Consider the following 576,716-nt stretch of genomic DNA (forward strand, 5'->3'; position numbering starts at 1 on the left):
AGAATATAACTACTATAATACTGCCCCCTAAGTAGAATAATATAACTACTATAATACTGCCCCCTATGTACAAGAATATAACTACTATAATACTGCCCCTATGTACAAGAATATAACTACTATAATACTGCCCCTATGTACAAGCATATAACTACTATACTACTGCCCCTATGTACAAGAATATAACTACTATAATACTGCCCCCTATGTACAAGAATATAACTAATAAAATACTGCCCCTATGTACAAGAATATAACTACTATAATACTGCCCCCTATGTACAAGAATATAACTACTATAATACCGCCCCCTATGTACAAGAATATAACTACTATAATACCGCCCCCTATGTACAAGAATATAACTAATAAAATACTGCTCCTATGTACAAGAATATAACTACTATAATACTGCCCCCTATGTACAAGAATATAACTAATAAAATACTGCTCCTATGTACAAGAATATAACTACTATAAGGCTGTGTGCCCACGTAGCGTTTTTCAAGCGTATATGCTGCGGAATTTCCGCAGCGTAAACGCTTGAAAAACGCATGTAGATCCGCACCCCATGGTCCCCAATGGCATTCCGCAATGTCAATGCCCATGCTGCGGATTTTTCCGCAGCGTATATGCTGCAGTCAAAAATCCGCAGCATGTTCATTAATTTTGCGGAAGCGCCGCGGAATCAATGTGCGGATGGTACCCAAGTCTGGAGGAGAGGAGACTCTCCTCCAGACCTGGGTACCAAAGAACCTGTAAAAAAAAGAATAAAATAAAGTTTATACTTATCTTCTGATGTTTTCCCTCCGTCGCGCTGTTGTCTGAAGGACCTGCCACGTCATTGAGTCATGTGACCCACCACATGACTCAATGACGTCACCGCAGGTCCTGCACACAGCAGCGTGAGCCGCTCAAGCCTCCGGACGGGGCAGAGAATGCATCAGAAGGTGAGTATAAAGTTTATTTTTTTATTTTTTACCATTCTGAACAAGTTGTCAAGCACTTTTCCAAGTGATGCTTGGAGAAGTGCTTGATAACCCGCATGCGGAAATGCATGCAAAGACGCCTCACAAACGCTTCTACCTGGCGGGAAAACCGCATGTAATATCCGCATGCGATTTTCCCGCCAGGGAGAAGCGTAAAAAATATGCTTCAGGTCCGCAACGTGGGCACATAGCCTAATACTGCCCCCTATGTACAAGAAAATAACTACTATAATACTGCCTGCTATGTACAAGAATATAACTACTATAATACTGCCTGCTATGTACAAGAATATAACTACTATAATACTGCTCCTATGTACAAGAATATAACTACTATAATACTGCCCCTATGTACAAGAATATAACTACTATAATACTGCCCTATGTACAAGAATATAACTACTATAATACTGCCCCCTATGTGCAAGAATATAACTAATAAAATACTGCCCCTATGTACAAGAATATAACTACTATAATACTGCCCCCTATGTACAAGAATATAACTACTATAATACCGCCCCCTATGTACAAGAATATAACTAATAAAATACTGTTCCTATATACAAGAATATAACTACTATAATACTGCCCCCTATGTACAAGAATATAACTAATAAAATACTGCTCCTATGTACAAGAATATAACTACTATAATACCGCCCCCTATGTACAAGAATATAACTACTATAATACTGCCCCCTATGTACAAGAATATAACTGCTATAATACTGCTCCCTATATACAAGAATATAACTACTATGATACTGCTCCCATGTACAAGAATATAACTACTATAATACTGCTCCCTATATACAAGAATATAACTACTATAATACTGCTCCTATGTACAAGAATATAACTACTATAATACTGCCCCCTATGTACAAGAATATAACTGCTATAATACTGCTTCCTATATACAAGAATATAACTACTATAATACTGCCCCTATGTACAAGAATATAACTACTATAATACTGTTCCTATGTACAAGATTATAACTACTATAATACTGCCCCCTATGTACAAGAATATAACTACTATAATACTGCCCCTATGTACAAGAATATATCTACTATAATACTGCCCCTATGTACAAGTATATATCTACTATAATACTGCCCCTATGTACAAGAATATAACTACTATAATACTGCCCCCTATGTACAAGAATATAACTAATAAAATACTGCCCCTATGTACAAGATTATAACTACTATAATACTGCCCCCTATGTACAAGAATATAACTACTATAATACTGCCCCTATGTACAAGAATATATCTACTATAATACTGCCCCTATGTACAAGTATATATCTACTATAATACTGCCCCTATGTACAAGAATATAACTACTATAATACTGCCCCCTATGTACAAGAATATAACTAATAAAATACTGCCCCTATGTACAAGAATATAACTACTATAATACTGCTCCCTATGTACAAGAATATAACTGCTATATTACCGCCCCTATGTACAAGAATATAACTGCTATAATACTGCTCCCTATGTACAAGAATATAACTACTATAATACTGCTCCCTATATACAAGAATATAACTACTATAATACTGCTCCCTATATACAAGAATATAACTACTATAATACTGCCCCTATGTACAAGAATATAACTACTATAATACTGCTCCCTATATACAAGAATATAACTACTATAATACTGCTCCCTATATACAAGAATATAACTACTATAATACTGCCCCCTATGTACAAGAATATAACTACTATAATACTGCTCCCTATATACAAGAATATAACTGTAGCATCGGCGTCTCTGCCTCTTGTTAGGCAGAGACGCCGTCCCTCTCACCTTCCTGTTCAGCGCGCGGCGTCCTCCTGCGCTCCGTCCCTCGCGCTCCTTCCCGGGCACTGTGCTTAGGGCGCGCGCGCGCTCCCCCTCTCTTAAAGGGGCCGCGCGCGTCGTCCTAAGGGGTCCCCGGCCAATTGCCGGAGGACTTCCCATATATAAGGCACCTCCTCCAAAATGGAGGTGCCCGAGGAAAGTTGTTTGCACTGTGTCTCACCTGTGCTTCAGCCCTCTGGTTCCGCTGCTAGCCTGACTCCTCGTCCTGCCTGCCAGCCTCTTACTTGCCTTGTCTGTTTGACCACTCACCTGGGAGCGTCCACCAGTTACCTGCCTGTTACCTGCCGCGTCAGTCTGACCGCTTACCTGGGAGCGTCCACCATTTACCTGCCTGTTACCTGCCGCGTCTGTCTGACCGCTCACCTGGGAGCGTTCTCCAGTTACCTGCCAGTTACCCGCCTCATCTGTCTGCCCGCTCACCTGGGAGCACCTGCCTGTTTCCTGCCAGCCTGCCTGGAGACCCTGCCGTCACTTGTTGTGACCATCTTCCTGGTAAAACCTATAGACTGCTACCTGCCCTGCTTTCTCGAACTGTGTCCACCTGCCAGCTACCAGAGACTTCCGCCATACCGGTCAGTCCCAGCCATCTGACCCGTGGGAGCCACGTGCTCTCTTACAAGGTCGTCCCCAGAGTAGCACCTGGTCCCTCAGCCCGGATCCTCCCTGGTCACGGTGTCGTTTGCTGCCGTACGACCAGGGTCGGTTCGGGTGGATACTTAGTCACGCCCCTCTGGGTCCCTCCTTGCACCTCGGCACAGAGGTTCCACCACCCAGCCCCGTAACAGTTTGCTCGGGCCGTGGAACCCGGTGGCACCCAAGCTGACTCGCTCTCTGACCTATACCAGGAAGTCTCCCATCAGAGATCCCAGCAGGAGTCCATCCTGAACCACCTGCGGAATGTCCACTCCTGCCTGGACTCACTGACTTCTCCACCAGCAACCACCGCTAGTTGCACGACTCGCACCCCGGCAGCGCCGCTGCCCATCAATACCATGGCATCCAGCTCCGGACCCCGGCTTTCTGCACCTCCTCGCTTCGGAGGCGACCCCGCTCAAGCTCGGGGCTTCATAAACCAGTGCACCCTGCACTTTGAACTCTTGGCACATCACTTTACCACCGACCGGGCCAAAGTGGCTTTCATCATGTCCCATCTCACTGGAGAGGCACTGGCTTCGCTAAATCCCCTGTGGGAGAGAGGGGATCCCCTAGTATCCAACTTGTCAGCTTTCCTCACTGCTTTCCAGAAAGTCTTTGATGAACCGGGACGAAAGACCTCGTCAGCCTCCTCTCTGCTACGTCTCCGCCAAGGGAGTCTCACCGTAGGCCAATATGCCATACGATTCCGAACCCTCGCTTCTGAACTTGCCTGGGATAACGAGGCCCTGCTGTCCGTCTTCTGGGAGGGTCTTTCCGGTCGGATTAAAGATGAACTTGCCGGTCGGGACATCCCTACCACCCTGGACGACTTAGTGGCACTTGCTACCCAGATTGACATCCGGTTCCAGGAACGTACCAAGGAAACCACCTGCGAGAGAAAGTTTCCCCGCCTTGCTCCTAACTACCAGAGACCTTCTCTTCTTCATTCACTCCCCGGGCGCATTCACCCGAGCCCATGCAGGTCGACCAGACCAAGTTGGTCAAATCCCGCCAGGAGTAACGCCGGGCCGAGGGGAGCTGTTTCTATTGTGGCAGCAAGGAGCACCTGATCCGCTCCTGCCCAGAGAGGCCGGGAAACGCCGGTGTCTAGGATCGCTCGGAGAGGTCGTCCTAGACAAAAGTAAGTCCTCTCCCTCCCTGACTTTGTCTGTCTCTCTCTCCTGGGGAGAGGATCGGCACTTGAAAACGCTCACCTGGACTCTGGATCGGCTGGGAACCTCATCTCCCAGTCCTTAGTAGAGAGGTACCGTATTCCCACCAAGCCTCTCCCTGAACCTTTGTCAGTTCCCTCCGTGGATGGTAAACTCCTTCCAGTACTCATCCTGCTCGTCACTGAACCCTTAACTCTGCAGGTGGGAATGCTGCACTCTGAGAAGATCTCCTTCCATGTGCTATCCGGACTCTCTCACTCCCTGTTGCTAGGTCTACCTTGGCTCCAGACACATGAACCCATATTGAACTGGCGATCCGGCGAAGTACTCCGGTGGGGTCCAGACTGCCATAGGACCTGCTTGGTTCCGGTCCGCCCAGCTCGCCCTCCCCCTACTCCAGCTAATCTTCCTGGTCTCCCGGCTCCATACTGGCCCTATGCGGAAGTCTTCGGTAAAAAGGAAGCAGAGACGTTGCCACCCCATAGGCCATATGACTGCCCGATCGACCTGGTACCTGGCGCCACTCCTCCCCGTGGGCGTATCTACCCGTTGTCTGCGGCCGAAACCCAGGCCATGTCTGAATACATTGAGGAGAATCTGGCTAGGGGATTTATCCGAAAATCTACCTCCCCGGCTGGAGCCGGATACTTCTTTGTCAAAAAGAAAGACGGCTCGCTACGTCCCTGTATAGACTACAGAGGACTCAATCTAATCACTATAAAAACAAATACCCCCTGCCGCTCATCTCCGAATTGTTTGACCATCTCAAGGGCGCCAGGATCTTCTCCAAGCTGGATCTACGAGGGGCATATAACTTGGTCCGTATCCGTCAAGGAGACGAATGGAAGACAGCATTCAATACCCGGGACGGTCACTATGAGTACCTTGTGATGCCCTTTGGTCTCTGTAATGCCCCCGCTGTCTTTCAAGAGCTGGTCAACGACATCTTCCGTGACCTCCTGTACTCCTGCGTAGTGGTTTACCTGGACGATATCTTGGTCTTCTCTCCGGATCTCCCCACACACCGGAGGGATGTTCATCAGGTCCTGCTTAGGCTCCGGCAGAACCACCTTTATGCCAAATATGAGAAGTGCCTCTTCGACCAGACCTCCCTTCCATTCTTGGGCTATGTTATCTCCAAGACAGGTCTACAAATGGATCCGGAGAAGCTCTCTTCTGTTCTAAAATGGCCCCGTCCAGAGGGTTTGAAGGCGATACAGCGATTCCTGGGCTTCGCTAATTACTATCGTCTTTCCTCCCACACTTCTCGTCCCGGACTGCTCCCATATCTGCGCTTACCCGTAAGGGGGCAAATCCCAAGGTATGGTCGCCTGAAGCCGAGGAGGCCTTCCTTTCCTTAAAGAGAGCCTTCGCCTCTGCCCCTGTCCTGCATCGTCCGGACTATAATAAACAATTCTACCTGGAGGTTGATGCCTCCTCCTCCGGAGCCGGAGCGGTACTCACCCAAAAATCTTCTACCGGGAGAATGGTAACCTGCGGCTTCTTCTCCAAAATCTTCTCCTCGTCTGAGCGCAACTACTCCATAGGAGACCGTGAATTGCTAGCCATCAAATTGGCACTGGAGGAGTGGTGCTATCTGCTAGAAGGGGCTCTCTACCCGGTAATCATCTACACGGATCACAAAAACCTGGCATATCTCCAAAATGCCAGAGACTCAATCCTCGCCAGGCTCGGTGGTCGTTGTTTTTTGCCCGCTTCGACTTCATTCTTCATTTCCGCCCGGCGGACAAGAACGTCAAAGCTGATGCCTTGTCCCAGTCCTTCCTGTCCTCCGATCAAGAGGAGGAGCCTACGCACATCATTGACTCCTCCAAGGTGATGAATGTGGCCCCCTTGGATCTGACTCGTCTTCCACCCGGTAAGACGTTTGTAGCAGTATTAGATCGGGAGAGGGTTCTTCGCTGGGGACATTCTTCTAAACTAGCTGGCCATGCTGGCCAAAAGAAGACCTTCCAGCTCATTTTCCGGCATTACTGGTGGCCTACCCTGCGTAAGGACGTTGTAGACTTCGTCGCGGCCTGTTCATCCTGTGCCCGTAACAAAGTCCCCAAACATCTACCAGCTGGCCATCTCTTGCCCCTGCCCATACCTGCTGCTCCATGGCAGCACATTGCTATGGACTTTATCACAGATCTTCCTGTTTCTGCCGGTTGTACAGTCATTTGGGTGGTCGCTGACCGCTTTTCTAAAATGGCCCACTTCATTCCCCTGCCTGGTCTCCCATCTGCACCCGAGCTGGTTAAAGACTAAATCCACCATATCTTCCGTCTCCATGGCCTACCCCTCCACATCGTGTCGGATCATGGGGTTCAGTTCACCTCACGCTTCTGGAGAGCCACATGTAAGCTGCTAGACGTTACCCTGGATTTCTCCTCCGCTTACCACCCACAGTCCAATGGTCAAGTGGAGCGAATCAATCAGATCCTGACCAGCTACCTCCGGCACTTCGTTAATGCCCACCATTCGGATTGGGTGCATCTCCTACCATGGGCCGAGTTCTCTTATAATAACCATGAGAGCGAATCCTCTTCCCAATCCCCGTTCTTTATTGTCTATGGCCAGTACCCCCGGATTCCAATTCCTGTCTCCGCTTCTGTGGACAACCCTGCCACAGAGTCTCTTGTCAGCGCGTTTTCTACTATTTGGGAGAGTACCAGGTCCGCTCTTCTTCTGTCCTCCGAGCGGATGAAGAGATATGCTGATAAGAGACGTCTGGATCCACCTCAATTCCGTCCAGGGGACAAGGTTTGGCTCTCTTCCAAATATGTGCGGCTCAAAGTACCCTCCTACAAGTTGGGCCCTCGGTTCATCGGACCCTTCGAAGTCCTCAGGCAAATTAACCCAGTGGCCTACAAATTAAAACTCCCGGCCACCCTACGCATTCCCAACTCCTTCCACGTATCCCTCAAACCCGTTGTCCTTAACACTTTTTCCGACAATCCAGGTACTCCTCCTACTCCGGTTTCTGCTGAGGACGTCTTTGAAGTGGAGAGTATCCTGGCCACCAAGAGGGTAAGAGGGAGAACCTTTTTTCTGGTGGATTGGAAGGGGTTTGGTCCTGAGGAAAGAACTTGGGAACCCAGGGAGAACATCGGTAGCACCCAGGGGATGGAGACTACTCGGCGCCCGGACCTTAATGTCTGGCCTTGGGGGATGTCGCGGTGGTCGGCTCCCGGGCCCGTACCCTGGGGTCTCTCTTAAAAAAAAGGGGTTAAATGGAAAATGAAAGTTCGTGACGCCACCTGTGGTGTCTGGTGAGGACCACCAGCGCTGCGGCAGTCCACTGAGGCCGGTGTTACGGCAGCTATGATGGGGTAGCTCCCCACAGGTGGAGCTAGGCCTCAGGGCAGCGGTGTTCGGTAAGGTGCACTATATGGCGGTGACCCAGCCGGGTCCAAGGAAAAATGGGAGACACACTCACGTTTGGCTTCAGTACCTTTTTACTGGTGGAGTTGCGGTACCGCCCGGAGCACTGTAGGGTGAGGGGTGCACTGCAGGTCTCTCCCCAGTGAGCAGGTATAGGGCCTCCTGTATCCTTGTCGCTTGTGTAGTTTATGGCCTGTCTGAAACTAGGCCTAACTTAGTCCTTGTGTTGCGCCGGCTGACCTGGTGTTAGGGCCTTTTGCTGAAGAGCACGCTCCTGGTATGGCGGAGCCTCCGTGCCTCCTGGTCCTGTTACGTGTCAGCTCCTGGGCTATCCTGAGACCTGAAGTCTTCCAGGAAAGATCCGGTTGTTTTCCACAGAGGGTATACTGCTCTGCAGACTCGGAGCCGGTGTCCGGTATATTTCTGGGGTGAGCTTATGAAGCTCCTCGGTCCCCGATGCTACTGTTCCACTAGCCTTCGGCCTACTCTGGGCCCTCACTAGGCTATACACACTGGCAGTAAGCTGGCTGCCTCTTCTGCCGCTCTTTAGAGCGTCAGCAACGCTCCTAGCTGTCTCTCTCTGAGCTGCTTGCAGCTGACTCCAAACAACTCCTCTCAGCAGAAACCTGCTGAGTCACTAACCTTCTGTGTCTCAGCAGAGACTCCTGACTGGACTCACTCCTTAGACAACTGACTGAACTTCCTCTCTTCCTGCCTCCACCCTCCTTTATATATTCACTAAAGGGCTCCCTCTGGTGGTTCTGAGGTAGGGTGGAGGTGTGTGTATGCTCTGAGGGCCTCTTGTGGAGAAAACCTGAAATGCACCCCCCTTTGGTCTGTGACTCCATGCACAGCAGGGCGTCACACATCAACGCTCCGCTTCTCCTTGAGAAATATCTCTCTGGCCTAAAAAAGGGGGGGCACTGTAGCATCAGCGTCTCTGCCTCCTGCTAGGCAGAGACGCCGTCCCTCTCACCTTCCTGTTCAGCGCGCGGCGTCCTCCTGCGCTCCGTCCCTCGCTGCTGCCGGCGCGCGCTCCTTCCCGGGCACTGTGCTTAGGGCGCGCGCGCACGTGCTCCCCTCTCTTAAAGGGGCCGCGCGCTTCGTCCTAAGGGGTCCCCGGCCAATTGCCGGAGGACTTCCCATATATAAGGCACCTCCTCCAAAATGGAGGTGCCCGAGCAAAGTTGTTTGCACTGTGTCTCACCTGTGCTTCAGCCCTCAGGTTCCGCTGCTAGCCTGACTCCTCGTCCTGCCTGCCAGCTTGTTACTTGCCTTGTCTGTTTGACCGCTCACCTGGGAGCGTCCACCAGTTACCTGCCTGTTACCTGCCGCGTCAGTCTGACCGCTCACCTGGGAGCGTCCACCAGTTACCTGCCTGTTACCTGCCGTGTCTGTCTGACCGCTCACCTGGGAGCGTCCACCAGTTACCTGCCGCGTCAGTCTGACCGCTCACCTGGGAGCGTACACCAGTTACCTGCCTGTTACCTGCCGCGTCTGTCTGACCGCTCACCTGGGAGCGTCCACCAGTTACCTGACTGTTACCTGCCTCTTCTGTCAGACCGCTCACCTGGGAGCGTTCTCCAGTTACCTGCCTGTTACCTGCCTCGTCTGTCTGCCCGCTCACCTGGGAGCACCCACCAGTTACCTGCCAGTTACCCGCCTCGTCTGTCTGCCCGCTCACCTGGGAGCACCTGCCTGTTTCCTGCCAGCCTGCCAGGAGACCCTGCCGTCACTTGTTGTGACCATCTTCCTGGTAAAACCTATAGACTGCTACCTGCCCTGCTATCTCGAACTGTGTCCACCTGCCAGCTACCAGAGACTTCCGCCATACCGGTCAGTCCCAGCCGTCTGACCCGTGGGAGCCACGTGCTCTCTTACAAGGTCGTCCACAGAGTAGCACCTGGTCCCTCAGCCCGGATCCTCCCTGGTCACGGTGTCGTTTGCTGCCGTACGACCAGGGTCGGTTCGGGTGGATACTTAGTCACGCCCCTCTGGGTCCCTCCTTGCACCTCGGCACAGAGGTTCCACCACCCGGCCCCGTAACAATAACTACTATAATACTGCCCCCTGTGTACAAGAATATAACTACTATAATACTGCCCCCTATGTACAAGAATATAACTACTATAATACTGCCCCTATGTACAATAATATAACTACTATAATACTGCCCTATGTACAAGAATATAACTACTATAATACTGCCCCCTATGTACAAGAATATAACTAATAAAATACTGCCCCTATGTACAAGAATATAACTACTATACTACCGCCCCCTATGTACAAGAATATAACTAATAAAATACTGCTCCTATGTACAAGAATATAACTACTATAATACCGCCCCCTATGTACAAGAATATAACTACTATAATACTGCCCCCTATGTACAAGAATATAACTACTATAATACTGCTCCCTACATACAAGAATATAACTACTATAATACTGCTCCTATGTACAAGAATATAACTACTATAATACTGCTCCCTATATACAAGAATATAACTACTATAATACTGCTCCCTATATACAAGAATATAACTACTATAATACTACTCCTATGTACAAGAATATAAATACTATAATACTGCTCCCTATATACAAGAAAATAACTACTATAATACTGCTCCCTATATACAAGAATATAACTACTATAATACTGCCCCTATGTACAAGAATATAACTACTATAATACTGCTCCCTATATACAAGAATATAACTACTATAATACTGCTCCCTATATATAAGAATATAACTACTATAATACTGCCCCCTATGTACAAGAATATAACTACTATAATACTGCCCCTATGTACAAGAATATAACTACTATAATACTGCCCCCTATGTACAAGAATATAACTACTATAATACTGCCCCCTATGTACAAGAATATAACTACTATAATACTGCTCCTATGTACAAGAATATAAATACTACAATACTGCCCCCTATGTACAAGATTATCACTACTATAATACTGCCCCCTATGTACAAGAATATAACTACTAAAATACTGCCCCTAAGTACAAGAATATAACTACTATAATACTGCCCCCTATGTACAAGAATATAACTGCTATAATACTGCTCCCTATGTACAAGTATATAAGTACTATAATACTGACCCCTATGTACAAGAATATAATTACTATAATACTGCCCCTATGTACAAGAATATAACTACTATAATACTGTCCCTATGTACAATAATATAACTACTATAATACTGCTCCCTATATACAAGAATATAACTACTATAATACTGCTCCCTATATACAAGAATATAACTACTATAATACTGCCCCCTATGTACAAGAATATAACTACTATAATACTGCTCCTATGTACAAGAATATAACTACTATAATACTGCCCCTATGTACAAGAATATAACTACTATAATACTGCTCCCTATATACAAGAATATAACTACTATAATACTGCCCCTTATGTACAAGAATATAACTACTATAATACTGCCCCTATGTACAAGAATATAACTACTATAATACTGCCCCCTATGTACAAGAATATAACTACTATAATACTGCCCCCTATGTACAAGAATATAACTACTATAATACTGCTCTTATGTACAAGAATATAACTACTATAATACTGCCCCCTATGTACAAGAATATAACTACTATAATACTGTTCCTATGTACAAGAATATAACTACTATAATACTGCCCCCTATGTACAAGAATATAACTACTATAATACTGCCCCCTATGTACAAGAATATAACTACTATAATACTGCCCCCTATGTACAAGAATATAACTACTATAATACTGCTCCCTATGTACAAGAATATAGCTACTATAATACTGCTCCTATGTACAAGAATATAACTACTATAATACTGCCCCCTATGTACAAGAATATCACTACTATAATACTGCCCCCTATGTACAAGAATATAACTACTAAAATACTGCCCCTAAGTACAAGAATATAACTACTATAATACTGACCCCTATGTACAAGAATATAACTACTATAATACTGCTCCCTATGTACAAGAATATAACTACTATAATACTGCTCCTATGTACAAGAATATAACTACTATAATACTGCTCCCTATGTACAAGAATATAACTACTATAATACTGCTCCTATGTACAAGAATATAACTACTATAATACTGCCCCCTATGTACAAGAATATAACTACTAAAATACTGCCCCTAAGTACAAGAATATAACTACTATAATACTGACCCCTATGTACAAGAATATAACTACTATAATACTGCTCCCTATGTACAAGAATATAACTACTATAATACTGCTCCTATGTACAAGAATATAACTACTATAATACTGCTCCCTATGTACAAGAATATAACTACTATAATACTGCTCCCTATGTACAAGTATATAACTACTATAATACTGACCCCATACTTCGCTTAGTGCAACACCAGACACAGTAAGTGATGAGAGGGATAGCACTGACCTACGGATCTCCCATATGCACTTTCTCATCTGTACAATTTTTCTGATAATAGTAGAATTTGACTTGGTTTCCCAAATTTTATCTGTTCACGATGCAGCCGATGAGGTGCATTATGAGGTTCTGCAGCAGCTGAGGTGTATTATGAGGCTCTGCAGCAGCTGAGGTGCATTATGAGGTTCTGCAGCAGCTGAGGTGTATTATGAGGCTCTGCAGCAACTGAGGTGCATTATGAGGTTCTGCAGCAGCTGAGGTGTATTATGAGGCTCTGCAGCAACTGAAGTGTATTATGAGGTTCTGCAGCAGCTGAGGTGTATTATGAGGCTCTGCAGCAACTGAGGTGCATTATGAGGTTCTGCAGCAGCTGAGGTGTATTATGAGGCTCTGCAGCAACTGAGGTGCATTATGAGGTTCTGCAGCAGCTGAGGTGTATTATGAGGCTCTGCAGCAACTGAGGTGTATTATGAGGTTCTGCAGCAGCTGAGGTGTATTATGAGGTTCTGCAGCAGCTGAGGTGCATTATGATGTTCTGCAGCAGCTGAGGTGCATTATGAGGTTCTGCAGCAGCTGAGGTGCATTATGAGGTTCTTCAGCAGCTGAGATGTATTATGATGTTCTGCAGCAGCTGAGGTGTATTATGGCGTTCTGCAGCAGCTGAGGTGCATTATGATGTTCTGCAGCAGCTGAGGTGCATTATGAGGTTCAGCAGCTGAGGTGCATTATGAGGTTCTGCAGCAGCTGAGGTGCATTATGAGGTTCTGCAGCAGCTGAGGTGCATTATGAGGTTCAGCAGCTGCGGTGTATTATGAGGCTCTGCAGTAGCTGAGGTGCATTATGAGTTTCTTCAGCAGCTGAGATGTATTATGATGTTCTGCAGCAGCTGAGGTGCATTATGAGGTTCAGCAGCTGAGGTGCATTATGAGGTTCTGCAGCAGCTGAGGTGCATTATGATGTTCTGCAGCAGCTGAGGTGCATTATGAGGTTCAGCAGCTGCGGTGTATTATGAGGTTCTGCAGCAGCTGAGGTGCATTATGAGTTTCTTCAGCAGCTGAGATGTATTATGATGTTCTGCAGCAGCTGAGGCTCATTACGAGGTTCTGCAGCAGCTGCGGTGTAGTATGAGGTTCTGCAGCAGCTGAGGTGTATTATGGGGTTCTGCAGCAGCTGAGGTGCATTATGAGGTTCTGCAGCAGCTGAGGTGCATTATGAGGTTCTGCAGCAGCTGAGGTGTATTATGAGGTTCTGCAGCAGCTGAGGTGCATTATGAGGTTCTGTAGCAGCTGAGGTGTATTATGAGGTTCCGCAGCAGCTGAGGTGCAATGTGAGATTCCGCAGCAGCTGAGGTGTATTATGATGTTCTGCAGCAGCTGAGGTGTACTATGAGGTTCTGCAGTAGCTGAGGTGTATTATGAGGTTCTGCAGCAGCTGAGGTGTATTATGAGGTTCTGCAGCAGCTGAGGTGCATTATGAGGTTCTGCAGCAGCTGAGGTGCATTATGAGGTTCGGCAGCAGCTGATGTGTATTATAAAGTTCTGCAGCAGCTGAGGTGTATTATGAGGTTCTGCAGTAGCTGAGGTGCATTATGATGTTCTGCAGCAGCTGAGGTGCATCATGAGGTTCTGTAGCAGCTGAGGTGCATTATGAGGTTCTGCAGCAGCTGAGGTGTATTATGATGTTCTGCAGCAGCTGAGGCGCATTATAAGGTTCTGCAGCAGCTGAGATATAGTATGAGGTTCTGCAGCAGCTGAGGTGTATTATGATGTTCTGCAGCAGCTGAGGTGCATTATGAGGTTCTGCAGCAGCTGAGGTGCATTATGAGGTCCTGCAGCAGCTGAGGTGTAGTATGAGGTTCTGCAGCAGCTGAGGTGTATTATGATGTTCTGCAGCAGCTGAGGTACATTATGAGGTTCTGCAGCAGCTGAGGTGTATTATGATGTTCTGCAGCAGCTGAGGTGCATTATGAGGTTCTGCAGCAGCTGAGGTGTATTATGAGGTTCTGCAGCAGCTGAGGTGTATTATGAGTTTCTGCAGTAGCTGAGGTGTATTATGAGGTTCTGCAGCAGCTGAGGTGAATTATAAAGTTCTGCAGCAGCTGAGGTGCATCATGAGGTTCTGTAGCAGCTGAGGTGTATTATGAGGTTCTGCAGCAGCTGAGGTGTATTATGAGGTTCTGCAGCAGCTGAGGTGCATTATGAGGTTCTGCAGCAGCTGAGGTGCATTATGAGGTTCTGCAGCAGCTGAGTTGCATTATGAGGCTCTGCAGCAGCTGAGGTGTATTATGATGTTCTGCAGCAGCTGAGGTGCATTATGAGTTTCTGCAGCAGCTGAGGTGTATTATGAGGTTCTGCAGCAGCTGAGGTGTAGTATGAGGTTCTGCATCAGCTGAGGTGTATTATGAAGTTCTGCAGCAGCTGAGGTGCATTATGAGTTTCTGCAGCAGCTGAGGTGTATTATGAGGTTCTGCAGCAGCTGCCGTGTATTATGAGGTTCTGCCGCAGCTGAGGTGCATTATGAGGTTCTGCAGCAGCTGAGGTGCATTATGAGGTTCTGCAGCAGCTGAGGTGCATTATGAGGTTCTGCAGCAGCTGAGGTGCATTATGAGGTTCTGCAGCAGCTGAGGTGCATTATGAGGTTCTGCAGCAGCTGAGGTGTATTATGAGGTTCTGCCATAGCTGAGGTGTATTATGAGGTTCTGCAGCAGCTGAAGTGCATTATGAGGTTCTGCAGCAGCTGAGGTGCATTATGAGGTTCTGCAGCAGCTGAGGTGTATTATGAGGTTCTGCAGCAGCTGAGGAGTATTATGAGGTTCTGTAGCAGCTGAGGTGCATTATGAGGTTCTGCAGCAGCTGAGGTGCATTATGAGGTTCTGCCGCAGCTGAGGTGTATTATGAGGTTCTGCAGCAGCTGAGGTGCATTATGAGGTTCTGCAGCAGCTGAGGTGCATTATGAGATTCTGCAGCAGCTGAGGTGTATTATAAGGTTCTGCAGCAGCTGAGGTGTATTATGAGGTTCTGCAGCAGCTGAGGTGCATTATGAGGTTCTGCAGCAGCTGAGGTGTATTATGAGGTTCGGCAGCAGCTGAGGTGTATTATGAGGTTCTGCAGCAGCTGAGGTGCATGGTGCTAGCAGTAAACCTTCCCCTTGATGTGATTGCTGTGATTATAGATGACATCTTGCATGATAACACATTAATGTCAGGCTATGGAATCAGTAATCAGCCGCACATAGATCCTGGGTCAGCAGACACGACCGCGGTGCAGCAGGAGCGGCGCACACTGTATGCTAAACGCTGGCAACCAACCATGAGAAGTCATTTACAGCTGAACACTGGAGGATTAACCCCGTCACTTCATCAGGATTTACAGCAAACAGGCGTGTGGACAAATGGCTGCAGATGCTGCAGAGCACAATGTATAGTACCGGAGCCGCGCACAACGTATAGTACCGGAGCCGCGCACAACGTATAGTACCAGAGCCGCACACAATGTATAGTACCAGAGCCGCACACAATGTATAGTACCAGAGCCGCACACAATGTATAGTACCAGAGCCGCACACAATGTATAGTACCAGAGCCACGCACAATGTATAGTACCAGAGCCGCACACAATGTATAGTACCAGAGCAGCACACAATGTATAGTACCAGAGCCGCACACAATGTATAGTACCAGAGCAGCACACAATGTATAGTACCAGAGCCACGCACAATGTATAGTACCAGAGCCGCACACAATGTATAGTATCAGAGCCGCACACAATGTATAGTACCAGAGCCGAGCACAATGTATAGTACCAGAGCAGCACACAATGTATAGTACCAGAGCCGCGCACAATGTATAGTACCAGAGCCGCGCACAATGTATAGTACCAGAGCCGCACACAATGTATAGTACCAGAGCCGCGCACAACGTATAGTACCGGAGCCGCGCACAACGTATAGTACCGGAGCCGCGCACAATGTATAGTACCAGAGCCGCACACAATGTATAGTACCAGAGCCACGCACAATGTATAGTACCAGAGCCGCACACAATGTATAGTACCAGAGCAGCACACAATGTATAGTACCAGAGCCGCACACAATGTATAGTACCAGAGCCGCGCACAATGTATAGTATCAGAGCAGCATACAATGTATAGTACCAGAGCCGAGCACAATGTATAGTACCAGAGCCGCACACAATGTATAGTACCAGAGCCGCGTACAATGTATAGTACCAGAGCCGAGCACAATGTATAGTATCAGAGCAGCACACAATGTATAGTACCAGAGCAGCACACAATGTATAGTACCAGAGCCGCACACAATGTATAGTACCAGAGCCGCACACAATGTATAGTACCAGAGCCGCACACAATGTATAGTATCAGAGCCGCGCACAATGTATAGTACCAGAGCCGCACACAATGTATAGTACCAGAGCAGCACACAATGTATAGTATCAGAGCCGCGCACAATGTATAGTACCAGAGCCGCACACAATGTATAGTACCAGAGCAGCACACAATGTATAGTATCAGAGCCGCGCACAATGTATAGTACCAGAGCCGCACACAATGTATAGTACCAGAGCAGCGCACAATGTATAGTATCAGAGCCGCACACAATGTATAGTACCAGAGCCGCACACAATGTATAGTACCAGAGCAGCACACAATGTATAGTACCAGAGCCGCACACAATGTATAGTACCAGAGCCGCGCACAATGTATAGTACCAGAGCCGCGCACAATGTATAGTACCAGAGCCGCACACAATGTATAGTATCAGAGCCGCACACAATGTATAGTACCAGAGCCGCACACAATGTATAGTACCAGAGCCGAGCACAATGTATAGTACCAGAGCAGCACACAATGTATAGTACCAGAGCCGCACACAATGTATAGTACCAGAGCCGCGCACAATGTATAGTACCAGAGCCGCACACAATGTATAGTATCAGAGCCGCACACAATGTATAGTACCAGAGCCGCACACAATGTATAGTACCAGAGCCGCACACAATGTATAGTACCAGAGCCGCACACAATGTATAGTACCAGAGCCGAGCACAATGTATAGTACCAGAGCAGCACACAATGTATAGTACCAGAGCAGCACACAATGTATAGTACCAGAGCCGCACACAATGTATAGTACCAGAGCCGAGCACAATGTATAGTACCAGAGCCGCACACAATGTATAGTACCAGAGCCGATCACAATGTATAGTACCAGAGCAGCACACAATGTATAGTACCAGAGCAGCACACAATGTATAGTACCAGAGCCGCACACAATGTATAGTACCAGAGCAGCACACAATGTATAGTACCAGAGCCGCACACAATGTATAGTACCAGAGCCGCACACAATGTATAGTATCAGAGCAGCACACAATGTATAGTACCAGAGCCGCACACAATGTATAGTATCAGAGCAGCACACAATGTATAGTACCAGAGCCGCACACAATGTATAGTATCAGAGCAGCACACAATGTATAGTACCAGAGCCGCACACAATGTATAGTACCAGAGCAGCACACAATGTATAGTACCAGAGCCGCACACAATGTATAGTATCAGAGCAGCACACAATGTATAGTACCAGAGCCGCACACAATGTATAGTACCAGAGCCGCACACAATGTATAGTACCAGAGCCGCACACAATGTATAGTACCAGAGCCGCACACAATGTATAGTACCAGAGCAGCACACAATGTATAGTACCAGAGCCGCACACAATGTATAGTACCAGAGCAGCACACAATGTATAGTACCAGAGCAGCACACAATGTATAGTACCAGAGCCGCACACAATGTATAGTACCAGAGCAGCACACAATGTATAGTACCAGAGCCGCACACAATGTATAGTACCAGAGCCGAGCACAATGTATAGTACCAGAGCCGCACACAATGTATAGTATCAGAGCAGCACACAATGTATAGTATCAGAGCCGCACACAATGTATAGTACCAGAGCCGCACACAATGTATAGTACCAGAGCCGAGCACAATGTATAGTACCAGAGCCGAGCACAATGTATAGTATCAGAGCAGCACACAATGTATAGTACCAGAGCCGCACACAATGTATAGTACCAGAGCCGCGCACAATGTATAGTACCAGAGCCGAGCACAATGTATAGTATCAGAGCAGCACACAATGTATAGTACCAGAGCCGCACACAATGTATAGTATCAGAGCCGCACACAATGTATAGTACCAGAGCAGCACACAATGTATAGTACCAGAGCAGCACACAATGTATAGTACCAGAGCCGCACACAATGTATAGTACCAGAGCAGCACACAATGTATAGTATCAGAGCCGCGCACAATGTATAGTACCAGAGCCGCGCACAATGTATAGTACCAGAGCCGCACACAATGTATAGTACCAGAGCCGCACACAATGTATAGTACCAGAGCCGCACACAATGTATAGTATCAGAGCAGCACACAATGTATAGTACCAGAGCAGCACACAATGTATAGTACCAGAGCCGCACACAATGTATAGTACCAGAGCCGCACACAATGTATAGTATCAGAGCAGCACACAATGTATAGTACCAGAGCAGCACACAATGTATAGTACCAGAGCCGCACACAATGTATAGTACCAGAGCCGCACACAATGTATAGTATCAGAGCAGCGCACAATGTATAGTACCAGAGCCGCACACAATGTATAGTACCAGAGCAGCGCACAATGTATAGTACCAGAGCCGCACACAATGTATAGTACCAGAGCCGCACACAATGTATAGTACCAGAGCAGCACACAATGTATAGTACCAGAGCCGCACACAATGTATAGTACCAGAGCCGCACACAATGTATAGTACCAGAGCCGCACACAATGTATAGTATCAGAGCAGCACACAATGTATAGTATCAGAGCAGCGCACAATGTATAGTACCAGAGCCGCACACAATGTATAGTACCAGAGCCGCACACAATGTATAGTACCAGAGCCGCACACAATGTATAGTATCAGAGCCGCACACAATGTATAGTACCAGAGCCGCACACAATGTATAGTATCAGAGCAGCACACAATGTATAGTACCAGAGCCGCACACAATGTATAGTACCAGAGCCGCACACAATGTATAGTATCAGAGCAGCGCACAATGTATAGTATCAGAGCAGCGCACAATGTATAGTACCAGAGCCGCACACAATGTATAGTACCAGAGCCGCACACAATGTATAGTATCAGAGCCGCACACAATGTATAGTACCAGAGCCGCACACAATGTATAGTATCAGAGCAGCACACAATGTATAGTACCAGAGCCGCACACAATGTATAGTACCAGAGCAGCGCACAATGTATAGTACCAGAGCCGCACACAATGTATAGTATCAGAGCAGCACACAATGTATAGTATCAGAGCCGCACACAATGTATAGTACCAGAGCCGCACACAATGTATAGTACCAGAGCAGCACACAATGTATAGTACCAGAGCCGCACACAATGTATAGTACCAGAGCCGCACACAATGTATAGTACCAGAGCCGCACACAATGTATAGTATCAGAGCCGCACACAATGTATAGTACCAGAGCCGCACACAATGTATAGTACCAGAGCCGCACACAATGTATAGTACCAGAGCCGCGCACAATGTATAGTACCAGAGCCGCGCACAATGTATAGTACCAGAGCCGCACACAATGTATAGTATCAGAGCCGCATACAATGTATAGTACCAGAGCCGCACACAATGTATAGTACCAGAGCAGCGCACAATGTATAGTACCAGAGCCGCATACAATGTATAGTACCAGAGCAGCACACAATGTATAGTACCAGAGCCGCGCACAATGTATAGTACCAGAGCCGAGCACAATGTATAGTACCAGAGCCGCACACAATGTATAGTACCAGAGCAGCACACAATGTATAGTATCAGAGCCGCACACAATGTATAGTACCAGAGCAGCGCACAATGTATAGTACCAGAGCCGCACACAATGTATAGTACCAGAGCCGAGCACAATGTATAGTACCAGAGCCGAGCACAATGTATAGTACCAGAGCCGCACACAATGTATAGTACCAGAGCAGCACACAATGTATAGTACCAGAGCAGCACACAATGTATAGTACCAGAGCCGCACACAATGTATAGTACCAGAGCCGCACACAATGTATAGTACCAGAGCCACGCACAATGTATAGTACCAGAGCCACGCACAATGTATAGTACCAGAGCAGCACACAATGTATAGTACCAGAGCCGAGCACAATGTATAGTACCAGAGCCGCGCACAATGTATAGTACCAGAGCAGCACACAATGTATAGTACCAGAGCCGCACACAATGTATAGTACCAGAGCCGCACACAATGTATAGTACCAGAGCCACGCACAATGTATAGTACCAGAGCCGCACACAATGTATAGTATCAGAGCCGCACACAATGTATAGTATCAGAGCCGCACACAATGTATAGTACCAGAGCAGCACACAATGTATAGTACCAGAGCCGCGCACAATGTATAGTATCAGAGCCGCACACAATGTATAGTACCAGAGCAGCACACAATGTATAGTACCAGAGCCGAGCACAATGTATAGTACCAGAGCCGCACACAATGTATAGTACCAGAGCCGCACACAATGTATAGTACCAGAGCCGCACACAATGTATAGTACCAGAGCCGCGCACAATGTATAGTATCAGAGCCGCACACAATGTATAGTACCAGAGCAGCACACAATGTATAGTACCAGAGCCGCACACAATGTATAGTATCAGAGCCGCACACAATGTATAGTACCAGAGCAGCGCACAATGTATAGTACCAGAGCCGCGCACAATGTATAGTATCAGAGCCGCACACAATGTATAGTATCAGAGCCGCACACAATGTATAGTACCAGAGCAGCACACAATGTATAGTACCAGAGCCGCGCACAATGTATAGTATCAGAGCCGCACACAATGTATAGTACCAGAGCAGCACACAATGTATAGTACCAGAGCCGAGCACAATGTATAGTACCAGAGCCGAGCACAATGTATAGTACCAGAGCAGCACACAATGTATAGTACCAGAGCAGCACACAATGTATAGTACCAGAGCAGCACACAATGTATAGTACCAGAGCCACGCACAATGTATAGTATCAGAGCCGCACACAATGTATAGTACCAGAGCAGCACACAATGTATAGTACCAGAGCCGAGCACAATGTATAGTACCAGAGCCGCGCACAATGTATAGTACCAGAGCAGCACACAATGTATAGTACCAGAGCCGAGCACAATGTATAGTACCAGAGCCGCGCACAATGTATAGTACCAGAGCCGCATACAATGTATAGTACCAGAGCAGCACACAATGTATAGTACCAGAGCCGAGTACAATGTATAGTACCAGAGCCGCACACAATGTATAGTACCAGAGCCGCGCACAATGTATAGTACCAGAGCCGCACACAATGTATAGTACCAGAGCCGCACACAATGTATAGTACCAGAGCCGCACACAATGTATAGTACCAGAGCCGCACACAATGTATAGTACCAGAGCAGCACACAATGTATAGTACCAGAGCCGAGCACAATGTATAGTACCAGAGCCGCACACAATGTATAGTACCAGAGCAGCACACAATGTATAGTACCAGAGCCGCGCACAATGTATAGTACCAGAGCCGAGCACAATGTATAGTACCAGAGCCGAGCACAATGTATAGTACCAGAGCCGCACACAATGTATAGTACCAGAGCCGCACACAATGTATAGTACCAGAGCCGCACACAATGTATAGTACCAGAGCCGAGCACAATGTATAGTACCAGAGCCGCGCACAATGTATAGTACCAGAGCCGCACACAATGTATAGTACCAGAGCCGCACACAATGTATAGTACCAGAGCAGCACACAATGTATAGTACCAGAGCCGCACACAATGTATAGTACCAGAGCCGCACACAATGTATAGTACCAGAGCCGCACACAATGTATAGTACCAGAGCCGCATACAATGTATAGTACCAGAGCCGCACACAATGTATAGTACCAGAGCAGCACACAATGTATAGTACCAGAGCCGCGCACAATGTATAGTACCAGAGCAGCACACAATGTATAGTACCAGAGCCGAGCACAATGTATAGTACCAGAGCCGCACACAATGTATAGTACCAGAGCCGCACACAATGTATAGTACCAGAGCAGCGCACAATGTATAGTACCAGAGCCGCGCACAATGTATAGTACCAGAGCCGCACACAATGTATAGTACCAGAGCAGCACACAATGTATAGTACCAGAGCCGAGCACAATGTATAGTACCAGAGCCGCACACAATGTATAGTACCAGAGCCGCACACAATGTATAGTACCAGAGCCGCACACAATGTATAGTACCAGAGCAGCACACAATGTATAGTACCAGAGCAGCACACAATGTATAGTACCAGAGCCGAGCACAATGTATAGTACCAGAGCCGCACACAATGTATAGTACCAGAGCCGCACACAATGTATAGTACCAGAGCCGCACACAATGTATAGTACCAGAGCCGAGCACAATGTATAGTACCAGAGCAGCACACAATGTATAGTACCAGAGCCGCGCACAATGTATAGTACCAGAGCCGCACACAATGTATAGTACCAGAGCCGCACACAATGTATAGTACCAGAGCCGCGCACAATGTATAGTACCAGAGCCGCGCACAATGTATAGTACCAGAGCCGCGCACAATGTATAGTACCAGAGCCGCGCACAATGTATAGTATCAGAGCCGCGCACAATGTATAGTATCAGAGCCGCGCACAATGTATAGTATCAGAGCCGCGCACAATGTATAGTATCAGAGCCGAGCACAATGTATAGTACCAGAGCCACGCACAATGTATAGTACCAGAGCCGCACACAATGTATAGTACCAGAGCCGCACACAATGTATAGTACCAGAGCAGCACACAATGTATAGTACCAGAGCCGCGCACAATGTATAGTACCAGAGCAGCGCACAATGTATAGTACCAGAGCCGCACACAATGTATAGTACCAGAGCCGCACACAATGTATAGTATCAGAGCCGAGCACAATGTATAGTACCAGAGCCGCGCACAATGTATAGTACCAGAGCCGCGCACAATGTATAATACCAGAGCCGCGCACAATGTATAGTACCAGAGCCGCACACAATGTATAGTACCAGAGCCGCATACAATGTATAGTACCAGAGCCGCGCACAATGTATAGTATCAGAGCTGCACACAATGTATAGTACCAGAGCAGCACACAATGTATAGTACCAGAGCCGCGCACAATGTATAGTACCAGAGCCGCGCACAATGTATAGTACCAGAGCCGCACACAATGTATAGTACCAGAGCAGCACACAATGTATAGTACCAGAGCCGAGCACAATGTATAGTACCAGAGCAGCACACAATGTATAGTACCAGAGCCGAGCACAATGTATAGTACCAGAGCCGCACACAATGTATAGTACCAGAGCCGCACACAATGTATAGTACCAGAGCCGAGCACAATGTATAGTACCAGAGCAGCACACAATGTATAGTACCAGAGCCGCGCACAATGTATAGTACCAGAGCCGAGCACAATGTATAGTACCAGAGCCGCACACAATGTATAGTACCAGAGCCGAGCACAATGTATAGTACCAGAGCAGCACACAATGTATAGTACCAGAGCCGAGCACAATGTATAGTACCAGAGCAGCACACAATGTATAGTACCAGAGCCGAGCACAATGTATAGTACCAGAGCCGAGCACAATGTATAGTACCAGAGCCGCGCACAATGTATAGTACCAGAGCCGCGCACAAAGAAGGGGGTTGGAGGCAAGTGCAGCTAGAAGAAAGCCCCACATGACGGGGATTGGCCAGGAGGGTGCAATTTTAAGACAAAGGGATCAGGATTGGGCATAAGTGTGGAGGGGCGGGCATTTAAAGGGGGTGGGGGGAGTATATTAAGAAAAGTGCGGGAAAGAATAGTCAGCCCGGCAAAGGGAGTCATGATAGAAAGTACAGAGGAAAAATACACTAGAAAATTGTAAAAAAAAAAAAAAAAAAAAAAAAAAACCACTCACCCATTTATTGTGGACGCTGACTTGGTGTAATGGACACCGTGGACTTCTTGATTAACAGGCTGCGGGACACAGCTCGATCCAGGCGTGGAGGATGGCTGGAGTCGCAGCTGGCAGAGTTGCTGGGCAGTGTCTCTGCAGAAGAAGAACCGCCGGCGGGTGCAGGAAGGAGAGCGAGGAGAACGCGGCCCCCAGAGAGGCTCTCACCCCAGACGTTCGCGCTCAAGGGACCCTGAGTCAGGTGAGCATGGCGGCGGAATCCCCCGCCACCGCGCCTGCCACGGCAGGAATCCGCCCAGCCGGCCTGCGGGCGCTGTTGTCGGAGGGTGGCAGTCCACGACCGAAGCAAGGGCCCCACCGGAAGTGCGGCCTGCTCCGGCAGTGCGCCGCAGTACCAGAGCCTGGGCCGCGCCGGAAGCAGGGCCCGCACTTCAGCCGCGTCACCAGTCTGGGGGCGGGGCTTCACCGGATGTTCGGCCCGCGTCACTTCCTGTGCCTGGGTCACATGACCGGGCCAGACAGGAAGTGCCATGTGCACCATCAATGCCGTCCCCCGCAAATATTACCAGCAGCAGTGCCCAGCGGCGGGCGGCACACAGAAAAGGGGCCAGCAGGAGCAGCAGCACGGCAGGCACACCTGGCGACGTTCCAGTCGGGTTGCCTGCTAGAACATCCAGTTCGAAGACCTGCTGCCTGGCCCTAGTCACCATTAGAGATGAGCGGTGTTCGACTCGAACTGTTCGCCAATCTCAAATTCGAGCTGTTTTGGGCGGTGTTCTAGCCGTTCGACGAACCCGAACGATTTGCAAAAAATTCAGCTGTTCGAGGTTATGTTCGATAACTGTTCGTGCACCAAAAGCGTAACTGGATTTTTTCACAGTAATACTGTTAATCAATGTTAATAGACAGTTTCAGTGTAGAGTGGGCGGGGGGAGGGGCAGGGGATGGATCTCTGCAGAAATAATGCCGATCTCCATTTTTTTTTTCTTTCCCGCATTTACAGTGGGGCGGTGCAGTCAGTCAGCCTATCAGCAGCGCACACACGCAGCGAAGTGCTTTTTTTTTCACACAAGCAAGGGCATGTGTCATTGGCTGTGTATGTCACATGTCCTTGCCCTATAAGACCCAGCCATTTTCTCCGTCGCCACCATTTTCTCACTGCTACAGCTGAGTGTTAGACGGCACCACTGCTGCTGTGGGCGCTATACAGTATAACTGTGTGAATTGCGAGCGAATTTGCAGTTAAATAGAGAGATAGGTTTAGGGAGTAGGGACTAGTTGTAATTGCAGCCCTTTTGAGGGCTAGGTTACAGCAGTTCCTAGCACTTTTTACCAGGCAGGTCTGTGCCAGTGCTGTGCAAGTGTTTTTCACAGCATTTGGCTAAATGTAGCTAAGCCAATCCTTTTGGGCCTGTAGCAGTGTCTGGTAGTCAGTGGAGTAGCCCATCTGAAGCAAGCTACACCACCTGTGTATCTAATAACATTTTTTTTACTGCATCTAGCCCAGTAAATCCTTTTTTGGCATAGTAGCAGTGTCTGGTAGTCAGTGGAGTAGCCCATCTGAACCAAGCTACACCACCTGTGTATCTAATAACAAGTTTTTACTGCATCTAGCCCAGGAAATCCTTTGGGCCTGTAGCAGTGTCTGGTAGTCAGTGGAGTAGCCCATCTGAACCAAGCTACACCACCTGTGTATCTAATAACAATTTTTTACTGCATCTAGCCCAGTAAATCCTTTTGGGCATAGTAGCAGTGTCTGGTAGTCAGTGGAGTAGCCCATCTGAACCAAGCTACACCACCTGTGTATCTAATAACAATTTTTTTACTGCATTTGGCCCAGTAAATCCTTTTGGGCCTGTAGCAGTGTCTGGTAGTCAGTGGAGTAGCCCATCTGAACCAAGCTACACCACCTGTGTATCTAATAACAATTTTTTACTGCATCTAACCCATTAAATCCTTTTGGGCATAGTAGCAGTGTCTGGTAGTCAGTGGAGTAGCCCATCTGAACCAAGCTACACCACCTGTGTATCTAATAACATTTTTTAACTGCATCTAGTCCAGTAAATCCTTTTTGGCCTGTAGCAGTGTCTGGTAGTCAGTGGAGTAGCCCATCTGAACCAAGCTACACCACCTGTGTATCTAATAACAATTTTTTACTGCATCTAGCCCAGTAAATCCTTTTGGGCCTAGTAGCAGTGTCTCGTAGTCATTGGAGTAGCCCACCTGTGAAGCAAGCTACACCGCCTGTGTATCTAATAAAATTGTTTTACTGCATCTAACCCAGCCAATCCTTTTGGGCTAGTACCACAGTTTGGCCACTCAGCTCTGCTCGGTTTCCATCCATCGTTTTTTGTGCAAACAACTACAGAGTTGCCAATTAGTTAACCACCAAAATGAGTGGCAAAAGGCCTGCTGGTGGTGGAAAGGGGTATAGGCGTGTTGAAAAGGGAAAAAAAGGTTGTGTCCGTGGGGTAGGTGGTAAAGCAACAGTAACATCTGCAGAAGAAAGACCATCTTCCAGCCAAACTAAGATGTCTACTTCTTTTCGTGGACAATGTGATACGATCCCTTTCTTACGGACATGCCCATCGCTACAAATTCCAGATGAGGCACAAAAACAGCAGGTGCTTCAATGGATATCAAGTGCTCCTTCAAGTGGGCTCTCCTCCACCTCAACTTCAACATCACAAATACTCCATTCCTCAGAGGTGTCACCCCAATCGCACTTGCTTCTTCACAGCTCCCAAGTCTCCAGCTGCCCGTCTGAGTATGGAGTAACACAGATGGTTGAGTCTGCAGAGCTGTTTACTCATACTATAGCCTGGGAATCAGAGGTCGGCTCCAGCGCTTCTGTGAATCCAGACGAGGAAATGATCTGCACTGATGCCCAGAATATTTATGAGTCGGATCCAGGACCAGATGAAGAAGGTTCTGAGCATAATGTAGACCCTCATTCCCAAACTGTAACTCCTGTTGGTGGAGACAATGAGGAAGACGATGATGAGACTCAGATACCTGATTGGAGCGACAACTTAACTTTTCGGTCAGGGCAGGAAGAGGTGATGATGACGAGGTTGGAGATCCCACTTACTGTCAACCCACAGTCAACCAGTTGATGAGGTCAGCAGAGGAGGTGGAGGAGGATGCTATTGATGACGAGGTTAGGTTGCGCCTTCCTGGACAGAGACGGAGTACTGGAAGCACGTCAACAACTGCATCCTCAACCACAACTCTGCCTCTGACCACAAGTCGTGGTGGCTCTTCAGGTCGCATGGGCTCTAAGCCTTGCATAGCCTGGGCATTTTTTGAGATCGATAAGGATGACCCAACTCGTGTTATCTGTAACATTTGTCACCAAAAGCTAAGTAGAGGCCAAAAAATCCATAGTTTGAGTACTTCATGCATGAACCGTCACATGGATATGAAGCATAAGTTGCAGTGGGAAGCTCACTGTGCTACAATGCGGCCTAGCGGGCCGGGCCAACCACCGTCTGCCCCATCTTGTGCATCCGCAGCCTCTTCATCCTCTGTGACTGGGGGGACAGCAGTCACACATGTTTTTGGACGCAGACCGGCCACCTCTTTACCCGCAACAGCCAGTGTGATTGGCAGGTCGTTAGTTCATTTGGAAGTGGAAACACCTGCTGGTGTTGAGCGCTCTCCAACATCGAGAGCACCACCTTTGGATCAAGGCAACATAACATGTCAGCCTGCATCTTCCTTACAGACCGGCAGTTTGCCGGGGACACCCTACTCAACCCCGTCTAAGCACAACAGCCAGCCCTCGGTCCCTCAGATGTGGACAAGTAAAAGACCATTTCCTCCTAGCCATGACAAAGCTAAGAGGTTGAATTTCACCATCTGCAAGCTGTTGGCTACAGAAATGCTGCCTTTCCGCCTGGTGGACACAGAGGATTTTTGAGACCTTATGTCCGTCGCAGTGCCCCAGTACCAGATGCCCAGTCGCCACTACTTCTCAAAGAAAGGTGTGCCTGCGCTACACCAGCATGTCGCACACAACATCACCGCTTCCTTGAGAAACTCTGTGTGTGACAGGGTGCATTTCACCAAAGACACTTGGATGAGTAGGCATGGAGAGGGGCGTTACATGTCGCTGACTGGGCACTGGGTGACTATGGTGACAGCAGGACAAGGGGCTGCTGTCCAAGTCTTGCCGTCCCCACGAGTTGTGCATCAATCCTCTTTATCTAGAAGTTCCTCCACTGCTTCTGCTTCCTCAACCTCCTCTCGGTCCTCCACCTGCACCCAAAGCCTGTCTGGTAATGCCACCCGCGTTCTAACTGCGCAGAAGGGATCCTGCACACCTCCTTACTATGCTGGCAGCAGGGCTCAACGGCATCAGGCGGTGTTTACTTTGAAATGTCTGGGAAATGTGAGTCACACAGCTGAGGAGTTGTGGTCAGCTCTGGAGACCCAGTTTCATGAATGGTTGTCTCCACTGAACCTGCAGCTAGGGAAGGCCGTGTGCGACAATGCTGCAAACCTGGGTGCGGCCCTTCGCCGGGGCAATGTCACACACGTGCCTTGTATGGCTCACGTGTTGAACCTGGTTGTCCAGCAATTTTTATCCCACTATCCCGGACTAGATGGCCTTATGCAGAGGGCACGGTCGCTGTGTGCTCCCTTCCGCCATTCGCATCCCGCAGCTCAATGACTTACATCTCTACAGAAGTCGTGGGGCCTGCCAGTTCACCAGCTGAAATGCGATGTTACGACACGGTGGAATTCAACTCTGCACATGTTGCAGCGACTGTGGCAGCACCGACGAGCCCTGGTGCAATACGTTCTGACGTATAGCCTGGGCCAACGAGATCCAGAGGTGGGGCAAATCACGCTGCAGGAGTGGTCTCAGATCAGGGACCTATGCACCCTTATGCACAGTTTTGAAATGGCGACGAAGATGTTTAGTGCTGACGATGCCATTATCAGCATGACTATTCCGGTGATTTACATGCTGGAGCACACTATAAACAGAATTCGGAGTCAGGTGATGGGACAAGAGGAGGGGGAGGAAGTAGAGGAGGAGTCGTATGCGGAAGGGATAACATCTCCAAGGTACAGACGGTCGGCAGCACCAAGGCGGCAGGCATGGGACGGTGGGGGAGAGGGATTAACGAGGGCGCATGGTAGCAGCCAAACTGTTGAGGAAGGTGCAGGAGCCGATGAAGAAGTGGAGGACGAACTGGCGATGGGCATGGAAGACTCATCAGATGAGGGAGACCTTGATCACATTTCTGTTGTGCGAGGTTGGGGGGAGAGGGCAGAGGAAGGAAGCATGATTCTTACCTCGCCACCAACACAACAAGGACTTGGTCCTCCTGGATGCACAAGACACATGAGTGCCTTCTTGCTGCACTACCTGCAACATTACCCTCGGATTGTCAGAATTCGAAGTGATCCCGACTACTGGGTTGCCACATTCTCAGATTCCCGGTACAAAAGTAAATTTGCCGAAATAATTCCTGCCATAGAAAGGGATGCACGCATGCAGGAGTATCAGCAGAGGCTGTTACAAAATCTTACATGTGCTTTTCCACAAAACACCAGTGGTGCATGTAGTGAATCTCACAGTTCTAACTTGCCAACCGTGGGACTGTCGAGTCTTCATCGCTCAACCCGTAACAGTAACACCGTATCTGCTGGTAACAGCAATTTTGTGGAATCGTTTCACCAATTTTTTAGACCATCCTTTACAAGGCCACAGGAGACAAGAAGTCTGACACATAGTCAACGCCTAGAGAGGATGGTACAGGAGTATCTCCAAGAGAACATCGAAGCCATGACTGTGTCACTGGACCCTTGCTCATTTTGGGCTTCCAATCTGGAAAAATGGCCTGAGGTCGCCACTCACGCCTTGGAGATCTTGCCGTGCCCCGCAGCCAGCGTTCTCTCTGAACGTGTGTTCAGCGCTGCTGGTGGTGTGCTGACAGATAAGCGCACGTGGCTGTCCACTGACAATGTAGACGGACTCACGTTCATAAAGATGAACAAATCATGGATCCGCAAGGACTTTTCTACACCTGTGTCATCCTGGGGAGACTAAAAGCTTGAGGATTTTGAAAAATCACCTCACCGACCATTTTAAGCAACTCTGGGGCAATTGATGCCACTTAAGTGGTGTCTGTGCCACAATTTTTGGAAAAAATGGAGACTCTTTTTGGAGTCCCCTTGCTGTGTTTTACATGACGTTGGCATCGTCAATTCCAGGTGGGTCGGGTCGCTCCCCCCCCCCCCGTTTTAACCGTAAGAAACTACATACACTATGGCTTGGGGTAACACAGATGGTTGAGTCTGAAGAGCTGTTTACTCATACTCTAGCCTGGGAATCAGAGGTCTGCTCCAAAGCTTCAGTGTCTGCTAGTCAGTGTAGTAGTCCAGCTGTGAAGCAAGCTACACCGCCTGTGTATCTAATAACAATTTTTTACTGCATCTAACCCAGCCAATCATTTTGGGCTAGTAGCAGTGTCTCGTAGTCAGCGGAGTAGCCCATCTGAAGCAAGCTACACCGCCTTTGTATCTAATAACAATTTTTAACTGCATCTAGCCCAGGCAATACTTTGGGCCTAGTAGCAGTGTCTGCTAGTCAGCGGAGTAGCCCAGCTGTTTTGCAAGCTACACCGCCTGTAGATCTAATTACAAATTTTTAACTGCATCCAGCCCAGGCAATACTTTGGGCCTAGTAGCAGTGTCTGCTAGTCAGTGGAGTAGCCCAGCTGTTAAGCAAGCTACACCACCTGTGGTTTGGACACTTAATTTTTTCAAAGGAAAAAGGCGCCCCAAGGCAAGGGGGCTGGGACTGGCGGTAGCACGCCTTGCGGCGGACCGCCAAGCTTGATCCTTATAAAAGCTTTTTAACTGCAGCAGCTTTAGTGGACGCTACTGGAGCTGGAACTCTTTTTTTATTTAGAAAAATACAAAACACATACAAAACACAAATATAACCACCGATACAAACATCATACAGAAAAACAAAAAACCCCAACAAGACATAGCCCAAATCCTAAATCCCAGAGTCCAGTTAAAATAACATATAACATGGAAAAGTCTCTCATTCTCCAGGAGACCCCCCAGCTAGGGAAGACCTTAACTTGCCTCTCTATACAACAACCCCTACCATTCGCCACATTCACACCTGCACATTCACACCTGACCCCCTAAGAAAACCAAAAGACTGGCCCATTGCCCAAACAAATAAAGATAGGCCACCTGGCCAAAAACTTAATATTTATATTACTATGCACACAAAATTTTTTTTTTTTTATTTTTTTATTTTTTTTTTTTTATTTCCCCCCGCCACCATTTTTTGAACACCTAAGGTCCCACGATAGTCTGTGGCCTCAACACGCTTTACAAGGTCCCACGAAAGTTTGTGTCCTTTTTCCACACACAAAGGGTCCTTTTTCCCGCATCCCGTAGTATGTCCATATTCTCAAAAACCCCTCCCCCCCGAAACCCCCCACCCAACCTACACTAAACCCCCCCACGTGCAAAATACACATACATATACATACAAGACACATTACTATACATATATATATAATACACAACATAACTATAATAATATACACCACATAACAATATAACTACTAACCATATATTTAAATTTTTCCCAACCATGAACCAAAATCAGACCCAAGTTCAGTGCTTGCAAGCCCTATATTCAGGTTTCCAATACCGTAAAACAAAACTCTACAATGTGAGGGGAGCAACCCACCACCAAGAAACTGGAGACTACAGAGGCTCTCACCCTAATCTAACACACAACACCCTGTCCCTCCATATTAAAAAAAAAATAAAAAATCTGTCCCTACCGCCCTACCAATCTTTCCCTACCTGTCCTTACCTGTCCCTCACTGACCCTCACTAGCAACCTAATACTAACTACCTATCCCTGAAGACTGTCCCTGCCTGTCCCTCCCTGACCCTACACACCTATCTGACCCTACAAATAAATATAAAATATAGAAAGAGACTAACTCACCCTATCACAGACACACGTAACCTAACTCTCCCTAGGGCACAGTAAATGAGAACCCCCTCCATAGAAGGGAAGCCCTCCCTGCACCCAGCCTCTGATACTCCAGTGAGCGCACTTTTGCCAGGTCACCCCCAGGATGTTCCTAATCACCTCTTCCCGGGGGAGGGCTTTCTGCTGGGTGGACACTAAACACCGTGCGTTCCACGTGTAGAACCTAGTCACTAAGCTAACTAAGAAAACAGTGCCCCGATCTCGGCCACCAAGGGACCTGAATGCCCCATAGACCCACTCTGCATAGGAAAGGCCTGCCAGCCTGGGCCAGCCAATGGAAGCACCCACCCTACTGTAGACCTCTGTATTAAAGGGACAACGAAGCAGGAAGTGCTCCATGCTTTCAAGCATGCCGCCACACTCCTCGCGGGGACAATCCCGGTCATCAGAGTTCCTGTACTTCAGGTTGTCCCTCACATACAGTCTCCCATGGAAGCAGCACCAAGCCAAGTCCCAAAACTTCAAGGGGATCCGCTTAGAGTTCAATAACCCAAGCCCTACCTCCAGATCCCGGCTTGGGCAATACTTGAGCGCCAGGGGCTTCTGAAAGTGGGTCAACAGGACCCTATTGTCAAGTAACCTCCTTGACAAGGTCCTGATCTCCCACACTCCCAGACCCCACCGGCGGATCACCTTCAGAACCGGGGTAGCATAAGCCGGAAGATGCCCATGAGGCGTTTGAAGGTCCTTCACCTGCCCTCCTGTCTCCCATTCCTGGAAGAAAGGCCGAAACCACCCCCTACAGGAGAATACCCACGGAGGAGCCCTCTCTAACCAGAGGTTGCTAATGTTTGCCTTAATAAAGGTGTTTACAAGGAACACCACTGGGTTGACCATACCCAACCCTCCTAGTCTCCTCGTGCGGTACGTGACCTCCCTCTTGATTAGGTTCAGCCTATTCCCCCATAATAGTTGGAAGAACAGGCTGTAGACCCGTGTCCAAAGAGTCTCTGGCAAGATGCAGACGCTGCCCAGGTATATTAATAAAGGGAGCAAAAACCCTTTGGCCAGGCTAACCCTTTCCCTCAGGGTCAAGGACCAACCCTTCCACTGATCCACCTTCTGGGCGGCGATCTTAAGTCTGCCCTCCCAATTTAGCTGGGGATAGTCCCCCGGGCCGAAACTGATGCCTAAAATTTTTGCTGTGGCCCGAGGCCCTGGAAGGGTGTCCGGGAGATCAAAACTAGGATCTCCCCCTCCTAGCCAGAGACTCTCACACTTATCCCGGTTGATCATGGACCCGGATGCCACCAAGTAGCGCTCAACCTCAGACATGACCCAATCTCGAGGATACAAAAAGGGAAACATCGTCGGCGTACGCCAATACCCTCAAGGTGGCCTCTGGCTCCGCCTGGTCCATCCCGACTCCCACCAACGGTCCACGCTCCACCCTCCTTAGAAGGGGGTCGATCGCGAACACGTATAACAGTGGGCTCAGAGGACAGCCCTGGTGGACACCAGAATTCACCTCAAAAGGGTGTCCGACCCGACCGTTCACGAGCGGAAAAGTCTCTGCCCCATTGTATAACACTCTCAACCAATCAACAAACCTCCCGGGCAGACCATACCTCAGAAGGACGGACCAGAGGTACTCATGGTTAACCCGGTCAAAGGCTTTCGCCTGGTCTAAGGACAGCAAGTACCCCTTCCAGTGACCTGCCCTGCTCTGCTCCACTGCCTCTCGGACACCGAGCACAGCACTAAATGTACTGCGGCCTGGAACAGAGCAGTGCTGGGCCCCCGAAAGGAGCCGGGGTGCAAATTTCACCAACCGATTAAAAAGCACCTTTGCCAGAACCTTTCGGTCCGTATTGAGAAGCGCTATGGGACGCCAATTCTCAATACGGGACGAGTCTTTACCCTTTGACAGAATAATCAAGGCTGACTTCCTCATTGAACTGGGCAGAGTGTCCGAGGAGAGACACTCATTAAACACCTCAGTCAAGAGGGGGACCAAAGAGTCCCTTAACGGTCTTGTAAAACTCGGATGTTAAGCCATCCGGACCAGGCGACTTTTTGGGCCGAAGCCCATCAATCGCCCGTCTAACTTCCTCTTCCCTGATTGCTTCTGACAAAACATGAAGAGAGGGGTCATCCCCTGGCTCAGGGATGGTTTCAGCCAGGAAAGCCGACATCTCATCCCGATCAGGTTCCCTCCTCCCCAAGAGGTGCGAGTAGAAGGATCTGACCACCTCCAGGATCCCTGATTTGGATCTGTTCAGGGACCCCATACTGTCGATCAGTCCTGTTACCACCTTACAACTCACTGACATCCTGCAGTTCCTGTAAGGGTCGGGTGAGCGGTACCTCCCGAAATCCCTCTCAAAAACCAATGATGTGTGCCTATCATACTGGCACCCCTTGAGCAAGGTCTTCACCCTGGAGATTTCCTCGCGGTCCCCTCCAGTCGAGACGAGCTGCTCGAGTTTCCTCCCCAGATCCCGATACAGGCGGTACCTGTTCAGGCCCCTGAGACTCGAGAGCTAACGGAAGAACCTTGCAACCCTTCTTTTGAAGATCTCCCACCACTCAGACTTAGTACTACAGAGACCCAAGAGAGGTACCTGGCTCTGAAGAAATTCCTCAAAGGATTGTCTTACATCCGCTTCTTCCAACAGGGACGAATTCAGCTTCCATAGGCCTCTCCCCATCCGGGGAGTCTCTGTAACCTTCAAGGAAAAGAAAATGAAACAGTGGTCGGAGAATTCCACCTCAACAGCGAACACTGCAGAAGAGACGGCCTCCTCCTTTAAAAAAAACCTATCTATCCTAGACCTACTGCTACCCCTATGAAAGGTGAAACCCCCGTGACCTGGGGTGTGCCGGATGTGGACATCCACCAGGCGAGCTTCACTTGCTATGCTATTCAGGGCTATGCTATCATAAGCCAGCCGGTCTCCAGGGCCTCCCCTATCACGGGATCTAGTTATAGTGTTAAAATCCCCACCGAAGACCACCTGCCGGCTCGTAAAAAGATAGGGCTTGACCTTCAGGAAGAGACATTTACGGTCCCACTTAGACTGCGGGCCGTAGATATTAATGAGCCGGAGCTCCTGTCCCCTCATGAAGATGTCAAGAACCAAGCACCTCCCCATTTCTACCTCAATCACCCGTCTGCATTCCACCGAAGCGGCCTTAAAAAGGACCGCTACCCCGCTATACGGCTCGGCCGCAAGAGACCAGTATGAGGGCCCACACCTCCACTCCCTCTTTGCTTTATAAATGGCCCCCATGTCCGTTAGTCTGGTCTCCTGCAAAAATAAAATGTCAGCCTCAACTCGGGTGAAAAAATCAAAGGCCGTAAATCTGGCCGCATCTGACTTTATACTGGCGACATTAATCGACGCCAGAGTCAACGGGGTAGGTTCCGCCATCATGGGTGATTGAGTTAGATGGCCTTCTTATTCACCGTACCCCCCTTCTTCCTCTCGCTGTCTGAGGAGGAGACCGAGTCACCCCTCCTCTTTAGGGATACCGAGGTGTCCATGCCTGCCCCTCCAGCATCGGACACCTCATTCCCAGCACAGGTTTCCTCACCTCTGGACCCCGGGGCAGTCCCTCCCCCAGGGGCAACCGAGTCCCCCGGGGGACGGACCACGCACCTCAGATGTTGTCTCCGGCTCCTTACCCCCGACCTCCGACACAGCAGAGTCATCGAGGGCTTGGAACAGATTGGAGAGGGGGATCAGAGGGGAGCCGGTAAGCCCTTCCGTAGGCACCGTAGCGGTCAGGGGGGTGGGGGCTTTAGATTTTTTTTACCCTTTTCTTGTTCTTTTTCCTCCGACTACTGGTACTTTTGTCACCCGATTTTTTTGGCTGCTCCACCACCTCCTCATCCAGACTTTCATACTGGGAGGAGTTATCAGAAGCAGCCGCCTCCTCCCTCTCCATCCTCCTGATCTCCTCGCTCACCGCCTTCTCCCCCAGGGCCTCAGAGGCACCGGCTGCAGCCTCCGTGGAGGGGACAGTCATCACCCCAGTCGCCTGAGGCTTATCCTGCCCCCTGTCCCTTCGGCGCCCCACCTGTTGCCACTGGCGGGCAGATGTATTCGCCTCGACTTTCCTCACTGACCCCTCAGCTCCTCTCCCACCCCCACCTCCAGTTCCAGCAGAGGATGAACCACTGGGGACCCCCCCAGGGCCCTCCCCCGCCTGACCAGAGATGGTGTTGGAAAAGGAACGGGGGCAGCGGCTATACGGGTGACCTAGATCACCACACAGGTGACACCTAATGTCACCACAGGCCACGGCCAGATGACCTACCCCGCCACACAAGGCACATTTCTGCACCTTGCAGCCCGCGCTGAAGAGGCGGGGGTCAACGCACCTGTGGCAGACCTTCGGTTGCCCCTGGTAGAAGATCAGGATCCGGTCCCTCCCCAGGAATGCCGAGGAGGGGATGTGGGTAACAGTACCACCTGAAACCTTCAACTTCATCATGAAGGTCCAGCCCCCTGACCAAATGCCGAACTAGTCCCGGTTCTTTTTAGGGACCTCCGTGACTTCCCCATAGCGAGAAAGCCACGTCATAATATCAATCCCAGAGAGTGACTCGTTATTTGTTAGAACGGTCACCCTCTTCACGCCATTTTGGCAAGACACCGCCTGTACGGCAAAGTCTCGCCAGCCGGGCTCTCCCTTCACCAGTTCAAAATTCGACCAGAAAAGCTCTAAGCCCTCTGGCCGAACAAAACTGACGACAAAGATGGAGGTACCAAAAGGATGGATCAGGGCAAAGATGTCAATCACCCTGAAGTCCATCTTCAGGAGGAGCTCCACGACCTTCGCTCTAGGCAGGCACGCTTCACTGCCCCTCCACCGAAGACGGACCACATTCCTCCTGGCCACCCCCTGCCCAGCTGTCGGGAGGGACCACACTGTTTCCCCCTCCCTTTTATCTTGGAAGGCGGCCTGGCCGTGCCTGTCCAGCCAAAAGGCCAGGTCCACCTCTCTTCCCTCTACCGTGATCGTCCGTTCTCCCTTCTTGAGGGCCTCCAGAAAACGGCGTCGCAAGTCACTGTCCCTGAGGTCCAGAGGCGAGGAAACCCCCCGAGAGGACCCCGAGGCCCCGGTCACTACCCCTGCAAAACTCCGGGGGCCCACGGCCAGGGGGGCAGATGGACCAGCCCCCTCCCCGTGCTCCCCACTACCAACAGACACACCATTCACACACCCTACCGCAGACACACCCCCATTTGCATCCTCAGCCACCAGCACGTCCATACCCACATCATCCCCATTTGCATCCACAATCACCCCACTCGCCCCGCTCCCACTCCCATGCGCACTGGGGTCGATGTGCTTTGTTTTTTGGGCACACTTACTATGCACTGCTTTATTTCCACCTTCCACGTTACCAGTGCTGTTGGTATTGCCACCCGCAGGTGGCGTCTTCCCTGCCGGGGGGTTCTGTACACAGTGTGCTGCCGGCCCTTTAAGGACCACACTGCATGCCTTAAGCCAGTGGTCCCCAACCTTTTTTGCACCAGGGACCGGCTTGAAGCAAGATCATTTTTCCATGGCCCAGCAAGGAGGGGGTGGGGTGGGCGGGGCTTTGGTCATATGGGGGCGGGGTAATGGAGGGATTTGGAGTTTAGTGCATACTTATCATATAGTGTAGACCAGGTCCCCGCCAGGAGCTATGCCAGGAGCCCCACATAATGTGCTGTGCCAGGAGCCGCATCACTGAGGTCCCATCACGCCCTGCAGCAGGACAGGGCAGCTGTCCTGACAGCTGCTGTTCAGCTGCATTTACTTCATCCCAGGGGCGGACACAGACTGTAGTGGGCCCCTGTGCAAGAAATTTTTGGGGGCCCCCCCCGCCCTTCATAAGGCAACAAAGTTATGTAAACATAACCCCCCCATGTGCATCTCTCACCCCCCCATGTGCAGCTCACCCCCGTGCATCTCTCATCCCCCTCCGTGCATCTCTCATCCCCCTCCGTGCATCTCTCATCCACCCCCCGTGCATCTCTCATCCCCTCCGTGCATCTCTCATCCCCCCCGTGCATCTCTCACCCCCCCGTGCATCTCTCATCCACCCCCCGTGCATCTCTCATCCCCCCCGTGCATCTCTCACCCCCCCGTGCATCTCTCATCCACCCCCCGTGCATCTCTCATCCCCCCCGTGCATCTCTCACCCCCCCGTGCATCTCTCACCCCCCCGTGCATCTCTCACCCCCCCGTGCATCTCTCATCTCTCCCCTCCCTCCCATGTGCATCTCTCATCTCTCCCCTCCCCCCATGTGCATCTCTCATCTCTCCCCTCCCCCCATGTGCATCTCTCATCTCTCCCCTCCCCCCATGTGGATCTCTCATCTCTCCCCTCCCCCATGTGCATCTCTCATCTCTCCCCTCCCCCCATGTGCATCTCCCATTCCCCCCACTCCTAGTTAATTGTATTTAAAAAAAAATAAAACTTGTTATACTTACCCCCATGCGATCCCTGCAGAATCCTGGCGCTCGTCCAAATCGCTGACACCAGGTTCTCCTGACTTCCGGCCATGTGACGGCGCCGTCACATGACCGGAAGTCAGGGGAATCATGAAGGTGCTGCCGCAGCAGCGCAGCGCTAAGATGTCCCGGACCCGGCGCTTAGCATGCGGCCGGGGGCCCCATGAGGAGAGAGACGCACAAGAGGGGGGCTCCGAGGGGGCTCCTACCGGCCGGGCCCCATACTGGAGTCAGGGCAGTCATGCCCTGATGGCGGCCCTGCTGGAGGCTGGAGGGGCCCCCTCTCCCCGCGGACCGGCTGAAAAACCCCAACGGCCCGGTCCTGGTCCGCGGACCGGCGGTTGGGGACCTCTGCCTTAAGCAGTGCAGCACCACTGCTTCCAGTATTCCTGTAGCTTCCTGCTTTACTGGCAGGAAGAGAGCCAGGCGTAGCTCCTCCCCCTGCAACTTACAGCCCTGCTGCAGCTTTCCTGGACACCTGCACTGCCGGAGCCCCTGCCTCAGGTAAGGCCCCAGACACAGGGGACCCCGACACGCAGGCACCCGCAACAGCCCCCACACTGGTGCTGACCGCAGCTGCGGTCCGCACGGCTCCAGGAGTGGCGCCGGCCGCCGGTGCTAATACCCGCCCACCTGACGTGGCCACGCCCACATGGGGCAGACCTGGCCCGGGAAGCCACGCCCCCAGCGCCCCGGCAGCACAGCACTCTGGAGCTACTCCTACATGGGGGGGCCCTGCCTGCAAAGCCATGCCCCCTGCACCTGGTGCGGCCCTCTGAGGCCACTCCCACATGGGCAGGGACTCCAGGGAAGCCACGCCCCCCGAAAACGGCCGCAACGGGACCACCAAAGCTGACCCGGAGCCGGGTCTACTCTCAGGGGTCCCCAGTCCAGCGGCACCAATTCCTGGAGGCACAGTACCCCCCACCATCACTCCCTTGGCCACAAAGAGCTTGGCCACAGCAACTCCATCGGCCGGCCCCAGGCTAGGCCACTCCCCCTCGGTGTCCACCGGCGGTGGAGCTGCCGGCGCTGACCCATTACTGGGCCCCTGCGCCGGGGGCCCCGACTTCGCCGTGGACCCCGCCAGGGGAGCAGGCCCCACCACCTTCTTTTTATGAGCCTGCTCTGCCAGAGTCGCCGGCCACGCACCTTTTGCCTTGCCAGATGCCTTACCAGGTGCCTGAGTTCCCAAAGGTGATCCAGTTTTTTTAACGGATCCGTGAGTGGGGGGCCCAGACACCTTCCCAGCACACGCCGCCGGAGATGCGGGCCCGGCTGCCGGTGTGCCGCCAGCAGTGCGTGTGGCAGCGACAGTTACGCTCTCCGCCCCCCGCACGCCAGCAGGCACATCAGGTGCCAGGCCAGTCCCCTCCCTCACAGGGGACCCAGCCTGAGCACCACCACAGGTTTTGCCCGCCGCTGGGCCGCCCTCCGTGCCATGCTTCATGTCTGACACATCCGACACACCACCTTCATTACTACAAACAGAGGCGGCGCTCTGCGTGCCATGGCCTACATTCTCCCCGCTCCCTCGCTGCGGACCCACAACAGAGCCCGAGCCGGGGTGGGTAGCGGGTGCCGCACAACGGGACCGGGGGGGCCCAGAGAGGGGGACATACACAAACTTATGTGCCACAGATGTTTTTTGCTTTTTCTTTACTTTCTTCCTCTTCGTCCCCCTCCCGGTTGCCTCGTCCTCGCAGATCTCGTCCCTGAACGTCAGCTGGTTAAAACGTATCAGGAACTCAATCTGCCTGATCTGCTTCGTTAAAACGTATCGGGAACTCAATCTGCCTGATCTGCTTCATGACGAGGCAACCCCCCTCACTGCTGCTACTACCGCCCTCCTCATCCTCCCCTTCGCTCCCGCTGCCCTCTGAAGGGCCAGAATCAGCCGGGAGAGCCATCTGCTCAGGGGCTATCCCGCTATGCGATGCCTGGAGATCACTTACCAGGCCACCAGATGGCGGGTAGGGTGCGACCTCCTCCTCACAGTCCTCTTCCTCCACCACTGCCACCTGGCTGGAGCTCCGTGACCTCTCGAGAGATCCACCGGCCATGGCTCTGAACCGGTCATCATTCTCGAGTTTTTCCCGGAATGGCCCGCTGCCAGCCAGGATGGTACACCGCCTGCTCTCCACCTCCTGAATGATTTCCTTGATCTTCCTGACCGCGGCGGATAGCTCAGGCTTTTTGCTGCTAGAGGCCCTTTCGGACCTCTCCTGAGCTACCCTCAACTCCCCCCAGAGGGATTTTAGCTTCCTAGAGGCGTCCTCATACTCGCAGAGGTGCGCATGGATGCGGGAGCCATAGCTGACCGTGGACTCCTTCGCCACCTTGGTGCCCCAATCAAGGGGCACCGCTGCAGCACCCCTGCTCGCACTCGGCCTACCTCCGGGGGGAGGAGCCGCCGTGGCCGTGGCCTCGGGGGTCCCTCTGGTCTTCATGCCGGACCCCTTGCCTTTTCCGGACCTGGTCCTGGTCATTCCGACCGGGATGGTATTCCTCCCGCCCCCCGCCAGCTTGTACCGGGCCAATCCACGAACAAGCCTGCTTTCCTGGGAAGGGGGCAGACAAAAATTCCCAGATGGAAAAACAAAACCTCCCTTCCCAGGAGCTCTCTCCATACCCCAAACACAGCAGCACACGGCAGGCTCCGCCTCTTCCTGCTACCGCGGCTGCTGGCATGAGACTTGCCCTCCAATAGATCCTTGTAAAAGGATTTAAAGTGTACTGATTCAAATTACAGAGCTTAGACCTGCCTCCACCACGGGGGGTCTCGACCCACCAGCGGACAGACACCAGTATTGGGAGAGGGGGGCTGGCCGTCAAGGTCCACCGCGGCTTTGGCACAAACCCGGCGACACGGAGGTCGCAAGGGCAGGAACGGCCTGGCGGTGTCGGCTTCGCACTCCAGCGTAGTTCCTCTGCCCGCTCGCGCCCGTAACGTCAAAGGGATGCGCAAGCGGCTTTTCTTCCCAGGGCTGTTCCCCACCCAGCAGGAACGTGGGGGAGATCAGGTCGGCCTTCCACCGTACTCCCTTACCTCCCTCGCCCTCTTTCCTTCTTCCGTTCTCCATCTAACCCCTCGGCTCTGTGGTGTCCGCTCTCCCTCCAGCTCTCTCCTTCTCACAGGTGGACTACCAAATGTATTCACACTGTGGCGAATGTTTTGGGCCCAGGCATAAGAAGTCGTCGAGGTAATGGATAATGTGCCCCCTTAGAAACGTCCATGACGACCCATTCGAGGAAGCAACTAAACGCCTCAAATGGTGTGCAGGATCTGGAGCACCCCATGGGCAAACAGCGATCTATATAGTATGCTCCTTCCCAGAAGCAGCCCAATAGGCGGACACTATTCGGAGGCACAGGTAGTAAGCAACCGGAACGCCCCCTCAATGTCTGTTTTGGCCATTAGGGTGCCCCTTCCCAACTTCTTGACCCGCCTGATTGCCTTGTCAAAGGAGGTACAGTATATACTACTGTACTTGGTTCCGCGTCAATGTTGTCATTTACTGACCTGCCCCTTGGATATGACAAATGGTGGATTAGTCCGAATATATTGGGTTCCGTTTTTGGCACTACTCCCAACGGGGATACCACTACGTCTTGTAAGGAAAGTGTTCTGAATGGAACCGCCATTCTACCTAAAGATATTTCTTTTTTTAATTTTCTTGTCACGACGTCTGGGTGTTGGTAGGCTGATTTTAGATTTTTACTCCAGCCTTTCTTGATTTTAGAAGGGCATGACATGCCTATATCTGTGTCTCCTCCTCCTTTTACTCCTCCACCTCTTTTCTTTTCGCATGACTATATGTACTTGTCACTTTTCCATGTGTTAGTTGTGTCTTCTGAGCAGTTTGTCAGCTTTTGGACATCTTTGAAGGTGTTTTCTATGTGTTTCTATGTGTTTTTGTTTGCCTGCCATTGGTTTTAACGGTGTTCGACGAACCGTTCGACGAACATGCCGGTGTTCGACGAACCGAACCCGAACACTATGGGGGAGGCTCAACACTACTGTAGTCACCATACTCAGGACAACAGAGCGGCAGGCAGCAGCATGGAGTTGCCTGGCAGACACCCACGTTTCAGCACGGACCGGGGGCAGGGCCACAGACAGCAGGAAGGACCGGTGCAGTGACGGGCGGAGGATGAGCGGCGGAGGCATCAGCACGTGCTCAGGTCCCCCCTGGTGACGAGGAGGCCGGGGGCGCGGGCCTTGAGCAGCAGCAAGATTTTGGAGGATTGGATTACGGAGAGGAACGAGGCGTCTCCAGGAGTCAATGGGATTCGGGACGTACGGATTGCGGGGACACAGCACCTGCGCAGCTCAGTGAGTATGTGTCTATGTCTGCTTTGTCGCCCGCAGGGTCATTAGTGGAGGGAGCAGGGGATAGATGTGACACCCCAGGGGTCTGGTTGCCACAGTAATAGAGATATTATGTCTGAGAGCAAGTGGGAGGTTTCTCTGGTCAGGATCCCTAAGCATGCAACACGGTCCGCCCAGACCTGGGAGGGGAGGAATCTGCCCTTATAAACTGGGTCTGGGGCGGGATTAGAGCAGTCAGAGCCTGGAGAGGGAAAGCAAGAACAGGAGCTCTGTAGGAGCAGTAGCAGAAGTCCAGGGGCTGGAGCTGAGCAGAGTTCGCCCTGGACGAAGATACTAAAGCCGGACACAGGAGTCCGAGGCTGTGGGGGACTGATATATACCCAGCAGCAGAAACCAGCCGGCAGGGGATTCCAGGTCCTCTGGCCATAGAAGCCCGGAGGCTCAGTCACAAAAAAGGGACCAGCACCGCCATCCAGGAGCGGAGGCTAACAGAAGGCCCCAAGTCACCAGCCATACGGGTGAGCACCACACGGTATACTCAGGGACGTGGGCTACTTGTAACCGCTGACAGCAAGGTAGCCAGGAAGAGTGCAGATAAACGGGGAGGCCTACAACTCCACCTGGCCAGGGGAACTCCTGCTTGCTCGCAGACTGACCAGGCCCCTTATACTAGCCAGTACTCCCGGGAGGGTCTGCCTTGTACCATCAGTAAAGACCCTAAACTGCACCTCCCGTCTCTGTGATTCCTTGCCGCTCCTGCACCATTAGTACTGGGACCCTCACACCATTACTCCCATCATCTCTCACATTAGCTGCCCTGAGGCAATACTTCTCCCGTGGGGAGTCATCCCATACTCAGCTGCGCAAACAACATCAGCGTCAGCGGTCGACAGCGCAGCGGCGGTCCCCACTGACCGCAATCCACGGGTGGCGTAGTCGGACACTTATTACAATACAAATAGACTGCCACTGGTTTGACCACCCTGGGCCCGGACCGGGTCACCGCCACACGGAGACTACAACCCCCAGCATCTCAGCGATCCGGCTCCGGGTATTCCCCCTGCACAGCAGCAGCAGCACAGGCCCAGGGGGCGCGTTAACTTTGGCGTAGTCGGCAGGATTTCGTGCCCGCAACCACCGGGTACTGCGTGCCTGAAAAAGACTTTTGAACTTACCTGTGGTGAAGTTTCCCGCCGTCCGGAGTCGTTTCCCGCCATCCGGAGCCGATTCCCGCCATCAGACGCCATCTTGGACCGTTTCCCGCCGTCTTCTGCCTTCTTCCCGCCATGCGCAGCTGCTTCCCGCCTTCGGACGCCATCTTCGGGACGCCGCACAGGAAGAAGAGGGGCGTGGACGCCGAAAGCGCGCGAGATCCGAAGCTCCGCCCCACACAGTGACGCTGCGCAAGGTCCTGGAAGGGAGGAAGAGCGACGCTGACGTCATCAGAGCGCGACGCCAGGTCCTCAACCCCGACGATCGACTGCGGAGCCGCGGCCTATGGAAGAAGAGCATCGCAAGGTAGGCCACGGTCCACTAGGGGGGAAGGAGGATGTCGGACACCGAGGGGAGCTCCACTGCCACAGCCACCGCCAGCGCAATCGCTGCAGCAGTCATGCCATTCACCATGCCCTATATCCCGGGGGCAACCTGGCTACCCCAGTACTCAGGGGAGTCACATACCCTAAATGACTTTAGAGAAAGACTGGATAGCCTCTTCCAGGTGTACCCCCTCACAGAAGAGCAAAAAGTGAGCATCCTGGTGGCCCAATTAATCGGGGCAGCCCAAAGGGAGGTAAAGTCCTGGCCACCTGGGAGGAAGAGGACTGTCAGAGACATACTAACCCGGCTGAAAGACACATTTGACACCCGCACCTCAGCCGAAATAAAACTAAGATTTTATGGGTGCAAACAACGGGCACACGAGAGTATAAGAGACTATGCTTTAAACTTACAAGAGGCCCTGAGAGCCATTAAGCAGGCAGACCCTGACAGCGTGGGAAATGAAGATAAGCTGTTGACTGAACAATTTATTGAGGGTCTACTGTGCAATGCCCACCGGACCCAGTTGCGGGCAATGGCCTTACAGGACCCTGACCTGGACTTTGCACAGTTCAAGGACAGAGCCATCCGGGTGCTCCGAGAACCGGCACCAGGTGGCGCTGTGACCCACAGGCGCCCTGCTATCACTTACCACCAGGGGACGGCGCCCTTGTCTGCAGAGCCTGTGGGAGCTGATGCGCAGGCTTTAAACAGTGACCCGGCTACAGACCTGCACCATCAGGTCCAAGAGCTGACTAAGAGCATTGCCGCGCTAACCAGAACTGTGCAGTCTTTACAGGTCTCTTCTCCAGGAAAGATCCAGCTGGCATCCGGACCGGAGGACGTCCCGTGGCGCCGACTGAGGAGGACCCCACCGGCCAGAGGAAGACCCAGCGACAGATACAACGAGGATGGACGACCCATCTGCCGCCGCTGCAATCAACCCGGACATGTGGCAAGGTACTGTCATTTAAACGGGCACAACCTGGGGTAGAGGGCCAACCCCCAGGTATAAGATCATCAGGCCCATCGAACTGGCGTGATAAATACATAGGGGGACGTCCAATCTTGCCTGTGGTACTGGATGGCATTCCTATGAGTGCCCTACTAGACACTGGGTCACAGGTGACCACCATCCCGTACGTGCTCTTTAAGCAGTACTGGAATGACTCGGACATAACCCGCTACCCAGATGACGACCTGAGTATCATCGCCAGCAATGGTCAGCCCGTGCCGCAGGTGGGATTCAAGGAGGTGACCATTAAGATCGGTAAAGTCGAACTGGCGGCACAGGGACTGATTATAGTCGACATAGACCGTCATGAGAGTCACCCTAGAATAACCTTGGGAACTAATGTGATTGAAAATTGTCTTGCAGAGGTGATTCTCATTTTACAGCAGGTTGCCAAGAACGCCAGTTCCGGCCAGCAGCGTGTGCTCCTAAAAGAGATCCGGGCACTGATGAAGCGGCAACAGGTGGAACTATCTGGTGGTGAGATAGGTAGCGTGAGAATGTGTGACCCGTTCCCTATTGCCATGCCCCCAAAAAGTGAGATGATGATTTGGTGTCGGGCAGCTATTGGTCTAAGAGGTAGAGACTACCAAGCAATGGTAGACCCCGTCTACTCAGACAGTAGGCCCACCATTTTGACAGCACGGGGGGTGGTCGATGTACGCCATGGGAGGGTGCCCGTTCGCATCATAAATATCGGGGAGAGAAAAGTACACCTGCCCCGGTATGCCACGCTAGCCAAATTGTTCACCATAAACCAGAATTCTGTACAGGCCGTGGAACCCTTGCCTCCATCTCAACCAGAGGAAGGTAACGGCTCTAAGAAACCAATGGAGGACTGGTGTCAGCAACTACATTTGGGTACTGACTCCACTCCCTCACACCAGAAACAGGGAGTCTATCGGGTGGTTCAAGAGTACGAGAGAGTGTTTAGTAAACACCCGTTAGACTTCGGGCGAGTAAAGGGGGTAGAACACCACATCCCCACGGGAGACCATCCTCCCATAAAGGAGAGATACCGACCCGTACCCCCTGCACACTACCAACACGCCAAGGGGATGCTTAGAGACATGAAGGAGGCTGGGGTAATCAGGGACAGCTGTAGCCCCTGGGCAGCTCCACTAGTCTTAGTGAAAAAGAAAGACAACACTATGAGAATGTGTGTAGACTACAGGAAGGTCAACCGTATCACACACAAAGATGCGTACCCGTTACCAAGGATAGAAGAGTCCTTAGCTGCATTAAAATCTGCTAACTTCTTCTCTACTTTGGATCTCACTAGCGGGTACTGGCAGGTTCCTGTAGCAGAGGCGGACCGGGAGAAGACCGCATTCACCACCCCGATGGGTCTCAGTGAATTTAACTGCATGCCGTTCGGGCTCTGCAACGCACCAGGAACCTTCCAACGGTTGATGGAATGCTGTCTGGGACACCGGAACTTCGAGACGGTCCTGTTATACCTGGACGATGTCATCGTCTATTCCAAGACCTACGAGGACCACCTGAAACACCTGGCAGAAGTGTTTGAAGCTCTGGCAAACTACGGCCTAAAGGTGAAACCCTCCAAGTGTCACCTCCTGAAACCAAAGGTGCAGTACCTGGGACACGTGGTGAGTGCTGACGGAGTGGCTCCCGACCCTGATAAGATCACCGTAATTAAGGACTGGCCAAGACCCTCCAGCATAAAGGAAGTGCGGCAGTTCCTCGGGTTGGTAGGCTACTACCGAAGATTCATTCCCGGTTTCACCAAAATGGCAGCCCCTATGCAGGACCTCCTGATAGGTCAATCTCGGAAAGCCAAAAACCAGAAGCCGCCCTTCAGGTGGGAAAAGCTGGAAGAGGAGTCCTTTTGCCAGCTGAAGATGGCCCTCACGGGGGATGAAATCCTGGCATATCCAGACTACAGCCAGCCCTTTATCCTCCACACGGACGCAAGCAACATCGGGCTAGGAGCCGTACTGTCCCAGATCCAGCAAGGGAAAGAGCGGGTAATCGCTTACGCCAGCCGAAAGCTACGGCCCACGGAGAGGAACCCTGAGAATTATAGCTCATTCAAGCTGGAGTTCCTGGCAGTAGTGTGGGCAGTGACCGAACGTTTCAAGCATTACCTTGCCTCCTCCAAATTCACCGTGTACACGGATAACAACCCGTTGACACACCTGGACACTGCAAGGCTCGGTGCCCTGGAACAGAGATGGATGGCCCGCCTGTCCAATTTTGAATTCACCATCAAATACCGGGCAGACGCTCAAATGCCAACGCGGATGCCCTGTCTAGAATGCCGAACTTACCGGACGTAGGGGAAGATCCCGAAGATCTGGAAGAAGTTGAGCTCCCTGCATTCCACCGTCATGGGATTACCCTGTATTCCCACCATGTGAAGGACAGGCGCTCCGTGATGTTCAATCCCTTGCCCCACTACAACTGGGCGGAGACGCAAGACAGTGATCCCGCAGTCCGTTTGGTGAAGGAAATGCTGACCCAGGCCAATGCCAGTCTTGACCCAGACGCTCCGGAGGAGACAAAGCAACTGTGGAAGGATAAAAGTAAGCTGTTCCTCTACAGGGAGAAGCTGTGCCGGAGAATGGTTAACTCTCGAACACATGAGTTGACCTGGCAGGTAGTGGTCCCAAGACGAGACGCGGCTATGGTTCTGGAGGCATACCACAACGGAGCAGGACACTTCGGATGGAAGAAGCTGGAGTTCTTGTTGCGTGAACGGTTCTACTGGGTAGGCATGAGAGGAGCCATCGAGAGGTGGTGCAGAGACTGTGGCCCGTGCCACCTGAGAAGAAAAGACCGTGCCAGCCAGAAGACTCCCCTGCAGCCCATCATCACCAGACAGCCACTGGAACTGGTAGCCCTGGACCATGTGAAACTGGCTCCAAGCAGATCTGGGTATGTCTACGCCCTCGCAATCGTAGATCATTACTCCCGGTTCCTGGTGGTGGTCCCGGTCAAGGACTTAACGGCTCAAACAGCAGCTAGAGCCTTCCAGCAGCACTTCTGCCGTCCACACGGGTACCCGGACCAAGTGCTGACAGACCAAGGACCAGCCTTTGAAGCGGAGGTCTTCCAGGAGTTCTGCAGCCTGTATGGCTGCAAGAAGATAAGAACAACGCCCTATCACCCTCAAACCAATGGACTCTGCGAGAAGATGAACCAGGTGGTGATAGATCTGCTAAAAACATTGCCCCTGGAAGAACGCAGTCTGTGGCCTGAGAAACTGCCCGATCTGGTGGACCTGTATAACCACATCCCTGTAGGTTCCACCAACTGTACCCCGGCTTACCTAATGAGAGCAAGACCTGGTAAGCTGCCTATTGACCTGGATATGGGAGTCCTGACGCCTGAGGACACCTCGCCAGAGGCAGACTGGGATACAGAACGGCAGCAGCAGTATCGGAAAGTACAGGAGAGCGTCGAGCGAAGTCTGTCTCAAGCTAGAGAAAGGCAAGAGAAGGCTTATAACCAGTATGCTCCCGCTGTTCCCCTGGTACCTGGAGAGCAGGTCTTGAAGAGGAAGAGGCGGCTCCACAAGTTGGACGACCAGTGGGAGAAGGACCCGTACACCGTACTGCCATCAAGCCATGAGAACCCAAAAATCTGCATAATCAGTAAGGATGGAGGAGAAACCACAGCCATTGTCTCCAGAGACCACCTGAAGAAGTGTCCCGAGCAGCTGCAAAGCCCTGAAGAAGATCAAGAAAACCCTCAACCCTCAGAGGAAAGGGAAGAAATGATCAGTACCGTACTCGGAGACTTCCCCCGGTCTTGGACACAAGTAAACGGCGCTGTCGTGGTACCCGTCCTCACCTTTCTCCAGCCAGCCTCGCAAGTGCCTACAGAGGAACCGGTAGAGCTGGAAGAGCAGCCGGCCCAAGAGGCAGAAGAGTCCACACCAGCAGTACAGGAGGATCAACCCTCTGCTAGTAGTGAGCCTGCCGTGCCCCTAGTGAGCCAAAGAGTGCGCAGAAAGCTGCCCAGCTTGCCCATAACACCTCCTACACCCTGTAGTGCAGAACCAGTTAGTGAGCTCCGTAGGTCCACTAGAGTCACTAGAGGTCAGATGCCCGCTCGCTGGAGAATCTAAACCAATGCACTGTAAAGTTGACTGTTTATTGAAAAATGTTTATGGTTTATGTTTGTTGCCTGTTACTAATTATGTTTTACAGTTACCCTGCAGATTTATTTGGACTAACAGGTTATGGACACTGGATAACCGGAACAGTTTTGTAGATAGTTGCACCTTGGTGCCTCTTGTGAAGACGGCCGCGGAAGAGAAAACCTGTCTGGCGTGTCCTACTTGCGGCCCAAAGTAGCTAGCTCCAGCCTTGCAGCCACGCCCAAGGACAACGCAAGGGGTTTGCTTTGGACAGGTCCCCTATTCTGTGCCAAGACTTCGCCTTGTTGGGTGATATGGACACCCGGTCACGGAAACGCCGTGACCTCTACAGACTAAAGTTTCTTGTGAATATGTTATTGTATTATTGTTATACCTTGAATTTATGTTTCTTTAAAAATGTGTTTAGTCCCGGAGTACTAAAATTTACTAGGGGGGAATGTGACACCCCAGGGGTCTGGTTGCCACAGTAATAGAGATATTATGTCTGAGAGCAAGTGGGAGGTTTCTCTGGTCAGGATCCCTAAGCATGCAACATGGTCCGCCCAGACCTGGGAGGGGAGGAATCTGCCCTTATAAACTGGGTCTGGGGCGGGATTAGAGCAGTCAGAGCCTGGAGAGGGAAAGCAAGAACAGGAGCTCTGTAGGAGCAGTAGCAGAAGTCCAGGGGCTGGAGCTGAGCAGAGTTCGCCCTGGACGAAGATACTAAAGCCGGACACAGGAGTCCGAGGCTGTGGGGACTGATATACACCCAGCAGCAGAAACCAGCCGGCAGGGGATTCCAGGTCCTCTGGCCATAGAATCCCGGAGGCTCAGTCACAAAGAAGGGACCAGCACCGCCATCCAGGAGCGGAGGCTAACAGAAGGCCCCAAGTCACCAGCCATACGGGTGAGCACCACACGGTATACTCAGGGACGTGGGCTACTTGTAACCGCTGACAGCAAGGTAGCCAGGAAGAGTGCAGATAAACGGGGAGGCCTACAACTCCACCTGGCCAGGGGAACTCCTGCTTGCTCGCAGACTGACCAGGCCCCTTATACTAGCCAGTACTCCCGGGAGGGTCTGCCTTGTACCATCAGTAAAGACCCTAAACTGCACCTCCCGTCTCTGTGATTCCTTGCCGCTCCTGCACCATTAGCACTGGGACCCTCACACCATTACTCCCATCATCTCTCACATTAGCTGCCCTGAGGCAATACTTCTCCCGTGGGGAGTCATCCCATACTCAGCTGCGCAAACAACATCAGCCTCAGCGGTCGGCAGCGCAGCGGCGGTCCCCACTGACCGCAATCCACGGGTGGCGTAGTCGGACACTTATTACAATACAAATAGACTGCCACTGGTTTGACCACCCTGGGCACGGACCGGGTCACCGCCACATGGAGACTACAACCCCCAGCATCTCAGCGATCCGGCTCCGGGTATTCCCCCTGCACAGCAGCAGCAGCACAGGCCCAGGGGGCGCGTCATAGACGGTTGTCAGGGCCCAGCGGGGAAAATGTTAGGGGGTGGCGTGGGTCGGATGTCGAAGGGCTCAGGGATATTTTGGCTAGCATGTCGCAATTTCTGGCAAGAATTGATGGTGGTCGAGTCAGCGAGGCAGGGTTATCTCCGGTGGGGGCTTGGTTACCTAGTCAACCTGTAGTGTCGCAGGTGTGGAGTGACTTGGCAAGGTCGGCGGTGTGTGTTGAGGGGGTACCTTCGGGAGTATCGGTTTCCGTGCAGTCAGAAAAGGTTACAGCAAATGCCGTAAAACTGGATGATAGGGCAAAAGGGAAGGTACATGTGTGCTTTGAGGGGCCGTTGGGGGCATTGGCTATACAGAAGGGGATTGAGCCGCACACAATGTATAGTACCAGAGCCGCGCACAATGTATAGTACCAGAGCCGAGCACAATGTATAGTACCAGAGCCGCACACAATGTATAATACCAGAGCCGAGCACAATGTATAGTACCAGAGCCGCGCACAATGTATAGTACCAGAGCTGCGCACAATGTATAGTACCAGAGCCGCGCACAATGTATAGTACCAGAGCCGCGCACAATGTATAGTACCAGAGCCGCACACAATGTATAGTACCAAAGCCGCGCACAATGTATAGTACCAGAGCCGCACACAATGTATAGTACCAGAGCCGCGCACAATGTATAGTACCAGAGCCGAGCACAATGTATAGTACCAGAGCCGCGCACAATGTATAGTACCAGAGCCGCGCACAATGTATAGTACCAGAGCCGCGCATCTCCCTGAAAGACCATGCAGCAGCGGCATCCAGAACCGCACCCCAACCTGTGGCTATAGTGTACAGACTCTGCAGCCTGAGGGTCTCATTAGGGAGTTTGATCCTTCAGTTTCTCATTCTTGATTATGGTACATCCGTCTCTGCAACTTTTTTACTTCTATATATGATGTACAATAAAAAATTATATTGTGGTACCGTGTTAGCCAGAAAAATCGATGTAAATACTTTTATGCCCAAAAATGACAAAAGTATTGTTTTGCTCTGAAAACGGCAAACACAATTCTTCTGGTTAGCCAATAAAGGTATCACTCTTAGAATACTTTTTTTGTGATTTTGGGGCATAAAAGTATTTACATCGATTTTTCTGGCTAACACGGTACCACAATATAATTTTTTATTGTATATCATAATAATGGAAGATGTACCGAACACGGATGGATCTGAAAACCCTACTGAAGAAACTGGCACCATTGAACAGCGACATCTTCTTTCTATCCAGATGTAAAAAGAAAAAAGTAATCCCTAAAGGTGTCATGATAAGGAATCCAACTCATTATATCTACAACAGAAATGTTTCACAGAAACGTTGTTACAGATCATCTGAGAGACTGCGGAATCAGAAGAGAAGAAGAGGACCATCCATGAGGAGATAAAATTTCTACAGGATGGAATACAAGGACCAAGTTCATGTCTAATCAAGGAGACATTACAAGAAATTAGGGACGGGCTGCACCTCAATGGGGAGGGTGCAGCGGTGCTGGGGAAGAAGATGGCTAATAGGTTGGAGGAGTTTTTAAACTAGAGACGGGGGGGGGAAACCAAGGAAATAGGTGGGATGTGAGGCAAGCAAGGGGGAAGGGGAGAAGTGAATATAATGAGGGTGGAGAGGGGGGTGGGGATAGTACAGTTAGATCGTTAGAGAAGAATAGGATGCTAAATAACCCCAAAGTTTTATCTTGCATGCTGACCAACGCAAGAAGCCTGACCAATAAGGCGGATGAGCTGCGGGCGCTTATATCGGAGGAGAGGTATGACATCGTAGGTATAACAGAGACTTGGCTAGACGATAGCTACGACTGGGCGGTAAATTTATTAGATTATAGTTTATTTAGAAGGGACCGGAAACAGGGGAAAGGCGGAGGAGTCTGCTTATATGTAAAGTCATGTCTAAAGCCCAGACTAAGGGAAGATATAGGAGAGGGAGAAGAGGGGGTCGAGTCCATGTGGGTAGAGATAGAGGGGGCAAAAAATAATAATAAAATATTACTGGGGGTCTGCTATAAGCCACCAAATATAACACAGGAGAATGAGAATCTGCTATTAGGACAATTAGACAAAGTAGCAAAACATAATGAAGTGATTGTTATGGGGGATTTCAACTACCCGGATATTGACTGGGAAACAGAAACCTGTAGATCTCAGAAAGGAAAAAGGTTCTTGACAAATATTAAGGATAATTATCTCTCCCAACTAGTGCAGGAACCGAGAGGGAAGGCCGTGTTGGACTTAATATTGTCTAATAGGCCTGATAGAATAACTGAGGTACAGATAGGGGGGCACCTAGGTAATAGCGATCATAATATTATCGACTTCAAAATGCCCTTCAGTAGGGTTATCAATAAGGGACCAACAAAAACATTAAACTTTAGGAGGGCGAAGTTTGATCAGCTGAAAGAAAACCTTCAACTTATAGACTGGGACAAAGTTCTTAATCAAAGGAATACGAATAGTAAATGGGAAACCTTCAAAAGAATTCTGAATACTCAGTGCGAGAGGTATATACCGTATGGGAATAAAAGGGCCAGAAATAAGAGGAAACCAATATGGTTGAACAAGAACGTAAAAGGGGCGTTAAATAGCAAAAAAGAGGCATTCAAGAGATTAAAACAGGAAAACAGTAAGGAGGCACTAATGTGTTACAAGGAAAAAACGAGAACCTGCAAGAAACAAATAAAAATAGCGAAGGAGGAAACAGAGAGACGTATTGCTAGGGAAAGTAGATCAAATCCCAAACTGTTCTTTACGTATATCAATAGTAAAAGGATTAAATCGGATAATATTGGACCGATAAAAAGTGAGGAAGGCAAAATCATAGAGAAAGATGAGGATAAAGCTAATCTATTAAATAAATTTTTTTCGACAACTTTCACAAAGGAAAAAGAACTAACAGGCGAAATGAGAAGTGACAAGCTTAATCCTCCACTAAGTATGACAAATCTAAGCCAAGCTGGGGTACAGAAACGCCTCAGTAACATTAAAATAAACAAATCACCAGGACCTGATGGCATACACCCACGGGTACTAAGGGAACTAAGTAATGTGATAGACAGACCGTTATATCTTATATTTAAGGACTCTGTTGAGACTGGGTCTGTGCCACTTGATTGGCGACAGGCGAATGTAGTGCCAATATTCAAAAAGAGAGCGAAAAGTGACGCCGGAAACTATCGGCCGGTGAGTCTGACGTCCGTTGTGGGCAAAATTTTTGAGAGTTTCATTAAAGAGTCTATTACGGAGCATCTTGATGCTAATAATCTTTTAATCCCGAACCAACATGGATTCATGAGGAATCGCTCCTGCCAAACAAACCTGATTGACTTCTACGAGGAGGTTAGCTCTCGAGTAGATCAGGGGGAACCAGTGGATGTCGTGTATCTCGACTTCTCAAAAGCGCTCGATAGCGTGCCACATAATAGGTTGGTATACAAAATGAGAATGATGGGGCTGGGGGAAAATGTCTGCAAGTGGGTAGCTAACTGGCTAAAGGATCGGAGGCAGAGGGTGGTTATAAATGGAATATACTCAGATTGGGTAAGCGTCACTAGTGGGGTACCACAGGGGTCTGTACTACGCCCAATGTTATTTAATATCTTTATTAACGACATAGTCAATGGGATAAATAGTAAAATATCAATATTTGCAGATGACACAAAGTTATGTAAAACAATTAATACAAAAGAGGACAGTGCAGACCTACAGAGGGATTTGGATAAGCTGGGTAGGTGGAGCATTAAATGGCAAATGAGGTTTAACGAGGAGAAATGTAAGGTCATACATATGGGAAGGAAAAATGGAAGTCACCAGTACTCACTGAATGGGAAATCATTGGGGCATTCAGAGATGGAGAAGGACTTGGGCATCTTGATTGATAGCAAACTAAATTGGAGTGCCCAAAGTCAGGCGGCTGCTGTAAGGGCAAACAGGGTAATGGGATGTATCAGAAGAGGTAAAGCTGCAAAGGAGGAGAACATTGTTCTTCCACTGTACAAAGCACTGGTCAGACCACACTTGGAATACTGTGCTCAGTTATGGGCCCCAATATATAGAAAGGATATAAATGAGCTTGAAAAGGTACAAAGGAGGACAACAAAATTAATAAAGGGAATGGAGGGACTGCAATACCCAGAGAGGTTGGCAAAACTAGGACTATTCAGCCTGGAAAAGAGAAGGTTGAGGGGGGACATAATAAATGTGTACAAATATGTTAGGGGACAGTATAGAGATCTTGCCCGGGATTTGTTCAAAAGGAGGGATATTACGGTAACAAGAGGGCACTCACTAAGACTGGAAGAGAAAAGGTTTCAGCACCAGCATAGGAAGGGGTTCTTTACGGTAAGAGCAGTGAGAATATGGAATTCACTGAGTGAGGAGACGGTAATGTCGGATTCACTACACCAGTTCAAGCGGGGACTGGATGCATTTCTAGATACCAGGCAGATTTCAGCATATACTTAAAAATAAAATAGTAAGTTGATACAGGGATTTATTCTGACTGCTGGTTTCAGAGTCGGGAGGGAATTTTTCCTCAGGTGAAGATTGGCCAAATCATTTGGGGTTTTTGCCCTCCTCTGGATCAACTTTAGCAATTACAAAATTAACAGGTCGAACTTGATGGACGCAAGTCTTTATTCGGCTTTACAAACTATGTTACTATGTTACCTCGTTATCAATAAGAAAAAGCAACTCAAAAGACTCAGGAGGAAAGCAGGTCTCAAAGTAGATGAAGGTAAAAGCCCAATTTACCCAATAATTGGACTCCATCGTCCTCTGTGGTGAACCTCTCACAATAGGAGCCAAACACGGGAGAAATGAATGTTCTATCAAAGGGACTAACATTCTGTCCTACAACATAATACGGCTCGATTTTTTTAGTGATATTGAGGAATTCTTCCGCAGATTACGGCTCAGAGAATTCTTTTATGACCATGCGGATATCACAAGACAATGCGAAAGACACATCAAAAAAAGAAAAAGAGGACAAACTGGACCCCACAACCTGGGCACAACCAAACTCTGGATTTTTGGTGCATTTTAGCAGCGTTTTTTCCATGTGGAAATGAGCCAAAGACGCTAGGGAATCCATGTGTCAGCTATTACAATGAGAGTTCTGAAGCGCTGAGCACATGATCAGGAATTTTTCGGTCAGGATCGTCGTTGCGTTTAAATCTGCAGCATGTCAATTCTTTGTGCGTTTCTGCAGCATTTTTCACCCATTGACTTCAATTGAGTCGGACAAATCAGCAGCAAAGACACAGGTATAAAAATATTTGTGGATTTGCTGCGTTATTTGACTGACTCAATTCAAGTCAATGAGTCAAAAACGCACAAAGAATTGACCACAGGAGACTACTACTGCCATCATCCTACGGCCGCTCCCGCTGATAATAGCGGGAGCAGGCGAGGCTGAGGGGAAAAATAGTCTAGAAAAAAGTAAAAAGTAAAATAGTCTAGAAAAAGTAAAAATAAATCGATCTAAAAATAAAAAAAACAATTTATATACACCTGTCTGCCGTGATCCCTAGTGTCCCACAGTGATTCGATCACCGCTCCTGACAGTGTATAGCGCTGAACTGCAGGAGTGTGGTCACTTGAGTTCATCAGCTGAAGATCAGCTGAGAGCTCCGGTGACCTCACTTAAGGCATCGGTGCTGCGTGACAATTTTCCTACGCAACAATGATGCAGTAAGTGAGGTCACCGGAGCTCTCAGCTGATGAACTCAGTCAGCATCACTATACACTGACAGGCGTGATTACACTCCTGTCAGTGTATAGAATGCTGTCCTCTATAACAGTCAAATCAGTGATTGCTGGTGTGACTGCTGTAGAAGTGACCCAGATCTTTGTGGGACACTGGATTATATCCTCACGGCGGACAAGTGAAGGATATGGTTGTTTTTTATTCTGGAGGAAACCCACACAAACACGGGGAGAACATACAAACTCCTTGCAGATGTTGGCCTTGGTGGGATTTGAACCCCGGACCCCAGCGCAGCTCCCATGTAACAATAAAATATGCAAAACTTGTACCCACGTTTTACCAACAAATACAGTCCGCATACCCAACACAAATCAGGACTATAAAATCATGGATTTCTTCTCATGAACATCCTCCAGTGTGGTGTACATGATACAAACGAGGATGAATCTACAGAGGCACACAATTAGGAAGGGGCTGGATGCCTGTGGGAAACATTTCTCTGGACCTGGACACTGTATTTAAAAATCTTAATACTGAAAGGTCCATTTAAGGACGACAGAGAGAAGACAATCTGGGAATTCAAACTGATGTTAAAAATTTTTAAATTCTGACCACTGTCACTTTATGAGGTAATACCTCTGAAACGCTTTAACGGATCCCCCTGATTCTGAGATTGTTTTTTCGTGACATATTGTGCTTCATGATCGTGGTAAAAGTTCTTCGATATCACTTGCGTTTATTTGTGAAAAAATTGGAAATTTGGCGAAAATTTAGAAAATTTTACAATTTTCCAACTTTGAATTTTTATGCCCTTAAATCAGAGAGACATGTCGCACAAAATAGTTAATAAAATACATTTCCCACATGACAACTTTAAATCAGCACCATTTTTTGAAACAATGTTTTTTTTTAGGGAGCTATAAGGGTTAAAAGTTGACCAGCGATTTCTAATTTTTACAATAAAACTGACATAACCATTTTTTTTAGGGACCACATCACGTTTAAAGTGACTTTGACAGGTCTATAAGACTGAAAATACCCAAAAGTGACACTGTTCTAAAAACTGCACCCCTCAAGGTGCTCAAAACCACATTCAAGAAGTTTATTAACCCTTGAGGTGCTTCACAAGAATTAATGGAATGTTGAAGGAAAAAAATAAACATTTTACTTTTTTTCACACAAATTTACCTTTAGACCCAATTTTTTTTTTTACTACAGGAGAAACAGGAGAAAATGGACCCCAAAATTTGTTGTGCAATTTCTCCTGAGCACACCAATACCCCATATGTGGGGGAAAACCACTGTTTAGGCGCACGGCAGGGCCCAGAAGGGAAGGAGCGCCATTTGGATTTTTGAATGTAAAATTTTTGGAAAGCTGCTGATGTGCCTTAACAGTGGAAACCCCCCACAACTGAAACTATTTTGGAAACAAAACCCCTCAGGAAACTTATCTAGATGTGTGGTGAGAACCTTGAACCCCCAGGTGCTTCACAGAAGTTTAGAACGTTCAGCCGTGAAAATAAAGAAATCACATTTTTCCATAAAAATGTTTTTTTTAGCCCCAAATTTTGCATTTTCACAAGGGTAATGTGATAAATTGCACCATGCAGTTTGTTGTGCAATTTCTCCTTACTACGCAGATACCCCATATGTGAGGGAAAACCATTATTTGGGTACACTGCAGGGTTCGGAAGGGAAGGAGCACCATTAGACTTTTTGAATGCAAAATTTGCTGGAATAATTAGCAGACGCCATACCGTGTTTGGAGAGCCCCTGATTTGCCTAAACAGTGGAAACCCCCCACAAGTGACACCATTTTGGAAATTAGATACCTCCGGGAACTTAACTAGATGTGTGGTGAGCACCTTGAGCCCCCAGGTGCTTCACAGAAGTTTAGAACGTTGGGCCGTTAAAATAAAAAAATCACATTTCCCCCCACCCCCACAAAAATGTATTTTAGCCCCAAATTTTGCATTTTCATAAGGGTAAGAGGAGAAATTACACCATACAATTTTTGTGCAATTTCTCCTGAGTATGCCGATACCCCATATGTAGAGGAAACTAGACCCCTCAGGGAACTTATCTAGATGTGTGGTAAGAAGCTTTAACCCCCAGGTGCTTAACAGAAGCTTATAACATTGAGCTTTGAAAAAAAAAAATCACATTTTTCCAACAAAAATGTTTAGTCCCAAATTTTGCATTTTCACTATTGTAACAGAAGAAAATGGACCCCAAAATTTGTTGAGGAATTTCTTCTGAATACGCAGATACCCCGTATGTGGGTGAAAACTACTGTTTGGGTGCACGGCACTGCTCAGAAAGCAAGGAGTGACGTTTTGGAATGCAGATTTTGATGGAATGGTCTGCGGGTGTCATGTCGCTTTTGGAGAGCTCCTGATGTGCCTAAACAGTGGAAAACCCCAAGTGACCCCATTTTGGAAACTAGACCTCTCAAGGAATTTATCTAGATGTGTGGTGAGTACCTTAAACCCACAGGTGGTTCATAGAATTTTACAACATTGACCCGTGAAAATGAAAAAAAAATATTTGTTCCACAAAAATGATGTTTCAGCCCCAAATCTTTTCATTTTCACAAGGGTAACAGGATAAAATGGACCCCAAAATTTGTTGTGCCATTTCTCCTGAGTACACCGATACCCCATATTTGTTCAAAAACTACTTTTGAGGCACAGTGCAGTGATCATATTGACACCACAGGTGTGTCGCAGCCTTTTACACCATTGGGCAGTGAAGAAAAAATAATTCATTTTCACACTGGGAAAATGGGTAAAAATGGCATCAAAATTTGTCCCTCAATTTCTGCTAAATGTAGAAATACCCCATATGTGGATGTACAGTACTCCTTAGCCACATGGCGAGACTCGGGAGGGACGGAGTGCTATTTGCCTCCTGGAGCATAGATTTTTCTAAAATAGTTTGCAGACTCCACATACAGAGCCCCTAAGTGCTAGAAGAGCAGAATCCCCCCTCAAACGACCCAATTTTAGAAATCATACCCCTTTGCGAACTTATCTACAGGTGTAATGATGATTTTGACTCCATGGGTGTTTTCCAGAAACAAGCAGCAGTGAATGTTACTGAGTGAAATTGCAAACTGCTGTTGTAGTGACCAGTACGTTGTAGTGACCAGTACGTTGTGCCCAGCTCATGCTTCTGGAGACACGCACCTGTAAATTAGGCAGGCTCTCTTCGCTACAGAAATGCCAAACATGTGGACGCTAAATGAGGTTTAGACACACTGGGGCTCAGAAGGGAGGGCAGCATTTGGATTTGGGAGGCCAGAATTTGCTGGATTTCTTTTGGAGGGTGAGGAGCCATAGCGCTTTTCCAGAGCCTTTGTGCTACCAGTAACGTGGAAGCCATCTATATTTCCGACAACAGATGATGGACCTGAATGGGGGCTTGATTTTTTTTTTTGGATTGAGTTTAAGCTTTTTTTGGGAATATTTTACATAACATTTGGGATCACATTTATCCTGCACTCTATGCTGACCACTTATATAGGGGTTTCCATCTAAATCTCTGAGTGACATGATTCAGATGGAACCCCTGAGGGATCCATTCACTATAATGAGGCAGCAGAGTTACTCTGAACTCCGTCTGGCCTCTGTTCAGCATTGTCCTTCTTCTCAGAAGTGGACAAAACTGTGGCGGACCACGCTTTTATGCGTGCGTAAAATGATACCCATTGCTGGATCATTAGCCAGACATCGCATCGCGTTGTGCTGATGGGATCACAGAGGGAGCACTATTGACAGCGACATCACAGGGGTTAAATGCCCGCGATCAGTGCTAGCACCGATCGTGGGCATTGCTGCGGGATGTCAGCTCTCACCATCCACGTAGTCAGCGCGAATATAGTTTCATTCCTAGATTTCACTTCTTCACATTTTCTCCCTCTTCCCACTGATACCTCACACCTACGAGTCCACGTCCCGGCAGTGACGGTCCCGATCTGTGCCTGTAACGATCCCGCGTATCGCAGGGACCTAATCTTGGGTCCTGTTTACACCGGGTTCACATCATCCTCAGGACAACCCTTCAGTTATTTTTTTCTATAAATGTTGGGGTGACACATACAGACACTTCCATATCTCTGTATATGAACACATTGGCTCCATTTTTCTGCCGAGTGCAGGAACCTTTGGGCGCACACTCTGCCTGACATTAATGCTTCGCTTTCTTTCAGATTTTTCATTTTCATTTTAATTTTTTTTCTGTTGTATCTACATCTCCTCCATTTAATCTACTTACTTTACCATTGTATTTTACTCCAGGCCATCCCGAGAGGTCAGCAGTGCGGTATTAGGTTCTTCGTTTTCTGAACATCCGATGTTTGTAACTAGGGTTAGACATAAGCTGGATGTTCAGAAGTCGGGGACTGTATGTACTTTTCAATAATCCCTTTCCCTGCTCTTCTGCAATATCCTAGTCTCTGCTCATTCCCTATATATTTCTAGTTTACGTTTTTCTGTCTCTTTCACTCGCACTTTGTCCACCAACGTCGTCCTGCACCGAGTCACTTTGGTTGTGTCCTGGTACTTTACACAGTCATCACGTCACTTCTGGAGCGCACACCGGGCATGACGTTATGCCATTATATATCTAAGCTGGGAACGCGGCGCTCGCTAATGTCCAGCCACGTGTGGTCCAGGGCACCTGGATCCTCTCACACCTCGGCCAGTGCTCTATGGTCCTGGACATATGCAGGACATCTCACATGTCACAGATGCACCGAGGGACCCTGTCCACAGGCTGCTGTGATTAGACAGTCAGGCGTGCAATTACTTATCGGCTTATCTGTTCTAACAGCTATATTTATTAAAGGGGCTGTCCACATGGTGCCCAATCAGCGCTGGCGTCACTGTCTCCGCCTTTGCACAAATCGAACATGAAGAGGACATCCGGGATCAGCTGATCTCTGACTTTTTCTTCATGTTCAATTCAACAGGAGGCGGAGCCAGTGAAGTAAGCGCTGATTGGTCACCGGGCACCATATGTCACAACAAGGCATGAGAGTCCTGGGACCGCGACACAGCTGGAACGGCGCCAGCACAGGAGGTGAGTAATATTTTACCTGGGGCCAAACATGTAGTTCAAGAAGGGGTTGTGCAAGTAGTGGACAACCCTTTTAATGGACAATCTTTGTATGTGTTATTCCCAAGATATGACCTGCCACCTACAGTGCCTACAAGTAGTATTCAACCCCCTGCAGATTTAGCTGGTTGACACATGCGGAATTAACTTGGCATTGTGACATTTGTACTGTAGATCAGCCTGGAAGTGGGAAATGCACTGCAGCAAATTTTGTTTTTGTTTTTTTTTTTTTGTTTTTTTTTTTAAAGCGTTAAAAGTTAATTCAGAGTGTCATTTATTATTCAACCCCTCAAACCACAAGAATTCTGTTTGGTCCCCCTAAAGTATTAAGAAGTAGTTCAGGCACCAAGAATAATGAGCTTCACATGTGTGGATTAAAGATCTCTTTTGCCAGCCTTTTCTGACTATTTAAGACCCTCCCCAAACTTGTGAACAGCACTCAGACATGGTCAACATGGGAAAGACAAAGGAGCATTCCAAGGCCATCAGAGACAAGATCGTGGAGGGTCACAAGGCTGGCAAGGGGTACAAAACCCTTTCCAAGGAGTTGGGCCTACCTGTCTCCACTGTTGGGAGCATCATCCGTAAGTGGAAGGCTTATGGAACTACTGTTAGCCTTCCACGGCCAGGACAGCCTTTGAAAGTGTCCTCCCGTGCCGAGGCCAGGCTTGTCCGAAGAGTCAAGGCTAACCCAAGGACAACAAGGAAGGAGCTCCGGGAAGATCTCATGGCAGTGGGGACATTGGTTTCAGTCAATACCATAAGTAACGTACTCCACCGCAATGGTCTCCGTTCCAGACGAGCCCGTAAGGTACCTTTACTTTCAAAGCGTCATGTCAAGGCTCGTCTACAGTTTGCTCATGATCACTTGGAGGACTCTGAGACAGACTGGTTCAAGGTTCTATGGTCTGATGAGACCAAGATCGAGATCTTTGGTGCCAACCACACACGTGACGTTTGGAGACTGGATAGCACTGCATGCGACCCCAAGAATACCATCCCTACAGTCAAGCATGGTGGTGGCAGCATCATGCTGTGGGGGTGTTTCTCAGCCAAGGGGCCTGGCCATCTGGTCCGCATCCATGGGAAGATGGATAGCACGGCCTACCTGGAGATTTTGGCCAAGAACCTCCGCTCCTCCATCAAGGATCTTAAGATGGGTCGTAATTTCATCTTCCAACAAGACAATGACCCAAAGCACACAGCCAAGAAAACCAAGGCCTGGTTCAATAGGGAAAAAGTCAAGGTGTTGGAGTGGCCTAGTCAGTCTCCTGACCTTAACCCAATTGAAAACTTGTGGAAGGAGCTCAAGAATAAAGTCCACATGAGACACCCAAAGAACCTAGATAACTTGGAGAAGATCTGCATGGAGGAGTGGGCCAAGATAACTCCACAGACCTGTGCCGGCCTGATCAGGTCTTATAAAAGACGATTATTAGCTGTAATTGCAAACAAGGGTTATTCCACAAAATATTAAACATAGGGGTTGTATAATAATTGACCCACACTTTTATGTTTAAAATTTAATAAAATTCAACTGAGCAACATAACTTTTTGGTTTGTAAGATTTATGCTTCTGTTCATAAAACCTACTCTCGTTTGCAGTTTGAAGGCTCTAACTTATTTGCATCTTATCAAACCAGCTAAATCTGCAGGGGGTTGAATACTACTTGTAGGCACTGTATCTTCATAGTACTATATTCCATTATTTTGTGGTATTTTATCAACTTGATTCTTTGTAGACACAGACAATCATGATGTCACATTGTGTATTCTTTTTCTAAAAAAAATCTATTACTTTCACCCTTAGTGTGTGTCAGATGAAGGTCGGCAAGACCGAACCATCACTACCTGTACACTGTGAAGCAGATGAATAATGAGTATCCTTATCATCATCCAATCACAGACTGACCTCCTACATAGACTGTGACCTCACTACTCTCACTGTGACATCATCCAATCACAGACTGAACTCTTACATAGACTGTGACCTCACTGCATTCACTGTGACATCATACAATCACAGACTGACCTCTTACATAGACTGTGACCTCACTGCTCTCATTGTGACATCATCCAATCTGTCGGACCTGCTACATAGACTGTGACCTCACTGCTCTCACTGTGACATCATCCAATCACAGACAGACCTCCTACATAGACTGTGACCTCACTGCTCTCATTGTGACATCATCTAATCACAGACTGACCTCCTACATAGACTGTGACCTCACTGCTCTCACTGTGACATCATCCAATCACAAACTGACCTCCTACATAGATAGTGACCTGACTGCTCTCATTGTGACATCATCCAATCACAGACTGACCTCCTACATAGACTGAGACCTCACTGCTCTCACTGTGACATCATCCAATCACAGACTGACCTCCTACATAAACTGTGACCTCAATGCTCTCATTGTGACATCATCCAATCACAGACTGACCTCCTACATAGACGGTGACCTCACTACTCTCATTGTGACATCATCCAATCACAGACAGACCTCCTACATAGACTGTGACCTCACTGCTCTCATTGTAACATCATCCAATCACAGACTGACCTCCTACATACACAGTGACCTCATTGCTCTCATTGTGACATCATCCAAACACAGACTGACCTCCTACATAGACTGTGACCTCACTGCTCTCATTGTGACATCATCCAATCAGACTGACCTCCTACATAGACTGTGAACTCATTGCTCTCATTGTGACATCATCCAGTCACAGACTGACCTCCTACATAGACTGTAACCTCACTGCTCATACTGTGACATCATCCAATCACAGATTGACTTGCTACAAAGACTGTGACCTCACTGCTCACACTGTGACATCACCCAATCACAGACTGACCTGCTACATAGACTGTGACCTCACTGCTCTCACTGTGACATCATCTAATCACAGACTGACCTTCTACATAGACTGTGACCTCACTACTCACACTGTGACATCACCCAATCACAGACTGACCTGCTACAAAGACTGTGACCTCACTGCTCTCACTGTGACATCATCCAATCACAGACTGACCTACTACATAGACTGTGACCTCACTACTCTCACTGTGACATCATCCAAACACAGACTGAACTCTTACATAGACTGTGACCTCACTGCATTCACTGTGACATCATACAATCACAGACTGACCTCTTACATAGACTGTGACCTCACTGCATTCACTGTGACATCATCCAATCACAGACTGACCTCTTACATAGACTGTGACCTCACGACTCTCACTGTGACATCATCCAATTAAAGACTGACCTGCTACATAGACTGTGACCTCACTACTCTCATTATGACATCATCCAATCACAGACAGACCTCCTACATAGACTGTGACCTCACTTCTCTCATTGTGACATCATCCAATCAGACTGACCTCCTACATAGACTGTGACCTCATTGCTCTCATTGTGACATCATCCAGTCACAGACTGACCTCCTACATAGACTGCAACCTCACTGCTCTCACTATGACATCATCCAATCACAGAATGATCTCCTACATAGACTGTGACCTCACTGCTCTCACTATGACATCATCACATCACAGACTGACCTCCTACATAGACTTTAACCTCACTGCTCTCACTGTGACATCATCTAATCACAGACTGACCTCCTACATAGACTGTGACCTCACTGCTCTCACTGTGACATCATCCAATCACAGACTGACCTCCTACATAGACTGTGACCTCACTGCTCACACTGTGACATCATCCAATCACAGATTGACCTGCTACAAAGACTGTGACCTCACTGCTCTCACTGTGACATCACCCAATCACAGACTGACCTGCTACATAGACTGTGACCTCACTGTTCTCGCTGTGACATCATCTAATCACAGACTGACCTGTTACAAAGACTGTGACCTCACTGCTCTCACTGTGACATCATCCAATCACAGACTGACCTTCTACATAGACTGTGACCACAATACTCTCACTGTGACATCATCCAATCACAGACTGAACTCTTACATAGACTGTGACCTCACAGCATTCACTGTGACATCATACAATCACAGACTGACCTTATACATAGACTGTGACCTCACTGCATTCACTGTGACATCATCCAATCACATATTGACCTCTTACATAGACTGTGACCTCACCACTCTCACTGTGACATCATTCAATTACAGACTGACCTGCTACATAGACTGTGACCTCACTACTCTCATTGTGACATCACACAATCACAGACTGACCTGCTACATAGACTGTGACCTCACTGCTCTCATTGTGACATCATCCAATCACAGACAGACCTCCTACATAGACTGTGACCTCACTGCTCTCATTGTGACATCATCCAATCACAGACTGACCTCCTACATAGACTGTGACCTCACTGCTCTCACTGTGACATCATCCAATCACAGACTGACCTCCTACATAAACTGTGACCTCACTGCTCTCGTTGTGACATCATTCAATCACAGACTGACCTCCTACATAGACGGTGACCTCATTGTGACATCATCCAATCACAGACAGACCTTCTACATAGACTGTGACCTCACTGCTCTCACTGTGACATCATCCAATCACTGACTGACCTGCTACACAGACTGTGACCTCACTGCTCTCACTGTGACATCATCCAATCACAGACAGACCTCCTACATATACTGTGACCTCACTGCTCTCATTGTGACATCATCCAATCACAGACTGACCTCCTACATAGACTGTGATCTCACTGCCCTCACTGTGACATCATCCAATCAGACTGACCTGCTGCATAGACTGTGACCTCAATGCTCTCACTGTGACATTATCCAATCACAGACAGAACTCCTACATAGACTGTGACCTCACTGCTCTCATTGTGACATCAATCACAGACAGACCTCCTACATAGACTGTGACCTCACTGCTCTCATTGTGACATCATCCAATCACAGACTGACTTCCTAAATAGACTGTGACCTCACTGCTCTCACTGTGACATCATCCAATCACAGACCGACTTCCTACATAAACTGTGACCTCACTGCTCTCATTGTGACATCATCCAATCACAGACTGACCTCCTACATAGACTGTGACCTCACTGCTCTCACTGTGACATCATCCAATCACAAACTGACTTCCTACATAAACTGTGACCTCACTGCTCTCCTTGTGACATCATCCAATCACAGACAGAACTCCTACATAGACTGTGACCTCACTGCTCTCATTGTGACATCATCGAATCACAGACAGACCTCCTACATAGACTGTGACCTCACTGCTCTCACTGTGACATCATCCTAATCACAGACTGACCTCCTACATAGATGGTGACCTCATTGTGACATCATCCAATCACAGACAGACCTCCTACATAGACTGTGACCTCACTGCTCTCATTGTGACATCATCCAATCACAGACTGACCTCCTACATAGACTGTGACCTCACTGCTCTCACTGTGACATCATCCAATCACAGACTGACTTCCTACATAGACGGTGACCTCACAGCTCTCATTGTGACATCACCAATCACAGACTGACCTCTTACATAGACTGTGACCTCACTGCATTCACTGTGACATCATCCAATCACAGACTGACCTCTTACATAGACTGTGACCTCACTACTCTCACTGTGACATCATCCAATTACAGACTGACCTGCTACATAGACTGTGACTTCACTGCTCTCATTGTGACATCATCCAATCACAGATTGACCAGGCACATAAACTGTGACCTCACAACTCTCACTGTGACATCATCCAATCACATATTGACCTCCTACAGACTGTGAACTCACTGTTCTCACTGTGACATCATCCAATCACAGACTGACCTGCTAAATAGACTGTGACCTCACTGCTCTCACTGTGACATCATCCAATCACAGACTGATCAGCTGCACAGACTGTGACCTCACTGCTCTCACTGTGACATCATCCAATCACAGACTGACCTGCTGCATAGACTGTGACCTCAGTGCTCTCACTGTGACATCATCCAATCACTGACTGATCTGCTACATAGACTGTGACCTCACTGCTCTCACTGTGACATCATCCAGTACCAGACTGACCTGCTACATAGACTGTGACCTCACTGCTCTCATTGTGACATCATCCAATCACAGACTGACCTGCTACAAAGACTGTGATCTCACTGCTCTCACTGTGACATCATCCAATCACAGACTGACCCGCTGCATAGACTGTGACCTCACTGCTCTCATTGTGACATCATCCAATCACAGACTGACCGGCTACATAGACTGTGACCTCATTGCTCTCACTGTGACATCATCCAATCACAGACTTACCTGCTACAAAAACTGTGACCTCATTGCTCTCACTGTGACATCATCCAATCACAGTGTGACCTGCTACATAGACTGTGACCTCACTGCTCTCATTGTGACATCATCCAATCAGACTGACATGCTACATAGACGGTGACCTCACTGCTCTCATTGTGACATCATCTAATCACAGACTAACCTCCTACATAGACTGTGACCTCACTGATCTCATTGTGACATCATCCAATCACAGACTGATCTCCTACGTAGACTGCGACCCCACTGCTCTCATTTTGACATCATTCAATCACAGACTGATCTTGAACATAGACTGTGACCTCACTGCTCTCATCGTGACATCATCCAATCACAGACTGATCTCCTACATAGACTGTGACCTCACTGCTCTCACTGTTACATTATCCAATCACAGACTGACCTCCTACATAGACTGTGACCTCACTGCTCTCATTGTGACATCATCCAATCACAGACAGACCTGCTACATAGACTGAGACCTCACTGCTCTCATTGTGACATTATCCAATCACAGACTGACCTCCTACATAGACTGTGACCTCACTGCTCTCATTGTGACATCAATCACAGACAGACCTCCTACATAGACTGTGACCTCACTGCTCTCATTGTGACATCATCCAATCACAGACTGACCTCCTAAATAGACTGTGACCTCACTGCTCTCACTGTGACATCATCCAATCACAGACCGACTTCCTACATAAACTGTGACCTCACTGCTCTCATTGTGACATCATCCAATCACAGACTGACCTCCTACATAGACTGTGACCTCACTGCTCTCACTGTGACATCATCCAATCACAAACTGACTTCCTACATAAACTGTGACCTCACTGCACTCCTTGTGACATCATCCAATCACAAACAGAATTCCTACATAGACTGTGACCTCACTGCTCTCATTGTGACATCATCCAATCACAGATTGACCTGTTAAATAGACTGTGACCTCACTGCTCTCACTGTGACATCATCCAATCACAGACTGACCTGCTGCATAGACTGTGACCTCAGTGCTCTCACTGTGACATCATCCAATCACTGACTGATCTGCTACATAGACTGTGACCTCACTGCTCTCACTGTGACATCATCCAGTACCAGACTGACCTGCTACATAGACTGTGACCTCACTGCTCTCATTGTGACATCATCCAATCACAGACTGACCTGCTACAAAGACTGTGATCTCACTGCTCTCACTGTGACATCATCCAATCACAGACTGACCCGCTGCATAGACTGTGACCTCACTGCTCTCATTGTGACATCATCCAATCACAGACTGACCGGCTACATAGACTGTGACCTCATTGCTCTCACTGTGACATCATCCAATCACAGACTTACCTGCTACAAAAACTGTGACCTCATTGCTCTCACTGTGACATCATCCAATCACAGTGTGACCTGCTACATAGACTGTGACCTCACTGCTCTCATTGTGACATCATCCAATCAGACTGACCTGCTACATAGACGGTGACCTCACTGCTCTCATTGTGACATCATCTAATCACAGACTAACCTCCTACATAGACTGTGACCTCACTGATCTCATTGTGACATCATCCAATCACAGACTGATCTCCTACGTAGACTGCGACCCCACTGCTCTCATTTTGACATCATTCAATCACAGACTGATCTTGAACATAGACTGTGACCTCACTGCTCTCATCGTGACATCATCCAATCACAGACTGATCTCCTACATAGACTGTGACCTCACTGCTCTCACTGTTACATTATCCAATCACAGACTGACCTCCTACATAGACTGTGACCTCACTGCTCTCATTGTGACATCATCCAATCACAGACAGACCTGCTACATAGACTGAGACCTCACTGCTCTCATTGTGACATTATCCAATCACAGACTGACCTCCTACATAGACTGTGACCTCACTGCTCTCATTGTGACATCAATCAGACAGACCTCCTACATAGACTGTGACCTCACTGCTCTCATTGTGACATCATCCAATCACAGACTGACCTCCTAAATAGACTGTGACCTCACTGCTCTCACTGTGACATCATCCAATCACAGACCGACTTCCTACATAAACTGTGACCTCACTGCTCTCATTGTGACATCATCCAATCACAGACTGACCTCCTACATAGACTGTGACCTCACTGCTCTCACTGTGACATCATCCAATCACAAACTGACTTCCTACATAAACTGTGACCTCACTGCACTCCTTGTGACATCATCCAATCACAAACAGAATTCCTACATAGACTGTGACCTCACTGCTCTCATTGTGACATCATCCAATCACAGACAGACCTCCTACATAGACTGTGACCTCACTTCTCTCATTGTGACATCATCCAATCACAGACTGACCTCCTACATAGACTGTGACATCACTGCTCTCACTGTGACATCATCCAATCAAAGACTGACCTCCTACATAGACGGTGACCTCATTGTGACATCATCCAATCACAGACAGACCTTCTACATAGACTGTGACCTCACTGCTCTCATTGTGACATCATCCAATCACAGACTGACCTCCTACATAGACTGTGACCTCACTGCTCTCACTGTGACATCATCCAATCACAGACTGACTTCCTACATAGACGGTGACCTCACAGCTCTCATTGTGACATCACCAATCACAGACTGACCTCTTACATAGACTGTGACCTCACTGTATTCACTGTAACATCATCCAATCACAGACTGACCTCTTACATAGACTGTGACCTCACTACTCTCACTGTGACATCATCCAATTACAGACTGACCTGCTACATAGACTGTGACCTCACTGCTCTCATTGTGACATCATCCAATCACAGACTGACCAGGTACATAAACTGTGACCTCACAACTCTCACTGTGACATCAACCAATCACATATTGACCTCCTACAGACTGTGACCTCACTGCTCTCACTGTGAAATCATCCAATCACAGACTGACCTGCTAAATAGACTGTGACCTCACTGCTCTCACTGTGACATCATCCAATCACAGACTGATCAGCTGCACAGACTGTGACCTCACTGCTCTCACTGTGACATTATCCAATCACAGATTGACCTGTTAAATAGACTGTGACCTCACTGCTCTCACTGTGACATCATCCAATCACAGACTGACCTGCTGCATAGACTGTGACCTCAGTGCTCTCACTGTGACATCATCCAATCACTGACTGATCTGCTACATAGACTGTGACCTCACTGCTCTCACTGTGACATCATCCAGTACCAGACTGACCTGCTACATAGACTGTGACCTCACTGCTCTCATTGTGACATCATCCAATCACAGACTGACCTGCTACAAAGACTGTGATCTCACTGCTCTCACTGTGACATCATCCAATCACAGACTGAACTGCTGCATAGACTGTGACCTCACTGCTCTCATTGTGACATCATCCAATCACAGACTGATCGGCTACATAGACTGTGACCTCATTGCTCTCACTGTGACATCATCCAATCACAGTCTGACCTGCTACATAGACTGTGACCTCACTGCTCTCATTGTGACATCATCCAATCAGACTGACCTGCTACATAGACGGTGACCTCACTGCTCTCATTGTGACATCATCTAATCACAGACTAACCTCCTACATAGACTGTGACCTCACTGATCTCATTGTGACATCATCCAATCACAGACTGATCTCCTACGTAGACTGTGACCCCACTGCTCTCATTTTGACATCATTCAATCACAGACTGATCTTGAACATAGACTGTGACCTCACTGCTCTCATCGTGACATCATCCAATCACAGACTGATCTCCTACATAGACTGTGACCTCACTGCTCTCACTGTTACATTATCCAATCACAAACTGACCTCCTACATAGACTGTGACCTCACTGCTCTCATTGAGACATCATCCAATCACAGACAGACCTGCTACATAGACTGAGTCCTCACTGCTCTCATTGTGACATCATCCAATCACAGACTGACCTCCTACATAGACTGTGACCTCACTGCTCTCCCTCTGACATCATCCAATCACAGACTGATTTCCTACAAAAACTGTGACCTCACTGCTCTCGTTGTGACATCATCCAATCACAGACAGACCTCCTACATAGACTGTGACCTCACTGCTCTCATTGTGACATCATCCAATCAGAGACAGACCTCCTACATAGACTGTGACCTCACTGCTCTCATTGTGACATCATCCAATCACAGACTGACCTCCCACATAGATTTTGACCTCAGTGCTCTCACTGTGACATCATCCAATCACAGACTGACCTCCTACATAGACGGTGACCTCATTGTAACATCATCCAATCACAGACAGACCTCCTACATAGACTGTGACCTCACTGCTCTCATTGTGACATCATCCAATCACAGACTGACCTCCCACATAGACTGTGACCTCACTGCATTCACTGTGACATCATCCAATCACAGACTGACCTCTTACATAGACTGTGACCTCACTACTCTCACTGTGACAACATCCAATTACAGACTGACCTGCTACATAGACTGTGACCTCACTGCTCTCATTGTGACATCATCCAATCACAGACTGACCTGCTACATAAACTGTGACCTCACTGCTCTCACTGTGACATCATCCAATCACAGACTGACCTCGTGCAGACTGTGACCTCACTGCTCTCACTGTGACATCATCCAATCACAGACTGACCTGATAAATAGACTGTGAACTCACTGCTCTCATTGTGCCATCATTCAATCACAGACTGACCTGCTACATAGACTGTGAGCTCACTGCTCTCATTGTGACATCATCCAATCAGAATGACCTGCTACATAGACTGTGAACTTACTGCTCTCACTGTGGCATCATCCAATCACAGACTGACCTGCTGCATAGACTGTGACTTCACTGCTCTCACTGTGACATCATGCAATCACTGACTGATTTGCTACATAGACTGTGACCTCACTGCTCTCACTGTGACATCATCCAATACCAGCCTGACCTGCTACAAAGACTGTAGTATCACTGCTCTCACTGTGACATCATCCAATCACAGACTGACCTCCTACATAGACTGTGACCTCACTGCTCTCATTGTGACATCATCCAATCATAGACTGACCTCCTACATAGACTGTGATCTCACTGCTCTCACTGTGACATTATCCAATCACAGACAGACCTCCTACATAAACTGTGACCTCACTGCTCTCACTGTGCCATAATCCAATCAGACTGACCTGCTGCATAGACTGTGACCTCACTGCTCTCACTGTGACATTATCCAATCACAGACAGACCTCCTACATAGACTGTGACCTCACTGCTCTCATTGTGACATCATTCAATCACAGACAGACCTCCTACATAGACTGTGACCTCACTGCTCTCACTGTGACATCATCCAATCACAGACAGACCTCCTACATAGACTGTGACCTCACTGCTCTCATTGTGACATCATCCAATCACAGACAGACCTCCTACATAAACTGTGACCTCACTGCTCTCATTGTGACATCATCCAATCACAGACTGACCACCTACATAGACTGTGACATCACTGCTCTCACTGTGACATCATCCAATCACAAACTGAATTCCTACATAAACTGTGACCTCACTGCTCTCATTGTGACATCATCGAATCACAGACACACCTCCTACATAGACTGTGATCTCACTGCTCTCATTGTGACATCATCCAATCACAGACAGACCTCCTACATAGACTGTGACCTCACTGCTCTCATTGTGACATCATCCAATCACAGACTGACCTCCTACATAGACTGTGACCTCACTGCTCTCACTGTGACATTATCCAATCACAGACTGACCTCCTACATAGACGGTGACCTCATTGTGACATCATCCAATCACAGACAGACCTCCTACATAGACTGTGACCTCACTGCTATCATTGTGACATCATCCAATCACAGACTGACCTCCTACATAGACTGTGACCTCACTGCTCTCACTGTGACATCATCCAATCACAGACTGACCTCCTACAGACTGTGACCTCACTGCTCTCACTGAGACATCATCAAATCACAGACTGAACTGCTAAATAGACTGTGACCTCATTGCTCTCACTGTGACATCATGCAATCACAGACTGACCAGCTGCACAGACTGTGACCTCACTGCTCTCACTGTGACATCATCCAATCACAGATTGACCTGCTAAATAGACTGTGACCTCACTGCTCTCACTGTGACATCATCCAATCACAGACTGACCGGCTACATAGACTGTGACCTCACTGTTCTCACTGTGACATCATCCAATCACAGACTTACCTGCTACAAAGACTGTGACCTCATTGCTCTCACTGTGACATCATCCAATCACAGTCTGACCTGCTACATAGACTGTGACCTCACTCCTCTCATTGTGACATCATCCAATCAGACTGACCTGCTACATAGACTGTGACCTCACTGGTCTCATTGTGACATCATCTAATCACAGACTAACCTCCTACATAGACTGTGACCTCACTGGTCTCATTCTGACATCATCTAATCACAGACTAACCTCCTACATAGACTGTGACCTCATTGATCTCATTGTGACATTATCCAATCACAGACTGATCTCCTACTTAGACTGCGACCTCACTGATCTCATTTTGACATCATCCAATCACAGACTGATCTTGTACATAGACTGTGACCTCACTGCTCTCATTGTGACATCATCCAATCACAGACAGACATGCTACATAGTCCGTGACCTCACTGCTCTCATTGTGACATCATCCAATCACAGACTGACCTGCTACATAAACTGTGACCTCACAACTCTCACTGTGACATCATCCAATTACTGACTGACGTTCTACAGACTGTGACCTCACTGCTCTCACTGTGACATCATCCAATCACAGACTGACCTGCTAAATAGACTGTGACCTCACAGCTCTCATTGTGCCATCATTCAATCACAGACTGACCTGCTACATAGACTGTGACCTCACTGCTCTAATTGTGACATCATCCAATCAAAGACTGACCTACATAGATTGTGAACTCACTGCTCTCATTGTGACATCATCCAATCAGAGAATGACCTCCTACATAGACTGTGACCTCACTGCATTCACTGTGACATCATCCAATCACAGACTGACCCCTTACATAGACTGTGACCTCACTACTCTCACTGTGACATCATCCAGTTACAGACTGACCTGCTACATAGACTGTGACCTCACTGCTCTCATTGTGACATCATCCAATCAGAGACTGACCTGCTACATAAACTGTGACCTCACTGCTCTCACTTTGACATCATCCAATCACAGACAGACCTCCTGCAGACTGTGACCTCACTGCTCTCATTGTGACATCATCCAATCACAGACTGACCTGCTAAATAGACTGTGACCTCACTGCTCTCATTGTGCCATCACTCAATCACAGACTGACCAGCTACATAGACTGTGAGCTCACTGCTCTTATTGTGACATCATCCAATCAGAATGACTTGCTACATAGACTGTGACCTCACTGCTCTCACTGTGGCATCATCCAATCACAGACTGACCTGGTGCATAGACTGTGACCTCACTGCTCTCACTGTGACATCATCCAATCACTGACTGATTTGCTACATAGACTGTGACCTCACTGCTCTCACTGTGACATCATCCAAAACCAGACTGACCTGCTACAAAGACTGTAACCTCACTGCTCTCACTGTGACATCATCCAATCACAGACTGACCTCCTACATAGACTGTGAACTCACTGCTCTCATTGTGACATCATCCAATTACAGACTGACCTGCTACTAAGACTGTGATCTCACTGCTTTCACTGTGACATCATCCAATCAGACTGACCTGCTGCATAGACTGTGACCTCACTGCTATCACTGTGACATTATCCAATCACAGACAGATCTCCTACATAGACTGTGACCTCACTGCTCTCATTGTGACATCAATCACAGACAGACCTCCTACATAGACTGTGACCTCACTGCTCTCATTTTGACATCATCCAATCACAGACTGCCCTCCTAAACAGACTGTGACCTCACTGCTCTCACTGTGACATCATCCAATCACAGACTGACTTCCTACATAAACTGTGACCTCACTGCTCTCATTATGACATCATCCAATCACAGACAGACCTCCTACATAGACTGTGACCTCACTGCTCTCATTGTGACATCAGCCAATCACAGACAGACGTCCTACATAGACTGTGACCTCACTGCTCTCCTTGTGACATCATCCAATTACAGACTGACCTGGTACATAGACTGTGACCTCACTGTGACATCATCCAATCACAGAGTGACCTCCTACATAGAATGTGACCTCACTGCTCTCATTGTGACATCATCCAATCATAGACTGACCTGGTACATAGACTGTGACCTCACTGCTCTCACTGTGACATCATCCAATCACAGACTGACCTCCTACATAGACGGTGACCTCATTGTGACATCATCCAATCACAGACAGACCTCCTACATAGACTGTGACCTCACTGCTCTCACTGTGACATCATCCAATCACAGATTGATCTCCTACATAGACTGTAACCCCACTGCTCTCATTGTGACATCATCCAATCACAGACTGACCTCCTATATAGACTGTGACCTCACTGCTCTCACTGTGACATCATCCAGAGACTGACCTTCTACATAGACTGTTACCTCACTGCTCTCACTGTGACATCATCTAATCACAGACTGACCTGCTACATAGACTGTGACCTCACTGCTCTCACTGTGACATCATCCAATCACAGACTGACCTCCTACATAGATTGTGACCCCACTACATTCATTGTGACATCATCCAATCACAGACTGACCGCCTACATAGACTGAGACCTCACTGCATTCACTGTGACATCATCCAATCACAGACTGACCTCCTACATAGACTGTGACATCACTGCTCTCATTGTGACATCATCCAATCACAGACTGACCTCCTACATAGACTGTGACCTCACTGCTCTCACTGTGACATCATCCAGAGACTGACCTCCTACATAGACTGTTACATCACTGCTCTCACTGTGACATCATCCAATCACAGACTGACCTACTACATAGACTGTGACCTCACTGCTCTCATTGTGACATCATCCAATCACAGACTGACCCTCTACATAGACTGTGATCTCACTGCTCTCACTGTGACATCATCCAATCACAGACTGACCTGCTGCATAGACTGTGACCTCAATGCTCTCATTATGACATCATCCAATCAGACTGACCTGCTACATAGACTGTGATCTCAATGCTCTCACTGTGACATCATCCAATCACAGACTGACCTGCTGCATAGACTGTGACCTCACTGCTCTCATTGTGACATCATCCAATCACAGACTGACCGGCTACATAGGCTGTGACCTCATTGCTCTCACTGTGACATCATCCAATCACAGACTGACCTGCTACATAGACTGTGACCTCACTGCTCTCATTGTGACATCATCCAATCACAGACTGACCTCCTACATAGACTGTGACCTCACTGCTCTCATTGTGACATCATCCAATCACAGACTGATCTCCTAAGTAGACTGTGACCCCACTGCTCTCATTGTGACATAATCTAATCACAGACTGACCTCCTACATAGACTGTGATCTCACTGCTCTCATTGTGACATCATCCAATCACAGACTGACCTCCTACATAGACTGTGACCTCACTGCTCTCACTGTGACATCATCCAATCACAGACTGATCTCCTACGTAGACTGTGACCTCACTGCTCTCATTTTGACATCATCCAATCACAGACTGAACTCCTACATAGACTGTGACCTCACTGCTCTCACTGTGACATCATCCAATCACAGACTGACCTCCTACATAGACTGTGACATCATCCAATCACAGACTGATCTCCTACATAAACTGTGACCCCACTGCTCTCATTGTGACATCATCCAATCACAGACTGACCTCCTACATAGACTGTGACCTCACTGCTCTCACTGTGACATCATCCAATCACAGACTGACCTCCTATATAGACTGTGACCTCACTGCTCTCACTGTGACATCATCCAATCACAGACTGATCTCTTAGATAGACTGTGACCCCACTGCTTTCATTGTGACATCATCCAATCACAGACTGACCTCCTACAATGACTGTGACCTCACTGCATTCACTGTGACATCATCCAATCACATACTGACCTCCTTCATAGACTATGACCTCACTGTTCTCATTGTGACATTATCCAATCACAGACTGACCTCCTACATAGACTGTGACCTCACTGCTCTCACTGTGACATCATCCAATCACAGACTGATCTCCTACGTAGACTGTGACCTCACTGCTCTCATTTTGACATCATCCAATCACAGACTGAACTCCTACATAGACTGTGACCTCACTGCTCTCACTGTGACATCATCCAATCACAGACTGACCTCCTACATAGACTGTGACATCATCCAATCACAGACTGATCTCCTACATAAACTGTGACCCCACTGCTCTCATTGTGACATCATCCAATCACAGACTGACCTCCTACATAGACTGTGACCTCACTGCTCTCACTGTGACATCATCCAATCACAGACTGACCTCCTATATAGACTGTGACCTCACTGCTCTCACTGTGACATCATCCAATCACAGACTGATCTCTTAGATAGACTGTGACCCCACTGCTTTCATTGTGACATCATCCAATCACAGACTGACCTCCTACATAGACTGTGACCTCACTGCATTCACTGTGACATCATCCAATCACAGACTGACCTCCTTCATAGACTATGACCTCACTGTTCTCATTGTGACATTATCCAATCACAGACTGACCTCCTACATAGACTGTGACCTCACTGCTCTCACTGTGACATCATCCAGAGACTGACCTCCTACATAGACTGTTACCTCACTGCTCTCACTGTGACAACATCCAATCACAGACTGACCTGCTACATAGACTGTGACCTCACTGCTCTCATTGTGACAACATCCAATCACAGACTGACTTCCTACATAGACTGTGACCTCACTGCTCTCATTGTGACATCATCCAATTATAGACTGACCTGGTACATAGACTGTGACATCATCCAATCACAGAGTGACCTCCTACATATACTGTGACCTCACTGCTCTCAATGTGACATTATCCAATCATAGACTGACCTGGTACATACACTGTGACCTCAATACTCTCATTGTGACATCATCCAATCACAGACTGACCTCCTGCATAGACTGTGACCTCACTGCTCTCATTGTGACATCATCCAATCACAGACTGACCTGCTACATAGACTGTGACCTCACTGCTCTCATTGTGACATCATGCAATCACAGACTGACTTCCTACATAGACTATGACCTCACTGCTCTCATTGTGACATCATCCAATTATAGACTGACCTGGTACATAGACTGTGACCTCACTGTGACATCATCCAATCACAGAGTGACCTCCTACATATACTGTGACCTCACTGCTCTCATTGTGACATCATCCAATCACAGACTGACTTCCTACATAGACTGTGACCTCACTGCTCTCAATGTGACATCATCCAATCATAGACTGACCTGGTACATAGACTGTGACCTCACTACACTCACTGTGACATCATCCAATCACAGACTGACCTCCTACATAGACTGTGACCTTACTGCTCTCATTGTGACATCATCCAATCACAGACTGACCTGCTACATAGACTGTGACCTCACTGCTCTCATTGTGACATCATCTAATCACAGACTGACCTGCTACATAGACTGTGACCTCACTGTGACATCATCCAATCACAGAGTGACCTCCTACATAGACTGAGACCTCACTGCTCTCATTGTGACATCATCCAATCACAGACTGACTTCCTACATAGATTGTGACCTCACTGCTCTCACTGTGACATCATCCAATCATAGACTGACCTGGTACATAGACTGTGACCTCACTGTGACATCATCCAATCACAGAGTGACCTCCTACATAGACTGTGACCTCACTGCTCTCATTGTGACATCATCCAATAACAGACTGACTTCCTACATAGACTGTGATCTCACTGCTCTCACTGTGACATCATCCAATCATAGAATGACCTGGTACATAGACTGTGACCTCACTGCTCTCACTGTGACATCATCCAATCACAGACTGACATCCTACATAGACGGTGACCTCATTGTGACATCATCCAATCACAGACAGACCTCCTACATGGACTGTGACCTCACTGCTCTCACTGTGACATCATCCAATCACAGATTGATCTCCTACATAGACTGTGACCCCACTGCTCTCATTGTGACATCATGGAATCACAGACTGACTTCCTACATAGACTGTGACCTCACTGCTCTCACTGTGACATCATCCAGAGACTGACCTCCTACATAGACTGTTACCTCACTGCTCTCACTGTGACATCATCTAATCACAGACTGACCTGCTACATAGACTGTGACCTCACTGCTCTCACTGTGACATCATCCAATCACAGACTGACCTCCTACATAGATTGTGACCTCACTGCTCTCATTGTGACATCATCCATTCACAGACTGATCTCCTACATAGACTGTGACCCCACTGCTTTCATTGTGACATCATCCAATCACAGACTGACCTCCTACATAGACTGTGACCTCACTACATTCACTGTGACATCATCCAATCACAGACTGACCTCCTACATAGACTGTGACCTCACTGCTCTCATTGTGACATCATCCAATCACAGACTGACCTCCTACATAGACTGTTACCTCACTGCTCTCACTGTGACATCATCCAATCACAGACTGACCTCCTATATAGACGGTGACCTCATTGTGACATCATCCAATCACAGACAGACCTCCTACATAGACTGTGACCTCACTGCTCTCACTGTGACATCATCCAATCACAGATTGATCTCCTACATAAACAGTGACCCCACTGCTCTCACTGTGACATCATCCAATCACAGACTGACCTCCTACATAGACTGTGACCTCACTGCTCTCACTGTGACATGATCCAATCACAGACTGACCTCCTATATAGACTGTGACCTCACTGCTCTCACTGTGACATCATCCAATCACAGACTGATCTCCTACATAGACTGTGACCCCACTGCTTTCATTGTGACATCATCCAATCACAGACTGACCTCCTACATAGACTGTGACCCCCCTGCTTTCATTGTGACATCATCCAATCACAGACTGACCTCCTACATAGACTGTGACCTCACTGCTCTCACTGTGACTTCATCCAGAGACTGGCCTCCTACATAGACTGTTACCTCACTGCTCTCACTGTGACATCATCTAATCACAGACTGACCTCCTACATAGACTGTGACCTCACTGCTCTCATTGTGACATCATCCAATCACAGACTGACCTGCTACATAGACTGTGACCTCACTGCTCTCATTGTGACATCATCTAATCACAGACTGACCTGCTACATAGACTGTGACCTCACTGTGAAATGATCCAATCACAGAGTTACCTCCTACACAGACTGTGACCTCACTGCTCTCATTGTGACATCATCCAATCACAGACTGACTTCCTACATAGACTGTGACCTCACTGCTCTCATTGTGACATCATCCAATCATAGACTGACCTGGTACATAGACTGTGACCTCACTGTGACATCATCCAATCACAGAGTGACCTCCTACATATACTGTGACCACACTGCTCTCATTGTGACATCATCCAATCATAGACTGACCGGGTACATAGACTGTAACCTCACTGCTCTCACTGTGACATCATCCAATCACAGACTGACCTCCTACATAGACTGTGACCTCACTGCTCTCATTGTGACATCATCCAATCACAGACTGACCTGCTACATAGACTGTGACCTCACTGCTCTCATTGTGACATCATCTAATCACAGACTGACCTGCTACATAGACTGTGACCTCACTGTGCCATCATCCAATCACAGAGTGACCTCCTACATAGACTGTGACCTCATTGCTCTCATTGTGACATCATCCAATCACAGACTGATTTCCTACATAGATTGTGACCTCACTGCTCTCACTGTGACATCATCCAATCATAGACTGACCTGGTACATAGACTGTGACCTCACTGTGACATCATCCAATCACAGAGTGACCTCCTACATAGACTGTGACCTCACTGCTCTCATTGTGACATCATTCAATCACAGACTGACTTCCTACATAGACTGTGATCTCACTGTGACATCATATAATCATAGACTGACCTGGTACATAGACTTTGACCTCACTGCTCTCACTGTGACATCATCCAATCACAGACTGACCTCCTACATAGACGGTGACCTCATTGTGACATCATCCAATCACAGACAGACCTCCTACATAGACTGTGACCTCACTGCTCTCACTGTGACATCATGCAATCACAGATTGATCTCCTACATAGACTGTGACCCCACTGCTCTCACTGTGACATCATCCAGAGACTGACCTCCTACAAAGACTGTTACCTCACTGCTCTCACTGTGACATCATCTAATCACAGACTGACCTCCTACATAGATTGTGACCTCACTGCTCTCATTGTGACATCATCCAATCACAGACTGATCTCCTACATAGACTGTGACCCCACTGCTTTCATTGTGACATCATCCAATCACAGACTGACCTCCTACATAGACTGTGACCTCACTGCATTCACTGTGACATCATCCAATCACAGACTGATCTCCTACATAGACTGTGACCTCACTGCTCTCATTGTGACATCATCCAATCACAGACTGACCTCCTACATAGACTGTGACCTCACTGCTCTCACTGTGACATCATCCAGAGACTGACCTCCTACATAGACTGTTACCTCACTGCTCTCACTGTGACATCATCCAATCACAGACTGACCTCCTACATAGATTGTGACCTCACTGCTCTCATTGTCACATCATCCAATCACAGACTGACCTGCTACATAGACTGTGACCTCACTGCTCTCACTGTGACATCATCTAATCACAGACTGACCTGCTACAGAGACTGTGACCTCACTGTGACATCATCCAATCACAGAGTGACCTCCTACATAGACTGTGACCTCACTGCTCTCAATGTGACATCATCCAATCACAGACTGACTTCCTACATAGACTGTGACCTCACTGCTCTCACTGTGACATCATCCAATCATAGACTGACCTGGTACATAGACTGTGACCTCACTGTGACATCATGCAATCACAGAGTGACCTCCTACATAGACTGTGACCTCACTGCATTCACTGTGACATCATCCAATCACAGACTGACCTCCTATATAGACTGTGACCTCACTGCTCTCATTGTGACATCATCCAATCACAGACTGACCTCCTACATAGACTGTGACCTCACTGCTCTCACTGTGACATCATCCAGAGACTGACCTCCTACATAGACTGGTACCTCACTGCTCTCACTGTGACATCATCCAATCACAGACTGACCTCCTACATAGATTGTGACCTCACTGCTCTCATTGTGACATCATCCAATCACAGACTGACCTGCTACATAGACTGTGACCACACTGCTCTCACTGTGACATCATCTAATCACAGACTGACCTGCTACATAGACTGTGACCTCACTGTGACATCATCCAATCACAGAGTGACCTCCTACATAGACTGTGACCTCACTGCTCTCATTGTGACATCATCCAATCACAGACTGACTTCCTACATAGACTGTGACCTCACTGCTCTCACTGTGACATCATCCAATCATAGACTGACCTGGTACATAGACTGTGACCTCACTGTGACATCATCCAATCACAGAGTGACCTCCTACATAGACTGTGACCTCACTACTCTCACTGTGACATCATCCAATCACAGACTGACTTCCTACATAGACTGTGACCTCACTGCTCTCACTGTGACAATATCCAATCATAGACTGACCTGGTACATAGACTGTGACCTCACTGCTCTCACTGTGACATCATCCAATCACAGACAGACCTGCTACATAGACTGTGACCTCACTGCTCTCATTGTGACATCATCCAATCACAGACTGACCTGCAACATAGACTGTGACCTCACTGCTCTCATTGTGACATCATCTAATCACAGACTGACCTGCTACATAGACTGTGACCTCACTGTGACATCATCCAATCACAGAGTGACCTCCTACATAGACTGTGACCTCACTGCTCTCATTGTGACATCATCCAATCACAGACTGACCTCCTACATAGACTGTGACCTCACTGCTCTCATTGTGACATCATCCAATCACAGACTGACCTGCTACATAGACTGTGACCTCACTGCTCTCATTGTGACATCATCTAATCACAGACTGACCTGCTACATAGACTGTGACCTCACTGTGCCATCATCCAATCACAGACAGACCTCCTACATGGACTGTGACCTCACTGCTCTCACTGTGACATCATCCAATCACAGATTGATCTCCTACATAGACTGTGACCCCACTGCTCTCATTGTGACATCATCCAATCACAGACTGACTTCCTACATAGACTGTGACCTCACTGCTCTCACTGTGACATCATCCAGAGACTGACCTCCTACATAGACTGTTACCTCACTGCTCTCACTGTGACATCATCTAATCACAGACTGACCTGCTACATAGACTGTGACCTCACTGCTCTCACTGTGACATCATCCAATCACAGACTGACCTCCTACATAGATTGTGACCTCACTGCTCTCATTGTGACATCATCCATTCACAGACTGATCTCCTACATAGACTGTGACCCCACTGCTTTCATTGTGACATCATCCAATCACAGACTGACCTCCTACATAGACTGTGACCTCACTACATTCACTGTGACATCATCCAATCACAGACTGACCTCCTACATAGACTGTGACCTCACTGCTCTCATTGTGACATCATCCAATCACAGACTGACCTCCTACATAGACTGTTACCTCACTGCTCTCACTGTGACATCATCCAATCACAGACTGACCTCCTATATAGACGGTGACCTCATTGTGACATCATCCAATCACAGACAGACCTCCTACATAGACTGTGACCTCACTGCTCTCACTGTGACATCATCCAATCACAGATTGATCTCCTACATAAACTGTGACCCCACTGCTCTCACTGTGACATCATCCAATCACAGACTGACCTCCTACATAGACTGTGACCTCACTGCTCTCACTGTGACATGATCCAATCACAGACTGACCTCCTATATAGACTGTGACCTCACTGCTCTCACTGTGACTTCATCCAGAGACTGGCCTCCTACATAGACTGTTACCTCACTGCTCTCACTGTGACATCATCTAATCACAGACTGACCTCTTACATAGACTGTGACCTCACTGCTCTCATTGTGACATCATACAATCACAGACTGACCTGCTACATAGACTGTGACCTCACTGCTCTCATTGTGACATCATCTAATCACAGACTGACCTGCTACATAGACTGTGACCTCACTGTGAAATGATCCAATCACAGAGTTACCTCCTACACAGACTGTGACCTCACTGCTCTCATTGTGACATCATGCAATCACAGACTGACTTCCTACATAGACTGTGACCTCACTGCTCTCATTGTGACATCATCCAATCATAGACTGACGTGGTACATAGACTGTGACCTCACTGTGACATCATCCAATCACAGAGTGACCTCCTACATATACTGTGACCTCACTGCTCTCATTGTGACATCATCCAATCATAGACTGACCGGGTACATAGACTGTAACCTCACTGCTCTCACTGTGACATCATCCAATCACAGACTGACCTCCTACATAGACTGTGACCTCACTGCTCTCATTGTGACATCATCCAATCACAGACTGACCTGCTACATAGACTGTGACCTCACTGCTCTCATTGTGACATCATCTAATCACAGACTGACCTGCTACATAGACTGTGACCTCACTGTGCCATCATCCAATCACAGAGTGACCTCCTACATAGACTGTGACCTCATTGCTCTCATTGTGACATCATCCAATCACAGACTGATTTCCTACATAGATTGTGACCTCACTGCTCTCACTGTGACATCATCCAATCATAGACTGACCTGGTACATAGACTGTGACCTCACTGTGACATCATCCAATCACAGAGTGACCTCCTACATAGACTGTGACCTCACTGCTCTCATTGTGACATCATTCAATCACAGACTGACTTCCTACATAGACTGTGATCTCACTGTGACATCATATAATCATAGACTGACCTGGTACATAGACTTTGACCTCACTGCTCTCACTGTGACATCATCCAATCACAGACTGACCTCCTACATAGACGGTGACCTCATTGTGACATCATCCAATCACAGACAGACCTCCTACATAGACTGTGACCTCACTGCTCTCACTGTGACATCATGCAATCACAGATTGATCTCCTACATAGACTGTGACCTCACTGCTCTCACTGTGACATCATCCAGAGACTGACCTCCTACAAAGACTGTTACCTCACTGCTCTCACTGTGACATCATCTAATCACAGACTGACCTCCTACATAGATTGTGACCTCACTGCTCTCATTGTGACATCATCCAATCACAGACTGATCTCCTACATAGACTGTGACCCCACTGCTTTCATTGTGACATCATCCAATCACAGACTGACCTCCTACATAGACTGTGACCTCACTGCATTCACTGTGACATCATCCAATCACAGACTGATCTCCTACATAGACTGTGACCTCACTGCTCTCATTGTGACATCATCCAATCACAGACTGACCTCCTACATAGACTGTGACCTCACTGCTCTCACTGTGACATCATCCAGAGACTGACCTCCTACATAGACTGTTACCTCACTGCTCTCACTGTGACATCTTCCAATCACAGACTGACCTCCTACATAGATTGTGACCTCACTGCTCTCATTGTCACATCATCCAATCACAGACTGACCTGCTACATAGACTGTGACCTCACTGCTCTCACTGTGACATCATCTAATCACAGACTGACCTGCTACAGAGACTGTGACCTCACTGTGACATCATCCAATCACAGAGTGACCTCCTACATAGACTGTGACCTCACTGCTCTCAATGTGACATCATCCAATCACAGACTGACTTCCTACATAGACTGTGACCTCACTGCTCTCACTGTAACATCATCCAATCATAGACTGACCTGGTACATAGACTGTGACCTCACTGTGACATCATCCAATCACAGAGTGACCTCCTACATAGACTGTGACCTCACTGCATTCACTGTGACATCATCCAATCACAGACTGACCTCCTATATAGACTGTGACCTCACTGCTCTCATTGTGACATCATCCAATCACAGACTGACCTCCTACATAGACTGTGACCTCACTGCTCTCACTGTGACATCATCCAGAGACTGACCTCCTACATAGACTGGTACCTCACTGCTCTCACTGTGACATCATCCAATCACAGACTGACCTCCTACATAGATTGTGACCTCACTGCTCTCATTGTGACATCATCCAATCACAGACTCACCTGCTACATAGACTGTGACCACACTGCTCTCACTGTGACATCATCTAATCACAGACTGACCTGCTACATAGACTGTGACCTCACTGTGACATCATCCAATCACAGAGTGACCTCCTACATAGACTGTGACCTCACTGCTCTCATTGTGACATCATCCAATCACAGACTGACTTCCTACATAGACTGTGACCTCACTGCTCTCACTGTGACATCATCCAATCATAGACTGACCTGGTACATAGACTGTGACCTCACTGTGACATCATCCAATCACAGAGTGACCTCCTACATAGACTGTGACCTCACTACTCTCACTGTGACATCATCCAATCACAGACTGACTTCCTACATAGACTGTGACCTCACTGCTCTCACTGTGACAATATCCAATCATAGACTGACCTGGTACATAGACTGTGACCTCACTGCTCTCACTGTGACATCATCCAATCACAGACAGACCTGCTACATAGACTGTGACCTCACTGCTCTCATTGTGACATCATCCAATCACAGACTGACCTGCAACATAGACTGTGACCTCACTGCTCTCATTGTGACATCATCTAATCACAGACTGACCTGCTACATAGACTGTGACCTCACTGTGACATCATCCAATCACAGAGTGACCTCCTACATAGACTGTGACCTCACTGCTCTCATTGTGACATCATCCAATCACAGACTGACCTCCTACATAGACTGTGACCTCACTGCTCTCACTGTGACATCATCCAATCATAGACTGACCTCCTACATAGACGGTGACCTCATTGTGGCATCATCCAATCACAGACAGACCTCCTACATAGACTGTGACCTCACTGCTCTCACTGTGACATCATCCAATCACAGATTGATCTCCTACATAGACTGTGACCCCACTGCTCTCATTGTGACATCATCCAATCACAGACTGACCTGCTACATAGACTGTGACCTCACTGCTCTCATTGTGACATCATCTAATCACAGACTGACCTGCTACATAGACTGTGACCTCACTGTGACATCATCCAATCACAGAGTGACCTCCTACATAGACTGTGACCTCACTGCTCTCATTGTGACATCATCCAATCACAGACTGACTTTCTCCATAGACTGTGACCTCACTGCTCTCATTGTGACATCATCCAATCATAGACTGACCTGGTACATAGACTGTGACCTCACTGTGACATCATCCAATCACAGAGTGACCTCCTACATAGACTGTGACCTCACTGCTCTCACTGTGACATCATCCAATCACAGACTGACCTCCTACATAGATTGTGACCTCACTGCTCTCATTGTGACATCAGCCATTCACAGACTGATCTCCTACATAGACTGTGACCCCACTGCTTTCATTGTGACATCATCCAATCACAGACTGACCTCCTACATAGACTGTGACCTCACTGCTTTTATTGTGACATCATCCAATCACAGACTGACCTCCTACATAGACTGTGACCTCACTGCTCTCATTGTGACATCATCCAATCACAGACTGACCTCCTACATAGACTGTGACCTCACTGCTCTCACTGTGACATCATCCAGATACTGACCTCCTACATAGATTGTTACCTCACTGCTCTCACTGTGACATCATCCAATGACAGACTGACCTCCTACATAGATTGTGACCTCACTGCTCTCATTGTGACATCATCCAATCACAGACTGATCTGCTACATAGACTGTGACCCCACTGCTTTCATTGTGACATCATCCAATCACAGACTGACCTCCTACATAGACTGTGACCTCACTGTTCTCATTGTGACATCATCAAATCACAGACTGACGTCCTACATAGACTGTGACCTCACTGCTCTCACTGTGACATCATCCAATCACAGACTGACCTCCTACATAGACGGTGACCTCATTGTGACATCATCCAATCACAGACAGACCTCCTACATAGACTGTGACCTCACTGCTCTCATTGTGACATCATCCAATCACAGACAGACATCCTACATAGACTGTGATCTCACTGCTCTCATTGTGACATCATCCAATCACAGACTGACCTCCTACATAGACGGTGACCTCATTGTGACATCATCCAATCACAGACAGACCTCCTACATAGACTGTGACCTCACTGCTCTCACTGTGACATCATCCAATCACAGATTGATCTCCTACATAGACTGTGACCCCACTGCTCTCATTGTGACATCATCCAATCACAGACTGACCTGCTACATAGACTGTGACCTCACTGCTCTCATTGTGACATCATCTAATCACAGACTGACCTGCTACATAGACTGTGACCTCACTGTGACATCATTCAATCCATCCAATCATAGAATGACCTGGTACATAGACTGTGACCTCACTGTGACATCATCCAATCACAGAGTGACCTCCTACATAGACTGTGACCTCACTGCTCTCACTGTGACATCATCCAATCACAGACTGACCTCCTACATAGATTGTGACCTCACTGCTCTCATTGTGACATCATCCATTCACAGACTGATCTCCTACATAGACTGTGACCCCACTGCTTTCATTGTAACATCATCCAATCACAGACTGACCTCCTACACAGACTGTGACTTCACTGCTTTCATTGTGACATCATCCAATCACAGACTGACCTCCTACATAGACTGTGACCTCACTGCTCTCATTGTGACATCATCCAATCACAGACTGACCTCCTACATAGACTGTGACCTCACTGCTCTCACTGTGACATCATCCAGAGACTGACCTCCTACATAGACTGGGACCTCACTGCTCTCACTGTGACATCATCCAGAGACTGACCTCCTACATAGACTGTTACCTCACTGCTCTCACTGTGACATCATCCAATCACAGACTGACCTACTACATAGATTGTGACCTCACTGCTCTAATTGTGACATCATCCAATCACAGACTGACCTGCTACATAGACTGTGACCTCACTGTTCTCATTGAGACATCATCTAATCACAGACTGACCTGCTACATAGACTGTGACCTCACTGTGACATCATCCAATCACAGAGTGACCTCCTACATAGACTGTGACCTCACTGCTCTCACTGTGACATCATCCAATCACAGACTGACCTCCTACATAGATTGTGACCTCACTGTTCTCATTGTGACATCATCCATTCACAGACTGATCTCCTACATAGACTGTGACCCCACTGCTTTCATTGTGACATCATCCAATCACAGACTGACCTCCTACATAGACTGTGACCTCACTGCTTTCATTGTGACATCATCCAATCACAGACTGACCTCCTACATAGACTGTGACCTCACTGCTCTCATTGTGACATCATCCAATCACAGACTGACCTCCTACATAGACTGTGACCTCACTGCTCTCACTGTGACATCATCCAGAGACTGACCTCCTATATAGACTGTTACCTCACTGCTCTCACTGTGACATCATCCAATCACAGACTGACCTCCTACATAGATTGTGACCTCACTGCTTTCATTGTGACATCATCCAAACACAGACTGATCTGCTACATAGACTGTGACCCCACTGCTTTCATTGTGACATCATCCAATCACAGACTGACCTCGTACATAGACTGTGACCTCACTGCTCTCATTGTGACATCATCCAATCACAGACTGACCTCCTACATAGACTGTGACCTCACTGCTCTCACTGTGACATCATCCAGAGACTGACCTCCTACATAGACTGTTACCTCACTGCTCTCACTGTGACATCATCCAATCAAAGACTGACCTCCTACATAGATTGTGACCTCACTGCTCTAATTGTGACATCATCCAATCACAGACTGACCTGCTACATAGACTGTGACTTCACTGCTCTCATTGTGACATCATCTAATCACAGACTGACCTGCTACATAGACTGTGACCTCACTGTGACATCATCCAATCACAGAGTGACCTCCTACATAGACTGTGACCTCACTGCTCTCATTGTGACATCATCCAATCACAGAATGACTTCCTACATAGACTGTGACCTCACTGCTCTCACTGTGACATCATCCAATCATAGACTGACCTGGTACATAGACTGTGACCTCACTGTGACATCATCCAATCACAGAGTGACCTCCTACATAGACTGTGACCTCACTACTCTCACTGTGACATCGTCCAATCATAGACTGACCTGGTACATAGACTGTGACCTCACTGCTCTCACTGTGACATCATCCAATCACAGACAGACCTCCTACATAGACTGTGACCTCACTGCTCTCATTGTGACATCATCCAATCACAGACAGACCTCCTACATAGACTGTGACCTCACTGCTCTCATTGTGACATCATCCAATCACAGACTGACCTCCTACATAGACTGTGACCTCACTGCTCTCACTGTGACATCATCCAATCACAGACTGACCTCCTACATAGACGGTGACCTCATTGTGACATCATCCAATCACAGACAGACCTCCTACATAGACTGTGACCTCACTGCTCTCACTGTGACATCATCCAATCACAGATTGATCTCCTACATAGACTGTGACCCCACTGCTCTCATTGTGACATCATCCAATCACAGACTGACCTGCTACATAGACTGTGACCTCACTGCTCTCATTGTGACATCATCTAATCACAGACTGACCTGCTACATAGACTGTGACCTCACTGTGACATCATCCAATCCATCCAATCATAGACTGACCTGGTACATAGACTGTGACCTCACTGTGACATCATCCAATCACAGAGTGACCTCCTACATAGACTGTGACCTCACTACTCTCACTGTGACATCGTCCAATCACCGACTGACTTTCTACATAGACTGTGACCTCACTGCTCTCACTGTGACAACATCCAATCATAGACTGACCTGGTACATAGACTGTGACCTCACTGCTCTCATTGTGACATCATCCAATCACAGACTGACCTCCTACATAGACTGTGACCTCACTGCTCTCACTGTGACATCATCCAATCACAGACTGACCTCCTACATAGACGGTGACCTCATTGTGACATCATCCAATCACAGACAGACCTCCTACATAGACTGTGACCTCACTGCTCTCACTGTGACATCATCCAATCACAGATTGATCTCCTACATAGACTGTGACCCCACTGCTCTCATTTTGACATCATCCAATCACAGACTGATCTGCTACATAGAATGTGACCTCACTGCTCTCATTGTGACATCATCTAATCACAGACTGACCTGCTACATAGACTGTGACCTCACTGTGACATCATCCAATCACAGAGTGACCTCCTACGTAGACTGTGACCTCACTGCTCTCATTGTGACATCATCCAATCACAGACTGACTTTCTACATAGAATGCGACCTCACTGCTCTCACTGTGACACCATCCAATCATAGACTGACCTGGTACATAGACTGTGAACTCACTGTGATATCATCCAATCACAGAGTGACCTCCTACATAGACTGTGACCTCACTGCTCTCACTGTGACATCATCCAATCACAGACTGACCTCCTACATAGATTGTGACCTCACTGCTCTCATTGTGACATCATCCAATCACAGACTGATCTCCTACATAGACTGTGACCCCACTGCTTTCATTGTGACATCATCCAATCACAGACTGACCTCCTACATAGACTGTGACCTCACTGCTTTCATTGTGACATCATCCAATCACAGACTGACCTCCTACATAGACTGTGACCTCACTGCTCTCATTGTGACATCATCCAATCACAGACTGACCTCCTACATAGACTGTGACCTCAATGCTTTCATTGTGACATCATCCAATCACAGACTGACCTGCTACATAGACTGTGACCTCACTGCTCTCATTGTGACATCATCTAATCACAGACTGACCTGCTACATAGACTGTGACCTCACTGTGACATCATCCAATCACAGAGTGACCTCCTACATAGACTGTGACCTCACTGCTCTCACTGTGACATCATCCAATCACAGACTAACCTCCTACATAGATTGTGACCTCACTGCTCTCATTGTGACATCATCCATTCACAGACTGATCTCCTACATAGACTGTGACCCCACTGCTTTCATTGTGACATCATCCAATCACAGACTGACCTACTACATAGACTGTGACCTCACTGTTTTCATTGTGACATCATCCAATCACAGACTGACCTCCTACATAGACTGTGACCTCACTGCTCTCATTGTGACATCATCCAATCACAGACTGACCTCCTACATAGACTGTGACCTCACTGCTCTCACTGTGACATCATCCAGAGACTGACCTCCTACATAGACTGTTACCTCACTCCTCTCACTGTGACATCATCCAATCACAGACTGACCTCCTACATAGATTGTGACCTCACGGCTCTCATTGTGACATCATCCAAACACAGACTGATCTGCTACATAGACTGTGACCCCACTGCTCTCATTGTGACATCATCCAATCACAGACTGACCTCCTACATAGACTGTGACCTCACTGCTCTCACTGTGACATCATCCAGAGACTGACCTCCTACCTAGACTGTTACCTCACTGCTCTCACTGTGACATCATCCAATCACAGACTGACCTCCTACATAGACTGTGACCTCACTGCTCTCACTGTGACATCATCCAGAGACTGACCTCCTACCTAGACTGTTACCTCACTGCTCTCACTGTGACATCATCCAATCACAGACTGACCTCCTACATAGATTGTGACCTCACTGCTCTAATTGTGACATCATCCAATCACAGACTGACCTGCTACATAGACTGTGACCTCACTGCTCTCATTGTGACATCATCTAATCACAGACTGACCTGCTACATAGACTGTGACCTCACTGTGACATCATCCAATCACAGAGTGACCTCCTACATAGACTGTGACCTCACTGCTCTCATTGTGACATCATCCAATCACAGAATCACTTCCTACATAGACTGTGACATCACTGCTCTCACTGTGACAACATCCAATCATAGACTGACCTGGTACATAGACTGTGACCTCACTGTGACATCATCCAATCACAGAGTGACCTCCTACATAGACTGTGACCTCACTACTCTCACTGTGACATCGTCCAATCACAGACTGACTTCCTACATAGACTGTGACCTCATTGCTCTCACTGTGACAACATCCAATCATAGACTGACCTGGTACATAGATTGTGACCTCACTGCTCTCACTGTGACATCATCCAATCACAGACAGACCTCCTACATAGACTGTGACCTCACTGCTCTCATTGTGACATCATCTAATCACAGACAGACCTCCTACATAGACTGTGACCTCACTGCTCTCATTGTGACATCATCCAATCACAGACTGACCTCCTACATAGACTGTGACCTCACTGCTCTCACTGTGACATCATCCAATCACAGACTGACCTCCTACATAGACGGTGACCTCACTGTGACATCATCCAATCACAGACAGACCTCCTACATAGACTGTGACCTCACTGCTCTCACTGTGACATCATCCAATCACAGATTGATCTCCTACATAGACTGTGACCCCACTGCTCTCATTGTGACATCATCCAATCACAGACTGATCTGCTACATAGACTGTGACCTCACTGCTCTCATTGTGACATCATCTAATCACAGACTGACCTGCTACATAGACTGTGACCTCACTGTGACATCATCCAATCACAGAGTGACCTCCTACGTAGACTGTGACCTCACTGCTCTCATTGTGACATCATCCAATCACAGACTGACTTTCTACATAGACTGCGACCTCACTGCTCTCACTGTGACATCATCCAATCATAGACTGACCTGGTACATAGACTGTGACCTCACTGTGATATCATCCAATCACAGAGTGACCTCCTACATAGACTGTGACCTCACTGCTCTCACTGTGACATCATCCAATCACAGACTGACCTCCTACATAGATTGTGACCTCACTGCTCTCATTGTGACATCATCCAATCACAGACTGATCTCCTACATAGACTGTGACCCCACTGCTTTCATTGTGACATCATCCAATCACAGACTGACCTCCAACATAGACTGTGACCTCACTGCTTTCATTGTGACATCATCTAATCACAGACTGACCTCCTACATAGACTGTGACCTCACTGCTCTCATTGTCACATCATCCAATCACAGACTGACCTCCTACATAGACTGTGACCTTACTGCTCTCACTGTGACATCATCCAGAGACTGACCTCCTACATAGACTGTTATCTCACTGCTCTCACTGTGACATCATCCAATCACAGACTGACCTCCTACATAGATTGTGACCCCACTGCTCTCACTGTGACATCATCCAATCACAGACTGATCTCCTACATAGACTGTGACCCCACTGCTTTCATTGTGAGATCATCCAATCACAGACTGACCTCCTACATAGACTGTGGCCTCACTGCTCTCATTGTGACATCATCCAATCATAGACTGACCTCCTACATAGACTGTGACCTCACTGCTCTCACTGTGACATCATCCAGAGACTGACCTCCTACATAGACTGTTACCTCACTGCTCTCACTGTGACATCATCCAATCACAGACAGATCTCCTACATAGACTGTGACCTCACTGCTCTCATTGTGACATCATCCAATCACAGACAGACCTCCTACATAGACTGTGACCTCACTGCTCTCATTGTGACATCATCCAATCACAGACTGACCTCCTACATAGACTGTGACCTCACTGCTCTCACTGTGACATCATCCAATCACAGACTGACCTCCTACATAGACGGTGACCTCATTGTGACATCATCCAATCACAGACAGACCTCCTACATAGACTGTGACCTCACTGCTCTCACTGTGACATCATCCAATCACAGATTGATCTCCTACATAGACTGTGACCCCACTGCTCTCATTGTGACATCATCCAATCACAGACTGACCTGCTACATAGACTGTGACCTCACTGCTCTCATTGTGACATCATCTAATCACAGACTGACCTGCTACATAGACTGTGACCTCACTGTGATATCATCCAATCACAGAGTGACCTCCTACGTAGACTGTAACCTCACTGCTCTCATTGTGACATCATCCAATCACAGACTGACTTTCTACATAGACTGCGACCTCACTGCTCTCACTGTGACATCATCCAATCATAGACTGACCTGGTACATAGACTGTGACCTCACTGTGATATCATCCAATCACAGAGTGACCTCCTACATAGACTGTGACCTCACTGCTCTCACTGTGACATCATCCAATCACAGACTGACCTCCTACATAGATTGTGACCTCACTGCTCTCATTGTGACATCATCCAATCACAGACTGATCTCCTACATAGACTGTGAACCCACTGCTTTCATTGTGACATCATCCAATCACAGACTGACCTCCTACATAGACTGTGACCTCACTGCTTTCATTGTGACATCATCCAATCACAGACTGACCTCCTACATAGACTGTGACCTCACTGCTCTCATTTTGACATCATCCAATCACAGACTGACCTCCTACATAGACTGTGACCTTACTGCTCTCACTGTGACATCATCCAGAGACTGACCTCCTACATAGACTGTTACCTCACTGCTCTCACTGTGACATCATCCAATCACAGACTGACCTCCTACATAGATTGTGACCTCACTGCTCTCACTGTGACATCATCCAATCACAGACTGATCTCCTACATAGACTGTGACCCCACTGCTTTCATTGTGACATCATCCAATCACAGACTGACCTCCTACATAGACTGTGGCCTCACTGCTCTCATTGTGACATCATCCAATCATAGACTGACCTCCTACATAGACTGTGACCTCACTGCTCTCACTGTGACATCATCCAGAGACTGACCTCCTACATAGACTGTTACCTCACTGCTCTCACTGTGACATCATCCAATCACAGACTGACCTCCTACATAGATTGTGACCTCACTGCTCTAATTGTGACATCATCCAATCACAGACTGACATGCTACATATACTGTGACCTCACTGCTCTCATTGTGACATCATCTAATCACAGACTGACCTGCTACATAGACTGTGACCTCACTGTGACATCATCCAATGACAGAGTGACCTCCTACATAGACTGTGACCTCACTGCTCTCATTGTGACATCACCAATCACAGACTGACTTCCTACATAGACTGTGACCTCAATGCTCTCAGTGTGACATCATCCAATCATAGACTGACCTGGTACATAGACTGTGACCTCTTTGTGACATCATCCAATCACAGAGTGACCTCCTACATAGACTGTGAACTCACTGCTCTCACTGTGACATCATCCAATCACAGACTGACCTCCTACATAGATTGTGACCTCACTGCTCTCATTGTGACATCATCCAATCACAGACTGATCTCCTACATAGACTGTGACCCCACTGCTTTCATTGTGACATCATCCAATCACAGACTGACCTCCTACATAGACTGTGACCTCACTGCTTTCATTGTGACATCATCCAATCACAGACTGACCTCCTACATAGACTGTGACCTCACTGCTCTCACTGTGACATCATCCAGAGACTGACCTCCTACATAGACTGTTACCTCACTGCTCTCACTGTGACATCATCCAATCACAGACTGACCTCCTACATAGATTGTGACCTCACTGCTCTCATTGTGACATCATCCAATCACAGACTGACCTGCTACATAGACTGTGACCTCACTGCTCTCACTGTGACATCATCCAATCATAGACTGACCTGGTACATAGACTGTGACCTCACTGTGATATCATCCAATCACAGACTGACCTCCTACATAGACTGTGACCTTACTGCTCTCACTGTGACATCATCCAGAGACTGACCTCCTACATAGACTGTTACCTCACTGCTCTCACTGTGACATCATCCAATCACAGACTGACCTCCTACATAGATTGTGACCTCACTGCTCTCACTGTGACATCATCCAATCACAGACTGATCTCCTACATAGACTGTGACCCCACTGCTTTCATTGTGACATCATCCAATCACAGACTGACCTCCTACATAGACTGTGGCCTCACTGCTCTCATTGTGACATCATCCAATCATAGACTGACCTCCTACATAGACTGTGACCTCACTGGTCTCACTGTGACATCATCCAGAGACTGACCTCCTACATAGACTGTTACCTCACTGCTCTCACTGTGACATCATCCAATCACAGACTGACCTCCTACATAGATTGTGACCTCACTGCTCTAATTGTGACAACATTGAATCACAGACTGACCTGCTACATAGACTGTGACCTCACTGCTCTCATTGTGACATCATCTAATCACAGACTGACCTGCTACATAGACTGTGACCTCACTGTGACATCATCCAATCACAGAGTGACCTCCTACATAGACTGTGACCTCACTGCTCTCATTGTGACATCACCAATCACAGACTGACTTCCTACATAGACTGTGACCTCAATGCTCTCAGTGTGACATCATCCAATCATAGACTGACCTGGTACATAGACTGTGACCTCTTTGTGACATCATCCAATCACAGACTGACCTCCTACATAGATTGTGACCTCACTGCTCTCATTGTGACATCATCCAATCACAGACTGATCTCCTACAGACTGTGACCCCACTGCTTTCATTGTGACATCATCCAATCACAGACTGACCTCCTACATAGACTGTGACCTCACTGCTTTCATTGTGACATCATCCAATCACAGACTGACCTCCTACATAGACTGTGACCTCACTCTCACTGTGACATCATCCAGAGACTGACCTCCTACATAGACTGTTACCTCACTGCTCTCACTGTGACATCATCCAATCACAGACTGACCTCCTACATAGATTGTGACCTCATTGCTCTCATTGTGACATCATCCAATCACAGACTGACCTGCTACATAGACTGTGACCTCACTGCTCTCATTGTGACATCATCTAATCACAGACTGACCTGCTACATAGACTGTGACCTCACTGTGACATCATCCAATCACAGAGTGACCTCCTACATAGACTGTGACATCACTGCTCTCATTGTGACATCATCCAATCACAGACTGACTTCCTACATAGACTGTGACCTCACTGCTCTCACTGTGACATCATTCAATCATAGACTGACCGGTTACATAGACTGTGACCTCACTGTGACATCATCCAATCACAGAGTGACCTCCTACATAGACTGTGACCTCACTGCTCTCATTGTGACATCATCCAATCACAGACTGACTTTCTACATAGACTGTGACCTCACTGCTCTCACTGTGACATCATCCAATCATAGACTGACCTGGTACGCATACTGTGACCTCAATGCTCTCACTGTGACATCATCCAATCACAGACAGACCTCCTACATAGACTGTGACCTCACTGCTCTCATTGTGACATCATCCAATCACAGACTGTCCTGCTACATAAACTGTGACCTCACTGCTCTCATTGTGACATGATCTAATCACAGACTGACCTGCTACATAGACTGTGACCTCACTGTGACATCATCCAATCACAGAGTGACCTCCTACATAGACTGTGACCTCACGGCTCTCATTGTGACATCATTCAATCACAGACTCACTTCCTACATAGACTGTGACCTCACTGCTCTCACTGTGACATCATCCAATCATAGACTGACCTGGTACATAGACTGTGACCTCACTGCTCTCACTGTGACATCATCCAATCACAGACGGACCTGCTACATAGACTGTGACCTCACTGCTCTCACTGTGACATCATCCTATCACAGACTGACCTCCTACATAGACTGTGACCTCACTGCTCTCACTGTGACATTATCCAATCACAGACAGACCTCCTACATAGACTGTGACCTCACTGCTCTCACTGTGACATCATCCAATCACAGACTGACTTCCTACATAGATTGTGACCTCACTGCTCTAACTGTGACATCATCCAATCATAGACTGACCTGGTACATAGACTGTGACCTCACTGTGACATCATCCAATCACAGAGTGGCTTCCTACATAGACTGTGACCTCACTGCTCTCATTGTGACATCATCCAATCACAGACTGACTTCCTACATAGACTGTGATCTCACTGCTCTCACTGTGACATCATCCAATCATAGACTGACCTGGTACATAGACTGTGACCTCACTGTTCTCACTGTGACATCATCCAATCACAGACTGACCTCCTACATAGACGGTGACCTCATTGTGACATCATGCAATGACAGACAGACCTCCTACATAGACTGTAACCTCACTGCTCTCACTGTGACATCATCCAATCACAGATTGATCTCCTACATAGACTGTGACCCCACTGCTCTCATTGTGACATCATCCAATCACAGACTGACCTCCTACATAGACTGTGACCTCACTGCTCTCACTGTGACATCATCCAGAGACTGACCTCCTACATAGACTGTTACCTCACTGCTCTCACTGTGACATCATCTAATCACAGACTGACCTGCTACATAGACTGTGACCTCACTGCTCTCAATGTGACAGCATCCAATCACAGACTGACCCCCTACATAGATTGTGACCTCACTGCTCTCATTGTGACATCATCCAATCACAGACTAACCTCCTACATAGACTGTGACCCCACTGCTTTCATTGTGACATCATCCAATCACAGACTGACCTCCTACATAGACTGTGACCTCACTGCATTCACTGTGACATCATCCAATCACAGATTGACATCCTACATAGACTGTGAACTCACTGCTCTCATTGTGACATCATCAAATCACAGACTGACCTCCTACATAGACTGTGACCTCACTGCTCTCACTGTGACATCATCCAGAGACTGACCTCCTACATAGACTGTTACCTCACTGCTCTCACTGTGACATCATCCAATCACAGACTGACCTCCTACATAGATTGTGACCTCACTGCTCTCGTGACATTATCCAATCACAGACTGACCAGCTACATAGACTGTGACCTCACTGCTCTCATTGTGACATCATCTAATCACAGACTGACCTGCTACATAGACTGTGACCTCACTGTGACATCATCCAATCACAGAGTGACCTCCTACATAGACTGTGACCTCACTGATCTCATTGCGACATCATCCAATCACAGACTGACTTCCTACATAGACTGTGACCTCACTGCTCTCATTGTGACATCATCCAATCATAGACTGACCTGGTACATAGACTGTGACCTCACTGTGACATCATCCAGAGACTGACCTCCTACATAGACTGTTACCTCACTGCTCTCACTGTGACATCATCCAATCACAGACTGACCTCCTACATAGACTGTGACCTCATTGCTCTCATTGTGACATCATCTAATCACATACTGACTTCCTACAAATATTGTGACCTCACTGCTCTCACTGTGACATCATACAATCATAGACTGACCTGGTACATAGACTGTGACCTCACTGTGACATCATCCAATCACAGAGTGACATCCTACATAGAGTGTGACCTCACTGCTCTCATTGTGACATCATCCAATCACAGACTGACTTCCTACATAAACTGTGATCTCACTGCTCTCACTGTGACATCATCCAATCATAGACTGACCTGGTACATAGACTGTGACCTCACTGCTCTCACTGTGACATCATCCAATCACAGACTGACCTCCTACATAGACGGTGACCTCATTGTGACATCATCCAATCACAGAAAGACCTCCTACATAGACTGTGACCTCACTGCTCTCACTGTGACATCATCCAGAGACTGACCTCCTACATAGACTGTTACCTCACTGCTCTCACTATGACATCATCTAATCACAGACTGACCTGCTACATAGACTGTCACCTCACTGCTCTCACTGTGACATCATCCAATCACAGACTGACCTCCTACATAGATTGTGACCTCACTGCTCTCATTGTGACATCATCCAATCACAGACTGATCTCCTACATAGACTGTGACCTCACTGTGACATCATCCAATCACAGAGTGACCTCCTACATAGACTGTGACCTCACTGCTCTCATTGTGACATCATCCAATCAGAGACTGACCTCCTACATAGACTGTGACCTCACTGCTCTCACTGTGACATCATCCAGAGACTGACCTCCTACATAGACTGTTACCTCACTGCTCTCACTGTGACACCATCCAATCATAGACTGACCTCCTACATAGATTGTGACCTCACTGCTCTCATTGTGACATTATCCAATCACAGACTGACCTGCTACAGAGACTGTGACCTCACTGCTCTCATTGTGACATCATCTAATCACAGACTGACCTGCTACATAGACTGTGACCTCACTGTGACATCATCCAATCACAGAGTGACCTCCTACATAGACTGTGACCTCACAGCTCTCATTGTGACATCATCCAATCACAGACTGACTTCCTACATAGACTGTGACCTCACTGCTCTCACTGTGACATCATCCAATCATAGACTGACCTGGTACATAGACTGTGACCTCACTGTGACATCATCCAGAGACTGACCTCCTACATAGACTGTTACCTCACTGCTCTCACTGTGACATCATCCAATCACAGACTGACCTCCTACATAGACTGTGAACTCACTGCTCTCATTGTGACATCATCCAATCACAGATTGACTTCCTACATAGATTGTGACCTCACTGCTCTCACTGTGACATGATCCAATCATAGACTGACCTGGCACATAGACTGTGACCTCACTGTGACATCATCCAATCACAGAGTGACCTCCTACATAGAGTGTGACCTCACTGCTCTCATTGTGACATCATCCAATCACAGACTAACTTCCTACATAGACTGTGATCTCACTGTGACATCATCCAATCACAGACAGACCTCCTACATAGACTGTGACCTCATTGCTCTCACTGTGACATCATCCAATCACAGATTGATCTCCTACATAGATTGTGACCCCACTGCTCTCATTGTGACATCATCCAATCACAGACTTACCTCCTACATAGACTGTGACCTCACTGCTCTCACTGTGACATCATCCAGAGACTGACCGTCTACATAGACTCTTACCTCACTGCTCTCACTGTGACATCATCTAATCACAGACTGACCTGCTACATAGACTGTGACCTCACTGCTCTCACTGTGACATCCTCCAATCACAGACTGACCTCCTACATAGACTGTGACCTCACTGCTCTCACTGTGACATTATCCAATCACAGACAGACCTCCTACATAGACTGTGACCTCACTGCTCTCATTGTGACATCATCCAATCACAGACAAACCTCCTACATAGACTGTGACCTCACTTCTCTCATTGTGACATCATCCAATCACAGACTGACCTCCTACATAGACTGTGCCCTCACTGCTCTCACTGTGACATCATCCAATCACAGACTGACCTGCTACATAGACTGTGACCTCACTGCTCTCACTGTGAAATCATCCAATCACAGACTGACCTCCTACATAGACTGTGACCTCACTGCTCTCACTGTGACATTATCCAATCACAGACAGACCTCCTACATAGACTGTGACCTCACTGCTCTCATTGTGACATCATCCAATCACAGACTGACCTCCTACATAGACTGTGCCCTCACTGCTCTCACTGTGACATCATCCAATCACAGACTGACCTCCTACATAGACGGTGACCTCATTGTGACATCATCCAATCACAGACAGACCTCCTACATAGACTGTGACCTCACTGCTCTCACTGTGACATCATCCAATCACAGATTGATCTCCTACATAGACTGTGACCCCACTGCTCTCATTGTGACATCATCCAATCACAGACTGACCAGCTACTTAGACTGTGACCTCACTGCTCTCATTGTGACATCATCCAATCACAGACTGACTTTCTACATAGACTGTGACCTCACTGCTCTCACTGTGACATCATCCAATCATAGACTGACCTGGTACATAGACTGTGACCTCACTTTGACATCATGCAATCACAGAGTGACCTCCTACATAGACTGTGACCTCACTGCTCTCACTGTGACATCATCCAATCACAGACTGACCTCCTACATAGATTGTGACCTCACTGCTATCATTGTGACATCATCCAATCACAGACTGATCTCCTACATAGACTGTGACCCCACTGCTTTCATTCTGACATCATCCAATCACAGACTGACCTCCTACATAGACTGTGACCTCACTGCATTCACTGTGACATCATCCAATCACAGACTAACCTCCTACATAGACTGTGACTTCACTGCTCTCATTGTGACATCATCCAATCACAGACTGACCTCTTACATAGACTGTGACCTCACAGCTCTCACTGTGACATCATCTAGAGACTGACCTCCTACATAGACTGTTACCTCACTGCTCTCACTGTGACATCATCTAGAGACTGACCTCCTACATAGATTGTGACCTCACTGCTCTCATTGTGACATCGTCCAATCACAGACTGACCTGCTACATAGACTGTGACCTCACTGCTCTCATTGTGACATCATCGAATCACAGACTGACCTGCTACATAGACTGTGACCTCACTGTGACATCATCCAATCACAGAGTGACCTCCTACATAGACTGTGACCTCACTGCTCTCATTGTGACATCATCCAATCACAGACTGACTTTCTACATAGACTGTGACCTCACTGCTCTCATTGTGACATCATCCAATCATAGACTGACGTGGTACATAGACTGTGACCTCACTGCTCTCACTGTGACATCATCCAATCACAGACTAACCTGCTACATAGACTGTGATCTCACTGCTCTCACTGTGAAATCATCCAATCACAGACTGACCTCCTACATAGACTGTGACCTCACTGCTCTCACTGTGACATTATCCAATCACAGACAGACCTCCTACATAGACTGTGACCTCACTGCTCTCATTGTGACATCATCCAATCACAGACAAACCTCCTACATAGACTGTGACCTCACTGCTCTCATTGTGACATCATCCAATCACAGACTGACCTCCTACATAGACTGTGCCCTCACTGCTCTCACTGTGACATCATCCAATCACAGACTGACCTCCTACATAGACGGTGACCTCATTGTGACATCATCCAATCACAGACAGACCTCCTACATAGACTGTGACCTCACTGCTCTCACTGTGACATCATCCAATCACAGATTGATCTCCTACATAGACTGTGACCCCACTGCTCTCATTGTGACATCATCCAATCACAGACTGACCAGCTACTTAGACTGTGACCTCACTGCTCTCATTGTGACATCATCCAATCACAGACTGACTTTCTACATAGACTGTGACCTCACTGCTCTCACTGTGACATCATCCAATCATAGACTGACCTGGTACATAGCCTGTGACCTCAATGTGACATCATGCAATCACAGAGTGACCTCCTACATAGACTGTGACCTCACTGCTCTCACTGTAACATCATCCAATCACAGACTGACCTCCTACATAGATTGTGACCTCACTGCTATCATTGTGACATCATCCAATCACAGACTGATCTCCTACATAGACTGTGACCCCACTGCTTTCATTGTGACATCATCCAATCACAGACTGACCTCCTACATAGACTGTGACCTCACTGCATTCACTGTGACATCATCCAATCACAGACTGACCTCCTACATAGACTGTGACTTCAATGCTCTCATTGTGACATCATCCAATCACAGACTGACCTCCTACATAGACTGTGACCTCACAGCTCTCACTGTGACATCATCTAGAGACTGACCTCCTACATAGACAGTTACCTCACTGCTCTCACTGTGACATCATCTAGAGACTGACCTCCTACATAGATTGTGACCTCACTGCTCTCATTGTGACATCGTCCAATCACAGACTGACCTGCTACATAGACTGTGACCTCACTGCTCTCATTGTGACATCATCTAATCACAGACTGACCTGCTACATAGACTGTGACCTCACTGTGACATCATCCAATCACAGAGTGACCTCCTACATAGACTGTGACCTCACTGCTCTCATTGTGACATCATCCAAACACAGACTGACTTCCTACATAGACTGTGACCTCACTGCTCTCACTGTGACATCATCCAATCATAGACTGACCTGGTACATAGAGTGTGACCTCACTGTGACATCATCCAATCACAGAGTGACCTCCTACATAGATTGTGACCTCACTGCTCTCATTGTGATATCATACAATCACAGACTGACTTCCTACATAGACTGTGACCTCACTGCTCTCACTGTGACATCATCCAATCATAGACTGACCTGCTACAAAGACTATGACCTCACTGCTCTCACTGTGACATCATCCAATCACAGACAGACCTCCTACATAGACTGTGACCTCACTGCTTTCATTGTGACATCATCTAATCACAGACTGACCTGCTACATAGACTGTGACCTCACTGCTCTCATTGTGACATCATCTAATCACAGACTGACCTGCTACATAGACTGTGACCTCACTGTGACATCATCCAATCACAGGCTGATCTCCTACGTAGACTGTGACCTCACTGCTCTCATTTTGACATCATCCAATCACAGAGTGACCTCCTACATAGACTGTGACCTCACTGCTCTGTGACATCATCCAATCACAGACTGACCTCCTACATAGATTGTGACCTCACTGCTCTCATTGTGACATCATCCAATCACAGACTGATCTCCTACATAGGCTGTGACCCCACTGCTTTCATTGTGACATCATCCAATCACAGACTGACCTCCTACATAGACTGTGACCTCACGGCATTCACTGTGACATCATCCAATCACAGACTGACCTCCTACATAGACTGTGACTTCACTGCTCTCATTGTGACATCATCCAATCACAGACTGACCTCCTACATAGACTGTGACCTCACTGCTCTCATTGTGACATCATCTAGAAACTGACCTCCTACATAGACTGTTACCTCACTGCTCTCACTGTGACATCTAGAGACTGACCTCCTACATAGATTGTGGCCTCACTGCTCTCATTGTGACATCGTCCAATCACAGACTGACCTGCTACATAGACTGTGACCTCACTGCTCTCATTGTGACATCATCTAATCACAGACTGACCTGCTACATAGACTGTGACCTCACTGTGACATCATCCAATCACAGAGTGACCTCCTACATAGACTGAGACCTCACTGCTCTCATTGTGACATCATCCAATCACAGACTGACTTCCTACATAAACTGTGACCTCGCTGCTCTTAATGTGACATCATCCAATCATAGACTAACCTGGTACATAGACTGTGACCTCACTGTGACATCATCCAATCACAGAGTGACCTCCTACATAGATTGTGACCTCACTGCTCTCATTGTGATATCATCCAATCACAGACTGACTTCCTACATAGACTGTGACCTCACTGCTCTCACTGTGACATCATCCAATCATAGACTGACCTGCTACATAGACTGTGACCTCACTGCTCTCACTGTGATATCATCCAATCACAGACAGACCTCCTACATAGACTGTGACCTCACTGCTCTCATTGTGACATCATCCAATCACAGACTGATCTGCTACATAGACTGTGACCTCACTGCTCTCATTGTGACATCATCTAATCACAGACTGACCTGCTACATAGACTATGACCTCACTGTGACATCATCCAATCACTGAGTGACCTCCTACATAGACTGTGACCTCACTGCTCTCATTGTGACATCACAAATCACAGACTGACTTCCTACATAGACTGTGACCTCACTGCTCTCACTGTGACATCATCCAATCATAGAATGACCTGGTACATAGACTGTGACCTCACTGCTCTCACTGTGACATCATCCAGAGACTGACCTCCTACATAGACTGTTACCTCACTGCTCTCACTGTGACATCATCCAATCACAGACTGACCTCCTACATAGACTGTGACCTCACTGCTCTCATTGTGACATCATCCAATCACAGACTGACTTCCTACCTAGATTGTGACCTCACTACTCTCACTGTGACATCATCCAATCATAGACTGACCTGGTACATAGACTGTGACCTCACTGTGACATCATCCAATCACAGATTGATCTCCTACATAGACTGTGACCCCACTGCTCTCATTGTGACATCATCCAATCACAGACTGACCTGCTACTTAGACTTTGACCTCACTGCTCTCATTTTGACATCATCTAATCACAGACTGACCTGCTACATAGACTGTGACCTCACTGTGACATCATCCAATCACAGAGTGACCTCCTACATAGACTGTGACCTCACTGCTCTCATTGTGACATCATCCAATCACAGACTGACTTTCTACATAGACTGTGACCTCACTGCTCTCACTGTGACATCATCCAATCATAGACTGACCTGGTACATAGACTGTGACCTCACTGTGACATCATCCAATCACAGAGTGACCTCCTACATAGACTGTGACCTCACTGCTCTCACTGTGACATCATCCAATCACAGACTGACCTCCTACATAGATTGTGACCTCACTGCTCTCATTGTGACATCATCCAATCACAGACTGATCTCCTACATAGACTGTGACCCCACTGCTTTCATTGTGACATCATCCAATCACAGACTGACCTCCTACATAGACTGTGACCTCACTGCATTCACTGTGACATCATCCAATCACAGATTGACCTCCTACATAGACTGTGACTTCACTGCTCTCATTGTGACATCATCCAATCACAGACTGACCTCCTACATAGACTGTGACCTCACTGCTCTCACTGTGACATCATCTAGAGACTGACCTCCTACATAGACTGTTACGTCACTGCTCTCACTGTGACATCATCTAGAGACTGACCTCCTACATAGATTGTGACCTCACTGCTCTCATTGTGACATCGTCCAATCACAGACTGACCTGCTACATAGACTGTGACCTCACTGCTCTCATTTTGACATCATCTAATCACAGACTGACCTGCTACATAGACTGTGACCTCACTGTGACATCATCCAATCACAGAGTGACCTCCTACATAGACTGTGACCTCACTGCTCTCATTGTGATATCATCCAATCACAGACTGGCTTCCTACATAGACTGTGACCTCACTGCTCTCACTGTGACATCATCCAATCACAGACTGACCTCCTACATAGATTGTGACCTCACTGCTCTCACTGTGACATTATCCAATCACAGACTGACCTGCTACATAGACTGTGACCTCACTGCTCTCATTGTGACATTATCTAATCACAGACTGACCTGCTACATAGACTGTGACCTCACTGTGACATCATCCAATCACAGAGTGACCTCCTACATAGACTGTGACCTCACTGCTCTCATTGTGACATCATCCAATCAGACTGACTTCCTACATAGACTGTGACCTCACTGCTCTCATTGTGACATCATCTAATCACAGACTGACCTGCTACATAGACTGTGACCTCACTGTGACATCATCCAATCACAGAGTGACCTCCTACATAGACTGTGACCTCACTGCTCTCATTGTGATATCATCCAATCACAGACTGACTTCCTACATAGACTGTGACCTCAATGCTCTCACTGTGACATCATCCAATCATAGACTGACCTGCTACATAGACTGTGACCTCACTGCTCTCACTGTGACATCATCCAATCACAGACAGACCTCGTACATAGACTGTGACCTCACTGCTCTCATTGTGACATCATCCAATCACAGACTGACCTGCTACATAGACTGTGACCTCACTGCTCTCATTGTGACATCATCTAATCACAGACTGACCTGCTACATAGACTGTGACCTCACTGTGACATCATCCAATCACAGAGTGAACTCCTACATAGACTGTGACCTCACTGCTCTCATTGTGACATCATCCAATCACAGACTGACTTTCTACATAGACTGTGACCTCACTGCTCTCATTGTGACATCATCCAATCATAGACTGACGTGGTACATAGACTGTGACCTCACTGCTCTCACTGTGACATCATCCAATCACAGACTAACCTGCTACATAGACTGTGATCTCACTGCTCTCACTGTGAAATCATCCAATCACAGACTGACCTCCTACATAGACTGTGACCTCACTGCTCTCACTGTGACATTATCCAATCACAGACAGACCTCCTACATAGACTGTGACCTCACTGCTCTCATTGTGACATCATCCAATCACAGACAAACCTCCTACATAGACTGTGACCTCACTGCTCTCATTGTGACATCATCCAATCACAGACTGACCTCCTACATAGACTGTGCCCTCACTGCTCTCACTGTGACATCATCCAATCACAGACTGACCTCCTACATAGACGGTGACCTCATTGTGACATCATCCAATCACAGACAGACCTCCTACATAGACTGTGACCTCACTGCTCTCACTGTGACATCATCCAATCACAGATTGATCTCCTACATAGACTGTGACCCCACTGCTCTCATTGTGACATCATCCAATCACAGACTGACCAGCTACTTAGACTGTGACCTCACTGCTCTCATTGTGACATCATCCAATCACAGACTGACTTTCTACATAGACTGTGACCTCACTGCTCTCACTGTGACATCATCCAATCATAGACTGACCTGGTACATAGCCTGTGACCTCAATGTGACATCATGCAATCACAGAGTGACCTCCTACATAGACTGTGACCTCACTGCTCTCACTGTAACATCATCCAATCACAGACTGACCTCCTACATAGATTGTGACCTCACTGCTATCATTGTGACATCATCCAATCACAGACTGATCTCCTACATAGACTGTGACCCCACTGCTTTCATTGTGACATCATCCAATCACAGACTGACCTCCTACATAGACTGTGACCTCACTGCATTCACTGTGACATCATCCAATCACAGACTGACCTCCTACATAGACTGTGACTTCAATGCTCTCATTGTGACATCATCCAATCACAGACTGACCTCCTACATAGACTGTGACCTCACAGCTCTCACTGTGACATCATCTAGAGACTGACCTCCTACATAGACAGTTACCTCACTGCTCTCACTGTGACATCATCTAGAGACTGACCTCCTACATAGATTGTGACCTCACTGCTCTCATTGTGACATCGTCCAATCACAGACTGACCTGCTACATAGACTGTGACCTCACTGCTCTCATTGTGACATCATCTAATCACAGACTGACCTGCTACATAGACTGTGACCTCACTGTGACATCATCCAATCACAGAGTGACCTCCTACATAGACTGTGACCTCACTGCTCTCATTGTGACATCATCCAAACACAGACTGACTTCCTACATAGACTGTGACCTCACTGCTCTCACTGTGACATCATCCAATCATAGACTGACCTGGTACATAGAGTGTGACCTCACTGTGACATCATCCAATCACAGAGTGACCTCCTACATAGATTGTGACCTCACTGCTCTCATTGTGATATCATACAATCACAGACTGACTTCCTACATAGACTGTGACCTCACTGCTCTCACTGTGACATCATCCAATCATAGACTGACCTGCTACAAAGACTATGACCTCACTGCTCTCACTGTGACATCATCCAATCACAGACAGACCTCCTACATAGACTGTGACCTCACTGCTTTCATTGTGACATCATCTAATCACAGACTGACCTGCTACATAGACTGTGACCTCACTGCTCTCATTGTGACATCATCTAATCACAGACTGACCTGCTACATAGACTGTGACCTCACTGTGACATCATCCAATCACAGGCTGATCTCCTACGTAGACTGTGACCTCACTGCTCTCATTTTGACATCATCCAATCACAGAGTGACCTCCTACATAGACTGTGACCTCACTGCTCTGTGACATCATCCAATCACAGACTGACCTCCTACATAGATTGTGACCTCACTGCTCTCATTGTGACATCATCCAATCACAGACTGATCTCCTACATAGGCTGTGACCCCACTGCTTTCATTGTGACATCATCCAATCACAGACTGACCTCCTACATAGACTGTGACCTCACGGCATTCACTGTGACATCATCCAATCACAGACTGACCTCCTACATAGACTGTGACTTCACTGCTCTCATTGTGACATCATCCAATCACAGACTGACCTCCTACATAGACTGTGACCTCACTGCTCTCATTGTGACATCATCTAGAAACTGACCTCCTACATAGACTGTTACCTCACTGCTCTCACTGTGACATCTAGAGACTGACCTCCTACATAGATTGTGGCCTCACTGCTCTCATTGTGACATCGTCCAATCACAGACTGACCTGCTACATAGACTGTGACCTCACTGCTCTCATTGTGACATCATCTAATCACAGACTGACCTGCTACATAGACTGTGACCTCACTGTGACATCATCCAATCACAGAGTGACCTCCTACATAGACTGAGACCTCACTGCTCTCATTGTGACATCATCCAATCACAGACTGACTTCCTACATAAACTGTGACCTCGCTGCTCTTAATGTGACATCATCCAATCATAGACTAACCTGGTACATAGACTGTGACCTCACTGTGACATCATCCAATCACAGAGTGACCTCCTACATAGATTGTGACCTCACTGCTCTCATTGTGATATCATCCAATCACAGACTGACTTCCTACATAGACTGTGACCTCACTGCTCTCACTGTGACATCATCCAATCATAGACTGACCTGCTACATAGACTGTGACCTCACTGCTCTCACTGTGATATCATCCAATCACAGACAGACCTCCTACATAGACTGTGACCTCACTGCTCTCATTGTGACATCATCCAATCACAGACTGATCTGCTACATAGACTGTGACCTCACTGTGACATCATCCAATCACTGAGTGACCTCCTACATAGACTGTGACCTCACTGCTCTCATTGTGACATCATCTAATCACAGACTGACCTGCTACATAGACTATGACCTCACTGTGACATCATCCAATCACTGAGTGACCTCCTACATAGACTGTGACCTCACTGCTCTCATTGTGACATCACAAATCACAGACTGACTTCCTACATAGACTGTGACCTCACTGCTCTCACTGTGACATCATCCAATCATAGAATGACCTGGTACATAGACTGTGACCTCACTGCTCTCACTGTGACATCATCCAGAGACTGACCTCCTACATAGACTGTTACCTCACTGCTCTCACTGTGACATCATCCAATCACAGACTGACCTCCTACATAGACTGTGACCTCACTGCTCTCATTGTGACATCATCCAATCACAGACTGACTTCCTACCTAGATTGTGACCTCACTACTCTCACTGTGACATCATCCAATCATAGACTGACCTGGTACATAGACTGTGACCTCACTGTGACATCATCCAATCACAGATTGATCTCCTACATAGACTGTGACCCCACTGCTCTCATTGTGACATCATCCAATCACAGACTGACCTGCTACTTAGACTTTGACCTCACTGCTCTCATTTTGACATCATCTAATCACAGACTGACCTGCTACATAGACTGTGACCTCACTGTGACATCATCCAATCACAGAGTGACCTCCTACATAGACTGTGACCTCACTGCTCTCATTGTGACATCATCCAATCACAGACTGACTTTCTACATAGACTGTGACCTCACTGCTCTCACTGTGACATCATCCAATCATAGACTGACCTGGTACATAGACTGTGACCTCACTGTGACATCATCCAATCACAGAGTGACCTCCTACATAGACTGTGACCTCACTGCTCTCACTGTGACATCATCCAATCACAGACTGACCTCCTACATAGATTGTGACCTCACTGCTCTCATTGTGACATCATCCAATCACAGACTGATCTCCTACATAGACTGTGACCCCACTGCTTTCATTGTGACATCATCCAATCACAGACTGACCTCCTACATAGACTGTGACCTCACTGCATTCACTGTGACATCATCCAATCACAGATTGACCTCCTACATAGACTGTGACTTCACTGCTCTCATTGTGACATCATCCAATCACAGACTGACCTCCTACATAGACTGTGACCTCACTGCTCTCACTGTGACATCATCTAGAGACTGACCTCCTACATAGACTGTTACGTCACTGCTCTCACTGTGACATCATCTAGAGACTGACCTCCTACATAGATTGTGACCTCACTGCTCTCATTGTGACATCGTCCAATCACAGACTGACCTGCTACATAGACTGTGACCTCACTGCTCTCATTTTGACATCATCTAATCACAGACTGACCTGCTACATAGACTGTGACCTCACTGTGACATCATCCAATCACAGAGTGACCTCCTACATAGACTGTGACCTCACTGCTCTCATTGTGATATCATCCAATCACAGACTGGCTTCCTACATAGACTGTGACCTCACTGCTCTCACTGTGACATCATCCAATCACAGACTGACCTCCTACATAGATTGTGACCTCACTGCTCTCATTGTGACATTATCCAATCACAGACTGACCTGCTACATAGACTGTGACCTCACTGCTCTCATTGTGACATTATCTAATCACAGACTGACCTGCTACATAGACTGTGACCTCACTGTGACATCATCCAATCACAGAGTGACCTCCTACATAGACTGTGACCTCACTGCTCTCATTGTGACATCATCCAATCAGACTGACTTCCTACATAGACTGTGACCTCACTGCTCTCATTGTGACATCATCTAATCACAGACTGACCTGCTACATAGACTGTGACCTCACTGTGACATCATCCAATCACAGAGTGACCTCCTACATAGACTGTGACCTCACTGCTCTCATTGTGATATCATCCAATCACAGACTGACTTCCTACATAGACTGTGACCTCAATGCTCTCACTGTGACATCATCCAATCATAGACTGACCTGCTACATAGACTGTGACCTCACTGCTCTCACTGTGACATCATCCAATCACAGACAGACCTCGTACATAGACTGTGACCTCACTGCTCTCATTGTGACATCATCCAATCACAGACTGACCTGCTACATAGACTGTGACCTCACTGCTCTCATTGTGACATCATCTAATCACAGACTGACCTGCTACATAGACTGTGACCTCACTGTGACATCATCCAATCACAGAGTGAACTCCTACATAGACTGTGACCTCACTGCTCTCATTGTGACATCACAAATCACAGACTGACTTCCTACATAGACTGTGACCTCACTGCTCTCATTGTGACATCATCCAATCATAGACTGACCTGGTACATAGACTGTGACCTCACTGTTCTCACTGTGACATCATCCAATCACAGACTGACCTGCTACATAGACTGTGACCTCACTGCTCTCACTGTGACATCATCCAATCACAGACTGACTTCCTACATAGACTGTGACCTCACTGCTCTCAATGTGACATCATCCAATCATAGACTGACCTGGTACATAGACTGTGACCTCACTGTGACATCATCCAATCACAGAGTGACCTCCTACATAGACTGTGACCTCACTGCTCTCATTGTGATATCATCCAATCACAGACTGACCTCCTACATAGACTGTGACCTCACTGCTCTCACTGTGACATCATCCAATCACAGATTGATCTCATACATAGACTGTGACCCCACTGCTCTCACTGTGACATCATCCAATCACAGACTGACCTCCTACATAGACTGTGACCTCACTTCTCTCACTGTGACATCATCCAGAGACTGACCTTCTACATAGACTGTTACCTCACTGCTCTCACTGTGACATCATCTAATCACAGAGTTACCTGCTACATAGCCTGTGACCTCACTGCTCTCACTGTGACATCATCCAATCACAGACTGACCTCCTACATAGATTGTGACCTCACTGCTCTCATTGTGACATTATCCAATCACAGACTGATCTCCTACATAGACTGTGACCCCACTGCTTTCATTGTGACATCATCCAATCACAGACTGACCTCCTACATAGACTGTGACCTCACTGCATTCACTGTGACATCATCCAATCACAGACTGACCTCCTACATAGACTGTGACCTCACTGCTCTCATTGTGACATCATCCAATCACAGACTGACCTCCTACATAGACTGTGACCTCACTGCTCTCACTGTGACATCATCCAGAGACTGACCTCCTACATAGACTGTTACCTCACTGCTCTCAGTGTGACATCATCCAATCACAGACTGACCTCCTACATAGATTGTGACCTCACTGCTCTCATTGTGACATTATCCAATCACAGACTGACCTGCTACATAGACTGTGACCTCACTGCTCTCATTGTGACATTATCTAATCACAGACTGACCTGCTACATAGACTGTGACCTCACTGTGACATCATCCAATCACAGAGTGACCTCCTACATAGACTGTGACCTCACTGCTCTCATTGTGACATCATCCAATCAGACTGACTTCCTACATAGACTGTGACCTCACTGCTCTCATTGTGACATCATCTAATCACAGACTGACCTGCTACATAGACTGTGACCTCACTGTGACATCATCCAATCACAGAGTGACCTCCTACATAGACTGTGACCTCACTGCTCTCATTGTGATATCATCCAATCACAGACTGACTTCCTACATAGACTGTGACCTCAATGCTCTCACTGTGACATCATCCAATCATAGACTGACCTGCTACATAGACTGTGACCTCACTGCTCTCACTGTGACATCATCCAATCACAGACAGACCTCGTACATAGACTGTGACCTCACTGCTCTCATTGTGACATCATCCAATCACAGACTGACCTGCTACATAGACTGTGACCTAACTGCTCTCATTGTGACATCATCTAATCACAGACTGACCTGCTACATAGACTGTGACCTCACTGCTCTCACTGTGACATCATCCAATCACAGACTGACCTCCTACATAGACTGTGACCTCACTCTCATTGTGACATCATCCAATCACAGACTGACCTCCTACATAGACTGTGACCTCACTGTGACATCATCCAATCACAGAGTGACCTCCTACATAGACTGTGACCTCACTGCTCTCACAGTGACATCATCCAATCATAGACTGACCTGGTACATAGACTGTGACCTCACTGTGACATCATCCAATCACAGAGTGACCTCCTACATAGACTGTGACCTCACTGCTCTCATTGTGACATCATCCAATCACAGACTGACTTCCTACATAGACTGTGACCTCACTGCTCTCATTGTGAAATCATCCAATCATAGACTGACCTGCTACATAGACTGTGACCTCACTGCTCTCACTGTGACATCATCCAATCACAGACAGACCTCCTACATAGACTGTGACCTAACTGTTCTCATTGTGACATCATCCAATCACAGACTGACCTGCTACATAGACTGTGACCTCACTGCTCTCATTGTGACATCATCTAATCACAGACTGACCTGCTACATAGACTGTGACCTCACTGTGACATCATCCAATCACAGAGTGACCTCCTACATAGACTGTGACCTCACTGCTCTCATTGTGACATCACAAATCACAGACTGACTTCCTACATAGACTGTGACCTCACTGCTCTCACTGTGACATCATCCAATCATAGACTGACCTGGTACATAGACTGTGACCTCACTGCTCTCACTTTGACATCGTCCAATCACAGACTGACCTGCTACATAGACTGTGACCTCACTGCTCTCACTGTGACATCATCCAATCACAGACTGACCTCCTACATAGACTGTGACCTCACTGCTCTCACTGTGACATTATCCAATCACAGACAGACCTCCTATATAGACTGTGACCTCACTGCTCTCATTGTGACATCATCCAATCACAGACAGACCTCCTACATAGACTGTGACCTCACTGCTCTTATTGTGACATCTTCCAATCACAGACTGACCTCCTACATAGACTGTGACCTCACTGCTCTCACTGTGACATCATCCAATCACAGACTGACCTCCTACATAGACGGTGACCTAATTGTGACAACATCCAATTACAGACAGACCTCCTACATAGACTGTAACCTCACTGCTCTCACTGTGACATCATCCAATCACAGATTGATCTCCTACATAGACTGGGACCCCACTGCTCTCATTGTGACATCATCCAATCACAGACTGACCTGCTACATTGACTGTGACCTCACTGCTCTCATTGAGACATCATCTAATCACAGACTGACCTGCTACATAGACTGTGACCTCATCCAATAACAGAGTGACCTCCTACATAGACTGTGACCTCACTGCTCTCATTGTGACATCATCCAATCACAGACTGACTTTCTACATAGACTGTGACCTCACTGCTCTCACTGTGACATCATCCAATCATAGATTGACCTGGTACATAGACTGTGACCTCACTGTGACATCATCCAATCACAGAGTGACCTCCGACATAGACTGTGACCTCACTGCTCTCATTGTGACATCATCCAATCACAGACTGATTTCCTACATAGACTGTGACCTCACTGCTCTCACTGTAACATCATCCATTCATAGACTGACCTGGTACGTAGACTGTGACCTCACTGCTCTCACTGTGACATAAACCAATCACAGACAGACCTCCTACATAGACTGTGACCTCACTGAGATCATTGTGACATCATCCAATCACAGACTGACCTGCTACATAGACTGTGACCTCACTGCTCTCATTGTGACATGATCTAATCACAGACTGACCTGCTACATAGACTGTGACCTCACTGTGACATCATCTAATCACAGAGTGACCTCCTACATATACTGTGACCTCACTGCTCTCACTGTGACATCATCCAATCACAGATTGATCTCCTACATAGACTGTGACCCCACTGCTCTCATTGTGACATCGTCCAATCACAGACTGACCTCCTACATAGACTGTGACCTCACTGCTCTCACTGTGACATCATCCAATCATAGACTGACCTGGTACATAGACTGTGACCTTACTGCTCTCACTGTGACATCATCCAATCACAGACTGACCTGCTACATAGACTGTGACCTCACTGCTCTCACTGTGACATCATCCAATCACAGACTGACCTCCTACATAGACTGTGACCTCACTGCTCTCATTGTGACATCATCCAATCACAGACTGACCTCCTACATAGACTGTGACCTCACTGCTCTCATTGTGACATCATCCATTCACAGACTGACCTCCTACATAGACGGTGACCTCATTGTGACAACATCCAATTACAGACAGACCTCCTACATAGACTGTAACCTCACTGCTCTCACTGTGACATCATCCAATCACAGATTGATCTCCTACATAGACTGGGACCCCACTGCTCTCATTGTGACATCATCCAATCACAGACTGAACTGCTACATAGACTGTGACCTCACTGCTCTCATTGTGACATCATCTAATCACAGACTGACCTGCTACATAGACTGTGACCTCATTGTGACATCATCCAATCACAGAGTGACCTCCTACATAGACTGTGACCTCACTGCTCTCATTGTGACATCATCCAATCACAGACTGACTTTCTACATAGACTGTGACCTCACTGCTCTCACTGTGACATCATCCAATCATAGACTGACCTGGTACATAGACTGTGACCTCACTGTGACATCATCCAATCACACAGTGACCTCCGACATAGACTGTGACCTCACTGCTCTCATTGTGACATCATCCAATCACAGACTGACTTCCTACATAGACTGTGACCTCACTGCTCTCACTGTGACATCATCCATTCACAGACTGACCTGGTACGTAGACTGTGACCTCACTGCTCTCACTGTGACATAATCCAATCACAGACAGACCTCCTACATAGACTGTGACCTCACTGCGATCATTGTGACATCATCCAATCACAGACTGACCTGCTACATAGATTGTGACCTCACTGCTCTCATTGTGACATGATCTAATCACAGACTGACCTGCTACATAGACTGTGACCTCACTGTGACATCATCCAATCACAGAGTGACCTCCTACATATACTGTGACCTCACTGCTCTCACTGTGACATCATCCAATCACAGATTGATCTCCTACATAGACTGTGACCCGACTGCTCTCATTGTGACATCGTCCAATCACAGACTGACCTCCTACATAGACTGTGACCTCACTGCTCTCACTGTGACATCATCCAATCATAGACTGACCTGGTACATAGACTGTGACCTCACTGCTCTCACTGTGACATCATCCAATCACAGACTGACCTGCTACATAGACTGTGACCTCACTGCTCTCACTGTGACATCATCCAAGCACAGACTGACCTCCTACATAGACTGTGACCTCACTGCTCTCACTGTGACATTATCCAATCACAGACAGACCTCCTACATAGACTGTGACCTCACTGCTCTCATTGTGACATCATCCAATCACAGACAGACTTCCTACATAGACTGTGACCTCACTGCTCTCATTGTGACATCATCCAATCACAGACTGACCTCCTACATAGACTGTGACCTCACTGCTCTCACTGTGACATCATCCAATCACAGACTGACCTCCTACATAGACGGTGACCTCATTGTGACATCATCCAATCACAGACAGACCTCCTACATATACTGTGACCTCACTGCTCTCACTGTGACATCATCCAATCACAGATTAATCTCCTACATAGACTGTGACCCCACTGCTCTCATTGTGACATCGTCCAATCACAGACTGACCTCCTACATAGACTGTGACCTCACTACTCTCACTGTGACATCATCCACAGACTGACCTCCTACATAGACTGTTACCTCACTGCTCTCACTGTGACATCATCCAATCACAGACTGACCTCCTACATAGACTGTGACCTCACTGCTCTCATTGTGACATCATCCAATCACAGACTGACCTCCTACATAGACTGTGACCTCACTGCTCTCATTGTGACATCATCTAATCACAGACTGACCTGCTGCATAGACTGTGACCTCACTGCTCTCACTGTGACATCATCCAATCACAGACTGACCTCCTACATAGATTGTGACCTCACTGCTCTCATTGTGACATCATCCAATCACAGACTGAACTCCTACATAGACTGTGACCTCACTGCTCTCATTGTGACATCATCCAATCACAGACTGACCTGCTACAAAGATTGTGATCTCACTGCTCTCACTGTGACATCATCCAGACTGACCTGCTGCATAGACTGTGACCTCACTGCTCTTATTGTGACATCATCCAATCACATACAGACCTCCTACATAGACTGTGACCTCACTGCTCTCACTGTGACATTATCCAATCACAGACCTCCTACATAGACTGTGACCTCACTGCTCTTATTGTGACATCATCCAATCACAGACAGACCTCCTACATAGACTGTGACCTCACTGCTCTCATCGTGACATCATCCAATCACAGACAGACCTCCTACATAGACTGTGACCTCACTGCTCTCACTGTGACATCATCCAATCACAGACTGACTTCCTACATAAATTGTGACCTCACTGCTCTCATTGTGACATCATCCAATCACAGACTGACCTCCTACATAGACTGTGACCTCACTGCTCTCACTGTGACATCATCCAATCACAAACTGACTTCCTGCATAAACTGTGACCTCACTGCTCTCGTTGTGACATCATCCAATCACAGACAGACCTCCTACATAGACTGTGACCTCACTGCTCTCATTGTGACATCATCCAATCAGACAGACCTCCTACATAGACTGTGACCTCACTGCTCTCATTGTGACATCATCCAATCACAGACAGACCTCCTACATAGACTGTGACCTCACTGCTCTCACTGTGACATCATCCAATCACAGACTGACCTCCTACATAGACGGTGACCTCTTTGTGACATCATCCAATCACAGATAGACCTCCTACATAGACGGTGACCTCATTGTGACACCATCCAATCACAGACTGACCTCCTACATAGACTGTGACCTCACTGCTCTCATTGTAACATTATCCAATCACAGACTGACCTGCTTCAAAGACTGTGATCTCTCTGTGACATCATCCAATCAGACTGACCTGCTGCATAGACTGTGACCTCACTGCTCTCACTGTGACATTATCCAAGCAGACTGACCTCCTACATAGACTGTGACCTCACGGCTCTCATTGTGACATCGTCCAATCACAGACAGACCTCCTACATAGACTGTGACCTCACTGCTCTCACTGTGACATCATCCAATCACAGACTGACTTCCTACATAAACTGTGACCTCACTGCTCTCGTTGAGACATCATCCAATCACAGACAGACCTCCTACATAGACTGTGACCTCACTGCTCTCATTGTGACATCATCCAATCACAGACTGACCTCCTACATAGACTGTGACCTCACTGGTCTCATTGTGACATCATCCAATCACAGACTGACCTCCTACATAGACTGTGACCTCACTGTTCTCATTGTAACATCATCTTATCACACACTGACCTGCTACATAGACTGTGACCTCACTGCTCTCACTGTGATATCATCCAATCACAGACTGACCTCCTACATAGATTGTGACCTCACTGCTCTCATTGTGACATTATCCAATCACAGACTGACCTCCTACATAGACTGTGACCTCACTGGTCTCATTGTGACATCATCCAAGCAACGACTGACCAGGTACATAGACTGTGACCTCACTGCTCTCACTGTGACATTATCCAATCACAGACAGACCTCCTACATAGACTGTGACCTCACTGCTCTCATTGTGACATTATTCAATCACAGACTGACCTCCTACATAGACTGTGACCTCACTGCTCTCATTGTGACATCATCCAATCACAGACTGACCTCCTACATAGACTGTGACCTCACTGCTCTCACTGTAACATCATCCAATCACAGACTGACCTCCTACATAGACGGTGACCTCATTGTGACATCATCCAATCACAGACAGACCTCCTACATAGACTGTGACCTCACTGCTCTCACTGTGACATCATCCAATCACAGATTGATCTCCTACATAGACTGTGACCCCACTGCTCTCATTGTGACATTGTCCAATCACAGACTTACCTCTTACATAGACTGTGACCTCACTGCTCTCACTGTGACATCATCCAGAGACTGACCTCCTACATAGACTGTTACCTCACTGCTCTCACTGTGACATCATCCAATCACAGACTGACCTCCTACATAGACTGTGACCTCACTGCTCTCATTGTGACATCATCCAATCACAGTCTGACCTCCTACATAGACTGTGACCTCACTGCACTCATTGTGATATCATCTAATCACAGACTGACCTGCTACATAGACTGTGACCTCACTGCTCTCACTGTGACATCTTCCAATCACAGACTGACCTCCTACATAGACTGTGACCTCACTGCTCTCATTGTGACATCATCCAATCACAGACTGACCTGCTACAAAGACTGTGATCTCACTGCTCTCACTGTGACATCATCCAGACTGACCTGCTGCATAGACTGTGACCTTACTGCTCTCACTGTGACATTATCCAATCACAGACCTCTATATAGACTGTGACCTCACTGCTCTCATTGTAACATCATCCAATCACAGACTGACCTCCTACATAGACTGTGACCTCACTGCTCTCATTGTGACATCATCCAATCACAGACAGACCTCCTACATAGACTGTGACCTCACTGCTCTCACTGTGACATCATCCAATCACAAACTGACTTCCTACATAAACTGTGACATCATCCAATCACAGACTGACCTCCTACATAGACTGTGACCTCACTGCTCTCACTGTGACATTATCCAATCACAGACAGACCTCCTACATAGACTGTGACCTCACTGCTCTCATTGTGACATCATCCAATCACAGACAGACTTCCTACATAGACTGTGACCTCACTGCTCTCATTGTGACATCATCCAATCACAGACTGACCTCCTACATAGACTGTGACCTCACTGCTCTCACTGTGACATCATCCAATCACAGACTGACCTCCTACATAGACGGTGACCTCATTGTGACATCATCCAATCACAGACAGACCTCCTACATATACTGTGACCTCACTGCTCTCACTGTGACATCATCCAATCACAGATTAATCTCCTACATAGACTGTGACCCCACTGCTCTCATTGTGACATCGTCCAATCACAGACTGACCTCCTACATAGACTGTGACCTCACTACTCTCACTGTGACATCATCCACAGACTGACCTCCTACATAGACTGTTACCTCACTGCTCTCACTGTGACATCATCCAATCACAGACTGACCTCCTACATAGACTGTGACCTCACTGCTCTCATTGTGACATCATCCAATCACAGACTGACCTCCTACATAGACTGTGACCTCACTGCTCTCATTGTGACATCATCTAATCACAGACTGACCTGCTGCATAGACTGTGACCTCACTGCTCTCACTGTGACATCATCCAATCACAGACTGACCTCCTACATAGATTGTGACCTCACTGCTCTCATTGTGACATCATCCAATCACAGACTGAACTCCTACATAGACTGTGACCTCACTGCTCTCATTGTGACATCATCCAATCACAGACTGACCTGCTACAAAGATTGTGATCTCACTGCTCTCACTGTGACATCATCCAGACTGACCTGCTGCATAGACTGTGACCTCACTGCTCTTATTGTGACATCATCCAATCACATACAGACCTCCTACATAGACTGTGACCTCACTGCTCTCACTGTGACATTATCCAATCACAGACCTCCTACATAGACTGTGACCTCACTGCTCTTATTGTGACATCATCCAATCACAGACAGACCTCCTACATAGACTGTGACCTCACTGCTCTCATCGTGACATCATCCAATCACAGACAGACCTCCTACATAGACTGTGACCTCACTGCTCTCACTGTGACATCATCCAATCACAGACTGACTTCCTACATAAATTGTGACCTCACTGCTCTCATTGTGACATCATCCAATCACAGACTGACCTCCTACATAGACTGTGACCTCACTGCTCTCACTGTGACATCATCCAATCACAAACTGACTTCCTGCATAAACTGTGACCTCACTGCTCTCGTTGTGACATCATCCAATCACAGACAGACCTCCTACATAGACTGTGACCTCACTGCTCTCATTGTGACATCATCCAATCAGACAGACCTCCTACATAGACTGTGACCTCACTGCTCTCATTGTGACATCATCCAATCACAGACAGACCTCCTACATAGACTGTGACCTCACTGCTCTCACTGTGACATCATCCAATCACAGACTGACCTCCTACATAGACGGTGACCTCTTTGTGACATCATCCAATCACAGACAGACCTCCTACATAGACGGTGACCTCATTGTGACACCATCCAATCACAGACTGACCTCCTACATAGACTGTGACCTCACTGCTCTCATTGTAACATTATCCAATCACAGACTGACCTGCTTCAAAGACTGTGATCTCTCTGTGACATCATCCAATCAGACTGACCTGCTGCATAGACTGTGACCTCACTGCTCTCACTGTGACATTATCCAAGCAGACTGACCTCCTACATAGACTGTGACCTCACGGCTCTCATTGTGACATCGTCCAATCACAGACAGACCTCCTACATAGACTGTGACCTCACTGCTCTCACTGTGACATCATCCAATCACAGACTGACTTCCTACATAAACTGTGACCTCACTGCTCTCGTTGAGACATCATCCAATCACAGACAGACCTCCTACATAGACTGTGACCTCACTGCTCTCATTGTGACATCATCCAATCACAGACTGACCTCCTACATAGACTGTGACCTCACTGTTCTCATTGTAACATCATCTTATCACACACTGACCTGCTACATAGACTGTGACCTCACTGCTCTCACTGTGATATCATCCAATCACAGACTGACCTCCTACATAGATTGTGACCTCACTGCTCTCATTGTGACATTATCCAATCACAGACTGACCTCCTACATAGACTGTGACCTCACTGGTCTCATTGTGACATCATCCAAGCAACGACTGACCAGGTACATAGACTGTGACCTCACTGCTCTCACTGTGACATTATCCAATCACAGACAGACCTCCTACATAGACTGTGACCTCACTGCTCTCATTGTGACATTATTCAATCACAGACTGACCTCCTACATAGACTGTGACCTCACTGCTCTCATTGTGACATCATCCAATCACAGACTGACCTCCTACATAGACTGTGACCTCACTGCTCTCACTGTAACATCATCCAATCACAGACTGACCTCCTACATAGACGGTGACCTCATTGTGACATCATCCAATCACAGACAGACCTCCTACATAGACTGTGACCTCACTGCTCTCACTGTGACATCATCCAATCACAGATTGATCTCCTACATAGACTGTGACCCCACTGCTCTCATTGTGACATTGTCCAATCACAGACTTACCTCTTACATAGACTGTGACCTCACTGCTCTCACTGTGACATCATCCAGAGACTGACCTCCTACATAGACTGTTACCTCACTGCTCTCACTGTGACATCATCCAATCACAGACTGACCTCCTACATAGACTGTGACCTCACTGCTCTCATTGTGACATCATCCAATCACAGACTGACCTCCTACATAGACTGTGACCTCACTGCTCTCATTGTGATATCATCTAATCACAGACTGACCTGCTACATAGACTGTGACCTCACTGCTCTCACTGTGACATCTTCCAATCACAGACTGACCTCCTACATAGACTGTGACCTCACTGCTCTCATTGTGACATCATCCAATCACAGACTGACCTGCTACAAAGACTGTGATCTCACTGCTCTCACTGTGACATCATCCAGACTGACCTGCTGCATAGACTGTGACCTTACTGCTCTCACTGTGACATTATCCAATCACAGACCTCTATATAGACTGTGACCTCACTGCTCTCATTGTAACATCATCCAATCACAGACTGACCTCCTACATAGACTGTGACCTCACTGCTCTCATTGTGACATCATCCAATCACAGACAGACCTCCTACATAGACTGTGACCTCACTGCTCTCACTGTGACATCATCCAATCACAAACTGACTTCCTACATAAACTGTGACATCATCCAATCACAGACTGACCTCCTACATAGACTGTGACCTCACTGCTCTCACTGTGACATCATCCAATCACAAACTGACTTCCTACATAAACTGTGACCTCACTGCTCTCGTTGTGACATCATCCAATCACAGACAGACCTCCTACATAGACTGTGACCTCACTGCTCTCATTGTGACATCATCCAATCACAGACCTCCTACATAGACTGTGACCTCACTGCTCTCATTGTGACATCATCCAATCACAGACTGACCTCCTATATAGACTGTGACTTCACTGCTCTCACTGTGACATCATCCAATCACAGACTGACCTCCTACATAGACGGTGACCTCATTGTAACATCATCCAATCACAGACAAACCTCCTACATAGACGGTGACCTCATTGTGACACCATCCAATCACAGACTGACCTCCTACATAGACTGTGACCTCACTGCTCTCATTGTGACATCATCCAATCACAGACTGACCTGCTTCAAAGACTGTGATCTCACTGCTCTCACTGTGACATCATCCAATCAGACTGACCAACTGCATAGACTGTGACCTCACTGCTCTCACTGTGACATTATCCAATCACAGACAGACCTCCTACATAGACTGTGACCTCACTGCTCTCATTGAGACATCATCCAATCACAGACAGACCTCCTACATAGACTGTGACCTCACTGCTCTCATTGTGACATCATCCAATCACAGACAGACCTCCTACATAGACTGTGACCTCACTGCTCTCACTGTGACATCACCCAATCACAGACTGACTTCCTGCATAAACTGTGACCTCACTGCTCTCATTGTGACATCATCCAATCACAGACTGACCTCCTACATAGACTGTGACCTCACTGCTCTCACTGTGACATCATGCAATCACAAACTGACTTCCTACATAAACTGTGACCTCACTGCTCTCGTTGTGACATCATCCAATCACAGACAGACCTCCTACATAGACTGTGACCTCACTGGTCTCATTGTGACATCATCCAAACACAGACTGACCTCCTACATAGACTGTGACCTCACTGCTCTCATTGTGACATCATGTTATCACACACTGACCTGCTACATAGACTGTGACCTCACTGCTCTCACTGTGACATCATCCAATCACAGACTGACCTCCTACATAGATTGTGACCTCACTACTCTCATTGTGACATTATCCAATCACAGACTGACCTCCTACATAGACTGTTACCTCACTGGTCTCATTGTGACATCATCCAATCAACGACTGACCAGGTACATAGACTGTGACCTCACTGCTCTCACTGTGACATCATCCAATCACAGACAGACCTCCTACATAGACTGTGACCTCACTGCTCTCATTGTGACATTATTCAATCACAGACTGACCTCCTACATAGACTGTGACATCATCCAATCACAGACTGACCTCCTACATAGACTGTGACCTCACTGCTCTCACTGTAACATCATCCAATCACAGACTGACCTCCTACATAGACGGTGACCTCATTGTGACATCATCCAATCACAGACAGACCTCCTACATAGGCTGTGACCTCACTGCTCTCACTGTGACATCATCCAATCACAGATTGATCTCCTACATAGACTGTGACCCCACTGCTCTCATTGTGACATCGTCCAATCACAGACTTACCTCCTACATAGACTGTGACCTCACTGCTCTCACTGTGACATCATCCAGAGACTGACCTCCTACATAGACTGTTACCTCACTGCTCTCACTGTGACATCATCCAATCAAGACTGACCTCCTACATAGACTGTGACCTCACTGCTCTCATTGTGACATCATCCAATCACAGACTGACCTCCTACATAGACTGTGACCTCACTGCTCTCATTGTGACATCATCTAATCACAGACTGACCTGCTACATAGACTGTGACCTCACTGCTCTCACTGTGACATCATCCAGACTGACCTGCTGCATAGACTGTGACCTCATTGCTCTCACTGTGACATTATCCAATCACAGACGTCTATATAGACTGTGACCTCACTGCTCTCATTGTGACATCATCCAATCACAGACAGACCTCCTACATAGACTGTGACCTCACTGCTCTCATTGTGACATCATCCAATCACAGACAGACCTCCTACATAGACTGTGACCTCACTGCTCTCACTGTGACATCATCCAATCACAGACTGACTTCCTACATAAACTGTGACATCATCCAATCACAGACTGACCTTCTACATAGAATGTGACCTCACTGCTCTCACTGTGACATCATCCAATCACAAACTGACTTCCTACATAAACTGTGACCTCACCGCTCTCGTTGTGACATCATCCAATCACAGACAGACCTCCTACATAGACTGTGACCTCGCTGCTCTCATTGTGACATCATCCAATCACAGACTGACCTGCTAGAAAGACTGTGATCTCACTGCTCTCACTGTGACATCATCCAATCAGACTGACCTGCTGCATAGACTGTGACCTCACTGCTCTCATTGTGACATCATCCAATCACAGATTGACCTCATACATAGACTGTGACCTCGCTGCTCTCACTGTGACATTATCCAATCACAGACAGACCTCCTACATAGACTGTGACCTCACTGCTCTCATTGTGACATCATCCAATCACAGACAGACCTCCTACATAGACTGTGACCTCACTGCTCTCACTGTGACATCATCCAATCACAGACTGACTTCCTACATAAACTGTGACCTCACTGCTCTCATTGTGACATCATCCAATCACAAACTGGCTTCCTACATAAACTGTGACCTCACTGCTCTCGTTGTGACATCATCCAATCAGACAGACCTCCTACATAGACTGTGACCTCACTGCTCTCATTGTGACATCATCCAATCACAGACTGACCTCCTACATAGACTGTGACCTCACTGCTCTCACTGTGACATCATCCAATCACAGACTGACCTCCTACATAGACGGTGACCTCATTGTGACATCATCCAATCACAGACAGACCTCCTACATAGACTGTGACCTCACTGCTCTCATTGTGACATCATCCAATCACAGACTGACCTGCTACAAAGGCTGTGATCTCACTGCTCTCACTGTGACATCATCCAATCAGACTGACCTGCTGCATAGACTGTGACCTCACTGCTCTCACTGTGACATTATCCAATCACAGACAGACCTCCTACATAGACTGTGACCTCACTGCTCTCATTGTGACATCATCCAATCACAGACAGACCTCCTACATAGACTGTGACCTCACTGCTCTCATTGTGACATCATCCAATCACAGACTGACTTCCTACATAAACTGTGAGCTCACTGCTGTCACTGAGACATCATCCAATCACAGACTGACCTCCTACATAGACTGTGAGCTCACTGCCCCCACTGTGACATCATCCAGAGACTGACCTCCTACATAGACTGTTACCTCACTGCTCTCACTGTGACATCATCCAATCACAGACTGACCTCCTACATAGACGGTGACCTCATTGTGACATCATCCAATCACAGACAGACCTCCTACATAGACTGTGACCTCACTGCTCTCATTGTGACATCATCCAATCACAGACTGACCTCCTACATAGACTGTGACCTCACTGCTCTCATTGTGACATCATCCAATCACAGACTGACCTCCTACATAGACTGTGACCTCACTGCTCTCATTGTGACATCATCTTATCACACACTGACCTGCTACATAGACTGTGACCTCACTGCTCTCATTGTGACATCATCCAATCACAGACTGACCTCCTACATAGACTGTGACCTCACTGCTCTCATTGTGACATCATCCAATCACAGACTGACCTGCTAGAAAGTCTGTGATCTCACTGCTCTCACTGTGACATCATCCAATCAGACTGACCTGCTGCATAGACTGTGACCTCACTGCTCTCATTGTGACATCATCCAATCACAGACTGACCGCATACATAGACTGTGACCTCGCTGCTCTCACTGTGACATTATCCAATCACAGACAGACCTCCTACATAGACTGTGACCTCACTGCTCTCATTGTGACATCATCCAATCACAGACAGACCTCCTACATAGACTGTGACCTCACTGCTCTCACTGTGACATCATCCAATCACAGACTGACTTCCTACATAAACTGTGTCCTCACTGCTCTCATTGTGACATCATCCAATCACAAACTGGCTTCCTACATAAACTGTGACCTCACTGCTCTCGTTGTGACATCATCCAATCAGACAGACCTCCTACATAGACTGTGACCTCACTGCTCTCATTGTGACATCATCCAATCACAGACTGACCTCCTACATAGACTGTGACCTCACTGCTCTCACTGTGACATCATCCAATCACAGACTGACCTCCTACATAGACGGTGACCTCATTGTGACATCATCCAATCACAGACAGACCTCCTACATAGACGTGACCTCATTGTGACATCATCCAATCACAGACTGACCTCCTACATAGACTGTGACCTCACTGCTCTCATTGTGACATCATCCAATCACAGACTGACCTGCTACAAAGGCTGTGATCTCACTGCTCTCACTGTGACATCATCCAATCAGACTGACCTGCTGCATAGACTGTGACCTCACTGCTCTCACTGTGACATTATCCAATCACAGACTGACCTCCTACATAGACTGTGACCTCACTGCTCTCACTGTGACATCATCCAATCACAGACTGACCTGCTACATAGACTGTGACCTCACTGCTCTCATTGTGACATCATGCAATCACAGACTGACCTGCTACATAGACTGTGACCTCACTGCTCTCACTGTGACATCATCCAATCACAGACTGACCTCCTACATAGACGGTGACCTCACTGCTCTCACTGTGACATCATCTAATCAACGACTGACCTGCTACATAGACTGTGACCCCACTGCTCTCATTGTGACATCATCCAATCACAGACTGACCGGCTACATAGACTGTGACCTCACTGTTCTCACTGTGACATCATCCAATCACAGACTGACCTCCTACATAGACGGTGACCTCACTGCTCTCACTGTGACATCATCCAATCACAGACTGACCTCCTACATAGACTGCGACCTCACTGCTCTCACTGTGACATCATCCAAGCACTGGTTACTTATGATTCTAAACATTTCTGCTGATTGATATTTAAATGACTCAAAGATAATTATCATTTTATGTATTTTTATTATTTCTAATGCAAACATCACACATAGATTAATGAGACACAGATGTGTAGTGTATTTAGTCACCGCTAGCAGGCGGCTACGTATCACAGTGCAGGCAGAGGTGCAGGAAAGCTGAGAGGCTGCAAGAGACACCACAGGCCGAGGGCGCACACTCACTCCAGCGGGGTGTGGGAGGGAATCTTCTTATTTGGCTATTTCCTGACGGAGGCGACAATGATGATTATAACCACCAAAACTACGAAGATCCCGGTGGAGATGAGACAACACTTCACCTTCCTGGCACGCCTCTGAAAAACAGAAAAGAGACAGTTACACATACAGCGAGACCGTCTTGACATATTCCTTGTGAAGAGTTGGAGATAGCTGTCCCTTCATCCATGCTGTGGTGTAACTTTAGTCTTGAGGGCCCCAATATAAAATCTCCAAAAAGGCCCCCATCTATCTAAAGGCTTTAGTAGACGTGGTCTTTTGGGCCCCCATAGGCTCTAGGGGCCAAGTGTGGCTGAAATTCACTATAAATATTCCCCTGACGCCATGGCCAAAGCTGAATGCTTCACGGGTGCCCCACCCGGTCTGCACCCTCATGCATTGACCGCCTCCCAATAGAGGGACTTGGCCAGGTTCATTTTGTCCCGCTCAGTTGTTACAATTTCTGCTTTAAAGGGGTATTCCCATCTCAGTGCTAACTGCCAAGACCACCACGATCCTGAGACTGAAGGGGCCCTGGTGTGCTGTGGCCCCTGACAAAGGAGGGAGCCGCAATATGGCCACCTTTCATGTGAAGGAGGCTGTGCTGATACACAGCTTAGCAGTGGGAGAGATGCTGTACCGAAAAATACAGTGACTGGGACGAAGCACTGCAGACCCTTAAATAATAAGATTGTAGGGAGGCCAATCATAAAAGCTTTTTAGCAAAATGGGGATCCTTTATTAATTTTTAAGTGTTTTCCATTTATTTTTTTTTCAGAAATTTTAGTTTCTTCCATTGTGACTTTACCAAAACAAGCTGAACTTTTCAGTTACGGAGCTCAAAACTTTCTAAATATAGATATAGATTTACATAATAACATTTTTATTAAGTGCAGCCACCACTAGGGGGAGCTCACTGAACAGTGGTGTATACAGATCCCACTGTGTCCTTCAGTAAGCCTTTGACTCCCTCTAGTGGTGGCTGACAGAACTTTATCATGTTTCTCTGGCCATAGAAGGGAAAGCAGGAGATTTTAAGATGTCTCAGAACATTAGAACTTTAACCCCTATAAAGAAATATTAAAAGCTTTATCCATTTCTGAATTAGGTCTTAAAGTGATCCCAGCGGCTCCTTACATCTTCCGCAGCATCAGCTGCACCCCAAGTCCGCGGCTGAAGTGTAAAGAGCCGTCGAGTGCTGATTTCACTGCTCAGAGGGAATGATTTCTGCTCACATTACTGCCATGTAGCGGATGAGAATGTAAATCAGTAATGTGCGATGTTTATGACGGGAGACAATAAACCTTATGTCACCTCCAAATTGGTTCTGCCTCCGCAGCAGTAGCTACAGTGCAGGGGACATACGTCTCCATAAATCCCCGTTATAGGCGCTGAGTGGTACTATGATGAGGTCACCACCTGTTCCCGGCTCGCTTATTTCGAAAATCGCGGCCGTTTGTTGTTGTTGTTTGCGTTAATTATGATTTGGCGCACAAGGGGTGAACCTGCGAGTCATCTTAGACCTCAGTATTCGGGACGCCGAGGGGCGATCATACACTTAGCAGCTGCCAAGATGTCAAAGGGTTTTCCAGGTTTTTATAGAAATGTGGCTGCCAGGAGCAGGGAATGGGTTAAATTAAAGCAAATTAATAAATAAACACCTATGCTTTATTGCCGTCTCTAATGTGGTCCCTTCCAGTCTATGCTGACTTCCTCCTGTGACGGCTGCAGTCAATCACCGACTTCACTTACCAATGATTGACTTATATAACTCCTAACACGCCCTGGGCTTATTGTTATATTGGGAAGGTCACTTATGTTTAAAGGGGTTTCCACTAGGCACCACCATCCCATAGAGCAGGAATGTCATACTCAAACACATACAGGGTCAAAATGAAAAACTTGGACAAAGTATCGGGCCAACCAGTATACAGTATAATGGGCCTCACAAAGTCCTCTATACAGAATAATGGGCCCTACATAGTCCTCCATACAGAATAATGGGCCCCACATAGTCCTCCATACAGAATAATGGGCCCCACATAGTCCTCCATACAGAATAATGGGCCCCACATAGTCCTCCATACAGAATAATGGGCCCCACATAGTCCTCCATACAGAAAAATGGGCTCCACATAGTCCTCCATACAGAATAATGGGCTCCACATAGTCCTCCATACAGAATAATGGCCCCACATAGTCCTCCATACAGTATAATGGGCCTCACAAAGTCCTCTATACAGAATAATGGGCCCTACATAGTCCTCCATACAGAATAATGGGCCCTACATAGTCCTCCATACAGAATAATGGGCTCACATAGTCCTCCATAGAGAATAATGGGCCCCACATAGTCCTCCATACAGTATAATGGGCCCCACATAGTCCTCTATACAGAATAATGGGCCCCACATAGTCCTCCATACAGTATAATGGACCCCACATAGTCCTCCATACAGAATAATGGGCCCCGCATAGTCCTCCATACAGAATAATGGACCCCACATAGTCTTCCATACAGAATAATGGGCACCACATAGTTCTCCATACAGTATAATGGGCCCCACATAGTTCTCCATACAGTATAATGGGCCCCACATAGTCCTCCATACAGAAAAATGGGCCCCACATAGTCCTCCATACAGAATAATGGGCCCCACATAGTCCTCCATACAGAATAATGGGCCCCACATAGTCCTCCATACAGAATAATGGGCTCCACATAGTCCTCCATACAGAATAATGGCCCCACATAGTCCTCCATACAGTATAATGGGCCTCACAAAGTCCTCTATACAGAATAATGGGCCCTACATAGTCCTCCATACAGAATAATGGGCCCTACATAGTCCTCCATACAGAATAATGGGCTCACATAGTCCTCCATACAGAATAATGGGCCCCACATAGTCCTCCATACAGTATAATGGGCCCCACATAGTCCTCTATACAGACTAATGGGCCCCACATAGTCCTCCATACAGTATAATGGACCCCACATAGTCCTCCATACAGAATAATGGGCCCCGCATAGTCCTCCATACAGAATAATGGACCCCACATAGTCTTCCATACAGAATAATGGGCACCACATAGTTCTCCATACAGTATAATGGGCCCCACATAGTTCTCCATACAGTATAATGGGCCCCACATAGTCCTCTATACAGAATAATGGGCCCCACATAGTCCTCCATACAGTATAATGGACCCCACATAGTCCTCCATACAGAATAATGGGCCCCGCATAGTCCTCCATACAGAATAATGGACCCCACATAGTCTTCCATACAGAATAATGGGCACCACATAGTTCTCCATACAGTATAATGGGCCCCACATAGTTCTCCATACAGTATAATGGGCCCCACATAGTCCTCCATACAGAATAATGGGCCTCACATAGTCCTCCATACAGTATAATGGCCCCACATAGTCCTCCATACAGTATAATGGGCCCACATAGTCCTCCATACATAATAATGGCCCCACATAGTCCTCCATATAGTATAATGGGCCCACATAGTACTCCATACAGAATAATGGGCCCCACATAGTCCTCCATACAGAATAATAGGCCCCACATAGTTCTCCATACAGTGTAAAGGGCACCACATAGTTCTCCATACAGTATAATGAGCCCCACATAGTTCTCCATACAGAATAATGGGCACCACATAGTCCTCCATACAGAATAATGGGTCCCACATAATCCTCCATACAGTATAATGGCCCTACATAATCCTTCATACAGAATAATGGGCCCCACATAGTCCTCCATACAGAATAATAGGCCCCACATAGTTCTCCATACAGTATAATGGGCACCACATAGTTCTCCATACAGAATAATGGGCACCACATAGTCCTCCATACAGAATAATGGGCCCCACATAGTCCTCCATACAGTATAATGGGTCCCACATAATCCTCCATACAGTATAATGGCCCTACATAATCCTTCATACAGAATAATGGGCCCCACATAGTCCTCCATACAGAATAATAGGCCCCACATAGTTCTCCATACAGTATAATGGGCCCCACATAGTCCTCCATACAGTATAATGGGCCCCACATAGTTCTCCATACAGAATAATGGGCACCACATAGTTCTCCATACAGTATAATGGGCCCACATAGTCCTCCATACAGAATAATGGGCCTCACATAGTCCTCCATACAGAATAATGGCCCCACATAGGGGTGGTGGTTCTGATGTCGCGGGTCAAATAAAACCGTCCGCGGGCCAGAGTTTGACATGTATGCCTTACACCATGAAATCACATCATTGAGTGAATCATTAGATAACCTGTTTAATTGTATCAGGTTCTAAGCAACTGAATGGCTAATGTGTGGCCACCGGCGACTTCCCCTCGGGGTCCTTTACATAAAGCGGGGTTGTCCCTTTGATGGAAAGTGATAAGTTTGGGAACAACACTTTTCACTTCACTTTACTTGTAACTCTCGTTACTACCATCACTGACCACGATGTCTACATCTTTTCCAATTTTGAGGCATCAAAAAATCTTTCGATATTTCCAAAAAAGTTTTAACCCTTCTGGATGCCAAAGTGGCTTTTGACTAGATGGGTCACAGTTCTCCCCCACAGGCAGCCCAATGTTAGTTAACAAGGGAGTTGGGAACCAGTAAAGCGATTTCTCTCCGAGAGAAGGTGGATGGAGACCCGGTCCTCTTGGCCGCTCTACTCTACGTCACTGGTTCACCCAGTTTTGTGGTATTTGGGACAGCCAATCTATGATAATCCATATGTTACGGGAGGAACGTGTCTCATTCTGCTGGATAAATGTACATGTCTAAGTTCTCTCTTCCTCGTAGTCATCTTTTTAAAGACCTCGAGAATTGCTCCATCAGCCGAAAAAAAAAAATTACCATTTAGACGTGAAGCACTGCCATATGAAAGGCTTTTATCAGTCCGGGGGAGGACGGTGACTTTCTGGATTAAGCATTGAATCCCTCATGAAAGTAGGGCTGGAGAATAAGTTATTTATCCTGTAACTCTTTCTAATCAGCGACTTTGTTATCGCGGCTCCTCAGGCGTCTTTAAGTGATAAGCGGTTAGCATCTCCTTATTCCTCCGGTCTTGAACTCATTGATATGTGGACATTCAAGAAGGTAGAGTGCGGAAGGGGCTCGCGGCTGAGTGACGTCGGCTTTGTGAATGACAAGTTGGAATGGAAGGACTCGTGGATGCAGGGAACTCCTGTAACTTAAAAAGATCCCCTGACCCAATTTTCCACCAAGTCTTATGTATAGCAAGGAAATTGGAGACTTAGAGGAGATTTAAGGTGGACTCTCTGGTCCATGGTGAGAGCTGAATCATCTACATCGTTTGAGGTTCTTATCATAGAATCATAGATTCTTTTTGTTCTTTTGCTCTCCTTCACCCAAGAGCCGTAACTTTTTTATTTTTCTGACTTGTTTCTTTCATTCACTTTACCATATAATGTTCTAAAAAATAAGAAAAATAAATAAATGTGAAATGAAATGGTGAAAAAAATGCAATTCCACCATTGTTTTTTTGGGTTTTGTTTTTACGGAGTTCATTAAGCAGTCAAAATGACCTGGCGATACGATTATCCCGGTGCGTAAATTATGGCGATACCAAACTTGTGTACTTTTTTTTAAAGATTTTAGTGGTTAAAAAAAATCTGAACTTAAAGGAAAACAAACAATCTGGCTTTGTGTTAACATAACTTTTTCATTTTTCCGCTGATGGATCTGTGCGGCGCTTGTGTTTTGTGTACCGAGCTGACGGGTCTTTGCTGGTACTATTTTGCGGTACATCTGATGCTTTTAATTGCATTTTGGGGGAGGGTGCGGTGACCGGAAAGCAGCAATTCTGTCGGTTACGGTACATTATTTTTCAGCTTTTAAAGTTTAAATAATTTTAGATTTTTATATTCTAGATTGGACATTTATAATAGGGAATATTTTTTTTTTTTTTTTTATTTCGTTATGCTTAAATTGGGAAAAGGGGGAATATTTAAACTTTTATCCTTTTTTTAAAACACCTTCTTTTATTTATTTTTTTTTCTTAGTCCCCTTAGGGGACTTGAACCTGTCATTTTTGGATCGCTTGTACTAAATACTGCGAATCAATGGCATTACAGTATATTGTTAAATTGACGTTCTCCTATGAGTTGCAGACTTGGTTTCAAAGAAGGATCAACGTGACAGCGATGGCGATAGGAGCTGGTAGGTACATGCACCCACAGCTGTTAAAAGGCAGCAATTGGAGCTTGCTCCAGTTGCTCCTTTTAGAGTGAGGTGCAAGCTCACCTCCTGAGCCCGTTCCATACACATACCCCAGGACTGTGATGTCGAGTTACGTCTGGGTTGTATGCCATTTCACCTATCCACAGGAAAACATGCGGATCAACGGTGGGAACCACCAATAATCTTGAGAACACGACCATGAAATGCCACATCGGAATGGTGGCCACTACAAGATACCGGCATGGCGGATGGGGTAATTTAGAGCTTCCTTCTCATGACCAGCAGATCACAGCAGTTGGACCACCACCCTTCTAAAAGTTAAGATAATCTATTAGGAAAATGGCCATCACAAAGGGTTTCTCCACCACTTAGGACCCCCTACATGAGGATTAACAGTGTGCTGATCTCAGTTCGATAAACTTGAGCTGCCATTTATTAAATGATACCAGGAGCCGGACCTACGGCGATCAACTGATCGGTGCACTGTGCTTAATCATAAGCTGGTCTGTCAACAAGAAATAGGGACATCTCTAATCATGGGACCCTGAGCCGGTCTTGTAACTCACATAAAAGAAGATGCTCAGTGTCTGAAGACACAGACAGAGGAGGGCCCCTGTGCAAAAACAGTACATGGGCCCCTTGGAGCCCAACAGCTTATCATAATGCACAATTCCACCTGCTTTGAAGGTGTAAATGGGCCCCCTTACCTCTTGGGCCCCTGTGCAGCCGCACAGGTTGCACCAATGATATGTTCGTCCCTGCCTGAAGATACAAATAACTTGCAGGATAATGGGGTTTTCTCCTTCAATATGCGTGGAGATGGAGGGGGCATTTCCCTGTTAATTATTCAGAGACTAATTGTGATTAAATTTTAATGCTACGTGAACAGCTGTGATGAAGAAGGTCCAAAAAGCAGAACTCCTTCGCTTCTCACAATGAGACCTGCCTTAGAGTTGCCCACGCTGGACAATCCTTTTAAGTGATATCGTAGGTGTGGTCATGTTCTTAGTACAGGTCAGGGTCAGGTTGCTCAAGCATCCTGAAGCAAAATTTTATAATGGTGCACCTCCCCTATTATGGGTCATTTCTAACATTAAGGTCATCCTGGTCCCATCAGGGCACGGGTTGAAACTGCTACCTTTTTAACCCCTAAAGTTACACTTATGCTAGGATGGATGGATCTCCTGTCAGGGTTAGAGGACTTCTCTTCTCTTTTACGTCTTTTTGTATGGACTTTATGTTCTTTTGGTGTTCGATAGGTGTCTACTTAATACCCCATGCCTCCTCTTCAGCACCACAGGAGAAGCAAGGCTATCCTGACGAATGGATGCGAGAAGACAAAGAAGTCGGAGCAAAAAGAATCAAACAGGAGAAAGCACCCTATTGGTTCCGGCCGTCCCAACAAATGAGATTTTTTTTTAAAGTGACCTTGAAATAATGTTTTTGACCTTGAGGCGCAGATAAGTTAATTTTCTATGCGGTTGGGCTCACCTGCGTTCTGGGCGAGCGCCATTAGTCTTTTTAGTCTTTATAAACGTGGCAGTGGTTTCCCTGAGCGAGTACTGTATGTCAGCGCAGGTAGCGATCATCAGGAATATCGCCGCCATCAGCTCACCTCCGTGTATAATGAAACTGTTACACCCGCCGTCCCCTCGCCTCTGACAACGCAAAGCTGACATTAATTGGGCTACAATCAAGACAGTAATTTGGGATAATTGGATTTCCGCAGTCAGAAGCTATAAACCTGTTACGATGTGACATCGTTACGGTACAACAATAAAACGCCAAATGTCGGAGACACGTGGAATTTATGGCACCGGGGGAGGAGGGGATGGCAGGTCCGGTCCCTGGGGAGGTTTATAAGGATGACAAAATGTATAAAAGAGAAAACGGTTCACCAGCTCACCAACATGTCCAAATGTAGCTCTGCAGCGCCCGGAACAAAGCCGCTGCGGGACGGTAATCAAATAGAGGAAAGGACGAGCGCGGCTCAATGCGGGAAAATAAAATCACTTCTTTATTTGAAACAATTAAAATCTATATTTAAGCGGTGAATGAAGAATGTCCATCAACGCGTTTCACATGCTATGTGCGTTCCTAAGCATGATGAGATCCCAGTTTCCCGTCTTTTTAACATGCTGTCAATATAATGTTTCTTCTCTGACCGCCGTCATGAGAGCCTTGAGTTAGCTCCTCTTGATCTAAGGGTTAAGGCTTAGTCTGGCTCTCCAGCTTCTAGGTGGGAGTTTCGGCCCCTCAAGAAAAGGAGAGATCATCTATCAAGCTTTTGGCTCCTTGTCTACCTCCCTTGGTTTGACCCCTAGCTTGTTCCCATAACTGTCCTCTTGTTTTTCCTTTTTTATCTTCATTCATCCATTCTTGGCCTGAGTTCAGGTATTGCCCAACTACAAAGTTGCAAGTTGAACCAATTCTCCCCTCTCCCCTTGCCTCCTAAATTCACCATGAAGTGCTGCTAAAATCCATCCTGCTCACTGCAAGATAAACTGCTGCGTTTTAAAGTTTATAAAATTGGGAAGGGGGAGAAGTACAGTGAAAAAAAAGAGGCATAGACAGATTTATTGCTGCAATTTTCTAGTGAGTGTTTTATCTCACCCCAGAGCTGGACTCACAGCCACATTTCTCAGTACTGCTGAATAGTGCCATCCAAGCTGCAGTTTTCTAGTAAGTGTGTTACCTCTTCAGAAAGCTGCATTAGCAACTGTACTGTTCAGTACTTCTGTATAATGTCCTGCATGCTGCAGTTGTTGAGTGTTTTATCTCAAGCCCGTCCCCCAGAGCTGGATTCACAGTTACACTGCATCTTATCTTCCATGTTGCAGTTTTCTAGTAAGTGTGTTACTTATCCTGAAAGCTGCATTGGCAACTGTACTGCTCAGTACTTCCGTATAATGTCCTGCACGCTGCAGTCGTTGAGTGCTTTATGTCAACACTCCCAGAGCTGGATTCACACTTACACTTCTCAGTATTGTTGCATCATATCCTCCATGCTGCAGTTTTCTAGTAAGTGTGTTACCTCTCCAGAAAGCTGCATTCGCAACTGTACTGCTCAGTACTTTCTGTATAATGTCTAGCATGCTGCAGTTGTTGGGTGCTTTATGTCAACCCCGCCCCAGAACTGGATTCACAGTTACACTGCTCAGTATTGCTGCATCATATCCTCCATGCTGCTGGTACTGAACAAGTGCTATATAGAGATAGCAGAGTAGGAATCCTTGGTGTCTGTGTGTTTTGGAGACATCATAGCAGCCGGTCTCCACCCACTAGCTCAGACACAACTGTAAATCAGAGATAAAGTCTGCAGAGGAGAAACTGGTGAAAAATGCAGGATACAAGTCTTATAATGGCTAGATATAGTGTTATATAATGACATAGTACACACAGTTAAATCAGTCAAACACTCTATCTAAAGCCTTAGCCCTGGTCTAGAAGTCTAAACCCCCCCCCAGGAAGGGACAACGATGAAAGTTTGGGAATCCTCTAGAAAATTAGAGCAGGTAGGCACATCAATATCAAGCCATGGCATTGTATGGAGATATCCCCCCTGGGGTAAGAGCTGGCAGATACGAGCCCTTGTCTACGTGTGGCCGCGGTGTTCAGGTTTAGTGGCTTTCATTCATGGCCTGAAGCAAAGACTGGAGAGCTCAGGGCACAAAGAGAATAATTCCCTGACAGAAAAGGAATCGTTAAACCTGTGTGCAGCCGCCAGAGCTTCCTCCGCCGCCATAATGTCTAAATTATTAGGTGGGAATCGCTGTCTGAGATCATGGGCTCCGCGCTCCGGTTAGTCAGTTCCCTTATGTGTGCAGGGTTTGTAGGACAGCAGAGTGGAGCACGGGCGTCCGTGACCCCTTGGAGTGAAGGCAGGCTCCTCGGGGGCAGGTCTACAAGGGCAGGGTTTAAAGATAAGGAAACTTCAACAGACTCAAGCAGATTTTACATGTCTGGAGCTGCATTTATAATTCTGCTTTTTTGCTGCAGACGACACGCGCAGAGGCAGCAGTCACGTGACCAAGTACGGACCAATAAAAAAAAACTCTCTTTGGGATTCGTATCATGTGACTTTCCCACTGGCTTCCACGACTTGAAATGCGTGGTCAGGGGAGACCGCACTCACGCAGCGCCAGGCTTTACGCAGCCTCCTGACATCTTTATTTTCCATGAAGAAAGAAAAGTTTCTTATTTGATTTTTTTGCTTGTTTCGCCGTCCGATCGACGTCTCAGAAGAGAAAACGAGGCAATCCATCATCCACTTACCCGAGAAAAGCAAAAACGGAAAGAACACAGAGAAGTAATTGCGCCAATTTAAGCGTTCCAGTTGACGACCATTTGCATAATAAGGTGTTTGCCGCGATCAGATTGGTAATTTTCAGCCGGGCGGGCGCAGAGGACGGCGGTTCGGAGCAGGTTGCTGGCGGTTCTCTGCTGTGTAATGGATTCTGTCAGTCTGGATGGCGGCGGCCGTTCTGCGTCCTGAATATAAAGCTGCAGTCAGTTCTTATTATGAGCGGAGACGATTTCCATCGGAAGCTTTCAGACACTTCCGAGCTTCACTCACCTCCTCATCGCCAATTGATCCGTCTGTCAGATCCTTCTACGAAGCGGGAGACGTTTAATCTCCTGAGAGGCTTCACTTTTTTTTAAAGGTGACGGTGATGACACGACGTGCCACGTCTAATACCGGACGCCGGAAACGGGGGAGAGATAGCTCAGGGAAGGGGCATAGTGGTAATAAACCTGAAATCAGAAGCTTGTAATAGTCCAGAGTCCAGCAGCCTGGTAATGGCTGATAACAGGGAGTAATAAATCGTAGTCTCCTGTCCTACAGTCACCTCCACCAGTAATGGCTGATAACAGAGAGTAATAGACTGTTGTCACAGCACACATGAATTTTGGGGTGAACAGCTTTGATTATGCAGCGATATAAATGAAATCTGATTCGGTGCCTTGTAGCGTTCATGGACAGAACATCGGCCTTAGATCTTAGAGCAACCAGGACAGAAGAGGAAACGTCATATCGTCACTAAACTGTAACACTGACGATGTCCTAACATTCAAACATAATTGATACATTTTAAATTGTAATACCCCATCTGGCCACCGGGAGTGCTGCAGAGAATGAAACAATCCTATCAGGACTGGTCTGATCAGTGATCTCGGGGGAGGAATCCGTCGCTGACGTCCATTTCTCCAGGTGAGGAGAAGGTTGCTGAATAGAGACGAGGGCACATGCATGTCCATAACTCACCCCATCCTAGAATGTGGAGACAGCAACGTTTTTCTGACAGACGGGGGTTTCAGCGGGTGAATCCCTGCCTATCAGATATTGGTGGCATGAGTTATGTATAAATAATGGTATGTAGATGTATCTATATTGCATTTTGGGTTGGAAAACGCTCTTAAAGCAAAATATCCAAGGGATAGATACATCTTGGTCACGTGTAATTCTGCAAGATTCTGTTACTTTGTCTCAATCTTGATTCCTTTCAACTCATCGTGTCATGATTAATAGTCATATTAAAGCATTCGCTAAACTTAACTTGCAGTACCATGCCTGACCACATGGTGTGCTGATAAAAAAAACCTGGGGGTGCGATAATTAAGTTAAGGTTCCACCTAGTGGTGGAAACATGTAGTGCAGCAATTTACATTATTTTACCCTATGAACGACAAACAGTTCAATGAGAAGTTTTTTTTTATTCTCCCCAAAATATCTTCAATTAGAAATTTAAATTTTTCCCTTTTTTTCAAGATTTTAAATTCTATGCATCTACGTTTCTTGGTCTTGAATGACCAATGGTCCGCCGCTTTGCTTCCTTGGTATGGAGTGTTACAGGTTTTTTTTTTGCAGTTTGCATTTTCTTTTTCAGATTAGTTTGACTCATATTTCAGTGTTTCCCTTTCTAGTAGCAATCAGTAAATGGTGAAGGGCTGCTGTTGATGGATCTGAGTCTGGATGGCTGCTATGTAACGTTTCACTGTCTGTGATTTAAAAGGGTTGTCCACTACCAGCGACGATCAGCCGATCTGAAAGGGGCTCTCTCTCTCTCTCTCGACCCAACACCTTAGAATACTTTCCATTCATTTTGTAGCAGCTAGCCTACTTACTGATGGTTTCCAACAGGCAAGACATTTTTCTGCACAGTACAAATTGGAAAAAATTTGATCCCAGAGTCGAGGGCGGCCTGGACAGCGCTTATTGGCAATGGCGTTGTCTATGTAGGGCGGCCGTCTCTGGCTGACTGGAGGATAAATCCTGCGCAGGAGACAATGTTTCACTCTTTGCGCCCAATTACTAATTTCATCATATATTGAAATGTCTCCCAATGATTTCTAAATGGCAAGTGATCCATCTCGATGAAAAGTTGAGGTGTCCGGGGCCAATATCTTCCTCCCTCGCCGTGCCAATAAAAACCTTTCTCCTGATTTATTTTCTGCTCTCACCCGCAGTTTGCAGCCGCGGTCGGCACCAGGTCAAACATGTCTGCTCTGAACCGTAGGATGACGGAGAGTTTGCCAGGAGTACTTTATCTTCCTGTCTCCTGAGGGCACTCACACGTGTTTCACAAGACGGGTCAAGTCGGTTTCGTCTTCTTCAACCAATTCCAATCAATTAAATTTGCCAATAAACCAAATTCAAGTCCCAGCATTATGCCAGATCTCTGGGAATCACGTATCATGGGACCCCACATATAAGGTCCAGACACCCATACAGTGCGACACACCAGGGGTCCATTCAACCTCTGGATTATCAAAAACTCAAGGTTTTCCTAAACAATCACAAGAGGGTCAGAATTCTTGTCAACGTTGGGAATTACCAATCAGCTTTTTCCTTGATGAAACCCTGCGATTGGTGGAAACTCATCAAGTTATCAGAATTGTCACAAAGTCACTGTGGAGCCTCATATAATGTGTGCACCTTTTCATTGTCCAAAAAGAAGTGACCACAGCATCTTTGGCTTGTTCTGCTTCCTTAAACAGCGTCAATTGGATTCTGCTGGAGCGGACAACATAGTGGAGAACATTCTTATAGACCACACAATGGATCATACTGGAACAGACGACATAGTCTACAGAACATTCCTGTAGACCACACAATGGATAATACTGGAACAGACGACACAGTACAGAACATTCCTGTAGACCACACAATGGATCCTACTGGAACAGACGACATAGTACAGAACATTCCTGTAGACCACACAATGGATCCTACTGGAACAGACGACATAGTCTACAGAACATTCCTGTAGACCACACAATGGATCCTACTGGAACAGACGACATAGTCTACAGAACATTCCTGTAGACCACACAATGGATCCTACTGGAACAGACGACATAGTCTACAGAACATTCCTGTAGACCACACAATGGATCCTACTGGAACAGACGACATAGTCTACAGAACATTCCTGTAGACCACACAATGGATCCTACTGGAACAGACCACATAGTCTACAGAACATTCCTGTAGACCACACAATGGATCCTACTGGAACAGACGACATAGTCTACAGAACATTCCTGTAGACCACACAATGGATCCTACTGGAATGGACGACACAGTACTAAACATTCCTGTAGACCACACAATGGATCCTACTGGAATGGACGACACAGTACAGAACATTCCTGTAGACCACACAATGGATCCTACAGGAATGGACGACACAGTACAGAACATTCCTGTAGACCACACAATGGATCCTACCGGAATGGACGACACGGTACAGAACATTCCTGTAGACCACACAATGGATCCTACTGGAATGGACGACAAAGTACAGAACATTCCTGTAGACCACACAATGGATCCTACTGGAATGGACGACACAGTACAGAACATTCCTGTAGACCACACAATGGATCCTACTGGAACAGACGACATGGTCTACAGAACATTCCTGTAGACCACACAATGGATCCTACTGGAACAGACGACATAGTACAGAACATTCCTGTAGACCACACAATGGATCCTACAGGAATGGACAACACAGTACAGAACATTCCTGTAGACCACACAATGGATCCTACTGGAATGGACGACACAGTACAGAACATTCCTATAGACCACAAAATGGATCCTACTGGAACTGACAAAATAGTACAGAACATTCCTGTAGACCACACAAAGGATCCTACTGGAACAGACGACATAGTCTACAGAACATTCCTGTAGACCACACAATGGATCCTACTGGAACAGACGACATAGTCTACAGAACATTCCTGTAGACCACACAATGGATCCTACTGGAACAGACGACATAGTCTACAGAACATTCCTGTAGATCACACAATGGATCCTACTGGAACAGACGACATAGTCTACAGAACATTCCTGTAGACCACACAATGGATCCTACTGGAATGGACGACACAGTACTAAACATTCCTGTAGACCACACAATGGATCCTACTGGAATGGACGACACAGTACAGAACATTCCTGTAGACCACACAATGGATCCTACTGGAACAGACGACATAGTCTACAGAACATTCCTGTAGACCACACAATGGATCCTACTGGAACAGACGACATAGTACAGAACATTCCTGTAGACCACACAATGGATCCTACAGGAATGGACAACACAGTACAGAACATTCCTGTAGACCACACAATGGATCCTACTGGAATGGACAACACAGTACAGAACATTCCTATAGACCACAAAATGGATCCTACTGGAACTGACAAAATAGTACAGAACATTCCTGTAGACCACACAAAGGATCCTACTGGAACAGACGACATAGTCTACAGAACATTCCTGTAGACCACACAATGGATCCTACTGGAATGGACGACACAGTACTAAACATTCCTGTAGACCAAACAATGGATCCTACTGGAACAGACGACATAGTCTACAGAACATTCCTGTAGACCACACAATGGATCCTACTGGAACAGACGACATAGTCTACAGAACATTCCTGTAGACCACACAATGGATCCTACTGGAACAGACGACATAGTCTACAGAACATTCCTGTAGACCACACAATGGATCCTACTGGAATGGACGACACAGTACTAAACATTCCTGTAGACCACACAATGGATCCTACTGGAATGGACGACACAGTACAGAACATTCCTGTAGACCACACAATGGATCCTACAGGAATGGGCGACACAGTACAGAACATTCCTGTAGACCACACAATGGATCCTACTGGAATGGACGACACAGTACAGAACATTCCTATAGACCACAAAATGGATCCTACTGGAACTGACAAAATAGTACAGAACATTCCTGTAGACCACACAAAGGATCCTACTGGAACAGACGACATAGTCTACAGAACATTCCTGTAGACCACACAATGGATCCTACTGGAACAGACGACATAGTCTACAGAACATTCCTGTAGACCACACAATGGATCCTACTGGAACAGACGACATAGTCTACAGAACATTCCTGTAGACCACACAATGGATCCTACTGGAACAGACGACATAGTCTACAGAACATTCCTGTAGACCACACAATGGATCCTACTGGAATGGACGACACAGTACAGAACATTCCTGTAGACCACACAATGGATCCTACTGGAATGGACGACACAGTACAGAACATTCCTGTAGACCACACAATGGATCCTACTGGATCAGACGACATAGTCTACAGAACATTTCTGTAGACCACACAATGGATCCTACTGGAACAGACGACATAGTACAGAACATTCCTGTAGACCACACAATGGATCCTACAGGAATGGACAACACAGTACAGAACATTCCTGTAGACCACACAATGGATCCTACTGGAATGGACGACACAGTACAGAACATTCCTATAGACCACAAAATGGATCCTACTGGAACTGACAAAATAGTACAGAACATTCCTGTAGACCACACAAAGGATCCTACTGGAACAGACGACATAGTCTACAGAACATTCCTGTAGACCACACAATGGATCCTACTGGAACAGACGACATAGTCTACAGAACATTCCTGTAGACCACACAATGGATCCTACTGGAACAGACGACATAGTCTACAGAACATTCCTGTAGACCACACAATGGATCCTACTGGAACAGACGACATAGTCTACAGAACATTCCTGTAGACCACACAATGGATCCTACTGGAATGGACGACACAGTACTAAACATTCCTGTAGACCACACAATGGATCCTACTGGAATGGACGACACAGTACAGAACATTCCTGTAGACCACACAATGGATCCTACAGGAATGGGCGACACAGTACAGAACATTCCTGTAGACCACACAATGGATCCTACTGGAATGGACGACACAGTACAGAACATTCCTGTAGACCACACAATGGATCCTACAGGAATGGACGACACAGTACAGAACATTCCTGTAGACCACACAATGGATCCTACTGGAATGGACGACACAGTACAGAACATTCCTATAGACCACAAAATGGATCCTACTGGAACTGACAAAACAGTACAGAACATTCCTGTAGACCACACAAAGGATCCTACTGGAATGTACTATATAATACAGAATATTCCTGTAGACCATACAATGGATCCTACTGGAACGGACTACATAGTACCGAACATTCCTAGAGACCACACAATGAATCCTACTGGAACAGACTACATAGTACAGAACATGCCTATAGACCACACAATGGATTCTACTGGAATGGACAACAAAGTACAGAACATTCCTGTAGACCACACAATTGATCCTGCTGGAACAAACTATATACTACTGGTGTGGATCCTCCATTAATTTATATCAGGGATTTACAGCCTTTGCAATGATGTCTTCGTTTATGGCAAAGCATAAAAGAAGGTAAGAAACATTAATAGCAGCTGGGACAATATATTTTATAAAAATGTAAGAAATCATAGCGGCAGATGGTCGGAGGCGCTGTACAGAGAATGACAGCACCAGATGGGGCAGTATATTACGTGGAAAGATTCAGACACCAGACAGTCGATATAAAAATGTTAATAATGTGAAAAAAAATCATTGGTGAATTGTGTGCGAAATGTGTTATAGTGATGTGGTGGCCGGGGTCAAGAGGATCTCCGACATCCAAAGCTGCCAACATCAGAGCTACTGGCATCTGAAGCCATCGTCGTTGGGCTCCGGCCATAGCAAGTGTTGGCTACAAGAATCCGAAAGGTCGGAATGCTAGAAGGGGACGATGTGTTGGATTATCAGACACTCCGATCTCCTGTTCCCCAGGTTTCTACTGGATACTGGATGGAGATCCAGTCATTGGTGGACACTCATTGTCATCTTGGTGGACATGTGCTTTGTGACTTGGGTAGTCAGCCTACCGGAAGGAATCATTGGCTGATGGGTACATTAAAGCTATGATCAATGCAAATATGGATGCATGTGGTCTTCACAACATCTAGACCCTACCACTAGAACGGCACAGCAGATTTTGTAGAATTGGGATTTTTTTTTAATGTTTTTTTTCCGTTGCCACTTAATAAAGTATCCTTAGATACAAAGTGGAGACTAGTGTGGTCTTCTGCTGCTGTAGTCCATCTTCTTTTTATTTTTGGAAAGATGTCCTTCTGCAGACCATCATTGCATCACAGGATTTTGGAGGTCACCATTCATACCAGTACTCACTCAAGAACCCTCTCCTATTGGAACTCATTGGAGTTCATTTTCCATGCGTAAACTATCCCACCAGGCACCATACGAAGCACCATGGTCACAGACAGTGCATAACTAAAATGGTCACAATTACCACCAGGCCCTGTACTCTTGGAGACCTGACATGAACAGCCTCTTTGGGTAAGGCACATAAGTTCCTGTAGGGCTCTAGAATCTAAATTGAATTAATGATGTGTTCTGAGGCAGGGTAATTTAGGAGTATGGTCTGGGGTCTGATTTAGAGGTCTGATAATTTAGGGGTCTGGACTGGGGTTGGAATTAGGTTTAGAGTCTAGTCTGGGACCTGGTCTAAGGTCTAAATTCATTAAGCGATCCAGGGCCTGATTTTAATTCTGGGTCTGGTCTGATTAATTTAGGGGTTTGGTCTGGGGTCTGGTATTTTAATTTAGTGGAGTGGACAAGGCCCTGAATTAATTTATTATCCTGGGGTCTAAATTTAATTAGGGATCTGTTTTAATGTCTGATAATCAATTTAGGGGTCTGGGCTTGGGTCTGATATATGGATTTGGTTTGGGGTATGACTTAGTGGTCTGAGCTGGCCTTGTAATTTGGTGTCTAAATTTATTCAGGGATCCAGGGTCTGATTTTAATTTAGGGTCTGGTCTGATTCATTTAGGGGTTTGGTCTGGGGGTCTAATTCAGGGGTCAGAGGTCTGATTTGGTGGTCTGGTGTCTGATCGGGGGCTTTAGTTAATTCAGGTGTTTGATCTGGGGTCTGAATTAATTTAGGTGTCGGGATCTGAATTTTGAGGACTGAACCAAATTAATTTAATGACCTTGGGTCCAAATTTAATTAATGGTTGGTTTTGAAGTCTGATTAATTTAGGGGTTTGGTCTAGGGTCTGACTTAGCAATCTACATGATTTCTAGGTCTTTTCTATGAATTAATTTAGTGGTTTGGTCTAGGGTCTGAATTAATTTAGGAGTCTGGCTGGGGGCCCTTGTTAATGTTTTGGGTCTGCGTTAATTTTAGGATCGGTGGTCTAATTTTATGTAGGGTCTGGCCTACGGCGTAATTGATTTATGGGGTTTTGTCTGGGGTCTAAGTCTACAGATCTGATAATTTAGGGGTCTGAATTAATGTAAGAGTCTGGTCTGGAGTTAGAATTAAATTAGGAGGCCTAGTCTGGGGTTTTACTATTTTTTGGATTTGGAGAAGGGTCTGAATTAAATTTAGACACCCAGGGTCTGAATTTTAATTTGCAGTCTGGTCTGATGTCTGAATAATATTGAGGTCTGATCTAGGGGTCTAATTCAGTGGTTTTGGATTCGGATTTAGTGGTGTAGGGTCTAAATTAATTTATGGGTCTGGTTTAGGTTGGAATTAATCTAGAGGGTCTTAATAATTTAGGGTTCAGTATTTTCTATTTATGCGGCTGATGCAGGTGGTACAATTTCCAGAAGTTGCATCTCTTCTTGGCGTGGCTCAGCTCGGCAAACGTGACCTCATCCTAAAACGCCCAGGCGGATGGGATTTCCATACTAAATTTTGTCATGGTGCTCTGCTCTTTATAGGTGCGGTCCTGGTCCTAGTCATGGCCTGAGGTTGCATTTCTTCTTCCTTCCAGGGTCTAACGTTCTTGACCGTGTCCACAGCTCTCATGGACGGGTCGAGTAGACTCTGGCAGGTGCTTAGGTGGTCACTCTGGCTCCTTAGAACATATAACAACAACGTTTGCACACCTGCACATTCTCCTGTTCATCACACTAGTCCCGTGAAGTGGAGAACATCCATCTTAATGTCGTAGAGAGCGCGTTCAGCTGGATACACGGGCCCGTGAGTCTCCTTCTAATGACACCGGCCGGGTATTATTGGGTCTGCAATATGTTTGTTTATAAGAGACAAGGCATATTAATCATCGTTCTCCCTTGCAGAAATGAATATGATAATGCAAAAGATGTATTCATTACAGGAAGGGAGATGTCAGAGACGTTCGCTGCAACAATGGATCGATGAGCCGGCATTTCTCCGAAGAAGCCGCCGCTGCCGAGCGCGACAATAAAAAAGGTTTTTTTTTTTTAACAAAAGAGCATTATTTACTGTGTAAGAGTTCCGGGGATAAAGGTCTCTACAAGAGAAGGGATTGACATTAATATATTGTGTTCTTCACTTGCAAGTCAGGGGAGCACGCGAGGGGAAAAGAAAAAAAAATGACTCGTTCAAGGATTTCTGAGAGTCTGGAATAAAAAAATGTTATCGCAGATTAACCCCGCATGCTTCCAAAGTGTAGCAATAGTACAAAGTAGCACTGCTGGAAACAAATGACCCAATCGGTACATACCTATAAGCTTGGTCTTGGCAAAGACTGCATTCACAACGGGGCCACAAGACTGGGTGGCCCCATATAGGAGAATAAATGTGATGATCAATCAGTTCCAGGACACCAGCTAAGGTCAAGAGCATAAGTGTCCTAGACTGGTCCAATGTTTGGCCCTACGGAAAGGTCCAGTGGACGTGGAAGAAGAATAAACAGGAGTGGGACAGAAGTTACGAGGGGCAATGACAACAGAAAGTCAATATCAGAAAGTATCAAGGAGAAAGGAACCAGATATTCTCAGGGGCGATGGTGGGTAACGGAGGTCAGGTATTACCGTGGAAAAGCTGTAAGAGTAGTGAAAAAGGCTAAGAGTCTGGTAACAGAGGTAAATTAGTTCCATATAATACATGGTTATATAACCGAAACCAGCAGAGGACAATGTAACTATATCAGAGATGAGCGAAAAGAATTGGAAGAACGTGGCCGCCGGACCAGAACTCTGCAAACCTTCTACAGCCTGCAGCATTCCCGATTCCTCTACTCATTAGTAGACCCAGAAACGTCATTAATTTGCAGCATGACACATGCATGGTGTGCCTACTAATCAGAATAGGCACCATGGAGGCCGCAGGTAGGAGGAGGTTGTAAGTGCTCCAGTCCGGCAGCGACAGACTTTCAATGTGGCCACTGGAATCTTTTTTTCTCAATTCTATGTATTTTAGGAGAACATTCTGAGCAAAATGTATAAATGGTGTCGTTCCAAGTGTTCCTTCAAACATACAAATGGCATGCTCTAATTCTAGGAAACATGGCTGCCCAGCATAAAGGATCTGAAGCTGCTCAGCTAAGCACCTCATAAAAACAATGATGGGTGAAGACATCTTATTGGAGGATTCTTTGTCAAAAGTTGCCCTTTGTTGTATCACAGCAGCCATATTAATAGTATAAGTCTTCTACTTTGGTCTTCGGTCTTCTTGATGGTCTCCATCCGTATTCTTGTTGGTTGTGCTCTTATATAGATTACTCCGAGCGTTATTGTCTTTTTTCAGAGAGCCCGGTCTTCTCATACTATGTCCAGCATTCCCTAAAGCTTTTGTTTGACTAGATTTTGACAAGGATTCGTGACTTCTCATCACTGACACCAAAGTTAAGAGGCATCAATGCTCTTTCTTTATAACGGTGCAGTAGATCTTATATCTTGGCAGATTTGTATTTCACATGTTTCACCAGTTTTCCTCTCTTCAGGCTACTATCTCTAATTTTCAGTTGACTCAGAGCTAGTGGGGAGACTAGCTGCTATAATGTCTCACATACAGAACACATTCAGAAATCAGGTAATTCTGCTCTTTTGTCTCTAAGTAGCTCATGTTTAAAAGTATCATCTGCATGGATGACATTTTACAACAGCACTGAGCAGTGCAGCTGTGAAGTCATCTCTAGAGCAAGATTATACACTTACTAGAGAGCTGGAGCTCTTCTGTCTGTGTCTTTCTGTTTGAGATCAGGAGACAGGAGTAGAAGAGGCAAAATAAGTGGCTTATAAGTGAAGAAAAAAATGCATTTCTCTGCCAAGATAAAGTTTCTTATATTCATTTGTACTATTGATTTATGTAAAGCTTGTTGAAATGATGGAAACTGTTATGTAGTGCTTATAACTAGGCACGGTTTGTTATGCTTATTTATACGCTGAATGGCCATATAAAGAAGGAGTGGAGTGTAAACAGAGGGGACCGCAAAGGGCACCATCTCCAAGGCCAGCCCTGTTACCAAAAACATTATAAAATTCCAGTCTGTGACATGATTATACAGAATCACCGAAACTTGGCTCACCCCCTTTGACACCCTCTCCAGCTGCACTTTGGTACGGTGGATTCCATCTTTCTCACTCCCCAAGCCCCATTGGCAAGCATGGCGGAGAAGTTGGTTTTCTCCTGTCAGATAACTGCTCCTACACCCCAATTCCACTGTCACCCTCCATTATCCTCCCCTCATTTGAGGTGCACTGTATGCGAATCTACTCTCCCTTCAACCTCCAATTGGCCGTCATTTACCGCCCACCAGGGTCAGCCACCACCTTCTTCGACCACTTCACCACATGGCTGCTTCATTTCCTTTCCGCTGACATCCCCACTATCATCATGGTCGACTTCAACATGCCCATTAACACTTTCCTCTCAGCTGTCTCTAAACTTCTATCTCTCATTTCCTTTTTTGGCCTTGCTCAATGGTCTTCCGCAGACACCCACAAAGATGGCCGCACACTGGACTTCATCTTCACCTGCCTCTGTTCCCTATCTAACCTCTCTTCCACGGCTTTCAGTATCATCTCTATGCTGATGACACACAGATCTACCTCTCCGGTCCTGATATTTCCTCCCTACTAACCAGAATCCCACAATGTCTGTCCACTATTTCATCCTTCCTCTCTGATAGATTTCTAAAACATAACATGGACAAAACTGAATTCATCATCTTTCCCTCACCTCACTCAACCCCCCCAAACATCAATTAAAGTCAATGGCTGGTCACTCTCCCCAGTCCTGCAAGCTCGCTGCCTTGGGGTAACCCTGGACTCTAACCTCTCCTTCAAACCACATTTCCAAGCCCTTTCCACTTCCTGCCGACTCCAACTCAAAAATATCTCCCGGATCCGCACATTCCTCAATCATGAATCTGCGAAAACACTAGTGTATGCCCTCATCATCTCCCGCCTCGACTACTGCAACCTCCTGCTCTGTGGCCTCCCCTCTAACATTCTCGCACCCCTCCAATCTATCCTAAACTCTGCTGCTCGACTAATTTACCAGTCCCCCCGCTATTCCCTGGCCCCTCTTCTTTGTCAATCCCTTCACTGGCTCCTCATTGCCCAGAGACTCCAGTTCAAAACCTTAACCGTGGCGCTTACAAAGCCATCTACAACCTGTCTCCCCCATATATCTAGGACCTAGTCTCCCGGTACATACCTGCACGCAACCTCCGATCCTCACAAGATCTCCTTCTCTACTCCCCTCTTATCTCCTCCTCCCACAATCGCATACAAGATTTCTCCCGTGCTTCTACTCTGGAACTCTCTACCCCAACACATCAGACTCTCGCCTACCGTGGAAACCTTCAAAAGGAACCTGAAGACCCACCTCTTCCGACAAGCCTACAACCTGCAGTAACCACCGCTCCACCATACCGCTGCACGACCAGCTCTATCCTCAACTACTGTATCCTCACCCATCCCTTGTAGACTGTGAGACCTCGTGGGAGGGTCCTCTCTCCTTTTGTACCAGTCAGTGACTTCTATAGTCTAAGATTATTGTACTTGTTTTTTATTATGTATACCCCTTTTCACCTGTAAAGCGCCATGGAATAAATAATAATAAATAATAATAATAGCTGAAAATAAGAAATAGGAAAAGGCATCAAACACATACCGATAGTCAAAAAGACAGGAAGATTTCGACACATCTTCTCCGCAAGTGATTCTCCGGAGGCAATCAGTGGCTTAAAGAACACAAACATGGTGCCGTCAGTTTTGGGCTTCTATGACCAAGATTGGGATTGACCTTGGAAACTCGGGACTCTTTGGCATGTCTGTAGCAGTGAAACTTAGGAAAACTTTTACGGTGTAACAATTTCCAAAAATGTTTATTTTGTGCAAACAAGTATTTAGAGAGGGAATGAGTCTGTTGGTGGATTTACATATCTAAATTTCAGTCCATATGTGGCAATTGTACGGGATTAGTCTTCCGAAGACATGTTCTGGCATTTATGTGCGGCGCTATCATTATTATCACAGATGAAACATTCGCGAAACACAAAAGACCATAATCGCAGCCATTTGTGATCTTGGAAACATTAGAGCGCTGACTCGAAGGATACCTCCAGCAAAGCTGTTGTAGCGAGCAGCCTCAGCCGTAATTATCTACTCTGCACAGATGCCATTGTGTGAATTCTGTCTGATATCCCCCTCCCCTAACACACTCCGAAATGTGTGGTCTAGACAGAGAAAATGCACTGGGCGATTGTGGGAAGAGCACGGAACGCTACAAAGCGTCTCCTTTATGCTGCATAATAGGCCTGCCACGCTATTGAACCCTACCAACGAAAACGTACGACATACTGTGCATTAAGGTGCGTTCCTTCACTCTTTAATATGCTCCCCGCTGCGCCATATTGTCGCTTCGAGAAGCCTCAGAAGCACAAGAACAAAAAAATAATAATAATAATAAAAAAAAAAATGAACGTCTTGCTGTCAGAAATGTTTTCTTTCTAGATAAAACGAGCTTCTCATCAAACTTACGTCAAAGGATTGTGTTTACATGATGGTGCGGGGAGGGCTGATGTAAGCGCGAGCTCCTGGGGCCAAATGAGCAAATTCAGAACAACAAAAATAATAAAAAAAAAAAAGTGCAAAAGCAAAAAGAGACGTCATCTGTAGGAATACAACTTACTGTTTCAAGGAGTTCAGATCCTAATGTGTATATACTTACATCAACGGAAAAGCGATTTGTAGCAATATTATTCACAAAAATGATGTAAAAAAAAAAAAGACTTTTCTTTGTCATTTTTATATGAAAAATATTTAGATTTGAGAGTCCTCGGTGGTTGATACCTTTTAATGGCTAACTGAAAAGATGGTAACAAATTGCAAGCTTTCGAGTCTGGAAAGCTTGCAATTTGTTACCATCTTTTCATCTAGCCATTAAAAGGTATCAACCACTGAGGACTCTCAAATCTAAATATTTTTCTATCTACTGTCTAACACGGTACAAGAATATATATTTTCCCTATATCATTTGTTATATGGATATTTTTAGTTTTGCATTATAAGGGAAAAAATGTTGAACCCAAAGAACAACTTTTTCACATTATTTTAGCCTTTTTTTTTTTTTTTTTTTTTTACACACGTTGGTTGCCCCAGCGATAACTTCATAAAGACATTTATGGGACACTGTAACGTACGTTTTCTTTGCTGATTTGTTATACCCAATACAATTGGGTTCGGCATATGATATCCGGTTACAGCCTTCATATGAGCACTGGGTCCGGCTAGTGATCGCAGGGACTAAATCAAATTTTTTTTTTGTTACTTTCTGAACTGTAAATATTGCACTATTTATATAGATTGTCCAGGTTTAGAATAACATGGCTGATTTCTTTCTGCAACAGCGCCACCCCAGACCATGGGCTATGTCTGGTATTGCTACTTAAGCACGATTAAATTGAATGGTGCTGAGATACAATAGCATGTACAATCCATGGTCAATTCTAGACCACCCCTTCAAGCTACATGGAGATTTCAGTGGTCACCGGCGGACGGCTCTACTCTTCTGTAGGTGCATCACACAGTTTCCCCTGCTTCATCTTACTTACTACTCTGCATTTCAAAGACCTTAAAGATTTCCCGTAGTTTCAGGTGACTTTCCTGAATAAATTATCAATTACTGTCTATATAAAGAATATAAATGTTCAGTTGTCTCTGAGATGGTGGGTGAAGACTAGCTGCTATGATGTATACCCTACACAGAACTGACAGACGTGAGGAATTCATATTCTCTTATATCTATGTAGCACATGGAAAACATTATACAGCATTACTGAGCAGTGTAGCTGTGAATCCAGCTCTGGGTGCAATAATACACTAGAAAGCAGCAGCATGGAGGGCATTATACAGCAGAAAGTGAGAAGTGGAACTTTGAAGCCAGCACTGGGGTGAGATAAAACACTTACTAGCAAGCAGCAAATTAGGCAACAATATTGAGAATTGTAGCTATGAATGCAGCTCTGAGTGAGATAAAATGCTGGAAAGCTACAGGATACTAAGCAGTGTATCTGGAAATTTAGCATTGGGATAAGATAAAACACTCACTAGAAAGAAAGCAGCAGTATGGAGGAAATTACACAGCAGTATGGAGCAGTGTAGCTCCATACTGTAAATGCAGCTCTAGGTGCGATAATACACTAGGAACCATAGAGAAATATACAGCAGAACAGAGTAGTGAAACTTTGCAGTCAGCACTGGGGTGAGATAAAACACTTACTAGAAAGCAACAATGTAAGTTAAATTAGACAACAGTGCTGAGCATTGTAGCTATGAACGCAGCTCTGCAGTGAGATAAAACGCTAGAAAGCTAAAGGATCGTGGAGAGTTATACAGCAGTACTAAGCAGTTTACTGTATCTGAGAATTCCGCACTGTGATAAGATAAAACACTTACTAGAAAGAAAGCAGCAGTATGGAAGACACTACACAGCAGTATTGAGCAGTGTAGCTATGAATTTATCGCTGGGGTGTAATAAAATACTTAATAGAAATCAAGAGTGTGAAGGAGATTACACGGCAGTATGGAGCAGTGTAGCTGTGAATCCAGCTCTAGGTGCGATAATACACTACAAACCATGGAGAAATATACAGCAGAACTAAGTAGTGAAACTTTGGAGCCAGTACTGGGGTGAAATAAAACATTTACTAGAAAGCAGCAATGTCAGTTGAATTAGACAAGAGTACTGAGCATTGTAGCTATGAATGCAGCTCTGCAGTGAGCTACAGGATAGAAGAGAGTTATACAGCAGTACAAAGCTGTGTACTGTATCTGGGAATTCAGCACTGGGATAAGATTAAACACTTACTAGAAAGAAAGTAGCAGTACGGAGGACGTTACACAGCAGTATTGAGCAGTTAATAGAAATCAGGAGTGTGAAGGATATTACACGGCAGTAAGTAGCAGGGTAGCCATGAATTTATCCCTGGGGTGAAATAAAATACTTAATAGAAATCAGGAGTGTGAAGGACATTACATGGCAGTATGGAGCAGTGTAGATGTGAATACAGCACTGAGGCAAGAAAAAAATACTTAAAGAGCAAAATCAATTCCTCTCTCCATAGACTTTAATAAGCAGCTGTAATCTGATCCCTCAGTAAACTATCAGTTCTCTTTTTTTGACCAAAATAGATTTTTCAGAGTGAATGATGTTCAGGTGTCAGTCTCTACTGTAGTTTTAGGATACTATTCATGAATCAGGATACCACAGGATTGGCACGGTGCACGGTAAGTAGGAGCAGACATTATATAACCTGCAATCTGTAGCTATAATGTACGGGGCCCCTGGGAATAGCTCGAGAAGTAACGCACTGAATGAAGCAGGTATGGAGCGAGCCTTGAATATTTTTACCTCTAGTATTGGTAAAAAATAAATAATTTCATCTGGGGTCCCGGGGGACGGGAGGAGGGGGATCTCCTGCTATTCTGCATTTTCCAAACATTTGGAGGGGTTTTATATTCGCTGTTGTTTCCTTCTGGAGAATCAATTGAAATCGATTTATACAAACAGTGAACACGGACGAGATGAATGCGGGAAGAATCTGAATGCGACGGCGCACAATGAACCGTTCCGCTGTGTCATTTCTGTGGCAACATGGCCGCAGTCATTGAACAAGCTGAATGCATTCAAAGCCCCTTGTATTGTGCGCGGGTCAATGCCGGCGTCCTGCGCTGGGGGGGGCGTCCTCCTGTACAGCCCTGCAAATCAGCAGCACGAGGGCAACCAGCCAGAACACTCAATCCCAGCACAACAAGAAACATGGGACCCCTGTGCACCACAGACCCCCAACCACTGCAAGTATCACCATATTCAAGATCCCTGTGAGCAGTCAGTGAATAGAAACACATCTGCCCTGATATAATAGAACTGAAGGGTTAGTTACTATTGTATCCAGTGGAGACAATGCTGTGTGATACAATGTAACAAACACAACAGGAAACAAATAAACCATGTCAGCTTGGAAGTAACTATGAGCGCTGCCTGCAGTCTCCTGGATCTGGGTTGTCTGGTCACTACCTATACATCTGCTTATCTCTATCCATCTCTGTGGGATATACCCTGTGTGTATGGGGGGGTTTACACACAGGGTCACCCAGCTCTATAACATTAGCTATGAGTGTATTCTCCCAGCGCAGGACCCTAGAGCTGCCCCCCTGTCATTAACAAACCCTGCGGTATCTGTCACTAACACAGTTAGGTCCATATATATTTGGACAGAGACAACATTTTTCCAATTTTGGTTCTAGACATTACCACAATGAATTTTAAACAAAACAGTTCAGATGCAGTTGAAGTTCAGACTTTCAGCTTTCATTTGAGGGCATCCACATTAAAATTGGATGAAGGGTTTAGGAGTTTCAGCTCCTTAACATGTGACACCCTGTTTTTAAAGGGACCAAAAGTAATTGGACAGATGAAATAATTGTAAATAAAATGTTCATTTCTTGTACTTGGTTGAAAACCCTTTGTTGGCAATGACTGCCTGAAGTCTTGAACTCATGGACATCACCAGACGCTGGGTTTCCTCCTTTTTGATGCTCTGCCAGGCCTTCACTGCGGTGGTTTTCAGTTGCTGTTTGTTTGTGGGGCTTTCTGTCTGAAGTTTAGTCTTTAACCAGTGAAATGCATGCTCAATTGGGTTGAGATCAGGTGACTGACTTGGCCATTCACGAATATTCCACTTCTTTGCTTTAATAAACTCCTGGGTTGCTTTGGCTTTATGTTTTGGGTCATTGTCCACCTGTAGTATGAAACGATGAAACGACGACCAATCAGTTTGGCGGCATTTGGCTGGATCTGAGCACACAGTATGGCTCTGAAGACATCAGAATTCATTCGGCTGCTTCTGTCCTGTGTCACATCATCAATAAACATTAGTGACCCAGTGCCACTGGCAGCCATGCATGCCCAAGCCATCACACTGCCTCTGCCGTGTTTTACAGATGATGTGGTATGCTTTGGATCATGAGCTGTACCACGCCTTTGCCATACTTTTCTCTTTCCATCATTCTGGTAAAGGTTGATCTTGGTTTCATCTGTCCAAAGAATGTTCTTCCAGAACTCTGCTGGCTTTTTTAGATGCTTTTTAGCAAAGTCCAGTCTAGCCTTTTTATTCTTGATGCTTATGAGTGGCTTGCACCGTGCAGTGAACCCTCTATATTTACTTTCATGCAGTCTTCTCTTTATGGTAGATTTGGATATTGATACGCCTACCTCCTGGAGAGTGTTGGTCACTTGGTTGGCTGTTGTGAAGGGGTTTCTCTTCACCATGGAGATTATTCTGCGATCATCCACCACTGTTGTCTTCCGTGGGCGCCCAGGTCTTTTTGCATTGATGAGTTCACCAGTGCTTTCTTTCTTTCTCAGGATGCACCAAACTGTAGATTTTGCCACTCCTAATATTGTAGCAATTTCTCAGATGGGTTTTTTCTGTTTTTGCAGCTTAAGGATGGCTTGTTTCACCTGCATGCAGAGCTCCTTTGACCGCATGTTTACTTCACAGCAAAACCTTCCAAATGCAAGCACCACAGCTCAAATCAACTCCAGGCCTTTTATCTGCTTAATTGAGAATGACATAACGAAGGGATTGCCCACACCTGTCCATGAAATAGCCTTGGAGTCAATTGTCCAATTACTTTTGGTCCCATTAAAAACAGGGTGGCACATGTTAAGGAGCTGAAACTCCTAAACCCTTCATCCAATTTTAATGTGGATACCCTCAAATGAAAGCTGAAAGTCTCAACTTCAACTGCATCTGAATTGTTTTGTTTAAAATTCATTGTGGTAATGTCTAGAACCAAAATTTGAAAAAATTTGTCTCTGTCCAAATATATATGGACCTAACTGTAGGTCTATCGCTGTGGATCTGCGCGGAGGACGATGTCACAGTTCTTGGTCTATATACACTGGAAGCCCCCCAGCCGAGCACTAAAAGGGTTAACACAGGGCAGGATTCTATTCTGATTCTAATCCTGATTTGCTGTGCACATGATGCAGAAATTTCCGCTCAGGATTACCATTGCGAAAAAAAAACGCAGAATGGCCATTGTTTGCAAGATTCAGCCGCAAATTAGCACCTATTAATTTGAATTGAACCGCAGCAAATCCGCAGGTATAAATACTATACTATTTGCTGCGTTTCAATTAAAGCGAATAGCCGCGAATTTGCGGCGGAAACTCCTCTCATCTGACCGTCGCTCCCGCTGATAACAGCGAGAGCAGGTCGGCTGGGGGGAGCTCTGCCAAGCCGGTGTGCCCGCGGTAAAAAAAAAAAAGAAAAAATTAAAATATAAAACACTATACTCACCTGTCCGGCGCCCCCCCGGTATCCTCCTGGTCCTCGCGATGTCCCTGGCGATGCGATGCTCCCGGCGGTACACTGCAGGGAGCGTGCTCGCTCCCAGCAGTGTACTGTGCTGCCAGGACCTGCGGTCACGTGAGCGATCGGCTGATCGCTCAAATGACCTCACCGTGGGAACATTCTGAAGAATGTTACCATTCTGAAGAATGTTCCCATGGTGGTGATCTCACTGGGGCTGATCAGCTGATCTTCAGCTGATGAACCCCAGTGACCTCCTGCAGCAGCATGTATACTGACAGGAGTGATTTTACACCCCTGATAGTGTAGATTGCTGTCTTTTACAGCAGTGACATCAGTGATATATGCCCTCCATTACTAACCTGGGCTTCACGTCAGCCGCCAATACAAGGCTGACGTGAACCCCAACCCCATTACCCCACTTGCCACCGCTACAGGGCAGTGGGAAGAAGGGAGGCTAAGCGCCAGATTTGGCGCATCTTATGGATTCGCCATTTCTGGGACTGCTGAGGGGTGATATTTAATAGCCGCTAGTATTCATGGCCCCTTCCCTGGCTATTAATATCAGCCCACAGCTGTCTGTTTAGCCTTTTCTGGTTATATTTTATAGGGGACCATACGTAAATTTCTTTCTGGGGTCGCCCCTGTAATCTAGCCACTAAAAGCCTAAACAAACAGTTGTGGGCTGATATTAATAGCCAGGGAATATTGTTGGCTAATGGCCCCTTCCCAGGATACTAATATCAGCCCCCAGCGGTCGGCTTTCCCTCTACTGGTTATAAAAATGATGCAGGAGCCCATGCCATTTTTTTTTTAATTTTGTGCCCACGATCCGAACGTAGCAGTGCATTGGATGCATATTTTTTGCTGCATCCAAAATGTTGAATTCTATTTAACGCAGGTAAATCCACATGAGTTCACTGAACCATGCGTATTTACCGCATTCAATACATTCTAGTGGTCAAATTTCTGTTGCGGAGACTAGCGACTCCACAAGAGAATTTGACATTCTGCGGTCCTGAAAGACGCGCCGCTTGTCAAGTGTCCACGGGTGATCCGCAGCCTCAAATGCACGCATAGTAGAAAAGGGATTTCTAGAGATCCCATCCACTATGCTGTAACATCTGGACGCTGCGGGTTTGATGCTGTATAAACACGTAGCGTCAAACCTGCAGCAGCTCCTGATCGTGGCAACGTACCCAAACTCACCTGCAGCATGTCAATTTCTGTAGCAAACACGCTAGTCTCCGCTGCAGATTTTGACTAACTGAAGTGTTATTATATGTGGTGGATTCACATGTACCAACAACAAAAGTGCGGCATTAGAACACCGCGTTTCGGACGCTGCAAAAATAAGCTGCTTCTAAAGCGCTGCTGAGTGGTGATCGGGGGGACATAGCAGCTAACCAAACAGCTGTGAGCTGTTAATAATGGCCAGCTGTGAGCTGTTAATAATGGCCAGGGACCATGTTTGCAAATGGCTCCTTCCTAGCCTAAAAATAGCAGCTCATAGCTGCCACATAAATTCCATTAATGGAAATGCTAATGAGATTGGGTGAATGGGATTAGCTGACACCTAGCTCTTTTGTTTGGTCATTACAAGGTGTCAATCAGACCCTTTCATCACCAAACCTAATTAAAGTAAAGAGCTAAATAAACACACAGACAAGGAGCAAACACTTTATTTGAAATACAACAGACACATTCTTTAATCATTTAAATTAACCAATATACTCACCCCAGTTCTGACGGTAATCCAAGGGTTTAATCAGTGTGCCACCAAATAACTTTATTTAGCTCCAAAAAGCATTCATTGATTTACAAAAACGCTTCAAAAACTGCATAAAAAAGTGTAAAAAATGCACGTTTTTTTCCGCAGCGCTTTTCCTGCCAAGGATATGCAGAAACGCTCAGGAAATTTCTGCTTCAATCCTGATCATGCGCACATAGCCTTAGCACGTATCCACCAGCCAGAAGAAGAGGAGTCACGAAGGATTGTTTGGAGAGGTGAGTGTTGTTTTTTTGTTAATACCGAGTGAGGGGTTAGGGAGGCCATCATATTGAGTGGGGGACTGTGGAGACAACAATACAGAGTGAGGGGACATCTTTCTGAATGAGGGGCTGTGGGGGGCATATTACTGAGTGAGAGGCTGTGGGGGTCATCATATCGAGTTATAAGCTGTGGGGTCATCATACTGAGGGGCTGTGGGGGCTATCATATTAAGTAGGAGACTATGGGGGCCTTCATATTGAGTGAGGGGCTGTGGGGGTCATCATACTAAGGATCGGTGGGGTCATCATATTGAGGGATTGTAAGGGCCATCATACTGAGTAAGGGATCTGTGGGGGCCATCATACTGAGTGAGGTGGCTGTGTGGACCATCATATTGAGTGGTTGGCTCTGGGGAGTCATCATACTGAGTGGGGGCCATCATACTGAGTGGGGGACTATGGGGGCATCATACTAAGTGAAGGGCTGTGGTGGCATCATACTAAGTGAGGGGCTGTGGGGGGCATCATACTGAGTGGGGGATTATTGGGGGCATTATGCTAAGTGAGAGGGAAGCTGTGGGGGGCATCATACTAAGTGAGGGGCTGTGGGGGCATCATACCAAGTGAGGGGCTGTGGGGGCATCATACCAAGTGAGGGGCTGTGGGGGGGGGCATCATACTGAGTGAGGGACTGTGGGGGGGGGAGCATCATACTGTGTTGAGGGTTATGACACTGTGTGGGGGCCATGATATTGTTTGTCTTTTACTATGAGGACATCATACTTTTGTGGAGCACTTTAGGGGCATCATGCAGTGAGGGTATTATACAGTGTGGGGAGCACTGTGGGGGTGTTTTACTTTGCTGGCGGTTCTGTCTATTCATCATACTGTATGTGTGGGGGAGCAGCGGGGTGAAATTGGAGTGTGTGTGTGGGGAGATTCACTGTGGGGATACCTTATCTGTGTGTGAGTGGGGGCATTTTCGGAAGCCTAATACCCTATAATGGTCATGAAAGGGGTATTGCTGGTGAGAACACTAAGGGGCTCCAATAGGGCCACAATACATGTGCCTTTCCCAGGTTATAGCAGTGGGGAGATATGACCCCACCTACACCTCCAAATATTTTTGGAGGAGAGGGGGGGTCCCAATTAGATCTTTTGCTATGGGGCTCTGTGATTTATATGTTTGCCCCAGGACACAGGGGGGAGACTTACAATGAATTGTGGTTGGGAGAGAGGACACAGGACAGGGACTTGTACTGACTTGTGGGGGGGAGTCACAGCTGATGAGTGTGTATGTACTTACTGGGGGTGGATAAGTGGCTAGTTACAGTTATTGGGGGGCACATCGCTGCTTATCACTATATATTGTGAATGGTGCGTGGCTGATTGTATATTAATGGTGGGGTCTATATTTGTAGTCAGAGGCGGAGTGCGGGGGAGACAAATGTATACATACAATATATGTGACCTTGAAAGTGTATATAGTATATGTAATGTGTAGCGCTCCACAAACTTACACTTCTTCACCACATTAATAATTCTGCTTGCTGCCAGCGAATGGCAAAACTTGCGCTGAGGGTTTGTTACAATTGTATCCAGTCTAGACTACAACTGCCCTGATGTTCCGTTACTGTGTATCAGTCCAGCGTCCCGCTGTTTAGCTCACAGACCATTGTCTGGACACTTCAGTATTCGATCTTTATGGGTTTTAGACTCCAGATTACAGTGGGTTATAGAGCGCCGCTGTCATCATGGCTCCGCTCGCCCGCGTCAGGATAGAGATGTCATATAGGTATCGAAACGGTAAAATAAATCCGCTAAAATGCCAACGTGGTGACGTTACCGGAGAAATACCAAGTGGCCCCCAGCAGACAGCTGATATATGGCCGGCAGGGCAGCAGCGCTCAGTGTGCACCGGAGCAGAGAGGACAAGTAACTGCTGCACTTTACAGCACCGGCCGCCTGTCAGCTCCAATAATGGAGGGGAAGCGAGCGATCCATCATCAAGATCGCAGCATCCATACTGCACCGGCCAAAGCACAGCTCCTCCAGAGCAGGCTCGACCCGGAGAGACGTACAGAGCATGTCACCTGCAGTCCCATGTAACACCACAGATAACACAGTGATAACTCTCTGAGTACAGATAATGTAGTAGATGTCACCTGCAGTCCTATGTAACACCACAGATAACAGTGATAACTCCCTGAGTACAGAAAATGTAGTAGATGTCACCAGCAGTCCTATGTAACACCACAGATAACACAGTGATAACTCTCTGAGTACAGATAATGTAGTAGATGTCACCTGCAGTCCTATGTAACACCACAGATAACACAGTGATAACTCTCTGAGTACAGATAATGTAGTAGATGTCACCTGCAGTCCTATGTAACACCACAGATAACAGTGATAACTCCCTGAGTACAGAAAATGTAGATGTCACCAGCAGTCCTATGTAACACCACAGATAACACAGTGATAACTCTCTGAGTACAGATAATGTAGTAGATGTCACCTGCAGTCCTATGTAACACCACAGATAACACAGTGATATCTCTCTGAGTACAGATCATGTAGTAGATGTCACCTGCAGTCCTATGTAACACCACAGATAACACAGTGATCACTCTCTGAGTACAGATAATGTAGTAGATGTCACCTGCAGTCCTATGTAACACTACAGATAACACAGTGATATCTCTCTGAGTACAGATCATGTAGTAGATGTCACCTGCAGTCCTATGTAACACCACGGATAACACACTGATATCTCTCTGAGTACAGATAATGTAGTAGATGTCACCTGCAGTCCTATGTAACACCACAGATAACACAGTGATCACTCTCTGAGTACAGATAATGTAGTAGATGTCACCTGCAGTCCTATGTAACACCACGGATAACACACTGATATCTCTCTGAGTACAGATAATATAGAAGATGTCACCTGCAGTCCTATGTAACACCACAGATAACACAGTGATAACTCTCTGAGTACAGATAATGTAGTAGATGTCACCTGCAGTCCTATGTAACACCACAGATAACAGTGATAACTCCCTGAGTACAGAAAATGTAGTAGATGTCACCAGCAGTCCTATGTAACACCACAGATAACACAGTGATATCTCTCTGAGTACAGATAATGTAGAAGATGTCACCTGCAGTCCCATGTAACACCACAGATAACACAGTGATAACTCTCTGAATACAGAAAATGTAGTAGATGTCACCTGCAGTCCTATGTAACACCACACATAACACAGTGATAACTCTGACTACAGATAATGTAGTAGATGTCACCTGCAGTCCTATGTAACACCACAGATAACCCAGTGATATCTCTCTGAGTACAGATAATGTAGTAGATGTCACCTGCAGTCCTATGTAACACCACAGATAACACAGTGATATCTCTCTGAGTACAGATAATGTAGAAGATGTCACCTGCAGTCCTATGTAACACCACAGATAACACAGTCATATCTCTCTGAGTACAGATAATGTAGTAGATGTCACCTGCAGTCCTATGTAACACCACAGATAACACAGTGATCACTCTCTGAGTACAGATAATGTAGTAGATGTCACCTGCAGTCCTATGTAACACCACGGATAACACACTGATATCTCTCTGAGTACAGATAATGTAGAAGATGTCACCTGCAGTCCTATGTAACACCACAGATAACACAGTGATAACTCTCTGAGTACAGATAATGTAGTAGATGTCACCTGCAGTCCTATGTAACACCACAAATAACACAGTGATCACTCTCTGAGTACAGATAATGTAGATGTCACCTGCAGTCCTATGTAACACCACAGATAACACAGTGATAACTCTCTGAGTACAGATAATGTAGTAGATGTCACCTGCAGTCCTATGTAACACCACAGATAACACAGTGATAACTCTCTGAGTACAGATAATGTAGTAGATGTCACCTGCAGTCCTATGTAACACCACAGATAACACAGTGATAACTCTCTGAGTACAGATAATGTAGTAGATGTCACCTGCAGTCCTATGTAACACCACAGATAACACAGTGATCACTCTCTGAGTACAGATAATGTAGTAGATGTCACCTGCAGTCCTATGTAACACTACAGATAACACAGAGATAACTCTCTGAGTACAGATAATGTAGCAGATGTCACCTGCAGTCCTATGTAACACCACAAATAACACAGTGATCACTCTCGGAGTACAGATAATGTAGAAGATGTCACCTGCAGTCCCATGTAACACCACAGATAGTAGTGATAACTCTCTGAGTACAGATAATGTAGTAGATGTCACCTGCAGTCCTATGTAACACCACAGATAACACAGTGATATCTCTCTGAGTACAGATATTGTAGTAGATGTCACCTGCAGTCCTATGTAACACCACAGATAACACAGTGATCACTCTCTGAGTAGAGATAATGTAATAGATGTCACATGCAGTCCTATGTAACACCACAGATAACACAGTGATAACTCTCTGAGTACAGATAATGTAGTAGATGTCACTTGCAGTCCTATGTAACACCACAGATTACACAGTGATATCTCTCTGAGTACAGATAATGTAGAAGATGTCACCTGCAGTCCTATGTAACACCACCGATAACACAGTGATATCTCTCTGAGTACAGAAAATGTAGTAGATGTCACCTGCAGTCCTATGTAACACCACAGATAACACAGTGATCACTCTCTGAGTACAGATAATGTAGTAGATGTCACCTGCAGTCCTATGTAACACCACAGATAACACAGTGATAACTCTCTGAGTACAGATAATGTAGATGTCACCTGCAGTCCTATGTAACACCACAGATAACACAGTGATAACTCTCTGAGTACAGATAATGTAGTAGATGTCACCTGCAATCCTATGTAACACCACAGATAACACAGTGATCACTCTCTGAGTACAGATAATGTAGTAGATGTCACCTGCAGTCCTATGTAACACTACAGATAACACAGTGATAACTCTCTGAGTACAGATAATGTAGTAGATGTCACCTGCAGTCCTATGTAACACCACAGATAACAGTGATAACTCTCTGAGTACAGATAATGTAGTATATGTCACCTGCAGTCCTATGTAACACCACAGATAACACAGTGATAACTCTCTGAGTACAGATAATGTAGTAGATGTCACCTGCAGTCCTATGTAACACCACAGATAACACAGTGATAACTCTCTGAGTACAGATAATGTAGATGTCACCTGCAGTCCTATGTAACACCAGAGATAACACAGTGATCACTCTCTGAGTACAGATAATGTAGTAGATGTCACCTGCAGTCCTATGTAACACCACAGATAACACAGTGATAACTCTCTGAGTACAGATAATGTAGATGTCACCTGCAGTCCTATGTAACACCAGAGATAACACAGTGATCACTCTCTGAGTACAGATAATGTAGTAGATGTCACCTGCAGTCCTATGTAACACCACAGATAACACAGTGATAACTCTCTGAGTACAGATAATGTAGTAGATGTCACCTGCAGTCCTATGTAACACCACAGATAACACAGTGATAACTCTCTGAGTACAGATAATGTAGTAGATGTCACCTGCAGTCCTATGTAACACCACAGATAACACAGTGATCACTCTCTGAGTACAGATAATGTAGTAGATGTCACCTGCAGTCCTATGTAACACCACAGATAACACAGTGATAACTCTCTGAGTACAGATAATGTGGTAGATGTCACCTGCAGTCCTATGTAACACCACAGATAACACAGTGATAACTCTCTGAGTACAGATAATGTAGCAGATGTCACCTGCAGTCCTATGTAACACCACAAATAACACAGTGATCACTCTCGGAGTACAGATAATGTAGAAGATGTCACCTGCAGTCCCATGTAACACCACAGATAGTAGTGATAACTCTCTGAGTACAGATAATGTAGTAGATGTCACCTGCAGTCCTATGTAACACCACAGATAACACAGTGATAACTCTGAGTACAGATAATGTAGTAGATGTCACCTGCAGTCCTATGTAACACCACAGATAACACAGTGATAACTCGGAGTACAGATAATGTAGTAGATGTCACCTGCAGTCCTATGTAACACCACAGATAACACAGTGATAACTCTGAGTACAGATAATGTAGTAGATGTCACCTGCAGTCCTATGTAACACCACAGATAACACAGTGATAACTCTCTGAGTACAGATAATGTAGTAGATGTCACCTGCAGTCCTATGTAACACCACAGATAACACAGTGATAACTCTCTGAATACAGATAATGTAGTAGATGTCACCTGCAGTCCTATGTAACACCACACATAACACAGTGATAACTCTGACTACAGATAATGTAGTAGATGTCACCTGCAGTCCTATGTAACACCACACATAACACAGTGATAACTCTGACTACAGATAATGTAGTAGATGTCACCTGCAGTCCTATGTAACACCACAGATAACACAGTGATAACTCCCTGAGTACAGATAATGTAGTAGATGTCACCTGCAGTCCTATGTAACACCACAGATAACACAGTGATAACTCTCTGAGTACAGATAATGTAGTAGATGTCACATGCAGTCCTATGTAACACCACAGATAACACAGTGATAACTCTGAGTACAGATAATGTAGTAGATGTCACCGGCAGTCCTATGTAACACCACAGATAATACAATGATAACTCTCTGAGTACAGATAATGTAGTAGATGTCACCTGCAGTCCTATGTAACACCACAGATAACACAGTGATAACTCTCTGAGTACAGATAATGTAGTAGATGTCACCGGCAGTCCTATGTAACACCACAGATAATACAATGATAACTCTCTGAGTACAGATAATGTAGTAGATGTCACCTGCAGTCCTATGTAACACCACAGATAACACAGTAATCACTTTCTGAGTACAGATAATGTAGTAGATGTCACCTGCAGTCCTATGTAACACTACAGATAACACAGTGATAACTCTCTGAGTACAGATAATGTAGTAGATGTCACCTGCAGTCCTATGTAACACCACAGATAGCACAGTGATAACTCTCTGAGTACAGATAATGTAGCAGATGTCACCTGCAGTCCTATGTAACACCACAAATAACACAGTGATCACTCTCGGAGTACAGATAATGTAGAAGATGTCACCTGCAGTCCCATGTAACACCACAGATAGTAGTGATAACTCTCTGAGTACAGATAATGTAGTAGATGTCACCTGCAGTCCTATGTAACACCACAGATAACACAGTGATAACTCTGAGTACAGATAATGTAGTAGATGTCACCTGCAGTCCTATGTAACACCACAGATAACACAGTGATAACACGGAGTACAGATAATGTAGTAGATGTCACCTGCAGTCCTATGTAACACCACAGATAACACAGTGATAACTCTGAGTACAGATAATGTAGTAGATGTCACCTGCAGTCCTATGTAACACCACAGATAACACAGTGATAACTCTCTGAGTACAGATAATGTAGTAGATGTCACCTGCAGTCCTATGTAACACCACAGATAACACAGTGATAACTCTCTGAATACAGATAATGTAGTAGATGTCACCTGCAGTCCTATGTAACACCACACATAACACAGTGATAACTCTGACTACAGATAATGTAGTAGATGTCACCTGCAGTCCTATGTAACACCACACATAACACAGTGATAACTCTGACTACAGATAATGTAGTAGATGTCACCTGCAGTCCTATGTAACACCACAGATAACACAGTGATAACTCCCTGAGTACAGATAATGTAGTAGATGTCACCTGCAGTCCTATGTAACACCACAGATAACACAGTGATAACTCTCTGAGTACAGATAATGTAGTAGATGTCACATGCAGTCCTATGTAACACCACAGATAACACAGTGATAACTCTGAGTACAGATAATGTAGTAGATGTCACCGGCAGTCCTATGTAACACCACAGATAATACAATGATAACTCTCTGAGTACAGATAATGTAGTAGATGTCACCTGCAGTCCTATGTAACACCACAGATAACACAGTAATCACTTTCTGAGTACAGATAATGTAGTAGATGTCACCTGCAGTCCTATGTAACACTACAGATAACACAGTGATAACTCTCTGAGTACAGATAATGTAGTAGATGTCACCTGCAGTCCTATGTAACACCACAGATAGCACAGTGATAACTCTCTGAGTACAGATAATGTAGCAGATGTCACCTGCAGTCCTATGTAACACCACAAATAACACAGTGATAACTCTCTGAGTACAGATAATGTAGTAGATGTCACCTGCAGTCCTATGTAACACCACAGATAGCACAGTGATAACTCTCTGAGTACAGATAATGTAGCAGATGTCACCTGCAGTCCTATGTAACACCACAAATAACACAGTGATCACTCTCGGAGTACAGATAATGTAGAAGATGTCACCTGCAGTCCCATGTAACACCACAGATAGTAGTGATAACTCTCTGAGTACAGATAATGTAGTAGATGTCACCTGCAGTCCTATGTAACACCACAGATAACACAGTGATAACTCTGAGTACAGATAATGTAGTAGATGTCACCTGCAGTCCTATGTAACACCACAGATAACACAGTGATAACTCGGAGTACAGATAATGTAGTAGATGTCACCTGCAGTCCTATGTAACACCACAGATAACACAGTGATAACTCTGAGTACAGATAATGTAGTAGATGTCACCTGCAGTCCTATGTAACACCACAGATAACACAGTGATAACTCTCTGAGTACAGATAATGTAGTAGATGTCACCTGCAGTCCTATGTAACACCACAGATAACACAGTGATAACTCTCTGAATACAGATAATGTAGTAGATGTCACCTGCAGTCCTATGTAACACCACACATAACACAGTGATAACTCTGACTACAGATAATGTAGTAGATGTCACCTGCAGTCCTATGTAACACCACACATAACACAGTGATAACTCTGACTACAGATAATGTAGTAGATGTCACCTGCAGTCCTATGTAACACCACAGATAACACAGTGATAACTCCCTGAGTACAGATAATGTAGTAGATGTCACCTGCAGTCCTATGTAACACCACAGATAACACAGTGATAACTCTCTGAGTACAGATAATGTAGTAGATGTCACATGCAGTCCTATGTAACACCACAGATAACACAGTGATAACTCTGAGTACAGATAATGTAGTAGATGTCACCGGCAGTCCTATGTAACACCACAGATAATACAATGATAACTCTCTGAGTACAGATAATGTAGTAGATGTCACCTGCAGTCCTATGTAACACCACAGATAACACAGTGATAACTCTCTGAGTACAGATAATGTAGTAGATGTCACCGGCAGTCCTATGTAACACCACAGATAATACAATGATAACTCTCTGAGTACAGATAATGTAGTAGATGTCACCTGCAGTCCTATGTAACACCACAGATAACACAGTAATCACTTTCTGAGTACAGATAATGTAGTAGATGTCACCTGCAGTCCTATGTAACACTACAGATAACACAGTGATAACTCTCTGAGTACAGATAATGTAGTAGATGTCACCTGCAGTCCTATGTAACACCACAGATAACACAGTGATAACTCTCTGAGTACAGATAATGTAGCAGATGTCACCTGCAGTCCTATGTAACACCACATATAACACAGTGATCACTCTCGGAGTACAGATAATGTAGAAGATGTCACCTGCAGTCCTATGTAACACTACAGATAACACAGTGATAACTCTCTGAGTACAGATAATGTAGTAGATGTCACCTGCAGTCCTATGTAACACCACAGATAACACAGTGATAACTCTCTGAGTACAGATAATGTAGCAGATGTCACCTGCAGTCCTATGTAACACCACAAATAACACAGTGATCACTCTCGGAGTACAGATAATGTAGAAGATGTCACCTGCAGTCCCATGTAACACTACAGATAACACAGTGATAACTCTCTGAGTACAGATAATGTAGTAGATGTCACCTGCAGTCCTATGTAACACCACAGATAACACAGTGATAACTCTGAGTACAGATAATGTAGTAGATGTCACCGGCAGTCCTATGTAACACCACAGATAATACAATGATAACTCTCTGAGTACAGATAATGTAGTAGATGTCACCTGCAGTCCTATGTAACACCACAGATAACACAGTGATAACTCTCTGAGTACAGATAATGTAGTAGATGTCACCGGCAGTCCTATGTAACACCACAGATAATACAATGATAACTCTCTGAGTACAGATAATGTAGTAGATGTCACCTGCAGTCCTATGTAACACCACAGATAACACAGTAATCACTTTCTGAGTACAGATAATGTAGTAGATGTCACCTGCAGTCCTATGTAACACTACAGATAACACAGTGATAACTCTCTGAGTACAGATAATGTAGTAGATGTCACCTGCAGTCCTATGTAACACCACAGATAACACAGTGATAACTCTCTGAGTACAGATAATGTAGCAGATGTCACCTGCAGTCCTATGTAACACCACAAATAACACAGTGATCACTCTCGGAGTACAGATAATGTAGAAGATGTCACCTGCAGTCCCATGTAACACCACAGATAGTAGTGATAACTCTCTGAGTACAGATAATGTAGTAGATGTCACCTGCAGTCCTATGTAACACCACAGATAACACAGTGATAACTCTGAGTACAGATAATGTAGTAGATGTCACCTGCAGTCCTATGTAACACCACAGATAACACAGTGATAACTCGGAGTACAGATAATGTAGTAGATGTCACCTGCAGTCCTATGTAACACCACAGATAACACAGTGATAACTCTGAGTACAGATAATGTAGTAGATGTCACCTGCAGTCCTATGTAACACCACAGATAACACAGTGATAACTCTCTGAGTACAGATAATGTAGTAGATGTCACCTGCAGTCCTATGTAACACCACAGATAACACAGTGATAACTCTCTGAATACAGATAATGTAGTAGATGTCACCTGCAGTCCTATGTAACACCACACATAACACAGTGATAACTCTGACTACAGATAATGTAGTAGATGTCACCTGCAGTCCTATGTAACACCACACATAACACAGTGATAACTCTGACTACAGATAATGTAGTAGATGTCACCTGCAGTCCTATGTAACACCACAGATAACACAGTGATAACTCCCTGAGTACAGATAATGTAGTAGATGTCACCTGCAGTCCTATGTAACACCACAGATAACACAGTGATAACTCTCTGAGTACAGATAATGTAGTAGATGTCACATGCAGTCCTATGTAACACCACAGATAACACAGTGATAACTCTGAGTACAGATAATGTAGTAGATGTCACCGGCAGTCCTATGTAACACCACAGATAATACAATGATAACTCTCTGAGTACAGATAATGTAGTAGATGTCACCTGCAGTCCTATGTAACACCACAGATAACACAGTGATAACTCTCTGAGTACAGATAATGTAGTAGATGTCACCGGCAGTCCTATGTAACACCACAGATAATACAATGATAACTCTCTGAGTACAGATAATGTAGTAGATGTCACCTGCAGTCCTATGTAACACCACAGATAACACAGTAATCACTTTCTGAGTACAGATAATGTAGTAGATGTCACCTGCAGTCCTATGTAACACTACAGATAACACAGTGATAACTCTCTGAGTACAGATAATGTAGTAGATGTCACCTGCAGTCCTATGTAACACCACAGATAACACAGTGATAACTCTCTGAGTACAGATAATGTAGCAGATGTCACCTGCAGTCCTATGTAACACCACAAATAACACAGTGATCACTCTCGGAGTACAGATAATGTAGAAGATGTCACCTGCAGTCCTATGTAACACTACAGATAACACTGTGATAACTCTCTGAGTACAGATAATGTAGTAGATGTCACCTGCAGTCCTATGTAACACCACAGATAACACAGTGATAACTCTGAGTACAGATAATGTAGTAGATGTCACCTGCAGTCCTATGTAACACCACAGATAACACAGTGATAACTCTGAGTACAGATAATGTAGTAGATGTCACCTGCAGTCCTATGTAACACCACAGATAACACAGTGATAACTCTCTGAGTACAGATAATGTAGTAGATGTCACCTGCAGTCCTATGTAACACCACAGATAACACAGTGATAACTCTCTGAGTACAGATAATGTAGTAGATGTCACCTGCAGTCCTATGTAACACCACACATAACACAGTGATAACTCTGACTACAGATAATGTAGTAGATGTCACCTGCAGTCCTATGTAACACCACACATAACACAGTGATAACTCTGACTACAGATAATGTAGTAGATGTCACCTGCAGTCCTATGTAACACCACAGATAACACAGTGATAACTCCCTGAGTACAGATAATGTAGTAGATGTCACCTGCAGTCCTATGTAACACCACAGATAACACAGTGATAACTCTGAGTACAGATAATGTAGTAGATGTCACCGGCAGTCCTATGTAACACCACAGATAATACAATGATAACTCTCTGAGTACAGATAATGTAGTAGATGTCACCTGCAGTCCTATGTAACACCACAGATAACACAGTAATCACTCTCTGAGTACAGATAATGTAGTAGATGTCACCTGCAGTCCTATGTAACACCACGGATAACACAGTGATAACTCTCTGAGTACAGATAATGTAGTAGATGTCACCTGCAGTCCTATGTAACACTACAGATAACACAGTGATAACTCTCTGAGTACAGATAATGTAGTAGATGTCACCTGCAGTCCTATGTAACACCACAGATAACACAGTGATAACTCTCTGAGTACACATAATGTAGATGTCACCTGCAGTCCTATGTAACACCACAGATAACACAATGATAACTCTCTGAATACAGATAATGTAGTAGATGTCACCTGCAGTCCTATGTAACACCACAGATAATACAGTGATAACTCTCTGAGTACACATAATGTAGATGTCACCTGCAGTCCTATGTAACACCACAGATAACACAGTGATAACTCTCTGAATACAGATAATGTAGTAGATGTCACCTGCAGTCCTATGTAACACCACAGATAACACAGTGATAACTCCCTGAGTACAGATAATGCAGTAGATGTCACCTGCAGTCCTATGTAACACCACAGATAACACAGTGATAACTCCCTGAGTACAGATAATGCAGTAGATGTCACCTGCAGTCCTATGTAACACCACAGATAACACAGTGATAACTCTCTGAGTACACATAATGTAGATGTCACCTGCAGTCCTATGTAACACCACAGATAACACAGTGATAACTCCCTGAGTACAGATAATGCAGTAGATGTCACCTGCAGTCCTATGTAACACCACAGATAACACAGTGATAACTCTCTGAGTACAGATAATGCAGTAGATGTCACCTGCAGTCCTATGTAACACCACAGATAACACAGTGATAACTCCCTGAGTACAGATAATGCAGTAGATGTTACCTGCAGTCCTATGTAACACCAGAGATAACACAGTGATAACTCTCTGAGTACAGATAATGTAGTAGATGTCACCTGCAGTCCTATGTAACACCACAGATAACACAGTGATAACTCTCTGAATACAGATAATGTAGTAGATGTCACCTGCAGTCCTATGTAACACCACAGATAACACAGTGATAACTCCCTGAGTACAGATAATGCAGTAGATGTCACCTGCAGTCCTATGTAACACCACAGATAACACAGTGATAACTCCCTGAGTACAGATAATGCAGTAGATGTCACCTGCAGTCCTATGTAACACCACAGATAACACAGTGATAACTCTGAGAACAGATAATGTAGTAGATGTCACCTGCAGTCCTATGTAACAGCACAGATAACAGTGATAACTCTCTGAGTACAGATAATGTAGTAGATGTCACCTGCAGTCCTATGTAACACCACAGATAACACAGTGATAACTCCCTGAGTACAGATAATGTAGTAGATGTCACCTGCAGTCCTATGTAACACCACAGATAACACAGTGATATCTCTCTGAGTACAGATAATGTAGTAGATGTCACTTGCAGTCCTATGTAACACCACAGATAACACAGTGATAACTCCCTGAGTACAGATAATGCAGTAGATGTCAAATGCAGTCCTATGTAACACCACAGATAACACAGTGATAACTCTCTGAGTACAGATAATGTAGTAGATGTCACCTGCAGTCCTATGTAACACCACAGATAACACAGTGATAACTCTCTGAATACAGATAATGTAGTAGATGTCACCTGCAGTCCTATGTAACACCACACATAACACAGTGATAACTCTGACTACAGATAATGTAGTAGATGTCACCTGCAGTCCTATGTAACACCACAGATAACACAGTGATAACTCCCTGAGTACAGATAATGTAGTAAATGTCACCTGCAGTCCTATGTAACACCACAGATAACACAGTGATAACTCTCTGAGTACAGATAATGTAGTAGATGTCACCTGCAGTCCTATGTAACACCACAGATAACACAGTGATAACTCTGAGTACAGATAATGTAGTAGATGTCACCGGCAGTCCTATGTAACACCACAGATAATACAATGATAACTCTCTGAGTACAGATAATGTAGTAGATGTCACCTGCAGTCCTATGTAACACCACAGATAACACAGTAATCACTCTCTGAGTACAGATAATGTAGTAGATGTCACCTGCAGTCCTATGTAACACCACGGATAACACAGTGATAACTCTCTGAGTACAGATAATGTAGTAGATGTCACCTGCAGTCCTATGTAACACTACAGATAACACAGTGATAACTCTCTGAGTACAGATAATGTAGTAGATGTCACCTGCAGTCCTATGTAACACCACAGATAACACAGTGATAACTCTCTGAGTACACATAATGTAGATGTCACCTGCAGTCCTATGTAACACCACAGATAACACAGTGATAACTCTCTGAGTACAGATAATGTAGTAGATGTCACCTGCAGTCCTATGTAACACCACAGATAACACAGTGATAACTCTCTGAGTACAGATAATGTAGTAGATGTCACCTGCAGTCCTATGTAACACCACACATAACACAGTGATAACTCTGACTACAGATAATGTAGTAGATGTCACCTGCAGTCCTATGTAACACCACACATAACACAGTGATAACTCTGACTACAGATAATGTAGTAGATGTCACCTGCAGTCCTATGTAACACCACAGATAACACAGTGATAACTCCCTGAGTACAGATAATGTAGTAGATGTCACCTGCAGTCCTATGTAACACCACAGATAACACAGTGATAACTCTGAGTACAGATAATGTAGTAGATGTCACCGGCAGTCCTATGTAACACCACAGATAATACAATGATAACTCTCTGAGTACAGATAATGTAGTAGATGTCACCTGCAGTCCTATGTAACACCACAGATAACACAGTAATCACTCTCTGAGTACAGATAATGTAGTAGATGTCACCTGCAGTCCTATGTAACACCACGGATAACACAGTGATAACTCTCTGAGTACAGATAATGTAGTAGATGTCACCTGCAGTCCTATGTAACACTACAGATAACACAGTGATAACTCTCTGAGTACAGATAATGTAGTAGATGTCACCTGCAGTCCTATGTAACACCACAGATAACACAGTGATAACTCTCTGAGTACACATAATGTAGATGTCACCTGCAGTCCTATGTAACACCACAGATAACACAGTGATAACTCTCTGAATACAGATAATGTAGTAGATGTCACCTGCAGTCCTATGTAACACCACAGATAATACAGTGATAACTCTCTGAGTACACATAATGTAGATGTCACCTGCAGTCCTATGTAACACCACAGATAACACAGTGATAACTCTCTGAATACAGATAATGTAGTAGATGTCACCTGCAGTCCTATGTAACACCACAGATAACACAGTGATAACTCCCTGAGTACAGATAATGCAGTAGATGTCACCTGCAGTCCTATGTAACACCACAGATAACACAGTGATAACTCCCTGAGTACAGATAATGCAGTAGATGTCACCTGCAGTCCTATGTAACACCACAGATAACACAGTGATAACTCTCTGAGTACACATAATGTAGATGTCACCTGCAGTCCTATGTAACACCACAGATAACACAGTGATAACTCCCTGAGTACAGATAATGCAGTAGATGTCACCTGCAGTCCTATGTAACACCACAGATAACACAGTGATAACTCTCTGAGTACAGATAATGCAGTAGATGTCACCTGCAGTCCTATGTAACACCACAGATAACACAGTGATAACTCCCTGAGTACAGATAATGCAGTAGATGTTACCTGCAGTCCTATGTAACACCAGAGATAACACAGTGATAACTCTCTGAGTACAGATAATGTAGTAGATGTCACCTGCAGTCCTATGTAACACCACAGATAACACAGTGATAACTCTCTGAATACAGATAATGTAGTAGATGTCACCTGCAGTCCTATGTAACACCACAGATAACACAGTGATAACTCCCTGAGTACAGATAATGCAGTAGATGTCACCTGCAGTCCTATGTAACACCACAGATAACACAGTGATAACTCCCTGAGTACAGATAATGCAGTAGATGTCACCTGCAGTCCTATGTAACACCACAGATAACACAGTGATAACTCTGAGAACAGATAATGTAGTAGATGTCACCTGCAGTCCTATGTAACAGCACAGATAACAGTGATAACTCTCTGAGTACAGATAATGTAGTAGATGTCACCTGCAGTCCTATGTAACACCACAGATAACACAGTGATAACTCCCTGAGTACAGATAATGTAGTAGATGTCACCTGCAGTCCTATGTAACACCACAGATAACACAGTGATATCTCTCTGAGTACAGATAATGTAGTAGATGTCACCTGCAGTCCTATGTAACACCACAGATAACACAGTGATAACTCCCTGAGTACAGATAATGCAGTAGATGTCAAATGCAGTCCTATGTAACACCACAGATAACACAGTGATAACTCTCTGAGTACAGATAATGTAGTAGATGTCACCTGCAGTCCTATGTAACACCACAGATAACACAGTGATAACTCTCTGAATACAGATAATGTAGTAGATGTCACCTGCAGTCCTATGTAACACCACACATAACACAGTGATAACTCTGACTACAGATAATGTAGTAGATGTCACCTGCAGTCCTATGTAACACCACAGATAACACAGTGATAACTCCCTGAGTACAGATAATGTAGTAAATGTCACCTGCAGTCCTATGTAACACCACAGATAACACAGTGATAACTCTCTGAGTACAGATAATGTAGTAGATGTCACCTGCAGTCCTATGTAACACCACAGATAACACAGTGATAACTCTGAGTACAGATAATGTAGTAGATGTCACCGGCAGTCCTATGTAACACCACAGATAATACAATGATAACTCTCTGAGTACAGATAATGTAGTAGATGTCACCTGCAGTCCTATGTAACACCACAGATAACACAGTAATCACTCTCTGAGTACAGATAATGTAGTAGATGTCACCTGCAGTCCTATGTAACACCACGGATAACACAGTGATAACTCTCTGAGTACAGATAATGTAGTAGATGTCACCTGCAGTCCTATGTAACACTACAGATAACACAGTGATAACTCTCTGAGTACAGATAATGTAGTAGATGTCACCTGCAGTCCTATGTAACACCACAGATAACACAGTGATAACTCTCTGAGTACACATAATGTAGATGTCACCTGCAGTCCTATGTAACACCACAGATAACACAGTGATAACTCTCTGAATACAGATAATGTAGTAGATGTCACCTGCAGTCCTATGTAACACCACAGATAACACAGTGATAACTCTCTGAGTACAGATAATGTAGTAGATGTCACCTGCAGTCCTATGTAACACTACAGATAACACAGTGATAACTCTCTGAGTACAGATAATGTAGTAGATGTCACCTGCAGTCCTATGTAACACCACAGATAACACAGTGATAACTCTCTGAGTACACATAATGTAGATGTCACCTGCAGTCCTATGTAACACCACAGATAACACAGTGATAACTCTCTGAATACAGATAATGTAGTAGATGTCACCTGCAGTCCTATGTAACACCACAGATAACACAGTGATAACTCTCTGAGTACAGATAATGTAGTAGATGTCACCTGCAGTCCTATGTAACACTACAGATAACACAGTGATAACTCTCTGAGTACAGATAATGTAGTAGATGTCACCTGCAGTCCTATGTAACACCACAGATAACACAGTGATAACTCTCTGAGTACACATAATGTAGATGTCACCTGCAGTCCTATGTAACACCACAGATAACACAGTGATAACTCCCTGAGTACAGATAATGCAGTAGATGTCACCTGCAGTCCTATGTAACACCACAGATAACACAGTGATAACTCTCTGAGTACAGATAATGCAGTAGATGTCACCTGCAGTCCTATGTAACACCACAGATAACACAGTGATAACTCCCTGAGTACAGATAATGCAGTAGATGTTACCTGCAGTCCTATGTAACACCAGAGATAACACAGTGATAACTCTCTGAGTACAGATAATGTAGTAGATGTCACCTGCAGTCCTATGTAACACCACAGATAACACAGTGATAACTCTCTGAATACAGATAATGTAGTAGATGTCACCTGCAGTCCTATGTAACACCACAGATAACACAGTGATAACTCCCTGAGTACAGATAATGCAGTAGATGTCACCTGCAGTCCTATGTAACACCACAGATAACACAGTGATAACTCCCTGAGTACAGATAATGCAGTAGATGTCACCTGCAGTCCTATGTAACACCACAGATAACACAGTGATATCTCTGAGTACAGATAATGCAGTATATGTCACTTGCAGTCCTATGTAACACCACAGATAACACAGTGATAACTCTCTGAATACAGATAATGTAGTAGATGTCACCTGCAGTCCTATGTAACACCACAGATAACACAGTGATAACTCTCTGAGTACAGATAATGTAGTAGATGTCACCTGCAGTCCTATGTAACACCACAGATAACACAGTGATAACTCTCTGAGTACACATAATGTAGATGTCACCTGCAGTCCTATGTAACACCACAGATAACACAGTGATAACTCTCTGAATACAGATAATGTAGTAGATGTCACCTGCAGTCCTATGTAACACCACAGATAACACAGTGATAACTCTCTGAGTACAGATAATGTAGTAGATGTCACCTGCAGTCCTATGTAACACCACAGATAACACAGTGATAACTCTCTGAGTACACATAATGTAGATGTCACCTGCAGTCCTATGTAACACCACAGATAACACAGTGATAACTCTCTGAATACAGATAATGTAGTAGATGTCACCTGCAGTCCTATGTAACACCACAGATAACACAGTGATAACTCTCTGAGTACAGATAATGTAGTAGATGTCACCTGCAGTCCTATGTAACACTACAGATAACACAGTGATAACTCTCTGAGTACAGATAATGTAGTAGATGTCACCTGCAGTCCTATGTAACACCACAGATAACACAGTGATATCTCTCTGAGTACAGATAATGTAGTAGATGTCACCTGCAGTCCTATGTAACACCACAGATAACACAGTGATAACTCCCTGAGTACAGATAATGCAGTAGATGTCAAATGCAGTCCTATGTAACACCACAGATAACACAGTGATAACTCTCTGAGTACAGATAATGTAGTAGATGTCACCTGCAGTCCTATGTAACACCACAGATAACACAGTGATAACTCTCTGAATACAGATAATGTAGTAGATGTCACCTGCAGTCCTATGTAACACCACACATAACACAGTGATAACTCTGACTACAGATAATGTAGTAGATGTCACCTGCAGTCCTATGTAACACCACAGATAACACAGTGATAACTCCCTGAGTACAGATAATGTAGTAAATGTCACCTGCAGTCCTATGTAACACCACAGATAACACAGTGATAACTCTCTGAGTACAGATAATGTAGTAGATGTCACCTGCAGTCCTATGTAACACCACAGATAACACAGTGATAACTCTGAGTACAGATAATGTAGTAGATGTCACCGGCAGTCCTATGTAACACCACAGATAATACAATGATAACTCTCTGAGTACAGATAATGTAGTAGATGTCACCTGCAGTCCTATGTAACACCACAGATAACACAGTAATCACTCTCTGAGTACAGATAATGTAGTAGATGTCACCTGCAGTCCTATGTAACACCACGGATAACACAGTGATAACTCTCTGAGTACAGATAATGTAGTAGATGTCACCTGCAGTCCTATGTAACACTACAGATAACACAGTGATAACTCTCTGAGTACAGATAATGTAGTAGATGTCACCTGCAGTCCTATGTAACACCACAGATAACACAGTGATAACTCTCTGAGTACACATAATGTAGATGTCACCTGCAGTCCTATGTAACACCACAGATAACACAGTGATAACTCTCTGAATACAGATAATGTAGTAGATGTCACCTGCAGTCCTATGTAACACCACAGATAACACAGTGATAACTCTCTGAGTACAGATAATGTAGTAGATGTCACCTGCAGTCCTATGTAACACTACAGATAACACAGTGATAACTCTCTGAGTACAGATAATGTAGTAGATGTCACCTGCAGTCCTATGTAACACCACAGATAACACAGTGATAACTCTCTGAGTACACATAATGTAGATGTCACCTGCAGTCCTATGTAACACCACAGATAACACAGTGATAACTCTCTGAATACAGATAATGTAGTAGATGTCACCTGCAGTCCTATGTAACACCACAGATAACACAGTGATAACTCTCTGAGTACAGATAATGTAGTAGATGTCACCTGCAGTCCTATGTAACACTACAGATAACACAGTGATAACTCTCTGAGTACAGATAATGTAGTAGATGTCACCTGCAGTCCTATGTAACACCACAGATAACACAGTGATAACTCTCTGAGTACACATAATGTAGATGTCACCTGCAGTCCTATGTAACACCACAGATAACACAGTGATAACTCCCTGAGTACAGATAATGCAGTAGATGTCACCTGCAGTCCTATGTAACACCACAGATAACACAGTGATAACTCTCTGAGTACAGATAATGCAGTAGATGTCACCTGCAGTCCTATGTAACACCACAGATAACACAGTGATAACTCCCTGAGTACAGATAATGCAGTAGATGTTACCTGCAGTCCTATGTAACACCAGAGATAACACAGTGATAACTCCCTGAGTACAGATAATGCAGTATATGTCACTTGCAGTCCTATGTAACACCACAGATAACACAGTGATAACTCTCTGAATACAGATAATGTAGTAGATGTCACCTGCAGTCCTATGTAACACCACAGATAACACAGTGATAACTCTCTGAGTACAGATAATGTAGTAGATGTCACCTGCAGTCCTATGTAACACCACAGATAACACAGTGATAACTCTCTGAGTACACATAATTTAGATGTCACCTGCAGTCCTATGTAACACCACAGATAACACAGTGATAACTCTCTGAATACAGATAATGTAGTAGATGTCACCTGCAGTCCTATGTAACACCACAGATAACACAGTGATAACTCTCTGAGTACAGATAATGTAGTAGATGTCACCTGCAGTCCTATGTAACACCACAGATAACACAGTGATAACTCTCTGAGTACACATAATGTAGATGTCACCTGCAGTCCTATGTAACACCACAGATAACACAGTGATAACTCTCTGAATACAGATAATGTAGTAGATGTCACCTGCAGTCCTATGTAACACCACAGATAACACAGTGATAACTCTCTGAGTACAGATAATGTAGTAGATGTCACCTGCAGTCCTATGTAACACTACAGATAACACAGTGATAACTCTCTGAGTACAGATAATGTAGTAGATGTCACCTGCAGTCCTATGTAACACCACAGATAACACAGTGATAACTCTCTGAGTACACATAATGTAGATGTCACCTGCAGTCCTATGTAACACCACAGATAACACAGTGATAACTCTCTGAATACAGATAATGTAGTAGATGTCACCTGCAGTCCTATGTAACACCACAGATAACACAGTGATAACTCTCTGAGTACAGATAATGTAGTAGATGTCACCTGCAGTCCTATGTAACACTACAGATAACACAGTGATAACTCCCTGAGTACAGATAATGCAGTAGATGTCACCTGCAGTCCTATGTAACACCACAGATAACACAGTGATAACTCTCTGAGTACACATAATGTAGATGTCACCTGCAGTCCTATGTAACACCACAGATAACACAGTGATAACTCTCTGAATACAGATAATGTAGTAGATGTCACCTGCAGTCCTATGTAACACCACAGATAACACAGTGATAACTCCCTGAGTACAGATAATGCAGTAGATGTCACCTGCAGTCCTATGTAACACCACAGATAACACAGTGATAACTCTCTGAGTACAGATAATGCAGTAGATGTCACCTGCAGTCCTATGTAACACCACAGATAACACAGTGATAACTCCCTGAGTACAGATAATGCAGTAGATGTTACCTGCAGTCCTATGTAACACCAGAGATAACACAGTGATAACTCTCTGAGTACAGATAATGTAGTAGATGTCACCTGCAGTCCTATGTAACACCACAGATAACACAGTGATAACTCTCTGAATACAGATAATGTAGTAGATGTCACCTGCAGTCCTATGTAACACCACAGATAACACAGTGATAACTCCCTGAGTACAGATAATGCAGTAGATGTCACCTGCAGTCCTATGTAACACCACAGATAACACAGTGATAACTCCCTGAGTACAGATAATGCAGTAGATGTCACCTGCAGTCCTATGTAACACCACAGATAACACAGTGATAACTCTGAGAACAGATAATGTAGTAGATGTCACCTGCAGTCCTATGTAACAGCACAGATAACACAGTGATAACTCTCTGAGTACAGATAATGTAGTAGATGTCACCTGCAGTCCTATGTAACACCACAGATAACACAGTGATAACTCCCTGAGTACAGATAATGTAGTAGATGTCACCTGCAGTCGTATGTAACACCACAGATAACACAGTGATATCTCTCTGAGTACAGATAATGTAGTAGATGTCACCTGCAGTCCTATGTAACACCACAGATAACACAGTGATAACTCCCTGAGTACAGATAATGCAGTAGATGTCAAATGCAGTCCTATGTAACACCACAGATAACACAGTGATAACTCTCTGAGTACAGATAATGTAGTAGATGTCACCTGCAGTCCTATGTAACACCACAGATAACACAGTGATAACTCTCTGAATACAGATAATGTAGTAGATGTCACCTGCAGTCCTATGTAACACCACACATAACACAGTGATAACTCTGACTACAGATAATGTAGTAGATGTCACCTGCAGTCCTATGTAACACCACAGATAACACAGTGATAACTCCCTGAGTACAGATAATGTAGTAAATGTCACCTGCAGTCCTATGTAACACCACAGATAACACAGTGATAACTCTCTGAGTACAGATAATGTAGTAGATGTCACCTGCAGTCCTATGTAACACCACAGATAACACAGTGATAACTCTGAGTACAGATAATGTAGTAGATGTCACCGGCAGTCCTATGTAACACCACAGATAATACAATGATAACTCTCTGAGTACAGATAATGCAGTAGATGTCACCTGCAGTCCTATGTAACACCACAGATAACACAGTAATCACTCTCTGAGTACAGATAATGTAGTAGATGTCACCTGCAGTCCTATGTAACACCACGGATAACACAGTGATAACTCTCTGAGTACAGATAATGTAGTAGATGTCACCTGCAGTCCTATGTAACACTACAGATAACACAGTGATAACTCTCTGAGTACAGATAATGTAGTAGATGTCACCTGCAGTCCTATGTAACACCACAGATAACACAGTGATAACTCTCTGAGTACACATAATGTAGATGTCACCTGCAGTCCTATGTAACACCACAGATAACACAGTGATAACTCTCTGAATACAGATAATGTAGTAGATGTCACCTGCAGTCCTATGTAACACCACAGATAACACAGTGATAACTCTCTGAGTACAGATAATGTAGTAGATGTCACCTGCAGTCCTATGTAACACTACAGATAACACAGTGATAACTCTCTGAGTACAGATAATGTAGTAGATGTCACCTGCAGTCCTATGTAACACCACAGATAACACAGTGATAACTCTCTGAGTACACATAATGTAGATGTCACCTGCAGTCCTATGTAACACCACAGATAACACAGTGATAACTCCCTGAGTACAGATAATGCAGTAGATGTCACCTGCAGTCCTATGTAACACCACAGATAACACAGTGATAACTCTCTGAGTACAGATAATGCAGTAGATGTCACCTGCAGTCCTATGTAACACCACAGATAACACAGTGATAACTCCCTGAGTACAGATAATGCAGTAGATGTTACCTGCAGTCCTATGTAACACCAGAGATAACACAGTGATAACTCTCTGAGTACAGATAATGTAGTAGATGTCACCTGCAGTCCTATGTAACACCACAGATAACACAGTGATAACTCTCTGAATACAGATAATGTAGTAGATGTCACCTGCAGTCCTATGTAACACCACAGATAACACAGTGATAACTCCCTGAGTACAGATAATGCAGTAGATGTCACCTGCAGTCCTATGTAACACCACAGATAACACAGTGATAACTCCCTGAGTACAGATAATGCAGTAGATGTCACCTGCAGTCCTATGTAACACCACAGATAACACAGTGATATCTCTGAGTACAGATAATGCAGTATATGTCACTTGCAGTCCTATGTAACACCACAGATAACACAGTGATAACTCAATGAATACAGATAATGTAGTAGATGTCACCTGCAGTCCTATGTAACACCACAGATAACACAGTGATAACTCCCTGAGTACAGATAATGTAGTAGATGTCACCTGCAGTCCTATGTAACACCACAGATAACACAGTGATAACTCTCTGAATACAGATAATGTAGTAGATGTCACCTGCAGTCCTATGTAACACCACAGATAACACAGTGATAACTCTCTGAGTACAGATAATGTAGTAGATGTCACCTGCAGTCCTATGTAACACCACAGATAACACAGTGATAACTCTCTGAGTACACATAATGTAGATGTCACCTGCAGTCCTATGTAACACCACAGATAACACAGTGATAACTCTCTGAATACAGATAATGTAGTAGATGTCACCTGCAGTCCTATGTAACACCACAGATAACACAGTGATAACTCTCTGAGTACAGATAATGTAGTAGATGTCACCTGCAGTCCTATGTAACACTACAGATAACACAGTGATAACTCTCTGAGTACAGATAATGTAGTAGATGTCACCTGCAGTCCTATGTAACACCACAGATAACACAGTGATAACTCTCTGAGTACACATAATGTAGATGTCACCTGCAGTCCTATGTAACACCACAGATAACACAGTGATAACTCTCTGAATACAGATAATGTAGTAGATGTCACCTGCAGTCCTATGTAACACCACAGATAACACAGTGATAACTCTCTGAGTACAGATAATGTAGTAGATGTCACCTGCAGTCCTATGTAACACTACAGATAACACAGTGATAACTCTCTGAGTACAGATAATGTAGTAGATGTCACCTGCAGTCCTATGTAACACCACAGATAACACAGTGATAACTCTCTGAGTACACATAATGTAGATGTCACCTGCAGTCCTATGTAACACCACAGATAACACAGTGATAACTCCCTGAGTACAGATAATGCAGTAGATGTCACCTGCAGTCCTATGTAACACCACAGATAACACAGTGATAACTCTCTGAGTACAGATAATGCAGTAGATGTCACCTGCAGTCCTATGTAACACCACAGATAACACAGTGATAACTCCCTGAGTACAGATAATGCAGTAGATGTTACCTGCAGTCCTATGTAACACCAGAGATAACACAGTGATAACTCTCTGAGTACAGATAATGTAGTAGATGTCACCTGCAGTCCTATGTAACACCACAGATAACACAGTGATAACTCTCTGAATACAGATAATGTAGTAGATGTCACCTGCAGTCCTATGTAACACCACAGATAACACAGTGATAACTCTCTGAGTACAGATAATGTAGTAGATGTCACCTGCAGTCCTATGTAACACCACAGATAACACAGTGATAACTCTCTGAGTACGGATAATGTAGTAGATGTCACCTGCAGTCCTATGTAACACCACAGATAACACAGTGATAACTCTCTGAGTACAGATAATGTATTATGTGTCACCTGCAGTCCTATGTAACACCACAGATAACACAGTGATAACTCTCTGAATACAGATAATGTAGTAGATGTCACACCACAGATAACACAGTGATAACTCTCTGAATACAGATAATGTAGTAGATGTCACCTGCAGTCCTATGTAACACCACAGATAACACAGTGATAACTCTCTGAGTACAGATAATGTAGTAGAGGTCACCTGCAGTCCTATGTAACATTACAGATAACACAGTGATAACTCTCTGAGTACAGATAATGTAGTAGATGTCATCTGCAGTCCTATGTAACACCACAGATAACACAGTGATAACTCTCTGAGTACAGATAATGTATTATGTGTCACCTGCAGTCCTATGTAACACCACAGATAACACAGTGATAACTCTCTGAATACAGATAATGTAGTAGATGTCACACCACAGATAACACAGTGATAACTCTCTGAGTACAGATAATGTATTAGATGTCACCTGCAGTCCTATGTAACACCACAGATAACACAGTGATAACTCTCTGAGTACAGATAATGTATTATGTGTCACCTGCAGTCCTATGTAACACCACAGATAACACAGTGATAACTCTCTGAGTACAGATAATGTAGTAGATGTCACCTGCAGTCCTATGTAACACCACAGATAACACAGTGATAACTCTCTGAATACAGATAATGTAGTAGATGTCACCTGCAGTCCTATGTAACACCACAGATAACACAGTGATAACTCTCTGAGTACAGATAATGTAGTAGATGTCACCTGCAGTCCTATGTAACATTACAGATAACACAGTGATAACTCTCTGAGTACAGATAATGTAGTAGATGTCACCTGCAGTCCTATGTAACACCACAGATAACACAGTGATAACTCTCTGAGTACAGATAATGCAGTAGATGTCACCTGCAGTCCTATGTAACACCACAGATAACACAGTGATATCTCTGAGTACAGATAATGTAGATGTCACTCGCAGTCCTATGTAACACCACAGATAACACAGTGATAACTCCCTGAGTACAGATAATGCAGTATATGTCACCTGCAGTCCTATGTAACACCACAGATAACACAGTGATAACTCAATGAATACAGATAATGTAGTAGATGTCACCTGCAGTCCTATGTAACACCACAGATAACACAGTGATCACTCTCTGAGCACAGATAATGTAATAGATGTCACTCGCAGTCCTATATAACACCACAGATAACACAGTGATAACTCCCTGAGTACAGATAATGCAGTAGAAGTCACCTGCAGTCCTATGTAACACCACAGATAACACAGTGATAACTCTCTGAGTACAGATAATGCAGTAGATGTCACCTGCAGTCCTATGTAACACCACAGATAACACAGTGATAACTCTCTGAGTACAGATAATGTAGTAGATGTCACCTGCAGTCCTATGTAACACCACAGATAACACAGTGATAACTCTGAGTACAGATAATGTAGTAGATGTCACCTGCAGTCCTATGTAACACCACAGATAACACAGTGATAACTCCCTGAGTACAGATAATGTATTAGATGTCACCTGCAGTCCTATGTAACACCACAGATAACAGTGATAACTCCCTGAGTACAGATAATGTAGTAGATGTCACCTGCAGTCCTATGTAACACCACAGATAACACAGTGATAACTCCCTGAGTACAGATAATGCAGTAGATGTCACCTGCAGTCCTATGTAACACCACAGATAACACAGTGATAACTCTCTGAGTACAGATAATGTAGTAGATGTCACCTGCAGTCCTATGTAACACCACAGATAACACAGTGATAACTCTCTGAGTACAGATAATGTATTAGATGTCACCTGCAGTCCTATGTAACACCACAGATAACACAGTGATAACTCTCTGAGTACAGATAATGTATTAGATGTCACCTGCAGTCCTATGTCACACCACAGATAACACAGTGATAACTCCCTGAGTACAGATAATGCAGTAGATGTCACCTGCAGTCCTATGTAACACCACAGATAACACAGTGATAACTCTCTGAGTACAGATAATGTAGTAGATGTCCTCTGCAGTCCTGTGTAACACCACAGATAACACCGTGATAACTCTCTGAGTACAGATAATGTAGTAGATGTCACCTGCAGTCCTATGTAACACCACAGATAACACAGTGATAACTCTCTGAGTACAGATAATGTAGTAGATGTCACCTGCAGTCCTATGTAACACCACAGATAACACAGTGATAACTCTCTGAGTACAGATAATGTAATAGATGTCACCTGCAGTCCTGTGTAACACCACAGATAACACAGTGATAACTCTCTGAGTACAGATAATGTAGTAGATGTCACCTGCAGTCCTATGTAACACCACAAATAACACAGTGATCACTCTCTGAGTACAGATAATGTAGTAGATGTCACCTGCAGTCCTATGTAACACTACAGATAACACAGTGATAACTCTCTGAGTACAGATAATGTAGTAGATGTCACCTGCAGTCCTATGTAACACCACAGATAACACCGTGATAACTCTCTGAATACAGATAATGTAGTAGATGTCACCTGCAGTCCTATGTAACACCACAGATAACACAGTGATAACTCTGAGTACAGATAATGTAGTAGATGTCACCTGCAGTCCTATGTCACACCACAGATAACACAGTGATAACTCTCTGAATACAGAAAATGTAGTAGATGTCACCTGCAGTCCTATGTAACACCACAGATAACAGTGATATCTCTCTGAGTACAGATAATGTAGAAGATGTCACCTGCAGTCCTATGTAACACCACAGATAACACAGTGATATCTCTCTGAGTACAGATAATGTAGTAGATGTCACCTGCAGTCCTATGTAACACCACAGATAACACAGTGATCACTCTCTGAGTACAGATAATGTAGTAGATGTCACCTGCAGTCCTATGTAACACCACAAATAACACAGTGATCACTCTCTGAGTACAGATAATGTAGTAGATGTCACCTGCAGTCCCATGTAACACCACAGATAGTAGTGATAACTCTCTGAGTACAGATAATGTAGTAGATGTCACCTGCAGTCCTATGTAACACCACAGATAACACAGTGATAACTCTCTGAGTACAGATAATGTAGTAGATGTCACCTGCAGTCCTATGTAACACTACAGATAACACAGTGATAACTCTCTGAGTACAGATAATGTAGTAGATGTCACCTGCAGTCCTATGTAACACCACAGATAACACAGTGATAACTCTCTGAATACAGATAATGTAGTAGATGTCACCTGCAGTCCTATGTAACACCACAGATAACACAGTGATAACTCTGAGTACAGATAATGTAGTAGATGTCACCTGCAGTCCTATGTCACACCACAGATAACACAGTGATAACTCTCTGAATACAGAAAATGTAGTAGATGTCACCTGCAGTCCTATGTAACACCACAGATAACACAGTGATATCTCTCTGAGTACAGATAATGTAGAAGATGTCACCTGCAGTCCTATGTAACACCACAGATAACACAGTGATATCTCTCTGAGTACAGATAATGTAGTAGATGTCACCTGCAGTCCTATGTAACACCACAGATAACACAGTGATCACTCTCTGAGTACAGATAATGTAGTAGATGTCACCTGCAGTCCTATGTAACACCACAAATAACACAGTGATCACTCTCTGAGTACAGATAATGTAGTAGATGTCACCTGCAGTCCCATGTAACACCACAGATAGTAGTGATAACTCTCTGAGTACAGATAATGTAGTAGATGTCACCTGCAGTCCTATGTAACACCACAGATAACACAGTGATAACTCTGAGTACAGATAATGTAGAAGATGTCACCTGCAGTCCTATGTAACACCACAGATAACACAGTGATAACTCTCTGAGTACAGATAATGTAGTAGATGTCACCTGCAGTCCTATGTAACACTACAGATAACACAGTGATAACTCTCTGAGTACAGATAATGTAGTAGATGTCACCTGCAGTCCTATGTAACACCACAGATAACACAGTGATAACTCTCTGAATACAGATAATGTATTAGATGTCACCTGCAGTCCTATGTAACACCACACATAACACAGTGATAACTCTGACTACAGATAATGTAGTAGATGTCACCTGCAGTCCTATGTAACACCACAGGTAACACAGTGATAACTCTCTGAATACAGAAAATGTAGTAGATGTCACCTGCAGTCCTATGTAACACCACACATAACACAGTGATAACTCTGACTACAGATAATGTAGTAGATGTCACCTGCAGTCCTATGTAACACCACAGATAACACAGTGATAACTCCCTGAGTACAGATAATGTAGTAGAAGTCACATGCAGTCCTATGTAACACCACAGATAACACAGTGATAACTCTCTGAGTACAGATAATGTAGTAGATGTCACCTGCAGTCCTATGTAACACCACAGATAACACAGTGATAACTCTCTGAATACAGATAATGTAGTAGATGTCACCTGCAGTCCTATGTAACACCACACATAACACAGTGATAACTCTGACTCCAGATAATGTAGTAGATATCACCTGCAGTCCTATGTAACACCACACATAACACAGTGATAACTCTGACTACAGATAATGTAGTAGATGTCACCTGCAGTCCTATGTAACACCACAGATAACACAGTGATAACTCCCTGAGTACAGATAATGTAGTAGATGTCACCGGCAGTCCTATGTAACACCACAGATAATACAATGATAACTCTCTGAGTACAGATAATGTAGTAGATGTCACCTGCAGTCCTATGTAACACCACAGATAACACAGTAATCACTCTCTGAGTACAGATAATGTAGTAGATGTCACCTGCAGTCCTATGTAACACCACGGATAACACAGTGATAACTCTCTGAGTACAGATAATGTAGTAGATGTCACCTGCAGTACTATGTAACACCACAGATAACACAGTGATAACTCTCTGAGTACCGATAATGTAGTAGAGGTCACCTGCAGTCCTATGTAACACCACAGATAACACAGTGATAACTCTCTGAGTACAGATAATGTAGTAGATGTCACCTGCAGTCCTATGTAACACCACAGATAACAGAGTGATAACTCTCTGAGTACAGATAATGTAGTAGATGTCACCTGCAGTCCTATGTAACACCACAGATAACAGTGATAACTCCCTGAGTACAGATAATGTAGTAGATGTCACCTGCAGTCCCATGTAACACCACAGATAACACAGTGATAACTCTCTGAGTACAGATAATGTAGTAGATGTCACCTGCAGTCCTATGTAACACCACAAATAACACAGTGATCACTCTGAGTACAGATAATGTAGTAGATGTCACCTGCAGTCCCATGTAACACCACAGATAGTAGTGATAACTCTCTGAGTACAGATAATGTAGTAGATGTCACCTGCAGTCCTATGTAACACCACAGATAACACAGTGATAACTCTCTGAGTACAGATAATGTAGTAGATGTCACCTGCAGTCCTATGTAACACTACAGATAACACAGTGATAACTCTCTGAGTACAGATAATGTAGTAGATGTCACCTGCAGTCCTATGTAACACCACAGATAACACAGTGATAACTCTCTGAATACAGATAATGTAGTAGATGTCACCTGCAGTCCTATGTAACACCACAGATAACACAGTGATAACTCTGAGTACAGATAATGTAGTAGATGTCACCTGCAGTCCTATGTCACACCACAGATAACACAGTGATAACTCTCTGAATACAGAAAATGTAGTAGATGTCACCTGCAGTCCTATGTAACACCACAGATAACACAGTGATATCTCTCTGAGTACAGATAATGTAGAAGATGTCACCTGCAGTCCTATGTAACACCACAGATAACACAGTGATATCTCTCTGAGTACAGATAATGTAGTAGATGTCACCTGCAGTCCTATGTAACACCACAGATAACACAGTGATCACTCTGAGTACAGATAATGTAGTAGATGTCACCTGCAGTCCTATGTAACACCACAAATAACACAGTGATCACTCTCTGAGTACAGATAATGTAGTAGATGTCACCTGCAGTCCCATGTAACACCACAGATAGTAGTGATAACTCTCTGAGTACAGATAATGTAGTAGATGTCACCTGCAGTCCTATGTAACACCACAGATAACACAGTGATAAATCTGAGTACAGATAATGTAGAAGATGTCACCTGCAGTCCTATGTAACACCACAGATAACACAGTGATAACTCTCTGAGTACAGATAATGTAGTAGATGTCACCTGCAGTCCTATGTAACACTACAGATAACACAGTGATAACTCTCTGAGTACAGATAATGTAGTAGATGTCACCTGCAGTCCTATGTAACACCACAGATAACACAGTGATAACTCTCTGAATACAGATAATGTATTAGATGTCACCTGCAGTCCTATGTAACACCACACATAACACAGTGATAACTCTGACTACAGATAATGTAGTAGATGTCACCTGCAGTCCTATGTAACACCACAGGTAACACAGTGATAACTCTCTGAATACAGAAAATGTAGTAGATGTCACCTGCAGTCCTATGTAACACCACACATAACACAGTGATAACTCTGACTACAGATAATGTAGTAGATGTCACCTGCAGTCCTATGTAACACCACAGATAACACAGTGATAACTCCCTGAGTACAGATAATGTAGTAGAAGTCACATGCAGTCCTATGTAACACCACAGATAACACAGTGATAACTCTCTGAGTACAGATAATGTAGTAGATGTCACCTGCAGTCCTATGTAACACCACAGATAACACAGTGATAACTCTCTGAATACAGATAATGTAGTAGATGTCACCTGCAGTCCTATGTAACACCACACATAACACAGTGATAACTCTGACTCCAGATAATGTAGTAGATATCACCTGCAGTCCTATGTAACACCACACATAACACAGTGATAACTCTGACTACAGATAATGTAGTAGATGTCACCTGCAGTCCTATGTAACACCACAGATAACACAGTGATAACTCCCTGAGTACAGATAATGTAGTAGATGTCACCGGCAGTCCTATGTAACACCACAGATAATACAATGATAACTCTCTGAGTACAGATAATGTAGTAGATGTCACCTGCAGTCCTATGTAACACCACAGATAACACAGTAATCACTCTCTGAGTACAGATAATGTAGTAGATGTCACCTGCAGTCCTATGTAACACCACGGAAAACACAGTGATAACTCTCTGAGTACAGATAATGTAGTAGATGTCACCTGCAGTACTATGTAACACCACAGATAACACAGTGATAACTCTCTGAGTACCGATAATGTAGTAGAGGTCACCTGCAGTCCTATGTAACACCACAGATAACACAGTGATAACTCTCTGAGTACAGATAATGTAGTAGATGTCACCTGCAGTCCTATGTAACACCACAGATAACACAGTGATAACTCTCTGAGTACAGATAATGTAGTAGATGTCACCTGCAGTCCTATGTAACACCACAGATAACAGTGATAACTCCCTGAGTACAGATAATGTAGTAGATGTCACCTGCAGTCCCATGTAACACCACAGATAACACAGTGATAACTCTCTGAGTACAGATAATGTAGTAGATGTCACCTGCAGTCCTATGTAACACCACAGATAACACAGTGATAACTCTCTGAGTACACATAATGTAGATGTCACCTGCAGTCCTATGTAACACCACAGATAACACAGTGATAACTCTCTGAATACAGACAATGTAGTAGATATCACCTGCAGTCCTATGTAACACCACAGATAACACAGTGATAACTCTCTGAGTACAGATAATGTAGTAGATGCCACCTGCAGTCCCATGTAACACCACAGATAACACAGTGATAACTCTCTGAGTACAGATAATGTATTAGATGTCACCTGCAGTCCTATGTAACACCACAGATAACACAGTGATAACTCTCTGAGTACAGATAATGTAGTAGATGTCACCTGCAGTCCTATGTAACACCACAGATAACACAGTGATAACTCTGAGTACAGATAATGTATTAGATGTCATCTGCAGTCCTATGTAACACCACAGATAACACAGTGATAACTCTCTGACTACAGATAATGTAGTAGATGTCACCTGCAGTCCTATGTAACACCACAGATAACACAGTGATAACTCTCTGAGTACAGATAATGTATTAGATGTCATCTGCAGTCCTATGTAACACCACAGATAACACAGTGATAACTCTCTAAGTACAGATAATGTAGTAGATGTCACCTGCAGTCCTATGTAACACCACAGATAACACAGTGATAACTCTCTGAATACAGATAATGTAGTAGATGTCACCTGCAGTCCTATGTAACACCACAGATAACACAGTGATAACTCCCTGAGTACAGATAATGCAGTAGATGTCACCTGCAGTCCTATGTAACACCACAGATAACACAGTGATAACTCTCTGAGTACAGATAATGTATTAGATGTCACCTGCAGTCCTATGTAACACCACAGATAACAGTGATAACTGCCTGAGTAGATAATGTAGTAGATGTCACCTGCAGTCCTATGTAACACCACAGATAACACAGTGATAACTCTCTGAGTACAGACAATGTATTAGATGTCACCTGCAGTCCTATGTAACACCACAGATAACACAGTGATAACTCTGAGTACAGATAATGTAGTAGATGTCACCTGCAGTCCTATGTAACACCACAGATAACACAGTGATAACTCTCTGAATACAGATAATGTAGTGGATGTCACCTGCAGTCCTATGTAACACCACAGATAACACAGTGATAACTCTCTGAGTACACATAATGTAGTAGATGTCACATGCAGTCCTATGTAACACCACAGATAACACAGTGATAACTCTCTGAGTACAGATAATGTAGTAGATGTCACCTGCAGTCCTATGTAACAGCACAGATAACACAGTGATAACTCCCTGAGTACAGATAATGCAGTAGATGTCACCTGCAGTCCTATGTAACACCACAGATAACACAGTGATAACTCTCTGAGTACAGATAATGTAGTAGATGTCACCTGCAGTCCTATGTAACACCACAGATAACACAGTGATAACTCTCTGAGTACAGATAATGTAGTAGATGTCACCTGCAGTCCTATGTAACACCACAGATAACACAGTGATAACTCCCTGAGTACAGATAATGTATTAGATGTCACCTGCAGTCCTATGTAACACCACAGATAACACAGTGATAACTCCCTGAGTACAGATAATGCAGTAGATGTCACCTGCAGTCCTATGTAATACCACAGATAACACAGTGATAACTCTCTGAGTACAGATAATGTAGTAGATGTCACCTGCAGTCCTATGTAACACTACAGATAACACAGTGATAACTCTCTGAGTACAGATAATGTAGTAGATGTCACCTGCAGTCCTATGTAACACCACAGATAACACAGTGATAACTCTCTGAATACAGATAATGTAGTAGATGTCACCTGCAGTCCTATGTAACACCACACATAACACAGTGATAACTCTGACTACAGATAATGTAGTAGATGTCACCTGCAGTCCTATGTAACACCACAGGTAACACAGTGATAACTCTCTGAATACAGAAAATGTAGTAGATGTCACCTGCAGTCCTATGTAACACCACACATAACACAGTGATAACTCTGACTACAGATAATGTAGTAGATGTCACCTGCAGTCCTATGTAACACCACAGATAACACAGTGATAACTCCCTGAGTACAGATAATGTAGTAGAAGTCACATGCAGTCCTATGTAACACCACAGATAACACAGTGATAACTCTCTGAGTACAGATAATGTAGTAGATGTCACCTGCAGTCCTATGTAACACCACAGATAACACAGTGATAACTCTCTGAATACAGATAATGTAGTAGATGTCACCTGCAGTCCTATGTAACACCACACATAACACAGTGATAACTCTGACTCCAGATAATGTAGTAGATATCACCTGCAGTCCTATGTAACACCACACATAACACAGTGATAACTCTGACTACAGATAATGTAGTAGATGTCACCTGCAGTCCTATGTAACACCACAGATAACACAGTGATAACTCCCTGAGTACAGATAATGTAGTAGATGTCACCGGCAGTCCTATGTAACACCACAGATAATACAATGATAACTCTCTGAGTACAGATAATGTAGTAGATGTCACCTGCAGTCCTATGTAACACCACAGATAACACAGTAATCACTCTCTGAGTACAGATAATGTAGTAGATGTCACCTGCAGTACTATGTAACACCACAGATAACACAGTGATAACTCTTTGAGTACCGATAATGTAGTAGAGGTCACCTGCAGTCCTATGTAACACCACAGATAACACAGTGATAACTCTCTGAGTACAGATAATGTAGTAGATGTCACCTGCAGTCCTATGTAACACCACAGATAACAGTGATAACTCCCTGAGTACAGATAATGTAGTAGATGTCACCTGCAGTCCCATGTAACACCACAGATAACACAGTGATAACTCTCTGAGTACAGATAATGTAGTAGATGTCACCTGCAGTCCTATGTAACACCACAGATAACACAGTGATAACTCTCTGAGTACACATAATGTAGATGTCACCTGCAGTCCTATGTAACACCACAGATAACACAGTGATAACTCTCTGAATACAGACAATGTAGTAGATATCACCTGCAGTCCTATGTAACACCACAGATAACACAGTGATAACTCTCTGAGTACAGATAATGTAGTAGATGCCACCTGCAGTCCCATGTAACACCACAGATAACACAGTGATAACTCTCTGAGTACAGACAATGTATTAGATGTCACCTGCAGTCCTATGTAACACCACAGATAACACAGTGATAACTCTCTGAGTACAGATAATGTAGTAGATGTCACCTGCAGTCCTATGTAACACCACAGATAACACAGTGATAACTCTCTGAGTACAGATAATGTATTAGATGTCATCTGCAGTCCTATGTAACACCACAGATAACACAGTGATAACTCTCTGACTACAGATAATGTAGTAGATGTCACCTGCAGTCCTATGTAACACCACAGATAACACAGTGATAACTCTCTGAGTACAGATAATGTATTAGATGTCATCTGCAGTCCTATGTAACATCACAGATAACACAGTGATAACTCTCTAAGTACAGATAATGTAGTAGATGTCACCTGCAGTCCTATGTAACACCACAGATAACACAGTGATAACTCTCTGAATACAGATAATGTAGTAGATGTCACCTGCAGTCCTATGTAACACCACAGATAACACAGTGATAACTCCCTGAGTACAGATAATGCAGTAGATGTCACCTGCAGTCCTATGTAACACCACAGATAACACAGTGATAACTCTCTGAATACAGATAATGTAGTGGATGTCACCTGCAGTCCTATGTAACACCACAGATAACACAGTGATAACTCTCTGAGTACAGATAATGTATTAGATGTCACCTGCAGTCCTATGTAACACCACAGATAACAGTGATAACTGCCTGAGTAGATAATGTAGTAGATGTCACCTGCAGTCCTATGTAACACCACAGATAACACAGTGATAACTCTCTGAGTACAGACAATGTATTAGATGTCACCTGCAGTCCTATGTAACACCACAGATAACACAGTGATAACTCTGAGTACAGATAATGTAGTAGATGTCACCTGCAGTCCTATGTAACACCACAGATAACACAGTGATAACTCTCTGAATACAGATAATGTAGTGGATGTCACCTGCAGTCCTATGTAACACCACAGATAACACAGTGATAACTCTCTGAGTACACATAATGTAGTAGATGTCACATGCAGTCCTATGTAACACCACAGATAACACAGTGATAACTCTCTGAGTACAGATAATGTAGTAGATGTCACCTGCAGTCCTATGTAACAGCACAGATAACACAGTGATAACTCCCTGAGTACAGATAATGCAGTAGATGTCACCTGCAGTCCTATGTAACACCACAGATAACACAGTGATAACTCTCTGAGTACAGATAATGTAGTAGATGTCACCTGCAGTCCTATGTAACACCACAGATAACAGTGATAACTCCCTGAGTACAGATAATGTAGTAGATGTCACCTGCAGTCCCATGTAACACCACAGATAACACAGTGATAACTCTCTGAGTACAGATAATGTAGTAGATGTCACCTGCAGTCCTATGTAACACCACAGATAACACAGTGATAACTCTCTGAGTACACATAATGTAGATGTCACCTGCAGTCCTATGTAACACCACAGATAACACAGTGATAACTCTCTGAATACAGACAATGTAGTAGATATCACCTGCAGTCCTATGTAACACCACAGATAACACAGTGATAACTCTCTGAGTACAGATAATGTAGTAGATGCCACCTGCAGTCCCATGTAACACCACAGATAACACAGTGATAACTCTCTGAGTACAGACAATGTATTAGATGTCACCTGCAGTCCTATGTAACACCACAGATAACACAGTGATAACTCTCTGAGTACAGATAATGTAGTAGATGTCACCTGCAGTCCTATGTAACACCACAGATAACACAGTGATAACTCTCTGAGTACAGATAATGTATTAGATGTCATCTGCAGTCCTATGTAACACCACAGATAACACAGTGATAACTCTCTGACTACAGATAATGTAGTAGATGTCACCTGCAGTCCTATGTAACACCACAGATAACACAGTGATAACTCTCTGAGTACAGATAATGTATTAGATGTCATCTGCAGTCCTATGTAACACCACAGATAACACAGTGATAACTCTCTAAGTACAGATAATGTAGTAGATGTCACCTGCAGTCCTATGTAACACCACAGATAACACAGTGATAACTCTCTGAATACAGATAATGTAGTAGATGTCACCTGCAGTCCTATGTAATACCACAGATAACACAGTGATAACTCCCTGAGTACAGATAATGCAGTAGATGTCACCTGCAGTCCTATGTAACACCACAGATAACACAGTGATAACTCTCTGAATACAGATAATGTAGTGGATGTCACCTGCAGTCCTATGTAACACCACAGATAACACAGTGATAACTCTCTGAGTACAGATAATGTATTAGATGTCACCTGCAGTCCTATGTAACACCACAGATAACAGTGATAACTGCCTGAGTAGATAATGTAGTAGATGTCACCTGCAGTCCTATGTAACACCACAGATAACACAGTGATAACTCTCTGAGTACAGACAATGTATTAGATGTCACCTGCAGTCCTATGTAACACCACAGATAACACAGTGATAACTCTGAGTACAGATAATGTAGTAGATGTCACCTGCAGTCCTATGTAACACCACAGATAACACAGTGATAACTCTCTGAATACAGATAATGTAGTGGATGTCACCTGCAGTCCTATGTAACACCACAGATAACACAGTGATAACTCTCTGAGTACACATAATGTAGTAGATGTCACATGCAGTCCTATGTAACACCACAGATAACACAGTGATAACTCTCTGAGTACAGATAATGTAGTAGATGTCACCTGCAGTCCTATGTAACAGCACAGATAACACAGTGATAACTCCCTGAGTACAGATAATGCAGTAGATGTCACCTGCAGTCCTATGTAACACCACAGATAACACAGTGATAACTCTCTGAGTACAGATAATGTAGTAGATGTCACCTGCAGTCCTATGTAACACCACAGATAACACAGTGATAACTCTCTGAGTACAGATAATGTAGTAGATGTCACCTGCAGTCCTATGTAACACCACAGATAACACAGTGATAACTCTCTGAGTACAGATAATGTAGTAGATGTCACCTGCAGTCCTATGTAACACCACAGATAACACAGTGATCACTCTCTGAGTACAGATAATGTATTAGATGTCACCTGCAGTCCTATGTAACACCATAGATAACACAGTGATAATGTAGTAGATGTCACCTGCAGTCCTATGTAACACCACAGATAACACAGTGATAACTCTCTGAGTACAGATAATGTAGTAGATGTCACCTGCAGTCCTATGTAACACCACAGATAACACAGTGATAACTCTCTGAGTACAGATAATGTAGTAGATGTCACCTGCAGTCCTATGTAACACCACAGATAACACAGTGATAACTCCCTGAGTACAGATAATGTAGTAGATGTCACCTGCAGTCCTATGTAACACGACAGATAACACAGTGATAACTCTCTGAGTACAGATAATGTAGTAGATGTCACCTGCAGTCCTGTGTAACACCACAGATAACACAGTGATAACTCTCTGAGTACAGATAATGTAGTAGATGTCACCTGCAGTCCTATGTAACACCACGGATAACACAGTGATAACTCTCTGAGTACAGATAATGTATTAGATGTCACCTGCAGTCCTATGTAACACCACGGATAACACAGTGATAACTCTGAGTACAGATAATGTAGTAGATGTCACCTGCAGTCCTATGTAACACCAGAGATAACACAGTGATAACTCTCTGAGTACAGATAATGTAGAAGATGTCACCTGCAGTCCTATGTAACACCACAGATAACACAGTGATAACTCTCTGAGTACAGATAATGTAGTAGATGTCAGCTGCAGTCCTATGTAACACTACAGATAACACAGTGATAACTCTCTGAGTACAGATAATGTAGTAGACGTCACCTGCAGTCCTATGTAACACCACAGATAACACAGTGATAACTCTCTGAGTACAGATAATGTAGTAGATGTCACCTGCAGTCCTATGTAACACTACAGATAACACAGTGATAACTCTCTGAGTACAGATAATGTAGTAGATGTCACCTGCAGTCCTATGTAATACCAGAGATAACACAGGGATAACTATGAGTACAGATAATGTAGATGTTTCCTGCAGTCCTATGTGAAGATACAAATAACCCATTGCTGTAAAAATCCCTACATGTAGCTCTGCTATGCGGAGTAATCGCTTTTTCCACATACTCGCAGATGTAGCAGAGCTTCTATGGCTTTGTCATGATAATGCAATAGATTTACGTGCAGTCCTATGCAAATTCACTGATAACAGCTTGCATTACTAGCATGAATTGTGCAAAATGACAATCCCAGCTCTGCTACATCTGTCAGTGGAAAGGCCAGCGTGGGGATGGGGCTGACACGCTTACAATGAGGCTATAATTGGAGTGAGGGCAGCGACAAGGCTGCGGAGGCGACAAGGCTGCGGGGGCGACAAGGCTGCGGAGGCGACAAGGCTGCGGAGGCGACAAGGCTGCGGAGGCAACAAGGCTGCGGAGGCGACAAGGTTGCGGAGGCGACAAGGCTGCGGAGGCGACAAGGAGTCGAGCGTTTCTGGATATGAAAATCAATTTGATCCCGCTCCTCCCTTCGTCTTTTCATTTCCCGCGCTGTAAAAACCCCATTTGTCCTGAGCTCCTTTTCTACAACGAAAGCGTTTCGTCGCGGCTCTCGGCGCAAAATGGAAACATTCACAAAAACTGCGGCTTTAAATAAAAAAAATCCTATACGGTTTATTAATGGAGCCAATTCTGCTGCTTTCACCAAAGCAAAAAGTATCCAACCATCCGAGCTTCTATGCTCTGTGCTGCGGCCGAGGCGTCATTACACGGGCCGCAACTCCCTCTTAAAGAGAAGCCAAATTCTGAGAGCAGAGCGGTGATGGCGCCACTTCAGCTCCGGCGAACACATTAGAAACAAAAATGTAACTGGTAATGTTATAGCTCGATTATGTACAGTTAAAGGGGCTGTCCAGGTTGAGAAAAACATGGCTAAAAATAGCACCACAACTGTTTACAGGCTGTGTGTGGTATTGCAGATATGCCCTAAGCCAATACAGCTAAACTGTAATACCAGACCCAACCAGTGGTCAGGTGTGGCGCTGCTGCTAAAGCAAAATCAAAAATAATCTATACACATAAATCAGAACTCATCTATCAGAATAGCCTTTCTCCCTCTCTCTGTGCCCAAAGAGACTTTGGAAGCTGTGACGACACAGCATTTATTCTTAATTATGCCAGACGTATTTTCCATTAGATCAAGAGACATAGGCCTGAACGTAGACTCTTGAATTGATGTTTGTTGCAGTTTATTGTGCTGCTATCCTTGGAGGACAGGGATGCAGGGTCATTGAACAACCGATGTTTGCTAATATGTTGATTACCCATTGTATCAGTCCATGCAGCAAGTTGACCTGCAAACATTGAAGGACAAACAGATCGATTGAATATTCGAACAATGAACCATGGCTCCAACCGGAGGAACACAAATTTGAGACTCTACATGACAGTAACCAAGGCACCATGGCTCCATCTGGAGGAATACAGATTTGAGACACCATCTTGTGTATTTGCTGGGACTGTACTATATGTTATTGTCTGTTGGTGGTTCAATAAAGTATTGCCACACTGTTTTACCCTCATCCTGTGTTGTCTGAGTGGTATTATACCCACGGGATAGGAGCGGCCGTTCAGTGGGATGAGCCCTGGCCTGTACAGTCTTTCTAAAGACAGCCAGGCCAGTGGGTGAGAGCACCCAATGACCCTCGTGTCTCCACAGAAGCATTGCAAATAGCCGACTGATTTTCATGTTTATAGTGTAATGCTTTTTTTACCCTGCAGAGGAGCTGCAGGAAAGTTAAATACTTGTAAGCATTATACAAACCATTGATTTTCATACTTACAGTGTAATACCTATTTTCCCCAGCAGAGGCGCTGCAGGAAAACTGAATACTTGAAAGTATTACAGACTGTTACGCACTTGGTCCAGATCCGTACCTTGTTTTCCTCTCCCTGGTCCGCTACACACAGCTGTGCTCCACACCAGGCTTTTCTGATGACCCAGCGTGATCCCATGTGAGCATCAGCCGGGCCTATATAAGGCCCCCTTCACATGTCTATGTTTGCAGTACGTGTGCCATACCGAAAAAATGTCACGCTAATCAAAAACACTGACACCTGTACAATTTTTTCCAGTACCAGTATTCTAAGGGTGTATGAAGGGGGCCTAAGGCTCACTGAGACATACCCTTGTGTTTTGGTATTGCATTAAGACTTCCATGTTGCTGGCCTTGGTTGGCCACACACCTGTGTCTACTGCCTGCAGTTTCCTAACGTTCAACGCCAACCTGCAGTTTCTTGATGCCCTCCACCTGCGGTTTTCCTCCGCCTGTCTGCGGTTTCCTGACGTTCTTAGCCTGCCTGTGGTTTCCTGATGAGTTCCACCTGCCTGCGGTTTCCTGACTTCCTCTACCTGCCTGCGGTTTCCTGACGAGTTCCACCTGCCTGCGGTTTCCTGACTTCCTCTGCCTGCCTTTGGTTTCCTGACGTTCTTTGCCTGCCTGCGGTTTCCTGATGATCTTCACCTGCCTGCGGTTTCCTGACGTTCTCTGCCTGCGGATTCCTGACGTTCTACGCCTGCCTGCGGTTTCCTGATATCCTCAGCCTGCCTATGGTTTCCTGACGTCCTCTGCCTGCCTGCGGTTTCCTGACGTTCTGCACCTGCCTGCGGTTTCCTGACTAGCTCTACTGGCCTGCGGTTTCCTGACGTTCAACGCCTGGCTGCGGTTTCCTGAAATCCTCTGCCTGCCTGCGCTTTCCTGACTAGCTCCACCTGCCTGCAGTTTACTGACATTCTACGCCTGCCTGCGGTTTACTGACTAGCTCCACCTGCCTGCAGTTTACTGACATTCTACGCCTGCCTGCAGTTTACTGACATTCTACGCCTGCCTGCGGTTTACTGACGTGCTACGCCTGCCTGCAGTTCCCTGATGTCCCCATCTACCTGCATATGGTCTTTTGTCCCTTGGCTATCCGTGTCCTGTGTGCGCCGCCTTCCTGCTGTGCTGATGCCCATGTGCCCACCCGGACCTTGGACTAGAGGGTCCACCTTACCAGCTGAGTCTAACACAAACAGCCAATTGATTTTTATTTTTACAGTGTAATAACTGTTTCTCCCTGTGGAGGCACTACAGGAAAGGCACTGCAGGAAAGTTGCACACTTGGCAACATTACAGGCAGCCCATTGACTTTCATATTTACATTTTAATACCTTTTTTTCCCCTGTGGAGGCACTACAGGAAAGTTAAATACTTGTAAGCATTATAAGCAGCCCATTGACTTTCATATTTACAGTGTAATACCTTTTTTCCCCTTTGGAAGCGCTGAAGAAAAGTTGCTCACTTGAAAGCATTATAAGCAGCCCATTGACTTTCATATTTGCAGATTGATTAATACCTTTTTTACCCTGCAGAGGAGCTGCAGGAAAGTTGCATACTTGGAAGCATTACAGGCAGCCCATTGATTTTCAGGTTTATGGTGTAATACTTTTTTTACCCTGCGGAGATGCTGCAGGAAAACAGAACACTTGTTGCCCATTTCTCGCACAGATTAAAGCAGATCTCTTTGGATCCCAGAAGAAGGGGGATCTGGAGCAGCATAGAGACCGGAAGATAATGAGAAGCCTTGGAAATAGGGATAAATAAAGATGTACCAGCGTCAGCGTTTGTCACAATGTGTCAGGATATCACAACATATTATCTATGGTCTCACTGCATCAGTCACTGTACACACAGATCTATGACTAAGACTACAGATGTCTCCTAAGTGTTTGGAGTAAAAAATATGGCACGCCGTCACTTTAAGCGTCAGTTCCAAGTCGGTGAATGGCTTCACAGACATCATGTGAAGTGGCAGCTGGAAAGTGCAATCAACCTCTGTGCCCCGGCCGCGTCTTACGTGCACACACAAATCCGCGTTCCGCAGAGCCGCCGCCGTTTGAAGGCTATATCTGTCACTTATGGCCAAAGCTTTAACATTCGGACCTCGTGTAATTATTACGTTTGGTCTCGACGACAACAGCGCGGCTGACTCGAGGTGAAACCATTTAAGCAGGACGTATAATACGCGGCTCTATTACTTTATCTTAATGGAAAATCAAAAGTGGCTCACAGCTCGAAAATGTCTGGGTCCTACCCGCTCCTGCGAGAAAAATGGGTCTTTAAAGTGCGTAGACCTCATCAGAACCGATTCTCAGGATCACACCTCCAGCGGCAGGAAAAGATATTCTTCAGTATAAAAATCAAATGCATCATTTACTCGGTAAATGTAAAATGAAATTGTGAAAATATATATTTTTTTGCATTTTCCGAAGAACTCCACGATTGTGCCGCGTGGTTTCTCGGCATCTTGTTTGGAATCATTCTGAGGCACACAAAAAGGCGGTCACCTCCATGCTTTTTAGAAGAAGGTTTCCAAGGCTGGTTAAAATTCTGTGGCTATGTGCACACAGGTCAAGGAGCAGAAACTGAGCAGAATCTCTCCAAGTCCTAATCCAAATCACAAAAGTCCTCAAAAATGTTCCAAAACTCAGCAAAAAAGACTCTGTGTGCACATACCCTTACAATAGGTGATCTGTATCTGATCGATGGGGGGGGGGTGTCACATTTTTATTTATTGTTATTATTTAACGGCCTTCGACCCGGTCTCTAGACATGGCAACTTGATGGATGAACACTCTGTAGGAAGATCACTCCTGTGGAAGCCTACCTAGGTGCACCAGGGTCTTCTCCGCTGTTATCTTGACAATATCATCGGGTTGCTGGTCTTCCTCTTCGCCTTGTTCCTTCTATTCTTCCGATCACGATGTCCTTCTCCAGTGATTGCTCTCTTAGTATGATGTGTCCAAAGTAAGCGACTTGATGATTGAGCGATCTGTAGGAACATTGATCTTGTGCAAGCCTAGATAGGTCCACCAGGGTCTTCTCCGCTGTTATCTTGACAATATCATTCGGTTGCTGGTCTTCCTCTTCGCCTTGTTCCTTCTATTCTTCCGATCATGATGTCTTTCTCCAGTGATTGCTCTCTTAGTATGATGTGTCCAAAGTAAGCGACTTGATGATTGAGCGATCTGTAGGAACATCGATCTTGTGCAAGCCTAGATAGGTCCACCAGGGTCTTCTCCGCCGTTATCCTGATTGCACCAAGCCATCAGACTGCTAGTCTTCCTCTTCACCTTGTTCCTTTTATTCTTCTGACCATGATGTCCTTCTCCGGTGATTGCTCTCTTCGCATGACGTGTCCACAGTAGGCAAGTCGTAGCTTGGTGATCCTTGGTTTGAGTGACATGTCTGGCTTGATAGTGCTTACATTTACTCAGGTTTGGCCAAGACTGTTTGCGTGGCCCAAAAGGTCCCTTTAGTCACCTTATCTCAGGGTGTCAGGAGTATGATGCCCACTGATCAGAAACTGATGACAAGTTTAGCTGTATGGTAGATGTTGGTTAAACCCAGGGTAGTGATTTCAAAACTTGTTACTGGGGGTTAGTAGGTTTTCATACCTAGGCAACCCCATGCCTAACTGGGGTCATACTGATCCGCTGGACACTTGTACGGCTGATTGCTATTCCTCCCAACCACTTTCTATACACATGCACATTCACTTCAGCTGATCACGCATATGCTCTCACTAGGGAGAGGAGAACATTTTCGTAGCTACCATCAGAACACAGAATAGGGCATATTGAAATTCAATATGCCTGATCCTTTTTCTTTCTCTTGCTGAAAAGTACTCTGAATTTGCCCTACTGGTTGGATGTATTCAGGATGTAGTTGACTGCGATTGCCCTAGAAACTAGTGACATTACTGCCCCTGAAGCAAAGAGGAGCTGAAGAGATTGACCCGTTAAGAGGCACAAACTATCCCATAGAGTCAAAATAATTACAATGAAAGTCACAGTATTTGACCACCACTGGACCACGTCATTGAAGGAGTGAGGGACCTCATGGGCTGACTGATAACGGATCTCCTAAAATAGAAAAAAAAGAGTTCCTTTCACACTGTTGAGCCAGAAAGTAGGGAGGAACCTCCTGGGTTATCAGATGGTTGACTCTGCCCTCGAGGAACTACAAATATGTTTCTTCACTGGCCGTTGCATTGTCTAAATTGTGTCCTGAAATGGGACAACCCATAACTTCATGAAATCTGATCTTTTATAGTGAAAAAGTGAGAGCTTCCTCCTCCACGGGGATCAAGATAGCATAATTGGATGCTCAGTACTGCTTAGTTTAGCACATGGAGATTGTTATGGAGTCATTGGGATTGTCTGGAGTGGTGACTACTTAACCAGCTGAGCGAATGAAAAATAATCATCTGCAATGATTGTGTCAGTAAATGGACTGTCGTCTGGTTGGTGGTTTGATCCACAAATAGAGCAAGGAGTAGTTGACTTGATTGACTACTTGAGGGTCAGAACCTTTCCATGGAATGGAAATAATCCTTCTTGCTGAGGCTCTTTAATTCGGTGAGGAAGGACCTCATGGACTTTCTGATAATTGACTCTCAGACCCCGAGGAACCACAATTATATTTCTTTTTCCTCGCTGCTCCGGTCAATAAATTGTGTTCAGAATAGAGACAAACCATCTCCGTATATAAACTGATCTATTACAGTGAAAAAGTGGAAGCTCCATACATGTATTGCATAGTTTTAGGATATGGTGATTGCCTTGAAACTAGTGACATGGCCTGGAGTTATGACTATTTGGTCGCCCAACTGAGTGAGTGGAAAATAATCATCGGCATTGATGACCATTAATTTGTACAAAAAAAAAAAGACAGTATAAATCTGGGTTGGGAACAAGAGGTATAAAGTTCGCCATAAATATATGCATCAAGTGAATGGTGGAGTACTCCCATAATGTATGAATAACCAATAAAAAAACAAAAAATGGAGTAAACAAGAACCACCAAACAAAAATCTAGACTAAAAATCACTTTTTATTAGCTAAATATTAAAAGATTCATCACCAATACAGGTACGTAGATACAGTGGGAACGGAAAGTATTCAGACCCCTTTACATTTTTCACGCTTTGTTTCATTGCAGCCATTTGGTAAATTATAAAAAGTTCCTTGTTTTTCTCATTAAAGTACACTCTGCGCCCCATCTTGACTGAAAAAAACAGAAATATAGAATTTTTTGCAAATTTATTAAAAAAGAAAAACTTAAATATCACATGGCCTTAAGTATTCAGACTCTTTGCTCAGTATTGAGTAGAAGCACCCTTTTGAGCTAGTACAGCCATGAGTCTTCTTGGGAATGATGCAACAAGTGTTTCACACCTGGATTTGGGGATCCTCTGCCATTCTTCCTTGCAGATCCTCTCCTGTTCCGTCAGGTTGGATGGTGAACGTTGGTGGACAGCCATTTTCAGGTCTCTCCAGAGATGCTCAATTGGGTTTAGGTCAGGGCTCTGGCTGGGCCAGTCAAGAATGGTCACAGAGTTGTTCTGAAGCCACTCCTTTGTTATTTTAGCTGTGTGCTTAGGGTCATTGTCTTGTTGGAAGGTGAACCTTCGGCCAAGTCTGAGGTCCAGAGCACTCTGGAAGAGGTTTTCATCCAGGATATCTCTGTACTTGGCCACATTCATGTTTCCTTCATTTGCAACCAGTCGTCCTGTCCCTGCAGCTGAAAAGCACCCCCATAGCATGATGCTGCCACCACCATGTTTCACTGTTGGGATTGTATTAGGCAGGTGTTGAGCAGTGCCTGGTTTTCTCCACACATACCGCTTAGAATTATCACCAAAAAGTTCTATCTTCATCTCATCAGACCAGAGAATCTTATTTTTCATAGTCTGGGAGTCCTTCATGTGTTTTTGAGCAAACTCTGTGGGCTTTCATATGTCTTGCACTGAGGAGAGGCTTCCGTCGGGCCACTCTGCCATAAAGGCCCAACTGGTGGAGGGCTGAAGTGATAGTTGACTTTGTGCAACTTTCTCCCATCTCCCTACTGCATCTCTGGAGCTCAGCCACAGTGATCTTGGGGTTCTTCTTTACCTCTCTCACCAAGGCTCTTCTCCCACGATTGATCAGTTTGGCTGGACGGCCAGGTCTAGGAAGACTTCTGGTGGTCCCAAACTTCTTCCATTTAAGGATTATGGAGGCCACTGTGCTCTTAGGAACCTTGAGTTATGCATAAATTCTTTTGTAACCTTGGCCAGATCTGTGCTTTGCCACAATTCTGTCTCTGAGCTCCTTGGGCAGTTCCTTTGAGCTCATGATTCTCATTTGGTCTGACATGCACTGTGAGCTCTTATATAGACAGGTGTGTGCCTTTCCAAATCAAGTCCTATCAGTTTTTAATTAAACACAGCAGGACTCCAATGAAGGAGTAGAACCATCTCATGGAGGATCACAAGGAAATGGACAGCATGTGACTTAAATATGAGTGTCTGAGCAAAGGGTCTGAATACTTATGACCATGTGATATTTCAGTTTTTCTTTTTTAATAAATTTGCAAAAATTTCTACATTTCTGTTTTTTTTCCAGTCAAGAGATGGGGTGCAGAGTGTACTTTAATGAGAAAAAATAACGAATTTTAGAATTTACCAAATGGCTGCAATGAAACAAAGAGTGAAAAATTTAAAGGGGTCTGAATACTTTCCGGACCCACTGTAGATCTAATAAGGAGGAGATAAATAGGGGAGCATTACAATCCAATACAAGACATGTAGTTGATGATGTAGTTGATATACATCGTATAGGTCAATCCCAATTATGAGCCGTTAAGGATAGACAAAACAATATACAGTAATATAGATAATAAAGTGACAGAGGTTTAAAGTGACATGTGCTGTTCAGTATCTGATGTAGTGCTTACCCATGAATGAGGGAGGATTGGATGAGCCAACTACAGCTGCCCGACGCACGTTTCACGTAATGCTTTCTCGAGGGTAGGTGCGGATCATTTGTCTGTGTCTCCAGCTACAGGAGGGACCTTAAAACACTACAGAAGCACTCTGTGAAGTGGAAGATAATAATTTCTCGTTAAAGCCACTGAGCCTCATCTTTCTAGAAGGAGGGACCTCCTGGGCTGTCTGATGGTCGACTCCACCCCTGAGGACAAACAGTCATAGTTTTTCTTGGCTCTTTCATTGACTAAATTGTGTTTAAAAGTGGGACAACTGGGGAAATCTGTCTCCTGCTCCCTCAACCCTGATAACTGATGATCCAGATAGTAAATTGGATCCTTGGGAATGCACAGTTTTAGGACATGGAGATTACTTTAAAACAAGGGACATCACCTGAAGTGGTGACTACTGGAGCAATGAAATATTGACTTGATCCACTAGTTCTAAAATAAAAACTGCTTAGGAATTAGTGACATTACCGCCTCTGGGGTGGTTACTACTTTATTAACCAACTGAGTGAATGGGAAAAAAAAATTACAGCAAGATCACTGTTTGGCTGCATCGTTAGCTCCATGAGGGCAGTTAGCTTACTGGACGTCCTGATGACAGTCTCTGCCCATGAGGATATCATTGCACTTGTATAATCCTAATATATTTCCCGGATTGTTACTGATACGGCCTATTAGCCATTAGCATTTATCCTGCTGACATTTGGTAAGCTTTTACCATGAGGAACATTGCTCACGCGCATCAATTCTAACTTGTTTAGTAGACATCACCTAACGACATCAGGCCATTTACATACTGATATAGTGTGACTGGTGAGAATGGCTCTGGGCTTCTTCTTCAGAGCATCTACTAAATATTCATCTGGAGAGCTTATTAACCTTTATTTTGCTGTAGTGTGCAGATCGATGGCAGTGCCGGCTATAAATCTTAGTGAAGGTGCATGCTTATATAATTGTTTGTGCCGAGTGTAAATGAGAATGGAGGATGCACATTAAACCTTGAATGTCTGCATTAGATCTCCACCTCACTGATGCAGTAACCGAGAGTGCACCTATTGTTTCAGTTTTTCTAAAATAGATCCTAAATATATCATATTTTTTAGGGTTTGGAGCTCTATCCTTCTACTCTAAATCCATAATCAGAGCTAAATTATCAGAATAAAGCTATCTGCAGCCACCACTAGGGGGAGTTCACTGAAGACAGATCTATTATTGTGGTCAATGGGACCAGTATACATTAGCATGGGTCGAGCTCCCCCTAGTGGTGACTATAGGAAGCCTCAATTTTCTCACTGGATTCTATGCACGAGATTTGGTGCTCTATTTCAGAGGAATTAAAGTAAGGAAGTTTATCACCCCCAAAATGCAGTGATATAGAGGACTTAGCCCCTATAAAATCACACTAGTACTGCACCTTTCAGTGGTTCAGCGCCTAACAAAATACTTTAAATTCAAATGCAAATGATGGTGCTTTGGTGTAGTCTTGGCATGGACAAGTGCCGTTACACCACCTCCATTGACATTTTGGGGACTAAACCCAATTCTGATTAACAGCGCCTTCTTATCCCAAAGTGAACGCAGCCTGAACTCGGCTTTCTCTGCAGCTGCGGCTCGCAAGCGTAGCAAATGAGAGACTTCAGAGAGGCGCCAAGAAGGAGAATGCGACCTCCCATAATGACACTGTGCACTTGGCGGAGCTCAGGCAGTGTCAATCACAAGCGGGGGAAGTATCCAAAATGCAAATCAAGTGGGGCACAATATTGAAGCCCCCTCATTTGCATTTGAATGATACAATTATACTTTCCTGCAGCCACCAGTAGAGGGAGCACATGAGCTTACTGCATCCAGTCTCCTTATTGAATTCAATGCACAGCGAGGAAAATAAGTATTTCATACTCAGCCGATTTTGTAAGTTTTCCCACCTACAAAGAATGGAGAGGGCTGTCATTTTTTATCGTAGGTATACTTCACCTGTGAGAGACAGAATCTAAAAATAATAACCAGAAAGTAACATTGTATGATTTTTACATAATTAAATTGCATGAAATAAGTATTTGATCACCTACCAACCAAGAATTCTGGCTCTCACAGACCTGTTAGTTTTTCTTTAAGAAGCCCTCCTACTCTCCACTCATTACCTGTATTAATTCCACCTGCTTGAACTCATTACCTGTATAAAAGACACACGTCCACACACTCAATCAATCACACTCCAACCTCTCCACCATGGCCAAGACCAAAGAGCTGTCTAAGGACACCAGGGACAAAACTGTAGACCTGCACAAGACTAAGATGGGCTACAGGACACTAGGCAAGCAGCTTGGTGAGAAAGCAACTGCTGGCACAATTATTAGAAAATGGAAGAAACATAAATTGACTGTCAATCTTCCTCGGTCTGGGGCTCCATGCAGGATCTCGCCTCATGGGGTAAGGATGATTCTGAGAAAGGTCAGGAATCAGCTCAAAACTACACGGGAGGACCTGTTCAATGAACTGACAAGAGTTGAAACCACAGGCTCAAACATTACTGTTCGTAACACACTACAACGTCATGGATTAAAATCCTGCAGGGCATGCAAGATCTCCCTGCTCACGCCAGCACATGTCCAGACCCATTTCAAGTTTGACAATGACCATCTGGATGATCCAGAGGAGGCATGGGAGAAGGTCATGTGGTCAGATGAGACCAAAATAGAACTTTTTGTATCAACTCCACTCATTATTTTTGGTGGAAGAGGTAGGGTGAGTACAACCCCAAGAACACCATCCCAACCGTGAAGCATGGTGGAGGAAACATCACACTTTGGGGGTGCTTTTCTGCAAAGGGGACAGGAAGATTGCACCATATTGAAGGAAGGATAGATGGGGTCATGTATCGCGAGATTTTGGCCAACAACCTTCTTCCCTCAGTAAGAGTATTGAAGATGGGTCGTGGCTGGGTCTTCCAGCATGACAATGACCTGAAACACACAGCCAGGGCAACTAAGGAGTGGCTCCATAAAAAGCATTTCAAGGTCCTGGAGTGGTTTAGCATCTCCAGACCTGAACCCAACAGAAAATCTTTGGAGGGAGCTGAAACTCAATGTTGCCCAGCGACAGCCCAGAAACCTGAAAGATCTGGTGAAGATCTTTATGGAGGAGTGGGACAAAATCCCTGCTGCAGTGTGTACAAACCTGGCCAAGAACTACAGGAAACGTCTGACCTCTGTAATTGTAACAAAGGTTTCTGTACCAAATATGAAGTTGCGTTTTTTTATTGTTTCAAATACTTATTTCATATAATAAAATGCAAATTAATTATGTAAAAATCATACAATGTGATTTTCTGGATTTTTTTTTATATTCTGTCTCTCACAGGTGAAGTGACCTACGATAAAAATTACAGAGCTCTCCATTCTTTGTAGGTGGGAAAACTTATTTTCTCCGCTGTATATAGAGTATGCACTAAGCTCCCCCTGGTGGTGGCGGCAGGGAAATAGAAAGCTATCTACATATATTTGTAGGCAGAAACTGGATGCTAAAAATCCTATAATGCTATAGAAAATTATTAGGAAATTGAAAGGTGTCAAATTTTGTAGCTATTTACGCTACTCCCTAGATACACCTATATTGTGAATATCCCCTTTAAGGTCAGAATTTGCATTGGCAGAGCCACGACTGTTCTATATAATGGAGGTGACCCCTAGAGTTGTCTAGGGGACCAGGTCACTCAATAGTTATTTTATAGGGACTTCTTCAGAGAAAATAACAGACCCCCGTCCTCTGCAGTCTAATCTCTGAACTTCCTGCAGATTGTCTGTCTGGCCTTGATGGTTTCCTTGGAAAGAAGTGGCTTCTTTGCTGCCTCACTCTGCCTAAAGATGCCCTGAAACCTGCCTGCTGCCATTCCTGAGCAAGCTCTGCACTTGGGTTGAAACAATCCTGTAACTGAATCTTTTTTAGGAGACGGTCCTGGCACTTGCTGGACTTTCTTGGGTTCCCTGAAGTTTTTTTTTTAAAGCAATTGAACCTCTCCCTTTGAAGTTCTTGACGATTCAATAAATGGTTGATTTAGGAGCAATCTTACAAGCAGCAATGTCCTTGCCTGTAAAGCCCTTGTGATGCAAAGCAATGATGACAACTTGTTTCCTTGGAGGTGACCAAGGTTAACGGAGGAAAACTATTTGGGAAATCTGGGTGAATGATTGTCCGGAGAAGAAAATGTGATGCTGCCATGAGTCCTGTGTCTGCCAACAGTAAAGCCGCCCAACAGCATTCATATGTGGGGGTTTCTCATCCATAGAGGGGGCTCACTCACAATTTTCCTTAAAAAACCGGCTATGAACAAAGAATAGGATCTAAAACAAATGTGTTTTGCTCACCACGTGCGTGAATCCATCCAGCGCTGGAAATATTGAGGTTTCACAGAAACTTCATGAATTTGTTAATAAAAGTATAAAGACTTCTGGAATGTTTATAATTGTCCTTCAGTAACAATAGAAACAGCCGACTAGAAGATCGAAAAAAACTAAAGAAGGAAACTTTGTAAAAAACAAACTTTTTCAGTCTTAAAACATTTGGCCCTGACTGCAGCGAGCAGATCCATCCTGGAAGATACAAAGAGGAAGCAGCACAGAGTATTTCAGTAAAGGAGTATATGCAGATCATGTAGCAGTGTTAGTAGCTGGGTTCCCAGCAGCACAAAGTATTTCAGGAGAGGAGAGTGTGAGGATCCTGTGGAAGGTTGTTCAATGTTAGTAGCACTGAGTATTTTTGGAGATGAATATCTACATCTTGTGCTAGGTCACAGACTTAGTTACATAGTGGAAGGGGCAGAGTGCCCAGCAGCACAGAGTATTTCTGGAGAGGAGTAAGTGCTGATCTTGTGGAATGTCATAGACTGAGGCTGTGTGCCCACGTAGCGTTTTTCAAGCGTATATGCTGCGGAATTTCCGCAGCGTAAACGCTTGAAAAACGCATGTATATCTGCACCCCATGGTCCCCAATGGCATTCCGCAATGTCAATGCCCATGCTGCGGATTTTTCCGCAGCGTATATGCTGCGGTCAAAAATCCGCAGCATGTTCATTAATTTTGCGGAAGCGCAGCGGAATCAATGTGCGGATGGTACCCAGGTCTGGAGGAGAGGAGACTCTCATCCAGACCTGGGTACCAAAGAAAAAGGAAAAAAAAGAATAAAATAAAGTTTATACTTATCTTCTGATGTTTTCCCTCCGTCGCGCTGTTGTCTGAAGGACCTGCCACGTCATTGAGTCATGTGACCCACCACATGACTCAATGACGTCACCGCAGGTCCTGCACACAACAGCGTGAGCCGCTCAAGACTCCGGACGGGGCAGAGAATGCATCGGAAGGTGAGTATAAAGTTTATTTTTTTAATTTTTACCATTCTGAACAAGTTGTCAAGCACTTTTCCAAGTGATGCTTGGAGAAGTGCTTGATAGCCTGCATGCGGAAATGCATGCAAAGACGCCTCACAAACGCTTCTACCTGCCGGGAAAACCGCATGTAATATCCGCATGCGATTTTCCCGCCAGGGAGAAGCGTAAAAAATATGCTTCAGGTCCGCAACGTGGGCACATAGCCTGAGAGTTAGGCTATGTGCCCACGTTGCATTTATGAAGCAGAAAATTTCTGCTGCATAAATGCAAGTCCTCTCCCGGAAAAACGCATGCGGAATTCCGCACGCGTTTATCGCGCATTTTTCGCGCGTTTTCCACATGCGGAATTGCCTTGCGTTTTTTATGCATTGGACAAAGGCAATTCCGCTTGCGGAAACGCAAAATTAAATGACATGCTGCGGATTTTTGAACGCGGCATAAACGCTGCGGAAAAATCCGCAGCATGTGCATAGAACTTGCGGAATCCCATTGGGGACCATGGGGTGCGGATATACATGCGTTTTTCAAGCGTTTACGCTGCGGAAATTCCGCAGCATATACGCTTGAAAAATGCTACGTGGGCACACAGCCTTAGGCTGAGTGCACTTGATGCGGTTTTAATGCGTTTTAAAATCGCTTGTTAACAGGTCTGTCATGTAGAGCAATGATAATCCGCATGTGCTATGCACATGATGTGGAAATTTCCGCTGCGGATTATCACTGCGGCACAAACCGCAGCACAACCAATTCAGGCGCGATTTCGCTGCAAAATCGCGCCCATTGACTTGCATTGAATCGCAGCAAACCTGCATGTATAATATCTAATCATGTAGATTTGCTGCATTTCAATGTAATCAATAGACACAAAATGGCGCCGGAATCGCGCCGTGGCTGGTAGCCGGGTCGGGAGAGGAGGCGGCTACTTCTCTCATCCGACCGCTGCACAGGCTGATAACAGCGAGAGCAGCCTGCTCCTCCCAGCCCCGTTCCAGCGGCAGTGTAAAAAAGAATAAAAAAGTAAAAATTAAAAATAAGTCTTCATACTCACCTCTCCAGCGGCCCCCGACGTCCTCCTGGGCGATGCTGTCCCGTCTCGCGCCCCGCAGTGTACTTCCAGGACCTGCAGTGACGTCACTGATCACCTGATGGTCACGCGACCATCAGGTGATCAGTGCCGGCAGCAATCAGCTGATGGTCACGTGACCATCAGCTGATTGCTGAAGCTGGTAACCAGCAGATCGGTCTCATGACCGATCAGCTGATGCTTAGCGTGGGAACATTCACAAGAAGGTTCCCACGGTCTCTAGCTCACCGGGTTTCAGCAGCTGATCTTCAGCTGATGAACCCCAGTGACCCCCTGCAGCACTGTATACTGACAGGAGTGATTTTACACCCCTGTCAGTATACAGTGCTGTATTCTACAGCAGTCACATCAGTGATTTCTGATGTCACAGCTGTAGAAATGATCCGAATCGTCGTGGGACGGTCGTTGGCGTAATCGTGGATTGCGTCGTTGACGACGGACAGGTGAGGGATATTGTTGTTTTTTTACGTTTTTTTCAGGAGATCGAGGGCTTCGCGGAGGCGTGTAATAAAAAAAATGGTAGAACCGTGTGTGTTTTATTTCATTAAAATACTTTATTCTGGCCGTGTCTTTTATTGAAAATGCGCCGACCATTTTACTATGCGGTTAGTAATGGGGGCGTCTTATAGACGCCCTCCATTACTAACCTGGGCTTCACGTCAGCCGCCAATACAAGGCTGACGTGAACGCCAACTCCATTACCCCGCTCGCCACTGCTACAAGGCAGTGGGAAGAGCGAGGCTAAGCGCCAGATTTGGCGCATCTTATGGATGCGCCATATCTGGGACTGCTGAGGGGTGATATTAATAGCTGCGGAGGGGGCTAGCATTCATGGCCCCTTCCATGGCTATTAATATCAGCCCGCAGCTGTCTAGTTTAGCCTTTGCTGGCTCGATTTTTATAGGGGGACTCCACATCAATCTTTTTCTGGGGTCCCCCTGTAATCTAGCCAGTAAAGGCTAAACAAACAGCTGTGAGCTGATATTAATAGCCAGGGAACATTGTTGGCTAATGGCCCCTTCCGCGGCTACTAATATTAGCCGCCAGTGGTCGGCTTTCGCTCTGCTGGTTATAAAAATGACATGGGAGCCCATGCCAATTTTTTTTTTTAATTTTAGGCTTTGTGCCCATAATTCAGACGTAGCAGCGCTTTGAACACAAACTTTTGCTGCGTCCAAAACGTTGCATTCTATTGAACGCAGGTAAATCCACGTGTTCACTGAACCATGCAGATTTACCGCATTCAATACATTCTAGTGGTCAAATTTCTGTTGTAGAGACTAGCGACTCAGCAAGAGAATTTGACATTCTGCGGTCCTGAAAGACGCCCCGCATGTCAGTGTCCACAGGTGTTCACAGCCTCTGATGCACGCATAGTGGACATGGGATTTCTAGAGAACCCATCCACTATGCTGTAACATCTGGACGCTGCGGGTTTGACGCTGTATAAACACACAGCATCAAACCTGCAGCGGCTCCTGACCGTGGCCACGTACCCAAACTCACTCACAGCATGTCAATTTCAGTAGCGGACACGCTAGTCTCTGCTGCAGATTTTCACCAACTGAAGTGTCATTATATGCGGTGGATTCACATGTACCGACAACAAAAGTGCGGTATTAGAACACAGCGTTTTGGACGCAGCAAAAATATGCTGCGTCCAAAGCGCTGCCGAGTGCTGATCGGGGGGTCTAGTGGCTAACGAACCAGCTGGAGATGTTAATTATGGCCAGGGAAAATGTTTGCCTACTGACACCTTCCCAGGCTAAAAAAAACAGCTCACAGCAGTCGCATAAATTATGTGAGTAGAAATGCTAATGAAGATTGGGTGAATGGGACTAGCTGACACCCAGCTCTTTTGTTTGGTTATGTCAAGGTGTCAATCAGACCTTTTCATGACCAAACAAAGTAAAGAAACACACAGACACAGTGTAAACACTTTATTTGAAATACAACAGACTCATTCTTTAATCATTTAAATGAAACAATATACTTACCCCAGTTATATGGTAATCTGAGGGCTTAAGCAATGTCCCACCAGCTTTATAGCTCCAAAAATCATTCACTGATGCTCACAAACGCTTCAAAAAACGCATGTAAAAACGCGTCAAAACCGCATGTAAAAAACGCATACATTTTTTCTGGCAAGGAGAGACAAAAACGCTCAGGAAATTTCTGCTTCAAATCTGCATCGTGGGCACATACCCTTATAAACAAGACAGAGCAGCACAGAGTATTTCAGGAGAGCAGTGGGATGATTTTGTGGGATGTAACAGGGTAAGAGTTACATAGAGAGAGGAAGATCTTCAGCAGCACAGAGTATTTCAGTTGTGGATTTTGTGAGAGATCACAGAGTGAAAGTTACACAGTGGACGGCATGGGGTCCTCCAGCAGCACAGAGGATTTTGTAAGTGTGAGAGGACCTGTCCAATGTGAGACTTGCCTGTTTTATGGAGCTATTCCCTGCAGTTGTGCAGGGCAATAAACCACAGCCGCGCAATCTCTTCTGGCCTTAGATCCGGACGGCTTTTTATTATGCAATTTCTCTTTTTCATATACAGTCATATGAAAAAGTTTGGGCACCCCTATTAATCTTAAGCTTAATGTTCTATAAAAATTGGTGTTTTTGCAACAGCTATTTCAGTTTGATATATGTAATAACTGTTGTACACAGTAATGTTTCTGCCTTGAAATGAGGTTTATTGTACTAACAGAAAATGTGCAATCTGCATTCAAACAAAATTTGAAAGGTGCATAAGTATGGGCACCCTTATCATTTTCTTGTTTTAAATACTCCTACCTACTTTTTACTGACTTACTAAAGCACTTTTTTTTGTTTTGTAACCTCATGGAGCTTTGAACTTTATAGCCAGGTGTATGCAATCATGAGAAAAGCTACTTAAAGTGGCCACTTGCAAGTTGTTCTCCTGTTTGAATCTCCTCTGAAGAGTGGCATCATGTGCTCCTCAAAACAACTGTCAAATGATCTGAAAACAAAGATTATTCAACATAGTTGTTCAGGGGAAGCATACAAAAAGCTGTCTCAGAGATTTAACCTGTCAGTTTCCACTGTGAGGAACATAGTAAGGAAATGGAAGAACACAGGGACAGTTCTTGTTAAGGCCAGAAGTGGCAGGCCAAGAAAAACATCAGAAAGGCAGAGAAGAAGAATGGTGAGATCAGTCAAGGACAATCCTCAGACCACCTCCAGAGAGCTGCAGCATCAACTTGCTGCAGATGGTGTCACTGTGCATCGGTCAACTATACAACGCACTTTGCACAAGGAGAAGCTGTATGGGAGAGTGATGCGAAAGAAGCCGTTTCTGCAAGCACGCCACAAACAGAGTTGGCTGAGGTATGCAAAAGCACATTTGGAGAAGCCAATTTCTTTTTGGAAGAAGGTCCTGTGGACTGATGAAATCAAGATTGAGTTATTTGGTCATACAAAAAGGTGTTATGCATGGTGGCAAAAAAACACAGCATTCCAAGAAAAACACTTGCTACCCACAGTAAAATTTGGTGGAGGTTCCATCATGCTTTGGGGCTGTGTGGTCAATGCTGGCACTGGGAATCTTGTTAAAGTTGAGGGACGCATGGATTCCACTCAGTATCAGCAGATTCTTGACAATAGTGTTCAAGAATCAGTGATAAATATGAAGCTACAAAGTGGATGGATCTTTCAGCAAGACAATGATCCAAAACACCGCTCCAAATCTACTCAGGCATTCATGCAGAGGAACAACTACAATGTTCTGGAATGGCCATCCCAGTCCCCAGACCTGAATATCATTGAACATCTGTGGGATCATTTGAAGAGGGCTGTCCATGCTCGGCGACCATCAAACTTAACTGAACTGGAATTGTTTTGTAAAGAGGAATGGTCAAAAATACCTTCTTCCAGGATCCAGGAACTCATTAAAAGCTACAGGAAGTGACTAGAGGCTGTTATTTTTGCAAAAGGAGGATCTACTAAATATTAATGTCACTTTTCTGGTGAGGTGCCCATACTTATGCACCTGTCAAATTTTGTTTGAATGCAGATTGCACATTTTCTGTTAGTACAATAAACCTCATTTCAAGGCAGAAACATTACTGTGTCCAACAGTTATTACATAGATCAAACTGAAATAGCTGTTGCAAAAACACCAATTTTTATAGAACATTAAGCTTAAGATTAATAGGGGTGCCCAAACTTTTTCATATGACTGTAAAAAGATTTCTTTAAAGCAAAAAAAAAAAAAAAAGTGTCCTCAGCCGCCTGCAGTGTGCGGCTCCGGCCCAGAAACACGGCATCTGCTGCAGCATTACACAGCACAACCGTGCGACAAGACGGATCCCGAGGAGATCCCCAGATCTGGTGTGCAAAGATCACATAGCACAGAGTCTGCGGGTCTGTAACATGTGCACATCGGGAAAGAGACTGCACATACTGAGTGCACACAGTGACTGCACAGGAGGAAGAGACTGCACACACTGACTGCACAGGAGGAAAAGACTGTACACACTGCACAGAAGGAAGAGACTGCACACACTGACTGCACAGAAGGAAGAGACTGCACACACTGACTGCACAGGAGGAAAAGACTGCACACACTGACGGCACAGGAGGAAGAGACTGCACACACTGACTGCACAGGAGGAAGAGACTGCACACACTGACTGCACAGAAGGAAGAGACTGCACACACTGACTGCACAGAAGGAAGAGACTGCACACACTGACTGCACAGGAGGAAAAGACTGCACACACTGACGGCACAGGAGGAAGAGACTGCACACACTGACTGCACAGGAGGAAGAGACTGCACACACTGACTGCACAGAAGGAAGAGACTGCACACACTGACTGCACAGAAGGAAGAGACTGCACACACTGACTGCACAGGAGGAAAAGCCTGCACACAGTGACCGCACACACTGACTGCACAAAAGGAAGAGACTGCACACACGGACTGCACAGAAGGAAGAGACTGCACACACTGACTGCACAGAAGGAAGAGACTGCACACACTGACTGCACAGAAGGAAGAGACTGCACACACTGACTGCACAGGAGGAAGAGACTGCACACACTGACTGCACAGAAGGAAGAGACTGCACACACTGACTGCACAGAAGGAAGAGACTGCACACACTGACTGCACAGGAGGAAGAGACTGCACACACTGACTGCACAGGAGGAAGAGACTGCACACACTGACTGCACAGGAGGAAAAGACTGTACACACTGCAAAGAAGGAAGAGACTGCACACACTGACTGCACAGAAGGAAGAGACTGCACACACTGACTGCACAGGAGGAAAAGACTGCACACACTGACAGCACAGGAGGAAGAGACTGCACACACTGACTGCACAGGAGGAAGAGACTGCACACACTGACTGCACAGAAGGAAGAGACTGCACACACTGACTGCACAGGAGGAAAAGCCTGCACACAGTGACCGCACACACTGACTGCACAAAAGGAAGAGACTGCACACACGGACTGCACAGAAGGAAGAGACTGCACACACTGACTGCACAGAAGGAAGAGACTGCACACACTGACTGCACAGAAGGAAGAGACTGCACACACTGACTGCACAGGAGGAAGAGACTGCACACACTGACTGCACAGGAGGAAGAGACTGCACACACTGACTGCACAGGAGGAAGAGACTGCACACACTGACTGCACAGGAGGAAAAGACTGTACACACTGCACAGAAGGAAGAGACTGCACATACTGACTGCACAGAAGGAAGAGACTGCACACACTGACAGCACAGGAGGAAGAGACTGCACACAGTGACCACACACACTGACTGCACAGAAGGAAGAGACTGCACACACTGACTGCACAGAAGGAAGAGACTGCACACACTGACTGCACAGAAGGAAGAGACTGCACACACTGATTGTACAGGATGAAGTGGCAGCACACACGGCACAGGAGGAAAAGACTGCACACAGTGACTTCACAGGATGAAGAGACTGCACACAGTGACTGCACAAGAGGAAAAGACTGCACACACTGACTGCACAGGAAGAAGAGGCTGCAAAGGATGAAGAGACTGCACACAGTGACTGCGCAGGAGGAAAAGACTGCACACAGTGACTGCACAAGAGGAAAAGACTGCACACACTGACTGCACACAGTGTCTGCAGAGGATGAAGAGGCTGCACACACTGACTGCACAGGATGAAGAGACTGCACACCGACTGCACAGGAGGAAAATACTGCACACACTGACTGCACAGGAGGAAAAGACTACACACAGTGACTGCAAAGGATGAAGAGACTGCACACAGTGACTGTACAGGAGGAAAAGACTGCACACAGTGACCTCAAATGATGACGAGACTGCACACAGTGACTGCACAGAAGGAAAAGACTGGACACAATGACTGTACATGAGGAAAATACTGCACACACTGACTGTACAGGATGAGGAGACTGCACAGGAGGAAAAGACTGCACACAGTGAATCCACAGGAGGAAGAGACTGCACATACAGACTGCATTGGAAAAGACTGCACACAGTGACTGCACGGGAGGAAAAGACTGCACACAGTGAATGCACAGGAGGAAGAGACTGCACACACAGACTGCATTGGAAAAGACTGCACGCAGTGACTGCATGGGAAGGAGAGACAGCACACTGATTGCACATATTGATGCAGGAGCAGCCGCTCGTTTTTGCATCTTCAGAGGCTCGGGGTGGATGAGACGTCACCTCGGTTCCGTGCATGGAGAGACGTCATGTCACTAGTGTCTATTAATAAAATGCGGGACAGTGTGTTTTGTGCGTCGACTGGAGAAACTGTGTAAATGGATCCAGCGAGTAAACAATGTGAAGTGCCAAATCCTGTCCGGGAGAGCGGAGACGCAGTGGGGGTCAGGCCCTCCAATAGTCGGCAAAAGCTCCGGCACACACCGGGGAATGGAGGCTGCGATAAAGACAACACAAAGCTTCAGCGTCTCCTATAAATGCCCTGCGAGACTCACAACTGGACCCTATGTACTATCGGTAAAATGGGCGCACTGACCCCGATTCATCAATACCGGTTTTGTTGAGGGGTCGTGCTGGAGCCAGTGGTGAGCGCCTCCGTGCGTGTGTCAGAGGCTGGAGTGAGATTTCTGGCGTGAGGAATACTTTAGATGAGCCGTGACGTCCTTTTTTGCGAAACGGGGAGTTGCACAAAAATTTTCGCAACTTTTGTCATCTTTCTAAAGTTGCAAAACTTTTGCGCAACTCCCATCCTCATCTCCGGCAAAATGAGACGGGGGATTTTGCCAGAGATGGGACTGGGAGTTTAGCAAAAATTTTGCTACTTTAGAAATATGCCAAAAGTTGCAACATTTTTGTGCAACTCCCCGTTTCGCAAAAAGTTTGCAATTTTCCAAAGTGATTTACGCCACAATTCTGACGTCATCGCTTTGATGAATCGGGGCCACAGGAGAATGATACAGAACCAAAGGCAGAATCTCTAAGCCCTGATCCACCCTTTAAGTCCTTCACTTTTATGGTGCCAAATGGAAAGCTACATGAGATATTTTGGAAGCTTTCTTTATGGACTTCATTAAAGCCCTAATGAAGCTAATGTTACGTCCACTGAAAGAGACCTTTATTGGGCACCATTCCTTCGCTCCCCAGCCAGACTGATGCTCTCCTTGGTTGAGGAGTTTTCAGCAATTATGAGAATGGTGCTCTGCAAAGCACTGTCTGAATAGAGCAGAGGTCGAGGACGTGCATCTCAGCACCATTCCTTGTCTATGGGATTGCAGGAGATAGCCGAGTACCGCGCTCATCTACAGGAACTTATCTCATTTCCTATTGCAAACCCCTTCCGTGTAAGAAGCCCAGATGATTGATCAGGAGTTCTTCAAGCCAGGTGTTCTCAGCTGAAGGACACTGCTCAAGTGAGTGCTCCCACAAGTACCTTCATCTGTAGCCACATCTGGTGTCCATACAGAGAGCGGCACCAACATCAAAGTAGTCAATATATAATATATTATAATCGACAGACCAAACTTTATGCAACTCTTCTCAATCCAGCGTCAACCAGCCACTCCCAGCTACAGGCTCTTGCTTCCTTCTGCCATCCGAGTCAACCAGCCAGCTCTGATAACATTGGCCAAGGTGGCAGATTTAAGAAGGTGGAATACTTATATCTTGCTCTCTGTCTGGCATTTGTAGTCCTTTTCCCTTCTTATTGACCTCTTGCTTAAGTCCTGGTTCACTCCTCTGACTCCTATTCTGGAGATATTAGGTTAAAGATGGAGATTCCTCCCACATCTTTTGAAGTCCACTTGTCCGGTGGAGGCCATTATACAAGAATTCTACTTCCGTGGGGCCGTGTATCGTAGGTGGATTTCCGTCCGGTCCTCAATAACCTCTTACAACTTGGCTAAAAGCTTAAACAAAATAAAAAAAAAAGCCAAGTAGATGAAGAAAGTTGTCGAGAAAGACTTAATTACGAAGTGTATAATTCTGGTGAGGTGGAGGAGAATTTTTGCATGGGGTAAATGAGATCAGGTTTAATCAGGACTTTTCTCCCGCTGAGTATAAGATTTTGCCAATTTCCTCCCTTCTTTGCTATTCTTGTAATGATTGGTTCATAATTACATTCATACAAATTTTCCAAATTAAGCCGAGTGCTAACAAGTCGGTAACAAATAGCTCTGAGAGCCCTTGTGAGCGGCGCAGGAATATTACATTGATTAACCGGCTGACTCCGACAAAACCTTTGACTTTTTTTTTTTTTTTTTTGGAGATGACGAATAAAACTGGAGAAATGGCACACGAATGACAGAACATTGCTGTGTTCAAAGAAACATTTCCGAGGATATTGGCTATGGAAATGGCGATCCGTCCACGGTTCTGACCTCTCGTAATTGTTTAGTCTCATATGAACTAGCCCGTCGTACTCATCACACGAGTATGTTTGGCCGGGAGGGGAGTAAGCTGATGCCGGACAACTCTTGCAGCAGGTGACCATAAGGATTGGACAACTGCCCCATCCTACTCCCATAATATCTGCCTAGGAAGGAGAGCCGGTAGGCCCTCATGCACATTAGATGGTTGTGCGATTACGCAACCATCGGAAGGATTGTCTATCGTTAATCTAATGTATATGGACGGCTTTAGAATCAACTGGAAGCTCAGAATGTGAGGGCAAAAGATACACACGGTCCTTGTTAATTTCTCTTGATCAGCATCTCCATAACTCAGAAATGGTTGAGTATAATGGAAAATCCCTCAAAAAAGAAGCTATCCTCCAGATCAGGCTGTCCATATTATATGTGGTCAATCAAAAGAATTGGAGAGCAGTAAATACAGGACTCCGGTGAGTCCTCCTGTGTAGGTGCAGTTTGAATTTTTTTTTTTGGAAATGCTATTGTGGTTTTCTATAGAATTGTAGGAAATCTTAAGAGTCATTTTTGGCCAATGTTTCAACCACGTACAAAGAGTGAATCCAACCGTTGGATTGACTCTACGGCTGCACCGTGGACTGAATCTACGGCTGTACCGTGGACTGACTCTACGGCTGCACCGTGGACTCAATCTACGGCTGCACCGTGGACTCAATCTACGGCTGCACCGTGGACTCAATCTACGGCTGCACCGTGGACTCAATCTACGGCTGCACCGTGGACTGAATCTACGGCTGTACCGTGGACTGAATCTACGGCTGTACCGTGGACTGACTCTACGGCTGCACCGTGGACTCAATCTACGGCTGCACCGTGGACTCAATCTACGGCTGCACCGTGGACTCAATCTACGGCTGCACCGTGGACTCAATCTACGGCTGCACCGTGGACTCAATCTACGGCTGCACCGTGGACTCAATCTACGGCTGTACCGTGGACTCAATCTACGGCTGTAGCGTGAACTGAACCTATGGCTGTAGCGTGGACTGAATCTATGGCTGTGTTAACACTATGGCAAGCGAGATGCACCAAAACATTCATGTCAGCAACCTTGTCTACACATCTTGGCTATGGGTCACACCTGGTGGTGCACTCTTGTGAGTGGTTGTTGGCGACCCTGTAGACAGACGGTTTGTAGAGTTAATGCCAAACCCGAAAGTGAAGAAAGAAGCCCAAAAACCCGTTCTGCACTGAGCTTACAGCACTTGGCACTACGGACATCTGATATGCCGAGTCTCTGAAATGCGTCAGTGCGTCTGAACCTACCAACCACCCAAAGGTCCCTGTGCCTCCGGCAATCAGGCGTCTTTTCTTATTGATGATCATGCCTTGCCTTGACGGAATCTATGCATTTCCCTTGTGTCACTTTTGTTAACATTCGGCAAACTGCCCGGCTTTGTCTATGTTGGCATTTGCACATGGTGCTGCCATAGGTCATGGGAAGGATACGGCTATTGCAATGCGCAGCTCGGAGAAAAGCTTTCATATACAGTGTGTAATTTCTCATCTATCAGCTTTATAGAAGTCTCATTGTGACTGTTCCACTGTGTCAGATTGTATCTCCGAGCGGTGCAGAGTTTAAGTCAAAAGCTGCCAGATTCTCTCGCGTCTCTCTTGTTGCTCCAGAGGACATTTTTGTTTTTTTCCCCCCGACGCGCAATGTGACTGCTTTACCCCTGGTCATATCTTTTGTCTTAATGAAACAGAATGTGCTTTTCACGTGAGCTTCTTCAACGTGGAGGATTCGCGTTAATCCCGTTAAATAAAACCCATGAAACACTGGAGATATTTTTAACACGCGTTTCAGTAATTTCTGAAGTGCTCGCTGCTGTCTGTCACATTGACAACCCTTTTTATCTTGAATATTTACTTTTAATACAAAAGGATTCGTAGAAGAAAAAAAAAAAATATTCGAGGGAACAAAACGTCCTTCTAAATTTATCGCGGCGAGAGGAGAATTTTCAACATCAAAACACTAAATTCAATCGAGTACGTGAAATATGATAATGGGAGGAATGGAGGAAGAGGAAAAGCCTGGCAGAACATAGAGGTAATAAGGGATGCCTAGGATACAAAATCTTCAAGGAAACGTCCTAAATCTTATTACATATGGTTCTTCAGATGACTAGGACTTCTGGTCCTGACTGGAGAATGAACATGTAAAGCCAGATCTCACAAGAACGTGGACATCCGTTATTCTCGCTGAAGGGGCTCTTCCACCGGGCGATCATTGTCGTTCTCGATCATTGCGAAGCATAAAAATGTCAAGAATAATAATTCTCTCGCTTGTCATCGACCCCCACCCATCTGATACTGATGACACGTCCTAAGTAGTGGACAACCACTTTAAGTATATATATCGCATCTATTAAAGGCATCCTTTCCCACGCGTTTCAAGCCATTTCAGGTCCTAATTCATAGCACAATTTAAGTCGATGTAAATGTTTGTAAAACGTAAGTGGTCACAGTAGAATAAATAGCAGAAGTGAATATAAGACTATAGCTGATCATTCTACTTCTTTCTCACTTCTAAGCCACATCTTCGCCTCAGCTCTGTCTGCTGAATACATCATTCTCTGCTAAAATCAACAAAAATGACTGCCAGCTCACTGAGGGATCAGGTTACAGTTGCCTACTAGAGTTTAAGAAAAGTGTGATGAGCAGAATGAAAAAGTAAAGCACAGATATATACACAGATGGTGCTGCTTCATAGGGTTTATCTCACACCCCAGAGCTGGATTCACAGCTACACTGCTTAGTACTGCTGTATAATGTCCACCAGGCTGCTTCTTTCTAGTAAAAGTTTCATATCAATCCAGGGCTGGATTCACAGCTACACTGCTCAGTACTGCTGTATAATTTCCTCCACGCTGCTTCTTTCTAGTAAATGTTTCATATCAATCCAGGGCTGGATTCACAGCTACACTGCTCAGTACTGCTGTATAATGTCCTGCAGGCTGCTTCTTTCTAGTAAATGTTTCATATCAATCCAGAGCTGGATTCACAGCTACACTGCTCAGTACTGCTGTATATTGTCCTACAGGCTGCTTGTCAAATAAAGGTTTCATATCCATCCAGAGCTGGATTCACAGCTACACTGCTCAGTACTGCAGTATAATTTCCTCCACGCTGCTTCTTTCTAGTAAATGTTTCATATCAATCCAGGGCTGGATTCACAACTACACTGCTCAGTACTGCTGTATAATGTCCTGCAGGCTGCTTCTTTCTAGTAAATGTTTCATATCAATCCAGAGCTGGATTCACAGCTACACTGCTCAGTACTGCTGTATAATTTCCTCCACGCTGCTTCTTTCTAGTAAATGTTTCATATCAATCCAGAGCTGGATTCACAGCTACACTGCTCAGTACTGCTGTATAATGTCCTCCACGCTGCTTCTTTCTAGTAAATGTTTCATATCAATCCAGAGCTGGATTCACAGCTACACTGCTCAGTACTGCTGTATAATGTCCTCCACGCTGCTTCTTTCTAGTAAATGTTTCATATCAATCCAGGGCTGGATTCACAGCTACACTGCTCAGTACTGCTGTATAATGTCCTCCACGCTGCTTCTTTCTAGTAAAAGTTTCATATCAATCCAGAGCTGGATTCACAGCTACACTACTGCTCAGTACTGCTGTATAATGTCCTCCAGGCTGCTTCTTTCTAGTAAAAGTTTCATATCAATCCAGGGCTGGATTCACAGCTACACTGCTCAGTACTGCTGTATAATGTCCTCCACGCTGCTTCTTTCTAGTAAAAGTTTCATATCAATCCAGGGCTGGATTCACAGCTACACTGCTCAGTACTGCTGTATAATGTCCTCCACGCTGCTTCTTTCTAGTAAATGTTTCATATCAATCCAGGGCTGGATTCACAGCTACACTGCTCAGTACTGCTGTATAATGTCCTCCACGCTGCTTCTTTCTAGTAAATGTTTCATATCAATCCAGAGCTGGATTCACAGCTACACTGCTCAGTACTGCTGTATAATGTCCTGCAGGCTGCTTCTTTCTACTAAATGCTGCATATCGATCCAGAGCTGGATTCACAGCTACACTGCTCAGTACTGCTGTATAATTTCCTCCACGCTGCTTCTTTCTAGTAAATGTTTCATATCAATCCAGAGCTGGATTCACAGCTACACTGCTCAGTACTGCTGTATATTGTCCTACAGGCTGCTTCTGTCAAATAAAGGTTTCATATCCATCCAGAGCTGGATTCACAGCTACACTGCTCAGTACTGCAGTATAATTTCCTCCACGCTGCTTCTTTCTAGTAAATGTTTCATACCAATCCAGGGCTGGATTCACAGCTACACTGCTCAGTACTGCTGTATAATGTCCTGCAGGCTGCTTCTTTCTAGTAAATGTTTCATATCAATCCAGAGCTGGATTTACAGCTACACTGCTCAGTACTGCTGTATAATTTCCTCCACGCTGCTTCTTTCTAGTAAATGTTTCATATCAATCCAGAGCTGGATTCACAGCTACACTGCTCAGTACTGCTGTATATTGTCCTCCAGGCTGCTTCTTTCTAGTAAATGTTTCATATCAATCCAGGGCTGGATTCACAGCTACACTGCTCAGTACTGCTGTATAATGTCCTGCAGGCTGCTTCTTTCTAGTAAATGTTTCATATCAATCCAGAGCTGGATTCACAGCTACACTGCTCAGTACTGCTGTATAATGTCCTGCAGGCTGCTTCTTTCTAGTAAATGTTTCATATCAATCCAGAGCTGGATTCACAGCTACACTGCTCAGTACTGCTGTATAATTTCCTCCACGCTGCTTCTTTCTAGTAAATGTTTCATATCAATCCAGAGCTGGATTCACAGCTACACTGCTCAGTACTGCTGTATAATGTCCTACAGGCTGCTTCTGTCAAATAAAGGTTTCATATCCATCCAGAGCTGGATTCACAGCTACACTGCTCAGTACTGCTGTATAATGTCATACAGGCTGCTTCTTTCAAATAAAGGTTTCATATCCATCCAGAGCTGGATTCACAGCTACACTACTCAGTACTGCTGTATAATGTCCTGCAGGCTGCTTCCTTCAAATAAAAGTATCATATCCATCCAGAGCTGGATTCACAGCTCCACCACTCAGTACTGCTGTATATTGTCCACCATGCTGCTGCTACTTTTGAACATGTTCTACATAGAAACAGAATAGGATTCTCTCATGTCTCTGTTTGCTGTGTATGGGAGGCATCAATGCAGCTTGTTTCCACCACTATCTCAGAGACAACTGAAAATAAGAAATAGATCCTGCAGAGGGGAAAACTGGTGAAAAATGACGAATCCAAGTCATCTCATGGCCAGAAAGTGTTATTCCTCATAAAATGACAGATACATTTTACCATAGTGACTATATTTTAGAGCCATACAACGTATGATCAGAAAGCACTCAAATTACAATACGCACAAAGATGGTGCGGCTTTATCGTGTTTATCTCACACCTCAGAGCTGGATTCACAGCTACACTGCTCAGTAATGTTGTATATTGTCCACCATGCTGCAGCTATTTCTGAACATGTGTTACATAGAAACAGGGGAATGGGAATCTCTCATGTCTGTGTGTGCTGTGTATGGGAGACATCATTGGAGTTTGTCTCCAGCCACTAACCCAGAGACAACTGAAAATAAGAAATAGATACTGAAGAGTGAAAAACTGGTGAAAAATGACAGATCCAAGTCATCTCATGCCTAGAAATAGTGTTATTCCTCATGAAATTACAGATATAGTCACTATAGTAAAGTGTATTTGAAAGCCATACAATGTACGATTGGAAAGCACTCTAATTATAACATAATAAATTAAAACAATGATCTGAGGAGTCTGGGAAATAAACTTTCATCAAGAATCATTCATTATAAACAGTCTCCAGAGGGCCGGAGGGTTTGTGAGCGGGTTGAAGGGCGCTCGATAGGGACAGGAGAGTGAAAAACAGAAGCACAGACACATATAGATGGTGCTGCTTTATAGTAAGATTCACAGCTGGATTCACAGCTACACTGCTCATTACTACTATATAACATCCTCCACTCTGCTGCTATCGGTATTCACAGCTACACTGCTCATTACTACTATATAACATCCTTCACTCTGCTGCTACCTGTATTCACAGCTACACTGCTCATTACTACTATATAACATCCTCCACTCTGCTGCTACCTGTATTCACAGCTACACTGCTCATTACTACTATATAACATCCTCCACTCTGCTGCTACCTGTATTCACAGCTACACTGCTCATTACTACTATATAACATCCTCCACTCTGCTGCTACCTGTATTCACAGCTACACTACTCATTACTACTATATAACATCCTCCACTCTGCTGCTACCTGTATTCACAGCTACACTGCTCATTACTACTATATAACATCCTCCACTCTGCTGCTACCTGTATTCACAGCTACACTGCTCATTACTACTATATAACATCCTCCACTCTGCTGCTATCTGTATTCACAGCTACACTGCTCATTACTACTATATAACATCCTCCACTCTGCTGCTATCTGTATTCACAGCTACACTGCTCATTACTACTATATAACATCCTCCACTCTGCTATCTGTATTCACAGCTACACTGCTCATTACTACTATATAACATCCTCCACTCTGCTATCTGTATTCACAGCTACACTGCTCATTACTACTATATAACATGCTCCACTCTGCTGCTAACTGTATTCACAGCTACACTGCTCATTACTACTATATAACATCCTCCACTCTGCTGCTATCTGTATTCACAGCTACACTGCTCATTACTACTATATAACATCCTCCACTCTGCTGCTACCTGTATTCACAGCTACACTGCTCATTACTACTATATAACATCCTTCACTCTGCTGCTACCTGTATTCACAGCTACACTGCTCATTACTACTATATAACATCCTTCACTCTGCTGCTACCTGTATTCACAGCTACACTGCTCATTACTACTATATAACATCCTCCACTCTGCTGCTACCAGTATTCACAGCTACACTGCTCATCACTACTATATAACATCCTCCACTCTGCTGCTACCTGTATTCACAGCCACACTGCTCATTACTACTATATAACATCCTCCACTCTGCTGCTACCAGTATTCACAGCTACACTGCTCATTACTACTATATAACATCCTCCACTCTGCTATCTGTATTCACAGCTACACTGCTCATTACTACTATATAACATCCTTCACTCTGCTGCTATCTGTATTCACAGTTACACTGCTCATTACTACTATATAACATCCTTCACTGTGCTGCTATCTGTATTCACAGCTACACTGCTCATTACTACTATATAACATCCTCCACTCTGCTATCTGTATTCACAGCTACACTGCTCATTACTACTATATAACATCCTCCACTCTGCTGCTATCTGTATTCACAGCTACACTGCTCATTACTACTATATAACATCCTCCACTCTGCTGCTACCTGTATTCACAGCTACACTGCTCATTACTACTATATAACATCCTCCACTCTGCTGCTACCTGTATTCACAGCTACACTGCTCATTACTACTATATAACATCCTCCACTCTGCTGCTATCTGTATTCACAGCTACACTGCTCATTACTACTATATAACATCCTCCACTCTGCTGCTATCTGTATTCACAGCTACACTGCTCATTACTACTATATAACATCCTCCACTCTGCTGCTATCTGTATTCAGCTACACTGCTCATTACTACTATATAACATCCTCCACTCTGCTGCTATCTGTATTCACAGCTACACTGCTCATTACTACTATATAACATCCTCCACTCTGCTGCTATCTGTATTCACAGCTACACTGCTCATTACTACTATATAACATCCTCCACTCTGCTGCTAACTGTATTCACAGCTACACTGCTCATTACTACTATATAACATCCTCCACTCTGCTGCTATCTGTATTCACAGCTACACTGCTCATTACTACTATATAACATCCTCCACTCTGCTGCTATCTGTATTCACAGCTACACTGCTCATTACTACTATATAACATCCTCCACTCTGCTGCTATCTGTATTCAGCTACACTGCTCATTACTACTATATAACATCCTCCACTCTGCTGCTATCTGTATTCACAGCTACACTGCTCATTACTACTATATAACATCCTCCACTCTGCTGCTATCTGTATTCACAGCTACACTGCTCATTACTACTATATAACATCCTCCACTCTGCTGCTATCTGTATTCACAGCTACACTGCTCATTACTACTATATAACATCCTCCACTCTGCTGCTATCTGTATTCACAGCTACACTGCTAATTACTACTATATAACATCCTCCACTCTGCTGCTATCTGTATTCACAGCTACACTGCTCATTACTACTATATAACATCCTCCACTCTGCTGCTATCTGTATTCACAGCTACACTGCTCATTACTACTATATAACATCCTCCACTCTGCTGCTACCTGTATTCACAGCTACACTGCTCATTACTACTATATAACATCCTCCACTCTGCTGCTACCTGTATTCACAGCTACACTGCTCATTACTACTATATAACATCCTCCACTCTGCTGCTACCTGTATTCACAGCTACACTGCTCATTACTACTATATAACATCCTCCACTCTGCTGTTATCTGTATTCACAGCTACACTGCTCATTACTACTATATAACATCCTCCACTCTGCTGCTACCTGTATTCACAGCTACACTGCTCATTACTACTATATAACATCCTCCACTCTGCTGCTACCTGTATTCACAGCTACACTGCTCATTACTACTATATAACATCCTCCACTCTGCTGCTATCTGTATTCAGCTACACTGCTCATTACTACTATATAACATCCTCCACTCTGCTGCTATCTGTATTCACAGCTACACTGCTCATTACTACTATATAACATCCTCCACTCTGCTGCTACCTGTATTCACAGCTACACTGCTCATTACTACTATATAACATCCTCCACTCTGCTGCTAACTGTATTCACAGCTACACTGCTCATTACTACTATATAACATCCTCCACTCTGCTGCTATCTGTATTCACAGCTACACTGCTCATTACTACTATATAACATCCTCCACTCTGCTGCTATCTGTATTCACAGCTACACTGCTCATTACTACTATATAACATCCTCCACTCTGCTGCTATCTGTATTCACAGCTACACTGCTCATTACTACTATATAACATCCTCCACTCTGCTGCTATCTGTATTCACAGCTACACTGCTCATTACTACTATATAACATCCTCCACTCTGCTGCTATCTGTATTCACAGCTACACTGCTCATTACTACTATATAACATCCTCCACTCTGCTGCTATCTGTATTCACAGCTACACTGCTCATTACTACTATATAACATCCTCCACTCTGCTGCTACCTGTATTCACAGCTACACTGCTCATTACTACTATATAACATCCTCCACTCTGCTGCTATCTGTATTCACAGCTACACTGCTCATTACTACTATATAACATCCTCCACTCTGCTGCTATCTGTATTCAGCTACACTGCTCATTACTACTATATAACATCCTCCACTCTGCTGCTATCTGTATTCACAGCTACACTGCTCATTACTACTATATAACATCCTCCACTCTGCTGCTATCTGTATTCAGCTACACTGCTCATTACTACTATATAACATCCTCCACTCTGCTGCTATCTGTATTCACAGCTACACTGCTCATTACTACTATATAACATCCTCCACTCTGCTGCTAACTGTATTCACAGCTACACTGCTCATTACTACTATATAACATCCTCCACTCTGCTGCTATCTGTATTCACAGCTACACTGCTCATTACTACTATATAACATCCTCCACTCTGCTGCTATCTGTATTCAGCTACACTGCTCATTACTACTATATAACATCCTCCACTCTGCTGCTATCTGTATTCACAGCTACACTGCTCATTACTACTATATAACATCCTCCACTCTGCTGTTATCTGTATTCACAGCTACACTGCTCATTACTACTATATAACATCCTCCACTCTGCTGCTATCTGTATTCACAGCTACACTGCTCATTACTACTATATAACATCCTCCACTCTGCTGCTATCTGTATTCACAGCTACACTGCTCATTACTACTATATAACATCCTCCACTCTGCTGCTATCTGTATTCACAGCTACACTGCTCATTACTACTATATAACATCCTCCACTCTGCTGCTATCTGTATTCACAGCTACACTGCTCATTACTACTATATAACATCCTCCACTCTGCTGCTATCTGTATTCACAGCTACACTGCTCATTACTACTATATAACATCCTCCACTCTGCTGTTATCTGTATTCACAGCTACACTGCTCAGCAATACTGTATAATGTACTCCAGGCTGAACATGCACTACATAGAGATGGGAGCGAATGAACCACCCATGTCTGTGTATTCTGAGCATGAGAGACATCATAGTAGCAAGTTTTTCCCCACTAGCTCAGAGACAATGGAAAGTTAAAGACTGAACCTGCGTCATCAAGAATAATGAATTCTCATACAATTTCCTACATATGGTGTATAACAAATCCACATACCATTGTGGTCGAAGGGGAACAAAAATTTCCAGTTGAGTCCATGAAACACTTTATACAAGACAGCGGAGGTTGACTTGATGGCAGACGCCATAAATCATGGACACGTCTTTTAGGTAAGGTGACGGACTATTATTGGAGTTTTTGTAGGAGATTTTGCCTCACTGATGTATTACATCACTCGGGTGATACCAGGAGGACTTCTGACAATCACTTAAATCTTACTAGGTCTGACTGTGCCCTATTCAATGTCACGGGAAGGTACAGAGACGTCTCTGCGCTGCGTCTGGGGTGGGGGGGGGCGATATAAACAAACAAGGGCTGTAAATTGTTCCGTCAAGACCGAGACGAGACTTTCATGGCGGTGTGACAGTCAGCGTGAAGAGCTGTCACACCTGCAAACTCATTTATCTGACAAAAAGAAGATTAGAAAAAAAAAAAAAAAAACAACATAAAAATAAATAAAAAAAAAAAAAAAAAAAAAAAAGGATCGAACCTCAAAACAAAAACAACGGGAAGAGATGGGGAAGGAAAATAAAGAGAATAATAAGCCCCCCCCGACCTGCAAAACTCCAACTCCCAGCATGCTCAGAAAAAAAACACAGGCTATCAGAGCATGCTGGGAGTTGTAGTTCTGCAGCAGCACGTAAACCACAGGTTAAAGACCACCAGTTAGAAACAAAAATAAGAAAGGAAATCTGGTGGAAGTGTCACAAGATTGAGTGATAGGGATGACCACCACTGACTCGATGCGGGGCGAGGTCTGAGGATTTCATTCAGGTGCCGCCATATCGCTGAGGAGTGAACGTAGCGCACACGCTGAATACTGATACGAGCAGTCACAGCCACGTGCTGCAAAGGTCACAGGATCCACAGAGCGCTCACTGACTGACCTACCTACAACACGCGAGTCCGCCCAATCCTGTGCTGAGAGGAGGTGTGATGGTGACCACAAGGAGTTAATAATGATCATCTACAGAAATTACCTACCTGTGCTCATACTCCAGAGCTGCATTCATACATCTGCATAATTAAGAATTGATCTCTCCAAGCCTTCCTTGATTGTGATTCTACGAGCAACACAACGATTAAAGTTCTAATAATAAAATGTATGTTCACAGTGACTGCAGAATAGTGAGTGCAGCTCTGGAGTATAATACAGGAGGTAACTCAGGATCAGTACAGGATCAGTAATGTAATGTATGTTCACAGTCACTGCACCAGCAGAATAGTGAGTGCAGCTCTGGAGTATAATACAGGAGGTAACTCAGGATCAGTAATGTAATGTATGTACACAGTGATTGCACCAGCAGAATAGTGAGTGCAGCTCTGGAGTATAATACAGGATGTAACTCAGGATCAGTACAGGATCAGTAATGTAATGTATGTACACAGTGACTGCACCAGCAGAATACTGAGTGCAGCTCTGGAGTATAATACAGGAGGTAACTCAGGATCAGTAATGTAATGTATGTACACAGTGACTGCACCAGCAGAATAGTGAGTGCAGCTCTGGAGTATAATACAGGATGTAACTCAGGATCAGTAATGTAATGTATGTACACAGTGACTGCACCAGCAGAATAGTGACTGCAGCTCTGGACTATAATACAGGATGTAACTCAGGATCAGTAATGTATGTACACAGTGACTGCACCAGCAGAATAGTGAGTGCAGCTCTGGAGTATAATACAGGATGTAACTCAGGATCAGTAATGTAATGTATGTACACAGTGACTGCACCAGCAGAATAGTGAGTGCAGCTCTGGAGTATAATACAGGATGTAACTCAGGATCAGTACAGGATCAGTAATGTAATGTAAGTACACAGTGACTGCACCAGCAGAATAGTGAGTGCAGCTCTGGAGTATAATACAGGATGTAACTCAGGATCAGTACAGGATCAGTAATGTAATGTATGTACACAGTGACTGCACCAGCAGAATAGTGAGTGCAGCTCTGGTGGTGAGAGCAGGCGAACATAGGAATAAGAGGAAACCACTATGGCTAAATAGAGCTGTAAGGGGCGCAATAAGTGACAAAAAGAAAGCATTTAGAGAACTAAAGCAAGTAGGTAGTGATGAGGCATTAAATAAATACAGAAAATGACAAATTCTGTAAAAACCAAATCAAGGCAGCAAAGATTGAGGCAGAGAGAATCATTGCCAGAGAAAGTAAAAATAACCCCAAAATATTCTTTAACTACATAAATAGTAAAAAACTAAAAAATGATAGTGTTGGCCCCCTTAAAAATAGTCTGGGTGAAATGGTGGATGAGGATGAGGAAAAAGCCAATATGCTAAATGATTTTTTTTCAACCGTATTTACACAAGAAAATCGCAGAAAGAAAACATGATTAGTGATGACAAAAATTCTCCATTAAATGTCACTTGCTTAACCCAGCAGGAAGTACGGCGGCGTCTAAAAATCACTAAAGTTGACAAATCCCCGGGCCCGGATGGGATCCACCCGCGAGTACTGCAGGAATTAAGTAACGTCATAGATAGACCATTATTTTTAATCTTTAAAGATTCCATAATAACAGGGTTTGTACCACAGGACTGGCGTATAGCTAATGTGGTGCCAATATTCAAAAAGGGGACAAAAACCGAACTTGGAAATTATAGGCCGGTAAGCTTAACCTCTACTGTGGGTAAAATCCTGGAGGGTTTCCTAAGAGATGCTATACTGGAGTATCTGAAGAAGAATAACCTCATGACCCAATATCAACATGGGTTTACGAGGGACCGCTCCTGTCAAACTAATCTGATCAGCTTTTATGAGGAGGCAAGTTCTGGACTGGACCAAGGAAATGCAGTGGATGTTGTGTATATGGACTTTTCAAAAGCTTTTGATACGGTTCCACACAAAAGGTTGATACATAAAATGAGAACAATGGGGATAGGGGAAAATATATGTATGTGGGTTAAGAATTGGCTCAGTGATAGGAAACAAAGGGTGGTTATTAATGGAAAACACTCAGACTGGGTCTCAGTTAACAGTGGGGTACCACAGGGGTCAGTATTGGGCCCCCTTCTTTTTAACATATTTATTAATGACCTTGTAGGGGGCATACAGAGTAATATTTCAATATTTGCAGATGACACTAAACTCTGCAGGGTAATCAATACAGAGGAGGACAATTTTATATTACAGGAGGATCTATGTAAACTAGAAGCTTGGGCTGATAAATGGCAAATGAGCTTTAATGGGGATAAATGTAAGGTAATGCACTTGGGCTGAGGAAATAAAATGTATAATTATATGCTTAATTGTAAAACACTGGGCAAAACTGTAACTGAAAAAGACCTGGGTGTATTGGTGGACGACAAGCTCATGTTTAGTGGCCAGTGTCAGGCTGCTGCTGCAAAGGCAAATAAAATAATGGGATGCATTAAAAGAGGCATAGATGCTCATGAGGAGAAGATAATTTTACCTCTATACAAGTCACTAGTGCGACCACACTTAGAATACTGTGTACAGTTCTGGTCTCCGGTGTATAAGAAAGGCATAGCTGAACTAGAGCGGGTGCAGGGAAGAGCGACCAAGGTTATTAGAGGACTGGGGGGTCTGCAATACCAAGACAGGTTATTAGAGGACTGGGGGGTCTGCAATACCAAGACAGGTTATTAGAGGACTGGGGGGTCTGCAATACCAAGACAGGTTATTACACTTGGGGTTATTTACTGTGTAAAAAAGAAGGCTTAGGGGTGATCTTATTACTATGTACAAGTATATGAGGGGACAGTACAAAGACCCCTCTACTGATCTGTTTACTCTGAGGCCTGAGACGGGGACAAGGGGGCATCTTCTACGTCTGGAGCAAAGAAGGTTTAATCATAATCACAGACGCGGATTCTTTACTGTAAGAGCAGTGAGACTATGGAGCTCTCTGCCGCATGATGTGTAATGAGTGATTCACTACTAACATTTAAGAAGGGCATGGATGCCTTTCTTGAAAAGTATAATATTACAGGTTATAAATACTAGATTCCTTGATAGGGAGTTGATCCAGGGAACTAGTCTGATTGTCGTATGGAGTCAGGAAGGAATTTTTTTCCCCAATGTGGAGCTTAGTGTTTGCCACATGGGGTTTTTTACCTTCCTCTGGATCAACATGTTAGGCTATGGGTTGAACTAGATGGACTCAGTCTTCCTTCAACCTTAAAAACTATGTTACGATGTTACATGTGACTGTAAGTAAGCAGTATGCATACAAGCGGTTATGTGCTGACTAGACATGCACAGCCTCACTTGTATTGAGCGAGGACACTCATGTCTAGTTGGAATGTGGCTGGAAGGATGCACATGGCCGCCCGCTCCCGACCCTGGCAAATCCTGACAGCACGCGGTGCACGCACTGTGAGGATTCAGAAGTCCGCAGTCCCATAGACCCTTTATATCCCATATATGCCTTAGCAGTTACACGGAGCAATGGACATCATGATCGCTCGGAGACAACGAATAGTCATGGCTGTTGGAGGCCAAATGAAGATTCCACAGTAGAACTTAATTCCACCTATTTCTCCCTCCAAAGAATAAAATGCAATAAATAAAGATGCAAAGAGTCCAAAATTGCACCCCCCCCCAAAAATATTACGAATAAAACAGAAAAAAAAACAAGTCCTCACAGGGCTACTAATGTGGGGTAAAAACAAAGTTCTGGCTTTCAGAGTGCAGAGATACAAATAGATAAAAATCGCTGCATCTTGGGGGCAAAACTACCTGCGATATTATTGTCAACTTTCTTGGTAAATCAGTTACTAAAAAAATAAAATCCCTGAGCGCCGAAGTCCAAACTGCGGCATTTTTAAATAATTCCCCCCTTTTCCTTGATTTCCAGCTCCTCATTTAATTTCTGCAGTGAACACATTGATTCTGGTATCGCCTCAGGACTGTTTAGCTTTTAGTCAGGCTAATAATGGATTTTGCAAAAGGTGCACGGGGGGCCGGAGGAAGACGAGGAGATAGGATTAACCCTTCTTATGTTGTTGCACAGTAGGAAAAAAAAAATTTATGCCGTGCACACGAGGAAAATGTAGTCTGTTGGGTTTTCTCTACAGAATGAGAAAAAAAAAGGATAATATGCGACATAGAGCTCATCTTCAATAAAGTGAATGAAATTAGTCTGTAATACCGCACACAACCTTGGAACAAGTGTGGAGCTGTTGAGAGAAGAAAGCCCTACGGCCCAATTCATTATCACATACGAGCCTATTTTTTCCCGTTTTATGGCTGTTTTTTGCCTCGTGCCAAATTCTTCTTTTAAGTTGCGCCTATTTGTACTTGATCGCCTATTTGTACTTGATCGCCTGTTTTTTTTTTTCTCTGGTCACCACTGTGGGCTCGTTTCAATTTTTGCAACCAATTCAATATTTGCCACTTTTTACTACAAAGTTGGAACATTTTTTGTGCAAATATACTCCCGTTTTCTATCTCCCCCAGAGACAAAAAATAAGAATTTTTAATCTTGCGAAAAATTCATCTTTAAGAATGTGGTGCAAAAATGGAAACAAATACAAGACAAAAAATTAAAGCGTCTTAAAAAAAAAAAAAAAAAAACACAAATTATGAATCGGAGCCATTATTTTGCCGCCCCGGACAACCCAGTGGCCAAGAGTTGTAGTTTCCAGTTTATCACATTTTTAATTTTGGCTTTCGGTATCGGATCGATGTCGTGATTTTTAATAAACCCCGTCGTAGCGGGAGATTGAACAAGACTCCATTTGTGAACGTTCATGATTTGTTTAACTGCAAGGAAAAAAAAGAAAATCAATTTACAGAAAAAGCCTGAAACTCCTTCTGTTTAGCCGCAAACATTATTCGACCCAAGAAAGGGAAACTCAGCCGAGCATTTCATGATAATCTGACACAGAACGCAAGTGCCATTTATGTAACCGTAACAGGAAAGGAGCGGGGCGGCTGCAAACAGAAGGTTACATTGTTTTCTTGCATTTGAAAAAAAAAAAAAATAATAAAATCTTATGGGAGAAGAAAGTTTTGGAAAAATAACGAATGAATAAGAATTAAGACGCTCGATGACTTTCATGGCTCCGTTCTTCTGTGTCAGGTCATCGCTGCAGACAACGTAAACCTCCCAGAAATTGTTCCAAAACATTATTGTCGCAGAACAGTTTCCTCTAATGGAAGTAAATTGTAGCGCTGAGGTCCCGGACCCGAAACTGAGCCAGCACCAGAGCAAAGTGTTATCTCCTCCCCGAGATGTGTCTCCAAGACGTGAGGCATTCATCCCGCACTGCTGAAAATGTACCTGCACACCGTCTGTGTAAATAAGTACTGCTGGTACAACCTGGGCATCGTCTGTATATAACTATAGCTGGTATAACCTGGGCATCTCCTGTATATAATTATATATGTGCAGCTGGTATAACCTGGGCATCTACTGTATATAATTATATGTGTACAGCTGGTATAACCTGGGTATCTCCTGTATATAATTATATATGTACAGCTGGTATAACCTGGGCATCTCCTGTATATAATTATATATGTGCAGCTGGTATAACCTGGGCATCTACTGTATATAATTATATATGTACAGCTGGTATAACCTGGGCATCTTCTGTATATAACTATAGCTGGTATAACCTGGGCATCTCCTGTATATAATTATATATGTACAGCTGGTATAACCTGGGCATCTCCTGTATATAATTATATATGTACAGCTGGTATAACCTGGGCATCTACTGTATATAATTATACATGTACAGCTGGTATAACCTGGATATCTTCAGTATATAATTATATATGTACAGCTGGTATAACCTGGGTATCTCCTGTATATAATTATATATGTACAGCTGGTATAACCTGGGTATCTCCTGTATATAATTATATATGTACAGCTGGTATAACCTGGGCATCTCCTGTATATAATTAAATATGTACAGCTGGTATAACCTGGGCATCTCCTGTATATAATTATATATGTACAGGTGGTATAACCTGGGCATCTCCTGTATATAATTATATATGTACAGGTGGTATAACCTGGGCATCTCCTGTATATAATTATATATGTACAGGTGGTATAACCTGGGCATCTCCTGTATGTAATTATATATGTACAGGTGGTATAACCTGGGCATCTCCTGTATATAATTATATATGTGCAGCTGGTATAACCTGAGCATCTCCTGTATATAATTATATATGTACAGCTGGTATAACCTGGGTATCTCCTGTATATAATTATATGTGTACAGCTGGTATAACCTGGGTATCTCCTGTATATAATTATATATGTATAGCTGGTATAACCTGGTTATCTCCTGTATATAATTATATATGTACAGCTGGTATAACCTGGGCATCTCCTGTATATAATTATATATGTGCAGCTGGTATAACCTGGGCATCTACTGTATATAATTATATATGTACAGCTGGTATAACCTGGGCATCTTCTGTATATAACTATAGCTGGTATAACCTGGGCATCTCCTGTATATAATTATATATGTACAGTTGGTATAACCTGGGCATCTCCTGTATATAATTATATATGTGCAGCTGGTATAACCTGGGCATCTACTGTATATAATTATATATGTGCAGCTGGTATAACCTGGGCATCTACTGTATATAATTATATATGTACAGCTGGTATAACCTGGGCATCTTCTGTATATAACTATAGCTGGTATAACCTGGGCATCTCCTGTATATAATTATATATGTACAGGTGGTATAACCTGGGCATCTCCTGTATATAATTATATTATTATTATTATTTATTATTATAGCGCCATTTATTCCATGGCGCTTTACATGTGATAGGGATATACATAACAAAAGCATTTACATAATCTTAACAAAACGAGTCAGTGACTGGTACAGGAGGAGCGAGGACCCTGCCCGCGAGGGCTCACAGTCTACGAGGGATGGGTGAGGATACAGTAGGTGAGGGTAGAGCTGGTCGTGCAGTGGTGTTTACTGCAGGTTGTAGGCTTGTCGGAAGAGGTGGGTCTTCAGGTTCCTTTTGAAGGTTTCCACGGTCGGCGAGAGTCTGATATGTTGGGGTAGAGAGTTCCAGAGTAGGGGGGAAGCACGGGAGAAATCTTGTATACGATTGTGGGAGGAGGAGATAAGAGGGGAGTAGAGCAGGAGATCTTGTGAGGATCGGAGGTTGCGTGCAGGTAAGTACCGGGAGACTAGGTCACAGATGTATGGGGGAGACAGGTTGTGGATGGCTTTGTATGCCATGGTTAGAGTTTTGAACTGAATTCTCTGGGCAATAGGGAGCCAGTGAAGGGATTGACAGAGAGGAGAGGCCGGGGAATAGCGGGGGGACAGGTGGATTAGTCGAGCAGCAGAGTTTAGGATGGATTGGAGAGGTGCAAGAGTGTTGGAAGGGATGCCACGGAGCAGGAGGTTGCAGTAGTCGAGGCGGGATATGATGAGGGCATGCACTAGTGTTTTTGCAGAGTCTTTGCTGAGGAATGCACGGATCCGGGAGATGTTTTTGAGTTGGAGTCGGCAGGAGGTGGAAAGGGCTTGAATATGTGGCTTGAAGGAGAGATCAGAGTCCAGGGTTACCCCAAGGCAGCGAGCTTGTGGGACTGGGGAGAGTGAACAGCCATTGACGTTGATGGATAGGTCGGATGGGGGATGTGAATGAGAGGGTGGAAAGATGATGAACTCTGTTTTATCCATGTTGAGTTTTAGAAACCTGTCGGAGAAGAAGGATGAGATGGCGGTCAGACATTGTGGGATTCTGGTTAGTAGGGAGGAGATATCGGGTCCAGAGAGGTAGATCTGTGTGTCGTCAGCATAGAGGTGATACTGAAAGCCGTGAGACTCTATGAGCTGTCCCAGGCCAAAGGTGTAGATTGAGAAGAGCAGGGGTCCTAGAACTGAACCTTGGGGGACACCGACAGATAGGGGGCGAGATGAGGAGGTGGTGCGTGAGTGGGAGACGCTGAATGTCCTGTCTGTTAAGTATGAGGAGATCCAAGATAGAGCCAAGTCCGTGATGCCAAGAGATGAGAGAATCTGGAGTAAGAGGGAATGGTCCACTGTGTCAAAGGCAGATGACAGGTCCAGAAGGAGGAGGATGGAGTAGTGTCGCTTGGATTTGGCATTTAGTAGGTCGTTGGTGACTTTGGTCAGGGCAGTTTCAGTCGAGTGATGCGGTCGGAAGCCAGATTGTAGACGGTCGAAGAGGGAGCAGGAGGAGAGGTGGGAGGACAGTTCAAGGTGGACATGTTGTTCTAGAAGTTTTGAGGCAAAGGGGAGAAGTGATATGGGGCGGTAGCTGGTCAGAGAGGAAGGGTCAAGGGAGGGCTTTTTGAGGATGGGTGTGATTGCGGCATGTTTGAAACATGAGGGGAAGACTCCGGTTGTTAGTGATAGATTGAAGAGGTGGGTTAGGGTTGGGATGAAGACTGAGGTGAGGTTAGTGATGAGGTGGGATGGGATTGGGTCAAGTTCGCAGGTGGTGAGGTGTGATTTGGAGAGTAAAGAGGAGACTTGACCTTCTGTAATGGTGGAGAAGTGGGGTTTGGAGGAGGAGGGTTGAGTAGATATGAGGAGGGGTTGTGTGGACTTTAGGCCAAAGTTTTGTCTGATGGTGTCAATCTTCTGTTTGAAGAATGAGGCAAAGTCGTCGGCTGAGATGAGACAAGAGGGAGGAGGTGCTGGGGGACGAAGGAGAGAGTTGAAAGTGTTAAATAGCTGTTTAGGGTTGTGAGATAGGGAGGATATGAGAGATGAGAAGTAGGTTTGTTTTGCTGTAGTGAGTGCGGACTTGAAATTAGTGAGGGATTGCTTGAATGCGATGAAGTGCTCGATGGAGTGAGACCTTTTCCATCTCCGCTCCGCAACCCTGGAGGCCCGGCGCAGTTCTTTGGTAAGTTTAGTGTGCCAGGGTTGCCTGTTGAATGTGCGAGGTGTGGTGTGTGTGAGAGGGGCGATCGAGTCTAGAGCTGCAGCTATTGTGGTGTTATATGAAGCAGCAGCAACGTCTGCATCGTGCAAGGAATTTATGTCTGTGAGAGGAAGGAGGGATTCAGAGAGAGAGTGTAGGTCAAGGTGTTTGAGATTTCTGCGAGGGTGTGTGAGTTTGTGGAGTGGGGATTGTGCACCCGGAGAGGAGAGGGTAGAGAATGTGAGGAGGTTATGGTCAGAGAGAGGGAGTGGTGAGTTAGAGAGGTTAGATAGGGAACAGAGGCGGGTGAAGATGAGGTCCAGTGTGTGGCCATCTTTGTGGGTGGGTGTGGAAGACCATTGAGTGAGTCCAAAGGAGGAAGTGAGGGATAGGAGCTTAGAGACAGACGAGTGGGGAGTGTCAATGGGGATGTTGAAGTCACCCATTATGATATTCGGGATGTCAGTGGAAAGGAAGTGAAGCAGCCAGGTAGTGAAATGGTCTAAGAAGGTGGTGGCTTGCCCTGGGGGTCGGTAAACGACGGCCAGTTGGAGGTTGGAGGGGGAATAGATGCGCACACAGTGCACCTCAAAAGAGGGGAGTGTAACGGAGGGTGGCAGTGGGATTTTGGTGAAAGCGCAGAGTTCTGATAGGAGGAAACCTACGCCTCCACCATGTTTGCCATTGGGGCGGGGGGTGTGGGAAAGGTGGAATCCGCCATATGAAAGGGCAGCTGGGGAGGCTGTGTCAGAGGGGGTGAGCCAGGTTTCGGTGATGGCGAGGAAGGAGAGTTTGTTTGTAATGAAAAGATCATGGATGATTATATATGTACAGGTGGTATAACCTGGGCATCTCCTGTATATAATTATATATGTACAGGTGGTATAACCTGGGCATCTCCTGTATGTAATTATATATGTACAGGTGGTATAACCTGGGCATCTCCTGTATATAATTATATATGTACAGCTGGTATAACCTGGGCATCTCCTGTATGTAATTATATATGTACAGGTGGTATAACCTGAGCATCTCCTGTATATAATTATATATGTACAGCTGGTATAACCTGGGCATCTCCTGTATATAATTATATATGTACAGCTGGTATAACCTGGGCATCTCCTGTATATAATTATATATGTACAGCTGGTATAACCTGGTTATCTCCTGTATATAATTATATATGTACAGCTGGTATAACCTGAGCATCTCCTGTATATAATTATATATGTGCAGCTGGTATAACCTGAGCATCTCCTGTATATAATTATATATGTACAGCTGGTATAACCTGGGCATCTCCTGTATATAATTATACATGTACAGCTGGTATAACCTGGGCATCTCCTGTATATAATTATACATGTACAGCTGGTATAACCTGGACACTTATCCATAGAAGAAGATACAAGAACACCTGAGTACTGGAAGCTAGCAGAGTATCTCAGGTCTTCTCTCTTCCTGTGCTCTTGTAAATGCCAGAACTAATAACCACAACAAAGTATCCAAAAAAATGCTACAATAAAATTTCTCAATTCAACACAAAAGATGAAAGTTACCTCCAGGTTCCCGGTGACTGAGGAAGGAGGCCGCTGAGATTGAGAATCTGGATAGAAAGGTAACAGAGCCGGCGCTCGGCCATGGTGGAGCATCAGTGATTGGTTACAGCACGCAGCTTCCTGCCCTTTACTCCCCTAATCCACAGTGATCGATATATATACCCCGATAAAGGCCACGCGGGTCTGCCAGGAAAATACATGTTGTGGCTGAAGGGCTCTAAATACGCTCTAAAAATAAACACATATAATAGCATTGAAAACCCTGGAAATGGGATTTACAACATTCTATTACTCAAACTGTAAGAATAAGGTCGAAGACGAGAAGTGTTCTGTATAGAATGAAAGGAAAAACAAAGTAGTTACACTACAGAGATATGGTGCATGATACAGATCAGTCAGGAAAAAGATCTGCAAGACCCTTGGTCCAGCATCCACATCGGTGGTCCGTGGCCACCGGACCAGAGACCTGCGAGCCTTCTCAAACCCGCTGGCATCCTTGGCAATCGATGGAACTGCTGGGGGCTTGCTAAATGCCCCCATAACTGCCATGTTAGACTTAGAACATGTTAGAACGCGTTTCCTTCCTGAACGGTATGATGGCCGTGTGCTCCTATGGAGTTTAGTGCGCTCACCTCTAGGAGACAGAACGCGTTTCCTTCCTGAACGGTATGATGGTTGTGTGTTCCTATGGAGTTTAGTGCGCTCATCTATAGGAGACAGAACGCGTTTCCTTCCTGAACGGTATGATGGCCGTGTGCTCCTATGGAGTTTAGTGTGTTCACCTCTAAGAGACACAACGCGTTTCCTTCCTGAACGGTATGATGGCCGCGTGCTCCTATGGAGTTTAGTGCGCTCACCTCTAAGAGACAGAACGAATTTCCTTCCTGAACGGTATGATCGCCGCGTGTTCCTATGGAGTTTAGTGCGCTCACCTCTAGGAGACAGAACGCGTTTCATTCCTGAACGGTATGATGGCCGCGTGCTCCTATGGGGTTAAGTGCGCTCACCTCGAGGAGACAGAACGCGTTTCATTCCTGAACGGTATGATGGCTGCGTGCTCCTATGGAGTTTAGTGCGCTCACCTCTAAGAGACAGAACGCGTTTCCTTCCTGAACGGTATGATGGTTGTGTGTTCCTATGGAGTTTAGTGCGCTCACCTATAGGAGACAGAACGCATTTCCTTCCTGAACAGTATAATGGCCGCGTGCTCCTATGCAGTTTAGTGCGCTCACCTCTAGAAGACAGAACGCGTTTCCTTCCTGAATGGTATGATGGCCGCGTGCTCCTATGGAGTTTAGTGTGTTCACCTCTAAGAGACAGAACGCGTTTCCTTCCTGAACGGTATGATGCCCGCGTGCTCCTATGGTGTTTAGTGCGCTCACCTCTAGGAGACAGAACGCGTTTCCTTCCTGAACGGTATGATGGTTGTGTGTTCCTATGGAGTTTAGTGCGCTCATCTATAGGAGACAGAACGCGTTTCCTTCCTGAACGGTATGATGGCCGTGTGCTCCTATGGAGTTTAGTGTGTTCACCTCTAAGAGACACAACGCGTTTCCTTCCTGAACGGTATGATGGCCGCGTGCTCCTATGGAGTTTAGTGCGCTCACCTCTAAGAGACAGAACGAATTTCCTTCCTGAACGGTATGATCGCCGCGTGTTCCTATGGAGTTTAGTGCGCTCACCTCTAGGAGACAGAACGCGTTTCATTCCTGAACGGTATGATGGCCGCGTGCTCCTATGGGGTTAAGTGCGCTCACCTCGAGGAGACAGAACGCGTTTCATTCCTGAACGGTATGATGGCTGCGTGCTCCTATGGAGTTTAGTGCGCTCACCTCTAGAAGACAGAACGCGTCTTCTTCCTGAACGGTATGATGCCCGCGTGCTCCTATGGAGTTTAGTGCGCTCACCTCTAAGAGAAAGAACGCGTTTCCTTTCTGAACGGTATGATGGCCGCGTGCTCCTATGGCGTTTAGTGCACTCACCTCTAGGAGACAAAACGCGTTTCATTCCTGAACGGTATGATGGTTGCGTGCTCCTATGGGGTTTAGTGCGCTCACCTCTAGGAGACAGAACGCGTTTCCTTCCTGAACGGTATGATGGCCGCGTGCTCCTATGGAGTTTAGTGCGCTCACCTCTAGGAGACAGAACGCGTTTCCTTCCTGAACGGTATGATGGCCGCGTGCTCCTATGGCGTTTAGTGCGCTCACCTCTAGGAGACAGAACGCGTTTCCTTCCTGAACGGTATGATGCCCGCGTGCTCCTATGGTGTTTAGTGCGCTCACCTCTAGGAGACAGAACGCGTTTCCTTCCTGAACGGTGTGATGGCCGCGTGCTCCTATGGCGTTTAGTGCGCTCACCTCTAAGAGACAGAACGCGTTTCCTTCCTGAACGGTATGATGGCTGCATGCTCCTATGGAGTTTAGTGTGTTCACCTCTAGGAGACAGAACGCGTTTCCTTCCTGAACGGTATGATGCCCGCGTGCTCCTATGGAGTTTAGTGCGCTCACCTCTAGGAGACAGAACGCGTTTCCTTTCTGAACGGTATGATGGCCGCATGCTCCTATGGCGTTTAGTGCGCTCACCTCTAAGAGACAGAACGCGTTTCCTTCCTGAACGGTATGATGCCCGCGTGCTCCTATGGAGTTTAGTGCGCTCACCTCTAAGAGACAGAACGCGTTTCCTTCCTGAACGGTATGATGGCTGCATGCTCCTATGGGGTTTAGTGCGCTCACCTCTAAGAGACAGAACGCGTTTCCTTCCTGAACGGTATGATGGCTGCGTGCTCCTATGGGGTTTAGTGCGCTCACCTCTAAGAGACAGAAAGCGTTTCCTTCCTGAACGGTATGATGGCCGCGTGCTCCTATGGGGTTTAGTGCGCTCACCTCTAAGAGAAAGAACGCGTTTCCTTTCTGAACGGTATGATGGCCGCATGCTCCTATGGTGTTTAGTGCGCTCACCTCTAGGAGACAAAACGCGTTTCCTTCCTGAACGGTGTGATGGCCGCGTGCTCCTATGGTGTTTAGTGCGCTCACCTCTAGGAGACAAAACGCGTTTCCTTCCTGAACGGTATGATGGTTGTGTGCTCCTATGGAGTTTAGTGCGCTCACCTCTAGGAGACAAAACGCGTTTCCTTCCTGAACGGTATGATGGCTGCGTGCTCCTATGGAGTTTAGTGCGCTCACCTCTAAGAGACAGAACGCGTTTCCTTCCTGAACGGTATGATGGCCGTGTGCTCCTATGGGGTTTAGTGCGCTCACCTCTAGGAGACAGAACGCGTTTCCTTCCTGAACGGTATGATGGTTGCGTGCTCCTATGGGGTTAAGTGCGCTCACCTCTAAGACAGAACGCGTTTCCTTCCTGAACGTTATGATGGCCGCGTGCTCCTATGGCGTTTAGTGCGCTCACCTCTAAGAGACAGAAAGCGTTTCCTTCCTGAACGGTATGATGCCCGCGTGCTCCTATGGGGTTTAGTGCGCTCACCTCTAGGAGACAGAACGCGTTTCCTTCCTGAACGGTGTGATGGCCGCGTGCTCCTATGGAGTTTAGTGCGCTCACCTCTAGGAGACAGAACGCGTTTCCTTCCTGAACGGTATGATGGCGGCGTGCTCCTATGGAGTTTAGTGCGCTCACCTCTAGGAGACAGAACGCGTTTCCTTCCTGAACGGTATGATGCCCGCGTGCTCCTATGGTGTTTAGTGCGCTCACCTCTAGGAGACAGAACGCGTTTCCTTCCTGAACGGTATGATGGCCGCGTGCTCCTATGGCGTTTAGTGCGCTCACCTCTAAGAGACAGAACGCGTTTCCTTCCTGAACGGTATGATGGCTGCGTGCTCCTATGGGGTTTAGTGCGCTCACCTCTAAGAGACAGAACGCGTTTCCTTCCTGAACGGTATGATGGCTGCATGCTCCTATGGGGTTTAGTGCGCTCACCTCTAAGAGACAGAACGCGTTTCCTTCCTGAACGGTATGATGGCTGCGTGCTCCTATGGGGTTTAGTGCGCTCACCTCTAAGAGAAAGAACGCGTTTCCTTTCTGAACGGTATGATGGCCGCATGCTCCTATGGTGTTTAGTGCGCTCACCTCTAGGAGACAAAACGCGTTTCCTTCCTGAACGGTGTGATGGCCGCGTGCTCCTATGGTGTTTAGTGCGCTCACCTCTAGGAGACAAAACGCGTTTCCTTCCTGAACGGTATGATGGCTGCGTGCTCCTATGGAGTTTAATGCGCTCACCTCTAAGAGACAGAACGCGCCTCCTTCCTTTACGGTATGATGGCCGTGTGTTCCTATGGAGTTTAGTGCGCTCACTTCTAAGAGACAGAACGCGTTTCCTTCCTGAACGGTATGATGGCCGTGTGCTCCTATGGGGTTTAGTGCGCTCACCTCTAGGAGACAGAACGCGTTTCCTTCCTGAACGGTATGATGGTTGCGTGCTCCTATGGGGTTAAGTGCGCTCACCTCTAAGACAGAACGCGTTTCCTTCCTGAACGTTATGATGGCCGCGTGCTCCTATGGCGTTTAGTGCGCTCACCTCTAAGAGACAGAAAGCGTTTCCTTCCTGAACGGTATGATGCCCGCGTGCTCCTATGGGGTTTAGTGCGCTCACCTCTAGGAGACAGAACGCGTTTCCTTCCTGAACGGTGTGATGGCCGCGTGCTCCTATGGAGTTTAGTGCGCTCACCTCTAGGAGACAGAACGCGTTTCCTTCCTGAACGGTATGATGGCGGCGTGCTCCTATGGAGTTTAGTGCGCTCACCTCTAGGAGACAGAACGCGTTTCCTTCCTGAACGGTATGATGGCCGCGTGCTCCTATGGCGTTTAGTGCGCTCACCTCTAGGAGACAGAACGCGTTTCCTTCCTGAACGGTATGATGCCCGCGTGCTCCTATGGTGTTTAGTGCGCTCACCTCTAGGAGACAGAACGCGTTTCCTTCCTGAACGGTGTGATGGCCGCGTGCTCCTATGGCGTTTAGTGCGCTCACCTCTAAGAGACAGAACGCGTTTCCTTCCTGAACGGTATGATGGCTGCATGCTCCTATGGAGTTTAGTGTGTTCACCTCTAGGAGACAGAACGCGTTTCCTTCCTGAACGGTATGATGCCCGCGTGCTCCTATGGAGTTTAGTGCGCTCACCTCTAAGAGACAGAACGCGTTTCCTTCCTGAACGGTATGATGGCTGCATGCTCCTATGGGGTTTAGTGCGCTCACCTCTAAGAGACAGAACGCGTTTCCTTCCTGAACGGTATGATGGCTGCGTGCTCCTATGGGGTTTAGTGCGCTCACCTCTAGGAGACAGAAAGCGTTTCCTTTCTGAACGTTATGATGGCTGCGTGCTCCTATGGAGTTTAGTGCGCTCACCTCTAAGAGACAGAACGCGCCTCCTTCCTTTACGGTGTGATGGCCGTGTGTTCCTATGGAGTTTAGTGCGCTCACCTCTAAGAGACAGAAACCGTTTCCTTCCTGAACGGTATGATGGCTGCATGCTCCTATGGGGTTAAGTGCGCTCACCTCTAAGAGACAGAACGCGTTTCCTTCCTGAACGGTATTGATGGTCGCGTGCTCCTATGGGGTTTAGTGCGCTCACCTCTAGGAGACAGAACGCGTTTCCTTCCTGAACGGTATGATGGTTGCGTGCTCCTATGGCGTTTAGTGCGCTCACCTCTAGGAGACAGAACGCGTTTCCTTCCTGAACGGTGTGATGGCCGCGTGCTCCTATGGAGTTTAGTGCGCTCACCTCTAGGAGACAGAACGCGTTTCCTTCCTGAACGGTATGATGCCCGCGTGCTCCTATGGTGTTTAGTGCGCTCACCTCTAGGAGACAGAACGCGTTTCCTTCCTGAACGGTGTGATGGCCGCGTGCTCCTATGGCGTTTAGTGCGCTCACCTCTAGGAGACAGAACGCGTTTCCTTCCTGAACGGTGTGATGGCCGCGTGCTCCTATGGCGTTTAGTGCGCTCACCTCTAGGAGACAGAACGCGTTTCCTTCCTGAACGGTGTGATGGCCGCGTGCTCCTATAGAGTTTAGTGCGCTCAACTCTAGGAGACAGAACGCGTTTCCTTCCTGAACGGTATGATGGCCGCGTGCTCCTATGGAGTTTAGTGCGCTCACCTCTAGGAGACAGAACGCGTTTCCTTCCTGAACGGTATGATGGCCGCGTGGTCCTATGGAGTTTAGTGCGCTCACCTCTAGGAGACAGAACGCGCCTCCTTCCTTTACGGTATGATGGCCGCTTGCTCCCATGCTGTGTAAACTTGCAAATATCATCGGAATAGATGAACCTGGGACCTTTAGGCATTTGGAAATTGCTCCCAATGAAATATCAGACTTGCGGCATTCCACCGATTTCTCCTGGATTGTCGGTCTGTTATAAATCTTCCCCACGATGTCATGCAAAGAAGCAAATTGGCCTTGAGGAGAGACCGCAATATACTGCCCCATGTACCTTCAATTAACCCAAACTATGCCAGTTTAAACCTTTGGCCTGACACTGATGATTAAAGCTCACTTTGCCATCTCCAAATACCACTAAGCCTTTTCTAGATCAATTTTACCATTTGAATAGCTGAAAATTGATTTTTTTTAGCATTCCTAAGAGCTATTTCAGTTGTTGTACCTCTTGATCAGATTTAGCTTAGCAGCATCTTCCTGACTCTGAGAACTACAGTCTAGTAACACCTTTATAGGTTTTTTCAACGTTGATTTTTCCATAAAATGTGGCTAACATTGAAATTCTTTCAATAGTCCCAAGTGTATTTCATCTCTTGTATCTCTCTATGATATTATTTAACGCTAAATTCTTCTTTTAAAATTGCGCCTATTTTGAAGTTATTTCTCACTTTACTTCGCCTTTGAGGGGGCGTGTTTTTTGCATTCCGTATATTTATGGCAGATTCATTATTTGCAAAGTTTTACAAAGTTGAAGAATTTTTGCACACATGAACTCCAGTCCCCCCAGGCTGTTTTTTTTTTTACCATGACAGAATTATTTGGCGCAAATGTTAGAGCTGCAAAAGACAATTTAAGGGATCATGCGACTTTTTACTCTAAAAAGTAGTTGCAAAAAAAAACAGACGAAAAATGCATTTTTCATTTCCATCACACTGCACATGCCATTTTGAAGAATTTTGTGCAAAAACAACGAAAAAGACTTAAAAAAATGCAAATAATGAATCAGCCCCTAGTTCTTTCTAAGCAGATTTTTTGCCATTAAATGAGTATGATTTGAAATGTCTATTTTTCCAGAACGAATATAATTACATTTTTATATATAAAACTTCAATTAACATCATGGACTTGTATTCTCTACTGATATAAGAAGCCAAAGTTCAGGTCTGCGACCAAAGACATCATGAATTTCATGTAAATGCAATTATCATGCCAAGACACCGATTAATGGAAAACAAACTTTATCCATTATATCAGTAAAATATATAAGGCTGCATTAATCGTAAGACTGTAAAAGCATCAAAAGAGGTCAAATGTGAGATTGTGGCTCAAATTAGCTTTGAAACTCTTCAGGGGTCCAATTTCAGACCCTGTGGCTCTGACAGTTTGGTATAAACGCTGGTGGAGAGTGGGGGATATGGTAGAGGTTTTGTAATCACTAGAGGTGAGAAAACCCTTTAAGTTCGGGGTTCGTACTGGAGAGTTAATATCCGGTGCTAATCGCCAAAAACCAGAAGCCCGTTGCAACGTTCACAGTTCCGGGGGGAAGCCCGTTGCAACGTTCACAGTCCCGGGGGGAAGCCCGTTGCAACGTTCACAGTTCCGGGGGGAAGCCCGTTACAACGTTCACAGTTCCGGGGGGAAGCCCGTTGCAACGTTCACAGTTCCGGGGGGAAGCCCGTTGCAACGTTCACAGTTCCGGGGGGAAGCCCGTTGCAACGTTCACAGTTCCGGGGGGAAGCCCGTTGCAACGTTCACAGTTCCGGGGGGGAAGCCCGTTGCAACGTTCGGAGTTCCGGGGGGAAGCCCGTTGCAACGTTCACAGTTCCGGGGGGGAAGCCCGTTGCAACGTTCACAGTTCCGGGGGGGAAGCCCGTTGCAACATTCGGAGTTCCGGGGGGAAGCCCGTTGCAACGTTCGGAGTTTCGGGGGAAGTCAAGAGAAATATTTTCCAGATCAAAAGTTCAGGTACCATTGTTTTCACTGGGGTTCTGGTATTTCCACGGGTCCACTCATCCCTAGTAACCACATTCAGCCTGGCTACAGCTTGGTTTAATCGGCAATTAATGTCTATGCAAAATAGAGAGGATCAATGAAAAGAAGCGTTATGGTTCCATACTTAGGAATCGTGTTTGCCCTTTTGTTACTCAAGTGACCCCTCGCAATTTACAAAAAGTAGCATTGTAATTTTTCTATGCTGTAAAGGCATTAAGTGAATAAATATTTTTCCCTTCTTAGATCCTCATGATCAGAAACTTGTTGTATGGAAGGCTCTCCGTCCCCCTAAATCACTATTGACTACCATGTTACACATATACAGGAGCTGCACCAAGTCACAGTCACCATTTCTACAAGCCTAACGACCATCGTTGACTCGCCATCACAGTTCGGACACTCCTACACATTGCTTGACTTGGTGCTGATGCTGCTGTGATCACCAGACCGGTGGATTACTAGTTTCCTTTACTTACACACAAACAGCTTGTTATTCCTTGCTTAGCTAAGGCTTTCAAGTTGCTTTACCAGTGACTCTCTCACTCTCCGTTTATCTAGCCCTTTATATCTCGGCAGGGATGGAGTAAAGGACCCCAGTAATTAAAGCTTATGTCTACATCACCCAATATTGAAATACATGGGAGTGTGTGATAAAAAGCCAACAGTATACACCACAATTAATCCTATACCGAAAACTTGAATTAAGACAGTCGTGTATAAATGTCACGCAAGGTGAAGGAAGGAATCAGTGTACAACGATGGGAAGAAGGGAAAGGGAGCCCAACAACTAGGGAAAGGTGGAGTGGAGACCCCTAGGTAGATCTAATATCTCCCTGCCTCTCCTATCATCCCTATATAGGTTCTGCACCTATCGCCGAGTAGGAACCTAATACCCTGAATGTCCATAGAGCTTGGCCCTAGATAGGAGATAGGGGGGGACGGGGTGAGCACTAGTCAGCCCCCACTGTAACTAAAGACATCAAGGTAAATAAACAAAGGGGATTCACTTAGCTTGAGCAGACACCAGAGAGATAACGCCAACTATCCTGCAAGGGCACCAAAGACGAGAATAGCCGACTGCTAGTGCACTAAGCCAACACAGAGGTACATAGAACTATCACCGACGACTATCTGGAGAAACTGAGAGTCTTTAACTACCAAGTATGTGCTTGTCAATCAGCAGCAGAAGGTGGAGGTCACTGCTGGGTCCTAAAGGGAGAAGGATATAACTATACTACAGAGATGAGAGGATCAAGAAGGCGACTGCGATGCCAAGCGCAGTGACCTTCTACAGTCGAATCCAGAGCGACTGTCTGTCACACCTGATACACCCGTGACAATAAACTAAGTTTTTCAACCTGATTACGGGAGGTACACTTAAAATGATTGCGATCCCTTTAAAAATCAGCTGTTGGATGGTCTCCAATAATTTTTGGGGCTATAAATATGGGCTGAGACACTTTTCTACTTACCGTATACTTACCTCCATAAAGTCAGCAAGACGAAGAGGTAGGTGTAGTGAGCCTGGACGCACCCGAGACCCAATCATCTACATGTATATTGTATATATCATGGTTAAATGTGATTTTTAGACGTATTGGTCAAGCAATCTGCTCTCCGATTTAAAGAATTTTAACTCTGATTTTTGATTGCCCTCCAGGTAAGAGTAGTCAAGCATGGCTGCTTGGATATTGCCAGGGCAAGTTGCCGAAAAGTTTTACATCCTTCACAATAGTGGGCAAATGAATCCTGTTTAAGTATAGCTGTGGGTCCAGCACTGAGAATGCTGCAGAATGGAAGACATTGCACAGCAGTGCTAAGCAGTATAGCTGTGGATCCAGCACTGAGAATGCTGCAGAATGGAAGACATTGCACAGCAGTGCTAAGCAGTATAGCTGTGGATCCAGCACTGAGAATGCTGCAGCATGGAAGACATTGCACAGCAGTGCTAAGCAGTATAGCTGTGGATCCAGCACTGAGAATGCTGCAGCATGGAAGACATTGCACAGCAGTGCTAAGCAGTATAGCTGTGGATCCAGCACTGAGAATGCTGCAGCTTGGAGGATATTGCACAGCAGTGCTAAGCAGTATAGCTGTGAATCCAGCACTGAGGTTTACTATAAAACAAGAATGCTGCAGCATGGAGGACATTGCACAGCACTACTAAGCAGTATAACTGTGGAAAATGCAGCATGTAGGACATTGCACAGCGGTGCCAAGCAGTATAGCTGTGAATTCAGCACTGTGAATGCTGCAGCATGGAGAACATTGCACAGCAGTGCCAAGCAGTATAGTTGTGAATCCAGCACTGTGATTTACTATACCACGAGAATGCTGCAGCATGGAGGTCATTATATACCAGCCCTGAGCAATGTAGCTGCAAATCCAGCACCTGGGGTGAGACAAAGCAATGACTGGAAATCTGCAGCACAATTTGTTTCTTGGCTTCTGTCTCACTCTGATCATCCCTGTCTATAGCCGAAAAGGTTTAGTAATCTGATACTTCAGTGATCTAGCAGTGTGTCTTGAGCAGTTTTTCATAATGTATTTCAATATGAAGGATACGTTTTGGAAGCAGGGTCTGAAGAAGAGGCTCATAAGTGGAGAGAGAATATTTCTCTCAAAAAATATTAAAAAGTGTCTTATTCTTTCACACTATTGATTTCTTCGTTTGTTGGAAGGACAGTGACTATTTAAGAGAACAAATCCCCAGCAAAGCTGCATAAAGGGCGTCTCACCCAGCCAGGAAAACCCTGCTGCACACTGATCAGGGCAGGGCACCCTTGGACGTCCAACATTGACCATCATTTGGAATTTAAATCTAAAATTTATTGTTGATCCATTTCTTTACAAGGGTTGTAGCTTTTTTTTTTTACCCCTGACAGAGTACCAACATAATAGAACTCAGGCTACATTCCACCACTAGGTGGAGTCTATAATCTTACTGGGGGCACATTATTATTTACTTCAATGGGAACTAAATCGCCCTCTAGTGGTGACTGTAGAAAGAATCTCATCATGTATCTCTGTATACAGGGAGCTCCCCCTAGTGGTGGCTGCAGACAGAATCTTATCATGTATCTCTGTATACAGGGAGCTCCCCCTAGTGGTAGCTGCAGACAGGATCTTATCATGTATCTCTGTATACAGGGAGCTCCCCCTAGTGGTGACTAAAGACAGAATCTTATATATCTCTGTATTTATTTAACTCACTTATAATGCGCCATTAATTCCACAGCGCTTTACAGACATTATGGGCACTGTCTGCATCGGGGCTCACAATCTACATTCCCTATCGGTATGTCTTTGGAGTGTGGGAGGAAACCAGAGAACCTGGAGGAAACCCACGCAAACATGGGGAGAACATACAAACTTGCAGATGTTGTCCTTGGTGGGATTTGAACCCAGCACTGCAAGGCTGCAGTGCTAACCGCTGAGCCACCGTGCAGGGAGCTCTTCCTAGTGGTGGCTGCAGACACAAAGTTATGTATCTTTGTATACAGGGAGCTCCCCCTAGTGGTGGCTGCAGACAAGTTCTTATGCATCTCTGTATACAGGGAGCTCCCCCTAGTGGTGGCTGCAGACAAGATCTTATGTATCTCTGTATACAGGGAGTTCCCCCTAGTGGTGATTGCACACGGAATCTCATCATGTATCTCTGTATACAGGGAGCTCCCCCTACTGGTGGCTGCAGACAGGATCTAATCATTTATCTCTGTATACAGGGAGCTCCCCCTAGTGGTGGCTGCAGACGGACAGAATTTTATGTATATCTGTATACAGGGAGCTCCCCCTACTGGTGGCTGCAGGTAGTGACAATTTTATCATGTAACTGTCTTGTTGAAGGGTAGCAGGCATCCATTTTTGGGCCTTTAAAAAGGTCACTTTTGGCATTTTTTACCACCAGTTATCCGCAGCTACTGACTTTACCTCCGTTCTTCCTTAAGTGTCGTCACATGGACGTCTAGAGAAAGGTTAGACACAGGGTATAGACGGCCAGGTAGATTGTAAATGGTTTATTAATGTTATGTCTCCTGTCTACATACTTACATAGAGGATTACTGTACAACTCTTCTGTATACATCCGGGGAGACTGAGTAATGCCGAAACTACAGAAGAGTCGTCTCCATGCTACTAGATATCTAAAGCCCCTTATAACCGGAAAAGAGATACAGAGGGGGATCAGGCGGTTCTCTCAGCTCCTCATGCAGTAGATCATTAAAAGGGTTTTCTCACGTAAACTGTTCATTTTAATCAATAGATCTTGAAATAATAATAAGTTCCACAATTGGATGTGTTTAAATAAAATGTTCCTGTGCTGAGATAATCTTATAAATGTGCCGCTGCTGTGTACTGTGTAATGGCTGTGTCTGACTGTGCAGGGACATAGTCTGATCATACTACAGCTCCTGGGCAGGGGAGGACACAGCCATTACACAGTACACAGCAGGGGCACATTTATAAGATTATCTCAGCACAGGAACATTTTATTTAAACACATCCAATTGTGAAACTTATCTTTATTCCAAGATCTATTGATTAACATCAACTTTAAAATTAAAGTTTGTGGGAAAACCCCTTTAAACTATAAAAAAAAAAAAAAAAAAAAAAAAAAAAAAAAGCCTGTTACATAAAAGTCATGTAAAGCACTAAGAAGCAGCACTGCAGGTTCCAACAAGCCATACAATGTACTTTATTTTAATTACAAAAGAAAAGTGTAAAAAACATTTTATTTTCAATGCATCATTAATTTTCCAAAAAAAAACAAACGAAAAAGAAAAAAAACACTAAAGAAATATCAATCTCCCAATAATGTAAGACCCCCAAAATAATCAATAACCAACAGAAAAAAAAAAAAAAGACGACGAAAATACAGTGCACCATGGGAGAGAATAACGTGGATATGTCATAAGGTTAAATACTAGGGGAGGAGAAAATAAAAAGACAGGAAAGAAAAGAGTAAATGTAAAAAATGAAAAAAAAATAAAAAACAATGGAAAAGAAAAGAAAGTAATTTATATACAGGAGCATAAAGATTATTATAGAGCCGGGGAGGTCACAACCGCATTCACATGTCGATAGAAGCTGGTAGCGGGGGCAGGTTACTATATATTGGCTTGTTAAAGCCTAAAAGTACAGCTTTGGTCAATACTTAAGGTACAGTCAGGGAGGCGGCCTGTGCACCCCGGAGAGGCGCGATACGGTATACGGTGCACCCCGGAGAGGGGCGATACGGTATACGGTGCACCCGGGAGAGGGGCGATACGGTATACGGTGCACCCGGGAGAGGGGCGATACGGTATACGGTGCACCCCGGAGAGGGGCGATACGGTATACGGTGCACCCCGGAGAGGGGCGATACGGTATACGGTGCACCCCGGAGAGGGGCGATACGGTATACGGTGCACCCCGGAGAGGGGCGATACGGTATACGGTGCACCCCGGAGAGGGATACGGTGCCCCCCTACACCATTGAACCTCTTGTTCTGCCAGAATGGGTCACCAATACTGAGAATTTTTTTTTTTTTTTCCACCTTTTTTTTGTAACAGGTCTTAAAAAGACAGTCCACAAGCCCGCGGTCTGCGCCGTGCAGCTAAGTAACCTTCAAAAATATAGGAATATACAAAGAAAAAAAAAAGGGGGGGATAAAAGGGCGACATTCTTTCCTACATCAATTATTAAGAAATAATTTGGATTCATAGATTGTACGTTCCTCGTTATTAACCTAAACTAGAATGGAAAATAAGTTTACATTTATATAAGGAAAAAAATAAAAATAATAATAATTTGCTTTTAATGTTGTGAAACCCATTGGATATTGCTGCAGAGAGTAAACCAGTGATCATAAGCTCAACGTAACATTAAAAGGGGTATTCCCCTCTCCAAGATCCTATCGCTATAGGTAGTAGGTGTAATAATAATAGTATTAGCAAATACCTCCAATTAAAAATGTAGTATAGTTCTTCTGATTCACTATGTTGCTTACCTCGTGTGCAGGGAAGTGCAGTAGCTTGTGTATCCATGGTTACGACCATGAACACCTAACTGTCACTATATGAGTGGTCAGAACCATGGATACCTAAGCTCCTGCAATGCCCTGCACATGGGGTAAGCGACATAGAGAATCAGAAGAACTATACTACATTTCTAATTGGAGGTATTTGCTAATATTATTATTATTACACCTTCTAGATATTGGGATAGGATCTTAGAGATGGGAATACCCCTTCTAAAGAGGCACTCTGGCACTGCTCACTTCTGGATCGGGAGGCGAGTGGGTCTGACGACGTCACGTCTACAGATAGGACGGCTGCGTGATAACCCGCACAACACCCCGCAGATATCTGTAGACGTGACATCACTGGCTATACTCACCTCCTGATACAGAAGCGAGTGGAAATGGATTACCCCCATAAGGCTTCGTTCACACAGGCACACGGCATCCATGGTTAAAGGGACAGTATACCAAGAAATTATTGATTTAAGTCAACTACCCACAAGTCCAAGGCTATGTTCACACGTTGCGTCTTTCTCTATGCAAATTTAAAGCTGGATTTTACAGTACCAGCAAAAGCTACGAGATTTCAGAAGTCTCATGCACATGGTTGATTGCTTTTTTTTCCCCCTGAAGGACTTAGAAAACTGCAGTCAATTTTTGCAGAGTTTTTTTTTTTTTTTTAACAATGTAAAAATGTGCAAAAAATGCAGCTTTGCCTTTTTGCTGCTTTTTTTGGTGAATGAAAGTTAGACTATGTTCACATGTTGTGTTTTTGCTGCTTTTTTTTATGCAAAATTAAAAGCTGCGTTTTACAGTACCGGCAAAAGCTATGAGATTTCAGCACTTTCATGCACACACACTTTTTTTTTTTTCTTGACCGAATTGGAAAACTGCTGTGCTTTTGAAAACTGCAACGCGTCACTTCTTATAGAGTTTTTTCTGCGTTTTTTTTTTCTCCCAAAGAAAGCAGTGGGTACGTGCACAAACTCAGCTGAAATTTTGCTGCGTTTTTGCTATCAGATTTTGCTGCAGAAAACTCAGGAGCAACAGGCACTAAACTGCATCCGCATGCACAGGAGGCAAATGTACCTGAAAAAAAGCACGAAAAACGCAGCAAAACCTGCTTTTTGTAAGCAGCTTCTCTACTGCCAAGAGAGCAGGTTCTTGAAAAAACGCAACGTGTGAACATAGCTTAACTTTACAAAACCTGAACTGTGGACAAACAACATAAAATCTGCACATAAAAAAGCAGCAAAAAAAAAAAAAAGCAGCAATACCTGATTTTTGTAAACAACTTTTTTTTTACTGCCAAGAGATCAGGTTTTGGCTGCAGAAAAAAAAATGTGTGAACATAGCCTAACAATTCTTTTTCTCCATTTTTGACTTGTGTCGGTAGTTTTAGCCAAGTGGGCGGACCTTGACAGACTTTGCCGCCTAGTGAAGATACAGTAATGATTGGAGCGGCTACTTCTGCAACCAACAGTCTCACACCTAGGCAGGATTTTGGGGCAAAATTACTCTTTAATTCTTATCTGTATTTTAAAGGGGTGGTCCTAACTTGGCAAGTTATCATCTAACTGATGATGTAGGATCCCAAGAACGGTGGTCCGAGGCTCCCCCCCATAAGCCCGGAGCGCCGGCAGTTCACGCGCATTGGTGCTCCGATCACTGCCGGATGTAGACCAACACCGTCAACTCACCAAGCTGGGACCATCCCTTTAACTATACCTTTAACTATTCTATTGCAGATGAACTTTCAGCTTTTAAGACATTTAGGAAAAAGGGTTTTCTGTGAAGTCAAATGTGGGCAGAACTGGCCAGTGTGAACTGGGCATTGCATATATATATAAAGGACGGAAGGTGGAAATTCATCGGGACCTGACCTACGTGTCTGGATGTCAATTTTTAAAATATTCGGTCAAAGGTTGTTTGGTTTTAATGTAAAAAATAAAAAAAAATAATAAAAAAAAGAAAATCTGAGTCTCTGCATATATATATATATATATATATATATATATATATATATATATATATATATAAAAGCCTCGAGGAGAGGAGTCGTATTGCTAGGAAATGGCGTCCGTTCCGTAACGCGGCTTTGTAGTGCGATTCCGACGCGATCAGCTACTTATATGGTCACGCGTTGCGTTCAGTTGGACTTACTTATTCAGCAGGATAAATACGTGTGGGTACATTTTTTTGTTTTTTCTTCCTTTTCTTAAACGTTTTTTTTTTTTTTTTTTCTTTTTTTAAACTTATGTATGAAAAAATAACATCTTAGAATAAAAAGAACAAATACAAAATATCTTCTCACAAAACCAATATATCCTGATAGAAAATATGCGCAGGGTATCTCACGACCTATAAAAAAATGTCTCAATATATGCAATGTATAAGGAAAGTATCTAGCCAAAAAAAAAAAAATGTTCAATTGTCCATGAATATAAAAATTGTTCTAAAAGTCTTTAAAGTTTTTTTTAAATGTTCTTTTCCATAGAAATAAAAGTAAAAAAAAAAAACGACTCTACAATTCTTCTTCAACTTTCAAGATCATACCAGAGTATGCGTCCACTCCCGATGGACCTCCTGACTCGCCGCTGGCTCCTCGGGGGTTGGGTCGGGCAGGAGGAGCTTGCTTACGTTCCTGTATGAAATGAACAGTCTCCCTGTGTAAATGGTTACCGTCCACCATTTTTTCCAAGGTCCGGTTTAGAAGCTCCACGTTGTCGGCCAAGCGTCGGCTTTGCTCTACCAGGTTCTCCAGTATGAGGTTCTGCTGGACCATGAGGGACGTCTGCTGCTGGTACCAAGACGTTAAAAGAGTGTTCTGTTGTATCTGACTTTCCATCAATTGTTTTTCAAAGTCGGAGATTTCGTGATTCCTCCGCGGGTGCGGGCCGGCTGCGGAGAGTCTCCTCGCGTAGGTGGATTTCATCTGGTTCTGGGGGGAGGATGGAGGAGACGGAGAAGAGGCAGAGGTCTGAATGATCACTGGATGATCAGACATATCGGGCTCATGAACAGCCATTTCTATTGTTTTTAGAGGTACCCATGTACAACCAGGGCCATTTTCCTCTTCATCTGTGGGAATTAAAAATATAAATAAATAAAATTACTAAAAAATGTAAAAAAAAAAAAAAAAAAAAAGCATAAAAAATCCCCCCCAAAAGCTGGGTCCAAAAAATATGACCAATCATATCCAAAAGTAATTAACAAATTACGAAGTGTTTTATGGAGCCCAACTATTACACCCCCCGACCCACTACACTTGTTACATTAAAATAGGCCAAACAACAAAAAAAGAAGATCGAAAACCACTGAAAGGGTCTTACACTTTGCCCACTGAAAAGGTCTTACACTTTGCCACCATCTGCAAGTCTAAGAGCTTTGGTTGCTCCAGACGTTTTTACCTGACTGTAGCTCCAGAGCTATATGTGGGGCGTCAATCTCCACATCGATTTCGTCGTGGTCGTCATCGTCGTCGTCGTCAATTCCATATCCGGCATAAACGTCGCTATTTGTGTCATTATGGAGAGCGGACGGGCTACAGTTCCTGGTCATACCACCTGAAGACACCACTGACCGTTTAATGATGGCCAGTTTCTCCTTAGTCCGTCTTTTCATGTCATCCCACCGCCTCCTCAAGTCTCTAGTGGTTCTCGGAGATCGGGCCACGGCGTTGATTTTCTTGGCGATTTCTAACCAGATTCTCTCTCGGGCCGGCTGGCTCAGGTTTACCCTTTCGCTTCCGTAGAGTTTCGAGTGATTTTTGGTTACTTCGGCTACCAAAATTTCAAGTTCGAGTGGAGAAAATTTCTCCTTCCTCTTCCGGGGAGCACAGGCCATTCTAAAGTTGCGCCTCTTGTAAAAAAAAAAATAAATAAATAAAATAAAATAAAAAATAAAAAACGAAACAAGAAGGGGCTGTTTGAAAACTGCATTCCAAAAAAAAAAAGTATCACCAAAAAAAAAAGTAACAAAACTTAAAGCATTCTTTTTAAACAAAAAGTTTACAACTAAGGCAAAACTTTTTAAAAGCCGAAGTTTATTACGAACCAAGAATTCCCTTAGTTTGGCATCCACAGCAAAAGCTGGTGACGGACTGTCAGATCGTTCCAAGTATTTGGCTATAAATACAAGGGTCATATCTAGGAATAAAGGATTGACCCTGTCCATGTCCATCACCCAAAGGGTCAAATCCTTACTAGTCTGTCGCCACCACTTCCGCAAACTATAGTTCATGATCACGTCAGACTTTTCGATGCCAGATTAATGGAATCTTACTGAAGACTTGTAAGCCATCTTAAGTCTAGCCCTCAAAAACATCTGCCCCACTTATTTTTTTTACATTAAAATATATATATAAAAAAAATCCCTACACAGACAATTACTGAATTATCTTAAGAATGTTCTTAGTTTCAGGAGTGACCTGAAAAAAAAAAAAAGAGGACGTGAAATACTCACCATCCTAAGGGCCGAGATATTGTTTTACTCTACTTTACGGGCGGCTAATAACGGTTTACGACGTCTTTTTTATTGGACCGACTTATGTGTTTTATAAACAGATTTAGCCACAAAAATGATGAAGGAAGGCCGCACTGCGGCACTAAAATCCATCTCGGCCGGAGCAATTAAAATGCATTAAGGAGGCTGTTAATTTCTAGGAATATCCGGCGTCTCCAGTTACATAATTTACTGAGCACTTAATAAGGCGTTAGGTCTCGTATTGGAAGGACGGAGCTTACGATGTGCAGATCCGAGGAGGCGTCCGCCAGGCCAAACACCGGCCAACGTCAAGATCAACTCTACCCAGTGTATACTGTTATTAGACCGTGCAATCGGTCGTCTGATAAATCAGAGAGGCCGTGAGATCTCCACTAATCTAGACCGTAGTCATTATGACGCTCTATCCATAACCGCTGACTTCATTCTCGACAGTAGTAGTAATGGCACAACAGGGTTAATGGGCATCGCGTGTGCAAGGTTATCACTCACCCTCCGTTCTAAAACTATGTCTCTATGACACTTCAGAAAACAAGGAAACTTATTTTTAAGCTTATCTGTAGTTTCAGGTGAACTTTAAGAACAAGCTGTAGTGTGTGTACACTATTTATGGACATTATAGGACATGCCCCCTGCACTTTTTCCCTATGAAGGCTTTATCTCTGAACAGTTGTCTCAGAGCTAGTGAATAGAGACTATTTACTATGTTGTCTCCCATACACAGAGCACACAGGATTCCTGCTCTCCTGTCGTTATATAGCACATACTAAACAGCAGTATGGAGGAGATTATCAGCAGCACCGAGCAGTGTAGACGCGAGTCCAGCACCGAGCAGTGTAGAAGCGAGTCCAGCACCGAGCAGTGTAGACGCGAGTCCAGCACCGAGCAGTGTAGACGCGAGTCCAGCACCGAGCAGTGTAGACGCGAGTCCAGCACCGAGCAGTGTAGACGCGAGTCCAGCACCGAGCAGTGTAGACGCGAGTCCAGCACCGAGCAGTGCAGACGCGAGTCCAGCACCGAGCAGTGCAGACGCGAGTCCAGCACCGAGCAGTGCAGACGAGAGTCCAGCACCGAGCAGTGCAGACGCGAGTCCAGCACCGAGCAGTGCAGACGCGAGTCCAGCACCGAGCAGTGTAGACGCGAGTCCAGCACCGAGCCAGCACCGAGCAGTGTAGACGCGAGTCCAGCACCGAGCAGTGTAGACGCGAATCCAGCACCGAGCAGTGTAGACGCGAATCCAGCACCGAGCAGTGTAGACGTCAGTCCAGCACCGAGCAGTGTAGACGTCAGTCCAGCACCGAGCAGTGTAGACGTCAGTCCAGCACCGAGCAGTGTAGACGAGAATCCAGCACTGAGCAGTGTAGACGTCAGTCCAGCACTGAGCAGTGTAGACGTGAATCCAGCACTGAACAGTGTAGACGTGAATCCAGCACTGAGCAGTGTAGACGTGAATCCAGCACTGAGCAGTGGAGACATGAATCCAGCACTGACCAGTGTAGACGTGAATCCAGCACTGAGCAGTGGAGACGTGAATCCAGCACTGAGCAGTGGAGACGTGAATCCAGCACTGAGCAGTGTAGACGTCAGTCCAGCACTGAGCAGTGTAGACGTGAATCCAGCACTGAACAGTGTAGACGTGAATCCAGCACTGAGCAGTGGAGACGTGAATCCAGCACTGAGCAGTGGAGACGTGAATCCAGCACTGAGCAGTGGAGACGTGAATCCAGCACTGAGCAGTGGAGACGTGAATCCAGCACTGAGCAGTGGAGACGTGAATCCAGCACTGAGCAGTGGAGACGTGAATCCAGCAATGAGCAGTGGAGACGTGAATCCAGCACTGAGCAGTGGAGACGTGAATCCAGCACTGAGCAGTGGAGACGTGAATCCAGCACTGAGCAGTATAGACGTGAATCCAGCACTGAGCAGTGGAGACGTGAATCCAGCACTGAGCAGTGGAGACGTGAATCCAGCACTGAGCAGTATAGACGTGAATCCAGCACTGAGCAGTGGAGACGTGAATCCAGCACTGAGCAGTGGAGACGTGAATCCAGCACTGAGCAGTGGAGACGTGAATCCAGCACTGAGCAGTGTAGACGTGAATCCAGCACTGGGGTGAAACATTTATGTACTAGAAAGCAGCACTACTGTCTTAGTGTATATATCACGCTTTCTATAAAGCTCCTTAATCACCACCAGTTTTTTTCCTGCCCAGCAGAGCTCTCTTCTCCTGATGGTTGCAACACAGTTTCATCTTTTAAAGGGACAGTGCTGCAGAACTGCTTGTTGACTGTTTCCATTTAGCACAACATAAGAATATATGACAGAGACTTTGGCAATTATAGAGTGAATAGGATTTGAAGATGACACTTAATTTTTGGGCTTCTTCTCTTTGATTTTCTATAAGTATCACAAGCACGATACTTCTACACGGAGAGGAGCAGCAGCTGTTGAACACATTTGGCACCGCTTATCTCAAAGGAAAGAAAGGTAGAGAAACTCCTGGAAAAACAGGCACAGGCCACAGAACAATGCGTCTGAAGTTTTCAGGATTGTATCATAATCTAAGTAACATGATGACTGCCACAGATGAAGGGGCGTCCCGGAATACCCTGCGTGACTGTATAAGGAGAGTATTAATGTATATGGTCACCCTTGGGGACTATATTTATTTTTAATGTATTTTGCACCATTTGTACATTGCTGGCAGCAGAACGCGTTAAGGAGAATCCATCAGTGAGCTCCTTCTGATAGGGACTTTGATTCTTTTATGTATTTTTTTTGGAGCGAATTTCAGAAGATTTCTTACCACTTCACAGTACATCTTCAATTTGATGTCAGAAATCAGCTAAAAAAAAAAAAAAAAAAAAAAAAAGACAGGATCACAAGTTCCCGTAGGAGCTCACTGATGGATTCTGAGTTAACTCGTTCGGCAGATAGCAATATGCAAGAAAAAGTCTGGAAATGCCAAACGGTGCAAAATTTTTAAAAAAAATGTGGCTGGTATTACAAATACAAACTTTTTACAGACATGTTTAATAAGATTTGTGTCCAAGTACAACTATTTTAAGTAAAACTGAGTTCATCCTTCTTAAACTTTCTGGGCCATAATGAGCGACTAAAGGGGCTGTAATCTAATCAACCCCAAATGAGCCGTGAAAAGGAACCTGTAGGGTTTGAAGACGCATGGAACCCATGATGGGGAATCATCGCAAGTTACTTCATGGAATGAGAAAAGAAAACAATTACATGGGGGGCGTCCTTACTAAAAAAGGGACTATCCTCGTCAGTCACGGAGGTCCGGTTCACGCCCTCAATTTTGTATATTAAGTTAAGTAAATGATAAAGCAACATCTCATCTGATAAACTAGTTACCTGCAGAGCAGAAATCAAGATTCTCCTGGTTACTAAGTACTGATATGACCCGAACGCCTAACCAGACCCTCTGTATTTCCCAACCAGGTGTCTGCAGAGCCCTGATACCACTTGGATTTTGGTAACAAGGTTTAAACAAAAAAAAAAATATATATATATATATATATCAAACTGATGGCATATATAGCTGAATTGTGAATGCAGCTCTGGATGTAAATGGAGCATCAAAAACTATTAAAACAAATACATTTACATGTACTGTGACCCAAATGGACATGTGCTCTACTTGCAAAAATAAGTTATAGCCCCCTTTAAAAACAAAACAAAAACAAACAAATCATCAGGTTGATGCCCCGAGGACCCGACGGAGGAGCGCAGGTTCCAAGAATCGCTGAATATGGAAATATCAGGAGCGTAATATATTTTTAGATAAAATAAACTAAAGTGACAAGGACTTCAAACAAGTGACCTTTCCAGGCGGTCTCGCTGCGAGGAGCAGATGGTGGCGTCTCCCGGGGAGACCTTATGTATAATTCACAAAGTGAAGGCTTCCAGGTAGGCGCTTTCATCTCCCCTGCTCGGCCACTTAACACCGACATATGATAATTGCAGGGAGGAGGAGGAGGTTTCTTTTCTTCTTTGTTAGTTAATGAATTTTAATTACTTTCTATTGAGACGATCTGATTGTTTTACTGGCGCCAGGAACATCTGCAGCCGCTTATTAAACATTACTGTGCTGGACGGAGACACGAAGTCATGGGCTGGAAAAGGGGTCACGGTCAACAATGAAGCCACACACCCTCTACAAGGATTTAAAGAGGATCTGTCAGAGCGGACAGTTATTGATTATTTTATTTCTGCTGCTCCCGAATAATCAGTTGTTTTTTTGTTTTTTTTAACGCACCATACGGTTCCAGAGATAAGGACCTTCTAATTAAAGGGGCGTGGCTCATAGGATCCTTGGGGATGCGGTTAATAGAATCCTCAGAGGTGTGGCTCATAGGATCCTCGGGGGTGTGGTTAATAGAATACTCGGAGGTGTGGTTAATAGAATCCTCAGGGGTGTGGTTAACAGAATACTCAGAGGTGTGGCTAATAGAATCCTCAGGGGTGTGGTTGACAGAATACTCAGAGGGGTGGCTAATAGAATCCTCAGGGGTGTGGTTAACAGAATACTCAGAGGTGTGGCTAATAGAATCCTCAGGGGTGTGGTTAATAGAATCCTCGGAGGCGTGGTTAATAGAATCCTTAGGGGTGTGGCTAATAGAATCCTCAGAGGCGTGGCTAATAGAATCCTCAGGGATTGTCTCACAGGATGCTCAGGGGTGTTTCTTTAGGCTAATCTGCAAGACACAAAAACTTGCACTAAAGAAAAAGTCTCATATTTCTGGAATCGTATGGCGGATCTATAAAAAAATAAATAAAAATAAAATAAAAAAAAAGTACTTGGGAAAGCAGTGGGAATGAAATAAGAGGCCCATTTCTGAGCTGGTGACAGCTGTTTAAAGAACAGCCTCCCCCAGGACAGGAAGCGATGGCATCCCAACCGCCATCTGGGGCACATCTCACACTGCATCTGGCACCAGGGGACAAATGATCAGACAGGGTAAATTTTATTCTGACCTGGATATCTGAATGCTCCCTAAAATTTCACATATTAAGGGTATGTGCACACGATGCAGAAATGAAGCAGAAAATTTCTGCATCATTTCTGCATCTCCCTGGCAGAAAAAACGCATGCAGATTGTGCATGCGTTTTTCCTGCAGAATACATGCGGATTCACATGCAGATTCACATGCGTTTCCGCATGCAGATTGACAAGCGCTTTCCAGGTGATTTTAGCATCACTTGGAAAGTGCTTGACAACTAGGTCACACTGTATAAATCCATGCAAACAGCATGGATTTATATAGTGTGACCCGAGAGAGTGTATATACTTACCTCAGATGGCCCGCGCTGTCCTGCTTTACAAAGTTCCCGGCTGCTTCATTTCTGCATCGTGTGCACATACCCTTAGGAGACAAGCGGTCTGCTAATTAATGTACCTAAACCAAGAGTCCTGTTACTACGAGAAACCTCCCGAAAATAGTGCAATATGGATACAAGATTTAAAACTGCAGCAAATAGTTAAAAAAAAAAAAAAAAGAAAAAAAAAAAGAAAAGTTGAGCACTGGATACAATGTGATAAGACAGGCGGGCTGCGCCTCTTCAGTATGTCAGACACACAATTGTACAGAAGTTTACTCAAACTTTATCTAAACTTTACTCAACCTAATCAGAAAGTTCTACAGGAGTTCTGCAGGAAACATAACTGGATTGTGAAGTTTAATGGATAAAATATAAAAAAAATAATAACATTTTATCCTGAAAGAAAAAAAAAAAAAAAAGTAAAAAAAAATTGTCACCTGTTTCCAACAAAATGAAATCAGTCACCTTCTCATAAACCAGGTCTTGTAAAGAATGAATAGTGCGGCCTAAGAAACGTGAGCGGGGCTTCAGCCACGGAGCAAAGGTCCACGGTAGGACCCGAAACCCAGTGCGAGATTGTGTAGATTGTGATTTGTTTTATGCCTTCTACTGCACCAACACAACACGGTGATGGGCGACAAGAGATGGAGAGTTCCTCTAAGTCATCAGGTCACTATGGGGTAATATCACCAGCTCTGATATATGAGATCTCCAGCTTTACACACTACACATCAGGAGGAGAGAGGTGAAGAGGAAGAGGCAACAGCAGGCACCTGCCAAGTGCCACACCATCACTGACCCCCTGTATACAGCTCCCCCCCCATAGTACAGCTCCTCCTACACCATCACTGACCCCCTGTATACAGCTCCCCCCCCATACTACAGCACCTCCTACACCATCACTGACCCTCTGTATACAGCTCTCCCCCACACCCATAGTAGAGCACCTCCTACACCATCACTGACCCTCTGTATACAGCTCTCCCTCCATACTACAGCACCTCCTACACCATCACTGACCCTCTGTATACAGCTCTCCCCCACACCCATAGTACAGCACCTCCTACACCATCACTGACCTTGTGTATACAGCCCCCCCCATAGTACAGCACCTCCTACACCATGACTGACCCTCTGTATACAGCTCCCCCCCCCATAGTAGAGCACCTTCTACACCATCACTGACCTTCTGTATACAGCTCTCCCCCCATAGTACAGCACCTCCTACACCATCACTGACCCTCTGTATACAGCTCCCCCCCCACAGTACAGCACCTCCTATACCTTCACTGACCCCCTGTATACAGCTCTCCCCCCATAGTACAGCACCTCCTACACCTTCACTGACCCCCTGTATACAGCTCTCCCCCTATAGTACAGCTCCTCCTATACCATAACTAACCCCCTGTATACAGCTCTCCCCCCATAGTACAGCTCCTCCTACACCATAACTAACCCCCTGTATACAGCTCTCCCCCTATAGTACAGCTCCTCCTACACCATAACTAACCCCCTGTATACAGCTCTCCCCCCATAGTACAGCTCCTCCTACACCATAACTAACCCCCTGTATACAGCTCTCCCCCCATAGTACAGCTCCTCCTACACCATCACTGACCCCCTGTATACAGCTCTCCCCCCCCATAGTACAGCTCCTCCTACACCATAACTGACCCCCTGTATACAGCTCCGCCACACCATAGTACAGCACCTCCTACACCATCACTGACCCCCTGTATACAGCTCCCCCACACCATAGTACAGCACCTCCTACACCATCACTGACCCTCTGTATACAGCTCCCCCACACCATAGTACAGCACCTCCTACACCATCACTGACCCTCTGTATACAGCTCTCCCTCCATAGTACAGCACCTCCTACACCATCACTGACCCTCTGTATACAGCTCTCCCTCCATAGTACAGCACCTCCTACACCATCACTGACCCTCTGTATACAGCTCTCCCTCCATAGTACAGCTCCTCCTACACCATCACTGACCCTCTGTATACCGCTCTCCCTCCATAGTACAGCACCTCCTACACCATCACTGACCTTCTGTATACCGCTCTCCCTCCATAGTACAGCACCTCCTACACCATCACTGACCCTCTGTATACCGCTCTCTCTCCATAGTACAGCACCTCCTACACCATCACTGACCCTCTGTATACCGCTCTCCCTCCATAGTACAGCACCTCCTACACCATCACTGACCCTCTGTATACAGCTCCCCCCCCCATAGTACAGCACCTCCTATACCTTCACTGACCCTCTGTATACAGCTCTCCCTCCATAGTACAGCTCCTCCTACACCATCACTGACCCTCTGTATACCGCTCTCCCTCCATAGTACAGCACCTCCTACACCATCACTGACCCTCTGTATACCGCTCTCTCTCCATAGTACAGCACCTCCTACACCATCACTGACCCTCTGTATACCGCTCTCCCTCCATAGTACAGCACCTCCTACACCATCACTGACCCTCTGTATACAGCTCCCCCCCCCATAGTACAGCACCTCCTATACCTTCACTGACCCCCTGTATACAGCTCTCCCCCCCATAGCACAGCTCCTCCTACACCATAACTGACCCCCTGTATACAGCTCCCCCACACCATAGTACAGCACCTCCTACACCATCACTGACCCTCTGTATACAGCTCTCCCTCCATAGTACAGCACCTCCTACACCATCACTGACCCTCTGTATACAGCTCCCCCACACCATAGTACAGCACCTCCTACACCATCACTGACCCCCTGTATACAGCTCCCCCACACCATAGTACAGCACCTCCTACACCATCACTGACCCTCTGTATACAGCTCCCCCACACCATAGTACAGCACCTCCTACACCATCACTGACCCTCTGTATACAGCTCTCCCTCCATAGTACAGCACCTCCTACACCATCACTGACCCCCTGTATACAGCTCCCCCACACCATAGTACAGCACCTCCTACACCATCACTGACCCTCTGTATACAGCTCTCCCTCCATAGTACAGCACCTCCTACACCATCACTGACCCTCTGTATACAGCTCTCCCTCCATAGTACAGCTCCTCCTACACCATCACTGACCCTCTGTATACCGCTCTCCCTCCAAAGTACAGCACCTCCTACACCATCACTGACCTTCTGTATACCGCTCTCCCTCCATAGTACAGCACCTCCTACACCATCACTGACCCTCTGTATACCGCTCTCTCCATAGTACAGCACCTCCTACACCATCACTGACCCTCTGTATACAGCTCCCCCCCCATAGTACAGCACCTCCTATACCTTCACTGACCCCCTGTATACAGCTCTCCCCCTATAGTACAGCTCCTCCTACACCATAACTGACCCCCTGTATACAGCTCTCCCCCCATAGTACAGCTCCTCCTACACCATAACTGAGCGCCTGTATACAGCTCTCCCCCCCCCATAGTACAGCACCTCCTACACCATTACTGACCCCCTGTATACAGCTCCCCCACACCATAGTACAGCACCTCCTACACCATTACTGACCCTCTGTATACAGCTCCCCCCCCATAGTACAGCACCTCCTATACCTTCACTGACCCCCTGTATACAGCTCTCCCCCTATAGTACAGCTCCTCCTACACCATAACTGACCCCCTGTATACAGCTCTCCCCCCATAGTACAGCTCCTCCTACACCATAACTGAGCGCCTGTGTACCGCTCTCCCCCCCATAGTACAGCACCTCCTACACCATCACTGACCCCCTGTATACAGCTCCCCCACACCATAGTACAGCACCTCCTACACCATCACTGACCCCTGTATACAGCTCTCCCTCCATAGTACAGCTCCTCCTACACCATCACTGACCTTCTGTATACCGCTCTCCCTCCATAGTACAGCACCATCTACACCATAACTGACCCCCTGTATACAGCTCTCCCCCCATAGTACAGCACCTCCTACACCATAACTGACCCCCTGTATACAGCTCTCCCTCCATAGTACAGCACCATCTACACCATAACTGACCCCCTGTATACAGCTCTCCCTCCATAGTACAGCTCCTCCTACACCATCACTGACCTTCTGTATACCGCTCTCCCTCCATAGTACAGCACCATCTACACCATAACTGACCCCCTGTATACAGCTCTCCCCCCATAGTACAGCTCCTCCTACACCATAACTGAGCGCCTGTATACAGCCCCGTCCCATAGTACAGCACCTCCTACAACTTCACTGACCCTCTGTATACCGCTGTCCCCCATAGTACAGCACCTCCTACACCTTCACTGACCCCCTGTATACAGCTCTCCCCCCATAGTACAGCTCCTCCTACACCATAACTGACCCCCTGTATACAGCTCTCCCACCATAGTACAGCTCCTCCTACACCATCACTGACCTCCTGTATACAGCTCTCCCCCCCCATAGTACAGCACCTCCTACACCATCACTGACCCCCTGTATACAGCTCCCCCACACCATAGTACAGCACCTCCTACACCATCACTGACCCTCTGTATACAGCTCTCCCTCCATAGTACAGCACCTACTACACCATCACTGACCCCTGTATACAGCTCTCACCCCCCATACTACAGCACCTCCTACACCATCACTGACCCTCTGTATACAGCTCTCCCTCAATAGTACAGCACTTCCTACACCATCACTGACCCCCTGTATACAGCCCCCCCCCCACAGTACAGCACCTCCTACACCATCACTGACCCCCTGTATACAGTTCTCCCTCCATAGTACAGCACCTCCTACACCATCATTGACCCCCTGTATACAGCTCTCCCTCCATAGTACAGCACCTCCTACACCATCACTGACCTTCTGTATACCGCTCTCCCTCCATAGTACAGCACCTCCTACACCATCACTGACCCCCTGTATACAGCTCTCCCTCCAAAGTACAGCACCTTCTACACCATCATTGACCTTCTGTATACAGCTCCCCCCCATAGTACAGCACCTCCTACACCATCACTGACCCTCTGTATACAGCTCTCCCTCCATAGTACAGCACCATCTACACCATCACTGACCTTCTGTATACAGCTCCCCCCCCATAGTACAGCACCTCCTACACCATCACTGACCCTCTGTATACCGCTCTCCCTCCATAGTATAGCACCTCCTACACCATCACTGACCTTCTGTATACCGCTCTCCCTCAATAGTACAGCACCATCTACACCATCACTGACCCTCTGTATACCGCTCTCCCTCCATAGTACAGCACCATCTACACCATCACTGACCCTCTGTATACCGCTCTCCCTCCATAGTACAGCACCATCTACACCATCACTGACCTTCTGTATACCGCTCTCCCTCAATAGTACAGCACCATCTACACCATCACTGACCCTCTGTATACCGCTCTCCCTCCATAGTACAGCACCATCTACACCATCACTGACCCTCTGTATACCGCTCTCCCTCCATAGTACAGCACCTCCTACACCATCACTGACCCCCTGTATACCGCTCTCCCCCCATAGTACAGCACCTCCTACACCATCACTGACCCTCTGTATACCGCTCTCCCTCCATAGTACAGCACCATCTACATCATCACTGACCTTCTGTATACAGCTCTCCCCCCATAGTACAGCACCTCCTACACCATCACTGACCCCCTGTATACAGCTCTCCCCCCATAGTACAGCTCCTCCTACACCATCACTGACCCTCTGTATACCGCTCTCCCCCCATTTATTATTTTAGTGCTCAGAACGAGTCCTATATATTTTTTAGCATACAGCAGACGTTTATTGCTAATGCAGTTACGGAACAAACCTGTACAGCTGATAAAGTATGTACACCCTCTAACTCCCTGTAGATTTGCCGCACCTGCATGCGACCTTGGAGGCTTATTACAACCTTGTGTCGTCTTTTACGGTGTTCCTGAATTGCCCACCCTCGGTCAGCATCTTTACGGAGTTGCCCATACTATGGTTGCCCCCACAGGGCCAGGCCCATACATCGGGTCACCTAGCAGAGTCGGTACAGTGAGAATCCTTAAGCCTGGTGCAATCTTGGGTTATCCTATATTCTGGATTATCGATTGCTGGTGTGACAGGGAAAAGCACTTCACAAAGACGCCGGATCGGTCGATCTGCACCGACGCCGGATTATCCAACCGTCACTGGATATAGAGACATATTTATACTTATGCAAAAAAAAAGTGGTGGTGGTGGCGATTAGTGGCCGGTCTACGAGCATCAAGTCTAGAATTACTGGACCCCCAATACAAACAGAATGCGGCCCCCTAATAGGATTCTGGACAGTCGTGGTCCTTGATCAGTGGCTAGCGAGCTGTGGACCCCTATCCCACCTGTTCTTATACCGGTTATCAAGGAGGCGCGATGCTCTGCAGCAGGGGACAGACTCTCTCACATATTTCATGGCACAGATTTTTCTGCAGTTATCAGCAGCGAGGAGTAAAGACGGCCTAAGAAGCTTGTGCGGTGCATTGTGCCGCGTGCCTGCGCTCCGCTGATACCGCGGCCCCCCGCTCTAATCTTACTTACTTGGTGCTGACTTGCTTTGGCCAACTGGCGATTGGCAGATTCTACATGAGATGACGCCGTCTCAATATTGGCTTCAATGCTATCTGTGGATTCAGGACAGAGCGTTAGACGGGGGGCTTATCTGCAGATTATAGACAGCAACGAGACGCCGGCCGCTAATGCCATTAATGTGGAGCTCCAGCACAAATTCTCACCCCTCCACCCCCAAATCTATCAATACGATATCAATTAGCGTGAAGGAGACGGGCGACGTCCGAGCAGGCGGCATCCCAGCGGGCTCCGACAGGCGAGGGCGACCCCCTGAGCTCCGTCTGTGACCGGCACCTCACAGGTTAACTCTACACACAAGCATCCCTAGACCTGGCAAATATTTAGCTTTTATTATCTATATGGTTTATACTCTAGTCACATCCAAAGCTGCAAACAAATGCTGATTGTCAATTGTAATCTGTGGGAACTCTGCACAAAAGGCCGACGGCTCCATTACTTCTGCTGTCAACACTGAGGGCAAATCATCCAACGCGGCAAAGAACAGGCTGTCACAGCACCAGCCCGAAACACCACCGAGCATGCCCACACGTGTCCCCTAACAGGGCAGAGCACGCCCACACGTGTCCCCTAACAGGGCAGAGCACGCCCACACGTGTCCCCTAACAGGGCAGAGCACGCCCACACGTGTCCCCTAACAGGGCAGAGCACGCCCACACGTGTCCCCTAACAGGGCAGAGCACGCCCACACGTGTCCCCTAACAGGGCAGAGCACGCCCACACGTGTCCCCTAACAGGGCAGAGCACGCCCACACGTGTCCCCTAACAGGGCAGAGCACGCCCACACGTGTCCCCTAACAGGGCAGAGCACGCCCACACGTGTCCCCTAACAGGGCAGAGCACGCCCACACGTGTCCCCTAACAGGGCAGAGCACGCCCACACGTGTCCCCTAACAGGGCAGAGCACGCCCACACGTGTTCCCTAACAGGGCAGAGCACGCCCACACGTGTTCCCTAACAGGGCAGAGCACGCCCACACGTGTCCCCTAACAGGGCAGAGCACGCCCACACGTGTCCCCTAACAGGGCAGAGCAAGCCCACACGTGTCCCCTAACAGGGCAGAGCACGCCCACACGTGTCCCCTAACAGGGCAGAGCACGCCCACACGTGTCCCCTAACAGGGCAGAGCACGCCCACACGTGTCCCCTAACAGGGCAGAGCACGCCCACACGTGTCCCCTAACAGGGCAGAGCACGCCCACACGTGTCCCCTAACAGGGCAGAGCACGCCCACACGTGTCCCCTAACAGGGCAGAGCATGCCCACACGTGTCCCCTAACAGGGCAGAGCACGCCCACACGTGTCCCCTAACAGGGCAGAGCACGCCCACACGTGTCCCCTAACAGGGCAGAGCACGCCCACACGTGTCCCCTAACAGGGCAGAGCAAGCCCACACGTGTCCCCTAACAGGGCAGAGCAAGCCCACACGTGTCCCCTAACAGGGCAGAGCAAGCCCACACGTGTCCCCTAATAGGGCAGAGCATGCCCACACGTGTCCCCTAACAGGGCAGAGCAAGCCCACACGTGTCCCCTAATAGGGCAGAGCATGCCCACGTCTTCCTGCACAGTCACAGAGAATGCCCACAACATCTTCCTGCAGTCACAGAGCATGCCCACAACATCTTCCTGCACAATCAGAGCATGCCCACAACATCTTCCTGCACAATCAGAGCATGCCCACAACATCTTCCTGCACAATCAGATCATGCCCACAACATCTTCCTGCACAATCAGAGCATGCCCACAACATCTTCCTGCAGTCACAGAGCATGCCCACATCTTCCTGCACAGTCACAGAGCATGCCCACAACATCTTCCTGCACAGTCACAGAGCATGCCCGCAACATCTTCGTGCAGTCACAGAGCATGCCCGCAACATCTTCCTGCACAGTGAGAGCATGCCCACAACATCTTCCTGCACAATCAGAGCATGCCCACAACATCTTCCTGCACAATCAGAGCATGCCCACAACATCTTCCTGCACAGTCAGAGCATGTCCACAACATCTTCCTGCACTGTCACAGAGCATGCCCGCAACATCTTCCTGCACAATCAGAGCATGCCCGCAACATCTTCCTGCACAGTCAGAGCATGCCCACAACATCTTCCTGCACAATCAGAGCATGCCCACAACATCTTCCTGCACAGTCAGAGCATGTCCACAACATCTTCCTGCACTGTCACAGAGCATGCCCACAACATCTTCCTGCACAATCAGAGCATGCCCGCAACATCTTCCTGCACAGTCAGAGCATGCCCGCAACATCTTCCTGCACTGTCACAGAGCATGCCCACAACATCTTCCTGCACAATCAGAGCATGCCCACAACATCTTCCTGCACAGAGCATGCCCACAACATCTTCCTGCAATCAGAGCATGCCCACAACATCTTCCTGCACAGTCAGAGCATGCCCACAACATCTTCCTGCACAGTCACAGAGCATGCCCACAACATCTTCCTGCACAATCAGAGCATGCCCACAACATCTTCCTGCACAGTCACAGAGCATGCCCACAACATCTTCCTGCACAGTCACAGAGCATGCCCACAACATCTTCCTGCACAGTCACAGAGCATGTCCACAACATCTTCCTGCACAGTCACAGAGCATGCCCACAACATCTTTCTGCACAATCAGAGCATGCCCACAACATCTTCCTGCACAGTCACAGAGCATGCCCGCAACATCTTCCTGCACAGTCACAGAGCATGCCCACAACATCTTCCTGCACAGTCACAGAGCATGCCCGCAACATCTTCCTGCAGTCACAGAGCATGCCCGCAACATCTTCCTGCACAGTCACAGAGCATGCCCGCAACATCTTCGTGCAGTCACAGAGCATGCCCACAACATCTTCCTGCAGTCACAGAGCATGCCCGCAACATCTTCCTGCACAGTCAGAGCATGCCCACATCTTCCTGCACAGTCAGAGCATGCCCACATTTTCCTGCACAGTCAGAGCATGCCTGCAACATCTTCCTGCACAGTCAGAGCATGCCCACAACATCTTCCTGCACAGTCCGAGCATGCCCACAACATCTTCCTGCACAGTCAGAGCATGCCCACATCTTCCTGCACAGTCACAGAGCATGCCCGCAACATCTTCCTGCACAGTCAGAGCATGCCCACAACATATTCCTGCAGTCAGAGCATGCCCACAACATCTTCCTGCACAGTCAGAGCATGCCCACAACATCTTCCTGCACAGTCAGAGCATGCCCGCAACATCTTCCTGCACAGTCAGAGCATGCCCGCAACATCTTCCTGCACAGTCACAGAGCATGCCCACAACATCTTCCTGCAGTCACAGAGCATGCCCACAACATCTTCCTGCAGTCACAGAGCATGCCCACAACATCTTCCTGCACAGTCACAGAGCATGCCCGCAACATCTTCCTGTACACTGTGTCATCCAATGACGTTTCTTACATCCAGATGTCATTCTGAAAGCAGAGGAGCAGTTGAGGTAAGATGTCGGCGTCTACAATCAAGTAATGATTAGAATAAAAATAAAAAGAATAGAATTAATTAAAAAAAAAAAAATAATAATATTTACTCAAAAAAAATAAAGGTTTTATATCCCAAAAGTTTGAATGCAGCTCTGGATGTGATTGGACTAGAATACTTTTTGTAAAGCAAAACATATATGCAACGTTTATCAGCCGCACACAAGATTGCAAAATGAACAGGAGGAAAATGTACATTTATCTGACACAGAGCAGGAGAATAATACAGCGGATTGTATACATACCTATATCCTGACCTTGATCATACACAATAGAGGCCAAATCTTTCATTATCTGATTGACATCTAACATATCACTCTGCAAAACAAAAGAAAAGAAGAAAAAATAACCAATGGGATCAGAAGAGGCGACCAGTGCAGAAATCGCAGGCGCAGGACGAGGTCTGAACGCAGCTCTAGAGGAGATGGCACAGACAGGATTCTCAGGACGTTTCTCTGATACAAAGTTTCGGAAGTTGGAAAGTTTTTAGGAACGCAGAGGATCGGGGGGTCCTGTACCGGGCCCGTCCTGCAGTGTGATGGGGCGATGTACCAGAGTGACTACGGAGCCGGAAAGAGAAGTCACCCCGAGAAACCTGTAATGGACATCGCTTATGGAGATGTGGGGTGAAGCCCGGCCTCGTCTATCGGGGGCAGCCGCCCACAGCTCTGGGGGGCACCATTACTAACACGACCAATAAGGAGCAACTCCGGGACTCAGAAAACCCAACCAGAAAACTCCCTGGAAAAGCAACACCGACTCTAGAGACTATGAAAACAGAAGGTGTCAATCTGATTGGTCAGCCCCCCCACCACGTATTCATGTTCTGACACGTGATATCAATCTCACATTTAAAGGGAATGTCTCGTAAGACGATGACCCATTATTTACAGCAGGTTTCTAGGTTTCTCGTATTTTCCTAAAAACATATATTTGGACATTTTTTTATTTTTCATGTGACAAGCTTTATTAAAAAAAAAAAAAATTAGTACTCCTGAAACTTTTACACCGGCCACAGGGATTATTCTAGACTCACACTTTCTGTCCTTTCAGGAAGAGTTAACAGCAAACTCATTATCAGCAGAGGCAGGAATGCAAAGATTGATATCAGCGGTAAATAGAGATTTTAACACAGAACCCTTCATTCACATTGGGTGAGGTCACAGCTCACCTCCTCCTCCTCCTGTACAATGACTGATAACACCTCTATATACAGCTGATAACACAGGATCCACCATTCACAATAGGTGATGTCACAGCTCACCTCCTCCTCCTCCTATACAATGACTGATAACACCTCTATATACAGTAGATAACACAGGATCCACCATTCACAATAGGTGGTCACAGCTCACCTCCTCCTCCTGTACAATGACTAGTAACACCTCTATATACAGTAGATAACACAGGATCCATCATTCACAATAGGTGATGTCACAGTTCACCTCCTCCTCCTCCTGTACAATGTCTGATAACACCTCTATATACAGTACAATAGGTGATGTCACAGCTCACCTCCTCCTCCTGTACAATGACTGATAACACCGTTTCTATTCTGCCGCTGATCATTTTCACTCTGTACCTTAAGGAATAATTGACAGATCAGGCTGTTTATTTTCGGAGCAGTTTATTAAGGATCCCTACAATCCGGGCCCCTCCGATAATGGCGGGTGGCGGGGGGGGGGAAGTGTGATTCACTGCAGAGGTGACATCACTGACATAAAAGCGTCGCCCCGAGACGTTCTCGTCCTTTGATATTTCTCTTTGAAGTGGACGGAGTGATTAGAGGAAGAAATGAGCGTCTTCATAGTTTCTATTCTGGAGTCTGCTCCTGTGTGTGATAGTGAACGCGGGGAAGGTATATATGATCTCACCCTGTATACGGAGGACACAGCCGCAGCAAAGTCTCATCAGTGTAAAGACTGTGCAGGCAAAGTAACACTCTTAAAGTGACAGCATCATCAGATATTATTTCCATCAGTCTTTTGCTATAATGCAAAATTAACTCTTTCCTTCTCTCTGGATCTTAGATCAGGCTGCTTATCGTCTGCTGCTTGCAGTTCAGCTTTACTGTGTAGACTGGAACAGTCAGCAGTCAACTGAATAATGGAGGGTGGAGTAGATTTTACTATTAGCGGTAGTAGTCTGTAGAGTCATCTCAATTGATGGCAGGGTTTACAGAGTCACTACATTTTCATTAGAAGGCAGGGGCAACAGTGTAACTTCAGTATCATTAGAGGGCAGGGTCAGCAGAGTCATCTCATCATTAGAGGGCAGGGTCAGCAGAGTCATCTCATCATTAGAGGGCAGGGTCAGCAGAGTCATCTCATCATTAGAGGGCAGGATCAGCGGTCATCTCATCATTAGAGGGCAGGGTCAGCAGAGTCATCTCATCATTAGAGGGCAGGGTCAGCAGAGTCATCTCATCATTAGAGGGCAGGGTCAGCAGAGTCATCTCATCATTAGAGGGCAGGGTCAACAGAGTCATCTCATCATTAGAGGGCAGGATCACCGGTCATCTCATCATTAGAGGGCAAAGTTAGCAGAGTCATCTCACCATTAGGGGTAGGGTCAGCAGTCGTCTCATCATTAGAGGGTGGTGTCCGCAAAGTTATCTCATCATCAGAGGATGGAGTCAGCGGTCGTCTCATCATTAGAGGGTGGGGACAACAGTCATCTCATCATTAGAGGGCGGGGTCAACAGTCATCTCATCATTAGAGGGCGGGGTCAACAGTCATCTCATTAGAGGGCGGGGTCAACAGTCATCTCATTAGAGGGCGGGGTCAACAGTCATCTCATCATTAGAGGGCGGGGTCAACAGTCATCTCATCATTAGAGGGTGGGGTCCGTAGTCATCTCATCATTAGAGGGTGGGGTCAGTAGTCTTCTCGTCATTAGAGGGTGGGGTCAGCAGTCATCTCATCATTAGAGGGCAAGGTCAGCGGTCGTCTCATCATTACAGGGCAAGGTCAGCGGTTGTCTCATCATTAGAGGGCAGGGTCAGCGGTCGTCTCATCATTAGAGGGCAGGATCAGCGGTCGTCTCATCATTAGAGGGCAGGATCAGCGGTCGTCTCATCATTAGAGGGCACAGTCAGCAGTCTTCTCATCAGAGGGTGGTGTCCGCAAAGTCATCTCATCATTAGAGGGTGGGGTCAGCAGAGTCATCTCATCATTAGAGGGTGGGGTCCGTAGTCATCTCATCATTAGAGGGTGGGGTCAGTAGTCATCTCATCATTAGAGGGTGGGGTCAGTAGTCATCTCATCATTAGAGGGTGGATTCAGCAGTCATCTCATCATTTGAGGGTTGGGTCAGTAGTCATCTCATCATTAGAGGGCAGGGTCAGCAGAGTCATCTCATCATTAGAGGACAGGGTCAGCAGTCGTCTGATCATTAGAGGGCAGGTTCAGCAGTCTTCTCGTCATTAGAGGGTGGGATCAGAAGAGTCATCTCATCATTAGAGGGCGGGGTCAGCAGTCGTCTCATCATTAGAGGACAGGGACAGCAGACTCATCTCAAAAGAGGGCAGGGTCAGAGTGATCTCATCATTAGAAAGCAGGGTCAGCAGTGTTCTCATGATACATTCTGTTTAATGAGCAATTCTCAAATTGGAAACAAAACCCCCTGTAATATGAGGTTGTGTGAGCAGATCTGTATCTGACTGCCATCCTGGCCTGGGACAGGAGGCGTCAGAGGACATGAAACGGTCATCACCCGCGACACCCGGCTATTCTCCGCAGCTGCTTTAACGTACGCTATATGGGCTGAACAATGAACAGACATTTTCCAATTGTCGAGCTCCGCGTCTCTCATCTTCACCTGTTATCATGGTCTCTTAGCGTTCGACTTGAGCATTTGGAGGGGACCCATGATTCTGCTCCATTCCCAGAGAGGCCTCGGGGGTTACTAAGCAAAGACCCGGCACAGGATTCTGCTCCATTCCCAGAGGGGTCCGGGGGACCAGGCACAGGATTCTGCTCTCCGCTGCAGCTTTAACGTACACTATATGGGCAGAACAATGAAGAGACATTTTCCAATTGTCGAGCTCCGCGTCTCATCTTCACCTGTTATCATGGCCTCTTAGCTCTTGGCGTTCGACTTGAGCGTTTGGAGGGGAGTCAGGGGGCACAGGATTCTGCTCCATTCCCAGAGGGACCCTGTGGGTCACTGAGCGAGGACCCGCCACAGGATTCTGCTCCATTCCCTGAGAGACCCCGGAGGTTACTGAGCAAGGACCCGGCACAGAATTCTGTTACATTCCCAGAGGGGTCCGCGGGGTCATTGAGCAAGGACCCGGCATCGGATTCTGCTCCATTCCCAGAGGGGCCCCGGGGGTTACTGAGTAAGGTCCCGGCACAGGATTCTGCTCCATTCCCAATGAGGGCCACGGGGCTCACTGAGCAAGGACCCGGCACAGGATTCTGCTCCATTCCCAGATGGGCCCCGGGGGATCACCAAGGAAGGACCCGGCACAGGATTCTGCTCCATTCCCAGAGGGGTGCGAGGGTCACCAAGTGAGGACCCGACACAGGATTCTGCTCCACTCCAAGAGTGGTCCGGGGGGTCTCTGAGCAAGGGACACGGCATAGGATTCTGCTCCATTCCCAGAGGGGCCCCGGGGGTCACCAAGGAAGGACCCGGCACAGGATTCTGCTCCATTCCCAGAGGGGCCCAGGGGGTTACTAAGCAAGGACCCGGCACAGGATTCTGCTCCATTCCCAGAGGGGTCCAGGGGGTCACCAAGCAAGGACCCGGCACAGGCTTCTGCTCCATTCCCAGAGGGGCCCCGGGGCTCACTGAGCAAGGACCCGGCACAGGATTCTGCTCCATTCCCAGAGATGTCCGGGGGGTCACCAAGGAAGGACCCGGCACAGGATTCTGCTCCATTCCCAGAGGGGCCCAGGAGGTCACTGAGCAAGGACCCGGCACAGGATTCTGCTCCATTCCCAGAGGGGCCCAGGAGGTCACTGAGCAAGGATCCAGCACAGGATTCTGCTCCATTTCCAGAGGGGTGCGGGGGGTCACCAAGTGAGGACCCGGCACAGGATTCTGCTCCATTCCCAGAGGGGCCCCGGGGGGTCACCAAGCAAGGTCCCGGCACAGGATTCTGCTCCATTCCCAGAGGGGCCCTGGGGATCACTAAGCAAGGACCCGGCACAGGATTCTGCTCCATTCCCAGAGGGGCCCTGGGGATCACTGAGCAAGGTTCCGGCACAGGATTCTGCTCCATTCCCGGAGGGGCCCCCAAGCAAGGACCCGGCATAGGATTCTGCTCCATTCCCAGAGGGGCCCTGGGGGTCACTGAGCAAGGACCCGGCACAGGATTCTGCTCCATTCCCAGAGGGGCCCAGGAGGTCACTGAGCAAGGACCCGGCACAGGATTCTGCTCCATTCCCGGAGGGGCCCCCAAGCAAGGACCCGGCACAGGATTCTGCTCCATTCCCAGAGGGGCCCAGGAGGTCACTGAGCAAGGACCCGGCACAGGATTCTGCTCCATTCCCAGAGGGGCCCAGGAGGTCACTGAGCAAGGATCCGGCACAGGATTCTGCTCCATTTCCAGAGGGGTGCGGGGGGTCACCAAGTGAGGACCCGGCACAGGATTCTGCTCCATTCCCAGAGGGGCCCCGGGGTCACTGAGTGAGGACCCGGCACAGGATTTTGCTCCATTCCCAGAGGGGCCTCGGGGGGTCACCAAGCAAGGTCCCGGCACAGGATTCTGCTCCATTCCCAGAGGGGCCCTGGGGATCACTAAGCAAGGACCCGGCACAGGATTCTGCTCCATTCCCAGAGGGGCCCTGGGGGTCACTGAGCAAGGATCCGGCACAGGATTCTGCTCCATTCCCTGAGGGGCCCCAGGGGTTATGGAGCGAGTACCTGGCACAGGATTCAGCTCCATTCCTAGAGGGGCCACGGGGGTAATGGAGCGAGAACCAGCATAGGATTCTGCTCCATTCCTAGAGGGGCCCCGGGGGTCATGGAGCGAGGACCAGCATAGGATTCTGCTCCATTCCTAGAGGGGCCTCAGGGGGTCACCAAGCAAGGACACGGGCACAAGATTCTGCTCCATTCCTAGAGGGTCCCCAGGGGTCACTGAGCGAGGACCCGACACAGGATTCTGCTCCATTCCCAGAGGGGCCCCGGGAGTCACTGAGCGAGGACCCGACACAGGATTCTGCTCCATTCCCAGAGGGGCCCCGGGGGTCACTGAGCAAGGACCCGGCACAGGATTCTGCTCCATTCCCAGAGTGGCCCCAGGGGGTCACCAAGCAAGGACCGGGCACAGGAATCAGCTCCATTCCCAGAGGGGCCCCGGGGGTCACCAAGGAAGGACCAGGCACAGAATTCTGCTCCATTCCTAGAGGGGCCCCGGGGGTCAGGGAGCGAGGTCCCGGCACAGAATTCTGCTCCATTCCTAGAGGGGCCCCGGGGGTCAGGGAGCGAGGACCCGGCACAGGATTCTGCTCCATTCCCAGAGGGGCCCCGGGGGTTACTGAGCAAGGACCCGGCACAGGATTCTGCTCCATTCCCAGAGGGGCCCTGGGGATCACTGAGCAAGGTTCCGGCATAGGATTCTGCTCCATTCCCAGAGGGGCCCTGGGGGTCACTGAGCAAGGATCTGGCACAGGATTCTGCTCCATTCCCTGAGGGGCCCCAGGGGTTATGGAGCGAGTACCTGGCACAGGATTCAGCTCCATTCCTAGAGGGGCCCCGGGGGTAATGGAGCGAGAACCAGCATAGGATTCTGCTCCATTCCCAGAAGGGCCCCGGGGGTTATGGAGCGAGTACCTGGCACAGGATTCTGCTCCATTCCTAGAGGGGCCCCAGGCGTCATGGAGCGAGGACCAGCATAGGATTCTGCTCCATTCCTAGAGGGGCCCCGGGGGTCATGGAGCGAGGACCAGCATAGGATTCTGCTCCATTCCTAGAGGGGCCTCAGGGGGTCACCAAGCAAGGACACGGGCACAAGATTCTGCTCCATTCCTAGAGGGTCCCCAGGGGTCACTGAGCGAGGACCCGACACAGGATTCTGCTCCATTCCCAGAGGGGCCCCGGGGGTCACTGAGCGAGGACCCGACACAGGATTCTGCTCCATTCCCAGAGGGGCCCCGGGGGTCACTGAGCGAGGACCCGGCACAGGATTCTGCTCCATTCCCAGAGGGGCCCCAGGGGGTCACCAAGCAAGGACCGGGCACAGGAATCAGCTCCATTCACAGAGGGGCCCCGGGGGTCACCAAGGAAGGACCTGGCACAGAATTCTGCTCCATTCCTAGAGGGGCCCCGGGGGTCAGGGAGCGAGGTCCCGGCACAGAATTCTGCTCCATTCCTAGAGGGGCCCCGGGGGTTAGGGAGCGAGGACCCGGCACAGGATTCTGCTCCATTCCTAGAGGGGCCCCGGGGGTCAGGGAGCGAGGACCCGGCACAGGATTCTGCTCCATTCCCAGAGGGGCCCCGGGGGTCACTGAGCGAGGACCCGGCACAGGATTCTGCTCCATTCCCAGAGGGGCCCCAGGGGGTCACCAAGCAAGGACCGGGCACCGGGATACTGCTCCATTCACAGAGGGGCCCCGGGGGTCACCAAGGAAGGACCTGGCACAGAATTCTGCTCCATTCCTAGAGGGGCCCCGGGGGTCAGGGAGCGAGGTCCCGGCACAGAATTCTGCTCCATTCCTAGAGGGGCCCCGGGGGTTAGGGAGCGAGGACCCGGCACAGGATTCTGCTCCATTCCTAGAGGGGCCCCGGGGGTCAGGGAGCGAGGACCCGGCACAGGATTCTGCTCCATTCCTAGAGGGGCCCCGGGGGTCAGGGAGCGAGGATCCGGCACAGAATTCTGCTCCATTCCTAGAGGGGCCCCGGGGGTCAGGGAGCGAGGACCCGGCACAGGATTCTGCTCCATTCCTAGAGGGGCCCCAGGGGTCACTGAGCGAGGACCCGGCACAGAATTCTGCTCCATTCCTAGAGGGGCCCCAGGGGTCACTGAGCGAGGACCCGGCACAGGATTCTGCTCCATTCCTAGAGGGGCCCCAGGGGTCACTGAGCGAGGACCCGGCACAGGATTCTGCTCCATTCCTAGAGGGGCCCCGGGGGTCAGGGAGCGAGGACCCGGCACAGAATTCTGCTCCATTCCTAGAGGGGCCCCGGGGGTCAGGGAGCGAGGACCCAGCACAGGATTCTGCTCCATTCCTAGAGGGGCCCCGGGGGTCACTGAGCGAGGACCCGGCATAGGATTCTGCTCCATTCCTAGAGGGGCCCCGGGGGTCACTGAGCGAGGACCCGGCATAGGATTCTGCTCCATTCCTAGAGGGGCCCCGGGGGTCACTGAGCGAGGACCCGGCATAGGATTCTGCTCCATTCCTAGAGGGGCCCCGGGGGTCACTGAGCGAGGACCCGGCATAGGATTCTGCTCCATTCCTAGAGGGGCCCCGGGGGTCACTGAGCGAGGACCCGGCATAGGATTCTGCTCCATTCCTAGAGGGGCCCCGGGGGTCATGGAGCGAGGACCCGGCACAGGATTCTGCTCCACTCGACAGATCGGCGTTTTTTATTTGCTTCGGCACAATCAGATATTACTCGGGCATCAGAACACATTATTAGCGCGGGTCTCCCCCTCGGCCTCGGCCCACAGTAGCCATTTCCGCTCCTCACTGTTTGTGGGCTACAATCATTCTGACCTCACAATGGAGTCACCGAACAAGTGTCCGATAGAGCAGAACTGCAGTGTAAAGCAATGGGAACTGTTAGAGAAAAAGCCTTGAATGTCTGATGAAAAAGGAAATCTGAAAGCTCTTTTTCTTCCTTTCGGCTGCACTTCCTGCCCTCTATTCCTCCCGCTCAGCGAGGTCGGAGCCGTCGTCTGGACGGATTCAATTTTGCTTGTAGATTGAATTTGGGCTTCTCCGGGCTGTAACTCTCCTGATATTGCGGCTGACACCGGCCGTCCCCACGTCACACCGCGGCCCGTGTGTCAGTGCAGCCGGAGAGAAGGAGAATGAGGATCAACTCCATCAGAGGACGGTACAGGTGGAGGGGGATGGAGTGCAGCAGTGAGGGGGCCGCAGGATGGAATCAATCTGCTTCACTGCAGACACTGAATCCAGGGGGACGTCATCTCCAGGGGGACAGACGGCGGCCACAGCGAGACCCCCAAAGTCCAACTCCAGGGGATGCATCAGACTGCAGCGAAGGAACGCTCCCCCCTACAACATGCACTGCAGCACTGAATCTAGGGGGATGTCATCTCCATGGTTACAGACAACGGCTACAGCGAGACCCCCAAAATTCATCTCCAGGGGACGCATCAGACTGCAGTGCAGGAACGCTGTCTCTCCCTGCAACATGCACTACAGGGACTGGGGGGCTCATACTGTTGGTGCACGACTAGAATGCGAGAACCACAGTAAGGACTGACACTGAACACCAGCACTGGCAGGCAGCGATGCGGTGCTCTGCGCGGTGCCGGACGGCAGCGATGCGGTGCTCCGCGCGGTGCCGGACGGCAGCGATGCGGTGCTCCGCGCGGTGCCGGACGGCAGCGATGCGGTGCTCCGCGCGGTGCCGGACGGCAGCGATGCGGTGCTCCGCGCGGTGCCGGACGGCAGCGATGCGGTGCTCCGCGCGGTGCCGGACGGCAGCGATGCGGTGCTCCGCGCGGTGCCGGACGGCAGCGATGCGGTGCTCCGCGCGGTGCCGGACGGCAGCGATGCGGTGCTCCGCGCGGTGCCGGACGGCAGCGATGCGGTGCTCCGCGCGGTGCCGGACGGCAGCGATGCGGTGCTCCGCGCGGTGCCGGACGGCAGCGATGCGGTGCTCCGCGCGGTGCCGGACGGCAGCGATGCGGTGCTCCGCGCGGTGCCGGACGGCAGCGATGCGGTGCTCCGCGCGGTGCCGGACGGCAGCGATGCGGTGCTCCGCGCGGTGCCGGACGGCAGCGATGCGGTGCTCCGCGCGGTGCCGGACGGCAGCGATGCGGTGCTCCGCGCGGTGCCGGACGGCAGCGATGCGGTGCTCCGCGCGGTGCCGGACGGCAGCGATGCGGTGCTCCGCGCGGTGCCGGACGGCAGCGATGCGGTGCTCCGCGCGGTGCAGTCAGCGATGCGGTGCTCCGCGCGGTGCAGTCAGCGATGCGGTGCAGTCAGCGATGCGGTGCAGTCAGCGATGCGGTGCAGTCAGCGATGCGGTGCTCCGCGCGGTGCAGTCAGCGATGCGGTGCTCCGCGCGGTGCAGTCAGCGATGCGGTGCTCCGCGCGGTGCAGTCAGCGATGCGGTGCTCCGCGCGGTGCAGTCAGCGATGCGGTGCTCCGCGCGGTGCAGTCAGCGATGCGGTGCTCCGCGCGGTGCAGTCAGCGATGCGGTGCTCCGCGCGGTGCAGTCAGCGATGCGGTGCTCCGCGCGGTGCAGTCAGCGATGCGGTGCTCCGCGCGGTGCAGTCAGCGATGCGGTGCTCCGCGCGGTGCAGTCAGCGATGCGGTGCTCCGCGCGGTGCAGTCAGCGATGCGGTGCTCCGCGCGGTGCAGTCAGCGATGCGGTGCAGTCAGCGATGCGGTGCTCCGCGCGGTGCAGTCAGCGATGCGGTGCTCCGCGCGGTGCAGTCAGCGATGCGGTGCTCCGCGCGGTGCAGTCAGCGATGCGGTGCAGTCAGCGATGCGGTGCTCCGCGCGGTGCCAGACGGCAGTGATACGGTGCTCCGCGCGGTGCCAGACGGCAGTGATACGGTGCTCAGCGCGGTGCCAGACGGCAGTGATACGGTGCTCAGCGCGGTGCCAGACGGCAGTGATACGGTGCTCAGCGCGGTGCAGTCAGGGATACGCAGGGAGGACGTTTCTCCTGGTGGAAAGTGCTGGTGTAAGGAGAATAAGTGATGGAGTCGCTAACATGAGGGGCAGTGCGCTTAATCCGGGTGCCCTTCAGATGATGAGAGTAATTAAGGATTAAGTAATAAAGTGCACTTAGGAGAGACGTCCCCTCTTATCCCCCCTCAGAGGCCTCTTATCCAGCCACATCACACCCTCCTGCTGTGCACTGATGAGGGGCAAATGCCCCTAAACACATCTGTAAAAGGAGTGTCTGTTTTGGCTTCCACACTAAGTCACGTGATAAGGCTCAATAAAGGGTTGATATGGACTGCCCCCCCCCTCCTCCCCGCCAATAGGTGGCGCTAGAGTTCTAACCCTCGTCTCTGCATTTCTGGCATACTCCCCTATAGTCTCCTGTATACAAGATACGATGCAAGGGGTGAGGCCGAGACCACGCACAGGTGAGGCCGAGACCACGCACAGGTGAGGCCGAGACCACGCACAGGTGAGGCCGAGACCATGCACAGGTGAGGCCGAGACCACGCACAGGTGAGGCCGAGACCACGCACAGGTGAGGCCGAGACCACGCACAGGTGAGGCCGAGACCACGCACAGGTGAGGCCGAGACCACGCACATGCAGCGTCTATATACAGATGTAGCAGAGCCGGTGAGGTCTCAGGACACCGCTTGGCTCTGCTCGGGGCCGGTGACAGCTCATACCTCAATCTGTTTTATCGCCTCCTCTTTCTGATGGATCTGGTCAAGATCTTCCTCTGTGATGTCAGACACGTCCTGCTCCTGGCTCGGCCGCGGCTCATCACCACCATTAAAGATATTCTCATCGTCCGCAATGTCAGAGAAGGGGGAGCGAGGGCTCTGCAGGGGGAGAAGAGGAAGGGGTTAACACACAAATACATCTGCACTGGGGGCTGTGCCCACCGCCAGCAATGCGGCTCAAATATGGCATCTGCCAGCGATACGGCTCACAATATGGCATCCGCCAGCCATACGGCTCACAATATGGCGTCCGCCAGCCATACGGCTCACAATATGGCGTCCGCCAGCAATGCGGCTCAAATATGACATCTGCCAGCGATACGGCTCATAATAGGGCATCCGCCGGCGATACGGCTCATAATAGGGCATCCGCCGGCGATACGGCTCATAATAGGGCATCCGCCGGCGATAAGGCTCATAATAGGGCATCCGCCGGCGATACGGCTCATAATAGGGCATCCGCCGGCGATACGGCTCATAATAGGGCATCCGCCGGCGATACGGCTCATAATAGGGCATCCGCCGGCGATACAGCTCATAATAGGGCATCCGCCGGCGATACGGCTCATAATAGGGCATCCGCCGGCGATACGGCTCATAATAGGGCATCCGCCGGCGATACGGCTCATAATAGGGCATCCGCCGGCGATAAGGCTCATAATAGGGCATCCGCCGGCGATAAGGCTCATAATAGGGCATCCGCCGGCGATAAGGCTCATAATAGGGCATCCGCCGGCGATCCGGCTCATAATATGGCATCCGCCGGCGACACAGCTCCTGACCCGGCGACAGCTGCCAGCAATGCGGCTGCTTGCTTGCCACAGCTGAAGGTTTGCTATGACTGTATCCAGTCTTAGTAATTTATTATAAGCCAGGAGCCACTTGACCTGCACTGATACATTGTAACAAACTACTAGGACAGAAAAAAGGCATGAGCAGCACAAACTTCTCATCTGCCCAGTATATTGGAAAGTTGCAGAACTTTTCCCCATGTAATGGGGCCCAAGTGAGGGGGGACCAGATGAGGAGGGGCCCGGATGAGGAGGGGGGGGGGGGGGGGGGCGGATGAGGGAGGGCCTGGAAGAGGAGGGGCCGGAAGAGGGAGGGGCCCGGATGAGGGAGGGGCCCGGATGAGGGGGGGGGCCCAGATGAGGGGGGGGCCCGGATGAGGAGAGGGCCCGGATGAGGAGAGGGCCCGGATGAGGAGGGGCCCAGAGTCGCCACCAGCCCAGCACATCTGTCCTCCGTTTCCAGTAAAGCCACATTGTGTCGCTCGCTCGCCCGTACTTCAGACTGGCAGTGACGCGGCCACCGCTCCTGGCGACTGTGAACCATCGTACAATGGAGAACGTTTAAGCTAATTAAACAATTAAATCAGCGGGGACCTTTTAGCAGTTAATCCGCACAAAGCCGCGATCCCCCCGTCCAAATTCTGCTTTAATTAATGGAGGCTTTGTGCTCGGTGTAATCTGCTGGAGAGGAGAGCGGAAAGCTGGAGGAACCTCGGCCAAAAACAGACAGGAGGGAAGAGCCCCCCAAGCTCCCGTGTGCGGGGTCACTGCTGCACCAACACCGACCCGGACCTATACCCTCCTAAAGAGGACTGGACCTAGTTTTCTCCTGAGCCCCCTGTAGTGCCGAGAAGGGGGTACAAGTGTCCACGATTATCCAAGAGGAAAGAAGGAAACCATTCGCTTATGTGTGCTCCCGCGGCCCGGTCCGGCTGACAGCCTAGAGCCGCCTCTTTTGGTCAGCGGTGGGAGTCAGACCCCCAATCAATCCAGACATCTTATGACTGTGCTGTCTTAGGGAAGGTTCATGCGGCCATTTCCAGCCCCATGGGGGTCTTGGACTTCTGCTGTATAAGGTGCAGGATTAAAGAGGGAGGGGGTTATAGATTTGCTCATCCTGAGCTCTCGGATTCACGATCTGAATGCCGAAGCTGCAGTAAAGACTGACACAGGGAAAGAGCAGAGAGAACGCATCTGCAGAACAAGGCGGGTTTAGAAGCTTTTTTTGGGGGGGGATGTTGGGTGACCGTCCTGATGACTACTGTAATGACTTCTGATCACCCTAGGAGAGAGCCTGTAGTACTGCTCATCCTGAGCCTCCTGGTCCATCTGCATTGGGTTGCATTCTTCCCATAATTTGACTTTCCCATCTACAATCTTTTATTCATCCCGAGCCTCCTGCTTCACAGAATGGAATGCAAACACTATGCAGTATGGACTGACACCAGCAGACAGACTAATAGGAAAAGCCACCAGAACAGTGTCAGCACCCAGCTTTCCCAGACTCCTGTACGGCAGCACTGAGCTGTAATGGCGGTCCGACTGGTTGTCACCCAGACAGAGCGAAGACCACAGGACTGAGGGGATCCAATATTGGGGTCTCAGAAGGGGGCAGAGGTGACTCTCCCCTACAATCCCTGGCAATTTAACTTACTGACTCAGGAGACATGAAGCTCTATCAGCTGTACAGGAGACTGCCTCTCTGGGCGACACAGACTTGATTCAAGTTCCTCCTAATGATGTCATAAAATTATATCTTCAGCGGGAAAACATCACAGGAACCTGTTATTATGGCCTTACACTGCAGATAGGACATTGTATCTGCTGTACAGGAGACTGCCTCTCTATGGAGCACAAACTAGTTTCACGTTCTTTCCACCACAGTCGATAAACGATGCAATTTACAGCAAAACAAGAGGGAAACATTACAGGAACAGCAGAGCTATTATTATGGGCTGGTGCTGTACTGAGAGGAAGTTGTATCTGCTGTATAGCAGACTGCTGCCCCATGCAACACTGACTTATTCCAAATCATGAAGAAATGTTGCAACTTCAGGGTAAAAAAGCAAAGCAGAAACAGAGATAATTTATAACAGGGACAGGAACACACTGTAATCTGTGGTGTTGTGTTCCCCTTTAAATGAGACAGGAAGCTCTATCTGCTGTACAGAAGACTGCCTCTAAAAAAAAACCAAAACAAGAAAAATGGAAAAGAAACTTATCACCGTACAGACAGACGCAGCGCAGCAGGTGTAGACAGACTAATCTTGGGGTGGAGATTCCCTTTAATATAAACACCCAGGCACATGATGAGCAGAAGAGGACCGGACGGTCGGCCCAGACGGGCAGCCGCTTCCTTCCACCTGTCCTCCAGCACAGATAGCCTTGCCTGTGAGAGATTTACGGTGGCGGATCCCGGTGCCGGCACCGATGCAATCAGGCACAGAAGGCTGCCGCATCCGAGGGCCGGCGACCCCGGGGACCTAAATCTGTAGGCGTTTTATTGTGGACACACACAATGTGTCAGCGGGAGGCCGCCGATCCCATGGCTGCCATTTTAAGGGGCATTTCATTATCTACCTCAGAGCTATATAGATGTAATCGCATTCCTCAGCAGAGCGATGTGAAGTCTGGAGCAGAGGCGGAGCGCAGAGGAAGGGCGCAGAGGAAGGGCGCAGAGGAAGAGAGCAGAGGAAGAGAGCAGAGGAAGAGCGCAGAAGAAGAGCGCAGAGGAAGAGCGCAGAGGAAGAGCGCAGAGGAAGAGAGCAGAGGCGGGGCGCAGAGGAAGGGCGCAGAGGAAGGGCGCAGAGGAAGAGAGCAGAGGAAGAGAGCAGAGGAAGAGAGCAGAGGAAGAGAGCAGAGGCGGGGCGCAGAGGAAGGGCGCAGAGGAAGGGCGCAGAGGAAGGGCGCAGAGGAAGGGCGCAGAGGAAGAGCGCAGAGGAAGAGCGCAGAGGAAGAGCGCAGAGGAAGAGAGCAGAGGAAGAGAGCAGAGGAAGAGCGCAGAGGAAGATAGCAGAGGAAGAGAGCAGAGGAAGGGCGCAGAGGAAGAGAGCAGAGGAAGAGAGCAGAGGAAGAGAGCAGAGGAGGGGCGCAGAGGCGGGGCGCAGAGGAAGGGCGCAGAGGAAGGGCGCAGAGGAAGGGCGCAGAGGAAGGGCGCAGAGGAAGAGAGCAGAGGAAGAGAGCAGAGGAAGAGCGCAGAAGAAGAGCGCAGAGGAAGAGCGCAGAGGAAGAGAGCAGAGGCGGGGCGCAGAGGAAGGGCGCAGAGGAAGAGAGCAGAGGAAGAGAGCAGAGGAAGAGAGCAGAGGCGGGGCGCAGAGGAAGGGCGCAGAGGAAGGGCGCAGAGGAAGGGCGCAGAGGAAGGGCGCAGAGGAAGGGCGCAGAGGAAGGGCGCAGAGGAAGGGCGCAGAGGAAGAGCGCAGAGGAAGAGAGCAGAGGAAGAGAGCAGAGGAAGAGCGCAGAGGAAGGGCGCAGAGGAAGGGCGCAGAGGAAGGGCGCAGAGGAAGGGCGCAGAGGAAGGGCGCAGAGGAAGGGCGCAGAGGAAGAGAGCAGAGGCGGGGCGCAGAGGAAGGGCGCAGAGGAAGGGCGCAGAGGAAGGGCGCAGAGGAGGGGCGCAGAGGCGGGGCGCAGAGGCGGGGCGATTTTACAAGGTGGGTGGGGGAGAAGATTTCTCCAGGACGGGAAAGTGCAGATCTAAAGCCATCTACGCTCATGGTCATTGATGGAGAGCGGACACAGCGCCTGTCCCTGGCTGTGATTGGTATTGTAGCCTAAGCCATCAGACAGCATCTTTGCTTAGGAGATTGATCCGAGGTGGTGGAGTGCTCGATTTGAGAGGTTGGGGGCGCTTACGCTTGATCCAGGGGGTGCGCACTTCTTGATGATGTGGGTCGGGAAGTGGACTCTCAATCCAAGCGGTGCACGCTCCTCGATCAAGAGGGTGTGTGCACGATGCAAGAAGTGCTCGATCATAGATCCAAAGAGGTAGGGGCACGGAAGCTCACACTGAAGGAAAGGCACAGACGCCCGATCCAAAAGGTGCAAGGTCCTTGCTCTGAGATGAATGGGGGCGCAGACACTCGATCCAAGAGGTGCATGCGGTCACTCAATCCAAGAGGTACACGTTCCTCGATCTGAGGTGGTGTGGTCACAGACCCTCGATCCAAGAGGTGCAAGCTCCTTGATCTGAGGTGGGTGGGGGCGCGGACCAAGAGGTGCACGTTCCTCGATCTGAGGTGGTGTGGTCACGGACCCTCGATCCAAGAGGTGCAAGCTCCTTGATCTGAGGTGGGTGGGGGCACGGACCAAGAGGTGCACGTTCTTCGATCTGAGGTAGTGTGGTCACGGACCTTCGATCCAAGAGGTGAAAGCTCCTTGATCTGAGGTGGGTGGGGGCATGGATGCTCGATCCAAGAGGTGCAAGTTCCTCGAGCCGAGGGGGTGGAGTAGAAGTCCCTCGATCTGAGGGGGTGTGGTCGCGGACCCTCGATCTGAGGGGGTGTGGTCGCGGACCCTTGATCCAAGAGGTGCACGCTTCTTGACCCAAGAGGGTGGGGGCCTGAACGCATGATACAAAAGATGCACACAGTTAGAATTAAGGGGGGTTGCGGCATGAGTGCTCGATCTCATGGGGGGTGCAGACACTCGATCCAAGAGGCGCATGCTCCTCGATCCGAGGAGGAGGGAGCACTCATCAATCTGAGCCGTGAGGGAGGCGCTGATTGATTCGTGGCAGGGTGGGGGAAACCGCTCGCTGACTTGAAGGGGACTGTGGGGGCGCTCATTGATCGGAGGCGGGTGTGGACACTTATTGATCCGGAGGTGGGGTGGTCGATCCGAAGCCAGGCGGGTCAGGGCCTTGTCAATCAGAAGGTGAGGTGGCCTGCATATCTAGGTGGATTGTGATTATTGGGGGGTAGATTCGAGCCCCCCACTGACCGCTCTACGGACAGGCATCATTTCCATAGCACAGGCGGTCCCTTCATTGTCTCTGGCATTTCCTGACGGCTCAGACCTGGTAAGTAAAGCGGCTCCTCGTCAGCCGAGTGGCAGCGCATTTCCATGTCAGCGCTGCACTTTTGGCTTCTATTCCTGTCCTCGCGCACAAATTGCTCAGCTGAAAACGTACAAGGAAATGTCACGAATTATTTGCCTTTATCATTCCTTGTGCAGAACGGCTCGAGAGGAAGGACGGAAACTTTCGGATTTATTCCAGGAGCACTTAACAAAATGGACAGCAGAGTTTGCTATTCTGAGACATGAAGGGGGAAAAGTACAGTAAATGGTGGCGCTGCAAGGAGCGGAGCGCAGAGCCGCGGCTCAATCACATGTATTCTGCAGCGAGCACAGAGCGATGTCCTGCTCGTTAAGACTGGGCCGTCCGCGGATTGGGGAGCAGCGCAAAATCAGCACATTTACTATCTCTAGCAGAACAAAACCGGACGGTGAAGTGGTTCTCCAACTTCTATCATCAGGGAGTTTAATCTCTACTGTGGTCTGATACAAAGCTCCAAACCCTCAGCATAGTCTGCGAGGAGAATGATAAGTTATTGCTGCGCACAAGTCACCAATGGGGGGTGCACTTTATAACGTTTTATACCAAAGCAACCAGGAGATTCCTGGCACCCAAACGACAAGTGGGGAAAAGGGGGAGCGGGCCGGGAGGCGAGCAAAAGACACGGGGGAACGTGTCGGGAAAGCAGAGAAACGGGGCATGCACCGGGGGCGAGAAGAAATGAGAGGGAGTGCGCCAGGAGGTGACAGGAAGAGCGCCCGCTCCAGGAATCAACGCCCCATGAGTCCAGAAGAAAAGAGGAGGCGCACAGTGAGGTCACAAGAAAAGAGGAGGCGCGCAGTGAGTCCAGAAAAAAAGAGGAGGCACGCAGTGAGTCCAGAAAAAAAGAGGAGGCACAAAGTGAGTCCAGAAGAAAAGAGGAGGCACAAAGTGAGTCCAGAAGAAAAGAGGAGGCGCGCAGTGAGTCCACAAGAAAAGAGGAGGCGTGCAGTGAGTCCACAAGAAAAGAGGAGGCGTGCAGTGAGTCCACAAGAAAAGAGGAGGCGTGCAGTGAGTCCACAAGAAAAGAGGAGGCGTGCAGTGAGTCCACAAGAAAAGAGGAGGCGTGCAGTGAGTCCACAAGAAAAGAGGAGGCGTGCAGTGAGTCCACAAGAAAAGAGGAGGCGTGCAGTGAGTCCAGAAGAAAAGAGGAGGCACAAAGTGAGTCCAGAAGAAAAGAGGAGGCACAAAGTGGGTCCAGAAGAAAAGAGGAGACACGCAGTGAGTCCAGAAGAAAAGAGGAGACACGCAGTGAGTCCAGAAGAAAAGAGGAGACACGCAGTGAGTCCAGAAGAAAAGAGGAGACACGCAGTGAGTCCAGAAGAAAAGAGGAGACACGCAGTGAGTCCAGAAGAAAAGAGGAGACACGCAGTGAGTCCAGAAGAAAAGAGGAGACACGCAGTGAGTCCAGAAGAAAAGAGGAGACACGCAGTGAGTCCAGAAGAAAAGAGGAGACACGCAGTGAGTCCAGAAGAAAAGAGGAGACACGCAGTGAGTCCAGAAGAAAAGAGGAGACACGCAGTGAGTCCAGAAGAAAAGAGGAGACACGCAGTGAGTCCAGAAGAAAAGAGGAGACACGCAGTGAGTCCAGAAGAAAAGAGGAGACACGCAGTGAGTCCAGAAGAAAAGAGGAGACACGCAGTGAGTCCAGAAGAAAAGAGGAGACACGCAGTGAGTCCAGAAGAAAAGAGGAGACACGCAGTGAGTCCAGAAGAAAAGAGGAGACACGCAGTGAGTCCAGAAGAAAAGAGGAGACACGCAGTGAGTCCAGAAGAAAAGAGGAGACACGCAGTGAGTCCAGAAGAAAAGAGGAGACACGCAGTGAGTCCAGAAGAAAAGAGGAGACACGCAGTGAGTCCAGAAGAAAAGAGGAGACACGCAGTGAGTCCAGAAGAAAAGAGGATGACACGCAGTGAGTCCAGAAGAAAAGAGGATGACACGCAGTGAGTCCAGAAGAAAAGAGGATGACACGCAGTGAGTCCAGAAGAAAAGAGGATGACACGCAGTGAGTCCAGAAGAAAAGAGGAGACACGCAGTGAGTCCAGAAGAAAAGAGGAGACACGCAGTGAGTCCAGAAGAAAAGAGGAGACACGCAGTGAGTCCAGAAGAAAAGAGGAGACACGCAGTGAGTCCAGAAGAAAAGAGGAGACACGCAGTGAGTCCAGAAGAAAAGAGGAGACACGCAGTGAGTCCAGAAGAAAAGAGGAGACACGCAGTGAGTCCAGAAGAAAAGAGGAGACACGCAGTGAGTCCAGAAGAAAAGAGGAGACACGCAGTGAGTCCAGAAGAAAAGAGGAGACACGCAGTGAGTCCAGAAGAAAAGAGGAGACACGCAGTGAGTCCAGAAGAAAAGAGGAGACACGCAGTGAGTCCAGAAGAAAAGAGGAGACACGCAGTGAGTCCAGAAGAAAAGAGGAGACACGCAGTGAGTCCAGAAGAAAAGAGGAGACACGCAGTGAGTCCAGAAGAAAAGAGGAGACACGCAGTGAGTCCAGAAGAAAAGAGGAGACACGCAGTGAGTCCAGAAGAAAAGAGGAGACACGCAGTGAGTCCAGAAGAAAAGAGGAGACACGCAGTGAGTCCAGAAGAAAAGAGGAGACACGCAGTGAGTCCAGAAGAAAAGAGGAGACACGCAGTGAGTCCAGAAGAAAAGAGGAGACACGCGGTGAGTCCAGAAGAAAAGAGGAGACACGCAGTGAGTCCAGAAGAAAAGAGGAGACACGCGGTGAGTCCAGAAGAAAAGAGGAGACACGCTGTGAGTCCAGAAGAAAAGAGGAGACACGCAGTGAGTCCAGAAGAAAAGAGGAGACACGCAGTGAGTCCAGAAGAAAAGAGGAGGCACGCAGTGAGTCCAGAAGAAAAGAGGAGGCACGCAGTGAGTCCAGAAGAAAAGAGGAGACACGCAGTGAGTCCAGAAGAAAAGAGGAGACACGCAGTGAGTCCAGAAGAAAAGAGGAGGCGCACAGTGAGTCCAGAAGAAAAGAGGAGGCGCACAGTGAGTCCAGAAGAAAAGAGGAGACACGCAGTGAGTCCAGAAGAAAAGAGGAGACACGCAGTGAGTCCAGAAGAAAAGAGGAGACACGCAGTGAGTCCAGAAGAAAAGAGGAGACACGCAGTGAGTCCAGAAGAAAAGAGGAGACACGCAGTGAGTCCAGAAGAAAAGAGGAGACACGCAGTGAGTCCAGAAGAAAAGAGGAGACACGCAGTGAGTCCAGAAGAAAAGAGGAGACACGCAGTGAGTCCAGAAGAAAAGAGGAGACACGCAGTGAGTCCAGAAGAAAAGAGGAGACACGCAGTGAGTCCAGAAGAAAAGAGGAGACACGCAGTGAGTCCAGAAGAAAAGAGGAGACACGCAGTGAGTCCAGAAGAAAAGAGGAGACACGCAGTGAGTCCAGAAGAAAAGAGGAGACACGCAGTGAGTCCAGAAGAAAAGAGGAGACACGCAGTGAGTCCAGAAGAAAAGAGGAGACACGCAGTGAGTCCAGAAGAAAAGAGGAGACACGCAGTGAGTCCAGAAGAAAAGAGGAGACACGCAGTGAGTCCAGAAGAAAAGAGGAGACACGCAGTGAGTCCAGAAGAAAAGAGGAGACACGCAGTGAGTCCAGAAGAAAAGAGGAGACACGCAGTGAGTCCAGAAGAAGAGGAGGCACGCAGTGAGTCCAGAAGAAAAGAGGAGACACGCAGTGAGTCCACAAGAAAAGAGGAGACACGCAGTGAGTCCACAAGAAAAGAGGAGACACGCAGTGAGTCCACAAGAAAAGAGGAGACACGCAGTGAGTCCACAAGAAAAGAGGAGACACGCAGTGAGTCCAGAAGAAAAGAGGAGACACGCAGTGAGTCCAGAAGAAAAGAGGAGACACGCAGTGAGTCCAGAAGAAAAGAGGAGGCACGCAGTGAGTCCAGAAGAAAAGAGGAGACACGCAGTGAGTCCAGAAGAAAAGAGGAGACACGCAGTGAGTCCAGAAGAAAAGAGGAGACACGCAGTGAGTCCAGAAGAAAAGAGGAGGCACACAGTGAGTCTAGAAGAAAAGAGGAGGCACACAGTGAGTCCAGAAGAAAAGAGGAGGCACGCAGTGAGTCCAGAAGAAAAGAGGAGGCACGCAGTGAGTCCAGAAGAAAAGAGGAGGCACGCAGTGAGTCCAGAAGAAAAGAGGAGGCACGCAGTGAGTCCAGAAGAAAAGAGGAGGCACGCAGTGAGTCCAGAAGAAAAGAGGAGGCACGCAGTGAGTCCAGAAGAAAAGAGGAGGCACGCAGTGAGTCCAGAAGAAAAGAGGAGACACGCAGTGAGTCCACAAGAAAAGAGGAGACACGCAGTGAGTCCAGAAGAAAAGAGGAGACACGCAGTGAGTCCAGAAGAAAAGAGGAGACACGCAGTGAGTCCAGAAGAAAAGAGGAGGCATACAGTGAGTCCAATCCAGTGCGCCAGTGCAAGACAGCAGGGACCAATCCAGTGCGCCAGTGCAAGACCGCAGGGACCAATCCAGTGCGCCAGTGCAAGACCGCAGGGACCAATCCAGTGCGCCAGTGCAAGACCGCAGGGACCAATCCAGTGCGCCAGTGCAAGACCGCAGGGACCAATCCAGTGCGCCAGTGCAAGACCGCAGGGACCAATCCAGTGCGCCAGTGCAAGACCGCAGGGACCAATCCAGTGCGCCAGTGCAAGACCGCAGGGACCAATCCAGTGCGCCAGTGCAAGACCGCAGGGACCAATCCAGTGCGCCAGTGCAAGACCGCAGGGACCAATCCAGTGCGCCAGTGCAAGACCGCAGGGACCAATCCAGTGCGCCAGTTCAAGACCGCAGGGACCAATCCAGTGCGCCAGTTCAAGACCGCAGGGACCAATCCAGTGCGTCCGATTAAGACTACAGGCACCAATCCAGAGTGCTGATGCAAAACCACAGGGACTAATCCAGGGCGCCGGACAAGACCAAAGTGGGAGATACAAGACAGAAGACAATCCAGTCCACTAGTCTAACTGGGACTCAAAAGATGGAGCCTGAAGACGGAGTTGCTGGTTGGCGATGCTGGAGGGCAGAGCGAGCTCTGGGCATGATGGTATCTGTAGTAACGGCTGAGCTGGTAACTTTTCGGCGTGTAAACAGACACATACACGGGCGGTGCGGCATCAGCAGGGAGAAGCCGAAAAAGTGAGATCGTATTAGGGGGCATTGAGCTGGGATTGGTAAAGTGGAGCCGCCATTATTGAAACCTTTTGGGTCCTGGTCAACCCCTGAAAGCTCTTATCAGTATCCGTAAGCCTAGTGCTGACCGGAGCACATGTATTCTAGGGGGACGCCATGATAGTAGAGTCCATGATGAGAAAAGCTGAGCGAGACCCCGGGGTCACTGGAGGCTATAATTACATTTCTGGAGCGGACGGTCACAAGAGACTCGGAAGAGGTCAGGGGTCGAGCCATCCTTGATCAGTTCATATGACCAACAACAAGCGTCAGTGCCAGTAATGTATACAGCTTATATATGGATGTACCCGGGAAGCGCTGCGGGGGTGTAAGAAACCTCCACTGCCATTCCTATAGGTATCAGAGACCATGTATAGGTGCGAATAGAAACAGTCGTCTCTCACAGATTATTATAACACAAAAAAATATGGAACAATTAAAATAGTAGATTTATGGTGCCGTAGAGAAGCCCCTAAAACGAGTTCATTTCCTTAAGACAACATGAAATGCAAGAATGAGTAAAAAAAAGGAGTTTGTAAGAATCACCAACAGTCCCCGGGACAGTCCATCCCTCGCCGACAACAGTCCCCAGGACAGTCCATCCCTCGCCGACAACAGTCCCCAGGACAGTCCATCCCTCGCCGACAACAGTCCCCGGGACAGTCCATCCCTCGCCGACAACAGTCCCCGGGACAGTCCATCCCTCGCCAACAACAGTCCCGGGGACAGTCCATCCCTCGTCAACAACAGTCCCGGGAACAGTCCATCCCTCGTCAACAACAGTCCCGGGGACAGTCCATCCCTCGCCAACAACAGTCCCGGGGACAGTCCATCCCTCGCCAACAACAGTCCCGGGGACAGTCCATCCCTCGCCAACAACAGTCCCGGGGACAGTCCATCCCTCGCCAACAACAGTCCCGGGGACAGTCCATCCCTCGCCAACAACAGTCCCGGGGACAGTCCATCCCTTGCCAACAACAGTCCCGGTGACAGTCCATCCCTCGCCAACAACAGTCCCGGTGACAGTCAATCCCTCGCCAACAACAGTCCCGGTGACAGTCAATCCCTCGCCAACAACAATCCCGGTGACAGTCCATCCCTCGCCAACAGTCCCCGGGACAGTCAATCCCTCGCCAACAACAGTCCCCGGGACAGTCCAACCCTCGCCAACAACAGTTCCCGGGACAGTCCATCCCTCGCTAACAACAGTCCCCGGGACAGTCCGTCCCTCACCACCTGTCTCGGGGACAGTCCATCCCTCACCACCTGTCTCGGGGACAGTCCATCCCTCACCACCTGTCTCGGGGACAGTCCATCCCTCACCACCTGTCTCGGGGACAGTCCATCCCTCACCACCTGTCTCGGGGACAGTCCATCCCTCACCACCTGTCCCGGGGACAGTCCATCCCTCACCACCTGTCTCGTGGTCGGTCCATCCCTCACCACCTGTCTCGTGGTCGGTCCATCCCTCACCACCTGTCCCAGGGACAGTTCTCCCCTCACCATCTGTCTTGTGGTCAGTTCACCCCTCTCCACCTGTCCCCAGGGACAGTCTATCCCTCACCAGCTGTCTCGCGGTCAGTTCTCTCCTCCCCACGTGTCCCAGTCACAATCCATCCTCCTTGCCCATTCCACTTACAGACCTGAGAAGCGAGTGGCATTCCCTGGAAGAAATTACCAGCTCCGTCACGTCACGGCTCCGGGGCCATGCTCTGTAAATAACATTTTAAAGCCCCGGTCATATGTAGTTTTGCTCTGACCTCCCCAAGGACGCAGTTTGTAAGGATGGGGGGAGGGGATGATTAACTGCAGCCTTCACTCAAGTCACCTCCGTGTCCAGTCATATCAAGCACACGGCAGACCTGGTGACATAAATGAAAACACATATTGTGTGTACGGCTGAGAAATGTTTACCACTCCAATGACAAAAAGGGCAAGAGTAACTGGAAGACGCTTATTGCTTTTGTTCCTCGGTTCCTTCCTTTCTGAGAATGTAATCACATCGGTGTACGTGCCCTCAGCGCACCGCTGCTCTCCGAGGTGTGTGGAATCAGTGATGAGGCAGAGCCACGTGCCGCGGTACGAAACGGGGAACAACGCCAGCACCAAACCCAAAAAACACCCCAAAAGTCAGAGGAGCACCTCAATGTGAACATCCCGTCTATAACACACCGGCGTCTTTCCCTCAAAATGTAAAAATCCCAATCCCCAGAAATATTAAGGGGGGTCTGCAGTACTCACAAATGTATCGGTGATAGTCGGACTCTCAGCAGCACCGCCGCTCGGTGAAGAGGACTCCGCCCTCACTGGAGCTGCCGCAGCCCCTTCAAGCAGCTCAGAACAAGACCCCTATGATCCGATATTGATGGCCTATCGCAAAAGTTTACCTGTCGTTTCACGTGACTTTTCAGAACAAGCTGTTGTGTGGAGTGTGGACATGAGAAACAACACTATGAAGGATCATTATATAACTCGTATTCTTGGCCCATTTCTGCAGGCGCTCTCTAATTATTCTCTAAGATTGTGGGTGTAGACTAATTGTTATGATGTCGTAAAAAAACAGCACAGACATGAAGGACTCCTGCACTTCTGTCTCTATGTAGTACATCCTCAGAAGCAGCAGCAGCAGCCTGGAGAACATAGTACTGAGCAGCGTAGCTGTGAATCCAGCTCTGGGGCGAAGTAAGACTTGCTAGGAAGCAGTATGCAGGACATAATACAGCTGTACTGAGCAGTGTAGCTGTGAATTCAGCTGTGGGGCGAAGCAAGACTTTCTAGGAAGAAGCAGTATGCAGGACACTACACAGCTGTACAGAGCAGTGTAGCTGTGAATCCAGCTCTGGGGCGAGAACAAGACCTGCTAGGAAGAAGCAGTATGCAGGACACTATACAGCTGTACTGAAAAGTGCAATTCTGAATTCAGAACTGGAATATGATCAAGTTTACTAGAAAGCAGCAACAGCAGCATTACACTGAGCAGTGCAGCTGTGAATTCAGCTCTGGGGTGAGAAGACTTGCTAAGAAGTAAACATGACACTATACAGCTGTATTGAGCAGTGTAGCTCTAAATTCAGCACTGGGATATGATAAAGTTTACAAGAAAGCAGTAACAGTAGCATGGAGGATATTACATTTTACTGTGCAATGCAGCTGTGAATTCAGCTCTGGAGTGAAAAATACTCAGTGAAAAGCAGCCTCTAACATCTTTAATCTGATCCAGTTCTGGGACAGGATATGACTTGCTGATAAGATGCAGTATGGATGACACTATAAAGCAGTATTGAGAAATGTAGCTCTGAATTCATAACTGGGATGTGATAAAATTTAGTAACAGCATCATGGAGGACATTAAACCGCAGAACTGAGCAGTGCAGCTTTGAATTCAGCTCCGGAGCAAAATAAAACTTGCTAAGCAGCAGCAGTATGGAGGACATTATCTAGAAGCATTGAGCAGTGCAGCTGTGAATACAGCTCTGGGGTGAGAAACACTTACTAGAAAGCAGTCTCATATCTGTAATCTGATCTCTCAGTGAACTGTAGTCTAACTTGTCTTGACCAAGACGAATCATAGTAGTTTTTCAAAATAAATGATGTCTACATGAACTAGGGGCAGGAGGGGGAAGTGTCTCATAAGCAGAGAAAGAATTAAGATTTCTCTGAGAACACACATTACAAAGTTTCTTAACTTCACTTGTTTTATTGATTCATGCAAAGTTTCTTGAAACTGCGGCGACCGTTTACATGATGGCTTCCTGCGGTCACCACCAGAGGGAGCTCACTGCATACAGATTAATACAGCGAGTGCAGTGTTCAATGGGAGCTCTAGAAACTCGACTAATGTGTGACAAGAACCAATACCAAAAGGGTCTCGAAGCAATCAGGTGGTCTTCCTTTGTGGTCAGTCGTCCCCTGGAGATTTGTGTTATAGCTGGTTGCCCAATTCAATACTGGCACACATTGAAAATGACGAGTCGCTAAGGACAACTACTCCAACTTTCCTCTGCTCCTCTACGAATAAAGGTGGTCATACATTCTTCTTCTTTTGATGATGGAGTGGCGTGAATTTGTGAGGACAGGATACTGCCGGCACTACTTGGTCATGAAACACGTGGCCAACGGGTCCAGAAGGTCCTAACACGCTATCACTCCTGACACCATCACTGAACGGATCCCTCGGGTTACAAAACCTAAATACATTTACCTCCGCCGATTCATTATTCCATCTTTACCATGGTACTAATGTGTCATGGGCGACGGATGATTAAGAGATGGTGGGGGGAGCAGTCACTTTGATATTTTGCCGGTGACTACGCACTATGATTAATGACGGTGACTGTTCCCAAATGCGCACGTGTCCAATATCAGAGTCATCCTCTAATTGTGCTGCATGTGAGCCCTGACACTGTGCAGCTGCCGCTCCCGTCACCGCACGCAGCTGTCGATCCCGTCACTACGCTGCCTTCAGCTTCATCCTCTGTTTTTCCCAGATGATCTTCCAAGTTGTGTGGGTGCAAAATTACTGGAGTACGTGTATAAATACACAGATATATATATATTTTATTTTGAGCATTTTGCATCAAATTGGTGACAAATCTGCTGCAAACTCTCCATGTACCCTGCGGGTCTGCAGCAATTCCAACATGTCTGGACAAATGCAATACAGAATGCCTTGGCAGCAGAGGTGTGCTAGGAGATGCAGTCTCACTCGCTGATAAGAAGTGGAGGGAGAGGAGCAACAACCATTGAACAATGTTCAGGATTAGCAGCTCTCCATCATGACGGACCTTTCACGGTATGCTCAAGGTTGTAGTTTCTGACATGTTGGAACGCTGCTGACCCCGGGACCGAGTAATAGAGTATGGGAGCTCTGCTCTGCTCCGGACGGCCGTCCATGCTGACTCCAGTCTCTTGCACTTGACTCCTGAATATTCGCTTTTACTTTTGCGGCAATGACATTTGTATAAACTCTTGCGTCGTCTCGCGTCCTCTAAATCCACATATCTGCGGGAAGGAGACGAGGACAGGACATGACTCCACTCGCATCATCCTATTATTTCGCTCTAGAAGAAATCCTTATGTTTTTCCTCACTTCACCCCCGATCCTTGCTAATATCTCTCAAGGTCAGGAAGCCCGGGCCGAGCGCTCGCCTTAATCTGATTAGCGACGCAGCCATCTCGCCGAATCCGATGTCAGCTCCTTTTGTCTCCAGAAAGTCGCTGCAGAGGCTCGAAATGATGAAATATCTGGTATACAGACACTTCCCTTCCGCAAGGTGACACGTCGGATAAACCTCTCCATTTATTCTATCACAATGGATTTACCAGCGCCGGGGGGCCAGGGGAGGACGAGCAAGAATCAGAGGGGGCAGCTATCCTCAAAATATGTTGACAAGTCCCGACAAACAGTCGAGAAACCAAGGAGGAGGTCCCAACACACAGTCGAGAAACCAAGGAGGAGGTCCCAACACACAGTCGAGAAACCAAGGAGGAGGTCCCAACACACAGTCGAGAAAATCGTTAACAATCCCGAAAAGTAGGAAGAATGGGAAGCATTTAAGGAAACCAGGATGGATGAACACAGAACTTAAACACATGCTAAAAAGAAAGAAAGAAATGTTTATTAAATGGAAAGAGGGAGGCATATCTAAAGAAGATTATAATGCAGTCTGCAGATCCTGCAGGGCACGTATCAGGTTAGCTAAAGCTGACAATGAATTAAGGCTTGCAAGAGATGTCAAAAGCAATAAAAAAGGATTTTGGGGGTATGTCAAAAGTAAAAGAAAAGTCAAAGATGCTATAGGATTTTTACAGGATGAAAATGGAGAAATGGTAAGAGAGGATGTTGAGAAGGCCGAACTTTTTAATTCCTATTTTGCATCTGTTTTCTCTCAGAAAGAAAATGTAACTTCAACTGATCTTCACTGTTCTTTTAAAGGAATAGAGGAATCCAAGTTATCTGTAAACAGAAAGATTGTGAGGGAATATTTAGCTAACATAAATGAGTTCAAGTCTCCAGGTCCAGATGAATTACACCCCAGAGTACTGAAGGAGATCGTAGAAGAAATTTTAGAACCACTCTCCATAATCTTTGAAAATTCTTGGAGAACAGGAGAAGTCCCAGAAGACTGGAGAAGAGCAAATGTTGTTCCTATCTTCAAAAAGGGGAAGAAGGTGGACCCAGGGAACTATAGGCCGGTGAGTCTGACTTCTATACCAGGAAAGATCTTTGAACAAATTATTAAACAACATGTATGTAAGTACATGGATAAGAATGAAGTGATTAACCAGAGTCAGCATGGGTTTGTAACTAACAAGTCATGTCAGACTAACTTAATTTCCTTCTATGACAGAATCACTGACTGGGTGGATCAGGGAAATGCTGTAGATATAGTATATCTTGACTTCAGCAAAGCATTTGACAAAGTATCTCACACCATCCTTATTGAAAAAATGACCAAGTATGCAACGGACCAGGCAACTGTTAGGTGGATTCATAACTGGCTTAGTGATCGGACTCAAAGGGTGGTTGTAAATGGCTTCACATCCAGCTGGATGAATGTCTCAAGTGGGGTACCACAGGGCTCCGTCCTGGGACCTGTATTGTTCAACATCTTTATCAATGATTTAGATGAAGGAATTGAGGGTAAGCTGATTAAATTTGCTGATGACACAAAGCTAGGAGGGATAGCTAATACTAGAGAAGAGAGAGAGAGGATTCAAAAAGACCTAAATAAACTGGAGCAGTGGGCAGCAACCAACAGAATGGTTTTTAACAGGGAAAAATGCAAAGTACTACATCTGGGCAATAAAAATGAAAAAAGCACATACAGAATGGGAGGAATAGAGCTAAGCAACAGTACATGTGAAAAAGACTTCGGTATACTAATAGATCATAGACTGAACATGAGTCAACAGTGTGATGCAGCAGCAAAAAAGGCAAATACAATTCTGGGATGTATTAACAGAAGCATACAGTCTAGATCACGTGAAGTCATTATCGGTCTTTACTCCTCTTTGGTCAGACCTCATCTGGAATACTGTGTACAGTTTTGGGCACCACATTTTAAAAAAGACATAGACAAACTGGAGCAAGTTCAGAGAAGAGCGACCAGAATGGTGACTGGTCTACAAACCATGTCCTATGAGGAACGGTTGCAGGATTTGGGAATGTTTAGCTTGCAAAAAAGAAGACTGAGAGGAGACTTAATAGCTGTCTACAAATATGTCAAGGGCTGTCACATTGTAGAAGGATCATCTTTATTCTCATTTGCACAAGGAAAGACTAGAAGCAATGGGATGAAACTAAATGGGAGGAGACACAGATTAGATATTAGAAAAAACTTTTTGACAGTTAGGGTGATTAATGAGTGGAACAGGCTGCCACGAGAGGTAGTGAGTTCCCCTTCAATGGACGTCTTCAAACAGAGGCTGGACAGACATCTGTCTGAGATGATCTAGTGAATCCTGCTTTGAGCAGGGGGTTGGACCAGATGACCCAGGAGGTCCCTTCCAACTCTACCATTCTATGATTCTATGATTCTATGAAACCAAGGAGGAGGTCCCAACACACAGTCGAGAAACCAAGGAGGGCGCAAGAGAGAGGAAGACAGGGCGCAAGAGAGAGGAAGACAGGGCGCAAGAGAGAGGAAGACAGGGCGCAAGAGAGAGGAAGACAGGGCGCAAGAGAGAGGAAGACAGGGCGCAAGAGAGAGGAAGACAGGGCGCAAGAGAGAGGAAGACAGGGCGCAAGAGGGAGGAAGACAGGGCGCAAGAGGGAGGAAGACAGGGCGCAAGAGGGAGGAAGACAGGGCGCAAGAGGGAGGAAGACAGGGCGCAAGAGGGAGGAAGACAGGGCGCAAGAGGGAGGAAGACAGGGCGCAAGAGGGAGGAAGACAGGGCGCAAGAGGGAGGAAGACAGGGCGCAAGAGGGAGGAAGACAGGGCGCAAGAGGGAGGAAGACAGGGCGCAAGAGGGAGGAAGACAGGGCGCAAGAGAGAGGAAGACAGGGCGCAAGAGAGAGGAAGACAGGGCGCAAGAGAGAGGAAGACAGGGCGCAAGAGAGAGGAAGACAGGGCGCAAGAGAGAGGAAGACAGGGCGCAAGAGAGAGGAAGACAGGGCGCAAGAGAGAGGAAGACAGGGCGCAAGAGAGAGGAAGACAGGGCGCAAGAGAGAGGAAGACAGGGCGCAAGAGAGAGGAAGACAGGGCGCAAGAGAGAGGAAGACAGGGCGCAAGAGAGAGGAAGACAGGGCGCAAGAGAGAGGAAGACAGGGCGCAAGAGAGAGGAGAAACAACGGATACATCAGGAAAGGCTCAAACAAGTCACATATCTGCTCCAGGATTTCCTGCAGATACAGCACCCGCCAAACCACCCGAATGTGCAATCTGCCAATGGAGGCAGTATTAAAGGACTATATACAGGGATATAAAAACTATAATACTGCCCCTATGTACAGGAATATAAAAAATATAATACTGCCCCCTATGTACAAGAATGTAACTACTACAATACAGCCCCCTATGTAGAAGAATATAACTACTATAATACTGCCCCTATGTACAAGAATGTAACTACTACAATACTGCTCCTATGTACAAGAATATAACTACTATAATACTGCTCCTATGTACAAGAATATAACTACTATAATACTGCTCCTATGTACAGGAATATAACTACTATAATACTGCTCCTATGTACAAAAATATAACTACTATAATACTGCTCCTATACAAGAATATAAAAACTATAATACTGCCCCCTATGTACAAGAATGTAACTACTACAATACTGACCCCTATATAGAAGAATATAACTACTATAATACTGCTCCTATGTACAAGAATATAACTACTATAATACTGCTCCTATGTACAAGAATCTAACTACTATAATACTACTCCTATGTACAAGAATCTAACTACTATAATACTACTTCCTATGTACAAGAATATAACTACTATAATACTGCTCCCTATGTACAAAAATATAACTACTATAATACTGCCCCTATGTACAGGAATATAACTACTATAATACTGTCCCCATGTACAAGAATAAAACTACTATAATACTGCTCCTATGTACAAGAATATAACTATTATAATACTGCCCCTATGTACAAGAATGTAACTACTACAATACTGACCCCTATGTACAAGAATATAACTACTATAATACTGCTCCTATGTACAAGAATACAACTACTATAATACTACTCCTATGTACAAGAATATAACTACTATAATACTGCCCCCTAAGTACAAGAATATAGCTACTATAATACTGCCCCCTAGGTACAAGAATATAGCTACTATAATACTGCCCCCTATGTACAAGAATATAACTATAATACTGCCCCTATATACAAGAATATAACTACTATAATACTACTCCTATGTACAAGAATATAACTACTATAATACTGCCCCTATGTACAAGAATAAAACTACTATAATACTGCCCCCTATGTACAAGAATATAACTACTATAATACTGCCCCCTATGTACAAGAATATAACTACTATAATACTGCCCCTATGTACAAGAATATAACTACTATAATACTGCCCCCTATGTACAAGAATATAACTACTATAATACTGCTTCCTATGTACAAGAATATAACTACTATAATATTGCCCCTATGTACAAGAATATAACTACTATAATACTGCCCCCTATGTACAAGAATATAACTACTATAATACTGCTCCTATGTACAAGAATATAACTACTATAATACTACCCCCTATGTACAAGAATATAACTACTATAATACTGCTTCCTATGTACAAGAATATAACTACTATAATATTGCCCCTATGTACAAGAATATAACTACTATAATACTGCCCCCTATGTACAAGAATATAACTACTATAATACTGCTCCTATGTACAAGAATATAACTACTATAATACTGCCCCCTATGTACAAGAATATAACTACTATAATACTGCCCCTATGTACAAGAATATAACTACTATAATACTGCCCCTATGTACAAGAATATAACTACTATAATACTACCCCCTATGTACAAGAATATAACTACTATAATACTACCCCCTATGTACAAGAAGATAACTACTATAATACTGCCCCCTATGTACAAGAATATAACTACTATAATACTGCCCCCTATGCACAAGAACATAACTACTATAATACTGCCCCCTATGCACAAGAACATAAGTACTATAATACTGCCCCCTATGTACAAGAATATAACTACTATAATACTGCTCCTATGTACAAGAATATAACTATTATAATACTGCCCCTATGTACAAGAATATAACTACTATAATACTGCTCCTATGTACAGGAATATAACTACTATAATACTGCTCCTATGTACAAGAATATAACTACTATAATACTGCCCCCTATGTACAAGAATATAACTACTATAATACTGCTCCTATATACAAGAATATAACTACTATAATACTGCTCCCTATGTACAAGAATATAACTACTATAATACTGCCCCCTATGTACAAGAATATAACTACTATAATACTGCCCCTATGTACAAGAATATAACTACTATAATACTGCCCCTATGTACAAGAATATAACTACTATAATACTGCCCCTATGTACAAGAATATAACTACTATAATACTGCCTCCTATGTACAAGAATATAACTACTATAATACTGCCCCCTATATACAAGAATATAACTACTATAATACTGCTCCTATGTACAGGAATATAACTACTATAATACTGCTCCTATGTACAAGAATATAACTGCTATAATACTGCCCCCTATATACAAGAATATAACTACTATAATACTGCTCCTATGTACTAGAATATAACTACTATAATACTGCTCCTTATGTACAAGACTATAACTACTATAATACTGCCCCCTATGTACAAGAATATAACTACTATAATATTGCTCCTATGTACAAGAATATAACTACTATAATACTGCCCCTATGTACAAGAATATAACTACTATAATACTGCCCCTATGTACAAGAATATAACTACTATAATACTGCCCCTATGTACAAGAATATAACTACTATAATACTGCCTCCTATGTACAAGAATATAACTACTATAATACTGCCCCTATATACAATAATATAACTACTATAATACTGCTCCTATGTACAGGAATATAACTACTATAATACTGCTCCTATGTACAAGAATATAACTACTATAATACTGCTCCTATGTACAAGAATATAACTGCTATAATACTGCCCCCTATATACAAGAATATAACTACTATAATACTGCTCCTATGTACTAGAATATAACTACTATAATACTGCTCCCTACGTACAAGAATATAACTACTATAATACTGCCCCCTATATACAAGAATATAACTACTATAATACTGCTCCTATGTACAAGAATATAACTACTATAATACTGCCCCTATGTACAAGAATATAACTACTATAATACTGCCCCTATGTACAAGAATATAACTACTATAATACTGCTCCTATGTATAAGAATATAACAACTATAATACTGCCCCTATGTACAAGAATATAACTACTATAATACTGCTCCTATGTACAAGAATATAACTACTATAATACTGTCCCTATGTACAAGAATATAACTACTATAATACTGTCCCTATGTACAAGAATAAAACTACTATAATACTGTCCCTATGTACAAGAATATAACTACTATAATACTGTCCCTATGTACAAGAATATAACTACTATAATACTGCTCCTATACAAGAATATAACTACTATAATACTGTCCCTATGTACAAGAATATAACTACTATAATACTGCCCCTATGTACAAGAATATAACTACTATAATACTGCTCCCTATGCACAAGAATATAACTACTATAATACTGCCCCCTATGTACAAGACTATAACTACTATAATACTGCTCCTATATACAAGAATATAACTACTATAATACTGCCCCCTATGTACAAGAATATAACTACTATAATACTGCCCCCTATGTACAAGAATATAACTACTATAGTATTGCTCCTATGTACAAGAATATAACTACTATAATACTGCCCCTATGTACAAGAATATAACTACTATAATACTGCCCCTATGTACAAGAATATAACTACTATAATACTGCCTCCTATGTACAAGAATATAACTACTATAATACTGCCCCCTATATACAAGAATATAACTACTATAATACTGCTCCTATGTACAAGAATATAACTACTATAATACTGCCCCTATGTACAAGAATATAACTACTATAATACTGCCCCTATGTACAAGAATATAACTACTATAATACTGCTCCTATGTATAAGAATATAACAACTATAATACTGCCCCTATGTACAAGAATATAACTACTATAATACTGCTCCTATGTACAAGAATATAACTACTATAATACTGTCCCTATGTACAAGAATATAACTACTATAATACTGTCCCTATGTACAAGAATAAAACTACTATAATACTGTCCCTATGTACAAGAATATAACTACTATAATACTGTCCCTATGTACAAGAATATAACTACTATAATACTGCCCCCTATGTACAAGAATATAACTACTATAATACTGCCCCTATGTACAAGAATATAACTACTATAATACTACCCCTATGTACAAGAATATAACTACTATAATACTGTCCCTATGTACAAGAATATAACTACTATAATACTGTCCCTATGTACAAGAATATAACTACTATAATACTGCCCCTATGTACAAGAATATAACTACTATAATACTGCCCCCTATGTGCAGGAATATAACTACTATAATACTGCCCCTATGTACAAGAATATAACTACTATAATACTGCTCCTATACAAGAATATAACTACTATAATACTGTCCCTATGTACAAGAATATAACTACTATAATACTGCCCCTATGTACAAGAATATAACTACTATAATACTGCTCCTATGTACAAGAATATAACTACTATAATACTGCTCCTATGTACTAGAATATAACTACTATAATACTGCTCCCTATGCACAAGAATATAACTACTATAATACTGCCCCCTATGTACAAGACTATAACTACTATAATACTGCTCCTATATACAAGAATATAACTACTATAATACTGCCCCCTATGTACAAGAATATAACTACTATAATACTGCCCCCTATGTACAAGAATATAACTACTATAATATTGCTCCTATGTACAAGAATATAACTACTATAATACTGCCCCTATGTACAAGAATATAACTACTATAATACTGCCCCTATGTACAAGAATATAACTACTATAATACTGCCTCCTATGTACAAGAATATAACTACTATAATACTGCCCCCTATATACAAGAATATAACTACTATAATACTGCTCCTATGTACAGGAATATAACTACTATAATACTGCTCCTATGTACAAGAATATAACTACTATAATACTGCTCCTATGTACAAGAATATAACTGCTATAATACTGCCCCCTATGTACAAGAATATAACTACTATAATACTGCCCCCTATATACAAGAATATAACTACTATAATACTGCTCCTATGTACAAGAATATAACTACTATAATACTGCTCCTATGTACAAGAATATAACTACTATAATACTGCCCCCTATGTACAAGAATATAACTACTATAATACTGCCCCCTATGTACAAGAATATAACTACTATAATACTGCCCCTATGTACAAGAATATAACTGCTATAATACTGCCCCCTATGTACAAGAATAAAACTACTATAATACTGCTCCTATGGACAAGAATATAACTACTATAATACTGCCCCCTATGTACAAGAATATAACTACTATAATACTGCTCCCTATGTACAAGAATATAACTACTATAATACTGCTCCTATACAAGAATATAACTACTATAATACTGCCCCTATGTACAAGAATATAACTACTATAATACTGCTCCTATGTGCAAGAATATAACTACTATAATACTGCCCCCTATGGACAAGAATATAACTACTATAATACTGCTCCTATGTACAAGAATATAACTACTATAATACTGCTCCTATGTACAAGAATATAACTACTATAATACTGCTCCTATGTACAAGAATATAACTACTATAATACTGCCCCCTATGTCCAAGAATATAACTACTATAATACTGTCCCTATGTACAAGAATATAACTGCTATAATACTGCTCCCTATGTACAAGAATATAACTACTATAATACTGCCCCCTATGTACAAGAATATAACTACTATAATACTGCCCCCTATGTACAAGAATAAAACTACTATAATACTGCTCCTATGTACAAGAATATAACTACTATAATACTGCCCCCTATGTACAAGAATATAACTACTATAATACTGCCCCCTATGTCCAAGAATATAACTACTATAATACTGTCCCTATGTACAAGAATATAACTGCTATAATACTGCTCCCTATGTACAAGAATATAACTACTATAATACTGCCCCCTATGTACAAGAATATAACTACTATAATACTGCCCCCTATGTACAAGAATAAAACTACTATAATACTGCTCCTATGTACAAGAATATAACTACTATAATACTGCCCCCTATGTACAAGAATATAACTACTATAATACTGTCCCTATGTACAAGAATATAACTGCTATAATACTGCTCCCTATGTACAAGAATATAACTACTATAATACTGTCCCTATGTACAAGAATATAACTACTATAATACTGCCCCCTATGTACAAGAATAAAACTACTATAATACAGCCCCCTATGTACAAGAATATAACTACTATAATACTGCTCCCTATATACAAGAATATAACTGCTATAATACTGCCCCCTATATACAAGAATATAACTACTATAATACTGCTCCTATGTACAAGAATATAACTACTATAATACTGCTCCCTATATACAAGAATATAACTGCTATAATACTGCCCCCTATATACAAGAATATAACTACTATAATACTGCTCCTATGTACAAGAATATAACTACTATAATACTGCTCCCTATATACAAGAATATAACTACTATAATACTGCCCCCTATGTCCAAGAATATAACTACTATAATACTGCCCCCTATGTCCAAGAATATAACTACTATAATACTGTCCCTATGTACAAGAATATAACTGCTATAATACTGCTCCCTATGTACAAGAATATAACTACTATAATACTGCCCCCTATGTACAAGAATAAAACTACTATAATACTGCTCCTATGTACAAGAATATAACTACTATAATGCTGCCCCCTATGTACAAGAATATAACTACTATAATACTGCCCCCTATGTACAAGAATATAACTACTATAATACTGTCCCTATGTACAAGAATATAACTGCTATAATACTGCTCCCTATGTACAAGAATATAACTACTATAATACTGTCCCTATGTACAAGAATATAACTACTATAATACTGCCCCCTATGTACAAGAATAAAACTACTATAATACAGCCCCCTATGTACAAGAATATAACTACTATAATACTGCTCCCTATATACAAGAATATAACTGCTATAATACTGCCCCCTATATACAAGAATATAACTGCTATAATACTGCCCCCTATGTACAAGAATAAAACTACTATAATACAGCCCCCTATGTACAAGAATATAACTACTATAATACTGCCCCCTATGTACAAGAATATAACTACTATAATACTGCCCCCTATGTACAAGAATATAACTACTATAATACTGCCCCCTATGTACAAGAATATAACTACTATAATACTGCCCCTATGTACAAGAATATAGCTACTATAATACTGCCCCCTATGTACAAGAATATAACTACTATAATACTGCCCCCTATGTACAAGAATATAACTACTATAATACTGCCCCCTATGTACAAGAATATAACTACTATAATACTGCCCCTATGCATAGGAACATGAACAGGAGGTTGTTGTGTAGCCGTAGTGATGGTCAGGTCACTCTTGCGGTTGTGTTATCGCTGTGTGTTTGTGCTCGCGCCGTGGTTTATTATATGGTTACACCGCGTTACTTACTTGTTTCTGTCTCTTCTGGTCGCTGCCGATTAACGACTTGGATTTATCCGCTATTTTCTGTGGGTTAGAGAGAAGAGAGAGAAAGGCGTCAGCTCCTGAACACGTTCCCATGACTTTCATTACATGATGGGGCTGAGCGCGGCTGCAGGGTGCGCGGTATCTAAGTATGCCGCATTATTTAAATGACAGCAATAATTATTTTGGGGAGAAAACGAAATGTTGTAGATTTTTTTTATTTTTTTAATATTTCTCACTGCTTTCCAGTCACATCCATCTGCTGCTACAGGGCATTGCTGTCCTGGTAAACACAAATGCAGATTAAAGGATGAAAAAGCAACACAATTTCTATGCAAATTAATCGTTTAAATGTGTTTTTTTTTTCCTTTTTAAGCAAATTGCATTGAGATTAAGGTTAACTCCTTACACTGCGCCACAAAAAAAGGTGAAAAGGTTATATTAAATGTATGTATATTAAACAATAAACTCTACATATGCATATTTAATATGAAATTTAAAGTAAAAAAAAAACAAAAGAAAACAGGATCCACCATTCACAATAGGTGATGTCACAGCTCACCTCCTCCTCCTCCTGTACAATGACTGATAACACCTCTATATACAGTAGATAACACAGGATCCACCATTCACAATAGGTGATGTCACAGCTCACCTCCTCCTCCTCCTGTACAATGACTGATAACACCTCTATATACAGTAGATAACACAGGATCCACCATTCACAATAGGTGATGTCACAGCTCACCTCCCCCCCCTCCTGTACAATGACTGATAACACCTCTATATACAGTAGATAACACAGGATCCACCATTCACAATAAGTGATGTCACAGCTCACCTCCTCCTCCTCCTGTATAATGATTGATAACACCTCTATATACAGTAGATAACACAGGATCCACCAGTCACAATAGGTGAGATCACAGCTCACCTCCTCCCCTCCTGTACAATGACTGATAACACCTCTATATACAGTAGATAACACAGGATCCACCATTCACAATAGGTGATGTCACAGCTCACCTCCTCCTCCTCCTGTACAATGACTGATAACACCTCTATATACAGTAGATAACACAGGATCCACCATTCACAATAGGTGATGTCACAGCTCACCTCCCCCCCTCCTGTACAATGACTGATAACACCTCTATATACAGTAGATAACACAGGATCCACCATTCACAATAGGTGATGTCACAGCTCACCTCCCCCCCTCCTGTACAATGACTGATAACACCGCTATATACAGTAGATAACACAGGATCCACCATTCACAATAGGTGATGTCACAGCTCACCTCCTCCTCCAATAATATAATCCACATGCTAAATGCTGTGCTTTTTGGTCACTGCACCCAATGTATATAGTACAGACCAAAAGTTTGGACACACCTTCTCATTTAAAGATTTTTCTGTATTTTCATGACTATGAAAATTGTACATTCACGCTGAAGGCATCAAAACTATGAATTAAGAGTGTGCAAAGCAGTCATCAAAGCAAAAGGTGGCTACTTTGTAGAACCTAGAATATAAGACATATTTTCAGTTGTTTCACACTTTTTTTGTTAAGTATATAATTCCACATGTGGTAATTCATAGTTTTGATGCCTTCAGTGTGAATGTACAATTTTCATAGTCATGAAAATACAGAAAAATCTTTAAATGAGAAGGTGTGTCCAAACTTTTGGTCTGTACTGTGTAATTTCTGCAGCATGTGCACAAGACATGCGGATTATCATTGGGAAACATGGCAGACATCTTAATAAACGTTTTTAATGCGTTTTCACAGCGGAAATGCAGCAGCTGAAACGCATTAAATCCGCATCGTGGGCACACAGCCTAAAACTACACAGGGGGATCTGGTTAATGATCTCAAGGCAGCTGTGGCCACAGTCACCAAGAAAACCATTGGTAACACATTTTAGGTTTAAAATCCTGCAGTGCCCGCAAGGTCCCCCTGCTCAAGAAGGCACATGTGCAGGCCCGTCTGAAGTTTGCCAGTGAACACCTGGATGATTCTGTGAGTTATTGGGAGAAGGAGCTGTGGTGAGATGGGAAAAGAATTGAGCTTTTTGGCATTAACTCAACTCGCTGTGTTTGGAGGAAGAAGAAGGATGAGTACAACCCTAAGAACATCGTCCCAAACGTGAAGCATGGTGGTGGAAACAATATACCTTGAGGGGAGCTATTCTGCAAAGGGGACATGACGACTGCACTGTACTGAAGAGAAGATGGATGGGGTCATGTATTGTGAGATTTTGGCCAACAACCTCCTTCCCTCAGTGAGAGCATTGAAGATGGGTCGTGGCTGAGTCTTCCAGCAAGACAATGACCCAAAACACACAGCCAAGGCAACAAAGGAGTGGCTCAAAAAGAACCACAGTAAGGTCATAGAGTGGCCTAGCCAGTCTCCAGACCTTAATCCCATAGAAAACTTATGGAGGGAGTTGAAGCTCCGAGTTGCCAAGCAACAGCCTCAAAATCTGAATGATTTAGAGATGATCTGCAAAGAGGAGTGGACCAAAACTCCTCCTGACATGTGCACAACCCTCATCATCAACTACAAAAATAGTCTGACTGCTGTGCTTGCCAACAAGGGTTTTGCCACCAAGTATTAAGTGTTGTTTGCCAGAGGGATCAAATACTTATTTCTCACTGCAAAATGCAATTAAATTTATCTAAATTAATATAATGTGATTTTCTTGATTTTTTGGGGATATTCTATCTCTCCATGTTAAAATTAACGTACGCTTAAAATTATAGACTGTTCATGTCTTTGTCAGTGGGATAACGTACAATACCAGCAAGGGATCAAATACTTATTTCCTTCACTGTATTTGTTGTTGCTGTAATCGCACCGGCCTGGAGAATCATGTAACCAGGTTATTGTTAACAAATAACTAATGCTATAAAAATAAAACCCAAAAATATAGCTGCTGGTATTTTTTTTCCCACTCTTTCACCGCACTTGGACTTTCTTTTTCGGTATTTTTCCCACGACTCTGGAGGATGTGACGCAGGAGGACGTGACACTGGAGGATGTGACGCAGGAGGACGCACTGCTGGAGGATGCGACGCAGGAGGACGTGACGCTGGATGATGTGACGCAGGAGGACGCACTGCTGGAGGATGTGACGCTGGAGGACGCGACGCTGGAGGATGCGACGCTGGAGGATGTGACGCTGGAGGACGCGACGCTGGAGGATGTGACGCAGGAGGACGCGTCGCTGGAGGATGTGACCCAGGAGGACGCGTCGCTGGAGGATGTGACGCAGGAGGACGCGTCGCTGGAGGATGTGACCCAGGAGGACGCGTCGCTGGAGGATGTGACCCAGGAGGACGCGTCGCTGGAGGATGTGACCCAGGAGGAAGCGGCGCTGGAGGATGTGACGCAGGAGGACGCGGCGCTGGAGGATGTGACGCAAGAGGACGCGTCGCTGGAGGATGTGACCCAGGAGAACGCGCCGCTGGAGGATGTGACGCAGGAGGAAGCGGCGCTGGAGGATGTGACGCAGGAGGACGCGTCGCTGGAGGATGTGACGCAGGAGGACGCGTCGCTGGAGGATGTGACCCAGGAGGACGCGCCGCTGGAGGATGTGACCCAGGAGGACGCGTCGCTGGAGGATGTGACGCTGGAGGACGCGGCTGCTGGAGGATGTGACGCTGGAGGACGCGGCTGCTGGAGGATGTGACCAAGGAGGACACGTCGCTGGAGGATGTGACGCAGGAGGATGTGACGCAGGAGGACACGTCGCTGGAGGATGTGACGCAGGAGGACGCGTCGCTGGAGGATGTGACGCAGGAGGACGTGACACTGGATGATGTGACGCAGGAGGACGCGGCACTGGATGATGTGACGCAGGAGGACGCGACGCTGGAGGACACGGCGCTGGAGGATGTAACCCAGGAGGACGCGTAGCTGGAGGATGTGACGCAGGAGGACGCGTCGCTGGAGGATGTGACGCAGGAGGACGCGTCGCTGGAGGATGTGACGCAGGAGGACGCGTCGCTGGAGGATGTGACGCAGGAGGACGCGTCGCTGGAGGATGTGACGCAGGAGGACGCGTCGCTGGAGGATGTGACGCAGGAGGACGTGTCGCTGGAGGATGTGACGCAGGAGGACGCGTCGCTGGAGGAGGTGACGCAGGACGATGCGGCGCTGGAGGAGGTGACGCAGGACGATGCGGCACTGGAGGATGTGGCGCAGGAGGACGTGACGCAGGAGGATGCGCTGCTGGAGGATGTCACGCAAGAGGACGCGTCGCTGGAGGATATGACGCAAGAGGACGCGTCGCTGGAGGATGTGACGCAGGAGGACGCGGTGCTGGAGGATGTGACGCAAGAGGACGCGGCGCTGGAGGATGTGACGCAGGAGGATATGGCACAGGAGGACGCGGCGCTGGAGGATGTGACGCAAGAGGACGCGGCGCTGGAGGATGTGACGCAGGAGGATGTGGCGCAGGAGGACGCGGCACTGGAGGATGTGACGCAGGAGGACGCGTCGCTGGAGGATGTGACGCAAGAGGACGCGTCGCTGGACGATGTGACGCAGGAGGACACGGCTGCTGGAGGATGTGACGCAAGAGGACGCGTCGCTGGAGGATGTGACGCAGGAGGACACGGCTGCTGGAGGATGTGACGCAAGAGGACGCGTCGCTGGAGGATGTGACGCAGGAGGACGCGGCTGCTGGCCTCTTACCTTCTGTACGGCCCCGTAGCGCTGGATGGCCTCGGATAACTGACTCTTCAGTCTGTCCAGCTGCAGACGATCTTGCTGGAAGATCAAAAGAAGGGGAAAAAGAAAAACTAATAAAACTGTGACCTGTGATCAGCTAAACACAACAATGTATCACTGGTGTCTGAACACAAATTGGTGCACACGCAGCATCCAGGAGCCACATTTCTCTGGGAGGCGGCATAGACGCCAGCGTTACATTTCTGCCCAACATGATTAAAGGGAGTTGTCTAAAATTAGAAAAACATGGCTGCCTTTTTACAAAAACAGAGCCCCCCCGACGTCTTCAGGTTGCATCAGATATTACAGCTCAGCTCCTTTTGTCCAGAGCTGCGATACCAAACGTGTCCTGAAGGGGCGCTGTTTTTAGTAGCAGGTGCCCGTGTTTCTCCATCACTACGAAGCCAATTTAGCCTCCTGAAGCTTATTCTATAATTTGAGTATGTGACGGGGGGCTCGATACGAATGAACCGCCGTGCTGCGGAGGGTGCGCACACTCACCCGGGTGGAGCCTCTCACAATCTCGGAGAGCTGGCGGATGGATTTGGTGCTGGAAGTTATGGTGTAGTTGGTTTCCTGCTGCGTCACATGCCTAAAAACACAGAAACGGGTTATAATTAAAACAAAACAAAACGTCTTCAAAAATATAAAAGAGTTTAGAAAGTAAAAAAAAAAAAAAGTCCTAACAATATTTCCAGCCATTGAGGTCTCCAGTATAAATCTCATCCTTCATGTAAGATGCTGAGTAACTCCACAGGTCGCTTATAAGATCACACCAGTAGGTCTCATCCTCTGGTCACACCCAGAGCTGCATTCATAATTCTGCAGGCTGCTATTTGGAGCTGATAAGGGAAGCACACAAGCTCCGAGTCTCGCCGTATTGCGTTCTGGCTCTGTACCGAGGGGAACACGCAGACATGTTGGACTTGCCGAGGTATCACAGCGGAGGACACTGCGTACACGCCGTGACAGCTAACAGGAAGGTAGCAAGTTGCTATATGCAGCTCTGGGTGTGACTGGAGTAGAATTACAAATTCATGGTGTAACACGACAGTCACATAACATCTATAGTCAGGAATCACAATGGAAGATGATAAAGCGGCAGGAGACAGCAAGGACACTGAGCTAACAGGAAGGCAGCAGCATGCTCCCCGCAGCTCTGGCTGTGACCACAGTACAAAAGAACACCACCTCCGATACACAAGGCTTACAGTGCAGCAGCAACTATATTCCCATCAGTGAGGGGTCAGGTATCAGCTCCATCCACAGCACAGAACTAGTGGTGTTACATAGGACTGCAGGGGACATCTCCTACATTATCTGTACTCAGAGAGTTATCACTGTGTTATCTGTGGTGTTACATAGGACTGCAGGTGACATATACTACATTATCTGTACTCAGAGATATCACTGTGCTATCTGTGGCGTTACATAGGACTGCAGGTGACATCTACTACATTATCTGTGCTCAGAGAGTTATCACTGTTATCTGTAGTGTTACACAGGACTGCAGGTGACATCTACTACATTATCACTGTGTTATCTATGGTGTTACATAGGACTGCAGGTGACATCTACTACATTATCTGTACTCAGAGAGTTATCACTGTGTTATCTGTGGTGTTACATAGGACTGCAGGTGACATCTACTACATTATCTGTGCTCAGAGAGTTATCACTGTGTTATCTGTGGTCTTACATAGGACTGCAGGTGACATCTACTACATTATCTGCTCAGAGAGTTATCACTGTGTTATCTGTGGTGTTACATAGGACTGCAGGTGACATCTACTACATTATATGTGCTCAGAGAGTTATCACTGTGTTATCTGTGGTCTTACATAGGACTGCAGGTGACATCTACTACATTATCTGCTCAGAGAGTTATCACTGTGTTATCTGTGGTCTTACATAGGACTGCAGGTGACATCTACTACATTATCTGCTCAGAGAGTTATCACTGTGTTATCTGTGGTGTTACATAGGACTGCAGGTGACATCTACTACATTATCTGTACTCAGAGAGTTATCACTGTGTTATCTGTGGTGTTACATAGGACTGCAGGTGACATCTACTACATTATCTGTACTCAGAGAGTTATCACTGTGTTATCTGTGGTGTTACATAGGACTGCAGGTGACATCTACTACATTATCTGTACTCAGAGAGTTATCACTGTGTTATCTGTGGTGTTACATAGGACTGCAGGTGACATCTACTACATTATATGTGCTCAGAGAGTTATCACTGTGTTATCTGTGGTGTTACATAGGACTGCAGGTGACATCTACTACATTATCTGTACTCAGAGAGTTATCACTATGTTATCTGTGGTGTTACATAGGACTGCAGGTGACATCTACTACATTATCTGTATTCAGAGAGTTATCACTGTGTTATCTGTGGTGTTACATAGGACTGCAGGTGACATCTACTACATTATCTGTATTCAGAGAGTTATCACTGTTATCTGTGGTGTTACATAGGACTGCAGGTGACATCTTCTACATTATCTGTACTCGGAGAGTTATCACTGTTATCTGTGGTGTTACATAGGACTGCAGGTGACATCTACTACATTATCTGTACTCAGAGAGTTATCACTGTGTTATCTGTGGTGTTACATAGGACTGCAGGTGACATCTACTACATTATCTGTACCCAGAGAGTTATCACTGTGTTATCTGTGGTGTTACATAGGACTGCAGGTGACATCTACTACATTATCTGTACTCAGGGAGTTATCACTGTATTATCTGTGGTGTTACATAGGACTGCAGGTGACATCTACTACATTATCTGTACTCAGAGAGTTATCACTGTGTTATCTGTGGTGTTACATAGGACTGCAGGTGACATCTACTACATTATCTGTATTCAGAGAGTTATCACTGTGTTATCTGTAGTGTTACATAGGACTGCAGGTGACATATACTACATTATCTGTACTCAGAGACTTATCACTGTGTTATCTGTGGTGTTACATAGGACTGCAGGTGACATCTACTACATTATCTGTATTCAGAGAGTTATCACTGTGTTATCTGTAGTGTTACATAGGACTGCAGGTGACATATACTACATTATCTGTACTCCGAGAGATATCACTGTGTTATCTGTGGTGTTACATAGGACTGCAGGTGACATCTACTACATTATCTGTACTCCGAGAGATATCACTGTGTTATCTGTGGTGTTACATAGGACTGCAGGTGACATCTACTACATTATCTGTACTCAGAGAGATATCACTGTGTTATCTGTGGTGTTACATAGGACTGCAGGTGACATCTACTACATTATCTGTACTCAGGGAGTTATCACTGTTATCTGTTGTGTTACATAGGACTGCAGGTGACATCTACTACATTATCTGTACTCAGGGAGTTATCACTGTTATCTGTTGTGTTACATAGGACTGCAGGTGACAGCTACTACATTATCTGTACTCAGGGAGTTATCACTGTATTATCTGTGGTGTTACATAGGACTGCAGGTGACATCTACTACATTATCTGTACTCAGGGAGTTATCACTGTGTTATCTGTGGTGTTACATAGGACTGCAGGTGACATCTACTACATTATCTGTACTCAGGGAGTTATCACTGTATTATCTGTGGTGTTACATAGGACTGCAGGTGACATCTACTACATTATCTGTACTCAGAGAGTTATCACTGTGTTATCTGTGGTGTTACATAGGACTGCAGGTGACATCTACTACATTATCTGTATTCAGAGAGTTATCACTGTGTTATCTGTAGTGTTACATAGGACTGCAGGTGACATCTACTACATTATCTGTACTCAGGGAGTTATCACTGTGTTATCTGTGGTGTTACATAGGACTGCAGGGGACATCTCCTACATTATCTGTACTCAGGGAGTTATCACTGTGTTATCTGTGGTGTTACATAGGACTGCAGGTGACATCTACTACATTATCTGTACTCAGGGAGTTATCACTGTGTTATCTGTGGTGTTACATAGGACTGCAGGTGACATCTACTACATTATCTGTACTCAGAGAGTTATCACTGTTATCTGTGGTGTTACATAGGACTGCAGGTGACATCTACTACATTATCTGTACTCAGGGAGTTATCACTGTGTTATCTGTTGTGTTACATAGGACTGCAGGTGACATCTACTACATTATCTGTACTCAGGGAGTTATCACTGTTATCTGTGGTGTTACATAGGACTGCAGGTGACATCTACTACATTATCTGTACTCAGGGAGTTATCACTGTTATCTGTTGTGTTACATAGGACTGCAGGTGACATCTACTACATTATCTGTACCCAGAGAGTTATCACTGTGTTATCTGTGGTGTTACATAGGACTGCAGGTGACATCTACTACATTATCTGTACTCAGGGAGTTATCACTGTATTATCTGTGGTGTTACATAGGACTGCAGGTGACATCTACTACATTATCTGTACTCAGGGAGTTATCACTGTTATCTGTTGTGTTACATAGGACTGCAGGTGACAGCTACTACATTATCTGTACTCAGGGAGTTATCACTGTATTATCTGTGGTGTTACATGGGACTGCAGGTGACATCTACTACATTATCTGTACTCAGGGAGTTATCACTGTGTTATCTGTGGTGTTACATAGGACTGCAGGTGACATCTACTACATTATCTGTACTCAGAGAGTTATCACTGTATTATCTGTGGTGTTACATAGGACTGCAGGTGACATCTACTACATTATCTGTACTCAGGGAGTTATCACTGTATTATATGTGGTGTTACATAGGACTGCAGGTGACATCTACTACATTATCTGTACTCAGAGAGTTATCACTGTGTTATCTGTGGTGTTACATAGGACTGCAGGTGACATCTACTACATTATCTGTACTCAGAGAGTTATCACTGTGTTATCTGTGGTGTTACATAGGACTGCAGGTGACATCTACTACATTATCTGTATTCAGAGAGTTATCACTGTGTTATCTGTAGTGTTACATAGGACTGCAGGTGACATCTACTACATTATCTGTACTCAGAGAGTTATCACTGTGTTATCTGTGGTGTTACATAGGACTGCAGGGGACATCTCCTACATTATCTGTACTCAGGGAGTTATCACTGTGTTATCTGTGGTGTTACATAGGACTGCAGGTGACATCTACTACAATATCTGTACTCAGGGAGTTATCACTGTGTTATCTGTGGTGTTACATAGGACTGCAGGTGACATCTACTACATTATCTGTACTCAGAGAGTTATCACTGTGTTATCTGTGGTGTTACATAGGACTGCAGGTGACATCTACTACATTATCTGTACTCAGGGAGTTATCACTGTATTATCTGTGGTGTTACATAGGACTGCAGGTGACATCTACTACATTATCTGTACTCAGAGAGTTATCACTGTGTTATCTGTGGTGTTACATAGGACTGCAGGTGACATCTACTACATTATCTGTATTCAGAGAGTTATCACTGTGTTATCTGTAGTGTTACATAGGACTGCAGGTGACATCTACTACATTATCTGTACTCAGAGAGTTATCACTGTTATCTGTGGTGTTACATGGGACTGCAGGTGACATCTACTACATTATCTGTACTCCGAGAGATATCACGGTGTTATTTGTGGTGTTACATAGGACTGCAGGTGACATCTACTACATTATCTGTACTCAGGGAGTTATCACTGTTATCTGTTGTGTTACATAGGACTGCAGGTGACATCTACTACATTATCTGTACTCAGGGAGTTATCACTGTTATCTGTTGTGTTACATAGGACTGCAGGTGACATCTACTACATTATCTGTACTCAGGGAGTTATCACTGTTATCTGTTGTGTTACATAGGACTGCAGGTGACAGCTACTACATTATCTGTACTCAGGGAGTTATCACTGTATTATCTGTGGTGTTACATAGGACTGCAGGTGACATCTACTACATTATCTGTACTCAGGGAGTTATCACTGTGTTATCTGTGGTGTTACATAGGACTGCAGGTGACATCTACTACATTATCTGTATTCAGAGAGTTATCACTGTGTTATCTGTTGTGTTACATAGGACTGCAGGTGACAGCTACTACATTATCTGTACTCAGGGAGTTATCACTGTATTATCTGTGGTGTTACATAGGACTGCAGGTGACATCTACTACATTATCTGTACTCAGGGAGTTATCACTGTGTTATCTGTGGTGTTACATAGGACTGCAGGTGACATCTACTACATTATCTGTATTCAGAGAGTTATCACTGTGTTATCTGTAGTGTTACATAGGACTGCAGGTGACATCTACTACATTATCTGTACTCAGAGAGTTATCACTGTGTTATCTGTGGTGTTACATAGGACTGCAGATGACATCTACTACATTATCTGTACTCCGAGAGATATCACTGTGTTATCTGTGGTGTTACATAGGACTGCAGGTGACATCTACTACATTATCTGTACTCTGAGAGCAGCAGCCAGTAGACTTCCCGGTTTCCGTCTGGATGGAGGCGGTGGTCCGGTGGTCATGTGACCCCTTATTATCATCAGCTGCAGACACAATAAGCTGCCGCTGCTCGCCCGTGTCGTCCCCCCCTCATTATGCCTCGTTATAAAGGAATATGGGACAGAAATTCCCCACGTTCGGAGTCCGCAGTCGCCTCATTACGGTTATCAGGGTGCCCCCGGGTGACGTCCCCTCCTAACTTGTTGCAGGAGACGGCGGCGGCCCCTCTGTTGCGGGGTGAAGTAGATGACATGAACCTGGACGAGTCAGTGGCGCTGCGAGCGAGAGGGATATATAGTGCGCCATTTCGAGGAAACGTCCGTCAGCCGTGCAGAACATGGGGCGGAAAGCTGCGGCTGCAGTTTGTAGCATTTATGGCGCAGAACACAAATGTATTTGCAGCTTATCTAGAATGAAGAAGCTTTATAAATAGTCCTGGTTCAAGAAAAGTAATAAAAAATCAGCTACCATTTTTTGTCTACAGGCCCTATGCAGAGCTATATGTCTCCATGGTTACAGACTACAAACAAGCTCTGTGTAGTCTGGCTGTGCAGTAATGGGGGACAGGTATCGCACATGTGTCCTATTCTAGGTGCATGGTACCTACGCTCGTGCACAACACCCGGCAGGACGTCCATGTTGTCACCTCCACAGATAAGCGGGGCGCGGTCTGGGGGTTACGCCGATGCTCCAGACATTATTCTTCTTCCAGTAGAGAAATCCTCCATTGCACAGATACAATTTTGGTGAAGGAATCGGGCGGGCGCACTCTTATCCGTAGAGGGTGGTCTCTTTCCAGCCATATGGTTTTTACTGCAGCTCTGGCAGTGACTGGAGTATAGGCCAGGACCTAACATCAGCATTGAGTAGTGGAGCAGCTCAAGCAGAGACTGGAGTATCGGCCAGGACCTAACATCAGCATTGAGCAGTGGAGCAGCTCTGGCAGTGACTGGAGTATCGGCCAGGACCTAACATTAGCATTGAGCAGTGGAGCAGCTCAAGCAGAGACTGGAGTATCAGCCAGGACCTAACATCAGCATTGAGCAGTGGAGCAGCTCTGGCAGTGACTGGAGTATCGGCCAGGACCTAACATTAGCATTGAGCAGTGGAGCAGCTCAGGCAGTGACTGAAGTATCGGCCAGGACCTAACATTAGAATTGAGCAGTGGAGCAGCTCTGGCAGTGACTGGAGTAGAGGCCAGGACCTAACATCAGCATTGAGCAGTGAAGCAGCTAGTTTCTGATTTACCAGGAGGAGGTGCCAGACATGGATCACAAGGATGGGTCACTATGGCGGGTAAGAGGCAGGGTAAAGGATATGGGGGACGTTGACCAGAGAGAAAAGCACCCCCGCGGGAGATCGGAGAGCCCCCGCGGGAGATTGGAGAGCCCCTTTTAAAGAGTTAGGGCAGTAAGCAGCAGACCGCTCTCCTGGCAGCTTTTCTCTTGCAGGAACAAAAGATCAGGCATAGGGAAATTTAACATGCCCGATCCTTCTTTCCTAGGTATCTAATTTCAGGGGAAAAATAATATAGCCCCTCCACAAGACAAGCGGCAGATCCGGCACATGGCACCAAGCTGCACCGACCTCTTCCCAGCCTGTGAATAAAGAGCAGCGCTGAGCTGTTATCCCCGGCCGCCATAACCGACGCCCTCCGGCCCGGCCGTGAAGGACGGCAGCCGTAAACATTATCCATGGATGTTCCATCCAATGCAGCAAGTGTTAATCTGCTTTCCAGGCCTTCCACTCTTCATTCAGCCGTCCGCCATTCATTCCCCCCTCGGAGCGGCGCATTGTCTGGGAGCGCGGTATCGGCTCTGCAGCCGCTGGAGGCTCGCGGGGGATGGAGAGGATTTTCTGTAGTGCTGCAGAGCATTTGCAAGCCATATGATTAGTGCATTGTACAGATAAGGAGGGGAGGCGAGATAAGGGGGCAGAGACCGCTCTGTGGCCAGAGGATTGCAGTGTAAGCACAGGCTTTGCTGCTCTGTTGGCTTTTGAATAGATTTACCAGAAAATGGATTTATTTTCTAATTTTTCGAGTAAAAAGGTGCGGTGACGGCTCAGCATTAATCACTTTATGTAGCATTTGCATCCGCGATGAAGCCGTTACATCCAGCGTGTCGGCCCCAGTATCCCACCTGCAGAGGAAATGGAAAGCCCCCAAAACCTAGCTACAGGACGACTGTGTTCTCCACCGTGCAGAGCCCTGACCACCGTGGACCCGGGCAAACTGCATATAGCAACGCCTCCATGTATGCGGTAGAAAGACCCCTATAAAGGGGTATTCCCATCAGTAAGCTGAATGCACATTGCTTGGGGATGGCATCACTTTATGATCGGCAGCGGTCCAACCTCTGCAGCCAATCCGGTGACTGATGGTGCAGTGTCGGTGTGGCGCTGCATTCAATCCCTTGCTGCTCAGCAATACCCAAACAACTGGATGGGGGCTCGCTGCACTGTGGGGGGCCAGAGGGTCTACATATAAGAAAAAGGAGGACCAGGCACCGCTGCACCCCCATCGGTGGAGGTCAAGAGGTCGGACCCCCCGAATATAGGAAATCTTCAATAAATGGTATTAAAGATAATACAGTACAGACCAAAAGTTTGGACACACCTTTTCATTTAAAGATTTTTCTGTATTTTCATGACTATGAAAATTGTACATTCACACTGAAGGCATCAAAACTATGAATTACCACATGTGGAATTATATACTTAACAAAAAAGTGTGAAACACCTGAAAATATGTCTTATATTCTAGGTTCTTCAAAGTAGCCACCTTTTGCTTTGATGACTGCTTTGCACACTCTTGGCATTCTCTTGATGAGGTTCTGTCTCCCACTTCCTGTAGGGACAGAGACCCTCCCCCACTTCCTGTATAGGGACAGAGACCCTCTCCCACTTCCTGTAGGGACAGAGACCCTCTCCCACTTACTGTATAGGGACAGAGACCCTCTCCCACTTCCTGTAGGGACAGAGACCCTCTCCCACTTCCTGTAGGGACAGAGACCCTCCCCCACTTCCTGTATAGGGACAGAGACCCTCTCCCACTTCCTGTAGGGACAGAGACCCTCTCCCACTTCCTGTATAGGGACAGAGACCCTCCCCCACTTCCTGTATAGGGACAGAGACCCTCTCCCACTTCCTGTAGGGACAGAGACCCTCTCCCACTTACTGTATAGGGACAGAGACCCTCTCCCACTTATTGTATAAGGACAGAGACCCTCTCCCACTTACTGTATAAGGACAGAGACCCTCTCCCACTTCCTGTAGGGACAGAGACCCTCTCCCACTTACTGTAGGGACAGAGACCCACTCCCACTTACTGTATAAGGACAGAGACCCTCTCTCACTTACTGTATAAGGACAGAGACCCTCTCCCACTTCCTGTAGGGACAGAGACCCTCTCCCACTTACTGTATAAGGACAGAGACCCTCTCCCACTTACTGTATAAGGACAGAGACCCTCTCCCACTTCCTGTAGGGACAGAGACCCTCTCCCACTTACTGTAGGGACAGAGACCCACTCCCACTTCCTGTAGGGACAGAGACCCTCTCTCACTTACTGTATAAGGACAGAGACCCTCTCCCACTTCCTGTAGGGACAGAGACCCTCTCCCACTTACTGTATAAGGACAGAGACCCTCTCCCACTTACTGTATAAGGACAGAGACCCTCTCCCACTTCCTGTAGGGACAGAGACCCTCCCCCACTTACTGTATAAGGACAGAGACCCTCTCCCACCTCCTGTAGGGACAGAGACCCTCCCTCATTTCCTGTAATCCACTTTACTGTCTCTGCTGACTGGGTCAGAATACAGTTGACCCAACTGGCCAGCACTTTGGATGTATTTTTGGGACTGAAAATAGTGTTTTGGTTAAATATAGGAGTTTACGGTCCAGCGGCGGGCATCGGATGAGCCGGCGCTCACAGTGCAGTGACATGTCAGTGGTCCGGAGCTAGCCACGGCTGAGGAGAGGCGTCCTTAAGGACAGGCACAGAGTGAGCACAGTGTTTGGCTGGCAGAGGTGTTTTCGGATGGCGGAGGAGTCGCTCCAGCACACGGGTTATTTTCAGCTGCATTTTCTTTGCCCACACAACTTGGCAGAAGGCGACTGGCAGGAAGGGAATTTCAGGTGCTCAATAATAAGATTTCCTGCAGATGTTTACTCTCAACACATGAGAGCCGACGGGCAACGTCCTGAATATACGTTCCCTCTGTGATACGTCTATGGACCTGGCATCACATGCATGAACCAGGAGGCTCAGGATGTGTAGTGCCATGGCTGTCAAGTCTAGAATGGTGCAGAACATGGGTTACAGGACAGCCAGCAAGATGAGCTGACACTATGAAACATGTAAGTGCGATGCTCTGCGGCCGAGGAGCCAAATGACCGTAGGAGTGAAGTATTTTTAGTCTGGGAAATGTGCGGCACTTAGCCATTTTCGTGTCATGTGTGTCAAGTGGAGCAATTTCCCAGAAGCCATTAAGAGGTGCAGGAGGTGGATGGAGTCAGATTCCTAACAGGGGTGAGGAGCAGGGGCTCATCAGCTTAAAGTGCAGGAACAATAGTGTCCCCCGCTCAGCAGGAGGGCACTGCCCAGGACGGACCTCGTCACCAGCCCAGGACGGACCTCGTCACCTGCCCAGGACGGACCTCGTCACCTGCCCCCGGATCCCCGTCCAGAGCCCGGTGAGCGGAGCATTCATTACTAGGACTCCTGAGCCACCATGACCTCGCTATGGACACTGAAGCCTCTACTAATACACACACTCCTGTCAGCTGTGCACTGTGCCAGCCCTCACTAACCCCTCCTGGACGTGGATGAATAATCCCTATACAGTCACCGCAGGTCGGAGGGTGTCACCCAGCTCACCCACAACACACAGTTTTGAGGCCATCGTTATACATTGCGTTTTTGCTGAGTTTTTAAATTTTAAGTTGCTTTTTACAGCACCAGCAAAGGCTATGACATTTCAGAAATCTCATGCGCACACATCGGGGTTTTTTTCTGACTGATTTTCTTTCAGTGTATTTGCAGGGTTTTTCACCCATTGAAAGCAAAGAGTAAGTGCAAAAATGCAGGAGAGGGGCGGGCGGCCGAAAGGCGGAGAGGGGCGGGCGGCCGAAAGGCGGAGAGGGGCGGGCGGCCGAAAGGCGGAGAGGGGCGGGCGGCCGAAAGGCGGAGAGGGGCGGGCGGCCGAAAGGCGGAGAGGGGCGGGCGGCCGAAAGGCGGAGAGGGGCGGGCGGGCGGCCGAAAGGCGGAGAGGGGCGGGCGGCCGAAAGGCGGAGAGGGGCGGGCGGCCGAAAGGCGGAGAGGGGCGGGCGGCCGAAAGGCGGAGAGGGGCGGGCGGCCGAAAGGCGGAGAGGGGCGGGCGGCCGAAAGGCGGAGAGGGGCGGGCGGCCGAAAGGCGGAGAGGGGCGGGCGGCCGAAAGGCGGAGAGGGGCGAGCGGCCGAAAGGCGGAGAGGGGCGGGGGCCGAAAGGCGGAGAGGGGCGAGCGGCCGAAAGGCGGAGAGGGGCGAGCGGCCGAAAGGCGGAGAGGGGCGAGCGGCCGAAAGGTGGCGGGCGGCCGAAAAGCAGCACCAGTAGTTGGACCAAGACTGGGTGGTTGGGTGGAGATGATTCCTATTTATGGCTGTATGATAAGAGGTCGCCCCGATAACCCCGGCTGATCGCTGTCTGCGGCGCTAGTGGATATGGCAGAACCATTATCTGTTCATTATCAGCACAAATCATCGCTTTCTTGCTGCCACTGAATGGGAAAACAGATGTAAATACAGAAGCCTGAGAAAAATCCAAACCAAGTCCTACTTTCATCCAGCAGTAGTTTGCTACAAAGTATCAGAGAATGTGACCTGTATGTGTCCAGGACTGGGGGGCTCAGCTCAGCATTGCCTGCACTGGATGGAGTGGGCTCCTCATACACTGACAGCACAGACCCCGGAGCAGGGGAGATTTACAAAGAGAATTCATAATTAGCGGCCAAACTGGATGAACTGCAAACACAGAATATAAGAAAGACCATAAAGAAGAGCAGAATCTTCTCCAACAATGGAGAAGATCGCAGCGAGCAAACGATCAGCACATGACAAAGGAATGGTGGATTAATGTTCATATGCTAAAATGAAAGATGGCAGTAACCATGGAAATACAATGGGTGGAAGCAGAGCTGTCCTCATCTCACATAATGGGGAAACTAGCAAAATATATCAAAATGGAAAATACATACAAAGTCACAAACAAGGGAGAAGACAAAACAACAACATGTAGAAGTACAGAAACATCGTCCTCAGCGGAGGTCACACAATGCACGACCAAAAACAGGGTCTGACTACAGCACGGCAAGAAGAAGCCGAGCAAGAGACGCGTCTCTACATTCACTGCAATGGGATCCGGTATATAATAAAGAATATAACTACTATAATACTGCCCCCTATATACAAGAATATAACTACTATAATACTGCCCCCTATATACAAGAATATAACTACTATAATACTGCTCCTATGTACAAGAATATAACTACTATAATACTGTCCCCTATGTACAAGAATATAACTACTATAATACTGCTCCTATGTACAAGAATATAACTACTATAATACTGCCCCCTATATACAAGAATATAACTACTATAATACTGCTCCTATGTACAAGAATATAACTACTATAATACTGCCCCCTATATACAAGAATATAACTACTATAATACTGCCCCCTATATACAAGAATATAACTACTATAATACTGCTCCTATGTACAAGAATATAACTACTATAATACTGTCCCCTATGTACAAGAATATAACTACTATAATACTGCTCCTATGTACAAGAATATAACTACTATAATACTGCCCCCTATATACAAGAATATAACTACTATAATACTGCTCCTATGTACAAGAATATAACTACTATAATACTGCCCCCTATATACAAGAATATAACTACTATAATACTGCCCCCTATATACAAGAATATAACTACTATAATACTGCCCCCTATGTACAAGAATATAACTACTATAATACTGCTCCTATGTACAAGAATATAACTACTATAATACTGCCCCCTATGTACAAGAATATAACTACTATAATACTGCTCTTATGTACAAGACTATAACTACTATAATACTGCCCCCTATATACAAGAATATAACTACTATAATACTGCTCCTATGTACAAGAATATAACTACTATAATACTGCCCCCTATGTACAAGAATATAACTACTATAATACTGCCCCCTATATACAAGAATATAACTTCTATAATACTGCTCCTATGTACAAGAATATAGCTACTATAATACTGCCCCTATGTACAAGAATATAACTACTATAATACTGCCCCCTATGTACAAGAATATAACTATAATACTGCCCCTATGTACAAGAATATAACTACTATAATACTGCTCCTATGTACAAGAATATAACTACTATAATACTGCCCCCTATGTACAAGAATATAACTACTATAATACTGCCCCCTATATACAAGAATATAACTTCTATAATACTGCTCCTATGTACAAGAATATAGCTACTATAATACTGCCCCTATGTACAAGAATATAACTACTATAATACTGCCCCCTATGTACAAGAATATAACTACTATAATACTGCCCCTATGTACAAGAATATAACTACTATAATACTACTCCTATGTACAAGAATATAACTACTATAATACTGCCCCCTATGTACAAGAATATAACTTCTATAATACTGCTCCTATGTACAAGAATATAGCTACTATAATACTGCCCCTATGTACAAGAATATAACTACTATAATACTGCCCCCTATGTACAAGAATATAACTACTATAATACTGCCCCTATGTACAAGAATATAACTACTATAATACTGCTCCTATGTACAAGAATATAACTACTATAATACTGCCCCCTATGTACAAGAATATAACTTCTATAATACTGCTCCTATGTACAAGAATATAGCTACTATAATACTGCCCCTATGTACAAGAATATAACTACTATAATACTGCCCCCTATATACAAGAATATAACTTCTATAATACTGCTCCTATGTACAAGAATATAGCTACTATAATACTGCCCCTATGTACAAGAATATAACTACTATAATACTGCCCCCTATGTACAAGAATATAACTACTATAATACTGCCCCTATGTACAAGAATATAACTACTATAATACTGCTCCTATGTACAAGAATATAACTACTATAATACTGCCCCCTATGTACAAGAATATAACTGCTATAATACTGCCCCCTATGTACAAGAATATAACTACTATAATACTGCTCCTATGTACAAGAATATATCTACTATAATACTGCCCCTATGTACAAGAATATATCTACTATAATACTGCCCCTATGTACAAGAATATAACTACTATAATACTGCTCCTATGTACAAGAATATAACTACTATAATACTGCCCCTATGTACAAGAATATAGCTACTATAATACTGCCCCTATGTACAAGAATATAACTACTATAATACTGCCCCTATGTACAAGAATATAACTGCTATAATACTGCCCCCTATGTACAAGAATATAACTACTATAATACTGCTCCTATGTACAAGAATATAACTACTATAATACTGCCCCTATGTACAAGAATATAGCTACTATAATACTGCCCCTATGTACAAGAATATAACTACTATAATACTGCCCCCTATGTACAAGAATATAACTACTATAACACTGCCCCTATGTACAAGAATATAACTACTATAATACTGCCCCCTATGTACAAGAATATAACTACTATAATACTGCTCCTATGTACAAGAATATAACTACTATAATACTGCCCCTATGTACAAGAATATAACTACTATAATACTGCCGCTATGTACAAGAATATAACTACTATAATACTGCCCCCTATGTACAAGAATATAACTGCTATAATACTGCCCCCTATGTACAAGAATATAACTACTATAATACTGCCCCCTATGTACAAGAATATAACTGCTATAATACTGCCCCCTATGTATAGGATGACTGCTATATTCCTGCAGGGTGACGCCTCCCTCACAGATAAGTCTCCTGTAGTTACTCTGCTCCTCATTTCCAGGTTTGGGGATTTCAGAGTTCTCAGCTCCTTGATGGATTGAGTCAAAGGTTGGAAGCATTTAACTAATGGTGATTTAATGAGGAGATGGCAGCCAGGCAGAGCACATGTGCTGCTTTTAAGTGTCAGTTTGTGTAATTGAGGGGCGGCCTTTCATGGAGTCTCATGTATATTTCTTATAGGGCTTTGAGTTAGTGTTGGGGGGAGAGGAGACGATTTCCATAAACGCTTTGACACGTCGTTTAGAGTCATGCTAATGTGCTAATCCCTTCAAAGTAATACCTTGAACGCACAGCGCACAGCCGTGAGCTTAACTCGCGCTGCGCTCTCGCCATTTATTCCTGCAGCTCTGTAATCCGGACATGAAAGCGCTGCTCTGAGAGTAAAGAGATTACTAGATTTGAATATTTACTTTTTTATGGTGAGGATTTATTATGTTCTCAGCAAAACATCTACATCATGACTTTACTTTGTCAACTGTTTTTACAGCAAGATAGAAGTAGCTGAGCGAGGACTGCAGACACACAATACTAATCTTATACTGTCCTACATCCCGCAGGAGACTCTCCTGGATACGTACATCCTGTATGATACCCCAGAGCTGCATTCACTATTCTGCTGGTGCAGTCACTGTGTACATACATTACATTACTGATCCTGAGTTACATCCTGTATGATACCCCAGAGCTGCACTCACTATTCTGCTGGTGCATTCACTGTGTACATACATTACATTACTGATCCTGAGTTACATCCTGTATGATACCCCAGAGCTGCATTCACTATTCTGCTGGTGCAGTCACTGTGTACATACATTACATTACTGATCCTGAGTTACATCCTGTATTATACTCCAGAGCTGCATTCACTATTCTGCTGGTGCAGTCACTGTGTACATACATTACATTACTGATCCTGAGTTACATCCTGTATGATACCCCAGAGCTGCATTCACTATTCTGCTGGTGCAGTCACTGTGTACATACATTACATTACTGATCCTGTACTGATCCTGAGTTACATCCGGTATTATACTCCAGAGCTGCACTCACTATTCTGCTGGTGCAGTCACTGTGTACATACATTACATTACTGATCCTGTACTGATTCTGAGATACATCCTGTATTATACTCCAGAGCTGCACTCACTATTCTGCTGGTGCAGTCACTGTGTACATACATTACATTACTGATCCTGAGTTACATCCTGTATTATACTCCAGAGCTGCACTCACTATTCTGCTGGTGTAGTCACTGTGTACATACATTACATTACTGATCCTGTACTGATCCTGAGTTACATCCGGTATTATACTCCAGAGCTGCACTCACTATTCTGCTGGTACAGTCACTGTGTACATACATTACATTACTGATCCTGAGTTACATCCTGTATTATACTCCAGAGCTGCACTCACTATTCTGATGGTGCAGTCACTGTGTATATACATTACATTACTGATCCTGAGTTACATCCTGTATTATACTCCAGAGCTGCACTCACTATTCTGCTGGTGCAGTCACTGAGTACATACATTACATTACTGATCCTGTACTGATCCTGAGTTACATCCTGTATTATACTCCAGAGCTGCACTCACTATTCTGATGGTGCAATCGATGTGTACATACAGTACATTACTGATCCTGAGTTACATCCAGTATTATACTCCACAGCTGCACTCACTATTCTGCTTTTGCAGTCATTGTGTACATACATTACACTACTTATCCTGTACTGATCCTGAGTTACCTCCTGTATTATATTCCAGAGCTGCACTCACTATTCTGCTGGTGTAGTCACTGAGTACATACATTACACTACTTATCCTGTACTGATCCTGAGTTACCTCCTGTATTATACTCCAGAGCTGCACTCACTATTCTGCTGGTGTAGTCACTGAGTACATACATTACACTACTTATCCTGTACTGATCCTGAGTTACCTCCTGTATTATACCCCAGAGCTGCACTCACTATTCTGCTGGTGCAGTCACTGTGTACATACATTACTGATCCTGAGTTACATCCTGTATTATACTCCAGAGCTGCACTCACTATTCTGCTGGTACAGTCACAGTGTACATACATTACATTACTGATCCTGAGTTACATCCTGTATTATACTCCAGAGCTGCACTCACTATTCTGCTGGTGCAGTCACTGACACATGTGGTCTGATCATACATTAGTTGAGTGTAGTTTGAAAAAAGCCAGATAAAGGAGTTATAAACTCTTCCATCAGACAGCGCTCACTGACAGATTCTCAGTTAACCCATTCTACAGCCAGCAACAGACCGTGTAGAAGCTACAGGAGGCAAACGGTGCAACATTTTTAATGGACCCCAATGACAAACATGATTTTTATCCTTCCTCTTTGCTCCGCAGACTTTCAGGTAACTCATTATGTCCGTCTGTTGCTCCTTGTGGAAATATATTGATGTACTGACAACTGGGCGTTATCATTTCCTTTGTCAACAGGGTGTGTCTCAATGCTCTCCGACTCTGAATCCCGTAATACCCAACAATGTGAATGAGAAGAAGAGAAGCTTCTGATACTTATCATGGGGACTAGATTGGTTTTCTATACTGTGCCTGCAGGAAAGCTGCCCGCTCCTTCCCACCGTGCATGCGAGGGAAGCAGTGGCGTGGAAGGCCGTGTAGGGGAGGCGCGTCAGCGGGGGGCACAAGGAGACGCGTCCGCGGGGGGCACAAGGAGGCGCGTCCGCGGGGGGCACAAGGAGGCGCGTCCGCGGGGGGCACAAGGAGGCGCGTCCGCGGGGGGCACAAGGAGGCGCGTCCGCGGGGGGCACAAGGAGGCGCGTCCGCGGGGGGCACAAGGAGGCGTCTGCATTTGACCTCAAAACCACGGATGACTGACAGCTGGGTCTGGAGGCTGAGATAGGGGGCGCTTTTTGCATGACTTGGCTCAGGATTATTACAGCAGATTCGTGGCTCGGCCCCATAAAGCTTCCATGTTGTCGGCAGCACAGACGTGGAGAGATGTGCTGCCGAGATAGATGACTGTGTGATCGCCATGTGGCTGTAGCGGAGGCAGGAGACGCAGATCACCCGGCGTCGGCCGCTGACATTTTTCCTTATCTTGTCCCCCCGAGCCCGGTACAACATGATAGAAAACAGCGGTGACTTACAGGCGGTCTCTGAGCTGGTGGGTGTCACTGGCAGTCCCCAAGGAGCGCAGGTTTCTCTCCAGAGACTGTACTGTCAACAAGAGACACAAGAAGAAACTAAATACACACAAGCCGCTGGAGATTTACATGGGACTGCAGCTAAGAACCACCAGGAACATCTATGGAGAACTTTTTAGTATAAAATATATAGTATAAAGTATAAAATAAAAGAATTTAAAGTATTTAAAAGTTACTTTTCGTTTTATACTTAAAATATTATACAAAAGTAAATAAATGCTAATGTATCGTTTTTCCACTTCTATCCCTATGACAACACTTCTAGTCACTATACTGGTTTTATCACAGGGCAAAGCACAGCAACCAATCTCAATCCAGAGAAAAGAGACTGGTAACCAGCGGGATTCCCTATGAGAACTAAAGGACGAGAGCATGAAGTGTTGTCATAGGGTCAGAGATGTACTGATAAATGGAGTAATTCAGATCTTCAGGCGGCTCGCCTGCACAGCAGATGCTGAATGATGCAGCCGGACGTCACAAACCCGGCTCTGCTACATCTAATATCAATATATAGACATGCAAACATCGGACATTGTCAGGAAACTGCGCTAACAGCTATGGCTGTACAATCTGGCCGGCGGGCCTACACTGGGATGCAAGTCACCCCCGATCCGGCCCCCCTCCCCGATCCGGCCAGTAACCCCCCTCATCTTGCCCATAGCCCACCCGAACCTGCCCCGATCCTGCCAGCAACCCCCCTCGATCCTGCCTGTAACTCCCCGAACCTGCCCCGGATCCGGATTTTTTAACTTTTAATAACATTGTTTTCTTTATATTTCTATTGATTTTTAGGATTTCTGCTCACAGTCAGTGAAGCTGCCACCTCGCCCTATTCCTGCGCCCCTCATAAGGTCAAGGCTTATTACAATGTGTCAGTGAGTCAGGAGCTTGTATCCATTCTAGACCATCCTCTAGAGCTAATACAGGGCACTGACACATTGCAACAAACTATCAGAAGTGCTGGTCTCAGCTGACAGCAGGTGTCAGATACTGATACATTGTAACAAACCCTCAGGACAAGAGGGGCGTTAGTACTATAATAGGATGGGTTAGACCCAACCTGGAGCTGCTGCACTCAGGGCAGTGCACTGTTACACTGTAACAACTGCTCAGTAACACTAAGCCTGGAGCCATACCCTGCACCTGACCTCAGACATTACTGAGCACACACTGCTACACTGTAACAAACCCCTCAGACAGGACAGAAGTGTACAGAGGCGCTGCTGCACTGACACACTGCAACAAACAACCCTAACAGGGGACAGCTTTGTGGCTGCCATCTGCAGCCTGTCTAGTGACTGCAGCGCTGAGCGCGGTGCCCGGGCGCGGACTGGCGGAGGACGCGATACCCACCGTTGGCATTTATCTTAAACACATCGTCCGAAGTGATCTGGAAGAGCTCCTCAAGGTCATTGGGGTCAATCTGAGAGGCTGTAAGAGGAAAAAGAGAAGTATTACAGGAGACAGGGGGCGCCGCAGAGCAGAGAGAGAGGGGGGGCGCAGCAGAGCAGAGAGAGGGCGCCGCAGAGCAGAGAGAGAGGGGGCGCCGCAGAGCAGAGAGAGAGAGAGGGCGCCGCAGAGCAGAGAGAGAGGGGGCGCCGCAGAGCAGAGAGAGAGGGGGGGCGCCGCAGAGCAGAGAGAGAGAGGGGGCGCCGCAGAGCAGAGAGAGAGGGGGGGCGCCGCAGAGCAGAGAGAGAGGGGGGGCGCCGCAGAGCAGAGAGAGAGGGGGGGCGCAGCAGAGCACAGAGAGAGGGGCGCAGCAGAGCACAGAGAGAGGGGCGCAGCAGAGCACAGAGAGAGGGGCGCAGCAGAGCACAGAGAGAGGGGCGCAGCAGAGCACAGAGAGAGGGGCGCAGCAGAGCACAGAGAGAGGGGCGCAGCAGAGCACAGAGAGAGGGGCGCAGCAGAGCACAGAGAGAGGGGCGCAGCAGAGCACAGAGAGAGGGGCGCAGCAGAGCACAGAGAGAGGGGCGCAGCAGAGCACAGAGAGAGGGGCGCAGCAGAGCACAGAGAGAGGGGCGCAGCAGAGCACAGAGAGAGGGGCGCAGCAGAGCACAGAGAGAGGGGCGCAGCAGAGCACAGAGAGAGGGGCGCAGCAGAGCACAGAGAGAGGGGCGCAGCAGAGCACAGAGAGAGGGGCGCAGCAGAGCACAGAGAGAGGGGCGCAGCAGAGCACAGAGAGAGGGGCGCAGCAGAGCACAGAGAGAGGGGCGCAGCAGAGCACAGAGAGAGGGGCGCAGCAGAGCACAGAGAGAGGGGCGCAGCAGAGCACAGAGAGAGGGGCGCAGCAGAGCACAGAGAGAGGGGCGCAGCAGAGCACAGAGAGAGGGGCGCAGCAGAGCACAGAGAGAGGGGCGCAGCAGAGCACAGAGAGAGGGGCGCAGCAGAGCACAGAGAGAGGGGCGCAGCAGAGCACAGAGAGAGGGGCGCAGCAGAGCACAGAGAGAGGGGCGCAGCAGAGCACAGAGAGAGGGGCGCAGCAGAGCACAGAGAGAGGGGCGCAGCAGAGCAGAGAGGGGGGCGCAGCAGAGCAGAGAGGGGGCGCAGCAGAGCAGAGAGGGGGGCGCAGCAGAGCAGAGAGGGGGGCGCAGCAGAGCAGAGAGGGGGGCGCAGCAGAGCAGAGAGGGGGGCGCAGCAGAGCAGAGAGGGGGGCGCAGCAGAGCAGAGAGGGGGGCGCAGCAGAGCAGAGAGGGGGGCGCAGCAGAGCAGAGAGGGGGGCGCAGCAGAGCAAAGAGGGGGGCGCAGCAGAGCAAAGAGGGGGGCGCAGCAGAGCAGAGAGAGGGGGCGCAGCAGAGCAGAGAGAGGGGGCGCAGCAGAGCAGAGAGAGGGGGCGCAGCAGAGCAGAGAGAGGGGGCGCAGCAGAGCAGAGAGAGGGGGCGCAGCAGAGCAGAGAGAGGGGGCGCAGCAGAGCAGAGAGAGGGGGCGCAGCAGAGCAGAGAGAGGGGGCGCAGCAGAGCAGAGAGAGGGGGCGCAGCAGAGCAGAGAGAGGGGGCGCAGCAGAGCAGAGAGAGGGGGCGCAGCAGAGCAGAGAGAGGGGGCGCAGCAGAGCAGAGAGAGGGGGCGCAGCAGAGCAGAGAGAGGGGGCGCAGCAGAGAGAGGGGGCGCAGCAGAGAGAGGGGGCGCAGCAGAGAGAGGGGGCGCAGCAGAGCAGAGAGAGGGGGCGCAGCAGAGCAGAGAGAGGGGGCGCAGCAGAGCAGAGAGAGGGGGCGCAGCAGAGCAGAGAGAGGGGCGCAGCAGAGCAGAGAGAGGGGGCGCAGCAGAGCAGAGAGAGGGGGCGCAGCAGAGCAGAGAGAGGGGGCGCAGCAGAGCAGAGAGAGGGGGCGCAGCAGAGCAGAGAGAGGGGGCGCAGCAGAGCAGAGAGAGGGGGCGCAGCAGAGCAGAGAGAGGGGGCGCAGCAGAGCAGAGAGAGGGGGCGCAGCAGAGCAGAGAGAGGGGGCGCAGCAGAGCAGAGAGAGGGGGCGCAGCAGAGCAGAGAGAGGGGGCGCAGCAGAGCAGAGAGAGGGGGCGCAGCAGAGCAGAGAGAGGGGGCGCAGCAGAGCAGAGAGAGGGGGCGCAGCAGAGCAGAGAGGGGGCGCAGCAGAGCAGAGAGAGGGGGCGCAGCAGAGCAGAGAGGGGGCGCAGCAGAGCAGAGAGAGGGGGCGCAGCAGAACAGAGAGGGGGCGCAGCAGAGCAGAGAGGGGGCGCAGCAGAGCAGAGAGGGGGCGCAGCAGAGCAGAGAGGGGGGGCGCAGCAGAGCAGAGAGGGGGGGCGCAGCAGAGCAGAGAGGGGGGGCGCAGCAGAGCAGAGAGGGGGGGCGCAGCAGAGCAGAGAGGGGGGGCGCAGCAGAGCAGAGAGGGGGGGCGCAGCAGAGCAGAGAGAGGGGGCGCAGCAGAGCAGAGAGAGGGGGCGCAGCAGAGCAGAGAGAGGGGGCGCAGCAGAGCAGAGAGAGGGGGCGCAGCAGAGAGATGGGGCGCAGCAGAGAGAGGGGTCTACTCTGCTGCATCCCCTCTCTCTCTCTGCTGCGCCCCTTGTATCTCTGCTCTGCTGCGGCCCCTCTCTCTCTCTCTGCTCTGCTGCGGCCCCTCTCTCTCTCTCTGCTCTGCTGCGGCCCCTCTCTCTCTCTCTGCTCTGCTGCGGCCCCTCTCTCTCTCTCTGCTCTGCTGCGGCCCCTCTCTCTCTCTCTGCTCTGCCGCGGCCCCTCTCTCTCTCTCTGCTCTGCCGCGGCCCCTCTCTCTCTCTCTGCTCTGCCGCGGCCCCTCTCTCTCTCTCTGCTCTGCTGCGGCCCCTCTCTCTCTCTCTGCTCTGCTGCGGCCCCTCTCTCTCTCTCTGCTCTGCTGCGGCCCCTCTCTCTCTCTCTGCTCTGCTGCGGCCCCTCTCTCTCTCTCTGCTCTGCTGCGGCCCCTCTCTCTCTCTCTGCTCTGCTGCGGCCCCTCTCTCTCTCTCTGCTCTGCTGCGGCCCCTCTCTCTCTCTCTGCTCTGCTGCGGCCCCTCTCTCTCTCTCTGCTCTGCTGCGGCCCCTCTCTCTCTCTGCTCTGCTGCGGCCCCTCTCTCTCTCTGCTCTGCTGCGGCCCCTCTCTCTCTCTGCTCTGCTGCGGCCCCCTCTCTCTGCTCTGCTGCGCCCCCTCTCTCTGCTCTGCTGCGGCCCCTCTCTCTGCTCTGCTGCGGCCCCTCTCTCTGCTCTGCTGCGGCCCCTCTCTCTCTGCTCTGCTGCGGCCCCTCTCTCTCTGCTCTGCTGCGGCCCCTCTCTCTCTGCTCTGCTGCGGCCCCTTTCTCTCTGCTCTGCTGCGGCCCCTCTCTCTCTGCTCTGCTGCGGCCCCTCTCTCTCTGCTCTGCTGCGGCCCCTCTCTCTCTGCTCTGCTGCGCCACCTTCTTCCCTGGCCTGCTGCGCCCCTTCTCTCTGCTCTGCTGCGCCCCCTTCTTCCCTGGCCTGCTGCGCCCCCCCATCTCTCTGCTCTGCTGCGCCCCCCCATCTCCCTGCTCTCTCTCTGCTCTGCCCCCTCTCTGCTCTCTCTCTCTGCTGCGCCCCACCTCTCTGGTCTGCTGCGCCCCTTGTCTCTCTGCTCTGCGGCACCCCCTCTCTCTCTGCTCTGCGGCGCCTCCATCCTCCCTGGCTTGCGGCGCCCCCTCTCTCTGCTGCGCCCCCTTTTTCCCTGGCCTGCGGCGCCCTCTCTCTGCTCTGCTGCACCCCCCTTCTCTCTGCGGCACCCCCTCTCTCTGCTCTGCCCCCCCTCTCTGCTCTGCAGCGCCCCCCCTCTCTGCTCTGCTGCGCCCCCCCTCCCTGCTCTGCTGCGCCCCCCCCTCTGCTCTGCTGCGCCCCCCCCCTCCCTGCTCTGCTGCGCCCCCCCCTCCCTGCTCTGCTGCGCCCCCTCCTCCCTGCTCTGCTGCGCCCCCCCCTCCCTGCTCTGCTGCGCCCCCCCCTCCCTGCTCTGCTGCGCCCCCTCCTCCCTGCTCTGCTGCGCCCCCCCCTCCCTGCTCTGCTGCGCCCCCTCTCTCTGCTCTGCTGCGCCCCCTCTCTCTGCTCTGCTGCGCCCCCTCTCTCTGCTCTGCTGCGCCCCCTCTCTCTCTGCTCTGCTGCGCCCCCTCTCTCTCTGCTCTGCTGCGCCCCCTCTCTCTCTGCTCTGCTGCGCCCCCTCTCTCTCTGCTCTGCTGCGCCTTCTTCCCTGGCATGCGCCGCCCCCTCTCTCTGCTCTGCGGCGCCCCCTCTCTCTGCTCTGCGGCGCCCCCTCTCTCTGCTCTGCGGCGCCTTCTTCCCTGGCATGCGCCACCCCTCTCTCTGCTCTGCGGCGCCCCCTCTCTCTGCTCTGCGGCGCCCCCTCTCTCTGCTCTGTGGCGCCCCCTCTCTCTGCTCTGCGGCGCCCCCTCTCTCTGCTCTGCGGCGCCCCCTCTCTCTGCTCTGCGGCGCCCCCTCTCTCTGCTCTGTGGCGCCCCCTCTCTCTGCTCTGCGGCGCCCCCTCTCTCTGCTCTGCGGCGCCCCCTCTCTCTGCTCTGCTGCCGCAGTTGCAGAATAGTGAGTGCAACTCTGGAGTATAATACAGGATGTAACTAAGGGTCAGTGGGGGGTCATATGGTAATGGATGCATTCATTATTGTATATATTTTCACGCATATGCTTAAAGGACAGCTAAATGTAATGCGTACACAGCCTTACACATTCATGGAGCCCAAAAGTGTTGGCACCCTGAAATTTGTTTAAGAAAATGAAGTATTTGAAAAAATGCAAAAATGGGGTAAGCAAAATTGTTGGCATATTTCCAAAATTGTGGGTAAACAACTTTGTTTCAAGCATGCGATGCTTGGTCAATCTCACCTGTGGCAAGTAACAGGTGTGGGCAATATGAAAATCACTTCTGAAAACAGATAAAGGGAAAAGTTGACTCAATCTTTGCATTGTGTGTCTGTGTTTGCCACACTAAGCATGAAGAACAGAAATAGGAGAAGAGAACTGTCTGAGGACTTGAGAACCAAAATTGTTGAAAAATATCAACAATCTCAAAGTTACAAGGCCATCTCCAGAGATCTTGATGTTCCTTTGTCCACGATTTGCAACATAGTCAAGAAGTTTACAACCCATGGCACTGTAGATAATCTCACTGGACGGCATAGAAAAATTAATGAAACGCAGGATAGTCCGGATGGTGGATGAGCAGCCCCAATCAAGTGGCAAAAAAACTCAAGCTGTCCTTCAGGCCCAGGGTGCATCAGTGTCAGCGTGAACTATCCGTCCACATGTGAATGAAATGAAACGCTATGGCAGGAGGTCCAGAAGGGCCCCACTGCTGACACAGAGACATAAAAAAGCTAGACTGCAGTTTGCCAAAATGTGAGTAAGCCATAATCCTTCTGGGAAAGCGTCTTGTGGGCAGATGAGACCAGGAGCTTTTGGGTAGAGCATTCTACTGTTTACTGAAAACAGAATGAGGCCTACAAAGAAAAGAACACAGCACCTACAGTCAAATATGGTGGAGGTTCAAATATGTTTTGGGGTTATTTTGCATCCTCTGGCACTGGGTGCCTTGAATGTGTGCAAGGCATCATGAAATCTGAAGAATACCAAAGGATTTTGGGTCACAATGTATTGCCCAGTGTCAGAAAGCAGGGTTTGAATCCTAGTTCATGGGTCTTCCAGCAGGATAATGACCCCAAACATAATTCAAGAAGCCCCCAGAAAAGGATGGAAACAAAGCACTGGAGAGGTCTGAAGTGGCAGCAATGAGTCCAGATATGAATCCCATTGATCACCTGTGGAGAGATCTTACAATTGCTGTTGGGAGAAGATGTCTTCACATATGAGAGACCTGGGGCAGATTGTAAGAAGAGTCTAAGATCCCAGCTGAGGAGTAAGAAGCTGATGGTTATAGGAAGCGATTGCAGTTATTTATTCCACAGGGTGCAACCAAATATTAAGTTGAGGGTACCAGCAATAGTGTTCGGCCCATTTTTGGGGTTTTGTGTGAAATTATCTCCAATTTGCCTTTTCTTCTCTTTTTTTATGTTGTTCCAATACACAAAACGTGTGGAATTGTCTGGGAGAAATACTTCCATTTTCTGGAACAATTTCCAGGGTGCCAACACTTTCGGTCATGACTGTATTTACCCTAAACAACAGAGGCATCATCACACATCACCCTGCTAAGTGTGTGAGATTTATGGGTTAACCACACATCAGATGTGAATCCCCCCACGTCACCGGCCGTATACTTCTGTATCACCCACAGTATATATCATCCATCTCCCTACACACAACCTGCTGCTCCTACGAGACAATCTCCATGTAAGGAAGAGAAGGAAAATCCCCTTCCCCTGGTGAGACCCCGCTCTGCCGCCCACCTCGCTCTGAGTAATCAGTGGTGCATCACGAGCGCAGCTCCGCAGCGTCCCACTCACACACTGCAGCAGCAGCTCAGACACATTCTTTGAAAGCATTTCACAGCTTTCCATCAGAGAAAGCCAATCTGCTTCTACATGCCACCATCATCCTTCCCGGACCCAAAGCCCACTGATGGTGGCGAGTGCGCGACTGATGGTCACCATATTGGTCGCCACATTATCGGCACATTCCTGCCTGGAAATCCTCTGTGCTGCTGGGAGCACTCCTCTCCTTCCAATTAAGTAACTTTCAGCCTTGGAGTACTCAACAAAATCTGCTTTGCTGAAAATACTCTGTGCTGCTGGAGACCCCTAACCCTCCCTTGTCCCTCTCACTCCCAGGAATGATGAACTTTTCTCCTGAAACACTCTGTGCTGCTGGGGACCCCTAATCCCCATCCCCAAGATCGACAGTTCTCCTGAAATACTCTGTGCTGCTGAGGGTCACTGCTCTTTCCACTATGTAAATTTCAACCTGTCACCACTCCTATAAAAAAAAAAAAAACACTCTGTGCTGCAGGGAGGACCCTGTTCCTTAGTCTATGACCTTAACATGACCAGCAGGTTGCTCTCCTGAAATGCTCTGTGCTGCCTGAAGACCCCGCCTGTGACCTTCGGACACAACCAGCACGCCCGTCTCCTGAAATCCTCTGTGCTGCAGGGAAACATGCTCCTTTCACCCTGCTACTCAGTCTGACACCTCCTGCTGTCCTCGCTAACATCAGCATGAGATTCAGTGCACCATGAGATCAGCACTTAGTCCTGAAATCCTCTGTGCTGCAGTAAACTCCTTCCACTGGGTAGGTCTCTGACCTCCTCCTGTTATGCCGTAGCCCTGACCATCTTCATCACGTGAGAGATTGGGGCGCCGTCCACCCCAAGTGCAATTCACCTTAAATACTCTGTGCTGCTGGTGACCTTCCCATTCTCCTCCTGACACTTGTCCTCCCCAGTACACGATTCACCATGTCAGTGTCACATGCAAGATCAGCGCTCTGCTATCCTGAAATACTCTGCACTGCAGGAATCCTGCTCCGCATATGGGTCAAGGCCTAGATTAGCCTGGCACAGCGGAGCGCTCTGCGGCCGATGCTCTGCGGGCGATGCTCTGCCTCCACTCCGCCTGTATGTCTGATCTGTGTGTGTGATGCTGTGAGGGGCAGAGCTGCTGCGGCGGCTCCTTTGATTGACGAGGGCCACAAAGGCTTTAGGCTCAGAGAACAAAGCGGCTCGGAGCCACAAAAAATAAAAAGTATTTGTGATTTTGCGTAAAATTCTTGACCTGCCTGCGCCATTTACCATCAACGAATAACAAGCCAAAAAAAGATCGCAAATGATGTATCGGACCGGACGGGTTTAGATTCCTCGGCATTCTACAGAGATCTGCCCACAGTGAATAAAATCCTTAGAGCCGGGGCGGCCCGCAGAGAGAGAGAGCCGGGGCGGCCCGCAGAGAGAGAGAGCCGGGGCGGCCCGCAGAGAGAGAGAGCCGGGGCGGCCCGCAGAGAGAGAGAGCCGGGGCGGCCCGCAGAGAGAGAGAGCCGGGGCGGCCCGCAGAGAGAGAGAGCCGGGGCGGCCCGCAGAGAGAGAGAGCCGGGGCGGCCCGCAGAGAGAGAGAGCCGGGGCGGCCCGCAGAGAGAGAGAGCCGGGGCGGCCCGCAGAGAGAGAGAGCCGGGGCGGCCCGCAGAGAGAGAGAGCCGGGGCGGCCCGCAGAGAGAGAGAGCCGGGGCGGCCCGCAGAGAGAGAGAGCCGGGGCGGCCCGCAGAGAGAGAGAGCCGGGGCGGCCCGCAGAGAGAGAGAGCCGGGGCGGCCCGCAGAGAGAGAGAGCCGGGGCGGCCCGCAGAGAGAGAGAGCCGGGGCGGCCCGCAGAGAGAGAGAGCCGGGGCGGCCCGCAGAGAGAGAGAGCCGGGGCGGCCCGCAGAGAGAGAGAGCCGGGGCGGCCCGCAGAGAGAGAGAGCCGGGGCGGCCCGCAGAGAGAGAGAGCCGGGGCGGCCCGCAGAGAGAGAGAGCCGGGGCGGCCCGCAGAGAGAGAGAGCCGGGGCGGCCCGCAGAGAGAGAGAGCCGGGGCGGCCCGCAGAGAGAGAGAGCCGGGGCGGCCCGCAGAGAGAGAGAGCCGGGGCGGCCCGCAGAGAGAGAGAGCCGGGGCGGCCCGCAGAGAGAGAGAGCCGGGGCGGCCCGCAGAGAGAGAGAGCCGGGGCGGCCCGCAGAGAGAGAGAGCCGGGGCGGCCCGCAGAGAGAGAGAGCCGGGGCGGCCCGCAGAGAGAGAGAGCCGGGGCGGCCCGCAGAGAGAGAGAGCCGGGGCGGCCCGCAGAGAGAGAGAGCCGGGGCGGCCCGCAGAGAGAGAGCCGGGGCGGCCCGCAGAGAGAGCCGGGGCGGCCCGCAGAGAGAGAGAGCCGGGGCGGCCCGCAGAGAGAGAGAGCCGGGGCGGCCCGCAGAGAGAGAGAGCCGGGGCGGCCCGCAGAGAGAGAGAGCCGGGGCGGCCCGCAGAGAGAGAGAGCCGGGGCGGCCCGCAGAGAGAGAGAGCCGGGGCGGCCCGCAGAGAGAGAGAGCCGGGGCGGCCCGCAGAGAGAGAGAGCCGGGGCGGCCCGCAGAGAGAGCCGGGGCGGCCCGCAGAGAGAGAGAGCCGGGGCGGCCCGCAGAGAGCATTGTAAGAGAATATCAGAGACAGATGTGTGCAGCTCACAGAGGAGTGTCCAGGCTGGATGCTAGTGTAACAAAGCCTCAGCTTTGAGAATTAAAGGTTTTTTTTTCTACTTTTGCAAAGTTTATAAAAAAAACGTAAGCAGTAAGATGTATCTCAATAATCAGCTCCGGACAGGAAGCGATGACATCACCAACTACCAGTCACCTGACCGCTGAGGTCACCGACTGGCTGCAGTGGTCAGGTGACTGGTGATGTCATCATCCCATTGGAGCAGCAGGAGGAGTCCAGTGGTAACAGATTCCAACCCTTCATAAATTGTGTTACAAAAGTAGCAGTTCACTCCTTTAAGTCAGGAGAGGCGCTCAGTCTTGGGGGGTGGCATTTACGGGGTCCAGCGGTGGGATATTACACAAATGTCCGAATTGGAACGTGTTTATGAAGTGCTGCTGCTGCACTGTATCGGTAGTAAAACTACAACTCCCAGCATGCACTCACAGCCCCATACCATCAGGGTATTTGTTTGCTTGAATGGAGATCTAAATTACTTCAAACACTACAACTCCCAGCATGCCCTCTCCCGCGCTGCACACAGGAGCGAAGAGCGCTTGGTTTACTGCAGCAGAGGACACAACATCATAAAGCCAAAACCGGCAATATGCGAGGATGACGGCACTGCTCATGCCCCAGTCACAGCCGGAGCTGCATTCACCATTCTGCTGGCCCTCAGGCTGCATTATGACACGAGTCAAGATGATGGGGGTGGTTGTATTCCTTCAGCAATTTAACAGAACCTATATCAAATAGTCATGTCTGATTACGCTCCAGTCACATCCAAAGCTGCATACAAGACATTACTAAACAATGAAGAAACGGGGGGGATTTCAAAGCAGTTGACGTGAAACCAGAATTGCGATCGCAGCTCTGGATGTTATTGGAGTATAACATACAACATAAATCCTTCCTTCATGGTCTCTTCATCATTCACTTCCAGAGCTGCAAGTAATTTTGGAGATGGCGCTCACTGTTTATTACTTTACGTTACTGTTGTGAAATCTTGCAGCATCGAGACACTAGCAGAATTTTGAGTGAAGCTCTGGATGTGACTGAAGTAAAACATATCAGTTTTTTTTTTTTACTCAGGTCTCCAGTCACATCCAGATCTGCAAGTATTTTCGGAGACTGAGTTTACCCTTTCTCATCTTATTGTACAGTGATACAACAATGCATGGAACGCAGAACTATGAATGCAGCTCTGGATGTGACAGGAGTATTAAAGCAAACTTTCGTTGGTCCTGCAGGGGGCAGCAGATTGATGTAGGATCCTGAATCTTGACTGCAAAGAGGAAACTGTCAGAACTGTGATTGCAGCTCTGGAGGTGACATAACATATTAGATGCGTTTCAGAATTTTTTTTCTAGATTTGGCCACGTTTTAGATCCAGGGGTGAAACTTGGGGCCTCCGTTTGTAGGACGCCGCCATATTCTGCGCGGTTTACTAGAAATCCATGTGTCCGCCGTGACGCTTTATGGGCAGAGCGCTGCTGTCCGCGCTCGGCGCAGTGCTCCGTACATACCGCAGAACAGGCGGGAGAAAATAATAATACATCTCTGCAGGAAGTATACCGGAGGGGGCACTAAATATAGACCCCATAAATCTCTCACCCGAGGTGGCGGCTGCGGGCGCGGAGGCTCATTTATAATACTTAGGCATCACTTTTTTTTACAAAACCATTACAGACAAAGTGCGGCCGACCGATGAGGCACGTGGGACCGGGGAGCGCGAGCCCCGATGGTCCCCGCATAGAGGACAGATGAATTGCGCTGCTGATGAGTGATAATTACGCCTCATGGGGCCCCCGAATACACCGCGACATTTATTTCAGATTTTCTAGAAATATTAGTATATTTATATAAAATGTGTTTATAAATGTGCGAAACGAACGTCAAACCGTGAACCTTAAAAGGAAAACTCAACCCCAACACTTCCATAGAGTGCCGGGATAACGCCACCATACCAAGCTCACATAATAACACTATATAGCGCATTAGTATGGCCATACTCCACATAAAGGCCCTTCCAGATAGGACAACATGGTTATACACAGCCCACATAATGCTGCCATATGGTGACTAAATAATACCATCTTTACAGACCACACAAACGTCTTCCACGTAGCATTGTCCTATGCAGCCCACATAAAACTACCATATAGTGCCCAAATAATACTCAATATTCATAAACTAAGAACCCACAAAGCACCGCCATACATTGGCAAAATACCGCATGTAAATAATACTGACTTAAAAAGCCAAACACTGCTATGTAGTCAACAAAAAAGGCAGAAACCAAACAGTCAACGAGCCCATGTGTCAAAATCTAGTTATAGAATAATACTTTCTGAAAGAGCCGGCATAATTCTGCGGCATAGTGCCTCATTAACATACAGTACCCAAATAATTACCCCTCCAGTCAAAAAGAGCCCACAAAATCCTGACATACTTGACTATGTCCGGGCCTTTCTCCCCGCCAGAGGCAGAGGGGCCGGGCCTTTCTCCCCGCCAGAGGCAGAGGGGCCGGGCCTTTCTCCCCGCCAGAGGCAGAGGGGCCGGGCCTTTCTCCCCGCCAGAGGCAGAGGGGCCGGGCCTTTCTCCCCGCCAGAGGCAGAGGGGCCGGGCCTTTCTCCCCGCCAGAGGCAGAGGGGCCGGGCCTTTCTCCCCGCCAGAGGCAGAGGGGCCGGGCCTTTCTCCCCGCCAGAGGCAGAGGGGCCGGGCCTTTCTCCCCGCCAGAGGCAGAGGGGGAACAGGTCTCTCTGCCTCCAGAAGAAACATATGCACCATACTAGACACGGGAGGCACTGGAGAATGGGCATGTGAAGACCCGGGGTCTTCCATGGGCATAATACTACTGAGACAACATGGGGTGAGGGTAAAACAGCGTGGCAATACTTTAATAAACCACCAAACGGACAATAAACACATAGAACAGTCCCAACAAATACCCAAGAAGGTACAACATTACATAGTCTCACCCTTCTGCTGGCCAAAGCAGCTGCGACTTTGGGACTTCCAGAGCCAACTACCTCAACCCCAAACAACATATCCATGAGGCCAGTTGACTTCATCATCCCAACCTTGTCTCCCCAAATGTATCCATGGGCTCTCTGATAGTCAATGGAGCAAATCCGTACCTTTCCAGCCAGAGCCATATACCCTTAGGCTGGAATCATGTAGAATCCAAATCTGTGTCTCGTTGGTTAAAGCCATGCTACCAAGCTGATGGTCTGAAGAGAGTCTGAACTTTGATTCTCCTTGTGAAGTCTCTTTCAATTATCTATTTCAAAACTGCCAGCTGTAGAGGCATACGTTAATTAAATAGCTCACATTTGTTCTTTCAAGTACACATCCAAAGGGGAAGGGTTAGGGAGGGTATTATTCTACAGGGTTCAGGTCTCATTGTTTGAGCATTTAATCAATTTACATAGTTGGCATAGTAGGGGGCTCTTGTAAATAAACATCTAATTGGCTTTAGTAGAATATGAATTAGCATAGTAACAAACATCGTTGTTTCAGAACCAAGAGAAGACAATATTCAGGGTTATACAAATACTGGTCTGTCCTTCTTGACCCACCAAAGAAATACACACAAGTTCTCAAGTCAACACAAACACAATAATGCACTTGTTTTGGCTTAACAAATCTAGAAGTCTGGCTGATAAAGATTAGAAGCAGTTTCGTCACAGGGCGGCGCCGGAGCAACCCCTTTAAGGGCAATATTTATTTTTATAATCTAGGATATGAGTGTCGCTAATTTTGACAGACTGCATAATAGGAGACGTCTTGGTGCTGCCGTGTCGGGACCTTCCTCCTCCACAATGACACGGCAAGCCATGTAATATACTGAGAAGAGCTAGTTACATAGGAATGGTTGAGGTCTGTTACTATGGAGAAGCATAGATCTGCACAAGGGCTGTATACCGAGAAAGAAATACAACACAGCTTGGACAGTTGGGTCTTTATGGCCGGACCGGTCTCATCTTTATCTCACTTTATCTTTAGCGACATGTAGTGGTGCAGGAGTATAAAAAAAGAGAAGTCGGTCAGGATAAAGCAAGGCTCTTGGCTGCATATGTGGAATGATAGGAGTTGTAGTCCCTGCACTGGGACGTGACTGCAGGCTCTGGAGCTGGAGCTGGAGCTGGAGCTGCATACCGGATGTGATCGGAGTCTCAGCGGCTCACACACGATGGATATTTTTGTAACCGTAGTGACAAGAACATTTCTGAGATGAGGAGACCCGCACTAATGTACAGGGGGCAACGCCGAACCTGCGATTACATGCGGAGACCCTCGATAGAGGTGATGGGAGGGATTCACATCAGATCAGACACCATCGCCATGAATTCAGGATCTGTTATGGGATTTCTGGACTGCAGCGGGGAGCAGAGCCTCGGGCGGAGCAGCGGGGAGCAGAGCCTCGGGCGGCGCAGCGGGGAGCAGAGCCTCGGGCGGCGCAGCGGGGAGCAGAGCCTCGGGCGGCGCAGCGGGGAGCAGAGCCTCGGGCGGAGCAGCGGGGAGCAGAGCCTCGGGCGGAGCAGCGGGGAGCAGAGCCTCGGGCGGAGCAGCGGGGAGCAGAGCCTCGGGCGGCGCAGCGGGGAGCAGAGCCTCGGGCGGCGCAGCGGGGAGCAGAGCCTCGGGCGGCGCAGCGGGGAGCAGAGCCTCGGGCGGCGCAGCGAGGAGCAGAGCCTCGGGCGGCGCAGCGGGGAGCAGAGCCTCGGGCGGCGCAGCTATCGCCGGGGCTCATACCTAGAGGTTGGTATCCTTGAGCAGAGGGTCCGCCAAAGGGGTTTCTGCTTCCAAATCCACTGCCATCAACAGAGCCATACGACATGTTGGAAGACCGGATTCAGGCTGGATGGAGGCACAGGAGAGCTGGAAAACAAGGAGAAAGAAGCGAGATAATGACTCCGGTCTGGTCCCATATTTACCGCTCATATAATCAACAGCACCGGAGGCAGTGCACACGTTACACCGCCCTCACCAATCCCTCCAGGGGCCGACGCAGATAAAGGGTGTGAACACAGGGGGTCTTCCGTGGGCATAATACTAGTCAGACAACACAGGGTGAGGGTAAAACAGAATGGCAATACTTTATTGAACCACAGAACAGGCAATAAACAGATAGAACAGTCCTAGTAAACACCCAAGATGGTAGAACATTACACAGTCTCCTCACACTTCTGCTGGTCCGATGGGAATAGAACAGCTGTGACTTTGGGACTTCCAGAGCCAACTACCTCAACCAGCGGCCCCCCGCTTTTGACAGGCCCCCACAGAGGAGGTAGCGGCAAGCTTAGGAAGCTGACAGTCCATCAAGGTACAAGGCCAGGAGACCCGGGTCCTACTCTGGCCTCTTCGAGAGTTTCCATGGGGCCAGATGACCGGCTGGTCCCAATCTGGCTTCTCTGAATGTCTCCATGGGGCCAGGAACTTTATCGTCCCAACCTGTTCTTCCCAAATGTATCCATGGGTTCTCTGATGGTAAATGGAGCAGATCTGTATCCTTCCAGCCAGGGCCGTATACCCTTAGGCCGGAATCATGTAGAATCCGAATCTGTGTCTCTTTGGATAAAGCCATGCTACCAAGCTGATGTCCTGAAGAGTCTGTCTGATCTGTGATTCTCTCATTCAATTCTCCCTGCTACAGAGGCATATGTCCCTTAAAGGGGTTTTCCCACGAAAAAAAGTTTAATCAATAGATCTTGGAATAATAATAAGTTCCACAATTGGATGCGTTTAAATAAAATGTTCCTGTGCTGAGATAATCTTATAAATGTGCCCCTGCTGTGTACTGTGTAATGGCTGTGTCTGACCATGTGTCTGACCTGTGCGATGTATTGGTTCCGATGCCCTGTGCAGACAATGGGGGTCCTGTCCAGACTGCGGCAGTGACTGCACACGGCAGCATTGTGGGGGGTCTTATACTGCAAGTTCTCAGTCTTCAGGAAGGAAAACTAAGGAAAAAAACAGGAGTTTCCCTTTAAGAATAAGTGTTTCTTCAAAATACCCCAATTAGGGGAACGAATCCCTCCTAACTCCACAAGCGGCAATCAGACAAGCTCTCTGATCAACATCACAGAATCTAGTGCCAATGATGTGTAATATATTTATCAAGAGAAAAATCCAGGATGCCTGGTACTTGTCATGCATCAACAAGTACAATACCATGTGGCAGAAAAGTCCATAGACACACTGCTCGTACAGTAAAGAATCCACAATCTCATTGCTCGTGAAGAAAATAATACATAGTCCTACTGCTCGTACAGTGAAGAATCCATAGTCTCACTGCTCGTACAGTGAAGAATCCATAGTCTCACTGCTCGTACAGTGAAAAATCCATAGTCACACTGCTCATACAGTAAAGAATCCATATTCTCACTACTCGCACAGTAAAGAATACACAATCGTAATGCTATGACAATGAAGAATCCATAGTCTCTCTGCTCGCAAAATGAAAAAACCATAGACACACTGCTGACATAGTGAAGGAATCCATAGTCCCATTGCTGGTACAGAAAATAATTCATATTCTCACTACTTGCACAGTAAAGAATCCACAGTCAAACTGCTTGTACTGTAAAGAATCTATATTGCACTATTTGAACAGTAAGGAATCCCCAGTCTAACTGCTCTTACAGTAAATAATCACTGCCTGTGATGATAAAGCTTTCCTGTAGCCGCAGAGGACGCTCCTAGTCACAGATGACGGCCTAAATGTAAAAATATCATTATACAGATCTATTTGTACAATGTAATAACATCGTCCCCAAGACTTTGTGTTTGCAAACTGAACAACCCCAGGTTTGATGATCGGTCATCTGCAGTTCACCCAGTCCCTTCATAATCACGGCCGCTATTCTCTGCACACACTCCAGGTCAGATATGTCTCTATATACAATAGAGATAATAAATAGTCCTCTATATACAGCAGATACAATGTATTGACCTCTCCTCTATATACAGCAGATACAGTGTATCATCCTCTTCTCCTCTATATACACAGATACAAGGGAGGGTATTATCCAACAGGGCTCAGGTCTCATTGTTTGAGCATTTAATCAATTTACATAGTTGGTATTGTAGGGGGCTCTTGTAAATAAACATCCAACTGGCTTTAGTAGAATATGCAATTAGCATAATAACAAACATCATTGCTTCAGAACCAAGAGAAGACAACATTCAGGGCTATACAAATACTGGTCTGTCCTTCTTGACCCACCAAAGAAACACACACAAGTTCTCAAGTCAACACAAACACAATAGTGTATTTCTCTTGGCTTAACAAATCTAGACGTCTGGCTGATTAAGATAAGGAGCTGTTTCGAAACAATCGTCCTCTCCTCCTCTATACACAGCAGATACAATGTATCGTCCTCTATACACAGCAGATACAACGTATCGCCCTCTATACACAGCAGATACAACGTATCGTCCTCTATACACAGCAGATACAACGTATCGTCCTCTATACACAGCAGATACAACGTATCGTCCTCTATACACAGCAGATACAACGTATCGTCCTCTATACACAGCAGATACAACGTATCGTCCTCTATACACAGCAGATACAACGTATCGTCCTCTATACACAGCAGATACAACGTATCGTCCTCTATACACAGCAGATACAATGTATCGTCCTCTATACACAGCAGATACAATGTATCGTCCTCTATACACAGCAGATACAATGTATCGTCCTCTCCTCTATATACAGCAGATTCAATGTATCGCCCTCTATACACAGGAGATACAATGTATCGTCCTCTATACACAGCAGATACAATGTATCGTCCTCTATACACAGCAGATACAATGTATCGTCCTCTATACACAGCAGATACAATGTATCGTCCTCTATACACAGCAGATACAATGTATCGCCCTCTATACACAGCAGATACAACGTATCGCCCTCTATACACAGCAGATACAACGTATCGTCCTCTATACACAGCAGATACAACGTATCGTCCTCTATACACAGCAGATACAACGTATCGTCCTCTATACACAGCAGATACAACGTATCGTCCTCTATACACAGCAGATACAACGTATCGTCCTCTATACACAGCAGATACAACGTATCGTCCTCTATACACAGCAGATACAACGTATCGTCCTCTATACACAGCAGATACAACGTATCGTCCTCTATACACAGCAGATACAACGTATCGTCCTCTATACACAGCAGATACAATGTATCGTCCTCTCCTCTATATACAGCAGATTCAATGTATCGCCCTCTATACACAGGAGATACAATGTATCGTCCTCTATACACAGCAGATACAATGTATCGTCCTCTATACACAGCAGATACAATGTATCGTCCTCTATACACAGCAGATACAATGTATCGTCCTCTATACACAGCAGATACAATGTATCGTCCTCTATACACAGCAGATACAATGTATCGTCCTCTATACACAGCAGATACAACGTATCGCCCTCTATACACAGCAGATACAACGTATCGCCCTCTATACACAGCAGATACAACGTATAGCCCTCTATACACAGCAGATACAACGTATCGCCCTCTATACACAGCAGATACAACGTATCGCCCTCTATACACAGCAGATACAATGTATCGTCCTCTATACACAGCAGATACAATGCATCATCCTCTATACACAGCAGATACAATGCATCATCCTCTATACACAGCAGATACAATGCATCGTCCTCTATACACAGCAGATACAATGTATCGTCCTCTCCTCTATATACAGCAGATTCAATGTATCGTCCTCTATATACAGCAGATACAATGTATCGTCCTCTATACACAGCAGATACAATGTATCGTCCTCTATACACAGCAGATACAATGTATCGTCCTCTATACACAGCAGATACAATGTATCGTCCTCTCCTCTATATACAGCAGATACAATGTATCGTCCTCTATATACAGCAGAAACAATGTATCGTCCTCTATACACAGCAGATACAATGTATCGTCCTCTATACACAGCAGATACAATGTATCGTCCTCTATACACAGCAGATACAACGTATCGTCCTCTATACACAGCAGATACAACGTATCGTCCTCTATACACAGCAGATACAACGTATCGTCCTCTATACACAGCAGATACAATGTATCGCCCTCTATACACAGCAGATACAATGTATCGCCCTCTATACACAGCAGATAGTGTGTATCGCCCTCTATACACAGCAGATACAGTGTATCGCCCTCTATACACATCAGATACAATGTATCGCCCTCTATATACAGCAGATAATGTATCGCACTCTATATACAGCAGATAATGTATCGCACTCTATATACAGCAGATAATGTATCGCCCTCTATATACAGCAGATACAATGTATCGCCCTCTATATACAGCAGATACAATGTATCGCCCTCTATATACAGCAGATACAATGTATCGTCCTCTATATACAGCAGATACAATGTATCGTCCTCTATATACAGCAGATACAATGTATCGTCCTCTATATACAGCAGATACAATGTATCGTCCTCTATATACAGCAGATACAATGTATCGTCCTCTCCTCTATATACAGCAGATACAATGTATAGTCCTCTATATACAGCAGATACAATGTATCGTCCTCTATATACAGCAGATACAATGTATCGTCCTCTATATACAGCAGATACAATGTATCGTCCTCTATATACAGCAGATACAATGTATCGTCCTCTATATACAGCAGATACAATGTATCGCCCTCTATATACAGCAGATACAATGTATCGCCCTCTATATACAGAAGATAATGTATCGCCCTCTATATACAGAAGATAATGTATCGCCCTCTATATACAGCAGATAATGTATCGCCCTCTATATACAGCAGATAATGTATCGCCCTCTATATACAGCAGATAATGTATCGCCCTCTATATACAGCAGATACAATGTATCGCCCTCTATACACAGCAGATACAATGTATCGTCCTCTATACACAGCAGATACAATGTATCGTCCTCTCCTCTATATACAGCAGATACAATGTATCATCCTCTATACACAGCAGATACAATGTATCGTCCTCTCCTCTATATACAGCAGATACAATGTATCACCCTCTATATACAGCAGATACAATGTATTGCCCTCTCCTCTATATACAGCAGATACAATGTATCGTCCTCTATATACAGCAGATACAATGTATCGTCCTCTATATACAGCAGATACAATGTATCGTCCTCTATATACAGCAGATACAATGTATCGTCCTCTATATACAGCAGATACAATGTATCGTCCTCTATATACAGCAGATACAATGTATCGTCCTCTATATACAGCAGATACAATGTATCGTCCTCTATATACAGCAGATACAATGTATCGTCCTCTCCTCTATATACAGCAGATACAATGTATCGTCCTCTATATACAGCAGATACAATGTATAGTCCTCTATATACAGCAGATACAATGTATTGCCCTCTCCTCTATATACAGCAGATACAATGTATCGTCCTCTATATACAGCAGATACAATGTATCGTCCTCTATATACAGCAGATACAATGTATCGTCCTCTATATACAGCAGATACAATGTATCGTCCTCTATATACAGCAGATACAATGTATCGTCCTCTATATACAGCAGATACAATGTATCGTCCTCTATATACAGCAGATACAATGTATCGTCCTCTATATACAGCAGATACAATGTATCGTCCTCTATATACAGCAGATACAATGTATCGCCCTCTATATACAGCAGATTCAATGTATCGTCCTCTATATACAGAAGATACAATGTATCGCCCTCTATATACAGCAGATACAATGTATCGTCCTCTATATACAGCAGATACAATGTATCATCCTCTATACACAGCAGATACAATGTATCGTCCTCTATACACAGCAGATACAATGTATCGTCCTCTCCTCTATATACAGCAGATTCAATGTATCGTCCTCTATACACAGCAGATACAATGTATCGTCCTCTATACACAGCAGATACAATGTATCGTCCTCTACACACAGCAGATACAATGTATCGTCCTCTCCTCTATATACAGCAGATACAATGTATCATCCTCTATACACAGCAGATACAATGTATCGTCCTCTCCTCTATATACAGCAGATACAATGTATCGCCCTCTATATACAGCAGATACAATGTATTGCCCTCTCCTCTATATACAGCAGATACAATGTATCGTCCTCTATATACAGCAGATACAATGTATCGTCCTCTATATACAGCAGATACAATGTATCGTCCTCTATATACAGCAGATACAATGTATCGTCCTCTCCTCTATATACAGCAGATACAATGTATCGTCCTCTCCTCTATATACAGCAGATACAATGTATCGTCCTCTATATACAGCAGATACAATGTATCGTCCTCTATATACAGCAGATACAATGTATAGTCCTCTATATACAGCAGATACAATGTATCGTCCTCTCCTCTATATACAGCAGATACAATGTATAGTCCTCTATATACAGCAGATACAATGTATCGTCCTCTATATACAGCAGATACAATGTATCGTCCTCTATATACAGCAGATACAATGTATCGTCCTCTATATACAGCAGATACAATGTATCGTCCTCTATATACAGCAGATACAATGTATAGTCCTCTATATACAGCAGATACAATGTATAGTCCTCTATATACAGCAGATACAATGTATCGTCCTCTATATACAGCAGATACAATGTATCGTCCTCTCCTCTATATACAGCAGATACAATGTATCATCCTCTATACACAGCAGATACAATGTATCGTCCTCTATATACAGCAGATATAATGTATCGTCCTCTATACACAGCAGATACAATGTATCGTCCTCTATACACAGCAGATACAATGTATCGTCCTCTATACACAGCAGATACAATGTATCGTCCTCTATATACAGCAGATACAATGTATCGTCCTCTATATACAGCAGATACAATGTATCGTCCTCTCCTCTATATACAGCAGATACAATGTATCGTCCTCTCCTCTATATACAGCAGATTCAATGTATCGTCCTCTATATACAGCAGATACAATGTATCGTCCTCTATATACAGCAGATACAATGTATCGTCCTCTATATACAGCAGATACAATGTATCGCCCTCTATATACAGCAGATACAATGTATCGCCCTCTATATACAGCAGATACAATGTATCGCCCTCTATATACAGCAGATAATGTATCGCCCTCTATATACAGCAGATAATGTATCGCCCTCTATATACAGCAGATAATGTATCGCCCTCTATATACAGCAGATAATGTATCGCCCTCTATATACAGCAGATACAATGTATCGCCCTCTATACACAGCAGATACAATGTATCGTCCTCTATACACAGCAGATACAATGTATCATCCTCTCCTCTATATACAGCAGATACAATGTATCATCCTCTATACACAGCAGATACAATGTATCGTTCTCTCCTCTATATACAGCAGATACAATGTATCACCCTCTATATACAGCAGATACAATGTATTGCCCTCTCCTCTATATACAGCAGATACAATGTATCGTCCTCTATATACAGCAGATACAATGTATCGTCCTCTATATACAGCAGATACAATGTATCGTCCTCTATATACAGCAGGTACAATGTATCGTCCTCTATATACAGCAGATACAATGTATCGTCCTCTATATACAGCAGATACAATGTATCGTCCTCTATATACAGCAGATACAATGTATCGTCCTCTCCTCTATATACAGCAGATACAATGTATCGTCCTCTATATACAGCAGATACAATGTATAGTCCTCTATATACAGCAGATACAATGTATTGCCCTCTCCTCTATATACAGCAGATACAATGTATCGTCCTCTATATACAGCAGATACAATGTATCGTCCTCTATATACAGCAGATACAATGTATCGTCCTCTATATACAGCAGATACAATGTATCGTCCTCTATATACAGCAGATACAATGTATCGTCCTCTATATACAGCAGATACAATGTATCGTCCTCTATATACAGCAGATACAATGTATCGCCCTCTATATACAGCAGATTCAATGTATCGTCCTCTATATACAGAAGATACAATGTATCGCCCTCTATATACAGCAGATACAATGTATCGTCCTCTATATACAGCAGATACAATGTATCATCCTCTCCTCTATATACAGCAGATACAATGTATCGTCCTCTATACACAGCAGATACAATGTATCGTCCTCTCCTCTATATACAGCAGATTCAATGTATCGCCCTCTATACACAGGAGATACAATGTATCGTCCTCTATACACAGCAGATACAATGTATCGTCCTCTATACACCGCAGATACAATGTATCGTCCTCTATACACAGCAGATACAATGTATCGCCCTCTATACACAGCAGATACAACGTATCGCCCTCTATACACAGCAGATACAATGTATCGTCCTCTATACACAGCAGATACAATGCATCATCCTCTATACACAGCAGATACAATGTATCGTCCTCTATACACAGCAGATACAATGTATCGTCCTCTCCTCTATATACAGCAGATTCAATGTATCGTCCTCTATACACAGCAGATACAATGTATCGTCCTCTATACACAGCAGATACAATGTATCGTCCTCTACACACAGCAGATACAATGTATCGTACTCTCCTCTATATACAGCAGATACAATGTATCATCCTCTATACACAGCAGATACAATGTATCGTCCTCTCCTCTATATACAGCAGATACAATGTATCGCCCTCTATATACAGCAGATACAATGTATTGCCCTCTCCTCTATATACAGCAGATACAATGTATCGTCCTCTATATACAGCAGATACAATGTATCGTCCTCTATATACAGCAGATACAATGTATCGTCCTCTATATACAGCAGATACAATGTATCGTCCTCTCCTCTATATACAGCAGATACAATGTATCGTCCTCTCCTCTATATACAGCAGATACAATGTATCGTCCTCTATATACAGCAGATACAATGTATCGTCCTCTATATACAGCAGATACAATGTATCGTCCTCTATATACAGCAGATACAATGTATCGTCCTCTCCTCTATATACAGCAGATACAATGTATAGTCCTCTATATACAGCAGATACAATGTATCGTCCTCTATATACAGCAGATACAATGTATCGTCCTCTATATACAGCAGATACAATGTATCGTCCTCTATATACAGCAGATACAATGTATAGTCCTCTATATACAGCAGATACAATGTATCGTCCTCTATATACAGCAGATACAATGTATCGTCCTCTCCTCTATATACAGCAGATACAATGTATCATCCTCTATACACAGCAGATACAATGTATCGTCCTCTATATACAGCAGATATAATGTATCGTCCTCTATACACAGCAGATACAATGTATCGTCCTCTATACACAGCAGATACAATGTATCGTCCTCTATACACAGCAGATACAATATATCGTCCTCTATATACAGCAGATACAATGTATCGTCCTCTATATACAGCAGATACAATGTATCGTCCTCTCCTCTATATACAGCAGATTCAATGTATACTCCTCTATATACAGCAGATACAGTGTATCGCCCTCTATACACATCAGATACAATGTATCGCCCTCTATATACAGCAGATAATGTATCGCCCTCTATATACAGCAGATACAATGTATCGCCCTCTATATACAGCAGATACAATGTATCGCCCTCTATATACAGCAGATACAATGTATCGTCCTCTATATACAGCAGATACAATGTATCGTCCTCTATATACAGAAGATACAATGTATCGCCCTCTATATACAGCAGATACAATGTATCGTCCTCTATATACAGCAGATACAATGTATCGTCCTCTATATACAGCAGATACAATGTATCGTCCTCTATATACAGCAGATACAATGTATCGTCCTCTATATACAGCAGATACAATGTATCGTCCTCTATATACAGCAGATACAATGTATCGTCCTCTATATACAGCAGATACAATGTATCGTCCTCTATATACAGCAGATACAATGTATCGTCCTCTATATACAGCAGATACAATGTATCGTCCTCTATATACAGCAGATACAATGTATCGTCCTCTATATACAGCAGATACAATGTATCGTCCTCTCCTCTATATACAGCAGATTCAATGTATAGTCCTCTATACACAGCAGATACAATGTATCGTCCTCTATATACAGCAGATACAATGTATCATCCTCTCCTCTATATACAGCAGATACAATGTATCGTCCTCTCCTCTATATACAGCAGATACAATGTATCGTCCTCTCCTCTATATACAGCAGATACAATGTATCGTCCTCTATATACAGCAGATACAATGTATCGTCCTCTATATACAGCAGATACAATGTATAGTCCTCTATATACAGCAGATACAATGTATCGTCCTCTCCTCTATATACAGCAGATACAATGTATCGTCCTCTATATACAGCAGATACAATGTATCGTCCTCTATATACAGCAGATACAATGTATCGTCCTCTATATACAGCAGATACAATGTATCGTCCTCTATATACAGCAGATACAATGTATCGTCCTCTATATACAGCAGATACAATGTATCGTCCTCTATATACAGCAGATACAATGTATCGTCCTCTCCTCTATATACAGCAGATTCAATGTATAGTCCTCTATATACAGAAGATACAATGTATCGCCCTCTATATACAGCAGATACAATGTATCGTCCTCTATATACAGCAGATACAATGTATCATCCTCTCCTCTATATACAGCAGATACAATGTATCGTCCTCTCCTCTATATACAGCAGATACAATGTATCGTCCTCTATATACAGCAGATACAATGTATCGTCCTCTATATACAGCAGATACAATGTATAGTCCTCTATATACAGCAGATACAATGTATCGTCCTCTATATACAGCAGATACAATGTATCGTCCTCTATATACAGCAGATACAATGTATCGTCCTCTATATACAGCAGATACAATGTATCGTCCTCTATATACAGCAGATACAATGTATAGTCCTCTATATACAGCAGATACAATGTATAGTCCTCTATATACAGCAGATACAATGTATCGTCCTCTATATACAGCAGATACAATGTATCGTCCTCTCCTCTATATACAGCAGATACAATGTATCATCCTCTATACACAGCAGATACAATGTATCGTCCTCTATATACAGCAGATATAATGTATCGTCCTCTATACACAGCAGATACAATGTATCGTCCTCTATACACAGCAGATACAATGTATCGTCCTCTATACACAGCAGATACAATGTATCGTCCTCTCCTCTATATACAGCAGATTCAATGTATCGTCCTCTATATACAGCAGATACAATGTATCGTCCTCTATATACAGCAGATACAATGTATCGTCCTCTATATACAGCAGATACAATGTATCGTCCTCTATATACAGCAGATACAATGTATCGTCCTCTATATACAGCAGATACAATGTATCGTCCTCTCCTCTATATACAGCAGATTCAATGTATACTCCTCTATATACAGCAGATACAGTGTATCGCCCTCTATACACATCAGATACAATGTATCGCCCTCTATATACAGCAGATAATGTATCGCCCTCTATATACAGCAGATACAATGTATCGCCCTCTATATACAGCAGATAATGTATCGCCCTCTATATACAGCAGATACAATGTATCGCCCTCTATATACAGCAGATACAATGTATCGTCCTCTATATACAGCAGATACAATGTATAGTCCTCTATATACAGAAGATACAATGTATCGCCCTCTATATACAGCAGATACAATGTATCGTCCTCTATATACAGCAGATACAATGTATCGTCCTCTATATACAGCAGATACAATGTATCGTCCTCTATATACAGCAGATACAATGTATCGTCCTCTATATACAGCAGATACAATGTATCGTCCTCTATATACAGCAGATACAATGTATCGTCCTCTCCTCTATATACAGCAGATACAATGTATAGTCCTCTATATACAGCAGATACAATGTATCGTCCTCTATATACAGCAGATACAATGTATCGTCCTCTATATACAGCAGATACAATGTATCGTCCTCTATATACAGCAGATACAATGTATCGTCCTCTATATACAGCAGATACAATGTATCGTCCTCTCCTCTATATACAGCAGATTCAATGTATAGTCCTCTATATACAGAAGATACAATGTATCGCCCTCTATATACAGCAGATACAATGTATCGTCCTCTATATACAGCAGATACAATGTATCATCCTCTCCTCTATATACAGCAGATACAATGTATCGTCCTCTCCTCTATATACAGCAGATACAATGTATCGTCCTCTCCTCTATATACAGCAGATACAATGTATCTCATCATTTCCTTCCTTCTTAAGTTTGAATCAGAATTAAGGTCATCTTGAGTGCGCGGCCGATAAATAGTGACATTTATTGAGTGTAACCCAAGAGTCTGATTTATGAGGCGAGGACCCGCACACCTACAGTAGGAGCACAGCTCTGGAGTAATAGAGCAAAATTCAATAGTGAATATTAACTACGGACTCGTGAGAATTACTGCAAGAAAGAAGAGCGGCCACGTGAGGAGCCCAGACACACTGTGCAGTCAGGGCGAGCGGCCACGTGAGGAGCCGAGACACACTGTGCAGTCAGGGCGAGCGGCCACGTGAGGAGCCGAGACACACTGTGCAGTCAGGGCGAGCGGCCACGTGAGGAGCCCAGACACACTGTGCAGTCAGGGCGAGCGGCCACGTGAGGAGCCCAGACACACTGTGCAGTCAGGGCGAGCGGCCACGTGAGGAGCCCAGATACACTGTGCAGTCAGGGCGAGCGGCCACGTGAGGAGCCCAGACACACTGTGCAGTCAGGGCTAGCGGCCACGTGAGGAGCCCAGACACACTGTGCAGTCAGGGCTAGCGGCCACGTGAGGAGCCCAGACACACTGTGCAGTCAGGGCGAGCGGCCACGTGAGGAGCCCAGACACACTGTGCAGTCAGGGCGAGCGGCCACGTGAGGAGCCGAGACACACTGTGCAGTCAGGGCGAGCGGCCACGTGAGGAGCCCAGACACACTGTGCAGTCAGGGCGAGCGGCCACGTGAGGAGCCCAGACACACTGTGCAGTCAGGGCGAGCGGCCACGTGAGGAGCCCAGACACACTGTGCAGTCAGGGCGAGCGGCCACGTGAGGAGCCCAGACACACTGTGCAGTCAGGGCGAGCGGCCACGTGAGGAGCCCAGACACACTGTGCAGTCAGGGCGAGCGGCCACGTGAGGAGCCCAGACACACTGTGCAGTCAGGGCGAGCGGCCACGTGAGGAGCCCAGACACACTGTGCAGTCAGGGCGAGCGGCCACGTGAGGAGCCCAGACACACTGTGCAGTCAGGGCGAGCGGCCACGTGAGGAGCCCAGACACACTGTGCAGTCAGGGCGAGCGGCCACGTAAGGAGCCCAGACACACTGTGCAGTCAGGGCGAGCGGCCACGTGAGGAGCCCAGACACACTGTGCAGTCAGGGCGAGCGGCCACGTGAGGAGCCCAGACACACTGTGCAGTCAGGGCGAGCGGCCACGTGAGGAGCCCAGACACACTGTGCAGTCAGGGCGAGCGGCCACGTGAGGAGCCCAGACACACTGTGCAGTCAGGGCGAGCGGCCACATGAGGAGCCCAGACACACTGTGCAGTCAGGGCGAGCGGCCACATGAGGAGCCCAGACACGCTGTGCAGTCAGGGCGAGCGGCCACGTGAGGAGCCCAGACACACTGTGCAGTCAGGGCGAGCGGCCACGTGAGGAGCCAAGACACGCTGTGCAGTCAGGGCGAGTGGCCACGTGAGGAGCCCAGACACACTGTGCAGTCAGGGCGAGCGGCCGGAGAACACCTGCAGGCCAGATCCTAGAGAGCTGCGGAGACACCGGGGAAACTCACGGCACCACCGAGAGCACAACTACAGCAGGAAACTCATACTGGAGTACTATTACTCCCTGTTATCAGCCATTACTGGGGGAGGTGACTGTAGGACAGGAGACTACAATCTATTACTCCCTGTTATCAGCCATTACTGGGGGAGGTGACTGTAGGACAGGAGACTACAATCTATTACTCTCTGTTATCAGCCATTACTGGGGGAGGTGACTGTAGGACAGGAGACTACAATCTATTACTCTCTGTTATCAGCCATTACTGGGGGAGGTGACTGTAGGACAGGAGACTACAATCTATTACTCCCTGTTATCAGCCATTACTGGGGGAGGTGACTGTAGGACAGGAGACTACAATCTATTACTCCCTGTTATCAGCCATTACTGGGGGAGGTGACTGTAGGACAGGAGACTACAATCTATTACTCCCTGTTATCAGCCATTACTGGGGGAGGTAACTCTGGTGATGTCCTATCTCCCGCCCTGTGACTTCTCTTTCATCCCTCCGGGTTCGGCCCCTCGTCGGCCATCTCCGGGTCTCGCTTACAATTCTAGCGTCTTCCATTGCTCAGAAGCCTAATTGGCTGATAACGAGCCTCCTCGCTGGACGGACGGACGGGTTTATGGGGGGAAATAAAGTAAAAATGCAGCCGGTATAACCTGAGAGGCGCTTTGTGGGCTGGGAAAATGAAAAAAAAAAAAAAACAAACTCATGTTCATCCATTAACAGGACGATCAATAATCAATTAAGATGGTATTTCTAGACAGAATAATGGTATCACGGGAGTGATAGTGCTGCACAGTCCGGGGCGTCCATCAGGATGAGACCTCAGAGCACAATGATGGGGGCTGTGGTACAAGCTGCACCGGGGTCCACCACCTCTATGAATCACTCTGCACCGTTGTGCTTTGCTGTCTGGTTACCATACAGACTCATAGCCTTGCCAGGAGCTGAGAACACAAAATGGTAGGAAATGTAGAAATGATTATGGCAAAGCTGCTTTAGTCTTCATTTTAGGAAAGCGAGAGAAAGAAAAGGTTTCTAAACTTATGTTCCTGAAATCAAACAGAAGTCCGACAAACTTCAAAGATGAAAATGTACTTCATTATCCCATAGAGATTCTGGCAATAAAACAATTCACGGCCGCGTCCAGGCGACAGAATGAAAGAGTGAACATTCATCAAAGTGTTTATGCGCAAAATAATCGGGAAAAAAAACTGCAACATTTTTAGCAAAAATTGTGTGAATTTTGGCGTTTTTGGGCCAGTTTTGGACAGCTCCAGCAAAACAGGGGGAGATATGGAGTAGCCGGGGCGGGATGAGTCGTGGCTACACGGAGTTTCTTATACCAAAAAAAGCTACTCCAGTCCCTGACCGGAATAATATTTCTGGAGAGACGCACAGAGGAGCGAGTCGCTGAGAAGACGCACAGAATGGAGTGCGCCTCTTAATAAATATGGTGCAACCTTTTCACGCACGTCCCTCACTAAGCCTGGGATTAAAAACTCCAGACTTCATGAAATGGGACTAGGAATACTGAATTGTGTTTATTTTTTTCACTTTTTTTGACCTTTTTTTCCTGGTTATTATATGCTAAATAAACTGAATAGACTCATTCAAAACTACAAACTGTAAAAAAAACAAGCCGTGATACAGTGACGATAGCGGGAAAAAAAAATGTTATGGTTCTTGGCAGAAGGGGAAAAAAAAAAAGGTAAAGATGCCAAATCCAGATCCGTGCAAATCATTGTAATGGATCGGACGATGTCAGAAGGACATGGAGGGGATTTTATTCTACCCATCGGGTCTCATTCAAACACCAGGAAATCTTTGCCTAATACGTCTCCTTTCCTCACCTTCGCGCCACGTCTCCTTTCCTCACCTTCGCGCCACGTCTCCTTTCCTCACCTTCGCGCCACGTCTCCTTTCCTCACCTTCGCGCCACGTCTCCTTTCCTCACCTTCGCGCCACGTCTCCTTTCCTCACCTTCGCGCCACGTCTCCTTTCCTCACCTTCGCGCCACGTCTCCTTTCCTCACCTTCGCGCCACGTCTCCTTTCCTCACCTTCGCGCCACGTCTCCTTTCCTCACCTTCGCGCCACGTCTCCTTTCCTCACCTTCGCGCCACGTCTCCTTTCCTCACCTTCGCGCCACGTCTCCTTTCCTCACCTTCGCGCCACGTCTCCTTTCCTCACCTTCGCGCCACGTCTCCTTTCCTCACCTTCGCGCCACGTCTCCTTTCCTCACCTTCGAGCCACGTCTCCCTTCCTCACCTTCGCGCCACGTCCCCTTTCCTCACCTTCGCGCCACGTCCCCTTTCCTCACCTTCGCGCCACGTCCCCTTTCCTCACCTTCGCGCCACGTCTCCTTTCCTCACCTTCGTGCCACGTCTCCTTTCCTCACCTTCGTGCCACGTCTCCTTTCCTCACCTTCGTGCCACGTCTCCTTTCCTCACTCTTGTGCTACATCTTTTTTCCAGAGGCTACCAGAGCATGCTGGGAGTTGTAGTATTAGGACCCCTGATGCCGCTGGAGGACGGGAGCAGCCGCTGGCACATAGGAGAAAGAGCGGCCGTATCAGCGCCACCACAATGGAGCCTGGTGTAAATTACCAGCCGCCCCGGGAAATCAATGACAGAAGAGCTGTGGGGGGGGGGGCAGAGACTGATCATGGTGATCGGGGCTCACGGTAATGAGTGTTGGGCCTGTAATCAGCGGGGGGCTCACGGCCGCCATCGTCCTCACACACGGAGAGAATAAGTGTTGATTGAGTCCACGTTCAGCAGACGGGGAAAGGGCACACGCCGTCAACTCGCAGGAGACGCTGACACAGCGGCATCATGGTGACTGCACTCAGTCTCAGAGATGAAGTGTGCGTTATAAAAGAGCAATTTATGGTATAAAAGAGGGAAAGCAACTCATACTCAGAGAAGAGACCCCAGATACCAGCGCTGAACACAAAGCCTGTGTAATACCAGCACAAGACAGACATGTACAGAACGGAGGGAAAACAAGGCCATTACCACATACAACCCGCTTATAATATATACATCCTACCCCAGAGCTGCACTCACTATTCTGCTGGTGCAGTCACTGTGTACATACATTACATTACTGATCCTGAGTTACATCCTGTATTATACTCCAGAGCTGCACTCACTATTCTGCTGGTGCAGTCACTGTGTACATACATTACGGATCCAGAGTTACCTCCTGTATTATACTCCAGAGCTGCACTCACTATTCTGATGGTGCAGTCACTGTGTACATACATTACATTACTGATCCTGAGTTACATCCTGTATTATAGTCCAGAGCTGCAGTCACTATTCTGCTGGTGCAGTCACTGTGTACATACATTACATTACTGATCCTGAGTTACATCCTGTATTATACTCCAGAGCTGCACTCACTATTCTGATGGTGCAGTCACTGTGTATATACATTACTGATCCTGAGTTACACCCTGTATTATACTCCAGAGCTCCACTCACTATTCTGCTGGTACAGTCACTGTGTACATACATTACATTACTGATCCTGAGTTACATCCTGTATTATACTCCGGAGCTGCACTCACTATTCTGCTGGTGCAGTCACTGCGTATATACATTACTGATCCTGAGTTACATCCTGTATTATACTCCAGAGCTGCACTCACTATTCTGCTGGTGCAGTCACTGTGTACATACATTACATTACTGATCCTGAGTTACCTCCTGTATTATACTCCAGAGCTGCACTCACTATTCTACTGGTGCAGTCACTGTGTACACACATTACATTACTGATCCTGAGTTACCTCCTGTATTATACTCCAGAGCTGCACTCACTATTCTGCTGGGCAGTCACTATGTACATACATTACATTACTGATCCTGAGTTACCTCCTGTATTATACTCCAGAGCTGCACTCACTATTCTGCTGGTGCAGTCACTGAGTATATACATTACTGATCCTGAGTTACATCCTGTATTATACTCCAGAGCTACACTCACTATTCTGCTGGGGCAGTCACTGTGTACATACATTACATTACTGGTCCTGTACTGATCCTGAGTTACCTCCTGTATTATACTCCAGAGCTGCACTCACTATTCTGCTGGTGCAGTCACTGTGTACATACATTACATTACTGGTCCTGTACTGATCCTGAGTTACCTCCTGTATTATACTCCAGAGCTGCACTCACTATTCTGCTGATGCAGTCACTGTGTATATACATTACATTACTGATCCTGAGTTACATACCTGTATTATACTCCAGAGCTGCACTCACTGTTCTGCTGGTGCAGTCACTGTGTACATACATTACATTACTGATCCTGTACTGATCCTGAGTTACCTCCTGTATTATACTCCAGAGCTGCACTCACTATTCTGCTGATGCAGTCACTGTGTATATACATTACATTACTGATACTGAGTTACATACCTGTATTATACTCCAGAGCTGCACTCACTGTTCTGCTGGTGCAGTCACTGTGTACATACATTACATTACTGATCCTGTACTGATCCCGAGTTACATCCTGTATTATACTCCAGAGCTGCACTCACTATTCTGCTGGTGCAGTCACTGTGTACATACATTACATTACTGATCCTGAGTTACATCCTGTATTATACTCCAGAGCTGCACTCACTATTCTGCTGGTGCAGTCACTGTGTACATACATTACATTACTGATCCTGAGTTACATCCTGTATTATACTCCAGAGCTGCACTCACTATTGTGCTGGTGCAGTCACTGTGTACATACATTACATTTCTGATCCTGTACTGATCCGGTGTTACCTCCTGTATTATACTCCAGAGCTGCACTCACTATTCTGCTGGTGCAGTCACTGTGTACATACATTACATTACTGATCCAGTACTGATCCTGAGTTACATCCTGTATTATACTCCAGAGCTGCACTCACTATTCTGCTGGTGCAGTCACTGTGTACATACATTACATTACTGATCCTGAGTTACATCATGTATTATACTCCAGAGCTGCACTCACTATTCTGCTGGTGCAGTCACTGTGTACATACATTACGGATCCAGAATTACCTCCTGTATTATACTCCAGAGCTGCACTCACTATTCTGCTGGTGCAGTCACTGTGTATATACATAACATTACTGATACAGAGTTACCTCCTGTATTATACTCCAGAGCTGCACTCACTGTTCTGCTGGTGCAGTCACTGTGTACATACATTACATTACTGATCCTGAGTTACATCCTGTATTATACTCCAGAGCTGCACTCACTATTCTGCTGGTGCAGTCACTGTGTACATACATTACATTACTGATCCTGAGTTACCTCCTGTATTATACTCCAGAGCTGCACTCACTATTCTGCTGGTGCAGTCACTGAGTATATACATTACTGATCCTGAGTTACATCCTGTATTATACTCCAGAGCTGCACTCACTATTCTGCTGGTGCAGTCACTGTGTACATACATTACATTACTGATCCTGAGTTACCTCCTCTATTATACTCCAGAGCTACACTCACTATTCTGCTGGTGCAGTCACTGTTTATATACATTACATTACTGATCCTGAGTTACATACCTGTATTATACTCCAGAGCTGCACTCACTGTTCTGCTGGTGCAGTCACTGTGTACATACATTACATTACTGATCCTGAGTTACCTCCTGTATTATACTCCAGAGCTGCACTCACTATTCTGCTGATGCAGTCACTGTGTATATACATTACATTACTGATCCTGAGTTACATACCTGTATTATACTCCAGAGCTGCACTCACTGTTCTGCTGGTGCAGTCACTGTTTATATACATTACATTACTGATCCTGAGTTACATACCTGTATTATACTCCAGAGCTGCACTTACTGTTCTGCTGGTGCAGTCACTGTGTACATACATTACATTACTGATCCTGAGTTACCTCCTGTATTATACTCCAGAGCTGCACTCACTATTCTGCTGATGCAGTCACTGTGTATATACATTACATTACTGATCCTGAGTTACATACCTGTATTATACTCCAGAGCTGCACTCACTGTTCTGCTGGTGCAGTCACTGTGTACATACATTACATTACTGATCCTGGACTGATCCTGAGTTACATCCTGTATTATACTCCAGAGCTGCACTCACTATTCTGCTGGTGCAGTCACTGTGTACATACATTACATTACTGATCCTGAGTTGCATCCTGTATTGTACTCCAGAGCTGCACTCACTATTCTGCTGGTGCAGTCACTGTGTACATACATTACATTACTGATCCTGAGTTACATCCTGTATTATACTCCAGAGCTGCACTCACTATTCTGCTGGTGCAGTCACTGTGTACATACATTACATTACTGATCCTGAGTTACATCCTGTATTATACTCCAGAGCTGCACTCACTATTCTACTGGTGCAGTCACTGTGTACACACATTACATTACTGATCCTGAGTTACCTCCTGTATTATACTCCAGAGCTGCACTCACTATTCTGCTGGGCAGTCACTATGTACATACATTACATTACTGATCCTGAGTTACCTCCTGTATTATACTCCAGAGCTGCACTCACTATTCTGCTGGTGCAGTCACTGAGTATATACATTACTGATCCTGAGTTACATCCTGTATTATACTCCAGAGCTACACTCACTATTCTGCTGGGGCAGTCACTGTGTACATACATTACGGATCCAGAGTTACCGCCTGTATTATACTCCAGAGCTGCACTCACTATTCTGCTGGTGCAGTCACTGTGTATATACATTACATTACTGATCCTGAGTTACATACCTGTATTATACTCCAGAGCTGCACTCACTGTTCTGCTGGTGCAGTCACTGTGTACATACATTACATTACTGATCCTGTACTGATCCTGAGTTACCTCCTGTATTATACTCCAGAGCTGCACTCACTATTCTGCTGATGCAGTCACTGTGTATATACATTACATTACTGATCCTGAGTTACATACCTGTATTATACTCCAGAGCTGCACTCACTGTTCTGCTGGTGCAGTCACTGTGTACATACATTACATTACTGATCCTGTACTGATCCCGAGTTACATCCTGTATTATACTCCAGAGCTGCACTCACTATTCTGCTGGTGCAGTCACTGTGTACATACATTACATTACTGATCCTGAGTTACATCCTGTATTATACTCCAGAGCTGCACTCACTATTCTGCTGGTGCAGTCACTGTGTACATACATTACATTACTGATCCTGAGTTACATCCTGTATTATACTCCAGAGCTGCACTCACTATTGTGCTGGTGCAGTCACTGTGTACATACATTACATTTCTGATCCTGTACTGATCCGGTGTTACCTCCTGTATTATACTCCAGAGCTGCACTCACTATTCTGCTGGTGCAGTCACTGTGTACATACATTACATTACTGATCCAGTACTGATCCTGAGTTACATCCTGTATTATACTCCAGAGCTGCACTCACTATTCTGTTGGTGCAGTCACTGTGTACATACATTACTGATCCTGAGTTACATCATGTATTATACTCCAGAGCTGCACTCACTATTCTGCTGGTGCAGTCACTGTGTACATACATTACGGATCCAGAATTACCTCCTGTATTATACTCCAGAGCTGCACTCACTATTCTGCTGGTGCAGTCACTGTGTACATACATTACATTACTGATCCTGAGTTACATCCTGTATTATACTCCAGAGCTGCACTCACTATTCTGCTGGTGCAGTCACTGTGTATATACATTACATTACTGATACAGAGTTACCTCCTGTATTATACTCCAGAGCTGCACTCACTGTTCTGCTGGTGCAGTCACTGTGTACATACATTACATTACTGATCCTGAGTTACATCCTGTATTATACTCCAGAGCTGCACTCACTATTCTGCTGGTGCAGTCACTGAGTATATACATTACTGATCCTGAGTTACATCCTGTATTATACTCCAGAGCTGCACTCACTATTCTGCTGGTGCAGTCACTGTGTACATACATTACATTACTGATCCTGAGTTACCTCCTGTATTATACTCCAGAGCTACACTCACTATTCTGCTGGTGCAGTCACTGTGTATATACATTACATTACTGATCCTGAGTTACATACCTGTATTATACTCCAGAGCTGCACTCACTGTTCTGCTGGTGCAGTCACTGTGTAAATACATTACATTACTGATCCTGTACTGATCCCGAGTTACATCCTGTATTATACTCCAGAGCTGCACTCACTATTCTGCTGGTGCAGTCACTGTGTACATACATTACTTTACTGATCCTGGACTGATCCTGAGTTACATCCTGTATTATACTCCAGAGCTGCACTCACTATTCTGCTGGTGCAGTCACTGTGTACATACATTACATTACTGATCCTGAGTTGCATCCTGTATTGTACTCCAGAGCTGCACTCACTATTCTGCTGGTGCAGTCACTGTGTACATACATTACATTACTGATCCTGAGTTACATCCTGTATTATACTCCAGAGCTGCACTCACTATTCTGCTGGTGCAGTCACTGTGTACATACATTACATTACTGATCCTGAGTTACATCCTGTATTATACTCCAGAGCTGCACTCACTATTGTGCTGGTGCAGTCACTGTGTACATACATTACATTACTGATCCTGTACTGATCCTGAGTTACATCCTGTATTATACTCGAGAGCTGCACTCACTATTCTGCTGGTGCAGTCACTGTGTACATACATTACATTTCTGATCCCGTACTGATCCTGAGTTACCTCCAGTATTATACTCCAGAGCTGCACTCACTATTCTGCTGGTGCAGTCACTGTGTACATACATTACGGATCCAGAGTTACCGCCTGTATTATACTCCATAGCTGCACTCACTATTCTGCTGGTGCAGTCACTGTGTATATACATTACATTACTGATCCTCAGTTACATACCTGTATTGTACTCCAGAGCTGCACTCACTATTCTGCTGGTGCAGTCATTGTGTACATACATTACATTACTGATCCTGAGTTACATCCTGTATTATACTCCAGAGCTGCACTCACTATTCTGCTGGTGCAGTCACTGTGTACATACATTACATTTCTGATCCTGTACTGATCCTGAGTTACCTCCTGTATTATACTCCAGAGCTGCACTCACTATTCTGCTGGTGCAGTCACTGTGTACATACATTACGGATCCAGAGTTACCGCCTGTATTATACTCCAGAGCTGCACTCACTATTCTGCTGGTGCAGTCACTGTGTACATACATTACATTACAGATCCTGAATTACCTCCTGTATTATACTCCAGAGCTGCACTCACTATTCTGCTGGTGGAGTCACTGTGTACATACATTACTGATACTGAGTTACATCCTGTATTATACTCCAGAGCTGCACTCACTATTCTGCTGGTGCAATCACTGTGTACATACATTACATTACAGATCCTGAGTTACATCCTGTATTATACTCCAGAGCTGCACTCACTATTCTGCTGGTGCAGTCACTGTGTACATACATTACATTACTAATCCTGAGCTACATCCTGTATTATACTCCAGAGCTGCACTCACTATTCTGCTGGTGCAGTCACTGTGTACATACATTACTGATCCTGATTTACATCCTGTATTATACCCCAGAGCTGCACTCACTATTCTGCTGGTGCAGTCACTGTGTACATACATTACATTACTGATCCTGAGTTACATCCTGTAATATACTCCAGAGCTGCACTCACTATTCTGCTGGTGCAGTCACTGTGTACATACATAACATTACTCATCCTGAGTTACCTCCTGTATTATACTCCAGAGCTGCACTCACTATTCTGCTGGTGCAGTCACTGTGTACATACATTACATTACTGATCCCGAGTTACATCCTGTATTATACCCCAGAGCTGCACTCACTGTTCTGCTGGTACAGTCACTGTGTACATACATTACATTACTGATCCTGTACTGATCCCGAGTTACATCCTGTATTATACTCCAGAGCTGCACTCACTATTCTGCTGGTGCAGTCACTGTGTACATACATTACATTACTGATCCTGAGTTACATTCTGTATTATACTCCAGAGCTGCACTCACTATTCTGCTGGAGCAGTCACTGTGTACATACATTACATTACTGATCCGGAGCTACATTCTGTATTATACTCCAGAGCTGCACTCACTATTCTGCTGGTAAGGTCACTGTGTACATACATTACAGTACTGATCCTAAGTTACATCCTGTATTATACTCCAGAGCTGCACTCACTATTCTGCTGGAGCAGTCACTGTGTACATACATTACATTACTAATCCTGAGTTACATCCTGTATTATACTCCAGAGCTGCACTCACTATTCTGCTGGTAAGGTCACTGTGTACATACGTTACAGTACTGATCCTGAGTTACATCCTGTATTATACTCCAGAGCTGCACTCACTATTCTGCTGGTGGAGTCACTGTGTACATACATTACATTACTGATACTGAGTTACATCCTGTATTATACTACAGAGCTGCACTCACTATTCTGCTGATGCAGTCACTGTGTACATACATTACTGACCCCGAGTTACATCCTGTATTATACTCCAGAGCTGCACTCACTATTCTGCTGGTAAGGTCACTGTGTACATACATTACATTACTGATCCTGAGTTACATCCTGTATTATACCCCAGAGCTGCACTCACTATTCTGCTGGTGCAGTCACTGTGTACATACATTACATTACTAATCCTGAGCTACATCCTGTATTATACTCCAGAGCTGCACTCACTATTCTGCTGGTGCAGTCACTGTGTACATACATTACTGATCCTGATTTACATCCTGTATTATACCCCAGAGCTGCACTCACTATTCTGCTGGTGCAGTCACTGTGTACATACATTACATTACTGATCCTGAGTTACATCCTGTAATATACTCCAGAGCTGCACTCACTATTCTGCTGGTGCAGTCACTGTGTACATACATAACATTACTCATCCTGAGTTACCTCCTGTATTATACTCCAGAGCTGCACTCACTATTCTGCTGGTGCAGTCACTGTGTACATACATTACATTACTGATCCTGAGTTACATCCTGTATTATACCCCAGAGCTGCACTCACTGTTCTGCTGGTACAGTCACTGTGTACATACATTACATTACTGATCCTGTACTGATCCCGAGTTACATCCTGTATTATACTCCAGAGCTGCACTCACTATTCTGCTGGTGCAGTCACTGTGTACATACATTACATTACTGATCCTGAGTTACATTCTGTATTATACTCCAGAGCTGCACTCACTATTCTGCTGGAGCAGTCACTGTGTACATACATTACATTACTGATCCGGAGCTACATTCTGTATTATACTCCAGAGCTGCACTCACTATTCTGCTGGTAAGGTCACTGTGTACATACATTACAGTACTGATCCTGAGTTACATCCTGTATTATACTCCAGAGCTGCACTCACTATTCTGCTGGTGGAGTCACTGTGTACATACATTACATTACTGATCCTGAGTTACATTCTGTATTATACTCCAGAGCTGCACTCACTATTCTGCTGGAGCAGTCACTGTGTACATACATTACATTACTAATCCTGAGTTACATCCTGTATTATACTCCAGAGCTGCACTCACTATTCTGCTGGTAAGGTCACTGTGTACATACATTACAGTACTGATCCTGAGTTACATCCTGTATTATACTCCAGAGCTGCACTCACTATTCTGCTGGTGGAGTCACTGTGTACATACATTACATTACTGATACTGAGTTACATCCTGTATTATACTACAGAGCTGCACTCACTATTCTGCTGATGCAGTCACTGTGTACATACATTACTGACCCCGAGTTACATCCTGTATTATACCCCAGAGCTGCACTCACTATTCTGCTGGTGCAGTCACTGTGTACATACATTACTGATCCTGAGTTACATCCTGTATTATACTCCAGAGCTGCACTCACTATTCTGCTGGTGCAGTCACTGTGTACATACATTACTGTACTGATCCTGCGTTACATCCTGTATTATACTCCAGAGCTGCACTCACTATTCTGTTGGTGCAGTCACTGTGTACATACATTACTGATCCCGAGTTACATCCTCTATTATACTCCAGTGCTGCACTCACTATTCTGCTGGTGCAGTCACTGTGTACATACATTACATTACTGATCCCGAGTTACATCCTGCATTATACCCCAGAGCTGCACTCACTATTCAGCTGGTGCAGTCACTGTGTACATACATTACTGATCCTGTACTGATCCGGAGTTATATTCTGTATTATACTCCAGAGCTGCACTCACTATTCTGCTGGTGCAGTCACTGTGTACATACATTACATTACTGATCCTGAGTTACCTCCTGTATTATACTCCAGAGCTGCACTCACTATTCTGCTGGTGCAGTCACTGTGTACATACATTACATTACTGATCCAGAGTTACATCCTGTATTATACTCCAGAGCTGCACTCACTATTCTGCTGGTGCAGTCACTGTGTACATACATTACATTACTGATCCAGAGTTACATCCTGTATTATACTCCAGAGCTGCACTCACTATTCTGCTGGTGCAGTCACTGTGTACATACATTACATTACTGATCCTGTACTGATCCTGAGTTACATCCTGTATTATACTCCAGAGCTGCACTCACTATTCTGCTGGTGCAGTCACTGTGTACATACATAACTGATCCTGAGTTACATCCTGAATTATACTCCAGAGCTGCACTCACTATTCTGCTGGTGAAGTCACTGTGTACATACATTACATTACTGATCCTGAGTTACATCCTGTATTATACTCCAGAGCTGCACTCACTATTCTGCTGGTGCAGTCACTGTGTACATACATTACTGATCCTGTACTGATCCTGAGTTACATCCTGTATTATACTCCAGAGCTGCACTCACTATTCTGCTGGTGCAGTCACTGTGTACATACATTACATTACTGATCTTGTACTGATCCTGAGTTACATCCTGTATTATACCCCAGAGCTGCACTCACTATTCTGCTGGTGGAGTCACGGTGTACATACATTACTGATCCTGAGTTACCTCCTGTATTATACTCCAGAGCTGCACTCACTATTCTGCTGGTGCAGTCACTGAGTACATACATTACATTACTGATCCAGAGTTACATCCTGTATTATACACCAGAGCTGCACTCACTATTCTGCTGGTGGAGTCACGGTGTACATACATTACTGATCCTGAGTTACCTCCTGTATTATACTCCAGAGCTGCACTCACTATTCTGCTGGTGCAGTCACTGTGTACATACATTACATTACTGATCCTGAGTTACATCCTGTATTATACTCCAGAGCTGCACTCACTATTCTGCTGGTGCAGTCACTGTGTACATACATTACATTACTGATCCTGAGTTACATCCTGTATTATACTCCAGAGCTGCACTCACTATTCTGCTGGTGCAGTCACTGTGTACATACATTACATTACTGATCCTGAGTTACATCCTGTATTATACTCCAGAGCTGCACTCACTATTCTGCTGGTGCAGACACTGTGTACATACATTACATTACTGATCCTGAGTTACATCCTGTATTATACTCCAGAGCTGCACTCGCTATTCTGCTGGTGCAGTCACTGTGTACATACATTACATTACTGATCCTGTACTGATCCTGAGTTACTTCCTGTATTATACTCCAGAGCTGCACTCATTATTGCTCTAGTGCAGTTACTGTGTACATACATTACTGATCCTGAGTTACATCCTGTATTATACTCCAGAGCTGCACTCATTATTGCTCTAGTGCAATCACTGTGTATATACATTACATTACTGATCCTGAGTTACCTCCTGTATTATACTCCAGAGCTGCACTCACTATTTTGCTGGTGCCGTCACTGTGTACATACATTACATTACTGATCCTGTACTGATCCTGAGTTACATCCTGTATTATACTCCAGAGCTGCACTCACTATTCTGCTGGTGCAGTCACTGTGTACATACATTACATTACTGATCCTGAGTTACATCCTGTATTATACTCCAGAGCTGCACTCACTATTTTGCTGGTGCAGTCACTGTGTACATACATTACTGATCCTGAGTTACCTCCTGTATTATACTCCAGAGCTGCACTCACTATTCTGCTGGTGCAGTCACTGTGTACATACATTACATTACTGATCCTGTACTTATCCTGAGTTACCTCCTGTATTATACCCCAGAGCTGCACTCACTATTCTGCTGGTGCAGTCACTGTGTACATACATTACTGATCCTGAGTTACATCCTGTATTATACTCCAGAGCTGCACTCATTATTGCTCTAGTGCAGTTACAGTACCTTTAAAAAGTATTCGTACCCTGTATACGTTTCCACATTTGTTTCACGTTACACCTATAAACCTTATGTGATACAACACTAAGTAACAAGTATTTGTGAAGTGTAAATTAAATGATTCAGGTTTTTTTATTATTAAAAAACATAAATCTGAGAATTGTTCTGTGCATTAGTATCCTGTACTCTGATTCCCCGAAATTAGAGAAGCAGCCGAGGTGCCCATGGCCAGTTTGGAGAAATCTGAAGAGATCCACAGCTCAGGTGGGAGAATCTGTTTACAGGATAGCTATTAGTCGTATACGACAATAATTGGGTCTTTACGGAAGAGTGTCAAGAAGAAGCCATTTTTGAATACAAGAAACAAGTCATGTCAGACTAACTTAATTTCCTTCTATGACAGAATCACTGACTGGGTGGATCAGGGAAATGCTGTAGATATAGTATATCTTGACTTCAGCAAAGCATTTGACAAAGTATCTCACATCATCCTTATTGAAAAAATGACCAAGTATGCAATGGACCAGGCAACTGTTAGGTGGATTCATAACTGGCTTAGTGATCGGACTCAAAGGGTGGTTGTAAATGGCTTCACATCCAGCTGGATGAATGTCTCAAGTGGGGTACCACAGGGCTCCGTCCTGGGACCTGTATTGTTCAACATCTTTATCAATGATTTAGATGAAGGAATTGAGGGTAAACTGATTAAATTTGCTGATGACACAAAGCTAGGAGGGATAGCTAATACTAGAGAAGAGAGAGAGAGGATTCAAAAAGACCTAAATAAACTGGAGCAGTGGGCAGCAACCAACAGAATGGTTTTTAACAGGGAAAAATGCAAAGTACTACATCTGGGCAATAAAAATGAAAAAAGCATATACAGAATGGGAGGAATAGAGCTAAGCAACAGTACATGTGAAAAAGACTTAGGTATACTAATAGATCATAGACTGAACATGAGTCAACAGTGTGATGCAGCAGCAAAAAAGGCAAATACAATTCTGGGATGTATTAACAGAAGCATACAGTCTAGATCACGTGAAGTCATTATCGGTCTTTACTCCTCTTTGGTCAGACCTCATCTGGAATACTGTGTACAGTTTTGGGCACCACATTTTAAAAAAGACATAGACAAACTGGAGCAAGTTCAGAGAAGAGCGACCAGAATGGTGACTGGTCTGCAAACCATGTCCTATGAGGAACGGTTGCAGGATTTGGGAATGTTTAGCTTGCAAAAAAGAAGACTGAGAGGAGACTTAATAGCGGTCTACAAATATGTCAAGGGCTGTCACATTGTAGAAGGATCATCTTTATTCTCATTTGCACAAGGAAAGACTAGAAGCAATGGGATGAAACTAAATGGGAGGAGACACAGATTAGATATTAGAAAAAACTTTTTGACAGTTAGGGTGATTAATGAGTGGAACAGGCTGCCACGAGAGGTGGTGAGTTCCCCTTCAATGGACGTCTTCAAACAGAGGCTGGACAGACATCTGTCTGAGATGATCTAGTGAATCCTGCTTTGAGCAGGGGGTTGGACCAGATGACCCAGGAGGTCCCTTCCAACTCTACCATTCTATGATTCTATGATTCTATGAAATTTTGTTCAATTTGCAAAAAGTCCTATAGGGGACACAGCGAGAATGTGGAAGAAGGAGCTGTGGTCAGGTGGGGCCAAAGGAAAAATTTAAGGGCTAAATACGAAAAGGTATGTGGTGGAAAACGATCACTGCACATCACCCTGATAACACCATGCCCACCGTCACACATGGTGGTGGCATTATCCTGCTGGGGGGAGGCTTTTCTTCAGCAGGGGAAGAGATGCTGGTCAGAGCTGACGAGGAAATGGATTGAGCTAAATAAAAAACAATCCTGGAGGAAAACCCATTAGAGACTGCAAAAGACTTGAGACTGGGTTCACCTTCCAGCAGGACAACGACCCTAATCATCCTGCCAGCTCTACAATGGAGGGTTTAGATCAGAGCATATTCCTGTGTGTGAACGGCGCAGTCACAGTCCAGACCCAAATCCCAGAGAATCTGTGACAAGACGGGAAAATCGCTGATCACAGACGTCTCCATGCAACCTCACTGAGCTAGAGCGAGAGTGCAGGGAAGACGGGGAAAATGTCACCTCTAGATGTGCAAATCAGGAGAGACAGACCCCAAAAGACTGCAGAGGAAGGTGGGCGAGACAGACCCCAAAAGACTGCAGAGAAAGGTGGGCAAGACAGACCCCAAAAGACTGCAGAGAAAGGTGGGCGAGACAGACCCCAAAAGACTGCAGAGAAAGGTGGGCGAGACAGACCCCAAAAGACTGCAGAGAAAGGTGGGCGAGACAGACCCCAAAAGACTGCAGAGAAAGGTGGGCGAGACAGACCCCAAAAGACTGCGGAGAAAGGTGGGCGAGACAGACCCCAAAAGACTGCAGAGAAAGGTGGGCGAGACAGACCCCAAAAGACTGCAGAGAAAGGTGGGCGAGACAGACCCCAAAAGACTGCAGAGAAAGGTGGGCGAGACAGACCCCAAAAGACTGCAGAGAAAGGTGGGCAAGACAGACCCCAAAATACTGCAGAGAAAGGTGGGCAAGACAGACCCCAAAAGACTGCAGAGAAAGGTGGGCGAGACAGACCCCAAAAGACTGCAGAGGAAGGTGGGCGAGACAGACCCCAAAAGACTGCAGAGAAAGGTGGGCGAGACAGACCCCAAAAGACTGCAGAGGAAGGTGGGCGAGACAGACCCCAAAAGACTGCAGAGAAAGGTGGGCGAGACAGACCCCAAAAGACTGCAGAGAAAGGTGGGCGAGACAGACCCCAAATGACTGCAGAGAAAGGTGGGCGAGACAGACCCCAAAAGACAGCAGAGAAAGGTGGGCGAGACAGACCCCAAAAGACTGCAGAGAAAGGTGGGCGAGACAGACCCCAAAAGACTGCAGAGAAAGGTGGGCGAGACAGACCCCAAAAGACTACAGAGAAAGGTGGGCGAGACAGACCCCAAAAGACTGCAGAGAAAGGTGGGCGAGACAGACCCCAAAAGACTACAGAGAAAGGTGGGCGAGACAGACCCCAAAAGACTGCAGAGAAAGGTGGGCGAGACAGACCCCAAAAGACTGCAGAGAAAGGTGGGCGAGACAGACCCCAAAAGACTGCAGAGAAAGGTGGGCGAGACAGACCCCAAAAGACTGCAGAGAAAGGTGGGCGAGACAGACCCCAAAAGACTGCAGAGAAAGGTGGGCGAGACAGACCCCAAAAGACTGCAGAGAAAGGTGGGCGAGACAGACCCCAAAAGACTGCAGAGAAAGGTGGGCGAGACAGACCCCAAAAGACTGCAGAGAAAGGTGGGCGGGACAGACCCCAAAAGACTGCAGAGAAAGGTGGGCGAGACAGACCCCAAAAGACTGCAGAGAAAGGTGGGCGAGACAGACCCCAAAAGACTGCAGAGAAAGGTGGGCGAGACAGACCCCAAAAGACTGCAGAGAAAGGTGGGCGAGACAGACCCCAAAAGACTGCAGAGAAAGGTGGGCGAGACAGACCCCAAAAGACTGCAGAGAAAGGTGGGCGAGACAGACCCCAAAAGACTGCAGAGAAAGGTGGGCGAGACAGACCCCAAAAGACTGCAGAGAAAGGTGGGCGAGACAGACCCCAAAAGACTGCAGAGAAAGGTGGGCGAGACAGACCCCAAAAGACTGCAGAGAAAGGTGGGCGAGACAGACCCCAAAAGACTGCAGAGAAAGGTGGGAGAGACAGACCCCAAAAGACTGCAGAGAAAGGTGGGAGAGACAGACCCCAAAAGATTGCAGCAGTAAAATCCCAGTAAAATCCATCTAAGTTTGTGGGTGTAACGTGACAAAATGTAGAAGAGTTCCAGGGGTGTGAATACTTTTTCAGGGCCGTGTACGCAGTGTTTATCACATGATGAGCACAAGCGGTGCGGAGGCTGCGAGCTGCTGATTTCCCGCTTGCTATCAGCTCCCTTACCTTGTTACCGCCATTGTTGTGCTTTGTGTGATTGTTTCGGTAATTTAATTAGAACTTGTAGGAGGAAACGTCTTCCGATTGCTCTGATTCCTGAGATTAGGTAGAAGGAGAACGCTCATAGATCCTGCAAAGAGCTGAGCTGAGGCTGACAGCCACCACCGAGCGTGCAGCCAGACCCGGGATTAGGAGGAAGACCCCCAGAGTAATATAGAGCTGGGCGGCATGTGTCCTGGGTCACACAGCCTGCAGCTATGTGTATGGGAGTGAATGGAGCGATGGTTACACTGCATTCGCTCAGGGAACATGGCACTCATGTTCTGGTAATCAGTAGGGCCCCCGAGTAGCCGGACACCCATCGATCATACACTTAGCACCTATCCTGTAGATGCCACCTGTCACATATCCCCTAGACCAAAGCGCAGCAAACTGCGGCCCACAGGTCACACCCGGCCCTCTGGCTGTTTCAGTCTGGCCCCAGACAGACGAACAACTGAAACAGTGGCCCACGGGCCGCCCGCCCCATGCCATCTCCCATCCGCCGCTCTCATCACTATCCGCATCCAGACAGCATGAATAGATGGTGTATAATAAAAAAAAAATTATATATATATATATACATACACACACACACATACAGTAGAAAGAGTGTGCAAAGCAGTCATCAAAGCAAAAGGTGGCTACTTTGAAGAACCTAGAATATAAGACATATTTTCAGTTGTTTCACACTTTTTTGTTAAGTATATAATTCCACATGTGGTAATTCATAGTTTTGATGCCTTCAGTGTGAATGTAAAATTTTCATAGTCATGAAAATATAGAAAAATCTTTAAATGATAAGGTGTGTCCAAACTTTTGGTCTGTACTGTATATATATATATATATATATATATATATATATATATATATATATATATATATATATGATATTACATGCATATATTGGAGGCTATGTGGTGGCTCATACTGTATGTAGGAGGCTATGTGGTGGCTCATACTGCATGTAGGAGGCTATGTGGTGGCTCATACTGCATGTAGGAGGCTATGTGGTGGCTCATACTGCATGTAGGAGGCTATGTGGTGGCTCATACTGCATGTAGGAGGCTATGTGGTGGCTCATACTGCATGTAGGAGGCTATGTGGTGGCTCATACTGCATGTAGGAGGCTATGTGGTGGCTCATACTGCATATAGGAGGCTATGTGGTGGCTCATACTGCATATAGGAGGCTATGTGGTGGCTCATACTGCATGTAGGAGGCTATGTGGTGGCTCATACTGTATGTAGGAGGCTATGTGGTGGCTCATACTGCATATAGGAGGCTATGTGGTGGCTCATACTGCATATAGGAGGCTATGTGGTGGCTCATACTGCATATAGGAGGCTATGTGGTGGCTCATACTGCATGTAGGAGGCTATGTGGTGGCTCATACTGCATGTAGGAGGCTATGTGGTGGCTCATACTGCATGTAGGAGGCTATGTGGTGGCTCATACTGTATATAGGAGGCTATGTGGTGGCTCATACTGTATATAGGAGGCTATGTGGTGGCTCATACTGTATATAGGGGGCTATGTGGGGCTCATACTGCATACAGGGGGCTATATGAGGGCTCATTGAACATAGGGGCTGGTACTGTACATAGGGGGCTGTGTGGGGGATCATATGGCATATAGGGGGATATCAAACTTAATTCTGCGTGATATTAATATACAGTAAATACGGTAATTATAACTAATATGTTAATATTAATACTGAGCAGAATTAATTTCAGACTATTGGTTCAGCCTCCACAACAGTCACGGTCTCTCATGGTGCCCCTCGGAACGATTAATTGCCCACCCCCGCCCTAGACGCTCATTCCCAGGTCCCGGCAGCCCCTCGGCCTACGACCACTGCAGTGTCTGGGGACAGCTGCTTATTTCACTAGCTAAGCCAGCCCCCTTCACACACGGGTCCATATAATAACATTGCTGAATACGGCACACGAGGAGAGAGGGGTCCCGATAGTAAATGGATTACTGGCGAGTGCCGGACACATTACAATAAGAATAACAGCACTTTGTATCCGGATGTAACAGGGCGATTGCACCTTAAGCGATTGCCTCTCGCATTCTGCATGGAGACGCTACAGCCGCAGTTGTCTCACCACTCGGCCTCATCACATGAATATTAAAAAGAAATTAAAATATTCCGAGTGGAGAAAAAAAATAAGTAAAAGTCAAACGTCTGCAGGTGGATGGTGAGAAGCGGTAATTGCTGCCGGGGTGACTGTGAAGTGACGCTCGCTCCTGTCTTGTCTTCAAAGCGCCATTTCTAACTTTTTAAAAAGGTCAAGTCACAACTTACTCTCAAAGTGGAGGGAGAATGGACGCTGCACTTCTGTCCTCAGCATTGCTCACGTCAGTACACCCCAAAACTATGTTCTTCCCTCCTGCCCCTTTAATTACACAATGAAGTCTTCCAGTAAGAAGGAGGCCAGACTGACTGGGGGGCTAGAAGTATGTGTGACTGATGTGCTGCGACCGGGGGCCGGGACAGCCAGCGGCCGGGGGGCTGGGACAGCCAGCGGCCGGGGGCGGGCAACTGCTCCCTCCGAAAGAGACAGGTCCAGCAGAGGTGAATATAAAGCATAGGCTGGGGTCTCGTCTGCAGTCCTATGTAAAATAGGTATCAGCCATTTCAGGGTAAGCAGAGGTTGACTGTAGCGTTCTTCTGAGTGACACAAACCTCCCTGTCCGCCATGATTTCCACTTTATACCCACAGATATTTGCACACATGTGACTGCCGTTCTCCGCAGTGATAAGTTTTGGACTCTTGTTCCCCGGTCCCACTGACGAGCCTCTCCAGAAGCCGCTGCCCCCGGAGCGCTCAGCCATCGCCTCCTCTTGACTTTCGACCATAATTACGCTCTGGACGAGGAAGGAGGGAAGCTCCGTCCGGAGCAGTCTTCCTCTTTGTCCTCCCTCCCGGAAGTCTCGGCATGTGTGGTGCAATCAGGGGGATATTCATCGGCCGCCGTGTCCCCGGCTCGTGAACGTCACTGCATTTACCGCGCTAACACCAATTATCGCTCTCAGGCAGAGCATTCATGTGGGTAAATAGACGGCTGATTACATTTTTAATTCTGGGATGAAAGGAAGAGCGAATCTGGGCAGCATACGGGAAACGGAACATCGACAGGTGCCGCCGCCGCCGCGAGAGGAATAAAAGGAACAGGTGCCGGGAACATCGCACCGCTAAGAGGCTGGAGACGAAGAGCTGACAATCAACAAACCGCATCACATAAAGCCAGGAAGGGAAAATACAAGGAGGGGGTCACAGCGTAATCAGGGGTATAACCAGTGGCACGTGGGAAGATATCAATGGCGTAAGGCAACATCTTCCTTACCAGACAGGTAACCTTTGCTTCCAGGTGCTCCTTGTCTAACCGCTTAGATGACGAGGCCATTACTGACCGCAGCGTCTGATGGGGTGAGCGACGAGGATCATTATCCCACCGGCGGTCGGCATCCAGGTGTAATGTCTGGATTATACTCCACTGCTGCATGTATAAAGCTATGTTCACATGCGTTGGTTTTTTATACAAGTTAAAAGCAGCTTTCTACAATTTCTACAAAAACAGCAAAAGCTGTGATATTTCAGAAATCTCCTGAACTCGCTTATTTTATTTTTCTTTATTTCAGAACTGCAGGGTTTTGGGTTTTACATTGTTTTTGCAGCGTTTTTTTGGAAAGCAATGAGACAGTGCAAAAAGAAAAGAAACCTTTTTGTGGCATTTTTGGGGAATAAAACGAACCTTATTAAGCATGAATTGTACATGAAGCACCAAAAAGAAAAAAATAAATAAAACGCGCTGCAAAAACACCGACAGCAGCGCGGAAAAAAAGGCCGAGTGTGAACCCCTAAATCAAGTTTAACTGTCAGATAAACCCCTGACGGCTTAGCCGGACTCATTAAACAATAGGGAACACTGACCATTTTTTTTCTGCTTCAGGAAAACACACAATACAGACATTGAACAAGCAGGGGGTGTCGGGAGATTTTACTGAACAGCACAGTCCCCTAAAACCAGAGTCGCTAATGACAACACAACTAGAAGCAAAGTAGATGTCATGCCATAAAGTAACTGCTGTGATGACTCCTCGGGGGCGGGGCTAAAGCCGCTAAAAACCCTTTCATGGATCAAACACTCACATAGTAAATCGACACCTTGGATATTGCAAATCTCCATGATGAGGAACCAGGAATTCTCCGTGCATTCAGCAAAGTAAAATGTAGAGAACACCCGAGCGCTCAGAGGACAAGACTCAGATCAGAGAGCTACAAGTCGACGGTACGGCAGCGCTCGCCCGCTTATCGTAGCTAATTAGCGGCCGCTGTCAGGGCCCGGGCTTTCTGTTCTGCTCTAATGAGAGCTATAATAGGTGTAAGCTCAGTGATGGGGGAAAAAAATGTCTCCAAATGGAAAATGATTGTATCCGTGATTTCAGGTCTGTATGAAGCTAGACTGTGAATCTCCAATATAAGAACATAACAGCAGCGGCTGGACGTATTGCCTCCATATGCCACGCGGTTTGTGTAACATGTTGTTTAAAAAAAAATTGTGCAAAAAAAAAAAAAAAGGACCAGAAGGAGAAAAAGAATGCCAAAGAATTATGCTTTAAGGGATTGAGTTCATTGGTGCAAAAAAAAAAGCTGCAGATACTTTTGCAGCTTTCAAGCATTTTATCTCACTCCCAGTGCTGAATTCACATCTACACTGCTCAGTACTGCTGTAGAGTGTTCTCCAGGCTGCTGCTTTCTACCAACTGTTATCTCACCAAGAGTTAAATTCACATCTACACTGTAGAGTGCTGCCATATAATGTCCTCCAAACCGATGCTTTCTAGTAAGCGTTTTAAATAGCTGAGGAGCAGGATTCATAGCAACACTGCTCCGTACTGCTGTATAATGTTCTACATGCTGCTGCTTTCTAGCTAGTATTTCTCTCTCCGGAACTGGATTCACAGGTACATTCCTCAGTAAGGCTATATAAGGTCATCCATGCTGCTGCTTTCTAGTTAGTATATTTCACATCAGAGCAGGATTCACAGCTACACTGCTCAGTACTTATGTATAAAGTCCTCCTCCATACTGCTACATTCTAGTTAGTATTTTTCACTCCAGAGCTGGATTCACAGCTACACTGCTCAGTACTGCTGTATAATGTCCTCCATGCTGCTGCTGCTGCTTCTGAACATGTGATACACAGATGGCAGAGCAGGAATCCCTCATGTCTGTGTGTACTGTGCATTAGAGACATCATAGCAGATGGTCTCCAGTCACTAGCTCAGAAACAACTGAAAATAAGAGAGAAAGCCTGCAGAGGGGAAACTGGTGACAAATGCTTCACGTGAGTTATATAATGGCCAGAAATACAGTAGTGTAATTGCACAACAGCTTATTTTGAAATGTCACCTGCAATGACAGGAACACGAAGTCAATACTACTTGCAAAACATGAAAGCCGAATCTTCCAGTTGCGCCTGAAGATCTGGAAACATTCTGCTCTCAGGAAGGAAAGACACAAATCTGCAAATTATTCTGTTTAAGATGTTGTCAGAATATTAATATTTAAAGAGGAACAGCAGAAATGTATTAGCTGGAGAGGAAGCGCGGCGCTGCTACATGGATAGATAGATGTGAGGACTAATCAGACATGTACTTCTCCTGACCACTAGGTGGCAGCACCATCAAGACAAAATTAATTATAAGACTATAATTAACTGCAATAGAAACAAATACTAACAACCGGAAGATCCAATGATATTACAGAGTATGAATCACACCCACATCTACTGAAACACATTACACAAACTTCAAGACATTATCTATATAGTATTTTTCCTGAGTTACATCCTGTATTATACTCCAGAGCTGCACTCACTATTCTGCTGGTGCAGTCACTGTGTACATACATTACATTACTGATCCTGAGTTACATCCTGTATTATACTCCAGAGCTGCACTCACTATTCTGCTGGTGCAGTCACTGTGTACATACATTACATTACTGATCCTGAGTTACATCCTGTATTATACTCCAGAGCTGCACTCACTATTCTGCTGGTGCAGTCACTGTGTACATACATTACATTACTGATCCTGAGTTACATCCTGTATTATACTCCAGAGCTGCACTCACTATTCTGCTGGTGCAGTCACTGTGTACATACATTACATTACTGATCCTGAGTTACCTCCTGTATTATACTCCAGAGCTGCACTCACTATTCTGCTGGTGCAGTCACTGTGTACATACATTACATTACTGATCCTGAGTTACATCCTGTATTATACTCCAGAGCTGCACTCACTATTCTGCTGGTGCAGTCACTGTGTACATACATTACATTACTGATCCTGAGTTACATCCTGTATTATACTCCAGAGCTGCACTCACTATTCTGCTGGTGCAGTCACTGTGTACATACATTACATTACTGATCCTGAGTTACATTCTGTATTATACTCCAGAGCTGCACTCACTATTCTGCTGGTGCAGTCACTTTGTACATACATTACATTACTGATCCTGAGTTACATCCTGTATTATACTCCAGAGCTGCACTCACTATTCTGCTGGTGCAGTCACTGTGTACATACATTACATTACTGATCCTGAGTTACATCCTGTATTATACTCCAGAGCTGCACTCACTATTCTGCTGGTGCAGTCACTGTGTACATACATTACATTACTGATCCTGAGTTACATCCTGTATTATACTCCAGAGCTGCACTCACTATTCTGCTGGTGCAGTCACTGTGTACAAACATTACATTACTGATCCTGAGTTACATCCTGTATTATACTCCAGAGCTGCACTCACTATTCTGCTGGTGCAGTCACTGTGTACATACATTACATTACTGATCCTGAGTTACATTCTGTATTATACTCCAGAGCTGCACTCACTATTCTGCTGGTGCAGTCACTGTGTACATACATTACATTACTGATCCTGAGTTACATCCTGTATTATACCCCAGAGCTGCACTCACTATTCTGCTGGTGCAGTCACTGTGTACATACATTACATTACTGATCCTGTGTTACCTCCTGTATTATACTCCAGAGCTGCACTCACTATTCTGCTGGTGCAGTCACTGTGTACATACATTACATTACTAATCCTGAGTTACATCCTGTATTATACTCCAGAGCTGCACTCACTATTCTGCTGGTGCAGTCACTGTGTACATACATTACTGATCCTGAGTTACATCCTGTATTATACTCCAGAGCTGCACTCACTATTCTGCCGGTGCACTCACTGTGTACATACATTACTGATCCTGAGTTACATCCTGTATTATCCTCCAGAGCTGCACTCACTATTCTGCTGGTGGAGTCACTGTGTACATACATTACATTACTGATCCTGAGTTACATTCTGTATTATACTCCAGAGCTGCACTCACTATTCTGCTGGTGCAGTCACTGTGTACATACATTACTGATCCTGAGTTACATCCTGTATTATCCTCCAGAGCTGCGCTCACTATTCTACTGGTGCAGTCACTGTGTACATACATTACATTACTGATCCTGAGTTACATTCTGTATTATACTCCAGAGCTGCACTCACTATTCTGCTGGTGCAGTCACTGTGTACATACATTACATTACTGATCCTGAGTTACATCCTGTATTATACTCCAGAGCTGCAGTCACTATTCTGCTGGTGCAGTCACTGTGTACATACATTACTGATCCTGAGTTACATCCTGTATTATACTCCAGAGCTGCAGTCACTATTCTGCTGGTGGAGTCACTGTGTACATACATTACATTACTGATCCTGAGTTACATCCTATATTATACTCCAGAGCTGCACTCACTATTCTGCTGGTGCAGTCACTGTGTACATACATTACTGATCCTGAGTTACCTCCTGTATTATACTCCAGAGCTGCACTCACTATTCTGCTGGTGGAGTCGCTGTGTACATACATTACATTACTGATCCTGAGTTACAGCCTGTATTATACTCCAGAGCTGCACTCACTATTCTGCTGATGCAGTCACTGTGTATATACATTACATTACTGATCCTGAGTTACCTCCTGTATTATACCCCAGAGCTGCACTCACTATTCTGCTGGTGCAGTCACTGTGTACATACATTGCTTATCCTGGGTGCTGTACGGCACAGTTCACATTAGAGCTCTTTGCACCAGTTGGTTTATGTTCTTTCTATGTGAATGATCTTTGCTTCCTGCTTTTGTTGCATGAAACCTTCTTAGTCAAAAATCAAATGCTCAGATAAAAGAAAGCTGATACACTGTAACAAACCCTGCAGCGTTGCAGGATCTGGCATCTCCACTGATCGATGTCCCGCCAGGTCAGGAGGCACAGTGGCGGAAATAAATGGGTCACAATTTTGGCCTAATTTGAGGATATGTTTACACTGAGTTTGGGGGGGGGGAAGGTAGGAGATTTTGGAGCAGAAACTGAGTCAAAATATCCAAACTCCTCAAACACTTTGAGTTTCCGCTCCAAAAGCTCAGCAAAAAGACTCAAAGTCCTCTGTGTGAACAGAGCATGTGCGACCACCGCACCTATACACAGTGAATAGATAGGTGGTCGCACATGCTCACTACTGCTCCAGCTACACAGGCGCTGTGCTGCAGTACCCGAGAACGGCCACTGTGCGGTGTAAATCCAGCTGCAAACAGCTGAACAAGATGGAATGAGAGAGTAGGGTCAAAAGGAGGACATGATAAATCCGCCAAACTTACTTATGGACAGCAACAATTTTTGATACAGGATATATGATACACAAGTATATTGTAAGAAGCCTCCCTCCCCCACATAAACACTGCAGCATGCTAATGAGCCAGCAGAGGGCAGCAGAGAGATGGCAGGAAACAGGAAACCAGCAGAGATCAGAGCTGGGCTCAATCATCAGAAAAAAATCAATGTATCGAATGGGAAACAGCAGAAATCGTTGGATTATTTTCTGGTCGAATCTCCGCACCGACATCTGTCAAATCCGATAAGTGATTACAGACATTTCCTTTGATCGTGGAAAGTGGCTGCGAACGTCCGAGGATTGTTCCCGAGCCGAGAAAACAGCAGCCATCCCTCAGCACAAGGGCACTGTGGTGTTCACATCACCGAATATTGCCTGGCAGCAGTTCTGTAGAGCTCTTCACAAGTGGTGCTGGGGGTGTACTTATTAAAGTAAGCTAAAACATGTCCTCCAGCTGCAGCAAGATCACAGATTACACATCAAGGTTCTCTATGAACGACCGCCGGCCCAGTGCCCCCGGGCGAGGGGCAGAGAACCGCCGGCCCAGTGCCCCCGGGCGAGGGGCAGAGGACCGCCGGCCCAGTGCCCCCGGGCGAGGGGCAGAGGACCGCCGGCCCAGTGCCCCCGGGCGAGGGGCAGAGCACCGCCGGCCCAGTGCCCCCGGGCGAGGGGCAGAGCACCGCCGGCCCAGTGCCCCCGGGCGAGGGGCAGAGCACCGCCGGCCCAGTGCCCCCGGGCGAGGGGCAGAGGACCGCCGGCCCAGTGCCCCCGGGCGAGGGGCAGAGCACCGCCGGCCCAGTGCCCCCGGGCGAGGGGCAGAGCACCGCCGGCCCAGTGCCCCCGGGCGAGGGGCAGAGCACCGCCGGCCCAGTGCCCCCGGGCGAGGGGCAGAGCACCGCAGGCCCAGTGCCCCCGGGCGAGGGGCAGAGCACCGCCGGCCCAGTGCCCCCGGGCGAGGGGCAGAGCACCGCCGGCCCAGTGCCCCCGGGCGAGGGGCAGAGCACCGCCGGCCCAGTGCCCCCGGGCGAGGGGCAGAGCACCGCCGGCCCAGTGCCCCCGGGCGAGGGGCAGAGGACCGCCGGCCCAGTGCCCCCGGGCGAGGGGCAGAGGACCGCCGGCCCAGTGCCCCCGGGCGAGGGGCAGAGGACCGCCGGCCCAGTGCCCCCGGGCGAGGGGCAGAGGACCGCCGGCCCAGTGCCCCCGGGCGAGGGGCAGAGGACCGCCGGCCCAGTGCCCCCGGGCGAGGGGCAGAGGACCGCCGGCCCAGTGCCCCCGGGCGAGGGGCAGAGGACCACCGGCACAGTCCCCGGGGAGGGGCAGAGGACCGCTGGCACAGTGCCCTGGGGAGGGGCAGAGGACCGCCGGCCCAGTGCCCCGGGGAGGGGTCCTTGGAGGGTTCCTTGAAGTCTATGCATTAGTCTTTCATACACACGTCATGATCAGATCTTTCACAGTTGAACACCATCACATTCATGGATGCAAATATTCACATCACAGAATCATTTACGACTCTGAATAAAATCAGAAATTAGTAATGGGCTTATAGGACACGTGGAGAGGGTCATGCGAAAAGGACATATATATGTGCATGTCAAACATCAGGACAATCTACAAAGCAGCTAAGCGAGCAGCACGGAGCGTGACACGCGTCTCATGCTTCAGTCTCGGCATTTAAGCCGTCAGTAAATGACAGTCCCCACAAGAGTGTGAAAGCGCAGGCACGTCCGCCCCGAGAATATGTACCGACGTGAACTCCGAGGTACCATCAAAGAAGAAATGTCAGGAAAGATGGAGGAATAAAAGACAGACTGACGGATGCACATTATTATAAAGTCTGCAAAGTGCGGGAAATTCTATATATAAAGAAACCTGGCAGTAAAAGCAACACCCGAGACCCTACATCTGGATGTGCAGGTCTTTGAATAGTACGTCCAGCTACACTTTTACATCCATCCGTTGCATTTCCGAGAAACTAGCTTTTAATTTGTATGTAAATGTGGCGTTAAGTATTTCCGGGTTACTCGGGCGGGAGCTCGGGTCCCCTCCCTGCATGTTTGGCGCTCTTTAGAGAGCCAATGAACATGCAGGGATTGCCTGCCATACACTGTAATGCCATAGCCATGTTGGTTGTGGGCATTACAGTGATTGGCTGGCCGTACAGCGTCATCAGGTCTATATCAGACCTGGCGCCGCCATGTTCGTCACAGTCACTCCGGATCAGACAGTGTAGGGAGAGCTGCTGCTGCTGAGCTAGGGAGAGATTTGCTTGTTTCTAGTTAGTGTAGGTGTACAGACTATATTAGAGACACATATCCATCTCAACAAACAGTTCTTCTGAGGACTAATCCATCTGCAGAGATATCAGGCAGGCAGGGTGTATAGGCAGTGTAATGCAGTGGCTTGCTGCATTGCTAAAATGTCCAGGGGGTGTGTTCTGGCTGACCACGTACCTCCCCTTCAGGTGAGTGATCACATGACTGTGACATCATCACAGGTCCTGCGAGCACAGAGGGATATATATATCCGGGTGGTTTCTGAAACAGTGGGAGGCAAGAGGCCTGGTCCCTGTGTCTGGGACACCATTAGCCCTGGAAGGCACGAGGCCTGGAGATCACATCTGGTGAGCCTTAAACCACAGCTGTGGCAGAACAGAGCTGATAGAAGCAGCTAAGACCCGGCAAAGGTAAAGACGGTGCTTGATATGGACATTGATGTTGTTACCTTGCTGAAGTCTGTATCTGAAGCCAAGTGGGCATAGCTGTCACTGAAGAGGCTGTGGGATATTACATGTGTAACATTCCTGCAAGTCACTGAGATGGACTATGTTATAAGCAGTTTATGATGTGTAATAAACTGCTGGACTTCATATTACCGGAAAACGTTGCATGTGTGCTTTAATTGACCCGGTGAAGCGAGTGCCCCTCAACATGATGAATAGCGCTACCTCACAGTTGGTGGAGAATGCGGGCAACTGCAGCCTGGTTGCAAGGGATAACGGCACAGGACGACGAACGTGGATGCAAGCGTCTGGCTGTGGCTCGGCGGGGTCACGAAGATTAAAGCATCTGGCTGTAACTCGGCGGGGTTAGGAAAATTGTCGTCGCACTCAAAACTGGTTTGCTGTGGCCTGGTGGGGCAACGAAAATTTTTCCGTGGAGAGTGGTGTGAACAGCGTACAGCGATGGCTATGAATGGAGCAGTATCCCCAGACAGAATGGAGAAGGGGTTAGATGATCGGCTGCAAACCTTCTGCAGCAAACTGGAGTGTCCTGAAGAAATGCAGGAGCTGATAAAGATGGCTGTGTAGGGAGCAGCAGATGAGTCTGAAGCTATTAAACGATTAAAGTGCCTGTTAAAATTGCAGCAGCAGGTGTCAGGCAAAAGGTACATTTGCCCGAGTTTTTAAAAATGAGAGATGTTTTAAAAAAGGGAAAAAAAAACCCACCCCCTATCTGTTTGTAAGTGAAGACATAGAACTCACTTTTGCTTTTCCCCAAACCAGGAATTTTTATGACCCGCCATAAAACCTCAGTCCAGGGCAAGCGCTGGAACAAACCGGAAAATCCCTCCAAAAAATCCCATTGTTTAATTGTACAAACGTTTTATGCCAATTTTAATCACGCACAGGTCTGACAGAAACAACGGAACCACGTTTTTTGAATGCTTATCTTTTTCCCATTACAATAGTATAACTTGCATAACTGAGGAATGACCGGGAACTGAGATAATGGATTCTGAGCTTCTGAGCGTCATAGAGGTTTCATATTTAATATCTATCTTCATGAATATTGGTGACGGTCAAGATGATGTCTCCCTCTTGGATGTGGGACCCCCCCACACCAAGATATGGAATCTGAAGGATTTTTTTAGGTCTTCTGCAGCTGGGTGGGCTCGCAAAGCCGAGCCCCCTTGTAAGGTAAATAAGGGGTGTTCCCCAGAGTTTTGGCTGCTTGCTAAAAACCAGATCGGCCATTTTTCAAGCCATTCCAACCAGGGACGCAGACGCATGCACTACACGCTGCGTGAAGGAATCAAGTCTAATTTCCGGGGAGCCGTCCCCCCCACAGAATCTGAGACCATCACCTTGTGAAGCAGGTTTTGCTATTACTTATCCCTTTTATTTTAATAACTGTTTATGCATACATGTAAATTGTCTCCTTTATAATATCTTGTATATATTTTGTAAACACTGCCCACCTTTCGGGAGTAAATCATTATTATTTACCAGCTTCGTTCTTCTTGTCCTATGTCGAGCAAACACGTTCCTCACCCGCTAATTCACGTTACCTACCAGGTACCCGATCCACCTGTTAAGCGATCGGTGGTGGCAGTATACCCGTATTTATGTGATATTGTGGTTTGAGGGTGGCTGGTCGGAGGTATATATACGTTCCTGGAAGGAACTGGTGGTATATATACGTCCTGTCACATCACGTGCCGCAATAGTCGACATAAATTAGAGCAGCTGCACCCGTGCTTATCCTCTGTCAATACCGTGTTTGACCAGCAGGATAAGGGGGCGCCAGAGAGCTGCAAGGTCTGACCCAAGAGTGGGTGTTGTTTTCATGACAGCAGGTATATGAGAAACAACAGCAGGCATTTGAGAAACGACAACAGGACGTGGTACAGGAACGGCAGGAGCTGTTGGTCCTCTACAGAATGGTGGCAGCGGACCATTCCTTGAGTTCTCCTGTGGCGCCGGTACTATCCCAGAGTGCCCAGGGAGGTAGTAAGAGATGTTGTGAACTGGGTCCTAAGACTTGCGGGTTTTTTTTTTTTTTTTAAAGTACCCTCTACAGGTGTGGTTATCCAAAAGGGGGTGGAGCATACAAAACCAGAATTGGTTACTGGTCGTGCGTTGGTACCGCCTAAAAATGACAATTCGACCGTTGATAACCGAGTAGCTCCAGTAGGAGGGGTTGACATCAAAGTGGGAGGTGACTTGTTGGTCCACAACACCATGGGGAGTGACGCAGACCCCACAGCTGACGGTGACACTACGAAAGTAGAAAGAGAGTTCGGTCAGGAGGAGCTAAACAAGGTGAGAAAGTCCCCCTCTCGTCGTCGAAGGCGCAAGGTCCACAAAAAAGTTGCGCCTGTAGCCTTTGCTGAAAGGGTAAATAAAGAAAATGCAATGCTGTGTGCCTTTATTCCGAGTGTGGATCCTCCTTTAGAAGCAGAGGAGATCAGGATGGAAGAGGAGGTGACCCAGTAGCAACCTCCGGTACAATATCAGACAACAAAGAAGATCAGGTGGAAGAGTTGGATGCAGTTCTGTAGATTCATTACAAGCAGGATGATCTACTGAGACAGAAGGATCAGGAACTGACAGCCCTGAAGGGGGCGCTGAAAGTGGAGGTGGCCAATCATGACCAAGAGCTGGAGCCTATCAGGCAGCGGTATCAGAGTGACGTGCAGCAACTAAGGAAAAACATGGAGAACGTGTCCCAGGACCAGCGGAGCCTGGAGTCTGAAAGGCAGAAAATATACCAGGTTATGAGGAACTTGCAGTGAGAACTGGAGGAAAGCAGCGAGGAAATCAACCAATGGGAGGAAAAGCTCCAGAAAAATAAAGAGGACCTCCGCAAAACCAAAGAGGAGGTTTTGCAGTTGAAGCTTGAGAAACAGGAGTCTGAAGATGAGCTGTACGATATGAAAAATTGTTTCTCCCTGGTGCAGTCAGAGCTGAACCAAGTGAAGAAAAACTCTGGATGCGGAAGAAGCAGAGGTCACAAGAAAGGAAGTGCAGAGATTTCAGGAGCAGATGAAGCAGCTGATGCAGGAGAAGCAAAGGCTGGACGAGAGTCTACACCAGAGGGAGAGGGAGCTGTCTGCCTTAAAAGGAGCGCTTAAGGACGAAGTTTCTAGACATGATCAAGACCAAGAACAACTGCGTGAACAGTTCAACTGGGAGCTGTGTGAATCCAAGAAGGAGTATGATGAGCACATGAGGGAGCTGCAGCAATTTCAGGACCAAGGAAAGCCTCTAATGCAGGAGAAGGAGCGACTGGAGGACTCTCTGTACCAGCGAGACCAGGAGCTAACTACGCTGAAAGGGGCATTAAAAGATGAAGTGTCTTGTCAAGTCCGTGAGGAAGAGAAGATGTGTGAATTAATTCAATAGGCAACTGCAACAAACCAAGAGAGATTGTGAGGATCTCCTCAAGGTTAAGAAAAAAACTAGAGGATAAGGCGGATGCAGAGTACATGCACCAAGTGGTTGAGACCACTCTGCAGGACACCCGTGATGAGAATGAAGATCTCCGCAGAAAGATCCTAGGACTGGAAGCTCAGGTGAAGGAGCTGCAGACGTTCTGTGGTGATCTCCAGAGGGCAGAGACGCGCCTTAAGGATAGAATCGGCAGGATGGAAGCTGAGCGGAAAAAGATGGAGGAGTCTATCGGAGAAGCCACAGACCAGGGTCGGGAGTTTGCCACTGGAGATGGGAGGTATGAAGTAAATACCACCTCTAATAACGCGAGCTTGGATGATTCGGTGGATGTAAGAGCCGAGATCAACGAGCTCAAGGAGACGCTACAAGCCTATTTCAAGCAAGAGAAGCTTGAGAGACTGGCTGTCGAGAGCCGAGTACGAGCATTGGAGACAGAGAGGTCTGAGAGAACTCTACTGATAAAGGAGCAGTTGAAGCAGGAAGAGCTTCAGAGATGGTCTGCTGAGAGGCGAGTAGCTGAGCTAGAGGAGGAAGTTTTCAAGCTCAAAGGTCGTCTGGCAAAGTATCACTCAGTGAACGAGGCCTCCTTGGAGAAGGAAAAGGGCAAACAAGTTGCACTTACTCCTTTATACCATGAGAAGGTGCACCTGAGGAGAATTCTTGAGTTCATAGCTGTGAGTCAGCTCAGGGGAAGCATACAGGGTGAAGAAGCTGAAAGCCAGTTGTCCCTGAAACCTGAGCTGGTTGATCATCTGGAAACCACTGGTGAGACAGAAACCTCTCGGTACAAGTGCCTCATAGATGTACCAGAAGATTTGAGAGAAGAATGCACCAGATAGTCGGTGCATGAAGAGTCTAAGAAGGCTGTGGGAGCCTGTAAGGAGTACTCGACCTCAGAAGCTAAACAGCTGGTGGTCCTGTCCACAACCGAAGTCACAGTGAAGAGGGTGGCGATCCTAAGTGACATGCACTGGCGATGTATTCGCACGAAGCGGATTGTCCGGTTGAAGACGGAACAAGCCGTTAGACAACTGGAGCTTATGAGAAATGCTCAAAGTCTGCGGGAAGAGGTCATCCGGGTGCCTCATGCTCTGGTAAGAAAGCTCATTGGGAGAAATGGCCGAGCCATGCAGATGATGGTAAAGAAGTCTGGGGTGGTGAAAGTAAGCAGTCCACGTGATCGTCAGGACTGGATACCGGATGAAGACGGCATGGTGTCATTCTCTGCTGTAGGAAAGGAAGAAAATCTTGCATATATACACATGCTGATGGAGTACCGTGTGACCTACCTGCGAGAAGTAGAACAGTTGAATCTCGCCAGACTGCGAATAGAAAGACAGAATCGTCTGAGCAGCAGAAGATGGCAGCCGTCTATAAATTGTGAGACCAGACAGAGAAAGGGTCCTCTAAATAATAAAACGGCTACAGCAGAAGTTAGAGACCTTTCAGGATGTCCTGAGAGTGGTGGGCGTGGGTTTAGAGGTAGTGACACCTCCAGTAACTCAGGTCTGAGAGGCCCATACAAATGACCCAAAAGAGTACGAGAAAGTACGGAGTCGGACCTGACCTTCGATACAAGGGCAAGTGAGTTGCACTGCTGTATTGACCGCTGGGAGCGGGGGAGGTCTGACAAGGTTACGACTCGGAAATGTGACTTGACGAAGTTGGTGACAATGACGGATGGTAGGTCCCTAAGGAATGGGCTAATGTTGGTGACTAATATTCCAGGGGCTGAGCAGTGCAAATGTCAAGTACATGGACTCTGTGTGAACTGGGGGTTATAATGTGATTGTGTATATTATGTGTTCAATACCAGGGGCTTGAACAAGAGGGGGAGGATATGTAATGCAGCGGCGTGCTGCATTGATAAAATGTCCAGGGGGTGTGTTCTGGCTGACCACGTACCTCCCTTTCAGGTGACTGATCACATGACTGTGACCATCACAGGTCCTGTGCGCACAGAAGGATATATATCCGGGTGGTTTTTGAAATAGGGGGAGGGCAAGAGACCGGATCCCTGTGTCTGGGACACAATTAGCCCTGGAAGGCACATGGCCTGGAGATCACGTCTGGTGAGCCTTAAACCACAGCTTTGGCAGAACCGAGCTAATAGAAGCAGCTAAGACGCGGCAAAGGTAAAAGACTATGCTTGATATGGACATTGATGTTGTTACCTAGCTGAAGACTGTATCTGAAGCCAAGCGGGCATAGCTGCCACTGAAGAGGCTCTAGGATATTACATGTGTACATTCCTGCGAGCCACTGAGATGGATTATATTATAAGCAGTTTATGTGTGCTTTAATTGACCCGGTGAAGTGAGTGCCCCTCATCATGATCATCAGCGCTACCTCGCAGCAGGCAGGCAGTGTACATAGCAGACTGCAGTATAATACAGCACAAGAGGCTCCATTGAACATCCTGTCTGCTGCTGCTGTAATAATTACAGATATTTGCAGACATATCCCCAAATATCAGGGGCCAGGGATTTTTTTTTTATCTTAATCCTTGTTATTTGTTTATAAAGCAATCCAGAGTGCACCATTTTTCTGCTCCATTTGCTTGCTGGCACTGCAGAATACAGCCAGGTCCTTTCCATATTTCAGCGATAAAAATACAGGAATTTGTACTGAAAGTGAGAAATATTGGCCTCCTTCTCCATTCTGTTGCAGTGTGTCGGTCAAGCTATTCACACTAGGCCTCTGTAGAATAATATTAGTAAACTACAGGCCTGCTATTTAAAACCGTGGTTCTGTGTCAGGCGTATCACATATAACTGCGTTCCAAAATCAGACATTTCTAGTGAACATGGAAAATATTGTCCTCCACTTAAAATGGGCAAGGTGCGTGACAAGGGAAGGGGAACTGGACATGATGGTGATGATGGTGCATGCAGAGGCCGAGGCCGTGGGCAAGCTGACATTGTGCCACAACAAACACCAGCATCTTCTCGCTCGACCTTCCTGTCCCAATTACTAGGGGACCGCAGAACACCACTATCAAACCCAGAGCAGTGTCAAAAGGTTGTTGGTTGGATAGCGGATAATGCTTCCAGTCACTTAGCCACCACCACCACCCTGTCTTCCACACGATCAAGTCACAGTAACCATGAGTCTGGACCGCATATTCCTCACCCTGATCCTCCTTCCTTCCACCATGCCGAGAGCCCGGAGACAACGGATCCCACACTTGGACACTCTGAAGAGCTGTTCACTTTTCCATTTATAGATTCGGGCCTCTCGCCCGGTCCACTTGAAGCGGGGCAAGAGGAGAAAGCATGTAGCAATACCCAAATATTTGAGCAGCCACGGTCACACGAAGGCGACAGTGGGAAAGTGTCACAAGAGGTGGACGATGATGAGACACAATTTCCAGAACGTCAGGAGGAGGACCAGGGTGCGGAAGTGGAAGACGAGGTGGTGGATGATATAGTAACTGACCCAACCTGGCAGGAGGACATGCAGAGCGAGGACAGCAGCACACAGGGGGAGGGAGGCAGAGTACCCCAACAGGCAGGAAGAAGCAGTGTGGTGGCCGCAGACACAAGGCGGGAAAGCGTTCCTCGTAAAGCCAACACGATGGAAGTTGCCAGTACAACGGTTAGGTCTTCCCGAGTCTGGTTGTTTTTAAAGACTCTGACGATAACCCCAAAAAGGCCATTTGCACCACCTGCCAGGCCAGCATCAGCAGGGGTGGCAAAACGACCAGCCTGGCCACCACCAGCATGATCAGGCACATGGCAGCAAAGCACCCGACTGTGGGCCGAACCCCAGGGTCTAGGAACAGTGTCTGCGGGTGGCATCATTGCTTCTTCCGCTGTTGTGCATGCAAGCCAATCCCCTGTCCATGCTGCATGCGAAGACGCCTCCTGCCCTGCACCTGTCGTTGCGCACTCTCAAGTAGCAGCATCAGGAAGCACGTCCATGTCCTTGTCCCAGTTGTCCATACCCCAGTCCTTGGAACGCAAGAGCAAATATGCAGCCAACGCCTCACAGGCCACAGTACTAAATTCTCACATTTCACGACTGCTTGCGCTCGAAATGTTGCCTTTTAGGCTCGAGGAGGCGAAAGCTTTCCGCAACCTGATGGCGGCGGCCGTTCCTCGGTACTCGGTCCCCAGCCGCCATTATTAATCCCGGTGTGCCGTCCCCGCACTACACAAGCACGTGTCCCAAAACATTAGCCGTGCCCTCAACAACGCAGTTACTGGGAAAGTCCACTTAACCACGGACACGTGCACAAGTGCTTGTGGGCAGGGACGGTACATCTCGCTGACGGCACACTGGGTTAACATAGTGGAAGCCGGGACCCAGTCGGACCTTGGGACGGAACACGTCCTCCCGACGCCAAGGATTGCGGGCCCTAGGTCAACCAAGGTTGCCCCACAGTCTACAGCTCCTGCACCTCCTCCTCCTCAGCCTCCATCTCAGAAATAACCACATCAGTCACAAGTTGGAAGCAAGCAGCAACAGGCTGTGCTGAAGCTAATATGCTTAGGTGACAAACCGCACAATGCTGAAGAGTTGTGGAAGGCCTCCTGTATACAAGAATATAACTATTATAATACTGCTCTATGTACAAGAATATATCTACTATAATACTGCTCCTATGTACAGTACAGACCAAAAGTTTGGACACACCTTCTCATTTAAAGATTTTTCTGTATTTTCATGACTATGAAAATTGTACATTCACACTGAAGGCATCAAAACTATGAATTAACACAAGTGGAATTATATACTTAACAAAAACGTGTGAAACAACTGAAAATATGTCTTATATTCTAGGTTCTTCAAAGTAGCCACCTTTTGCTTTGATGACTTCTTTGCACACTCTTGGCATTCTCTTGATGAGCTTCAAGAGGTAGTCACCGGAAATGGTCTTCCAACAATCTTGAAGGAGTTCCCAGAGATGCTTAGCACTTGTTGGCCCTTTTGCCTTCACTCTGCGGTCCAGCTCACCCCAAACCATCTCGATTGGGTTCAGGTCTGGTGACTGTGGAGGCCAGGTCATCTGGCGTACCATCCTATCACTCTCCTTCTTGGTCAAATAGCCCTTACAATGCCTGGAGGTGTGTTTGGGGTCATTGTCCAGTTGAAAAATAAATGACAGTCCAACTAAATGCAAACCGGATGGAACAGCATGCCGCTGCAAGATGCTGTGGTAGCCATGCTGGTTCAGTATGCCTTCAATTTTGAATAAATCCCCAACAGTGTCACCAGCAAAGCACCCCACACCATCACACTTCCTCCACCATGCTTCACGGTGGGAACCAGGCATGTAGAGTCCATCCGTTCACCTTTTCTGCGTCGCACAAAGACACGGTGGTTGGAACCAAAGATCTCAAATTTGGACTCATGAGACCAAAGCACAGATTTCCACTGGTCTAATGTCCATTCCTTGTGTTCTTTAGCCCAAACAAGTCTCTTCTGCTTGTTGCCTGTCCTTAGCAGTGGATTCCTAGCAGCTATTTTACCATGAAGGCCTGCTGCACAAAGTCTCCTCTTAACAGTTGTTGTAGAGATGTGTCTGCTGCTAGAACTCTGTGTGGCATTGACCTGGTCTCTAATCTGAGCTGCTGTTAACCTGCGATTTCTGAGGCTGGTGACTCGGATAAACTTATCCTCAGAAGCAGAGGTGACTCTTGGTCTTCCTTTCCTGGGGCGGTCCTCATGTGAGCCAGTTTCTTTGTAGCGCTTGATGGTTTTTGCAACTGCACTTGGGGACACTTTCAAAGGTTTCCCAATTTTTCGCACTGACTGACCTTCATTTCTTAAAGTAATGATGGCCACTCGTTTTTCTTTACTTAGCTTCTTTTTTCCTGCCATAATACAAATTCTAACAGTCTATTCAGTAGGACTATCAGCTGTGTATCCACCAGACTTCTGCACAACACAACTGATGGTCCCAACCCCATTTATAAGGCAAGAAATCCCACTTATTAAACCTGACAGGGCACACCTGTGAAGTGAAAACCATTTCTGGTGACTACCTCTTGAAGCTCATCAAGAGAATGCCAAGAGTGTGCAAAGCAGTCATCAAAGCAAAAGGTGGCTACTTTGAAGAACCTAGAATATAAGACATATTTTCAGTTGTTTCAAACTTTTTTGTTAAGTATATAATTCCACATGTGTTAATTCATAGTTTTGATACCTTCAGTGTGAATGTACAATTTTCAAAGTCATGAAAATACAGAAAAATCTTTAAATGAGAAGGTGTGTCCAAACTTTTGGTCTGTACTGTATAAGAATATAACTACTATAATACTGCTCCTATGTACAAGAATATAACTACTATAATACTGCTCCTATGTACAAGAATATAACTACTATAATATTGCCCCCTATGTACAAGAATATATCTACTATAATACTGCCCCCTATGTACAAGAATATAACTACTATAATACTGCCTCCTATGTACAAGAATATATCTACTATAATACTGCCCCCCTATGTATAAGAATATAACTACTATAATACTGTCCCCTATGTATAAGAATATAACTACTATAATACTGCCCCTATATACAAGAATATAACTACTATAATACTGCCTCCTATGTACAAGAATATAACTACTATAATACTGCCCCTATGTACAAGAATATAATTACTATAATACTGCCCCTATGTACAAGAATATAACTACTATAATACTGCCCCCTATGCACAAGAATATAACTACTATAATACTGCCCCCCTATGTATAAGAATATGACTGCTACAATGCTGCCATCAGTCTTCCCTGGCTCTGTAGCCTTCCCCCGGCGGCTCCTGATACGGTGCGGATGTATAGTGTTGCACGGTGCGGATGTATAGTGTTGCACGGTGTGTGATTTGTACACTTTTGCCGTCTTCGCGGTGAACTCTGGGCTGAACCCGTTGTGACCGTACTTTCCTCGTTTACACGGTTCTTTAAGACGCGGCCGTTCCTTTCTTATAACGTCTCTTATGAATAACACATTTCTTGTTGGGTCTGTTACACTCACATTTCAGCTGACCGTAATTTGTACATGTGGGAGGTATGAAATAAACTTCTGCAACAGATTCCCATGCATATTAATAAAACAGGAGGGAATCGGATATATTAAGCGCGGAGATCTGCTACCCTTTATCTGGAGGGGTGGGGGACACTGACAAGCTTATATACGTGAGTTTCCATCACGGGGATGGGGGGGACGTTACATTGCGGATAACCAACGTGGTCTCTTTTCCCGGGTTGCTCTTTAAATCTCCGGTGTCTCGGGGGGGCACAGGGCATCTTTCTGTCCTGTAGAGATAAAACGCCAAGTGGAGCCGGGCCGAGGAATTATTCAAATCAGACGTGACGTCGGCGTCTGGAAAGGTTACCTGGTTTAATTGGTATGCTTTATGACCAACTCAATTAGGGAGAAGGACAACCGCGGCCGGTACGCTCCGAGCTCTGCCATTTGATACTTTGCTTTCTCGGTAGTAAACATTTTCGAGATGCGGCCGACCTCTCCAAAAGGCAAGAGCAAAAAGAACGTCATATCTCTCCTGCCGGTAGCTGTAACCGCTGACAGCCGGGGGTAATTAGAAAACAGGACTCTCTCGTTAATGTTCCTCATTGGCCAAGTGGACGTGATTGATAGACCAGCTTTATTTGGGGGTCATGATACATGACGTTCTCACAAGTGGTGGAGTCTAAAACCATATGCACGAGACTGGCTGAGCCTTCTGGAGGTGATAAGACACCGCCAGATCCCATAGAAACATCGGCTTGGGTTATACCTCTTCAAAAAACACAAGTGATCCCCCTATTGACTACTTGCTGATTGTCAGGACCTCCAGCGTTCGAGACCGAGGATTGAAAATCTCAAGAATGGAGCTCCGCATCCCCGTCTTGGATCCATGGAGAGGTGAGATCCAAGTCCTTTCGTCACTAGTCTGGAGGACTTCTTCGTAGATCATTTGCTGACTTTGGCCAACTTTTGCCTTAAGAGTTTAAGAGTAGACGACGCTAAGATCTACCAAAATTCAAGTCTGCAAGGGAATTTATAGGGATAGATTTTCAGATGTCAGCCGGTCAATCCGATACATGCCAGAGACTGACGCACAGAAGAAACGCTCGCCGAATAAGGAAAACCGATCTTTACTGGTCAATAATACTCTTACTTGATCCTACAAAATCGGCACAATCTACAGACAATTCTGCAGATTCTAACAGCGCCTGCAAACACTGCATAAAAAGGGGCCCGACATACAGGGGCCAAGGTTTATGGTCCAATTAAAAGGTGTGAGATATCTAAGACAACGGAAAGACAACTGTCGTTCATCTACTATCAATCAGAGACCAAGAAAACATAAGTCACCCGTCAGGGCCAAAAGCCATCTAGTTAGGAGCCAAAAGAGACTTCAGTATGAAATTGGAGATCCTATTAACACAAAGGAGCATTGTGACCGGATCAGAGCCTACAGCCCAAAATACTACATAACCCTCAATAAATAGAGCAGTCATTACGGCCCAAACTACCCAAAAGACCGGTCTGCTAACAGGGGTCTTTCGGCATAATTTAGCAAATCTGTCATGTATAACCCCCCCAAACTGGCACCCTGGGTACAGAATATCTCTCTACAGGAACTTTTAGGATGCCTATCCCAAATAAATATCCAGATAAGAGTGTAGACCTCCGCTATCCGCCAAGATCTGACCTCCACTATAGGCACAATCGCATCACCGGTGCAGGACAGCACCTTGGCTGGTTGGAGGTTCTCAATTTATTTTCTTAAGGAGCCGATTTACAGCCCAAATAAAGACCAGGTTTCCGCAGGACAGGACCGGTCCGGTCATTTTCTAGCTTAACAATAGGCAGAAGTTTTCAGCATTGAGGGACGACCATCGGATCAGACAGACGGCAGTAATATGGCAGCGGGACTCGGGATGTGACCTCACCTCACAATAGAAGAACTCCCTCCCGGGTCGGTAGGTGGAGGCCACTGGCCGCTTCTAGCAATAGAGATCAAATCCACAGGAATCTGTGAAATACAAAACCACGGAAGACCATAAATATATGATGGAAACCCCCACTACATGCTGGAAAACCCCCACTACATGCACACTCCATTAACGCTCTCCTTTTTCAATAAAATTGTTTATTGAGTCCCTCAAAGCCCCGGTCACACGTCTCAGATTTCACACAAGATCCAACTACAAATCTGCAACGCAAAGTGGAAACAAAATTATAATATAAACTGCATACATTAATAAACCTGATGAGACTGGTGTACTTAGCATGAAAATCCTTCTCAGATTTGTGGTAAAATCCTTTAGCCTGACTGACAGCTCCTCACTGTCCCTCTTCCCTGCAGCTGAATCTCCTCCCACCTAGCTGATTGACAGCTCCTCATTGCCTCTCCTCCCTGTTGCTGCTGAATCTGTCACCGAGTTTGGTTGATAGCTCCTCAGTGTCTCTCTTCCCTGTTGCTTAATCTCCACCCACGTAGCCTACCTCACAGCTCCTTAGTGTCCCTCCTCCCTGCTTCTGAATGTTCGCCTTCTTGACAGCTCCTCACTGTCCCTCTTCCCTGCTGCTAAATCTTCACACACCTAGCCTGACAGTTCATTGTTTCTACTCCCAGCAGCTGCTGAATTTCAGCCCACCTAGTATAACTCACAGCTTCTCATTGTCCCTCTTCCCTGCTGCTGAATCTTCACCACTCTGATAGCTTTTCAGTGTCCCTCCTCCCTGCAGATGCTGAATCTCTGCCTACTAGACAACTCCTCCCTGCAGCTGCTGAATCTCTGCCTGCTAGACAACTCCTCAGTGTCCCTCCTCTCTGCTGCTGCTGAATCTCTGCCTACTAGACAACTCCTCCCTGCAGCTGCTGAATCTCTGCCTGCTACACAACTCCTCAGTGTCCCTCCTCCCTGCTGTTGCTGCTGAATCTCTTCCTGATAGTCAACTCCTCAGTGTCCCTTCTCCCTGCTGCTGATGAATGTCTGCCTACAAGAAAAAATCCTCAGTGTCCCTCCTCCCTGCTGTTGCTGCTGAATATCTGCCTACCTAGTCTTACTCACAGCTGCACAGTGTCTGTCCCCCTCCTTGTTGCTGAATCTCCACCCACCTAGCTTTTCTGACAGCTCCTCAATGTCCCTTCTCCCTGCTGCTGTCGAGATCTCACAATACTCAGTACAAGCTGCTGCTGTCTGTCAGGCTGAATACACTTGGACTCATGATTAATTTCACTCTACAGTTGGACTTCTAAAATGCTTATCTTAAGATGATCAGGATATCAGGATTATACGGACATTCTGATATGGATTTCCAAAAACAAGTACTCCAGCCTCATCAGGTCTGAGATCTATTTAGTAATGAATTATGAAATCTGGTGACAGATACGACAATGGAACAAAACCATATGTGAATCTGAAGCAGAAATAAAAAAGTAAAGATTTCATCGTTGGGGGAATGCAAGTCAGGGCTCATGGGGCTTTAGGGCATTTTTGCTGGGTATTTACTTTATGGTAGGGGGTGTACTGCCAAAATCTGCTCCCCCGCAGGTTGCACTGCAGTAGCTGATGATGCATTTCCCAGCCCTCATATACCAAGGTGTGGAGACTTACAAATTACTGTGAGTTTTGGTGTATAAAAGCTTGGAATCCACACAAATAAATGCAAAAAAAAAAGCTATAAACCACCTTTCACCTACAGATCCTGCACCAGCGCCGCTGACTCACAACATCCTGATTACGAGGTTTGGACACGGCCGAGAACCTGCTGCATATTTTTGCTAAATTTTCACTAGCCTGCAGCACAATGAATAAAACGTGGTGAGAAGAAGGCAAGAGCGGGCAGGCATGAGGCGATGGACGGCGGCAGGGAGGAGACGCTGCTGGAAGGCGAAAGTCTGCACGGATTATTCCACTCGCTGCGGATGATGTGCGCCGTAATCCAGGTGAATGCTGAGGGCTACGTGACTGATCGAAAAACACTACAGAAGAGGCTACATGACCTACCGGGATTCTCAGCTGCTGCTGTTCCCTGTGTGACGGTGTAAGAGTCCAGGAGCGGCGCTGTCCGCAATACCTCAACTCTCAGATCACACGAAAACGGTCCCGAAAAGAAACCGCGCAAAACACATTGGATGAAAGCTGACTGAGCCTTGTACTGAGGGAGGAGGACCCAGCGGAGGGGATTTCTATGGCCGATCCTCAGGAGCCACTGCCAGAGGTGTCCGAGTAGCAGCTTCCTCCTCTCTCCCTGTTGAAAAGCAAAAGCCAAGCACTAAAGTCTATGGGGGAGCAGGGAGAGAACCGTCTGCCTCATGAAAGTGCCCGAAAGCCATCGTACGTGTACGGACACTAAACTCGCTGCTGGAGTCCTCTGGTATCGACTCAACTACTGCCTGATCCTTACCACCACCGATACACCGCCCAATCCTTACCACCACAGACACGCCGCCAGATCCTTACCATCACCCCCGACACGCCGCCCGATCCTTACCACCCCCGACACGCCGCCTGTTCTTCTCCTACCCCGACACGCCACCTGATCCTTACCTCTCCCAACAAGCCGCCCGTTCTTCACATACCCCGACACGCCGCCCGTTCTTCACCTACCCCGACACGCCGCCCGTTCTTCACCTACCCCGACACGCCGCCCGTTCTTCACATACCCCGACACGCCGCCCGTTCTTCACCTACCCCGACACGCCGCCCGTTCTTCACCTACCCCGACACGCCGCCCGATCCTTACCACCCCCGACACGCCGCCCGATCCTTACCACCCCCGACACGCCGCCCGATCCTTACCACGCCCGACACGCCGCCCGATCCTTACCACGCCCGACACGCCGCCCGATCCTTACCACCCCCGACACGCCGCCCGATCCTTACGTCTCCTGACATACCGCCCGATCCTTACCTCTCCCGACAACTCTAATCTAATGTGTATGGGAGGGGAGCAAATAAGTAAATAGTGCAAAGGTTATCTCCCCTTAAGGCCTAGTAGCCCTTTACCAATACCCTTACCATATTCCTTGCTCTATACGACACAATATTATTGCATTTTCAGAAATAAAGCCAAGAGTATACAAAAAACATCCAAAGGCTACACAATATTACACTAAAATTATCCCAATCCACCAAAGCACAGATGAACTCCTCATACACAGCTTTCTGGAGTAAAAAAAAAAAGAGGGGGCAAGAGACCCCATTCTCCCTACATTTATGGGGGACACATATGACCCTCTTTGTTATGGAAACCACATTCAGCCAGCCATGCACCTGAGCATTTCTGTGACCGGATGGTTGGGGGCCGCACAGCATGGCATAATCTGTCCACATGTGGTCCACGGTTGTGCACCCCTGATCTAAGGAACCAGCGCTGAAGGAACAAATCCTTCTCTGGAAATATGAAAACAAAGAAATTGTCTCCATCCATAGACAGAAATCACTTAAAAATGGGATTTTAAGGAGACGATCTGCTTGGATTTGTTCGGTCGTCTTGAGCGTTAGAGCCGGAAAGAATCGTTTGAAGGATGAACATTGACAGGAGAAAGTGAAAAAACTAGTAGGAGATAAGAAAACACCACTGCAGACTACAAGATCCAGAAGTCATGCATTTAAAATAGCATCCGACCATCAATTTATTACCTTGAAAAATCGGCAAAAATAGGAAATCTCTCACCGGCAGAAGTTTCCATTATTCCGAGTATAAATACATTTTTACTTCTGAGTTTATCCAATTCCAAATGCATGGAGATCTCGAGGGCAGAGAGATGGGGGCTTCGTTTTTGTAAAACTTTGCAATCTTTTTCCAATACCGCGGCCCGAGCTTGCGCTCCCCGGTTTGTTACTGGCTACAGTTTATCCTCGGCTTAACTCTCGAAATGATTTCATTGCTGGACCCACGTGGCCGCTTTTTTTTTTTTTTTTACCAAAACCTTTTTTTTTTAACAAAATACTCAAAGCTCGGGGGTGGGAATGAAGCGCACTCTTCCATATCTGTGACCGCTCGGTAGCACGGCCTGTGGATAGAGCCAGCGCCTCGGAGGAAAGAGGCATCTGCTCCAAGATTAGCTCCACGGGGCCGTGAGTGTCTGCTCTGGAGATACCGATGGGGATGGTTGGGAGGGGTTGTCCGAAAAGAAAAGAAGAGATTTTGTGAACGCTTGGGAATACTCTGCATTAGAAATCATGTTTGCAACCATCACACGGATAGAAAGGTTAGAACGGATGAGGAGGTCCACAACGCCTCATCAGGACCACTAAAGGACGCCGGGTGGTCTCTGGGCTCCTTGTACAAGGACCATAGTTACATTAAATACATCGTCTGTGCAAAATTATAGTCTGGAATCCGAAATCTCTAAATTCACAAACAAGTGTGACAGAGATCTAATGACGCCACGTAAACCAGAGACCACGACGTCTCATTCGTGGTAGAAGTATGCGTGAAATGGGATCAGTCCGGCATATATGGCCGACGTGACGGGCCCGTGGCTTTTCGCGGTCTCTCAACGCCCCGTAGATTATGGAGATAACAGATTGATCCTAATTTGATTAAATTGCTAATTACTTTAATGAGTTTGATAGACTGCAAATGCTGTAACTGCTCCGCTCTGGAGGAAACGCCGTTAAGAATCAGGCTTTTGCGCTACTTCGGAGGATGTATGACCGAATCTCATGTAAGGTTCTCCAGGTGTCCAACTCAAGATTAAAGAGGTTGTCCACTACTTTTACATTCATGGCCTATACTTAGGATAGGCCATCACTGTCTGATTGGTCGGGGTCCGACACCCGACACCCCCCGCCGTTCAGCTGTCATCGGTGGCGGCGGCGGCCGCCGACCAGAAGTACTTACTTGGCGAACTTGGTTGTCCACTTGTAGTGGCCGCCATGGGGTACTGTACATCTGCCTCCTATTGATTAGAATAGGAGGTGGATGTGTAGGACTAAACCTCGGCCACTACAAGTAGACGGCCAAGCTGGGCAAGTAACTACTTCTGGCCAGAAGCCACCGACAACAGCTTGAATGCCGGTTGTCGGACTCCGGCCGATCAGACATTGATGGCCTATCCTAAGGATGGGCTATCAATGTAAATGTTGTGGACAACCTCGTTAAGGCAATCCAATCACCTGGGTGTAGCCTGCAAAAAGGGCCATCGTGCAACCTTCATGACATTTAAGTCAACTCTTCATCCCCGAGGTCTGATTTGCATTGACTCGTGCGGTGGCTGTGGTCAACCTTCTGAGCACACGATGGTGCCACAACTGCAACCTCTTCTACGAAGGGTCGGAGAGATTTTTCTGCAGTCAGTTCATGGGTACAGACAAGTGGGAATGAGCGATTTCATCTGGCAGCAGCTTTCTCCTCTCTCCCCATTGAAAATGCATGATCGCTCATATGTATGAGGAAGTCAGGACACATAGGTCTTTCGTTGTCTCTCCGTCAGACCACGGGTGTCCAGACGGGCAGCACTGGCACTGGCCCGTGGGCTCCCCCCACTGCTTTCCCAATCATGGCCCCGTGTAAACGAGTCTCTGATCACCCGAGCTATGCGCTCGTCCATAAGCTGCTTGGATTTTTGGTGCTAGCCAATATATCATCGCTTTAGGCGGCACATCGCCTCTTGCTTGCTGAATTAATGTGACCGGGCCATAAATGTGCGAAGATCGACGTCTGTGCGGTGGATGTCGGAGAAATGCACCATGACACAATATCCGCATCAATCTGAAGGCGCATGGCCATTCTCTGCCTGGCCGTGATCACGCACGTGGCCTTGGCATGGATGATTTCAATGCCTTCAATAGTTAATCAGCTCAGCTGTCGTCTGTACGAACACGCGAGCCCCGGAGAAGAAGGTTTCCTTTGCAGATGGGGCCATTTCTTATAGTTCAAAGGAGCTAAAGTAAATCCATTGGCACAAATGGAAAACGTGTAAGTGGAGGGGTGGCGCGGAGCGGCTCTGCCGATGCATTCATGTACGCTCTCCGCACAAGTGGAATATCATTAGTGAAGATCTGAACACGTTCTCCTTCAAGGAAACTCAAGTGAAAGACTTAAAAGGCAGAATTATTAACCAATATTGGTTGTTAGAAAACACTGAGTGACGAGTGGAGAATCTCAATCCATTGGTGAGAGGAAGGACACGCGAGCGACTGATCATTACAGTAATGGAAAAGTAAAGGCAGAAAATCACCGCGCAAAATCTACAGTAGAAAGGCCACGGAAAGAGGTGACAATGGCAGACAGCAAGGGAAGGGGAAGCCGCGGACTAGCAGCGTGCCTGGGGGTGATACGGTGTAGAAGTCCGCATAGCTAGGGCGAGCCGCGGACTAGCAGCGTGCCTGGGGGGGTGACACGATGTAGCAGTCTGCACAGGTAGTGCGAGCCGCGGACTAGCAGAGTGCCTGGGGGTGATAAGGTGTAGAAGTCCGCATAGCTAGGGCGAGCCGCGGACTAGCAGCGTGCCTGGGGGTGATACGGTGTAGGGGTCCGCATAGCTAGGGCGAGCCGCGGACTAGCAGCGTGCCTGGGGGTGATACGGTGTAGCAGTCAGCATAACTAGGGCGAGCCGCGGACTAGCAGCGTGTCTGGGGGTGACATGGCGTAGAAGTCCGCATAGCTAGGGCGAGCCGCGGACTAGCAGCGTGCCTGGGGGTGACACGGTGTAGCAGTCCGCATAGCTAGGGCGAGCAGCGGACAAGAAGAGTGCCTGGGGGTGATATGGTGTAGCAGTCCGCATAGCTAGGGCGAGCCGCGGACTAGCAGCGTGTCTGGGGGTGACACGGTGTAGCAGTCCACATAGCTAGGGCAAACCGCGCACTAGCAGCGTGCCTGGGGGGTGACACGGTGTAGCAGTCCGCATAACTAGGGTGAGCCGCGGACTAGCAGAGTGCCTGGGGATGACACGGTGTAGGGGTCCACATAGCTAGGGTGAGCCGTGGACTAGCATCGTGCCTGGGGGTGACATGGTGTAGCAGTCCGCATAGCTAGGGCGAGCCGCGGACTAGCAGCGTGCCTGGGGGTGACATGGTGTAGGGGTCCACATAGCTAGGGTGAGCCGTGGACTAGCATCGTGCCTGGGGGTGACATGGTGTAGCAGTCCGCATAGCTAAGGCGAGCCGCGGACTAGCAGCGTGCCTGGGGGTGACACGGTGTAGCAGTCCGCATATCTACACTGTGTGCCGAATTATTAGGCAAATGAGTATTTTGATCACATGATACTTTTTATACGTCGTCCTACTCCAAGCTGCATAGGGTTGAGAGCCAACTACCAATTAAGTAAATCTGGTGATGTGCATCTCTGTAATGAGGAGGGGTGTTGACTAATGACATCAACACCCTATATAAGGTGTGCTTAATTATTAGGCACCTTCCTTTCCTTTGGCAAAATGGGTCAGAAGAGAGATTTGACGGGCTCTGAAAAGTCCAAAATTGTGAGATGTCTTGCAGAGGGAGGCAGCAGTCTTGAAATTACCAAACTTTTGAAGCGTGATCACCGAACAGTCAAGCGTTTCATGGCAAATAGCCAACAGGGTCGCAAGAAGCGTGCTGGCCAAAAAAGGCGCAAAATAACTGTCCATGAATTGAGGAAAATCAAGCGTGAAGCTGCCAAGATGCCATTCGCCACCAGTTTTGCAATATTTCAGAGCTTCAACGTTACTGGAGTATCAAAAAGCACAAGGTGTGCGATACTCAGGGACATGGCCAAGGTAAGGAAGGCTGAAAAACCACCACCTATGAACAAGAAACATAAGATATAACATCAAGAATGGGCCAAGAAATATCTTAAGACTGATTTTTCAAAGGTTTTATGGACTGATGAAATGAGAGTGACTCTTGATGGGCCAGAGGCTGGATCAGTAAAGGGCAGAGAGCTCCACTCCGACTCATCGCCAGCAAGGTGGAGGTGGGCTACTGGTATGAGCTGGTATCAAAGATGAACTTGTGGGACCTTTTCGGGTTGAGGATGGAGTGAAGCTCAACTCCCAGACCTACTGCCAGTTTCTGGAAGACAACTTCTTCAAGCAGTGGTACAGGAAGAAGTCGGTATCGTTCAAGAAAAACATGATTTTCATGCAGGACAATGCTACATCACATGCATCCAACTACTCCACAGCGTGGCTGGCCAGTAAAGGTCTAAAAGAAGAAATAATAATGACATGGCCCCCTTGTTCACCTGATCTGAACCCCATAGAGAACCTGTGGACCATCATAAAATGTGAGATCTACAGGGAGGGAAAACAGTACACCTCTGGGAACAGTGTCTGGGAGGCTGTGGTGGCTGCTGCACGCAATGTTGATCGAAAACAGATCAAGCAACTGACAGAATCTATGGATGGAGGCTGTTGAGTGTCATCATAAAGAAAGGTGGCTATACTCATCACTAATTTTTTTGGTTTTTGTTTTTGCATGTCAGAAATGTTTATTTCTAAATTTTGTGCACTGATATTGGTTTACCTGGTGAAAATAAACAAGTGAGATGGGATTATATTTGGTTTTTATTAAGTTGCCTAATAATTCTGCACAGTAATAGTTACCTGCACAAACAGATATCCTCCTAAGATAGCCAAATCTAAAAAAAAAAACCCACTCCAACTTTCAAAAATATTAAGCTTGGATATTTATGAGTCTTTTGGGTTGATTGAGAGTATAGTTGTTGATCAATAATAAAAATAATCCTCTAAAATACAACTTGCCTAATAATTCGGCACACAGTGTAGGGCGAGCCGCGGACTAGCAGGGTACCTGGGGGTGACACGGTGTAGGGGTCCACATAGCTAGGGTGAGCCATGGACTAGCAGCGTGCCTGGGGGTGACACGGTGTAGGGGTCCACATAGCTAGGGTGAGCCATGGACTAGCAGCGTGCCTGGGGGTGACACGGTGTAGGGGTCCACATAGCTAGGGTGAGCCATGGACTAGCAGCGTGCCTGGGGGTGACACTGTGTAGGGGTCCACATAGCTAGGGTGAGCCGTGGACTAGCAGTGTGTCTGGGGGTGACACGGTGTAGCAGTCTGCACAGGTAGTGCGAGCCGTGGACTAGCAACGTGCCTGGGGGTGATACAGTCCGCAAAGGGAAGGGGAAGCCGCGGACTAGCATCGTGCCTGTGGGTGACATGGTGTAGCAGTCCGCATAGCTAAGGCGAGCCGCGGACAAGCAGTGTGCCTGGGGGTGATATCGTGTAGCAGTCCGCATAGGAGGGCGAGCCGCGGACTACAACCGTGCACGGCCTAGTGTTGTGCACTGGGGGTGCCGCAGTGTTGAGTCCGCATAGGTGGGGGGAAGCTGCAGCCTAAGGTTGTGCATGTGGGGGGTCGTGGCCAGCACAGTGGAGGGAAACTGCGGACTAGCAGCATGCAACGGGTGGTTGACCATGATGAAAGTAATATAATAACGTGACATCGGCGACAAAGTGGCAATCACAGATAAATGGCCGCACTAACACGAGACAGCGACAGGGGAACAAAACGCAGGACTAAAATCACCAAAAACCGAGAAAGGAAACAAAGAAATTGTCTGATATCAGCAGTGACGCGTCTTCTAACGTCCTCCACCGATAATAATGCACCGGATGAGCCAGGAATGTCCGATAGATGCAGATCCGACAGCCCCCCTCTACAGAACAACTGAAGAACAGGCGCCACCTCCAAAATCACATAAAACGGGGTCCTGAGATGGGAGCGCCCAAATGTAGATAACCGCCATGAAGTGAATGTGATCGGACCTGCGGTACCCAGGAAACGCCATCAGCAAATATCTAAATACTAGATGGTGGCCCGATTCTAACACATCGGGTATTCTAGAATATGTATGCGGCCGACCGGGCGCAATCAGCAGAGCGGCATTAAATTTGTCGCCCATATCGCTGATTGGTCGCGTCCGGCGGCTGCGACCAATCAGCGTCGTATTAGCGAGCACCGGCACTGCCTGTACGGGTACTTCCGCTGCGAGCAGCTGGGAGATGAGCGGCTGCTCGCAGCAGAAGCATCCCGACCGGCGGCGCCGCTCCCCGGTCCTCCGTTCACACTTGCCGTCGGGAGATCAGCGGTCCTAGCCACTGATCTCCCGACGTTAGCCACATGGAGGTCAGCGGCGCCGCCGGTCGGGGTAGTTCTGCTGCTAGCACAGCTCATCTCCCGGCTGCATCACCGCTGACCTCCGTCCGGCAGATGAGCCGCTAACGGCCGCCATCTTTTTTCTGAAATCCCGCGTCGCTGATTGGCAGTGGCCGGACCAATGAGCGACGCGGGATTTCCTGGACAGACAGCGGCCGGACCAATGAGCGATGCGGGATTTCCTGGACAGACAGCGGCCGGACCAATGAGCGATGCGGGATTTCCTGGACAGACAGACAGACGGGATAAGACAATTAAATAGTAGATAGAAGTGCTCTTCTAGTCACCTAACTGCTGCAGCCAGTCACTGGCCACAGCAGCCCTGATGACTTCTGAATGATGCAAACATCGCTTCCGGAACAGCCCGTGCTGGAGGGTGAATATGTCTTTAATGCCTTATTGTTTTAATACAATCATTGGAAAAAAATAGTTATTTCAGTGTCGGACAGCCCCGGATGTTTTTTTTACTTTTTCAGTGTTTAGTAGGGGCTCCAGCTCTCAACATTAAATGGAGCAGTGCTGCAGTGTAAGGCATAGTGAGCCGCCAAGAGTTCCCAGCGCTGGTGCCTCAGCAGTTGGACTGTGACCAGTAAGAACACCGAGGCTGGCTACCACATGACCGATCGAGGGATATTCGGCCACATTTCTCAGTTTTGCTTTGTTTTTGCTATTTAGGAAACATCTGGTGACAGCTCCACGCTGCGCTGAACTCAGACAAAACCTCCATAACCACAAGAGCTGACACTCGGCATCACCACCCCGGTAACAGCTTAATTAGCAGACTATCATTAGAGGCAAACTTTTGTTGCAAGGCAACTTTGAAAATAGTTTTAATCACAAACCAGTGTTTTCAGTCTACAGCTCAAATGCAGACCAATACGCGTCCATGGGCGCAGGCGAGGGCCCGGGAGAAGGCGAGGGCCCGGGAGAAGACGAGGGCCCGGGAGAAGACGAGGAACACCAATACAGCTATTATTACCTATCCTAAAGTGACATAACTGCCCAGAAATGAACATGACTAGCAGTACCCAAGAGCGGCCACGGAGCAGCCCACGGCGCTGTTTTGCCCCGGGGTTTATGTACAGCCTCCTCTGCATGCTTCATACCCCCACCGACCTGATATTAATGACTTATCCTGAGGTTTAGTGGGGCAGAACCCGCTCATAGGCAACGTTGATAGGCCATGGCCACCAAACCTCTACCGGCCCCATCCCCTCCGCCTCTTGTGATTACTAGGCCTGGCGAGACTATATAAAGTGCGTCACACAGTAACATATTGACATTGAGGGGTACTAATCATCACAGGTACCAGGTATGTCGGTACATAGGAGATTCGCAGGGCCCTGTTGCAGAACCTTCACCTAAAATGCAGAACCGGTACCAATCTATGTCTCTTGCCACTGACACGCTTTGCTTTTGCGCTCCCTCATCTCAGTGTTAGAGGTTGCAGCAGAGAAGGGCAAGAGGTTGTGCCCAGCAGATCAGAGTGTGTGGAGGGGGAAAGCATCCAAGTCGTCAGGTAGGGCAGATCATACATGAAGTAGAGTTATTACACAAAAAATCAAGTTATCCCTGCTGCCCGTTCTACATGGAGCGCAGGTGCACAGGCGCTGTCTCCACTCTACTGAATTTCTATGGGACTGATGGACAGATCTGAGCACCGAGCTCAGCAGTCCTATTGGTAGAGAATGGAGCAGAGGCAGCGCATGCACACCATCACTACAGTCAGGACTCAGGACTGCCGGGGTTCCAGCAATCAGCAAGTTTTACCCTACTTTTTGGGAGAATAACTCTTTAAAGGGGATGAAGTGATTCTATATAAAGGCAGTAATAGCTGTAAAGGGGGAATCAATTCAGGAATGAAGCTGTGCTGACACATGAGAGGTAGAAGACAACAGCCCCGCTCAGACCTTTCACCCAGCATGTATTCCTAGGAGGGACAATCCCACAGGGGAAAAGTCTAGAACTAGGAGCAGGCTGCAAACTGAATACCAGGGGGTCTAAAAATAAATGAACCTTCTATAGTCATACGCAGATCTGCAGAGACTTTCCCGACTACTCTATAGCCAGTAGTACTTTGCCATGAGGGTTGTCACCCAGCTTTCCTAGGCCCCCAAGTGTTAAACCATCCAAGTTTAATATGGCCCTAACACCCTGAGGAGCATTACCAGTTACACTCGGCTTTCCCAGAGACAAGCTGTAGGTTAGAGTGCAGCCAGAAGAGCTTTTTCCCAGGGGTCAGACCGCTGCGTACAGTCAGGCAGGGGTTAAAGCGCGGAGTGCAGACAGCAGACGTTACGTTACTGTGCTGCGGGAGTAATGAGTGCTTTATAAAGTGGTAATCGGCCGTAGGGGGGTGAAGGTAACAGTTTTCTTCGATAATAACTTCATTTGCAGCTTGTAGGGAGGGATGACCTCACCGCATTAGCCGTCTAATGACTGCCGATAGCGCCGCTCTGAGCCGCGCGGCTATTCGATTACCTGGTTATCAAGCACTCTCTGCCAGCAGCCCATCCCGCCAGCCGCCATAACGCAATTACCGACGCTTCTCAGAACTGCAGCAGCCCGAACCGCGGCCCCACAACACTCCTCTGCAAGGGGACGAGCGGCAGCGGAAGCTCTTAAAGGGAAACTCCGGAAATAATCATCATCAGCGACTACGACAGCGACGCTGCAATTTCCTTTCGCGTTTCACGATTTCAATTTAGCAGCATTTTCAAGACCAACGAATAGAAAAACTCCTGCTTCTAAGTAAGACCTGAAAACACGTCGCACTCAGCTCCTGCGCTGGTTAAAGCAGCTCCACACATTGACGTATCGGTGCAACCGCCTTCTACATGATAACCGCCACATCCGTCATGGCAAAAAGTAAGGCTATGTTCACACATCATGGTTTTTTCAGAATTTTTTGATGCATTTTTTATACAAATTTTCAGCTGCATTTTGCAGTACCAGCAAAGTACCATTCCAGAAATCTCATCCACACATCATTGGTTTTTTTGCTCAGGATTTTGTGCTTTGCGTGTTTTTTGGGTTTTTTTGCAAAATAGATCTTCTGTCACTCCTTTCAGTGTTTTTTTTTTCACCCATTGAAGGTAATAGGTGGTGAAAAAAAAAAACGCTGAAAAACACGCACCAAAAATGCAGGTGTCAAGGTTTCAGCGATTTTTGTCCTTAAATCAGAATCAGATTTTTTTTTTCACTGAACTTTATGTAAAGGCATAACAGAGACAAAAAAGCATAAAAAAAAAAAAAAAAAGCAAGAAAAATCCCGAACAACCTCCTGGCAAGAGATCAGATTTTGCTGCAGAAAATGAACGCTGAAAAAAACACGTGTGAACATAGCCTAATAAAATTCGGAGTGTTCAGCAGCCGCGCACACATGGGAAAAAAACTATTCTATTCACTGATGGCAAGCGGAGATGCTAACAATGGAAGGAAGTGAGCGCAGCTCTGGAGTATAATACAGGATGTAACTCAGGATCAGTAATGTAATGTATGTACACAGTGACTGCACCAGCAGAATAGTGAGTGCAGCTCTGGAGTATAATACAGGATGTAACTCAGGATCAGTAATGTATGTACACAGTGACTGCACCAGCAGAATAGTGAGTGCAGCTCTGGGGTATAATACAGGATGTAACTCAGGATCAGTAATGTATGTACACAGTGACTCCACCATCAGAATAGCGAGTGCAGCTCTGGAGTATAATACAGGATGTAACTCAGGATCAGTAATGTATGTACACAGTGACTCCACCAGCAGAATAGTGAGTGCAGCTCTGGAGTATAATACAGGAGGTAACTCAGGGTCAGTAATATAATGTATGTACACAGTGACTGCACCAGCAGAATAGTGAGTGCAGCTCTGGAGTATAATGCAGAATGTAACTCAGGATAAGTAATGTATGTACACAGTGACTGCACCAGCAGAATAGTGAGTGCAGCTCTGGAGTATAATACAGGAGGTAACTCAGGATCAGTAATGTAATGTATGTACACAGTGACTGCACCAGCAGAATAGTGAGTGCAGCTCTGGAGTATAATACAGGATGTAACTCAGGATAAGTAATGTAATGAATGTACACAGTGACTGCACCAGCAGAATAGTGAGTGCAGCTCTGGAGTATAATACAGGATGTAACTCAGGATTAGTACAGGATCAGTATTGTAATGTATGTACACAGTGACCACACCAGCAGAATAGTGAGTGCAGCTCTGGAGTATAATACAGGATGCAACTCAGGATCAGTAATGTAATGTATGTACACAGTGACTGCACCAGCAGAATAGTGAGTGCAGCTCTGGGGTATAATACAGGAGGTAACTCAGGGTCAGTAATGTAATGTATGTACACAGTGACTGCACCAGCAGAATAGTGAGTGCAGCTCTGGAGTATAATACAGGATGTAACTCAAGATCTGTACAGGATCAGTAATGTAATGTATGTACACAGTGACTGCACCAGCAGAATAGTGAGTGCAGCTCTGGGGTATAATACATGATGTAACTCAGGATCAGTAATGTAATGTATGTACACAGTGACTGCACCAGCAGAAAAGTGAGTGCAGCTCTGGAGTATAATACAGGATGTAACTCAGGATCAGTAATGTAATGTATGTACACAGTGACTGCACCAGCAGAATAGTGAGTGGAGCTCTGGAGTATAATACAGGATGTAACTCAGGATCAGTAATGTAATGTATGTACACAGTGACTGCACCAGCAGAATAGTGAGTGCAGCTCTGGAGTATAATACAGGATGTAACTCAGGATCAGTAATGTATGTACACTGTGACTGCACCAGCAGAATAGTGAGTGCAGCTCTGGAGTATAATACAGGATGTAACTAAGGATCAGTAATGTAATGTATGTACACAGTGACTGCACCAGCAGAATAGTGAGTGCAGCTCTGGAGTATAATACAGGAGGTAACTCAGGATCAGTAATGTAATGTACGTACACAGTGACTGCACCAGCAGAATAGTGAGTGCAGCCCTGGAGTATAATACAGGATGTAACTCAGGATCAGTAATGTAATGTATGTACACAGTGACTGCACCAATAGAATAGAGAGTGCAGCTCTGGAGTATAATACAAGATGTAACTCAGGATCAGTAATGTAATGAATGTACACAGTGACTGCACCAGCAGAATAGTGAGTGCAGCTCTGGAGTATAATACAGGATGTAACTCAGGATAAGTAATGTAATGTATGTACACAGTGACTGCACCAGCAGAATAGTGAGTGCAGCTCTAGGGTATAATACAGGTGTATCGTATCAGTGCATAGCGGTGACCTATGATTCTTACACTATGTCGCATTATAAATCTCAGGACTGTCGGACATAACCACACAATTGTCCTAGACTAGAGATCTCCCCATTATGAACAGGTCGGTGGTCTGCTGGATGCAGATGGACAGATCGGTGCATGCTTCTTATAAACATGACATTTCACATTTTGTCTCGCTGTGTAAAATAACGGTAAAAATAACTGGAAATAAAACTAAAACTTTGACCACAGGAAGCGCGAGACGCAACCACGGATCCATATAAAAAGCCGTATCCAGCAGCCAAAGAGCTACAACTATGTAGGCCCATGCGCCTCCATGGTCACAGACTACAAACAAACCGGGCAGCGCTCCAGAGGCGGTGACGACGACACCGGGCAGCGCTCCAGAGGGGGTGACGACGACTACGACGACACCGGGCAGTGCTCCAGAGGCAGTGACGACGACTACGACTACACCGGGCAGCGCTCCAGAGGCGGTGACGACGACTACGACGACACCGGGCAGCGCTCCAGAGGCAGTGACGACGACTACGACTACACCGGGCAGCGCTCCAGAGGCGGTGACGACGACTACGACGACACCGGACAGCGCTCCAGAGGGGGTGACGACGACTACGACTACACCGGGCAGCGCTCCAGAGGCGGTGACTACGACGACACCGGGCAGCGCTCCAGAGGGGGTGGTGATGACGACTACGACGACACCGGGCAGCGCTCCAGAGGGGGTGGTGATGACGACTACGACGACACCGGGCAGCGCTCCAGAGGGGGTGGTGATGACGACTACGACGACACCGGGCAGCGCTCCAGAGGGGGTGGTGATGACGACTACGACGACACCGGGCAGCGCTCCAGAGGGGGTGGTGATGACGACTACGACTACACCGGGCAGAGCTCCAGAGGGGGTGGTCATGACGACTACGAAGACACCGGGCAGCGCTCCAGAGGGGGTGGTCATGACGACTACGAAGACACCGGGCAGCGCTCCAGAGGGGGTGGTCATGACGACTACGAAGACACCGGGCAGCGCTCCAGAGGGGGTGGTCATGACGACTACGAAGACACCGGGCAGCGCTCCAGAGGGGTTGGTCATGACGACTACGAAGACACCGGGCAGCGCTCCAGAGGGGGTGGTCATGACGACTACTTCGGGCAGCGCTCCAGAGGGGGTGGCGACGACTTCGGGCAGGGCTCCTGGGAGAGGTGACGACAACACAGGGCAGCGCTCTAGGGGGGGTGGTGATGACGACTACGACGACACCGGGCAGCGCTCCAGAGGGGGTGGTGATGACGACTACGACGACACCGGGCAGCGCTCCAGAGGGGGTGGTGGTGACGACTACGAAGACACCGGGCAGCGCTCCAGAGGGGGTGGTGGTGACGACTACGAAGACACCGGGCAGCGCTCCAGAGGGGGTGGTCATGACGACTACTTCGGGCAGGGCTCCTGGGAGAGGTGACGACAACACAGGGCAGCGCTCTAGGGGGGGGTGGCGATGAAAACACAGGGCAGCGCTCTAGGGGGGGTGGTCATGACGACTACTTCGGGCAGCGCTCCAGAGGGGGTGGCGACGACTTCGGGCAGGGCTCCTGGGAGAGGTGACGACAACACAGGGCAGCGCTCTAGGGGGGGTGGTGATGACGACTACGACGACACCGGGCAGCGCTCCAGAGGGGGTGGTGATGACGACTACGACGACACCGGGCAGCGCTCCAGAGGGGGTGGTGGTGACGACTACGAAGACACCGGGCAGCGCTCCAGAGGGGGTGGTGGTGACGACTACGAAGACACCGGGCAGCGCTCCAGAGGGGGTGGTCATGACGACTACTTCGGGCAGGGCTCCTGGGAGAGGTGACGACAACACAGGGCAGCGCTCTAGGGGGGGGTGGCGATGAAAACACAGGGCAGCGCTCTAGGGGGGGTGGTGACATCACTGATCGGCGCTCTGACGTCACACGCTCCCCCCACTAGGGGCGCTGCACAGACCCTCAGTCGCAGCACGTGGCCCCCGCGTGCAGCCGCATATCACGTGACGCAGAAGGACGCGACCACCATTGACTTGCACAGGGGGTTCCAGGAGATGCCTGGAGCAGGACAATCAGTGCCAGCAGTCCGCGGACTCCACGCTGGGACTTGTAGTGCAGTCACTGCTGAGCGCACACCTCACAGGCCGCCTCTGCTCACACAGCCTCCAGGCCGGAGCGGCCTCTTGCCAGGCAGAAGCCTCACTCTCAGCTCCAATAGACCGAGTGAGCAGAGCCAAAGGCGCCGGGGAACAGGCGGAGTGTCCGCTACCCCGGACCGGGCGTCTGACGGGATCCTACCTGGCGGCGGGAGCGCGGAATGACCGGGCAGCGGGATGAGGGGGCGGAGCCGAGGTCACGTGACACGCAGCTGGTTCCTCGTCACGTGACAACGCGCTCGGCGTCCTGGCGTCATCACGCAGCTCAACCGTTCACAGCAGGCTCCGCCCCCAGTGCAGGTCACTGCTCCGCCCACCGACGTATTTTCTGACTTTGGAGGCGCTGACTGGGATCGATGTGCGATAAACCGCTGATATCACAGGGAATATCGGCCGACCAGGAGGCTGAGGGGCTTATGTGTCGTATCCAAGGGCAATGTGTGAACAATGGCTCCTGTGTGCACAGGAAAACCGTCAGCAAGCAGCTCTCTCATAGGAGAATAGTCAGCCGGGAGTCTGTGGGGTCCTAAAGAGCAGCCTGCACCCCAGGGCTCTGCCCCGGCCACCCATCTGCCGGGAGCTGCTTGCTGACGGTTTCCATGTTTTTTTAAGCTTCAGAGCGATGGAGAAGAAAGATGCAAATTTGTTTCTGTGCAAAAGTCGCCCAAAACATTCCCCCTGACAGGAAAGGAAGAAATTCCTGCGGCTCGGGGGAAAGCGCCGACTAAAGGAAGGTTTTTCCCTAAGTTCAGAAAAGTTTTAAGCCGCAGAAATAGTAAAACGTCGGCAGCGGTTGGGTGTCCGGGAGCCGCCCCGACCTGGGAGATATCAGCAGCCGGAGGATCGGCCGCACAGTGAGCGGGGCAGAATCCCAGGGATCCGCGGAGGAGCGGCCGCACAGTGAGCGGGGCAGGAAACCAGAGATCCGCGGAGGAGCGGCCGCACAGTGAGCGAGGCAGAAAACCAGAGATCCGCGGAGGAGCGGCCGCACAGTGAGCAGGGCAGAATCCCAGGGATCCGCGGAGGAGCGGCCGCACAGTGAGCGGGGCAGAAAACCAGAGATCCGCGGAGGAGCGGCCGCACAGTGAGCGGGGCAGAATCCCAGGGATCCGCAGAGGAGCGGCCGCACAGTGAGCGGGGCAGGAAACCAGAGATCCGCGGAGGAGCGGCCGCACAGTGAGCAGGGCCAAATCCCAGGGATCCGCGGAGGAGCGGCCGCACAGTGAGCGGGGCAGAATCCCAGGGATCCGCGGAGGAGCGGCCGCACATTGAGCGGGGCCGAATCCCAGGGATCCGCGGAGGAGCGGCCGCACATTGAGCGGGGCCGAATCCCAGGGATCCGCGGAGGAGCGGCCGCACAGTGAGCAGGGCCAAATCCCAGGGATCCGCGGAGGAGCGGCCGCACGGTGAGCGGGGCAGAATCCCAGGGATCCGCGGAGGAGCGGCCGCACATTGAGCGGGGCAGAATCCCAGAGATCCGCGGAGGAGCGGCCGCACATTGAGCGGGGCCGAATCCCTGGGATCCGCGGAGGAGCGGCCGCACAGTGAGCGAGGCAGAAAACCAGGGATCCGCGGAGGAGCGGCCGCACAGTGAGCGGGGCAGAATCCCAGAGATCCGCGGAGGAGCGGCCGCACAGTGAGCGGGGCAGAATCCCAGAGATCCGCGGCTGAGCGGCCGCACAGTGAGCGGGGCAGAAAACCAGAGATCCGCGGCTGAGCGGCCGCACAGTGAGCGAGGCAGAATCCCAGAGATCCGCGGTGGAGCGGCCCCACAGTGAGCGGGGCAGAATCCCAGAGATCTGCGGTGGAGCGGCCGCACAGTGAGCGGGGCAGAAAACCAGAGATCCGCGGTGGAGTGGCCGCACAGTGAGCGGGACAGAATCCCAGAGATCCGCGGCGGAGCGGCTGCACAGTGAGCGGGGCAGAATCCCAGATATCCGCGGCGGAGCGGGCAGTGAGCGGGGCAGAATCCCAGAGATCCGTGGCGGAGCGGGCACACAGTGAGCGGGGCAGAAAACCAGAGATCCGTGGCTGAGCGGCCGCACAGTGAGCGGGGCAGAAAACCAGAGATCCATGGCTGAGCGGCCGCACAGTGAGCGGGACAGAATCCCAGAGATCCGCGGCTGAGCGGCCGCACAGTGAGCGGGGCAGAAAACCAGAGATCCGCGGTGGAGTGGCCGCACAGTGAGCGGGGCAGAATCCCAGAGATCCGCGGCGAAGCGGCTGCGCAGTGAGAGGGGCAGAGATCCGCGGTGGAGCGGCTGCACAGTGAGCGGGGCAGAATCCCAGAGATCTGCGGTGGAGCGGCCGCACAGTGAGAGGGGCAGAAACCCAGAGATCCGCGGTGGAGCGGCCGCACAGTGAGCGGGGCAGAATCCCAGAGATCTGCGGTGGAGAGGCCGCACAGTGAGCGGGGCAGAATCCCAGAGATCTGCGGTGGAGCGGCCGCACAGTGAGCGGGGCAGAATCCCGGAGATCCGCGGTGGAGTGGCCGCACAGTGAGCGGGGCAGAATCCCAGAGATCCGCGGAGGAGCGGCCGCACATTGAGCGGGGCCGAATCCCTGGGATCCGCGGAGGAGCGGCCGCACAGTGAGCGAGGCAGAAAACCAGGGATCCGCGGAGGAGCGGCCGCACAGTGAGCGGGGCAGAATCCCAGAGATCCGCGGAGGAGCGGCCGCACAGTGAGCGGGGCAGAATCCCAGAGATCCGCGGCTGAGCGGCCGCACAGTGAGCGGGGCAGAAAACCAGAGATCCGCGGCTGAGCGGCCGCACAGTGAGCGAGGCAGAATCCCAGAGATCCGCGGTGGAGCGGCCCCACAGTGAGCGGGGCAGAATCCCAGAGATCTGCGGTGGAGCGGCCGCACAGTGAGCGGGGCAGAATCCCGGAGATCCGCGGTGGAGTGGCCGCACAGTGAGCGGGGCAGAATCCCAGAGATCCGCGGAGGAGCGGCCGCACATTGAGCGGGGCCGAATCCCTGGGATCCGCGGAGGAGCGGCCGCACAGTGAGCGAGGCAGAAAACCAGGGATCCGCGGAGGAGCGGCCGCACAGTGAGCGGGGCAGAATCCCAGAGATCCGCGGAGGAGCGGCCGCACAGTGAGCGGGGCAGAATCCCAGAGATCCGCGGCTGAGCGGCCGCACAGTGAGCGGGGCAGAAAACCAGAGATCCGCGGCTGAGCGGCCGCACAGTGAGCGAGGCAGAATCCCAGAGATCCGCGGTGGAGCGGCCCCACAGTGAGCGGGGCAGAATCCCAGAGATCTGCGGTGGAGCGGCCGCACAGTGAGCGGGGCAGAATCCCGGAGATCCGCGGTGGAGTGGCCGCACAGTGAGCGGGGCAGAATCCCAGAGATCCGCGGAGGAGCGGCCGCACATTGAGCGGGGCCGAATCCCTGGGATCCGCGGAGGAGCGGCCGCACAGTGAGCGAGGCAGAAAACCAGGGATCCGCGGAGGAGCGGCCGCACAGTGAGCGGGGCAGAATCCCAGAGATCCGCGGAGGAGCGGCCGCACAGTGAGCGGGGCAGAATCCCAGAGATCCGCGGCTGAGCGGCCGCACAGTGAGCGGGGCAGAAAACCAGAGATCCGCGGCTGAGCGGCCGCACAGTGAGCGAGGCAGAATCCCAGAGATCCGCGGTGGAGCGGCCCCACAGTGAGCGGGGCAGAATCCCAGAGATCTGCGGTGGAGCGGCCGCACAGTGAGCGGGGCAGAAAACCAGAGATCCGCGGTGGAGTGGCCGCACAGTGAGCGGGACAGAATCCCAGAGATCCGCGGCGGAGCGGCTGCACAGTGAGCGGGGCAGAATCCCAGATATCCGCGGCGGAGCGGGCAGTGAGCTGGGCAGAATCCCAGAGATCCGTGGCGGAGCGGGCACACAGTGAGCGGGGCAGAAAACCAGAGATCCGTGGCTGAGCGGCCGCACAGTGAGCGGGGCAGAAAACCAGAGATCCATGGCTGAGCGGCCGCACAGTGAGCGGGACAGAATCCCAGAGATCCGCGGCTGAGCGGCCGCACAGTGAGCGGGGCAGAAAACCAGAGATCCGCGGTGGAGTGGCCGCACAGTGAGCGGGGCAGAATCCCAGAGATCCGCGGCGAAGCGGCTGCGCAGTGAGAGGGGCAGAGATCCGCGGTGGAGCGGCTGCACAGTGAGCGGGGCAGAATCCCAGAGATCTGCGGTGGAGCGGCCGCACAGTGAGAGGGGCAGAAACCCAGAGATCCGCGGTGGAGCGGCCGCACAGTGAGCGGGGCAGAATCCCAGAGATCTGCGGTGGAGAGGCCGCACAGTGAGCGGGGCAGAATTCCAGAGATCTGCGGTGGAGCGGCCGCACAGTGAGCGGGGCAGAATCCCGGAGATCCGCGGTGGAGTGGCCGCACAGTGAGCGGGGCAGAATCCCAGAGATCCGCGGAGGAGCGGCCGCACATTGAGCGGGGCCGAATCCCTGGGATCCGCGGAGGAGCGGCCGCACAGTGAGCGAGGCAGAAAACCAGGGATCCGCGGAGGAGCGGCCGCACAGTGAGCGGGGCAGAATCCCAGAGATCCGCGGAGGAGCGGCCGCACAGTGAGCGGGGCAGAATCCCAGAGATCCGCGGCTGAGCGGCCGCACAGTGAGCGGGGCAGAAAACCAGAGATCCGCGGCTGAGCGGCCGCACAGTGAGCGAGGCAGAATCCCAGAGATCCGCGGTGGAGCGGCCCCACAGTGAGCGGGGCAGAATTCCAGAGATCTGCGGTGGAGCGGCCGCACAGTGAGCGGGGCAGAAAACCAGAGATCCGCGGTGGAGTGGCCGCACAGTGAGCGGGACAGAATCCCAGAGATCCGCGGCGGAGCGGCTGCACAGTGAGCGGGGCAGAATCCCAGATATCCGCGGCGGAGCGGGCAGTGAGCGGGGCAGAATCCCAGAGATCCGTGGCGGAGCGGGCACACAGTGAGCGGGGCAGAAAACCAGAGATCCATGGCTGAGCGGCCGCACAGTGAGCGGGACAGAATCCCAGAGATCCGCGGCTGAGCGGCCGCACAGTGAGCGGGGCAGAAAACCAGAGATCCGCGGTGGAGTGGCCGCACAGTGAGCGGGGCAGAATCCCAGAGATCCGCGGCGAAGCGGCTGCGCAGTGAGAGGGGCAGAGATCCGCGGTGGAGCGGCTGCACAGTGAGCGGGGCAGAATCCCAGAGATCTGCGGTGGAGCGGCCGCACAGTGAGAGGGGCAGAAACCCAGAGATCCGCGGTGGAGCGGCCGCACAGTGAGCGGGGCAGAATCCCAGAGATCTGCGGTGGAGAGGCCGCACAGTGAGCGGGGCAGAATCCCAGAGATCTGCGGTGGAGCGGCCGCACAGTGAGCGGGGCAGAATCCCGGAGATCCGCGGTGGAGTGGCCGCACAGTGAGCGGGACAGAATCCCAGAGATCCGCGGTGGAGTGGCCGCACAGTGAGCGGGACAGAATCCCAGAGATCCGCAGTGGAGTGGCCGCACAGTGAGCGGGACAGAATCCCAGAGATCCGCGGTGGAGTGGCCGCACAGTGAGCGGGACAGAATCCCAGAGATCCGCGGTGGAGTGGCCGCACAGTGAGCGGGGCAGAATCCCGGAGATCCGCGGTGGAGTGGCCGCACAGTGAGCGGGACAGAATCCCAGAGATCCGCGGTGGAGTGGGCACACAGTGAGTGGGACAGAAAACCTAGAGATCCATGGTGGAGCGGCCGCACAGTGAGCGGGGCAGAATCCCAGAGATCCGCGGTGTATTATAGTAAAGTTCAAACATAAAACTCGTCCTGCTAAAATCGAGCCGTTTTACGGCGACGGGGGAAGGAAAAAACGAAAATTAGCCGTGTCCTTAAAGAGTTAAAGAACAACAGATCCCTTCACATTACTGCTGTTCTGAACAATCAGAAAAAGTGACATTTTGTGCAAAATTCTCCATTACTTTGCCCCGGCGCTCGTCACACTGCCATCATCTGCCCCGCAGTCATCATTAACCCCTTAATTTTTTCTTCCCGTTTTCATCATTAACCCCTTCATTTCTTCTTCTTCCCTTTTTCGTCATTAACCCCTTCATTTTCTTCTTCCCGTAGTCATGCGTTCTTCATTCTTCCGCTGGCTGCCTGGTCACCGCTTGTGCCTTGCAGGACGAGTTGTGCTTCTGAATGACTCCGTTCACTTTACCTTATAATGGACTGAATGGAGTTTGCCATTTTTGGGCTGATACAATGTTTTTATCACTTTTTATCACATTATTAAGAGAAGTGCAGCGACCAGAAAGATCCACGCTACCGATCCGTTTATTCATTTTTGTTTCAATGTTGGTTGTACGAGATGAATATGTTTCTATTTTGACATTTACGTTTGGAGAAAAGGGGGAGGGGGGTTTAAATCTTTATATTTTTTGACATTTTTAAGGTTTTTAAATGCTTTATTAAAGGGGTCATCCACTTCTTTTACATTGTTGCCCTATTTTTAGAATAGGTCATCAGTGTCTGATCGGTCCGGCACCTCCGCCGATCAGCTGTCCTCGGCGGCGGCGGCAGGAAGTACTTGCAGAACTGCTCCGTCTACCTGTAGTGGCCGCGGCATGGTACTGCACATTTGCCTACTATTGAATAGAATAGGAGGCAGATGTGCGGTAACAAGCCCCAGCCAATACAAGTAGAGCTCCGCATCTGAGTATTTCCGGCCGACACTGAGAACAGCTGATTAGGGGGGTGCCTGGTGTCAGACCCCGGCCGATCAGACATTGACCTATCATAAAAGTAGTGGACGACCCCTTAAATTCTGTAACACATCATTCACACGTCGGTTTTCATGTGCAGCACTCGGACCTATTATAGTCTATGGGGCTTTCACATGTCCATGTAGTTTTGCAGACAGACTGATCAGACTCAGTGCAAGTCTATGGGTCCATGAAAGAATCAGACTGCACTTGAATGCCATCCATATGCTGTCTACATGCCGTCCATGTGCTGTCTGTGTGCCATCTATGTGCCGTCCGTGTGCCACCCATGTGCTGCTTGTGTGCTGTCCATGTGCCGTCCGTGTGCCATCCATGTGCTGCTCGTGTGTCGTCCGTGTGCCATCCATGTGATGCTCATGTGCCATTCATGTGCTACTCGTGTGCCGTCCACGTGCCATCCGTATGCCATCCATGTGCCATCCATGTGCTGCTCGTGTGCCATCCATATGCTGTCTGTGTGCTTTCCATGTGCCGCTCGTGTGCCATCCGTGTGCTATCCATGTGCCGTCCGTGTGCCACCCATGTGATGCTCGTGTGCCATCCATGTGCTGTCTGTGTGCCATCCATGTGCTGTCCGTGTGCCATCCATGTGCTGTCCGTGTGTCATCCATGTGCCGTCCGTGTGCCATCCATGTGCTGTCCGTATGTCATCCGTGTGCCGTCCGTGTTGCATACGTGTACTGTCTGTGTGCCATCCATGTGCTGTCTGTATGCCATCCATGTGCTGTCTGTATGACATCCATGTGCTGTCCGTGTGCCATCCATGTGCTGTCCGTGTGCCATCCATGTGCTGTCCGTGTGCCATCCATGTGCTGTTATTGTGCCATCCATGTGCCGTCTGCGTTGCATCCGTGTACTGTCCATATGCCATCTGTGTGCCATCCGTGTGCCATCCATGTGCTGTCCGTGTGCTATCCATGTGCTGTCCGTGTGCCGTCCGTGTTGCATCCGTGTACTGTCCATATGCCGTCTGTGTGCCATCCGTGTGCTGTCTGTGTGCCTTCCATGTGCCGCTCGTGTGCCATCCGTGTGCTATCCATGTGCCGTCCGTGTGCCACCCATGTGATGCTCGTGTGCCATCCATGTGCTGTCTGTGTGCCATCCATGTGCTGTCCGTGTGTCATCCATGTGCCGTCCGTGTGCCATCCATGTGCTGTCCGTATGTCATCCGTGTGCCGTCCGTGTTGCATACGTGTACTGTCTGTGTGCCATCCATGTGCTGTCTGTATGCCATCCATGTGCTGTCTGTATGACATCCATGTGCTGTCCATGTGCCGTCCGTGTGCCATCCATGTGCTGTCTGTGTGCCATCCATGTGCTGTCCGTGTGTCATCCATGTGCCGTCCGTGTGCCATCCATGTGCCGTCCGTGTGCCATCCATGTGCTGTCCGTATGTCATCCGTGTGCCGTCCGTGTTGCATACGTGTACTGTCTGTGTGCCATCCATGTGCTGTCTGTATGCCATCCATGTGCTGTCTGTATGACATCCATGTGCTGTCCGTGTGCCATCCATGTGCTGTCCGTGTGCCATCCATGTGCTGTCCGTGTGCCATCCATGTGCTGTTATTGTGCCATCCATGTGCTGTCCATGTGCCGTCTGTGTTGCATCCGTGTACTGTCCATATGCCATCCGTGTGCCGTCTGTGTGCCATCCGTGTGCTGTCCGTGTGCCATCCATGTGCTGTCCGTGTGCCATCCATGTGCTGTCCGTGTGCTATCCATGTGCTGTCCGTGTGCCGTCCGTGTTGCATCCGTGTACTGTCCATATGCCGTCTGTGTGCCATCCGTGTGCTGTCTGTGTGCCATCCGTGTGCTGTCTGTGTGCCATCCATGTGCCATCCATGTGCTGTCTGTGTGCCATCCATGTGCCGTCCGTGTGCCATCCATGTGCTGTCCGTGTGCCATCCATGTGCTGTTATTGTGCCATCCATGTGCTGTCCGTGTGCCATCCATGTGCCGTCTGTGTTGCATCCGTGTACTGTCCATATGCCATCCGTGTGCTGTCTGTGTGCCATCCGTGTGCTGTCTGTGTGCCATCCGTGTGCTGTCTGTGTGCCATCCGTGTGCTGTCTGTGTGCCATCCATGTGCTGTCCGTGTGCCGTCCGTGTTGCATCCGTGTACTGTCCATATGCCGTCTGTGTGCCATCCGTGTGCTGTCTGTGTGCCATCCATGTGCTGTCCGTGTGCTGTCTGTGTGCCATCCATGTGCTGTCCGTGTGCCGTCCGTGTGCCAACCATGTGCTGTCCGTGTGCCATCCATGTGCCGTCCGTGTGCCATCCATGTGCTGTCCGTGTGCCATCCTTGTGCCGTTCATGTGCCATCCATGTGCCGTCCGTGTGCCATCCATGTGCTGTCCGTGTGCCATCCATGTGCTGTCCGTGTGCCATCCATGTGCTGTCCGTGTGCCATCCGTGTGCTGTCTGTGTGCCATCCATGTGCTGTCCGTGTGCTGTCTGTGTGCCATCCGTGTGCCGTCCGTGTGCTGTCTGTGTGCTGTCCGTGTGCCATCCATGTGCCGTCCGTGTGCTGTCTGTGTGCCATCCGTGTGCTGTCCGTGTGCCATACATGTGCTGTCCGTGTGCCATCCATGTGCTCTCCGTGTGCCATCCATGTGCTGTCTGTGTGCTGTCCGTGTGCCATCCATGTGCTGTCTGTATGCCATCTGAGTGGGTGAGTAAAGCACAGTTTGTTTTTGTGATAAGCTGCATACGCGGCCTGGATTTTCGGGAAGGTCACTGGCCCTTTAAGATGCGTCAAATTTATAAGAGATCGTGAGATACTTGACACAAATAACAGCAACGTCTGCACAGGGAAGTGACAAAAAAGCCCCTTATTACCGTCCCCCCGTGTGTAATCGTCACAGATCAATCCTGAATTTCTCGGCTACTTTTTACAAACAGCTTTTTTTTTTTGCAAATCGCTGAAAAAATTTGGGTGCAAACAAAGTGTTTTTACATGGGGCTGCATCTGAACCTGCCACCTCATCTGTGCTCATTACTCCACACTCCGCTCTGCTACCTCCGCTCTGCCGGCTCCCATAAGGCCGTTTATATTGCTTGTTTGTATTTTTTATTTTTCCCTGGGTATAATTTAAGCTTTTGTACACTCGTATCCCCGGCGCCCTCACGGTTCACCGATCTCATTAGTATTCATTAAATATTGAAATTTGCGTTCTCGCCTTTTGTACTTTGCAGTTCGGGACTCTGAACGCTGCACAGGTGAGAAATGCAGACAAGCCTTAAAGAGCCAGAACTAGGACCCCACAGGAAAGTTAGGAGGGAGCTTCACCCTATTTCCGCGATATAGCTTTCATCTGATAGTCAGGAGGGGGCGCAGGGTTTGCAAATGTAGAAATTGATCATTATATATTGGATAATCTCAAAAGATAGAATCCTGAATACTGACCCTCCGCCTTCCCGACACATATTCAGGGAGCGATGCTTTGCGTCCCGATCCATTCTGCGTTGGAACATAATGTGGCATCCTGGCACTGGACGGCAGCAGCACCCAGTTCAATGATGCCCAGATCTTAAATAGTCGCTGTCATTTCCTCAAACTTTGCATAAAACAATAGTACAAATAAATATAAGAAACTGTCTAATATATCCTGTTAGAGAAATCGGCTTCTTCCTCCATGTCACGCAAGGTGTAGAAAAAAGTAAGTGCAACACGAAGGAGGGAGGAAAAGGGGGCCCAGACTCTAGGGAAAGGGGGTAGTTGAGACCCTGTAGGCTGACCTATATCACCCTGTCTCCCCTAACGTCCCTATATTGGTTCCGCACCAATCACCGCACAGGAACCTCGCCCTGTCTTTCCCTGGCGTTTGGCCCTGGCTAGGGAAGGGAGGGGATGAACACTAGTCAATCCCCACTGACAACCAAAGACAATAAGGTGGGAACAAGGGAAGATGTCTTAGTTTTAGTCGACTTCAGAGAGATGAACACACATCCTCTTAGCTCCAGAGAGGAAAAAGTACTACTCTTCCTCAAGCCTTCACAAGGGGTCATGTGAGTTTCGCCGGCACCTCCCTCTAGCACACAGCAGGTATTTATACACCCAGGCCAGGGTGTTAATTAGCAAGAGGAAGGTAGCCGCTGGGTTCTAGAGAGACAGCCTCTGAGAATGTGTCTGTAATGACAAAGGAAGAGATCCCCTGCAACCAACTGCAGGGTGACTGTCACTTCTGACACACCCGTGACACTCCACCTATGAGCCTCTTCCTTCCCCTCACTCCGTCTCCTGAACTCATTACTCACTCTGAATAAAAACAGCTAAAATCCGTCCTGCTCAAGATAAGACGCCCGACCAGGACACTGAGGAATCAGACTACATCTGCCTATTGAGAGAGAGGCACAGACAATGCAACTGCTTTCCTGTGTTTATCTCGCCCCAGTGCTGGATTCACAGCTACAGTGCTTAGTGCTGTTGTATAATATTGCTACTTTCTAGTAAGTGTTTTATCTCCCAACAAAGCTGGATTAACAAATACACTGCTAAGTAATCTGCTATAGGTATAATTGCAAAACTATGAGCCATAATAATAATAATAGTTTTTATTTTTATAGCGCCAACATATTCCGCAGCACTTTACAAATTTTAGGGGGGACACATACAGACAATACAGAATAAACATATCTCATATCGAAAGGAGTGAGGGCCCTGCTCGCAAGCTTACAGTCTCTCATAGTTATCAAAGTGAATATTGAAGCAAGGCTAACAGTCTATTACACTTTACATGAACCTTTAACTGCAGCTGAGGCACTCTAACCCCCTCCTTTGCAATAAGGTAATTAAAGAGGGGCCTCTAATGGATAGCAGATGCAGTCCTATCCCCAGCTTGCCTAAGGTGACAGATTTATGGCTATCACCTCTAGCTATCACCTCACATCAGCTTTGGACAGAAAAGCAAGCAGATTACTGAAAATCCTTTGTCCTCCTGTTAGAGATTATGAATTGAGTTTTTTTTATGAACAGCATAGGTATGACAGATATGAAAGTCATATTTTCGGAGTCGCGATGAAGTGGCTAATGTAACACATTGTCTTACGTCACTGAGATGTGACCATAACACCTTCAAATTAAATATCAGACAGATGGATGATGCTATCCATGCCATGTTTCCTATCTATATAAAGGTAGAATCATGATAGGAAAAATGACACCAATATCTCCCACCTGGGACCTCCAGGGGTGAAGATATTGTAGAATTTTAGAATCTCATAATTTTCAAGACTGAGCCATATCCTATGGTTTTCCGAAGACCAGCAATGTTTTAAGTCACTAGAGGAGAGGTATGTGGGTATAACTTGTGTTAATAAAAGCAAATGCCAAATTATAATTTTTGTTAGTCCTGTCAAATGGATGATGCTATCCATGCCATGTTTTATATTTATATAAAGGTAGAATCATGATAAGAAACATGACAGTAATATCTCCCGCCTGGGACCTCCAGGTGTGAACATATTGTAGAATTTGAGAATCTCATAATTTTCTAAGACTAAGCCACTTCCTATGGTTTTCTGAAGACCAGTGATATTGTAAGTCACTGTAAGGGAAGTATGTGAGCATAACTTGTGTTAATAAAAGCAAATGCCAAATTATAATCTTTGTCAGTCCTTGTAGACGCAGTTTACTGTAGATCTTTCCTTTGTCCCCCAAAAATGAAGAGCTTCCCTTCATAAAAGCCAGAGCCAATCTTGCAACATCAGGTTTAGTACATTTCTTCTGTTTATTCTTTTTATTTTATGTAATTTTATATACCATATTGTTTTGTCCATTTTGTAAAATCTTTGTATATTTTTTATAAATACCTACTTTTTGGAATAAATATATAAAATTTAATAGCTCTCTTGCTCTGTATACCGCACCTCTGAAGCCATATGCTACCTGTGCCATGCGTTGGAATCGGAGGAGTATATACTATATGCTCACAGTGAGTTCCCCAATAACCGGCCTTATAGTGAAAACAGCCGCAGCCTCTTCCATCACTCGTCTGTCAATTGCGTAATTGTCCTGACGATTGGAAGCGGCGCAGTGTTTCTCCCTGACTTAAATTTGTGTTCTTCCTGACATAATCCTGCATAATGTCCTCCATGATGTTGCTTTCTAGCAAGTGTTTCATCTCGCTCTAGTGCTGGATTAACAAATACACTGCTCATTACTGAAGTACAATGTCCTTCACGCTTCTGTTTTCTAGTAAGTCTTTTATCTCACCCCAGAGCTGGGTGAACAACCACAATGCTCAATATTGTTATATAATGTCCTCCATGCTGCTACTGATTTTTAGAAATTGTTTTATACCAGTGCTGGATTCACAGCTACACTGCTAAAGTTAAATTTTGTGTACCAATTCTTCGGTAATTCACAAGAGGTCCCTTTTCTAGTTGGTAACAAATGTAACCTGTTTAAAGTGATTTTTTTTTGTATATTTTATTCTTATAAAAGAAAAATACATTTAGAACTATCATAAGTTAAAGGCTGAATTTTTCGAGAAGACCCTTCCTGATGGAAGAAAGAATGTTGCGAGTTCTAAGAAGCCCGTCGTGATCTGATGTCCGGTATCCGGTGAAGAGTTAATAAGTCTAGCAGGATGGATTAGCCCCTGAAATACGGCCATAGGAACATTTCTGGTCTTCTAGAATCACAAAAGGAGGGAATTGTGGGAAATCTGGATCCATTTTGTCTTCTCAGTCCCAATTTTATGTTCTAAATCTATCACGTAGTGCTTCTACGTAGAAACCACCCTACACCTTCAAAGTCTCTGAGAAACTGGATCGAACCCGACACGTAGACACATCTATCTCTGAGTCCCACAAAACAGTTGCTTGCTTCTTGGCATAAAGCCCTTTGTGACAGGGGGTATATAAACCCCACCTACATTTCATTAAAGCGGAATCTTTTTCTGGACACTACATGTGTGTGCGCTCGTAGCGTGTGCTATTGATTCTCCAAGCTCGTTCATCACAACACCTCTAATCTGCACATCAACTCTGCTGGGCCCATTGCACCCACAGTACTGTTATATGATGTTCTTCATGCTGCTGTTTACTACTAAGTGTTATTATCTCATACCAAGGCTGGATTCACAAATACAGTGCTCATGTATAACATCCTCCATGATGCTGCTTTCTATTAAGTGTTTTATATTTCTAAAGATGGATTCACAACTACAATGTACAGTACTGCTGCCAAAATCAGTCCTGCTCAAGACAAGAAAGACTGTCATCTCAATGAGGCATCAGATTACAGGTGCTTAATGAAGTCTAAGGAGAAGGTAGAGGAAGCAGGAGGAGGGGGCACACAGTGGGAGAGGCAGAGACACACACAGTCAACTCCAGTGCTTTTATAGTAATGGTTTTATCTCCCTCAATGCTATATTCACAGCTACACTACTCAGTACTGCTGTATAATCTCCTCCATGCAGCTGCTGCTTCTGAGAATGTGCTAGACAGGACAGCAGGAATCCATCATGTCTGTGTGTGCTGAGTATAGAAGACATTATAGGGGCTAGTCTCTTCCCAGTAGCTCAGAGACAGCTGAAAATCAGAGCCTGCAGAAGGGGGGAAAGTGGTGGAAAATGCTGGATACAAGTCATATAATGGCAAGAAATATTCACGACAGCTTATTATGAAAAGTAAGCTGAATAGACAGGTGGGCTTCAATATACACCTAATAACAAGACCACCTCTTAGAGATGATCACTCCTGATCTATAGCAGATCTTTCATTGTCGTGTTCCCTATACATGCAGACCTACTTTTGAGTAGCCTGTAGGGGACGGTAGCAGGTATTTGGTGGTCAAGACGTGTGGTCTTCAACCTTCAGCTCTTTAGCTGTCTGAAAACTACAGTTCACACTAGCTAGTTAGTGGCATGCTGGGAGTTGTAGTTCTGCAACAACTTTACAGCCACAGATTATGGAGTGTCAGGGCAGTGCTCTAATATGTGGTGCCTGGATGTGTTATTGCTGTATTCTACATGAAGCTCCTGGTACAGGAAGAGTTAACAAGCCCCGCTCTCTAATTATAATTCCCAGCCTGTTATACCAGGACGCCGCCGTCGCATTCACTGAGCACTAAAAATGCCGAAAATGAGATCTTTCTGTTCCGAGCTCCGCAGCGCTCATTGATTTCATCCCTCCGGTTGTTGACATGTTTCACACTTAAAAAGGCCAATAAAGATGAATTCACTGCAGAAACCTCATTCTCCTACACATATGGCCACAAACTCCAGGGCCCCAGTGCACAATTGGTGACAGCGCCCTTACTAACATGCACGTGGCATGGGAGCCATTGTGCCCCGGCATCAGTGCTCGGGTACAGCCGCTGCCTCGACATCCCCTGCAGCTAAGCCTCATCCACCCCATAAAGGAAGATAAAACACCCTGGAGGAAGATACTAATGCAGAGAACTAGTTCACTGCCATAATAAGGACGAATGATATCAGGAAACATCGATATGTCGCCCATTAGGAACATTACATTATAAGAAGCAAGAGCGGCCATTACTCCGCACTATTCTCCGGATGGAATATTGTTCGGATAATTGCAGGACAATTTGATTAAGTAAGATGAAAAGCCTGAACTCAGGTGAAGACATGATGTAAGGGAAACAGTCAGTAATATCCTCTAAACCAAGGTTTAACTATATGTGGTACATTATAGCCAATGGGGGTTGCACATGAGATCTGTGAAAAGTGGATGTCCCAACCCCCAAATAATGGAAATTTCCCTCCCATGATATCATTCTGACTCCCCACCTTCACAGAACTATAGTGAGGTCACTTGAAAACCGACCATCTGTGTGTATCTCCTTTAAATAATATGGAGGCACTGGCCCTCATTGGACAGAGTGGTCTCCTCACTTAAGAGATGCCAAAAGCAATATTCAAGTAGCTATTCCTATGAGTCAAAGAGGTTGATTATTATAAACTCTTTTAAAGAGATAACAGGCTTGAAGAAATGCGGGAAGTTGGTTTACTGCAAGAAGCTACTTTGGACATTCTGCTGGCAAACACTTCAGCTGCACTTCCTTCACACAAGCACAATCTCTGTCTAGTTCACAGTGCAGCACAGGACTCATCCATGGTGCTGGTTACGACCTTACATCACAGTCACATCTTGGTAGTGATACTCTACGGCATCTCCAGTCTGGCAACTTGTGGCCTTTTCTCTCAGTTACCGCATCACAATTCCTGATACACAGGCACTTTATCTGGCTGCCTCTGATGGTATACTTCTCTTCACACTTAGGTTTCAGATACTTCCTATGCGCTAAACCTCACTGTCAGGAATATACTTCCTTATGCTTTTTTTATCTTCACTCTTTGCCACGTCGGTGGATGTACTCTTCACTCACTGTCATTTCTGCAACAATTTGTATTGATGCAATCCTACATGTAGAACTTATCTAGATCCGTAGGACATTGGTCCATATAAAAAGATAGATATGCAGACATATAGATAGATAGCCATGAGATAGCTATTACATAAATAGATATTAGAGGCAGAGAGATTGAAGATTACAATGTCTCTTTAATAGGAACTGTCACGCAAGGTGTGGGAAAGACTTAGTACAACACAGAGGGAAGAGGGAAAGGGAGCCCAGACACTAGGGAAAAGGGAGAGTGGAGACCTCCTAGTCTAGTCTAGCGTCACCCTGTCTCAACTACCGTCCCTATATTGGCTCTTCACCAATCGCCGCACGTGTGCCTCGTCTTGACTTTGCCTGGTTAAGGCTAGGGATGGGAGGAGATGAGTACTAGTTGATCTCCACTAAACTTTATAGAGAAGGGTAGACAAACAGGGGGGAATTGCTTAGCTTTAGATGACTCCAAACAAATGCGCACATGGCCTCAAGCTCCAGAGAGGACGAGGTACTGCTCTTGCTAAAGCCTCACAAGTAGTAATGAATATCGCCGGCACCTCCCTCTCAGACACACAGCAGGTATTTATACACCCAGGCCAATGAGCTAATTAGCCAGAGGGAGGTAGCCGCTGGGTCCTAGAGACAGCCAGCCTCTAAGAAGATGTCTGTAATGCCAAACGTAGAGATCTCCTGCAACCAACTGCAGGGCGACTGTCTGTCACCTCTGACACACCTGTGAGAGAAACAGGTTTGTCGAAAGGTGGGAAGTTAGCTTACTTGAGACATTTTGTTCATACTTGTGACAAACTGCTGGCAAACACTTCAGCAGCACTTCCTTCATAAAAAAGCAATTTTGTTGTCTCCTGTACTGTCTCTTACTTGCTGTAGCCCTGACTAACCTAGGACTTATAGGGTGGCACACGAATTGGAAAGTGTTACTTTTTACCTGTTAGCCTACAATCTGGGCTTCTTCCTACTTCTGTCTGCAGACTCCAGAGCTCAAATAACACCCTCTGTAAACATTTCATCCATAGGGTACGGGTCACACAGACTAATGCTAACTCCACACTCCCAGTAACTCAGCAGTTCACACAGCACCTCAGTGGTTTAACTGTTTATGCTCTGCATTCATCAGAACATTTTGAATCTGTAATACTTTTTCCCATGAGGAGAACTTTATCTGTGTTCCCGTCAGACACCACATCTTGCTGTTCCCAGGTGGAGGCTCTGTCACTTCTGATTATACCAGATGCTCCACATTACACAGAGATAGTAGTAGGCTTCAGTTCTAGAAGGTTTTCTTATTGCTTGCCGTTTTGTATCTGGTCTCTGTAAAATCCCAGAGTTCCATATGTTTTGCCGCTGGCAGATACCCGATATCTGATAAATAGTTTTTTTACATTTCACACAGACTTCTGGGGATGGATAGAATTTGAGAAAAGTGACATGTTGATGTTTCACCTCGAGTCCCGGAATTGACAATCTTCATTATTTTCACCAAAATAATATTTTATTTACTTCTTTTATTTTTCTTTATTGGGTAAAAATAGAATTGTCAAAAAGAAGGACATCTTGGCCAAAAACTGATGGCACCATTTCAAGTCTTTGAGGTCCACTGGTGGCATCGGTTGTGCTACAGATCTGGCACTGCGTTGTAGTTTGTTCTACCAATCTTCCATGTGTGACAATATCCTTAAAAGATTGCACACGTCAACCAGCAATGCACTGCATGCAAGAAAGCAGTGTACTCAGAAAAGAATACAGTGCTCCTAGGAGTGCACTGCACCCAAAGGTTCACTGCACCCAGGAGTACACTGCATCCAGGAGTACACTGCACCCAGGAGTACACTGCACCCAGGAGTACACTGCATCCAGGAGTACACTGCACCCAGGAGTATACTACATCCAGGAGTACACTGCATCCAGGACTAAACTGCACCCAGGAGTACATTGCACCCAGGACTAAACTGCACCCAAAGGTTCACTGCACCCAGGACTAAACTGCACCCAGGAGTACACTGCACCCAGGACTAAACTGCACCCAGGAGTACATTGCACCCGGGACTACACTGCACCCAGGACTACACTGCATCCAGGAGTACACTGCACCCAGGACTACACTGCATCCAGGAGTACACTGCATCCAGGAGTACACTACACCCAGGAGTACACTACACCAGAAGTACATTACATCCAGGAGTACACTGCACCAAGGAGTACACTACACCCAGGAGTACACTACACCCAGTAGTACACTACACCCAGGAGTACACTGCACCCAGGAATACACTGCATCCAGGAGTACACTGCACCCAGGAGTACACTGCATCCAGGACTACACTGCACCCAAAGGTTCACTGCACCCAGGAGTACACTGCATCCAGGAGTACACTGCACCCAGGACTACACTGCATCCAGGAGTACACTGCACCCAGGAGTACACAGCATCCAGGAGTACACAGCATCCAGGAGTACACTACACCCAGGAGTACACTACACCCAGGAGTACATTACATCCAGGAGTACACTGCACCAAGGAGTACACTACATCAAGGAGTACACTACACCCAGTAGTACACTACACCCAGGAGTACACTGCACCCAGGAGTACACTACATCCATGAGTACACTACACCCAAGAGTACACTGCATCCAGGAGTACACTACACCCAGGAGTACACTACACCCAGGAGTACATTACATCCAGGAGTACACTGCACCAAGGAGTACACTACACCCAGGAGTACACTACACCCAGTAGTACACTACACCCAGGAGTACACTGCACCCAGGAATACACTGCATCCAGGAGTACACTGCACCCAGGAGTACACTGCATCCAGGACTACACTGCACCCAGGACTACACTGCATCCAGGAGTACACTACATCCAGGAGTACACTACACCCAGGAGTACACTACACCCAGGAGTACACTACACCCAGGAGTACATTACATCCAGGAGTACACTGCACCAAGGAGTACACTACATCAAGGAGTACACTACACCCAGTAGTACACTACACCCAGGAGTACACTGCACCCAGGAATACACTACATCCATGAGTACACTACACCCAGGAGTACACTGCATCCAGGAGTACATTACACCCAGGAGTACACTACACCCAGGAGTACATTACATCCAGGAGTACACTGCACCAAGGAGTACACTACACCCAGGAGTACACTACATCAAGGAGTACACTACACCCAGTAGTACACTACACCCAGGAGTACACTGCACCCAGGAATACACTACATCCATGAGTACACTACACCCAGTAGTACACTACACCCAGGAGTACACTGCACCCAGGAGTACACTACACCCAGGAGTACACTGCACCCAGAAGTACACTGCACCCAGGAGTACGCTACACCCAGGAGTACACTACACCCAGGAGTACACTACACCCAGGAGTACGCTACATCCAGGAGTACACTGCACCCAGGAGTACATTACATCCAGGAGTACACTGCACCCAGGAGTACATTACATCCAGGAGTACACTACACCCAGGAGTACATTACATCCAGGAGTACACTACACCCAGGAGTAAACTGCACCCAGGAGTACACTGCACCCAGGAGTACATTACATCCAGGAGTACACTACACCCAGGAGTTCATTACATCCAGGAGTACACTGCACCCAGGAGTACACTACATCCAGGAGTACACTGCACCCAGGAGTACAATGCACCCAGGAGTACATTACATCCAGGAGTACACTGCACCCAGGAGTACATTACATTCAGGAGTACACTACACCCAGGAGTACATTACATCCAGGAGTACACTACACCCAGGAGTACACTGCACCAAGGAGTACACTGCACCAAGGAGTACACTGCACCAAGGAGTACACTGCACCAAGGAGTACACTACATCCATGAGTACACTACACCCAGTAGTACACTACATCCATGAGTACACTACACCCAGTAGTACACTACACCCAGGAGTACAATACATCCAGGAGTACACTGCACCCAGGAGTACACTGCACCCAGGAGTACACTACATCCAGGAGTACACTACATCCAGGAGTACACTGCACCCAGGAGTACACTACATCCAGGAGTACTCTGCACCCAGGAGTATGCTACACCCAGGAGTACACTACACCCAGGAGTACACTGCACCCTGGAGTACACTACATCCGTGAGTACACTGCACCCAGGAGTACACTACACCCATGAGTACACTACACCCAGTAGTACACTACACCCAGGAGTACACTGCACCCAGGAGTACTCTGCACCCAGGAGTACGCTACACCCAGGAGTACGCTACACCCTGGAGTACACTGCACCCAGGAGTACACTGCATCCAGGAGTACACTGCACCCAGGAGTACACTGCACCCAGGAGTACAATACATCCAGGAGTACTCTACACCCAGGAGTACACTACACTCAGGAGTGCACTACACCCAGGAGTACACTACACCCAGGAATACACTACACCCAGGAGTACAATACATCCAGGAATACACTACACCCAGGAGTACATTACATCCAGGACTACACTGCACCCATGAGTACACTGCACCCAGGAGAACACTACACCCAGGAGTACACTGCACCCAGGAGAACACTACACCCAGGAATACACTGCACCCAGGAGTAAAATACATCCAGGAGTACACTGCACCCAGGAGAACACTACACCCAGGAATACACTACACCCAGGAGTACACTACACCCAGGAATACACTACACCCAGTAATACACTACACCCAGGAATACACTACACCCAGGAGTACATTACATCCAGGACTACGCTGCACCCATGAGTACACTGCACCCAGGAGTATACTACACCCAGGAGTACACTATACCCAGGAGTACACTACAACCAGGACTACACTACACCAAGGAGTACGGTACACTCAGGAGTACACTACACCCAGGACTACACTACACCCAGGAGTACACTACTCCCAGGAATACACTACACCCAGGAGTACACTACACCCAGGAATACACTACACCCAGGAGTACAATACATCCAGGAATACATTACACCCTGGAGTACACTACACCCAGGAGAACACTACATCCAGGAGTACACTACACCCTGGAGTACACTGAACCCAGGAGTACACTACACACAGGAGTACACTACACACTGGAGTACACTACACCCAGGAGTACACTACATCCAGGAGTACGCTACACCCAGGAGTACACTGCACCCAGGAGTACACTTCACACTGGAGTACACTACACCCTAGAGTACACTACACCCAGGAGTACACTACACCCAGGAGTACAATACATCCAGGAATACACTTTACCCTGGAGTACACTACACCCAGGAGTACACTACATCCAGGAGTACAATACATCCAGGAATACACTACACCCTGGAGTACACTACACCGAGGAGTACACTAAATTCAGGAGTACACTACACCCAGGAGTACACTGCAACCAGGAGTACACTACACCCAGGAATACACTACACCCAGGAATACACTATACCCAGGAGTACAATGCATCCAGGAATATACTACACCCAGGAGTACACTACACCCAGGAGTACACTGCACCCAGAAATACACTGCACCCAGGAGTACACTGCACCCAGGAGTACACTACACCCAAGAGTACACTACACCCAGGAATACGCTACACCCAGGAGTACAATACATCCAGGAATATACTACACCCAGGAGTACACTACACCCAGGAGTACACTACATCCAGGAATATACTACACCCAGGAGTACACTACACCCAGGAGTACACTACACACAGGAGTACACTACATCCAGGAGTACACTACACCAAGGAGTACACAACATCCAGGAGTACACTGCACCCAGGAGTACAATACATCCAGGAATACTCTACACCCAGGAATACACTACACCCAGGAGTACACTACACCCTGGAGTACACTACACCCAGGAGTACACTACACCCAGGAGTACACTGCATCCAGGAGTACACTGCACCCAGAAGTACACTGCACCCAGGAGTACACTACACCCAGGAGTACATTACATCCAGGAGTACACTGCACCCAGGAGTACACTGCACCAAGGAATACACTGCACCCAGGAGTACACTACATCCAGGAGTACACTACACCCAGGAGTACACTACATCCAGGAGTACACTACACCCAGGAGTACACTACACCCAGGAATACACTGCACCCAGGAGTACACTACATCCAGGAGTACACTACATCCATGTGTACACTACACCCAGTAGTACACTACACCCAGGAGTACATTACATCCAGGAGTACACTGCATCCAGGAGTACACTGCACCCAGGAGTACACTGCACCCAGGAGTACACTACATCCAGGAGAACACTACATCCAGGAGTACACTACACCCAGGAGTACACTACATCCAGGAGTACACTACACCCAGTAGTACACTACACCCAGGAGTACACTGCACCCAGGAGTACACTACATCCAGGAGAACACTACATCCAGGAGTACACTACATCCAGGAGTACACTGCACCCAGGAGTACACTACACCCAGGAGTACACTGCACCCAGGAGTACACTACATCCAGGAGTACACTACACCCAGGAGTACACTACACCCAGAAGTACACTGCACCCAGGAGTACACTACACCCAGGAGTACACTGCACCCAGGAGTACACTACATCCAGGAGTATACTACACCCAGTAGTACACTGCACCCAGAAGTACACTGCACCCAGTTGTACACTGCACCCAGGAGTACACTGAACCAAGGAGTACACTGCACCAAGGAGTACACTACATCCATGAGTACACTACTCCCAGTAGTACACAACACCCAGGAGTACACTGCACCCAGGAGTACTCTGCACCCAGGAGTACGCTACACCCAGGAGTACGCTACACCCAGGAGTACGCTACACCCAGGAGTACACTGCACCCAGGAGTACACTACACCCTGGAGTACACTGAACCCAGGAGTACACTACACCCTGGAGTACACTACACCCTGGAGTACACTACACCCAGGAGTACACTACATCCAGGAGTACACTACATCAGGGAGTACACTACACCCAGTAGTACACTACACCCAGGAGTACACTGCACCCAGGAGTACACTACATCCATGAGTACACTACACCCAGTAGTACACTACACCCAGGAGTACACTGCACCCAGGAGTAGACTGCACCCAGGAGTACACTACATCCAGGAGTACACTGCACCCAGGAGTACACTTCATCCAGGAGTACACTACACCCAGGAGTACACTGCGCCCAGGAGTACACTACATCCAGGAGTACACTACATCCAGGAGTACACTGCACCCAGGAGTACACTACACCCAGGAGTACACTGCACCCAGGAGTACACTGCACCCAGGAGTACACTACATCCAAGAGTACACTACACCCAGGAGTACACTACACCCAGAAGTACACTGCACCCAGGAGTACACTACACCCAGGAGTACATTACATCCAGGAGTACACTGCACCCAGGAGTACACTACATCCAGGAGTACACTACACCCAGTAGTACACTGCACCCAGGAGTACACTGCACCCAGGAGTACACTGCACCTAGGAGTACACTGAACCAAGGAGTACACTGCACCAAGGAATACACTACATCCATGAGTACACTACATCCAGTAGTACACAACACCCAGGAGTACACTGCACCCAGGAGTACTCTGCACCCAGGAGTACGCTACACCCAGGAGTACGCTACACCCAGGAGTACACTGCACCCAGGAGTACACTACACCCTGGAGTACACTACACCCTGGAGTACACTGAACCCAGGAGTACACTACACCCTGGAGTACACTACACCCTGGAGTACACTACACCCAGGGGTACACTACATCCAGGAGTACACTGCACCCAGGAGTACACTACACACAGGAATACACTACACCCTGGAGTACACTACACCCAGGAGTACACTACATCCTGGAGTACACTACACCCAGTAGTACACTACACCCAGGAGTACACTTCACCCAGGAGTACACTGCACCCAGGAGTACACTACATCCATGTGTACACTACACCCAGTAGTACACTACACCCAGGAGTACATTACATCCAGGAGTACACTGCACCCAGGAGTACACTGCACCCAGGAGTACACTGCACCCAGGAGTACACTACACCCAGGAGTACACTACACCCAGGAGTACACTACATCCAGGAGTACACTACACCCAGTAGTACACTACACCCAGGAGTACAATACATCCAGGAATACACTACACCCTGGAGTACACTACACCCAGGAGTACACTACATCCAGGAGTACAATACATCCAGGAATACACTACACCCTGGAGTACACTACACCGAGGAGTACACTAAATTCAGGAGTACACTACACCCAGGAGTACACTGCAACCAGGAGTACACTACACCCAGGAATACACTACACCCAGGAATACACTATACCCAGGAGTACAATGCATCCAGGAATATACTACACCCAGGAGTACACTACACCCAGGAGTACACTGCACCCAGAAATACACTGCACCCAGGAGTACACTGCACCCAGGAGTACACTACACCCAGTAGTACACTACACCCAGGAGTACACTACACCCAGGAGTACACTGCAACCAGGAGTACACTACACCCAGGAATACACTACACCCAGGAATACACTATACCCAGGAGTACAATGCATCCAGGAATATACTACACCCAGGAGTACACTACACCCAGGAGTACACTGCACCCAGAAATACACTGCACCCAGGAGTACACTGCACCCAGGAGTACACTACACCCAGTAGTACACTACACCCAGGAGTACACTACACCCAGGAGTACACTACATCCAGGAGTACACTACACCCAGTAGTACACTACACCCAGGAGTACGCTGCACCCAGGAGTACGCTGCACCCAGTTGTACGCTACACCCAGGAGTACGCTACACCCAGGAGTACACTACACCCAGGAGTACACTACACCCAGGAGTACACTGCATCCAGGAGTACACTGCACCCAGGAGTACACTGCACCCAGGAGTACAATACATCCAGGAGTACTCTACAACCAGGAGTACACTACACTCAGGAATACACTACACCCAGGAGTACATTACATCCAGGAGTACATTACATCCAGGAGTACACTGCACCCAGGAGTACACTGCACCCAGGAGTACACTGCACCCAGGAGTACAATACATCCAGGAGTACTCTACAACCAGGAATACACTACACCCAGGAATACACTACACCCAGGAGTACATTACATCCAGGAGTACGCTGCACCCATGAGTACACTGCACCCAGGAGTACACTACACCCAGGAGTACACTACACCCAGGAGTACGCTACACCCAGGAGTACACTACACCCAGGAGTACAATACAACCAGGAGTACATTACATCCAGGAGTACACTACATCCAGGAGTACGCTGCAACCAGGAGTACACTACACCCAGGACTACACTACACCCAGGACTACACTACACCCAGGAGTACGCTACACCCAGGAGTACACTACACCCAGGAGTACACTACACCCAGGACTACACTACACCCAGGAGTTCACTACACCCAGGAGTACACTACATCCAGGAGTACACTACACCCTGGAGTACACTGCACCCAGGAGTACACTGCACACAGGAATACACTACACCCTGGAGTACACTACACCCAGGAGTACACTACATCCAGGAGTACACTACATCCAGGAGTACACTACACCCAGGAGTACACTACACCCAGGAGTATACTGCACCCAGTAGTACACTACACCCAGGAGTACACTGCACCCAGGAATACACTCCAGCCTGGAGTACACTACACCAAGGAGTACACTACATCCAGGAGTACACTACACCCTGGAGTACACTGCACCCAGGAGTACACTACACACAGGAGCACACTACGTCCAGGAGTACACTGCACCCAGGAGTACACTGCAACAAGGAGTACACTACACCCAGGAGTACACTACACCCAGGAGTACACTGCAACAAGGAGTACACTACACCCAGGAGTACACTACACCCAGGAGTACACTACGTCCAGGAGTACACTACACCCAGGAATACACTACACCCAGGAGTACAATACATCCAGGAATACACTACAGCCTGGAGTACACTACACCCAGGAGTACACTACACCCAGGAGTACACTGCAACCAGGAGTACACTGCAACCAGGAGTACACTACATCCAGGAGTACAATACACCCAGGAGTACACTACACCCAGGAGTACACTGCACCCAGGAATACACTGCACCCAGGAGTACACTAAACCCAGGAGTACACTAAACCCAGGAGTACAATACATCCAGGAATACATTACACCCTGGAGTATACTACACCCAGGAGTACACTGCACCCAGGAGTACACTACACACAGGAATACACTACACCCTGGAGTACACTACACCCAGGAGTACACTACATCCAGGAGTACACTACACCCAGGAGTACACTGCACCCAGGAGTACACTACACCCAGGAGTACACTACGCCCAGTAGTGCAATACATCCAGGAATACACTACACCCTGGAGTACACTACACCAAGGAGTACACTACACCCAGGAGTACAATACATCCAGAAATACACTGCACCCAGGAGTACACTACACCCTGGAGTAGACTACACCCAGGAATACACTACACCCAGGAGTACACTACATCCAGGAGTACACTGCACCCAGGAGTACACTACACCCAGGAATACACTACATCCAGGAGTACACTGCACCCAGGAGTACACTACACCCAGGACTACATTACACACTGGAGTACACTACACCCAGGAGTACGCTACACCCAGGAGTACACTACACCCAGGAGTACAATACAACCAGGAGTACATTACATCCAGGAGTACACTACATCCAGGAGTACGCTGCAACCAGGAGTACACTACACCCAGGACTACACTACACCCAGGACTACACTACACCCAGGAGTACGCTACACCCAGGAGTACACTACACCCAGGAGTACACTACACCCAGGACTACACTACACCCAGGAGTTCACTACACCCAGGAGTACAATACATCCAGGAATACATTACACCTTGGAGTACACTACACCCAGGAGTACACTACATCCAGGAGTACACTACACCCTGGAGTACACTGCACCCAGGAGTACACTACACACAGGAATACACTACACCCTGGAGTACACTACACCCAGGAGTACACTACATCCAGGAGTACACTACATCCAGGAGTACACTACACCCAGGAGTACACTACACCCAGGAGTATACTGCACCCAGTAGTACACTACACCCAGGAGTACACTGCACCCAGGAATACACTCCAGCCTGGAGTACACTACACCAAGGAGTACACTACATCCAGGAGTACACTACACCCTGGAGTACACTGCACCCAGGAGTACACTACACACAGGAGCACACTACGTCCAGGAGTACACTGCACCCAGGAGTACACTGCAACAAGGAGTACACTACACCCAGGAGTACACTACACCCAGGAGTACACTGCAACAAGGAGTACACTACACCCAGGAGTACACTACACCCAGGAGTACACTACGTCCAGGAGTACACTACACCCAGGAATACACTACACCCAGGAGTACAATACATCCAGGAATACACTACAGCCTGGAGTACACTACACCCAGGAGTACACTACACCCAGGAGTACACTGCAACCAGGAGTACACTGCAACCAGGAGTACACTACATCCAGGAGTACAATACACCCAGGAGTACACTACACCCAGGAGTACACTGCACCCAGGAATACACTGCACCCAGGAGTACACTAAACCCAGGAGTACACTAAACCCAGGAGTACAATACATCCAGGAATACATTACACCCTGGAGTATACTACACCCAGGAGTACACTGCACCCAGGAGTACACTACACACAGGAATACACTACACCCTGGAGTACACTACACCCAGGAGTACACTACATCCAGGAGTACACTACACCCAGGAGTACACTGCACCCAGGAGTACACTACACCCAGGAGTACACTACGCCCAGTAGTACAATACATCCAGGAATACACTACACCCTGGAGTACACTACACCAAGGAGTACACTACACCCAGGAGTACAATACATCCAGAAATACACTGCACCCAGGAGTACACTACACCCTGGAGTACACTACACCCAGGAATACACTACACCCAGGAGTACACTACATCCAGGAGTACACTGCACCCAGGAGTACACTACACCCAGGAATACACTACATCCAGGAGTACACTGCACCCAGGAGTACACTACACCCAGGACTACATTACACACTGGAGTACACTACACCCAGGAGTACACTACATCCAGGAGTACACTACACCCAGGACTACACTACACCCAGGAGTACACTGCACCCAGGAGTGCACTACACCCTGGAGTACACTACACCCAGGAGTACACTACACCCAGGAGTACACTGCATCCAGGAGTACACTACACCCAGGAATACACTACATCCAGGAGTACACTGCACCCAGGAGTACATTACATCCAGGAGTACGCTGCACCCAGGAGTACACTGCACCCAGGAGTACACTACACCCAGGAGTACACTACACCCAGGAGTACACTACACCCAGGGGTACACTACACCCAGGAATACACTACACCCAGAAGTACACTACACCCAGGAGTACACTACACCCAGGAGAACACTACACCCAGGAATACACTACACCCAGAAGTACACTACACCCAGGAGTACATTACATCCAGGAGTACGCTGCACCCATGAGTACACTGCACCCAGGAGTACACTACACCCAGGAATACACTACACCCAGGAGTACACTACACCCAGGAGTACACTACACCCAAGAGAACACTACACCCAGGAATACACTACACCCAGAAGTACACTACACCCAGGAGTACATTAAATCCAGGAGTACGCTGCACCCATGAGTACACTGCACCCAGGAGTACACTACACCCAGGAATACACTACACCCAGGAGTACACTACACCCAGGAGTACACTACACCCAGGAGAACACTACACCCAGGAATACACTACACCCAGAAGTACACTACACCCAGGAGTACATTACATCCAGGAGTACGCTGCACCCATCAGTACACTGCACCCAGGAGTACACTACACCCAGGAGTACACTACACCAAGGAGTACACTACACCAAGGAGTACGGTACACCCAGGAGTACACTACACCCAGGACTACACTACACCCAGGAGTACACTACACCCAGGACTACACTACACCCAGGAGTACGCTACACCCAGGAATACACTGCACCCAGGAGTACACTGCAGCCAGGAGTACACTACACCCATGAGTACACTACACCCAGGACTACACTACACCCAGGAGTACGCTGCACCCAGGACTACACTACACCCAGGACTACACTACACCCAGGAGTACACTACACCCAGGAGTACAATACATCCAGGAATACATTACACCCTGGAGTACACTACACCCAGGAGTACACTACATCCAGGAGTACACTACACCCTGGAGTACACTGCACCCAGGAGTACACTACACACAGGAATACACTACACCCTGGAGTACACTACACCCAGGAGTACACTACATCCTGGAGTACACTACATCCAGGAGTACACTACACCCAAGAGTACACTGCACCCAGAAGTACACTACACACAGGAATACACTACACCCTGGAGTACACTACACCAAGGAGTACACTACATCCAGGAGTACACTACACCCTGGAGTACACTGCACCCTGGAGTACACTACAAACAGGAGTACACTACACCCTGGAGTACACTACACCCAGGAGTACACTACATCCAGGAGTACACTACACCCAGGAGTACACTGCACCAAGGAGTACACTACATCCAGGAGTACATTACACCCAGGAGTACACTACACCCAGGAGTACACTACACCCAGGAGTACACTACATCCAGGAGTACACTGCAACCAGGAGTACACTGCAACCAGGAGTACACTACACCCAGGAATACACTGCATCCAGGAGTACACTGCAACCAGGAGTACACTACACCCAGGAGTACAATACATCCAGGAAAACACTACACCCAGGAGTACACTGCAACCAGGAGTACACTACATCCAGGAGTACACTACACCCAGGAGTGCAATACATCCAGGAATACACTACACCCTGGAGTACACTACATCCCGAAGTACACTGCAACCAGGAGTACACTACACCCAGGAGTACACTTCATCCAGGAGTACACTGCACCCAGGAATACACTGCATCCAGGAGTACACTGCATCCAGGAGTACACTACACCAAAGAGTACAATACATCCAGGAATACACTACACCCAGGAGTACAGTGCAACCAGGAGTACACTACATCCAGGAGTACACTACACCCAGGAGTACACTACACCCAGGAGTACAATACATCCAGGAATACACTACGCCCAGGAGTACACTACACCCAGGAGTACACTGCAACCAGGAGTACACTACATCCAGGAGTACACTACACCCAGGAGTACACTGCACCCAGGAATTCACTGCACCTAGGAGTACACTGCACCCAGGAGTACAATACATCCAGGAATACATTACACCCTGGAGTATACTACATCCAGGAGTACACTACATCCAGGAGTACACTACACCCTGGAGTACACTGCACCCAGGAATACACTACACCCTGGAGTACACTACACCCTGGAGTACACTACACCCAGGAGTACACTACACCCAGGAGTACACTTCATCCAGGAGCACACTACACCCTGGAGTACACTACAACCAGGAGTACACTACACAGAGGAATACACTACATGCTGGAGTACACTACACAGAGGAATACACTACATGCTGGAGTACACTACACCCAGGAGTACACTACACCCAGGAGTACACTACACCCAGGAGTACACTGCACCCATGAGTACACTACACCCAGGAGTACACTACACCCAGGAGCACAATACATCCAGGAATACACTACACCCTGGAGTACACTACACCCAGGAGTACACTACATCCTGGAGTACACTGCAGCCAGGAGTACACTACACCCAGGAGTACACTACACCCAGGAATACACTACACCCTGGAGTACACTACACCCAGGAGTACAATACATCCAGGAATACACTACACCCTGGAGTACACTACATCTAGGAGTACACTACACCCAGGAGTACACTACATCCAGGAGTACAATACATCCAGGAATACACTACATCCTGGAGTACACTGCACCCAGGAGTACACTACACCCCGGAGTACACTACACCCAGGAGTACAATACATCCAGGAATACACTACACCCTGGAGTACACTGCACCCAGGAGTACACTACACCCTGGAGTACACTACACCCAGGAGTACACTGCACCCAGGAGTACACTACACCCAGGAATACACTACATCCAGGAGTACACTACACCCAGGACTACACTACACCCAGGAATACACTACATCCAGGAGTACACTACACCCAGGAGTACACTACACCCAGGAGTACATTACACCCAGGAGTACACTACACCCAGGAGTACACTACACCCAGGAATACACTACATCCAGGAGTACACTACACCCAGGAGTACACTACACCCTGGAGTACACTACACCCGGGAGTACACTGCACCCAGGAGTACACTACACCCAGGAGTACACTACATCCAGGAGTATACTTCATCCAGGAGTACATTACACCCAGGAGTATACTGCACCCAGGAATACACTGCACACAAGAATACACTACACCCAGGAGCACACTACACCCAGGAATACACTACACCCAGGAGTACACTACACCCAGGACAACACTACACCCTGGAGTACACTACACCCAGGAGTACACTGCACCCAGGAGTACACTACACCCAGGAGTACACTGCACCCAGGAGTATACTACATCCAGGAGTACACTGCACCCTGGAGTACACTACACCCAGGAGTACACTACATCCAGGAGTACACTACACCCTGGAGTACACTACACCCAGGAGTACACTACATCCAGGAGTACACTACACCCAGGAGTACACTACATCCAGGAGTACACTAAACCCAGGAGTACACTACATCCAGGAGTACACTACACCCAGGAATACACTACACCCAGGAGTACACTACATCCAGGAGTACACTACACCCAGGAATACACTACACCCAGGAATACACTACATCCAGGAGTACACTACAACCAGGAGTACACTACATTCAGGAGTACACTACACCCAGGAGTACCCTGCAACCAGGAGTACACTACATCCAGGAGTACACTACACCCAGGAGTACACTACACCCAGGAGTACACTGCACCCAGGAATACACTGCACCCAGGAGTACACTGCACCCTGGAGTACACTGCACCCAAGAGTACACTACACCCAGGAGTACACTACACCCAGGAGTACACTGCACCCAGGAGAACACTGCACCCAGGAGTACACTGCACCCTGGAGTACACTGCACCCAGGAGTACACTACACCCAGGAGTACACTACATCCAGGAGTACACTACACCCAGGAGTACACTACATCCAGGAGTACACTACACCCAGGAGTACACTACACCCAGGAGTACACTGCACCCAGGAATACACTGCACCCAGGAGTACACTGCACCCTGGAGTACACTGCACCCAAGAGTACACTACACCCAGGAGTACACTACACCCAGGGGTGCACTACACCCAGGAATACACTGCACCCAGGAGTACACTACACACAGAAGTACACTACATCCAGGAGTACACTACACCAAGGAGTACACTACATCCAGGAGTACACTACACCCAGGAGTACACTACACCCAGGAATACACTACACCCAGGAATACACTACATCCAGGAGCACACTACACCCAGGAGTACACTATACCCAGGAATACACTACACCCTAGAGTACACTACACCCAGGAGTACACTACATCCAGGAGTACACTACACCCAGGAATACACTGCACCCAGGAGTACAATACATCCAGGAGTACACTACATCAAGGAGTACACTGCACCCAAGAGTACACTACATCCAGGAGTACACTACGCCCTGGAGTACACTGCACCCAGGAGTACACTGCACCGAGGAGTACACTACACCCTGGAGTACACTACACCCAGGAGTAGACTACATCCAGGAGTATACTACACCCTGGAGTACACTGCACCCAGGAGTACACTACATCCAGGAGTACAGTACACACAGGAATACACTACACCCTCGAGTACACTACACCCAGGAGTACACTACATCCAGGAGTACACTACACCCAGGAGTACACTACATCCAGGAGTACACTACACCCAGGAGTACACTGCACCCAGGAGTACACTGGACCCAGGAGTACACTACACCAAGGAGTACAATACATCCAGGAATACACTACACCTTGGAGTACACTACACCCAGGAGTACACTACATCCAGGAGTACACTACACCCAGGAATACAATACATCCAAGAGTTCACTGCACCCAGGAATACACTACATTCAGGAATACACTACACCCTGGAGTACACTACACCCAGGAGTACACTACATCCAGGAGTACACTACACCCTGGAGTACACTACACCCAGGAGTACACTGCAACCAAGAGTACACTGCAACCAGGAGTACACTACATCCAGGAGTACACTACACCCAGGAGTACACTACACCCAGGAGTACACTGCACCCAGGAGTACAATACATCCAGAAGTACACTACATCCAGGAGTACACTGCACCCAAGAGTACACTACATCCAGGAGTACACTACGCCCTGGAGTACACTGCACCCAGGAGTACACTACATCCAGGAGTACACTGCACCCAGGAGTACACTACACCCTGGAGTACACTACACCCAGGAGTAGACTACATCCAGGAGTACACTACACCCTGGAGTACACTGCACCCAGGAGAACACTGCACCCAGGAGTACACTACATCCAGGAGTACAGTACACACAGGAATACACTACACCCTGGAGTACACTACACCCAGGAGTACACTACATCCAGGAGTACACTACACCCAGGAGTACACTACATCCAGGAGTACACTACATCCAGGAGTACACTACACCCAGGAGTACACTGCACCCAGGAGTACACTACACCCAGGAGTACAATACATCCAGGAATACACTACACCTTGGAGTACACTACACCCAGGAGTACACTACATCCAGGAGTACACTACACCCAAGAATACACTACACCCAGGAATACAATACATCCAGGAGTACACTACACCCAGGAGTACAATACATCCAAGAGTTCACTGCACCCAGGAATACACTACATCCAGGAATACACTACACCCTGGAGTACACTACACCCAGGAGTACACTACATCCAGGAGTACACTACACCCTGGAGTACACTACACTCTGGAGTACACTACACCCAGGAATACACTACACCCAGGAGTACACTGCAACCAAGAGTACACTGCAACCAGGAGTACACTACATTCAGGAGTACACTACACCCAGGAGTACACTACACCCAGGAGTACACTGCACCCAGGAATACACTGCACCCAGGAGTACACTGCACCCAAGAGTACACTACACCCAGGAGTACACTACACCCAGGAGTACACTGCACCCAGGAGTACACTGCACCCAGGAGTATACTACACCCAGGGGTACACTACACTCAGGAATACACTACACCCAGGAATACAATACATCCAGGAGTACACTACACCCAGGAGTACAATACATCCAAGAGTTCACTGCACCCAGGAATACACTACATCCAGGAATACACTACACCCTGGAGTACACTACACCCAGGAGTACACTACATCAAGGAGTACACTACACCCTGGAGTACACTACACTCTGGAGTACACTACACCCAGGAATACACTACACCCAGGAGTACACTGCAACCAAGAGTACACTGCAACCAGGAGTACACTACATCCAGGAGTACACTACACCCAGGAGTACACTACACCCAGGAGTACACTGCACCCAGGAATACACTGCACCCAGGAGTACACTGCACCCAAGAGTACACTACACCCAGGAGTACACTACACCCAGGAGTACACTGCACCCAGGAGTACACTGCACCCAGGAGTATACTAAACCCAGGAGTACACTACACCCAGGGGTACACTACACTCAGAAATACACTGCACCCAGGAGTACACTACACACAGAAGTACACTACATCCAGGAGTACACTACACCAAGGAGTACACTACATCCAGGAGTACACTACACCCAGGAGTACACTACACCCAGGAATACACTACATCCAGGAGTACACTACAACGAGCAGTACACTACATCCAGGAGTACACTGCACCCAGGAGTACACTACATCCAAGAGTACATTGCACCCAGGAATACACTACATCCAGGAGTACACTGCACCCAGGAGTACACGACATCCAGGAGTACACTACACCCAGGAGTACACTACATCCAGGAGTACACTACATCCAGGAGTACACTACATCCAGGAGTACACTATACCAAGGAGTACACTACATCCAGGAGTACACTACACCCAGGAGTACACTACACCCAGGAATGCACTACATCCAGGAGTACACTAAACCCAGGAGTACACTACATCCAGGATTACACTGCACCCAGGAGTACACTACATCCAGGAGTACACTACACCCAGGAGTACACTACATCCAGGAGTACACTACACCAAGGAGTACACTACATCCAGGAGTACACTACACCAAGGAGTACACTACACCCAGGAATACACTACATCCAGGAGTACACTACACTCAGGAGTACACTACATCCAGGAGTACACTGCACCCAGGAGTACACTACATCCAGGAGTACACTACACCCAGGAATACACTACACCCTAGAGTACACTACACCCAGGAGTACACTACATCCAGGAGTACACTACACCCAGGAATACACTGAACCCAGGAGTACAATACATCCAGGAGTACACTACACCCAGGAATACACTGCACCCAGTAGTACACTACACCCAGGAGTACTCTACACCCAGGAGTACACTACACCCAGGAATACACTGCACCCAGGAGTACACAGCACCCAGGAGTACACTACACACAGGAGTACACTACACCCAGGAATGCACTGCACCCAAGAGTACACTATACCCATGGGTACATTACATCCAGGAGTACACTGCACCCAAGAGTACACTACACCCAGGAGTACACTACATCCAGGAGTACACTATATCCAGGAGTATACTACATCCAGGAGTATACTACATCCAGGAGTACACTACACCCAGGAGTACACTACACCCATGAGTACACTGCACCCAGGAGTACACTACACCCAGGAGTACACTACATCCAGGAGTACACTACACCCAGGAGTATACTACATCCAGGAGTACACTACACCCAGGAGTACACTGCACCCAGGAGTACACTACACCCAGGAGTACACTACATCCAGGAGTACACTACACCCAGGAGTACAATACACCCAGGAGTACACTGCACCCAGGAGTACACTGCACCCAGGAATACACTGCACACAATAATACACTGCACCCAGGAGTACACTGCACCCAGGGGTACACTGCACCCAGGAGTACACTACATCCAGGAGTACACTACACCCAGGAGTACACTACACCCAGGAGTACACTGCACCCAGTAGTACACTGCACCCAGGAGTACACTACATCCAGGATTACACTGCACCCAGGAGTACTCTACATTCAGGATTACACTGCACCCAGGAGTACACTACATCCAGGAGTACACTCCATAAAGGAGTACACTACAAAAAGGAGTACACTACATCCAGGAGTACACTGCACCCAAGAGTACACTACATCCAGGAGTACAATTCATACAGGAGTACACTACACCCAGCAGTACACTACACCCAGGAGTACACTGCACCAAGGAGTACACTACATCCAGGAGTACACTACATAAAGGAGTACACTACATAAAGGAGTACACTACATCCAGGAGTACACTGCAACCAAGAGTACACTACATCCAGGAGTACAATTCATCCAGGAGTACACTACACCCAGCAGTACACTACACCCAGGAGTACACTACATCCAGGAGTACACTGCACCCAGGAGTACACTACATCCAGGAGTACATTACACCAAGGAGTACACTACACCCAGGAATGCACTACACCCTGGAGTACACTACATCCAGGGGTACATTACATCCAGGAGTACACTGCACCCAGGAGTACACTACACCCAGGGGTACACTACACTCAGGAATACACTACACCCAGGAATACAATACATCCAGGAGTACACTACACCCAGGAGTACAATACATCCAAGAGATCACTGCACCCAGGAATACACTACATCCAGGAATACACTACACCCTGGAGTACACTACACCCAGGAGTACACTACATCCAGGAGTACACTACACCCTGGAGTACACTACACTCTGGAGTACACTACACCCAGGAATACACTACACCCAGGAGTACACTGCAACCAAGAGTACACTGCAACCAGGAGTACACTACATCCAGGAGTACACTACACCCAGGAGTACACTACACCCAGGAGTACACTGCACCCAGGAATACACTGCACCCAGGAGTACACTGCACCCAAGAGTACACTGCACCCAGGAGTACACTACACCCAGGAGTACACTGCACCCAGGAGTACACTACATCCAGGAGTACACTGCATTCAGGAGTACACTGCACCCAGGAGTACACTACATCCAGGAGTACACTGCACCCAGGAGTACACTACACCCAGGAGTACACTACACCCAGGAGTACACTACACCCAGGAGTACACTGCACCCAGGAGTACACTGCACCCAGGAGTACACTACACCCAGGGGTACACTACACTCAGGAATACACTGCACCCAGGAGTACACTACACACAGAAGTACACTACATCCAGGAGTACACTACACCAAGGAGTACACTGCATCCAGGAGTACACTACACCCAGGAGTACACTACACCCAGGAATACACTACATCCAGGAGTACACTTCAACGAGCAGTACACTACATCCAAGAGTACATTGCACCCAGGAATACACTACATCCAGGAGTACACTGCACCCAGGAGTACACGACATCCAGGAGTACACTACACCCAGGAGTACACTACATCCAGGAGTACACTACATCCAGGAGTACACTACATCCAGGAGTACACTATACCAAGGAGTACACTACATCCAGGAGTACACTACACCCAGGAGTACACTACACCCAGGAATACACTACATCCAGGAGTACACTAAACCCAGGAGTACACTACATCCAGGAGTACACTGCACCCAGGAGTACACTACATCCAGGAGTACACTACACCCAGGAGTACACTACATCCAGGAGTACACTACACCAAGGAGTACACTACATCCAGGAGTACACTACACCAAGGAGTACACTACACCCAGGAATACACTACATCCAGGAGTACACTACACTCAGGAGTACACTACATCCAGGAGTACACTGCACCCAGGAGTACACTACATCCAGGAGTACACTACACCCAGGAATACACTACACCCTAGAGTACACTACACCCAGGAGTACACTACATCCAGGAGTACACTACACCCAGGAATACACTGAACCCAGGAGTACAATACATCCAGGAGTACACTACACCCAGGAATACACTGCACCCAGTAGTACACTACACCCAGGAGTACTCTACACCCAGGAGTACACTACACCCAGGAATACACTGCACCCAGGAGTACACAGCACCCAGGAGTACACTACACACAGGAGTACACTACACCCAGGAATGCACTGCACCCAAGAGTACACTATACCCATGGGTACATTACATCCAGGAGTACACTGCACCCAAGAGTACACTACACCCAGGAGTACACTACATCCAGGAGTACACTATATCCAGGAGTATACTACATACAGGAGTATACTACATCGAGGAGTACACTACACCGAGGAGTACACTACACCCATGAGTACACTGCACCCAGGAGTACACTACACCCAGGAGTACACTACATCCAGGAGTACACTACACCCAGGAGTATACTACATCCAGGAGTACACTACACCCAGGAGTACACTGCACCCAGGAGTACACTACACCCAGGAGTACACTACATCCAGGAGTACACTACACCCAGGAGTACAATACACCCAGGAGTACACTGCACCCAGGAGTACACTGCACCCAGGAATACACTGCACACAATAATACACTGCACCCAGTAGTACACTGCACCCAGGGGTACACTGCACCCAGGAGTACACTACATCCAGGAGTACACTACACCCAGGAGTACACTACACCCAGGAGTACACTGCACCCAGTAGTACACTGCACCCAGGAGTACACTACATCCAGGATTACACTGCACCCAGGAGTACTCTACATTCAGGATTACACTGCACCCAGGAGTACACTACATCCAGGAGTACACTCCATAAAGTAGTACACTACAAAAAGGAGTACACTACATCCAGGAGTACACTGCACCCAAGAGTACACTACATCCAGGAGTACAATTCATACAGGAGTACACTACACCCAGCAGTACACTACACCCAGGAGTACACTGCACCAAGGAGTACACTACATCCAGGAGTACACTACATAAAGGAGTACACTACATAAAGGAGTACACTACATCCAGGAGTACACTGCACCCAAGAGTACACTACATCCAGGAGTACAATTCATCCAGGAGTACACTACACCCAGCAGTACACTACACCCAGGAGTACACTACATCCAGGAGTACACTGCACCCAGGAGTACACTACATCCAGGAGTACATTACACCAAGGAGTACACTACACCCAGGAATGCACTACACCCTGGAGTACACTACATCCAGGGGTACATTACATCCAGGAGTACACTGCACCCAGGAGTACACTACACCCAGGAGTACACTACATGCAGGACTACACTACATCCAGGAGTACACTGCACCCAGGAGTACAATACACCCAGGAGTACACTGCACCCATGAGTACACTACACCCAGGAGTACAGTACACTGCACCCAGGAGTACACTACATCCAGGATTACACTGCACCCAGGAGTAAAATACAACCAGGAATACTCTGCATTCAGGATTACACTGCAACAAGGAGTACTCTACATCCAAGAGTACACTACATCCAGGAGTACACTGCACCCAGGAGTACACTACATCCAAGAGTACACTACACCCAGGAGTATACTGCACCCAGGAGTACATTACATCCAACAGTACACTGCACCCAGGAGTACAATTCATCCAGGAGTACACTACACCCAGCAGTACACTACACCCAGGAGTACACTACATCCTGGAGTACACTACATCCAGGAGTACAATTCATCCAGGAGTACACTACACCCAGCAGTACACTACACCCAGGAGTACACTACATCCTGGAGTACACTGCACCCAGGAGTACACTACATCCAGGAGTACACTACACCCAGGAATACACTACATCCAGGAGTACATTACACCAAGGAGTACACTACGTCCAAGAGTACACTGCACCCAGGAGTACACTACATCCAAGAGTACACTACATCCAGGAGTACACTGCACCCAGGAGTACACTACACCCAGGAGTACACTACATCCATGAGTACACTACACCCAGGAGTACACTACATCCAGCAGTACAATACATCCAGGCGTACACTGCATCCAGGAGTACATTACACCCAGGAGTACACTGCGCCCAGGAGTACACTACATCCAGGAGTACACTACATCCAGGAGTACACTGAATCCAGGAGTACACTACACCCAGGAATACACTGCACCAAGGAGTACACTACAGCCAAGAGAACACTGGGCCCAGGAGTACACTACATCCAGGAATACACTACATCCAGGAGTACACTACATCCAGGAGTACACTGAATCCAGGAGTACACTACACCCAGGAATACACTGCACCAAGGAGTACACTACAGCCAAGAGAACACTGGGCCCAGGAGTACACTACACCCAGGAATACACTACATCCAGGAGTACACTACATCCAGGAGTACACTGCACCCAGGAGTACACTACACACAGGAGTACACTACATCCAGGAGTACACTGCAACCAGGAATACACTGCACCAAGGAGTACACTACATCCAGGAGTACACTGCACCAAGGAGTACTCTACATCCAGAAGTACACTGCACCCAAGAATACGCTACATCCAGGAGTACACTGCATTCAGGAGTACAGTGCACCCAGGAGTAGGCCACACCCAGGACTACACTACACCCAGGAGTACAATACACCCAGGAGTACACTGCACCCAGGAGTACACTACACCCAGGAGTACACTACACCCAGGAGTACACTGCACCCAAGAGTACGCTACATCCAGGAGTACACTGCATTCAGGAGTACACTGCACCCAGGAGTAGACCACACCCAGGAGTACACTACACCCAGGAGTACACTGCTCCCTGGAGTACACTACACCAAGGAGTACAGTAAACTGCACCCAGGAGTACACTACATCCAGGAGTACACTACACCCAGGAGTAAAATACATCCAGGAGTACACTACATTCAGGATTACACTGCACCCAGGAGTACACTACATCCAGAAGTACACTACATAAAGAAGTACACTACATAAAGGAGTAGACTACATCCAGGAGTACACTGCACCCAAGAGTACACTACATCCAGGAGTACAATTCATCCAGGAGTACACTACACCCAGCAGTACACTACACCCAGGAGTACACTGCACCCAGGAGTACACTACATCCAGGAGTACACTGCACCCAGGAGTACACTACATCCAGGAGTACACTGCACCCAGGAGTACACTGCATCCAGGAGTACATTACACTAAGGAGTACACTACATCCAAGAGTACACTGCACCCAGGAGTACACTACATCCAAGAGTACACTACATCCTGGAGTACACTGCACCCAGGAGTACATTACACCCAGGAGTACACTACATCCAGGAGTACATTACACCCAGGAGTACACTACATCCAGGAGTACACTACATCCATGAGTACACTACATCCATGAGTACACTGCATCCTGGAGTACACTGCACCCAGGAGTACACTACATCCAGGAGTACACTGCAACCAGGAATACACTGCACCAAGGAGTACACTGCACCCAGGAGTACACTACATCCAAGAGTACACTACATCTAGGAGTACACTGCACTCAAGAGAACACTAAACCCTGGAGTACACTACACCCAGGAGTACACTGCAACCAGGAATACACTGCACCAAGGAGTACACTACATCCAGGAGTACACTGCACCAAGGAGTACACAACATCCAGCAGTACACTGCACCCAGGAGTACAATACATCCAGGAGTACACTACACCCAGGAGTACACTGCATTCAGGAATACACTACACCCAGGAGTACACTGCATTCAGGAATACTCTGCACCCAGGAGTACACTACATCCAGGAGTACACTGCACCCAGGAATACACTGCACCCAGGAGTACACTACATCCAGTAGTACACTGCACCAAGGAATACACTGCACCCAGGAGTACACTACATCCAGGAGTACACTACATCCAGGAGTACACTGCATTCAGGAATACACTACACTCAGGAGTACACTGCACCCAGGAGTACATTGCACCCAGGAGTACACTACATCCAGGAGTACATTACACCAAGGAGTACACTACATCCAAGAGTACACTGCACCCAGGAGTACACTGCATCCAAGAGTACACTACATCCAGGAGTACATTACACCCAGGAGTACACTACATCCAGGAGTACACTACATCCAGGAGTACACTGCACCCACGAGTACACTACATCTAGTAGTACATTACACCAAGGAGTACACTACATCCAGGAGTACACTACATCCAGGAGTACACTGCATCCAGGAGTACACTGCACCCAGGAGTACAATACATCCAGGAGTACAATACATCCAGGAGTTCACTACATCCAGGAGTACACTACACCCAGGAGTACACTACATCCAGGAGTACACTACATCCAGGAGTACACTACACCCAGGAGTACACTACACCCAGGAGTACACTACATCCAAGAGTACACTGCGCCCAGGAGTACACTACATCCAAGAGTACACTACATCCAGGAGTACAATAAACCCAGGAGTACACTACATCCAGGAGTACACTACACCTAGGAGTACACTGCAACCAGGAATACACTACATCCAGGAGTACACTACATCCAGGAGTACACTGCACCCAAGATTACGCTACATCCAGGAGTACACTGCATTCAGGAGTACACAGCACCCAGGAGTAGACTACACCCAGAACTACACTACACCCAGGAGTACAATACATCCAGGAGTACACTACATCCAGGACTACACTACACCCAGGAGTACACTACATCCAGGAGTACACTACATCCAGGAGTACACTACATTCAGGAGTGCAATACATCCGGGAGTACACTACACCCAGGAGTACACTGCATTCAGGAATACACTACACCCAGGAGTACACTGCATTCAGGAATACACTACACCCAGGAGTACACAGCATTCAGGAATACTCTGCACCCAGGAGTACACTACATCCAGGAGTACACTACACCCAGGAATACACTGCACCCAGGAGTACACTACACCCAGGAATACACTGCACTCAGGAGTACACTGCATTCAGGAATACACTACACCCAGGAGTACACTGCATTCAGGAATACACTACACCCAGGAGTACACTGCATTCAGGAATACTCTGCACCCAGGAGTACAGTACATCCAGGAATACACTGCACCCAGGAGTACACTACATCCAGGAATACACTACACCCAGTAGTACACTGCATTCAGGAATACACTACACCCAGGAGTACCCTGCACCCAGGAGTACACTGCACCCAGGAGTACACTGCACCCAGGAGTACACTGCATCCAGGAGTACACTACACCCAGGAGTACACTACATCCAAGAGTACACTACATCCAGGAGTACAATACATCCAGGAATACACTGCACCCAGGAGTACACTACATCCAGGAGTACACTACACCCAGGAGTACACTACATCCAGGAGTACACTACATCTAGGAGTACAATACATCCAGGAGTACACTACATCCAGGAGTACACTGCACCCAGGAGTACACTACATCCAGGAGTACACTATATCCAGGAGTACAATACATCTAGGAGTACAATACATCCAGGAGTACACTACACCCAGGAATACACTGCACCCAGGAGTACACTACATCCAGGAGTACACTACACCCAGGAGTACACTACATCCAGGAGTACACTACATCCAGGAGTACACTGCACCCAGGAGTACAATACACCCAGGAGTACACTACATCCAGGAGTACACTACATCCAGGAGTACACTGCACCCAGGAGTACACTACATCCAGGAGTTCATTACACCCAGGAGTACACTACATCCAGGAGTACACTACATCCAGGAGTACACTGCATCCAGGAGTACACTGCACCCAGGAGTACACTACACCCAGGAGTACACTACATCCAGGAGTACAATACATCCAGGAGTACACTACATCCAGGAGTACACTACACCCAGGAATACACTGCACCAAGGAGTACACTACATCCAAGAGTACACTACATCCAGGAGTACACTACACCCAGGAGTACACTACATCCAGGAGTACACTGCACCAAGGAGTACACTACATCCAGGAGTACACTGTACCCAAGATTACGCTACATCCAGGAGTACAATACATCCAGGAGTACACTGCACCCAGGAGTAGACCACACCCAGGAGTATACTACACCCAGGAGTATACTACACCCTATAGTACAATACACCCAGGAGTACAATACATCCAGGAGTACACTACATCCAGGACTACACTACACTCAGGAGTACACTGCACCCAGGACTACACTACACCCAGGAGTACAATACATCCAGGAGTACACTGCATCCAGGAGTACACTGCATTCAGGAATACACTACACCCAGGAGTACACTACATCCAGGAGTACACTAAATCCATGAGTACACTACATCCAGGAGCATAATGCATCCAGGAGTACACTGCACCCAGGAGTACACTACATCCAGGAGTACAATACATCCAGGAGTAAACTACATCCAGGAGTACACTACACCCAGGAATACACTGCACCAAGGAGTACACTACATCCAGGAGTACACTACATCCAGGAGTACACTACATCCAAGAGTACACTGCGCCCAGGAGTACACTACATCCAAGAGTACACTACATCCAGGAGCACACTACACCCAGGAGTACACTACATCCAGGAGTACACTACACCCAGGAGTACACTGCAACCAGGAATACGCTACATCCAGGAGTACACTACATCCAGGAGTACACTGCACCCAAGATTACGCTACATCCAGGAGTACACTGCATTCAGGAGTACACTGCACCCAGGAGTAGACTACACCCAGAACTACACTACACCCAGGAGTACAATACATCCAGGAGTACACTACATCCAGGACTACACTACACCCAGGAGTACACTACATCCAGGAGTACACTACATCCAGGAGTACACTACATCCAGGAGTACAATACATCCTGGAGTACACTACACCCAGGAGTACACTGCATTCAGGAATAAACTACACCCAGGAGTACACTGCATTCAGGAATACACTACACCCAGGAGTACACAGCATTCAGGAATACTCTGCACCCAGGAGTACACTACATCCAGGAGTACACTACACCCAGGAATACACTGCACCCAGGAGTACACTGCATTCAGGAATACACTACACCCAGGAGTACACTGCATTCAGGAATACACTACACCCAGGAGTACACTGCATTCAGGAATACACTACACCCAGGAGTACACTACATCCAGGAGAACACTACACCCAGGAATACACTGCACCCAGGAGTACACTACATCCAGGAATACACTACACCCAGTAGTACACTGCATTCAGGAATACACTACACCCAGGAGTACCCTGCACCCAGGAGTACACTACATCCAAGAGTACACTGCACCCAGGAGTACACTACATCCAAGAGTACACTACATCCAGGAGTACACTACATCCAGGAATACACTGCACCCAGGAGTACACTACATCCAGGAGTACACTACACCCAGGAGTACACTACATCCAGGAGTACACTACATCTAGGAGTACAATACATCCAGGAGTACACTACACCCAGGAATACACTGCACCCAGGAGTACACTACATCCAGGAGTACACTACACCCAGGAGTACACTACATCCAGGAGTACACTACATCCAGGAGTACAATATACCCAGCAGTACACTACATCCAGGAGTACACTGCACCCAGGAGTACACTGCACCCAGGAGTACACTACATCCAGGAGTTCATTACACCCAGGAGTACACTACATCCAGGAGTACACTACATCCAGGAGTTCACTGCATCCAGGAGTACACTGCACCCAGGAGTACACTACACCCAGGAGTACACTACATCCAGGAGTACAATACATCCAGGAGTACACTACATCCAGGAGTACACTACACCCAGGAATACACTGCACCAAGGAGTACACTACATCCAAGAGTACACTGCGCCCAGGAGTACACTACATCCAAGAGTACACTACATCCAGGAGTACACTACACCCAGGAGTACACTATATTCAGGAGTACACTGCACCAAGGAGTACACTGCACCAAGGAGTACACTACATCCAGGAGTACACTGCACCCAAGATTACGCTACATCCAGGAGTACACTACATCCAGGAGTACACTGCACCCAGGAGTAGACCACACCCAGGAGTACACTACACCCAGGAGTAGAATACACCCAGGAGTACAATACACCCAGGAGTACAATACATCCAGGAGTTCACTACATCCAGGACTACACTACACCCAGGAGTACACTGCACCCAGGACTACACTACACCCAGGAGTACACTACATCCATGAGTACACTACATCCAGGAGTATACTGCATCCAGGAGTACACTGCACCCAGGAGTACACTACATCCAGGAGTACACTACATCCAGGAGTAAACTACATCCAGGAGTACACTACACCCAGGAATACACTGCACCCAGGACTACACTACACCCAGGAGTACACTACATCCAGGAGTATACTGCATCCAGGAGTACACTGCGCCCAGGAGTACACTACACCCAGGAGTACACTACATCCAGGAGTACACTGCAACCAGGAATACACTGCACCAAGGAGTACACTGCATCCAGGAGTACACTGCATCCAGGAGTACACTACATCCAGGAGTACACTGCACCCAAGATTACGCTACATCCAGGAGTACACTACATCCAGGAGTACACTGCATTCAGGAGTGCATTACACCCAGGAGTACACTACACCCAGGAGTACACTACACCCAGGAATACACTGCACCAAGGAGTACACTACATCCAAGAGTACACTGCGCCCAGGAGTACACTACATCCAAGAGTACACTACATCCAGGAGTACACTACACCCAGGAGTACACTACATTCAGGAGTACACTGCACCAAGGAGTACACTGCACCAAGGAGTACACTACATCCAGGAGTACACTGCACCCAAGATTACGCTACATCCAGGAGTACACTACATCCAGGAGTACACTGCACCCAGGAGTAGACCACACCCAGGAGTACACTACACCCAGGAGTAGAATACACCCAGGAGTACAATACACCCAGGAGTACAATACATCCAGGAGTACACTACATCCAGGACTACACTACACCCAGGAGTACACTGCACCCAGGACTACACTACACCCAGGAGTACACTACATCCATGAGTACACTACATCCAGGAGTATACTGCATCCAGGAGTACACTGCACCCAGGAGTACACTACATCCAGGAGTACACTACATCCAGGAGTAAACTACATCCAGGAGTACACTACACCCAGGAATACACTGCACCCAGGACTACACTACACCCAGGAGTACACTACATCCATGAGTACACTACATCCAGGAGTATACTGCATCCAGGAGTACACTGCGCCCAGGAGTACACTACACCCAGGAGTACACTACATCCAGGAGTACACTGCAACCAGGAATACACTGCACCAAGGAGTACACTGCATCCAGGAGTACACTGCATCCAGGAGTACACTACATCCAGGAGTACACTGCACCCAAGATTACGCTACATCCAGGAGTACACTACATCCAGGAGTACACTGCATTCAGGAGTGCATTACACCCAGGAGTACACTACACCCAGGAGTGCACTACATCCATGAGTACACTACATCCAGGAGTACACTACACCCAGGAATACACTGCACCAAGGAGTACACTACATCCAAGAGTACACTACATCCAGGAGTACAATACATCCAGGAGTACACTACATCCAGGAGTACACTACACCCAGGAATACACTGCACCAAGGAGTACACTACATCCAAGAGTACACTACATCCAGGAGTACACTACACCCAGGAGTACACTACATCCAGGAGTACACTGCACCAAGGAGTACACTACATCCAGGAGTACACTGTACCCAAGATTACGCTACATCCAGGAGTACAATACATCCAGGAGTACACTGCACCCAGGAGTAGACCACACCCAGGAGTATACTACACCCAGGAGTATACTACACCCAGGAGTACAATACACCCAGGAGTACAATACATCCAGGAGTACACTACATCCAGGACTACACTACACTCAGGAGTACACTGCACCCAGGACTACACTACACCCAGGAGTACAATACATCCAGGAGTACACTGCATCCAGGAGTACACTGCATTCAGGAATACACTACACCCAGGAGTACAATACATCCAGGAGTACAATACATCCAGGAGTAAACTACATCCAGGAGTACACTACACCCAGGAATACACTGCACCAAGGAGTACACTACATCCAGGAGTACACTACATCCAGGAGTACACTACATCCAAGAGTACACTGCGCCCAGGAGTACACTACATCCAAGAGTACACTACATCCAGGAGTACACTACACCCAGGAGTACACTACATCCAGGAGTACACTACACCCAGGAGTACACTGCAACCAGGAATACGCTACATCCAGGAGTACACTACATCCAGGAGTACACTGCACCCAAGATTACGCTACATCCAGGAGTACACTGCATTCAGGAGTACACTGCACCCAGGAGTAGACTACACCCAGAACTACACTACACCCAGGAGTACAATACATCCAGGAGTACACTACATCCAGGACTACACTACACCCAGGAGTACACTACATCCAGGAGTACACTACATCCAGGAGTACACTACATCCAGGAGTACAATACATCCTGGAGTACACTACACCCAGGAGTACACTGCATTCAGGAATAAACTACACCCAGGAGTACACTGCATTCAGGAATACACTACACCCAGGAGTACACAGCATTCAGGAATACTCTGCACCCAGGAGTACACTACATCCAGGAGTACACTACATCCAGGAATACACTGCACCCAGGAGTACACTGCATTCAGGAATACACTACACCCAGGAGTACACTGCATTCAGGAATACACTACACCCAGGAGTACACTGCATTCAGGAATACACTACACCCAGGAGTACACTACATCCAGGAGAACACTACACCCAGGAATACACTGCACCCAGGAGTACACTACATCCAGGAATACACTACACCCAGTAGTACACTGCATTCAGGAATACACTACACCCAGGAGTACCCTGCACCCAGGAGTACACTACATCCAAGAGTACACTGCACCCAGGAGTACACTACATCCAAGAGTACACTACATCCAGGAGTACACTACATCCAGGAATACACTGCACCCAGGAGTACACTACATCCAGGAGTACACTACACCCAGGAGTACACTACATCCAGGAGTACACTACATCTAGGAGTACAATACATCCAGGAGTACACTACACCCAGGAATACACTGCACCCAGGAGTACACTACATCCAGGAGTACACTACACCCAGGAGTACACTACATCCAGGAGTACACTACATCCAGGAGTACAATATACCCAGCAGTACACTACATCCAGGAGTACACTGCACCCAGGAGTACACTGCACCCAGGAGTACACTACATCCAGGAGTTCATTACACCCAGGAGTACACTACATCCAGGAGTACACTACATCCAGGAGTTCACTGCATCCAGGAGTACACTGCACCCAGGAGTACACTACACCCAGGAGTACACTACATCCAGGAGTACAATACATCCAGGAGTACACTACATCCAGGAGTACACTACACCCAGGAATACACTGCACCAAGGAGTACACTACATCCAAGAGTACACTGCGCCCAGGAGTACACTACATCCAAGAGTACACTACATCCAGGAGTACACTACACCCAGGAGTACACTATATTCAGGAGTACACTGCACCAAGGAGTACACTGCACCAAGGAGTACACTACATCCAGGAGTACACTGCACCCAAGATTACGCTACATCCAGGAGTACACTACATCCAGGAGTACACTGCACCCAGGAGTAGACCACACCCAGGAGTACACTACACCCAGGAGTAGAATACACCCAGGAGTACAATACACCCAGGAGTACAATACATCCAGGAGTACACTACATCCAGGACTACACTACACCCAGGAGTACACTGCACCCAGGACTACACTACACCCAGGAGTACACTACATCCATGAGTACACTACATCCAGGAGTATACTGCATCCAGGAGTACACTGCACCCAGGAGTACACTACATCCAGGAGTACACTACATCCAGGAGTAAACTACATCCAGGAGTACACTACACCCAGGAATACACTGCACCCAGGACTACACTACACCCAGGAGTACACTACATCCATGAGTACACTACATCCAGGAGTATACTGCATCCAGGAGTACACTGCGCCCAGGAGTACACTACACCCAGGAGTACACTACATCCAGGAGTACACTGCAACCAGGAATACACTGCACCAAGGAGTACACTGCATCCAGGAGTACACTGCATCCAGGAGTACACTACATCCAGGAGTACACTGCACCCAAGATTACGCTACATCCAGGAGTACACTACATCCAGGAGTACACTGCATTCAGGAGTGTATTACACCCAGGAGTACACTACACCCAGGAGTACACTACACCCAGGAATACACTGCACCAAGGAGTACACTACATCCAAGAGTACACTGCGCCCAGGAGTACACTACATCCAAGAGTACACTACATCCAGGAGTACACTACACCCAGGAGTACACTACATTCAGGAGTACACTGCACCAAGGAGTACACTGCACCAAGGAGTACACTACATCCAGGAGTACACTGCACCCAAGATTACGCTACATCCAGGAGTACACTACATCCAGGAGTACACTGCACCCAGGAGTAGACCACACCCAGGAGTACACTACACCCAGGAGTAGAATACACCCAGGAGTACAATACACCCAGGAGTACACTACATCCAGGACTACACTACACCCAGGAGTACACTGCACCCAGGACTACACTACACCCAGGAGTACACTACATCCATGAGTACACTACATCCAGGAGTATACTGCATCCAGGAGTACACTGCACCCAGGAGTACACTACATCCAGGAGTACACTACATCCAGGAGTAAACTACATCCAGGAGTACACTACACCCAGGAATACACTGCACCCAGGACTACACTACACCCAGGAGTACACTACATCCATGAGTACACTACATCCAGGAGTATACTGCATCCAGGAGTACACTGCGCCCAGGAGTACACTACACCCAGGAGTACACTACATCCAGGAGTACACTGCAACCAGGAATACACTGCACCAAGGAGTACACTGCATCCAGGAGTACACTGCATCCAGGAGTACACTACATCCAGGAGTACACTGCACCCAAGATTACGCTACATCCAGGAGTACACTACATCCAGGAGTACACTGCATTCAGGAGTGCATTACACCCAGGAGTACACTACACCCAGGAGTGCACTACATCCATGAGTACACTACATCCAGGAGTATACTGCATCCAGGAGTACACTGCACCCAGGAGTACACTACATCCAGGAGTACAATACATCCAGGAGTAAACTACATCCAGGAGTACACTACACCCAGGAATACACTGCACCAAGGAGTACACTACATCCAAGAGTACACTGCGCCCAGGAGTACACTACACCCAGGAGTACACTACATCCAGGAGTACACTGCAACCAGGAATACACTGCACCAAGGAGTACACTGCATCCAGGAGTACACTGCATCCAGGAGTACACTACATCCAGGAGTACACTGCACCCAAGATTACGCTACATCCAGGAGTACACTACATCCAGGAGTACACTACACCCAGGAGTACACTACACCCAGGAGTACACTGCATCCAGGAGTACACTACATCCAGGAGTACACTGCACCCAGGAGAACACTACACCCAGGAGTACACTACACCCAGGAGAACACTACACCCAGGAGTACACTACACCCAGGAGAACACTACACCCAGGAGTACACTACACCCAGGAGAGCACTACACCCAAGATTACGCTACATCCAGGAGTACACTACATCCAGGAGTACACTGCATTCAGGAGTGCATTACACCCAGGAGTACACTACATCCAGGAGTACACTGCACCCAGGAGAACACTACACCCAGGAGTACACTACATCCAGGAGTACACTGCACCCAGGAGAACACTACACCCAGGAGTACACTGCACCCAAGATTACGCTACATCCAGGAGTACACTACATCCAAGAGTACACTGCACCCAGGAATACACTACACCCAGGAGTACAATACACCCAGGAGTACACTACACCCAGGAGTACACTGCACCCAGGAGTACACTACACCCAGGAGTACACTACACCCTGGAGTACACTGCACCCAAGATTACACTACATCCAGGAGTACACTACACCCAGGAGTACACTACACCCAGGAGTACACTGCACCAAGGAGTACACTGCACCAAGGAGTACACTACACCCAGGAGTACACTACACCCAGGAGTACACTACACCCAGGAGTACACTGCATTCAGGAGTACACTGCACCCAGGAGTACACTGCACCCAGGAGTGCAATACATCCAGGAGTACACTACATCCAGGAGTACACTACATCCAGGAGTACAATACATCCAGGAGTACACTACACCCAGGAATACACTACACCCAGAAGTACACTACACCCAGGAGTACAATACATCCAGGAGTACACTACATCCAGGACTACACTACACCCATGAATACACTGCACCCAGGAGAACACTACACCCAGGAGTACACTACACCCAGGAGTACACTACACCCAGGAGTACACTGCACCCAGGAGAACACTACACCCAGGAGTACACTGCACCCAGGAGTACACTACATCCAGGAGTACACTACACCCAGGAGTACACTACACCCAGGAGTACACTACATCCAGGAGTACACTACACCCAGGAATACACTGCACCCAGGAGTACACTACATCCAGGAGTACACTACACCCAGGAGTACACTACATCCAGGAGTACACTACATCCAGGAGTACACTACACCCAGGAGTACAATACATCCAGGAGTACACTACACCCAAGAGTAATAATAATAATAATAATAATTTTTATTTATATAGCACCAACATATTCCGCAGCACTTTACAATTAAGCGGGGACATGTACAGACAATAAATTCAATACAAGGTGAGACATTTTAACAGTTACATCAGGAGTGAGGTCCCTGCTCGCTGCTTACATTATACAAGGAAATGGGGGGACACAATAGCTGAGAAGTGCTTGTTATTTCAGGTCTGGCAATTATAATAAGTTGGGATTATCATATAAAGCTGTATGATCCGGTCATCAGCCTGTATGTTCAAGTGCAATACTCAATTACCGAGTGCAGTTATCGTGTGCATGGAGGGTGTGGAGACAGATGAACAGTAGGGGGCAGATTCTGAATAGTATTTAGGAGGGAACAGGGGAAAGTTAGTTTATTGGGTATTTGAGGTGGTAGGCTTGTTTAAAGAGATGGGTTTTAAAGCGCGCTTGAAGACATCGGGGCTAGGCATCAATCAGATGGTCTGGGGTAGAGCATTCCAGAGAACTGGCGCAGCACGAGAGAAGTCTTGGAGACGGAGGTGCGAGGTTCGGATTATGGGGGATGTTAGTCTTAGGTCATTTGTGGAACGGAGGGCACGTGTAGGACGATAGACTGAGATGAGAGAGGAGATATAAGGCGGTGCAGAACTGTGGAGAGCTTTGTGGGTGAGAGCAATGAGTTGATATTGGACCCTGTAGCGAATGGGTAACCAGTGTAATGACTGGCACAAGGTGGAGGCATCGGTGAAGCGGCTGGACAGAAATACGACCCTGGCTGCCGCATTCAGGACAGATTGGAGAGGGGAAATTTTGGTAAGAGGGAGACCGATCAGAAGAGAGTTGCAGTAGTCCAGACGAGAGTGAATAAGAGCGACAGTAAGAGTTTTAGCAGTTTCCAAAGTGAGAAAAGGTCGGATTCTGGAGATGTTTTTAAGATGCAGGTGACAAGAGTGAGTGAGTGATCGGATATAGGGAGTAAAGGAAAGGTTAGTGTCGAATATGACCCCAAGGCAGCGGGCGTGCTGCTTGGGAGTTATGGTTGAACCCTCCAAGGTAATTTCAATGTTAGGTAGAGTTAGGTTAGTAGAGGGGAGAAACACAAGAAGTTCAGTTTTGGAGAGATTCAGTTAAAGATAGAGGGAGGACATGATGCTAGACACAGCAGATAAACAATCCTTGGTGTTTTGTATTAGGGTAGGGGTGATGTCAGGGGAAGAAGTGTATAGTTGGGTGTCGTCAGCATAGAGATGATACTGGAACCCAAATCTGCTGATTGTTTGTCCAATAGGGGCAGAGTATAGAGAGAAGAGGAGGGGGCCTAGGACTGAGCCCTGCGGAACCCCGATAGTAAGGGGATGAGGAGGGGAAGAGGAGCCGGCAAAAGATACAGTGAAGGAGCGGTCAGAGAGGTAGGAGGAGAACCAGGAAAGAACGGAGTCCTTGAGGCCAATAGTGCGGAGCATAGTGAGGAGGAGCTGGTGATCCACAGTGTCGAATGCTGCAGAGAGATCCAGGAGAATCAGCAGGGAGCAGTGACCTTTGGATTTAGCTGTTAGTAGATCATTAGAGACTTTAGTGAGGGCAGTTTCAGTGGAGTTTAAGGAGCGGAAACCAGATTGTAGAGGGTCGAGAAGAGAGTTGTCTGAGAGATAGCGGATGAGACGGGAATGGACCAGGCGTTCCAAGAGTTTAGAGATGAAAGGAAGATTAGAGACCGGTCTGTAGTTAGCAGTGCAGTTCTGGTCCAGGGATGGCTTTTTAAGTAAAAGGGTTACGATGACATGTTTAAATGAGGAGGGAAAGATACCTGAAGAAAGAGAGAGGTTAAATATTTTAGTTAGGTGAGTGGTGACCACTGGTGAGAGGAACTGCAGGAGATGTGAGGGAATGGGGTCACTGTTGCAGGTTGTAGGTCGAGAAGAAGCGAGGAGCTGGGTAACTTCTTCTGTTACAGGCTCAAAGATGGCAAGTGAGCTTGAAGTGCGGCAGGGAAGGGGATCCAGGCACTGAGGAAATTGGGCTGGGATGTCCTGATGGATGTGGTTGATTTTTTCCAAGAAATAAGTGGCCAGATCCTCCCCGCTGAGGTTGGTGGTGGGGGCCTGTGCTTTAGGTTTCAGGAGGGAGTTTAAGGTTTCGAAAAGTCGTTTTGGATTGTTGGACAGTGAAGTGATGAGGGTGGTGAAGTAGGATTGTTGGATAGATGAGGGGCAGAGTTATAGGTTTTGAGCATGAATTTATAGTGGATGAAGTCCTCTGCTAAAAGAGATTTTCTCCACAGACGCTCAGCACACCTTGAGCAACGCTGAAGAAAACGTGTTTGCATTGTGTGCCAGGGCTGCCGTTGTCTGTGTCGGGTCTTTTTACGTGTGGAAGGTGCTGCTTCATCTAGGACGCTCTTCAGTGTATTATTGTAGTGTGACAATGCTAAGTCTGGACAGGAGAAGGAGGAGATGGGGGCTAAAGATGTGTGGAGATTGTCCATAAGCTGCTGGGTATTAATGGTACGTGTATTCCTATAAGTGTGGTAAGTGAGGGTGTCCCGGGTGAGGAGTACTATACATCAAGGAGTACACTGCACCCAGGAGTACACTACATCCAGGAGTATAATACCTCAAGGAGTACACTACATCCATAAGTACACTACACCCAGGAGTACACTACACCCAGGAGTACACTACACCCAGGAGTACACTACACCCAGGAGTACACTACATCCAGGAGTACACTACACCCAGGAGTACACTACACCCAGGAGTACACTACACCCAGGAGTACACTGCACCCAGGAGTACACTACATCCAGGAGTACACTACATCCAGGAGTACACTACATCCAGGAGTACACTACACCCAGGAGTACACTACATCCAGGAGTACAGTACACCCAGGAGTACACTACATCCAGGAGTACACTACACCAAGGAGTACACTACATCCAGGAGTACACTACAGGAGTACACTACACCCAGGAGTACACTACATCCAGGAGTACACTACACCCAGGAGTACACTACAGGAGTACACTACACCCAGGAGTACACTGCACCCAGGAGTACACTACATCCAGGAGTACACTACACCCAGGAGTACACTACATCCAGGAGTATAATACATCAAGGAGTACACTACATCCAGGAGTACACTACACCTAGGAGTACACTACACCCAGGAGTACACTACACCTAGGAGTACACTACACCCAGGAGTACACTACACCCAGGAATACATTACATCCAGGAGTACACTACACCCAGGATTACACTACATCCAGGAATTCACTGCACCCAGGAGTACACTGCACCCAGGAGTATAATACATCAAGGAGTACACTACACCCAGGAGTACACTACATCCAGGAGTACACTACACCCAGGAGTACACTACACCCAGGAGTACACTACATCCAGGAGTACACTACACCCAGGAGTACACTATACCCAGGAGTACACTACATCCAGGAGTACACTGCACCCAGGAGTATACTACATCCAGGAGTACACTACACCCAGGAGTACACTGAACCCAGGAGAACACTACACCCAGGAATACAGTACATCCAGGAGTAAAATGCATCCAGGAATACACTGCACCCAGGAGTACACTACATCCAGGAGTAAAATACATCCAGGAGTACACTGCACCCAGGAGTACACTACACCCAGGAGTACACTACACCCAGGAGAACACTACACCCAGGAGTACACTGCACCCAGGAGTACACTACATCCAGGAGTACACTACACCCAGGAGTACACTGCACCCAGGAGAACACTACACCCAGGAATACACTGCACCCAGGAGTAAAATACATCCAGGAGTACACTGCACTCAGGAGTACAATACATCCAGGAGTACACTGCACCCAGGAGTACACTACATCCAGGAGTACAATACATGCAGGAGTACACTGCACCAGGAGTACACTGCACCCAGGAGTACACTACACCCAGGAGTACACTACACCCAGGAGTACAATACATCCAGGAGTACACTGCACCCAGGAGTACACTACATCCAGGAGTACAATACATGCAGGAGTACACTACATCCAGGAGTACACTACACCCAGGAGTACACTACATCCAGGAATACACTACATCCAGGAGTACAATACATCCAGGAGTACACTGCACCCTGGAGTACACTACATCCAGGAGTACACTGCACCCAGGAGTACACTGCACCCAGGAGTACACTACATCCAGGAGTACACTGCACCCAGGAGTACACTACATCCAGGAGTACACTACGTCCAGGAGTACAATACATCCAGGAGTACAATACATCCAGGAGTACACTGCACCCAGGAGTACACTGCACCCAGGAATACACTACATCAAGGAGTACACTACACCCAGGAGTATGTTACGCTCGCGCCCAGACTGACTGGCGTGAGCGTGATTAGTGATCCCACTGTACCATGAACCGAGGAGTGCCTGGAGGGGCGTAACTAAGTATCAACCCGATCCGACCAAGGTCGCACGGCGGCTTAGTCGACTCCGTGGACCAAGGAGGAACCGAGCAGAGGGACCAGGTGCGACTCCAGGTCCGACCCCGGTCACAGTTGTTGACCCACACCGGGGAATGCAGGAACCGCCGGAGCGGTGGACAAGGCAGAGCAGAGAGAAACCGCAGGTGCGGTGGACAAGGCAGAGCAGAGCGGAACCGCCGGAGCGGTGGGCAAGGCAGAGCAGAGAGAAGCCACCGGAGCGGAAGGCAGAGCAGAGAGAAACCGCAGGTGCTGTGGACAAGGCAGAGCAGAGCGGAACCGCCGGAGCGGTGGGCAAGCAGAGCCGAACAGGGCTGAAGGTGCAGGCAGAGAGGACAGGGCTCTGTTCACATGGAACAGACTGGAAAATACAGGAGGATGACTAGAACACAGGAAGAAGATATGGAGGAAGGGAAAAGGGACAAGCAGAACCAGATACACACAAGGTACTTCCTATGAAGTAGCGAGTGGACACAAAACTCACAAATAGAAGTACAGAGACAACGAGTTGGAGTTAGGTGCAGGTTCAGATACTGCAGGAAAAGGGAAGGTGCGGACATAGAGACAACCAAGTAACAGGCTAGGATACAGTTCAGACTGGAACTGCTACTGCAATGATATACAAGAACGAGCCTGGGTATACAGCCCCCAGAGTGGCGGAAACAGACTAGAAACAGGACAGGACCTGGCAATTCAGCAGCAAAGACTAACTGAGAGAAGGTGTTGCTCAGGCACCTCCTTCTGGGTGGAGGGGGTTTAAATATCCAGTGACTCACAGCAATAGGCTGGAGACGCATTAGGGGTGCGCCCACAGCAGCTATAAGAATCAGGAAGTAACTGGGCCGCCGCCCTAAGCAGTCAGTCAAGAGACATGCACACAGCATGAACTGGAGCATGGTTTGTAGGCTGGACTGAGAGGTAAGATTGCTGTCTTGCATAGTGGGAGGTGGTGCTGTCTTCTAATGGACAGAAGAGGTAATCCTCTTGAAGAGAAGGATTGGCCTCCAAATTCTCTGCAGAAGACTCTTGCAGGCTTGAAAAAGAGGGGGCGTAAAGGGGGGGGTACTGTAACATCCCTAGCGGTGTGCTTGCATAGTGCACCACCTCCCACTATGCAAGACCGCAATCTTACCTGTCAGTCCAGCCTACAAACCTTGCTCCAGTTCATGCTGTGCGCATGTCTCTTGTCTGATTGCTTAGGGCGGATGCACGGTTACTTCCTGATTCTTATAGCTGCTGAGGGTGCGCTCCTAATGAGTCACTGGATATTTAAACCCCCTCCACCCTGAAGGAGATGCCTGAGCAACACCTTCACTCAGTTTGTCTTTGAAACTGAATTGCCAGGTCCTGTCCTGTATCTTGTCTGTTTCTGCCACTCTAGGGGCTGCATACCCAGACCTGTTATCTCTGACTTCTAGTCTGTTTCCGCCACTCTGGGGGCAGCATACCCAGACCTGTTACCTGTGACTTCTAGTCTGTTTCTGCCACCCTGGGGGCTGTATACCCAGGCCTGTTATCTCTGACTTCTAGTCTGTTTCCGCCACTCTGGGGGCTGTATACCCAGGCTCTTTCTTGTATCTCGTTGCAGTAGCAGTTCCTGTCTGAACTGTATGCTAGCCTGTTACCTGTTTGTCTCTATGTCCGTACCTTCCCTTTTCCTGCAGTATCTGAACCTGCACCTAACTCCCAACTCGTTGTCTCTGTACTTCTGTTTGTGAGTTTTGTGTCCACTCGCTACTTCATAGCAAGTACCTTGTATGTATCTGGTTCTGCTTGTCCCTTGTCCCTTCCTCCGTATCTACCTCCTGTGTTCTAGCCATCTTCCTGCATTTTTCAGTCTGTTCCATGTGAACAGAGCCCTGTCCTCTCTGCCTGCACCTTCAGCCCTGTTCTGCTCTGCCTTGTCCACCGTGTCAGCGATTTCCCTCTGCTCTGTCTTGCCCACCACTCCAGCGGTTCCTCTCTGCTCTGCCTTGTCCACCGCTCCTGCGGTTTCGCTCTGCTTGCTCACCGCGTCAGCGGTTTCCCTCTGCTCTGCCTTGTCCACCGCTCCGGCGGTTCCTCTCTGCTCTGCCTTGTCCACCGCTCTGCTTGCTCACCACATCAGCGGTTTCCCTCTGCTCTGTCTTGCTCACCGCACTAGCGGTTCCTCTTGGCTCTGCCTTGTTCACCGCTCCGGCGGTTTCGCTCTGCTCTGCCTTGTCCACCGCACCTGCGGTTTCGCTCTGCTCTCCTTGCTCACCGCACCGGCGGTTCCTCTCTGCTCTGCCTTGTCCACCGCTCCGGTGGTTCTGCTCTGCTCTGCCTTGTCCTCCGCTCCGGCGGTTTCGCTTTACTCTGCTTGTCTACCGCATCCGCGGCTCTGTTCCTGTCTCCCAGTCTGTACTGGACCCTATCCAGCCTGCGCTCCAACCTGCTAGTACCTCCCTGTCTGCTCCCCAGCCGTGCTTGCCAGTATCTTCCTGTCTGCACTCCAGCCGTGCTTGCCAGTACCCACCTGTCTGCATACCAGCCATGCTTGCCAGTGCCCACCTGTCCATACCAGCCGTGCTTGCCAGTACCCACCTGTCTGCATACCAGCAGTGCTTACCAGTATCCACCTGTCTGCATACCAGCCATGCCTGCCAATACCCACCTGTCTGTATGCCAGTCTAACCTGCCTGTTCCTGCATTCCCCGGTGTGGGCCAACAGCTGTGACCGGGGTCTGACCTGGAGTATCATCTGGTCCCTCTGCTCGGTTCCTCCTTAGTTCACAGAGTCGACTGTGCCGCCGTGTGACCTTGGTCGGATCGGGTTGATGCTTAGTTACGCCCCTCCAGGCACTCCTCGGTTCATGGTACAGTGGGATCACTGTGAAGGCTTTAGCAGGAGCAGTACCTCGTCCTCTCTGGAGCTTGAGGATGTGTGCGCATTTGTCTGGATTCGTCTAAAGCTAAGCAATTTCCTCCTGTTTGTCTACCATTTTTGTCTATAGTGTTTAGTGGAGATCCACTAGTGCTCATCTCCTCCCTTCCCTAGCCTTAGTCATACTCCAGGGAAAGACAGGGCGAGGCACGCGTGCGGCGATTTGTGAAGAGCCAATACAGGGACGTTAGGGGAGAGAGGGTGACGCTAGATCAACCAAGGAGGTCTCCACTTTCCCCCTTTCCCTAGAGTCTGGGCTCCCTTTCCTCTTCCCTTTGTGTTACATTAAGTCTTTCCCACACTTTGTGTGACACCAACCACCCAACAGTGCACTACATCCAGGAGTTGTCACGGGTGGGTCAGGTGTTACAGACAGTCACTCTGGAGTTGGCTGCAGAAGGTCACTGCGCTTGGCATTGCAGATGCCTTCTTGATCCTCTCATCTCTTTAATATTGTTATATCCTTCTTCCTTTAGGACCCAACAGCTACCTCCAACTTCTGCTGTTGATTGACACACCCTTGCTTGGTAGTTAAAAACTCTCAGTTTGCTCCAGGGAATCACCTTCTATGGAATACTTCTATGTACCTTTGTGCAGGCTTGGAGCACTAGCAGTTGGCTAGTTTCTTCTCTGGTGCCCTTGGAGGACAGTTGGCGTTATCCCTCTGGTGTCTGCTCAAGCTAAGTGTATCCCCTTTGTTTGTTTAGTTTGTAGTGGGGCTTGACTAGTGTTCACCCTGTCCCCTTCCTATCTAGGGACAAGCTCTAGGGAGATTCAGGGCTTAGGTTCCTGCTCGGCAATAGGTGTGGAACCTATATAGGGACGGTATGGTAGGCAGGGTGATATTAAATCTGCCTAGGGGTATCCACTCCTCTTTTCCCTAGCTGTTGGGCTCCCTTCCCCCTCTTCCCTTCGTGTTGAACTTAGTCTTTCCTTCACCTTGCGTGACATTATCACCAGTCGTGCATAAAAAAACAAAAACTGACACATGGTTTTATTTGTGTGTTGATTTTTTTTGGGGGGGTGTTTTTTTTCTGTCTCCCTTAGTTCATGGATCCTGTTGCAGAGCTGGCAGAGGAGCAGCATAAGCTGTCTCTGGAGGAGACTGACCTTCGCTCTGAAGTTCAGCAGCAACGGCAGCGGCAGCTGGGGTCTATGTGGGTAGGCCAGTCCAGCTTTAACCTAAAATTGTCCTCCCGGACAGGTTTTCAGGAAGTAGTGACAAGTTTTTTGTGTTCAAGGAAGCTTTCAAGTTATATTTTAAACTTCGTCCTTACTCCTCTGGTGCAGCGAGTGGGGATTGTGATCTTATTGTTGCAAGGAGATCCTCAATCCTGGGCTTTCTCTTTGCCACAGGGTTCTGTTTGTCTATAGTAAGTGGAGGGGTTTTTCGGGTCTCTGGCCCTCATCTATGATGACCCTGACCGTAGCTCCTTGGCTGAGTCCAGGCTGCTTCGCCTTCAGCAGGAGAATCGGTCAGTGGAGATGTACAGCTCCGAATTCCGTAGATGGGCAACTGATACAAAATGGAATGACCGGGCTTTGAGAAGCCAATTTTGTCAGGGCCTTACTGAAAGGTTGAAAGATGCCTTGTCAGTGTATTAGTCCCCAGAGTCCTTGGAGGCTGCCATGTCGTTGGCCATATGTGTTGATAGATGCCTTCGGGATAGGTGGGTGACACCACCTTCTCCGGAGCTCTCTTGTCGGGGTTATGCCCCTTTGCCAGGGAAGTAGTCTGGGGGTGAACCTGTACTTATGGATTTGAAGGAACCCATGCAGTTAAGGGGTGCCTCTGCATCATACGTTTCCCCTGATATCCTCAAAAAAAAGGCATGTGTTTTTTTTGTGGAAAAAAGGGACATTTTATTGGAGCCTGTCCCTCAATTCCTAAACAAAATAAAACTCGATTAACCCTTGGTAGTCTGGAGTTGGATAATCAAGGGGTGTTTGATGTCAACCTGCAGTTCTCAGTTTGTCCTGACAGCAGAGGTGGTGCTAGAGAGCTGGACTGAGAAAATTTCTGTGTTCGTTGACAGTGGAGTTGGAGTCAGCATGGTTGATGCTGAGTTTGTGAGAACTCATGGTCTTGCTTGCTGTACTTTAGCTAAGCCCATCCCTATTTTTGCCATCGACTCAGCGCCACTTGCATAGAGATCTCTAACTCAGATTGTACATAGTATAAGACTGAGGGTGGGTTCGGTTCATTGTGAGATAATTCCTTGCTATGTCCTGGAGGGCCTTCCCACTCCAATTGTACTGGGTCTACCCTGGTTGGTGAAACATAATCCGTTGGTGGATTGGCAAGTCAGGGAGACCATTGAGTGCAAAGATTACTGCCATGAGAACTGTTTAGATATTTCCCTTTCTGCAGTCTCTACAGGGACCTTACCTGAATTTTTGTCTGGTTTTGAGGACGTTTTTTTCTGAGAGGGGTTGTCAAGATTTGCCTCCTCATCGTGCATATGACTGTGCTATTAACCTGACCCCCAGAGCTAAACTACCAAAGTCCAGACTGTATAATCTTTCTGGCCCAGCAGTACACTGCACCCAGGAGTACACTGCTAGAAATCTTTCCATGCACTAGAAAGATCAGGATGACCAGTGACAGCCTTAAAGTGCTGGTGCCTTGTCTGTGCCTCTAGTGGTGGGATGGATACAGTACATTGCATACGACAGAGCAGGCAATAATAATCTCATTACCATTCACCGCTGCTCATGAATATTATAATGAAAAGTGATTCTATAATAACAATAGACTTCTAATCTTTATTATTACATTATAATGACTCCGCGCCCCGTCCCGCTCCGTATATTACTGTGCATATAATTATATTACCCCCCCAGTGTGCGGAGCAGGAACACAATACGTGTGGGATTCCCTCCTGTAATATCCGTGGAATTAAGAAGTGATCAGCACTTAGATTATCCGGGCATTAATCTGCCGCCGTTACCTCGAGGATGTGACCAAGGTTGTAATTTAATCCCTGGTATACACTGGAGGCGGCAGATTCATGGATCAAACTGGGAAGAAAAAATGGAGAAATGCCATAAAGGTCGCAGTAAAGCCACGTGATCAAGTCACAGCTTATCCACGGGATATTCATTATTTTATCGCCTTCTAGTTATATAGCGCCAACATATTCCACAGCGCTGTACAGAGACCGCAGTCTCGCCAGTCATCCTGTTACATGTCACCGAACTGACTCATCGCACACAAGTCATTGGAAATGTTCTTATTATAATCTCTCCTACTCCGATCCTATATCCAACTCCTACTCCCATCAACGAACCTCCTGCTCCGTGCGGAGCTGTCACAATCTGGAATAATTGGGCTCTAGGTATTAAAGCGACAGTCACCAGCCGGCAGCATTATTTCCTCACTGCAGATATTAGTCTCCTCCATGGATTATATAACGATTCAGGATTTTGGAGATGCGGTGGATCATCTCCAGGTTTTGCATCTTTTTACAGATTACATCCAAATAGCCATAGAGTAGCACAATCCTTAATATTGAAAAATCATGGAATTAAGAAAATCACTGGATGGAGACGTCACCGATCTGCAAATAATGATAATATGGAAACAACATGTGGATTTCTTCAGTCCGGAGTCTGAGCAACGGACAGAAATCCCGGCACTTCCAGCCTCGGCTGCAGTCACTGAGGTTATTAATGGTCGTCTGAGGAAAGTTCTGCCGTTGAATGCACTTGGGCAAATCATCAAGATCTGCTGCTGGCAGCTTCTTCTGCAATTGCCAATGAATGACGTCCCCGATGTGCTCAACGGGAGACAGTCCGGAGACGCTGCAGCCATGGTTGTATGTTTAGGCCATGTAGTAGCACAGGTATCATGGGCCCTGGCGTTGTCGTGCTGAAAAACGGCTCCTGGAACACGGAGAAATGGCCACACCACTGTTTCCACCAACAAATCAATGTAACACCGAGATGTTAATTTACCTGGAATGAAGAATAGAGGGGTCCCGATACCGTACATTATCCAACACCATAAACATAGGATATTCTCTCGTGAAGGCCTCTTTATGGCATTGACCACGTGGTCTCCAGACCAATCTCTGGCTACCATTGCATCCAAGACAAAAGAGGGACTCGTGGCTGAAGAGGACAGACCTCCATCCCAGCCTCCATTGCTCCATCCCAGCCTCCATTGCTCCATCCCAGCCTCCATTGCTTCATTACAGGTTCCATTGTTCTGTTCCAGGCTCCATTTCTCCATTTAGGCTCCACTGCTCCATTCCAGCCCCCATTGCTCCATTCCAGCCTCCATTGCTACATTCCTGCCTCCATTGCTCCATTCCAGCCTTGCTCCATTCCTGCCTCCATTGCTCCATTCCTGCCTCCATTGCTCCATTCCAGGTTCCATTGCTCCATCCAAGACTCCATTGCTCCATTCCAGCCTCCATTGCTCCATTCCAGCCTCCATTGCTCCATTGCTCCATTCCTGCCTCCATTGCTCCATTCCAGCCTCCATTGCTCCATTCTATGCTCCATTGCTCCATTCCAGCCTTCATTGCTCCATTCCAGGCTCCATTCCAGCCTTCATTGCTCTATTCCTGTCTCCATTGCTCTATTCCAGCCTCCATTGCTCCATTCCAGCCTCCATTGCTGCAGTCCAGCCTCCATTGCTGCATTCCAGCCTCCATTGCTGCATTCCAGCCTCAATTTCTCCATTCCAGCCTCAATTTCTCCATTCCAGCCTCCTTTGCTCCATTCCAGCCTTCATTGCTCTATTCCAGCCTTCATTGCTCCATTCCAGCCTCCATTGCTCCATTCCAGCCTTCATTGCTCTATTCCTGTCTCCATTGCTCCATTCCAGCCTCCATTGCTCTATTCCAGCCTCCATTGCTCCATTCCAGGCTCTATTGCTCCATTCCAGCCTCCATTGCTCTATTCCAGCCACCATTGCGCCATTCCAGCCTCTATTGCTCCAGTACAGCCTCCATTGCTCCATTCCAGGCTCCATTGCTCCATTCCAGGCTCAATTTCCCTTTTGCTTTACACCATGATAGCATTTGACAGTCGTCGTGTGAGGTCAATGAAGAACCTGTAGCTGGAAGTCTGGTTCATTGACCAATCCTGTTCAAATGTCTTCCTTAGTCTTGGTGTGTGATGTTGAATTTTACTTGCAATACAGAATGGCTCAATCGAGGAACCAGTAGTGCGTCCGTTTCTTCAAAGTGTCCCAGCAGCCAATTTTCAACACTACATTGCTTGGCCATGTTTCTTGTACTAGCGTGGGCAGCCAATGTGGCCTAAACCTGTTCCCATGGCTGCAGCTTCTCCAGACTTGTCACCCATCGAGCACATCTGGGACATCATTGGTCGGTGATTAGACAAGAGCTGACAGCAGCGGATCTTGATGATTTGCCCAAATGCAGAACCTTCCTCAGACGACCATTAATAACCTCAATGATATCAGCCGAGGCCGAAAGTGCCGGGATTTCTGCACGAGGCTCAGACACCAGGCTGAATAAATTCGGATGTTTAGAATATTTATTGCTATTGCTTCATCATTTGCAGATCAGTGACGTCTCCATCCTGTCATTTCCATCATTCCAAAACTTTTCCTTCTGGGTTTAGCAATTTCAATGTGTTTTAAAAAAGTGACTTTTTACCAATGAAGCACACTACTTGTCCAGACTTTTCAGAATCATCTGTCCTGAGTTTATATGAGGAATAACACTATTTCTCATCATTTTATTACTTGCATCCTGCATTTTTCATCAATTTTTCCCTCTGAAGGTTTTATCTCTAATCTTCAGTTGTCTCTGAGCTAGTGGGTATAGACTAGCTGTTGTGATGTCTTCCATACACAGCATACACAGACATGAGGGATTCCTGCTCTGCCATCTCTATGTAGCACATTTGTGGCGCCCCTGCGGGTTCAGTCGCCACAGAGGTACTGCATCTCACCCAGAGGTGTGGTATCTCACTCTCAGGTAAGGAAGGAGTGTTGCCCGGGACCCTAACACCTGCATCCAACATTACACTACTCCAGACCAGCAGGAGGGGCAAGATGCGTTGCTCTCCGGCTGAGCCCTGTCCCTGGTTGGAGCGAGGGGGAACCAAGAGAGGGGGAACCATGTAGTGGGTGTGGGTGGAGGAAGGAGTTTCGGGGAGCACTTAAGCAGGTGTATAAAAAGGAATGGAACCATCTAGAAGGGTTCCAGTCAGAGGAAGACAGTGAGTGGGAGCAGGAGCTCTACAGGAGCTCTGCTCAGAAGAGCGGGCCTAGTGAGAAGCCCAGGAGGTGAGACTGACTGAGGAGAGGAGAGGAACAGAAAGGAAGGCTCCAGGACTGAAGAAGGGATCCCAGGGGTACGGGCAGTGCTGGAGGCCACCCGTACGCCCGAATCTACCAGGCGGTGGAGGGATCGAGCCGCAGAGGGGACCGGCCCCTAACTAGTGAGAATTACAAAGTTCAACTGGAAACCGGAGGCTTCTGTACTTTCAGGGTGCAGTTGCCACATCCGCAGACCTGAATCCGATTGAGCACATCTGGGACATCATGTCTCGCTCCATCCACCAACGTCACGTTGCACCACAGACTGTCCAGGAGTTGGCGGATGCTTTAGTCCAGGTCTGGGAGGAGATCCCACAGGAGACCATCCGCAACCTCATCAGCAGCATGCCCAGGCGTTGTAGGGAGGTCATGCAGGCACGTGGAGGCCACACACAATACTCAGCCTCATCAAGAGCATGTCCAGGCGTTGTAGGGAGGTCATACAGGCACGTGGAGGCCACACACAATACTCAGCCTCATCAGGAGCATGCTCAGGCGTTGTAGGGAGGTCATACAGGCACGTAGAGGCCACACACAATACTCAGCCTCATCAGGAGCATGCCCAGGCGTTGTAGGGAGGTCATACAGGCACGTGGAGGCCACACACACTACTCAGCCTCATCAGGAGCATGCTCAGGCGCTGTAGGGAGGTCATACAGGCACGTGGAGGCCACACACAATACTCAGCCTCATCAGGAGCATGCTCAGGCGTTGTAGGGAGGTCATACAGGCACGTGGAGGCCACACACAATACTCAGCCTCATCAGGAGCATGCCCAGGCGTTGTAGGGAGGTCATACAGGCACGTGGAGGCCACACACACTACTCATTCTCATCAGGAGCATGTCCAGGCGCTGTAGGGAGGTCATACAGGCACGTGGAGGCCACACACAATACTCAGCCTCATCAGGAGCATGCTCAGGCGTTGTAGGGAGGTCATACAGGCACGTGGAGGCCACACACACTACTCAGCCTCATCAGGAGCATGTCCAGGCGTTGTAGGGAGGTCATACAGGCACGTGGAGGCCACACACACTACTCAGCCTCATCAGGAGCATGTCCAGGCGCTGTAGGGAGGTCATACAGGCACGTGGAGGCCACACACAATACTCAGTCTCATCAGGAGCATGCTCAGGCGTTGTAGGGAGGTCATACAGGCACGTGGAGGCCACACACAATACTCAGCCTCATCAGGAGCATGCCCAGGCGTTGTAGGGAGGTCATACAGGCATGTGGAGGCCACACACAATACTGAGACTCATTGTGACTTGTTTTAAGGACATTACATCACAGTTGGATCAGCCTGTAGTGTGTTTTTCCACTTTAATTTTGGGGTGACCCCAAATCCAGGCCTCCATTGGTTAATAAATGTGATTTCCATTGATGATTTTTGTGTGATTTTGTTGTCAGCACATTCAACTTTGTACAGAACAAAGTATTCAATGAGAATATTTCATTCATTCAGATCTAGGATGGGTTATTTCAGTGTTCCCTTTATTTTTTTGAGCAGTGTAGAGTGCTTACTGATCAGAACGATATTATGCAAATGCTGTCCACAAAGTATCATCAAGAATGTTCAGCGAGCCGATAAATGTCTGCAATCTCAGGACAGTATTTATCTTCTACAGGACATATGGATCCCTCCATCCCCAGCCCTCCCACCGTCACCTCCATGTAGTTATCAGGTAATACCTGATGCAAGAACGTTCAGGATAAAAACCTCCGATAATTCAAGCTGAAAACTCTACATTTCCAAATTACAAATCAGGTAGTGAGCAAGTGTTTAATAAGCCCCGCCCCTGAGTACAATGTCTACACGCCCCTGAGTACAATGTCTACACGCCCCTGAGTACAATGTCTACACGCCCCTGAGTACATTGTCTACACGCCCCTGAGTACAATGTCTACACGCCCCTGAGTACAATGTCTACACGCCCCTGAGTACAATGTCTACACGCCCGAGTACAATGTCTACACGCCCCTGAGTACATTGTCTACACGCCCCTGAGTACAATGTCTACACGCCCCTGAGTACAATGTCTACACGCCCCTGAGTACAATGTCTACACGCCCCTGAGTACAATGTCTACACGCCCCTGAGTACAATGTCTACACGCCCCTGAGTACAATGTCTACACGCCCCTGAGTACATTGTCTACACGCCCCTGAGTACAATGTCTACACACCCCTGAGTACAATGTCTACACGACCCTGAGTACAATATCTACACGCCCCTGAGTACAATGTCTACACGACCCTGAGTACAATGTCTACACGCCCCTGAGTACAATGTCTACACGCCCCTGAGTACAATGTCTACACGCCCCTGAGTACATTGTCTACATGACCCTGAGTACAATGTCTACACGCCCCTGAGTACAATGTCTACACGCCCCTGAGTACAATGTCTACACGCCCCTGAGTACTCTATTCACGCATTCCTGAGGACTCTTCTCTCACCCCTGAGTACTGTGTTCTCACAACCACCTAGAACTCTGTTCTCACACCCCTAAATACTGTGTTCTCACACCTGAGTAATGTATTCTCATGCACCGGAGTACTGTGCTTTCACCCCTCTGAGTACTCTTCTCACACACTCCTGAGTACTCTGTCCTCATACACCCCTGAGTACTGTGTTCTCACACCCCTGAGTACTGTGTTCTCACACCCCTGAGTACTGTGTTCTCACACACCCCAGAGTACTGTGTTCTCACACCCCTGAGTACTGTGTTCTCACACCCCTGAGTACTGTGTTCTCACATCCCTAAGTACTCTGTTCTCACACCCCTGAGTACTCTGTTCTCACACACCCCTGAGTACTGTGTTCTCACACCCCTGAGTACTCTGTTCTCACACACTCCTGAGTACTCTGTCCTCATACACCCCTGAGTACTGTGTTCTCATACCCCTGAGTACTGTGTTCTCACACCCCTAAGTACTGTGTTCTCACACCCCTGAGTACTGTGTTCTCACACCCCTGAGTACTGTGTTCTCACACCCCTAAGTACTGTGTTCTCACACACCCCTGAGTACTGTGTTCTCACACCCCTGAGTACTCTGTTCCCACACACCCCTGAGTACTCTGTTCTCACACACCCGAGTACTGTGTTCTCACACCCCTGAGTACTCTGTTCTCACACCCCTGAGTACTGTGTTCTCACACCCCTGAATACTGTGTTCTCACACACCCCTGAGTACTGTGTTCTCACACCCCTGAGTACTCTGTTCTCACGCACCCCTGAGTACTCTGTTCTCACACACCCGAGTACTCTGTTCTCACACACCCGAGTACTGTGTTCTCACACCCCTGAGTACTGTGTTCTCACACACCCATGAGTACTGTGTTCTCACACACCCCTGAGTACTGTGTACTCACACCCCTAAGTACTCTGTTCTCACACACCCCGGAGTACTGTGTTCTCACACACCCCTGAGTACTGTGTTCTCACACCCCTGAGTACTCTGTTCTCACACCCCTGAGTACTGTGTTCTCACACCCCTAAGTACTCTGTTCTCACACACCCCTGAGTACTGTGTTCTCACACACCCCTGAGTACTATGTTCTCACACCCCTGAGTACTCTGTTCTCACACCCCTGAATACTGTGTTCTCACACACCCCTGAGTACTGTGTTCTCACACCCCTGAGTACTCTGTTCTCACGCACCCCTGAGTACTCTGTTCTCACACACCCGAGTACTCTATTCTCACACACCCGAGTACTGTGTTCTCACACCCCTGAGTACTGTGTTCTCACACACCCATGAGTACTGTGTTCTCACACACCCCTGAGTACTGTGTTCTCACACCCCTGAGTACTGTGTACTCACACCCCTAAGTACTCTGTTCTCACACACCCCTGAGTACTGTGTTCTCACACACCCCTGAGTACTGTGTTCTCACACCCCTGAGTACTCTGTTCTCACACCCCTGAGTACTGTGTTCTCACACCCCTAAGTACTCTGTTCTCACACACCCCTGAGTACTGTGTTCTCACACACCCCTGAGTACTGTGTTCTCACACCCCTGAGTACTCTGTTCTCACACCCCTGAGTACTCTGTTCTCACACCCCTAAGTACTCTGTTCTCACGCACCCGAGTACTGCGTTCTCACACCCCTGAGTACTGTGTTCTCACACCACTGAGAACAGTGTTCTCACACACCCCTGAGTACTGTGTTCTCACACCCCTGAGTACTGTGTTCTCACACCCCTGAGTACTGTGTTCTCACACCCCTGAGTACTGTGTTCTCACACCCCTGAGTACTCTGTTCTCACACATCCCTGAGTACTGTGTTCTCACACCTGTGAGTACTGTATTCTCATGCCCCGGAGTACTGTGCTTTCACACCTCTGAGTACTGTGTTTTCACATCCCTGAGTACTCTGTTCTAACACCCCTGAGTACTGTGTTCTCACACCACTGAGAACAGTGTTCTCACACACCCCTGAGTACTGTGTTCTCACACCCCTGAGTACTGTGTTCTCACACCACTGAGAACAGTGTTCTCACACACCCCTGAGTACTGTGTTCTCACACCCCTGAGTACTGTGTTCTCACACCCCTGAGTACTGTGTTCTCACACCCCTGAGTACTCTGTTCTCACACATCCCTGAGTACTGTGTTCTCACACCTGTGAGTACTGTATTCTCATGCCCCGGAGTACTGTGTTTTCACACCTCTGAGTACTGTGTTTTCACATCCCTGAGTACTCTGTTCTAACACCCCTGAGTACTCTTCTCTGAGTACTGTTCTCACACCCCTCTGAGTATTCTTCTCTCACACAATCCTGAGAACTCTTCTCACACACCAGAGTACTGTGTTCTCACTCCCCTGAGTACTCTGTTCTCACACCCGTTTACTTTTCTCACACACCCCTGAGTACTCTGTTCACACACACCTATTAAATTCTCACTCTTTGAGTGCTCTATTTCCACATCCATAAGTACTCTATTCACACACATCTGATTACTCTGTCCACAGCCCCCTGAATATTCTGTTCAGACATCCAAGTACAATATTCACACCCCCGATTACTCTACTCACACACCCTGAAGTACACTGTTGTCACACCCCTGAGTACTCTGTTCTTCATACCAGAGTACTCTGCACACACGTACACACCTGTGAGTACTCTATTTATACGTCTCTGAGTACTTTGTTCACACACATCTGAAGTCTACTAGCATACCGCTACATACTCTATTCATTCACCCCTGAGTACTCTGTTCATACACACTGAAATGCTTTATTTGCACACCCCTAGGACTCTGCTTAGACCCCCTTTATTCTCACATCGCTGACTACTCTTTTCTGGTGACATTAGGTCTGGCTTTGTTATGATGGCTCTATAATGGGGTCACTGTTGGTGTCATTGGTATAGGGAAACCGTGAGTGCCATTGTTATGGGCAACATGGCGGGTGCCATTGTTATGGGCACAATGGATGTAATGGGGGAACAGTGTGTGCCATTATTATGGGGATACATTGGGTGGCATCATAATAGGGGGTGGGTCTCATCGTAATAATGTCACGAGTGTGTCAGAGGTGACAGACAGTCGCCCTGCCGTGGGTTGCAGGAGATCTCTACGTTTGGTATTGCAGACACCTTCTTAGAGGCTGTCTCTAGGACCCAGTGGCTACCTTCCTCTGGCTAATTAACACCCTGGCCTGGGTGTATAAATACCTGCTGTGTACCAGAGGGAGGTGCTTTCGATATTCATTACTCCTTGTGAGGGCTTTAGCGAGAGCAACACTTCTTCCTCTCTGGTGCTTGAGGACATGAGCGCATTTGTCTGGAGTCATCTAAAGCTAAGCAATTTCCCCCTGTTTGTCCTCCCTTGTTGTCTTTAGTGTTCATTGGGGATCGACTAGTGCTCATCCCCTTCCTTTCCTAGCCTTAGCCAAATGCCAGGAAAGACAGGGCGAGGTGCGCGTGCGGCGATTGGTGAAGAGCCAATATAGGGATGTTAAGGGAGACAGGGTGATATTCTACCAGCCAGGGGGTCTCCATTCCCCCCTTTCCCTAAATTCTGGGCTCCCTTTCCCTCTTCCCTTTGTGTTGCACTAAATCTTTCCCACACCTTGTGTGACAAATAGTGTTTCATTGGGTGCCAATGTATTGGGGTCAAAGTGGGTGCCGATGGTATGGAAACACGTGAGTGTCATAATGGGGCACAGTAAGTGCCATTGTTATGGGGGCACATTGGGTGTCATCGTAATGTCAGCACAGTAGGTGCCATTGTTATGGGGGCACATTGGGTTTCATGATAATGAGCGAACATTGGGTGCTATTGTTATGGGAGCACATCGGGTGTCATTGTTATGGGGGCACATTGGGTGTCATTGTTATGGGGGCACATTGGGTGTCATTGTAATGTCAGCACTGTCGGTGCCATTGTTATGCGGGCACATTGGGTGTCATTGTAATGTCAGCACTGTCGGTGCCATTGTTATGGGGGCACATTGGGTGTCACTATCCTGGTCGGCCCCCTGGAAGTCGTTACTCTATTTTCTACTGCTGTCAGCACTAATATATTCCAACAACGTAATGACAGGAGATTCCTTACAGACAATACGAGCAGAGACGCAGCGAGTCTTCCTCTCCTGGGAAGGACGTTCGCTCTTCTTTGCCTTTAGGGTTTTCTGTAAGAACAGAGACGTAAACATCCATAATCCTTTATACATAAATAACCAGAGTGATGAAGGCTGAGCGAGGGACGAAGCAGAAGAAGGCACCAGGGGAGGGGGGGCAGGAGAAGTGAATATTGAACGTAGGCACCAAGATTATGTCAGTAGAGGCTAACACATTTATTGCTGCAGTTTTGCTCCGCACGCTGGGTCTTGGTTGGCTCCATAGTGGTTGGTGGTGTTGTCCTGCATCACTGGGATCTTTCAACCACTGGCCCAATTGAAAAGATTAAGAAAGAATAAGCAATATTTAGGAAAACCCTGTTCTTTTTTACTCCAGCTCTACAGCATGCAGCTGCCTCTAACAGCATAGACCGGAGCAGCTCCGATTGCTGCAGTTTAACCATCCAGATGCTGCTGTCCATCCATCTCTGACAGTAGAGATTTGGGCAAGCATGGACCCACCCATGACGCAATCTTGGGGTGTCAGTGAATTGCAATGGCATCCGGGCTTCATAGGAAATCGAAAAAATAATCACAGGTCCCTATTAATAAAAAAAACAAAAAACAAAAATAAAATGAAAAATATCTTAAAAAATGTAAAAAAATAAATAAATCTTGAATCGCTCCCTCTCTTCCCAATGCAAAAAAAAAAAAACATTAAAAAAATAAGCAGATTTGCTATGACTACAGTCACAAATGTCAAAACTTTTAAAAATGATTTAACCTTTAAGTTAAACAACGAAAAAAAAATGACATGCCAGAGTTGCTGTTTCTGTTGCTGAAGCTCCCAAAAATTGCAATAGAAAAGTGATCAAAACATTGATTGTCCCTGAAAAATGGTGAATAAAAAACTACAGCTTAGCACATAAAGAAGCAAACCCTCACACAACTCCATCCAGGGAAAAATATATAGGTTTTGGTGTCTCAGAAAATGGTGACAAAAAGCTGAATTTTCTTTGTATTACAAACTTCTGATTTTTTTTAACTACTAAAATAAAAAAAAATATATAAAAAAAACACTATAAAAGTATGGAATCGCCCTAATGGTGCTGATCTGGAGAATCATATTACTGTTGCAGATTTGTTTGACTTCAGCAGAAGTTACAGCAATCAGATTTTGTGGGACAAAGCAGAGTTTACTTGAAACATACAGGAACTGTACAAATCATCAACGGAGAGGAACAAACGAGACTTACCCTAAGATGGCCGCTGTACTAGAGAGTGACAGTTTAATCAAGAGAAACAGTTAGATACACTACATATTATTAAGCATCAACAGATACAACAGCGCCATCTGCTGACATTGCAGTGTAACTCCTCCAATGTATAATAAGTCTGTAGCTTGTTGTTATGATCTGCAACATGAACTAAGGAAAGATAGGGGAAAGCTGTCCCTACAGTAAAACTAAGCTGAATCCCTGTTCCTAGCGAACAGACCCGCCTTTATCCTCGGCTAGTCTGAAAGAAGACCTATAGCATAAGGGGAGGGGTCCCTTAAAGAACTAAGAACTGGGACAAAAAAGGGACACCTCCTAAACAGAAAGTAGTTGCAGAACACAAAAAGACAAACAGACAAAAAGGTACTAGAGGTCCCAGAAGGACCAAGTGAACTGACAGAGAAAGGCACAGAAGCACCTGGGAAGAGAAACAGTAAAACACTGAAGTCTAGCACAGCCAAAAGGGCGGAGCTGGAATATAAAGGCAGATGGTCACGTGACCGCAAAACACAAGATGGAAAAAACAAACAGGAGGGTTCCAACACTTGTTGCATGTATAGAGTTCAAGTCCTCTTCCTCTCTGAAGAGGCAATTTGCATATTCAATTTCCCAGAGGAGCATTGCACACCGAATAAGACTCCTTAACATGGCATGCCAAAGCCGCTATGTCACTATCCACAAGGAGAAATGTTATTCTTTAGACCTCAGTCCAGAGCCTCTCACCTAGCTAAATCAGTTCTCATACTTTGCACTGATGAGGGGCAATATCCCGAAACACCATGTCTGCAAATTGAGATTCTTGTTCGGCTTTTATTCTAAGTTATATTACAAGGCTCATTAAAGGGTTGATAGTGACTTGTAGGATTACTTCTTCCAACAGGTGGCGCTATAGAAAAAACCTGAAGGTCTGAACTGGGTATTTTTCTTGTTCTTGGTTTCTCCCAGGTGGCGCTATAGAGTTTAATTCCTCTTCCTCTCTGAAGAGGCAATTTCCATAACAATTACCTGGTCATTTTTACTGTTCAATCAACAGCATAAAAACAAGCAAAAAAAAAAAACAACAAAAAACAATGGTATAATTGCAGGAGTTTTTCTTCACCATTACACAACACTTAATTTTTTACCAATTTTTCATTGAATAATGTGGGAAAATTAATGGTGTCATTCAAAAGTGCAACTCGTCACTCAAAAAAAACAAGACATCATAGGGCAATGTGGAAGGAAAAATAAAAAAGTTATGGCTCTTGAAAAAAGAGGAGAATACATTGGAAGTGGGGCAGAGTTACTGACTACACTGTGGTTGTGATGTCATCGCTGCGGCGGTGGAGAACCGGCACTGGAGCAGGGGAAGGTGAGCACTGTCTCGTTTTTTTTTATTTTAGAAATATGCTAGCCTATGGGATGAAAAACTTTGAGACCGGAAAACTTGTAGACGATTGACTCTGTTCTTGAAAAGTTGCACTAAATACGAGCTTCACGATCAGCAGCAGATCGGAGCGAGAGAATCCGGCAGAAAGAGAAGCAGCGCGGCCAGTAGCCGTGAGCCGCAGCTCGCCAGCCCTCCATCAGGGCGGCATGGAGGATATCAGCAATAGACCTGGAACATGTTGCAGCCGCTTCCACCAATCTCCAGGAGAAAACTGTGACAATAGACATCAATAATCAAATAGCCGCCGGGGATGAGGACAACAGCAATTACAAATGAAGACGATCGATGCAAAGTGATTGGAAAAGAAACAAGAAAATAAGATAACAATAATGAAAGTTACCACTAAGGTAACACTTAAAGGGATCCTCCGCTCTGTGCAATCTCTACTTATTAGTAGAGTCCTATAGAAAAATGTTCATCACAAAGTGTCCTCCTTTCTGTGACCTCCAGTGATCAGTAGTAATCTGTGATGAAACGTGATAGTAAGTGTTTGAGTGGCCTACAGCGCCACCACAGGAGAAATAAAGTATTACACAGTGTCTTTTCAATATCCCTGATTTGCCTGTGTAATGCAGGATGAGACGGGTCCTCCAGTGACTCTTCATAGCCACTGTCCAAGCTGGACATGAGTCGAAGATCTTTTACTTTTTTTTAAGGTCTTATTAAAAATCTTCTTATTGTTTCTTTTTCAGACAACTTGATCTTCTCTAATAGATAATAGGTGGAATAGTGAACCTGAAAACCACTTTATTTATAAATTGTCATAATTTCCTCTAAAAATGCATCTAAAATGAGGCCACTATGTGTCTCCCTTCTGTGTAACTTGCTGTTCACTGCCTGTTGCCAAGTGTAATCTGTCTCTAGCAGTAGGATAAAGAGGCGGCTCTCTCTCTACAGTAAGTGGTGGCAGGTCTTTATCTCTCTACAGTAAGTGGTGACAGGTCTTTATCTCTCTACAGTAAGTGGTGACAGGTCTTTATCTCTCTATAGTAAGTGGTGGCAGGTCTTTATCTCTCTATAGTAAGTGGTGGCAGGTCTTTATCTCTCTATAGTAAGTGGTGGCAGGTCTTTATCTCTCTATAGTAAGTGGTGGCAGGTCTTTATCTCTCTATAGTAAGTGGTGACAGGTCTTTATCTCTCTATAGTAAGTGGTGACAGGTCTTTATCTCTCTACAGTAAGTGGTGACAGGTCTTTATCTCTCTATAGTAAGTGGTGACAGGTCTTTATCTCTCTACAGTAAGTGGTGACAGGTCTTTATCTCTCTATAGTAAGTGGTGGCAGGTCTTTATCTCTCTACAGTAAGTGGTGACAGGTCTTTATCTTTCTACAGTAAGTGGTGACAGGTCTTTATCTCTCTACAGTAAGTGGTGGCAGGTCTTTATCTCTCTACAGTAAGTGGTGGCAGGTCTTTATCTCTCTACAGTAAGTGATGACAGGTCTTTATCTCTGTATAGTAAGTGGTTGCAGGTCTTTATCTCTCTATAGTAAGTGGTGACAGGTCTTTATCTCTCTATAGTAAGTGGTGACAGGTCTTTATCTCTCTATAGTAAGTGGTGACAGGTCTTTATCTCTCTATAGTAAGTTGGGACAGGTCTTTATCTCTCTACAGTAAGTGGTGACAGGTCTTTATCTCTCTATAGTAAGTGGTGACAGGTCTTTATCTCTCTATAGTAAGTGGTGACAGGTCTTTATCCCTCTATAGTAAGTGGTGAGAGGTCTTTATCCCTCTATAGTAAGTGGTGGCAGGTCTTTATCTCTCTATAGTAAGTGGTGACAGGTCTTTATCTCTCTATAGTAAGTGGTGACAGGTCTTTATCTCTCTACAGTAAGTGGTGACAGGTCTTTATCTCTCTATAGTAAGTGGTGACGGGTCTTTATCTCTCTATAGTAAGTGGTGACAGGTCTTTATCTCTCTACAGTAAGTGGTGACAGGTCTTTATTTCTCTACAGTAAGTGGTGACAGGTCTTTATCTCTCTACAGTAAGTGGTGACAGGTCTTTATCTCTCTATAGTAAGTGGTGACAGGTCTTTATCTCTCTATAGTAAGTGGTGACAGGTCTTTATCTCTCTACAGTAAGTGGTGACAGGTCTTTATCTCTCTACAGTAAGTGGTGACAGGTCTTTATCTCTCTATAGTAAGTGGTGACAGGTCTTTATCTCTCTATAGTAAGTGGTGACAGGTCTTTATCTCTCTACAGTAAGTGGTGACAGGTCTTTATCTCTCTACAGTAAGTGGTGGCAGGTCTTTATCTCTCTATAGTAAGTGGTGACAGGTCTTTATCTCTCTACAGTAAGTGGTGGCAGGTCTTTATCTCTCTATAGTAAGTGGTGACAGGTCTTTATCTCTCTACAGTAAGTGGTGGCAGGTCTTTATCTCTCTACAGTAAGTGGTGACAGGTCTTTATTTCTCTACAGTAAGTGGTGGCAGGTCTTTATCTCTCTACAGTAAGTGGTGACAGGTCTTTATCTCTCTACAGTAAGTGGTGACAGGTCTTTATCTCTCTATAGTAAGTGGTGGCAGGTCTTTATCTCTCTATAGTAAGTGGTGGCAGGTCTTTATCTCTCTATAGTAAGTGGTGGCAGGTCTTTATCTCTCTACAGTAAGTGGTGACAGGTCTTTATCTTTCTACAGTAAGTGGTGACAGGTCTTTATTTCTCTACAGTAAGTGGTGACAGGTCTTTATCTCTCTATAGTAAGTGGTGGCAGGTCTTTATCTCTCTATAGTAAGTGGTGGCAGGTCTTTATCTCTCTATAGTAAGTGGTGGCAGGTCTTTATCTCTCTACAGTAAGTGGTGACAGGTCTTTATCTCTCTACAGTAAGTGGTGACAGGTCTTTATCTCTCTATAGTAAGTGGTGGCAGGTCTTTATCTCTCTATAGTAAGTGGTGGCAGGTCTTTATCTCTCTACAGTAAGTGGTGCCAGGTCTTTATCTCTCTATAGTAAGTGGTGACAGGTCTTTATCTCTCTATAGTAAGTGGTGACAGGTCTTTATCTCTCTATAGTAAGTTGGGACAGGTCTTTATCTCTCTACAGTAAGTGGTGACAGGTCTTTATCTCTCTATAGTAAGTGGTGACAGGTCTTTATCTCTCTATAGTAAGTGGTGGCAGGTCTTTATCTCTCTACAGTAAGTGGTGACAGGTCTTTATCTCTCTACAGTAAGTGGTGACAGATCTTTATCTCTCTATAGTAAGTGGTGACAGGTCTTTATCTCTCTATAGTAAGTGGTGACAGGTCTTTATCTCTCTACAGTAAGTGGTGACAGGTCTTTATCTCTCTACAGTAAGTGGTGACAGGTCTTTATCTCTCTATATAGTAAGTGGTGGCAGGTCTTTATCTCTCTATAGTAAGTGGTGACAGGTCTTTATCTCTCTACAGTAAGTGGTGGCAGGTCTTTATCTCTCTACAGTAAGTGGTGACAGGTCTTTATCTCTCTACAGTAAGTGGTGACAGGTCTTTATCTCTCTCTATAGTAAGTGGTGACAGGTCTTTATCTCTCTATAGTAAGTGGTGACAGGTCTTTATCTCTCTACAGTAAGTGGTGACAGGTCTTTATCTCTCTCTATAGTAAGTGGTGACAGGTCTTTATCTCTCTATAGTAAGTGGTGACAGGTCTTTATCTCTCTATAGTAAGTGGTGACAGGTCTTTATCTCTCTACAGTAAGTGGTGGCAGGTCTTTATCTCTCTATAGTAAGTGGTGACAGGTCTTTATCTCTCTATAGTAAGTGGTGACAGGTCTTTATCTCTCTACAGTAAGTGGTGGCAGGTCTTTATCTCTCTATAGTAAGTGGTGACAGGTCTTTATCTCTCTATAGTAAGTGGTGACAGGTCTTTATCTCTCTACAGTAAGTGGTGGCAGGTCTTTATCTCTCTATAGTAAGTGGTGACAGGTCTTTATCTCTCTATAGTAAGTGGTGACAGGTCTTTATCTCTCTATAGTAAGTGGTGACAGGTCTTTATCCCTCTATAGTAAGTGGTGACAGGTCTTTATCTCTCTACAGTAAGTGGTGACAGGTCTTTATCTCTCTACAGTAAGTGGTGGCAGGTCTTTATCTCTCTACAGTAAGTGGTGACAGGTCTTTATCTCTCTACAGTAAGTGGTGACAGGTCTTTATCTCTCTATAGTAAGTGGTGGCAGGTCTTTATCTCTCTATAGTAAGTGGTGGCAGGTCTATATCTCTCTACAGTAAGTGGTGGCAGGTCTTTATCCCTCTATAGTAAGTGGTGACAGGTCTTTATCTCTCTATAGTAAGTGGTGGCAGGTCTTTATCTCTCTACAGTAAGTGGTGACAGGTCTTTATCTCTCTATAGTAAGTGGTGGCAGGTCTTTATCTCTCTATAGTAAGTGGTGGCAGGTCTATATCTCTCTACAGTAAGTGGTGACAGGTCTTTATCTCTCTACAGTAAGTGGTGACAGGTCTTTATCTCTCTATAGTAAGTGGTGGCAGGTCTATATCTCTCTATAGTAAGTGGTGGCAGGTCTTTATCTCTCTATAGTAAGTGGTGACAGGTCTTTATCTCTCTACAGTAAGTGGTGACAGGTCTTTATCTCTCTACAGTAAGTGGTGGCAGGTCTTTATCCCTCTATAGTAAGTGGTGACAGGTCTTTATCTCTCTACAGTAAGTGGTGACAGGTCTTTATCTCTCTACAGTAAGTGGTGGCAGGTCTTTATCCCTCTATAGTAAGTGGTGACAGGTCTTTATCTCTCTACAGTAAGTGGTGGCAGGTCTTTATCTCTCTACAGTAAGTGGTGACAGGTCTTTATCTCTCTACAGTAAGTGGTGACAGGTCTTTATCTCTCTATAGTAAGTGGTGACAGGTCTTTATCTCTCTACAGTAAGTGGTGGCAGGTCTTTATCCCTCTATAGTAAGTGGTGACAGGTCTTTATCTCTCTACAGTAAGTGGTGACAGGTCTTTATCTCTCTACAGTAAGTGGTGGCAGGTCTTTATCCCTCTATAGTAAGTGGTGACAGGTCTTTATCTCTCTACAGTAAGTGGTGGCAGGTCTTTATCTCTCTACAGTAAGTGGTGACAGGTCTTTATCTCTCTACAGTAAGTGGTGACAGGTCTTTATCTCTCTATAGTAAGTGGTGGCAGGTCTTTATCTCTCTATAGTAAGTGGTGGCAGGTCTATATCTCTCTACAGTAAGTGGTGGCAGGTCTTTATCTCTCTACAGTAAGTGGTGACAGGTCTTTATCTCTCTATAGTAAGTGGTGACAGGTCTTTATCTCTCTATAGTAAGTGGTGACAGGTCTTTATCTCTCTATAGTAAGTGGTGACAGGTCTTTATCTCTCTACAGTAAGTGGTGGCAGGTCTTTATCTCTCTACAGTAAGTGGTGACAGGTCTATATCTCTCTACAGTAAGTGGTGACAGGTCTTTATCTCTCTACAGTAAGTGGTGGCAGGTCTTTATCCCTCTATAGTAAGTGGTGACAGGTCTATATCTCTCTACAGTAAGTGGTGACAGGTCTTTATCTCTCTACAGTAAGTGGTGACAGGTCTTTATCTCTCTACAGTAAGTGGTGGCAGGTCTTTATCCCTCTATAGTAAGTGGTGACAGGTCTTTATCTCTCTACAGTAAGTGGTGGCAGGTCTTTATCTCTCTATAGTAAGTGGTGGCAGGTCTTTATCTCTCTATAGTAAGTGGTGGCAGGTCTTTATCTCTCTATAGTAAGTGGTGACAGGTCTTTATCTCTCTATAGTAAGTGGTGACAGGTCTTTATCTCTCTATAGTAAGTGGTGACAGGTCTTTATCTCTCTATAGTAAGTGGTGACAGGTCTTTATCCCTCTATAGTAAGTGGTGACAGGTCTTTATCTCTCTATAGTAAGTGGTGGCAGGTCTTTATCTCTCTACAGTAAGTGGTGACAGGTCTTTATCCCTCTATAGTAAGTGGTGACAGGTCTTTATCTCTCTACAGTAAGTGGTGACAGGTCTTTATCCCTCTATAGTAAGTGGTGACAGGTCTTTATCTCTCTACAGTAAGTGGTGACAGGTCTTTATCCCTCTATAGTAAGTGGTGACAGGTCTTTATCTCTCTACAGTAAGTAGTGGCAGGTCTTTATCTCTCTATAGTAAGTGGTGACAGGTCTTTATCCCTCTATAGTAAGAGGTGACAGGTCTTTATCTCTCTACAGTAAGTGGTGGCAGGTCTTTATCTCTCTACAGTAAGTGGTGACAGGTCTTTATCCCTCTATAGTAAGTGGAGACAGGTCTTTATCTCTCTACAGTAAGTGGTGGCAGGTCTTTATCCCTCTATAGTAAGTGGTGGCAGGTCTTTATCCCTCTATAGTAAGTGGTGACAGGTCTTTATCTCTCTACAGTAAGTGGTGACAGGTCTTTATCTCTCTACAGTAAGTGGTGACAGGTCTTTATCTCTCTATAGTAAGTGGTGGCAGGTCTTTATCTCTCTATAGTAAGTGGTGACAGGTCTTTATCTCTCTACAGTAAGTGGTGACAGGTCTTTATCTCTCTATAGTAAGTGGTGACAGGTCTTTATCTCTCTATAGTAAGTGGTGACAGGTCTTTATCTCTCTATAGTAAGTGGTGGCAGGTCTTTATCTCTCTATAGTAAGTGGTGACAGGTCTTTATCTCTCTACAGTAAGTGGTGACAGGTCTTTATCTCTCTATAGTAAGTGGTGACAGGTCTTTATCTCTCTATAGTAAGTGGTGACAGGTCTTTATCCCTCTATAGTAAGTGGTGACAGGTCTTTATCTCTCTACAGTAAGTGGTGACAGGTCTTTATCTCTCTATAGTAAGTGGTGACAGGTCTTTATCTCTCTATAGTAAGTGGTGACAGGTCTTTATCCCTCTATAGTAAGTGGTGACAGGTCTTTATCTCTCTATAGTAAGTGGTGACAGGTCTTTATCTCTCTACAGTAAGTGGTGACAGGTCTTTATCTCTCTATAGTAAGTGGTGACAGGTCTTTATCTCTCTACAGTAAGTGGTGACAGGTCTTTATCTCTCTATAGTAAGTGGTGGCAGGTCTTTGTCTCTCTATAGTAAGTGGTGGCAGGTCTTTATCTCTCTATAGTAAGTGGTGGCAGGTCTTTATCTCTCTATAGTAAGTGGTGACAGGTCTTTATCTCTCTATAGTAAGTGGTGGCAGGTCTTTATCTCTCTATAGTAAGTGGTGACAGGTCTTTATCTCTCTATAGTAAGTGGTGGCAGGTCTTTATCTCTCTATAGTAAGTGGTGACAGGTCTTTATCTCTCTACAGTAAGTGGTGACAGGTCTTTATCTCTCTATAGTAAGTGGTGACAGGTCTTTATCTCTCTATAGTAAGTGGTGACAGGTCTTTATCCCTCTATAGTAAGTGGTGACAGGTCTTTATCTCTCTATAGTAAGTGGTGACAGGTCTTTATCTCTCTATAGTAAGTGGTGACAGGTCTTTATCTCTCTACAGTAAGTGGTGACAGGTCTTTATCTCTCTATAGTAAGTGGTGACAGGTCTTTATCTCTCTATAGTAAGTGGTGACAGGTCTTTATCCCTCTATAGTAAGTGGTGACAGGTCTTTATCTCTCTATAGTAAGTGGTGACAGGTCTTTATCTCTCTACAGTAAGTGGTGACAGGTCTTTATCTCTCTATAGTAAGTGGTGACAGGTCTTTATCTCTCTACAGTAAGTGGTGACAGGTCTTTATCTCTCTATAGTAAGTGGTGGCAGGTCTTTGTCTCTCTATAGTAAGTGGTGGCAGGTCTTTATCTCTCTACAGTAAGTGGTGACAGGTCTTTATCTCTCTATAGTAAGTGGTGGCAGGTCTTTATCTCTCTATAGTAAGTGGTGACAGGTCTTTATCTCTCTACAGTAAGTGGTGACAGGTCTTTATCTCTCTATAGTAAGTGGTGACAGGTCTTTATCTCTCTATAGTAAGTGGTGACAGGTCTATATCTCTCTATAGTAAGTGGTGACAGGTCTTTATCTCTCTATAGTAAGTGGTGGCAGGTCTTTATCTCTCTATAGTAAGTGGTGGCAGGTCTTTATCTCTCTACAGTAAGTGGTGACAGGTCTTTATCTCTCTATAGTAAGTGGTGGCAGGTCTTTATCTCTCTATAGTAAGTGGTGACAGGTATTTATCTCTCTATAGTAAGTGGTGACAGGTATTTATCTCTCTATAGTAAGTGGTGACAGGTCTTTATCTCTCTACAGTAAGTGGTGACAGGTCTTTATCTCTCTATAGTAAGTGGTGACAGGTCTTTATCTCTCTATAGTAAGTGGTGACAGGTCTCTATCTCTCTACAGTAAGTGGTGACAGGTCTTTATCTCTCTATAGTAAGTGGTGACAGGTCTTTATCTCTCTATAGTAAGTGGTGACAGGTCTTTATCTCTCTATAGTAAGTGGTGACAGGTCTTTATCTCTCTATAGTAAGTGGTGGCAGGTCTTTATCTCTCTACAGTAAGTGGTGACAGGTCTTTATCTCTCTACAGTAAGTGGTGACAGGTCTTTATCTCTCTACAGTAAGTGGTGACAGGTCTTTATCTCTCTACAGTAAGTGGTGACAGGTCTTTATCTCTCTACAGTAAGTGGTGACAGGTCTTTATCTCTCTATAGTAAGTGGTGACAGGTCTTTATCTCTCTATAGTAAGTGGTGACAGGTCTTTATCTCTCTATAGTAAGTGGTGACAGGTCTTTATCTCTCTATAGTAAGTGGTGACAGGTCTTTATCTCTCTATAGTAAGTGGTGACAGGTCTTTATCTCTCTATAGTAAGTGGTGGCAGGTCTTTATCTCTCTACAGTAAGTGGTGACAGGTCTTTATCTCTCTACAGTAAGTGGTGACAGGTCTTTATCTCTCTATAGTAAGTGGTGACAGGTCTTTATCTCTCTATAGTAAGTGGTGACAGGTCTTTATCTCTCTATAGTAAGTGGTGACAGGTCTTTATCTCTCTATAGTAAGTGGTGACAGGTCTTTATCTCTCTATAGTAAGTGGTGACAGGTCTTTATCTCTCTATAGTAAGTGGTGACAGGTCTTTATCTCTCTATAGTAAGTGGTGACAGGTCTTTATCTCTCTATAGTAAGTGGTGACAGGTCTTTATCTCTCTATAGTAAGTGGTGGCAGGTCTTTATCTCTCTACAGTAAGTGGTGACAGGTCTTTATCTCTCTACAGTAAGTGGTGACAGGTCTTTATCTCTCTATAGTAAGTGGTGACAGGTCTTTATCTCTCTATAGTAAGTGGTGACAGGTCTTTATCTCTCTATAGTAAGTGGTGACAGGTCTTTATCTCTCTATAGTAAGTGGTGGCAGGTCTTTATCTCTCTACAGTAAGTGGTGACAGGTCTTTATCTCTCTACAGTAAGTGGTGACAGGTCTTTATCTCTCTACAGTAAGTGGTGACAGGTCTTTATCTCTCTACAGTAAGTGGTGACAGGTCTTTATCTCTCTATAGTAAGTGGTGACAGGTCTTTATCTCTCTATAGTAAGTGGTGACAGGTCTTTATCTCTCTATAGTAAGTGGTGACAGGTCTTTATCTCTCTATAGTAAGTGGTGGCAGGTCTTTATCTCTCTACAGTAAGTGGTGACAGGTCTTTATCTCTCTACAGTAAGTGGTGACAGGTCTTTATCTCTCTACAGTAAGTGGTGACAGGTCTTTATCTCTCTACAGTAAGTGGTGACAGGTCTTTATCTCTCTACAGTAAGTGGTGACAGGTCTTTATCTCTCTATAGTAAGTGGTGACAGGTCTTTATCTCTCTACAGTAAGTGGTGACAGGTCTTTATCTCTCTATAGTAAGTGGTGACAGGTCTTTATCTCTCTACAGTAAGTGGTGACAGGTCTTTATCTCTCTACAGTAAGTGGTGACAGGTCTTTATCTCTCTATAGTAAGTGGTGACAGGTCTTTATCTCTCTATAGTAAGTGGTGGCAGGTCTTTATCTCTCTACAGTAAGTGGTGGCAGGTCTTTATCTCTCTATAGTAAGTGGTGGCAGGTCTTTATCTCTCTACAGTAAGTGGTGGCGGGTCTTTATCTCTCTATAGTAAGTGGTGACAGGTCTTTATCTCTCTACAGTAAGTGGTGACAGGTCTTTATCTCTCTATAGTAAGTGGTGACAGGTCTTTATCTCTCTATAGTAAGTGGTGACAGGTCTTTATCTCTCTATAGTAAGTGGTGACAGGTCTTTATCTCTCTACAGTAAGTGGTGACAGGTCTTTATCTCTCTACAGTAAGTGGTGACAGGTCTTTATCTCTCTATAGTAAGTGGTGACAGGTCTTTATCTCTCTATAGTAAGTGGTGACAGGTCTTTATCTCTCTATAGTAAGTGGTGACAGGTCTTTATCTCTCTACAGTAAGTGGTGACAGGTCTTTATCTCTCTACAGTAAGTGGTGACAGGTCTTTATCTCTCTATAGTAAGTGGTGACAGGTCTTTATCTCTCTATAGTAAGTGGTGACAGGTCTTTATCTCTCTATAGTAAGTGGTGTCAGGTCTTTATCTCTCTATAGTAAGTGGTGACAGGTCTTTATCTCTCTACAGTAAGTGGTGACAGGTCTTTATCTCTCTATAGTAAGTGGTGACAGGTCTTTATCTCTCTATAGTAAGTGGTGACAGGTCTTTATCTCTCTATAGTAAGTGGTGTCAGGTCTTTATCTCTCTATAGTAAGTGGTGACAGGTCTTTATCTCTCTACAGTAAGTGGTGACAGGTCTTTATCTCTCTATAGTAAGTGGTGACAGGTCTTTATCTCTCTATAGTAAGTGGTGACAGGTCTTTATCTCTCTATAGTAAGTGGTGACAGGTCTTTATCTCTCTACAGTAAGTGGTGACAGGTCTTTATCTCTCTATAGTAAGTGGTGACAGGTCTTTATCTCTCTATAGTAAGTGGTGACAGGTCTTTATCTCTCTATAGTAAGTGGTGTCAGGTCTTTATCTCTCTATAGTAAGTGGTGACAGGTCTTTATCTCTCTATAGTAAGTGGTGACAGGTCTTTATCTCTCTATAGTAAGTGGTGACAGGTCTTTATCTCTCTACAGTAAGTGGTGACAGGTCTTTATCTCTCTATAGTAAGTGGTGACAGGTCTTTATCTCTCTATAGTAAGTGGTGACAGGTCTTTATCTCTCTATAGTAAGTGGTGACAGGTCTTTATCTCTCTATAGTAAGTGGTGACAGGTCTATATCTCTCTACAGTAAGTGGTGACAGGTCTTTATCTCTCTACAGTAAGTGGTGACAGGTCTTTATCTCTCTATAGTAAGTGGTGACAGGTCTTTATCTCTCTACAGTAAGTGGTGACAGGTCTTTATCTCTCTATAGTAAGTGGTGGCAGGTCTTTATCTCTCTACAGTAAGTGGTGACAGGTCTTTATCCCTCTACAGTAAGTGGTGACAGGTCTTTATCTCTCTATAGTAAGTGGTGGTAGGTCTTTATCTCTCTATAGTAAGTGGTGGCAGGTCTTTATCTCTCTACAGTAAGTGGTGACAGGTCTTTATCTCTCTATAGTAAGTGGTGGCAAGTCTTTATCTCTCTATAGTAAGTGGTGGCAGGTCTTTATCTCTCTACAGTAAGTGGTGACAGGTCTTTATCTCTCTATAGTAAGGGGTGGCAGGTCTTTATCTCTCTACAGTAAGTGGTGACAGGTCTTTATCTCTCTATAGTAAGTGGTGACAGGTCTTTATCCCTCTACAGTAAGTGGTGACAGGTCTTTATCTCTCTATAGTAAGTGGTGACAGGTCTTTATCTCTCTATAGTAAGTGGTGACAGGTCTTTATCTCTCTACAGTAAGTGGTGACAGGTCTTTATCTCTCTATAGTAAGTGGTGACAGGTCTTTATCCCTCTACAGTAAGTGGTGACAGGTCTTTATCTCTCTATAGTAAGTGGTGACAGGTATTTATCCCTCTATAGTAAGTGGTGACAGGTCTTTATCTCTCTATAGTAAGTGGTGACAGGTCTTTATCTCTCTATAGTAAGTGGTGGCAGGTCTTTATCTCTCTATAGTAAGTGGTGGCAGGTCTTTATCTCTCTACAGTAAGTGGTGACAGGTCTTTATCCCTCTACAGTAAGTGGTGACAGGTCTTTATCTCTCTATAGTAAGTGGTGACAGGTCTTTATCCCTCTACAGTAAGTGGTGACAGGTCTTTATCTCTCTATAGTAAGTGGTGACGGGTCTTTATCTCTCTACAGTAAGTGGTGACAGGTCTTTATCTCTCTATAGTAAGTGGTGGCAGGTCTTTATCTCTCTACAGTAAGTGGTGACAGGTCTTTATCTCTCTACAGTAAGTGGTGGCAGGTCTTTATCTCTCTACAGGAAGTGGAGGCAGGTCTTTATCTCTCTACAGGAAGTGGTGGCAGGTCTTTATCTCTCTATAGTAAGTGGTGACAGGTCTTTATCTCTCTACAGTAAGTGGTGACAGGTCTTTATCTCTCTACAGTAAGTGGTGACAGGTCTTTATCTCTCTATAGTAAGTGGTGGCAGGTCTTTATCTCTCTACAGTAAGTGGTGACAGGTCTTTATCCCTCTACAGTAAGTGGTGACAGGTCTTTATCTCTCTACAGTAAGTGGTGACAGGTCTTTATCTCTCTATAGTAAGTGGTGACAGGTATTTATCCCTCTATAGTAAGTGGTGACAGGTCTTTATCTCTCTATAGTAAGTGGTGACAGGTCTTTATCTCTCTATAGTAAGTGGTGACAGGTCTTTATCTCTCTACAGTAAGTGGTGACAGGTCTTTATCTCTCTATAGTAAGTGGTGGCAGGTCTTTATCTCTCTACAGTAAGTGGTGACAGGTCTTTATCCCTCTACAGTAAGTGGTGACAGGTCTTTATCCCTCTACAGTAAGTGGTGACAGGTCTTTATCTCTCTATAGTAAGTGGTGACAGGTATTTATCCCTCTATAGTAAGTGGTGACAGGTCTTTATCTCTCTATAGTAAGTGGTGACAGGTCTTTATCTCTCTATAGTAAGTGGTGGCAGGTCTTTATCCCTCTACAGTAAGTGGTGACAGGTCTTTATCTCTCTATAGTAAGTGGTGACAGGTCTTTATCCCTCTATAGTAAGTGGTGACAGGTCTTTATCTCTCTATAGTAAGTGGTGACAGGTCTTTATCTCTCTATAGTAAGTGGTGGCAGGTCTTTATCCCTCTACAGTAAGTGGTGACAGGTCTTTATCTCTCTATAGTAAGTGGTGACAGGTCTTTATCTCTCTATAGTAAGTGGTGACAGGTCTTTATCTCTCTATAGTAAGTGGTGACAGGTCTTTATCTCTCTATAGTAAGTGGTGACAGGTCTTTATCTCTCTACAGTAAGTGGTGACAGGTCTTTATCTCTCTATAGTAAGTGGTTGCAGGTCTTTATCTCTCTATAGTAAGTGGTGACAGGTCTTTATCTCTCTATAGTAAGTGGTGGCAGGTCTTTATCTCTCTATAGTAAGTGGTGACAGGTCTTTATCTCTCTATAGTAAGTGGTGACAGGTCTTTATCTCTATAGTAAGTGGTGACAGGTCTTTATCTCTCTACAGTAAGTGGTGGCAGGTCTTTATCTCTCTACAGTAAGTGGTGACAGGTCTTTATGTCTCTACAGTAAGTGGTGACAGGTCTTTATCTCTCTATAGTAAGTGGTTGCAGGTCTTTATCTCTCTATAGTAAGTGGTGACAGGTCTTTATCTCTCTATAGTAAGTGGTGGCAGGTCTTTATCTCTCTATAGTAAGTGGTGACAGGTCTTTATCTCTCTATAGTAAGTGGTGACAGGTCTTTATCTCTCTACAGTAAGTGGTGACAGGTCTTTATCTCTTTACAGTAAGTGGTGACAGGTCTTTATCTCTCTATAGTAAGTGGTGACAGGTCTTTATCTCTCTATAGTAAGTGGTGACAGGTCTTTATCTCTCTATAGTAAGTGGTGACAGGTCTTTATCTCTCTATAGTAAGTGGTGGCAGGTCTTTATCTCTCTACAGTAAGTGGTGACAGGTCTTTATCTCTCTATAGTAAGTGGTGACAGGTCTTTATCTCTCTATAGTAAGTGGTGACAGGTCTTTATCTCTCTATAGTAAGTGGTGACAGGTCTTTATCTCTCTATAGTAAGTGGTGACAGGTATTTATCTCTCTATAGTAAGTGGTGACAGGTATTTATCTCTCTACAGTAAGTGGTGACAGGTCTTTATCTCTCTATAGTAAGTGGTGACAGGTCTTTATCCCTCTACAGTAAGTGGTGACAGGTCTTTATCCCTCTACAGTAAGTGGTGACAGGTCTTTATCTCTCTATAGTAAGTGGTGACAGGTCTTTATCTCTCTATAGTAAGTGGTGACACGTCTTTATCTCTCTATAGTAAGTGGTGACAGGTATTTATCTCTCTATAGTAAGTGGTGACAGGTCTTTATCTCTCTACAGTAAGTGGTGACAGGTCTTTATCTCTCTATAGTAAGTGGTGACAGGTCTTTATCTCTCTACAGTAAGTGGTGACAGGTCTTTATCTCTCTATAGTAAGTGGTGACAGGTATTTATCTCTCTATAGTAAGTGGTGACAGGTCTTTATCTCTCTACAGTAAGTGGTGGCAGGTCTTTATCTCTCTACAGTAAGTGGTGACAGGTCTTTATCTCTCTATAGTAAGTGGTGACAGGTCTTTATCCCTCTACAGTAAGTGGTGACAGGTCTTTATCCCTCTACAGTAAGTGGTGACAGGTCTTTATCTCTCTATAGTAAGTGGTGACAGGTCTTTATCTCTCTATAGTAAGTGGTGACACGTCTTTATCTCTGTATAGTAAGTGGTGACAGGTATTTATCTCTCTATAGTAAGTGGTGACAGGTCTTTATCTCTCTATAGTAAGTGGTGACAGGTCTTTATCTCTCTATAGTAAGTGGTGACAGGTCTTTATCTCTCTACAGTAAGTGGTGGCAGGTCTTTATCTCTCTATAGTAAGTGGTGACAGGTCTTTATCTCTCTATAGTAAGTGGTGACAGGTCTTTATCTCTCTATAGTAAGTGGTGGAAGGTCTTTATCTCTCTATAGTAAGTGGTGACAGGTCTTTATCTCTCTATAGTAAGTGGTGACAGGTCTTTATCTCTCTACAGTAAGTGGTGACAGGTCTTTATCTCTCTATAGTAAGTGGTGGCAGGTCTTTATCTCTCTATAGTAAGTGGTGGCAGGTCTTTATCTCTCTATAGTAAGTGGTGGCAGGTCTTTATCTCTCTATAGTAAGTGGTGGCAGGTCTTTATCTCTCTACAGTAAGTGGTGACAGGTCTGTATCTCTCTACAGTAAGTGGTGACAGGTCTTTATCTCTCTATAGTAAGTGGTGACAGGTCTTTATCTCTCTACAGTAAGTGGTGACAGGTCTTTATCTCTCTATAGTAAGTGGTGGCAGGTCTTTATCTCTCTATAGTAAGTGGTGGCAGGTCTTTATCTCTCTATAGTAAGTGGTGACAGGTCTTTATCTCTCTATAGTAAGTGGTGACAGGTCTTTATCTCTCTACAGTAAGTGGTGACAGGTCTTTATCTCTCTATAGTAAGTGGTGACAGGTCTTTATCTCTCTATAGTAAGTGGTGGCAGGTCTTTATCTCTCTATAGTAAGTGGTGACAGGTCTTTATCTCTCTCTATAGTAAGTGGTGACAGGTCTTTATCTCTCTATAGTAAGTGGTGACAGGTCTTTATCTCTCTATAGTAAGTGGTGACAGGTCTTTATCTCTCTACAGTAAGTGGTGACAGGTCTTTATCTCTCTATAGTAAGTGGTGACAGGTCTTTATCTCTCTATAGTAAGTGGTGGCAGGTCTTTATCTCTCTATAGTAAGTGGTGACAGGTCTTTATCTCTCTCTATAGTAAGTGGTGACAGGTCTTTATCTCTCTATAGTAAGTGGTGACAGGTCTTTATCTCTCTCTATAGTAAGTGGTGACAGGTCTTTATCTCTCTATAGTAAGTGGTGACAGGTCTTTATCTCTCTATAGTAAGTGGTGGCAGGTCTTTATCTCTCTATAGTAAGTGGTGACAGGTCTTTATCTCTCTCTATAGTAAGTGGTGACAGGTCTTTATCTCTCTATAGTAAGTGGTGACAGGTCTTTATCTCTCTCTATAGTAAGTAGTGACAGGTCTTTATCTCTCTATAGTAAGTGGTGACAGGTCTTTATCTCTCTACAGTAAGTGGTGACAGGTCTTTATCTCTCTATAGTAAGTGGTGACAGGTCTTTATCTCTCTATAGTAAGTGGTGACAGGTCTTTATCTCTCTCTATAGTAAGTGGTGACAGGTCTTTATCTCTCTATAGTAAGTGGTGACAGGTCTTTATCTCTCTATAGTAAGTGGTGACAGGTCTTTATCTCTCTATAGTAAGTGGTGACAGGTCTTTATCTCTCTATAGTAAGTGGTGACAGGTCTTTATCTCTCTACAGTAAGTGGTGACAGGTCTTTATCTCTCTACAGTAAGTGGTGACAGGTCTTTATCTCTCTATAGTAAGTGGTGACAGGTCTTTATCTCTCTCTATAGTAAGTGGTGGCAGGTCTTTATCTCTCTATAGTAAGTGGTGACAGGTCTTTATCTCTCTACAGTAAGTGGTGACAGGTCTTTATCTCTCTATAGTAAGTGGTCACAGGTCTTTATCTCTCTATAGTAAGTGGTGACAGGTCTTTATCTCTCTACAGTAAGTGGTGGCAGGTCTTTATCTCTCTATAGTAAGTGGTGGCAGGTCTTTATCTCTCTACAGTAAGTGGTGACAGGTCTTTATCTCTCTATAGTAAGTGGTGACAGGTCTTTATCCCTCTACAGTAAGTGGTGGCAGGTCTTTATCTCTCTATAGTAAGTGGTGACAGGTCTTTATCTCTCTATAGTAAGTGGTGACAGGTCTTTATCTCTCTATAGTAAGTGGTGACAGGTCTTTATCTCTCTATAGTAAGTGGTGACAGGTCTTTATCTCTCTACAGTAAGTGGTGGCAGGTCTTTATCTCTCTATAGTAAGTGGTGACAGGTCTTTATCTCTCTACAGTAAGTGGTGACAGGTCTATATCTCTCTACAGTAAGTGGTGACAGGTCTATATCTCTCTACAGTAAGTGGTGACAGGTCTTTATCTCTCTATAGTAAGTGGTGACAGGTCTATATCTCTCTACAGTAAGTGGTGACAGGTCTTTATCTCTCTATAGTAAGTGGTGGCAGGTCTTTATCTCTCTACAGTAAGTGGTGACAGGTCTTTATGTCTCTACAGTAAGTGGTGACAGGTCTTTATCTCTATACAGTAAGTGGTGACAGGTCTTTATCTCTCTATAGTAAGTGGTGACAGGTCTTTATCTCTCTATAGTAAGTGGTGACAGGTCTTTATCTCTCTATAGTAAGTGGTGACAGGTCTTTATCTCTCTATAGTAAGTGGTGGCAGGTCTTTATCTCTCTATAGTAAGTGGTGGCAGGTCTTTATCTCTCTATAGTAAGTGGTGGCAGGTCTTTATCCCTCTATAGTAAGTGGTGGCAGGTCTTTATCTCTCTATAGTAAGTGGTGACAGGTCTTTATCCCTCTATAGTAAGTGGTGGCAGGTCTTTATCTCTCTATAGTAAGTGGTGGCAGGTCTTTATCTCTCTATAGTAAGTGGTGACAGGTCTTTATCCCTCTATAGTAAGTGGTGGCAGGTCTTTATCTCTCTATAGTAAGTGGTGGCAGGTCTTTATCTCTCTATAGTAAGTGGTGACAGGTCTTTATCTCTCTATAGTAAGTGGTGACAGGTCTTTATCTCTCTATAGTAAGTGGTGGCAGGTCTTTATCCCTCTATAGTAAGTGGTGACAGGTCTTTATCTCTCTATAGTAAGTGGTGACGGGTCTTTATCTCTCTATAGTAAGTGGTGACAGGTCTTTATCCCTCTATAGTAAGTGGTGGCAGGTCTTTATCTCTCTATAGTAAGTGGTGGCAGGTCTTTATCTCTCTATAGTAAGTGGTGGCAGGTCTTTATCTCTCTATAGTAAGTGGTGACAGGTCTTTATCCCTCTATAGTAAGTGGTGGCAGGTCTTTATCTCTCTATAGTAAGTGGTGACAGGTCTTTATCCCTCTATAGTAAGTGGTGGCAGGTCTTTATCTCTCTATAGTAAGTGGGGGCCGGTCTTTATCCCTCTATAGTAAGTGGTGACAGGTCTTTATCTCTCTATAGTAAGTGGTGACAGGTCTTTATCCCTCTATAGTAAGTGGTGGCAGGTCTTTATCTCTCTATAGTAAGTGGTGACAGGTCTTTATCTCTCTATAGTAAGTGGTGACAGGTCTTTATCTCTCTATAGTAAGTGGTGACAGGTCTTTATCTCTCTACAGTAAGTGGTGACAGGTCTTTATCTCTCTATAGTAAGTGGGGGCCGGTCTTTATCCCTCTATAGTAAGTGGTGACAGGTCTTTATCTCTCTATAGTAAGTGGTGGCAGGTCTTTATCCCTCTATAGTAAGTGGTGACAGGTCTTTATCTCTCTATAGTAAGTGGTGGCAGGTCTTTATCCCTCTATAGTAAGTGGTGACAGGTCTTTATCTCTCTCTATAGTAAGTGGTGGCAGGTCTTTATCTCTCTATAGTAAGTGGTCACAGGTCTTTATCTCTCTATAGTAAGTGGTGACAGGTCTTTATCTCTCTACAGTAAGTGGTGGCAGGTCTTTATCTCTCTATAGTAAGTGGTGGCAGGTCTTTATCTCTCTACAGTAAGTGGTGACAGGTCTTTATCTCTCTATAGTAAGTGGTGACAGGTCTTTATCCCTCTACAGTAAGTGGTGACAGGTCTTTATCTCTCTATAGTAAGTGGTGACAGGTCTTTATCTCTCTATAGTAAGTGGTGGCAGGTCTTTATCTCTCTACAGTAAGTGGTGACAGGTCTTTATCTCTCTATAGTAAGTGGTGACAGGTCTTTATCTCTCTATAGTAAGTGGTGACAGGTCTTTATCTCTCTATAGTAAGTGGTGACAGGTCTTTATCTCTCTATAGTAAGTGGTGACAGGTCTTTATCTCTCTATAGTAAGTGGTGACAGGTCTTTATCTCTCTACAGTAAGTGGTGGCAGGTCTTTATCTCTCTATAGTAAGTGGTGACAGGTCTTTATCTCTCTACAGTAAGTGGTGACAGGTCTATATCTCTCTACAGTAAGTGGTGACAGGTCTATATCTCTCTACAGTAAGTGGTGACAGGTCTTTATCTCTCTATAGTAAGTGGTGACAGGTCTATATCTCTCTACAGTAAGTGGTGACAGGTCTTTATCTCTCTATAGTAAGTGGTGGCAGGTCTTTATCTCTCTACAGTAAGTGGTGACAGGTCTTTATGTCTCTACAGTAAGTGGTGACAGGTCTTTATCTCTATACAGTAAGTGGTGACAGGTCTTTATCTCTCTATAGTAAGTGGTGACAGGTCTTTATCTCTCTATAGTAAGTGGTGACAGGTCTTTATCTCTCTATAGTAAGTGGTGACAGGTCTTTATCTCTCTATAGTAAGTGGTGGCAGGTCTTTATCTCTCTATAGTAAGTGGTGGCAGGTCTTTATCTCTCTATAGTAAGTGGTGGCAGGTCTTTATCCCTCTATAGTAAGTGGTGGCAGGTCTTTATCTCTCTATAGTAAGTGGTGACAGGTCTTTATCTCTCTATAGTAAGTGGTGGCAGGTCTTTATCTCTCTATAGTAAGTGGTGGCAGGTCTTTATCCCTCTATAGTAAGTGGTGGCAGGTCTTTATCTCTCTATAGTAAGTGGTGACAGGTCTTTATCCCTCTATAGTAAGTGGTGGCAGGTCTTTATCTCTCTATAGTAAGTGGTGGCAGGTCTTTATCTCTCTATAGTAAGTGGTGACAGGTCTTTATCCCTCTATAGTAAGTGGTGGCAGGTCTTTATCTCTCTATAGTAAGTGGTGGCAGGTCTTTATCTCTCTATAGTAAGTGGTGACAGGTCTTTATCTCTCTATAGTAAGTGGTGACAGGTCTTTATCTCTCTATAGTAAGTGGTGGCAGGTCTTTATCCCTCTATAGTAAGTGGTGACAGGTCTTTATCTCTCTATAGTAAGTGGTGACGGGTCTTTATCTCTCTATAGTAAGTGGTGACAGGTCTTTATCCCTCTATAGTAAGTGGTGGCAGGTCTTTATCTCTCTATAGTAAGTGGTGGCAGGTCTTTATCTCTCTATAGTAAGTGGTGGCAGGTCTTTATCTCTCTATAGTAAGTGGTGACAGGTCTTTATCCCTCTATAGTAAGTGGTGGCAGGTCTTTATCTCTCTATAGTAAGTGGTGACAGGTCTTTATCCCTCTATAGTAAGTGGTGGCAGGTCTTTATCTCTCTATAGTAAGTGGGGGCCGGTCTTTATCCCTCTATAGTAAGTGGTGACAGGTCTTTATCTCTCTATAGTAAGTGGGGGCCGGTCTTTATCCCTCTATAGTAAGTGGTGACAGGTCTTTATCTCTCTATAGTAAGTGGTGACAGGTCTTTATCCCTCTATAGTAAGTGGTGACAGGTCTTTATCTCTCTATAGTAAGTGGTGACAGGTCTTTATCCCTCTATAGTAAGTGGTGGCAGGTCTTTATCTCTCTATAGTAAGTGGTGACAGGTCTTTATCCCTCTATAGTAAGTGGTGACAGGTCTTTATCTCTCTATAGTAAGTGGGGGCCGGTCTTTATCCCTCTATAGTAAGTGGTGACAGGTCTTTATCTCTCTATAGTAAGTGGTGACAGGTCTTTATCCCTCTATAGTAAGTGGTGGCAGGTCTTTATCTCTCTATAGTAAGTGGTGACAGGTCTTTATCTCTCTATAGTAAGTGGTGACAGGTCTTTATCTCTCTATAGTAAGTGGTGACAGGTCTTTATCTCTCTACAGTAAGTGGTGACAGGTCTTTATCTCTCTATAGTAAGTGGGGGCCGGTCTTTATCCCTCTATAGTAAGTGGTGACAGGTCTTTATCTCTCTATAGTAAGTGGTGGCAGGTCTTTATCCCTCTATAGTAAGTGGTGACAGGTCTTTATCTCTCTATAGTAAGTGGTGACAGGTCTTTATCCCTCTATAGTAAGTGGTGGCAGGTCTTTATCTCTCTATAGTAAGTGGTGGCAGGTCTTTATCTCTCTATAGTAAGTGGTGGCAGGTCTTTATCTCTCTATAGTAAGTGGTGACAGGTCTTTATCTCTCTATAGTAAGTGGTGACAGGTCTTTATCTCTCTATAGTAAGTGGTGACAGGTCTTTATCTCTCTATAGTAAGTGGTGACAGGTCTTTATCTCTCTATAGTAAGTGGTGACAGGTCTTTATCTCTCTATAGTAAGTGGTGACAGGTCTTTATCTCTCTATAGTAAGTGGTGGCAGGTCTTTATCTCTCTACAGTAAGTGGTGACAGGTCTTTATCTCTCTATAGTAAGTGGTGACAGGTCTTTATCTCTCTACAGTAAGTGGTGGCAGGTCTTTATCTCTCTACAGTAAGTGGTGGCAGGTCTTTATCTCTCTACAGTAAGTGGTGGCAGGTCTTTATCTCTCTACAGTAAGTGGTGACAGGTCTTTATCTCTCTACAGTAAGTGGTGACGGGTCTTTATCTCTCTACAGTAAGTGGTGACAGGTCTTTATCTCTCTATAGTAAGTGGTGACAGGTCTTTATCTCTCTATAGTAAGTGGTGACAGGTCTTTATCTCTCTATAGTAAGTGGTGACAGGTCTTTATCTCTCTATAGTAAGTGGTGACAGGTCTTTATCTCTCTACAGTAAGTGGTGACAGGTCTTTATCTCTCTATAGTAAGTGGTGACAGGTCTTTATCTCTCTACAGTAAGTGGTGGCAGGTTTTTATCTCTCTATAGTAAGTGGTGGCAGGTCTTTATCTCTCTACAGTAAGTGGTGGCAGGTCTTTATCTCTCTATAGTAAGTGGTGGCAGGTCTTTATCTCTCTACAGTAAGTGGTGGCAGGTCTTTATCTCTCTATAGTAAGTGGTGGCAGGTCTTTATCTCTCTACAGTAAGTGGTGGCAGGTCTTTTTCTCTCTATAGTAAGTGGTGGCAGGTCTTTATCTCTCTACAGTAAGTGGTGGCAGGTCTTTATCTCTCTATAGTAAGTAGTGACAGGTCTTTATCTCTCTATAGTAAGTGGTGGCAGGTCTTTATCTCTCTACAGTAAGTGGTGGCAGGTCTTTATCTCTCTATAGTAAGTGGTGACAGGTCTTTATCTCTCTATAGTAAGTGGTGGCAGGTCTTTATCTCTCTACAGTAAGTGGTGACAGGTCTTTATCTCTCTATAGTAAGTGGTGACAGGTCTTTATCTCTCTATAGTAAGTGGTGACAGGTCTTTATCTCTCTATAGTAAGTAGTGACAGGTCTTTATCTCTCTATAGTAAGTAGTGACAGGTCTTTATCTCTCTACAGTAAGTGGTGACAGGTCTTTATCTCTCTACAGTAAGTGGTGACAGGTCTTTATCTCTCTATAGTAAGTAGTGACAGGTCTTTATCTCTCTACAGTAAGTGGTGACAGGTCTTTATCTCTCTACAGTAAGTGGTGACAGGTCTTTATCTCTCTACAGTAAGTGGTGACGGGTCTTTATCTCTCTACAGTAAGTGGTGACAGGTCTTTATCTCTCTATAGTAAGTGGTGACAGGTCTTTATCTCTCTATAGTAAGTGGTGGCAGGTCTTTATCTCTCTATAGTAAGTGGTGGCAGGTCTTTATCTCTCTATAGTAAGTGGTGACAGGTCTTTATCTCTCTATAGTAAGTGGTGACAGGTCTTTATCTCTCTATAGTAAGTGGTGACAGGTCTTTATCTCTCTATAGTAAGTGGTGACAGGTCTTTATCTCTCTATAGTAAGTGGTGACAGGTCTTTATCTCTCTATAGTAAGTGGTGACAGGTCTTTATCTCTCTATAGTAAGTGGTGGCAGGTCTTTATCTCTCTACAGTAAGTGGTGACAGGTCTTTATCTCTCTATAGTAAGTGGTGACAGGTCTTTATCTCTCTACAGTAAGTGGTGGCAGGTCTTTATCTCTCTACAGTAAGTGGTGGCAGGTCTTTATCTCTCTACAGTAAGTGGTGGCAGGTCTTTATCTCTCTACAGTAAGTGGTGACAGGTCTTTATCTCTCTACAGTAAGTGGTGACGGGTCTTTATCTCTCTACAGTAAGTGGTGACAGGTCTTTATCTCTCTATAGTAAGTGGTGACAGGTCTTTATCTCTCTATAGTAAGTGGTGACAGGTCTTTATCTCTCTATAGTAAGTGGTGACAGGTCTTTATCTCTCTATAGTAAGTGGTGACAGGTCTTTATCTCTCTACAGTAAGTGGTGACAGGTCTTTATCTCTCTATAGTAAGTGGTGACAGGTCTTTATCTCTCTACAGTAAGTGGTGGCAGGTTTTTATCTCTCTATAGTAAGTGGTGGCAGGTCTTTATCTCTCTACAGTAAGTGGTGGCAGGTCTTTATCTCTCTATAGTAAGTGGTGGCAGGTCTTTATCTCTCTACAGTAAGTGGTGGCAGGTCTTTATCTCTCTATAGTAAGTGGTGGCAGGTCTTTATCTCTCTACAGTAAGTGGTGGCAGGTCTTTTTCTCTCTATAGTAAGTGGTGGCAGGTCTTTATCTCTCTACAGTAAGTGGTGGCAGGTCTTTATCTCTCTATAGTAAGTAGTGACAGGTCTTTATCTCTCTATAGTAAGTGGTGGCAGGTCTTTATCTCTCTACAGTAAGTGGTGGCAGGTCTTTATCTCTCTATAGTAAGTGGTGACAGGTCTTTATCTCTCTATAGTAAGTGGTGGCAGGTCTTTATCTCTCTACAGTAAGTGGTGACAGGTCTTTATCTCTCTATAGTAAGTGGTGACAGGTCTTTATCTCTCTATAGTAAGTGGTGACAGGTCTTTATCTCTCTATAGTAAGTGGTGGCAGGTCTTTATCTCTCTATAGTAAGTGGTGACAGGTCTTTATCTCTCTACAGTAAGTGGTGACAGGTCTTTATCCCTCTATAGTAAGTGGTGGCAGGTCTTTATCTCTCTACAGTAAGTGGTGACAGGTCTTTATCTCTCTACAGTAAGTGGTGGCAGGTCTTTATCTCTCTATAGTAAGTGGTGGCAGGTCTTTATCTCTCTACAGTAAGTGGTGACAGGTCTTTATCTCTCTACAGTAAGTGGTGGCAGGTCTTTATCTCTCTATAGTAAGTGGTGGCAGGTCTTTATCTCTCTACAGTAAGTGGTGACAGGTCTTTATCTCTCTACAGTAAGTGGTGGCAGGTCTTTATCTCTCTATAGTAATTGGTGACAGGTCTTTATCTCTCTATAGTAAGTGGTGGCAGGTCTTTATCTCTGTACAGTAAGTGGTGACAGGTCTTTATCTCTCTATAGTAAGTGGTGACAGGTCTTTATCTCTCTACAGTAAGTGGTGACAGGTCTTTATCTCTCTACAGTAAGTGGTGGCAGGTCTTTATCTCTCTATAGTAATTGGTGACAGGTCTTTATCTCTCTATAGTAAGTGGTGGCAGGTCTTTATCTCTGTACAGTAAGTGGTGACAGGTCTTTATCTCTCTATAGTAAGTGGTGACAGGTCTTTATCTCTCTACAGTAAGTGGTGACAGGTCTTTATCTCTCTTTAGTAAGTGGTGGCAGGTCTTTATCTCTCTACAGTAAGTGGTGACAGGTCTTTATCTCTCTATAGTAAGTGGTGACAGGTCTATATCTCTCTATAGTAAGTGGTGACAGGTCTTTATCTCTCTACAGTAAGTGGTGACAGGTCTTTATCTCTCTATAGTAAGTGGTGGCAGGTCTTTATCTCTCTTTAGTAAGTGGTGGCAGGTCTTTATCTCTCTACAGTAAGTGGTGACAGGTCTTTATCTCTCTATAGTAAGTGGTGACAGGTCTATATCTCTCTATAGTAAGTGGTGACAGGTCTTTATCTCTCTATAGTAAGTGGTGGCAGGTCTTTATCTCTCTATAGTAAGTGGTGACAGGTCTTTATCTCTCTATAGTAAGTGGTGACAGGTCTTTATCTCTCTATAGTAAGTGGTGGCAGGTCTTTATCTCTCTATAGTAAGTGGTGACAGGTCTTTATCTCTCTATAGTAAGTGGTGACAGGTCTTTATCTCTCTATAGTAAGTGGTGACAGGTCTTTATCTCTCTATAGTAAGAGGTGACAGGTTTTTATCTCTCTACAGTAAGTGGTGGCAGGTCTTTATCTCTCTATAGTAAGTGGTGAAAGGTCTTTATCTCTCTATAGTAAGTGGTGAAAGGTCTTTATCTCTCTACAGTAAGTGGTGACAGGTCTTTATCTCTCTATAGTAAGTGGTGACAGGTCTTTATCTCTCTACAGTAAGTGGTGACAGGTCTTTATCTCTCTATAGTAAGTGGTGACAGGTCTTTATCTCTCTACAGTAAGTGGTGACAGGTCTTTATCTCTCTATAGTAAGTGGTGACAGGTCTTTATCTCTCTATAGTAAGTGGTGACAGGTCTTTATCTCTCTACAGTAAGTGGTGACAGGTCTTTATCTCTCTACAGTAAGTGGTGACAGGTCTTTATCTCTCTATAGTAAGTGGTGACAGGTCTTTATCTCTCTATAGTAAGTGGTGACAGGTCTTTATCTCTCTATAGTAAGTGGTGACAGGTCTTTATCTCTCTATAGTAAGTGGTGGCAGGTCTTTATCTCTCTATAGTAAGTGGTGACAGGTCTTTATCTCTCTATAGTAAGTGGTGACAGGTCTTTATCTCTCTATAGTAAGTGGTGACAGGTCTTTATCTCTCTATAGTAAGTGGTGACAGGTCTTTATCTCTCTACAGTAAGTGGTGACAGGTCTTTATCTCTCTACAGTAAGTGGTGACAGGTCTTTATCTCTCTATAGTAAGTGGTGACAGGTCTTTATCTCTCTACAGTAAGTGGTGACAGGTCTTTATCTCTCTATAGTAAGTGGTGACAGGTCTTTATCTCTCTACAGTAAGTGGTGACAGGTCTTTATCTCTCTATAGTAAGTGGTGACAGGTCTTTATCTCTCTATAGTAAGTGGTGACAGGTCTTTATCTCTCTATAGTAAGTGGTGACAGGTCTTTATCTCTCTATAGTAAGTGGTGACAGGTCTTTATCTCTCTACAGTAAGTGGTGACAGGTCTTTATCTCTCTATAGTAAGTGGTGACAGGTCTTTATCTCTCTATAGTAAGTGGTGTCAGGTCTTTATCTCTCTATAGTAAGTGGTGGCAGGTCTTTATCTCTCTATAGTAAGTGGTGACAGGTCTTTATCTCTCTACAGTAAGTGGTGACAGGTCTTTATCTCTCTATAGTAAGTGGTGACAGGTCTTTATCTCTCTATAGTAAGTGGTGACAGGTCTTTATCTCTCTATAGTAAGTGGTGACAGGTCTTTATCTCTCTACAGTAAGTGGTGACAGGTCTTTATCTCTCTATAGTAAGTGGTGACAGGTCTTTATCTCTCTATAGTAAGTGGTGTCAGGTCTTTATCTCTCTATAGTAAGTGGTGACAGGTCTTTATCTCTCTATAGTAAGTGGTGACAGGTCTTTATCTCTCTATAGTAAGTGGTGACAGGTCTTTATCTCTCTACAGTAAGTGGTGACAGGTCTTTATCTCTCTATAGTAAGTGGTGACAGGTCTTTATCTCTCTACAGTAAGTGGTGACAGGTCTTTATCTCTCTATAGTAAGTGGTGACAGGTCTTTATCTCTCTATAGTAAGTGGTGACAGGTCTTTATCTCTCTACAGTAAGTGGTGACAGGTCTTTATCTCTCTACAGTAAGTGGTGACAGGTCTTTATCTCTCTATAGTAAGTGGTGACAGGTCTTTATCTCTCTATAGTAAGTGGTGACAGGTCTTTATCTCTCTATAGTAAGTGGTTACAGGTCTTTATCTCTCTACAGTAAGTGGTGACAGGTCTTTATCTCTCTACAGTAAGTGGTGACAGGTCTTTATCTCTCTATAGTAAGTGGTGACAGGTCTTTGTCTCTCTATAGTAAGTGGTGACAGGTCTTTATCTCTCTATAGTAAGTGGTGACAGGTCTTTATCTCTCTATAGGAAGTGGTGACAGGTCTTTATCTCTCTATAGTAAGTGGTGACAGGTCTTTGTCTCTCTATAGTAAGTGGTGACAGGTCTTTATCTCTCTATAGTAAGTGGTGACAGGTCTTTATCTCTCTACAGTAAGTGGTGACAGGTCTTTATCTCTCTATAGTACGTGGTGGCAGGTCTTTATCTCTCTATAGTAAGTGGTGACAGGTCTTTATCTCTCTACAGTAAGTGGTGACAGGTCTTTATCTCTCTATAGTAAGTGGTGGCAGGTCTTTATCTCTCTACAGTAAGTGGTGACAGGTCTTTATCCCTCTACAGTAAGTGGTGACAGGTCTTTATCTCTCTATAGTAAGTGGTGGCAGGTCTTTATCTCTCTACAGTAAGTGGTGACAGGTCTTTATCTCTCTACAGTAAGTGGTGACAGGTCTTTATCTCTCTACAGTAAGTGGTGACAGGTCTTTATCTCTCTACAGTAAGTGGTGACAGGTCTTTATCTCTCTATAGTAAGTGGTGGCAGGTCTTTATCTCTCTACAGTAAGTGGTGACAGGTCTTTATCTCTCTATAGTAAGTGGTGGCAGGTCTTTATCTCTCTATAGTAAGTGGTGGCAGGTCTTTATCTCTCTACAGTAAGTGGTGACAGGTCTTTATCTCTCTATAGTAAGTGGTGGCAGGTCTTTATCTCTCTACAGTAAGTGGTGGCAGGTCTTTATCTCTCTATAGTAAGTGGTGGCAGGTCTTTATCTCTCTACAGTAAGTGGTGACAGGTCTTTATCTCTCTATAGTAAGTGGTGACAGGTCTTTATCTCTCTATAGTAAGTGGTGACAGGTCTTTATCTCTCTACAGTAAGTGGTGACAGGTCTTTATCTCTCTACAGTAAGTGGTGACAGGTCTTTATCTCTCTATAGTAAGTGGTGGCAGGTCTTTATCTCTCTACAGTAAGTGGTGACAGGTCTTTATCTCTCTATAGTAAGTGGTGGCAGGTCTTTATCTCTCTATAGTAAGTGGTGGCAGGTCTTTATCTCTCTACAGTAAGTGGTGACAGGTCTTTATCTCTCTATAGTAAGTGGTGACAGGTCTTTATCTCTCTACAGTAAGTGGTGGCAGGTCTTTATCTCTCTATAGTAAGTGGTGACAGGTCTTTATCTCTCTATAGTAAGTGGTGGCAGGTCTTTATCCCTCTACAGTAAGTGGTGACAGGTCTTTATCTCTCTATAGTAAGTGGTGACAGGTCTTTATCCCTCTACAGTAAGTGGTGACAGGTCTTTATCTCTCTATAGTAAGTGGTGACAGGTATTTATCCCTCTATAGTAAGTGGTGACAGGTCTTTATCTCTCTATAGTAAGTGGTGACAGGTCTTTATCTCTCTATAGTAAGTGGTGGCAGGTCTTTATCCCTCTACAGTAAGTGGTGACAGGTCTTTATCTCTCTATAGTAAGTGGTGGCAGGTCTTTATCTCTCTATAGTAAGTGGTGACAGGTCTTTATCTCTCTACAGTAAGTGGTGACAGGTCTTTATCTCTCTATAGTAAGTGGTGGCAGGTCTTTATCTCTCTACAGTAAGTGGTGACAGGTCTTTATCCCTCTACAGTAAGTGGTGACAGGTCTTTATCTCTCTATAGTAAGTGGTGACAGGTCTTTATCCCTCTACAGTAAGTGGTGACAGGTCTTTATCTCTCTATAGTAAGTGGTGGCAGGTCTTTATCTCTCTACAGTAAGTGGTGACAGGTCTTTATCCCTCTACAGTAAGTGGTGTCAGGTCTTTATCTCTCTATAGTAAGTGGTGACAGGTCTTTATCCCTCTACAGTAAGTGGTGACAGGTCTTTATCTCTCTATAGTAAGTGGTGACAGGTATTTATCCCTCTATAGTAAGTGGTGACAGGTCTTTATCTCTCTATAGTAAGTGGTGACAGGTCTTTATCTCTCTATATTAAGTGGTGGCAGGTCTTTATCCCTCTACAGTAAGTGGTGACAGGTCTTTATCTCTCTATAGTAAGTGGTGACAGGTCTTTATCCCTCTATAGTAAGTGGTGACAGGTCTTTATCTCTCTATAGTAAGTGGTGACAGGTCTTTATCTCTCTATAGTAAGTGGTGGCAGGTCTTTATCCCTCTACAGTAAGTGGTGACAGGTCTTTATCTCTCTATAGTAAGTGGTGGCAGGTCTTTATCTCTCTATAGTAAGTGGTGACAGATCTTTATCTCTCTATAGTAAGTGGTGGCAGGTCTTTATCCCTCTACAGTAAGTGGTGACAGGTCTTTATCTCTCTATAGTAAGTGGTGACAGGTCTTTATCTCTCTATAGTAAGTGGTGACAGGTCTTTATCTCTCTATAGTAAGTGGTGGCAGGTCTTTATCCCTCTACAGTAAGTGGTGACAGGTCTTTATCTCTCTATAGTAAGTGGTGACAGGTCTTTATCTCTCTACAGTAAGTGATGACAGGTCTTTATCTCTCTACAGTAAGTGGTGGCAGGTCTTTATCTCTCTATAGTAAGTGGTTGCAGGTCTTTATCTCTCTATAGTAAGTGGTGACAGGTCTTTATCTCTCTATAGTAAGTGGTGACAGGTTTTTATCTTTTATCTCTCTATAGTAAGTGGTGGCAGGTCTTTATCTCTCTATAGTAAGTGGTGACAGGTCTTTATCTCTCTATAGTAAGTGGTGACAGGTCTTTATCTCTCTACAGTAAGTGATGACAGGTCTTTATCTCTCTACAGTAAGTGGTGGCAGGTCTTTATCTCTCTATAGTAAGTGGTTGCAGGTCTTTATCTCTCTATAGTAAGTGGTGACAGGTCTTTATCTCTCTATAGTAAGTGGTGACAGGTTTTTATCTTTTATCTCTCTATAGTAAGTGGTGGCAGGTCTTTATCTCTCTATAGTAAGTGGTGACAGGTCTTTATCTCTCTATAGTAAGTGGTGACAGGTCTTTATCCCTCTACAGTAAGTGGTGACAGGTCTTTATCTCTCTACAGTAAGTGGTTGCAGGTCTTTATCTCTCTATAGTAAGTGGTGAAGGGTCTTTATCTCTCTATAGTAAGTTGTGACAGGTCTTTATCTCTCTACAGTAAGTGGTGACAGGTCTTTATCTCTCTACAGTAAGTGGTGACAGGTCTTTATCTCTCTATAGTAAGTGGTTGCAGGTCTTTATCTCTCTATAGTAAGTGGTGACAGGTCTTTATCTCTCTATAGTAAGTGGTGACAGGTTTTTATCTTTTATCTCTCTATAGTAAGTGGTGGCAGGTCTTTATCTCTCTATAGTAAGTGGTGGCAGGTCTTTATCTCTCTATAGTAAGTGGTGACAGGTCTTTATCTCTCTACAGTAAGTGGTGTCAGGTCTTTATCTCTCTATAGTAAGTGGTGGCAGGTCTTTATCTCTCTATAGTAAGTGGTGACAGGTCTTTATCTCTCTACAGTAAGTGGTGACAGGTCTTTATTTCTCTATAGTAAGTGGTGACAGGTCTTTATCTCTCTATAGTAAGTGGTGACAGGTCTTTATCTCTCTATAGTAAGTGGTGACAGGTCTTTATCCCTCTACAGTAAGTGGTGACAGGTCTTTATCTCTCTACAGTAAGTGGTTGCAGGTCTTTATCTCTCTATAGTAAGTGGTGACAGGTCTTTATCTCTCTATAGTAAGTGGTGGCAGGTCTTTATCTCTCTACAGTAAGTGGTGACAGGTCTTTATCCCTCTACCGTAAGTGGTGACAGGTCTTTATCTCTCTATAGTAAGTGGTTGCAGGTCTTTATCTCTCTATAGTAAGTGGTGACAGGTCTTTATCTCTCTATAGTAAGTGGTTGCAGGTCTTTATCTTTCTATAGTAAGTGGTGGCAGGTCTTTATCTCTCTACAGTAAGTGGTGACAGGTCTTTATCTCTCTATAGTAAGTGGTGACAGGTCTTTATCTCTCTATAGTAAGTGGTGGCAGGTCTTTATCTCTCTACAGTAAGTGGTGACAGGTCTTTATCCCTCTACCGTAAGTGGTGACAGGTCTTTATCTCTCTATAGTAAGTGGTTGCAGGTCTTTATCTCTCTATAGTAAGTGGTGGCAGGTCTTTATCTCTCTACAGTAAGTGGTGACAGGTCTTTATCTCTCTATAGTAAGTGGTGATAGGTCTATATCTCTCTATAGTAAGTGGTGACAGGTCTTTATCTCTCTATAGTAAGTGGTGGCAGGTCTTTATCTCTCTATAGTAAGTGGTGACAGGTCTTTATCTCTCTATAGTAAGTGGTGACAGGTCTTTATCTCTCTATAGTAAGTGGTGGCAGGTCTTTATCTCTCTATAGTAAGTGGTGAAAGGTCTTTATCTCTCTATAGTAAGTGGTGACAGGTCTTTATCTCTCTACAGTAAGTTGTGGCAGGTCTTTATCTCTCTATAGTAAGTGGTGAAAGGTCTTTATCTCTCTATAGTAAGTGGTGACAGGTCTTTATCTCTCTACAGTAAGTGGTGACAGGTCTTTATCTCTCTATAGTAAGTGGTGACAGGTCTTTATCTCTCTACAGTAAGTGGTGACAGGTCTTTATCTCTCTATAGTAAGTGGTGACAGGTCTTTATCTCTCTATAGTAAGTGGTGACAGGTCTTTATCTCTCTACAGTAAGTGGTGACAGGTCTTTATCTCTCTACAGTAAGTGGTGACAGGTCTTTATCTCTCTACAGTAAGTGGTGACAGGTCTATATCTCTCTATAGTAAGTGGTGACAGGTCTTTATCTCTCTACAGTAAGTGGTGACAGGTCTTTATCTCTCTATAGTAAGTGGTGACAGGTCTTTATCTCTCTATAGTAAGTGGTGACAGGTCTTTATCTCTCTACAGTAAGTGGTGACAGGTCTTTATCTCTCTACAGTAAGTGGTGACAGGTCTTTATCTCTCTATAGTAAGTGGTGACAGGTCTTTATCTCTCTACAGTAAGTGGTGACAGGTCTTTATCTCTCTATAGTAAGTGGTGACAGGTCTTTATCTCTCTATAGTAAGTGGTGACAGGTCTTTATCTCTCTACAGTAAGTGGTGACAGGTCTTTATCTCTCTATAGTAAGTGGTGACAGGTCTTTATCTCTCTATAGTAAGTGGTGACAGGTCTTTATCTCTCTATAGTAAGTGGTGACAGGTCTTTATCTCTCTATAGTAAGTGGTGTCAGGTCTTTATCTCTCTATAGTAAGTGGTGACAGGTCTTTATCTCTCTATAGTAAGTGGTGACAGGTCTTTATCTCTCTACAGTAAGTGGTGGCAGGTCTTTATCTCTCTATAGTAAGTGGTGACAGGTCTTTATCTCTCTACGGTAAGTGGTGACAGGTCTTTATCTCTCTATAGTAAGTGGTGACAGGTCTTTATCTCTCTATAGTAAGTGGTGACAGGTCTTTATCTCTCTATAGTAAGTGGTGACAGGTCTTTATCTCTCTATAGTAAGTGGTGACAGGTCTTTATCTCTCTACAGTAAGTGGTGACAGGTCTTTATCTCTCTATAGTAAGTGGTGACAGGTCTTTATCTCTCTATAGTAAGTGGTGACAGGTCTTTATCTCTCTATAGTAAGTGGTGACAGGTCTTTATCTCTCTACGGTAAGTGGTGACAGGTCTTTATCTCTCTATAGTAAGTGGTGACAGGTCTTTATCTCTCTATAGTAAGTGGTGACAGGTCTTTATCTCTCTACAGTAAGTGGTGGCAGGTCTTTATCTCTCTATAGTAAGTGGTGACAGGTCTTTATCTCTCTACGGTAAGTGGTGACAGGTCTTTATCTCTCTATAGTAAGTGGTGACAGGTCTTTATCCCTCTATAGTAAGTGGTGACAGGTCTATATCTCTCTATAGTAAGTGGTGACAGGTCTTTATCTCTCTATAGTAAGTGGTGACAGGTCTTTATCTCTCTACAGTAAGTGGTGTCAGGTCTTTATCTCTCTATAGTAAGTGGTGACAGGTCTTTATCTCTCTATAGTAAGTGGTGACAGGTCTTTATCTCTCTATAGTAAGTGGTGACAGGTCTTTATCTCTCTATAGTAAGTGGTGACAGGTCTTTATCTCTCTATAGTAAGTGGTGTCAGGTCTTTATCTCTCTATAGTAAGTGGTGGCAGGTCTTTATCTCTCTATAGTAAGTGGTGACAGGTCTTTATCTCTCTACAGTAAGTGGTGACAGGTCTTTATCTCTCTACAGTAAGTGGTGACAGGTCTTTACCTCTCAATAGTAAGTGGTGACAGGTCTTTATCTCTCTATAGTAAGTGGTGACAGGTCTTTATCTCTCTATAGTAAGTGGTGACAGGTCTTTATCTCTCTATAGTAAGTGGTGACAGGTCTTTATCTCTCTATAGTAAGTGGTGTCAGGTCTTTATCTCTCTATAGTAAGTGGTGACAGGTCTTTATCTCTCTACAGGAAGTGGTGACAGGTCTTTATCTCTCTACAGTAAGTGGTGACAGGTCTTTATCTCTCTACAGTAAGTGGTGACAGGTCTTTATCTCTCTATAGTAAGTGGTGACAGGTCTTTATCTCTCTATAGTAAGTGGTGACAGGTCTTTATCTCTCTATAGTAAGTGGTGACAGGTCTTTATCTCTCTATAGTAAGTGGTGACAGGTCTTTATCTCTCTATAGTAAGTGGTGACAGGTCTTTATCTCTCTATAGTAAGTGGTGACAGGTCTTTATCTCTCTACAGTAAGTGGTGACAGGTCTTTATCTCTCTACAGTAAGTGGTGACAGGTCTTTATCTCTCTATAGTAAGTGGTGACAGGTCTTTATCTCTCTATAGTAAGTGGTGACAGGTCTTTATCTCTCTATAGTAAGTGGTGACAGGTCTTTATCTCTCTATAGTAAGTGGTGACAGGTCTTTATCTCTCTACAGTAAGTGGTGACAGGTCTTTATCTCTCTATAGTAAGTGGTGACAGGTCTTTATCTCTCTATAGTAAGTGGTGACAGGTCTTTATCTCTCTATAGTAAGTGGTGACAGGTCTTTATCTCTCTATAGTAAGTGGTGACAGGTCTTTATCTCTCTATAGTAAGTGGTGACAGGTCTTTATCTCTCTACAGTAAGTGGTGACAGGTCTTTATCTCTCTATAGTAAGTGGTGGCAGGTCTTTATCTCTCTACAGTAAGTGGTGACAGGTCTTTATCCCTCTACAGTAAGTGGTGACAGGTCTTTATCTCTCTATAGTAAGTGGTGGCAGGTCTTTATCTCTCTACAGTAAGTGGTGACAGGTCTTTATCTCTCTATAGTAAGTGGTGGCAGGTCTTTATATCTCTATAGTAAGTGGTGGCAGGTCTTTATCTCTCTACAGTAAGTGGTGACAGGTCTTTATCTCTCTATAGTAAGTGGTGACAGGTCTTTATCTCTCTACAGTAAGTGGTGGCAGGTCTTTATCTCTCTATAGTAAGTGGTGACAGGTCTTTATCTCTCTATAGTAAGTGGGGGCAGGTCTATATCCCTCTACAGTAAGTGGTGACAGGTTTTTATCTCTCTATAGTAAGTGGTGACAGGTATTTATCCCTCTATAGTAAGTGGTGACAGGTCTTTATCTCTCTATAGTAAGTGGTGACAGGTCTTTATCCCTCTACAGTAAGTGGTGACAGGTTTTTATCTCTCTATAGTAAGTGGTGACAGGTATTTATCCCTCTATAGTAAGTGGTGACAGGTCTTTATCTCTCTACAGTAAGTGGTGGCAGGTCTTTATCCCTCTACAGTAAGTGGTGACAGGTTTTTATCTCTCTATAGTAAGTGGTGACAGGTATTTATCCCTCTATAGTAAGTGGTGACAGGTCTTTATCTCTCTATAGTAAGTGGTGACAGGTCTTTATCTCTCTATAGTAAGTGGTGGCAGGTCTTTATCCCTCTACAGTAAGTGGTGACAGGTCTTTATCTCTCTATAGTAAGTGGTGGCAGGTCTTTATCTCTCTATAGTAAGTGGTGGAAGGTCTTTATCTCTCTATAGTAAGTGGTGACAGGTCTTTATCTCTCTATAGTAAGTGGTGACAGGTCTTTATCTCTCTATAGTAAGTGGTGGCAGGTCTTTATCTCTCTACAGTAAGTGGTGACAGGTCTTTATCTCTCTATAGTAAGTGGTGGCAGGTCTTTATCTCTCTACAGTAAGTGGTGACAGGTCTTTATCCCTCTACAGTAAGTGGTGACAGGTCTTTATCTCTCTATAGTAAGTGGTGACAGGTCTTTATCCCTCTACAGTAAGTGGTGACAGGTCTTTATCTCTCTATAGTAAGTGGTGGCAGGTCTTTATCTCTCTACAGTAAGTGGTGACAGGTCTTTATCTCTCTATAGTAAGTGGTGGCAGGTCTTTATCTCTCTACAGTAAGTGGTGACAGGTCTTTATCTCTCTACAGTAAGTGGTGGCAGGTCTTTATCTCTCTACAGTAAGTGGTGACAGGTCTTTATCTCTCTACAGTAAGTGGTGACAGGTCTTTATCTCTCTATAGTAAGTGGTGGCAGGTCTTTATCTCTCTACAGTAAGTGGTGACAGGTCTTTATCCCTCTACAGTAAGTGGTGACAGGTCTTTATCTCTCTATAGTAAGTGGTGACAGGTCTTTATCCCTCTACAGTAAGTGGTGACAGGTCTTTATCTCTCTATAGTAAGTGGTGACAGGTATTTATCCCTCTATAGTAAGTGGTGACAGGTCTTTATCTCTCTATAGTAAGTGGTGACAGGTCTTTATCTCTCTATAGTAAGTGGTGGCAGGTCTTTATCCCTCTACAGTAAGTGGTGACAGGTCTTTATCTCTCTATAGTAAGTGGTGACAGGTCTTTATCCCTCTATAGTAAGTGGTGACAGGTCTTTATCTCTCTATAGTAAGTGGTGACAGGTCTTTATCTCTCTATAGTAAGTGGTGGCAGGTCTTTATCCCTCTACAGTAAGTGGTGACAGGTCTTTATCTCTCTATAGTAAGTGGTGGCAGGTCTTTATCTCTCTATAGTAAGTGGTGACAGGTCTTTATCCCTCTACAGTAAGTGGTGACAGGTCTTTATCTCTCTATAGTAAGTGGTGACAGGTCTTTATCTCTCTACAGTAAGTGGTGACAGGTCTTTATCTCTCTACAGTAAGTGGTGGCAGGTCTTTATCTCTCTACAGTAAGTGGTGACAGGTCTTTATCTCTCTACAGTAAGTGGTGGCAGGTCTTTATCTCTCTACAGTAAGTGGTGACAGGTCTTTATCTCTCTACAGTAAGTGGTGACAGGTCTTTATCTCTCTATAGTAAGTGGTTGCAGGTCTTTATCTCTCTATAGTAAGTGGTGACAGGTCTTTATCTCTCTATAGTAAGTGGTGGCAGGTCTTTATCTCTCTATAGTAAGTGGTGACAGGTCTTTATCTCTCTATAGTAAGTGGTGACAGGTCTTTATCTCTCTATAGTAAGTGGTGACAGGTCTTTATCCCTCTACAGTAAGTGGTGACAGGTCTTTATCTCTCTATAGCAAGTGGTTGCAGGTCTTTATCTCTCTATAGTAAGTGGTGACAGGTCTTTATCTCTCTATAGTAAGTGGTGGCAGGTCTTTATCTCTCTACAGTAAGTGGTGACAGGTCTTTATCCCTCTACAGTAAGTGGTGACAGGTCTTTATCTCTCTATAGTAAGTGGTGGCAGGTCTTTATCTCTCTATAGTAAGTGGTGTCAGGTCTTTATCTCTCTACAGTAAGTGGTGGCAGGTCTTTATCTCTCTACAGTAAGTGGTGACAGGTCTTTATCTCTCTACAGTAAGTGGTGACAGGTCTTTATCTCTCTATAGTAAGTGGTGGCAGGTCTTTATCTCTCTACAGTAAGTGGTGACAGGTCTTTATCTCTCTACAGTAAGTGGTGACAGGTCTTTATCTCTCTATAGTAAGTGGTGGCAGGTCTTTATCTCTCTATAGTAAGTGGTGGCAGGTCTTTATCTCTCTATAGTAAGTGGTGGCAGGTCTTTATCTCTCTATAGTAAGTGGTGGCAGGTCTTTATCTCTCTATAGTAAGTGGTGGCAGGTCTTTATCTCTCTATAGTAAGTGGTGACAGGTCTTTATCTCTCTATAGTAAGTGGTGACAGGTCTTTATCTCTCTACAGTAAGTGGTGACAGGTCTTTATCTCTCTACAGTAAGTGGTGACAGGTCTTTATCTCTCTATAGTAAGTGGTGACAGGTCTTTATCTCTCTACAGTAAGTGGTGACAGGTCTTTATCTCTCTACAGTAAGTGGTGACAGGTCTTTATCTCTCTATAGTAAGTGGTGACAGGTCTTTATCTCTCTACAGTAAGTGGTGGCAGGTCTTTATCTCTCTACAGTAAGTGGTGACAGGTCTTTATCTCTCTATAGTAAGTGGTGACAGGTCTTTATCTCTCTACAGTAAGTGGTGACAGGTCTTTATCTCTCTACAGTAAGTGGTGACAGGTCTTTATCTCTCTATAGTAAGTGGTGACAGGTCTTTATCTCTCTATAGTAAGTGGTGACAGGTCTTTATCTCTCTACAGTAAGTGGTGACAGGTCTTTATCTCTCTATAGTAAGTGGTGACAGGTCTTTCTCTCTATAGTAAGTGGTGACAGGTCTTTATCTCTCTATAGTAAGTTGTGACAGGTCTTTATCTCTCTACAGTAAGTGGTGACAGGTCTTTATCTCTCTACAGTAAGTGGTGACAGGTCTTTATCTCTCTATAGTAAGTGGTGACAGGTCTTTATCTCTCTACAGTAAGTGGTGACAGGTCTTTATCTCTCTATAGTAAGTGGTGACAGGTCTTTATCTCTCTATAGTAAGTGGTGACAGGTCTTTATCTCTCTACAGTAAGTGGTGACAGGTCTTTATCTCTCTATAGTAAGTGGTGACAGGTCTTTCTCTCTATAGTAAGTGGTGACAGGTCTTTATCTCTCTATAGTAAGTGGTGACAGGTCTTTATCTCTCTACAGTAAGTGGTGACAGGTCTTTATCTCTCTATAGTAAGTGGTGACAGGTCTTTCTCTCTATAGTAAGTGGTGACAGGTCTTTATCTCTCTATAGTAAGTGGTGACGGGTCTTTATCTCTCTATAGTAAGTGGTGACAGGTCTTTATCTCTCTACAGTAAGTGGTGACAGGTCTTTATCTCTCTATAGTAAGTGGTGACAGGTCTTTCTCTCTATAGTAAGTGGTGACAGGTCTTTATCTCTCTATAGTAAGTGGTGACAGGTCTTTATCTCTCTATAGTAAGTGGTGACAGGTCTTTATCTCTCTACAGTAAGTGGTGACAGGTCTTTATCTCTCTATAGTAAGTGGTGACAGGTCTTTATCTCTCTACAGTAAGTGGTGACAGATCTTTATCTCTCTATAGTAAGTGGTGACAGGTCTTTATCTCTCTACAGTAAGTGGTGACAGGTCTTTATCTCTCTATAGTAAGTGGTGACAGGTCTTTATCTCTCTATAGTAAGTGGTGACAGGTCTTTATCTCTCTATAGTAAGTGGTGGCAGGTCTTTATCCCTCTACAGTAAGTGGTGACAGGTCTTTATCTCTCTATAGTAAGTGGTGGCAGGTCTTTATCTCTCTATAGTAAGTGGTGACAGGTCTTTATCTCTCTATAGTAAGTGGTGACAGGTCTTTATCCCTCTACAGTAAGTGGTGACAGGTCTTTATCTCTCTATAGTAAGTGGTGACAGGTCTTTATCTCTCTACAGTAAGTGGTGACAGGTCTTTATCTCTCTACAGTAAGTGGTGGCAGGTCTTTATCTCTCTACAGTAAGTGGTGACAGGTCTTTATCTCTCTACAGTAAGTGGTGACAGGTCTTTATCTCTCTATAGTAAGTGGTTGCAGGTCTTTATCTCTCTATAGTAAGTGGTGACAGGTCTTTATCTCTCTATAGTAAGTGGTGTCAGGTCTTTATCTCTCTATAGTAAGTGGTGACAGGTCTTTATCTCTCTATAGTAAGTGGTGACAGGTCTTTATCTCTCTATAGTAAGTGGTGACAGGTCTTTATCTCTCTATAGTAAGTGGTGACAGGTCTTTATCTCTCTATAGTAAGTGGTGACAGGTCTTTATCTCTCTATAGTAAGTGGTGGCAGGTCTTTATCTCTCTACAGTAAGTGGTGACAGGTCTTTATCTCTCTATAGTAAGTGGTGACAGGTCTTTATCTCTCTATAGTAAGTGGTGACAGGTCTTTATCTCTCTATAGTAAGTGGTGACAGGTCTTTATCTCTCTATAGTAAGTGGTGACAGGTCTTTATCTCTCTATAGTAAGTGGTGACAGGTCTTTATCTCTCTATAGTAAGTGGTGGCAGGTCTTTATCTCTCTACAGTAAGTGGTGACAGGTCTTTATCCCTCTACAGTAAGTGGTGACAGGTCTTTATCTCTCTATAGTAAGTGGTGGCAGGTCTTTATCTCTCTATAGTAAGTGGTGTCAGGTCTTTATCTCTCTACAGTAAGTGGTGACAGGTCTTTATCTCTCTATAGTAAGTGGTGACAGGTCTTTATCTCTCTATAGTAAGTGGTGTCAGGTCTTTATCCCTCTACAGTAAGTGGTGACAGGTCTTTATCTCTCTATAGTAAGTGGTGACAGGTCTTTATCTCTCTATAGTAAGTGGTGTCAGGTCTTTGTCTCTCTACAGTAAGTGGTGACAGGTCTTTATCTCTCTATAGTAAGTGGTGGCAGGTCTTTATCTCTCTACAGTAAGTGGTGACAGGTCTTTATCTCTCTACAGTAAGTGGTGACAGGTCTTTATCTCTCTATAGTAAGTGGTGGCAGGTCTTTATCTCTCTATAGTAAGTGGTGGCAGGTCTTTATCTCTCTATAGTAAGTGGTGGCAGGTCTTTATCTCTCTATAGTAAGTGGTGGCAGGTCTTTATCTCTCTATAGTAAGTGGTGGCAGGTCTTTATCTCTCTATAGTAAGTGGTGACAGGTCTTTATCTCTCTATAGTAAGTGGTGACAGGTCTTTATCTCTCTACAGTAAGTGGTGACAGGTCTTTATCTCTCTACAGTAAGTGGTGACAGGTCTTTATCTCTCTATAGTAAGTGGTGACAGGTCTTTATCTCTCTACAGTAAGTGGTGGCAGGTCTTTATCTCTCTACAGTAAGTGGTGACAGGTCTTTATCTCTCTATAGTAAGTGGTGACAGGTCTTTATCTCTCTACAGTAAGTGGTGACAGGTCTTTATCTCTCTATAGTAAGTGGTGACAGGTCTTTCTCTCTATAGTAAGTGGTGACAGGTCTTTATCTCTCTATAGTAAGTGGTGACAGGTCTTTATCTCTCTACAGTAAGTGGAGGCAGGTCTTTATCTCTCTATAGTAAGTTGTGACAGGTCTTTATCTCTCTACAGTAAGTGGTGACAGGTCTTTATCTCTCTACAGTAAGTGGTGACAGGTCTTTATCTCTCTATAGTAAGTGGTGACAGGTCTTTATCTCTCTACAGTAAGTGGTGACAGGTCTTTATCTCTCTACAGTAAGTGGTGACAGGTCTTTATCTCTCTATAGTAAGTGGTGACAGGTCTTTATCTCTCTATAGTGAGTGGTGACAGGTCTTTATCTCTCTACAGTAAGTGGTGACAGGTCTTTATCTCTCTATAGTAAGTGGTGACAGGTCTTTCTCTCTATAGTAAGTGGTGACAGGTCTTTATCTCTCTATAGTAAGTGGTGACGGGTCTTTATCTCTCTATAGTAAGTGGTGACAGGTCTTTATCTCTCTACAGTAAGTGGTGACAGGTCTTTATCTCTCTACAGTAAGTGGTGACAGGTCTTTATCTCTCTATAGTAAGTGGTGACAGGTCTTTATCTCTCTATAGTAAGTGGTGACAGGTCTTTATCTCTCTATAGTAAGTGGTGACAGGTCTTTATCTCTCTATAGTAAGTGGTGACAGGTCTTTATCTCTCTACAGTAAGTGGAGGCAGGTCTTTATCTCTCTATAGTAAGTTGTGACAGGTCTTTATCTCTCTACAGTAAGTGGTGACAGGTCTTTATCTCTCTACAGTAAGTGGTGACAGGTCTTTATCTCTCTATAGTAAGTGGTGACAGGTCTTTATCTCTCTATAGTAAGTGGTGACAGGTCTTTATCTCTCTACAGTAAGTGGTGACAGGTCTTTATCTCTCTATAGTAAGTGGTGACAGGTCTTTCTCTCTATAGTAAGTGGTGACAGGTCTTTATCTCTCTATAGTAAGTGGTGACGGGTCTTTATCTCTCTATAGTAAGTGGTGACAGGTCTTTATCTCTCTACAGTAAGTGGTGACAGGTCTTTATCTCTCTATAGTAAGTGGTGACAGGTCTTTATCTCTCTATAGTAAGTGGTGACAGGTCTTTATCTCTCTATAGTAAGTGGTGACAGGTCTTTATCTCTCTATAGTAAGTGGTGACAGGTCTTTATCTCTCTACAGTAAGTGGTGACAGGTCTTTATCTCTCTATAGTAAGTGGTGACAGGTCTTTATCTCTCTATAGTAAGTGGTGACAGGTCTTTATCTCTCTACAGTAAGTGGTGACAGGTCTTTATCTCTCTATAGTAAGTGGTGACAGGTCTTTATCTCTCTATAGTAAGTGGTGAGAGGTCTTTATCTCTCTATAGTAAGTGGTGGCAGGTCTTTCTCTCTCTATAGTAAGTGGTGACAGGTCTTTATCTCTCTACAGTAAGTGGTGACAGGTCTTTATCTCTCTATAGTAAGTGGTGACAGGTCTTTATCTCTCTATAGTAAGTGGTGACAGGTCTTTATCTCTCTATAGTAAGTGGTGAGAGGTCTTTATCTCTCTATAGTAAGTGGTGGCAGGTCTTTCTCTCTCTACAGTAAGTGGTGACAGGTCTTTATCCCTCTATAGTAAGTGGTGACAGGTCTTTATCTCTCTACAGTAAGTGGTGACAGGTCTTTATCTCTCTATAGTAAGTGGTGACAGGTCTTTATCTCTCTATAGTAAGTGGTGGCAGGTCTTTATCTCTCTATAGTAAGTGGTGGCAGGTCTTTCTCTCTCTACAGTAAGTGGTGACAGGTCTTTATCCCTCTATAGTAAGTGGTGACAGGTCTTTATCTCTCTATAGTAAGTGGTGACAGGTCTTTATCTCTCTATAGTAAGTGGTGACAGGTCTTTATCTCTCTACAGTAAGTGGTGACAGGTCTTTATCTCTCTATAGTAAGTGGTGACAGGTCTTTATCTCTCTATAGTAAGTGGTGACAGGTCTTTATCTCTCTATAGTAAGTGGTGGCAGGTCTTTCTCTCTCTACAGTAAGTGGTGACAGGTCTTTATCTCTCTATAGTAAGTGGTGACAGGTCTTTATCTCTCTATAGTAAGTGGTGACAGGTCTTTATCTCTCTATAGTAAGTGGTGAGAGGTCTTTATCTCTCTATAGTAAGTGGTGGCAGGTCTTTCTCTCTCTACAGTAAGTGGTGACAGGTCTTTATCCCTCTATAGTAAGTGGTGACAGGTCTTTATCTCTCTATAGTAAGTGGTGACAGGTCTTTATCTCTCTATAGTAAGTGGTGACAGGTCTTTATGTCTCTATAGTAAGTGGTGACAGGTCTTTATTCCTCTACAGTAAGTGGTGACAGGTCTTTATCTCTCTATAGTAAGTGGTGACAGGTCTTTATCTCTCTATAGTAAGTGGTGACAGGTCTTTATCTCTCTATAGTAAGTGGTGACAGGTATTTATCTCTCTATAGTAAGTGGTGACAGGTCTTTATCTCTCTACAGTAAGTGGTGACAGGTCTTTATCTCTCTATAGTAAGTGGTGACAGGTCTTTATCTCTCTATAGTAAGTGGTAACAGGTCTTTATCTCTCTATAGTAAGTGGTGACAGGTATTTATCTCTCTATAGTAAGTGGTGACAGGTATTTATCTCTCTACAGTAAGTGGTGACAGGTCTTTATCTCTCTACAGTAAGTGGTGACAGGTCTTTATCTCTCTATAGTAAGTGGTGACAGGTCTTTATCTCTCTCTATAGTAAGTGGTGGCAGGTCTTTATCTCTCTATAGTAAGTGGTGGCAGGTCTTTATCTCTCTATAGTAAGTGGTGACAGGTCTTTATCTCTCTACAGTAAGTGGTGACAGGTCTTTATCTCTCTATAGTAAGTGGTGACAGGTCTTTATCTCTCTACAGTAAGTGGTGACAGGTATTTATCTCTCTACAGTAAGTGGTGACAGGTCTTTATCTCTCTACAGTAAGTGGTGACAGGTCTTTATCTCTCTACAGTAACTGGTGACAGGTCTTTATCTCTCTACAGTAAGTGGTGACAGGTCTTTATCTCTCTATAGTAAGTGGTGACAGGTCTTTATCTCTCTCTATAGTAAGTGGTGGCAGGTCTTTATCTCTCTATAGTAAGTGGTGACAGGTCTTTATCTCTCTATAGTAAGTGGTGGCAGGTCTTTATCTCTCTATAGTAAGTGGTGACAGGTCTTTATCTCTCTATAGTAAGTGGTGAGAGGTCTTTATCTCTCTATAGTAAGTGGTGGCAGGTCTTTATCTCTCTATAGTAAGTGGTGACAGGTCTTTATCTCTCTCTATAGTAAGTGGTGACAGGTCTTTATCTCTCTATAGTAAGTGGTGACAGGTCTTTATCTCTCTCTATAGTAAGTGGTGACAGGTCTTTATCTCTCTATAGTAAGTGGTGGCAGGTCTTTATCTCTCTACAGTAAGTGGTGACAGGTCTTTATCTCTCTATAGTAAGTGGTGACAGGTCTTTATCTCTCTATAGTAAGTGGTGACTGGTCTTTATCTCTCTCTATAGTAAGTGGTGACAGGTCTTTATCTCTCTATAGTAAGTGGTGACACGTCTTTATCTCTCTATAGTAAGTGGTGACAGGTCTTTATCTCTCTATAGTAAGTGGTGACAGGTCTTTATCTCTCTACAGTAAGTGGTGACAGGTCTTTATCTCTCTATAGTAAGTGGTGACAGGTCTTTATCTCTCTATAGTAAGTGGTGACAGGTCTTTATCTCTCTATAGTAAGTGGTGACAGGTCTTTATCTCTCTACAGTAAGTGGTGACAGGTCTTTATCTCTCTATAGTAAGTGGTGACAGGTCTTTATCTCTCTATAGTAAGTGGTGACAGGTCTTTATCTCTCTATAGTAAGTAGAGGCAGGTCTTTATCTCTCTATAGTAAGTGGTGACAGGTCTTTATCTCTCTACAGTAAGTGGTGACAGGTCTTTATCTCTCTATAGTAAGTGGTGACAGGTCTTTATCCCTCTACAGTAAGTGGTGACAGGTCTTTATCTCTCTATAGTAAGTGGTGACAGGTCTTTATCCCTCTACAGTAAGTGGTGACAGGTCTTTATCTCTCTATTGTAAGTGGTGACAGGTCTTTATCCCTCTACAGTAAGTGGTGACAGGTCTTTATCCCTCTACAGTAAGTGGTGACAGGTCTTTATCTCTCTATTGTAAGTGGTGACAGGTCTTTATCCCTCTACAGTAAGTGGTGACAGGTCTTTATCTCTCTATTGTAAGTGGTGACAGGTCTTTATCCCTCTACAGTAAGTGGTGGCAGGTCTTTATCTCTCTATAGTAAGTGGTGACAGGTCTTTATCTCTCTATAGTAAGTGGTGACAGGTATTTATCTCTCTATAGTAAGTGGTGACAGGTCTTTATCTCTCTATAGTAAGTGGTGACAGGTCTTTATCCCTCTACAGTAAGTGGTGACAGGTCTTTATCTCTCTATAGTAAGTGGTGACAGGTCTTTATCTCTCTATAGTAAGTGGTGACAGGTATTTATCTCTCTATAGTAAGTGGTGACAGGTCTTTATCTCTCTACAGTAAGTGGTGGCAGGTCTATATCTCTCTATAGTAAGTGGTGACAGGTCTTTATCTCTCTACAGTAAGTGGTGACAGGTCTTTATCTCTCTATAGTAAGTGGTGACAGGTCTTTATCTCTCTATAGTAAGTGGTGACAGGTCTTTATCCCTCTACAGTAAGTGGTGACAGGTCTTTATCCCTCTACAGTAAGTGGTGACAGGTCTTTATTTCTCTATAGTAAGTGGTGACAGGTCTTTATCTCTCTATAGTAAGTGGTGACAGGTCTTTATCTCTCTATAGTAAGTGGTGACAGGTCTTTATCTCTCTATAGTAAGTGGTGACAGGTCTTTATCTCTCTATAGTAAGTGGTGACAGGTCTTTATCTCTCTATAGTAAGTGGTGACAGGTCTTTATCTCTCTACAGTAAGTGGTGACAGGTCTTTATCTCTCTATAGTAAGTGGTGACAGGTCTTTATCTCTCTATAGTAAGTGGTGACAGGTCTTTATCTCTCTATAGTAAGTGGTGACAGGTCTTTATCTCTCTACAGTAAGTGGTGACAGGTCTTTATCTCTCTATAGTAAGTGGTGACAGGTATTTATCTCTCTATAGTAAGTGGTGACAGGTCTTTATCTCTCTACAGTAAGTGGTGACAGGTCTTTATCTCTCTACAGTAAGTGGTGACAGGTCTTTATCTCTCTACAGTAACTGGTGACAGGTCTTTATCTCTCTATAGTAAGTGGTGACAGGTCTTTATCTCTCTATAGTAAGTGGTGACAGGTCTTTATCTCTCTACAGTAAGTGGTGACAGGTCTTTATCTCTCTATAGTAAGTGGTGACAGGTCTTTATCTCTCTATAGTAAGTGGTGACAGGTCTTTATCTCTCTATAGTAAGTGGTGGCAGGTCTTTATCTCTCTATAGTAAGTGGTGGCAGGTCTTTATCCCTCTATAGTAAGTGGTGACAGGTCTTTATCTCTCTATAGTAAGTGGTGACAGGTCTTTATCTCTCTATAGTAAGTGGTGACAGGTCTTTATCTCTCTATAGTAAGTGGTGGCAGGTCTTTATCCCTCTATAGTAAGTGGTGGCAGGTCTTTATCTCTCTATAGTAAGTGGTGACAGGTCTTTATCTCTCTACAGTAAGTGGTGACAGGTCTTTATCTCTCTATAGTAAGTGGTGACAGGTCTTTATCTCTCTATAGTAAGTGGTGGCAGGTCTTTATCTCTCTACAGTAAGTGGTGACAGGTCTTTATCTCTCTACAGTAAGTGGTGACAGGTCTATATCTCTCTACAGTAAGTGGTGACAGGTCTATATCTCTCTACAGTAAGTGGTGACAGGTCTTTATCTCTCTACAGTAAGTGGTGACAGGTCTTTATGTCTCTACAGTAAGTGGTGACAGGTCTTTATCTCTATACAGTAAGTGGTGACAGGTCTTTATCTCTCTATAGTAAGTGGTGACAGGTCTTTATCTCTCTATAGTAAGTGGTGACAGGTCTTTATCTCTCTATAGTAAGTGGTGACAGGTCTTTATCTCTCTATAGTAAGTGGTGGCAGGTCTTTATCTCTCTATAGTAAGTGGTGGCAGGTCTTTATCTCTCTATAGTAAGTGGTGGCAGGTCTTTATCCCTCTATAGTAAGTGGTGGCAGGTCTTTATCTCTCTATAGTAAGTGGTGACAGGTCTTTATCTCTCTACAGTAAGTGGTGACAGGTCTTTATCTCTCTATAGTAAGTGGTGGCAGGTCTTTATCTCTCTATAGTAAGTGGTGACAGGTCTTTATCTCTCTACAGTAAGTGGTGACAGGTCTTTATCTCTCTATAGTAAGTGGTGACAGGTCTTTATCTCTCTATAGTAAGTGGTGACAGGTCTTTATCCCTCTATAGTAAGTGGTGGCAGGTCTTTATCTCTCTATAGTAAGTGGTGGCAGGTCTTTATCTCTCTATAGTAAGTGGTGACAGGTCTTTATCCCTCTATAGTAAGTGGTGGCAGGTCTTTATCTCTCTATAGTAAGTGGTGGCAGGTCTTTATCTCTCTATAGTAAGTGGTGACAGGTCTTTATCTCTCTATAGTAAGTGGTGACAGGTCTTTATCTCTCTATAGTAAGTGGTGGCAGGTCTTTATCCCTCTATAGTAAGTGGTGACAGGTCTTTATCTCTCTATAGTAAGTGGTGACGGGTCTTTATCTCTCTATAGTAAGTGGTGACAGGTCTTTATCCCTCTATAGTAAGTGGTGGCAGGTCTTTATCTCTCTATAGTAAGTGGTGGCAGGTCTTTATCTCTCTATAGTAAGTGGTGACAGGTCTTTATCTCTCTATAGTAAGTGGTGACAGGTCTCTATCTCTCTATAGTAAGTGGTGACGGGTCTTTATCTCTCTATAGTAAGTGGTGACAGGTCTTTATCTCTCTATAGTAAGTGGTGACAGGTCTTTATCTCTCTATAGTAAGTGGTGACGGGTCTTTATCTCTCTATAGTAAGTGGTGACAGGTCTTTATCTCTCTACAGTAAGTGGTGACAGGTCTTTATCCCTCTACAGTAAGTGGTGACAGGTCTCTATCTCTCTATAGTAAGTGGTGACAGGTCTTTATCTCTCTATAGTAAGTGGTGACAGGTATTTATCTCTCTATAGTAAGTGGTGACAGGTCTTTATCTCTCTACAGTAAGTGGTGACAGGTCTTTATTTCTCTATAGTAAGTGGTGACAGGTCTTTATCTCTCTATAGTAAGTGGTGACAGGTCTTTATCCCTCTACAGTAAGTGGTGACAGGTCTTTATCCCTCTACAGTAAGTGGTGACAGGTCTTTATCTCTCTATAGTAAGTGGTGACAGGTCTTTATCTCTCTACAGTAAGTGGTGACAGGTATTTATCTCTCTATAGTAAGTGGTGACAGGTCTTTATCTCTCTACAGTAAGTGGTGACAGGTCTTTATCTCTCTACAGTAAGTGGTGACAGGTCTTTATCTCTCTACAGTAAGTGGTGACAGGTCTTTATCTCTCTATAGTAAGTGGTGACAGGTTTTTATCTCTCTATAGTAAGTGGTGACAGGTCTTTATCTCTCTACAGTAAGTGGTGACAGGTATTTATCTCTCTATAGTAAGTGGTGACAGGTCTTTATCTCTCTATAGTAAGTGGTGACAGGTCTTTATCTCTCTATAGTAAGTGGTGGCAGGTCTTTATCTCTCTATAGTAAGTGGTGGCAGGTCTTTATCCCTCTATAGTAAGTGGTGACAGGTCTTTATCTCTCTATAGTAAGTGGTGACAGGTCTTTATCTCTCTATAGTAAGTGGTGACAGGTCTTTATCTCTCTATAGTAAGTGGTGGCAGGTCTTTATCCCTCTATAGTAAGTGGTGGCAGGTCTTTATCTCTCTATAGTAAGTGGTGACAGGTCTTTATCTCTCTACAGTAAGTGGTGACAGGTCTTTATCTCTCTATAGTAAGTGGTGACAGGTCTTTATCTCTCTATAGTAAGTGGTGGCAGGTCTTTATCTCTCTACAGTAAGTGGTGACAGGTCTTTATCTCTCTACAGTAAGTGGTGGCAGGTCTTTATCTCTCTATAGTAAGTGGTGACAGGTCTTTATCTCTCTACAGTAAGTGGTGACAGGTCTTTATCTCTCTACAGTAAGTGGTGACAGGTCTTTATGTCTCTACAGTAAGTGGTGACAGGTCTTTATCTCTATACAGTAAGTGGTGACAGGTCTTTATCTCTCTATAGTAAGGGTGACAGGTCTTTATCTCTCTATAGTAAGTGGTGACAGGTCTTTATCTCTCTATAGTAAGTGGTGGCAGGTCTTTATCTCTCTATAGTAAGTGGTGGCAGGTCTTTATCTCTCTATAGTAAGTGGTGGCAGGTCTTTATCCCTCTATAGTAAGTGGTGGCAGGTCTTTATCTCTCTATAGTAAGTGGTGGCAGGTCTTTATCTCTCTATAGTAAGTGGTGACAGGTCTTTATCTCTCTACAGTAAGTGGTGACAGGTCTTTATCTCTCTATAGTAAGTGGTGGCAGGTCTTTATCTCTCTATAGTAAGTGGTGACAGGTCTTTATCTCTCTACAGCAAGTGGTGACAGGTCTTTATCTCTCTATAGTAAGTGGTGACAGGTCTTTATCTCTCTATAGTAAGTGGTGACAGGTCTTTATCCCTCTATAGTAAGTGGTGGCAGGTCTTTATCTCTCTATAGTAAGTGGTGGCAGGTCTTTATCTCTCTATAGTAAGTGGTGACAGGTCTTTATCCCTCTATAGTAAGTGGTGGCAGGTCTTTATCTCTCTATAGTAAGTGGTGGCAGGTCTTTATCTCTCTATAGTAAGTGGTGACAGGTCTTTATCTCTCTATAGTAAGTGGTGACAGGTCTTTATCTCTCTATAGTAAGTGGTGGCAGGTCTTTATCCCTCTATAGTAAGTGGTGACAGGTCTTTATCTCTCTATAGTAAGTGGTGACGGGTCTTTATCTCTCTATAGTAAGTGGTGACAGGTCTTTATCCCTCTATAGTAAGTGGTGGCAGGTCTTTATCTCTCTATAGTAAGTGGTGACAGGTCTTTATCTCTCTATAGTAAGTGGTGACAGGTCTTTATCTCTCTATAGTAAGTGGTGGCAGGTCTTTATCCCTCTATAGTAAGTGGTGACAGGTCTTTATCTCTCTATAGTAAGTGGTGACGGGTCTTTATCTCTCTATAGTAAGTGGTGACAGGTCTTTATCTCTCTATAGTAAGTGGTGACAGGTCTTTATCTCTCTATAGTAAGTGGTGACAGGTCTTTATCTCTCTATAGTAAGTGGTGACAGGTCTTTATCTCTCTATAGTAAGTGGTGACAGGTCTCTATCTCTCTATAGTAAGTGGTGACGGGTCTTTATCTCTCTATAGTAAGTGGTGACAGGTCTTTATCTCTCTATAGTAAGTGGTGACAGGTCTTTATCTCTCTATAGTAAGTGGTGACGGGTCTTTATCTCTCTATAGTAAGTGGTGACAGGTCTTTATCTCTCTACAGTAAGTGGTGACAGGTCTTTATCCCTCTACAGTAAGTGGTGACAGGTCTTTATCTCTCTATAGTAAGTGGTGACAGGTCTTTATCTCTCTACAGTAAGTGGTGGCAGGTCTTTATCTCTCTATAGTAAGTGGTGACAGGTCTTTATCTCTCTATAGTAAGTGGTGACAGGTCTTTATCTCTCTACAGTAAGTGGTGACAGGTCTTTATCTCTCTATAGTAAGTGGTGACAGGTCTTTATCTCTCTATAGTAAGTGGTGACAGGTCTTTATCTCTCTATAGTAAGTGGTGACAGGTCTTTATCTCTCTACAGTAAGTGGTGACAGGTCTTTATCTCTCTATAGTAAGTGGTGGCAGGTCTTTATCTCTCTACAGTAAGTGGTGACAGGTCTTTATCTCTCTACAGTAAGTGGTGGCAGGTCTTTATCTCTCTATAGTAAGTGGTGGCAGGTCTTTATCTCTCTACAGTAAGTGGTGACAGGTCTTTATGTCTCTACAGTAAGTGGTGACAGGTCTTTATCTCTATACAGTAAGTGGTGACAGGTCTTTATCTCTCTATAGTAAGGGTGACAGGTCTTTATCTCTCTATAGTAAGTGGTGACAGGTCTTTATCTCTCTATAGTAAGTGGTGGCAGGTCTTTATCTCTCTATAGTAAGTGGTGGCAGGTCTTTATCTCTCTATAGTAAGTGGTGGCAGGTCTTTATCCCTCTATAGTAAGTGGTGGCAGGTCTTTATCTCTCTATAGTAAGTGGTGGCAGGTCTTTATCTCTCTATAGTAAGTGGTGACAGGTCTTTATCTCTCTACAGTAAGTGGTGACAGGTCTTTATCTCTCTATAGTAAGTGGTGGCAGGTCTTTATCTCTCTATAGTAAGTGGTGACAGGTCTTTATCTCTCTACAGCAAGTGGTGACAGGTCTTTATCTCTCTATAGTAAGTGGTGACAGGTCTTTATCTCTCTATAGTAAGTGGTGACAGGTCTTTATCCCTCTATAGTAAGTGGTGGCAGGTCTTTATCTCTCTATAGTAAGTGGTGGCAGGTCTTTATCTCTCTATAGTAAGTGGTGACAGGTCTTTATCCCTCTATAGTAAGTGGTGGCAGGTCTTTATCTCTCTATAGTAAGTGGTGGCAGGTCTTTATCTCTCTATAGTAAGTGGTGACAGGTCTTTATCTCTCTATAGTAAGTGGTGACAGGTCTTTATCTCTCTATAGTAAGTGGTGGCAGGTCTTTATCCCTCTATAGTAAGTGGTGACAGGTCTTTATCTCTCTATAGTAAGTGGTGACGGGTCTTTATCTCTCTATAGTAAGTGGTGACAGGTCTTTATCCCTCTATAGTAAGTGGTGGCAGGTCTTTATCTCTCTATAGTAAGTGGTGGCAGGTCTTTATCTCTCTACAGTAAGTGGTGGCAGGTCTTTATCTCTCTATAGTAAGTGGTGACAGGTCTTTATCTCTCTATAGTAAGTGGTGACAGGTCTTTATCTCTCTATAGTAAGTGGTGACAGGTCTCTATCTCTCTATAGTAAGTGGTGACGGGTCTTTATCTCTCTATAGTAAGTGGTGACAGGTCTTTATCTCTCTATAGTAAGTGGTGACAGGTCTTTATCTCTCTATAGTAAGTGGTGACGGGTCTTTATCTCTCTATAGTAAGTGGTGACAGGTCTTTATCTCTCTACAGTAAGTGGTGACAGGTCTTTATCCCTCTACAGTAAGTGGTGACAGGTCTTTATCTCTCTATAGTAAGTGGTGACAGGTCTTTATCTCTCTACAGTAAGTGGTGGCAGGTCTTTATCTCTCTATAGTAAGTGGTGACAGGTCTTTATCTCTCTATAGTAAGTGGTGACAGGTCTTTATCTCTCTACAGTAAGTGGTGACAGGTCTTTATCTCTCTATAGTAAGTGGTGACAGGTCTTTATCTCTCTATAGTAAGTGGTGACAGGTCTTTATCTCTCTATAGTAAGTGGTGACAGGTCTTTATCTCTCTACAGTAAGTGGTGACAGGTCTTTATCTCTCTATAGTAAGTGGTGACGGGTCTTTATCTCTCTATAGTAAGTGGTGACAGGTCTTTATCTCTCTACAGTAAGTGGTGACAGGTCTTTATCTCTCTACAGTAAGTGGTGGCAGGTCTTTATCTCTCTACAGTAAGTGGTGACAGGTCTTTATCTCTCTATAGTAAGTGGTGACAGGTCTTTATCTCTCTACAGTAAGTGGTGACAGGTCTTTATCTCTCTATAGTAAGTGGTGACAGGTCTTTATCTCTCTATAGTAAGTGGTGGCAGGTCTTTATCCCTCTATAGTAAGTGGTGGCAGGTCTTTATCTCTCTATAGTAAGTAGTGGCAGGTCTTTATCTCTCTATAGTAAGTGGTGACAGGTCTTTATCTCTCTATAGTAAGTGGTGACAGGTCTTTATCTCTCTATAGTAAGTGGTGACAGGTCTTTATCTCTCTATAGTAAGTGGTGACAGGTCTTTATCTCTCTATAGTAAGTGGTGGCAGGTCTTTATCCCTCTATAGTAAGTGGTGGCAGGTCTTTATCTCTCTATAGTAAGTAGTGGCAGGTCTTTATCTCTCTATAGTAAGTGGTGACAGGTCTTTATCTCTCTACAGTAAGTGGAGGCAGGTCTTTATCTCTCTATAGTAAGTGGTGACAGGTCTTTATCTCTCTATAGTAAGTGGTGACAGGTCTTTATCTCTCTACAGTAAGTGGTGGCAGGTCTTTATCTCTCTATAGTAAGTGGTGACAGGTCTTTATCTCTCTACAGTAAGTGGTGGCAGGTCTTTATCTCTCTACAGTAAGTGGTGACAGGTCTTTATCTCTCTATAGTAAGTGGTGACAGGTCTTTATCTCTCTACAGTAAGTGGAGGCAGGTCTTTATCTCTCTATAGTAAGTGGTAACAGGTCTTTATCCCTCTATAGTAAGTGGTGGCAGGTCTTTATCTCTCTATAGTAAGTGGTGGCAGGTCTTTATCTCTCTATAGTAAGTGGTGACAGGTCTTTATCTCTCTATAGTAAGTGGTGACAGGTCTTTATCTCTCTATAGTAAGTGGTGGCAGGTCTTTATCCCTCTTTAGTAAGTGGTGACAGGTCTTTATCTCTCTATAGTAAGTGGTGACGGGTCTTTATCTCTCTATAGTAAGTGGTGACAGGTCTTTATCCCTCTATAGTAAGTGGTGGCAGGTCTTTATCTCTCTATAGTAAGTGGTGGCAGGTCTTTATCTCTCTATAGTAAGTGGTGACGGGTCTTTATCTCTCTATAGTAAGTGGTGACAGGTCTTTATCTCTCTATAGTAAGTGGTGACGGGTCTTTATCTCTCTATAGTAAGTGGTGACAGGTCTTTATCCCTCTACAGTAAGTGGTGACAGGTCTTTATCTCTCTATAGTAAGTGGTGACAGGTCTTTATCTCTCTACAGTAAGTGGTGGCAGGTCTTTATCTCTCTATAGTAAGTGGTGGCAGGTCTTTATCTCTCTATAGTAAGTGGTGACAGGTCTTTATCTCTCTACAGTAAGTGGTGACAGGTCTTTATCTCTCTATAGTAAGTGGTGACAAGTCTTTATCTCTCTATAGTAAGTGGTGACAGGTCTTTATCTCTCTATAGTAAATGGTGACAGGTCTTTATCTCTCTACAGTAAGTGGTGACAGGTCTTTATCCCTCTATAGTAAGTGGTGACAGGTCTTTATCTCTCTATAGTAAGTGGTGACAGGTCTATATCTCTCTATAGTAAGTGGTGACAGGTCTTTATCTCTCTATAGTAAGTGGTGGCAGGTCTTTATCCCTCTATAGTAAGTGGTGGCAGGTCTTTATCTCTCTATAGTAAGTAGTGGCAGGTCTTTATCTCTCTATAGTAAGTAGTGGCAGGTCTTTATCTCTCTATAGTAAGTGGTGACAGGTCTTTATCTCTCTACAGTAATTGGAGGCAGGTCTTTATCTCTCTATAGTAAGTGGTGACAGGTCTTTATCTCTCTATAGTAAGTGGTGACAGGTCTTTATCTCTCTACAGTAAGTGGTGGCAGGTCTTTATCTCTCTACAGTAAGTGGTGACAGGTCTTTATCTCTCTACAGTAAGTGGTGGCAGGTCTTTATCTCTCTACAGTAAGTGGTGACAGGTCTTTATCTCTCTATAGTAAGTGGTGACAGGTCTTTATCTCTCTACAGTAAGTGGAGGCAGGTCTTTATCTCTCTATAGTAAGTGGTGACAGGTCTTTATCTCTCTACAGTAAGTGGAGGCAGGTCTTTATCTCTCTATAGTAAGTGGTGACAGGTCTTTATCTCTCTATAGTAAGTGGTGACAGGTCTTTATCTCTCTATAGTAAGTGGTGGCAGGTCTTTATCTCTCTATAGTAAGTGGTGGCAGGTCTTTATCTCTCTACAGTAAGTGGAGGCAGGTCTTTATCCCTCTACAGTAAGTGGAGGCAGGTCTTTATCCCTCTACAGTAAGTGGTGACAGGTCTTTATCTCTCTATAGTAAGTGGTGACAGGTCTTTATCTCTCTATAGTAAGTGGTGACAGGTCTTTATCTCTCTACAGTAAGTGGTGACAGGTCTTTATCTCTCCACAGTAAGTGGTGACAGGTCTTTATCTCTCTATAGTAACTGGTGACAGGTCTTTATCTCTCTATAGTAAGTGGTGGCAGGTCTTTATCTCTCTATAGTAAGTGGTGGCAGGTCTTTATCTCTCTATAGTAAGTGGTGACGGGTCTTTATCCCTCTATAGTAAGTGGTGGCAGGTCTTTATCTCTCTATAGTAAGTGGTGGCAGGTCTTTATCTCTCTACAGTAAGTGGTGACAGGTCTTTATCTCTCTATAGTAAGTGGTGACAGGTCTTTATCTCTCTACAGTAAGTGGTGACAGGTCTTTATCTCTCCACAGTAAGTGGTGACAGGTCTTTATCTCTCTACAGTAAGTGGTGACAGGTCTTTATCCCTCTACAGTAAGTGGTGACAGGTCTTTGTCTCTCTATAGTAAGTGGTGACAGGTCTTTATCTCTCTACAGTAAGTGGTGGCAGGTCTTTATCTCTCTATAGTAAGTGGTGACAGGTCTTTATCTCTCTATAGTAAGTGGTGGCAGGTCTTTATCTCTCTATAGTAAGTGGTGGCAGGTCTTTATCTCTCTATAGTAAGTGGTGACAGGTCTTTATCTCTCTACAGTAAGTGGTGACAGGTCTTTATCTCTCCACAGTAAGTGGTGACAGGTCTTTATCTCTCTACAGTAAGTGGTGACAGGTCTTTATCCCTCTACAGTAAGTGGTGACAGGTCTTTGTCTCTCTATAGTAAGTGGTGACAGGTCTTTATCTCTCTACAGTAAGTGGTGGCAGGTCTTTATCTCTCTATAGTAAGTGGTGACAGGTCTTTATCTCTCTATAGTAAGTGGTGACAGGTCTTTATCTCTCTATAGTAAGTGGTGACAGGTCTTTATCTCTCTATAGTAAGTGGTGACAGGTCTTTATCTCTCTACAGTAAGTGGTGACAGGTCTTTATCTCTCTATAGTAAGTGATGACAGGTCTTTATCTCTCTACAGTAAGTGGAGGCAGGTCTTTATCCCTCTATAGTAAGTGGTGACAGGTCTTTATCTCTCTATAGTAAGTGGTGACAGGTCTTTATCTCTCTATAGTAAGTGGTGACAGGTCTTTATCTCTCTATAGTAAGTGGTGACAGGTCTTTATCTCTCTATAGTAAGTGGTGACAGGTCTTTATCTCTCTACAGTAAGTGGTGGCAGGTCTTTATCTCTCTACAGTAAGTGGTGACAGGTCTTTATCTCTCTACAGTAAGTGGTGGCAGGTCTTTATCTCTCTACAGTAAGTGGTGACAGGTCTTTATCTCTCTATAGTAAGTGGTGACAGGTCTTTATCTCTCTACAGTAAGTGGAGGCAGGTCTTTATCTCTCTATAGTAAGTGGTGACAGGTCTTTATCTCTCTATAGTAAGTGGTGACAGGTCTTTATCTCTCTACAGTAAGTGGTGGCAGGTCTTTATCTCTCTACAGTAAGTGGTGACAGGTCTTTATCTCTCTATAGTAAGTGGTGACAGGTCTTTATCTCTCTACAGTAAGTGGTGACAGGTCTTTATCTCTCTATAGTAAGTGGTGACAGGTCTTTATCTCTCTACAGTAAGTGGAGGCAGGTCTTTATCTCTCTATAGTAAGTGGTGACAGGTCTTTATCTCTCTACAGTAAGTGGAGGCAGGTCTTTATCTCTCTATAGTAAGTGGTGACAGGTCTTTATCTCTCTATAGTAAGTGGTGACAGGTCTTTATCTCTCTATAGTAAGTGGTGGCAGGTCTTTATCTCTCTATAGTAAGTGGTGGCAGGTCTTTATCTCTCTACAGTAAGTGGTGACAGGTCTTTATCTCTCTATAGTAAGTGGTGACAGGTCTTTATCTCTCTATAGTAAGTGGTGACAGGTCTTTATCTCTATAGTAAGTGGTGACAGGTCTTTATCTCTCTATAGTAAGTGGTGACAGGTCTTTATCTCTCTATAGTAAGTGGTGACGGGTCTTTATCTCTCTATAGTAAGTGGTGACAGGTCTTTATCTCTCTACAGTAAGTGGTGGCAGGTCTTTATCTCTCTACAGTAAGTGGTGGCAGGTCTTTATCTCTCTATAGTAAGTGGTGACAGATCTTTATCTCTCTATAGTAAGTGGTGACAGGTCTTTATCTCTCTATAGTAAGTGGTGACAGGTCTTTATCTCTCTACAGTAAGTGGTGGCAGGTCTTTATCTCTCTATAGTAAGTGGTGACAGGTCTTTATCTCTCTATAGTAAGTGGTGGCAGGTCTTTATCTCTCTACAGTAAGTGGTGGCAGGTCTTTATCTCTCTACAGTAAGTGGTGGCAGGTCTTTATCTCTCTATAGTAAGTGGTGGCAGGTCTTTATCTCTCTACAGTAAGTGGTGGCAGGTCTTTATCTCTCTACAGTAAGTGGTGACAGGTCTTTATCTCTCTACAGTAAGTGGTGGCAGGTCTTTATCTCTCTATAGTAAGTGGTGACAGGTCTTTATCTCTCTACAGTAAGTGGTGGCAGGTCTTTATCTCTCTACAGTAAGTGGTGGCAGGTCTTTATCTCTCTACAGTAAGTGGTGACAGGTCTTTATCTCTCTATAGTAAGTGGTGACAGGTCTTTATCTCTCTACAGTAAGTGGTGGCAGGTCTTTATCTCTCTACAGTAAGTGGTGACGGGTCTTTATCTCTCTACAGTAAGTGGTGACAGGTCTTTATCTCTCTATAGTAAGTGGTGACAGGTCTTTATCTCTCTATAGTAAGTGGTGACAGGTCTTTATCTCTCTATAGTAAGTGGTGACAGGTCTTTATCCCTCTATAGTAAGTGGTGACAGGTCTTTATCTCTCTATAGTAAGTGGTGACAGGTCTTTATCTCTCTACAGTAAGTGGTGGCAGGTCTTTATCTCTCTACAGTAAGTGGTGACAGGTCTTTATCTCTCTATAGTAAGTGGTGACAGGTCTTTATCTCTCTATAGTAAGTGGTGACAGGTCTTTATCTCTCTATAGTAAGTGGTGACAGGTCTTTATCTCTCTATAGTAAGTGGTGGCAGGTCTTTATCCCTCTATAGTAAGTGGTGGCAGGTCTTTATCTCTCTATAGTAAGTAGTGGCAGGTCTTTATCTCTCTATAGTAAGTGGTGACAGGTCTTTATCTCTCTACAGTAAGTGGAGGCAGGTCTTTATCTCTCTATAGTAAGTGGTGACAGGTCTTTATCTCTCTATAGTAAGTGGTGACAGGTCTTTATCTCTCTACAGTAAGTGGTGGCAGGTCTTTATCTCTCTACAGTAAGTGGTGACAGGTCTTTATCTCTCTACAGTAAGTGGTGGCAGGTCTTTATCTCTCTACAGTAAGTGGTGACAGGTCTTTATCTCTCTATAGTAAGTGGTGACAGGTCTTTATCTCTCTACAGTAAGTGGAGGCAGGTCTTTATCTCTCTATAGTAAGTGGTGACAGGTCTTTATCTCTCTATAGTAAGTGGTGACAGGTCTTTATCTCTCTACAGTAAGTGGTGGCAGGTCTTTATCTCTCTACAGTAAGTGGTGACAGGTCTTTATCTCTCTATAGTAAGTGGTGACAGGTCTTTATCTCTCTACAGTAAGTGGTGACAGGTCTTTATCTCTCTATAGTAAGTGGTGACAGGTCTTTATCTCTCTACAGTAAGTGGAGGCAGGTCTTTATCTCTCTATAGTAAGTGGTGACAGGTCTTTATCTCTCTACAGTAAGTGGAGGCAGGTCTTTATCTCTCTATAGTAAGTGGTGACAGGTCTTTATCTCTCTATAGTAAGTGGTGACAGGTCTTTATCTCTCTATAGTAAGTGGTGGCAGGTCTTTATCTCTCTATAGTAAGTGGTGGCAGGTCTTTATCTCTCTACAGTAAGTGGTGACAGGTCTTTATCTCTCTATAGTAAGTGGTGACAGGTCTTTATCTCTCTATAGTAAGTGGTGACAGGTCTTTATCTCTATAGTAAGTGGTGACAGGTCTTTATCTCTCTATAGTAAGTGGTGACAGGTCTTTATCTCTCTATAGTAAGTGGTGACGGGTCTTTATCTCTCTATAGTAAGTGGTGACAGGTCTTTATCTCTCTACAGTAAGTGGTGGCAGGTCTTTATCTCTCTACAGTAAGTGGTGGCAGGTCTTTATCTCTCTATAGTAAGTGGTGACAGGTCTTTATCTCTCTATAGTAAGTGGTGACAGGTCTTTATCTCTCTATAGTAAGTGGTGACAGGTCTTTATCTCTCTACAGTAAGTGGTGGCAGGTCTTTATCTCTCTATAGTAAGTGGTGACAGGTCTTTATCTCTCTATAGTAAGTGGTGGCAGGTCTTTATCTCTCTACAGTAAGTGGTGGCAGGTCTTTATCTCTCTACAGTAAGTGGTGGCAGGTCTTTATCTCTCTATAGTAAGTGGTGGCAGGTCTTTATCTCTCTACAGTAAGTGGTGGCAGGTCTTTATCTCTCTACAGTAAGTGGTGACAGGTCTTTATCTCTCTACAGTAAGTGGTGACAGGTCTTTATCTCTCTATAGTAAGTGGTGACAGGTCTTTATCTCTCTACAGTAAGTGGTGGCAGGTCTTTATCTCTCTACAGTAAGTGGTGGCAGGTCTTTATCTCTCTACAGTAAGTGGTGACAGGTCTTTATCTCTCTATAGTAAGTGGTGACAGGTCTTTATCTCTCTACAGTAAGTGGTGGCAGGTCTTTATCTCTCTACAGTAAGTGGTGACGGGTCTTTATCTCTCTACAGTAAGTGGTGACAGGTCTTTATCTCTCTATAGTAAGTGGTGACAGGTCTTTATCTCTCTATAGTAAGTGGTGACAGGTCTTTATCTCTCTATAGTAAGTGGTGACAGGTCTTTATCCCTCTATAGTAAGTGGTGACAGGTCTTTATCTCTCTATAGTAAGTGGTGACAGGTCTTTATCTCTCTACAGTAAGTGGTGGCAGGTCTTTATCTCTCTACAGTAAGTGGTGACAGGTCTTTATCTCTCTATAGTAAGTGGTGACAGGTCTTTATCTCTCTATAGTAAGTGGTGACAGGTCTTTATCTCTCTATAGTAAGTGGTGACAGGTCTTTATCTCTCTATAGTAAGTGGTGGCAGGTCTTTATCTCTCTAAAGTAAGTGGTGGCAGGTCTTTATCTCTCTATAGTAAGTGGTGGCAGGTCTTTATCTCTCTACAGTAAGTGGTGGCAGGTCTTTATCTCTCTATAGTAAGTGGTGACAGGTCTTTATCTCTCTATAGTAAGTGGTGACAGGTCTTTATCTCTCTACAGTAAGTGGTGGCAGGTCTTTATCTCTCTATAGTAAGTGGTGACAGGTCTTTATCTCTCTATAGTAAGTGGTGGCAGGTCTTTATCTCTCTACAGTAAGTGGTGACAGGTCTTTATCTCTCTATAGTAAGTGGTGACAGGTCTTTATCTCTCTATAGTAAGTGGTGACAGGTCTTTATCTCTCTATAGTAAGTGGTGACAGGTCTTTATCTCTCTAGAGTAAGTGGTGACAGGTCTTTATCCCTCTATAGTAAGTGGTGGCAGGTCTTTATCTCTCTACAGTAAGTGGTGACAGGTCTTTATCTCTCTACAGTAAGTGGTGGCAGGTCTTTATCTCTCTACAGTAAGTGGTGACAGGTCTTTATCTCTCTATAGTAAGTGGTGACAGGTCTTTATCTCTCTACAGTAAGTGGTGACAGGTCTTTATCTCACTATAGTAAGTGGTGACAGGTCTTTATCTCTCTACAGTAAGTGGTGACAGGTCTTTATCTCACTATAGTAAGTGGTGACAGGTCTTTATCTCTCTACAGTAAGTGGTGGCAGGTCTTTATCTCTCTACAGTAAGTGGTGACAGATCTTTATCTCTCTATAGTAAGTGGTGACAGGTCTTTATCACTCTACAGTAAGTGGTGACAGGTCTTTATCTCTCTATAGTAAGTGGTGACAGGTCTTTATCTCTCTACAGTAAGTGGTGACAGGTCTTTATCTCTCTACAGTAAGTGGTGACAGGTCTTTATCTCTCTACAGTAAGTGGTGACAGGTCTTTATCTCACTATAGTAAGTGGTGACAGGTCTTTATCTCTCTATAGTAAGTGGTGACAGGTCTTTATCCCTCTATAGTAAGTGGTGACAGGTCTTTATCTCTCTATAGTAAGTGGTGGCAGGTCTTTATCTCTCTATAGTAAGTGGTGACGGGTCTTTATCTCTCTATAGTAAGTGGTGACAGGTCTTTATCTCTCTATAGTAAGTTGTGGCAGGTCTTTATCTCTCTACAGTAAGTGGTGACAGGTCTTTATCTCTCTACAGTAAGTGGTGACAGGTCTTTATCTCTCTATAGTAAGTGGGGACAGGTCTTTATCTCTCTATAGTAAGTGGTGACAGGTCTTTATCTCTCTACAGTAAGTGGTGACAGGTCTTTATCCCTCTATAGTAAGTGGTGACAGGTCTTTATCTCTCTATAGTAAGTGGTGACAGGTCTTTATCTCTCTACAGTAAGCGGTGACAGGTCTTTATCTCTCTATAGTAAGTGGTGACAGGTCTTTATCTCTCTATAGTAAGTGGTGACAGGACTTTATCTCTCTACAGTAAGTGGTGACAGGTCTTTATCCCTCTACAGTAAGTGGTGACAGGTCTTTTTCTCTCTATAGTAAGTGGTGACAGGTCTTTATCTCTCTATAGTAAGTGGTGACAGGTCTTTATCTCTCTACAGTAAGTGGTGACGGGTCATTATCTCTCTATAGTAAGTGGTGACAGGTCTTTATCTCTCTACAGTAAGTGGTGACAGGTCTTTATCTCTCTACAGTAAGTGGTGACAGGTCTTTATCTCTCTACAGTAAGTGGTGACAGGTCTTTATCTCTCTATAGTAAGTGGTGACAGGTCTTTATCTCTCTATAGTAAGTGGTGACGGGTCTTTATCTCTCTATAGTAAGTGGTGACGGGTCTTTATCTCTCTGTAGTAAATGGTGACAGGTCTTTATCTCTCTACAGTAAGTGGTGACAGGTCTTTATCTCTCTACAGTAAGTGGTGACAGGTCTTTATCTCTCTACAGTAAGTGGTGACAGGTCTTTATCTCTCTATAGTAAGTGGTGACAGGTCTTTATCTCTCTAAAGTAAGTGGTGACAGGTCTTTATCCCTCTACAGTAAGTGGTGACAGGTCTTTATCTCTCTATAGTA

The 576,716-nt window shown here is 46.4% G+C and overlaps 1 protein-coding gene across 8 annotated transcripts; it reads right to left on the reverse strand.

Moving 5' to 3' along the window:
• Positions 1-133,401: 133,401 nt before the first annotated feature.
• Positions 133,402-439,400, reverse strand: TSNARE1 (t-SNARE domain containing 1). Of its 8 annotated transcripts, none has more exons than XM_073679952.1 (13): positions 439,268-439,400; positions 421,478-421,560; positions 365,066-365,191; positions 351,127-351,204; positions 349,717-349,786; positions 331,455-331,545; positions 330,918-330,992; positions 326,199-326,255; positions 299,109-299,264; positions 287,842-287,914; positions 284,040-284,122; positions 271,067-271,517; positions 267,830-270,737 (listed from the first exon to the last, which is right to left on the reverse strand). In XM_073679952.1, exons 3-13 carry the CDS (start codon positions 365,148-365,150, stop codon positions 270,181-270,183), a joined length of 1,776 nt encoding a protein of 591 aa, XP_073536053.1. In that variant the 5' UTR covers positions 365,151-365,191; positions 421,478-421,560; positions 439,268-439,400; the 3' UTR covers positions 267,830-270,180. The 8 variants fall into 8 exon arrangements, with proteins under 8 accessions (XP_073536059.1, XP_073536060.1, XP_073536057.1 ...); XM_073679955.1 differs by having other exon boundaries at positions 270,719-270,737; positions 271,240-271,517; XM_073679958.1 differs by lacking the exons at positions 267,830-270,737; positions 271,067-271,517 and adding an exon at positions 133,402-133,710.
• Between the last annotated feature and the right edge of the window lie 137,316 nt (positions 439,401-576,716).

The sequence above is a fragment of the Phyllobates terribilis genome, unplaced genomic scaffold (genome assembly GCF_046119375.1).
Source record: "Phyllobates terribilis strain yellow unplaced genomic scaffold, ASM4611937v1 Scaffold_4__5_contigs__length_816908805, whole genome shotgun sequence".
Lineage (NCBI taxonomy): Eukaryota > Metazoa > Chordata > Amphibia > Anura > Dendrobatidae > Phyllobates > Phyllobates terribilis.

Coding starts and splice junctions, on each gene's coding strand:
- TSNARE1 (XM_073679953.1), bottom strand. CDS start 365,150: ATGTCGTATGGCTCTGTTGATGGCAGTGGATTTGGAAGCAGAAACCCC. Junction 330,993..331,454: donor TTGTGAGAGGCTCCACCCGG/GTGAGTGTGCGC, acceptor TTGATCTTCCAG/CAAGATCGTCTGCAGCTGGA. Junction 284,123..287,841: donor TGATCAAGGTCAGGATATAG/GTATGTATACAA, acceptor CTGAATCCACAG/ATAGCATTGAAGCCAATATT.